The 576,716-nt window shown below is 35.7% G+C and overlaps 2 protein-coding genes, 3 non-coding genes and 2 pseudogenes across 8 annotated transcripts; 3 read left to right on the top strand and 4 right to left on the bottom strand.

Annotated features, from left to right (window-relative positions):
• Positions 1 to 151,227: 151,227 nt before the first annotated feature.
• LOC149569233 (calcium-dependent protein kinase 1 pseudogene) lies at positions 151,228 to 152,069 on the bottom strand (annotated as a pseudogene).
• A 41,559-nt stretch (positions 152,070 to 193,628) lies between these two features.
• On the bottom strand, positions 193,629 to 198,585 carry LOC149569232 (nuclear poly(A) polymerase 4-like). Of its 2 annotated transcripts, none has more exons than XM_089821980.1 (11): positions 198,523 to 198,585; positions 197,898 to 198,005; positions 197,705 to 197,782; positions 197,386 to 197,493; positions 196,851 to 196,913; positions 196,384 to 196,545; positions 196,060 to 196,173; positions 195,867 to 195,929; positions 195,357 to 195,686; positions 195,111 to 195,275; positions 193,629 to 195,023 (listed from the first exon to the last, which is right to left on the bottom strand). In XM_089821980.1, exons 2-11 carry the CDS (start codon positions 197,991 to 197,993, stop codon positions 194,355 to 194,357), a joined length of 1,848 nt encoding a protein of 615 aa, XP_089678106.1. In that variant the 5' UTR covers positions 197,994 to 198,005; positions 198,523 to 198,585; the 3' UTR covers positions 193,629 to 194,354. The 2 variants fall into 2 exon arrangements, with proteins under 2 accessions (XP_089678106.1, XP_089678105.1); XM_089821979.1 differs by lacking the exon at positions 198,523 to 198,585 and adding an exon at positions 198,296 to 198,402 and having other exon boundaries at positions 197,898 to 198,043.
• An 84,153-nt stretch (positions 198,586 to 282,738) lies between these two features.
• TRNAE-UUC (transfer RNA glutamic acid (anticodon UUC)) lies at positions 282,739 to 282,812 on the top strand. Its single transcript has one exon. It is a non-coding gene; the product is annotated as a tRNA-Glu (tRNA).
• A 128-nt stretch (positions 282,813 to 282,940) lies between these two features.
• TRNAN-GUU (transfer RNA asparagine (anticodon GUU)) lies at positions 282,941 to 283,014 on the top strand. Its single transcript has one exon. It is a non-coding gene; the product is annotated as a tRNA-Asn (tRNA).
• Positions 283,015 to 313,210: 30,196 nt separating this feature from the next.
• Positions 313,211 to 567,345, bottom strand: LOC149569227 (succinate dehydrogenase [ubiquinone] flavoprotein subunit, mitochondrial-like). 3 transcript variants are annotated; one of them, XR_016362732.1, is made up of 17 exons: positions 567,042 to 567,345; positions 566,793 to 566,960; positions 564,405 to 564,492; positions 563,817 to 563,963; positions 563,526 to 563,666; positions 510,527 to 510,612; positions 510,322 to 510,414; positions 510,169 to 510,232; positions 508,773 to 508,916; positions 508,265 to 508,452; positions 507,897 to 508,071; positions 443,626 to 443,796; positions 353,803 to 353,872; positions 353,520 to 353,640; positions 353,374 to 353,411; positions 314,038 to 314,352; positions 313,211 to 313,617 (listed from the first exon to the last, which is right to left on the bottom strand). XR_016362732.1 is itself a non-coding variant. In XM_089821977.1 (16 exons), the coding sequence occupies exons 1-16, from the start codon at positions 567,150 to 567,152 to the stop codon at positions 314,250 to 314,252; spliced, it is 1,908 nt and encodes a 635-aa protein (XP_089678103.1). In that variant the 5' UTR covers positions 567,153 to 567,345; the 3' UTR covers positions 313,873 to 314,249. The 3 variants fall into 3 exon arrangements, 2 of the variants coding, with proteins under 2 accessions (XP_089678103.1, XP_089678104.1); XM_089821977.1 differs by lacking the exon at positions 313,211 to 313,617 and having other exon boundaries at positions 313,873 to 314,352; XM_089821978.1 differs by lacking the exons at positions 313,211 to 313,617; positions 443,626 to 443,796 and having other exon boundaries at positions 313,873 to 314,352.
• Positions 317,450 to 332,704, top strand: LOC149569229 (DEAD-box ATP-dependent RNA helicase 53-like; annotated as a pseudogene).
• Positions 405,282 to 405,353, bottom strand: TRNAD-GUC (transfer RNA aspartic acid (anticodon GUC)). The gene has a single exon. It is a non-coding gene; the product is annotated as a tRNA-Asp (tRNA).
• Positions 567,346 to 576,716: the final 9,371 nt, after the last annotated feature.

Raw genomic sequence — 576,716 nt, 5'->3', positions numbered from 1 at the left:
AGAAAGGTTAGTATGTAAAGGTTATTCTCAAGAAGAAGGTATTGATTATGGAAAAAAAATTCTCCTATTGCAAGATTAGAAGGTGTTAGAACTTTATTGGCTTATGTTGCACATAAAGGATTTAAAGTTTATCAAATGGATGTGAAATATGCATTCTTCAATAGGAAGTTTACATAGAACAACTAGAAGGTTTTGTAGATCCTAGCAAAAATGATATGGTTCGTAAATTGCACAAAGCATTGTATGGTCTCAAGCAAGCTCCCAGAGCTTGGTATGAAAGACTTCATAATTACTTGATAAAGATTGGTTTTCAAAGAAAAAATGATAACAAAAACCTATATATCAAAGAAGGACCAAACAAGAAGATTGTATTGGCTAAAATATTTTGTATATGACACATTGTTTACTGGAAATGATGACTTATGCAAAAAAATTTCTAAGGAAATTAGCAAGGAATTTGAGATATCCATGTTAGAAATAAAATTCTTTGTTGGATTATAGATTCAACAAAAGAAAGATGGTATCTACATTACTCTATCCAAATATATCAACTAGATACTAAAGAAATTTGGAGTGGAAGATTCAAGACCAATTGTAATACCTATGTCTACTAGACATAAGATTTCCAAAAATGATGAATTCAAGGAGGTAGATCAGACCACATATAGATTGATGATTGGAAAAATGCAATATGTAGTGCACATAAGGCTTGATATTACATTAATAGTTGGTATGGTGGAAAGATTCTTAGAAAATCCTAAAGAAAATCACATGATGGAAATCAAAAGAATCATGAGGTATCTGAAAGGTACTAAAGACTATAGATTATGGTACAAGAAAGGATGAAATTTGGATTTGGAATCCTTCACAGATGCATATTGGGTAGGAACTTTTTAATGACAAGAGTGTTCTTTCTCAGTAAGAGACTAGTGTCTTGGACAAGTAAGAAGCAAAATTGCATTTCTCAATCTACAGAAGAGGCAAAGTATGTAGCAGAAATTGTTAATTGTTCCAATGTTGTTTGGTTCAAGCAACTATTTGCAGGTATGAAGATAGAGGTCAAGGATCTAGTGGTCAGATTCTTTGATAACACTAGTGTAATTAACATATCAAAGAACCCTGTGATGCATACCAAGACCAAGCACATTGCCATAAAATATCATTTTCTGAGAGAATTAGTGCAAGATAAAGAGGTAAGATTGGAATATGTGAATACTAAAGAACAAATTGCAGACATATTCACTAAGACATTACCCAAGGATGCATTTCTATATCTAAGAGGTAAGTTAGGGTTTATTCCCCTATCTAAAGCTCACTAAAGTGAAGTTTAGTGATGCATCAACCAGAGCATGTTGAAGATTAATCAGTTGATGTAGCATTGAAAAGAGAAGAATGCATATGAATTAGTACATAAGATATAATGATATTATCTTTGACATGAGATATCAGAGGGATATTTTTCTATCATATTCATAGAAATTTTATAAAGCTATGATGAGGGAGAATTTACAGAGATATCAGAGAAGAAGTACTTGGTTTGATATCAAAGAAGCAAAGTTTTCTATTAGAAGAAGATGTTGAAGACAAAGTTTGCTGATAAAGGGAGAAACTGAAGGTAGAGGGAGTTCACACTAATAGAGGGAGTAATTGATGAGAATCAGAATGATACTAAGGATATGCTCCTTGCTTTATTTTTCTCTAAAAAATTCATTGTATTATGGCATGTTATATTGTCATCAATGCCGAAGAGGAAGATTATTGAAAATAATTAGTTAATTGTGTATTGTCTTTGATGTTCAACAAAATTTCATATCTTTACTAGTTAGTGTATGTCGACCTCACTTGAGGATTGAAGATAGATTCTTGTGTCTACCAAGCATTTTAAAGTTTTCCAAGTTCAGAAGATAATGTCTATTGATTTCACTTGGTCAAAAAAGAGAAGTTCACAGAAGTTAAGTGTTAACTGAGCTCACTCGGTTAATGAAGGAAAATCTAGACAAAACTAGTGTTAACCAAGCTTACTTAGTTACCAAAGAAAGTTTGTGAAGATACAGTGTTAACTGAGTTCACTTGGTTAACATAGGAAAATAATTTCTAAGTTAGTGTCCACCGAGAAGGGCTAGCTAACCAAGGATTTTTCTTGTTTTGGCATATTGAATTTAATAGATTTGTTTGTTGGTTCTAGCTGATTGAGGACATGAATATTAATTATTCTAAGTTATATTCAATCTAACTAGACAATGCATAAAGTATAAATATAAGGTCAAGTTGAGGATTGAATATGTGGAAGTGAATGGAAGAATAGAAGATTCTTAGAGGAAGCAAATTAGAAGGATAAGTAGAGTATCCTTGTGGAGTTGCAAAGATACATTCGATTAGAAAGGATCAAGTATACAAGCTAGAATTGAGATCTATAATCAGCAATTCCATTGCATAAGAAATCGATTCATCTCATTGTTACTCTCTGACCATTGTAGTAGTGATCTAAATCTCTTAACAGAATTGGCTTAACAACTATTTGTAAATCCTCTAACATGATGACATTTCTAGATTGAAGTGTCTAAAGACTGCTAACAAGGCCACTGCTAATAGGGTGATTAAATCCTCTAAAAGGGTCACACCTAACAGTGTGTTTTGTAACCTTTAACATGGTTGGCTCCTAACAGAGTTTACTTTAGAAGAGTGAAAATCACTAACTAGTTGCAATTGGTGGTTTTTTCCAAATTTGGTTTCCACATTAAATCTTGGTATCGCTTGTGTTCATCCTATTTCTTTTATGTGTATGCAACTGATTCAAGTAAGGTTAATCACAAATAATATCTTAAAGATTTACATGTTAAGCATTTTCCAACTTACAGTTGCTATTTCAGTGCTTACCAAGTTACAACATTTACTAGTGTAAATCGAGTGCCTGTGTATTTGTTGAGCATCAATATTTTCAGTGAAGTTTCTATTCTATGTTGAAATCTAAGGGATCTAGGATTTATTTTAGTGGTAACTAATTCACCCCTCCCCTCTCAGTTACTCCTCTTATATGTCCAACACTTTCTCCCTATAAGATGTTGCACCATCACAATATTGTAGAAGTAGGGGTGAGGTGTCAGATAATCTTATAAGGAGTATGGATCCCATTCATAATCAAAAGTGACTATATCATGTTTTTTCTTGACATCGAAGGCTTGGATGGTGAACGGTTAGACCCATGTCTTCTTTTTTTATTTCTGTACTCTGTTATAAGATGCAACTATTTTCCTTGCTATATCCAATAGTAACAATCTATTTGAAGGATAATGTAGGAGCTTTTTTGGGCACAAGAAGGTATCAACTATCTAGATATAGGTTAATGTGCCAAGCTATATGAAATAAGCTTCTACTTGTGCTATTCAAGATGCTACTTCTACTAGCATTCTTTTATCATAGTCCCCTTCAAACTAAATGATAGCATAAATGAATCCATCATTCATCAATCTATATTTGGGGATCTTAAAGGGAAGCTTCTTTTTTATGAGATGAGGGTAGACTATGTGTGGCCAAAAATTTTTACATTTCATTCTCCCCTTTTTTACCAAACTAGGATAATATATTGGCCTTGCGACTAAGAGGTACATGACATAGGAGGTCATGTAGAATTGTAGCTCATTCATTACTGAGATGATTTTCCATCTAAGTTGGCATTGAGAATCATAGCCCAATTAATTAGCATACTTCCTACTCTAATGATTTCTATGAAATCCACCATCTAAGTCTCTAGGTGATTTATTCTTGGGAGGCCCATGGCTCTACTCAAAAGAACTATAGAGTAGCCAATATCATCAATTATAAATCCTTGGGTCAAGTTAACCTTTCTACCTCCTTGCTTCAATGGTGGCTTGGTGATGATGTAATTCCCTTGTACTAGATCCCTTGCCTTTGACTCATTCTCCATGTACCATTGGTCTTCCATGTCATAAATGATTTCTAAGTATTTGTCTACCCTTCATATCGAGTAGACCTTCTCAATGTTTCATGTCCTTCTATCTAGCACAACTTCTCTTGTCACACTCTTGACGATCTTCTCTATAGGTACATAGTGGTGGTTAGATTCATTATTAGTTCAGAGGACTAGATGAATACTTGGTGGGAAGGTGTATTTACTAGCCTACTCTTGATCAATGCTAACACCATTGTCAATCTTTCCTTGGGTTTATTGCTCAACAATAGGAATGCATTCCAATTGATATGCCCCTTTGGTGTCACAAATCTCTAAGTGTTTATCTTTGAATTTGGACCTCTTTAGTGCTCCTTGATATTTAAGAGTAACCAATTTAAGAGTGATCTTTATGACCATGGAAGATGTAGATGATGCCATTTTACCTACACAAAAGACACATGTTAGTGTATCATTAATTACAAACCAAAAGACGCTCTAAAAGACTCGACCAAACTGGCAAAAACTAAACGAAATGGAAGAAACTAACAAATTTTTCCTATAGTGCCTAAAAAGAACACATGCACACTTTACACACCAATCACACCTACACATGTGTGCATGGTTTGTTCCTTGGTATGGTAGTTCTTTTTAGTAAGCATATGTTGCACACCTTGCCAAGTGTGCATGTCATGCACCCTACCAAGTATGCATGTGTGCTTCCATTGTAATGAGTTTGTCTCATTCTTAATATACATATTGTACTACATGTGTACCCTTATGAGACACACATATGTGTCAAACTTTACCTTGTGCATTTTGAAATTTGTAGGATGGGATGCAGAAGTGTGGGAGTATAGACATGTGCATGTGCAGCTCTAGAGACTCTAAGATGAAAAATTGGCTATTATGTGAGGGTTACCCTGTATTTACAAGTAGAGGCTTATAGAGGTATGCAGTGCACCTCCAAAGGTGATTGATCACATGCACATGTGCTCCCTTTTGGGGAATAAGCATTTTGGATGCACATTTCTCACCACTGATGGGTGTACATGTGTGCATATGCACACTTTTTGCTGACTTAGGAAAAATTTAACTCTTTGACTTTCTGACTCTATTTTGGACCAACCAAATGGGGAACTTACATTGACCTAGATTGAGAGGGAGACCCTATTCATTGAGGCACATGACTGGGTTATTTGTTCTATAGAATGGGATCCCTCACCCTAAAAGAAAATGTTGGTGTAAATAAGTATTTACTTATTACACTTACTTAAGTTTACTTAGGTTAATGCATTATTTAATTATTTTGCATTATTTTATTATTTTTATTTGTGAGACACTTAGGAGTTTGTGCACTTTTGTAACTTGTCTTGATGACATCATAGGGGTTCGTACCTCTTTTAAGCACATGTTGTCTACAACATAGGAATCTCCTACACACATATGACAGTCATTCTTATCCATTCATCTAGAATGTTGGATAAGGTGCTTAGTTGTCTTATCTTTTGGTTGTTTCTAGAGACATTCTAGGTGCTTCCTGAGAGGCCTTTATATACAGGCACTCCTAGTGTACTCTCATGAACCAGTTATTGAATACATTATTATTCTGATCATACTTTCTCTATTTTTGGTCTACTGTGTGCTTGTGTTTGAGTTCTTAGTTCCTAGGTGAATTTTGCCCTTAGGCAAATTCTTACATGGTATCAAAGCAACTTGGAGACTTTCTCATCACATAGTCATTTCAAGACCATACTTGCTTCATCACCTCAGCCCGAATCTAGAGAACTACAGAAATTGGGAGCATCTATAGCCAGATCTGACCTCACCATGGCATCTCCAATGTTGATTTGGTGAAAATTGGCTACAAAGTTGCCTACCTTAGGCCTAAGTCGATTGTGAGGCAATTTTTTTTTTGCAAATTGGCACCTAAAAGACCAATTTGTAGAATTGGTATGATAATTTCAAATATGTATATTTAATTCTCAGATCTACTTTTTTCATCTGCATCTCTGCTATTTTTTTAGATCTACATTATTTTTTAGAAATTTTTTTGGTCGTGGGGCCATAGGAGAGATTTTTTGCAGGTGAAGATTAAAGCTTGTTGGTGCAAATCTGATATTTGCATCACATTTAGAAGGTCCAAAAACCCCCAGATCAAATTTTGTTTCATTCAAATCAGACATTTGAGGCAAAATCTAGAGCCATTTGTTTTTTGGAGGTACAATGGCGATTCAAAAAAAATAATAGCAGCAACAATTTTCAAATAGCAATATCTTCCTCATATGGACTCCTTTTTGCGAGCAATTTTTTTTTGTTTTGGGGTAGGATTTTGTGATCTACACATTGGTGCAAGTGGTTTGAGATCTTTTTTTTTGAATTTTTTTGCAACTCCAAAATCTCAAAATTTTCAACATAAAATGCTTGGTATAGGCTCATCTAGACTCCAAATTAGGTTCCATTTTTTTTCAAAGTGCATATTTTGTTTTCTACTTTCCAGATCTGCAATTAATTTATAGGTTTTGTAGACAGAAATACTACTTTCAGAAATAGGCCCTAAATTGTCTAGTGGCTTTCAAGTGCCAACATCATCTTTCTCAGGGGGTGTTCTTTGATTTTTTTTTGGAGGTTTCTTTGATTGATCCATCATGGAAGAGGAAGATTTTCTTGAATTGACCCCACACAACTATCATGAATGGAGTGAACTTGCTATCAGATATCTTCGTCAGCACAATGTATTACCCTATGCACCAAATCTTGAGTTTACTTTTGATCAGCATGACATCATTTGGTGTACTCTCTATTTACATATGGAATATAAAGTTCTGAAAAAGTTGATCAAAATTAAGTCATTTGATCCATATGTTTTTTGGATGTATCTTTGGGAGCATTATGGAGATCCAGCTATTCCTCCATTCCCAAAAGATCTTCTTCCACTAGTTGCAGCTGACTCCTCTTCAAATGAGATCACACCTCCAGCTCCTATTGCTCCTACTAATCCTATTTCAGCCATAGATGCTTTAGAATTAGTGCAGTAGGATACTTTATGTCTTCCTACTCTACGTTCATGTGAACACTTCCTTTCAGACATTGCACAGTTGTTCGTGGAGTCTCACATTGAAGATGTGGGAGATATTATTGATGACATTCATCTTCTTTTTGAGGAAAATACTTCATCCTTTGCTGCAGTGACAAATTCATGTACTTTAGCACTGTAGGGTACTCATGGTCTTCCAACTGATGATTTCTTGCCAAACATTTCAGTCCTATTCTTGGAGTCACACACAGTAGATATGGGAGACTTTTATGATTATTTCTCATTCTCTTTTCTAAGGAGTCTTCTACAGTTGTTGCGAGGGCCCACTCTGACCCTCAACTCCATGGTCTACAAGATCAATCCTTCTAGATCGGCATGATTGTGGATTCTTCTTTGCAGCATCTACAGGAGGTCTCTTCATTAGTTGAGAAGGCTATTGGTTTCTTGAGATAGGTTTGACCTCCTTCCTTGTTCGATCTTCTCTTCTCTTCAATATTTCTGGAGGAAGCCATCATCAGTATCGACACAGAGACTTTTGAATAGGTTATAGAGATAGCACTCATCATTGAGATTCCTTCTCCATACAGGGGATGTATCTCGTAGGTACCCTTGCTCTTGTTTCTTCCAAAGGGGAGGAACATCATACAGAGGTCTTGGATTAGCTTCTACATTGGAGCATTTCTCACTGATCGGCACACTACTTTTAGGGGTGGGGGACTACCTTGTCTCCTTCTTCTCTTTTTTGGGAGGGAATTTTTCCTCATAGGAGGTTCTATCTTTCTCCATTATTTTTTGTATATACATGGATGTATGTCGTAATGGGGGGGTCTTGATTACTCCATCCATCCATGCATCCCTTTTATCTCTCATTTTTGGGGAAGGGTTTTTTCCATGAGGTTTTCCCTCTTTTCTCGCTTTATGAGTGATTTGCATTTTCATTATGTACATGGGTACCTAACATGGCCTAGTAGCTGGGACCCATTATGCATCTTCATCCTAGTTCGTAAGCTTAAGGGCATTCCCCTAAGTTGCACTTAAGGGGGGGTGTTGGTGTAAATAAGTATTTACTTATTACACTTACTTAAGTTTACTTAGGTTAATGCATTATTTAACTATTTTACATTATTTTATTATTTTTATTTGTGAGGCACTTAGGAGTTTGTACACTCTTGTAAGTTGTCTTGATGACATCACAGGGGTCCGCACCTCTTTTAAGCACATGTTGTCTACAACATAGGAATCTTCTACACACATATGACATAGTCATTCTTATCCATTCATCTAGAATGTTGGATAAGGTGCTTAGTTGTCTTATCTTCTGGTTGTTTCTAGAGATATTCGAGGTACTTCTTGAGAGGCCTTTATATACAGGCACTCCTAGTGTACTCTCATGAACTAGTTATTGAATACATTGTTATTATGATCATACTCTCTCTCTTTTTGGTCTACTGTGTGCTTGTGTTTGAGTTCTTAGTTCCTAGGTGAATTTTGCCCTTAGGAAAATTCTTATAGAAAAGATGTAGTAATAGGGCATGTGTTGTCAAGCCATGAAAAGAACCATTCAAAAAGTCATATTATTAGAGACAAGAATGTTGGATTCATGACAAGAAGTAAGTTAAGAGATAATACATGCTTCAATTTAGAGTTTGATCCTAGAAATATAAAATATGCAATTGAAGATGAAGACTGGATCAATGCTATTAATGAAGAGATTGATCAGATTGAGAAGAGTGACACATGGAAATTGGTACCAAAACCCAAAGATAAAAATGTAATTGGGGATAAATGGATTTTTGGGAAAAACTTGAATGAAAGGGAGAAGTTGTAAGAAACAAGGCTAGAATTTCATGTAAAGGTTACACACATGAAGAAGGAATTGAATATGAAGGAACATTTTCCCTTGTTGCAAGATTGGAAGGATTAATAACACTATTGGCATGTGCAACATACAAAATATTCAAGGTTTATCAAATGGATGTCAAGTTTGCATTTTTAATATAATTTGAGAGGAAGAGATCTACATTGAACAACCTAAAGGATCTATGTAGAAAAACTAGAGGAACATGGTACGTAAACAAAAAAAAGCTCTATATGGATTGAAGAAAACACTAAGAGCATGGTATGAAAGATTGCATTCCTATTTGATTAGAATTGGTTTTGTTAGTAGTAGTGATAATAGCAACATGTACTTGAAGAGTGGTGTTGAAGATAAGATCCTGATAGTAGAAATATTTGTTGATGATATTATATTTGGAGGAAATGAATTGATGTGTAAGTCATTTTGTGATCAAATGAGTAAAGAATTTTAAATGTCTATGTTTGATGAGATAAAGTTATTTGTTGGTTTACAAGTTCATCAAGCAAAAGGAGGAATATATAGATCAAGGGTTTACACTCCTCATAGAAGACCCTATTCATTGGTTTACAAGTTCATAAAGAAACAAAAGGAATGTATAGATCAAGGGAGTTTACAAGACAACTTGATAGAAGTGGCTAAGACACTGTATAGATCTATAATTAGCATTTTGTAATATGTATTTCATAGAAGACCTGATATTGCACATGTAGTTGAAATAGTAGTAAGATTCTTAGCCAATCTAAAGGAGACACATATGACTATGATAAAAATAATATTTATATATCTGAAAGGAATTGAAGATTATGGATTATGGTACAATACATATGTAGATTATGAGCTAAGAGACTACATTGATGTTGATTGGGCAGGAAATATTTATGATAGAAAGAGGACTAGTGGATGAGCTTTCTTTTTAGGAGAAAGATTGGTAGCATGGATAAGAAATAAATAGAGTTGTATCCCATAGTTTACTGATGAAGTTGAGTATGTAGCTAGTGCAATCAATTTTTCAAAAATTGCATAAATCAAACATTTATTGTAAAGTGTGCAAGAGGAAGTCACATTACCTATTACTATCTATTGTGACAATACTAGTGCTATTAACATATCAAAGATCCATGTGATGCATGCAAAATTAAAGCACATATCTATCAAGTATCACTACTTGAGAGAGAAGGTTCAAGAAAAACAAGTCAAATTAGAGTATATTAAGTCCAAGAATAAGATAGCATCTATATTCACAAATCAATTTCCAAAGATGCTTTTCATTATTTGAGAGGTGAATTAGGGATCTCTCTCCTCATTTTCACTAAGTAAAGATATAGGGTTGCATCAATTCATGGTTGATCAAAATATGTTTTTAGAGTTGATAAAATATTTCACTCTTTAGGAACTATCTAAGAGTTGTGAAAATTTTCATATTGCACATATACAAGGTATAACTACGAGGTTTTATAAGTTTCTAATTGAAGCTTATAGTTACCTTTGTGGGTAAGTGCACCAAGTTGCAGTGCCACAAGGGGGATATAAGGTGGCCACTTTTTTATAAAATCAATAATTTATGAACTTTGACAAGAATTTGAAGATAGTTACACTCAAAATTTTAAGATATGAGTAGTATTCCTTTGAATCTAGTTTCTAAACTACTATTTTTTTCAAAATGGTTTAGTTTTAGGTCCTAAAAAAAGGGGGCTATAGAAAGTGGTACTAATTTTTTAGAAAAAATATAACATAGTGCAAAGTGTGCCCCCCTCCCTAAAATTTTAACTTTTTTGTTTGAAATTCTTTAATTGCTCTGGTCAAAAGTTACCTAACACTATGTAGTTTATCTCAATAATTTTAGGTAATTTTATAATGTGTATTTTTTTATGAATTTTGTAATTGGAAACAACTCAAAAATGTGAAATATCTATGTGCTTCCCCTAGAAATAATTTTAAAATAATCTAAAATCAAAACTTATTCTATTCAAAGTGTGTAGAATGGAGTCTACTCTCAAAAGAACTAAGTTGTTGCAAAATTCTATGAACGAGCTAAAATTTGCACCCCAATTAGTATATGTTGGTATCTGAGAGAAAATGGATATACATTCAAAAGAAATTATAGTTGAAAGGCTTTAAATAGTTCAAATCTAAAATTAATTATATAGTTATATAACTAACACATAGATCTACAATATCATGTAACTTGATTTTATCAATACTCAACCATGAGGAAACTTGAAGGAGAGCACACAAGAAAAATCAATCATTTTCTATATGTTTGTTGCAAAACATCTCTTAGACCAGTTTAGAGACTCCAAACCTTTGGGTTGGATCCCCAAGGCAAGTACAAGCATTAAACTTGGTAGAATCCAAATCTTTAAATAGCGTGTGTAGGCCATAGTACACACACACACACAATTTAAAGCATTTTTTTAAATTTAGGCTTAAATAGTGAGCATGTAATTTGTAAGCTTGAATTTCAATACAGAGGGAAGGAGAGAGGGAGAGAGGGTAGAGAGTGAGAGAGTAGAGGATGGGGAGAGAGTAGGATATGGGAGAGGGTGGGATAGGGAGAGAGGAAGTGAGAAATGGAGAGAGGGTAGAGAGTGAGAAAGTATAGAGGATGGGGGGAGAGTAAGAGATGGGAGAGGGTGGGATAGGGAGAGAGGGAGGGGGAGGGAGAGGGAGAGGGAGGGAGGGAGAGAGAGAGAGAGAGAGAGAGAGAGAGAGAGAGAGAGAGAGAGAGATTAGAGTATGGAAGAGGGTGGGATAGTGAGAGACAAAGGGATACATGGAGAGAGAGAGAGAGAGAGAGAGAGAGAGAGAGAGAGAGAGAGAGAGAGAGATAGAGAGAGAGAGAGGATAGGATGAGAGAGGGTGGGATAGAAAGAGATAGGGTGAGAAATGGAGAGATACTAGGGGATGGGAGCAGGTGGATTAGGGGGAGAGAGATTGATTAGGGGATGGGATAGTAGAGAGTTGAAGAGGGAGAGAGAGAGAGTCAAAGATGGGAGAGGGTGGGAGAGAGAGAGAGGGAGGGAGGGAGGGAGGGAGGGAGGGAGAGAGTAGGGGATGGGAGAGGGTGGGATAGGGTGAGAGAGTTAGAGAAAGAGAGAGAGATAGGGATAGATAGAGAAAGAGAGATTAGGGGATGGGAGAGGGTGGGATATATAGAGAGAGGATGGGATAGTGGGAGAGAGAGATTAGGAGATGGGAGAGGGTGGGATAGAGAGAGAGGGAGGGTAGCAGGGTGGGAGGGAGGGAGGGAGGAGGAGAGAGAGAGAGAGAGAGAGAGAGAGAGAGAGAGAGAGAGAGAGATGGATCATATAGCTATAAGAATCATAAGAAGAGGATATATAAAGTGTTTCCACGAATGAAGCTCTTGAAGAGATGGATAAGCAAGAAATATTGATATCAAACTCCATGAATAAATTAAGAACTTTATTTCAAGTCTTCTCATGTTCTGAAGATATATCACATTTAGACTCTTGACATGTTTATGATGACACTAAGATTCAAGCTTAGACATTTACATAATGCAACCAACTCAAGAGTCAAACTTCAAGTTTAATTGTATAATAGTAATAATAATTCAAGTTTCACTATTCTTATCCCAACAAAAACTCCAAATAAGTTACTAATAATCAAAAGTACTCATAACTTTTACAATTTAAATATAAATTAATATCATATCCTTATTCACATGTCAAAAGATACCATCAAAGTTTATTATAATTATTCCTACCCTTATTTTGGATACAAATTACATTAAAATGTGTTGGTGTAAATAATTATTCACTATTTACACTTATTTAAGTTTACTTAGTTTAATGCATTATTTTAATATTTATTTATTAGTCAGCTAGGAGTATGTGCACTCTTGTGAGTTGTCATGTTGACAACACAAGAGTTTGCACCTCATTTATGCACATGGTGTCTATAAAACATGAGTAAGCACTTTATTTCAGCACATGGTGTTTACAACATCTCCACATGTGGGACACCTTGTCATGCTTATATTCTCATTGTTGCACATATATTCATGCACAATGGAGGACATGTGCTTAGTTGTTAAGCTTATCTCCTGGCACCTTCTAGAGACATTCTAGATGCATCTTTGAGGCATTTGTATACAAACACTCATAGTGTGTACATTCATCTAAACACATAGTGATGTATTAGGACATGCTATGATATATTGATCATACTCTTTTTGGTCTACAATTGTGCTTATGTTAGATTTCTTTGATCCTGGGTGAATTTTCCCTAAGACAAATTCTTACATGGTATTAGAGCTATTGGAGAATCTCTCTTCACATAGCCATTTGAGACCATTTTCTTGCTTCAGCACCTCAGCTCAAATTCGGAGTACTGCAGACATTGGGAGTGTCTAGAGTTAGATTTGACCTCACCATTGCATCTAGAAGTCAATTTGATGAAAACCAACTATAAATTCAGCTACCCTTGGCCAAAGTTGATTGTGAGGCAAATGTTTTTTGCAAACTAACACTTGAAGGCCCAATTTGCAACTTGGGTATGATCATTTTTCAGATCTACTTATTTAATTCTCAGATCTAATAATTCTCTACTTTTTTCAAATAGAATTTTTGAAATTTTTTCAGCTAGGTGGCCTTGTAGAGAATTTTCTTTTGTAGAGGTACCAGGTAGTCACACCTTAGCCATGTACCCTGTACAAAAGATTCCATTCCATACTACAAGAATATTCTATATTTATAGCGACACATTTCACAATTTCTAGCACCTAGACAACATCGATATACAAATTATGGCCAATAAATCTACTGAGATTCCCACTAATACACAATAGATACCAAACTCCTGACGGCCCTTTTTCTTAAAACCCTATAGGTTCCTTGTTTTAAACAAGAGTTGGAATCCCCACACATCCCATGTAGGATTAAACCCCAAAACTGTCAGCCCCACTGACACCTCTTCAAGCACCCATCTATCTTTCATGGTGACTCCACGTGAGCATCCCAGCATCATCAACATTGAGATTCTGGTGCTGCTATTTGACATTGTCTGGCAAACCATGAACACCATTCTAGCTATGACAGGAACTTCTGGCATCACATAGTTTCTAGTGAGCATTCTTGGTGATGATTTTCAGAGCTTCGGTCCTTGCCTCCACATGACATGTAGAATGAACACAAAGAGATACCTTTCCACACATTAGACCACCTATAGTCTACAACACTAGTGCCATGTTAGACATGAAAACCTCCACCTTAGTGACACCTGATCAGACAGTTAGTTGTACACATCATCAGTGACTTAGCCACAAAAGACCCACCACATCAGCCTTCCATACCAGCCATATGCTTGTCACATGGACTATACATTTTTTCCATGTGTACTGACCATACCATACGAACATGTCCAGTTAGCCAATCATATGCTAACATCATCTACCACATCACCCAGGTGACCTTTTTTAGCTAATGTCATCTAGTCACTGGATTAAATTTGATAACTGTATGATCGTCATTCGTAGGCATTTTCTAACTATAGCAACAACCATTTGACTACCAAATTTAAGCTCATAGTTTTCCTCCTAGACCCCTCTATAGATTTAGTTTTGATTTGGCAGCCTGACTTTGAGAGGCCATAACTTAGTCATCCTGACTCCAAATCATGTGCAATTTTTTAAAATTTTAGGTAGAATTTCCTAAAGTGGTTCTGTTTTCTAGTTTTGGTGCAAGGATTTGTCAAAATTTGTGTCTTTTGGTGACTATACCTATCCAATTCTACATTTTGCAACTTGAAAGGCTCTGTATGGGCTTATTTGGACTCCTTTTTAGGTTTTTTTTTTTTGAAGTGCATTATTTTTTGTCTACTTTCTAGATTTGCAATTAGATTATAGGTTTGTGTAGACAAAATTATCACTTTTAGCATTAGGGCCTTTTATATATTTTATTTCTTTAATTTCTTTTCAAAATTTTTGTACATCTGAGCTATAGTGCTTAGTTCTAGATTTAGGCCTCAAAAGGTAGTTGTAATAGGCAAAATCAGAGGCCCATCTTGTACATTTTGACAAGTGGCCTATTGTACACACACCACTTCTAAAGCACCAAATCATTCATTAGGGGGTTATTTCATTTGTTTTGCATCTTTGGGGGTTACATTGATTAGTCCATCATGGAAGAGGAACATTTAATTACTTGACACCAGAAAACTATCAAGAATGGAAGGAATTGGCTATCAAATATCTCAGTCAACACAATGCACAACCATATGTGAGAGGACTTACATATGATTTTGACACTTTTTCCATCATTAGAACTATTCTCTTTCTATATTTGGATATGGAGATTTTGGATTCACTTATTGACATTAAGTCATCTGATCTATATGTTTTTTGGGTTTATCTTTAAGAGACATATGGAGATCCACACATTCCTCCATTCCCCAAAGATCTTCTACCTCTAGTTGTAGTTGCATCCTCTCCAGATGAGATCACACCTTCAGATGCTCTTGTTACACCTATTGGTCCTATTCTAGCCATAGATGCTCCAGATTCAATGCAACAAAAACCTTCATGTCTTCCTACTTTACCTTCATGAAATGTCTTCCTTCCTGAGATTACAGTACTGTTCCTAGAGTCTCACATTGAAGATGTGGGAGACATACTTGATTATGTTCATATTCTTTTTGAGGTGAATTCTTCATCCATTACCATAGTAAATGATTCATGTACTTTAGCATAGTAGGGTACACTTTATCTTCCAGTTCTAGCCTTAGGTAATGACTTCTCGATTGACATTTTTGGTTTGTTCATGGAGTCACACATAGACAATTTGGGATACTTCTTAGATGATCTAATACTTCTCCTTGATGAGGATTATCCTTCTACAGTTGTTGTGAGGGCTCAGTCTAACCCTCTTGTCCATTCTCTACATGATCAGTCTTTATAGGTTGAAGTGATTGTGGATCCTTATGTACAACAGTTGCAAGAGGTCTCTCTATCATTTGAGGAGACTATTGGTTCTTTGAAATAGGTTCTACATCAATCCTTACTATATCTATAGTTCTTCTTAGTAGTTTTGGGAGGAGCCACCATTAGTATCAACATAGGGATAGTTGAGGAGGTTTCAAAGACACCTTTCATCATCAAGATTCTTTCCACACACAGGGGAAGCATCTAACCTATATCTCTACTATTGTTTCTTCCAAAGGGGAGGAACATCATTCAATGGTCATGGACCAACTTCTACATTGGAGCATTCCTCACTGGTTTGCACCTTACCTTTGGGGGGGACTACATTGTCTCCTTCTTCTTCTCCTTTTTGGGGGGGATTTTTTCATCTTAAGGGGTTTTTTCCTTCCACTTCTCTTTTGTATATACTTGATGTGTGTTATAATGGAGGGGTCTTTATTACTCCATCCATCCATGCATCTTGTCTTTTCATCTCTCTTTTTGGGGGAGGGTTTTTCCCATGAGGTTTTTCCTCTTTCTCCACTTTATAAGAGACTGCATTTCATTATGTATGTGGGTACCTAACATGGCCTAGTAGTTGGGACCCATTATGCATTTCATCCTAGTTTTTGTGAACTTAGGTGCATTCCATTTAATTCACACTTAAGGGGGGGTGTTGGTGTAAATAATTATTCACTATTTACACTTACTTAAGTTTACTTAGGTTAATACATTATTTTAATATTTATTTATTAGTCACCTAGGAGTATGTGTACTCTTTTGAGATGTCATGTTGACAACATAGGAGTTTGCACCTCATTTATGCACATGGTGTCTACAACATCTCCACACATAGGACACCTTATCATGCTTATCCTCTCATTGTTGCATGTACATTCATGCACAATGGAAGACGTGTGCTTAGTTGTCAAGCTTATCTCCTAGAACCTTCTAGAGACATTCTAGATGCATCTTAGAGGCCTTTATATATAGGCACTCCTAGTGTGTACATTCATCTGAATACATAGTATGGTATATTGATCATATGGTCTACAATTTTGCTTATATTCGAGTTCTTCGATCTTGGGTGAATTTTCCCTAAGACAAATTCTTACAAAATGAAATACATAAGATACTTAAACTGTAAACAAGGAAAACAAGATATATATTATGATAACCAATAATTTCATACTTGAACAAACCGATGCATCAAATTTGTAAGTCTAATAATGTCATACATCAAATATATAATGCTATATATACATCAAATGTATGTCAAATATATCCACTAACATAAATACAAGATATATTTCCACTAATGCCTATACATATGTCCATCCCTATGTATTCTCCTTCCCACAAGGGGAAGGAAACAAATCCCTAGAGGTCTTCGATCATTGCATGGAGGGAGATGGTGGGGATGATAGGGTATTCCTCACACGCTCGCTCATCCTCTTGTTTAGGCTCCTCTCTAAATTGAGATGATAAAAACAAAGTATATATTAATTAATAAGTATTATACATTGAAATAAAATATATGTACAAACAAAATTAATTATTTTCTTACTGCCATCAAATAGTCACTTTGTACATCTACATCAAAGGCTTGTAGATGATTAGGAGTAACAAGGCCCTACAACAATTCAAGAAATATAATCACTTGATCGTACTTATAAATATAATTTAAAATTTCAATACTAATTATTATAAATAACAACTAAAACTATGAGAACTCTTTCATACCTCAGTTAATGGCTCTAAACTAGCCATTGTGGAAGTAACTCCATGATCGATGGATTGGTGAAGATGAGGAGAAGTCTCAAACATCGGCAACTGAAAATCATATAATAAAATTTATATTTTTTTAAAGAATATTATATAATCAAATGAATTAAATTAACATAAAAAAAATGTACCTCTACGAAGCTCATATCATGCCTAATCTTAGAGTCCCTTGTGAATGTTGATGGTCTAGTAGAGAACTAATGCACATGGATACAAATTTTTTTTCGATCCTTCATATGATTACTTAATAAATATATGTATTAATTTAAATGATTAAATTGATACATACCCGTTGACTCATCGAAAAATGTAAAATGGGGTCAGGGAATCTATAATAGGGCCATCAACACTCTTACCCTGAATTTTAAACATAGTCAAGACATGCTAATTAATTAGTCATTTATTGTACATATGAATGTGATCAAATTAGTTTATTATAATTGTAATTTACTATGTGTCAATGGAAAATGTGTCACTGAGGAACTCATCAGTGACTAGCCCATCATCCATAGTGTCTCCAATGTGATTGCCAAACATACATAAGGATCCACATGACTTGCACATGTGACCATAGCATGAAGAAGGCTGCTCCTCAACTAATAGATTGATTCAATGAATGAGGGTTTGTGTCAAAGCATTGTTAGTTCCTAGAGTACTAGTCTCTACCTATTCCTTCACAACTGAAGGAATACTGACATACTCACCCTGTGGCTTGACAATAGGTACCCTAACTACATTACAGTCACAACATGCCATTGAACTCTCAAGTGATGACCCCCCACCTCTACCCTAAGAATCTAACATGTCAAAATAATTGGGGATCTCTCTAAGGACAAATTCACAATACAATTTCTTCAAGAAATACATTAGAACCTCATGATCATTATAGGGAGGGGCATCAAAGACCATCCACCATCTATACCAATAGTTTTTTCTAATATCATCATGTATGCACTAGTGGATGGGGAACCTTTTAGTTGTATTTTTAATAATTTCTTGTTCTTCTACCTTTTTAAACAGTGCACATATGTTACCTTTTTGCTATGTTTTTTTTCTTACATATTTATAGGATAATTTTTTTTGCATAATATCTCCTTTATTCTTCTCACTTAACATGCCAACTATCCAACTGACCACTAACAGAAGCTAATGGCTCATAATGGACTCAAGGGAGGATTCCAATTGTGATCTCATAGGATTAGTTATCCTACTAGCTTTAAACCTACCAATGATTGCTTCTAATTCATTTTTCCCTCTTTCTATTTCATTCATTATATTTTCTTGGGTGCTAGGAGGAGGTCTTTCAATCAATGGAGGTTGCAGAAGTTCTTTCTCTTCCTCATGTGGTTTTTCATTTTGATCTTGTGGAGGGTTTTTATTTTGATTTTGTGGAGGATTTTGTTGATCAGGCTAGGGATTTGGTGGTTGATTATTCACATTTCCTGATAAAAAACAAATTGCATTTTAAATAATAAATTTTTTTTTTGAAGCAAAACTAAAAAACATACAAAGCAATGTAAAAATAAGAGTAGAAAACATACTTGATGATCCTAATCTTGATCTCCAATGATGAGGAGGTATTTTGAGGAGAGAGAGAATATTGGAACTTCTAAAAAATGTGTGTGTGCTTTTGGAGGCAAAGAAGGCAACAAGCAAGAAGAAATAGAAAAAATGATATAGGTTGCAAGTTGCAACCCATAGATATTAGTTTCAAAAAGCATGTGTTGCATGTGCTATGTCTTGGGCTCCACAAGCCTAGCCATAGCGAATGCGCACTATTGCAAATTTGAAAATAAAAAGCTATGTGTCATCTTTTTGGCACCACAACTTGGTGAAATCACACTTGTTATTATTGTTAAAGTGGGAGAATATTGAATGTACTAAAGGGTGAGAGATGTTTTTCATGAAACAAGATAATCAAAAGTAGTAAAGGAGGAGAGCATTGAATGAGTGATATAAAGAATAGTCAAAGGGGGACTATGAAACCTATTGTACAAAGGAGGAGAGATTGTGTGAAGAGATGCTAAAAGTTGTGAAATAGTGAATTATATCCTAAGGGGGAGTATATGGAGTTAATGAATAGAATTATACATTATAGACTGAGAAAGAGAACTTGCTACAAAAAACTTGCTAAAGAGAAAAGAATTGAAGTTGCAGAGAACCAAGAAAATTAGAGCTGAAGATGTTTACATTGGGTTGATGGATTGTCTCATAATGCAATAACATGTAATAATTTATTTCCATCAATACCAAAGGTTAATATTGTTATATGTGATAATATGTATGTGAAAGATTCATATTAAATTTTATGTTGTCATTTATGTCAAGCCTGAATTAATAAGACATTATGTAAATTCAGTAAAGTGTTGTATCATTTGACTGATGAAGAGGATTTGAAAAAAGTATAATGAAGAAAGTGTTGATAAGTATGTGGATTTCAATGGGCACTTGATGAGTCAAACTTTGACATTATAATGTTGGTTTTATTATTTTAAATGATTTGATTAAGTGTTGAGATCATGTATGAGCAAGTTGTGAAGTCATGAAGTGACAGGACAAAGAAATAGTAAGTTGCATCAAGCTAGTCAGTTTGGTTGGTGAATAAAGAACTCAATGGTAATCAAGCACATGATAAGGAAGTGACGGACAAGCAGTAGTAATCAAGCAAGAAAATTTATAACCGAACTCAATATTGACTGAGTGAATGTAGCATTAACCGAGAAAGGAAAAGAAGAACAATTTCTAGAAAATTTAATTGAAAGAAATTTTTTGACAAAAATATGGATTGATCAAGAAGTTTTGAAGATAAGGATGAGCTTTTTATGATATATATGACTAGAGAAATTCAAAGTATAATGAAGGGGATTTAATGATTTTAAATTATGCACAAAGTTCAAGGTGAAGGTAGGATACTTGAGTGTCTAGATTTACTGAATCTTAGTTGGATGAAGATTAGACGATTGTGGTTAAGTGGAAAAACTTTGGAGAATCTAATGAAATAGCAATAAGTTGCATATTTGAGGGATGAACAGGATTTTTATTGTTCTTTTTTTCAAGTTGAAGTTGAAACTGATAGCCAAGGGATCATCGAGCATAACAACATCGTAAGATCTAGTAAGTGAAGTGTGAAGTTGATATGTATGTAAGTAGATTAGCCAGAAGGAGGAAATAGGAAGAACAAAGGAGAAAGAATGACTAAAATGGAGATCTGAAATAGCAAATATAGTTGTGGTGTAGCCTAGTAATAACATAGAAGATCACACAACACAAAAATTACAAATTGCCAGATTGTTCATTAATTTTTCCCAACTCTAATCCACCTCTACAATGAAAAAAAAATCTACTTATTACAATTTTAAAATTACCATATTTGGAAAATTTTTGGGAAAAAACATATTTTTCCATTTTTGGTCATTTTCAAAACCCATTCTATGAATCCAAATTTTTCCACGAAAATACCCCAACTAAGGCAATATGAATTGTCGACTAATCTATGAAATCAAGAATATGATTTTGGATTTATAAAAAAATAACTTTTTAAAAAAACTAGGCAAAAAAAAAAAAATCAAAATTCAAAGGTCAAGATGAAATTTTAGCCTCCCAAAAAAATGTCTTAATGGCCACCTATCAAGTTGAGCTCCATTAGCAATCCAAATAACTCCTCCTCATGTAACTGCCTATAAATTTCAGCCAAAACCCACATTCAAGTCAAAATTTATGACCCCTTGATCCTCTTGCATCAATTTGCATTATTCTCAAATCATTTTAATGTTACTCTCTAATTATTGAAGAAGAAAATCTCTTAGCTAAGTGGATTTGATAGTCTTATTTGTAAATATATTTGTATGGTGAGATTAAATTAAATTTTTGTAAGTCCTTTAAAAAAGGTCACTCATATAGAGGAGTGAAGGTATAGATTACCTTTGGTGTAAATACTCTAACTAGGTCACAATAATAATTTGCGTGTAATGAACTTTAATAAGGTTGGCTCCTAATTGAGCTCACTTCAGAAGAGTGAATTTTTCGGGTTACTAGTCCTAGGTGGTTTTTTCCTTAGCATGATTTCCATGTTAAAATACGTGTCTTAAATAATGTGGATGTTGATTGTGTTGCATGTTATTTCATGTTTACTATTTCATGCTACAACTTGGTATATGTTAGATAATTATAAACTTTCTCAATAGTAACTTAGTAACCAAATTCAACTTCTCAAATCAAACTTATGTCAACTTTACTTCAATTTGTTATCTCTTTTTTCCTTAGTTTACTAATTATCAAAGTAATAAATTATCTTATACTGAGTTGCAACAATAAACACATAACATGAAAATAATTTTTTTAACACATAAGAATTCCCAAATTTTGATGCAAATGTTTAACATGGAAACCATATAAAGGTAAAAAACACCTGGGAACAAGAAAACCAAAATTTTTAGTCTTTTGAAGTGACCTCTTCTAGGAGCAAACCTTGTTAAAGGTTTACATACACATTTTTAGTGTAACCTTGTTAGAGTATTTTAACCAAATATCAACTAGACCTTATCGCTTATCATTACTAAAGTGTGGCCTACTTTAAAGGATTTATAAACATCACTAATCGATGTTACCATATAGGATTTCAAAGACTTGTTATGTCCACTCGATTAAGAGATTTTATCTGCTACAATGGTAAGAAAGTAATAGTCAAATGATCTTCTAGCTTAGAATTATGTTTCTTATTTAGATCTCTTCTTCACTTGGTTTCTTCCTTTCGATCTCTTTACTGGATGATTCACACACTTTCACTACCACTTTGCACTTCCTCTAATTGATATTTTCTTCTTGGTTCACCTTGTTCTTCTCTCTTCTTCTTCAAATTCAATAGTTTGTACAATTAATATTTTATCAGCAAAAAATTAGAGACATTAGAAACCAAAAATAGTCTTAATTATCACCTTAAATAGGTAAATTTTGCCTTCTAGATTTTGCCGCTTGATCATGATTGTAGATCTTAGATTTAATGAATTTACTCACTTGGAAAATAGAGCTTATTTTAACTTTTTTCACATCTTCATCTTTCTTGAATCTCCATCATATCTTCATTACATTTCTCTAGCCATAGATCTTGTAACTAACATTGACGTTATCCTTAGATTTTCTCAAAAATTCTTAATTTTCATCAAAAGTTTGCCTTAGATTAATCTTTTCTTTGTTCTTCAGTCGGTGAATATTGTAACTTTACTCACACAATACATCACCCAATTAAAACTTAAATTACTTAGTTAACACTAAACTTTAACTTTTCTTTACCAAGGTCTCGATGATAACTATAATCATGTGGTTAATATTTTGTCTCTTTTTTCACATATTTTCTCAGTGTAACTTGTATATCTTAGGGAATAGATGAAGTTCAAGACAAAATTACATGATTGAAAAATAATCAAACCAACATTATATTGTCACAGTCCAACTCATTCAAGTACCCATTGTAAATCAACACTTATCAACTCTTTCATCATCATACTTTCTACAATTCTTCACTACTATAGCAATAAAGTGCAACCAATTAAGGTTACAATGGTTTGACCATGAAACATGATCTGCCCTATGAAAGGCCTGCCCTGTTAAAGGTTTACAAGGACTATTAAGTCCCACCTTGTTAGAGGATTTCAACACCCTATTAGAAGTGTGCCTGGCTAAAGTACTTTAGAACATCCACTTGGAATGTCATCCTATTAAAGGATTTTCAATAGCTTGTTAGGACTACTCCACCTAGGAGATTTAACTAAAATCACTTGTTATGATGTTTTAGCATAGATCTTGTGATTGGCTTTTATTTCTTGATTAAAGATCAAATTTGTATAGTGTTGTTCTTGATCCTTCCTGATCTGATGTGACAATTGTTGTATCCTTCTATTCTTGTTCTCCTCAAACTGATTCTGCAATTCACTCTCTATAACTTCTTAGTCTCCATGAATGCTTTTTTTTCACATGCAAACTTCTCTATTCTTCCCCTTCAATTCCTTACATGCTCATATGAAGTTTTGGGTTTTGTCATCCTTAAGAAGACTAGAAGACCTAGGGTTAGGTATGAATCTATAGCTAAGATTCATCCTTTTTTTTGCTTAATCCTTCCTATTTTTTGATTGGCTACATGTAATTGCATTGGGAATTTGTATACAAATTCATCCTTATCTTCAAAATATCCTATTCTATCCTTTGGTCAATTTTACATAGTTGTTTGTATAATCACAAACAAGTATGTCCAATCTGTGATACACGACACTTAAAGTTTTTGATGCTTGACACATACTGTAATTCTATTTCTGACTCGGCACCTGAACTAATTGGCATCTGCTATTTGCTAAAAACTTGAATCACTTAACATGGCCTATCTACTTAGCACTTGAGTGACTTGGCACATGAGTGACTCGACATGGTCTTGTATTTACATATTATACTTGACATGTATTACTAGTTTGATATAAACTAAGTGAATGTTTTAAGTGTGTTGACACTCAATTGTCAAATCCAATATGAGATCAATAGTCTTACTATTGTATCCCATACTTGCTTTGATCATACATAAATTTTCAAATCACATGAGGCTCACATATCATTTAAGATTTCTTCACAATTGTTTGCATCACTTTCTTTCCACACTTTATCTATGCAAGATATGATCTTTACTTATATCTCAAAAATTATTAAATCTTTTCTCACTCAACATTGATGCTTTCACATGTTTGACCAATTATAAAATAATTTTGGGTAAACATCTAAGATGTCAGCCCATTATGACTTAGTAATTATTTTGTTACCAAAATAATTCCTTAAGTTGTACACTTTAATTAACTATTATGGTCTATTCTACTCTACTAATTACCTAAACTGGTAATTTAACAATAACTTGTTTTGTACTATCCATAAAGGTTTGGGCACTGACATACATCATCGTGACTCCATCAACTATTGATCCTCCACTGTGCATAAGATAACTTGATGTTTGTCATTCATACATACTGTATATGTCTTAGTACTGCTACAAACTATCTAACACTTAGACAATTTTCTAACTTTGACAACATCATGGAATATCAAAAACCTATGTTTCCATAAATGAAAAGACTCATACATCTACCTAGCCATATTACCAATAATTTCCCCCTTTGGCATTGATAGTAGCATTTGGGAAAATTGGCTAAGTCCCAAAATGATGTTATACAAAAAAAAAGTAAATACAGAAAGAAATACCTTCAAAACATAAAACTTTTATTCATGTCTTGATGGATCATTACATCCCTTATCACTCCTTTACAATGATACATAACTAAGCTCCCCCTTACATATACATATACAATTTTACATACATCTCCTTTTACAAACAAAAACATATGCATATACAATTTTCCTTGTGTACTTTTTCCCCTTTGACATTAATGGAAAAGGTGTCAAAAAAATTTGTACCCACAAATACCTTTTGCTAATCAACTAGACATTCTGGATATACAATCTCTAAAATCATGTTTCAGCTTGTCAAAGTCCTTCTTCTAGTTTTCTTTGACTATATTAGATATACTGATGAGAGGACAAAGTGTGTAAGATGCCACTTCTACTGTGGTCAAGTCAGTATAGGAAAATTTATCATAGGATGCCTTAGCTACAAGGCACTCCTCCAATTGCCTCTACAAAATGACAACTTTAGGAGATAAGTATTCTCTGAGGATAAAGAATCTCTTTATTACCTTCTCCTTATCAAATTCAATGCCTTTGATAGCATTGTGAATCTTCTCCATTTATGTTCCAAAGTCTTCAATGCTTACCTTTGGTTGATACAATTTGGTAGTGAGATTTTGAAGCTCACTCATTTGGCCTTTGATTTGATTATCAAAATTTGACAAGCAATTGTATGACATTGTGCACCATCCATACAACTTCTTACCTTCATTTTTGCTCTTCCTTAATTCTTCTATGCACATATCTAACATTTTTAGATTATTTCTAACATTTGTGCATACTGTATCAAACAATGATGCATCATGCTTTTCTTGTTCTTGTACTAAAGAAACTTTAGACAAGGTTGTGAATTCTTCATCAAAATATTTCACCAACTCTTTTGGCTTTATTTGTAAGTCTAGATTTGTGACAATTGTGAGGAATTTCCTTTGCATTCTCTCCAAGACTTCTATCAACGTTCTTTCCAAAGACTTCACTGATTTTTTCTTTTCAAGTAATTTTCTCAAGGATCTCATTAGCCCTTTCTTATCATCATTATCATCATATATTATTGTTGTTTTTGTTGCTACTAGAATTTCTAGGGGGATAAGTGTAATTGCTTTTAGTTCTATACTCTTCTTGTCTTCCTCTTATTTTCTTTTCTTCTTATTTCTTACTTTCTTCCTCAAATTTCTTTCTTTCTTTTTCTAATCTTTCTTTCTTCGTCTCTTCTTCCTTTCTTTTCTCCTCTTCTTTGCTTATTTCTTCTTCTTTGTTCTTTCCTTCTCCCTTTCTCTAGTCTTCCTTTATCGCTTCCTCTTCATTCCTTTTCTCATTTTCAATTCTTTTTGCTTCTTGTTCTTTTATTCTTTCATCTCCTTCCCTCTTTTCTTATTTCTTCCTTTCCTTTTCCTCTAACCTTTTCTTTTCTACATTTTCCTTTTCTTCTTCATCATCCTCTTCATCTAAGCTTAAGTAGGTCGTAATATTTCCAACAATGTTGGTCCCATATTTTGCAAATGGATTTCCCTTGGCATCTACAATTATTTGTGTAATATCCGCTTGCATGGTTTTGGTACCAATAACTATATGCGGAGGTGAATATGCTTGATGTGCCTCTTCAACTTGTTCTTCACCATCAATAGGAGTATTGGCCTCCACATACACTACACTAGTTGTTTTTGATTGCGTACTCTCCTTGGTGGCCTTAGGCATAGAAGTCATATATTTTAGTATGGCTTCTTTTTTTTCCTTCTTAACCTCTTCATAGTTACCTCCCATCAAAAGAATTTCTCTTTTTTTTTGTTCCTTTGCAAAGGTTCAATACCTTTCAAAATCTTGTCCATGTCTTCTTTTGTGCTAACTTGACACAATTTATTAATCATATTTTCTCTCAATTCAGTGTCTCCTTCTACTACTCTTTTCTTCCTATTTATTAACCTATTGCATAGATCTTCTAGAATCTTACTTTGTATGCTATCAAATCTCTTATTTCTCAAGATCATATTTCTTAGTATAGTGTTCTCTAGTTTTCTACTATTCATGTCACTATACAAGCTATAATATTTCTTCAATTGGATAAAACTATCATTGTTTATTATCTACATGTTTAGATTTTCTACCTTTGGTTTTGTTGATCTTAGATTGGTTTTGACAAGTGAGTTTCAACACACTTAATCCATTTACTTAGTTCATGCCAAACTAGTAATACATGCTAAGCACAACATGTAAATATTAGACCATGCCGAGTTATAATAAGTATCGAGTCACTCAAGTGCCAAGCAAATAGACCATACTAAGTGATTTAGGAGCCAAGTAAATAGTGGATGCCGAGTGATTCACGAGCTGAGTAAACAATGCATGTTGAGTAATGCAGGTGCCGAGTCACAACATAAATAATAGAGCATGCTGAGAATCAAAGACTTCATATGCCGAGTGACACAGTTTTGACATATTTGTTTGTAATGACACAAACAACTATGTAAACCATTTTTGAGCTGACTTAAGATTATATTTCAATATTATGGAGATAAGAACAAATCTATATTTGGATTCCCTATGTAATTGCATGAAACCAATTAGAAAAAGGGAAGGTTTAAGTGGAAAAATGGATGAATCTTAGCCATATATTCATACCTAACCCTAAGCCACCTAAGTCTTCTTAAGGAGGATGAAGCCCTAAACTCTATATGATAGAGTAGAGTGAATGTGGAAGGAATTGAAGGAGCAAACAAGATAGTTTGCATGCAGAGAATTCAAGGTGACTTAGAAGTGAGAGTGAATTGTAGAATCAGTTAGAGAAGAATAGAGGACAAAGAAAAGGATACAACATTGAGACATCTAATCATGAAGGATCAATAAGATATTGTGTAGAGATGATTTGTTATTAGGCAAGCAAGTGCCAACCATAGGATATATCTAAGATATTTTAACAGGTGATTTCAGTTAAATCTCTTAACAAAGTAGTCCTAATAGTCTGTATGAAATCCTTTAACAGGGTGCTTACTTAATTGTAAGTTGAAGTTCTCTAATGAGGCACACTTCTGATAGGGTGTTGAAATCCTCTAACAAGGTGATACCTAATAGCCTTTGTAAGCCTTTAACAGGGAAAACCTTTCATAGGGTAGATCATGTTTCATGGTCAAATCATTGTAACCTTACTTGGATACACTTTATTACTATAGTAGTGAAGATTTTTTGGGTGTCATCCCCACCCCAATTTTACCTTCTCAATTGGAGGTTTTCTAGGTAATCATATTTGGTGTTATGTGTGTGAATGCTTACATGGTTCTATGATTTAAATGCATATGCTTTACATGTTTTTTCAGCTTACTTATGCATGTGATGAATGAATGGTGAAAGTTTTACGGGTCCAAGTTTAAACTACTAATTCACCCCCCCCCCCCCCCCCCCCCCCCCCCCCCCCCACCTCTCAGAAGTTTAATTTTTTCCCTTGTAATTCCAACAATTGGTATCATAGCCTTGTTCTCTAAAAAAGAAGATTTGTAGCTTTAAGGAAAGATCTTGAAATGGAAGTCCACAAGTTGGGAAAAACTATTGAAAACCAGGAGATTAAAATACATCTCATACTACATCAACTAAATGAGGCAAGAGAGGAACTAAATAAATCCTTGAAGAGAAGGAAAGAGATTGCTATTGCAGAGAATGACACACTATATAAAGAGATAGACACTACCAAGCTATTTGCAGATGGTGACTCCAATGAATTTGATGCAATAGTTGTAGATCTAATGGAAAAGAATAAAGTCTAAGTTGAGGAAATCAAAAATCTCAAGTTAGAATAAGAATCACAAGCTATATTGCTATGTAAGGTGACTGAACAAAAGAAGAAGGCTATGGAAGACAAAGCCATGATTGACGAAGATAAAAGAATTCTGGCCAACAAATTGGAAGATAAATCAACAAATTTAACCAAGATTTCCAACATGCAATTGGATACTCTAAGTCAAATTACAAATGCCATCTATGAATTAAATGTCAAGGACATTGAGATAACTACATTGAAGTTGTAGAATCAACAACTGCAGAATGACCTAAAGAGAGAAAAGAATTTTTTTGAAAGTTTCAACAAGTCAAATGAAGCCATCGAATACTTTGAGAAATTATTGAGATCCCCTAGACCTAACAATGATACATCAGGATTGGGCTACACAAGCACTAAAGAAGGAGAATCATCCAAAGTTACAGAAGAAAGGAACTTCAAAGGTAAGAACTCCAAACCTACTTATCATAATTGATGTAAGAAAGGACATACTACTAATGTATGCAAGAGAAAAATTACAAATCAGAATGTCAAGCCTAAGAATATGACTTATTTTCATAAGTGCAACAAGCAAGGTCATCAAGCACATGAACACAAAACTAGGACCATTCATAAACAAAGATTTGAAGGTTATTGCTACAACTATCAAAAGTATGGACATAGAGCTTTCGAATGTAGATCCAATCCATGTGGTCATCAAACAACCCAAAAAAGGTAAGAAGCAATGGGAATTCCTACAAATGGGATTGTAATACAAGATATAGCTATCATTATTGTCAAGAATATGGACATGTTCCTAAGAATTTTATTAGGACACAATTTAGTGCCAACTTTGAAAGATGGTTAAGTCAAACTATATGTTTCATCAATTTGAAGACTGGCCATATCAGTAAATATTGTCCAACTAGGTCAAAGGCACCAAGTTGTGAATTTGATAAAGGTAAAGGCAAGGCAGATGTTGAACACACCATAGATGATATGAACAAAACATGGAAAAAGAAAGATATTTGCAACACTTCAAATGAAGAAGGGATCACTTCACCCAATGGGTTAGTTGATCACACCTCATCAAACTAGGCAAACAAGAGGAATGCGGGACTAACATTTAAAGGTTATATCATGCATCAATTCCAAAAGGATATAGTACTGAAAAGACTAAATTAGCATGAATGAAGATGCAAGATGTTAAAAATTCAAAATTCAAGAAAAATCTTTAAGTTTTTCATGTTGTCACGGAGTATGAAAAGTTTCTTGTATATGTTGAGTGGAATGTAAGAAGATGCCGAGCTATCAGTCTGCCTAGTTGATGTCGAGCTTGTAGTACCTGCCAAGTAATGGAAACATCAATGGATGCCAAGTGAACCCAAAATTGGTTGATGTCAAGCTTACAGTTGTGTAAGTACTCAACATTAAATGCAAGGTGTTTGAAGGGTATATGATCAATTTGAGCTCATTTCTTCATCATTTCAAAATTGAAAAAGAGTGAACATAGTAGAAGAAAATTTAGAAACCCATTCAAAATGTTTATAGAGATTCTAGCAGTGATTTCATGCCAGTTCAATAGATTTCCAAGGTATTTATTAGTAGCCGAGCTATGTAGTTTCAATTTTCATAAACCCTAGTTTAACAAGATGGAATCTAGTTCGAAAAAATGTTGAAGGGAAATAAGTTTTAAATTTTCATCTTGTTAGAAATGAAGTTAAACAACCTATATTTAAAGCCATTCCTAACATAGCCTATAAACAAGATCCTTCTGGTGGATTGTTAATGATCCTGCCAAATGTGATAATGGTTCAAGATGTGAGGACATATTATAACTACAAAATTAGTAGCATTGTAGACATGGAAATAAGGGATTCATATAATAGATTGGGTAAAAATGGTGTTCTAAAGGAAGAATACAAAATTGTAGAAAGAATGGGTTTAACATGAGCCCTAGATTTTCCTAATGTATTAAAAATAGAATGGATTTGAATTGTGCTAAGTCAAATTCATGATGGTTCTTTATGGCTAGAGGGAGGACCTATCAAAATATCCAAGAGAGTAATTCATAGGTTATTGGCTACCCAACCCTAGATCGACCAAAGACACTCAAGAGTGATTCCAGGGAAGTCATTGAAAAGAAAACTAGAGCAAAATGGAATAAGGGAGGCATGACAATAGATACCATTACTAATCCATTATTAAAATTTACTGTAAGGGTAATCTCACACAAATTCTATCAATCTAGTAGATTGAATAGTGTACCCTACATAGCCATGGATGTTGGTTATAAAATTGTTAAGAAAGATCATATATATGATCTTGCATGGATACAATTACAACAACTAATGGAGAATCTTGGAGCAATCAAGAAAACCAAGAGTGTATAGCACGAATTTGGTTCCATGCTGGTTTGTATATTCTTTTATGTACATAATACATTTCCCTCATTTGGTATAGTAGGATGGAAGATAAATAGATCAATTGTAGTGTAGATTAATGAGTACATTGAATAGCTAGGAGAAAACTTTGAATCTATAATGACAATTTACTTTGAAGATTTCAAGAAGTCAATGAAGTAGAGACTCAGGATTCCAGTTTTGTTAGTGGAGAAACATTATAATGATGTATGTTCTCTTGTTGATTCTAACTTCACATTTGTACAAGCTGCCACACCAAGAGTAAGATGGTTAAGAACCTTAGATTATGAGGTAAATGTAGATGAAGCCTCAATAGCCATAACAACTCTACTTGCAAAGGAATAAGATAAGATTGTTAACATTTTTGGAAACTATGAGAAGGTGAAATAAAATATTGCCATGGAATTAAATACTACCTCCACAATGAAGAAAATGGATAAATTGGTAAAGAAATTGAAAGCCAAATTTGGAGATGTTGTCAAGGAGGAAGAGGAAGAAGAAGAAGAGGATGAAGAGGAAGAACAAACATAAGCATAAGAACCTCTAGCTCTAACTCAAGGCATGGGAGAAGATAAGGAAGAAGAAGGAGAGTACAGGTGCTAAGGGAGAAGAAGCTAAGGAAGCACCTACTACTATTGAGTCAAAGAAGAGGAAGGCTAAGGCACAACCTATGACAAAGGCAAAGAAGATTGTCAAACCTAGCCAAGCCAAGCCCACTGCACCTACCACTAGAGCCAACACATGTGAAAACACTAAAAAGGCAAAGGAAAAGTCAAAATAAATAGAGCAAGGTGGATAGTAGTAGAAAAGATAGAGAAGGAAATATGTACCTCAACCAAATTCTGATGAAGAGAAGACAGAATCAGATGATAATAGTCATTTCAAGGTGGTAAGTCACAATCCTCTCTTTGATCTTGAGAACTTATGTGAAAATGTCAAGAGTAATGCAGATTTATCTGGTTTTAGATATATTGATTTTGATGAATTGGGAAAAGAAGAGAAAACCCATGTGGAAGAGGCAGTATATACCATGATGTCAAAGTTTAATAACACTCCACTAGAATTTGCCAACTCAATACCAGAAGGCTTATATAATATTGTTGAGTGAAAATGGCATCATTGTTTGAATGTGGAAAGACAAATTGGGGTAACAACATTAGCCCAAGCGATGCTAGAGTTGACAAAGGGACAAATTGCTAAGGTAGTTAAGAAATATGTAGTTAGGTTCACACCTAAATATAGAGCCTTTAGCATTCTTCAAAATAACATTGAAGATATGGTCAAGAATTCAACTCAAAAATGGAAACTTATCTACGGGTTGACCACTTTGAAGTAATGAGAAGCTGACCCTTTAGAGGGTAAACATAATGGTAAACATGATGATAATGATGATGAAAAGTAAAATGATGGAAAGGAAGATGATGATAAGGAAGATGATGATAAAGAGAATATAGATGGGGAAGAGACAGAGAGCCAAAAGGATGTTAAAGCAACAACTAAGCAGAAGCAAGATGAATAGTGTGTAGGACACACAAATGTTGAGCATCAATCCTTCCCATGACACAACCAAAATCATTGAAACTATAATTATTAAGGATGTCTCTGATCCATCAATTTAGAACATCAATCCTCTTACTATAGAAGACTTAAATAAGATATTGGATTAGTCTACACTTCAAGCTAAACTAGTTTTGGTTAGTGTAGAGGAATTGAAAAAGGCATTGACTAAAGTCACAAGGGAAAAGGTGAATCCACAAGAAACACCTTCAATCATCCCTTCAATTACCAATGTACAACCTTTAATTCAAACAATAGTAGACACATCCACTAAGGTTGATACAATTGAGAAGAAGGTAGAAGAGAAAGACACTAAAATAGGTCAATAGCAGGAAATAGGATAGATAGATTCATCTATACCTACAACACAAGCACAAGGTATGTAATAACCCACCTCTAATCTGCCCTAAAAAAATGCTGATGAAAGCTTAAGGAATTTCATCAAACAATTCACATGCAAGGGACATATGACTGATATAGTGTTTTAGCTAGTTTCAAATGACTTTTTCTTCAATTTGTATCAATGAAAATCTAGTGCTAGAAGACTATAATGGACTACACAATGACCTAACATGAGTGTGCTACTAATTTTGACAATATTCAGTGCATATATATGATCTAAGCATGAGAAATGAACACCTATAGCCAACTGGCATTTTTACAAACACTTGGTACGCAAACTAACTAGCTAACAAATAATGATATTAAATTGTGTAAATGGCACCAGCAACTATTATCTTCTTAATTGCAATGAAAATTACAATGCTCATGAAATATGGCCAAGACTTTTGGCATTTACATGGATTACAAAATGATAATGTCGGTATAATGCACACTTACAGGTGAAACTTATAACACCCTAAAAAAACAATATTAATAAAGGAACCTGGTTGTAGATGGCTGTAATAATTTTCTTCAATGCTGCCCCTTTTGTTTTGCTTTTCTAATTTGCTTTTCAAATTGCTTTTTCAGACTGCTTTTTTGGCTTGCTTTTTCGATTTTGCTTTTTCAGACTACTTTTTTGGCCTGCTTTTTCGGTTCCACTTTTTCGGGTTGCTTTTTCGTATCTACTTTTTTCAGACTGCTACCCTATTGAATCTCAAGACCATATCTTTCAATGGCATCAAGATTTTCATCTTGAAGGGATTTTTTCCTTCAAACTATTGAGACATGATCTCCAGAAAATTTTCCAATTTCTTTGATTTTCCCAAGCATGCCTAAATGAGAGCTATCCTCTTTCTTTTAATCCCTTCCTCACTTGCTCCATGCTTCCATCTTGCCAATGTGGGATAATACATGAGTTTTAATATTACTTCTTTTTTTCCTTTTACAAAGTCCATGTATGTACTCAAAAGGGGGACTCTTGATTTTTTATAAAGTGACTTTATGAAACATTATAATATTTAATTTAAATAGTCACTTTACCATTGTAACTTCAAATATTAAAATAATATACCAAATAAACTCGAAATCCCACATATAATAGCTCATCAGAAAGAGCCCAACAAAACGCATCTCATCCTGTCACTGAAAATTGAAGGCACTGCATCCCCTTATTGGCTTACTAAAAATAGTAAGTCTTTTCGAAAACCCAACAAATGAACTCCGTTTGGCCTGTAATTAAATTTGACTAGGCCAAATAACCTCAAGATCCCTTTAGAAGTCTTGGTTAGCCCTTAGGACCATACAAAAATGGGCTAACGACAACATACCTCCAAACTGGCTAAATGGGGGACATTATAGTCCGCCCCTCTTGAAATTTCTTGTCCCCAAGCAATCTCAACTTAGGATGCTGAATAATCTCCTCTGCCTCCCATGTCACATCCTCAACTGGTAGGTTTCTCCACTTTACTAGGTACTCCCTGATAGTCCTCCTACGAAGCACCCTCTCCCTGGAGTCAAGTATAGCCTCAGGAATCAAGATAAGCTTTCCCTCATCATCGAGAGGTGGCAATACTACTGAAGGCACCACATTATGCCCCAATGCCTTCTTAAGGCATGACACAGGGAACATGTTATGCAATTTACTATTTGCAAGCAGTTCCAACTCATAAGCTACCTCACCCACTCTCTTGATTACTTTGAATGGTCCATAGTAGTGTGGTTTCAATTTTTTTGCTCCACTCCTCTTGAGAGAGGACTGTCTATATGGCTGTAACATGAGGTACACCATGTCTCCTACCTCAAAAGATCTCTCAACCCTGTGCTGATCAGCATATTGCTTCTGTTGATTTTGTTCCCTTTGCAAATTTCCTTCAAGGATCGCATAATGTCCTAACACTCCTGCAATATATTCTTGGCCTTAGGCACCCTACTATCTCCAAATAAAAAATCTAGAAAATTAGGAGCATCATACTCGTACAGTGCCATGAAAGGGGACATTTGAATAGACATATGGAAAGAGGTATTATAGCAGTACTCCCCTAGATGCAGCCACTTCACCCAAGCCTTTTGCTCTCCTGCAATGTAGTTTCGAAGGTACCCCTCAACCCATTTATTCACTATCTCTATCTGCCCATCAGTTTGGGGGTGGTAACTAGTACTCAGAGTTAGCTTTGTTCCACACAACCTGAACAACTCCTGCCAAAAGTGGCTCATAAACCTACTATCCCTGTTTCTGACTATGTTCCGTGTCATCCCATGTAATATAAATACCTCTCGAAAGAATCTGTACTGCTTTATATGTGGATGAAATCACAAAGAAATGTGCAAATTTTGTCAATCTGTCGACCACAACAAAAATACAATCCTGACCCTATACCTTGGGGAGGCCTGTAATGAAATCCATAGAAATGCTATCCCACTTCTTTTATGGTATGGGTAGGGGCTGTAGTAAACCACCTAGAAAGGAATGTTCTTGTTTATTCTGCTGACATATTAGGCACGCCCTAAGAAACTAAAGCACCTCTGTTTTGAGTCCTTTCCAAGTGAAGCGCTCTCTAACCTGTCGATATGTCTTAAAGAATCCAAGATGTCCTACCAATGGTGAATCATGAAATGCCCTCAAAATCTTTTGCTTCATAGCAGACTCGGGTACTAAATAAATCCTTTCCTTGTAGATGATCAAATCATTTACAGTAGTGTATCGACTATCCTGAATAGTTCCTTCAATAACACTAGATGCCCAACTATCCTTTGCATACTCTGCCAAGATCAACTCTCTCCAATCATCCATGACTATCCCAACACCAAGAAAATGAGGCCTTCTGGATAAAGCATTTGCAATGATATTTTTCTTCCCCTTGACATAGACTATGTCAAAATCATAAGCCTGTAACTTACTCACCCATTTCTATTGCCTGTCATTGAGATCCTTCTATCCAAGGAAATGTTTCAAGCTGTTATGATCTATTTTTACTGTGAATCGGCTCCCTATTAAGTATTGCTTGAATTTAGCTAGCGCGTGCATGATTGCTAGCATTTCTTTGTCATAGATGCTATAAGTTCTCTCAACACCTCATAATTTCTTGCTCTCATATGCGATGGGATGTTTGTCCTACATGAGGATAGCTCCTACGCCCTCTCCTGAGGCATCACACTATAGCTCAAAAGGCCTAGTGAAATCTAGAATGGCTAAAATAGGGCATGTACTCATCAGCTCCTTGAACCTGTCAAAACAATCCTGAGCCTTCTCTAACCACTTAAAACTGTCTCTCTATGTCAAATCTATAAGTGGTGCTTCTATCTATGAAAATCTCTTTACAAATCTCCAGTAGAACCCGCAAAGCCCAAGAAATCCCTTGAGTTGCGAAGTGTTCCTCGACAGTGGCCAATCCAGAATGGCCCTGATCTTGTCTGGGTCAACCCGAACACTTCTTGCACTAATAATATGCCCTAGATAGAGCAACTCTATCATCCCAAACTTGCATTTACTCATCTTGGCATATAATGACTCCCTCTCTAGAATGTTGAGCACTGCATCAATATGCTTCAAATGTTCCTCCCAAGTATGGCTGTATATAAGTATATCATCAAAAAAATCAACACAAACTTCCTCAATTGATCTTTGAATACTCTATTCATACAGGACTGGAAAGTGGCGGGGGCATTAGTCAACCCAAAGGGCATGACTAAGAACTCAAAATGTCCATAGTGGCATCTAAAAGCTATCTTCTCCACATCCACCTCTCTAACCCATATTTGGTGGTAGCCGGATCTCAAATCAATCTTAAAGAAGTAGTAGGCACCTTGCAATTCATCAATAAGCTCATCAATTCGTGAAATAAGGTATCAGTTCTTGATTGTCTTCTTGTTTAGTTCCCTATAATCAATGCACATCCTCATTGTACTATCCTTCTTCTTCACCAATACTACTCAAGAAGTGAAAGGACTCTTGCTTGGTCATATGTGCCCCATGTCAATCAACTCCTTGATTGCCTTTTCTATTTCATCTTTATATCTCTTTGGATGGCAGTAGGGTGTGATGATGACTGGCTTAGCCCCTTCCTTTAACTCAATAACATGCTCAATTCCCCTATCTGGGGGTCTCCCTAGAGGTATCTCACCAAACACCTTAGTATCTTTGGTTATTATTTTTTGTACATCAGGGGGATACTCCTGTTTATGTTGCTCTATCACTTCAGGCATTACTCTGAACTTTGTTGTCCACTGCACCTAGTCATGTTTGAAGAAACTTTGCATCCGCTTGAGTGACACCACTCGTAGTCTCCCATCTGAAAAACCTCTGAGTACTATCTTCTTACCAATTTGCCTCAAACCTCATTTCCATTTTTTGGAGGTTAAATGTAAACTCTTCCAGAGATTTCATCCAATTCATCCCAAGCACCATATCCTGATCACCAATGTTGACAACAAAGAAATCTCCCACCATGTCATAATCTCCCAAACAAAGCTGCAAGTTGGAGATTTTCTTAGTACAGTCGATTTTGAAGCCGTCGGCAACCATCACCTTAAATCCCCTATGCTCTTCTGTATGTAGCCCTCTACATGTCATAAACTTTTCATCAATGAAGTTATGTGTTGCCTCTGTATCAATGAGTGCCACAAATCTTTGTCCATCCAAATTTCCCCTAACTCTGAAAGTGACGGACTCTTGTATACTAGACAACTGAGCTATTGTGTTATCACTGTGTACTTCCTCATGTGAAGAATTATCATCTCCATCTGATTTTGATGACTGCTCTGAATCTCCATCCACTGACTCTTTGATTGAAAAGTACTCCATCTACTTGGCTTTTGCTTTCAATGGACACTTATGTGACAAATCTCGAGGCTCCCTACAATGAAAACAAAGCTTCTTCTTCCTGAGATCATTAAGTGTCTCATTGTCCAACCTCTTACTTTCCTCCTTAGGTAGCTGACCCTCTCTACGAAAAGGTTTATTGTCCTTATCTTTCCTCAAAGGGAAACTCTTTGCCTGGAATTTATTTTTAGAAGTTGAAGAGGAATCCATGTCACAAGCTTTCTTAATGGCTTCTTGCAAAGTGGGAGGGTTGAGATCTTTAATCCACCCTCTCAATGGATCAGCTAACCCATCCATAAATAGAACTAGTATCCTTCGTTCAGATACATCTGTTACTAACACTACAAGTTTCTGAAATTCTGAAATGTATGCTTCCAATGATCCCCATTGTTTAAGCTGAGCTAACTCCTTGAAATGTAGTTCTGGATCCTTCCTATCAAAATGTTCAATCAGTCTCTCTGTAAACTCCACATATGAGGTAATGTATGCATAACCCATAGTGACCATACCATGATGCCACCACTCGTGTGCTAACCCATCCAAATGAATTTTTGCATACTTAATAGCTTCTTCCTTAGGCAAGGGGTTCAATTGAAAGTATGTATCAAGCTTTTGAACCCAAGCTCTTGCTATAGACTTCCCCGAGCCATCATAATATGGTAACAAAAGTTTCCCTACTTTCTTATGTAGCTCATAGCTCTAGTTCCTATCATGTCCACGTGGCATATGTTTCATCTGCACATCCATATACTCCCTAAAGGTAATTGCAGCAGTAAAATTTGGACCTCCGGCTTCCCAATCTCTTCTCAACTAGTCTTGTATATCAGTGATTTGGGGCTCTGGTATGGGCTGCTCTGGGGCTCTAGGACGAAATGTGGGAATCATGGGCCTTGAACTCACTGTCTTAGCTTGCTGGGGTGCATGACAAAAATTGTTCCCAACTTGTTCACCTCTATTATGTGTCCCATCCTGATTGTTCCCATTCTGATTGTTACCATTTTGATTATTACCATTCTAATTATTTCTTCCACCCATGTTAGCATTCAACCCCATTTGACGAGCCATCATCTGCATCATAAGCTCCATTCTCTAATTTTGTTCCTGTGCCCTCTATTCTGCTAATTGCTATCCCTGTGCCAAGGTCTCTAATAACTATAAGAATCTTTCCTCTCTAGGATCCCGAGCATTCCTGTCTCCCATATTGCCACCTTGATCAAAGAATATCTCCTCCATGTCTGTATGACTAGATTCTATGTCCACCTGCACGGATGAACTAGACTGTTTGCTTTGCAGGTCTGAAATCCTATTTTTTCTTGCTTTGGTATTGCAGAAATTATAAGGCCCCTGTCGCATGCTCAAACATAAATGCTCTAATTTTAGTGTTTTGACATTTTGTCAAACACTTTCCCCTCTATTTGGCTGTTCCAAATTCCCTATAAGACCTCCATAGGATGGCAGGACTTATAGCTCTAATACAACTATAATAACCCACCTTTAATCTGCCCTCAAAAAATGTTGATGAAAGCTCAAGGAATTTCATCAAACAATTCACATGCAAGGGACGTATGACTAATATAGTGTTTCAGCTAGCTTCAAATGACTTTTTCTTCAATTTGCATCAATGAAAATCTGGTGCTAGAAGACTATAATGGACTACACAATGACCTAACATGAGTGTGCTACTAATTTTGACAATATTCAGTGCATATATATGATCTAAGCATGAGAAATGAACACCTACAACCAACTGGCATTTTTACAAACAGTTGATATGCAAACTAACTAGCTGATAAATAATGATATTAAATTGTGTAAATGGCACTAGAAACTATTATCTTCTTAATTGCAATGAAAATTACAATGCTCATGAAATATGGCCAAGACTTTTGGCATTTACATGGATTACAAAATGATAATGCTAGTATAATGCACACTTACAGTTGAAACTTATAACACCCTAAAAAAAACAATACTAATAAAGGAACCTGGTTGTAGATGGCTGTAGTAATTTTCTTCAATGTTGCCCCTTTTTTTTTGCTTTTTGAACTGCTTTTTCGGCTTACTTTTTTGGTTTCGCTTTTTCAGACTGCTTTTTCGGCCTGCTTTTTCGGTTCTGCTTTTTCAGGCTGTTTTTTGTATCTACTTTTTTCAGACTGCTACCTTGTTGAATCTCAAGACCATATCTTTCAATGGCATCAAGATTTTTAGCTTGAAGGGATTTCGTCCTTCAAACTATTGAGACATGATCTCCAAAAAAATTTCCAATTTCTTTGATTTTCCCAAGCATGCCTAAATGAGAGCTATCCTCTTTCTTTTAATCCCTTCCTCACTTGCTCCGTGCTTCCGTCTTTCCAATATGGGATAATACATGAGTTTAAATATTACTTCTTTTTTTCTTTTTACAAAGTCCATGTATGTATTCAAAAGGGGGACTCTTGATTTTTTATAAAGTGACTTTATGAAACATTATAATATTTAATTTAAATAGTCACTTTACCATTGTAACTTCAAACATTAAAATAATATACCAAATAAACTCAAAATCCCACATATAATAGCTCATCAGAAAGAGCCTAACAAAACGCATCTTATCCTGTCACTGAAAATTGAAGGCACTGCATCCCCTTATTGGCTTACTAAAAATAGTAAGTCTTTTCGAAAACCCAACAAACAAACTCTGTTTGGCCTGTAATTAAATTTGACTAGGCCAAATAACCTTAGGATCCCTTTAGAAGTCCTGGTTAGCCCTCGAGACCATACAAAAATGGGCTAACGACAACATACCTCCAAACTGGCTAAGTGTGGGACATTACAAGGTACAACCCAAGTCATAGTAAGAGACTAGTGAAAGCCAAAAGAGATAGAACCAAAAGTGAAGGAACAAGTGGCCATACAAGCACTAGTAGCCTTACAAACATCTGCCACTCCCTCTCCTCAAACTCTTCAGAGGCTGAGCATAGATGTTACCCCATTGTGGATCTTAATGCCAAGCCCAAGCTCATCAAAGGTAGAAAAGGTAATTAATTATGGAGACATAAGCTTTGATGAAGAAATAATTATTCCAAAGTATGACTATGATACTATGACTTTGGAGAAAATAGGCATTTTGCAACAAGTCTTAGAAAGGAAAAAAGCATCAAGAAATGCTTAGGAGAGAACACAAGTAGAAGCAAGCACCTCAAGATATCAAGGACATCATTTTAGATGCATTTAGCTTGCAAAATCCTAAAAAGACCAAACCACTCATAGAAAAACAAACTGATATAGTGGAAAATGCCACTAATGAAGACCTTGGTACAAATGCAAAACTCTTAGAATGGTCTAAAAAGAAGTTTCAAGGCAAGGTAAATGAGAAAATATCCAGTGAGATAGCACTACAAAAAGTTGCATTATCAAAAAAGGTTGAGGATATGAAGAAGGTACTTGAGAATATATTCTCGCTATACACAAAATTATGCAATCCTACACTCTTCACCCAAGAGACCAGAAGTCACATTTTGAGTCTAGAGAGAAAAATATCTGCATTAGGTGCAAGCCTACCATCAAATCCAACTCAGAGTGCAAAGTATTTTTGGGTATTACTTGAAACACAAACTTAGTTAGCTATCTTAGTAGTAGATGAGGCTAATATTAGAGCCAAATTGGCAAGTATTTAGGCTATCCTCACCCCACATAATGCACAAGGAGTTGGGCTATGCTCAAACCTTATTGAAGAAAGACCCCAATCTTTATACTTTAGATGGTCTAGTGTACCTTGCTTCTGAGCTTGTAATCCAAATTAAATCATTGGATGTTGCATGTGATAATTGGGATGCAGCTCTAAGGACAATAATGGATATCCATAAATCTTTCTTGGACAAACACATTATAAGTGTATAACCCATTTGGCATAAGTTTCAAAAAGGGGGAGATATAATAAAGGGTGAGATAAAGACAAAGGGGAGATAGAGAATATGAAGATAGAAAATATAAGGAAGATAAAGAAAAGGGGTGATATACAAAGGGGAAGCATAATAGTAGAGTTATATCATTGGGGTGATATGCATTTTTTGAGAGAAACCAAGCAAACAAGGACATATATTAGCTAAGAGAGAAATATCAGATGAAAGAGTATCAGATGCAATCTATTGAAGTCAAAGGGAGCAAGAATTTGGGATACAAATTAGACACATTAACTCGGGTGGAGTTATAAAATTTTGAGGTATACAAGTTAATGCAAAATTTTGAAATTTTGTAGTTTTGTATATATGTCGAGTCATGGATATGTTATGCTCAAGGGATTAAGGTTGACCATGAATATTCAAGTGTTTTTGACACTCATGTCAAAGGGGGAGATTCTTGATCTCAGATTGGTTTTGATAAGTGAGTGTCAACACACTTAAGCCATTTACTTAGTTCATGCCAAACTAGTAATACATGTCAAGCACAACATGTAAATATTAGACCATGTCGAGTTATAATAAGTATTGAGTTACTCATGTGTTGAGTCACTCAAGTTCTGAGTAGATAGACCATGCCAAGTGATTTAGGAGCCAAGTAAATAGTGGATATTGAGTGATTCAGGAGCTGAGTAAATAGTGGATGTCAAGTAATGTAGGTGTTGAGTCACAACATAAATAACAAAGCATGTCAAGCATCAAAGACTTCATATGCTGAGTGACACGATTTTGACATTTTTTTTGTAATAGCACAAACAACTATGTAACCATTTTTGAATCAACTTAAGATTATATTTTGATATTATGGGGATAAGAAAATATATATATTTGGACTCCCTATGCAATTACATGCAACCAATCAAAAAAAGGGAAGATTTAATTGACAAAATGGATGAATTTCATCTATAGATTCATACCTAACCCTAAGCCACCTAAGTCTTCTTAAGGAGGATGAAGCCCTAAACTCTTTATGATAAAGGAGAGTGAATGTGGAAGGATTTGAAAGAGTGAACAAGATAGTTTGCATGCAGAGCATTCAAGGTTATTTAGAAGTGAGAGAGAATTGTAGAATCAGTTATAGAAGAATAGAGGATAGAGCAAAGGATACAACATCAAGACATTTGATCATGAAGTATCAATAAGATATTGTGTAGAGGTGATCTGTTATTAGGCAAGCAAGTGCCAATCATAGTATCTATGCTGAGACATTTTAACAAGTGATTTTAGTTAAATCTCTTAAAAGAGTAGTCATAATAGGCTGTATGAAATCCTTTAACAGGGTGCTTACTTAGTTGTAAGTTGAAGTCCTCTAACAAGGCACACTTCTAAGAGGGTATTGAAATCATCTAACAAGGTGAGACCTAATAGTCTTTGTAAGCCTTTAACAGGGCAAACCTTTCATAGGGTAGATCATGTTTCATGGTCAAATCTTTGTAACCTTAATTAGACACACTTTATTACTCTAGTAGTGAAGATTTGTGGGTGTCATTCCCACCCCAATTTTACCTTCTCACTTGGAGGGTTTCTAGGTAATCATATCTAGTGTTATGTGTGTAAATGCTTAAATGTTTATATGATTATGATGCATATGCTTTACATGTTATTTTAGCTTACTTATGCATGTGATGAATGAATGGTGAAAGTTTTATAGGTCCAAGTTCCCCCCACCTCTCAGAAGTTTACTTTTTCCCCTTGCAATTCCAATAGGTTTATAATCTTTTTTGTTGGTTGGTGTCCTTCCTTCTTGAAGTTCTTGTTCAACTAGATTTTCTTTAGTTTCTTCATCAGATTCCTTAGAATCACTAATTTACAAAGTCTTTCTTCTCTTTCTAGGTCCACTAGGGGTTTGCTTGACCCTTTTCTTTGAGGATGGTGTTGGTTCTTGTTTAACCTTCACCAATCTCTTTGATTTCCTCTACGCAATAGATGTATCATCTTCCAATTTCCTCTTAGGTTGATCACAATATACTCTGATTGGTTGGACCTATGTAACTATTGCATAAGGTGAGGTGGGGATTTGTGAAGTAGTTCCTACTACTATCACATACATAGATGGTGCTATAATGGCAATATGTGTAGCTGCCAACACCTTAGTTTTCCCACTAGCTTTCATTTCTAGTGCAATACCTTTGATGTCATTGAATTCCTCTCTTGTCATGTCAAGTTCATTAAGAATAGATTCTATTTTCTTCTCCACATACTTCTTAATCTCTGTGCTATGAAGTTTAGAATGAAATTCTCTCATCTTTTCCTCATAGGTACCCCATCTATGACATCCAGTGTCCCTATTTGACTACAATATGATCTGCACAAAGTCTTCAATGATTTCTTCACTCATTTTATATCCTATGGGTTAAATAGACTTTACCCTAGGCTCTAATACCTCCATACAAGTAGCATTAGTCTCTACCATGAAGCATATTTCATCTTTGTATTTCTCCACCATAGAGGGAGGGATTTGATATCTTAACTTCATCTAAGATTGGAAGCTCTTTATCATTCTATCAATGTATATGTCTCTAACATTCTCTAATCTAGCCCTATAATAATGTGTAACCATCTTCATTGAGCACTCATTACTACTCCAACTTGACATACTAGGAAACTACTTGGTTGCATAGAAAAACAAATGTTTCAATAGAGATTTGAATCTAAAGACTATGTTCTTAGACTTCTTCAGCTTCACAATGTTGTCCAACAACTGCATTCTAACAATCTAACACATGTTTGCTTTCCTTTTCTCAACTTCCATGACATAGGTTGCATGCAAAAATCTTGCTAGCATAGAGTTCAGTCTAGAACTATGGTTCAACTTATAACCTATAACCTTGCTCAACATTCTAACTTCATTGTACTGGATTAGGTCAACTCAATTTAGTTTTAAGGTTTGTTTCAACAACATTTCTCACATTCCTATCATTCACTAGATTGCATCCTTCATGGCTTAGACCTGTGACCCTATAAATTAGGTCATTGTCCATTGCTATAGGCACATGACCTACCTAAAACATTTCATCATGAACTTGATTTAGGATAATCCTGTCCCACTCATGATTATCAAATTTTATGTAGAACATATACTTGATTAGGTTCAACTCATTCAAATATGCATACTCAAATTTTAGGGTTAGGTCTCCATTACACATAACTTCTAAATCCTTTTGTATATCTTCATCTCCAAAACTCTCAAATTTACAGTGAATGTAACTTCTAACATCCTCTATGTGAAGTAAATTTGGTGAGATTTGAGAAAACACTCCTAATAGATATTCAATTAAAGAAACAAATGGGTGCTTCTTGAATTTGTACCTAGTTCTTTCACTTATATCACAAACTAACTAGATTTCCATAATGCTTACTATTTATACTATAAATTCCAACAAAAGATTCATAAAATACCTTTAATATCAAGTTTAGGGCTTCTGCAACTTTGCACTTCAAACACTTCACTTCTCACTTGAATTCTTTGTCAAAATGCTCACTAATTTCTCCAAAATCTTTGTACAATCAAATGGTACTGAATATCTTACTCACAATCCTTAAATAATTTCAAATTTAACATTGCATTAAATGTGCATCTACTACAAATTCAAAAAGTGTCATTGATTAACACTAAACTTGTTTACTTTCATACAACTCCTTGTGGTTGTATCAGTACTTGTACACTTGATCATTGCTTCCTCTCTATGACCTCTACATATTGTTAACTACACAACTTCTCATTCACCGTCTAACATTAATTTTGTTTAATTGATGCTCTATCTCTTTTGGAAATGCTTAATTCAAATACTATGAGTCACAGACAATTTTTGACTTCAATTTCCCATCAAATGCATCAAAATATTGCTTTGAAAAAATTGTATAAGAACTTTCTAGATTATTTGCTTTCACAAATTCTTCTTTGAATTCATCAACATGTTTGTTGATTTCTTCCTTTTGAGTGTTGTTATTTCCATTACCATTTCTTCTATCATTTTTGTTATTGTTCCATCTATGATTAGGATTTTAGTTGAAGTTCCTTCTATCCATTCTACAAAATCTTTTTCTGTGTCCAAAGTTATTGCATTGCTGAAATATAGGTGTATTACTTCTTTTATTGGGTCCATTCTAACTTTTAAATTCTATGTAATTCCTTGCAATATGTCTAGGGTTGTTATGCTTGTAACATACAAACTGTTTCCTTTCACCATTAGTGGATCTACTTTGGGATCTTCCTCTTTCATTACTTGTAGGGTTAGTATTCCTAAACATTCTACTATTCCCATTATTACCATCAAATTTAGGTTTCTTACAAACTACTACTTTATGTCCATAACCATGACAATTATAATAATAGAAAATGATAATAGATTTAAAAGAATCACCTGTGCAATCTCTCTTCATATGAGAAACTTCATTGCATATGAATTATCTACCTTTGAACTCGTGTCTAACTTCCTTGGGTGATTCAAATTTCTTAGGTTCATCCACTTACTTTGTTTTCTTTGGTTTATCAAATTTTTCAAACAAATCAATGAATTCAACTCCTTTATTTGATTCGATCTTATTTTGATCAATTTCTTTAGACTTAGAGGTTTCAACAATTGGATCTAGTTCTTTTCTAACATTAGTTTTCTTGGTTGATTTCTCAATAAGATATCCAAGACCTATCTTATCATAAGAGGGTCTCTGATAAAATATATGCTCGTTAATTTTCTCACTACTAGATAGGAGTTAATTCAAACCTGTTAGAAGTTGGTAGATCAAATACAATGTATGCAAGAAGAGTCCACTATCATAACATGCAATATACAATTAAGTTCTTCACAAGTATAGGTATAGATACAATACTATATTACTAATGTATCTCACACTTTCTCTAATCATACATCAGATTTTGAATCACATGAGGCTCGCATATTATTTAAGCTTTCTTCACAATTTTTCACATCACTTTCTTTTCACACTTTATCTATGCAAGATATGATCTTTACTTATATCTCGCAAATCGATAAATCTCTTCTCGGTCAGCCTTGATGCTTTCACATGTTTGACCAATTATAAAATAACTTTGGGTAAACACCTAGGATGTTAGCCCATTGTGATTTAGTAATTATTTTGTTACCAAAATAATTCCTTAAGTTGTACAGTTTAATTAAATGTTGTGCTTTGTTCTACTCTACTAATTACTTGAATTGGTAATTTAACTATAACTTGCATCATACTATTTGTACAAGTTTGCATACTGACACATGTCATCATGACTCTATCAACTATCGATCCTCCATTGTTTATAAGCTAACTTGATGCTTTCCATTCATACATACCATATATGTCTCTATACTGCTACAAATTGTCTAACACTTTGACAATTTTCTAACTCTGATAACATCATGGAATATCAAAAGCATAAGTTGCCATAAATGATAACACTCAGACATCTACCTAGACATAGTGCCAACAAACATAACCACTAACATACTCTTTTACATACAATAACAACATTATAAGTTGGGGCTAACAATCTCCTCCTTTAGCATTGATGGAAACATGTAAACATAAGATTTTACATCTAAAAGAATTACATGTAAAGAAATCAAATGTATGAATTGACAAAAATAGAAATGTTCAACTCTCTAACATTATTTTGGTTCTTTGTAATAGATTTCAATATCAGGTTCACTTAGTCTATATCCTTATGGGGAGAATAATAGAACTATTATTTTTTGAGGACTGCTGCAAATATGATGGCACTACCATATTTTTTGGTATGTGTTTTTAAAGTGCAGTGACATCTTGCATCTATACATGGTTTAAGAAAAGAAGAGACATGTTCCTTCATGGGACATGTCTATTCATTAAATCAAGATTAGTATTTAACAATAGTTATTATAAGAACACATATACATACAAATACAAACACATTCATTGTCTAATAATTATTAATTATAATAATCAGTCACACCAATGTAGTTGATTGTTAAATCAATCTAATTAAAGCTACAACATTAAGAATCCCTCTTATCTAGGGAGAACAAACAAAATAATATATATTACTTCAACATAATATTACAAATAAATTTTTTAAGGATATTTCTACCATTTGATATTGCATTTGATATCATGATTATTGGTCTTGCAGAATATCAACACATGATATTCACCACATACCCAAATAAGGTTTGATATCACATCTATTATCATGAGTATTGATCTCCCAAAATATCAACACATGATATTCACCATGTACTCAAAATGTTTGATATCGCATTTGATATCATGAGTACTAATCTCCTAGAATATAATTGTTTAATATTCACCAAGTACTCAAAAAGGTTTGATATCACATTAGATATCATGAGTATCGGTCTCCAAAATATCAAGACATGATATTCACCAAATATTCTTTGAGTAATGGCCTGCTAGAATTTTGAGATGCAAGATGTTCACCAAGTACCTATGAGTAATGACACTCGAGAACATTAATTTGCATGATATTCACCAAGTACTTAGTGTAACAGTCTTCCAAAATATCAATTTGCATACCATTCACCCTATAATCAAAATGTTTATAAGGTATGTGCACGCATTATCATAATGCATACCATATAAATATCCACCATGCAAAATAAAATCTATCATAATCTACATAAAAATCTTAAAATACCTAGATCATAATAGAAACTTAATTAATTTTAAGATCACCACCTTTCAGTAACTTCTACAAATACAAGTAATAATCATTTGGAATTCAACACTTCCTCATCATATACATAAAGGATATACCCATTAAGTTAATAGAATCACACACAAGGACTTTTGAACTTCCTCTGAAAATAAATCAGTTGAGTTCCTCATCCAAAGTTTGTTTTGATGAAGTATCATACTCCCTCTAAATCTTATATGATCAAAGATCTTCAAAGATTGATTGAAACATATCCTCTACTCACTCCTTTAGATGTATGCTTCACACTCCCTCTGAACATCAATCTTATAAACTCCTTTACCTTTGAAGAAGTATATGCTCTTATACAATGTATATAAATACAAATAATGAGTAAATAAATATAATTGATGTAGGAGCATCCCGGGTGTGAGGGTATTCTTGCATCACCCAAAAAAATTGTATTTTTCAGCCTTTTCTATTTTAATCAGGACTAGTAGACAGGGGGGTTACTATTTCTGAAAACTTACTATTTTTAGTAAGTTTTTCATACAACCTTGGAATGTCCTAATGTTAGAGGTGGATATTCATCTTCGATATATTAGCCTACCAATTGAATCTCAATTCCATATCATGTGTATTCAAGGAATTATTGCATATTTTTGGTTTGCAATTTTGGTATATAAACTTCATACTCACAATTGGAGGCCTTAAAGTTCTTGGATGAGGCTCAAAAACTCAATGGATGGGTTCTTGTGTGGATCCAAGTGTGTAGATTAGGAGCTAGGGTTTCTAAAAAGTAGGTATAATAGCCAATCGAAGTAAGAGTTTGAGAGTTATGGTCTTCTGAAGTTGGGTCAACCAAAACATCCAAAATAAATGTCAAAGATGTATTTGGCCAAATTTATATGTATTCTTAGGGTCTGTTGGACCTAGGTATTAATTTTTAGTGTCTAGAACCTTTTCGAGTTGCATAAAATTACCTATATCAAAAATGCTTGAACATTGTCTAGGACAACTCTGGGTGATAGTTCGTAGCTTTATCTTGCAGATTACTATAATGAAGGTGCCCATGTGGGTGAGCATATTGGTATTGTGAATTATGTAATTTTGCATTTGCGGCAATAATAAGAAGCCCATTTTTTTTCTCACAATTATTGTTGTTTCTTTGTTTCTGTTATGTGTTTATGGTATTAAGGGGAGCACCCTTCATCAATAATAATAAATACTTATCTCATATACACTGAATCATAAAGTGTCTCCATATACATCAAATTCCTATCACTTATCTAGATATTTGCAAGTTATCTCTATTTTTAGATAGCTCATTCTACTATTCAATATTTGATTTTCCTTGTATCATTTGATTTATAATATCAAAAATTAAACTAAAATTCTTCTAAATTTAATGTGTATATGCAATTATATAAATATGCTTCTACATATAAACATATTATATTATTTTTATAAAGTTAAACTTAAAATAAGATTTTTTCATACATTATGAGCCCCATTACCCATTACCTTAGTCTTCACTATATAAATGTAGGTTATGTAGTCCACTGATCATGTACAACCTTGGCATTATTATCTTAGTTACCCTACTGAATATACTTTTGGGACATCCAATTTGGCAAGGCAATAATGTATATGTCGGGTTACATTTAATGGGTTTAACCTTATCCATTGCTCAATATAGGATGATATCTTTTTTATCCTTTATTGTATATTATTTTTCTTATCTTACCACCTCTTACATGGTATGTAAGTTTATTAAATATAATAAAAAATAATCAATCACTCCCTTTGATGGAACTTTGTATTCCGATGACTTAATATACTTTCTTGCATTAAGGGGGTCAAATCAATATGATTCTCCCTATTCAAATTCTTTCAATCAGTTTCTAAGTCTTTCCCTCTAATGGGTATATCGAGGTGAATAACACCCACATCATCCCTTGAAGATGTCAATTTGTGTAGTCACATTTCTCGTCCCTTTCCAAATCATCATAGGATAATTTGAAGAGTAGATGGATTCCACATTGTTGGCACAAGAAACTCATGATTATGGACTCCATATGTGTTGTATCTTTCTTTGCTTCTCTTGTCCACCAATAAATCCCCTACATTGCTCAATTACGCTCCCTTGCCAAATATTTCATTGCACACCATCACCGCCTCCTGCAAAACCAAAGCACTCCCTTGGTAATACCCAAAATTGAATGAATTTGTAATACCCAATGCACTTCCTTGGCAATACCTAAGGTTTCTCAAAGAGACATTCAAATTTATTGTTTTCTTGTGTATATCATTCTTCCCAATGTAAGAAAAATATCTTACCCAATTGGTCCAAGAGACACCATGATAATGCTAACAACCATTTGGACATGTCATTCCTTCGAATGTGGGTATCCATTTGAAGAGGTTTATACTAGCACTTGCACCTTTGAAGGGTGCAAGGGTTATGCCAATAGTTTTATATATTATTTTTCATCTATAGTAAAAAAAATTCATTCAAAATTTCCAACTTCTTATTCATCAAAATACTATTATTAATTTTCATTTAAACAAAAAGACATTAATCGAAATAAATATTAATCAAATATTTATTAAATTTAGAATCACTAATCTTTTATCACTACATCGAATATTCTAATAAGTTTGTCTATTGCTTTTAAAATATTTATCACAACATACAATAATCTAATAAGCTTTTCTATTCTTTTAAATTATTTATTAATAATTAAATATAATTTCTTCAATAATGTGAAAATATGGAAAATACTTAAACATCCTTAGTTCATTAAGCTTTCAATATGAACATTTTTACTACTAACAAAGTTAAATTTAGAAGATATTATGATTTATATTTCTAAATTTTGATTTTTTTTACTGGTCCATACTAAATCATATTAATAGATACAGCTTGAAATTGATAATAATTTTTACAACATATCTATGTTTGACATAGTTGTACTCTCATAAACAATCTTTGAAGAAAACTAGTGATAAATATATAAAATAAAAAGAACTTTTATTGTGTTAATTATAATTGTTTAATATAGAAATAAAATAAAAGCATTCAATTAATGATTAGAAAATTATTTATATTGAATGCTTGTAAAGAGTAGAGATATCCAAAGGGTGGAATCCATCCTTTATGTTATTGTGTAGAAATGTGTGTTTTCTCTTATAGAATATATTTAGATGTCATTAGATACCCTAAATCTCTTTCATTTTATATCTTTATTACTCAAAATTTAATCAATTTCTTAAATATATTTCCTTTTTCCAACTAATCATCTTTTAATGATCTATTAAATATTTAATAAAATAAAAATTAAAAAAATTATATTAACAATTTAGATTTAATTTAATTTTGTTCTATTCTATTTTAAAATTCAATGACCAATGGTATTTCTGCAATGTTTCCTGTAGTATTTTTTCTTCTTCCTTAAGATTAATTACTTTTTTCTATTTCATTATTTTTATGATTATTTATATATTATTAAGAACATATATTATCAAGAATAAAACAATATTAGATATTATTAAACATACCTAAGAGACCTTACAATCTAAGAATAGATATGAAAACTAATATCTCCAAAGAATAATAATAAAATCACAATTCCTAGGAAGTTCTAGTGTTGCACCCTTCTTAGAAAAAGCTAATTAGAATGATGAGTTATTATGGGTTCCTCATCAGGAGGGGAGACATTAGGTGAAGTTGGGTTATATTGTTGCTAGAAGTTTAGAACTCTGTGCTAGGATGTCAAGGGCTTATAAGTTCTACTAAAACCCAGTGGCTTTGCCAAAGGCTAGATGCTTTGCTTGGCTAGCCCTTAAAAAGAGAATTTTGACTAGTGATAGATTGCAAAAATTAAACATTGTGCAAAATTTACAATGTGTTTTGTGTTCAGAGGAAACTAAATCAGTTGATCATTTGTTCATCCATTGTAAAATGGCTCAAAAATGTTGGTTATTCATTCTTCAGAGATTAAATATCATGATACCATTACCAAATACATTATGGGATATGTTTTAGGATTGGCCATATTTGGAAAATAATTCCTTCTATTCTTGTATTTGGAAATGTATTCTAGCATTAGTAGTTTGGGCTTTATGTTGGGAAATGAATTAGCAAATTATTAGGCACCAACATTCAAATATAGCAGGAGTATTAGCAGTTCTAGAATCCTCCATGGTAGAAGTGGTTTTGGCATATGTTAGAAAAACAAATGGGCACTTAAGTGTTATAGGTTGGAATATTTTATTGTCAAACAGATGGAGTAATTTACCATCTCCAAGTTATAACTTTATTGCCTTGGGACTATAGTGCATCTTCCATTTGACTTCTATAAGTCATCATGATGGATGCAAGCTTGTTGATCTATTGTTGTGCGGGATCATGATTGTGACCATGAGTGGTTTACACCATTGAGGTGATTGGATTTATGTTTCTGTATCAGTTGCTTTGATTTTGATTTTGGCTAATTTATAAGATTATGTTGTGATTTATGGTTCATTGAGGTTTGTGCCAGTGGTTACTAGGATTGATGTGGTATCATGAGGTTGTTTTGTGATTACCTTAAGATGTGTGCAGAGATTGCACTGTGTACTATTACCATGCTACACTGGACTAGGCTCCTGTAGCAGTGGTTAGTCATATTTATGATGGTGTTCACTCATGTGTTTTAAGTATCTTTTTGTCGTTCTTTAATCAACCTTTATTAAATTCTTAAATGATTAGAAATGGTTTGTCCATGTTGGATTATTTGGTTATGTGTTGCGGACATTTATCTTGTTATATTTTGATTTGAGAGATATTTGTTACTTATGTTATGTTTTACTTTTGAGATGACCTGAGGGTCGGATGTTATACCTTGATTTCAGTATCATAGATGTTAGACTACTATATTGTTTAGTTAATCATATTGCATGATGATGCCATTTTGAGATGATAGTGTGTTTTATGATGATATCTATTTATTCAGTATTTGGACATACCTCTAATTATGTTATGTGATGGATTTAATGCTATGGTTATTTACTTCATTCCTTTGTTGTTATGCTTTATGTGAATGTGAGTGATGTAAATAGATTATTTTAATATAACTAAATAAATAGTTAAATTAGGTGATTTAATGCATTTATTGCTTCGACTATGTTATTATATGCAATTGCACTTGATCGTGTTGTTTAGTGTGTAGGATTTGTATCCCTGGTAGTGGCACATGGAGTTAGTGATTCAACCATTCATATTTTACCAATGTCACCCCTGTTTGGTTGACGTATCCTTATTTTAATTGTTTAATTAAACCTTTCGATGATTATTAAATCCAAACTCATTTGCATTATGTGATTAGACTAGTGAGTGTGTCTGTGCATTTAGAGGTTCACATTGTCATGAAAGTTGTTAAGGCAATTTATGTGTTTTTGGATTTTTGGGCCTTTTAATTGATTTAATTTAATTTCTAATAGCTTTTCCATAGATAAATTCCTATTTCTAGGAATAGCTTGTTTTCATTTGGGTTGATTCGGGGTTTAACTAGGTTGGCTAGTTATTTGCCCTAATCAATTATTCACTTGAAAAGTAAATAAATATCCAAAAAAGAATTTAATTCCTCACTTCTCACTTTTGAATTAGAAAGTTGGAGAGTAAAACCCAAAATCCTCTTCATGAAGATTTACTGTTTTGTTTGTTGTGGCAGCTACGTGCGTGGGATCATCGTGAGGTTGAATTTGTTGGATCCAACTCGAGGAAACCTTGGATTGCTGTGATTTTCAGCTACTTCTACAGGCTATTTATTTTATGGTTTAGATTCCCATTTTTCCCTTTTGGCTGTGAGGTAGGGCTTTCCTATTTTATCATTTCGACTCTATTTCTACTTATGTTTTTGTTAGCCATTTGTTTGGAGGCTAAGAATTAGTGTTCCCCTCCATTTTTGTATGCTAGTTCTACCCAGTTGGGTGGGTATGAACATTTCTCTATTTTTTAGGATGAGGGTTTGAGGTTTTGCAACATTATGCTAGCCATTTTTGCATACAACATCCAAACTTGTTTATTTTTGAATTTTTGGGGTTTTTGAACCCAAAAGCCAAATGGGTTTTATTTTGAATTTTTCCAAATTTTTGGAGTTTTTACCTCGTTTTGCATGCTGCCTTATTTTCTCAAGTTTTCTTGGCACGATTTGGGTCATGGAACTAGATTATCTATTTGGATATCAGTCAAACCCTTGTTGCACTTTTGTATTTGTATTGGGATGCATGTCGCATTCGTACTCCTGACGTTGTGTTTGGTTGAGTGATTTTTATACCTATTGTTATGTTTTCTCTTGGACCTTTATTTTTGTTTTGTGGACACTAGGATTCATTTAGAATCCATACTCTCAAATTGAGGCCAGTTGAGTGAGTTCATGATGTTTGGTCTTGTTGCATCATTGAGATTTGTGTAGAATTCGTACTCTTGAATTGAGGCCAGTTGAGTTTTTTCATGATGTATGGTTTTATTAGCTTTAGGATTCATATATAATTTTTCCTCCCATGTTGCTTTTAGATGGGTGTTATCTTTTGCATTGTGTTCTCATCTAGTCCTTGTTTTATGATCTTTCTGATAGTGGTGCGCCACACATGAGTACGTGTGCATACATTTTTCAGATGACTTGTGAGGCCTGATCTTTCATGGTACTTTTGAAAGTTATGATCATTGGGGTTGGGATGGCAGTATGCACGCCCATGGGCACTTTTCATAGGACAAGCATGGGTAGGGTAGGGTAGCATATGGAGGGGGCTTCTATCTTACATTCTTTTGTCATGATGCCATAGGGTTGGTAGAGGAATTTTTAAGAAAGTGATAACTAAATAAAATGTGTGAGTGTTAATAAAACCAAAGATAATAAAACAGTGCTTCAGTGTATGAGCCTTCTATTGAGGGATTTGAATCTACATAGTGTATGAGCCTTCCGTTGAGGGAGTTGATCTGCACAGATCCAAGCTTGGGCTTGTCAATGTCAAGCAACTCTCCATGGTGTTAGCCCTTACTTAGTAGCCTTTTGAGTGTCTGACTAGGACCTGTACTACTTGCATTGTCTTAGGTTCTTGGTTACAGCCATCATACTATTTGGTGTGAGTGATTTCCTTGGATGTTGTGCTTTGTGTGTTTGTGGTTGGATCATTATCTCCATTAGCACGACATGTGTGGACCTACGGGTGCCACATGGTTGGAAGGCATATCTACCTTCACCATTGCTAGGGACTGGTGTATAGAGACTATCTTTTATCCTAGTGTGACTATTGCTGGATGTTTTCACTTGGTACTTTGGGTTCCAAAGTATGCTTTCTTGTGATTTATGCTTTCATTGGAATTCTTGGATATCATGTTTATTTGATGCATTCCCATATTATGATGTTTAGCATATGACTAGATGATGTGAATTGTTGTATTGGATTATCTATTGCTTATTGGTTTAGCATGTTAGATTTCCTTATATTGATGATTACCATGTGATAGGTGATGTTATCTACTGGTAGGATTATCTTATGCTTTACTACTAGCATGTTAGATTTCCTTATGCTTATATTGTAGCATGTTTATTTTGTGACGTCTATTATGATAGTACCAACGATCTAGTTGGTGGCTTGGGATGTTACACACGAGGGATGGCTAGGATCCATGATGGTCTTATGATGCTATTGATGGTTGGGAGGAACCATGTACTTAGTTTGGTTGTTCAATTATTGCAATGTTGCTTATGTTCACTATGATGTTACTTTTAGTATGTTCTTTACTGCTTTGGTTTAGATGGATAGATTTTCCTCTTCCCTGTTTCATGGCATCTTGTTGTTTATGCACTCGAGTGTTTGCTCCTTGATCTATGTGGATCTAGTACTCCCCGATGTGGAGGTTTTTTTTCCCATTTCATTCCTTGTTTAACCCTTAGAGTGGTTTTCTTGAGTTTCCTGGCTGACCATTTATCAGCATGGTGTGTGCCCATTGAAACTGTATTGTGCGTCCCCTAATTTTATCACACACCTCTTGGAGAAATATCATGTGATACTTTCTAGTATCGCACCTCCTTGTAAGAACTATCATGCAATACCCTTAAAGTATTCCATGCCTTCGAGAGAAGTATCACCCAATTCCTTAAAGTGTCACCCTCCTCCTTTAGGAATGTCGCACGATACTTTCTAGTGTTGTATTAAAGTATCACCTAGAGTTTTGCAAAGACCTATGCAGGTGGGCAGCAGGCACTTTTCAGTTTGATTCATACTTTTTGGGAGTAGTTTGGGATACCCTCTTAGGTGTTCTTTAGTCCTTTGGTGTTGCATTTTGAATTTAGAATGTGTTTGATTCGAAGTTAGTTATGTGTTCTTCATTATTGGTCATTTTGGTCAGCTGTGGCATTTGGAGATTCGTTGGTTGCCGGGATGGTGGTTAAGTCTTCCATTGTGATCTGTATGATCCCTATATTATTTTGACATGTGCATTCATACTTGTAAATATTTTTTTATCTTGGCTTGAATTGAATCCTTGTTCCAAGGATCTCCGAGCGGGGCATTACAGGGACCAACTATAAAACCAAACAAGAGAGAGGTGAGATGGATACCTCTAAATGTGGGAGTGTTAAAGTTGAATTTTTATGGTTTCTGAAGAGGAAACCTAGGGGCTTTGGGGGTAGGGTGTGTATTAGAGATCATGAAGGTAATGTGGTGGAAATGTTAACTCACAAGATTCTATGGGTACAAACAATTGTGTAAAGGCCTTGACGCTTTTATTTGGGGTTGAACTGGTGACAAGATTGTGAATAGACAATATTCATATTGAGGGAGATTCTATTTTGGTGATGAATTCATGTCTACAGAGAAAACTAAGGAACTTGAACTTTGGGTACATCTTGCAAAAAGCTTGGAATATAATTGATATGTTTAAAGTTGTATCTTTTTCTCATACACCAAGAGAAGGGAATTGAGTAGCAGATAACTTGTCTAATTTGGGATGCGATTTACATGGAACAGGAACAAGTTTAAGGAATTTTGATGAAAGGAGTTTTCCCAATTTATTTAGAGAAATTGCTTAGGTTAAATATTTTATATTCTCTGTTGTGGAAAATAAGCAGAGGAAAGATTGAATTTCAGTTTATAGTTAAATTGTATGAGAGTCAAGGAAAATATTTTTGGAATAATGAGCTTCTATTATTCGCACAAGTAGAATTCTAAATGTGTATAATTAGGCCCGTTAGTCTTAATTTAATCTAGCATCACATGGTTCTTTACAAAAATGAAATGACAATTAAGTTCATTGGGTAATTGTCTAAGTATGAAAGCGGCACTCTAAGTCATAATTAAAATGATTTGTTGACAATTTTGTGTTAGTGATAGTTAAACAAGTAGGTAGTAGAAATACATTTTATGAGATCACCTAGTGTGATGCAAATTTCTTCAAAGTAGTTGCACAGATTTCATCATAGTGGTATGAGACTTTGTCAAGGAGAGGTGGAAGAAATTTTTGATGGTTATTGATGGGTGCTTATGTGATGATAGTATGTAAGGACATGATATTTAAGGTTTTTGCATTATGTTTGGCTAAAGATTTTGGGTAGGCCATTTCTTGGATATTCAACATTGTTTGGTTAAAAGAGATATATGGAGGAACTGAACAATATTTTTAGAGTCTATATATAGAGTAACGATCAGGAAATGCTAGTTCAAGGTTGGGTGACAACTCAAGTTTTAGAGGAGGTTTTTTATATGGAGTGCACTATATGTCAAAGATGTGTTATGGGTATTCTAGGGTCAGAGGTGCTCTATCCAGCTATGTCAAGACCCATTCTCTCATCACAAGTGTTGTATTATTTCCTAACTTATATTGTGGATCTTCTCCTAAATATGGATGTAGTTGAACATATTTTTGATAAGGTAGTTTGCAGTAGCTTTTTTGGGAAGTTAGATATTAGAGAGGCCATCAGAAAGTATGACATTGTTGTGGGTTTGGCTCCAATTGGGGTTGTGTTTGAAAACCAATTACTAAGGAAGGAAGGTAGGTTTTTACACTTCCTATCATTATTTAGGAAAGCTATGGTGGAGCAAAATCTAGGGCTAATTGATCACATTATATGGAACTATAGTGATTTTCTTTCTCGAGAATCTGCACATATTATGAAAGATAAGGTGCAGTTTTTAGCTAAACTAATTAAACATGGTCATGAGGAAATGGGGAGTAGTTTGGTTAACTTGGTAAGTAGAGTGTCTTTGAGAGATTTAGAGAAAAACATAGTTAACATTATGCAAATAGATAATCCTTTAGTGCAATTTGAGTTATTGATAGAAGGTGTCCTGGCACCGATGGATTGGAAACTAGCTTAAGGGGAGTTGTTTTGTGTTGAAAGATATGGTGAGAATTTGATGAAGGATTGCAAGAAACTATTTTTGGGTGCTTTGTGCACAGATTCAGATTACTTTATGACTGAGGGTAGTTTTTTGTAGATAACTAGTTTTGTGGCAATAGTGTAAAATTTTTGTGGATATAGTAGGTTTTAATTTTAATTATTTTGGGGGGAGCAATAGCAAGTTGGGGATTAGTATAGTTTTGAGATTGTTATATGAAAAGTGAGGTGGTGATCAAGTTTTTAATTCTCATGGTACATTATGTTAGAGTAATATTTTTCTTTCTTACTACTTAATTCTTTTTTGATTTAATTAGTTAAGTTATTACTCTTTAGTTCTTAAGCTTTCTCTTAGGTGCATTAATAATTAATTCTTATATTAATTATTAAGGTGCAACCTAGCTTTCTTAGGCTTTAGGGTTTTGTTCACCTTTGAGGTTGAAATCTTGTTTATCATTTTTAATAATCTTGGAATACATTTTTTCTCTTAGATCATTGAGATTTTTCAAGCTCTACTTTTTCCTTCTTTGGTTTCTCTTCAACACAAGTTATTTGCATACAAATATTCTTGGTGATTTGTGAATTTGGTTTTCACAACTTCTACATGGTATCATAGCGTCCCTGCTACTTCCTAGTTTGGAGATTTTAAAGCCACGATTTGGAGACAAAAACCCTTGCTTTTCAAGGTTTTTTCTTCAATTAGGAGGTACATTTTTTTGGTGCACTTTGGGAAAAAATGGATGCCGCTATCACACTTAGAAGGCCTGATATGGTCAAAAATCATATAAAATTTGCAATTTTTGGCTACTGTAGCCTTTGGGAAAAATTTTTGGCCTCCCAGGGACTGTATGGACACAAAAACCAAGGCAAACTTTTGAAAAATAAGAAAAAGCCCTTTTTTGGCTACTCTACTAGGTGGCCACCTACACACTGCCCATGTGCCACTAGAGGGCCACCTGCACCCACCCCATTCGCAGCCAATGCCAGCATGCCATTGCAACTTGGCCTTCATCCAGCTACCGCTAATGCTTAGCCTATTTGCCACTTGCACTCAGCTTGGTCACTAGTCGAGCAATGCCCACCCACCACCTCCAATGGTGGAGCTCTACCTATGTGCCACCTGACAGTTTAATGGTAGGTTGACATCACTTCCCACTAGGTGATGTCAGCATTTCAATGGCTGACATCAACTTCCTATTTGCTAACATCACTCTTTGGTGGATTTTTTTGCTCCTGTTAATGTCATTTTTTGGCAAGCTAACATCTTTTTCTGGCTGTTGATATCACTTTTCTAGTTGCTGACATCATCTTTCTGGCAGTCAAATTTTTTTGGCGATGGACATTTGATGGCCATATGGTTGTCAAATTTTTTTCTATGACTATATTTTTCTAGTGAGCTTAATTTTGGAAGAGTACTTCATTTTTTGGCCATAACTTAAGCATATAGAGGTCCTTTTTTTATCTAAAAGAAGTGCCAAAAAGTTGGTTTCGAGTTGGAGATGATGATGTAGGTTTCATTTTGTTACAAGGTTGTTTGAGCCCCTATTTTTGTGTTTAAGTTGAGGATTTTGATTCCTCCTTCCCTACAATTGGCATCCAAGTTTTCTTCTCAATTTTTGTGCTTTTAGTAGTTATTTCTTTTGTTTTCAAGGGATATATTTATACATTATGGGGGGAAGAATTTTCTTTTCTATAATTTACTTTATAATTAACCCTTCTACTTATGTCCTCTTCTCTCAGTGGTAGACCCTTATGTTGCCTACCTTACACCTCACAACTACCATACTTGGAAAGGACAGATGACTAGATTGCTTATGGCAAAGGGGTTATGGTCATGCCTCAATGTGGCTCAACCAGTTCTATAGAGCCCTTATGAGGTTCTTATACAATGCAAGAAGATGGATGAGGCAATGGGCCTCATTGCAATGAATATTTCAGATGGGTAATTGTTTCACCTGGTTGGTTTGAATACTTCCAAGGCTATATGGGACAAGTTTTCCACCTTTTTTGGCACAATGAATTAGTTCAATGTTCTATAGATAGATGTAGATTTCACCTCCTTGGTTCTTGAATCATTCACTAGCATGGAGGACTTCTTGATGAAATTCAAGTCTCTTTGATCTATTTTACAGGTTGCTGAAAAGACAAAGTCAGATGATGAGTGTCTCTTTCTAATACTCTCAAAGCTTCAAGGTCCTTATCTCACTTCTACCTTCTACTCCACTATGGATGCTTTAGGTGCATGACATGTTATGCCCTCTTTTGAGACATTCTGTGACAAGTTGACTCGTGAGTAAACCAAGCTCACTTAGATGGATTCACTTATAGGTTCACAGTCATAGGCATTGCTTGCCAAGTCACCTCAGGCTACATAGAAGCCAAAGTTGAAGTAGATATCTGATTCCTCTTCTCAACACTCTACTAGTCCTTATCTTCTTCTAAGAGGGAGAAAAATAAGATTGAGATTCCTACCTATTCCTATTGTTAAAAGAGACCTCATGATGAGTCACATTATTTTCAGAAGATATTTGATGGCTATGAGCAATAGATTATAGATTTTCAAGCTCTTCTTTAGAAGAGCACTAATTCCTCTTCATCCTCTTCTACCTCATAGGGGTTTTCTTTTCAATCATCTTCTACATCTTTGACATCTACACCCAATTTTGGACAGGGTCATGCATTATGGGCATTCATTGCATCCCCTTCCTAGGTCCCTTAGATACTGGATTTCGGTGCTTCTCACCATATGGAATCTTGAAATGTCCCTTTACTGATTTTCTATGATATTTCCAACCTCTAATCAGATCTTTAAGATCAAACAACCAATATTTCAAAGGTCCACCAATTTCTCAATAAACCCCAAATCGGGTATGCCAGAAATAATGCCAAAAGCTTCACAACTTCACCTATTATTAATAAATATGAAAGTGGAAATTTTTACAAAAATTTGAGTAGCATAATAGCCTATAAAATGGAATTTCTAGATCTGTATAACATGCACACAATAGCTCCCAAACGGAGGACAAAAACAATGCTCATCGGGCTCCCGAAAATAGCACAAAATAGCCCAGAATCATCACAAAAACTTAATAATCTATCACAGAAATATAATCATATCCAAATACATATATTCAGCTCTATTTTAATATTTAAAAATTTTATATACAACAGCAACCCAAACTGATATGAAATACTCAACTGGAAACACCAAACTCTTACAAAATATACACCTGAAAATCCACAAATCTACACTGTTCAGCACAAAGGCAAACTTTGCATGAGCATGCACATAGAATGGCTTCGAACTCCTATCCTTAACCTTCCTAGAAACCTGAAAACTCCCATTCTTAGGTCTCTCTAGAAGCCTACAAACTCCCATTCTTGGGTCTCCTTCTCCACAGGTTTGGCAGCCTCTGAAGAATAACAAAGAAATGAGCAAAAATCAAGTTCTGGAATTAGCCCAAAATGCCTGCAAACCCCTTAAAAGAGGTCATAACCCTAACTCACGTCCAAGAGGGGTTAATAAAACATATTTTAATAATAATCTTCATTTATTAGTCCATTAGCTTCCAAATATTATCCCCTTTTTCCAAAACTTCACCTTTTTGGGCCTGACTGCTTTAGCAAAGATTATTATTTTTAATTATTTGAAAAGGGGACATGACAAGTCCTCCCCTCCCAAACATTTCTTGTCCTCAAGCAATGGCTGAACAATAAACCAATCAATCCACCTAGATCCCAAATGTAGTCATGAACTATACTACTACCAATTAACACAGGCTCCTGCAATATCCTTTGCAATATGACCAAGAGGAATCCATAATCAAACTGACAATTATAGCTCAACCAAACTCCAAAATCACCACTGCCACAGTCAGAAACCCATGAGACACAAACTCTTAGAACATCAAAACTTGGAGTAAAGTGGACAAATCAAACTACCAACACAGTAAATACCATCAACACATCCCACTGGCCTGTACAATCCAACTCTGCAACAATGGTGAACACTCTCGAATGAAACTGTACCAAGTATGGAGAATCCACACACTGTACAACTCCTACAGTCAACACAACTCTGCAAATCACCAGCCACTATCTCATAACCATAACTCCCATGAACAAGTGATAAAGCCCACTATGACTGACTACTAGCTAATCTAGAAGATGTCATAGCCAAAGGAGTAGAATCAGTAACCACTACTGAAGCATCACTCCCAAACTCCTGCTCTAATTCATGTATTATCAAGCTGTCAACTACAGAACCTATCACCATGTCATGCCCATCACAACTCTCATCCTGAGGCGTCAAACTGTCCCATAACTGATGACAAGCACTAGGAACAAAGTACATCTTTGTATCATCATCTCATCAACATGGTCATAAAAGGTAAATTGATGAGCGTACCTCATAGTGTAATGCTGATAGAATGCGCCAATCTTAGTCAGTGGCTCAGACTATAATCTAGATGAAACTAACTGTAATTGATCATTAACCATGTTGGAACTGACTACTACCTCCGAAGATATCACCAAGGGAGTAGTATTACTAGTAGGAACCATGCCAACTGCCGACTCACCAACATCACACATGATCTTTGATACATCTCTAGTCTTCGTGCCATCAGTACTAGAGGCCACCACCATGTCAGGCATACAACAATTTGCTACAACACCCAACTCAACTGAACCTGACTCTAGTGGGAATGAACCTGATATGCCAATGTTAGTATCAAGGATGGGTGCATCCCCATCTCCATTGTCTCTGACAATCTCGACCATGGACATCCTCTCATCACCAAACACCATAGCTTGTGACTGTATAGAATCAGGTAAAGACTATAGTTGCTCTAACTCCATGGTCACCTTAGCCAAATGAAACTATGACTCCTTGAAAACCAACTATGTACTCTCAAGAATCTTAGAAGTCACCTCAAGCTGCTGAGTAAGCTCACTCACCTCATCTTCCTTGGCCAATAATGCATCGTATGTTGTACTGCCCCACTCCATAAGATAATCTCTATCAGCTACCAACTGCATATAATCTTGTCTTAGAATCTAGATAGCCTCCCATAAAGAGTGGAACTCTATCAAGGAAAGATAACTGCCTCCCTGCTCATCACTAGTAGGAGTATCCTCAAAGTTACTAGTCTCTAGAGTATTACCATCCATATCCTGTGAATCAACTCCAAAGCTCATATCAACATATGGAGTATCAAAAACTGTAGCACTGATGTCTAACTCCTCTGTACCAAAAGAAACTGCCAAGGAAACTAAGTCTTCAAAACTACCCATTGCATCCTCCTGGATGTCATTAATGCCAATATGATCCTGGGACTCATTGGTACACACTGCCAAATATGAAAGATCATCAACACATTCCAGCAAGTATGGTCGACTAGATATATAAACAAAGCCCAACACCGGTGTATAAAAACTAATACCAACATCGAACAAGCTGCTAGCACAAGAAAAGACAACACCATGCAATCTGCTAATCAAATCCATGATAGCACCCAAACAAACACTGCTACCAAAATGTGTTAAAGATCTTCAGTCAACTGAATCCCAAATGCCAATATAACAATCTCAAGTCCATATCTGTAAACTAGAATCAGCTGGTAACTCAAGCAAAATCCTCACTTGAGTAATATGACCAATACCAACTAACTCCACATACCTATCATGATGAGATAATGAAGTCACAATACTATCTTTGTTCACTTTCAGCTAGCTAGACAAATCGTGTGAAGTACTACCAGCCTCAACCTCATGTGACGAAGCATCTAACTGTGCCTGGTACTCTTTCTTAGCAAATTCATGAATGCTTAATGTCTTCTCATCTCTACCAGGTATCTCACCATCATGCACAACAACATCCTCATAATGATCATCTGAACCCACTATGCTGTAGTCACTACCTGTTGTAACTATACCATCCTGAATAATTGTGATATCACCCTTTAACGACCTGTATACAATTGTCTCAATTTGAGTATCAAGTTGACCATTACTATCAATCTGCATAATATCCTTTCTTACTACCTCCTGTGGTGGATTAGAATCTGAGACCTCTTCTTGGCTATAAGCTAGTTTCTCAAACTCCTCATGCAAGTTCTTGGTAATTGTGTCATCTGCCCTGTGAAAAAAATTGCCAAATAGAAATCCAGTCAACTTATCCACCTTAGCTGGGTTAGACAACATGTCATTCATTATACAGTGGTGCTCAACCAACTGTTCAAACATGTCATGGCTTATTTTCCTAAGTTTATCCTGAATGTCTAAATAACCATCCTTTCTACTATTTTGACTTTGGATATCAATTGTCCAAGATTGTGTCCTCTGAGACTCTGTACTATACCTGTCCATTCTGAATAAAGTAGAGTGTAACCCCAATAGCTTATAACTTCTTCAAACACCAAGAACTAACATGCAAATGATTAGAAGTAGCATGCAACCATAGATTTTGACATGCAGCTGATTAGAAGCAACATGCAACCACCAAATTCACCAAGAACTAACATGCAAATGATTAGAAGTAGCATGCAACCATAAATTTTGACATGCAGCTGATTAGAAGCAACATGCAACCATAAATTATGACATGCAAGATTTGGGTAGTTGTCAAAACTAACATGCAAGATTTGGGTAGTTGTCAAAACTAACATGCAAGATCTGGGTAGTTGTCAAAACTGACATGCAAGATCTGGATAGTTGTCAAAACTGACATGCAAGATCTAGGTAGTTGTCAAAACTAACATGCAAACTTCTATAAACCCTCAGGCTGGCAAGATCATGGCTCTGATACCACTGAAATGTGCCTTTACTTATTTTGTATGATATTTCCAACCTCTAATCAGATCTTTAAGATCAAACAACCAATATTTCAAAGATCCACCAATTTCTCAATAAACCCCAAATCGGGTATGCCAGAAATAGTGCCAAAAGCTTCACAACTTCACCTATTATTAATAAATCTGAAAGTGGAAATTTTTACAAAAATTTGAGCAGCATAACAGCCTATAAAATGACATTTCTAGATATGTATAACATGCACACAATAGCTCCCAAACGGAGGACAAAAACAATGCTCATCGGGCTCCCAAAAATAGCACAAAATAGCCTAGAATCAACACAAAAACTTAATAATCTATCACAGAAATATAATCATATCCAAATACTTATATTCAGCTCTATTTTAATATTTAAAAGTCTGATATACAGCAGCAACCCAAACTGATATGAAATACTCAACTGGAAACACCAAACTCTTACAAAATATACACCTGAAAACTCACAAATCTGCACTGTTCAGCACAAAGGCAAACTCTACATGAGCATGCACATGGAATGGCTTCAAAATCTCATCCTTAGCCTTCCTAGAAACCTACAAAATCCCATTCTTGGGTCTCCCTGGAAACCTACAAACTCCCGTTCTTGGGTCTCCTTCTCCACAGGTTTGGCAGCCTCTGATAAATAACAAAGAAATGAGCAAAAATCAAGTTCTAGAATCAGCCCAAAATGCCTCCAAACCCCTTAAAAGAGGGAATAACCTTAACTCATGTCCAAGAGGGGTTAATAAAACATATTTTAATAATAATCTTCATTTATTAGTCCATTAGCTTCCAAAGATTATCCCCTTTTTCCAAAACTTCACCTTTTTGGGCCTGCCTGCCTTAGCAAAGATTATTATTTTTAATTATTTGAAAAGAGGACATGAAACATCTTCTCAAGGGGTCTTCTCCACTACTGAGGCTTCTCCCATTCCTCATATTCATGGTGAATAATACTTCCCTAATAGTCTATGGGAAAGGTTTAGTTGGCATTCAGGGTGGCACATTTAATGATGTATTGTATGTTCCATCTCTATTTGTAAACCTTCTCTTGATTTATCAAATTACACCAAGTGGATCAGGAAAGATAGTTGAGTTCACTACAGATTCAGGGACTATAGATCATACCACCCACCTCTACACCTTCTTGCACTTTCGTCCACCATCTCTACTATCGGAGCATAACTCTTCTCCTTTGTGAAAGCATCATGTAGTGCAGTCAAGACACTTGAACATTTTTATTATTCCCAATATCCCTATTTTGACTACCACACCACATCTAGTTGAGGTCTTTTCTCTTTAGTAGGATTCTTCTTCTACTTTGCCTGACTCTCTAGTTCCATTCATTGAGCCTCCAGGTACACTTTTTGAGGATTCTATAGAGGACATTCATCTCCACTTTCATGATAGTGTCAAAACACCTACATTGGGGATTCCCTTTTAGGATCCTCATGTTTCCTCCTTTGAGCATTAGTTAGGCCTTCCAGTCATTCAGGGGTTTCCATGTTCTGTGCCCTTGTTTCTTTTGCATTGGAGTTCCATTGGTTCGCTCATTTCTATAGGGACTCCATCATTTTGGGGGGGCTTTGGTGTCTCTTCTCTCTCCCATGGGGGGGATAGTTGTACTTATGGTTTTGGGAGAGTCTCTTGAGCCATTTCTTTTTGTTTTTTTTTTTTTCATCTCTTTTTGGAGAGGAGTTTTTCCCACTAGGTTTTCTCCTTTGTCTCTGGTTTACAAATATTTCCTTGTATTGGATACCTAATAAAGCCTTGTTGCCAAGACCCATTTCCTACTTTCATAGTTGTGCTAGGTTAGCTTTTCCTCTTCGCTTAGCTTAAGGTGGGCTATTAGAGTAATATTTTTCTTTCTTACTAAAATATTTTTGATTTAATTAGTTAAGTTATTACTCTTTAGTGCTTAAGCTTTCTCTTAGGTGCATTAATAATTAATTCTTATATTAATTATTAATGTGCAACCTAGCTTTCTTAGGCTTTAGGGTTTCATTCACTTTTAAGGTTGAACTCTTTTTTTTTTTTTTAATAATCTTGGAATACATTTTTACTCTTAGACCATTGAGATTTTCCAACCTCTGTTTTTTCCTTCTCTAGTTTCTCTTCAGCATAGGTTATTTGCATGTAGGTGTTCTTGGTGATCTGTGAAGTTAGTTTTCACAACTTGTACATATTATATATGTGAATATTTGAGTTTGTTATACTTTTTGAGAGACCTAAATTGTATACCAATGTTTATAATGGTCTGAGTCACGCTCTTGTTGGTTTAGGTTTGTTGTATTTGATATTATATATCTTTCTCTCTATCTTTGTAATTGGTAACGACTGCAGGGTTTCATGTTGGATTCTTCCCTTCACGAGCCATTGAACCAATTTATGATTATACATATAATTTTAGTGGCATGCCACTTTTTGCTAAAAATAATAATTTAAAAAAAATCACAACTTATATGTTGCATATAATATTTCAATTAAAACCTCTGAATATTTATACAAAGTTCAATTTTTTTTTCTCACAAAGGACAATCCAAAACCTTAAAAATAGCATATATATTTTTTTTCTTGAGTAAACCCACTTGGAGAGTGATCTTGGTGGATGAATATTTATAATGTTTTCTCTTTGAAATGTCATGGAGGCTTCTTAAGACACTAAATATGGCTCTTCATGCAGCCAACAAATATATTAAAAGTGATGAGACAATTATTAACATTTAGAAAATGAAACAAAGGAAAAATAAGACAATAAAATTATTGTGGCATTTATTAAAATATTTATATGTGTAGAGTGAAGATGGAAATGAAAATCCCAAGTTGCTATTGAGAGTCACACTACCCACAAGTTTGTTGTAGCTATGTGCAGAGTCATCCATTTCAAGGAAAATGGTGCAACCCATTCTCACAAAGAGAGCATATTGAGAGCAGACATTAAAATAGTTTGGAGAAAATTTTAAAATGGGAGGTGTTTTTATATCACATCACTCAACCAAACTAACCATAAGCGTATGGTGACCAATGATTTGCAAAAGTTTAGGCTCAGATAAAAATTAATGACTCGTGTTTTCCAAACAACTTTCTCCACATCAACGCGTCAACATTTTTGGCAGAAATTTTTTGCTATGTGAATTACTAATTTCAATTATTATTATGAACTAATTTTTTTGCATTTAGATGCAATTTCAAGTTATTATCTTTGATGGCTACAAATGCTCTCTGAAGCTACAAAAATAATACCTTGACTACACCAAGAAGGAAAACGACACATGATAATAAAAATTGACAATTTCTTATGGAAAATTGAAAGATCTAATCCACCAAATGAATTGTAATATAGTGAAAGAGTGAATAAATATGTTATAAAAAAATAGAAAAAAACAGAACAAAAAAGAACATAGAGATGAGACTTATAATCATCTTATAATTATACCAAACTAAGCTTGCATGAGTAAATCATAATAGATGCCAACCTACCTAGTTTCAATAGAGAGATTCCAAGTTTCTTGGGTGTAAAAATTTCCTTATTCAAATTCTTTGATGTCAACAAGATATTTACAAAGTTAATGGAAGAGGTGAAGGTGATGTCCCCAACTATTGTTCTGACATTAGGATTTAGATGTGAAGCAGTTAATTGTTTATTTCTTTGGGCATGGTAGAAAAGGTAATGAGCATGTAAGATTGGATATTAGAAAAACTATGAATAATGTCCAAAAGGATGAAGAACATATCTTCAAATACTAATTATAGAGGAGAAAATGACAAAATATCTAGTGGAACACTAGGAAAAGGTACAAAAAATTGAGATGAATTAAAGGTAGGACAAATGTTTACACACACTAACAAATTCGAAGTATATCTTTAAAAAAAGTTTAAAATATTTAGTGCTTAATAATTGTTATTGCATATGATGAAGTTGAGTATGCTTGGATGGAGAAGCCCCAAAGGAAAGATCTCATTGACTAGCCAACGTGGTCACAATAGGCAATCCAGGTATTTAATGTACAATTGTAAGCTCTATTCAAATCATACGTAGTACCTGCTCTGCATCCATGTCACCGCTTATCAAGCCATATAGTCAAAAATTTGCAAAACATTTTCCCACTATTTCAAAATTCATTTCTTGAAATTTGGATTATTTAAAGCTCTCCTTGATATTAAAAAATGCCCCTTTGAGTGCATATGGAAATTGAAGGAGCTTAATTTTTTATCATTCCATATTCCATGTGTTAAGTGTATTTTATCCATTTCCTTGGATTTGTTTACACAAGATTTCCTCCACTTGAGTGAAATTGTGCTTGTGCAATGCATTTTGGCAAGAAAAATCAGTGCTTTATAGGATCATTTAATAAAAAAAAGTAAAACAACCACCTCTTTTCTACATTCAATTTCTTTAAACTCTCAAAGTGGTGCTCAATGGTCTATTCACAAAAGCTACTGCCATTTTTGTATTCCTCTATATCAGGTACCTTCTTTATGTCATGTTTATTTCGAGAAAATGTGCTCATAGAGAATGCTTCATTGCATTTCCTTGCTGTGACAAAAGAAGTATCTGAGGCTGATATGATTTATCATGAGGAGCATTGAAATCCCATTTAGGAACCATGTCTCCAGACCCTAGATTTCTTAGAAAGAAATCCATAGTTTTCTGGGTAATCTGCAAAAATGTAACATTTTGTGTGAAACATTATGCCATGAAACCATAAAATTCCTAACCCTAACTGCATGCCCAATTAAGATAGTTGGAAAAAACTAGCATCATTTCTATTTATCGGCAGCTAACTTTCAAAAAATTTGAACAACCCAATCAAAGTTTTTCAAGGAGTGAAGCCTATCGAATTAAATATAGAGTTTGTTCAATGATGTGCATGATTGGTCTTTTAAGAATATCTCTTTCTAATTTTTCAATGTCCTCATACACCCAAAATCCTACCCATCTAACATTGAGAGTTATATGATCTCTTCTACAAATGGATTCAATAGCCCTCCTAAACCTCCTACATACAATCAAAATGTTCTTTATCTTGCTTTTCTCCAAAAGGATTTGAAGCATTTGAGCTTCTATTACCTACAGATGTATCATTTTTCTCTTTTATCAGGCCTTTACCTATTTTAGGTCACTATGCGATCATGGCTTTCATATAATATGAAATTGGTTGCTACTTATGATCATAGTCATTGTTCATATATTTTTACTGTTGTCAAAAAATTGGTCGATGACCTTGATATATATATATATAAAGGAGGTACCAAAGGAAGAGATGTAATTCTTGTTTGGGTTTTGATTACTTTGAATGGTGTTACCCCTTCTAATTGTACTTCCTTACCTTCTTATTGCATTTGTAGTCTACTATGATACCATTTTGTTTTCTAAGTGTATATGAGCAATGTTAGTATGCTAATAGAAACCAAATTTAAATAAAGCTTCTACAAACTAAACAAAATTCATAAACTTCAAGATAGACTAAGATGAGATCTCAATTGAGAATATGAGCCATTAATGGACTCTCTCAATAAGAAGCTCTCTTATTGAGTGGCTTTGTCTAAATAGATAGCATGTATGCTCAAGCTTATGCTTCAAAAATGGCTTCAAATGGAGTTGGAATTTGGGTGTGAGTGTATGGTTTTGATGTAAAATGGCTTCTTAAAATGGCATTATGACTTTACTTCATGGATTGTGTTGTTTTTCAAAGGGGAAGGATCCAATTTATAGGCAAGAGGCTTGAGGGATTGAGGGCTAAGATGCAAGGATGGAAAAAAGCTCATGGAGGGCTCAGATTGCATGAGAGGAGAGCACATGGATTGTGCTTCCTTACAGCCAATCAGAGAGTTACACATGCCATAAGGTGAGAGGATAGAGGAAAGGGGAAGGATGAGTCAACAAAGGAGACTCAAGGAATAAAATCTTCATAAAGATCCTCATAATGGCTTGTAAGAGCAATAAAAGGGCTTGGAAGAGTTATTTATGGCCTAGTGGGCTTCATAAAGTTTTATGGTTGGGATATTTTGGAGGATATGAGAGGAATTTCGACTTGGGCTTGATTAGGAAGGTTTTAAGCTTGCTTAGGATTGTGCAAATGATTAGAGGATGGATTAGGATGGTTTAGGATTAGCTTAGGGATAGGCAAGTGGATGACATTTAATGAGGGTGGGTGAAGGAGGTTTTAACCCATGTTTAGGGAATGTGACAAGGTTAGGAGGGGATTAGGATTAGGTTTAAAGACATCTTCTAGAAGAGTCTAGACTTTGGATGAGGATAAAGACTTTCTAGAATAGTCTAGAACTTCCTAGGATGAGGATGAAGACTTTCTAGAAGAGTCTAGAACTTCTTAGGATGAGGATAAATTAGATTTTTAGGAAATAAATAAAGTTTTATTTATTTCAAGGGTTTAGGTTGAGGAGATATTTATTAAAACTTTTTTAATAAACATGAGGATTAATATTTAATCTTAATTAAATACTTTGAGTTGGGATTAGGGGTAGGAAATGATGGGATTAGCCTTTAATCAAAATTAAAGAAGGATTAGAAGATTTTGGAAGAGGTTAGTGGTCTTAAGGAAATTGGCCAAGTTTTGGGCAAATTTTTTTTTTTATATATTTTGGGTTTTTTGGTCAATTTATTAATTAAATAATTAATAAATAAGGAAATAATGTTTAAATAAGATTTAAACATTTTTGGGAGGGATTCCTTAATTAAATATTTTAATTAAGATAAAGGGATTTAAAAGCATAAAAATAAATTAATTAATTAAATAATTAATTAATTAATAAATGATGATGTCATCAGGAATTTTTCAAAAAATAAAAATACTTTATTTTCAAAAGGTTTTTAGGTTTCTACATTTTTCCCCTCTTTGATGTGATGCCGCAAGTGGCATGGCATCAAAGATAAGAAAATAAGATGCCCAAGGCTAGAGTAGAAGAGGAGAGAATGGACTGCAAGATGCCCCCTCAAGAAGGCGACGGGGAGAGAAAGCGAGGCTCGATGACTTCTTGAAAAGTACAATAATCTTGGTGGGAGGGAGGACGAAGAGTGGCTTAAGAGAAGAGGTTTAGTTAGCTCAAACTCTCACTACGAGAGAATGATAAAGGAGAATCAGATGCACAAGAGGAAGCAAGCTTAAGACTTTAGGGAAGGTGGAGCATGAAGGAGCGAAGCGCTATAAAAAGGAATCCAAGATAGGGAGAAAGATGAGGGGATTATAAAGCTGATGCAATAGGATTTCAAAGACTTAGATTGGTGGAAGATGGGTTTCGGAGATCCCTAGGACTAGGATTGTGGATCTCAAAAGATGAGGCTTGGTGGATTGATTTAATTGGTGGATCCCTAAGACTAGGATTGTGGATCCCTAAAGCTAAGAGTGATGATTGATTCTGAGAGATACGATTGCACAAGCTGGGTTAGGAGAGACAGATGTTGGATATGGATGGGGGATAATGGAGATGAAGAGATTCCATTGAAGCTTTTTGAGCAGGGGGATACTTCAAAGAGAAGTACCACCATGTAGTTGAGCACTAGATTTGCTATAGGACTGTTGGTTAATTACCAAGGTTACCAAGAACATCAAGGCCCTTTCACAAACTATCCAGAGGACTGATGGACTGACTCGAAACAAACACATTAGGATTGCCCCAGCATCACACATGATTCCTAAAGGAAGCAGCGTGGAACCGACACTAGGTAACCCACAAGTAAAAAAGAAAAACAAACCAAAGACCTGATCAAGACCTTATGCTCAGATTGCCCCATTCACAATATACAATGATATGGAAGATCGTGGCAACCTTGAGGAGGGAACAAAAGGATTTCTTGGAAAAGATACTTCAAGACCCAAAAGGGAAGATTCCAAATCGAAAGAAAGTAAAAATCCAAAAGAGAATTGTTTGCCAATGAGATGGGTAGGACAAAGTACTAACAGACCAAGATCAGACATGAGGAAAGCTATATCCTATAAGGATCTATCGAAGAGCACCTAAACTGATGGATCTAGATGAGTGATGCATTTGGCAAGCTGAACTAAGAAGGATAACACTTTGGTGACAGGAGATCTAGCTAAAGGATGCATTGGAATAGCTAACCAAGGGTTGTGCGATGTGTGCAAGATGTTGAGCAAGGATGAACTGACACAAAAGCTGGATAGATACAATGGTACTAAGCTAAAGAGGATGTACAAGCTGACGGACCAAGATATTTACAAGTTGAAGCTGACCAAGATAGTTACAAGCAGGCAAAAGCTCAGGATGATAGGATAGCAGGATGGTTTGATGTTGTGCAAGATACGAAAGCTAAGGGTGGGGTGATAGCGAAAGATATGGATTTGGCAGGATGCATCCAATGATGATTAGAGATTTTGTGACCAAGGATAGCTAGAGGAGTAGGATGAGATGGCTGGATAGGATGGTAGATAGCTAGGATTATGATGGATATAAAGAGATGACATTGGGTTCACATGAGGATAGCCTAGAGCTAGATACCAATGACAAGGGAGTATGGACAAGACAAGATCTCCAAGGAATATAGTGCCCCCAATCAAAAGGTAACATGCAGAAGGAGGTCTTATGATGGATGTGATAGGATTGAACCTAGGATGGAAAAAGCTGAAGGGGCTAGAGAGATGGATGATAGCTGGGATGGTTGGTTGAAGCTGCATGAGATAAGTGGATGGTGTGAGATGGAAGATGGAGGGTGGAGGATAGGGGGATAAATTGGAAGATGGATTTGGATGTCAAGAGATGACCAAAAGCATGACGGTGATAGGCTAAGCTGGGGATGGCAGGATTACGCATGATGCTTGTTTGCCAAGTTTTCATCATGGTACTCGTCCAAGGTGCTTGAATTTCCAAGTTTTCACCAGTGGACGCTTTATTTTTCTTTCTTTTTTTTTTTGACTTTTTGACTTTGGACTTAGCTGGAATGATTTTGGCTTTCTTCAGCTATTTTGGCTTTTTTGGGATTTTTCACTAGCTATTGGAATGTTCAATTTTGTTGCTAGCTGTTGGTACATCAGATGTGTGATTTATGCAATCGATCGGATTAGATGGGATTGATGGTAGGAGATGGAGGGATGAAAAGGCTGGAAAGGAGCATGAGATGGGGATGCTTGCAGGATCAATGTTGGCACATGTTGGGACGGGTGTGAAAAGAGCATATGGGGGATAGATGGTAGATGCGGGCTTGATGAAGGATTTGTGGAAGCGTGCTTGGGAATATAGGCACCCAAGATGGACTTAGGAGATGGGGGATAGGAGTGACTGGATGGGGGATTAGCAATGGTGGATGCCATTATGCATTGGGTTTCAACTTTTTTCTTTGGGATCCACATGGTTTTGGATTTTCTTTTCATAGGTGTTTGCATTATTTTGCATTCTTTGATTGGATTTTTCCTTTTTGGAGTATGTCTTTTAGAATAGACATATGATTCCCTAGGATGTGGATTTTTAGCTTTATGCATTTTGAATTTGGCATTCACATTGTTGTGGTAAGCTTTGGGAAGATGGTTATGAGAAGCTTTGTGAGATGGAGAGGATATGGGAGAGTGTGTAGGGGGATGATGATGGATGATGTGCCTCGATATGTGCCTTTTCTGATCTTGCATAGGAATGGAGGGAATAGGATTTGAATGATGGCTGATAGGAGGATGGAGGATGGTAGATTTTGGGACATAAGGACCCAAAATGGATTTAGCAGATGAAGGGGGGATATAGTAGGTTGTTTTAAGTTGCAAAGATGGTGGAGGGGGGATGACATAAGATTTCTTGAAAGAGTGATGGGAGGCTGGCATGGTGGGCTTGGAGATAGGTTTGGTTTGTGGATGGCATGTACCAACACTTTTAGATGGTGAGCCTTTGGATACATATCCAAGACCACGAAATCCTAGATTCTTTTGTGCAATAATAGGCTTTCTGATTCCTTGCTCTTGTGGTCCTAAACCTTGACCTTGATAATGCCATCAATTGAGCATTTGAACGAGCTGAGGAAACTTTTTGCTTGCAGAAAATGGTGGAAGTGCTTTATTAGATGTACTGCAATAGGGAGATACTATTCTTAATTCTTCTGCTAAGAGGAGGCCACTATGGATGAATGTAAGTGAACCAAGAGGGTATATTATAGATGGTGAAATATCTTGGATAGGTGGTAAGATGGAAGCATGGAGTGGAGGAGATGGTAGGATAGGATCTTGATTTAGCTGATGGGATGAAAAGATATCCTGCAGTAGAGGAGGTATGGCTTGAGGTTTTGGAGATGGAGGGGATAGTGACTGCACTATGGATGGAAGACATGGTACGATGATATCTTTGTTTATGCTTTGGGGAATGTCAACATGCTTTTGGGCAGGATCTTGATAGGATTGGTTTGGAGTGGATGGTGCAATAGGAGGTGAAGGGATGGACTCTTCAAAGGCAGCAGATGGATAGATGGGAGATTCAGTAGTGGAGATGGGTGAGTAGAAGATGGATGCATAAGGGTCATTATGGGAGATTTGGGAAATTCTTGGAGGTGATGTGGATAAGATTTGGAGGGTTTTGACAGATGGTGGGATTTTGATGCTTACGGGAAGTGGAAGGATTTTAAGCGATTTGATGGATGGTATGGGGATGATAGCTATGGGAGATGGAGGTGATATGATAGATGGGGAAGCTTCATCACTGACTACTTCACATGGTTGGATTAGATGACATGGATTATCTACTGTTGGAGGTGGCTTCTCTTGTATTTCCTCTAGGAGATTCTTGGGAGACTCGTCTGTCAAAGGTGGAGGTGGTGGATTGATAGAAATAGCTAGTGTGATGGGGGTGGAAGATTGGAAGCTTGGTTGATTGGGTGATGGAGGAGAAGCTGGGATATGAGATGGCATGACTAGATAGTTTGGAAGAATTCTTGGATTTTGGGGGATTGTTGGCGAAATGTTTTTAAGGCTTTCAATATACCCATCATAGTCAACAAGATTTTCATCATCATTGGAATAGGAGGTGGCAAGAGCAAGGACAATATGACTGAACACATCATGATAGGTTTGGGATTTCATGTTTTGATGATGAGTCAGATGGGGATGGGGTCTTGCATATGGATGAACACAGAAGCTCATGGTTGGATTTGGATTAAGCGCAAATTTTGGATTGGTTGATGAAGGATTTCCTAGGGAGAGTCAAAGCTGTATGACAGACCTAAGGAGGATTGGCTGGATATTTTTGGCTTTCCTGTGGATGGAAGACTTCAAGGGCATGCTATCAAAAAGTGATAGTTTTGCTTTCCTATGCGTTGGATTGGTGGAGATTGTGGCAACTTAAGGATAGACTAGTGATCCTATGGGCATGACATGAGATTGACCACTTGTGGATCCCAACCTTTAGCTCAAGGTGATGAGGGATAACAAGTGACAAAGCTAGATTACCCTAGACAAAGCTTTGTCAAAGGGACAACCTTGGTGAGGCTGGTGGATTGGTCGGATTGATTGGATAGCAAATTCTAGCAGAATGACAACAACTCTCTAAAGACTTGGGTGTGATTTTGGATTGGGTTGCTAGCTAGCTGGGGGGGATGATTTGGAGAGACTTTGGATTTGGGATTGTTCTAAAGCAAGGAACTAGATAGATTCGGTTGCAGTGGGGGAGCTTGGATAATTTTTTGATGAGGCAGTGACTATGCTAAGTATGCCTTGAGCTGGGAGATTTCTACTTTTTTGGGATTTTGACCAAAGTTGGCAAACATTCATTCAAAAGCTATGAACAAACAAGTAGACAAAATTTTGGATCAAGCACGTCAAACACACCAACATCCTCAGAAGCTTTCTACAAGGATGAAATTTGTTATAGCTAGGGAGTCCATGATATACACAAGGTACGTGAGGCCCAAATTCGTAGATGAAACCAAAAAGATGTCACACAGCCGAGAGGAATGGTAACCCACTTCTCCTCTTTCACTTCTCAAGGGTATAAAGTTCCTTGAGGCTTAGCCCGAGTGACAAAATCTTGATTCCAAGAGAGGTTCCTTTGAATTCACCTCCCAATTTTTATACTCCACCGAAACGCTGGAGTTGAGGTCGTCCCAAGGGGTGATGAAATCCCCAAGCAGGCCTCCTAAAAAGTGTAAAACAAGACCACATACATGATCTTGGGCTTTAAAAGACACGCCTTTATTCCAATTGATGATTTAGATTTTGTAAGCTATGATTGAAGACACTTGTGATTATGGCATACAATGTTCACTCCAATTTGACAGCATCGTCAGCATAATGAAAGTTGAGAGATCGTCAACATAAGAAATGCGAGCGTCATTGAAAATGCATCCAAACCATGTAATGTTCATTGATTGTTAGGCATTCAAGATTGAGTATGAGTTTTTTTTAAGCTCAAAAAAAGATGTGTGAAACTCGATTGCCAAGCACGCGCCCAAAGGCCCTCCACGTCAAGATTTGTCCAATTTTTATGCGCAAATGAAGTGTAAGCGAGATTAATGCGCATTCAAGGAATTTTCTAACTTAGAAAAACCACTAAAAACCCAAGTGAGTGGAGTTTGATTTGCGTGGAGCACTTAACACCCTCTTAGGTGGACCCATCCCCATAGATGGCACTGAGATTGCAACCAATGGTTAAATTGATGGGTGATTAAAGAGGGTGAGTCCAACTACAAACTTACTCAAAGTGTCTTTATTAGTTTTTATAACTTAGAAGATTTCAAAAATGTGGATTATTTTTATGCCCCAAAAGATGATTATTTGATCTATGGCATTCAAGATTGGATTTGTTGTTTTAATCATGCATTCATAAATTAAAAAAAACTTGATTTTAATCTATGGCACTTAAGAGTGATTTTAGCAACATGCATTCAAAGACAAGTGATTAAACATTCAAGTTTTTTCCTTTGAGCATTCAAGATTGAGACTTTGTGTGTTGTTTTAAGAACTTTGAAGTGCTTTTTTTTAACCTTAGATCATTAAAGATTGTTTTGGACTCAAAAGTGAAAATGACTCTTTGGACTTTGGTTTTCATTCAAGATTTTGTGTTCTAGTTTGCATATTTTAAACCCAAAAATGATATTCCTAGATTGTTTTGATGCATGAAAAACCTAAGAAACATTCAAGATTTTTCAACAAGACATTTATTTGGAACAAACAAAAAAGCTTTTAGAACAATTTTTGGCAACCATTTAGGACTCTTAGTTTTCATGAGATTTTTAAAAGAACTTTAAAATATTTGCAAATGAGGTTCATTTTATCCTTGATTGATGCTTTGAGTTTGATTTAGATTTTAGTGTGCACTTAGTGTTGATTTTGAACCTTTTGAAATGGAAACTTGAAATTCTTTTTAAATTCCCAAAAATGAAGTGTTCCTAACTTTGCATGAGTGCATCTAAAACTTTGATGTTGCAAGGATGCAAATGATTGGATTGGTTTAGTTTCACTTGTTAAAAAAAAATTTCTTTTTTGAAAATTTTTAATTTTTTAATGGATTTAAGTATGATTTGGGGGTTCATTTTAAGCACTAAAAAGAAGTGTGTATGATTTTTCTTCCTTAAAAAAAATGGCCAAGATCTCCCACAAGAAGAAGAAGAAGAAGTAGATGGAATAAGAAGAATATAGACAAGAAGAGGAAGAAGAATTTCAAGTGCTTTGTCCACCTATAAGCTTGAAAAATCTGCAAACACTATGAGATAGACTATGAGTTCCTTTGTCTTCTTCATGCTCATGTGGACCTACAAAACCAATTTATACAATCCTACCAATCACAAAAACAAGCAAAATCAGCCAAAATTAGCAAATGACATACAAAACTTGACTAAAAAAGCTAATGAAGATGACCCATGTGGGGTCCCACCGGGCGTGCCAAAATGTATATGAGCAATGTTAGTATGCTAATATAAACAAAATTTAAATAAAACTTCTACAAACTAAAAAAAATTCATAAACTTCAAGATAGACTAAGATGAGCTCTCAACTGAGAATATGAGCCATTAATGGACTCTCTCAATAAGAAGCTCTCTTGTTGAGTGGCTTTGTCTAAATAGATAGGATGTATGCTCAAGCTTATGCTTCAAAAATGGCTTCAAATGGAGTTGGAATTTGGGTGTGAGTGTATGGTTTTGATGTAAAATGGCTTCTTAAAATGACATTATGACTTTACTTCATGGATTGTGTTGTTTTGCAAAGGGGAAGGATCCAATTTATAGGCAAGAGGCTTGAGGGATTGAGGGCTAAGATGCAAGGATGGGAAAAAGCTCATGGAGGGCTGAGATTGCATGAGAGGAGAGCACATGGATTGTGCTTCCTTACAGCCAATCAGGGAGTGACACATGTCACAGGGTGAGAGGATGGAGGAAAGGGGAAGGATGAGTCAACAAAAAAGGCTCAAAGGATAAAATCTTCATAAAGACCCTCATAATGGCTTGTAAGAGCAATAAAAGGGCTTGGAAGAGTCATTTATGGCCTAGCGGGCTTCATAAAGTTTTATGGTTGGGATATTTTGAAAGAGATGAGAGGAATTTCAACTTGGGCTTGATTAGGAAGGTTTTAAGCTTGCTTAGGATTGTGCAAATGATTAGAGGATGGATTAGGATGGTTTAGGATTAGTTTAGGGATAGGCAAGTGGATGGCATTTAATGAGGGTGGGTGAAGGAGGAGATATTTGTTAACTTTGGCTTGGGTTAGTAAGTTTTAACCCATGTTTAGGGAATGTGACAAGGTTAGGAGGGGATTAGGATTAGGTTTAAAGACATCTTCTAGAAGAGTCTAGACTTTGGATGAGGATAAAGACTTTCTAGAATAGTCTAGAACTTCCTAGGATGAGGATGAAGACTTTCTAGAAGAGTCTAGAACTTCTTAGGATGAAGATAAATTAGATTTTTAGGAAATAAATAAAGTTTTAGTTATTTCAAGGGTTTGGGTTGAGGAGATATTTATTAAAACTTTTTTAATAAACATGAGGATTAATATTTAATCTTAATTAAATACTTTGAGTTGGGATTAGGGGTAGGAAATGATGGGATTAGCCTTTAATAAAAATTAAAGAAGGATTAGAAGATTTTGGAAGAGGTTAGTGGTCTTAAGGAAATTGGCCAAGTTTTGGGCAAAAAAAAAAAAAATTTATTTTGGGTTTTCTGGTCAATTTATTAATTAAATAATTAATAAATAAGGAAATAACGTTTAAATAAGATTTAAACATTTTTGGGAGGAATTCCTTAATTAAATATTTTTAATTAAGATAAAGGGATTTAATGGCATAAAAATTAATTAATTAATTAATTAATTAATGATGATGTCATCAGGAATTTTTCAGAAAATAAAAATACTTTATTTTCTAAAAGTTTTTAGGTGTCTACATTTTGCCCCTCTTTGATGTGATGCTGCAAGTGGCATGGCATCAAAGATAAGAAAATAAGATGCCCAAGGCTAGAGCAGAAGAGGAGAGAATGGACTGCAAGATGTCCCCTCAAGAAGGTGGCAGGGAGAGAAAGCGAGGCTTGGCAACTTCTTGAAAAGTACAAGAATCCTAGCAGGTGGGAGGACGAAGAGTGGCTTAAGAGAAGAGGTTTAATAGTTATCTCAAACTCTCACTACGGGAGAATGATAAAGGAGAATCAGATGCACAAGAGAAAGCAAGCTTAAGACTTTAGGGAAGGTGGAGGATGAAGGAGCGAAGCGCTATAAAAAGGAATCCAGGATAGGGAGAAGGATGAGGGGATTATAAAGCTGATGCAATAGGATTTCAATGAGTCAGATTGGTGGAAGATGGGTTTCGGAGATCCCTAGGACTAGGATTGTGGATCTTGAAAGATGAGGCTTGGTGGATTGATTTGATTGGTGGATCCCTAAGACTAGGATTGTGGATCCCTAAAGCTAAGAGTGATGATTGATTCTAAGAGATACAGTTGCAAAATCTAGGGTAGGAGAGATAGATGTTGGATATGGATGGGGGATAATGGAGATGAAGAGATTCCATTGAAGCTTTTTGAGCGGAGGGATACTTCAAAGAGAAGTACCACCATTTAGTTGAGCACTAGATTTGCTATAAGACTGTTGGTTAATTGCCAAGGTTACCAAGAACATCAAGGCCCTTTCACCAACTATCCAGAGGACTGACGAACTGACTCGAAACAAACACCTAAGGATTGCCCCAGCATCACACATGATTCCTAAAGGAAGCAGTGTGGAACCGACACTAGGTAACCCACAAGAAAAAAAGAAAAACAAACCAAAGACCTGATCAAGACCTTACGCTCAGATTGCCCCATTCGCAGTATACCATGATATGGAAGATTGTGGCAACCTTGAGGAGGGAACAAAAGGATTGCTTGGAAAAGATACTTCAAGACCCAAAAGGGAAGATTCCAAATCGAAAGAAAGTGAAAATTCAAAAGAGAACTGTTTGCCAACAAGATGGGTAGGACAAAGTACTAACGGACCAAGATCAGACATGAGGAAAGCTATATCCTACAAGGATCTATCAAAGAGCACCTAAGCTGATGGATCTAGATGAGTGATGCGTCTGGCAAGCTGAACTAAGAAGGATAACACTTTGGTGACAGGAGATCTAGCTAAAGGATGCATTGGAATAGCTAACCAAGGGTTGTGTGATGTGTGCAAGATGTTGAGCAAGGATGACCTGACACAAAAGCTGGATAGATAAAATGGTACTAAGCTAAAGAGGATGTACAAGCTGACGGACCAAGATATTTACAAGCTAAAGCTGACCAAGATAGTTACAAGCAGGCAAAAGCTCACGATGATAGGATAGCAGGATGGTTTGATGTTGTGCAAGATGCGAAAGCTAAGGGTGGGGTGATAGCGAAAGATATGGATTTGGCAGGATGCATCCAATGATGATGAGAGATTTTGTGACCAAGGATAGCTAGAGGAGCAGGATGAGATGGCTGGATAGGATGGTAGATAGCTAGGATTATGATGGATATAAAGAGATGACATTGGGTTCGCATGAGGATAGCCTAGAGCTAGATACCAATGACAAGGGAGGATGGACAAGACAAGATCTCCAAGGAATATAGTGCCCCCAATCAGAAGATAACATGTGGAAGGAGGTCTTATGATGGATGTGATAGGATTGAAGCTAGGATGGAAAAAGTTGAAGGGGCTAGGGAGATGGATGATAGCAGGGATGGTTGGCTGAAGCTGCAGGAGATAAGTGGATGTTGTGAGATGGAAGATAGAGGGTGGAGGATAGGTGGATAGATTGGAAGATGGAGTTGGATGTCAAGAGATGACCAAAAGCATGAGGGTGATAGGCTAAGCTGGGGATGGCAGGATTACGCATGATGCTTGTTTGCCAAGTTTTCGTCATGGTACTTGTCCAACATGCTTGAATTTCCAAGTTTTCACTAGTGGACGCTTTATTTTTCTTTATTTTTTTTGACTTTTTGACTTTGGACTTAGCTAGAATGATTTTTGGCTTTCTTCAGCTATTTTGGCTTTTTTGGGATTTTTCACTGGCTATTGGAATGTTCAATTTTGTTGCTAGCTGTTGGTACATCGGATGTGTGATTTATGCAATAGATCGGATTAGATGGGATTGATGGTAGGAGATGGAGGGATGAAAAGGCTGGAAAGGAGCATGAGATGGGGATGCTTGCAAGATCAACATTGACACATGTTGGGACAGGTGTGAAAAGAGCATATGGGGGATAGATGGTAGATGCGGGCTTGATGAAGGATTTGTGGAAGTATGCTTGGGAATATAGGCACCCAAGATGGACTTAGGAGATGGGGGACACGAGTGACTGGATGGGGGATTAGCAATGGTGGATTCCATTATGCATTGGGTTTCAACTTTTTTCTTTGGGATCCACATGGTTTTGGATTTTCTTTTCATAGGCATTTGCATTATTTTGCATTCTTTGATTGGATTTTTCCTTTTTGTAGTATGTCTTTTAGAATAGACATATGATTGCCTAGAATGTGGATTTTTAGCTTTATGTATTTTGAAGTTGGCATTCACATTGTTGTGGTAAGCTTTGGGAAGATGGTTATGAGAAGCTTTGTGAGATGGAGAGGATATGGGAGAGCGTGTAGGGGGATGATGATGGATGATGTGCCTCGATATTTGCCTTTGCTGATCTTGCATAGGAATGGAGGGAATAGGATTTGAATGATGGTTGATAGGAGGATGGAGGATGGTAGATTTTGGGACATAAGGACCCAAAATGGATTTAGCGGATGAAGGGGGGATATGGTAGGTTTTTTTAAGTTGCAAAGATGGTGGAGGGGGATGACATAAGATTTCTTGAAAGAGTGATGGGAGGCTGGCATGGTGGGCTTGGAGATAGGTTTGGTTTGGGGATGGCATGTACCAACACTTTTAGATGGTGAGCCTTTGGATACATATCCAAGACCACGAAATCCTGGATTCTTTTGTGCAATAATATGCTTGCTGATTCCTTGCTCTTGTGGTCCTAAACCTTGACCTTGATAATGCCATCAATTGAGCATTTGAACGAGCTGAGGAAAATTTTTGCTTGCAGAAAATGGTGGAAGTGCTTTATCAGATTTACTGCAATAGGGAGATACTATTCTTAATTCTTCTTCTGAGAGGAGGCCACTATGGATGAATGTAATTGAACCAAGAGGGTATATTATAGATGGTGAAATAGCTTGGATAGGTGGTAAGATGGAAGCATGGAGTGGAGGAGATGGTAGGATAGGATCTTGATTTAGCTGATGGGATGAAAAGATATCCTGTAGTAGAGGAGGTATGGCTTGAGGTTTTGGAGATGGAGGGGATAGTGACTGCACTATGGATGGAAGACATGGTACGATGATATCTTTGTTTATGCTTTGGGGAATGTCAACATGCTTTTGGGAAGGATCTTGATAGGATTGGTTTGGAGTGGATGGTGTGATAGGAGGTGAAGGGATGGACTCTTCAAAGGCAGCGGAGAAATGAAATGAAGGATGGGAGAATGATAAGAAGTGGCAGTTGGAAGTTGCAAAAGTAAAAAATGCTACAAACTGAAAAATGATATTAAGAAGGCTAAGGAATATTCAAAGGAGTGGATGGAATAGGTAATAAATTTCTTGATTTGTGAGTGATGTGTCACCATTTCATCTAGTGTTAAGTGTGTACCTTACTTTATTTTTTGCAAGTTTTATATCAATTTATGAGTCACCAAGGAGTATGTGGATCCTTTAATAAATTGTTGAGATTTTTTATTGATGTGTGATGATGTCATCTAGAGTTGAGGAATGTACCTTAGTAAGTTTCTTGTGTACTTTGTGACAAAAATCAGGGATGGGAGGTTATTAGATTGAAGAGAGAGGCAAAAATGAAAGGAGGCTTTTGTGTTGAGCCAGAAGCTAAGATATTGTTCATTATTTGTATCCATGGGTAAGTAGCTAGTCTGTAGTATTTATATACCTTGTACTTTCTTGGTCTTTATATAGTGATAGATTTGGTAGACTATTAACTCTCTAGTCTAGTTTTAATAAAAAAGAGCAAATGTTTTTTTTCCAGATTTTATTATAATATGTTTACATCTCTTCTATTTTAAATAAAGAAGAGCAAAAAATTATTAGTCTTCCCCAAATTCTAATATAAGTTTATAAGTAGTTTCTTCATTTATTGATTTTCTTATTTTTCTTATTTAGTATCATTGATATGCATCCAAAGACAAGAATGATTTTGTGACTTGTGCATTTGAGGCAGGTTGGTACTTTTTCAGCTTGACCTATCTCTTTTGCACTTTTTGTTTCTAAAATAGTGGTTAGTGATCACTTTTGGATGTATATACAATATTCCAATGATATTGGCTTGCTATGACACTTCATTTTAGATCTTCAATGGTGTATTTCTAAAAATGAACAAAGCAACAATGAACATGTTGCATCAGTTTGAGTCATATGTGACCTTTGGTTATGTTCCTAGTCAGTTATAAGAATTATGTAGATCAATTTTTTCTTATTTCATAGATTCTTATATCTACTATTATTTAATTCTCTTAATTCTTTCTAGATATCATAATTTAAAAAGCATAAGAGAGCTACTTTATAAGAGAGGTTATGGAAAGGTTGATAAGCAACTGATTCCTTTGATTGACAACTTTGTCATTGAAAAGCTACTTGTGTTCATGATGTCTTTTTGTGTTAGTCAATATGCTTTCCCAGTACTTATTATTTCTACCTTATTTCTTGTGAACAAGTTTTAGGTAAATATTGCATAACATGTATTGAAGATCTTATCCAGAAGATTGAACTGTTGGCCCCAACTTCATGGAAGCGAACAACTTTTTGTGGCCATTTAAATTTAGTGCTCCATCTAGTGGACTAAAGAAGAAACACAAACACTACATTTAAGGTAGTGGTGCTGGTACTTATGAAAAGCTATACATTAAGATTAGACTAGTCAAGCATCCCAAGATTATACAACTATTTTAAGTCATCCAAAGAAATACCAAAATCTATTTTGATATGGAATGTATTATGAGATTCTCATTTCTTTAGCATCTATGAAGGAGTCTTAGGTTTATCTAGGGCATCAAATCAAGGATTTAGCCATGCAACAAAGAGTTTGATAGGATAGAATGTTAAAGTCCATTGGCATGATCCAAGGTAAGATAAAGGAAAGGGAAAAAAAAAGAAAAAGAAGGGAGGAAACCCATGGTAAAGAAGAGGGTCTTTAGATTGTCATTAAGGAGGTGGATGGCTCAAAGGATGCAACTTCCTCTTATCCTTCTAAGTAGCCTTCCTTCTCAAAGAAGATCAAGGAGATGACAAAGTAGTGGTCCTATGCTGGGGTGTGGTTACAATGTTGGAGCTTGGTGTTGGTGTGTGTCTGTGGGTTTTTAGTTCATGTTAGGTGCCAACTTGTCTTTGCTGGCTTAGAAGTTTAGTTTTTTTTGTTTTTTTACTATTTGGTGTTGGTGTTAATTTAGTTTTTTTTCTAGTTTTGGTGCTAGTTTCTATATTGTTTCACTTTTTTTGAATCCTTACTTTTTGTCTAGTATACTTGGTTTTGTTTTTATTTTTTATTTCAAACCCTTTCTCATAGTCACTTTAGCTAATCAAAAAATTTCAAGACATTTTAGGACACACCAAAACCAACAAGATATGTTCAATATATTCTCTATATGTTCTCTTCATATTGTCAAAATATTTATCAAAAAAAATTACTTAATAATTCAGTGTGAGGAGGAAGTTGATTCTTACAAGAATGGTCTTTCTTTATACCACATAAAATTAAAGATGTTGAACTTGTGTTCTCTATCTATTATCTTCATATTGTCAATGTATTTATGGTAAAAAATTACTTGAACAATGTCCAGTTCAATGTAGGGAGGTTTTTGGTTCTCATTAGAGTGGTATTTTGAACAATATGGATCCAAATGTGGATTATTATGAAAATCATAGAGGGGAACATGTTGGATTATATTTTGCACAGTATAGATTTGAAGGTGAGCTTGAAATCACCTTAGGTTTTTCCTCTATGTAGTGGGGTCCCACCATGACTACCCATTCCTAACCAATATTCTATGAGTTAAAAATAACAATTGATAGTATAGCACCAATAATATGTGATTTTTCTTATAATGTTTCTAGATGCAAAATTTTTATCAAAATGTGAATAACCCTTTTTCTTGTGAGAATATAATAAGACTTATCATATGTGAATATGTAGCTCTTACCAATGAGAATATAAGTAGATTCATCACATGAAAATAACCCATTATGTAAAGGAATACTTTTATATTCCAAGCTCTACTCGTTCTCTCTATTTAAAGTATGGTAATTAAAAGCAATGAATAAAAATCAGTCAAGTCATTCACTCATTAGTCATATTACTCAATAACGAGTCATCCTCCACAAAAGATTGAAGAGATTGTGGTAGGTTATATAGACCATAGTCAATATTAGTCATGGCTAAATCAATATTCAAAGTGAGAGTTGTATCTACCAAAGTTTTCTTCTCCTTCAAGATTGAAATTAGTGGCATGCAAAGTATAACATGGCAAATATGTTAATGTTGTTTTGTTTATGGATAAATAGGAGAACTCTTCAATCATATGGGTTAGGCAAGATGGTGGTCATACTTTGGGACTTCAAGGGTCATTCTTAAGGAAGAAGCTAAATTATTAAGTCAAATTTGAGGAAACTAGATTGCAAAATCGAGATGTTGGGATAAATGGTTTACACATTTAAAACCATAAAAATATATATCCAAAATAATTGATCCTTATAAATAATCATTTTTCTCAGCATAAAAAGTTGTAATGAAAATCTGATAATAAAATTCACATGCCCAATTCTATTAATTTTAAAAAAAAAGTTAACTTATCCATAATTTCAAAAAATTGATGACCATTATCTGTATAGATTAGAAAAGCACCAAATACTACATACCTCACTTCATATTTTGATGCAATCCTAGTAAATTTGTTTGCATTATATCTGGCAAGCACAATCCATTTTTGACCATCAACAAGCACTGGAGTAGAAAAATCTAATGTTAGAAAATTACCATAGTTTAAAAAGTTGACATAAGTTTTATATTAAAACAATTGACATAAGTTCTAGAAACTTTATGCACTTAACCATTTCTTTTTTAGGTCATCCTTGAATTTGTCTCCATGTCTCCATATTTCAAAGAAAAAAGTCCATAGAGTGTCCAAGCTATAGGGTTCTACTATGAGGCCTCACCCTGACCCATTATAGCCTAGATGTTTTGTGTACATTTTGATATTTGAGACTTTGATATTTTGATAGATTTAGATAGATAGTGGATTTGCCTTATCTGTGGATTCGATACTATTGCAGTGGTTTACATTGTATGTGTTTAAAGAACTTGCTATTGTATAGGAAGTATTTGGACATATTTGGGAGCAGTTCTATGATACCATATTACTAGATTTTGATGCAAGGCAAAATGTTAATTTTCAGTGTATGGATGAATATTAGTTTGATTACGATGCTTATGATAGGAAAGGATAGTTAATCTAAATTATGTTAATATAGATATTATTGTTATCTGCATTTACATTACGTATGCTTATTTGATTCCTTGGATTGTTGATGCTCGAGTTTGATGTGCAGGAAGTGGAACCATGGAAACTTTACGGGGAAACAAGGCATAGACACATGTTTAATGACTCTGCCAAGGTGAATCCTTGTAAGATTCATAAACCTCGTTATGATGTGCATGTTTTGTGAACGTGTGATGTATGTGTGCGGTATGGTTTTCATGCATAGATTTGAATGTGTTACGGGTAATTGTTTTAGTGCATTTTGTGTGTGTAACTTGACACTTGTATTGGTTATGGGAAATGACATGTTGTTCGTCAATGGATCATGTGGCCACCTTGCTCCGCGTTATATGCCTCCATTGGGAAACTTAATTATTGCCTTAGTTAGAAGGGGACAAGGTTATTACCTTAGGAAAAGAAATTTGAAATTTGAATTGCCTAGCTTTAGGGGGGTCATAAAGTAACTCTAAGGCCAATTGTGATTAAAATTAACCTTACCCATGTTAGTACTATAGGTTAGGGGGTTATTAATGACCTCTATGGTGTCTAGTGGACCTAGGAGACCCCATGAAAATGACATTCTCCATTGAATCCGAAAATAAGAGGGTTATAAATAGAGGCATGTCTAAATTGAAACTCACTTGGCAACTCTCTACTTTTAGAGACTAATAAGGTTGAAGAAAGAGAAGGGAGCTCTACTGCAAGTATTCATTTCCTTGCTTGGAGGAAGGTTGGTAACATGATCCATGAAGTCTCTTCATTTTTGCATGTAGGTTAGAATGGTGTTTTCATTGCATGATGGGATTGTGGTGTCTTGTGGTGTATTTGCGAGCAGATCTTGTTGTATGTTGCATGTTGGTAGTGTTGTGGGAGTCTTTCTTGAATTTGTTGTTTCATGTTATATGTCTTGTGAATTTGGGTGTGAGGCATCACTCACCCTTGGGAGGGAAGAGATGCCTGGGGTGAAGGGGTTAGTTGGGCTCACACATGGAGTTGAGGAGTTCTCCCTTGTGTGGAGATGGTTGAATTTTTTTATGGCATGCAAATTATCTTGCTCACTTGCATCTTGGGAGGTATAAGGTGGTATGAAGAAGGAAAGATGCTGATTGCCCCAAAAGGGCATTTTGATATTGAAAAGATGTGCAAATTGTGAATAAAGGCTAAGCAATCCTCCTCATGATGAGAGCCCACCTTCACCCGTTTCTTGATTCATTTGTTGAATCTTTGTGCATAACCTTGGATGGGATGTGTTGTGATGTCTTGTGTTCAATCTGGTTTTATTGTGGTGTATTTGCATGGCATGGGAATGTGAGGAATGCAACCATTCATGTCTTGTTTCCCCGAGCTCGGTGGGTGGCCTCCTTGAGGCCTAGGTTGGGAGGTGAGCCTCCATGGTTCCCTATTTGTTTCCTTGTGCAGGTATTCATTTGGAGAGTATTGAAAGTTTGATGTCATGAAGTATTTTTCTCTTGCATAGAAGGAGATTCATCATTATGGTGTTGATATGGAGAAATAAACTCCATTAGTCATGTAAAAAAATTTATATTGCAAAGTGTAATGTTGCTTCCATTACAAAGGTCCATAGAACATGAGGTTGCTACATTTATATAATGCATGGTCTTTCCATTATAGATGTAGCGCATGTTTGATATTGTGTTGAAAGTAATTAGAAAGGATTATGTAAGAGAAATTATGTTGTATTGATGTTGTCTTAGTTATATGCAAAACATTAGTAATTGTTGCATTTATCTCTCCAAATTCCCTAATGAAAATAGTTGCATTGAAGATTGGTGTGGTCAACTTGATCTTGTGGTATAACCTTCAATTGATTGATCATGGAATGTGAATAGTTTAGGTCTAATTTGGATGTTAATAGTTTAATTGAAACTCGTGATGCTTTTGTAAATTGTATCAATGGATGTAATATATAAGTAGACTTGTTGAATATATTAGTTGTTTCATAATAATTTGTTATTTGAATACAAGACTCTTAAACAAAATGTGATATAATATCAACTCAGCCTATGATAAATTGGAAAAGTTCTTGAATGAATCTTGGCAGAGAGATAATCTTTTTTTTTTAAAACTGTAGAAGCATATTTTGCATTCTGGAAAATGTATGAGTAGAAAAAATAAAAGAAGCTCAGTATATTACAGACATATAAAATAATAGCCTAAATAAAATATTAATATCTTGTGGCAAGTAGAAACAAATCATTTCAACATCTTCCTATTTAAATAAATGTTAGACTGAGTTCTTCCATGATGTGAAAGGGGATAGTTGCAAACATAAAATAAAAATAAAAATAATAAAATTATAATTATAATCATGAAGTCCTTTACAATCAACGACCTGACACAATTAATGGGAATAGATGTGCATATACTAGTTATACAAATATCCAACTACCTAGCCGATCACTTCTCCAACCTACACCCAATCAAGCATTGAATTGTAAAAAGTAAATGCCAAGAAATCTCACCCAGGTTTTATATGCCTTGAGATACGTATGAGGAATTTCTACAAGGCCATGTCATGGATCTCACATGTGTCAGGTCCCTTCAACCTTTCTTAATGCGTGAAGAAGACTTGAAGTTTTTAGATATTTGTATTTTGACATTTCAATGGGTTTGGGGAAAAGATAAGGAAATTAGTACTAGTGCAGATTTAAATTTGTGTAGGGGCACGTGAATTGCCTTAAACTACAAGGCAAGAGGAAAAATTGCATGCCTTGAAAACAGCATAGCTCAAGTGCATGGAAATTAGGAAAAGCAAATGAAAACATTAAAGTAAGTAAATAGATTAATTGGTTAACAACATGATGAGAATTTAATGAAGTTATAGGAGCAACATTTGGTTATTTTGTTTAAAATAAAAGTGATATTATTTAGTTAGTGTGTTTCTAATTAAAAGTGAATTAGTTTTTATTTAGGAGTGTTTTTTTATAGAGGCATTAAGCATTAGATCAAAATAAAATAATAATGAAAATAATAAAATTGAATTTTAGTAATTAAATTTGTAATTAGATTATAGAATACGAGAGAAATTGAATAATACTATCTATATGTTCCTTAATCATTGCGGGGATCCCATTATATTTGAGGAGAACAATATGTGAATATAGCTAGATTATTTGTTAAAGTTGGTGGGGTACAAGACAAAATTCACCACTTGAATTTCTGCTTGGTAAAAAAATAGTGGCATGACATCTACTAATAATACCATCTCCCCCCTAGAGGAATCATCTATCAAGTTGCGAGTGCCCACCCTACTTGATGGATTATGAATCGAGAGTGCATGTGAAACTGCATTCTATATGCATGGACAATAGGTGGAGTTGAAAAAACACACCACATTTACATTTATTTAATAGGCCTATTAAGTTTTTAAAATTATATACCATCATGAATGTCAGAACTCTAGTTGCTATGGATGAGAGAACTTCCTCAGCAAGCCAATGCATAAAAAGCCTTCATTTTCTTGCATGTTGAGGACATTACCCTTGTCTCTAAGATTCAAATTTATAATGTTCATGATGGTCTATAACTTAAAATACCTAATTAAATATCTCTAAAAAAAATGCAAACCTGATGCATTTTTTCAACTCCACCTGATGTCATATGAATATGAATTGAGATTGCATATTGAACTATGGCCTCTTTCTGCATTCCCTAAAACCAAGAGATTCACATAGTTAGTTGTCATACAATCATAGGTTAATGTTGAGATTCACTTGGTTTTGAGAATAGTTTAATATTCTCTACTAATTGGGGCCAACCACATGAAGGTGGAAGCTCATTTAGCCCCAAACCCCCCCAACATCTAAATTCCCCGTTAACATCTAAAATCTTTAAGAAAGGAACAATCTTTAAAGCACCTAGAAGTTGGGCTACTCTCAAGAGAAGTCCATCTTCATTTCTCATGAGCAATTCATCATAATTATTTAGTGTTCTCATACATCTTACATGAGTACATCTAGGAATGTCCTCATTGCCTCATGCATAAAATGAATCCAATATTACAAAATGCTCCCTAAGAAATAATAGTTCAATTGAAATAAACACATGAAAAATGAGAGAGAAAAAGAGGAATCTACTAACCAATAGGTGTTGCCATCACATCCATGGCCATGTTACATCTTGAGTGAGTTTTATTATTTTATTATTTGGATTCTAGAATATGTATGTAGATGGATCAATAAGCACCTTTAAAAAGATCACTTTGTATATATACATACATAGACACACACACACACACACACACACACACGTGTGTGTGTGTGTGTGTGTGTATATACACATATGAATATGTATATACATATACACATATGAATATGTATATACATATATACATATACATATGTATATACATATATACATATACATATGTATATATATATACATATACATATGTATATGTATGTATATACATATACATATACATATGTATATGTATGTATATACATATACATATGTATATGTATGTATATACATATACATATATATATGTATATATATATATATATATATATATATATATATATACATACATACATACATACATACATATGCAATTTTATCACCTTACGAAATTGTATTTGATCCTCCTAGCTAGGAACAACTAATTGTTCATTTTATTGTACCTAATAAGATTATAGTTCTACAAGAATTTGTAATCAACCTAGCTTATCAGTAATTAGACAAATTTAATTAGGTTATGGTTTGTTTCTTTCTAAACATATCTACCCATTTTTCCTAGGCTACATTATTTTTGTGTAGGATCTTGACCAATCTTGAAAACTTGAATGCTGAAGTGATTGAAACATATGCACAAGAACATGATATCAATTTTTCCCTAAAGGTGATGCATACATGATGGTCTTGAGGTTTATGGCTTTGGAACTGTTAGTATCTATCTAGATTCTATAAAACAACAATTGCTTGCACAATATGGAGATAGATGGGTGTTTGCATCATTAGAGCAGCTAATTGAGATGTACCATAATCAAACAAGAGAGAGTCTATGGAAATATACTAGAAGGAGAAGGAGAAACTTTAGAAAGAGATTGCATGATAGAAACAATAGCTAGATTGCAAGTATCTTTGAGAATTTATAGTCCAAATATCAAGAGGACTATAAAATGTACAATTTTTTCGTGTATTGCATATGCATTTTCTTTGTCATTGCTTATAAGTGTGTTTCAATGTTGGGAACCACTTCAACATCCTTTGCATGGTTTAGACGTAATGTCATTGTGGCAGAGGCTTCTACAAGGGAATGAGCCCCATGATTATGGCATTTACACAAAAGTAGAACTTGTTTCTTCAACTCCTTACACTCAACCCTTCATTGAAGTTATTCTTCGAGTAGTGAGAATAGTTGCTACAAATTCCTGGGAGCCAAGGTACCCTAAACCTATGCTATGTTTTTTGGAAACATGAGAGAAGTTACTACTAGCTTCAATACTTCATAACATTCTAGATCATATAGTGATGCCCAAGTTAACAATAATAGTAGATACTTGTGATCCTCGTAGGGAGACTTTATCAATCTTGGCATGGTCACATCCTTGGCTTCCATTGTTGGGCCACTGTATGGAGCCTTTATATCCAAGCATTCCTTATAAATTGAGGAATGTGCTTCATGCTTTACATGCAAGTGATGTATCTGCATATGAAATTTTATCACCTTGGAAAATTGTATTTGATCCTGCTAGTTGGGAACATTTGATTGTTCATTTTATTATACCTAATCTAATGATAGTTCTACATGAATTTTTAATCAATCCAACTAATCACCAACTAGAACAATTTAACTAGCTTATGGCTTTTTTCTTTCTAAAAATATCTTCTATGATATGTTTTTCTAAACAAATTTGTGAACTCTACCCATTTTTCTCGGTCTACATTATTTTTGTGTAGGATCTTGAGGTAAGTCACTTAGCATGGATTGAGAGAATTTTATTGTTTTATTATTTGGATTCTAGAATATGTATGCATATAGATCAATTTTTATGTTGTTCTAAGATGTAATAACCACCTTAAAAAAGATCTCTTTATATATATAAAGAGATACATACATAGACACACACATATGTGTGTATGTATGTATATATACACATGTATACATATATGTATGTGTGTGTGTGTGTCTACACACACACACACACACACACACACACACACACACACACACACACACACACACACACACATATATCTACTGCATCAACACAACTCCCATTTCAAATTGATTACTTATTTGGACTATATTTCTAGTGGCAGAGAACTAATTATCTTAGTTGTTGGTGAGAAAAAATAGACATTATTGTCTAGGTTAGGCACATAAAGAGAATATATGGGTACAATGAAGGAAATGTCATAATTTGTGTTTTTTTCATTTATGCCTCTTCGTTTTGATTTTGTTGAAGGGAAGACTGTTAATGCTAATAGAAAATAACAATGCACTTTATAAGAGTTTACAATTGTTCAACAAAATAAAATTTTCTACAAAAAAAAGTACCTAAAGAATTATTACCTTAGAAGAAAGAACATAGTGTTGAAATAGTATAGAAAGTGCTTGACATGAGAGGTTCACAAGTGAGGGTATTGACCAATCTTGAGAACTTGAATGTTGAAATGAAAGTTACTAAGGATCAAACACCTATGCCATAATTACAACACAATGTGTAGTTGATTTTAGATATGGTAGAGGAGAATATTCAAAAGTTTGATAATCAAAATTTAAGGCATGAGAGAGAGTCTGTGGCAATATACCAAAAGGAAAAGGAATGGATCTAGAAATAGATTGCACAACAGAAACAAAAGCTAGAAAACATAGAGGATATTATGGGAGTTATTAGCCCAAAGTTTCCCTCCTACCAAAAAATCAAATTCAAATAATGATCTGTTTTAATGGTCATCTAAGGTTCTTTAAGATGATTTAATGTTGGCCATATTCCTTATTTCATGTTATGCCTTGAAATATTTTAAGTCGTGATCATGCAATTTACATGGTTGCAATTGGTTAAGTGTTGACTAAGATCAAGTTGGTGAAGATGTACTTTATTTTGATTTCACCTAATTGCATGGTTATATTGACATGCTATGGTTTAAGTTGTGGCGGTGTAGCATAGGTAGGTCTTCAGTGTTTCAAGACATATCCTACACTGTTAGATCATCCAAATCTATGACCAACACATGATCTCTATGAATCAAGAAATGGTTAAGGTTTCAATTGTGAAGTAGCAATTTCCTTGTTTTTCTCGATCGCAAGGGTTAGACAGTAGCATCAATTTAAGTTGTGATAGTATGGATATGTTATAACCTCAACTTTTGCAAGGTCACAAAAGTTAGTAAAGGATACCAAATGTAGGTTGTGAGGCAGCGATGGTCAATGGATCATAGGTTTGAAAGAAATAATAGTTATTAAGGGAAGGTGATGGAGAGGTTGTGATCATGGATGATTGAATGCAAGGCATAAGGATTGGACCATTGATAGGGTGGCATAATAGTGAGAAATTTTTGGTCCATGTAGCAAGACTTAGTGGTTAAACCTCAATTGACCAAGGGTCATGATTGAGTTGGAAGTTGATGGCAATAGAAGTAGTTCCTTTAATGATGAATCTGATCTTTCTGATCTTCTGCAATCACTTTCATTGATCCCTAGGCTTGAAAAGTGCAAACAAAATACTCCACCACTATTTCTTTATCCATTCATTTAGTCAAAGATTAAATGACCATCACTCCTAACCTCTTAGAGATTTGTTTGGTGAAGAAGTGATTCTTTCTTGCATAGATTTATGCAATAGTAAGATCTTTCAAGTTTTTACAGTGATTATTCTCTGGAGATTTGATTATAGTGGTTGATTTTTTTGTCTTATGAGGGAAGTCATCCAAATTATTCTTGAACTATAAATGAAAATATTGTACTCTTTCTTAAGGTTGGATCTTCTTTGTTTCTCTAGTACTGCTTTGGCACGCTACTGTAAATTCCCTTTTTCCTCTGAGTTATATGACTTTCTGCCTTATCTCTTTCAACTGTCGTCATACTATGTAAGCTTGTTTTCCTTTCTTCAATGTACTATGAATATTTATAATTTGCATTCTATGTATCTCTTTGGCTCATGAATGATAAGAAGTGAAGCATTTTCCTTGTTTCACTTATATGGTTGTCTGATCTCTGTATAGTTAATAGATTGAAGTAAAGTTTGAATCTGTATATCTTTAGACTATCATAATGATAACAATATGCATGTATGAATAGAGACTAATTTGGACATCCTATTTTGGTGCATCATCTCTTTAGAATAGATTAGATAGTTGCTTTCATGTATTCCTTCTCCCTTTTCTCTTCATGAATAGTTTAAGTGCATCCTAATAGTAGAGGAAACTGGCCTTCTCTAGAGACTTAAGCTCATAGTTCATATCCCATAGCTTGGAGGTTGTTTCCATGTTTCATGAGGTTGTCCTTAGGTAAGACTTTGGACAAGGGTGCAAGCTTTTCTGACAACATTTTTTGGCATGCTTGGTGGGAATTCATATATTTTAAAATCCCAAAGTTCACTGGCATCAAGAAAAGATTCTTTATTTATGATGAAGAGATAGTACTACCTTCAGTATAAAACCTTAGAGAGGCTCATTGTTCAGAAGTACTTGGCGACTCTAAGCTTCAAATGTATCTAGTTTCCAGAGAAAAGTTTCTATAATTCATGCCCCAAAGACACATAAGGGCATCTTCCAGAGGTAAGTTCTAGTATCAATAAATTTCTCTTTCTAATCCAAGAAGAAATGTTAGAGTATCCTTATCACCAGTTAGGAGTGTGACAATAACACATACCCCTGCAAGATCAATCTTCACTCCTCCTGTTGTTAGGTCTCAACATAGAATACCATCTGCTCATATCAATAGAACACTTTCTTATATGGTTAGAGCTCATGCTTTTGCCACCTTTAATGGTGGGAGCCCCCTCCTATTATCCCAAAGGCATGACATACCAGTATCAGCTCTCAAAGGTGTACCTAAGTTTACTAGTGAAACCTCCACATCCCCTATTGAACATATTCAAGAAGTGTCTAATGACTGTAATATTCATGGAATCTCCGAGGATGATAAAGCGGTCATACTTTTGGCCTCATCTTTGAAAGGAAAGGCATTACAATGGTATAGAAGTTTGACTCACAACTCTATTACTAATTGAGATGGGTTAGAGGCAGCCCTATGCAATAATTTTGAGGACAAAAGTTACCACGTGTCACTCTTAGAACAACTAAAAACTATCAAGAGGGCTCCCCATAAATGTATGACTAATTTCAATTATAGATTTCAAAAAAATGGGACATAATACCTAATGCAATGAAGCACTCTCTCAGTAATGCATTCTTGTATTATCTCAGAGCCTTCAATGGTGACCACCTTGGAATCTATGGGAGAAGACACTTTACCAAATTCTTATGAGGTGGCCATAAGAGCTGAAAATATTTTGATATAGGGAGAGAAGTTAGCTCCAAGAACCATAATGCCTTTCTTCTCTGACATGCCTAATCATCAGCCCACTGAAGCCCCTATTCATATCTCCTCTATAAGTCAACCTCTTGTTGTAGTCACCATAGCCTCTACATCCTCTAGTGGAATTGATAGGATTGAGGCTATGATATAGACATTGATGCAAAAGCTATGATGATAGAAGGATGCTAAATCAAGAAAAGAAGATGGAGGAAAATAGTGCAGTAGTGCAAAAAATGGGAAATGAGTTGGTGACCATGAAGAGGCAACAAGCTCAAAATAATAAGCCTCTCCAACTCTAGAGTCAAGGTCCCATTCATGGTAGAACTATTGATCACCCTCACAATTAGAATAGACCTATCAACCACCCCAGTCTTCAAACACCAACCTAAATAGGGCATTAGTCCCTCAAAAAAACCTTGCCCAAGATCAAGATTTATGCCTTCTTGTAAGTACTCCTATAGATATTGCATGTCTCAAAAGGCAAAATTTTACTTGGATTTAACTACAACACCTGAGTGAGCGATTGTCCAAAAATACAATGCTACTCAATCTATTGATACCTTTTAACAAGATGATTGTTCTTTTATGAACCGTCTAATAGAAGAACATGGTAATGTAAATGAGGATTCCTATGCTTACAATACTAGGAGCAAGAAAAGAGTTGTGGAGGATATGGCTCCTCAACCTCCTAATCATCCTTCCACATCAAGTTTAGTGCCATGTGTACAAGTAATTGCTCAGCAACACAATGTGGATCAGCTTGCCAATGCTTCTCAGCAACACAAGCAAGGTGAAAGTAGAGATAATGTGAATAACCTATAGACTATCCCACCTCAACCTTCTACTTCCAAGGCTCCTACCAAAATATCTAATGCATCTTTTAGTGTGGTATATCAAATGAGGAAGACTAACAAGAATGTTTCTATATGGGATGTTGTAACTATTGTACCATCACAAAGGAGGCTACAATAGCAAGAGTTGGAAAGCATTGAACTCACAGATCAACCACCTAGCATGGAGAATACCACAAGTTTGATACAACCATCAAAGGAGGTACATATAAGAAAAAAATTTATACCTCCTTCATTTTATGTTTCTCTACTTATTGGAGATAAGCTAGTCCACAATTGCATGATTGATTCAAGGGCTAGTAGTTTAGTAATACCTGAGTGTGTTGTTGATACTTTAGAAATAAAATATGAACCTATTGTTAAGGAGATATTATAGTTAGATGGTAGTACTTTCAAGACCATGGGAATCATTGGGGATGTTGAAATGGCCTTACATGCCTATCTAGGTTGCACTTTAGTCTAGGATATATCAATTGCTAAAGTCAAGCCACATTTTGTCATCTATCTATCAAGGGACTTCACTGCTCAAATAGGTGGTTACATATCTTCTGATTGGTCATATATTTTTTTTAGAAATAGATATGGGACCAAGGCTTCAATCAAAGTAGAACCATTAGTTCTCCATCATATTGAGCCTTATACTCCTAATCTCATTAATATGAATTGTACCATCCTAGAGATAGATGAAAATGATACGGCAAATGAGCCTACCACTTCCTTATCTAATACACTTGATTTCCTCTTAGATGAATGAGCTAATGCTTATTAGTTTGATCCTATATTTGAAACCTTAGAAATTGGTCTAGGCACTTATTGCATATTAGAAAAGGATGATCTTGTCCCTAACTTGATGAAAGCTAAAGAAGATACAAGTGGGATATGGAGCATGTACATTGATGGATCAAGAAATAAAATAGGGTCAAGGGCTGGTGTAATGTTGGTTTCTCCTACATTAGAGAAGTACTATTTCTCATTTAGGCTATAGTTTAGTTGTACCAATAATGTAGATGAATATGAGGCTTTGATTCAGGGTCTCTAAATTGCTCATAAAAGAGAAATCCAAGCATTGAGTTTGTATGGGGATAGTGAGTTGCGATCAATCAGGTGATGAATTAAAATGTCACCAAGAATAATTTTCTCAAATCTTACAAATATAGGGTATGGGATTTTATTGAAGGTTTCAGTGCATTTAATATTCAAAGCATTCCTAGAAAAGAAAACAGACATGCTGAAAAACTTGCAGCAGTGGGTGCATCTTATGATGTCCCAAGAAGCCTCGAAGATGAGAGGAGAAAAAAATTTAAAATGGTGGTCAAGCATGTTGTTCTTGATAATGATATCAATTGGCAAGTCTAAGAATCTGACACACATATTTTGAGTTTCTTGTACAATGAAGCAAAATTCTTAGATAGAAATCAGTCAAGATTGCATGACCAATATGGTGATCAAATCATCAATCTTAGCTCCAAGAAATTACCTAAGGGCCTCATTACCGTAGAAAGTTTCTTCAACCCTAATGATCAAGTGAGGGAAAGAGACATGAAGCTTGCTACAAATAAAGGAGATTGTGTGCCTATCACATTTGCTAATGGAAGGATGCTAAACTTGGGGAAGGTATATTTTCAAAATGAGCAAGAAAGTTTTTTCCATCCATGTCAAGAATTTAATGATATATTTTCTTGGACATATGATGATTTGAGGGGATTTGACCCTAGCCCGTTTCAACATACTATAGATCTGGTGGATAATGTCAAGCCTATTAGACAAGAACAAAGACCAGTAAATCCCAAGATTAAGCCCCTGATGAGAAATGAGTTGTCCAAATTAATTGAGGCCAATATCATTTTTCCTATCAAGCACTCCTCCTGGTTGGAAAACCTTGTCCCTGTTAGGAAAAAGAATGGAGAGATCAGACTGTGTGTAGATTTTAGGGATCTTAACCAAGCCTCCCTTAAAGATCATCATCCTCTTCCTTCTATGGAATAGATATTGTCTAAGGTTAGTGGTTCAGAGAGATTCTCCTTCTTGGATGGATTCTCAGGTTATAATTAGGTGTTGGTCAAGGAAATTGATAGATATAGAACTAATTTCACTACTAAATGGGGTACTTATGCCTATATAGTAAGATGCCTTTTGGACTAACAAATGCAAGTGCCACATTTCAAAAAGAAATAGAGTTGGCTTTCAAAAATATGATTGAGAGGTTTGTATTAGTCTACCTCGATGATATCATAGTATACTCAAAAGATGTAGCACAAAATTTTGCTCATCTCAAGCAAGCATTTGTGAGTTGTAGAGAGTACAGGGTGTCCCTAAATCTAAGAAAGTGTTTCTTCACCACTAATCAAGGGAAACTATTAGGACATATTGTATCTAAAAAAGGGTCTAACCATTGAACTAGACAGAATAAAGGAAATACTTGCCCTCTCTCTTCCTAGTCACAAGAAAGGTCTGCAAAGTTTTCTTAGTAGGATAAATTTTGTGAGAAGATTTATTCCTAACATAGCTCCCATGGTGAAACCTCTTACAACTATGCTAAAAAAGAATATGGCCTTCTGATGGACTAAGGAAGGAAAAAAAAAGTTTTGAAGAGATCAAAACAACCATAGCTTCAACTCCTATTCTCATTAATCCAAACTTTGATAAGGATTTCATTCTATATACCTTAAGAGGTGAGTCGAGTATTTCTACTATTTTAACTCAGCTAAATGAAAAAAATGAAGAGAAGCCTATTGCTTTTTTCAATGAAGTACTCAAATAATATGAAAATAAGTGTAGCTACATGGAAAAGAAAGCCCTTGCAATCATAAGATCCTTGAAGAAATTCAGACACCTAGTGTCTCATAAAAAAATCCATTTATTGGTTCCTCATGCTAGTGTAAAGGATTTTTTGTTAAGAAAAGACACTAGTGAGAAAGGAGCTAGTTGGATCACCAAGGTAATGGAATATGACGTGGATATTCAGATCACCAAGCTAGTAAGGGGAAGGGGATTATGCAAATAGATGATCTCATCTTATGAACCTGAGGAGGAGGTTGTCTTGGTGTTAACAGAATGGAAAGAGGCAAGAAATGAAAACCCAAGGAGTTGGATGGATGATATGAAGACATTCTTAGCTAGAAATGGGTATCCTCAAGGGTTGGATAAAGCTAAGAGAAGATAGTTCAAACTACAGTCTATTCCTTGTGCTATAATTGATGGTGTTCTTTTTAGAAGAGATTTTAATGTAGCCCTAATAAGATGTATTGATACAGATCAAGTGGAGAGGATAGCTAAAGAACTTCATGATGGTCCTGATGGCAACCACTTTTCAGCAATAACTACTGCAATGAAAATTATGAGAGCTGGTTACTACTGGCCATCCTTGTTTCATGATTACAACAAATATGTAAGGAAGTGTGAGAAGCGTGCTTTCTTCTCAAGTAAGTAGAGACTTGCAGCTCTTCCACTTCATCCTATCTAGGTTGATCAACTTTTTTCTCAATGGGGATTAGATTTTATTGGTCCCATCAATCCTCCTTCCAACTCTAGTCATAAATCAATTCTAGCTGCCACAAATTATTGTAAAAGGTGGGTAGGGACAATAGCACTAAAGGATGCCATAGAACCTTCAATTGTTAAATTCCTTGATGGAATTGTAACCAGATTTTATGCTCCTTCAACTATTATTTCAGATAATGCTAAATCATTCATAGGAGCTTAGATTTGTACATGAGCACTTGATCATGGTATTTACTCAAGAACATTCTCTAATTATTACCCTTAGGGTAATGGCTTGGTTGATTCATCCAATAAGAGTTTGATCAAAATCATTAAGAGAACTTTTGAAGATAACCAAAGGTATTGGCACCAAAAATTGAAGACTTCTCTTTAGGTTGACAAAATAACACCCAAGATAGCCACAAGTTTTTATAAGTTTTAGATGAAGAGGACATGTTATAGCACAAAATGCAGCATAGGTGGTAAATTGATGAGTTTCATAGTTTTGGAGACTCTATAGCCCAATGGATCTTTTTGATGGTCACTAGTCATATGCTAAGCAGACTTGCATTCCCCCTAAGTCGCCAAAAATGTTAGCCCAAAGTTTCCCTCCTGCCAAAAAATCAAATTCAAATAATGATCTATTTTAATGGTCATCTAAGTTTTTCATGAGATGATTTAATGCTGGCAATATTCCTTATTTCATGTTATGGCTTGTAATATTTTAATTCATGATCATGCAATTCACATGGTTGTAGTCGGTTAAGTGTTGAATAAGGTCAAGTTGGCAAAGGTGCACTTTGTTTTGATTTCACCTGATCACATCGTTATATTGACATGCTATGGTTAAAGTTGTAATGGCATGGCAAAGGAAGATCTTCAGTGTTTCAAGACATATCCTACATTGTTAGATCATCCAAATCTATGGCTAGTCCATGATCTACATGAATCAATAAATGGTTAAGGTTTAAGTTGTGAAGTAGTGGTTTCCTTGTTTTGCTTAATCATAAGGGTCGGACGGTAACATCAATTTAAGTTGTGATGATGTGGATATGATCTAACCTCAAATTTTACAAGGTAACATTGGTTAGTAAAGGATGTCAAATGTAGGTTGCAAGGCAATGATGGTTAGTGGATTGCAATTTCATGAGTAGTAATAGTTATTAAGGGAAGGTGATGGTGAGGTTATGATCATAGATGATTGAATGCAAGGCATAGGGATTGGACTACTAACAAGGTGGCATAACTATGAGAAATTTTTGGTCAACATAGTAGGACTTAATGATTAAACCTTAATTGACCAAGGGTCATGATCAAGTTGGAAGTTGATGGTAGCAAAACTAGTTCCTTGAATGATGAATATGATCTTTTTGATCTTCTGCAATTACTTTCATTGATCCCTAGGCCACCGCCATTTTTTGATCTATTCATTTAGTCAAAGATTAAATGACCATTTCTCCTAACCTCTTAGAGATCTATTTGATGAATAAGTGCTTTCATACATAGATTTACACAATAGTCAAATCTTTCCAATTTTTGCAATGATTATTCTCTGGAGATTTGATTATGGTGGTTGATTTTTTGTCTTATGAGGAAAGTCATCCAAGTTATGCTTGCACTATAAAGACAAATATTGTACTCTTTCTTAGGGTTGGATCTTCTCTATTTCTCTAGTACTTCCTTGGCATGCTACTATAAATTCCCTTTTGCCTCTAAGTTATATTACTTTATGCCTTATCTCTTTCAACCATCATTGTACCGTGTAAGCTTCTTTTCCTTTCTTTGACATGCTGTGAATTTCTATAATCTAAATTCTCTATATCTCTTTGGCCTATGAATGATAAGAAGTGAAGCGTTTTCCTTGTGTCACTCATATGGTTGTTTGATCTCTATGTAGTTTACAGATTCAAGCAAAGTTTGAATCCATATATCTTTAGATTTTCATAATAATAACATTGTGCATGTATGGTTAGAGATTGATCTAGACATCCTATTTTGGTGCATTACCTCTTTAGAATAGATTAGGTAGTTTCTTTCATGTATTCCTTCTCCCTTTTCTCTTCATGAATAGTTTAAGTGCATCCTAATAGTAGAGGAAGTTAGCCTTCTCTAGAGACTCAAACTCATAGTTCAAGTCCCATAGCTTAGAGGTTGTTTCCATGTTTCATGAGGTTGTCCTTAGGTAAGACTTTGGACAAGGGTGCAAGATTTTATGACAAAAAGAGCCATTGGATAGAATCTAGGAAAGCATTGTGGTAGTAACTATGATATTCAAATTACTTGCAAGTGTCTATGAGAATTTATAGTCCAAATATTGGGAGGACTAAAAGTTGTGCAATTTGTCAAGTATGTCATCTTCTTTTTCTTTTTCATTGCTTATAAGAGTGTTTCAAGGTTAGGAATCACTTCAACATCCTTCACATGGTTTAGAGGTAATGTCATTGTGCTAGAGGATTCTACAAGGGAATGGGTCTCATGATTATGGCATTTACATAGAAGTATAACTTGCTTCTTCAACTCCTTATGCTCAATTCTTCATTGAAGTTATTCTTCCAATAGTGAGAATAGATGCTACAAATTCCTAGGAACCAAGGTACCCTAAACCTATGCTACATTTTTTGGAGACATGGGAGAAGTTATTATCACTTCAATACTTCATAACATTTTGGATCATATAGTGATGCCCAAATTAACAGTCGCAGTAGATACTTAGGATCCTTGGAGGGAGACTGTACCAATACATGCATGGTTACATCCTTGGCTTCCATTGTTGGACCAGTGTATGGAGCCTTTATATCTAACCATTCATTATAAGTTGGGGAATATGCTTAATGCCTGACATGCAAGTGATGCATTTGCATAAGAAATTTTATCACCTTGGATAGTTGTATTTGATCCTACTAGCTGGGAATAGATGATTGTTCATTTTATTGTATTTTTATGCAGGATCTTGAGGTAAGTCACTTAACATGGGTTAAGTGAGTTTTATTGTTTTGTTATTTAAATTTTGGAATATGTATGCAACAAGGGAAGGGCAAGGGAAAGAGCATTAAGATCACAAGGATATGACATAAAAACACAATCACAAAGCTAGGGCATAGCCACAGATTGACTGGAGATTATGTGCATCACATTTATAGTGTTGCTTTGTTTATGAGTAGTAGATATGCACACTCCCTCCAAGTTAGTCTAGATGAACAGTAGTGCAATGAAAGTTTTCAAACAATAAGGTGAAACATAGGCCACTGCAAGTAGCATTACAATATATTCAAGCTCATTTGATGCCATGGACAACCAAAAACATTTTAAAAAGTTTAAGATCTCATATAGGGAGGAAGATATTGGAAGTTAGTGTGAAATAATAGAAATACTAAATAATGAGGACAATTCATTATAAGAAAAATACCATGGCAAAAAAATGTAGAGAAAGGGAAACAAAATATAGAGAAAGGGTATGGCTAGGCAATCATATATCTCAACACTCTTTCACAACTTCTCTAAAACTCTTGTTCAAAGCTCTCCACAATATTTTGTGCAAAAATCTCCACAATCGATCAAATGGGAATGATTAATGTCATTTTTTCCCCCTTGTATTCATGCTAAGATTGCAATTATGATGCCAACATCACTATTGTGATGGTGTCAAGGACAATTATACAGAAAAACATGAAAATCACCACAAATTTCACCACCATCATAAATTGTAGTTGCAATTTGACCCCAAATGTTGTAGTGCTACAATATCTTAGGATTTTTTCCTTCAGAGGTTTTCGGCTCATTTCCTATCAAATCACTGGAAGAAAAGCTAAGAAAATGAATTCCATTCCTTGCACCAAAATAATTTGTGAGTAAAGAAGTATGATTTTCTCTTCTTGGAGTTGAATCCATATTCAATAATTTGGCATGATGAAGCCATAGTTTGTGTGGTATTTTATTAGATGACTTAGTCTACATCTTATCTGAGATGTGAGGATTTGTAACACAGAAATTTAGGGAGGAAGTTGAATAATCTATAGTGATAAAGGAGAGAATATCCCTTGAGCATGATGTCCCCTCAACTGAGAAATCTAGAGGGAACCACCCTCTACATACAGGAAGTTTCAAGAAAAGTGGAAGTTTCAAATTGTCAAGGAAAATAAAGTGCATTCCAATTATGGAGGTAAAATAGGGAAAGATCATAATTGGTATCAAATTAAGAGACCCCAAAATAATCATCTTGTGTAGAGTCATAAGACTAGTTTTAGTGGAGGAAGTGTTTAGAAGTCAAGTGTATTGCTAAAATAGAAATAATTTTATACAATGATAAAATTATTCTATTAAGGTCAATTGGGGCACATTGTAGTTCATTTTCCCTAGAAGAAAGATTGGAAATTAGTCCCTCATCAGGATACTTCCAAAACAACTATGGGAGATGCGTGAAGGTTGCACCCTATGTTTGCAGCTATTAAAAATTGTCAAGTGGATCATCAAGGCATAGTAGTGGAGACCTCAAGTGTGTGTGGTGTAAAGTACACCTATTTCTATTTTTTTAATTTTGGATCTATGGATTCATTTATTTTACCATCCATAGTAGAACATTTTGGACATGCAATGGTAAAGTAGGATAGTAGGTGAAAATTTGAGTTAGCATCTAGAAATAAGGTTCTTGTAGATATGTTTTTTCCATAATTATGAGTTAATATTTGTGAAAATAAAGACCCATGCTGATCTTCAAGTTATTCTTTTAGGATGATATGATGTGATCTTGGGGAAGGATTGGTTTAATGTTCATGTATCCAAGATATATTATTATTGTAAGATAATTAAATGTGTAGAAAATGCTAGATTTGAGGTAGAAATCATTGGTATTCATAGGCCTATTTCCTTGTGCATAATGTGTGTAATATAGTCATGTAAAGAAGTTTTTGTGTCAAATTTTTCATGTCTTTTTAGTCATTGTAGATGACTTGGATGAAGGGAAAATTCAAGATGCTACTTTGGTTAGTCATCCTCTCTTACAAGATTTTGTAGATATTTCTCCATCAAAGATTTTGAGTATGAATCCTAACTGATAAATAGATATTTGACTTGAATTAGTACTTGGTACATTACCTATCTCCAAGGTTTCATATTGGATGACCCCTTAGAAATAGAGTGACTTAAAGTTCTAGTTAGAAGAATTGTTAGAGAAAGGATTCATCCACCCAAGTGTATCTCCTTGGGGAGCTCCAATTGCCTTTATGAAGAAGGATGGATAATTGTAGTAATGCAATATTTATAGATAGTTGAATAAGCTCATTATCAAGAATCATTATCCCTTACATAGGATTGATGATTTGTTTAATCATATGAAGGGAATAAATATATTCTCTAAAATTGATCACCTTTTCTTGGTCATATATGATGCATAAGGAAGTATTTCATCTAGAGTTGGAGGAGGTTCAATGCATCATAGTACATCTAGTACTACAACTAGAGGAGGTACAATATACAATGGTACATTAGAAAGAATAGTGAGATGAGGAGATAAAACCTAAGAAGAGACTATTGCTAGAGGAAAAATTATTGTTACACCTATAGATGGTGGTTCAGATGATCTCTAGTCAATGGATTCTCTTTGAACTTCATCTCTTGAATCTTTTTAAGGAATCATCTCAAAGTAATATTAAACTCTTCATCTCCTCTATTTTCTATAACTATTGTGTTATCCAAAGGAAATGTCTTTCCTTCTAACCTTTTCTAAACCCTCTTGGAGAAGATTTAGGGTGTACTTCTCTTTCAATCTAAGCATCACATAAATAAGCATAGTTTTTTTATATGATCCTATGTAGAGACTTGGTAAGGCTCATAAATCTACCATTTAAAATATCATCATTTCTAAGCTTCCAAATGTACCATTAAGTGAATAGAAAAAATAAACCAAGAAATATTATACCCTTTATTAATATTCAAGGAACTTGGTGAAAAAACATTAAAAATATCAAAGTCATTGTAGAGGGATAGACCAAAGATACCCCAAACCCCCTTAACAAAGAAGCAATCAAAAAATAAATTTGTGATTGATTCACAAGATCTACAAAACAAATATATATTTATATCTCGTTTCTCTTTTTTACAAGTGAGGTTTGTAAGAGAAAATTTCATAGGAAATATATGGGTTTAGACTCAATAGGTCTATGCCAAAGGTGAGTCAAATTTTTTGACTAAGATTGGGAATGAAGATTGAGGTTCAAAGAGTCATTAAGGTGGTTGAAAATATCATTGGTGTCAGTAAGGATTTTGTAAGGAATTTTATCTTTAGTCAAGGACAAAGGGGCAACTGTTTGTTTTTTTATATTGGTGAATGGTTGAAGCCAAGATTAATTATTGTCATTTATTGTAATTAATTGTTTTTATGTGTTAAGAAAATTCAAACCCAAGACCACCCACATGAGAGGCTCACAAATTACCATTGTGTTGTAGGCTTTTGCCTAGGACAAATTCAATCATTTCAGAGTCTTATTTCTAATTTCCTTCTTTGTGCATTCTCTTTAAATATATAAAATTTTACATGCATCTGTAAGAATAGAATAAGCCCTCTAATGGGTATAAAAAAAGTCAAAATTTTCCTTCATTTCCTTCTATGAAACCAAAGCACCCTCTTTTATTATATTTGAAAAACAATTAATTTTGTTGTTGGCTCATTTTTTTCAAAGAATTCCTAAACCAGTGCTAATGCTTTATCATCATGATAGAGGTTCCACCCAATAGAATTCTCACCACATTTTTTATTGGATTCCTCAAGTATATTTTTGTTGGATATAAAATGACTTATCTTATTTCAACTCTTTGATATGGATTTGAAGGCATTGGGCCCCAATGATTTTTACATCAATTTTACTAGAGAGTTATGCAACCCCTTCTAGGCCTCATTATTTTAAGGAATACCTCTAGCAATATTACTTTTAAAAATATGTTCCATGGTTCCTCTCCTTGAGATACCTTGGCTATCCATTTTATTTATAAGGTTAATCCTTGGATTCTTAGATCCTTGCACCCAAAGCCTCCTAAATCTTTATTCATTGCACACCATCACCATCATACAACATGTTTTTTTTCCACTTTCCATAAAACTACAAAAAAAAATTTGATGTTCATTTGAACATAGTTAATCTAGGCCTAGTTAAAAAGCCAAGAATATGCATAATATATATTATGTAGGATGATAATACCTTTTGGAATATTTTAAATCTAACAACTATGGAAAGGAAATGCTTGTTCCATTTTCTTATCTTATAATCAATATTTTATTTGACTAATCCCCATGTCTCTCTTATGTTAAGGTTAACAAAGAATAATATTTTGAAGTATCTAACAAGATGCATTGGTCCTCCTCATACCAATAAAATATTATTACACCTATGAGGGAGCACCCTCCTACCCCGACATGATGGATTGGGGTAGAAACACTTTTCTTCCAAATTCAAAAAGAATTAATTCTAGTTTGAATGGGAGATTTTGAACATTTTATTCATGGAGTTCAATCAATAAAGTTCTATCATCCAAAAATTGTATCTTAATAAGCTCTTTTCTTTTGGGAAGCGATGTGCCTCTAACATTTGGTGAAAGTGTATCATCTCTCAAGAGGTAGAATAGGGCTTATGTAACAATATAAAATATGGTAGGTCCAAGATGGCGACCTTTCCTTATTGAGAAAGTGAGATCAAATTGAGGTGATCTAGCATCATTGACCTCTATAGACACATCTTGACCATGCATATGTGTCATTATAATGTGTTTTTTATATAAATTACCTTATCGATTGTATTCATTAATTAAAATATAAATTAATTTATACCAATAAAAATTAATTTCTTTTTTAAATATATAAAATTTAATAACTAAAATAAAATATAAATAAAATAAACTAGGTCGGGGGGTGGAATTGGTCCCACCTCCCACTCTCTCTCTACACACCTCTTTACTTGGTGAGGCCCCATTGACAACACCCTATCATTAATGGCAGGGTCTCTACTAGTACTATGATGCATGAGCATCCTAGGGTAGTTAGCAATCATGTATGCAAGAGCATTGAGCTCATATTGGTGAACTTATGGCTTGCAAAATAGGGGATGAGTTTGAGGTATATTGGGGAACCTTTTCCTAAGTGCACATAAAGTTTGGAGTAATCATGTTCGAGTTAGAGCCTTTATGGTGGTTGTTGGTAACACGTTGATTTACAAGCATGCCTTGGGTATTTTTTCTACAAGCTTTAATCTGAAGTATTTGGATCGTGCTCTCTTGGATTTGGATCGTTGGATAGCACATGGACCTATGCCTAAGGGTGTGTACTCTTACATTGTCATATAAGTTAGCTATGCATTGTAAAATTGAGGCTTGTCCTAAGTATTTAATTGTTTCATGTATTTAATTTTTTGTTGTCAAGCTAACTTGTGTCTTGAGGGTTTATTTAGCTTTCTAGGGAAACCTATGGCTTAGTTTAGTATAATTAGAGGGTCTTATCTTGTCTTGAGATGTAAGTGGATTCAATTCAACATGGAGTATCTATGAGGATCAAAGTTGAGTAGAACTAGTAGCTAGGTGTGGACTTGGGAAACAAGAAGGTTCCTTGGTGGCTTACGACCACAATTTTATATTCTTCTTGGGATTTCTATCATATTATGGGTCTATTCTAGCTAGGTTCTCTTTGGATCTTATGAGATTTTATAGAATTACTATTACAATTACTTTGTATTTTGGCATTATCCTGGAAGGCCTTACAACTAAGCATGTTGGATGTAAATCTTATGATTCTATTATGACAATTAGCATTGTTGTGGATTTGAATCTCAATATTATTTATGTTATTTCATTATGCGGTTAATTTCTAGGGGGCTAGGACATGTCCTTTGGAGATTTCCCTATAGTGTATTGTGTCAAATAGTATTAGAGATGATTGGTCTTGTGCAACTAGTTGATCTTGTGGATTTATTTCTTTGGGTTTGTGAAGACCGTGGAAGATGAATCTAAGAAGATTGGACCCTAGGAAAAGTGTAAATATTTGTGATGTTGTAAATACTAAGATTCTAGAGAAGGTTAAAGAATATTTTAGATCTAAGATAGATTTGAAGAAGAATGACATGGTCATTGAGATTGTGCAAGCTATAGATGGTGTCCTTAGGAATGTGGAAACATAAAATGTTTGTGAGGAAGCTACTAAAGACTTTATGGATATTGGATCTAATGGTGAAGACATAACTAATCAGATTGAGAGACCTATGGAAGATATAACTTCTCCATTGGGAAGATTTGGAGCTCACTTGAAGGTGAAGCACAAGATGGATGTTTCTAATTTCTTGGGTACATTGAATCTTGAAGACCTTATTGATTGGATTGGTGAGTTGGAAGACTACTTTGAGTTAGAGGATATTGGAGATCCACTTAGAGTGAGGTTAGTACAAACTAAGCTAAAAGGAAATGCTACTTTATGGTAGAAATAATTACAAGAGATAAAGAAGAGGAAGGTGAATAAAGACCCTTAGGCAGAGATTGATGGTAACAAAATTGAAGGCTAAGTTCATTACCATTGATTATAAAATTGAGTTGTTTAAGAGTTTATAATATTTGAAGAAAAATGATATGATTTTGAAATATTATATAAAGGAGTTTTACAAGCTAACCTTTTGGTCCAAACATAGAGAATTTTGTATAGAAAAGGTGATTAGATATATTATGGTTTGAGATTCAATATCCATGATAACATTAGCATGCTAAAGATTGATTTAGTTGAGGATGATTATCAATATGCTCTGAGGTCAGAAGAGAAGTTGAAGAGAATATATCAAGGTAATTCTTGAGGGAAGGATAAGAAGGATCACTTGTTGAAGAACAAATAGATTACTCAGGATAAACCAAAACCTATTGAATAGAGGGAGAGAATAGATAGAGGTTCCTTTAAGGGTACTTTTTTTAAACATGGAGAAGAAGGTCATAAATCTTTTGAATGTCCCCAAAATTTTGGTGATAGAAGAGATGTTGTGGTGAATGAGAATGTGGATTCTATGAATGAGCCTGAGTAGGAGGAGGAGAACTTTTTGGTTCAGTGAGTGTTACTTGGTGAAAATGTGTTAGAACCTTATCAAAGGAGGAATTTGTAAATATAGGTCTACTGAGGAGATGGTTCAAAAACTTGGTTTGAAGAGAGTGAGACATTCTTGTCCTTATAGAATCAGTTGGTTGCAAGATGAACATGCTTTAGAAGTAAGGGAGAAATGTGTAGTTAATTTTTAGATTGGGCAGTATGTTGATCAAGTGTCATGTGATATTATAGACATGAGTAGTTGTCACATGTTACTAGGTAGACCTTAGCAGAATGATTGCAGGGTACTACATGATTGTGTCAAGAATGTTTTCACTATTGAAAAGGATGGTAAGAAGCATTCCTTAATTCCTTTGCAAAATGTAGAGCTTGGAAGGAGGAACCTGAGTGTTGGTAGTTGAGTTGAGTTGGAGGATTCTTGAAGGTTTGGATATCACCATGGAAAGAAGAGTTATTGCACACTGAAGATAACAATTGAAGGAAAGGATTTGTAGAAGTGGAAAAAAGGAGAGAGTGTACATAGTGATAACTTGGAGAATATGTATGTGAAGAACTAGCTTGATTTTTATGTGTTGAACCCTGAAAGATGTTCTTCTAGTTGTTAAGAACAACTTTTCTTTTCACTTGGAGTGTTTGATGTTGGAGCATCCTAGGGTAGTCAAAAATCCTTTATGGAGGATAATTGAGCTTAGATTGGTAGAATTATGGCTCTCATGGTTGGGGATGTGTTTGAGGCATATTGGCAAGCCTTGTCCTAAATACACATTAAGTTTGGAGTATTCATGTTGGAGTTAGAGCCTTTTTGGTGGCTTGTGGTAATGTGTTGTTGATTTATAGATAGACCTTGGAGATTATTTCTATGAGATTTAATCTCAGAGAGTTGAATCATGCACTCTTGGATTTGGATTTTTGGATGACACATGGAGCTATTCCTAAGGGTGAGTACTTTTACATTGTCATATGAGTTTTTTATGCATTGTAAACTTGGGCTTGTCCCAAGTATTTAGTTATTTCATGTATTTAACTTGTGGCTTGAGGGTTTATTTAATGTAATGGTTTATTAGCTTTCTAAAATAACATGTGGCTTGGTTTAGTATAAGTAGAGAATCTTATCTTGTCTTGAGACATTAGTGGATTCATCTCAATATGGAGTAGCGAAGAAGAGCAACATTGAGCAGAGATAATAGCTAAGTGTGGCCTTGGGAAACAAGGTGTTTGGTGGCTTGTAACTGCAAGTTTAGATTCTTCTTAGGGTTTCTACCTAATTGTGGGTCTGGGATAGCTAGGATTGTTTTGGATCTTGTGAGATGTTGTAGAATTACTATTGTAATTGCTTCTTTTTTTCATAACCAAGAAGGCCTTCATCCAAGCATGTTGGATGTAAACCTTATTATTCTTTTATGAGAATTAGCATTTTCATGGATATGAATCTTTGTTTATTATAGTTCTTCTAGTATGTAGTTAACTTTTTAGGGCTAGGACATCTCCTTTGGGGATTCTCCCACCTTGCACTGCATCATACTAGCCCTTTTTGACTAGCAAAGTGGTTTTTGTATGACACTTGAGAGGTGAGAATTGAGGTTTTGTCACCCCCTCATTTAGTTTATTTATTTATTTTTCGTTTCATTTTTTTTTCTTATTTTTCAAACAAATAAACATCATTTTCTAATAAAAATTTCTCAAATATATTTATAGCATTTATATTTTTTCAAGAAACACTAAATATTTATTTATTAATAAATAATAAATAAGATAATCTCTTTCTTTTAAAAAAAGAGATAATTCTATTTATAATTATTTTAATTGAATATATAAAAAAATTATTTTTATTTTTGATTGGTAAATAGTTGAAGCCTTTGATTAAAATTTAAACAATTAAAACATAAGCATCTCCATTCAAATGGGCACTGGTAGGAAAGAACAAAGAAGAAAACCTCTAGTCTTATCTAGGACCTAAGTCCTTTATATTACAAGATAAAAGGGGCATACCCTAGTTTTAAACTTGATATTTATTAAAATAGGGTGGACATGCATCCTAATCTGCATTAATCTATTCTGATTAGTCCAATCCAATTATATTCCTATTCCAAGAGAACCCCTCTACCCAAAGTATTAGTTGTTTTTGTAAGCATCTCTTCTTTGCTGATTTATCTATATCTCACATACCTTTCTATTCTGCTAAAACAGTATACTACTAAGAGAAAATTGTTAGTACTATTACTAAAGAAAATATAAAATAGGCATCCCTGGTTAGATATTGCCAAGCTTTTCTATCATATTTAATAGAGAAATCCGTCCATTTCCATAATTGATTAGAAATTCTCTTAGTCCTGACAATTTAGTCCTATCATTCTTTTAATAAGTTCAAATATAATTGAAATCCTCCTAAGACTAGGTTTTAATTTATCATTTTGAATACCATAGAGAAGTTAATACTAATCATTATCACATAGAGACTACCAAGTAGAGTGCATTAGTCAAGGCCCAATTGTTAAAACTATTCTAATTAGGTTAATTTGGTTATCTTATAGGATTACTTTATTGTTTATATTAAATTTATTTAGTTACTAGTCCTTATCAATTTAGTTCTAATCAAAAAAAATTATTAACCTTATTATGATCGTGGACCTGATTACTACCTCAAGCATTGAACTTTCCAGCTTTAAAAAAAATCTAGCAATGTTGCAATATTCAGAATAACAACTCTACTTGATTTAAACTAATAGGGAATAAGGAACTCTAGATTATTTTTGTTTGATTCAATTTGCAATTAGTGAAAGCTGAACTCATTACCTTAGTTCTATTGAAAAACTACACAGTCATTCATTGCAATAGGAAGGTGCAGAACCTCACAAGCATCAAAGAACACTAAAGACCAATAAACTGAGAAAACAAGACAAAAATATAGTAAACATCTATGTATATTAAGTAGGATAATTACATAATAAAAGGATCAAGATGAAAATAGAACCCCATGTACAGCCTAATTACAAAAAAAGAAACTAGGCAGAGAATTGAAGCCCATAACTATAATCCTTCCATGATCTATATCAAGCTAGGTACAAAAAGGGAAGGAAAGGGAAGAGAAACCTGATAGAGACCCATTAATACATATGAAAATCATCCAAATGACCATACTAGGATAGAAACAAATAACTAACATACTATCATAATGGGATCAGGGGACAAAACCAAGCGACACCCACACCCAACCTTGCAAAAATCAAAACCAAGGACAAGACACTAGCACAACACATGAGAACCCACCTACTTCCAATAGACCATGATGATCTTTGATATATAATTGGGCTTCTCAAGCTAGAAGTTAGGTGGGAATTCAAACTCATTCTTCTCCCTGCTAGACTTCTCTATGTTCGGAGTGCAAAAATTCAAAGCCTTTAAGTTATCCAAAACCACCTCTGGATGGATGCAGGTTTTAAGAATGTTAAGGTAGTTCATAAGCCACTCTTTTTTGTCATCTTCAACAATCCCTCTCCACTGGAGGAGGAACTATATGCAAGCCTCCATTCTTGGCCATTCCTTGTAGAAGGCCAAGTTCTTGTGAATGACTAGAGAGGGGTGCCAAAATACTACATCCAAGTTAGGGTTGTTCGAAGTGTGTGCCATATACCTTTTCAAGAGGGGAATCCTAAGCTTTTCATCAATTCTTTTAATGGCTTCTTCCAACCTCTTTCACCAAACTAGGTTGAAAATATTACAATAGAGCTTGATCATAGCCCAAGGCTCTACCTTGGCTCTAGCCAAACAACCAATAAATGTCCCAATAATGTTGTTGTTGGTCCACCATGTATAATCATAGTTGAAAGAGCCTTCACCAATGGCCCAACTAACCACTATCCTAGTCATATCATCAACTGGCTTCAAAACTCTACTCCATCTCTCTGGCTTAACATTGCCCTAGAATGCCATTGTCCTTACCTCCAAGGTATGAAAGAGACTAATATTTGAATCCATCTAAAAAGTTAAAATTTCTCACAACACCAAAGAAGGATAATAACAGAAAGGGAATAAATCGAAAGGGATAACGAGGAAGGACCTAGAAACTCCTAGACATAATGATATCATCCATAGATGATACCAGCTAGGGTAGTGGCATGAGGGAAGCCAGTGACCAACTGATGATGAAAACTAGAGAAGATAAGAAATTTAATCATGAAAAGATAGGGCTAAATGCTAGACAAGGGCTTAAATAATTAATCCTAAAGATTAAGCAAGGAAAAATAGAGGTCAGCTAAAAAGAGAGAAAAGAATGAGGAAAACAAAGCTAAAGAGATGACCTAACAATTAAAAATTTGATCCCAAAAAAATACAATCCTACCAATTTTTTTAAGGGGAGGGAATAGAAAACAAATAGAGCAATGCAAGGGAAAAAAAACCTAGAAAATTAAGGGAGATATTAAAGAAACTGCATCATCGATACCCTTGGTAGTTAAAGAACTATATTAATTTGATAAAGGGTGGAGAGGTGACCCAAGGATTAGGTAGAATTACCTATGTTTGATAACTAGGTAAGGTTTACCATTAGCCCCCTTATTCACCAATAGGCCTACCTTCTTGTTACCTTCCCAAAAGATGTGATAAATCTCAGTGTCTTCAAACCTATTCAAAATATTAAGAACCTCTTCTAATTTTGAGTTCAAAACCCAATTAGGTGTAGCTCTTTTTCTTATGGCATTTAATACAATCTGGGAATCTCCTTCAATGATGATTTTGGGCAGTTCTAATTTTAGGTAGAGTTGAATCCCATCTTGCAAAGCTTAAAGTTTAGCTAAGTTATTAGTGGTTGGATCAATAGATTTAGCCCTTTTGGCTATCCAATTGCCTAACTCATTGGTTATGATGCAAGCGATGCCTACTAAACCCGAGTTTCCTCTAGAGGCTCCATCAAAATTTAACTTAGACCATCCAATTGGAGGGGGTATCCATCTACAATTTTCCCTTGCCTCTTTGTTCTTCTTTTTGTAGGTGAGCAGAGGATTAATGAGATTAGTCCACTTTTTCTTGATGAAGCCATCCCGGCATGAGAATGATCCTTCTTCTTTCTGGGACTTCCCTCCCATAAATTATTATCTTTAATATGTGTATAAGATATTAAATAATAATGTGTGTGTGTGTGTGTGTGTGTGTGTGTGTGTGTTGCATTAACATATTTTATCACATTAAAATAATAATTTGCATCTAAAAGGTGTGATATGCTTCATTTTCTAGATTTAGCCTCTACTAAATAACACCATTTCCTTTATTTCATTTCAAGGTTGATTCCTCATAGGGGTTTGACTAATGAGAACCCTTTTTCAACTTTCTTCCCCTTTTTGTGTGTGTAGGAACGTGTAACAAAGTTGCTTGATCAAATCTAGGCAAACCATGAGAAACCAAACATTTTATGAAAAACTAAATGAGAAAACCAAGGCCATCATAATTCTCATCAAATCACAAGGACAATTTTTCATTTGCATATTTTCTTAAAGATACATTGCTATTTTTGTCATGTCCCTTCTATTTTGGGCTCAAATTTCAACCACAATTCAGATCTCTCTTCTGACTATCTATTGGCTATAGTTTTTTAACCTATTTTTTAATGTCTTTATTAATTAATTATTTACATAATATAATCTTATCAATTCCACTTTTCTACCTTCATAAATCACATTTTTAGTGAAGGAATTAGTATCCTCATTTAAAACTTTACCTATATTTACATTGCTTCCTTTTTGCTATTGAACAACTAGCAATGTTAAAAAATTCTACAAGATATTCATTTAAGTTCATCTTACCAACAAAAATTGATACTCTATTCCATAAGTGCCTTAAAAATTTTGATCATGTTAAGTTTTTTTGAGTTATAAATCCCCTGAGGAGATCAAGAATCTGGAATGTCATGTTGCATTGTAGAACTCTACTCTTAGATACGTTAACTTGAGGCATTCGGGAATAAAAAATGTGTTGTTATTGGATGATTCTTTGGATGGATTATCATCAACAAATAGTCTTAAACAATCCTCAAGAATTGAGGAAGTTTTGATAAGTTCTCACAGGAAATATGTTAAGGATTACATATTTCCTATGGATAACGATATAGATAATGATTGGAAATGGAGGTCCTTAGAAGAGTCTACCCTATTAGAATACTTAATAAAAATGAATTGAATGAGCTTGTAGAATCTAAACACATTGATTTTGGGACTAGACTGGATAGATAGATTTTTTATTTACAATATAAAGAGTTCTTATGAAGTTTTTATTAACTCTCAAGAATGAAAAAAGGTGGATCTCCCCCTCAACCTATGTTTGGATTCAACTTTTTTTCCCAAAGTCATCGTGTTTTTATGGGTTTCCCTCCAAAAAATAATTTTAATGGTTTAATGATTTTAAAACATAGGTTTTGAGGGGCCTTAAAGATATCCTCTATGTGAGCATCATGATTGTAAATCACATTTTTTTTACTCTCCCCTTTGCATCAAGATGTTGGAAATGAATATGCAATAAACCAAATTGAAAATCATCCTTTCATATTGACTTTCTTGATCATCTCAAATCTTGGCCAAAAAACTAGGTATTCATCTTTATTAAAACCTATGGCATGTGGCTTCCTTAATAGTAGTATGGAAACTATGGTAGGAATGAAATAGAAAAATCTTTCAAAAAAAAAAGATGAGAATTCTAGATCTAACAAACAAAATAAAAGCTAGTATAGTAGAATTTATTAATAATATACTTAGGAATACTGGCCATAATAAGGTATTTTTAATATTGGAGATGTATGCACAAAATGTAGCACACTTCTATAAAACCTTATTCTCAAAGAATCTCACAGAAAAAAAGACTTGAGAGGTGTCTTATAGCTTCCTATCTATGACATGAAAGGTTAAAGAGATGTGGTGGTGGCTCTCAAATGAACCTATTGGTTACCCTTGCAAGGTGCACCATAGAAAAAAAAGATTGGAACACAAAAGAAATGGTGTTAGTGTATATGAGCAATGCTAGTATGCTAATAGAAACCAAATTTAAATAAAGCTTCTACAAACTAAACAAAATTCATAAACTTCAAGATAGACTAAGATGAACTCTCAATTGAGAATATGAGCCATTAATGGACTCTCTCAATAAGAAGCTCTCTTGTTGAGTAGCTTTATCTAAATGGATAGGATGTATGCTCAATATGCTTCCAAAGGCTTCAATGGATGATTGTGGATTTTTAGTGTGGATAGATGGCTTTAGTATGGATTTGGCTCTCAAAATAGCATTATAACTTTACTTCATGGATTGTGTTATTTTGCAAAGGGGAAGGATCCAATTTATAGGCAAGAGGCTTGAGGGATTGAGGGCTAAGATGCAAGGATGGGAAAAAGCTCATGGAGGGCTCAGATTGCATGAGAAGAGAGCACATGGATTGTGCTTCCTTACAGCCAATCAAGGAGTGACACATGTCACAGGGTGAGAGGATGGAGGAAAGGGGAAGGATGAGTCAACAAAGGAGGCTCAAGGGATAAAATCTTCATAAAGACCCTCATAATGACTTGTAAGAGCAATAAAAGGGCTTGGAAGAGTCATTTATGGCCTAGTGGGCTTCATAAAGTTTTATGGTTGAGATATTTTGAGGGTGATGAGAGAAATTTTGACTTGGAATTGATTAGGAGGGTTTTAAGCTTGCTTAGGCTTGTGCAAATGATTAGAGGATGGATTAGGATGGTTTAGGATTAGCTTAAGGATAGGCAAGTGGATGGCATTTAATGAGGGTGGGTGAAGCAGGAGATATTTGTTAACTTTGGCTTGGGTTAGGAAGTTTTAACTCATGTTTAGGGAATGTGACAAGGTTAGGAGAGGATTAGGATTAGGTTTAAAGACATCTTCTAGAAGAGTCTAGATTTTGGATGAGGATAAAGACTTTCTAGAATAGTCTAGAATTTCCTAGGATGAGGATGAAGACTTTCTAGAAGAGTCTAGAACTTCTTAGGATGAGGATAAATTAGATTTTTAAGAAATAAATAAAGTTTTATTTATTTCAAGGGTTTGGGTTGAGGAGATATTTATTAAAACTTTTTTAATAAACATGGGGATTAATATTTAATCTTAATTAAATATTTTGAGTTGGGATTAGGGGTAGGAAATGATGGGATTAGCCTTTAATCGAAATTAAAGAAGGATTAGAAGATTTTGGAAGAGGTTATTGGTCATATTATTGGTCATAAGGAAATTGGCCAAGTTTTGGGCAAAAAATAAATTTTTTATTTATTTTAGAATTTTTGGTAAATTTATTAATTAAATAATTAATAAATAAGGAAATAATGTTTAAATAAGATTTAAACATTTTTGGGAGGGATTCCTTAATTAAATATTTTTAATTAAGATAAAGGGATTTAATGGCATAAAAATTAATTAATTAATTAATTAATTAATGATGATGTCATCAGAAATTTTTTTTTTAAAAAAAATACTTTATTTTCTAAAGGTTTTTTAGGTGTCTACATTTTGCCCCTCTTTGATGTGATGCCGCAAGTGGCATGACATCAAAGATAAGAAACTAAGATGCGCAAGGCTAGAGCAGAAGAGGAGAGAATGGATTGTGAGATGCCCCCTCAAGAAGGCAGTGGGGAGAGAAAGCGAGGCTCGAGGACTTCTTGAAAAGTACAAGAATTCGAGATGAGCAAGAAGACTCAGATTTTCTTAAGAGAAGAGGTTTGGTTAGCTCAAACTCTCACTACGGGAGAATGATAAAGGGAGAATCAGAGGCACAAGAGGAAGCAAGCTTAAGATCTCAGGGATTGCAGAGGATGAAGGAGCGAAGTGCTATAAAAGGAATCCAGGATGGGGAGATGGATGAGGGGATTAAAAAAGCTGATGCAACAGGATTTCAAAGAGTCAGATTGGCGGAAGATGGGTTTCGGAGATCCCTAGGACTAGGATTGTGGATCTCGAAAGATGAGGCTTGGTGGATTGATTTGGATTGGTGGATCCCTAAGACTAGGATTGTGGATCCCTAAAGCTAAAGGTGAGGAGTGATTTAAAGAGATACTGATGCATAAGTTGGGGTAGGAGAGACGGATGCTGGATATGGATGGGGGATAATGTAGATGAAGGAAATCCATTGAAGCTTTTTGAGCGGGGGGGATACTTCAAAGAGAAGTACCACCATGTAGTTGAGCACTAGATTTGCTATAGGACTGTTGGTTAATTTCCAAGGTTACCAAGAACATCAAGGCCTTTTCACCAACTGTCCAGAGGACTGACGAACTGACTCAAAAAAAACATGCAAGGATTGCCCCAGTATCACACATGAATCTCAGAGGAAGCAGTGTGGAAACGGCACTGGGTAACCCACAAGCAAAAAAGAAAACAAGCAAAAGACATGATCAAGACCTTACACTCTGATTGCCCCATTCACAGTATACCATGATATGGAAGATCGTGGCAACCTTGAGGAGGGAACAAGGAGATTGCTTGGAAAAGATATTTGAAGACCCAATAGGGAAGAGTCCAAATCAAAAGAAAGCGAAAATCCAAAAGAGAACCATTTTCCAACGAGATGGGTAGGACGAGGTACTAATGGACCAAGATCAGACATGAGGAAAGCTATATCCTGCAAGGACCTATCGAAGAGCACCTAAGCTGGTGGATTTGGATGAATGATGCGTCTGGCAAGCTGAACTAAGAAAGATAACACTTTGGTGATAGAAAATCTAGCTAAAAGATGCATTGGAATAGCTAACCAAGATGTGCGATGGGTGCAAGATGCTGATCAAGGACGAACTGACATGAACGCTGGATAGATGCAATGGTACTAAGCTAAAGAGGATGTACAAGCTGACAGACCAAGATATTTACAAGTGAGCTAATCAAGATATGGTACAAGCTAACAGACCAAGATAGGTATGATATAGATGGATAAAAAGCTCAGGATGAGAGGATAGTGGGATGGCTCAAGTTGGTGCAAGAGGCAGAAGCTAAGGATGAGGTGATAATGAAAGATATGGATTTGGCAGGATGCATCCAATGATGATGAGAGATTTTGTGACCAAGGATAGCTAGAGGAGTAGGATGAGATGGCTGGATAGGATGGTAGATAGCTAGGATTATGATGGATATAAAGAGATGACATTGGGTTTGCATGAGGATAGCCTAGAGCTAGATACCAATGACAAGGGAGGATGGACAAGACAAGATCTCCAAGGAATATAGTGCCCCCAATCAGAAGATAACATGTGGAAGGAGGTCTTATGATGGATGTGATAGGATTGAAGCTAGGATGGAAAAAGCTGAAGGGGCTAGGGAGATGGATGATAGCTGAGATGATTGGCTGAAGCTGCATAAGATTAGTGGATGGTGTGAGATGGAAGCTGGAGGATGGAGGATAGGTGGATAGATTGGAAGATGGAGTTGGATGTCAAGAGATGACCAAAAGCATGAGGGTGATAGGCTAAGCTGGGGATGGCGGGATTACGCATGACGATTGTTTGCCAAGTTTTCATCATGGTACTTGTCCAAGGCACTTGAATTGCCAAGTTTTCACCAGTGGACGCTTTATTTTTCTTTTCTTTTTTGACTTTTTGACTTTGGACTTAGCTGGAATGATTTTGGCTTTCTTCAGCTATTTTGGCTTTTTTGGGATTTTTCACTGGCTGTTGGAATGTTCAATTTTGTTGCTAGCTGTTGGTACACCGGATGTGTGATTTATGCAATAGATCGGATTAGATGGGATTGATGGTAGGAGATGGAGGGATGAAAATGCTGGAAAGGAGCATGAGATGGGGATGCTTGCAAGAGCAACATTGTCACATGTTGGAATGGGTGTGAAAAGAGCATATGGGGGATAGATGGTAGATGCGGGCATGATGGAGGATTTGTGGAAGCGTGCTTGGGGATATAGGCACCCAAGATGGAGTTAGGAGATGGGGGACATGAGTCACTAGATGGGGGATTAGCAATGGTGGATGCCATTATGCATTGGGTTTCAACTTTTTTCTTGGGGATCCACATGGTTTTGGATTTTCTTTTCATAGGCTTTTGCATTGTTTTGCATTCTTTGATTGGATTTTGCCTTTTTGGAGTATGTCTTTTAGAATAGACATATGATTGCCTAGGATGTGGATTTTTAGCTTTATGCATTTTGAAGTTGGCATTCACATTGCTATGGTAAGCTTTGGGAAGATGGTTAGGAGAAGCTTTGTGAGATGGAGAGGATATGAAAGAGCATGTAGGGGGATGATGATGGATGATGTGCCCTGATATGTGCCTTTGTTGATCTTGCATAGAAATGGATGGAATAGGATTTTTATGATGGCTGATAGGAGGATGGAGGATGGTAGATTTTGGGACATAGGGACCCAAAATGGATTTAGCGGATGAAGGGGGGATATGGTAGGTTGTTTTGGGTTGCAAAGATGGTGGAGGGGGGATGACATAAGATTTCTTGAAGGAGTGATGGGAGGCTGGCATGGTGGGCTTGGAGATAGGCTTGGTTTGGGGGTGTGGTGTACCAACACCTTTAGATGGTGAGCCTTTGGATACATATCCAAGACCATGAAATCCTAGATTTTTTTGTGCAATAATAGGCTCTCTGATTCCTTGCTCTTGTGGTCCTAAACCTTGACCTTGATAATGCCATCGATTGAGCATTTGAACAAGCTGAGGAAACTTTTTGCTTGCAAAAAATGGTAGAAGTGATTTATTAGCTGTATTGCAATGGGGAGATACTGTTCTTAATTCTTCTACTGAGAGAGGGCCACCATTATTGAATGTAAGTGAACCAAGAGGGTAGATTATAGATGGTGGAATAGCTTTGATAGGTGGTAAGATGGAAGCATGGAGCGGGGGAGATGGAAGGATAGGATCTTGATGTAGCTGGTGGGATGACAAGATATCTTGTAGTGGAGGAGATATGGCTAGAGGTTTTGGAGATGGAGGAGATGGTGACTGCACTATGGATGGAAGACATGGTACGATGATATCTTCATTTATGCTTTGGGGGATGTCAACATGCTTTTGGGCAGGATCTTGATAGGATTGGTTTGGAGTGGATGGTGCGATAGGAGGTGAAGGGATGGATTCTTCAAAGGCAGCGGATGGATAGATGGGAGATTCAATAGTGGAGATGGGTGAGTAGAAGATGGATGCATAAGGGTCATTACGAGAGATTTGGGAAATGCTTGGAGGCGATGTGGATAGGATTTGGAGGGATTTGACAGGTGATGGGATTTTGATGCTTGCGGGAAGTGGAAGGATTTTAAGCAATTTGATGGATGGTATGGGGATGATAGCTATAGGAGATGGAGGTGATATTATAGATGGGGAAGCTTCATCACTGACTACTTCACATGGTTGGATTAGATGACATGGCTTATCGACTGTTGGAGGCAACTTTTCTTGTATTTCCTCTAGGAGATTCCTTGGAGACTCGTGCGTCGAAGGTGGAGGTGGATTGACAGGAATAGCTAGTGTGATGGGAGTGGAAGGTTGGAAGCTTGGTTGATGGGGTGATGGAGGGGAAGCTGGAATATCAGATGGCATGACTAGATAGTTTGGAATAACTCTTGGATTTTGGGGGATGCTTGGGGGAATGTTTCTAAGGCTTTCAATATACCCGTCATAGTCAACAAGATTTTCATCATCATTGGAATAGGAGGTGGCGGGAGCAAGGACAATGCAACCAAACACATCATGATAGGATTGGTACTTCATGCTTTGATGATGAGTTTGATGGGGATGGGGTCTTGCATATGGATGAACACAGAAGCTTATAGTTGGATTTGGATTAAGCACAGATTTTGGATTAGCTGATGAAAGATTTCCTAGGGAGAGTCAAAGTTGCATGACAGACCTAAGGAGGATTGGCTGGAGATTTTTGGTTTTCCTGTGGATGGAAGACTTCAAGGGCATGCTGTCAAAAAGTGAGAGTTTTGCTTTCCTATGCGCTAGATTGCTGGAGATTGTGTCAACTTAAGGATAGACTAGTGATCCTATGGCATGACACGAGATTTACCACTTGTGGATTCCAACCTTTAGCTCAAGGTGATGAGGGATACAAGTGACAAAGCTGGATTACCCTAGACAATGCTCTGTCAAAGGGATAACCTTGGTGAGATTGGTTGATTGGTAGGATTGATTGGATAGCAAAATCTAGCAAAGTGACAACAACTCTTTAAAGGCTTGGGTGATTTTGGATTGGGTTGCTAGCTGGCTGGGGGGATGATTTGGATGGACTTTGAATTTGGGATTGTTCTAAGGCAAAGAACTAGATAGATTCAGTTGCATCGGGGGAGCTTGGATGATTTTTTGATAAGGCAGTGACTACGCTAAGTATGCCTTGAGTTGGGAGATTTCTGCTTTTCTGGGTTTTCGACCAAAATTGGCAAACATTCATTCAAAAGCTATGAACAAACAAGCAGACAAAAGTTTTGAGCAAGCACATCAAACACACCAACATCTTAGGAATCTTTCTACAAGGATGAAATTTGGTTTAGCTAGGGAGTCCTCGATATACACAAGGTACGTGAGGCCCAAATCTGTAGATGAAACCAAAAAGATGTCACACAGCCGAGAGGAGCAGTAACCCACTTCTCCTCTTTCACTTCTCAAGGGTATAAAGTTCCTTGAAGCTTAGCCCGAGTGACAAAATTTTGATCGCAAGAGAGGTGTCTTTGGATTCACCTCTCGATCTTTTTACTCCGTCGGAATGCTGGAGTTGAGGTCGTCCCAAGGGGTGATGAAATCCCCAAGCAGGCCTCCTAAAAAGCTAAGACAAGATTTTGGATCCTAATCTTATGCACCCAAGATGGCCTTGAAAGACGACAAGGGGAGAGAAGACTTGGATGATCTTAGGCTAAAAAACACACTTGTTCTTTTACCAACTGACACTTAAGTTTTCTGATCTAGACTTTGCAAGCACTCATGTTTAAGATACAATGTTTATTCCAACTTTGAAGCGTCGACAAAAATAAAATTGATCGAAGAATGCGAACAAAAAAAAGTGTTAGGGTCAACAAGAAGGTAAACCTGTGCGCCCGGAGGCTCTCCACGTCAAGTATCGATTGATTTTTCTTTAAGGCATTCAAGATTGAGTGTGAGTTTATTTTAAGCCCAAAACAAAGATGTGTGAGATTCGATTTCAAGCGCGCGCCCGGAGGCCCTCCACGTCAATAGTTGTTCAATTTTAGTGCCCAAACTTGAAGTGTGATCGATTTAATCTAGAGTTTTGGTCATTTAAAATTTTTGATAAAGTTAAAGAAAACGTTCAAAGACCAAGTGAGTGAGTTAGATTGTGGAACATTTAACACCTTTTTCAAGTAGACCCATCCTCATAAATGGTGCTGAGATTGCAACCAATAGTTGAATTGATGGGTGATTAGAAAAGAGGTGAGTTCAAGGAACTACTCAAATTGATTTTTGAAAATTTGTATTTAACTTAACAAAGTCTCTTAACTATCCAAAAATCAAACTTTACCTAAATTGCATGTGGAAAAGAGATTTGTTTTGTTCAATTTTAGAAGCTCCAAATGAAGTGTTTGATATTGCAATGGTTAATTGATCCTTGGCATTCAAGATTGGATTTGTTGTTTTAATCATGCATTCAAGGAAAATTTGATTTTAATCCATGGCATTCAAGAGTGTGTTTAGCAACATGCATTCAAAGACAAGTGATTAAACATTCAAGTTTTTTCCTTTGAGCATTCAAGATTGAGATTTTGTGTGTTGTTTTAAGAACTTTGAAGTGCTTTGTTTTAACCTTAGATCATTCAAGATTGTTTTGGACTCAAAAGTGAAAATGACTCTTTGGACTTTGCTTTTCATTCAAGATTTTGTGTTCTAGTTTGCATGTTTTAAGCCCAAAAATGATATTCCTAGATTGTTTTGATGCATGAAAAACCTAAGAAACATTCAAGATTTTGCAACAAGACATTTGTTTGGAACAAATAAAAAAAGTTTTAGGACTCTTAGTTTTCATGAGATTTTTAAAAGAACTTTAAAATATTTTCAAATGAGGTTCATTTTATCCTTGATTGATGCTTTGAGTTTGATTTAGATTTTAGTGTGCACTTAGTGTTGATTTTGAACCTTTTGAAATGGAAACTTGAAGTTCTTTTTAAATTCCCAAAAATGAAGTGTTCCTAACTTTGCATGAATGCATCTAAAACCTTGATGTTGCAAGGATGCAAATGATTAGATTGGTTTAGTTTCACTTGTTAAAAGATTTTTTCTTTTTTGCAAATTTTTAATTTTTTAATGGATTTAAGTATGATTTTGGGGTTCATTTTAAGCACTAAAAAGAAGTGTGTATGATTTTGCTTTCTTTAAAAAAAAAATGGCCAAGATCTCCCACAAGAAGAAGAAGAAGTAGATGGAATAAGAAGAATATAGACAAGAAGAGGAAGAAGAATTCCAAGTGCTTTGTCCACCTATAAGCTTGAAAAATCTGCAAACACTATGAGATAGACTATGAGTTCCTTTGTCTTCTTCATGCTCATGTGAACCTACAAAACCAATTTATACAATCCTACCAATCACAAAAAAAAGAAAAATTATCCAAAATAAAAAATGACATACAAAACTTGACTAAAAAAGCTAATGAAGATGACCCATACGGGGTCCCACCAGGCGTGCCAAAATGTATATGAGCAATGTTATTATGCTAATAGAAACCAAATTTAAATAAAGCTTCTACAAACTAAACAAAATTCATAAACTTCAAGATAGACTAAGATGAACTCTCAATTGAGAATATGAGCCATTAATGGACTCTCTCAATAAGAAGCTCTCTTGTTGAGTAGCTTTATCTAAATGGATAGGATGTATGCTCAATATGCTTCCAAAGGCTTCAATGGATGATTGTGGATTTTTAGTGTGGATAGATGGCTTTAGTATGGATTTGGCTCTCAAAATAGCATTATAACTTTACTTCATGGATTGTGTTATTTTGCAAAGGGGAAGGATCCAATTTATAGGCAAGAGGCTTGAGGGATTGAGGGCTAAGATGCAAGGATGGGAAAAAGCTCATGGAGGGCTCAGATTGCATGAGAAAAGAGCACATGGATTGTGCTTCCTTACAGCCAATCAAGGAGTGACACATGTCATAGGGTGATAGGATGGAGGAAAGGGGAAGGATGAGTCAACAAAGGAGGCTCAAGGGATAAAATCTTCATAAAGACCCTCATAATGACTTGTAAGAGCAATAAAAGGGCTTGGAAGAGTCATTTATGGCTTAGTGGGCTTCATAAAGTTTTATGGTTGAGATATTTTGAGGGTGATGAGAGAAATTTTGACTTGGACTTGATTAGGAGGGTTTTAAGCTTGCTTAGGCTTGTGCAAATGATTAGAGGATGGATTAGGATGGTTTAGGATTAGCTTAGGGATAGGCAAGTGGATGGCATTTAATGAGGGTGGGTGAAGCAGGAGATATTTGTTAACTTTGGCTTGGGTTAGGAAGTTTTACTCATGTTTAGGGAATTTGACAAGGTTAGGAGGGGATTAGGATTAGGTTTAAAGACATCTTCTAGAAGAGTCTAGATTTTGGATGAGGATAAAGACTTTCTAGAATAGTCTAGAATTTCCGAGGATGAGGATGAAGACTTTCTAGAAGAGTCTAGAACTTCTTAGGATGAGGATAAATTAGATTTTTAGAAAATAAATAAAGTTTTATTTATTTCAAGGGTTTGGGTTGAGGAGATATTTATTAAAACTTTTTTAATAAACATGGGGATTAATATTTAATCTTAATTAAATATTTTGAGTTGGGATTAGGGGTAGGAAATGATGGGATTAGCCTTTAATTGAAATTAAAGAAGGATTAGAAGATTTTGGAAGAGGTTATTGGTCATAAGGAAATTGGCCAAGTTTTGGGCAAAAAATAAATTTTTTATTTATTTTAGGATTTTTGGTAAATTTATTAATTAAATAATTAATAAATAAGGAAATAATGTTTAAATAAGATTTAAACATTTTTGGGAGGGATTCCTTAATTAAATATTTTTAATTAAGATAAAGGGATTTAATGGCATAAAAATTAATTAATTAATTAATTATATAATTAATTAATAAATGATGATGTCATCAGGAATTTTTTAGAAAATAAAAATACTTTATTTTCTAAAGGTTTTGTAGGTGTCTACAGTTAGTATCCAAGAATCAAGTGAATGAAAATGCAATGCTAAGTAACTAAGATGAGAATGCAGTTATCCTAAACAAGAATAAGTGTTACAATAACACCTGATTAAGCTATATTATCTAGTATAATGAATGTTAAGGAAATACTAAACTATAATATAAGAATGCTATAATGCAAGTGCAAGATGTCTACTCAAGTGTTCAATAATACTAGTAAATAAAATAGCAATGTAACACTCATGTAAACTCCCAATATTATGATAGAGTGAGGAGAGAGCCTCCTTATAAAGAAAAATGGATAGGAGAGATTAAGAGGAAAACTCTATGATGGAGAGTAATCCTCATGTTGACTTTGGTGTACAGGAAACTTGAGGGAGAAGATCAAGGTTGTGTTTAAGAGGAAAGAAATGTGTGGAGGAGAATAAGAGGAAAAAGGGATTCCATTGCCTTGGAAAGCGTACACAAAATGTCTTTTCTTTTTTTTTAAATTAGGAAATTCCTTTTTCATGTGTACAAATAGAATTAAAGGGATTTATATAATTCAAAGGGAGAATTTTCTTATAATTAAATAATAACTTAGGGTAAGGTGGTCAAACCATAGGTTATAATCAAATAAATATTAAAATGAGGATTTAAAAAAAGATAAGTAATTGATAAACATGTAGAAATTGATACAAAGGGGACTCATGTTCTAGATGAACATTTTTGGATGATTACATTTTCCCCTCCTTGACTAATGTTTAAGTGATCTAGGAACACATTTAGTCAAAGAATGATGATGTCAAGATGATAGAAATCTAACTCTCAACCTGATTGAATGAAGACAAAGATAGATGGAACAAATCAAAACCCATTATGATAAGATGAGAAATAATAAGTCAAGATAGATAGTCAAGTCAAGATGAATTAGAACCCATAATGATAAGATGAGAATAGATAGATAAAAGTAGATGTACCAAGGGCTTTCCCTAGGTGAAGCAGAAAGAAGATAGATAAAAGAATCAATCACTCAAATATAAATTTCTTCCCCTTTAGGATCAAAATCAATATGAGGTAGAGGAGATGCAACAATGAGATAGATTTTATCAAATTGAGATAATATAAGGTCCATGATGATAGATATGATATTCAAAGAGAAAAGAACCAAAATTTGACCACTAAGCATTGAGAATGCACCCCAATTTGACTAAGTTTGACCAAGAAAATAAATCATGAGAATGGGGTCAAAAGAAACAAGAAAGATGATATGAAGTGAAATGAAATGGAATAAATGAGAAGAGATCTTAAGAGACTATAAATGATGAAGAAAAGAAAAAAGATTTAGAAGATTAGCCTTAGAAGGGCCAGCCAACTGTGCATAAAAGGAATGAGATTTAATATCATGATTTTGATAATCAAGATGAATATGAATTTTGATTTTGATCCTAAAAATGAATCTAGGATTTTTAAATTAGGTTGTTGAGTAGTCTTTGTAAAAATCCAAAACATTGAAAAAATAGGTCAAAAAGGCTATATAAGGGACCTAAAGTATTTTGAATTCATTTGTACATTTTTCCTTTTGTGATTTTAGAGCTAGTAGAGAGAGAATCATGGTAGAGTAGTGAGTTCTCATCCATAAGCACCATTTCAAGCACAACTAGGAGTGTATTTGGCCTTGTTCATAACCTCAAGCAGTAAGTAACTGAAACTTTTACCTATTTTGAGAATTTTTTCTTATATTTTTTACATTTCTAGGTTGAATATGTCAATTATTGTATGATTGGTCAAAGTATCACCTAGTAGTTATAGGAAATGTCATATGATAGTCCTTGCATAGACTAAAGTGTCATTTGTATTTTATAGGGTGCATCACATGAAGTCAACCCATGATACCAAGAAAAGTATTTCCTAAGTCTAAAGTTTCATCTCCCTATAGTATTGATGCAGAAGCATCTTGGGTCTTTGAGAAATTTTACATCAACCAAAAATGTTTCTTGTTTTTTTGTACTAGTATTTTGTTCATAAAGTAGTTGCTTCTTTTGTCATTTCAAGTTTTACATAGTTAACATATTGATGATGATCTATCCTTGATCCTCCTCCGTAAAAGTGAAAGTTTTGATCAGCTGTATTTCTCGAGTTGTGAATCATTCTTTGTGGCCTCTATTTTGGTGTGTTTCCTTCTAGTGAGGCATGTTATTTCTTTTGATGTAGCTTCTTATGTTAACATTATGTGTTGTGAAGTTAGGAGTTGACTCCTAGGACATGCGTGGATCCACCTTCAAGTGTGCAATGCCTTATGTTTCATTCAACATAAATTTTGGTTTACTCTTCCTAGGTTGGACTTATAATGTAATCAAATGCTTGACTAGCTGACTTCTAACTTAGCTAGCTGTATTAGAAGCTTGGTTAGAGATAGTTGAAAATGGAAGGAGATTATATGAGGTGTTGAGAAGCAAGACAGATTTGAACTTTGAGTCTAACTTCATAATTTCATTATCTATGGCTGAAACTCGAAAGTCTTCACAACCAAGCATGTTGATAGACTTCTTTTAATGATTACATTAGTGTGGTTGTCAATTGCCTAGCATTATATGGATCTTTTTTTCTATTGTTTCATGTGATATTTATATTTCTTTCATGTGTAACTCAAAGTAGGGCTGCTTGTATTTTTAAGTTAAATTGTTTTCTACTTGAATATACCTTGCTCCTACATCAAGCATGAAGTGTTGTATGAAACTAGGTTAGCCTACAAAATATCGCCTGATCAGAATCAGTTGTAAAATTACCCCTAGGTTTTGTTGGGTAATGTTTCATGGTACCTCTGATGATGTTATGATATCTGTAGTCACTTTATGATATAACATTAATGCATTCTGATTTTTTTTTGTGGCTCATATTTGTGATGCAGAGACAATTTCATGACTTAGCCATCAAAACACCCTATATGATGGTTCTGAGATTGGTACCATAGATAGCACCCAAGGATAGAGATACAATCACAAGTATGGGGTTTGGAGATCTACTATAGATGTCCTTGATCAAGAAAACCCATGGTTTTCTTACAACTCTAGTAGAGAGGTTTCACTTGGAGTATAACAAATTTTATTTACCGATAGGTGAGATTACTATCACATTAGAGGATGTATATTGTATACTATGCATCCCCAACAATGATGTCAAAAATGTATGCATAAAATGTAGCATACTTCTATAAATATTTATACTCAAAGAATCCCATGGAAAGAAAGGCTTAAGAGGTAGCTTATAACTTCTTATCTATGATATACAAGGATAAAAAGATATTAATGTTGGCTCTCAAATGAACCTAATAGTTACCCCTGTAAGTTGCATCATTAAATGGAATATTCAAAGATAAAAGAAATGATGCTAGTATCCAAGAATTGAGTGAATGAAAATTCTATACGAAGTAACTAAGAATGTAATTTATTCTAAACAAGAATGAGTGTTACAATAACTCCTAATTAAGCTATATTTTCTAGTCTAAATGCATGTAAAATAAATACTAACCTAGCATATAAGTGAGATAGAATGCAAATGCAAGATGTATGCTCAAGTGTTCAAAACTACAAGTAAACAAAAAAACAATATAACACTAGCATGAACACCCAAAATTATGAGAGAGTGAGGATAGAGCCTCCTTATAAAGAAAAATGTATGGTAGAGATTAAGAGGCAAAATTTATGGTGGGGAATAATCTTCATGTTGAATTTGATGCACAAGAATATTAAGAGACAAGATCAATGATTGTGTTTAAGAGGAAAAATATGTGTGGAGGAGAACAAGAGGCAAAAGAGATTCCAATGCCTTGGAAAGTGTGCATTCAAAGTGTAGACAAAATATTTTATCTTTTATTTTTAAATTAGGAAATTTCTTTTCCATGTGCATACATAGAATAAAGGGAATTATTTAATTAAAAGGGAATATTTTCTTCTAATCAAATAAAGACTTGGGATAAGGTGTTCAAACAGTAGGTTATAATTGAATAAATAATAAAATGAGAGTTTGATCAAAGATAAGTAATTTATAAATATGTAGAAATTGATAGAAAGGGGGCTCATGCTCTAGATGACCATTTTTTGGTGATTACATTTGCCTCTCTTTGACTAATGTGTGGGAAATATTGGAATACATCAATTCAGAGAACTATGATGTCAAGCCAATAGAAATATGACTCTGAACCTGACCAAACAAAGCATAGAGAGATAGATAGAACAAATCAAAACCCATAATGATAAGATGAGAACCAATAAGTCCAAGATAGATAGTTAAGTTATGATGAATTAAAACCCATAAGGATAAGATGAGAACTAATACATCAAAGAAAATAGATCATTAGATTAAGAGGCAAAATCTATGGTGGAGAATAATCTTCATGTTAACTTCGGTGCACAAGAATATTAAGAGACAAGATCAATGATTATGTTTAAGAGTAAAAAGATGTGTGGAGGAGAACATGAGGCAAAAGAGATTCCATTTCCTTGGAAAGTGTGCATTCAAAGTGTAGACAAAATGCCTTTTCTTTTACTTTTAAAGTAGGAATTTCCTTTTTCATGTGCATACATAGAATAAAGGGGATTTATTTAATTAAAAAGGAGCATGTTCTTCTAATTAAATAAATATGTAGTATAAGGTAGTCAAACAGTACTTTATAATTGAATAAATAATAAATTGAGAATTTGATTAAAGATAAGTAATTGACAAATATGTAGAAATTAATAGAAAGGAGGCTCATGTTCTAGATGGCCATTTTTGGGTGATTATATTTTTCCCTCTTTGAGTAATGTGTGGGAAATACTAGAATACATTAATTTAGAGAACAATGATGTCAAGCTAGCAAAAATCTAACTCTAAACCTGATCAAATGAAGCATAGAGAGATAGATAGAACAAATCATAACCCATAATGATAAGATGGGAACCAATAAGTTCAAGTTAGATAGTCAAGTTAAGATTAATTAGAACCCATAAGGATAAGATGAGAACTAATACATCAAAGAAAATAGATCAAGATTCTACCCCTGGTGTAGTAGAAACCATATAGATAGCAGAATTAATGAGTCGAATAGATTATCCATGCCCCCTTGGGATTAGAATCATATTAAGGTTGAGATGCACCGAATCAGAAGTGGTATTTGGATTTTTTATTCTTATGTTGGCCCAAAATGAGGATTTTCCAATTCCACCTCAAGAGGTGGAAGTGGAGTTGCCAATGCAAATTCCAATTTCTCCTAAATCACATTTTATCTAGTTGACATCTAATGAAAGGAAATCAAATTAAACTTGACACTATAATTTTTAGAAATTTTCAAGTTTCAATTTCTTTAGAGTTGTCACATAAGAAAAGTAAATTCCAAGGTTTACAATTTATATATTTCGAAGACTTTGGGTAAGTAAAATTCTTACAACATATCGTAAAGTTGGATTTCATTATGAACATGAACAACAAGGAATTTTTTAGGTTTTCAAGGCTTTTCATTGAGTAAAATTTAAGAAAAATACTTATAGAATCAATAAGGCCAAATGAATGATAGATCACTTGGCATCCATATTCAACATGAAAAAAGAGAGGATAAAGTATCCCTTCTATTTCAAAATTGGGGTTTGCAAATGTGATATTAATGCACCCACTTGCACAACTAAACCAAAAAATAAATCCTACCCTCCTCCTATCAAACATATATTTAAGCCCAATATGATTACTAGCCCAAGAGGTCTTGATCTCATGTCCTCCTTGGACTCTAACTAGGTGGTCCCTAGCACTGCAAATTGACATAAGACTCAAAGAAATTTTTTAGGCACTCAAAAGTAAGAGGAGATCAAAATTCAAAACAAATTATAATATTATAATATTAACCTTATTCCAATTTTATTTTTGTGTTTCAAGGATTTAATTTGAATATGTTTGATTGCATAGCTTAAAACAAGTTCAGAAAATAGTGATAGGAATTTTCACATTGATTGGCCATTGTTAATCAATTGGTAGCTAAATAAAATATTTTAGTTATGATCTTCATAAAATGGTATAATTGACAATGCCAAGTATTGGTTGGAAAAGTCAAGGGACTCAAACTCTTTTTTGAATAACACTCTATGTATGTTACTTAATGAGACTATCAAATCTAAAAAAATAAGCTCATATGTGTGTGTGTAAATATACACATGTACACATGTGTGTGTAGGGACTTATTCACTCAAAAGGTATACACTTCAATTTAATTCTATCCAAATCAATCTAACTCTAACATTAAGGAATACAAATCTGTTGGAATACTTTAGAATAATTGAGAAGGGGGGGGGGAAGTGAATCAGTTATCCAAGGTCCAAATGTATAAATAAAACTTTTCACAGGTTAGTGAACTCATAAAACATTTATTCTCATGCATGCATCCATAAGATTATGAAATTACTTAAAAACTTGTAGGTTACTATCAAATCAACTTGCAGACAATGATTTATGTAGAAACCCAATTTGGGAAAAATAACATGCTACTCCTTTTCAATCTTCTAAAGTGATGCCCTCTGAAAGGAAAACCTTGTTAAAATTACAATACACACTGTTAAATGTGGCCCAATTAAGGGATTTCAATCACCCTGTTAGAAGTGAGCCTTGTTAGAGGACTTTAGGCCATTCACTTGGAATGCCACCTAGTTAAAGGATTTACAAATGACTATTAGGTCAACCTTAATCCAAAGGATTTACCCTAGACTAATACAATTGTTAGAGAGTAATAGTAGAGCTTTGATCTAATACAACTTACAACTCCTCTTACAGATTATAGATCTTTATTCAGTCATCAATTTTGCTTGGCCATTGTACTTTATAGCTTTGATAGCTTGTTCACACTTCAAGAATTCGTCTCCTTAAGCCTTCTTGCTTAATATTCCATTGCAGACTCTTCTCTTAGGTCACTTGATGAAGCAAAACCCTTAACTCCTTCTCTTCCTTGGGTTCTCGCATGTGACAACTTTTCTTCATGACTAGACATTCCTATAAATAGGAAATTAGGATATTTTCCCACTCATATTCTATCATCAAAATTAGGGTTTGGATAGATTAGGTAGGATACAATGTATCTACCCCATATCTCATATCTCTTCTAGAATTTCTCCTACAATCCATTTTAATTTTCCTAAAAATGGTTTACTTCAAATTTTGTGCCACCAGCTCATCAACCTTATCTTTCACCTGGTTCACAAAATTCAAGAAAATAAACTTGTCAACTTAGATTCAGTGAATCTTCAATCTTTAAAATAATGTAGTAACTTGGCATTATCAACCTTATGATGCTTGGCATCCTATATAAAATCACTTAGCATCAACTAAAGTTTACTGATGCTCGACATCAACCAAACTTTACTCAACATCCTCTAGAATTTGCTTTTACTTGGCTCCAACTGACTTTCTACTCAGCTTGCACTGTCTTTTCTTGACACCTACTATCCACTCAATCAAGCTTGGTAGAAAAACCTTGTTTAACTTGTTCTTCTAACCTTTCTTAGTGTAGCCATCATTAGTAACCTTATATATTATCAATACATCATGTTATCACTTTCTTAATTGATTCTTGTACTTCATTACATAATCATAACTCAACCTTTCCTTTAGGTTCTTTTGTTATATCTTATTGATCAAATCCTCTTCATCAATGAACTAAGTGATAGTACTAGAATCTTATAAGTAGTTGTCTTACGAGCGAATAGTAGGTTTGACATCAATGACAAAACAATGATTGAAAGACATAGTCTTGTTCAACAATCTCCCTCTTTCAATAATCTCTGTCAGCAATGATCTTTTCAATTAGATCTCAACACATTCTAACTCATATTTAAACAACTAATCAGATTTTGGTGTTTCTATCTTGATTATGAATGTAGGATGGGAAAGAGGAGCTATTTTTTGGGAAAACTAATTAAGAAGGTCTCTTCCCCTTTTTGAAAGGAAATATGTAATTTAATATTAATTGATTTACATTGAAATGTAAATAAATAACATCCTCACTAATGGAGAATCAATGTATAATGTAAATTTATTTATGTACACAATAAGACTACTTGTGAGGTATAGGAAGATGTCTCATGAAGCTTATAAATCTCTTGAAATTAAAATCTAAATTTCTTGGCATAGAGAAACAACCAAAAAATATACAAAAAAACTCTTAAGTAATCACACACTATTACTCTTGGTAGCTAGAAACTAAATATAGTACTATGATTATTTGAATCACTTTTTTGATCTTTTTTACAATTTAAAATTCATATTTTTCCTTTTCTTGTTTGGCATTTTCTTAGATAACTGAGAGGGGGGTGAATCAATTATAACTAGTTATCCTACAAACCTTGAAACACTTTTCACCAACTTAGATTTCTTACACTTTTAGATCATTAACTCAGTAACACAATCTAACAGCACAATTCATATTGATATAAACTTTGCATCGAACTATCAACTTACTACTCCTTACTACATTGAGTATCAAAGTAAACATCCAGCTTATATGGAGTTGTAGCATCAAACAATTAACTTGGAATAAACATAAAATACAGTAAGCATTCACAAATTCTGATACAAGTATTAATGTGGACACCATTAAAGGGAAAAACCACCTAGGAATTGGAAACCAAAGTATTTTCATTATTCTTAAGTGAGCTTTGCTAGGAGCCAACCTTGTTAAAGGCTACATACACATTGTTAGAGTATTTACACCAAAGATCATCTAGACCTTATCACTCCATGACATTTATAAAGAGTGGCCTACTATAAAGGACTTTAAAAAATACTATTGAATGCTACCATATAGGATTTCAAAATACTATTATGTCCACCTGATTAAGAGATTTTTTGCTACAATGGTAAGAAAGTAACAGTGAAATAATTTGTTAGGTTTTAGCACTACCTTTTTGGTGCATATCTTTGCTTCCCTCAATCTCTTTCTTTTGATCCCTTTCTAGTTGATTCACACACTTCACACTACAACTTAGCACTACCTTTGCTTGATCTTCACAATATTATTATTCTTGGTTCACCTTAATTTTTTTGTAACTTGATCAACTTCAAACATCAACATTAGTAACAACAATAAACAATAAACAATCAACAATCAACAACAATAAACTTTGCATTTTATCACTTAAATTAATAACTTATTTTGTTCCTCTAGAATCTTCTAGGTTTTTCCACATATTCACTAGATCTTCATCAGGTTTAGATTCATTCAATCTAGACACTCAGGAAATAGACATCCACCTTGAACTTTATGCTTTATTTCAAATCTATAAATCTTCTTCATTAGATCTCTTTTTAATTTCTCTTGTTGTTGATTTCATAACTAACTTCATCCTTATCCTTAAAGCTTCTCAAACATTGTTAATTTTCATCAAATGTCGACCTCATATTTAATCTTTTCTAAACTTTTCTTTCATGTTTATGCTCAATAAATATTACATCTTCTCTCTACAAATACTATACTTGGTTAACACTAAACTTCTTATCTTATTTATCATGTTCTTGGTGATGACTGCAGGAGCCTAATTAATAATGTACTCCTTCAGTCACCAACCAAGCTTTCTTTCTTATACACCTATATTAAGATCATGTAAAGTAATCAAACCAACATTATACTATCAGAGTCTAACTCATTCAAGTGATCATTGAATACAATACACTTATCAACACTTACATCATCGTACTTTCTTTAAATCCTCTTCATCAATCAAATGATATGGAACTCTATTAAATTAGCATAATGTCTAACCAATTAAGGCTTGACATCAATGACAACATAGCAACTAATATGACTCTACACATACATTTGTCAACATTATCAGTTGGGGTTAACAACCTCCCCATTTGACATTGATGGAAACACATAAACTTAAGATATTACATTACATCGTGAAATAATAAAATGCCAAAAAATCTTCATCTCTTTGACTTTATTCAATATCTATGCAATAGGTTCAGCAATTCCAGCTTGGTTCTTACTTTGAAAATTTCTCTACCTTTGGGTATACTTCACTTTTTAGTAGTGTCTTCAATATTTATGACTCTTTCCTTTTGACATTAATCTTCTAATCACTCCATTTTGATTATTTCATACCCAAAAGTTAGGGGAAAAATACACCAAATTTTTTTTTTTTTTAAAAGGAAGTAACTAAATTGACTATATACTAACCATGATTGGGTTGCAGATTAGATAATGGTAAGACAAGATTGAGTTTGAGTCTCGAGGTTGTATGATTCATTTACTATAGTTTAGGGTTTCCATTTTAAAAATAACAACATCAATCAAGGTAATAGTAATTAGGTGTAGTTAAGGTACACATAGATAGTTTCTTTCTTGCTTCAAGGTTTAGACATACTAATGTAATTTGATTAATATTTCACTATGATGTGGGGTCAATTTTGAAAACATACTTTACTAAGTTTGAAAGACCATAAGATTGTTTCTACCAGAACATTCGTACAGGTTGATAAGGTTCGATGGATTACATGATTAGGTGAAATATAGGTACATCATTGAGATAAGGAGATAATTAGGGTTACAATTCCTTATATCAAGTTTGATCTAGTTAGGTTATTATTTAAAGGATTAAGTTTATATGTTCCAATTTGCTAATATTTGAAAGAAAACTAACTACCTAAAGAATGTGTAACTAATAAAGCCTTACAAGGTTGTAATGCATGTAATTCATCACATAGACTATTTAAAGGCTTAAGTAAAGTATCCTTGCTAATCTTTTATACGATTATTAAATTTTAAATCTCATATGTAGTTCAAATCCAAATGACATAAATAAATGTTTAAGAGAACCTACCTATACCACCTACCCAACATACACTCTAGGATACTTCCTAATAAATCTATACTTATTAGCTTAAATTTCCTAAACATTACTCTCAAAATTTAATTCATAGTTAAATTAAATATCAAGACACAATAACAATTCATGCCTATCATAATTTTAAATTCATTTTATCCATTCACTTTATTACAGCATTGTAAAACTATTTACTTAAAATAAAATTGAATTACCTATAAAATCACCATTGATTAAGTCCTAACCAATTACTTGCTAAGAATAAGGAGGCCCACAAAACACATGATAAAAAGAAGATTAAATTATAATATTTGGAAAAATATAAACTAAATAACTCACTAATAATATAAACAATAATTCCTAATAAAATAAAACTCTAAATAACCTACTTAAAAAATAAATTTGCATGCATATTTCCCTATTACCACATACTAACAAATATACCTTATATTTTCTAACTAAAACTCACTTTTAAAATACTAATAATTAATAATTTTTCTTACTAATTACTATCCTAAATTTAACTAATACATACTACTCATAATTAAATAACCACTAATCAAAATCACCTACCCTAAACTATTCATAAACCCTATCTATACCTATTAACCTAGTCTACCCACTCATTCCACCTTACCTGCCAATTTCCAAGCCCAAGATGGGCATTCTCCAAGGTACCTAAGTACCTCTTGAGTGGGTTGCTAGTCCTTTAGGACATGGTAGTATACTTCCCTCATAAGGTACACTTGGTATTTGAAGGGAAACATAAGGGATTTGGTGAGGTCGAGTTTTTAGGAGAAAAAGGTAAGATATTTCAAGGTTTAAAAAAATAGAAAATGTTTTGGCTTATTCAATCAAGGTCAGTGTGGGTATGGGGTGATGGATGGGTATGTAGGGTGTGGACTCCACGTAGTCACATCCCACATCGCCCCATTTGTATATATTTTATTTTAAAAAAAAACAAAGTTGTCTCAAAGGGGAAATTCCCCATATCTTTTTTTTATTGTTTTATATTTTCTTATAGAAGGCTAATATTAAATAGATCAAAATATTCTCAAGTGGGGTATTATGAATGGATATTATATTGAGGTATTATGAATGGATATTATATTGACTATGTAAAAAGGGAATTTGTATGGGAGGAATTTAATTTCCTACCATACAAATTCAAGAGACCTGTAGTGTATCATTTGGAATGAAAAATTCAAAGTTCATAATGAACAAGGGAGTAAGTTTGCTCAAATTCAAATTACTTGCTAATGCTTATCAATTTCTTTTTAAATTAATTCAAGGGGAGGTTTATAAATATGAGATGCATGTGTCTTATATAGGTTAATCAAACTACTAGTTTTATAATTGAATCTACTATATTAATTAAGGCTAAATGCTATACAAATTATCATTTTTTAGTGAGGATTATACCAAGAATTATATTCCTAATTAAGTATGAACTTGATCTCATAATGCAATTCTATGAATGCTTTGATAATCAAATATTTCATTATTCCTCAATGATACAAATTATAAATAGATGATTTATGATGTAAATAAACATTTAACAACTATGTCTTTTAATTCTACTTAAAGACAAGAATTGCAATGGAATAGATAGTGGAGAGTTACAACAATGTCATGCACCTTTTTCTCATACAATATACTCTCATTTCTGTTAATGAGTATGCAAATACAACTTTTAATCCATTCCATACATCACAATGAAACTACTATTATTTCCTTCATTATATGAGTTCAACAATAATGCAACAAGAAGGGGTATGACAAATGGAGAAGTCTCCAACATGGTATAACCTAAGAACACCATCAAGGGATCAATTCTAAGCTTGTTTCATCCTTTGAATCTATCAAAAATCTACAAATACAAATGACATACCATGGAGATCTCACCTCCCAACCTAGGACTCAAGGAGGCCACCCACCAAGCTAGGAGAAACAATATCCAACCGAGTCACCTTCAAACTCAAACAACAATCACATGAACACTACATGAAACACCCAACCAAGGATTTCACAATGGGGTATAGCTATGAACCCATGACAACGGGTGAAGGTGGAATTTACATGAAGGAGATTCCAATGAAAATATACAATAACATGCCTCTCCAGGGCTAAATTTCATAGACATCTTCCATACTCATATTCTTCTTATCTTCCCCAAACAAGATCAGCATGCCTTGGCAAACAAGAGTCCATACACCTTACACTTTTTCCTCTTCTCCATGAGAAGAGACTCTACACTTCCATAGAGTCACAACAAACCTCTTCACCCACACATGGCCACTCCTTCCCTATCCAAGGGTGAGAAATACCATCACTCCCAATAAAAAATCCCTCAATAAAATACAAAGAAAAGAAAAAGAACAAAAATGTAAAAAAAAACCAAATTCTCATCCCTCACAGCACAATACCATAATACATGAAATGCAAGAATGCAAGAAATTTCAACCACATACTAATCTATTTTAAGCATGAAACAACATCCATGGAAATGGAGAACACCAACCTTCACAATGTGTTTTGGAACAAGGAAGTTTGAGAAGAGTCCTATCCTTTTGTTGCCCAAATTCTAAAACCTAATTTCTCTAAAAATAGAGAGTGGGTGAACACCCACTAACTTCTTCAAGGGCCTCTAAAAAGGCATCCAAATCCAACCCACCTACAAGCAATAACTCCTAAGTTGAATTTAATTCCTTTGGCCATCATCCATGTCCCCTACCATTAATACAAGACTTGGGCAAGAGTGTGGGTTTGGGAAATGTCATAAGGTCACTCCATTTTTGAAACACATAGAAAGGTCCCAAACCCATACTTGGGACTTCTAATGGTTTTAAAAAGGTCCCCAACCCATACTCCTACCACTTAGGCACTTAGATTCCACTACATTTGGCTCCTAGGACCACTTTTTGGCCTCTAAAAGTCACTCAAATTTTTGAATTCAAAATCCTTATTGGTGGGACTTCACAAGATATCTCTAAATAAGGGGATTATCTTAGGCTCCTAATTAAGTCAGTTTAAGGTTAAGGGTCACATTTCCAAACCCTAGTTGACATTTCATTTTCAACATACACATGACAAGTGCCAAATGACACTATAAAAATTACAATACATAAATATTTTACATGTTATTAAATACATAATGAAATAACCTAATACATACATTCAAATTACGATTACAAATTAAATCATTTGACAATGAGGTTCAAATATCTTCATTAGATTCGACATTAGTTTTATAGTTTGTACATAGGGCTGGTTACTAATTCTCCAATTAATTCTATGGTTAAATTTCTTGCACACTCAATTCAAATATCAATATGTTAGCTAATTGTTTATCTTCCTTATCTTTTTGGTTGATACCTTGACTCTTAAACTACCCAATGGCTTGTGGAGGACAAAGAAGTTAACAAAAAAATGGGTTAGTGTAGTTATCTATCATAGACCCCTAAATTGAAAGGTACAACTCCCTTTTATATGAAAGATTTGAAATGAATGTTGTTTTTTGGGTTTTGGGGGTATGTTCTTAACCAAAGAGCAGAAGGGGCAAAAACTAGGCTGCTCAACACTTTTAACAACCTAGGCAAGGGACTATCTCACAACATGCAATCTATTCTAACCTAAATGCAAGAAATGAAAACATGCATAACCAACTACTATAGTAGGAGAGAAAGAAGAGATGACAAAATGGGTAATTCCTGGATTACAAAGTTAACTAATTTTTTGACAATACTCGAATTGTATGTATCTCAACCACTCCATTGACCAATTTATGTCCTCCTTTTGCAACAAACTACACTAAATACATAAACTATGATTACAATATAAAGAATGAAAGGATTCTTATGCTAAAGAAAATATAGCATACAATCTATTGAGTGAAGGAAATAAAGCCAAGTTCATTTGCATTCATTCAATTTTCAACAACACATTTATTCAACATACTATATTGAAACTAAATGAATAATAGAATTAAAATTGGACTCAGAGTCACATAAAGTAGTCCTAGCTATAGGGATTCACCCAAAAGTAATTTTTTTGATCTTACTAATTTTCCAAAAAGTTACATATACAGGCCTTCTTAAAATGGCCAATTACGCTAGATGATTGCATGCGTAAAGCATATCTGAACATAATAAGCTAAAAATAGGACATGCTTGAATCATTGTCTATTACATAGACTAACAAAATTCCATGAATGGCTATAAAAAGAGAGAATAGAGAGAGTGACAGATGTTTGGAAGAACATCAGAACATCATGCCTTCTTAGAAGCAACTCCTTTGGCTCTGTAAGCTTTCATGACATCAATTACTTTGTCCATTTTTTCGACATTTGGAATGATGATATTGTTAGCTTGAATCATCTAGTAGTCATGCATCTAAATCAATTCATCACTTTTAGTGATCCCATCTTGAGGATCCCATGGGTCATAGTAGCATTAGTCTTCATGTCAATAACCTCTTGTAGTAGAGCCAACTACTCTATGACTCCATCTACTACATTTTGTATGGTGGTCAAATGATTGGAAGTTGCCTCCCTTAGCTTGTGAGCATCTAACACTAGACCTCCCAAATTTTCAATTAATGCGGGATCTTGAGCCTTCATCTGTTCTACCCATGCTCCACCAACCTACCTAAATTGCCTCTCTTGTTGCAGCTTTAGGAGTAGATTTTTCTTCTCCTCTACATTCAAGTCAAATTGTCTTGATGAAGTGCTCCTAAGTGCAGACCTAATGTACTCTATCAATTCCCTATTTGAGACCTTCAAGACCTCCTTTTCTACTCTCATCTCTTCCATATTATCTTTGATCTTCTCATTGGTGGACTTCCACATGTTCACCATGGAGTCATGAATTGGGATACCAAGATCCACTATTCTAATTTTGAAGTCATCTTTGGAAAGCTCATGGAATTTTCCTTCCTTTTTTGGCTCAACAATCTCTACTAGCATGTGGCTAGTAGTTTAATCAATGGCCAATACAAAAATTGTCTTTTGCATCTCAGTCTTCTTGGATGGCTGAGAAGAGGTGGCTTATGTAATAAAGTCCTTCAATGGATCCACTTCTTGGTATATCCTCTTCTTCCTATCAATGGTCTCTTTGAGCCATGAATTTATAGAGACCACATGGATAGTCGACTGCAAGGCAGTAGGATCAAATAGCTTCCTTGGTATTAGGGGAGTTTTCTCACTCTAGGAAGCAATAGGGAAGGCAACAACCTTAGTCACTAAGAGGTCCAAGGTATCCCCTTTTTGAGATGTGTCTTGTTCTTGGCCATCCATGGGGTTGGTGTCACCATCCAAATTGATGATTTGGATAGGGGAAGTAGGCTTTGCCACTAATTTATCTTATTATTTCTCCTTATCCTTATCTCCCTCCTTCTCCCCAACTTTCCTAGTGTCTAGAAGAGAGCCACATGCTCAAGTAGGAGTGATTGACACATTCTTCTTTAGAGGTTGGTCTCCACCTTGACCAATAGATTATAATGGGCCTGCAGATGTTGAAATAGTAGCTATGGTGGTTGTTACTACAGTCGATTGGATGGCTCTAGAAGATACTTCACCCATAGAACTAGTACTCTCAGTCCTCTTCTTCCTCTCTTAGGTCCACTCCACCCACTTATCTATTCTTTTGATTATTGCATGCATAAGGACCTCCATAATGTCTATGATAGGACTTGCAACTAGGATAGATAAAATTGGGGTGCCTTTGATCTTCTCGTGGGATGTGGGATGCATGTAGGCTTCATCACCTGCAAAGTTAGAAACATCAATAGAGTCATTATATATTTTAATCTCATTAATTTTTAGTCATGACCAGAATTCCTCCTAGGCCTGGTATTCATTGAGATGCCCAAACCAAAAGTCTTCAATATCTGGAACATGCCTATAGGTATATCCCAACTTCAAGTGATCCCTTACAAATTTGACTGGATCATATTGAGGTTTGAGTACCTCATAATCTACTAACTTGATCTTTTTCTTGAAATTCTTCATAAGATCCTAAGCATCAGATCTGGAAGCACAAGAATAGGGTCCAACCACTATGGAGAAAGGAATCTCAACTATTTTCTTTACATTAGAAGATAAGGTGCTTACTTTAAGAATATATCAACATAACTCGACTATGTAAGAATTTTCCTTAGGGAAAAATGACACAAAGATCAAGAAGCTCAAGCACTAACACAATATGTACCAATAATGGATGATCATAATAACAATGCAAACTCACAACTAAGCATGTTTCCACCAAGAGTGGATTATCCTCCATTGAGTAGAGGAAATATTTGTGCGATGATGAGAGGATAAGTTTGCATAGGTGTATCTTGTAAAGAGATGTTGTAGACACCATGTGCTCAATTGGAGTACAAAAAATTGTGTTGTCAACATGACAATTCAGATGAATATGCAAACTCCTGTGTTGTCAACAAGACAATTCATATGACTATGCATACTCCAAGGTGTCTACATGACAACTAATATAATAATGCATTACCCAAGTAAACTTAAGTAAAGTGTAATAATAATTAATTATTTACACTAACACCCCCCTTAAGTGAAACTTAAGGGAATGCACTTAAGGTCACAAAAGCTACGATGAAAATGCATGATGGGTCCCAGCTACTAGGACATGTTAGGTACCCATGTAAAAATGCAATGCTCTACATATAATGTGATGCAATGCAATGCAATCTCTTTGAAAATGGAAAAAGAAGGAAAACCTCATGGGAAAAACCCTCCCCCAAAAAGAGAGATAAATACAATAAATAAGAGAAGACTCATGTGACCCCCCTAGTGAAAAATCTTGCACCCCTAAGAGATATCACAAATGAAGATACTTGATCTTAGTGAAGGGCTTGGTGAAGATATCTACAATTTTCTATTCTTGAGGACGATACTACAATGCAATGACTTGCTCGTGAATTAGCTCTCTGATGTAGTGCATATGAACCTCAATGTATTTTGTGCTTTGATGTTGCACTAGATGTTTTGAGATTTCAATGGCACTCTGATTATCACAATGTATGACTATGGGTCTAGGTATGTCAAAACCAAACTCCTCTAGAATATGTTGTAACCAAATAGCTCCTATAGTGGTAGTGATAGCTCCTCAATACTCAACCTCAGTAGATGAAAAAGCAACAGTGTTCTGCTTTTACTCTATCAAAAAATAGGGTCAAAACCAAGATGAAACATGTATCCTAAAGTGCATTTGTGAGAATCAAGATCCCTTGCATAGTCTGAGTCTGTATAACCCACTAACTGTAGTCCAATACCAACTACATAGCATATCCCATATGTATGTGTACCCTAGATATAGTGTAAAATATAGCTAGATACCTTCTAGTGAAGTTCATGTGGCTCTTGCATAAAGCAAGAAACCATGCCAATTGTAAAGGATATGTCAAGGTGTGTATGTGTCAAGTAGATGAGACCTCCAACCAACTATCTATACAAAGTAACATCAACAAGTGGAGTGGAACACTTTGCTTCTAACTTAACACCTAAAAGAAATGGAGGAGATGTAGCCTTGTAGTCACTCATGTAAAATTGAGCAAGTAGATCAAGAGCATACATGGGTTGTGATAATGTGATCATTGATGAAGACTGTTGTATCTCAATACCAAGGAAGTAATGAAGTAGACCCAAGTTCGTCATGCAAAATCTATCCTACAAAGTAGACTTCACACTATCAATGTTGGATTTTGTACTCCCTGTGATGACTAAATCATCAACATAAACCATAAGTGGCAAGTGAGAATCATCCCCCTAAAGAATGTAGGCATTCAAATATAAATGATGTGTAGTGAACCCTGCTGAGAGAAGGAAAGAATCCATCTTGGCATACCAAGCTCTTGGAGCTTGTTTTAGTACATAGATTGGCTTTTTCAACTTGCAAACCAAAGTAGAATCCTAAAAGAACCCCTGTGACTGCTCCATATAAATCTCTTCATAAAGATCACCATTCAAGAATGCACTCTTCAAATACATTTGATGAACAACCCATCTCTGAGCTAAAGCTATAGCTAGTATCAAATGAATGGAGTTCATTTTTGCAACTGGGGAAAAGGTCTCAGTGTAGTCAATACTAGGCACTTGAGAGAAACATTTTGCAACAAGTCTTGTCTTATACTTATCCACACTTCCATCCACTGCAAACCTAGTCTGATAGATCCACTTACACTGAACCAATTTTCTTCCCTTAGAAAGAGAGACTAAGTCCCATGTGTTGTTTCTCATAAGAGAATTATATTTCTCCTCCATTGCTTTATCCCATTCTAGAATTCCTAAAGCTTCTTTCAATAATTAACAATCAGAAGCAACTTCAATATAAGCATGAGGGAGTAAGTTGTGTTGTGATCTTGTCCTCCTCATGTCTGAAGGATTCCCTACCAATGGTCCTACTACATCCAATGTCTATTGAGCCCATTTAGTTCTAGTGGAAGAAGATGTAGAAGTAGAAGGGATTTCCTTAACCTCATTTGTTTGCTACCTCTATTTGGGTCATGGATGAACATCTTCCAAGTCACTGTCATCACTATTGTTAGTAAACAATTTTTCCCTTCAACAAGAATTACAAAACATGACTCAATACAACCGACAAGAAGGAAAAAATGTACTACTATTTGGATCAGTTATCATTGATTGATAACTATCCTCTAAATTAAGAGGTACAACTCCCTCATAAAAGATATTCAATGAATGTAATATTTGGTTGTGCCTTTAACCTGAAGACACAAAAGGATTTTTAACACCCACCCATCAACATGAGATGAATGCAATTACCATATCTATGAATAAAGAAGGAAGACAAATAAATAACCCTATGATTGCCTATTCAACTTCCCACATTACATTATAGAAGAGTTAAGAGGGATTGTAGATATCATTATGGAAAAATGTGAGTACATCAACCATAAGATTACATACATCACAAATTTGGTGTAATGAACATGATTGTTTCTAAAACAGGAAATAAAAGACCATAAGATCTTTTAAACCAGAAATACAAGTGTATAGACCGTAAAATCAAACACATGCACATCCTCTTTATTTCAAAAACATAATAGAATAACAATAGTACTATTCCATCCCTTCATTACAACCATACTGCAAAATAAATCTCCCTTCCCTTCTCTGTTACATATCTTTTTAAAACTGAAAATTCATTCCCCTTTCTTCTAGAAGTGCAAACCTATGAAAAATGGGAGAAAAACCCCTTTCCAATAGAATTTCTCCTTTTTGAAGAAACCCTACCCCAGTAGTTTCTGAACTACCGTAATTCCCTTTCACAAATCTTTTATCTTTTTAAAACACATTACAATAATTAATTATATTCAAGAATTAATTATTCTTTTTTCAATCTAGCCCATTCCCAAATAATTCTCTTAGTACAAGTTTTCCCATTACAATGATAATTAATTATTTTCAAGAATTAATATTTTGAACTTTCCAATTTACCCTACCCACACTTACCATTTAATTTCCATGATCACATTAATAATTAATCTTGGTAGAATTAATTATGAGGGAAATACATGTTACTTTAAAAGTTTAATGTTTAATTATTTTGGATTTATTAATATTTAATTATATAAATAATTAAATATTATGCAAAATAATTTATAATATTTTAAGCTTTAAAGTATTTTAATTTTTTTAATTTGGGGAGGGGGAAATATTTAGGGTTCCAAAACCTTAGATAAAATTGGCTCTTTCTGGGGACTACACTCTATGCCAGGGTGTAGAGAACTCCAAAATCTTTATCTAATACTATCCAGTGCTTGATTCATTGGGTTGTAGAGTCACTAATCCATGTGAATCTAAATATGTACCTATTGGACTCTCCAACTACTTAGATACTTTTTTAGATGGCCTCAATTGGTTAGGAGTCTTTCAATTTTTGCCATTACATGTTGATAGGATCTGACCCATTGAATTTTATTGATACCGAAGCCAACATACACACTCATAACCAAATTCTCATGCCAAATATAATTGTGGAATCAATATTTAGCATTTTTCTCATGGACCAAATGGTTTAAAGTAATTCTTCCTTACATAGGCCTCAATTAAGAAGTCCAATGGACCCATCTGATCTAGATGGTGAAGAGGAGACCCTGACGCCATGAATTTGATCAGCATGACTTCTAGCTTCATCATGCAAAGGGGTGTTAACCAAGTTTTCTATGTTGCTACCATAGACATATATAAACTAGGAACCACCAATATGTCCCCAACCTTCTTTCACCCGCTCGAGCCATTTCAAATAGAAAATTCCCTTGTCTATTTTAAACAATACCACCTCATGCACTCCATTGACAATCTCAAACATTATACTTCATCATTGAAGAATTCCTGCTGAAGGAGAAGGACCACACTCCACATTTAATCTCATATTTGAAAAGAACTTCTCCATTAAGGTACCCTCATGTCTATTGCTTACATAGACATGTCATTTGCCAGTTCAGTGACTACCATTTGACAGTCTACCACATGCTCCCACCATTGCGAATCATTGCTTCTATGTCATTCCACTGATAATTATTGTAATGGCTACCATTCCCAAATTCTTCATGCACACACCACTTTCTCTCATTATCATAACTCTCAATTCCAATTGTTAGGAGACTGATGATGCTAACAGGTGTAATGCTTTATAAACTTTTCCAACATTTTGAGTCAATGATTCAATATAGGCTCAATTGAGATTCTTGTCAATGGTTATGTCTACTCTCTTGGAGCTAGGAATTAGATCACTCCATGCTCATGGGTGATGACTAACCAAAAGATGGGTTTTCCATAGTCTTCAACTAACCTTTCTCCAACTTGGAGCTTCCAAATTGTCATGTGATAGCACCATAGCATTTTGGAAGCAATATGAACCCCAAAGTGTATTATAACATATCATGACATATTATAGCATATTATGATAGTAAGACACTTTCATGTCGAGCCTACATTTCCATTGAATGTATTATCATTCCCATGACGGGACATGCTTCTCATGTTTTCTATTTTCATTGGCATCTTGTTGACCTCTCCTCAACATGCTAGCAAATTCATCATAGTTAATTCCTCAGCAATTATATCCCTAATGGTTTCTTTATCGCCTAATCCATAGTTTTTTAGAGCTTGCTCCAATTCTTCCTTTGTAATGTACCCACTATTATATTTGTCAAAATATTGAAAGGAAGAATATATATGGTCTTCCTTGTCCATTATGTTCATGTGCATTGTGGTTGTGATAAATTCAAGGTAACCAATCATTCCATTCCCATCTACATTTGTAGCATCCATCAATTGCCTGACTTCTAGGTCAGAGATTCTAGACTCTGATCTTTCAAGGCTAGTCTTTAACTCTTTGTATGTAATTGTACCACTATTATCAGTGTCCATGGTTTTGAACTTCTCCTTCAAACCCAGTATTTCCTCTTCTAATAGACTATCAACAATCACCTTGAGAGCAACTTTCTTCAGCTTGTTCATTCCTCTAAATTGCTTCATCCTAACCAATATAGCAATGTCAAGTGGTTTTTCAGGGGTTTCCCCATCTTCTCTCATCTATGAATTCTTTAAAATGTCAATAGCTTTAAAATGCTCCTTTGGATACTATCTCACCATATTTTTGACACGGTCTTTTGCACCACTAGATATAGATGGCCATGGATCACTTGTATAATCAACATGTTTGCGTAATATAGCATAAAAAATGCCTTATTTTGACTTTGCCCAAAATGGAAGGACACTAGCCAAAAGAATGTACAGTATTGCTCCAACACTCCATATGTCTATCTCTTGTCCATAGCCTTTCCAACACATCTACTTACTTCTAAACACAGTATAGTATTGCATCAATTTCTGTTGAAGGAGGTTGATCTACAAATGCAAAAGTCCCGCAAAAAATAGCTTATTCTATGAAGTATGACCCTTGATGCATCATCTTTCTGTTGGGAATCACATTATGCTTTTTCCTAGGTCTTTTAGGGTTCCCATATGTTTTAGGCTCTCAAATGTTATGATATTGTGCTTATTTTCCAAATCAAGTAGAACTGAAATTAGAAGTTGAGTCCCGTGTGCAAGTGTTTCAATGCCAACTCCAAAGTGGGGATACACTGGAGTCTTAGTTGCACCAAGGTAACAATCTTCTTCACAGGGGTACTCACTAGTATATAACATGTGCACCACTGCAATTCCATCTCAACAACTTAATCAAAGACATAATTAGGGTTTCCATTTGCATTTTAAATCTTCCATCAAAATATTTCTAGAAACCTTAAATTATTGACAACAAAAATGCAAAAAATTCCAGAGCCTACGTGTATCAATATTTGAGAAGTCACTTTGGAAAATCTTCTCTTACTAAAATATTTCCACAACACTCTCAAATTTGGTTCCACATGTCACCGGATTCATAAAACATAAAATGAATTTTAAATAAGGAATTTGAATCTTTCAACTTGGACAATGAAACTGGATGAGCATGGGATATGACCAATCAATGGGAGGGCCTTTACTTTCTAGAAAATTTTGAGTATGGATTGACTCAAAGAAAAAGGGGGAAGGCTCAAATTTGATGCAACTTTATTGAAGGGAAACACCAAAAACACCTACAATGCAGGCAAGGAAAACTAACAAACAAACTACACCTAGCCACAACAAAAACTTTATGTACAAAGAATAGGACAAGTAGCCCATACTCAGAAGAATTTACCTGGCTACTCATGGAAAACCATTAACTAGTTGAAAGAAGTATGTGCCAGTGTGAAACAATGGTTGGTGTACAAGTGAGCCCATTCCTAAAAATTGGAGTACAACCATTGAAAAGAAAAACCTTTCAGCCACAAGGATTTCAAATAGCAGACTAAAACAAAAGAGCCAACACTATAGTTCATGAATCATAATAGATTAATGCTCCCTCATGGAGGTTGGTTCTTATCAGCACCCTTGATTTCTTCCATGAGATAATCAAAAAATGAAATGGGGCTTTTATGGAGAAAGCTTTTCTTGGAATTGCCAGAATGATCACCCACATAGCTCCTATTTAAGTCTGCATCTTACACTTCCAAAGATTCATATTCCAAGAACCTATCTACAAAATCTATCTCAAAACAAAAAGATTCCAGTGTAGGACCAAAATCCATTAGCCCATCTTCACAATCAAACCTGAACACTTCTAATTCAGGTTGTGTGCATGGAATTAGTCTGGGGCTAAAAGAATTTCCTTTAACTTCCATCTCATCTTTCTCAATATCTTTGTATGCCTTGGGCTAAAAAGACTCTTCATTCATTTTGATGTGATCAACCAAAAATAATTCATAATCAACTTCAATCTTTTCTTGTGTATGTTGATCTTTCATACCTTCTTGAATAACATCATTTGATGAAATATCAATAGCAGTCCCAAATATAAAAGAATCAAATTCTACACTTAAAACATCTTCTGATAAGTTTTCAATTGATCTTCCACCTTCTAGCCCTTGTTCATTAGGAGGTACATCAAGGCCAATTGTTGAGTTAGATGATTGTGAGACATTCATCTTTAGACTCAACATGTAGATGGTAGGCTCCAGCTATACTATGGGGAAAACTTTCAATCACAGGAGGAATTAGAAAATCTACATCATTAAAGACTATTAGATTCTGACAAAATGAAAAAGTGGGTGCTGATTTTACTGCTTTGAGAATAGGCCTTTTTTGTTTAGGCTTTACTTTTGAATACTGTTGCTGCTCATAGAGACAAATTTCTACTTGTGAAATTTCTCTACACTTCATTCCTCTTAAAAACATGTCATCATCTAAACTAATAGCCTCCCTTTATGAATCTTTCAATGTTTTTACTTTTAAACAAAGAAGCAAGAATTTAATTTCTATTTACATGGCAGCAATGAAAACACACAACTGATTGTTTTCAGTTGGTTAGCTAGTTAGGGGTATCTTACCAATAGTTCTATTGAATCTATCAATAAAATCTCTCATGACTTCCCCTTTTTCCAAGTTGATTTGAAAGAAATTAAATAAAAATTTAGCTACATCAAGTGCATGCATAAACCTCTAAAGAAATTTCACCTCAAGATCATTCCAACAGGTGATGCAACCGTTCTGCAAATTTTGAAACCAATCTATTGCACTCCTAATGAGGCTTCCAACAAATAATTTGACAAATACATTCTCCTCCTACACACCAAGAATCTTGTAGGCAACTATAAATGCTTTGATATGGTCATTTGGATCCTGAGTCTTGTCTCCAAAAAACTTAGGAAAGTATTCCCATGATCTTTTAGGCAGGGCTGAATATTGGACCAAGGCAAACGGTCCGATCTGAGCTCCCCATGGTTGAGTGACAACCACAACCATAATATACACCATAATTCTTCAACCAAATTTGATTAGAGTCACCAACCTCTATCCTTAGGAAGGTACCTTAAGATATCCAAGAAAAGAAAAGCACTAGAACTTGCTTTCTTTCTCTAGCAGAGATGCCAAAAACTATTAGTAAACAGTTTTTCCCTTCAACAAGAATTACAAAACATGACTTAATACACCCAACAAGAAGGAAAAAACATACTACTAGTTGGATTAGTTATCATTGATTGATAACTATCCTCTGAATTAAGAGGTAAACTCCCTCATAAAAGATATTCAATGAATTTAATATCTGGTTGTGCCTTTAACCTGAAGACACAAAAGGATTTTTAACACCTGCCCATTAACATGAGATGAATGCAATTACCATATCTATGAATAAAGAAGGAAGAAAAATAAATAAACTTATGATTTCTTATTCAACTTCCCACATTACATTACATAAGAGTTAAGAGGGGTTGCAGATATCATTATGCAAAAATGTGAGTACATCAACCATAAGATTGCATACATCACAAATCTGGTGTAATGAACATGACTCTAAAATAGGAAATAAAAGACCATAAGATCTTTTAAACTAGAAATATAAGTGTACAGACCATAAGATCAAACACATGCACATCCTCTTTATTTTAGAAACATAATAGAATAACAATATTATTCCATCCCTTCATTACAACCATACTACAAAACAAATCTCCCTTCCCTTCTCTATTACAAATCTTTTTAAAACTAAAAATTCATTCCCCTTTCTTCCAGAAGTGCAGAGCTATGAAAAATGGGAGAAGAACCCCTTTCCAATAGAATTTCTCCTTTTTAAAGAAACCCTACCTGAGTAGTTTCCGAACTACCATAACTCTCTTTCACAAATCTTTTATCTCTTTAAAACACATTACAATAATTAATTCTATTCAAGAATTAATTTTTCTTTTTCCAATCTAGCCCATTCCCAAATAATTTCTCTTTGTACAAGTTTTCCCATTACAATGATAATTAATTATTTTCAAGAATTAATTATTTTGAACTTTCCAATTTATCCTACCCACACTTACCATTTTATTTCTGTGATCACATTAATAATTAATTCTTGGTAGAATTAATTATGAGGGAAATACATGTTACTTTAAAAGTTTAATGTTTAATTATTTTGGATTTATTAATATTTAATTATATAAATAATTAAATATCATGCAAAATAATTTATAATATTTTAACCTTTAAATTTTTTTAATTTTTTTAATTTGGGGAGGGAGAAATATTTAGGGTTCCAAAACCTTAGATAACAACTGTCACTCTCTTCAATGAAGGAGGAAGAAGAAGGATTTGAAGAAGTAAAACTTGGACAACTTTCCTCAAAGTTTACACTCCTCTCATTAAAAATTTCATGTGTCTCTAGATCCATCAATTTGTAGGCCTTATGAGAGTTTGCATAACTAACAAAGATATAAGGTTTACTTTGAGGTTCCAATGTTTTGAGTTTTTGTGGAGGTATTCATGCCCATGTTGGATAACCAAAGACTCTAAAGTGCTTTACAATAGGTTTCCTTCTATTCCAAGCTTTAAAAGGAGTTACACCATTCAAATCTTAATGAGGACTCCTATTCTGGATGTAGCAGGCACAATTCATTACTTCAGCCCAAAAAATTTGATCAAGAGACTTACATAGTAGCATGCAAGTGGTCATCTCCTTGATGGTTTTTTTTTCCTTTCTACAACACCATGTTGTTGTGGAGTGTACGATACTAAATGCTAAAGGTCAATTCCCTCATGAGTACAAAATTCTATAAGTCTTGAGTTCACATACTCCCTTCCATTATCTATTCGAAGAGCCTTGATGGCTTTCACTGACTACTTTTCTACTTGAGCCTTAAAGGTGAGAAATCATTCAAACACTTCACTCTTATGAGCCATGAAGAATACCCAAATATAGTGAGATTAGTCATCAATGAAGGTGAGTACATAGCAAGACTTTTCAAATGATGGCACTGGAAATGGACCCGCCACATCACTATGAACTAGTTCAAGAACACTTTTTGCTCTCCAAGACTTCCCCTTGTCAAACATTTTTTTTGGATGCTTCCCAAGTGTACAACAGGAAAAAACACCATCTGAGAACTATAATTGAGGTAGACCATGAACCATGTTCTTTCTACTCAACTATTGAAGATACCTATAGTTGAGATGTCAAGATCTCTCATGCCATAGTTTTCTTTCTATATTCAAATGCATTAGCAAGGCTTGTGCATTAGAATTAGGCACAAAGGAAGAGAAAGTGTAAAGCCTTGAATCATGTTTAGCTTCACCTATTGCAAACATATAATCATCTTTGATGCTTTGCACAACAACTAAATCATGAAGAAATTCAACCTTGTTTCCATCTCCATAGTGAGTGATTTGATAGACTGAAAGAAGGTTTGAGGTAAGATTGGGAACATAGAGAACATCCCTGAATGCTCTACTTTCCATCTCAACTTCACCTTTTCCTTCAACTTCCACTTTAGAATCATCCCCTACAAAGATGTGAGGTACCTCTGAAGGTGTCATTGGAGAAAAAATTCTACTTGAATCACCCATGTGATGTGTGGCACCTGAGTCAACAATCTATTCTCCCTAACTGATAGTGTTTGTGAGTAAAGCTTGCCCTTTAATCTTAGAATATTAAGATGAAGACCCCTTTTCCTTATAAGCATGATGTAATGGAACCTTAATGTTTCCTACAATACAAGGAAAGAAAGATAATAGCAAGAAGAAAGGAACACAACACCAAGAGACACCACCTCTTTCACTCAATCAAACCCCCCCCAAATGAATGCTTAGTGGACTTGCCAATTTAGGGCCTAAGTGGACTTCTAATTTTTTTTTTTTTACAACCTCCTCTTAGAGTTCAAATCTAGTACTTAGCAATGTAGCTCAAATATACAACAATTTTTAAGTTTGATCAAAGTAATAAAATCTAAAAAAGGACCTATTTTTGAAAGTGGTATATTTGTCCACACAATCCTATAATATAATTATAGATCTGGAAAGTAGATGAAAAATTTTGCACTTTAAAAAAAAATGAAACCTGAATATGTGTCTAGATGAGCCCATATAGAGCATTTGAAGTTGCAAAATATAGGATTTGGATAGGTATAGTCACCAAAAACTGATTCTTCTAACAAATCCATGCACCAAAACTAGAAAATAATAATACCATTGAAAAATTCAGAAAATTCTAGCCCAAATCAAAAAATATTGCACCTAATTTGGAGTCTAAATGACTAAGATATGGCCTTCCAAAGTTGGACTATCAAATCAAAACTACATATGGTGAGGGGTCTGCCCTGATGATGTCAGAAAAATATTGTGTTAAATTTGACATCTAAATGGCTATTATAGTAGTGCAATTTGGCCTTCTAGTGACAATCAAACACCCATCAAATTTATGCTCGTAGATTGGTGATGTCAACAAAAATTGGGCCTAGCTAGATGACATGTTAGTCTGTACTATACAAATTCTTGACATGGCAGATGATGTTAGTAGTGTATGTGGTAGTACGATCAGATGATGTGGCAGATGATAGGTCATTGACATGTTATGTCATAGCAACTAACTGTGTTGCTAACATGATGTCTGCATGGCAACTAAATTGGAGGCTGATGTGGCAATTGAGTCACCTTCTACAACATGGCATGACTAATGTGGCAGCTAGAGATCTACATTGGTGGTGGCGGTAGAGAACTTAGTAGCACCGAAAGAGACTAGCTAGTGGTCTATAGAGGAGGAGCCAATGGGAGTGGTTGGCTAGCAGAGGAGGAGTGTCAGCCACTGGCGGTGGGTGTGGGACTATTAATCCCACATGCACTGCATGAAGAACCTCGATGTATTTAAAAATGTAGTCATGGGCAAGCAAAGTGACTTCTAAGTCACCTTCAATGTTAGTTACAATTCACGGTGGTTAAGTCAGTTGTGATGCGAAAGTCAATTGTGATTTGAAATATGTCAGCCACGAGTTGTCAGGGTTTGACCACCTAGTTTTCCTGCAAAATAAATACTCTCCTACTAGCCTAAAAGGCCAATTTTTTCACATAATTTTGGAAATAAAATGCAAAGATGCAAAAAAAAAAATTTAATCTAAAAAATTAATTGTACAAATCTAAAGAGATCATACCAATTTTGAAAATCAAACCTTCGAGTTCTAGTTTACAAAAAAAATTTGAATTAGACTTGAATATAACCTTGGGTAGGAAAATTTATAGTCAAAATTCATCGAATCAATGCTCTAAACACAATGGTGAGGTTTGCATTGGCTCTAGACACTCCCAATAACTACAAATACTCTGAATCTAAATCATGGCCCTTCAAGAGGTGAAGCAGAAATGGTCTTCAATGGCTATGTGAAGAGATCTCCTATCACTATGATACCATGTAAGAATTTGCCTTAGGGAAAAATGACACCAAGATCAAGAAGCTCAAGCACTAGCACAATATGGACCAATAATGGATGATCATAATAATAATAATAATAATGAATATCATATGAATACACATTAGAAGTACCTGTATATAAAGGCATCTAGAATGAATAAGAGTCAACAAAGTGATAGGCCTCACAACTAAGCACATGTCCACCAAGAGTGGATTATTCTCCATTGAGCACAAGAGTTTGTGCAATGATGAGAGGAGAAGTTTACATAGGTGTATCTTGCAAATAGATGTTGTAGACACCATGTGCTCAATTGGAGTACAAACAACTATGTTGTCAACATGACAACTCAGATGAATATGCAAATTCTTGTGTTGTCAACAAGACAACTCATATGCCTATGTATACATGACAACTAATATAATAATGCATTAACCTGAGTAAACTTAAGTGTAATAATAATTAATTATTTACACTAATAGACTAGAACCACCTTGTCTTCTAGATACCGTGGAAGTCTCTTGGGAAAACAATCGTAAGAACCTATCCACAAGTAAGAGAAACTTAGAAATTGGATTAATGAGCATTCAAATTGGCTAATAGACAAGATTTAGTGGGAATCTCCTTTCTAGGAATCGTTGCAATTCCTGGCATAGTCTCATTGTGAAGGCATTGTTAATGGCCACATACTCCTCAAAACTTCTTTGCAACGTAGATGTGGATAGAACTCACACACTTTAGTGTACTCATTATACTTTTGGATGCTAGGGAGGTTGGGCCACATGTGGTTAGTATCCAAGGCATAAATTAGATAGGAGGACATGTAAAATTTCTTAAATCCTCTTTTTGAATACAACCACAAGGCGAGCTCATTGTAGATAATCTACACCTAGTCAATCTACATATCCTCAGCACATATATCTTGCACTCGGAAGAAATGGTTCTTGATGAACTCAAAGATATCCTCTTTTCCTTTTAGCCTAAGAATTAGAGCAAGAATATCTACTCTCTCTCTTTTCAAATTTGTGTCGAATAGGGTCTTGGGAATTTTTTCCTTCTTTGAGTGAGTAGTCTAGAACCATGTCCTTTGCATGTCTTCTCATTTAAGGATCTTCTTCTCATTGACCATAGATGCAAAAGAACCAAAATCAACATCACAATACTCCTCTCTCACAGGAATGTTGAGCATGGACTACATCAGTGCCTTTTCGATCAAGATGGGGATGGATTGATCAAGGAACACAAATTTCTTTATTTTTGGGTCGTATCTCTCGATACATTCCCTCATGAGCTCTATTATGTGCACTGTCATTATAAAACTAGATGCTTCAACTAATCTACTTTCTTTAAGCTTTTGAGTAATCTAGTGAATTAGCTGAGAATTAAGTCTCCTATGGAGATCACCCAAATCATATAATTTAAATGATATATATGTTATCTCTCTCAATTCATTTTCCAAGTCTATTAACTTATCATGTCTAGTAGCTCTAATTGTTATTCGTTATGATTGCACATGATATAATTATTGATAAATAGTCATTTTAATACACTTGAAGAAATCAATTTTAGGTAATTCTGATGAAATAGGTATAGGAATTCGAACATTGGTGCTACACAAATGAAATTAAGTTTGACCAACGATTATAACAATAGGATATGCATTTAATTTGATGATCAATGACTATTTAATTCAATGATCAATGACTATGTAAACTTAATATTCATTTGCACATTAAAAAATAAATTGGAAGCTCTATTACTTTACTTAGAGTAAAGTGATAATACTAAAAATCACTTAACAAAACAAGTCTTTAAGTTCTGCAGGGGAGAAAGAGAAACTTAGCTTTTCTACAAACCCACTTTCCTTCTTTTCGAAATCACAGCATGGGGAGTGATCCTTTGTTAGCTTGTGCACTTCATTCTTTCACTTTTTTCCTTAAGTATTTAACACTTCCTTTCCTTTATATCAGGATCACATTCTCACCATAGACTTTTCTAGAAGTATCTTTTAAGCATCTACAAAGAATAATTGCACTTTAAGGCGGCTTGTCTTTTTTTTTCAAAGCTTTTGAAGAAGTGGCCTTTTTCATTACCTGGGGATGGAAAACCCCTTTCTCAACAACATTTCCCAAAATGAAGTAAAGCTAACAAGACTTTACCTTTTAATCCCAATCTAATGGCATCAAAGCTAGATCTCAAGCATCCTTCACTGATTAAAACCTTGAAAGAGTTCATTAGACATCGTTCTCTTACTTATTGTATGTAAAGGCTTGGATTTCACATAAACCATTGTAGTTTTGGAAGCACAACAAAACACCTTCACTTCCATTAGTGCACAACAAAAAACCCATAGATCTGCTCTTCCTTGTGAAAGGTATAATTTACCTCTACAACCTGAATGGACTTCTACCTAACCTAGATCTACAGCTTCATGGGTCTTTCTATCATGCCATAATTGTATACACAACTTCTAGTTTACTTTCATAGCTTCCTCTTTTCAGATATGCACTTGATTAAGTTCACCAATTAGGAAAACTTGATTGCTCAAAACCCATAGGAAAGGGGGATGCTAAAGCAAGATAGAAGATGGTGAAACATGGATAACTTACTCTTCATCAAAAAATTCCAAAACACATCCCAACCATGTCTAGATCACCTAGACCCCTTACATTCAAAAAAAATGGAAAACCCACACAACATGATTAGGAGACCTAGAAAACAAAGAAAGTAAGGTACTTGGGAAAGATAAGAAGTAAGTAACCTAAAGGATACTTAGACATCACATTTGGACACAAACTCACTTAAATACCAATAACTTTAAGTTTTAAAAGGGTAGGACTAAAGCTTGGCAACACAATAGTTCAAGAAAATCACAAATATATACAACTTAACTTGCATAATCAATTTTAACCAAAACATTATAAATTTCATTCTAGTAACCTTTTCCTTTTTCTATACATTCATTAAATTTAACAAATTTTCATAATTGAATTAACCAATTAACATCTAAAATCTCATTTTAATGAACTTAGCATTTGTAAACAGTATTCATACAAAACACTTATGTAATTCAACATAATGATGCAATCCATCGATATTAGTCTTAAACTTTTAAAACATAGTTTATCAAATCATTCTAAATATAATTTTGATCAATTTAATTTTATCAAAATGGACAATTTGAATGTGTGTAAACATAATCATCAAGGTATCATAAATAATGTCATCATAAGGTAAAACACCACATAATATCAATAATATAAATCAATGTTTAAACAATCAAATAATATAGAAAGTCTTGAAACATAGGTATCAAAACATAAACATATCAACTAATATCAATTTCCATTAAAACACCTAAACCATAAAACCTTAGTTCATTTCAAGTATCATGATCATCTAAGTCCATTAATTTTCTAACACCTAGGTGTGCAAATGTATCCTAGAGAACACATGAAATATTTATCATTTACACAATAATTTTGAATAACCAATTAATTCACCTAAATACAGAAGTGTATCCTCTTGTGCATAATAACCCAATAACCTTTACACAGTAAAATTTACTTTTAATATTTACTATTAAGTTACCCTAAGGGAACTTCTAGGGGGGTGGTAATCTTTATTTTTGGCTTTCTAATGATTCTAAGAGGGTAAGAATTAAATTATATTATCATAACAATCATCAATTAATATACATAAGATATCTTAAATTTATCATAATGTCCCCAATATGGTTTCTAGAAATAACCATAAAAACTTCCCATACCATCACCTTGTCTTGCACCTATATCCAATCAATTCTCCTATATAGGGATTTAATAGAGAAATTCATATTTAAATAAGCACCTGCAAGGAGAACTCTTACATCCTCCCCCACTTTTCTTTGACTTCTTTTTAGAAGTCACACAAACTAGGACACACATCTCATGCTAGACCTTGTCTAGTTTTAACCCAAAAGAAATTCCTATACAAAAGAATCATTTATAATTCACATATAAAAATCATAAATGATAACATATTTACCTAGTTAACCTTAAGAAAATTGAAGTTCAACTCGTAAATCAAAATGAGTATGCTTCTCAGGGTCAAACACTTCTTAAAACATACAAGTCACATATATATAACATGCTAAATTGTATGAATATTTTTATAGTCTCTCCTAATAATACCACAAGTTGTTCTGAATTTCCATATGATCACTCATCAAGGTAACAATTGCATGAGACTCCATCAAGTAAGGTTTCCTTATAATGTAACTTGGATCTTTATCAAAGGTTAATCACTTTTACTTTAGAGTTTCCATTGTGTATAGATTCCTTGATAGGACACTAAAAAAGTCCATCGCTACACATGCACCTTTTGCATCTAAAAATACATTAGGTTAACTTGTAACCTTAACTAGTCTTATGTTGGGATGTAATCCATTACTCATAATAGTCCACATATATTCACTATTCCTATTCTCAAAGTCCTAGAAGAGGGTGGGACACAAATATCTTCACTAAGAACCCCATACCCTAATATTGTACCTCCACTTGATTGTTAGAAATCTCTTTGGTAGGCCTATCATAAGTCACTTTGCCAACAAAATTCACAAGAAGGTGCCTCAAAATTTGAACTCAAAATAAAGGATAAAATATTCAATATAATAGTACGAAACAAAAGAAACTAAGAGGGGCCACAATAGTAAAATTTTAATCAAGAAATTAAAGCATATCCTAGAGGCAAAATAGAACCATCAACAACAAATTTGGTTGAGTATCCCAACCTCACATGTGTACAGTGTTGGAAAGAAGGAAAGATAATTAAAATACTAAAATATAAAATTAGACAAATAAAGAAATAAATCCAATTGCTTACAAAATTTACATTAATGACATAATGTGGTTGTACAAAGATCACTAAGGGAAAGAGGAAATCTAAGGTCTACAAAACACATTGTAAGGATTTGGCATTGAAATCAAATGGTTGTCTATTGACCAAATGGCTAAATTTTTGATTGATCCCACATACTAACAACATAACTATCTTAATTTGCATCACCCAGTGATTAGGGTTTATTGCATTAAGGAGTGTGTCTAGACTAGAACCCACATGATAGTGTGAATGTGAGGATAACCAAAATGACCTTCCTTCCACACTCTTATTATTATAGGGGTCTACTCTCGATGAATCTAAATATGTAGAAACATTATTGATAGTATAGTTGTACTTCAAGTTGTGGTTATAATGTTGAATCCCCCTATCCTCAACTCACTACAATTACCTACTGAGGCATCTACCCACAATCTTACTTAGGTCAAATTCACCACAATATACAAGTTGAAGTTGTGCTATCATATCCACCCAATTTGGTATGATCCTAAATACATATATATATATATATATATATATATATATATATATATATATATATATATATATATATATATATATATATCCTTGTCCTATAATGTTGGAAATCTGATTGAAAAGCTCATTGTTGTTGAAGATCAAATAGGGAGATTGTTGTAAAAGAATGTTTTCAATCATTGTTTTGTCATTGATGTCAAACTTATTATTTGTAGGGATGATATTTTTCTTATAAGATCCAAGTACTATCACTTAGTTGATTGATGAAGAGGATTTGATCAACAAGATGTAACAAGAGCACCTAAAGGAAAGGTTGAGTTATGATGTTGTAATGAAGTGCAAGGATCAGTTAAGACAATGGTCAAGTAATGTATTGATGAAATACTCAAAGATATAGAGGTTGGTCACACTTAGAAACATTGGAGGAAGAAGTTGTAACAAGGTTGATTGCAAAGCTTAGACTAAAATCTTTAGTGGGTGTCAAGAAAGTTAGTTGAAGCAAAGAAAATTATTAGTAGGAGCTAAGTAATAGACATTTCTAGTGTGTGCCCAGTGATCTTCAAGTGTCGAGTGAAGATCAAATGTCGAGCATCAAAAAAAAATTAGTTGGTGCCGAGTGATCTTCAGGTGTCAAGCATCAGGAAAAACTTAGTTGATGTCGAGTAACACAGTATGTGTTGTGTAGTGCCTACCCCTAGTTTGCATTTCTGTTATCATTGATGAACCCTTTTAGACTAGTTTTATGCTTATGATTAGTAGCATTACTTTGAGTTTATCAGTTATTGTTTCAGATTCAATTGATTTTTATGATGAGATTATTTGGTACTCTATATTTCATGTATGTATGATGATTATTCAGTGTTTTCAGTTATTGATGATGATTAATTAGATGGATTATCTTATGTGTTTTCTTATGGATACTTACCCCATACTGCATGTGTATGGTGTGCGTGTTTGTTTTCTTTATGCATGTCATCTCTGATGTGGTTAAGGAAGGGAGTCGTAGTCACTTGCTAGTTGGGATCTATACGATGCACCACTTCCTGCCATTGCCTGTTTAGCTTAGAATATTGTGTCTGTACTGTTAGAATCTGAAAAGATTAATAACCCAGAAAACTAGTGCAAAGAGTAAATATCTAAACTATGAATGCAAATGATACAAAATCAAAATAGCATCATAGAGTTAGTCTCCAAGAGAGTAATGCAAATGCTGGAAGCAAAATAGCATTAAGAGGATGCAAAAATAAGAGATGCAAATACAAGCCAGGTAGCATGCTTATATAGGCTAGGAAGAGGGAGGAGGTGGCAACACCAACCAATGAGGAGCAACCATCTATCGGACTAAAGATAGCAAAGTATCTTCCCAAGATAGCTAATGGATGCTCACATGTAGGAAGATGACACCTCACAACCATTCACCTAATAAGACATGCTTTATTAACCTAAGCGAGATTATTAAAAGTGTAGGAAAAACCTAGCAAAATAGGAAAAATAAAAAACTACACTAACACCCCCCCATAAGCGAAGCTTAGGTGGATGTAGAAATGGGTCCCGGCAACGAGGCCATGTTAGGTACCCAAGTACAATGCAAGAAGATGCAACCTCTGAAAGTGGGAAAAGAGAGAAAACCACAAGGGAAAAACCCTCCCCCAAAAAGAGGTAAGAACCTAGTGAAGAACTGAAGAAGTCTCCCACTAGGGAAATTGTCCCCTAAAACAGGAACAAGGAGTGATCATGAAGAAGCGGCATCACTGAAGCATGAAGAACCGCAAAACTCTGTCAAAATGCTGATCTGTAGAACCCCCATGGAAATAGAAGGCACGAACCATCAACCAAAGGAACCTCCATGGAAATAGAAGGCACGAACCATCAACCAAAGGAACCTCGATGGAAATAGAAGGCACGAACCATCAACCAAAGGAACCTCCATGGAAATAGAAGGCATGAACCATCAACCAAAGAAGCATAGAACAACAATATAACCTCCCCTTAAGGTAGGTGAGGTGACAGGCAGCTGAAAAGATGGGCCAAAAAATCTCCTACAACACAGGAGCCAAACTCATCGAGAGTGAGATACAAACACAAATAAAGGCATGTGTCGTCGACACTGCATGAGGAATTAGAGAAAGAGAGCCTATAAGCGGCAAACAACTATCCCCCCCATGGCACTTTATATAATAGTGCGAGTACAACGAATCACAATGATGAAAAGGATCCCGAAATGCAAGAGTGGCACTTTATCTCAGTGCGTTGCATAAAAATGCTTACAATGAATATCAAAAATGATCAAAAAAGACATAAGGCTGAAACAACAGAAGGTAGAGCCCAAAATGAAGCAACTGAAGCAACAAAATCGATCCTCGGACCTGAAACAAACAGGATATCCACCAGAATGCTAAAACGCAAAAGACTGAATAGGATGTGCTTGGAACAGAATCTGGAACAACCACTAGCATCACTAGAAAGAGCACAGAAAGAGATTTCTAGCGATATAAAGAAGTCCAAAAATGGAGATCGGAAGCTCAAGATACGCCTCCCGGAGTGCAAAATAGAACATCTGACTTTGATTGCCATAATAGGCAACCAAACTGTATCAAAACTCAAAAAAACCTATACCAGTATCTCTGTCTCAGAACCAGCTTTTCGACGCTTCTTTCAGACCAGAAAAATACCTCCATATGCAAAAGTTATGGCCAAAAAACCACAAGTAGGTCTTGATTTCAATGCATTACAAACCCTCATGAAGAGCATATGTTAAAAGTGAAACTTGGGCACAATAATCAAGGAAACGAATAGCACCACTGTGATCTACTCGAAAAATCATGCACTTTCAAAAAAAGAATCGCCTCGATATGAGGTCATATGAGAAAGTTATGATCCTCCGAAGTTTCCAAAACAAGAACTGTGCACAGTCACGGCTGAGAATCTGCAATTTCTGAAGAATTCGTGCATGAAAATCAAAAAATAACTCCAATAGTGGATAGAGCACAAAAAAATAGCCAAGTTCATAACAAGAATCATCAAAATCGGAGTCTGTATGAGCAAGAACGAGACATTTGAAAACTGCATTCAAATCTGCGGCTGCCAACGGAGAGGGGTATGGCTGTAGCTTTGCATGCTCGATTATGAAAAATATACAGCTTGCATGCAAAATCTAAAAGATACCCAGATGGTTTTTCGGGGCTGCAAACAAAACCCAAAAAGCGTTTTTCTTGCTGATGAACAAAAGATGTTGCTGTAGTGTAAATCAGACGCCTTTAACAGAAAAAAACGGCTCCAAAAATCAAAAAATGACCCCAGCAACCAAAATTTGACATGCAAATGCTGGATCAGCTTCTCAAGTCCATCAATGGCATGCTGGAACCTGCAAAACTGATTGAAAACTCCAAATATGCAAGTTGGTTGTCAGATTTGAGATTGAAACCCCAGAGAAAAACTGTTTTTGTCAAAACTTTTCTGATTCTCAAGATCATCCAAAGATGCAAGAGAAGAGCATACTTTGTTTTTCAAAAAACTAGAATAAACTTTATTTGCCCCCCCCGAATCTCTCAAATAAGGAAACTAAAATCTACTCTTGCACATAGAAAAGCTCTGATACCATGTTAGAATCTGAAAAGATTAATAACCCAGAAAACTAGTGCAAAGAGTAAATATCTAAACTATGAATGCAAATGATACAAAATCAAAATAGCATCATAGAGTTAGTCTCCAAGAGAGTAATGCAAATGCTGGAAGCAAAATAGCATTAAGAGGATGCAAAAATAAGAGATGCAAATACAAGCCAGGTAGCATGCTTATATAGGCTAGGAAGAGGGAGGAGGTGGCAACACCAACCAATGAGGAGCAACCATCTATCAGACTAAAGATAGAAAAGTATCTTCCCAAGATAGCTAATGGATGCTCACATGTAGGAAGGTGACACCTCACAACCATTCACCTAATAAGACATGCTTTATTAACCTAAGCGAGATTATTAAAAGTGTAGGAAAAACCTAGCAAAATAGGAAAAATAAAAAACTACACTAACATGTACATGCATAGATTTTATGCAGGTTGTAAGTACTGGGTATCGACTTCCCTAAATTGCCAGGATGAGTGTACCCTATCGCATTATCTCAATGATAAGAGAGGGGAGATAAATTCTTGAGTCCAAATCCCAACCCTGTAAGCCATTTGTCCTAGATGATAATTAGGACAAGCATTTGAGTCAAGTACCCTCTGAATGCGTCGAATGACATTAATTCGTGATCATAACTCTTTTGTTTGATTTGGTATGTGTCTTTCTATAATGGGTTTTCGTATTTTACTTTATGAGTCCTTTGTGTATTTTCTATTAATTAAGTCTAATTAAAAGATTAATTAATGATTTAATTTAATGGAAAAATATTATGATATTTTAATATTTAATTAATTGAGAAATTAATTAAGTATAAAATAATTAAATTTGAAGATAAAAGTTCTATGTTTAAATTTAGAACGCGATAATATTAATTTAATTTAATAATAATATATTTAGAGTTTATTTTTAAATAAATGCTAAATATTATTATTAGTTAAGTTAATAAATATTTTATTGATTAGAGTTCTAAAAATAAATTAATAGTGAAAAGATATTAAATTATTAAAAAGATTTTAGTTCACATGATATGTGCATGAGATTAAAATAATAGAAATTAATTAAAAGATAAAACATGTGAATTCAATAAAGATATTTAATTGCATGGAATTAAATTTTATAAATTAATTAAAAATAGAAGTCAAGTGGAAAATTAAATAAAGCTATTTAATAATCCACTTAACATGCATGAAAAGATAAAAGAAAGATTAATAAAATCTAAATTTGGAGTTGAGTCTTGTAAGCACGGAGTTATTCCAAGTGAACGTATAGTTGGTTCCTCGATTTAAGGAGAGAGAACTCCTTATTATTACTTGAGGGTTCATTTTCAAGGAAGGAGGATTGTTTTGGGAACGAATTTTGGAGACACGAATTTTAGACATGAAGTTTGGGAGAGGAATTTTGAAGAGACAAATTTTGGATGTGAAATTTTGAAGCAAATTTCAGAAGGAGAATTCTGGGAGAATTTTCAGAGAAAGGTTCTTGAAGAGGAACGAATTCTCTCACAGTTTTTGGGGATTGCGTATTAGCATCAGGCTCAAGTAGGGTCTTGTGCTTTGACCACTGATTAATTATGCAATTATCTTTTCCTATCTTCTTCGTGATTGTTAAAAAAGAATTTATGGGTATTTTTGAATGAATCATTCGCTCTCTTGTTATGAACCCTATGATATTATGTCGTATTTCATCTGTATATAAGAATTGGAAAAATAAATCAATTTGAAACTTCATCCATAGGAAAAATGAAATTTTATTTAAAATAGGGAGGGTTTGAAATCTAGAAAAAAAAAAAAATTAATTTAGAAATTTGATTGGTTAGTCAAATTCTATCAAACTATGATTGCAAACATTTATAAAAAACTAATAAAAATTAAAATTAAAATATACTTATATTTAAAAGGGGTAATGTTGAAGTTTAATTATATTAAGTTATAATAAATTTAAATTAATAATAATAATAATTATACGTACTTTATTACTTTTGGAAGGGAATGATTTAAAAAAGTTTTTAATTAAAAATAGAAATAATAATAAACTATGACTTTTGGAAAGAAATTTATTATATTAAATTTGGTATTATATATATATATATATATAACAAAGTAAAGAAAAAAGTCAAAAAAATATATACACAAACTGCCCCCACGTACCTTTCTAAGTCAGCAGCCTTTATGCACATTGTGCGGCGCTGATCGCAGTGACATCAGTCGTACACCAGTGGCAGGCCTGCAATTAATCGCATGGCATACTCTTTATAATGTTATGTTGTATTAAAAAGTTTTTATAAACTTTTAACTAAAGTAAGATACTTAAAAGTTTACGTGTAAAGCTTTTTATAAACTTTTATTAATTAAAATATGTTTAAAGTTGCTTTTAAAAAATCTATAAGTTTACGTATTATTAATGTTTTTAAAAAAGTTATATAATGTAAAGTTATTATAATTAGATAAATATGATTTACAAAATAAATTTTATTATTATTTAATAATTTTTATTAATGGATTTTAATATTAAACGTATTAATAGTACTTTATTAATAAGTTTTATAATGTAAACTTATTATTATTTAATAATATTTATTGATAGATTTTATTATTATTTGTAAATTTAAATATTAATGCATTTTAATATAGTTTTTGTAATTAGTAATTTATTAATAGTTTTTTGGTTAAATATTAATAAATTGATAATTATTGAAGATATTAATATAAAATATTTAGATCAATAATTATTAATTAATTTAATTAAAATTAGTTTAATTAAAGTTAATTAATAATAGATATTATTTGATAAAATTGTAGAATTATATTATTGATTTAAAACATGATGGGAGGATAATTCTAGTTTCATTCAAACAAGTGAATGAGTCAACCTGTAGGGTAATCTAGAAATCTTTTGAACTTGAATCATACCTTGAAACGAAAACTGAAATTCTAATGTTTGACTCAACTGCATGTTTTCAAATCCAAACTATTAGACTATTATGTTTTCTATTTATTGTGTATGTTTTGGGGTGTTTCGGGGTTGATTAGACGTTGACCAGTTATAGGTTGTTAACAGAGGCTCCAGGGTTATGCGATTATGATGATATGATGTTTTGGTCTTGATCTTTCTAAACCCAACCATGGTGATGTGTTGATATGCTCTATGATGGATGTTTTTACTAGTGGTTATTGCTTTCTAGTTTCCTTGTGTGAAGCTAAGGTGTATGTTTATGAGATACCTGACTTAACTATTTTTCGAGTCTCGATCAATTATATTTGATAAGAATTTTTGAGTCATCGATCAGTTATACTTGGGTTGCTTTCTAGTCGCTTTGAGAGGACTGAGATGTTTGGATGATTTGTTCTTGATGATGTCATTTTGTGACATGTTTTGACTTGACCATTTTGGAGTCTTCGATCATTATTGTGATTTATTATTGGGATACTTTCTGGTTGCTCATTGGAGAACCATTGGATATTATGATTTATCATGGATGCCTTCAGATGCTGATAGAGACCTGTTGTGATCATTGTGATTATTATCTGATGCTATTCAGTTGCCCATGGAGAACTCATGTGGTTATTGTGGATTATATTTATGATGTTTTCAGTCGATTATATAAGACTGAGGTGATTTTATTATGATTCTTTGATTTGAGATTTCATGAGCCTAGGGTAGGTTATCTATGTGTAGTGTCAAGAAGTGGCTTGTAATGCGGGTCGGGGCCCTAAGAGGCTGCTTGGAGAAACCCATTGTAATTTGTTTTAATAAGTGATAACATTTACACTAAATGGGGATTAAAATGAACCTGATAAGATAATTGTATGTTCTCTCCCATGCCTTGAGTGCTAGTACAGACTAGGATAGGGTAGAGAGAACGCTTGGTTGCGACCTTGCATTTTGTAGTATGTCTCATCAGTACAAGAGGATAATAGTGGCTGTAGGAACACAGGGGACCCGAGATTCCTAAGGGATTGCTCGAGTAACTTTCAATGTGATTCGTGCAATGACACTTTCTTGCTTGCATAGTAGGTTTCCTACGTGACTTTGTTGTGCCTCTAGGTCTAGATGTTGATTTATGTGTTGGAACCCTTGAGTTAGTATACTTTTAGGATTCTTGGACTTAGAGAGTATTTGTTTTATGTGATTTGGTATTCTGTTTGGGACTTGAGACTATCTCCTTAGTGCGGTGGGAGTGGACCATTTAGGTTCCACGCGGTCAGGTGGTAGTGCTTTTTACTCTTACCATTTGAGATCCATCTGTTGCTATCATGGCTGGAGCTTCTTGGTATGCTTGTTTATCATGTATAGATGATGTTGTTTACTATGCTTTATTCTAGTATGTAGATTTCTTTATGCATATGTTATAGCATGTTTTAGGTGTGATATCCCTATTACTATAGTACCGATGATCTTATCGGTGACTTGGGATGTTACGCGTGGGGGATGGCTAGGGCCCACAATGGTCTAATGATGCTATTGATGGTTGGGAGGAACCACACACTTAGATTAGTTGTGTTTTATGATAGATGGATAGTTGTATTTCATGTTGGATGTTTATATCTTTTATGATGGATGGATGTATCATGTATGGTATGTGGTTTCATTTATTTTACTGTACTTTGTATCATGGATTCTTGGAGGATGATGTATCTTTATTTCTACTTATGTATATTCTTTTAGCCTTTCATACCCTGTGACATGTACAATGGATGATTGAGCATTCCGAATTAATTTGCCAAGAGGCATTTGGAACAAATGTATATTAAATGGACATTGGACTTTCTTATTATTCTTTCATGTGGATGTGGTAGTTGTTAGATTTAGAATTAATTAAATTTAAATGTGACTCAACGTCATGGGATCCTTAAAGAATGTAACCTATTATGTATGTTTACAGTTGATTGTATGTTATTGCTTCCGCTACTATGTGATTGATGTGTATGATTTATCTTTCTTGATTTTTTTTAAAAAAATGTTTGACAAACTTAGTAAAACTTTGGGTTAATTCTTTTGGATCCCTTGGTGGGGCATTACGCGTTGAGCACCAATATTTCAATAGTGCCGAGCTGCTACATTATTTCAAATGATGAAGATTCGCTAAATCTAAGCCGACATAGTGGTTGCATTGAATTTTGTGAATGAGTTGGAGGATAAGGATGATGAGTTGCTGGTACAGAATCCTATGTAAACCATTTTTTGGTGAATTCTAAAGGATTGATCAATAAGTTTCTAGAGGAAACAAAATATGGGTTAGATGCAATGAATCCTACCTAATCGATGCGAATTGAAATTGAAAAATGGAAGAATCGAGGAGGAAAAGGTACTCCAAGACTACTATTTAAGAAGTAATAGACCAAGAGGCAAAGTGTTGTTGATATTGTTGCTGCTAAAGAGCCAAATCTGCGAAGTGATTGAAAGGGTGTCAAGGAGGTGACATCTAGGTGAAGGAAGAGCACAAAGGCTTTTCTTCTACAAGTGGTTAAGAAAGAGATGATTGCACTAGTCCATTGAGTATGGAGACTCAAGGGGAAAAAGCTTGAAAGGAGGGCAAGCTGTCAAGAGTTGCAGAGATTGAAGGCTAGGCAAGGGTATGAGCTGAGAAGTGATCTAAGATCTGCAAGATAAGTTGTATGTTGTAGTCAGGTCAATATTTTCTAATACTCTCTAGAAATTGTATTAGATCTGAAAATCCTATGGACTTAGGTTAGCCTAACAGCCATTTGTAAATCCTTTAACAAGGTGACATTCCAAGTGAATGTTCTAAAGTCCTTTAACTAGGCCCACTTCTAACAGAGTGGTTAAATCCTCTAACAATGTCACATTTAATAGAGTATTGTAAGCCTTTAATAGGGTAAGCCTTTCACAAGGCATCACTTCAAAAGGGTGAAAATTGAGTAGCATGTTACTGGTGGTTTTTCCCAAATTGGGTTTCCACATAAATCAATGCATCATGTGTTGATTTCTTGTGTGTTATACCTGCATGTTGATTTACAGTAACTTGCTGATTAGATAATTTAAAGCTTGGATGAATGAATGGTTGAATGAGTTCACTACATTTAGTGAAAAAGTTTGAATAGGACGTTTGGACCTTGAATAACTGATTCACCCCCCCCCCCCCCGCCTCTCAGTTGTTCTAAAGCAATTCTAACATATAATACTTCATTGGATTAAAAAATTCTAATTATCATAAGAGAATGCATTGAATGTTAGTGCTCATATTAATAATTACTATTTTTACATCCTTTATCCATAAATCACTTGTGAATTCAACTTTAGATTGTGGGTCTACATCTGGGTAGGTATAAAATCATAGGTAAGATGTTTGTCAATGATTACTATTTACTCATACTACTAGGTCCTCACCAAGGTAAAAGGTCATCATCACTTTTAATACCATGCCTCGTGGCTTGCAATCCTTCTATCACTTAACTTTGAAACTTGAACTTTCATTTCATATTAGGTCAGTGATCTCATCACGATCTTACTTGCTCTATATTATAGGCTTAAAATTGATTCCTTTAATTTTTCAATATTAAGTTCTAAGAGAACACACTAGATAATTGAAATTTATGTATCACTCACACTTACAAAATAAACCTATTAGCATAAACACATGCACATAGCTTTAACTTAGAAGTTTGAATTTTCTATCTTGTCGATTTAATGTGATATGCTACATACTACTCAATATTTATTTATGTACTTGCCATCATATTCATAAAATCTTATTACCTGATTAGGGTTCTATTCCTTATAGTTGAATTGAGATATTCTCTTTCTTTGTGTGTTTATAACTAATTCACTTGTCAAAGTAACTTCTAGATTCATTATCATATCATTTGAGGTTCCCAAAGGTTACTTGCAGATTTACATTGATCTTTTGCTTGCTTTCCAAAGATTATCAAAATAATACATAATTTAACTACAATAGGTTGGAAGTATCCTTGTAGTTTGATAACATCCTATACTTTTAAAGTGTTACTTTCCTATTCACTCACCATTTATTTTTATTTATATAATGTTTTAACATAAGGGGAAAAATTAATTTGAAAAGATCCTAGGTTTCCTTTAATGTCAAAACCAATAGTAGTCTACATGATCACTTCTATACTTGATATGAAGTACAATACTTTCACGAGTGATATGATCCAAACTAGCTTTGAGTATAGGGATGATTCAAAATAAATTGAATCAATTATAGGGTTATCTACACATTTACAATCACTTGATTGAATGGTGTTTAAAGATTTACAACTTAATTTATCTAAGGTTATAACATTCAATATAGTTTGAATAATCTAGGAGATCATAATATACCTTAATACAAATACAACATTTTTGCATTTAATCATTAGTTTTCATGTCATTAAGACTAGATTATCTATTATCATTGACCCCTTAAGATTGTTAATACAAGTTTCAAGTTTTACTTAGGTTTACCTACTAATGTCACATTTTAACAAAGGACAAAGTAATCCATCAAAATTATGTAATGAGAATCTCTACTTTGTAAAGTAACCTATCAACTCCTACTTAACATAGACCCATTGTTGCCCAAGTATTATGAAACTAGGCTCTGATACCAAAATGTCATGCCCAAAATTTACGGAAAAACACACCTTTTTTTTAAAAGATGAAAGTAACTAAGTTGACTAAATTTTTCCCTCTTCTCCATGAGAAGAGACTCTACACTTCCATGAAGTCACAACTAACCACTTCACACACACATGGCCATTTCTTCCCAATCTAAGTTTGAGTAATGCCATCACTCCCAATAACAAATCCTTTAAGAAAATACAAATAAAAGAACAAGAACAAGATATGGAAAAAATACCAAATTCTCATCCCTCACAACACAATACCATAATACATGAAATGCAAGAATGCAAGAGACTTTCAACCACATACTAATCTATTGTAAGCATGAAACAACATCCATGGCAATCAGCAACACCAACTTTAACAATGTGTTATGGAATAAGGAAGTTTGAGAAGATCCCTATCCTTTCATTGCTCCAATTCATAAACCTAATTTGTCTAAAAAATAGAGTGGGTGAACACCTACTAACTTCTCCAAGGGCCTCTAAAAAAGCCTCGAAATCCCACCCACCTACAAGAAATAAATCTTAATTTTACCCTAAGTCCTTTGGCCATCATCCATTTCCCCTACCATTAATGCAAGACTTGGGCAAGAGTGTGGGTTTAAGAAATGTCATAAGGTCGCTCCATTTTCGCAACATATATAAAATGGAAATTTTAGAGTGTCCCTAAAGCTACTTGGAGCTTCTAATGGTGTTAAAAAGGTCCCCAACCCATACCCCTACCACTTAGGCACTTAGATTCCACTACATTTGGCTCCTACGACCAGCTTTTGGCCTCTATAAGAGGCTCAAACTTTTGAGTTCAAAATCTTTGTTGGTGAGTCTTCACAAGTTATCTCTAACAAAAGGAGATTAGCTTAGGCTCCTAATTAAGTTAGTTTAAGGTTAAGGGTCACATTGCCAAACCCTAGTTGACATGTCATTTTGCACATACACATGACAAGTGCCAAGTGATACTATAAAAATCACATTACCTAAATATTTGACATGTCACTAGATACAAAATGAAATAACCTAATACATACATTCAAATTATGATAAAGAATTAAATCACTTGACAATGAGGTTCAAATATCTTCATTAGATTCAACCTTGGTTTTACAATTTGTACATAGGGTTGGTTATTAATTCTCTGATTGATTACATGGTTAAATTTCTTGCACACTCAATTTGAATATCAATAGTTCAAGAAAACCACTTTATATATAACTTAACTTGCATAATCAATTTTAACCAAAATATTCTGAATTTCATTCCAATAACCTTTTCCTTTTTCTGTACATTGATTATAACAAATTTGCATAATTGGATTAACCATTTAACATCTAAAATTTCATTTCAATGAACTGATCATTTCTAAGTAGTATTCATATAAAGCACTTATATAATTCAATATCATGATGTAATCCATTGATCTCAGTCTTAAACTTTTAAAACATAGTTCATCAAATAATTCTAAATATAATTTCAATCAATTTAATAATATCAAAATGGACTATCTCAATACATATAAACACAATCATCAATATATCACAAATAACATCATCATAAGGTAAAGCACCACATAACATCAATAGTATAAATCATTGTTTAAACAATCAAATAATATAACAAGTCTTGAAACATAGGGTAACAAAACATAAACATATCAATTGATATCAATTTCTATTAAAACACCTAAACCATAAAACCTTAATTTATTTCAAGCATCATGATCATCTAAGTCCATTAATTTTCTAACTCCTAGGTATGTGGATGTATCCTATAGAACATGTGAAATATTTATGGTTCACAACAATTTTGAATAACCAATCAACTCACCTCAATACAAAAGTATATCCTCTTGTGCATAATACCCCAACAACCTTTACACACTAAAATACACTTTTAATATTTACTATTAAGTTACCCTAAGGGAACTTCTAGGGGGCTCGTAATCTTTATCTTCAATTTTTTAATGATTCTAAGAGGGTGAGCATTAAATTATATTATTGTAACAATCATCAATTAATATACATAAGATAGCCTAAATTTATCATAATGTCCCCAATATGGTTTCTAGCAATAACCATAACGACTTCCCATATCATCACCTTGTCTTTCTCCTCTATCAATTTGATTCTCCTATACAAGGATTTAATAGAGATTCATATTTAAATAAGTACCTACGATGAGGGGTCTTACATATTGATATCTCATACTAGTTCATCTCTCTTATTGTTTTTCTCCCCCTTTGACAACAACACCAAAGGTAACTATATTTTCCAAGCATAAACTTATAAAACCTTGTAGTAATATCTTGTACCTCACATGTACTTATTAAATGAGCTTCATTACAGTTTCTTTCACAACTTCAGGAAATAATCTCTAAAGAGTGAATGCATGCATCAAATATAGAAAGATATATATTAGATCATCCATGAATTGATGCAATATGAATCCTTTCTTACTAAATATTGGATAGGAGAAGGACCCTTAACTTACCTCTCAGATACTCAAAAGCATCCTTAGGTAGTGGCTTTGTTAATACTTTGTGAATATATATTCAATTTTCTCCTTAGAGTTCAAATACTCCAATCTTACTTGCTTGATATGTGCTTGGTTTTTGCATGCATCAACTGAATCTTAGGTATGTTTAATGCACTTATGTTATCACACTAGACAATAATAGACTCAGTAACTTCTTTCATTCTTGCCAACAATTGCTTGATCCAAACTATATTTGAATAGTTAATAGAAGTAGTAACATACTCAACTTCATTTGTAGAATATGATGTAGAACTCTATTTATTCCTAAACCATGCAATCAATCTTTCTTCTAAAAATAAAGCTCCACCAGTAGTATGTTTTATGTCATCAATGTTACCATCCCAATCAGCATCAATGCAAACTCTAAGTTCAAAATCACATTCTTGTTTGTATCACAATCCATAGTAGTATGTGTCTTTCAAGTATCTATATATCCTTTTAACTAGATGCATGTGTGTTTCCTTAGGATTACAAGAAAACCTTGCAACAATAGCAGTTGTATTTGCAATTTCATGTCTACTATGTCCAACATATTGTAAGTTACCAATCATTGATCTTTATTGTGTCTCACTCACTTTAGTAGTAGTGTCTTCTTTAGATAATCTGCATCAGGTGACCATAGGCATGCCAACTGGCCTTAACTCATCCATACCAAATGCCTTCAAGATCTCCTTGATGTACTTAGATTGAGTCATGTATATACCACCTTATGTTTGATGAACTTACAAACCAATGAAAAATTTAATCTCACCAAACATAGACATTTCAAAATCCTTGTGCATTTGATCAGCAAATGATTTGCACAATAAATTATGACCACCAAATATTCTACAAATATTTCAATAATCAGTACCTTATTTTCAGCTTCACTATTTGAGTACATATTATTGTTCTCATGTAATCAATTAAATCCAATCTTGATCAAATATGAACGCAACCTTTCATACCATGCTCTCAGTGCTTGCTTCTGTCCATATAGTACTTTTTTCAATTTACATACTAAGTGCTTCTAATTTGACCCCACAAATCTTTCTAATTGTTTAATGTATACCTCTTCTTCTAGTACTCCATTTAGAAATGCAGACATAACATCTATTTAATATACTTTGATTTTTTTGTAAGTTGCATATGCCAACAGAGTTCTAACTCCTTCCAATCTTGCTATGTGGGCAAAGATCTCTCCATAATCAATACCTTCTTCTTGAGCATAACCTTTACAAACTAATTTGGCTTTTTTCCATACAACTCCATTCTCATAAAAAATCCACTTAGTTCCAATTACATTCTTATTTTTGGATCTAGGCATCAATGCCCATATGTTGTTTTTCTCAATTTGATTTATTTCTACATCCATAGTATTTATCCAATCTTCATTATCAAGTGTATCTTTCATATTTCTTGGCTCAAACTCAACAATCTAACAAGTATTACCCTTCAACTTACTTCTTTTCATTATAACAACACTCTTATCTCTAGTGATTTTATTAGGTGAGTGGTTCCTTCTCACATACTTTACTAGGACAGGTTTATCATTTCTCGGTTGGGGCTCAGGATTCTACTGAGGTTTTTCTCTTTGTGGCTTAGGTAATGTAGCTTGTTTCTTGATGTCTTTAATTTTTTGCTTGGGTATTGTACTAGGTTTATCTTCATATACATATACAAACTTGTTGTAATCATTAGGTTTTTTTTTTTCTCTCCCAATTATTCTTATCTGCAAACTAATCAATTCTACCATTTTTACTTTAAATCATAGTGTTAGTTTCTTTATTCTTCTAAGCCTAGATCTTAGTAAAGTAACCTAGGAACATTCCTTCATCTCCTTTTGAATCAAATTTATCATTCCTTGCATATTTATGAATATAACACTTAATTCAAAATATTTTGAAATAACTTTCATTAAGTATATGACCATACCAGAGTTTACAGGGTGTCTTGCTTGATACTTTCTTCAACTAAACTCGATTAAGAGTACATATTGTAGTTCTTATGGATTCTCTCTAGAACATTTAAGCAACTTCCTTTTCCATTGGCAGTGTTCTAGCATAATCAATAATTGAATTATTTCTTCTTTCTATAATTCCATTCTAATGTGGTGTTATCAGTGCTAATAGTTGTCTCATAATTCCATTCTCAACACAATGGGTCATGAATTTTATTAGACATTCACTCACCACCTCTATCAGATCTCAGATATTTCAATTGTTTACCAGTTTTTTATTCCGCTCTAGCTTTATACCACTTGAACATTTGAAAAGCATTAGATTCTAACTTAAAAAACATCATTGTCATCATTCTAAAATTATTATCAACAAACAATATGAAATACTTATCTCCATAATATCTCTCAACTCTCATTGGACCACACAAATCAATCTAAACTAACTCCATAATATTAGTAGTTGAATGGGTGGGTGCACCAAGATGGTGTGCCAAAAAGTGGACATCATGGAAAAAAAAGTCAAAAGTACACATAATGCGATCATGCTACATGTACTTTTAATTAGATTCAAAATGGGGCTTTGCTCATTATTGAGCCAATAAACTAGTATTTAAAAACATCAAAACGAACATAATGCGATCACATTTTTACTTATTAAAAACGTGATCACTTTTTTACTAGTAAAAATAAATTTTAAGTTGTCTACAGGTTGGACCATTTTTCATGGTCAAATCTACAGACAATAGAGATAAAAGAGAAAAATTAAGCATAAATGTGATCGTTTTTGGCTCCCTCAACCTCCAACTCATCTTATTTGCTGAAAATCTTTGATGGCACCTCCACAAAAGGGTTAATTATCTTTCATTTTTGTTTTTTTTATATTGTATATTGTACATTATTTTAGGTTTTCTATATTTATTTGTATTTTTTTTATAATCATTTGATAATCAAATACATCTAGACCTAGTAACAACAAATGAAACTATAGATACCCAAAAATTGTCAAGTCAATTATTTAAATTTTTTAATATTTAATTAATAAAAACCACTTCTATTAACTTTAATAAATTGTTTAATTTATTAAGTTAATTCACCTTTTTTCCCTAATTAATTAAATATTTAATGATTAATTAATAAATTTTCCTTTGTTAACTTTAATAAATTATTTAATTTATTAAGTTAATTCAATTTCTAATCATTAATTAAATACATCCATATTTAATTAATATTATTTTTCTATTAGTATTAATAAATTATTTAATTTATTAAATTAATTCACCTGAGTCAATTACATTATCCTAAGTCTCCTAAATAATCATATTAAGAAATTTATTTAAATTACTTTATTATCTACTAACCCAAATGACTAAGTATTCCAATCCACCTAGTCAATCCATGTCATGTGTCACCTCATAGTTGTACTAATAATTAATTTTAATTAATTATTAAAAATCCTTACTATCCTCACCCATGTGTCCTATTTTATGGGGCAAAGAGAGGAGATGTGGCCTTGGTTAACTCAACCTTTGAGACACATGTCTTTGGGTGACTAAGTCCTCTTCCTCTTCCCCTACTAACTTGGAGTCAGTCAATCCACCTCATGCAGTCAATAGGGTCTCATGAGACACTTGTCTAGGAAGTCCTCTCTAAGGTTGAGTCCTCTCAAAACGTCTTGATGAGATGCATGCCAAGTATCTTTCCTCCCCCTGAAATTTCTCTCACAACTCAACTAAATCCTTAATTTCCTCCATCTCTCCAACCAAGTCAATCTCATCCGTCCATGTATCCATAATTGTCTCTATACCATCATATGTTTCCACCTAGGCTAAGGTTTGCCCAAATCTATAAAAGGGACCTATATCTCCTCATTCTAGCATCTAGAATCATACTCAACTTTAGAAATTGGAATTAGCATTAAAAGAACTCTCAAGTAATAATTAATAGGTTATTAATTCCATAGATCCATTTGCATCTATTCTCTCATCATTCATCTTCATCTTGATTTAGTCATTTTAGGATTATTCCATTTGATCTTACATTGAATTTCACAATCTCCAACACCTTGAAGCATCTTAAAGAAGGAAGCTAATCATAATCTAAGGGCTTGCAAAATTAGGAAACTCAAGAGTAAGAGGACAATGGAGGCATGTTACATATGATAAGGGAAGGTAAAATTTTCATTTTGATTTTTAATCCTTCATTGGGTATGTGTTCATTGGCTTAGATTAGTTGTTTAGGCATTAACACTTATATATACATACACCTTTGGCACCCACCATGGGGCCTAGTTCCCAAAATTTGATCTTTATTTGAGGTTTATAATTGTGCAAGTGATGTACAGGTTGTTTCAATGCTTTCATTTTGTAGAAATGTGCATTTACCCATTTATGTTGCACTTTCATAAATATCTACACATTTGTCCCACAATCTAGTGCATTTGTTAACTTGCCTGCACATTTGCTCACCAGAAATGTGTTTTTGTTTAGCAGAAGCATGCATCCATTGTTGTTGCAGATCCATTTCATACATTTGTACTAGAGAAAATTTGTACTAATCTTTAAAGGGAAAGCTTCCTGAGAATGGCTTTAGCATAGAAGGTGAGAGCACAACCCAAGTGGTAATGAGCTAACACCAAGCTCTTTTGGTCCACTATATAAAAAAACCATTAGAATGAAAGTTTCATAGAGTGGTTGTAATATATTTATGTTGGGATGGTGAAAGTGGTTGAAAGCATAACCTTCCAAATGGATGCACTTGCTGAATAATGTGTTGTAGATTGTCAAAAACCTTCTATTTGCTAACGCTAAGGACCCCTAAAGACATCCCACACCTCTCCTAGCTTTGTTGTGGGGTAGTGGTTTCTTTGGATGTCATCACCCTTGGAATTCATAGCTTGGTGTACCCGAGAAGTAAGTGCATTGTAAGGGGGATCTTGTGTCTCTAAGTTATTGTTCTATTCACACACTGAATTAGCACAACTGGACCTAGTCCAAGTAGGTATTCAATAGATACTATCCTGGCCATCCTAGGATTGTGGTATGTTTGTGCATTGCATTTTAGAAATAATTTTAGGAATCCTTCATACTATTTAATGTGTGTGCATACTTTTCTTGCCAAAAATCAAAAAAAAAAAAAAAAAAAAGAAAATCTGAAAAACAACAAAAAAAATCAAAAACCCAAAAAAAAACTCCAAACAAAATTCTCCAAAATTCAGCAAATTCACGCATTTGTACTAAATTGTTGTGTTGCTATCCCATATCTATGCATTTTTTCTGTACACCTGCACATTTGTCCTATATATTTGCACATTTGATCTATATACATGCACTTTTGTTTTGTATAGTTGTAATTGTAGTTTTGTGTTTCTATTTATTATGCATGCACACGTGCCTTCTATATTTGTGCATTTTTAATCATCAATAATACACATATGTCACTTATTCCTACACATTTTTTTAGTCTATTTGTGCATCTATTACTACACATTTGTGACAAAGACCTTTTGAAACCTTTTCAGGAAAAATAGAGAACATTCAGGGTACCCGTTTGAGTTGTCCTTCTAGTTTGATCAAAAAACTGCAGCTTTCAAATAACAAAAAAAAGAAGTTTGAACCTCATTTTTATCCTTCTAGTTTATCATCCCAAAAACTTTCATCGCTAGATTTCTAGTGTTGAAAAATTCCATCTTAGTGAGTTTCCTTATCAGGATTTATAATCTTTTATCTAGAAACTTTACTTAGATTTGGCATTTTGAAATCTCATTGTCCACATCATAGTGAGTATCTATCTCCTATAGACTTAGAGTTTCATTGTCTATATCCAAATTATCAAACTAGCTCGCTCAAAAACTACATCTTCAACCAACATCTACACTTTGCCATTTTATGATAGTTCAAACTAGAGCTCAAAAACTGAAAGCCCAACAACCAACCAACATGGAAGAAACTAATACTTATGAAAATCCTTCTAGACCACATAAATTATTAGGTCCTCTAGCTGTTCAATGGATGATGAACCAACTAAAGAAGAAATTAAGAAAGCCAGGAAAGCTCCTAAGTTTCAGAAAATAATGGAAATGATATTAAACCTAGATAAAGAGTGATATTTCATGGTACTTGCAAAACAAGGTGTAAAACTCCCTATTGATTTTGATCTCAATCAACTTAAGGACACCTCTAATGATCAAGAACCTCCTCAACAAGAGTTATCTCTACAGGATCTTTTTCAACAAGGTTCAAGCTTACAAGGTCATTTACCATTAAGTGATCCTTTGCAACAAAACATTGTGCCTTTACAAGGACTTGTTCAACAAAGTCCCTCTTCTCAAGGTCCTCTATTAGATTCAACATCCCAAGGTTTAATCCAACAAAATACTCATCAACAATATTTATCCTTATAAGGACCTCCTCAACAATGTTATACCCAACAGAGTGCTCTCAACAAGGTGTAACCCAACAAGGTCCTAGTCCACCTATGGTAACTTTACAAGGACCTCCTCAACAAGGTTATACCCAACAAAGTGCTTCTCAACAAGGTGTAACCCAATAAGGTCCTAGTCCACCTATGGTAACTTTACAAGGACCTCCTTAATGAGGTTATACCCGACAAAGTACTTCTCAACAAGGTGTAACCCAAAAAGATCTTAGTCCACCAATGATAACTTTACAAGGACATCCTCAACAAGATGTAACCCAACAAGGTATTAGTCCACCTATGGTAACTTTACAAGGATCTATATTATCATTAGATTCTTTGGTACAATAGATCCAAATGCTTCAGCAACAAATCCAACAAATTCAAACTAGATCTTCATCCAAGAGGTACACTTTAGAAGACACATGTCCATATCTTTTTGACAAAAGTTTGATCATGATTTTGCTTCCTTCTTAGTCTCAGGTTCCCAAATTTAATAAATACAAAGGGAATATGTATCCACAAGACCATATTAGAGAATCTTGTGTTGCCTGCATTAAAGTAGCTCATGATGAGAACTACCTTAAGAGACTATTTCCATGAAGTTTGGGAGGCCAAGCTATGAAATGGTTTTCTAAGTTACCACTTGGTATTAAGTCTTTTATAATCATTCTTTACAAAAGAATGGAAATCATTCTTTACCTTTTTGCAAAGATGGCATCATCTCTTATCAAAATATCCACAAATTATTCTTGAACATGAAAAGATGGATATCCTTATGCAAAATCTTATGCCAAACATGAGCTATAGAGTACAATTACAATGTCCACCAAACTTCAAAAATATCATTGAAGATGGTGTAAAATTTGAAGAAGTTATGATTCAAAAAGAAAAACTCAAACTTTACACAAAAAACAATGCTAGTTCTTCAAATCCAAACAACAATAACAATTTCAACACCAACAACGAGAAATCCAAATATTTGAACAAGAACAAAAACATCATAAGTAATAGAGTAGTAGATAATCGAAATGTCAAAACATCACAACCGATACTAAATCTTGGAAATAAACATACTACTCCTCAAACAAATGAAAATTCTCAAGATATCCAAAACAATCAATCTTTCATGAGAAGATTTCTTATACCCAAGAAACAAACATTTACTCCTATAGGTGAATCTCTTGAATCAACTTTGAGGAAGTTAATCACTCAAAAACTTATAACACTTCCTAAAGTAAAGATTATGAACCAAAAGTGAGACCATCATGGTGGAACGATGATGATTATTGTGAATTCCATAGAGGTAAAAGACATAAAACAAATGAATATCAAAGATTTTAAAATGTGATACAAGACTTAGTTAAAAGTGGTGAAGTAAATGTTGATCGACATATCTCAAATAAGATACATGCAACATTCAAAGATCCACTTCTAGATCATGATAAAGGAAATGCCTCCAATGACAAAACTAACAAACAAGCCAATTAAAATACTACATCATATACACACATTAACAACCTATATGAATGTGATCCTTCTCAATATTATGCCAATGTCATTATCTTTCATGAGAAGGATGAATCCAAACAAGTTAATGCTAACACTAGGAATCAATCTAAGGTCACACTGCAAAGTGTTTCATCCAAACCGTCTACATCTCAAACAAAAGTTATCCATGTACCAAAGTCTAGGTCTGGAACATCGAAATAATGGTCATGGATATAATTGTAATTTTTATGTACTTGGTAGTAACCCAAGAGGCCTTACAATCAAGCATGTTGGATGATAATTTTATGATTCTATAAAGAGAATTAATGTTATTTTGAATCTAAATACCTCTATTGTTTTGTATATTCCACTATATGGTTATTGTTAGGAGGTTAGAACATCTCCTTTGGGGATTCTCTTGCCTTGTATTACATCACTTTATAGCACTCAAAACTTCCTTGATTCGGTTCACATATTGAACAATATTTTTTCATCTTTCATCAAGTAATCTCATCATATTTGCTTCTTAGACTTTATGCTTTTGACTTTACATAAATTCTAACCTCCACCATGCACAACTATCAACTTGTCCTACATTTCTTTACCAGTACCACAATCCAATCAAACCAACATTATACATTCAAGAGTATAACTCATTCAAATACTCATTGAATACCATACACTTATCAATACTTACATCATAATACTTTCTACAAATCTTCTTCATCAATCAAATAATATGACACTACTAAATTAGCATAATGTCTAATCATTTAAGGCTTGTCATCAATGACAACATTACAACTGTCAATTTGAATAAGATCAGATTTCATAGATTTAAGAAATTTCTTTTCTTTGACATTTCTCCCACATCTATCAAGACATTCAAATCTCTAAACCATATTTGAGAATTGGTGGAACATGAATGTGGTGTTGAAGATACTCTTACTAAAAAAATAAAAACATAGAGAATCACAAATTAACTAGTCAAGAGCAATTATGATAATTAATAAGAAATAAGAGTTAGGATGTCATATAACATTACATGTGGATGCAATGTATCACAATCTTAATAAGAAGAAAATCGTTATATTAAATATTGAAAAAACTACCATATGAAATTTCTTAAAGAAATACAATGAAAACCAAACTAAGTCCAATGAATATTTTGAATGAAAAAATATTTTTATATAGAATGTTTTTGGTATCATTCCAAATACATTGTCAAATGATATTCTAGTTTATAATAAGTTGTGGATTTAATAGGTCTTAAATTGAAGTCCTCCTTGCATATGAAGAAATTGTTAAGCATGCATGTGAGCACCATTTAAAATTGTATATCTATCAAGCTTCTACACCTTATCTATGCCAAAACATTAGACATTAAATGATCTTTGCATTTCTCAATATTTTAAAGAAAGAAGATTTTTTTATGAAAGTAGAATAATCATTGAAATCCTTTCTAAGGGGATATAAGTACAAGAAGGAAAATCGAATGAATGAATTTTAATGGTGTGTCCATGAGTGATGATGACCAAGAGAATATTCTCCATGTTGACCCTTCTATTGTGAAAGTAAAGAAGTCACACAAATGGTATGTAATCTTGCATCTTAAAAATGTTTTAAAATGTTTATTCAGATCATTCACCTTTAGATATCTTCATATTGTCTATAGATAATGTTTTAAGTTGTCTTCATATTGCCTATAGATATCTTCATATGCTGCACATTCTTTAATAAAAGGTTATTCCATTTTCACCGCCCCTTTACTACATAACTTACAAGTTCTTTCCTCCCACACCACTTTACGTACTATCCAACGTCCATCTCCCAGAAAAAATCATCAAATAACAACCCAGAACACCCAAAACAAGAACAGAAGAGGGCAGAACAGAAAGACCGGAAAGCCTAAATCCACAAGAACCTCAGGGAAAATTTGACGCAAGAAAACCATCAAGCCCAGAACAAAACACAAATTGGCGTAAGAATATTGAAGATAGAAGAACGTTGACATAATAACTCGTCCAAGAAATCTATCCGCAAAAAGCTCCAAAGCAGCTGATCCCACAATATTGATAAAATAAATCTGTAACACAGAATTCCATGAAAGAAATATTATTAGAACTCAAACTATACATCACCTTGCTTGAATTCCGTGTACTCCTCCAAGGAATCAATAGCCCTGCAGGCCAGCATATCTGTCACCAAACATTATTAGATATTAATATTTTCCCTAAATGATTTTTTTTGATCTTTCACACCACGCCACAACTCAGATTTGGCAAAGCTTTCAAAGTAAAGCTAATAGAGGAAGACGAGGGTACCGATATTTATTTCAGAAAAGAGTAATTCGGTCATCATGCTAAAGCTACGCTCAACACGGGCGAAGCTGGAAATAATGAAGACTACCTGAAATTGAAATTCAAACGGGGCACTAGGCAGACAACAGACACAGTGGGACTAGGGCATCACACCGAAGCATCACATTGGGACCACGGCAGCAGACACAATACCAGACAGGGTTCAGATCCTAAGTAGGCCCGTTTCCAAGGGTAAAACGAAGACTGGGGCCCAGCCCACAGCAAGATAGTGGCAAGCCTTAAGCCAGGGGTTTCAAGGTGCACTTTCCGGTTTTGTTTTATATATTTGCTCTTGTTAGCTTTTGTTTCGCCCTTCTTTCTTTTTGATCAATGGAAAAACAAATTGAGGATACACAAATGAGAAAACAAACGGTGGATATGCAAACCATGGAAAAGCAAACCATCTCATTGGTAAAAAACAGTCAAGAAATTATGGTACACTTTAAAACTAACCATTTAGGGCAAGTCAAAATGGCATCACTTGGCAAGACAGGAAAATATATCTGGGTCAATGTTAAACAGTTCAAGGGCATTTTAAAACGTAGACTTGCTCGTATGAAAGGGTCACATGAAAAGCAGAAACACAGGCAGAGATTGCATAAACAAGTCAAAATGTGCCCTCCTCCACACTTAAGTGGTGACAGTCATCTGTATGGTAGCAATAACTTCAGTGAGTCTGTCAGTTACAGCCCTACCTCCACATCTCTCGCTTGGTGCCCAGATCTTTATGTGCAAGAACTTTTGAGTGCCAAGAGGAGGTTGGAGCTCCTAAAGGCTAAGGAGCAAGAAAGTTACCGCAATATACAGGTGCTAATTGCAGCAAATAAAACTCTTGCAGACAATAACAACACTTTAAAAGCTCAAATCTCAACCCTGCAAGAAACACTTTTAGCCGAGAAGCTTGAATGGCAGAATATGAAGGATGAATGGAAAAACCTGAATGTGACATTGGAAACAAACAAGGTCACAGCAAATACCGAGTCATCTCATAATAAAGAGAAAACGATTCTTCACACTAGTTCGCCAGGAAAGGTAGATGGTGAAGAGAAGAGAAGAAGTTTTGCAGAAGTCACCAAAACTCGGGACAAAAACAGCAAACACCCTGATATGGCAAGAGAAGAGGCAAAGATTCGTGTGAACACGCAAGACAGAGAGGTCAAGGAAAGGCAGCTTAGGGCATCCAATATAATTATCAAGGGGATAAAAGACTATGGGGAAGGCGAACATACCCTTGACCTAATGAGGGATTTCCTACAAGATGTACTGTTGTGACAAGGACAAATTTGCCAAGCTTGGAGGGTTGGCAAACCACACGCTGAAAGAAATAGGCCAATCAAGGTAGTCATGCTCAACATTAGCGACAAACAAAATCTACTTAACAAAAAATAGCTCTTGAGGGGTTCTCGCTTCGTTTTAGAGGAGGATTTAACTATGAGACAACAAGTAGAAAGAAGGATGGAAATGGAAAAAATCAGAACAGCTAGAAATGAAGGCAAAAGAGCTTGGATGTTCAAGGGAAAAGCAGTTATTGCTCATTTTGGCCACCGCTACAATGAAGGGTAGCAAGAAGGCAACAAAGGTGCAACAACAAACACCTTAACAGGCAGCGATACAACAAGATCCATAATCACACCTAGCGATAATAACTCAACTTCAAGTCTTTCGCATCAAAATAAATAGCAATTAAGCTTAACCCAGGCGTCCTTAAGTTTAGTTTGTTGAAATTGCAGAGGTTATCCGTGGAGACGTGGGCCTGGGTTAGGGCCTATTGCGAAAGGCAAAGACATTATTTGTCTCATAGAGACACATGAGCATGAGGGATGTAAGACCCCATTGTTTGAAGGCTACTAGAAGATGGCAGTGTGGAATGAGGCAGCGAGAAATGGTAAAGGTCATGGAGGTATAATGGTTCTAGTAAAAGAAAGAGAAGGTCGTGTCATTCAACTGGAAAAGACTGATTCTAATAAACAATTTATATGGTTCAAAATCGTGGAAAATAAAACTCTTCTCAGGATTGCAGCTTGTTACTTTGCTCCACGAGTATCTAAAATTTATAAAAAGTGTGGTTTAGATCACAATGACCCTTATGCTACGTTAAAGAAAGATGTTGTTTTTTCACAACGTGGGGATGTCCTTCTTGTTGGAGATTTCAATGCTAGGACAACAAATTGGCAAGCAAGTATTTTCAGCTCCGAAGTAAATGATAACCCTATTTGGCTCACAGAAGAGAGAAATCATCAATGGGATAGAATATCCGAAGATGCTAAACGCTGCAATCATTTTGGGGAAGATTTGATCACTTTGTGTGGCACATTTGATCTAATAATCTGTAATGGTTTGGCTAGATGGGTTAAGTCGGGCAATTTCACTTGCAACACATACAACGGGGCAAGTGTGGTAGATTATGTAATTTGTTCGCAGCATTTGTATAACAATATTGAAGAAGTTGAAATTGGAGAGCACATTTGGGATCTCAAATCAGATCATAGACCGTTGTACGTAAATTTGTATTGGGCAAAGGATAGGCAGATTGGGGCAAAAATCCAAGGCCCTCAACACCCACCTTCTCAGGGCAAAATTTTGTTAACTTCAGAAAATAGTAACACTTTCAGGGCTACTCTTGAGGAACTTTGTATGGGACACCCTATGTATAAGCATGGTGTTAATAGTCATGATTTATCAAATCTGATTCACGAGGCTCTTTCAAAATGCAAGAGAGCAAAAAATAGAAAATCTGAAACTAATTGTTTTCCAGCCAATGCATGGTTTGATAAGAAATGCAAGAGGGCTAGGAGAAATCTAAGGGAGTCAAATAAAACTAACCTTGACATTAAGACCTACAAACAGATCCTAAAGAAGAAAAAATCAATTTTATGTCCACAAGGAGAGAGGAGCTAATTTTCTTGGGCAAAAATAACCCCAAACGTTTTTGGAAAGAACTCCAACCAAGGAGGAAGCAAACTGAAAATAATATTACTGCCACCCAATGGTTTGATTATGCTAAGAAACTTTATGAACAAGAGGGTGGAGTGGGACAGCCACCTTTGGTCAATGATACCACAAATATTTTTACTGTGCAAGAGATAGAGACAGGGATTAAGAAGTTGGGTGGAGGCAAAGCAAAAGACCTTGTTGCGCTTCAAGTTGAATATTTGATGTGGGGTATGAAAACTCTTGCACCGCACATCACTGAAATCTTCAACAAAATCTGCCAGGAAGGGTTCCGAAAGATTGGACAATCAGCCTTGCAATACCACTTTTTAAGAGTGGTGATGTTAACAATCCCTCCAACTACAGGACTATAATGATCAATCCCCTCTTTGCTAAACTTTTTGGCAGTATGATAGAAACTAGGATCAGCATATGGGCAGAAGAAAATCATAAACGTGCTAAAGGGCAAGCTGATTTTAGGCCAAAGCACTCGACAGTGGATCACTGTGTCACTCTGAGACACATTATTGAAAAAGAGTGGGAGAAAAAGGAAGAGGTTTTTTGTTGCTTTGTTGACTTCAAAAAGGCTTTTGATACCGTTCCGAGAGACAAGCTTTGGTTGAGGATGGAAGAATTGGGGATTCCTAGGCATCTCAGAGCTGCTGCTCATAGGATGTACAAAGAGGTGAAAGTCAAAATCAGAACTTCAGATGGCATTTCAGAATGTTTTAGGAGCGATATCGGGGTCAAACAGGGCTGCCCTTTATCTCCTACTTTATTTGGTTTATGTATTGACAAACTGGAAGAGTGGTTAAACACGCAAAAGCGTGAAGGCATTCAGCTAGGGGAATTTGTTATAAAGCTACTCTTATATGCGGAAGACCTCATTTTAATTGCCAAATCTGCTTGTGGTTTGCAAGACCATCTATCTTCTCTTGAGTGCTTTTGTAGAATGGTGCGGATGCAGGTCAATATCAGCAAAACCAAGGTTATGATTTTCTCTAATAATAAAAAACAGCATCAACATGAATTTTATTACAATGGAAGTGTTCTCGAAGAAGTTGCGGAATATAAATACCTTGGCATCGATTTCAACAAAAAACTAAGCTGGTCTAGCTGCAGGTATAAAAGGACATTAGGTGGATGGAAGGCTTTCTACGCTCTTCAGAATAGGTGTCGTGAAGCGGAGTTGTGGGATTGGAAAACTATTCAAACCTTGTTCGGTCTTCTTGTGCTGCCAGTTGTTCTTTATGGGTGTGAATTATGGACCAGCAACACTACTATAGCACAATGGAAACAAATCGAAGGAATCCAAAAGTGCTTGATTACAAGCAAGTTTAAAATTAAAAGCACTGTTCCATATGACATCATGCTAAGTGAAATGGGGGTTGTGCCTATCGAGGCACTTGCTATGGTTCGCCTTTTAAGCTATCTAAAAAGAATCGAAAAAATGGAAGAGGATAGATGGCCGAAAGTTGTCTTTAAGGACACACTATGTAAGCGAAAAAGGACATGGATGCAACAAAACATCAAGTGGATGAGTAAATGGAATATTCATTTCAATATGTGCCCCACAAATAATAAAGAAATAAAGGTCTTTGTTATGGAAAAATTCTACAAGAGAAATTGGGAAAGCGAGATTGGGAGGAAGAAACTATATTATATAAATGAGTTCAACCCCACTTGTGATCAACTCGAAAAAGCGTACATAGGAGCCAACATTTTTTGGAGAGCTAAAATTCTTATTGCTCAGCTGAGAACCAACTCTCACCAACTTCATTGTGAGACTGGGCGTTGGAAGAGGCCAAAGGAGGCTTGGGAAGAGAGAATTTGCAGATTTTGCAATTCTGGGCAAGTGGAAACTGAACAGCACTTTATTCTAGAATGTGAGGCCTACAAGGATAGCAGGGATAAGTTTGCAGATACCATATGTGACAGTTATTGGCGTAACCTGTTCAACGTAGAGTACATTGAGCAATTGGGGGGGCTCATCATTAGTCTACACAAGAGGCGAACAGCGCTACTTAAGTCTGCTTGAGTTGTCTTGCTGTCCCATAGGCTATTTTTAGCCTCGTGGACGTTAAAATTTTTATCTATCTATCTATCTTTGGTGGTAACACATTCTCACTATAACACCTTATTGTTAACTTCTATTGTTAAATGATAATGCATTGAAAAAATGTTGATGGTGGAATTTTATACGTGAAGAACTCCCGAGCTCCAATGTAGAATGGCATTGTACTGTTCAGTCTGCCAAACAAATCAAGAGCAAAGTTAGATAAAGCCAATGTTATGCAATGGATAAGCATGAGAGTGTCAGACACCTCTTTATTTCGATATTGAAACATAGCGTGTAATTCGCAGACAATCTTGTATGCAAAAGACAAGAATATAAACAAGTTTGTACTGTAACATGACATTACACCACGAGTCTCCAAACAACTAATAGGAGACATGTTTAAAGAAAATAATACAAATAATTAAGTGTGTAGAGAATATAGCACCTCTGCACTTCCTTTTTTAGGGTAAATGCTTTTAATTTCTGAAAGGTTAATTGCTTTTGATGGAGCCTTTTGGTCTGGAGCTATAAACCGGTATGGCACCACTGCACTTCGATATTAGATGTTGAAACATTAAAATTTAGTGGACTTGAAATTCAGTAATTATGAAGAAACCCTGCTGCAAATTTTTTCTCAAGTTTCTCTTCATCCGATTGTTCTCCCATTGATAGCGACCTCGCATTGCTAGTGAACTGATATTAACCACATATCCATTTCTATACCTTGCTGACTCTAGTTTTGTGCCCAATGAGACATCTCTGTTCATTTTGGCATGACCAATATTTGGCACAATGAATTTTATCCTCCACTAAGAAGAAAAATCGTGGGGAACATAATTCATCTGTTTTAACACTGATAACGTTTGTGTTGGTAACCAATATTTTCTGCGAGTACAAATTTGTTTCATAACATCTTCATCCATTGGAAATCACACCCACGTGCCAGTCTTCTGGTTGTCCTCTGCCATTTTTAGAAGATAGAATCTTTTGAATCTCGCTCCCGAAACACCATTTTAAAACCATAAACTTCATTTTTCTCACAGATTAATAAAACTACTTAACAGGATCGTTTTTCAGTATTGGCAAACTTGACGAATGTATGGGGAAGATACGGTGAATCCCAATATTTGCACGTTTTTCTAGTCCTTCCATGTCACCTGCATCTTCATGTTTTCTCTTATTTGATTGCATACACGTGACCGAGCTACATTGTTTTGGTGGATTTCCACTACTGGAGTCTGTAGATGTAGTAGCTACTGTGTGATTTAAACCTCTTGCAGAATCATTTCCAGAAGTTACTGTGTGATTTAAACCTCTTGCAGAATCATTTCCAGAAGTTACTGTGTGATTTAAACCTCTTGCAGAATCATTTCCAGAAGTTAAATTACTACTTAGAGGAGAAATGTTTCCTCTTTGATTTGTAGCTTTCACAGATCTACTTAATAATGACCCACAAGGATATAAATAAGATGGAATTTGTAAGTGACGAATGTGTGATATAAAAATATCCATCCCTGGTTTCCAGATAGGATGAGAACCCACAGAAAGCTTAAAATCATATATAGGGTTGCGAATATCAAACCGCTGACCTTCATGTGCTGGTACTCCTTGTGAGCGTTGTAAACCCATGTAATAAGTACAATGTGGTTTTTGAGCAGATGGATTTTTGTAATCATAAGGATAAGGGTGAACCTGCAGCATCCCGCATGTAGACCTTTCAATCTGCAAAACTAAACAGTTATTTCATGTATGGATGGATTATAGATAATGATATAGATATCAAATGATAAAAGTGCAATATTATGCAACCTTTAAAGAAAGGTGCCTCAACCGAGACTTAACCCAGTCCCTCCAAATCCTCAGATCATCTTGATTTGCAGCTACAATGTCTATTTGCAAATAATTTTTGTATGACTTAAAGAAATTGTAAGGCTTGAAGAGAAAACTCCAGTCTGCCTTGTTCATCATAATATCCTGCCAGAAACGAAATCACAAACTCACTTTCACCAGATAGGAAAATAAGACAACATAAAGGGCATGCCACAATTACCATACCTCACAAATCTTGTTTGCACTCTTGAACTGCTCTGTCATGACTAGAAGTGTGCTCTGGGTTACGTTGTAGCTAGAGTTCATGCATGGATATGCTGGTGTGATTATGGGCATGAGATGGTTTCTATCCCAAGGATTTCTCCTTGGATCCCAGACAGTTAGTCCTAGAGTACCCTCCTCTATAGAACAAAGCATCACAGGATTTGGCCACTGCCACTGAGTATACACACGAAAGAATCTTTCCACCAGCATGCTAGGAATTGCATTCGGATACAGCTGACAAATCTGAGCAACTAATAATGCCCAATTCACACCACCTAAAAATCCCACCACCTGCCAAAACCAACATTATTATCACTGAAAATTTCATGCAAATTGCTAAAGTTTCTGTTATATTATAATAGAAAATACACTGGTATAGATGCTGAAATACATGTTATGTGAGTACTTAATAATTAGCACACACTTTAGCTATTGCTGTCATAAAAATAACAGTTACGTATCATAACTCACATTTGAGTATAGACCTCGCCTTTGAGCCCAGAGTTTCATACATCGAAGTGTTGTTCGAAAATGCTGCAAAAAAAACACACATTAAATTAGGATTCACGTTTTAAAGAGATCAATGAGCAATATAGTGTAGTGCAACACACTATGCCTCATAAGAATTTGGTACACAATATCGGTAGAGTAAATAATGCCTCACCTCAATATTTGGTACAAGATGCAAGATCTGCTCTGCAACTCTACATCCATTGAGACTCACTACACTTTGATCATCAGTACCTTGCAAGACTGACTCCTTAGAAATATCCAAATCCTGCAGATAAATCAATATCTCATAATAAAGAACAATAAATAACCTATGTATAAAATTAAAAGAGAACGAATAACTAACTAATACCAATTGAATGAGATAGAAAACTATGCTGTTGATATAGCATTCAATTGGCACGAAAATCAAATTGTTTGAATGTTAGCCAAACAAGGACAAGATGTAAGTCATTGAAAACAGAATTAAAAAGCTCACTTCTGGTATAACCCAAAGCGATAAGCTAGCATACAGCAAATCAATAGCTATCCCTTTGAACTTGAACTTCATCACAGGCACATATGCGTCAGGGACAGGTTGAAGTTCAGTGACTTCTGGCATAACTGCCAACATCTCATACAGACTGATAAAAAAGTCCTCCTGTAAAATAAACCTTAATTGTGAAATTGAAAATAATCTTCTGAAGCATAACAAATTTCACAGCATGGAGCTCCCCTCTAGCTATTCCTTAAAAATGAAAGTGATATCTAAAACAGTAAAATCATTTTCATGATTAATGTCTGAACATGAGGCAAGAGCCTACAACACAATGGTAAATTGTGAGACTCTTATTTGAGAGGTTTTGGGTTCAAGTCTACTCCAACTTACTAAATAATAATAAAATTACAAAACATAATAATAATTAATTTTGACTTCAGCCTCTTACTAGTACAGAAAATGCCTACCTCCCTACTCACATAGCATGGCCCTACACAAAGAGTGTCCAAATCTGCTCCAGGGCCATGAACCTGAGAACATTAAAAATATAATCATATGGACAGATAAAATTCTATTCTCAGCGCTGCATTATTCATTATTCATTAAAAACAAGGAATTAGCATTGCCCCTTACTATCACACTTAAATGCAAGAACCACATTGCGAGTGTGTTAAGTAAATGTCTTCTTTCAAAGTAGGTTACAAAATAAATATGTGGAAAGGGAAAAAATTATATTGATATGTCATACATATGGGTCAATGCAAATTTCCAAGGTTCCTCTTCTTCAAACATAAAATTACACTAAATACAACTAAAAGAGCATGGTAGAATTGTATTCCAACAAACTGAATTGGCAGAAGATCAAGACAACACCTAAGGAGGTACAATCTTGAAACAATGTAGTTAAGTTCCTTTTCTACGTTAGACAAATCATTAGAAAGTTCACAATATGACAAAACGGGATACTAATTGCAAATGCATCAGAAAACTGCAATAACTTACAGACAATCTGTATGATCCAAAAGTAAAAATCTTAGCATTGGCTTCCTCTACCATTCGATCATCATAACCTCTTTCTCTAGCCACTTGCTTGACCCATGATTTCGATATCTGAAAAATTCAGGAGAGAATAGATGACTTTTCATTAAACCATATTATCACGTGCCCTGAAACTCTTTTACAATTCTAAATATTTCCTATACTTCAAATAAATCGCATGCAATCCCAATTACTTAAAGAAGAGTTGGAATTTCTAACATCAATGTAATGGAGATCCATCATATGAAGAACGATTAAATAAACAAGAATGGGGAATTCTAACCTGATCAATCTCATCCAAAACTTCAGCTCTCAAGGCAGCTTCATCATGGCTCTCGTAAAGCGCTTGACTCCTCAAAAACTGCCACATTATAAGTGAAAACCCTAAAGGCTGTATTCCGCAGCATATTCCCGAAATTCAAAACCCTCAAGAAGTAAAAGCCGTTAGGCAATGTAATAATAACCAGGGTACATACCTCTTCTAGTTGTCCATTCCGGAAACGATCTTTCTCGGTTGGACCAGCCATTGATAAAGGACTCGCAATGCCATGCTGCTGCTCCTCCCCTGACATGATCGCAGAGTCCTAAAAAAACCCAAATAAGCCCTAAAATACCTTAGCACCTGTAAATTATTAAAAGAAAAGAAAAAAATTGATCTCAGTCTTCTAGATTTAATTGACACAGGTTCTAAATTCAAATTTACTCAGGGCAATGGCTATATGTATCGATATCCGAGCATCAAATTAAGAAACAATTAATTTTCTAATAAAAAAACTTCGAACTTAGAAACAAACATAGAATTTGAAAGATGATTTCATGAATAGCCACTGCTGACAAAAGCATTATAAATCCTATAGCAGAAAGCTAATATTACCATAATGTATGAGGAAAAGCAATGGAGAGAAAAACGAGAAACTTCGGCAGATGAACTAATGATTCTTGGCAAAAAGGGTGCCGGGAATGCTCAAAGGCCATTAACGGCTAAAAACAGGTAATTCATTTCCAACAGAACGGACAAAACAAAGATAGATAGATAGATAAAATTTTAACGTCCACGAGGCCAAAAATAGCCTATGGGACAGCAAGATTACAGCCATTTACCAATTCGAATATTCAGCACGCAGGCGCTATGTAAACTTTTCTTTAATGTTCTTGGGGTTTGTGTCTTGTATTTATATCATTAATGAGCGTATCGGCCTATAAGTTCTTTTTGTATTTTTATGTTTTCTAAATTTAGTGTCGGCTTGTACGGTTGTTAGTCAGAAACATAGAATGATTCTTAAAAGGAATCTGTAACTATTTTTGTTTTTATTGACAATGCGAGGATTTGAAGGAATTTGTAATTATTAACATGGCGTTAGGCTTTTAAACTAATTTTTAAATTCCATATTACAAATAGTTTTCTGTCATGCATGATCAGTTTTAAAATAAAATAAAAAGTTAGTAACTATTAACATGGAGTTAGGCTTTTAAACTATTTTATAATTCCATTTTACAAATAGTTTACTCTCATGCAAGATCTTAAAAATAAAAATAAAAAGTTAAACTCTATGGTAAACATTTGTTATTATTTTTATTTGTAATTATTAACATGGAATAGGTTTTTTTAATTATTTTTTCATTCCTGTTTTTCTTTCTAAGGATGAGGAGCAAGTGTGGTTAGAATGAAGGGTTTATTCAAACTAAATACCTCTCTCCTTCAAGAAGAAGGCATTGACACTACCTTGTGCTCTGTTTACATTATGACTAATTTTCGTAATAAAGATGCTTCAGCTACTCACAGATGGGTACTTAAAGTTGATTCATGGAAGAAAGTGTTGCAAATTAGCCAAAGATAGGAGAAGGGAAGAAAGTTTGTATCAAAAGAGGTTAAACAATATTGAGAAGGAATTACAGGATAAAGGGAAAGACATTGAATTGGAGAAAGAATTGATTAATACTTCGGAGAAGTTGAGGGACATCCAAAACAGTAAGATTCGTGGGCAGAAGATCAGAGCTAAGGCCAATTGGTTAAAAGATGGGGATAGAGGCTCCAAATATTTCTTTAACATCATCAGACCTAAAGAGAGCAAAGAGAAAATTGAAGGTATTTATACTGATAATGGTATTTCTAAGGATAATAAAGATATTGTGGATGCTTTTTATCAGTTTTATTCTGAGTTGTTCAAGTATGAACAGAATGACAGTAAATTAAGAGACATGAATAAATGTATGGACCTTATTCCTGGGAAAGTTTCTAGGGATCAAGTCAAGAAATTGAATGTTCCTATTGTGTTCAAGAAATTAATGATACCATTCTTTCTATGGCTAATGGGAAATCTCCAAGGGTTGATAGACTATCTGTCGAATTCTATAAAAAGAATATTGATTAGATTGCTAAAGATCTGTTGGGAGTTTATGAAGAGGCCTTTGAGGTTGGTACACTTGGGAAAGAGATTAATAAAGGAGTTATCAAATTGTTGTCCAAAAGTGGGGGCAAGTATCTGATGAAAAATTGGAGACCAATCACATTACTTAATCTGTCCTATAAGATTCTTGCTAAGTTGTTGGCCAAAAGAATTGTTGGGATGCTAGATAATATTGTCTCTATTTCTCAAACCGGCTTTATTAAAGGTAGATATATTTTAGAGAACTTAATTACTAGTTGGGAGGCCATGCAGTGGGGAAAAGATAGTGGCCAGAATGTGTGTATGGTGCTTCTGGATTTTGAGAAGGCTTATGACAAGATTGAGTGGGAACTTGTGATTAGAGTTTTGGAAAGACTAGGGTTTCCTCCCTCTTTCTATAGATGGGTTAACATTTTGTTTAAGGATTCTAATAAGGTTATTCATGTTAACAGGGAGCTCTTCAAACCCATTTGTTTAGGGAGATCCATCAATCAAGGGTGCCCTCTTGTCCCCTCTCTCTTTGTACTTATTGTAGATGCTTTATCTTACATTCTGAGGGCTAATGAGCTTGGTCCACGAGTGAAAGGCATTTCCTTACCTAATAATGATATTCTTCTTTTGGAGAAATTTTTTGATGATATTGCTATGCTTTTGGAGCTGACTAAAGGTAATTTTGAGATTATGATGTCTAGGATGCAGTTATATTGTAGTGCATTAGGTGCTAAAATTTCTATAGGGAAGTCTTCTATCTTGGGATGGTATGAATCCCCTCCAAATTAGATAAGAAATCAGGAGTGCCAATGGTGTGGGCCCAAACACATGGTGAGGTATCTCGGCATCCCATTCTCCATTGAACCTATTTTGAAAGATATGTGGAACTAGATTTATGCCAAGATAGAGGATAAACATTTAAAATGGCAAGCACATGTTTTGTCTATTGTTGGGAGAGCACAAGTTGATCAGAAGGTTTTGTCCTCATACACTATTTATTATGCTTCTTCTTGGTTGTTTACTAAGTATCAAACTAATAGGATTGAGAAGACTTTGAGACATTTATTGTGGTTGGATGGTCTTGGCAATAAAAAGAGACATAATGTCAAATGGGAGTGGTGTTGTTATTCGAAGAAATTAGGGGGTCTTGGCATGAGAGACATCAAGAATCAAGGAATTTCTTTGGAAGCCAAGTGGGTTCTTAACTCTTTGGAGGGAAATGAATTATGGAAGATATTGGTTCGAAACAATATTTCTAGGGCTATCATAAAAAAGGGTAAGCATTGGGGCAACATTCCTTTTTTGGATATTATTCTTGGGGATTTTGATGTCAGAGTTGTTGGTTCAAAGGTTTTTCACTCTATATGGAAGGCCTGGATCTAGGTGAGACTTTTGATCCAATCAAGGTATGTTGTTGGGAAAGATCATTGTTATTATTCAGTTAAAGACAAATCTCTTTGGTGGGGGTATATCTTAATGGGAAGCCATTGGCTCTAACACAATGTTGCTTGACTAAAATTTGGAAAAAATGACATTTCTTTAATTCAGGATGTGGTTAAATTGATAATCAAATGGGTTCTTGGGAGGATATTAAAAGGAAGTTCAATATTCCTAACACTCAAAAAAAGACATTTACTTTGGTTAGCAAGGCTTTGGGTTCTCAATTCCTAGGTAAATATTTGAATACTAAATAGTTTATTAAACAACTTCATTGGCAAATGGTAAGATGTTAAATGAGTTCTCTAGTAAATAGATTTACTCTCTTCTTAATCAGAAAATGGATATCTTTGACGAAGTCAACTAGGTCTGGGGGTTTGAATGGTCTCATACTAGATGGCTTTTCATTTTTGATATGGTTTGGCATTCTCCTATTGAACCTAAGAAAGTTTGTTTTAGATGGATGCTTTTGCTTTAAAAACTCCTTGTTGGCTCTATTTTGTCCAGTAATAGTAAGCAACCTATTGTGTGTTCGTTATGAAATTGTGATGAAACTTTTGAACACCTTTTCTTTGAATGTAAGTTTTCTTGTAGCATTTGGTCTGTTTTCTTTGGTAACCTCCTTGTTTGGAACCACAAACCTAGTCTTTCTTGGCATGAGTTCCTTGCTGGATTTGTTAAGTCATTTGACCTTAAAATGAATGTTTTTTGGTTCACCCTTACTAATGAAGTTTTGTGGTTCATTTGGAGGCAAAGGAATGAGGAGATTTTTCAAGGGAGGCAACATGATTTTACTGGGTTAATTTTTTAAAACTCGCCCTTCTCATCATTTCTTCACAGGTTATGGTTGTTATTGAGGTCCCAAAAGAAAGATTCATGGATTTTTTGAAAGAAAACAATATGGTGATGTTCAAAGAAGATGTGTTCATGGCCAATATTTTGATGCAAGAAATGCAAGAGTAGGAGATTACCAATAGCGATGATAGAAGATTGCCTCAAGAAGCTGTGATTGCTAGCCCAGTAGATACTAATGATGGTCAATGGAAGAATGATCAAACTAATCAATATAGTAATAGTGAAGAGGATAATGTTATTAGACCTCCTAAGAATAATTATGATGATGGTTGGAACTTCAATAATATCAGTCTTAATAGTAGCCTAAAGGATGGTTGGGACTATCTGGTTTTAAGTTGAATAACTCTCTTTTGTATATAGTTGAACATGTGTTGTATAGTCATGATAGGTCTAGCTTAGTTCTTTTGGTAGTTGGCTCAGTTTAGTTGATGGTCTTGTTAACTGGAAAAAACCATCTGTAGATGCAGTTTTGGTGGCATCTAGATTTTGGCCTGATGTAATCTAAAGTTTTATATGATCCTTTATCATTAATAGAAAAAAAAAATTGATTCCATACAAACATGTTTAATCATGGAATTTTATGTGTAAATTATAAACTTTGTAACAACATGTGATTTGGTACATATTGTAATCACAAAATTTTATGTGTAATCTATATTGTTTATATTTTGTAGTTAGGGCATTCAAAAGTTAATTTGTGAATGGGGAGGAATAATGAACTTGATAAATTTTAGGTTTTAGGTTTTCATAATATGTTTGTAGACATGAGTTTATCCACCATTCCATTTGAATTTGGTTAGCAATCAAACATGTCATGTCACTAAAAAGGGAGTCTTTGATCTCTTGAAGTTTATTTGTAAAATGGAAATAAAATAATAATAATAAATTTCTAACATGAAGAAAGATACCATTGACATATCATTTCTTTGCATGTAAATGGATATTTTCCCCTATGTGAACTAGGAGTGCAACACCATTTTATAGAAATAAAGTTATTTATATTTACAAATTAAATGCCTTGAAAGCTTCTAAAGTTGATTCAAAGAAAATAATGGATGCCAAATTATCATCTACAAAAATTTGCAATTGTAATATTTGATGTGATGATCTCTCTTTGAGCCATACTATCAAAGATTTCCAGTGTACTTTTTTGCTTGTCTATTTGTTCAAAGATAAATCATTTTGTGCATGTAGGGGGGATCTGTAGAATCAACTTTATGCCTACTAGTTAGTGTTTTGAAGCTTCTACAATGTTTTCAATAGATCCATCATGTGCATGTCTTTTTCTCCTAGAAGTATCAATGCAAACTTTTAATGTATATGTTATGTAAATGTGATTTTGTCCATATTGCAATCATGGAATTTTTTGTGTAATCTATATTATTTATATTTTGTAATCAAGGCATTCAGAAGTTATTTTGTGAATGGGGAGGAATAATGAACTTGATAAATTCTATTAAGTTTTAGGTTTCCATAATATGTTTTAGTCGATAGGCTATATGTGGGAACTTTGTTCCTGTAAAATTTCTTTTTTGGTCGGGAAATTATCAACCTTTGACTGTGAGCCCGTTAATTATTTTCTGACCAATTTTATCTCACTCCAACTTTAACTCTTGTTTTTTTCCTATTTATTTAATTTAATTAGCTATTATCTACACTGTTAATTCTTTTTTTTTCTTATTTATTTATTTATCTCTATTTTTAACTCTTGTATTTAATTTATAAATTCATTTATCTATACTTTTAACTTTTATTTTTTTCTATTTATTTAGAAAATTAATTAGTTGTTATCTCCACTTTTACCTCATGTTTTTCTTTCTTTTTATTTAATTTTAATTTTTTTAATTAATTGGAGTTTTAATTTTTAAATTATTTTAATTAGTTTAGCTTTTTTACTTTAAATATTAATTTTTAGTTTCACCAATAGGATATTTGTGGGAGGAGTCCCTATTTTTTTCCTATATTTTTTTATATTTCTCATATTAATTTTTTAAGATATTTTTCCATAGCAAGTTAAATTATGATATTGTTATTAGGGTTTAACTATGTAGTTGTTGAGTCAAACTCATTGACTCATGTTTAATGAGTAGTGATTTACTAGAATCCATCTCTCATGATAATAAATTGAACACTTAACAGTCATTGGATCTAGGTGATGCTCACAGAGGTGAAGCATCAAGACTTCCCTTAGTTTAGTTTTTAGTTTTTATATTTATTTTAGTTTATATATTTTGCTCCACTTTATATGTGTTGTTTTTTCATATTATTTTCTTAATAATTTTTCATAATAGATTTTTATGGAAATATTTTTTAGATGATAATTTAGTAGTATACAATAAATAAACATTATTTATTTGATTTATTACAAAATTAAACTTTATTTCACTTAAAGTAAACACCTATTGACTCATCATTGGAAGTACAAAAGCTTGTGGCTACTAGTTGTAGACATGTTGAGTTTCTCCACTTTTCCATTTCAATTTGGTAGCAATCAAACATGTCATGTCATTAAAAAGGGAGTCTTTGATCTCTTAAGTCTACTAATAAATTAAAATAAAATAGTATAGAACATTAGAGATTGGTTGAGGAAAGATCTCTATGTGAGCTTTATCCTTCATTTTTGCTATGTTATTTTTATGTGTATGTGTCCAACTTGTAACACAATTAAAATAATTAAAGGCTCATAATGTCTTTAAAGTGTGTCTAAAAATAGGAAAACCTTGAATGTTAGGCATTCCTCTTTTTTATCTTCTATATGTATCCTTTAGGCATGGATAATTAGAAAACGAGGATGCCAACATTGCCCAAAAATATTGAGCAAAGAAGTGAGAAAAGGGAGTTGCAACCAATTTCAAGGTTACAAATTTTGGTATCACCATTAGAGTTTCCTTATTTTATTGTTATTGCTTTTGAGTTTTTTCTTTCTATAACTTATGATTTTTAGTCACTGCTATTTAAGATTTTGGTTAGATGCCTTTAAGAGATTGTAGGTCAAGGTTTTTGGTCCCAACTGATACTTATAAGGGGGTGAATTGGTACAAACTTTTCTACCAGTAAGTTGAGCTATCACGTAGTATATTCTTAACACCAGTTGTCTTAACAGTAATGCGGAAATGAAAGTTGTTAAGTAAAAGTGCATAAAAACTCACACACAAATGCATACATCAAGTCACACAGTGATTTTGTATGTGGCAACCTTCAATGGGAGGATGAAAATCATGGTGGGAGTAGTATATCCACTAGCCCATATAATGAATGTAAAGGGTCGCCTATTTTAGAGCTATAATTATTCCTTCTATAACTATGCTCTTCATTATCTTGCACTTAAAACAACAATGCCAATACTATCTTGGTAGCAACAAAAAAAACTTCACTAATGAAGACTGAGTGCCTTTATACACTCTACAATGTCTGGGCACAATTTCTCAAAACAAAATCCTACTCAATTTCAAATTTCAAATTTCAAATTCATACTCGAGTTGTTCATAGAAAACTTGTGACACCTTCTAGTAGGGTTTAGACTAGTAGTCATGTCTGTTGGAAATAATCAAGACTAGCTAAGTTATTGAGAGGGGAGGGGTGAATTAGTAACTTTAAAAAACTTTAAATCAAATCAGCACTGAAAGCATTAACCATGTATTTATTTAATTTAATTTATGCATGGAAAGATAAACATTCATAACACATGAACACAATGATTTGGTGACCTAGAAACCTTCCAATTAGAAAGTAAAACTAGGGTGCGGATGATGCCCACAAAAATTTAATACTGTAGCATAAAGTTGGCCTGTTAAGGCTTACAATGATCACTTTTGGTGATCTGTCCTATCAGGAGCAAGTAGGACTGCTAGATCCACCTTGTTAGAGGATTTATAAACATACAGTAAAGTATGCACTTTGTTAGGAGATTTACAAAAAGACTATTAAGTATACCCTATTAAAGGATTTATAATTAGATTCACCTGTTAGGATGAAGCAGTGGATTTGCTTACAACTATTTTCTGATAAGATCCCTTTTTGCATTGATCACCTAATGTGATAGATATTACTTTTTTGCTCCTATGTTGACCTTGATGTATTCCTTTTACTCTGCTGTTGATTCGCTTTCACTATTCTCAAAATATAGCAATACCTTCTTCACATGCAAACATTACTCCCTTTTTTTTTTTAATATCCCTTCTACTGAAAATGATATCATACATTACATTTATACCATTCCAATATTTACAATTGCAAGGTCGGCCAAAACACAAGTGACTAAGTCGGCCCAATAGTAAATAACTCGGGTTCACTGAACTGACTCGGTGACCTTCTGATACTTGACATCCACTACATTACTCGGCATTGTCATGCACTTGGTAGAAGTGAAGGCTCAGTCCATACTAATCACTTGGCATAGTTATGAACTCGGTAACCATTGGTGACTTGGTAGATATAGTATCACTCAGTAGAAACTAACTTCTTTGTTTACCTTGCTTTACTCAGTAAACACTGAGTCCTTCGTTTACCTTCTTCACTCAGTAAACACTGAGTCATTCATTTACCTTTTTCACTCGATAAACACTGTTGAACTTCTCATTCACTTAGTATCCTCTAGAATGCTCGGTGAGAACTGTTTACCTGTTGAACTTACAAGGTAACCACTGAATGCTTGGTATACATTGTAGACTAAGTGATGAGCTAGATAAGCATTCAGAATTGAATAAGTGTTTGCACTAATGACAAATATATCATAATTCCAACAATCTCCCCCTTTGGCATTAGTGACAAAAAACACTTATGAGCCAAAACTTATGTGCAAAATTTGACATACCGATTTTGATTTTTCAAAAATTGATCTTTGTAAATCTATTACACATAGCTTCCTTATTTACATATATCTCCCCCATACAATATGCACAGAGTATTTACAAATATCTCTATCTCTTCTTTGGTACTCTATCTCCCCATTTTTGACAATAATGCCAAATTAAACAATATATATTTACACAGAGACACCAAAATGGGAGATAAACTCAGAGTGTACCTTGAGAATAAGAGCCAAAGTCTTATCCCAATTCTCTTGCCAAATTTTGTAGGTGGAGAGTGCTATTTGAACTTTAGCTGAAAGTTCAATCATATGATCTGCAACAGAGAAATTGTTGTTATGGATCAATGCTTTGGAGTAGACAATGTGTTTCTGCATTGTGTCCATGATAGGAAGGATCATATTCTGAATGTCAATCAAGGTAGACCTGATCCTTGCTTCCTCTCTCAACAATTTTGCCTGCTTTTCTGACAAAAATCTAATTTTAAGATGATGGGATGAACTTGAATTGGGGTCAAGTTGCAGCATTTAGGCACTGACCTTCATATTCTCATCAATTTTATTCAATTTTTCTTTGATCTCCTTGGTGTACTCGATAGCATCACAAAGTTTGGAAAAAAGTGAAGTTACATTATTAGAGAAATTTTCAAGATTGGCCAAAATTGTGGACAATTCTACCTATTTTATTGCAATATGCTGAGCAATGTGCTCAAGCACCTTATTATCAAATTTCCTTTCAGCATTTTCAATCAATTTTCCTTGACCAGAGGTGTCCTCATTGAATTTATTTACAACCTCTTCTAGTTGTAACAAAATGTGTTGAGATGAATCAATATCAACACTGATAGCCTCTGTAATAATGTCCTTAGCACTTTCAATTATGGTATACTCTTTATCTCTCTCATTCCTCAGTTGCTTCTGCCTTGCCTTCTACTCTAATAGCTGACTGACTAGTCTCATTTTATCAACTAATGCAATATCCATATCTATCTTTGGAATGACAATGTCCTTATCCAAATCTATGTCCTCATCCATTGCCTTGTTAGTAAGCATGAATTTCTTTGATTTTTCTACAGTGCTTACATCTTTGCCTTTAGAAACAAAAACAATGGTTGATGAGGTTGGACCTGCTGACAAAACTGGAATAGGACCAACTAAAGGAAGGCTGAGAGAAGTGCTAATTGTATCAAAAATTGATATTCCTCCCAAAACTGATGTACATGTTGGAATATTTATAATGGGAGAACTAACTGGTGCAAAAATTGGTGCTAATGTAGCTAACAAAATTGTAGTACAAATGGGTACACTTACTATACATACTGCAGAAGAGTTTGATACACTTGATGTACTTACTGCTATAGAGACTACTGAGGAGGATGACTCGATAGCTGATGATGAGGGTTGCAACTTGGTAGATGAAGTGATAGACACTTCCATTAATGATACCTGGAGCTGTGATGTGGCAGGTGCAGATGATAAATCTGATGTAGATGCTATCAGACCTGCTGAAGCTGACTCCAACCTTGATGATGTGACAGTTTTAGGTGGAGAGTGAGGAAGGGATGCAATAACCACTACTGCAATTTTCACTAGATCATCTTCCTCCTTATCTTCTTCTTTAGCTTCTTCCTCCATTTCTTCTTCCTCCTTATCTTCTCCCATTAATGCATGCAGCTCTCCTGGTGAGACTGTGATGGATGGAGTGACATTAATATCATCACTGTCACTGATGTCATCATCCTTGATTTCTACTGGGTCTTCACTGGGCTTATGTAGATGATAGATTTTTTTCCACATGTTTGTTGCATCATTTACAACATGCTCAATGTCTTTGATTAAAATCAAATAGGTGTGAAATCTGATCATCATTTTAGCTTCATGGTTTTTCATTGCAGCCTTTATTTCCGCTCCAGTGAGATTCAGTAGAAGATTCTTCAGAGATTGCTCATATATGTCTTTTACCATTTGGGTGGATGACTCCCATCTCAATTGCAATCTCTCCAATAGTTCTTTGGAGATTTGAGAGGCAAGCTGGTTCGGGGAGTATTTCCATTTACCCATCTTATTGCATACCAGTTCCTCAATTTGCATTTTCTCAGCATTTGTTCTCGTTTCAAATTTCAATGCCTTGAAATTTGTGATGCCGGCTTCTTCTTCCAATTGTTTGAGCCTTTCCTCAAATGTGGGTGGAGGCCTAACCAGTATAGGTTCCTGCTTGTCTTTTCTAGTTCTTCTGGTGAATACTGCAGTAGGCTTCTTCTTAGGTTTGGTAATGATTGCCTTACCTTTCTTCTTTGGAGGTTCTTCTTCAGATTCTTGTTCTTCTTTTTCTTCTTCTCCTCCTTCTTCTTCACCATCTTCTTTATCCTCGCCTTTTCCTTCTGTTAGCATGAGAGGACCAGTTGCAGTTTTCAATTTGGCTATCTTCCTCTTGCCTTTTCTTATGGCCTGTGGTAGCTTGATTTCAAGCTCAATTCTAGCCTTTGCTTCATCATAAGTTCCAAAGGCAGGGATGTTAGGAATAGCTAGTTCATTCACCAGTGCCTCAATGATATCTCTTGCTTCATCAATATTTAATTCATAAGGCAATGGTTTTACCCATGCCACTTAGGGTATGAATGCTTGTATGTACACTTTATCACAGTCAACCATGAAACATATATCGTCTTTATAATCCTTAACAAGCTTAGGAGGAATTTTGAACCTGTTATTCATCCTTTCCTTAAAGTCTTCAAAATAGTTATCCATGACTTTGTCAAAATTTTCACCCATTTCTGCTATAAACTCATTAATCTGATATAAAATTGGAACATCTTTTCTCCACACTATAGATCCTTTGGATGGGAAAAACTTTTGTACATAAAAGAACAAGCAAATTAACAATGAGCCAAATTTACAAGGGTTATTCTTTGAAGTCCTAATACTTTCCATATTCTTGTTTAACTATTTCAATAGTAAGTTTGCCAAGTCATATTCTAGATTTTTCTTTGCTACCTTAAATGCTAAATCCACAGCTTCACACGGTACACTATTCAATCTGCTAGAACTGTATAATTTATATGCAATTACATAAATGCCAAACCTGAGTTCCATGTCAGATACATTGTTAAGCTTCAGTCCTCTTCCGTCCCATTCTGCTAGGATTTTCTTCTGCAACTCATCCCGACCTAGTGTTTTAGTGGTTTTGGCTTTGCTAAGAATAGGCAAACCTGTGATTTTATGAATCATCTTCTTGGTTATCAATACGGGTTGTTCCAACCACAATTGAACATTTTGTACATGGCTCAGAACATATCTCACCCATTTAACTTGGAAATTCCTTGGTAGGTGTAGAATGTGGGTCAAGCCTTTTTCTTCTAAGTGCTTATGCTCAGGTTTGAGGGCTCCATCAACACATAATTGTCCTAGGGTATTGTCCATATCTAATGTACCAATTTCTTGAACAGTGCATTTGAAATGAGTGCGAATATCATTAATAAGAAGTACCTTATGTGGAATTTGCAATTGAGCTCCGTGTGAGTCAAGTGATTCAACAATTGCGGGCACTAGTTTGAATTTTGGGGCTTTCCATTTGACTCCTTTCATGAGCATTTTAGAACCCCTCTTTGTCTTGCTGCTACTGGTGCTTGTGGATGCCATTTCTGCTCAGTGGACGATAAATTCTTCAAACAAATTCTTCGCAGGAAATTTGCTTCAAATCGCTTGGAATCACTGGTGTGCAACTGGAAATCTCTTAGCTCTAAGTATTTTAAAGTCATGGTGAAAAATGAAATCGAATTCTGCCCTTTTGATGGAAATACTATCATTAATGCTTGGTATGAAGGTAGTTGAGATGACATAGTGCTTGCTAGTCTATCATTGATTTACTCGATAAAATCTTGCAACTCGGTGAATGATAACTTTTCTTAGATCCTTGTATCTAAAATACTGTTTTGATCATTTGCACTTTTTCACTTTGGAATTGCTTAAGATATGGCTTGAAGATGTAGTTCTTAATTCTTCTTAAATCTAATTGGAAATGGTGGAGTCACCCACTTCTTGAGTGACATGACCATCATTTGAACTATCTTGCTTGGTAGATTTAGGAATCCACTATTGTCTCATCTGCTTCAGAATGTTATCAACTTTAGCTTTCTTTTCATCTTCAATTCTTCCAATATTCATGCAATTTTTGGCTATATGACCAAGTTTAGTACATGTGTAACATCTTATGGTTGTATCCTTCTTTCTTAGGTGATGTCTTGCACAATTTATCTCAATGTGTCCATACTCTCCACAATAGTGACACTTGCACCAAGTATTGTAGTCCCAACCAAATATAGCTTTGATAAAAAATTTTGCTCGATTGAATTTTTTTTATTTGCAATCAGATGCCTTCTGACCTTGTTTCTTTCATTTGTGACATTTGCCTTCAAATTTTGGTTTTCCTTTGCATTCATTATCTTTGTGGCCATGTTGATTGTAGTTGAAGCATTTACCATTGAATTTTGCCTTTCCATTACTCCAAGATTTGTTTGATGTATGACCTATCTTGCCACAGTGATTGCAAGTGGGTCTTTGATTCCTTTGGGCACCTTGTTTGGAGGATTCACCTTCTTCCTTGTATCCAAGACCAGCTTTACCATTTTGTCTATGAAGATTTTGCTCATTTTATTGATTCAATTGATTCATGTCTGCTTGAGATTTCATCATCCTTTCATTGATTTGCCTTTCAGTGATCAAGTCATTTTCCAAACTTTCATTGATTTGTCTTTCAAATCTCAGATCACTTTGTAAGCTTGCATTGATTTGTCTTTCAATGATTAAATCATTTCTCAAACTTTCATTCTCAGATCTTAGATTCATAATTTCTTCATTTGCATTAGATAGTTGACCTACAAGATCTTCATGTTGAATGGATTGATTATTTCTTGCCTCTAATTCTTCATTTTCCTTGTTTATCTATTCCATAACTTCACATAGCTTGATTGATTGGATTTCTTGTTCCCTTTTAAGCTTTCTTACTTCTTCTTGCAGAGAACCATTCTTTGCTAGGAGATCCTTGATTGCTTCATTAGCTTCATTTGAACTGCTTGATGGTAAAAGGTCTTCAATATTTTCTTCAACATACTGATGATCATTCATTTATCTTGCAAGTTCCTTCCTTCTCTTTAGAGATTGAGAAAGATGCTCCTTTGCTTCATTGAGTTGAGCCACGACCATTTCCAGATCTAGCTTTTCATTTTCAATAGATTTGTCAAGTTTGAATATCTCCATTGTTCTTGATCTTTGCTCAAGCTGTCAAGCTTTGTCCTATGAACCAAAATGCTTTGATACCAATTGTTGGAAATAATCAAGACTAGCTAAGTTATTGAGAGGGGAGGGGTGAATCAGCAACTTTAAAAAACTTTAAATCAAATTAGCACTAAAAGCATTAACCATTTATTTATTTAATTTACTGTATGCATGGAAAGATAAACATTCATAACACATGAACACAATGATTTGGTGACCTAGAAACCTTCCAATTAGAAAGTAAAACTGGGGTGGGGATGATGCCCACAAAAATTCAATACTGCAGCATAAAGTTGGCCTGTTAAGGCTTACAATGATCACTTGTGGTGATCTATCCTGTCAGGAGCAAGTAGGACTGCTAGATCCACCTTGTTAGAGGATTTACAAACATACAGTAAAGTATGCACTCTGTTAGGAGATTTACAAAAAGACTGTTAAGTCTACCTTGTTAAAGGATTTATAAACTGATTCACCTATTAGGATGAAGTAGTGGATCTGCTTACAACTATTTGTTGATAAGATCCCTTTTTGCATTGATCACCTGATGTGATAGATATTACTTTTCTGCTCCTATGTTGACCTTGTTGTATTCCTTTTACTCTGCTGCTAATTTGCTTTCACTATTCTCAAAATATAGCAATACCTTCTTCACATGTGAACATTACTCCTTTTTTTTTTAATCCCTCCTACTGCAAATGATATCATACATTACATATATACCATTCCAATATTTACAATTGCAAGGTCGGCCAAAACACAAGTGAACAAAACATTACTGAGTCAGCCCAATAGTAAATAACTCAAGTTCACTGAACTAACTTAGTGACCTTCTGATACTTAGCATCCACTACATTACTCGGCATCATCATGCACTTGGTAGAAGTGAAGGCTCGGTCCATACTAATCACTTGGCGTAGTTCTGAACTCGGTAACCATTGGTGACTTGGTAGATATAGTGTCACTCGGTAGAAACTAACTTCTTCGTTTACCTCGCTTTACTCAGTAAACACTGAGTCCTTTGTTTACCTTCTTCACTCAGTAAACACTGAGTCCTTCGTTTACCTTTTTCACTCTAAAAACACTGTTGAACTTCTCATTCACTTGGTATCCTCTAGAATGCTCGGTGAGAACTGTTTACCTGCTGAACTTACAAGATAACCATTGAATGCTCGGTATACACTGTAGACTAAGTGATGAGCTAGATAAGTATTCAGAATTGAATAAGTGTTTGCACTAATGACAAATATATTATAATTCCAACAATGTCAGTCCATCTGTGAGCCTATATGTAGCCTTTTTCCTTGCATCTTTTAGTTGCTTTGACATGTATCCCTGTCACATCAATGTTGAGTGACTTTGTTTCTTATCACATCCATGGTTATTCATCTTAGATGATTTTTGATCAACTAAAAATTATGCTTATCTTCTAATTGTGGCTTATATTGCATTAGGTACATATACATGTATATTGGTACACTCTTCTACTAGTGACATTATTATCTCGTCATATCTTCATCTTCCTTGACCAATGGCCAATCAATGACAACATATTGGTGTACTAAGTTTTAGCGACACCAATTTACAACCTTTATGCCAGTGAGACTTATAAGTCCAGCAATCTCCCCCTTTGGCATTGATGGAAAAAACTTTTAAACCATCCTTATCTCTCTTATCAAAACTCCTTTTTGTTTGCATTTATTTGACTATACCAATAGAGATATTTACATCGGTGTGTGGACTTAGTTAAATTATGTCTCTTTCTCATGATCACCTCTTTTACATATCCCCATATGTGTGTGATGCCTTGATCATTCTTCATGTTTCTTCTCAAGTCTTCTTCTCCCCTTTTTCTTTGTTATTCTCCTTCTTAGGCTAGTTTCTTCATTCATGTTCTCATTTTCCCTTTCTTTGTTTCTTCTCCTCTTATCTTCTTATTCTCCCCCTTTCACTTCCTTCACTTATACTCCCCCTTGTTCTTACTCATCTATTATTCTCCCCCATTTTTCTATCAATTTCAAAGGGTTTAAAGGTTGTCAAATACATCCTTGTATTGATTTTGGGTACTGGCAAAATGGGCTTCCCATGATTCCTTGACATTAGTAAGATAAATGGTCTCACTTCATATATCTGTCAAGAGCTCTTCAAGTCCATCAACTGTGGTGACCAGTGATCTGGTGATTATTGCTTTTGCATTCTTAATATGGCTTTGAATGATACTTTTTAGGGTGACAATATGTTTTGTACTTCTAGAAGTCATACAATCTTCTTTTCTTTCTCAACCTTCACTTATTGAATTAAGTGCAATGTTTCCTAGGCCTTGGATATATATTCTAATGTTGAATCAATTATTGCATTGAATGTGCTTTGCATCAAGTGAAGCACTTATTGAGATTCTTGTATTGTCTTCTCTAAATAATGTGTGAATGAATTTGTGCTAGACACCTCTTGTAGTACAAGTACAATGATCTTTAGTTTCTCAACCATTTCATCTTTTACTTCTTCTAGTGTGTTATTTTTTAGATTGATTAGGTTTACAAGCTTCTCCATTCTCTTTTCTTCCACCTTATTTTCTACTAGGACTTCAATGCCTCTTAGTTTCTCTTTGATATTATCAAATAGAATAGTAAGTTGACTAATCAAATCTATAGCTAGATCATATGTGTGATCTAAGGCGAATTCTTCAATGATATCTCTAGTGATGACCACTATTATTTCTACATTGTTCTTCTTATGCCTCTTCAAAAACATTATGTACTCCTTGAGTTCATCCAAATCCATATGTTTTATTTTTTATTTCTTTTGTGCAATAATTGCATCTAGAGTTTTCTTCTGTTCTTCAGTTTCCACATCTCACTCGAAGAGTTCTCCTTCATCTTCTAAGCTTGAAGATGATGAGGATGAGGATGAGGATGATATGAATTGTCTACCTTTTTGTCTTCTCTTCTTAGTTGGTTCACCTCCCTTAATTATGGAAATGCTTCTTGCACTCCTCATTATTTTTTGTCCAAGGGTTTTACTCTTTGACATCTTGGACCTTGAAGACATTGGGCTTATTTTAATTGTCTCTACTTCTTCATGTTGGGATTTTTCTACTACAGACTCATTTTTTTTCTTCTCCGGTGACTCCTGTTGCAATCACTCCTTCTCTAGAGATGTGTTATTTTGGGGTTCTTCTTCTTGTACATGTGTTATCTCATGTGTTTTTTATTTTTCCTTTCCCTTTCAAGGGATGATTTAGTTACTAGAGTTGCAACTTGGATGGTTTCCTCAATTTTTTGTTGGGTCATAATATTTGGTGACTTCACTCTATCCATACATTCTTTCCTTCATGGGAAGTCGTAGCATGTACAAGGTCAAGTGTGACTAGTGGAGTATTTTCCTATTGTTCAAAATCCATAGTTTGGATTCTAGGCATACTTTGTTGCATTTGAGGTTCTAGATACTTTTCTTTAGTTGCTTTTGTTTTCCTTTCTATGTTGTCCTCCTCATATGGATCCTCTTCTCTCTTAGAATTGGGTGTGTCTTCCTTACGTCCTATATCACCTATGACTATCTCTAGGCTAGCTCCTTTCACTTTTGCCCTTCCTTTTTTTTCTTTATCTTCTTCCTTTCCTCTTGATCTTGATAATTTGTTAATGTTTCCTTTTTGGTTCTTCAACACATACTCATCTATCACATGAGATACTTCACATTAGTGGTTAGTTACACTTTCTTTAGCCTCTTTAATGTGACTAGTTAGTATATTAATCATATTTTTGTACCCACTAAACCTATTCATGTATACTTCTATGCATGTTTTCTAATGTATCTATTCCACTTTGGGCCTCATTCTGGATAGAGAATCACATAGCATCTTTCCAAAATCATGTGGACTTATGCTCTATTTTTTCATATAGTATTTTCCTTAGTTTCTTTAGTACTAGCCTTCTGATGTTTGTCAATTTCTCACTGGTTTCTTTTATGTTTTTTGGAACTTCCCTTATTTCGTTATTTTTTTCCCTTTGGTAAACTTAGAAAATATATTCTTTAATATATCATAATAATTTTTCTTGATGATGTCATCTACAATGTCATCTATTGAGAGTGAGGTATATTTCCTCTTACGTTTCTTTTCTATTTTTTCTACCTTTGTCCATCTCAATCTATTATCATTCAATCTCTGATAAATCTTTCTTATGTTAAGTCAGTAGTGATCCTTCCTTTTCTACCTATTCTTAAGAGTTGTGGGGGATATACTAGAAAACATTTCTTCTATTTCTTTATCACCCGTTACTTCAACTTGTGTATTCTTGATTGGATTAGTTGTGTGGCTTTTTTTCACCTTTTTTGGTATGCTCTCCTCTACCTTCTTCTTCTCTCTAATAATTTCCCCTCATATTTTTAAGAAGGTGTCAAACCTTGGTAGGATTAGACTTTCTAGCATAGCCAGTAGTCACTCTATGTGTGACTGTGCTTCTTTTTTAGTTACTTTGTATAGAAAAAGTATCAACCAATAAGTCCTTGGTTGCATAGCATGAATGATGCATTTTTTTGTACTCACTAGGAAACATATATCATTCTTATGTCTTTTAACTAAGATGGTAGATATTCTCTCTCATTGATACATTTCCTTCTAAAAATTCCTAAAATATTCCCACAAAATAACATTTCCTCTTTATTTGATTTTCTTGTATAGCTTTCCTAACTATTTCATGATGCATTGGTCTTATTTCCACTTGAATGGTGGATGCAAATGTAGTACCTCTCATGTTTGCAGTCTATACCTTATTTATTTTGATTCGAGAGATACTTGATACCCTTATTATCTGTACTTTGAGATGACCTAAGGGTCAAATGTTATACTTTGATTTTAGTATCATAGATATTATACTACTATGTTGTTTAGTTTATCATATTTGCATGTTGATGCTATTTTGAGATGACAGTAGGTCTATGATGATATATGGTTATCTAGTACTTGGACATATCTCTAATTCTATTATGTGATGGATGTTATACTATGGTGATTTACTTCATTCTAGTTTCACTATGCTTTATGCAAACGTCAGTGATGTAAATGGATTATTTAGGTATAATTTGAATAAATGGTTAAATAATTTAATTAATGCATTTATTGATTTGACTATGTTATTATATCTAATTGCACATAGAGTTAGTGATTTAGCTATTCATATTTTACCAATGTTGTCCCTATATGGTCGACGTATCCTTAATTAATTATTTAAATTAAACCTTTTGGTGATTATTAAATCCTAACTCATCTGTATTATGTGATTAGACCAGTGAAAGTGTCTATGCATTTAGAGGTTTGCATTATCATGAAAGTCGTTAAGGAAATTTCTGCAATTTTGGGTTTTTTGGCTTTTGATTTTATTGAATTTAATTTCTGATAGCTTTGCCATAGATGAGTTTCTATTTATAGGAATAGACTATTTTCATTTGGGTGGATTCAAAATCTAGCTAGTCTAACTGGCTATTTCCCTAATTGATTATTCACTCGAAAAGTGATAAAGTATGAAAAAAGGAATTGAATTCCTCACCTCTCACTTTTGCAAAACACAAATTTGAGAGCTTTTTTTGAGAATCCTCTTTTGGAGGATCACATTTCTATTCATTGTGAGAGTTATGGGCATGGGATCTTTGTGAGGTTAGTATCTTTGGATCCAGCTCAGGTAGACCTTGCTTTGTCGAGATTTTTGGCAGTTTCAGCAGGTGATTTATTTTACTATGTTGTTTCTTATTTCAGCCCCTTTTGCTATCAGGGAGGGCTCTCTTGTTTTCTTGTTTTAGCTCTGATTCTGTATCTATTTTTGGTATCTATTTTTCTAGAGGCTAATAAATAGTTCTCTCTTCTATTTATTTATATTGGTTCTACCTGGTTGGTCGAGTATGAACATTTTCCCTATTTTTGGGATGAGGGTTTGGGGTTTCACATTGTTGTGCTAGCCATTTTTGTCATGCCCAATTTTTTTGGGCAAAACACAACTGTTTTTTTTTTTTTTTGAAAGATAACATTTAGGATGTAACATAAGGAATTGAACATTGCTATACTAGATTTAAGAAGACTAAAAGTTGGGAATACTTGTCGGTTATGATTATAATGTGGTAACATACCTTCAACTCTTAAATCGATATGATCCTTACTAATGTGGTGGGGGTTCCGTATCATTTATTCATCATTGAAATCAAGAAGGTAGCTTTATTGATTTGACATCACAATTATTTGAAAAATGGAATCAACACATAAACCCACTATGTTAATATGCTTTAGGGTTACTGGTTGTCGTAACATGGCATTCAACTTTGTATTAGGGTAGAGTTACATATTGAAGATGGAAAGTACTCGAGTTATGCATTATGATTATGGTTCATGGATAAAACATCAATCATTCTCTCATATAGGGTATTATTACATAGTAACTCTTGACTATGAATCTTTCATTTTCTCAAAACTTACACCTTTATAGTTTTCTTATTGTCCTCAGAACATATCTCATTTGAAATATTACCTTACACCTTGCTCACTAATCCACCTACCCATTTTTACCAACATTTTGTAATGTAGCATATACATATTACATTGTATAATTTTCATTGCATTTTTACTATTATTTTATTATGTGTTCTACACATACTATATTAGAGATTGTCTTTTATTGCATACTACATAATATATCTCGAATAAGATGTGATCTAGGTGAATTATGTTATGCAATAATGTAATAGGCATGTATATCTGTATGTATTTCATTACTTTTGATCACATATATATTACATTATCCAATATTCATCCTTTATATAATTTTACTTGCACTAATACCTAAACTATGTTAACTAACTAGTAAATTTGCCAACAATAATTTTTTTGCTAAATAGTATAGTCAAACCTATATACTAAAATCCTATGAAATTTGATTACTAAAATTATTTTCAAATTCCCTTACTCAAACTTTAAATAGCATTATATTATTAAACCATCTCATTTAATAATAAACTACTTATATCAACCATTTATGACACATACTTTATTATTAACTAGCCAATATCCAAGTCTACCTATTATATAATTACTAATCAATTTATACCATTAAATTTGAAGACAATCTTATTAACTACTAACTAACTATTTGCATTCGTCAAATATTACCTAAGCATAGTCACGAACATGTTACTTTAATACCCAAAACCCCCTAACTCCTATCCACTATCCTAATCACACGTGTACCCTTAACTTGCCCACCTATCTTAAAACCCTATTATCCTCTTAACTTCTAATTTATCTTCTACCCTTTACCTAACTAACCCCACCCCAATTCTAACATCTCCATCTTCTACAAGGCCATGTGGCCACTTCCCATATTTGTTGTGATCGCCTCTCCTTTATTGGGTGCCTCCCCAAACCCTTTCCTAGTAATCCACATGTCAATGTGTAGGCGACGGTCTTGGTCGTTGACTAGAGGGAACTTGACCCAAGGTCTATGGCCCTTGGCTAAATAGCTGAAAGAATGCACCTGATTTGATCATTTTTTGAATTTATTAATTAATTTAAAAGTCTAAGAACCATGGTTCTGTGTTTTTTAAATTAATTAATAAAGTAAAAAAACCATAAAATCACGTGCATTATTTCGGCTGCATAGATTTTGTCACGTTTATGCACCCATCTTGGTATAATGAATGCATGAAGGTAGTTGGGATGAGAGGGTACATACACCGAAGAAGGAGCAGGAGGTGACATAGAGGCAAGGAGGTGATGGGACCCTGTCCCTCTTTTTCCACATGCATGGTGGCGAATTTAGTGTTATGTTATAAGGTCTTCTCTTCCATTGGTATAGAGGTCAATTTCCAAATATTTGGAAGGGTGACTTGACACATCTTCTATTATAAATATATTTTTTGAAATGTGAAACTGTGACACAAGAGTCACATGACTCTTGTGAGTCTTTTTTTAAGCACACTTTCTTTTTATAGGTATATGTATAGTTTTTATATCCCTATGGCTTTCATTTATCAATGAACTCTTATGAGACAAGAGGTTAGGGAATATTTTGATTTAATATTATAATGGATTCTATTAGGAGTGGATTTTTTTCCTACTTCCCATATAAAATCTAGAGAGCAATTATGTATTCATAGTAAGTTTCTCTCATGAATACTTTATGTCTAGGGATCTATTGGTTCTTTTTTCTTCTTCTACTCAACAATGATATAATTGGTTTAGTGTAATAGTGACACAATGTTTGTGGTACTTCAACCAATTTCAGATGTGAAGTGTGGGGCGATAGTATGTCCAAACAAAAATTGTGACAAGTAGAAAGAATTCAAAAACACTTCATCACATGCAATCTTAAAGTTAAGACCATGGTGCCATATGAGATCTTATTGGTGGAGGTGGGTTCCTTTCCATTAGAAATTGTCGCATTTGTCTAGATGCTAAGCTATTTAAAGAAAACCCAAGGTCTACAAACACATCATTGGCCCAAGCTAGTCATAGAGGAAAAACTTCTTAGGTGAAAAAGAACATGGATGAAGCAAAATGACAAATGCATGCAAAAATGGGATATCAACATCCATACTTGCCTAGATAACATTAAAGAAATAAAGAAGTTTGTCATGGAAAATTTTGCAATATTTTGTGGACAAGGCACATAAGGTAGAAAAAATCTTATTAAATTAAAGAATTTAACCCCACTTCTAGTCATGATGAAAAGTCCTATGTTGATGTATGATTGAAAAGATCATTTGAGTAGAAAGATTGTTATTAATGAAGAAGTGTTTTCAATCATTGTTTTGTCACTAATGTCAAACCTACTCTATGCTAGTAAGATAATTGCTTATATGTTTCAAGCACTATCACTTAGTTGATTGATAAGAAGGAATTGATCAACAACATGTAACAAAAGTACCTAGAGGAAAGGTTGAGTTATGATTATGTATTGAAGTGTAAGAATTAGTTAAGACAATGATAACACAATGTATTGATGATCTACTTGAGGTTACAAAATGATTGGCTACACTTAGAAAGTTTAGAAGAAAAAGGTTGGAAAAAGTTCATTTGCTAAGCTTGACCAAGTTGATAGAAGGTGCTGAGCAAAAAGTTAGTTGGAGCTAAGTGAAAGTAATTTCTAGTAGATGTCAAGAAAGTTAGTAGGTGTTGAGCAAGGTAGTAGATGTTGATTGATTTTCAATAGATATCAAGCACTAGTAAAATCTAATTTATGCCAAGTGATTTTATAGTAGATACCAAGTAACATAGTATGTGTCGAGCATCAATAAATTGATAATTTTGAGCTGCTACATTATGAAAAAGATTGAAGATTCGCCAAATAAAAGCTAATAAGTTTGTTTTCTTGGAACTTGTGAATCAGAAGGAAGATAAGATTGATGAGTTGGAGGCACAAAATCTTATGTAAACTATTTTGGAGGTGAATTCAAATGAATTTTAGAAGTTTCTAGAGAAGACAAGATATGGGGTATATATATTGTATCCTACCTAATCCATCAAAAATCCTAATTTTTAAGATGGATAATGAGTAGAAAAAAGATTTCTAGTCATGAAGCAAAGATTGGTTAGAGGTCAAAGAATCTTGGATGTGAGATCTGAAAAGGTGAAGGAAGAGGGTTTTCTTCATTAAGTGACCCAAGTGAAGAAGTATGCAATGGCGAACTAAGCAAGAAGGGTAGAAGAGTATGAATGTTTGAAGGGTGAACAAGCTGTTAGAACTGAAAAGATAGGAAGCCAAGTAGAGATGAGGACTAAATAGTGATCTGTAATCTGCAAGTAAGGTTTTAAGTTGTATCAGATCAAAAATCTACTATTACTTCTTAACAATTACATCAAACTAGGGTAAATCCTTTGGAGAAAGGTTGACTTAATAGTCATTGGAAAATCCTTTAACATGGTGGCATTCCAGGTGAATGACCTAAAGTCCTCTAACAAGGTTCACTTTTAATAGGGTGATTGAAATCCCTTAATTGGGTCACATTTAATAGTGTGTGTTGTAACCTTTAACAGGGCATCACTTCAGAAGAGTGAAAAAGGAGTAGCATGTTACTAGTGGTTTTTCCCAAATTGGGTTTCCACGTTAAATCATTGTTGCAAGTGTATTGATGGATATGTTGTGTTTTATGCTTTACACTTCTGCATGTTAATTTAATAGTAACGTTTCAATTCTGGTTAGCACACAATGAATGCATGCATGGTTAAGAATGTTTGAAGGGTTCACTGAGTTGTGAAAACTTTTATTTTGTACATCTAGACCTTGAATAACTAATTCACCCCCCCTCTCAGTTATTCTAAAAGATTTCTAACAATTGATATTAGAGCATAGTTGCTTAAGAGGATTAGTTTTAAGGTACTAAAAGCATAAAGATCAGGATGTCAAAAAGAGAGGTACCCAAGCTAAATAGAGATAACTTTTTTGCATGGAAAAGTTTGATGAAGCTACATCTTGGAGGACTTGGAGACTATGCACAAACTTGCATTACAGTAGAACATGTTGATCCAATAAGAGCCCTAATTGTTGAAGACTTGAAGAAAAAGAAAGAGCACAATCAGGAGATGTCGGAGATTGCCTCTGCCCTAAGCTATGCTGAGTTTGATGAAATCAAAGAACTTAAAAAGTGCAAAGTAGATGTGAGATGTCCTAACCATTATCTATGAAGGAGACAAAGATGTTCAAAGAACCAAGTCAAAGAGCCTAAGAGGTAAGTTTGATGACATGAGAATGGAAGAAGGTGAAAACATTGTTGAATGTGTTGTTAGAATAAAATAAGTTGTTAGTGTAATAAAAGGTGCTATTGGTAAAATAGATGATGATATTGTGCTAAGTAAAGTTTTGAGAACATTATTGCTTGTGTATGTCATTAGAGTGTTTGCAATTCAAGAGTTGAGATGTATGCCAGAGAATGATCTAACCCTTGAAGGTTTGGTATGAAGATTCACTACCTTTGAGTTATCAAATTTTGACAACTACAGACCAAAAAGTATTGAATCAGCTTTCAAGGAAAAATTGTTACTAAAGCATTCTGAGGAGGTTAAGCCAAAGAAGAAGAAAAGAAAGATAAAGTATGCATCCAGTGACAGTAGTATAGATGAGGAAGACATTGAACAATTAGAAACATTGTTGGCTAGAAGATTCCACAAAGGAAAAGGTAAGCTACCTATCATTTGTTTTAATTGCAATGAAGTTGGCCATATTGCAGAAAGATGTACACAAAAGAAAAACTTTAGAGAAGGGAACAAGCACAAAAATAGAACAGAAGATGATGGAAAAGACCATAGAGACAAAGGTAAGAAGTCATGCTACATTTTTTATGAACAAGAATCTAATAAAAATGATGATGAAGTGGTATATGTTGCAATGAAGGATGAATCAGATGAGGATGAGGTTACTACATTTATGACTTGTGTGAACAAGAATGACAAATAAATCATTGATAGTGGATGCTCACATCACATGACTGGAGACAAAAGTAAGTTCATTACCCTAACTTGTTATGATGGAAATAGTGTAAGATTTGGTAATGATGCACCATGTTCAATAAAAGGAAAAGGGTCTATTCAGCTTATAGAAGAGATCTCATGTGACAATGCTTACTATGTTGAGGGATTGAATTATAATTTGGTAAGTGTGTCACAATTGAATAATTTGGGATGCAAAGCTGAGTTTGAAAACAAATCAGCCAAGATATATGATACAAATGGAAATCTGATTGGAAAAGGTGATCAAACTAGGAGTAATATGTTCTATTTGGATATAGAAGATGCTACTTGTCTTATTGAAAAATTTGATGATGTATGGCTTTGGTACAAAAGATTATGTCATGTCAACTTTAATAATCTGATTAGTATCAATAACATGAAAAGAGTTAGAGGTTTTCCTAAGTTGAAGAAACCGGAAAATATAATGAGCAAACAATGTCAACTAGGCAAGATGACAAAGTCAAGCTTTAAAAGTAAAGCTTAAACCTCCAAGGAAATACTTGAAATTGTTCATACTAATTTGTGTGGACCTATTGAAGTGCAAACCTACAAAGGAGACATGTATATTATGCTACTTGTTGATGATTACTGTAGAATGATGACTGTCATGTTTCTAAAACAAAAATCAGATGCTTTTCAAATGTTTAAATGGTACTTGGCAAGAGTTGAGGAAGAAATAGGTAAGAGCTTGAAATGCTTGATATCAGACATAGGAGGTGAATTCACTTCACATGAATTTGAGACATTATGCAATGATAGAAGAATCAAGAGATAGACATCAGCACCTAGGACCCCTCCACAAAAATGGAATTACTAAAAGAAGAAATAGATCTATGATTGAAAAGAGGGAGATTGTTGATATATGATTTAAAAGATTATTTAAGTAGAAAGATTGTTATTGTTGAAGAAGTGTTTCCAATCATTGTTTTTTCATTGATGTCAAACCTGCTCTATGCTGGTAAGACAGTTGCTTATATGTGTCAAGCACTATCACTTAGTTGATTGATGAGAAGGAATTGATCAACAAGATGTAACAAAAGTACCTAGAGGAAAGGTTGAGTTATGATTATGTATTGAAGTGTAAGAATCAATTAAGATAGTGATAACACAATGTATTGATGATCTACTTGAGGTTAAAAAATGATTGGATAAACTTAGAAAGTTTAGAAGAAAAGGGTTGAAAAAAGTTTATTTGCTAAGCTTTACCAAGTTGATAGAAGGTGCTGAGCAAAGTTAGTGCAAGCCAAGAAAAAAGTCAGTTGGAGCCGAGTGAAAATAATTTCTAATAGATGTCGAAAAAGTTAGTTGGTGTCGACCAAGGTAGTAGATGCCAAGTGATTTTCAATAGATGTCGAGCACCAATAAAATCCAGTTGATGTCAAGTGATTTTACAGTAGATGCTGAGTAACACAGTATGTGTCGAGCATCTGTAAATTGATAATGTCGAGCTGCTGCATTATGAAAAAGATCAAAGATTTTCCAAATAAAAGTCAACAAGTTTGTTTTCTTGGAGCTTGTGAATCAAGAGGAAGATAAGATTGATGATCTAGAGGCACAGAATCTTTTGTAAACCATTTTAGAGGCAAATTCAAATGGATTTTAGGAGAAGTTTATAGAAAGGACAAGATATAGGGTAGATACATTGTATCCTACGTAATCCATCGAAAACCATAATTTTTAAGATGGATAATGAGTGGGAAAAAGAGTTCTAATTCCCTATATGTAGGGATGTCTAATCATGAAGCAGAGATTGGTTAGAGGTCAGAGAATTTTGGATGCAAAATCTAACAAGGTGAAGGAAGAGGGTTTTCTTCATCAAGTGACCCAAGTAAAGAAGTTTGCAATGGTGAACTAAGCAAGAAGGCTAAAAGAGTATGAATTCTTGAAGGGTTAACAAGCTATTAGAACTACAAAGATAGGAAGCCAAGCAGATATGAGGACCGAATAATGATCTGTAATCTGCAAGTAAGGTTGTACGTTGTATCAGATCAAAACTCTACTATTACTCTCTAAGAATTGTATTAGGCTAGGGTAAATCCTTTGGAGAAAGGTTGACTTAATAGTCATTGGAAAATCATTTAATAGGGTGACATTCCAAGTGAATGAACTAAAGTTCTCTAACAAGGTTCACTTTTAATAGGATGATTGAAATGCCTTAACTAGGTAACATTAAATAGTGTGTGTTGTAACCTTTAATAAGGTTGGCCTTTAATAGGGCATCACTTCAGAAGAGTGAAAAAGGAGTAGCATGTTACTGGTGGTTTTTCCCAAATTGGGTTTCCACATTAAATCATTGTGTCAAGTGTACTAATGGATATGTTGTGTTTGATGCTTTACACTTTTGCATGTTAGTTTAATAGTAACATTTTAGTTTTGGTTAGCACACAATGAATGCATGCATGGTTAAGAAAGTTTGAAGGGTTCATTGAGTTGTGAAAAAATTTATTTTATACATTTGGACCTTGAATAACTGATTCACCCCCCTCTCAGTTATTTTAAAAGAATTCTAACACTATATAAGATAACCTATTAATTGGAAAGCAAAAATGTTGATGGCACAACTCAAAACTAGTTCACACCGACTACGATGTGAAAGTGGTAGATGGCAAGTTCCAAAGGAAGAGTGGGTAGATAGAACATATTTATTCTATAATATGGGACCAGTAGAAATAGAGAAACACTTTGTCAGAGAATTTCCTAGCATACAATGACATCAGATCTAGTTATACAGAGATATTGCAGAACAAGGACTTCAACTACTTATTCAAGGAATACTAAGTGAAGAGAACAATGACCTTGATTATCGAACTTGAAAGAAGGAGAGCCAAGTTGACCAAAACTTTTCAACTAGATTAGTTATGTTCTTGCCTTGGGGGAGTGATCATGTAGGTCCCATAGGCTACTTTAGCCTTGTGTATGTCATTAAAATCTATCATATCATATCATATCAATCATTTGATAATCACATCACTAAATTGAGTAATACCATGGGACATAGTCTTGGTAAATATTGAATTCACCTTTTTTGTCATTAATGGAACCTAAAGCATATTTCCTACTGAATATATGCATGGTGAAGTCTCTTTAAATAACCAATATTCGAACATTTTCTTCTATTGACCCTTGAATTGAATGAACAATATGCAAGTAAAACACACACATCACTTAAGTGTTAATGGAACTGGCTACCTGAAGAGAAGCCCTCTCACTATCATTTATGACTATTAAGATACCAAAGGAAACATTCTCTCTCTAATTAATCTAAAATCATATTATTGTGTCTTGCCATGCATCCACATTCCTTAAATGCATTCTACAATGCAAGACATTTGATGACAACCAAGTTTCTTTATTCTTCCATATTCATAAGGATACACATAACAAGATGATCTTTCTTGCACCATACAATACTCAAAACAACAATGAAAATTTTGACTTTGCAAATACAATGTTCAAGACATGGAAGAATATTTCATCCTTCCCATTTACATTGCATAAATGACATGTCTTTTCCAACTTCAACAAATAATGGGGAAACCATATTATCTTCATGGATCCAAATAGCACCAACCTACAAAAATAATGAAATAAAGAACCATGGAGGCTCACCTCCCATCCTAGGCTTCTATGAAGCCACCCACCAAGCTGGGGTAAACAAGGCTCAAATGGGTTACACTCAAGCATCTAACAATGCACGCAACACAACATCACAATACATATACAATCCCTCCAAGGTTTAACACAATGATTCACCATTGGAATCATGAAACAATGGGTGAAGGTGGGCTCTCCAAAGAGGAGAATTCCATATCCATACACACATATACATTTGCAATTGCATAATGAATCTTCAAGGCTATCAAATACATCCTCCTCATCACATCAATACACTTATACCTCCATAATAACAAACAAGGCATATGGCTTCAATGGATCCCATACTCCATGAACAACAAAACCCTCTCCAAGAGGAAAATCTCTCAACTTCAATGTTGAGCCCAACTAACCCCTTCACCCAAGGCATCTCTTCCCTCCCAAGGGTGAGTGAAGCCTTCACACCCATTAAAAATCACACTCAAAAAGAGAACAAGAACTAGGAGATAAATCCAAAGAAAGTAAATGCAACACATTCTACAAGCACTTCAACACAACACCAAAACCTGATTTCACCAACAACAGTTTAATAAGCTTACAACACTATTATGCAAGTGCAAAAGAAGGCCATGGCATAGACACCAACCTTGGTCCAAGATAAAGGAAATGGTAGTTGATGAAGAGCTACCTTATCCTTAGTCTTTCTCCTTCCAAAACCCAGTTGTCTCTAACTTAGAGAGCGGGTGAACACCCCACCAGTTTGTCACCACTCCTCTAAAAAGACTCTCCCACGATCTCTTTTTGGCAACAACATCAAGCCACCATCTCTTAGAATTTTGTCCCTACCAATTTTGTTACTATTCATTGAATGAAAAGATGGGGATCAACTCATTGGACAACTCAATTTTCGAATTGGTGGAAGAATGCATTGGTTAAGGGCACCCCTAGGCTAGCTAAGCATGGAAATGGTCAAATTTAGGCCCCTAACATGTTATGCTAACATATGGGTAGTTTATTTTCACAAAAAAGACACTGTGGGACCACCTATTGACCCTCTAAAATCCTTTTCAAGTTTTAATTCGAAATTCTCCTTGATGGTGACCCATCCCATCTTTTCTCCAAGTGGATTTTCTTTAATCTTTTAAAGGGCATTTAGTTTAATGTTAAGTGTTTCCATGATCAAAACCCTAGGTGACATGTCATAAACACATAAATAATTGCAAGTGTCAAGCGACAAATTTAGAACACATTACACATCACCATGACATGTCCCTAATGTATCTATGAGACTAAATTTACCACACACATGCAACCTTACATTTACGAAATAAACACATCACAACAAGGCTTTTGAATCCTTCAAAGATTCACCTTGGCTAAACTGTGTCCACATAAGTTTGGACCTTGTTTCCCTAATAAAATTCCATTGTTCAATTGCCTGCACACTAAACTCAAACATCAGTAACCTAATGAAAAATCATATAAAATGCATGTATAAAGGTGCATGACAAATTTCATATTGGATAATTCACATTAACATACCCAATTGTCATAATCAACTTTTATTTTCTAATCATCTTCATAAAAGCATTTAAAACATTAAAATATTAGAATCTACATATCAACATTAATATCTAATCAAATGTTCAACTCACATTCTGAACCACTTGATAATCTATTTCCTATCATAATGATGAAATGTTGAATCTATATTGTTAAATCATCCAACATGAAAACTAGTTCTGAACACATATTTTAGGTCAAAATCATCAAAATGTAGACATCACAACTAATATCCTTAGATTTAGTTAAATATAGTTTGATTTTTAAGAGTATCTCATTATATTTATGAGATAATACATTATAAGGTGTACCAATTATGTCAAGTAAATAGGATGTTTGCATAGTCATGTATCATAGTTTCAAAATCAATCATAGAATAAATCCATTACACTTTATTGGGTCGCAAAATCTGTCCTTATGAATATCAACATATCCTCCTAATACTACTTGCACAATAATTGACTTATTACATTACATCATACTGAGTTCTACCGTGTAGACCCTTATCCAATTTTGATAACAATTTTCATTTGTAACTTATAAGAAATATTCACAAGGGTGGGTGTCGATTCATCTTTCTTAAATAATTAATTATCCTAATAGATCATAAAATACCATGAATCCATTGACCTAGTTTCTAGGTTATGACATTTCAAACCCTTATTCCATATGGTCTTAACTCACCAACCTAATGCAACTAAATAGGTTATTTAACCTAGCAATAACTAAAATCTATATCCATCTCAAGCAATATCTTGTAGTTAATTATCGATAAGTAAATTATTGCTCATCACATACATAAATTCTAAAACCTTCTTACCCTCATTTTATCATAAGATGTAAGGATATATATATATACATAAAATTCACATCCTCTTCACAAGAAACTAAAACATATCATCCAATGTCCTTGCTCTTTCTAAATCCTGATCATATCATTAGGGTTTGTAATAAGGTACTAGGGAAGGGGCCTTGCAATTTTTGCATACAGTGTCTGAACCCAAATTTTATTAGATTTTTGAGGCTTTTGTGCCCAAAGACCAAATGGGTTTTAATTTTAAAGTTTTCCAATTTTTAGATTTTTACCTCATTTTGTGTGCCACACTATTTTCTCATGTTTTCTTGACATGATGTTGGTCATGGATTTGGATCATTCATTTGGATGTCAGTTGAACCATTATTCCACTTTTGTTGTTGCATTGGGATGTCTGTCACATCCCTCCTCCTAAGATCATTTTCAGTTGAGTGATATTTTGCATTGTGTTCTCATCCAGTCCTTGTGTTATGATCTTCATGATGGTGGTACGCCACACATGAGTACATGCGTGTACATTTTTTGAGTGACTTGCAAGGCTTGATCTTTCGTGGTACTTCTGGGAGTTATGATCATTGAGGTTGGGTTGGGAATGTGCATGTCTATGGGCACTCATCGTTGGATGAGCATGGGTAGGGTAGGGTAGCATATGGAGGGGGCTTCTTTCTCGCAGCTTGGTGATCATGACGCCACAAGTTGGAAGAGGAAGCTTTAATCAAGTGATAGCTAAATAAAATATTGGGGGTGGTAATAAACCTTGAGATTATGAAAAAGTTATGTGTTAGAGCCTTCCATTGAGGAGTTGAATCTACATAGTCCAAACTTGGGTTTATCAATGCCAAGAGACTCTCCATGATGTCAGCCTCTACTTAGAATCCCATTAAGTGTCTGCCCAAGACCTGTAGTTTATGCATTGTCTATGTTCTTGGTTTCAGTCATCATATTATCTGGTGTAAGTGTTAGCCATGGACATTTTCTTTATGTGTGTTTGTGGTTAGATCATTACCTCCATCAACATGGTGGGACCTATGGGTTCCATGTGGTTGGGAGGTGTAGCTACATTTACCACTGCTAGGGACTAATGTAAAAAGAAAGTCTATTATCCTAGTGCGACCATTATTGGATGTATTCACTTGGTACTTCAAGTTCTAGAGTATGTTTTCTTGTGATTTATACTTTCATTGGAATGCTTGTAGAACTTGTTTATGTGATGTTGGTTGTTGGCACATTCCCTTCTTATGATGTTCAACATATGATAGATGATGTTATCTGCCTTATGGGATTATCTTATGCTTTACTTCTAGCATGTTAGATTTCCTTATTCTTAAGTTGTAGCACATTTTAGTAGCGATGTCCTCATAAGATAGTTTTGATGATTTGGTCAGTAGATTGGGATGTTACACATGGGGGATGGCTAGGACTATCAAGATTTCATGGTGCTATTATAGTTGGGAGGAACCATGCATTTAGTTCATTGTTTCAGTTCATTATGATGTTGCTTCTATACACAAAAATGTTGCTCTCAGGTTATTTCCCTTCACTGCTATGTTTACATGTCTAGATTTTGATTTCAGCTTTCCATCTAGTAGTTATTATTTTTTGAGTGTCTATGCCTCAAAATGTGGATCTGGTACTACTCGGTGTGGAGGAACTTCATTTATTTTCTAGCATGCTAGTTTTGGATTTTTGCACAAAATTGTACATTCTCGTGTGAAAAGGTGAAAGCTTATGTGGTGTGTTGGGTTTTCTCACATGGCTTTTGGCACTTTCTTATATGAAACCCCACACAAGTGTTAGGGTACTTTGGCTACTGGGCCAAGTACTTCCTCATGTCATTTGGTGCACTTCCTCGCATAAAAGGTATGTTCTCGCATGGCTTACTATACTTCCTCGCACGAGATTTTTGTCTACTGTTGGTCCTAGTACAAAAAATGGGGGGCATCTCCACTGGTTTTTGGGGACCAATTTTTGGTGTTTTGAGTACCCTTTGAGTTTACTTAATTTTCCATGCTTTGATAGATCTTAGATTCTTCATGTTGTTGTCATCTTGGGTTTTCGTTCTTTGTTTGTGTGTGTGTCAATTTGAGTAGTGGTGTTTGGAGATTTGTTGGTTTTTGGGATGGTGGTTAAGTCTTTTGTTGCAATATTTGTGATCCCTGTATGATGTTGTTGTGTACACTCATACTTGTAAAATTTTTTTTATCTTGGCTTGTATTTCATCCTTGTTCCAAGGATCTTTGGGTGAGGCATTACAAACAATGTAAATATCCTTCAAGATAGAAGAGTATGTAAACCAATATGGAACCAAACTTCAAGATTTTACCTTTATGATATTACTTGATCATACCTAGATTTTCCATCATTTGACCATGAAGGCATCTTCATAAGTCAATCATTGATCAATTTTAGATGACTTGATGTGCTCTATATGATGAACCACTATAGATTTTATTTTCCCCACTTGAGTTGTACAAATTTCACCCTATTACAATCACTACAAATCCCACTAATGGGTCTAGGATATCATTTATTGTGTATGCACTTTCATTCTAGGTCATATGTCCTTTTGTTATTCATGTCACTTATTTCACCAAAATTGTAGTCATGGATAAATCAATTTCATTGGCATTGAATATAGTTACATTCTATATTACATACTTTGTGATTTTGTAAGAATTTTCTAGCCACATGTATTGTTCATGGACATGGTTCAATAAATATCTTACCCATTCTTCATGGAAGAAATCAGGTATATCTACCACTTGTCTTAGGGTAGACCTCTCTAGATATTTATATTCTTCTTTCAAAAGCCCTTTTGAGTAGAATGAGTCATACAAATCACAAATCACTTTATCACCTAATTCTTGTATTTCAACATCGAAGTACATACTTACATCTTTTGTAAGTAGAACATCATTAGGTAGGGATGACAATCCTCCTACATCATTTCCTTACAATAGTATGCCCTCATATCTAGGACAATCAATTCTTTGATATTAATAAACATTACTTTATTAACCTCCTCATCCATTGGATTCTTTTATCTCAACTTGTTATGCTTTACTTGATTTATCACTAATCTTTATTTTGTGAGTCTTCTCTTGCACTTTGTTGTTTTCATAGTTACGCTAATTCAAAAACTCTTTCAAAAAGCCAGGGTTTCACAATTTTGAAAGTACAAGTGATTTCAATCTTTTAAAGTGAAAAATGACTTGGAATGAGTTTATTTATATCTAGGAATTATAATGTCGGGGTTAGATAAATTAGCAAAAGGTCCACCTACACCACTAGACATGAGTCATTAATGCTTCTAGTCTCTTGTGTAATGGTCATTTTTTACCTTATATCCTATGAGCTACAAGCTATGTACAATTTTTGGTGAATTAGAAACTCAACATCATCTATCATCAAAATGTAACTCATCGGTTTAGACTAGAGGACCAATGTCTAGAGTTTTTCTTTTAATTTTCTAACCCCTTTAAGCTATGACTTAATTTGTTTATGAGGTCTCACCAATGACTGATGAGCTTGTGACTTCATCAAGCTTGACTTCCTCTACTACTTTTCTCTTCTAGATTCATATTTTAGTAAGTTCCTTCTCATTTTTCTTGTTTTCTACAACCATGTTATTCCCAATGCTTATAAGAGATGTGTTACTTGGTCTTCTAGTGTTTCTACAATCTCTTGCTAGATGACCAATCTTGTAACACTTATGGCACATCACTACAATACCTCTCCATTATCTAGTATTTTTCCTTTGGTTCATCCTTAACTTGCAATGAGTTGTTGGATAACCATCATTCCCACAAATTGTATAAAGTAGTGTGGAGAACATGTCCCTCCTAGTGGGACTTGTTGAATTTGGAGACAACTAGTTACATATTGTTCTTGATATACAATCCTCATCTCTATGCTCATACTTATTGTACTAGTAGTAGAAATGCCCATGTATTCTCTTCTTATTAGAATAAGTCAGGCACTTTTGTGTCATTTGACCACATAGATGCTAGTTATTGCAGTATTCATTAAAGGTGCATTGCTTAATAGGTGTTATATACTTAAACCAATACATGTTAGATGTATGTCCCTTATTAATATAGTAATAACAAATGGGTTTATAAACCTTCTTACCTTTTGGATTTGTGCTTCCTAGCCTATTATAGTCTAGGTTCTCTCCTCCTAAGATTTCACCTTCTTCAGTTTTATTGTCACCTACAAAACTAAGACCAATGGTACTCTTGTTTCTTCATTGATCTTGCATTTTCTCATCAATATTTTCTGAACTCTCATTGAAATTTCTCAACTTATTGTTCCTTTCATTTTTATTCCTTATTCTTTAGTCATCTAGAGCATTTTTTTAGTCAATTGTATTTATTCAGTTAGTTGTGTAAACTACTCTATGTGAGAATGGCTATTCTCCTCTCCCTTATGCACTTAATGTGCATATTTTCTTTTTTTTGTTGAGCCAACTTCATCTCTAGCTATGATGAAACTATTATATTCTTCTTGAGCTTTTCTCACTTCTCTTTCCATCTCTTCTTCTCTTTTCCCATCTATACAATAGTTTCCTTCAACTTTTTGTTGTCAGCCATTAGATTATATATGGCTTCTTTAGACTCCTTAGATCCACTATGATCTTCTAGTTCATGATTTCTTGGCTTTCACTTAGCTTCTTCGTTAACTTCTTCCTTTAAGTTAAGGACTTTCTCATCTTTTTCTTCAAACCTTTGACAATGTCAAGTGCTTCATCGACATTCTTTTATAATCTGAAGGCTTCCATCAAATCTTCTTGAAGATGCTAGACTTGTCACTGCTAGTTTTTATTGCTTTCATACCAATAGTTGATCCCAACCATTACCAAGAGGGGGGAGGGGGTGAATCAACACAAACTTTTCTACTTGTAAACTGAGATATCATAAATTATATTCTTAATACCTATTATCTCAATACTAATGCAATATTTAAATTTGTTAAGTTAAAGCATAAAAAATCACACACAAATGGATACATCAAGTGACATTATGATTTTGTATGTGAAATCCCTTGATGGGAGGATGAAAACCATGGTGGGAGTCATATACCCACTAGCCCTTATAATACATGTATACAGTGGCTTGGTTAAGAGCTACAGGTGTTCCTTCTAGGAACACATTTTGTTAGGAATGTATATAACCTAATAGGATTACAAAAACCCTATTAAAGCTACTTGGTTAGAGGATTTACAAATCTCTTTCTTAGAGACACCTTGTTAGAGGATTTACAAAACCTTTCTAATGAAGTATGCCCTATTATGAGCTTGAAAATAGATGCAGTGATGAGAAATAAATCTAAGTGAAGTGATCTATTGATAACACTATCTTTCCTTATAGATCTATATTGTGTATTCTTAAAGATGCATTGCTCTTCCTACTTACTCTGATTTCCTCATGAGCACTTCAGTCTTATTTTTATTTTGTTGTTTTGAACAACTTGTTTGTTTTTACCCTATCCTCTAGAATTGTGTTCTTCACCAACTTACACTTCAAACAAAACCAATAATATTTTGGCAACAACAACCAAAAAAACTTCACTAATGAAGTCTAAGTGCCTTTATAAAAATTTTGATGTATGTGTGCAATTACCCAAAACAAAATCCTACTTAATTTTAAATTTGAAATTCATACTCGAGTTGTTCACAAAAATCTTGTGACACTTACTAGTAGGGTCTCGATTGGTATCCCTTCTAGTCCATCTATGGGCCTATATGTAGTCTTTGTCCTTGTATTCTTTCACCACTTTGACCTACACCCTTATCACATCAACTCTAACTGACCTTATGTCTCATCACATCCATGGTGAATCACCTTAGATGATCCTTGTTCAACTAACCTTTATGCATTTCTTCCAACTATGGTTGGGATTGTGTTACCATACACATGTATATTGGTTCACTCTTCTACTGGTGGTAGTGTTATCTTGTAGAATCTTCATCTTTCTTGATCAATCTCCAATCAATTACAACACATTAGTGTGCTAGTGTTAGTCTCACTAATTTGAAAACTACATGCCAATGAGACTTGTAAGTCCAACAAAAGTTGGGAAGGAGTGGATTTACTTGGATGAATTGATGAAAAGTATAAAAATGAGGCATGCTACATCCTCATAATGGCATAAATAATAATATTCTAGAAAAAAAAAGTTTAAAATTTTTTACTGCATTTTCTACCATAGCCACCGCCTTGTTCTATTTGTTGAACACCAACTATTCACATATGATTTCTTACCACCCTTTTCACTTCACCCTCATTTTTCTCTTCATTTTTGTCTATCTCTAGAGGCATCCAATAGTCCACAACTTTGAATTTGAAGCTGGACTTGTCAAATTCCTCAATCTATCTTGAGGTTATGACCTTTTCCCAATCCATTTTATAGTCATCGATTATTCTTCACATATATTTTGCATTCATCTTCCTCACATGTCTATTTACCCTAGTATGATAGAGAACAAATGAGTGCAAATTTTGTGGGCACCAGGGACATGAATTCAACCTTCCTTGACGATATTGAAACCCCATCTAAGATCTAGATATTACAATATAATAGAGTATAAAGTAGACACCTTCATTTCCCCCCCACACATTGTCATACCACCCTCCTCACTTCATCAATACCATTGAATTCAAATCCCTTTGCATAAAAAAAAGATGATATATTTGTATTGTACTAAAAATTTTAATTTTTAATTAGATAGTCGATGCCCAAAACACCTCATAGTGTGATAAAAAAATATGTTTTCTATTATAAGGACATGCTTAAAATGCTCTAGAGAAAACCTACTAAAAAGGCTATTTGATATTTGGATACTTTAAAATAATAATTAAGTTCTCTATATAATAGACCTTCACCTCAAACTATAACCCAACAAAAAAAATGATCTTAGATAGCCATTACAACAAAAACCTTTTCCCCATGCATATTAATTAATTGCCCATTTTCCTCTTGATCTCAAAAAATATTGGCCAATATTCTATCGTATTCAATTCCCATCACCTCAAACACAAAATCCATTATATTTTGTTGATGTTATTTCAAAAATATAACACTTCAATGCATCGTTGTCTCACATCGCCACTCAATCACATCCATTACCACATCAACTCCTGCTAAGGTATACCCTCATTGCCACTACACCTCCTTGAAGTAACAAGTTACTTCCACATGGGGCATGGAGTCCTGTAAGGTGTTGTGCCCTCCCTATAAATATGGGGTAGCTTGAAATTGCCAAAGAATAAAAAATTTCCATATAATGAAAATTATTTTTTGAATCTTCCACATATGTGAATTGTTGGTACCAATGAAATTGACAATAACTTGTGAATCTCCTTTCAAATATAATTGCCACCTAAATTATCTTGTCCATTTCTATAGCCAATACTATTATCTAGACCTCTACTTCATTGTTTGCACCATCCTCTTGTTTTTTCAACTCTAATGTGAGAACATTAACCATAGAGTCTCTAGCTATACCTCTAGCCACTAATAGACCTGAATTTCATGTTGCATCTCCATCAAAGTTGACTTTGACCCATCATTCATTTGGTGCTTCCCATTTGAATTCATCTCCCTTTTGATAGGAATGATCAACTCTCGAGAGCCCATTAACATGCAATTATAATTTTTTATTTTATTTTTAAACTAATTTTGTAATTAAATGTCTTCAAGAAGTATTGAAAAAAAACTCTCATTTATTTTCATGTATTATACATAAACAAACAACTATAATATTAATTGGTAATTTGTATGTTCAAAATACTACACATTGTGAATTGCTACTTTAAAGATTAGGGTAATGATATCAAAAGAATGATATACATTGTATTGAAAGATTGGGCTTTTTTTTTTTTGGCAACACATTTTATTGAAGCTCATAACCATACTTACCCTAGTTTTCTATAAAGTAGTCCTAGTTATCATACTTTTCATTTTGTAAATAATAAATATTATTTTAATTGACTTAAATTTAGGAGAATTGAGATATAAAATAGTATAATCATAAATGATATTTTATTTTTCCTTTCAATGAAATGTAATAAAAATGGCTATTAGTTATAAAACATAATATTATATATGGTAAAATAATTATATAAATTTTTAGATCAATTTGTTTTGAAAACATAACTTTTAAATCATCTATTTTTTTAACATTTGTAAAAGCTATAATAGATATTTTAAATTTTAATGTTAGGTGATAAAAAATAATATATCAAAGTTATATTTAAATATAATATTAATTATATTATTGTTTCTTTCTATAAAATTATAGTTCACAAAACTTAAAATGATAGAGATTACCATTTGTGTAGTCTTAAAATGGAAGCACCCATAGTTTAAGACCTTTTGGCTCCCTCCCTTGAGTGACTTTATGGACCATGGATGCATTTGTGCCTAACCTACTATTTCTCTTGCTTAGTTTCCTCTTTTCTGGTTCAATCTATGTAGTTTTTGAGACCTCAAGGCTACCCCTTCTCAAGATAATCCTTGTATAGGTTGACCCAAGGTCAAAATATACCTCCTAGGTTGACCTATACTTGGTCCATTTTTGTTTATGGGGCCAATTTTTTCTCAGGGAGTTAATTTTGAAAATTGGGTGACCCAGTCATCTCTCTTTGTTTTTGAGCCCAAGAACTAGTATAAAAGGAAGCCCAGACACCTCATTTTTGCATCACAAGACATCTATACACACATGAAGGAAACTCAACCAAGAAGATTTAAGGTATTCATAATAATGCCCCACCAAGAGATCCTTGGAAACAAGGATAACCATAGACTAACATTTTTATTTATTTACTAAATACATAATAACATGCATAAAACCATCCTAAGGCCCCAATGAAAGACATAACCATCTAACCAAGAATCTCCAAGTGTTCACCAGTTACCAATGCATACATTCCATCTAGGTGAATTTCCCAAACAATGTTCACTCTCTTTGTTGGAAATATTCAAGACTATGATAGGTTACTAAGAGGGTAGGTGTCAATCAATAACCTTAAAACTTTATTAAATTCTGATCTTAATTGCAATAATCATTTAATTCATTAAATTGGATCTAACTGTATGCATGAGAAACTGAAAACATAAACATTCATGGCACATGAACACAATAATTTGGTGACATAGAAACCTTACAAATAGAAAGTAAAACTAGGGTGGAGATAATACCCACAAAACTTCAATACTACAGCATAAAGTTGACCTGTTAAGGTTTACAATGATCACTTCTGATGATCTGCCATGTTAGGAGCAATTAGGACTACTAGGTCCACCTTTTTAGAGGTTTTACAAACATACAATGAAGTATGCACTCAGTAAAGAGATTTGACAAAAGACTGTTAAGTCTACCTTGTTAAAGGATTTGAATTGGTTCACCTGTTAGAATGAAATAATAGATCTCTGAATTATAACTGATTTGCTGATAGAGATTCTTTGAGGTACTGATCACCTTTATGTGATAGATATGACTCTGTTGCTCCTTTGCTAATATGGCCTTACAATATACTTTGCTGCTGATTCACATTCACATATTTTTCTCACTTATTTTCCATACATGCATTCATCTATATTTCTATGTGGATATGATATAGTACATATTATATATATATATATACACAATACATATGGATATGATTCACATTCACATATTTTTCTCACTTATTTTCCATACATGCATTCATCTATATTTCTATTTGGATATGATACAATACACACACACACACACACACACACACACACACACACACACACACACACATCCAATTTACAAAACTACAAAGTCGTCCAATATACAAGTTAACACCAATATTAAAAAGTTGGCTTGAATAAAGACACTCAAGTTCTGAAGACTGACTTAGTGAAGTTCTAATACACCATGTCCACTATCATTACTCAGCATCATCATGCATTCAGTAGAAGTAGAAGCTTGGTCCATACTAATTATCTCAGAGTAGTCTCAAACTCGGTCTACACTAGTGACTCACTAGATACTGTGTAACTTGGTAGAAATTGAATTACACATTTACCATGACTACTCTCAGTAAACACTAATCATTACATAGCTCGGTTAACACTATCTTCACTTCACATTAACTACTGGCTCGGTAGAAACTTTGAAGCTTGGTAACCATTGAATTGCTTGGATTGAACTATTGGACTTCACACTGCTTGACTTCACTTGGTAACATTGGGATGCTCGATAGTGATACAAAATTGGAATAAGTGTTGTCACTAATAACAAACTTAACTTAATATCAACAATCTCCCCCTTTGGCATTAGTGACAAAAACATTTATCAACCAAAAATTATATACATCACTGTGTGATACTAGCTCAGTACTGTTTTTGAGATTTTTCAAAATTTGTCTTTGTAAGTATATACAATATACTTTCCTTTCCTTTTCATGATTCTCCCCCATACAATATACATACTATCTTTCATATATACACATACTATCTCTCCCCCTTTTTGACAATAATGCCAAAGATTTATTCAAAAAATTATTTACACAGAGACACCAATATAAGAAAGAAAATCAGAATGTACCTTAAGTATGAATGCTAAAGTATTATCCCAATTCTCTTGCAAAAATTTTCACGTATGTAGAGCAACTTAGACTTCTATAGAGAGTTCTATCATGTGATCTGCAATTGAGAAATTATTTCATGGATCAATGTTTTTGAGTAAACAATGTGTTTTTGCATTGTGTCCATGATGGGAAGGATCATATTTTTAATATCTATCAGTGAAGACCAGATACTTGCTTCTTCTCTCAACAACTGTACCTACATATCTAACAAGAATCTAATTTTCATATGATGTGCAGAGTTTGAAATAGGGTCACATTGCAATTGTTGTGCACTAGCCTTTAGATCCTCATCAATCTTTGTAAGTTTTCCCTTTATTTCCTTTGTGAACTTAGTAACATTACATAATTTTCCAAAAAGTGATGTTACATTTGTGCAAGAGTTTTCAAGATTGGACAAAATTGAGGAAAGCTCCACTTCCTGGATGGCAATTTGTTGAGCAATGTGCTCGAGAACTTTGTTATCAAATTTGTTCTCTACTTTCTCAATCAATTTGTCTTGATCACTAGAGTCCTTATTAAACTTCTGGGTTGCATCTTCTAATTGAGACAAAATGTGTTAAGTATCAACTTCAACACCTATTAACTCAGTCAAAATATTCTTAGCACTTTCTATGATTTTATATTCTCTATCTCTTTCCTCTATCAATTTCTTCTACTTTGCTTTCTTTTGGAGGAGTTTACTAGCTATTTGCATTTGATTTGTAGTGGCATTATCAAAATCCCACTTTGAAATTTCAATCTCTTCATCTAGGTCAATATCTTCCTTTATCTCCTTTCCACTCAAAAGTCTTGTACATGATTGCACCTTGGGTACAACTACCTTTGTACATAATGCCTTAGAATCCAAAGTGAAAACAATAGTAGAGATAGCAAGACTAGCTGTAAAAACTAATATAGTACCAACAGATGGAATACTGACTGGTATGCTTACTAAATCCAAGACTTACATAATTATAGAAGTATCCAAAGTTGTATAAAACAAAACTGTAGAATCCAAAATTATAGAACTCGAAATTGTAATTACTGTTGAAGAACACAAAATTGTAGAATATGCTATACTCACTACTGATGAATCTAACTTGAGAACTAAAGAAGAGGGAGGCTACAACTTAGTAGATGACATGGTAGACACTTCCATTAGTGATGTGTTGAGCTATGAGGGAGTGAAGAGTGATTGGACATTTGATGTATCTGTTGTGGTCACAATCAAACTTGTTGAAGCTGTCTTTGAACTTGATATAGCTGTTGATTTGCTTGAAGAATGAGGAAGTCAGGCAAGGATTTTTGCTGCTATCTTCATAGGATCAATCTCCTCATCATCTTCTTTATCTTCCTCAGTAGCTTCTTCCTCTTTATCTTCTTCAACTTCTTCATTGTCAAAGTATATTGTCTCAAAGTTTGTTCCTTCTTCCTCATCATCATTGTCATCGTCCTTGATTTCTACTAGAAAGCCACTCTATTTATGTAAGTGATAAATATTCTTCTACATGCCTATATCATTCTTAACTATATTCTCTATATCTTTTAACAAGATTAAACATGTATTGAATCTAAGAGTCATCTTGTCTTCATTTTTCTTCATAGACTCTATTACCTCAGCATTGGTAATGCTCGAGAACAACTACCTCATGGTTTGTTCATAGATATCTTTTGCTGTATGCATAGCTAAGTCCCATCTTGGCTTCAATCTCTCTAATAGTTCACTAGAAATCTAAGAGGCTATCTAATAAGAGGAATACTTCCATTTGTCCATCTTGGTTAGCACCAATTGTTCAATATGCTTCTTCTCAACCTCTATCCTAGTTTCATACTTAAGTGATTTGAAGTTGGTTATGCCTACACCTTCTTCCAATTGTTTCAATTTTTCCTAGAAGGTGGGAGGAAGATTGCTAAACACAACTTCACTACCTTTCTTCTTGGATATCCTAGAAAACACTGCAATGGATGACTTGGGTGGCTTGGTGATGACCACCTTGCCTTTTTTCTTTATTGGCTCTTCTTCCTTTTTTGATCCTTCTTCATCCTCTACATCATCATCATCTTCTCCCTTACCCTCAATCAACATGAGAGGTGTGCTAGTTTTGAGTTTCACTATTCTCCTCTTACCTTTGTTAACCGCCTGTGGAAGCTTAATTTCAAGCTCTATTCTTGCCTTAGCCTCATCATATGTTCCAAAGTGTGATGCCTTTGGATCAACAGGTTCATTTATCAAGGCTTCAATTATGTCCTTTGCTTCATCAATGTTCACCTCATAGGGAAGAGGTTTTACCCATACAACTCTTGATTTTACTGCCTAAATGTAGACTTTGTCACTATCTACCATGAGACAAACATCATCTTTGTAATCTTCAACCAATTTTTTGGGAATCCTGAATTTATTATTCATTTTTTCCTTAAAGACATCAAAGTAGTTATCCATTATGTTGACAAAATTCTCACCCATTTTTGCAATGTATTCGTTAATCTGACAAAAAACTCAAACATCCTTTCTCCATACAACTATACCTTTAGAAGGGAAAAATTTTAACATAGAAAAATAGATATGTCAACAATGAACTGAATTTACAAGGATTTTTCTTTGATGTCCTTATACTTTCCATGTTTTTGTTAAATTTTTTTAACAACAAGTCTGCAAGATCATATGATAGATTGTTCTTCATGACTTTGAATGCCAAGTCAACTGCTTCACATGACACACTATTTAGATGACTAGAACTGTAGATCTTGTGTGCTATCACATGTATGCCAAATTTTAGTTTTACATCTATTACACTATTGATCTTCATACCTCTACCATCCCACTCAACTAGGGTTTTCTTCTCTAACTCCACTCGACCTAGGGTTTTAGTAGTTTTGGCTTTGGCAACCATTGGAAGGCCAGTGATACAATGAATAATTTTCTTATGATCAAAACTAGTTGCTCAAACCATAACTGACCATTGTGAACTTGTCTTAGGATGTATCTGATCCATTTGATTTGGAAACTTTGAGGTAGGTGGGGAATATGAGTTAAACCCTTATCTTCCAAGTGCTTATGTTTGGGTTTAAGAACACCATTCACACACAATTCACCTAGGGCATCATCCATCTCTAGGGTTCCAATTTCTTGAATTGCACACTTAAAATGAGTTTGAATATCATTAATGAGTAGTACATTAGGAGGGATTTATGATTGCACTCCATTTGGATTGAGGGTTTCTAGAATTGTCGGTACAAGTTTGAAATATGGTGGTTTCCATTTGACTCCTCAAACCAACATTTCTAACCCTTTCTTTTCCCTGTTGTTGTTGCTTGATGTTGCCATGGTTACTTGGTAGGTTATGGAAAAATTCAAAAAGTTTTACTTCAAATTTTTCTCGAAATCATTTAATCGCTCTACAATTCACTTTATCACAATAACACTTAAATTTTTTTGGTGAAAAATGAATTTGATCTCTTACCTTTTTTATAACATTTTTCCATTAATTCTCGGTACAAAAGTATCATTATGCACAACAATATGCGTTAGTTTGTGATGGCCTATCATCCACTGAATGCTTCATAATTTGGTAACCAAACATGTGTGACGAGTTACTCTTGACCTTTCTCGGTAGAGTCCATGACCCAACCTTACTCAGTAGATGAATTAACTTAGAGATAACTAATGTTGATCTTTTGTGATCCTTTTTTATCTTGAATATTGATTTGGATCTTTGCTTCCTTTCACATTTGGAACTATTTAAATGTGATCGTGATAAACACAGTTCTAGTTCTCACTTAAGAACTTAGTTGGAAATGGTAGAGTCACCCACTTCTTGAGTGACATGACCATCATTTCTTGGACTAGCTTCCTTGGTGGATTTAGGAATCCATTGCTGCCTCATTTTCTTTCTAATGTTGTCTACCTTATCTTTCTTTTCATCTTCAATTCTACCTGTATTCATGCAATTCTTAGCTAGATGACCAAGTTCTGTACAAGTTCATGCCAATGTGTCCATACTCTCCATAGTAATGACATCTACACTAGGTTTTGTAGTCCCAACCAAATATTGTTTTCACAATTTGCTCTGCTAGATTGAGTTTCTTGGTTTTGTAGTTTGATGCCTTATTACCTTGTTTCTTCTATTTGTGACATTTGCCTTCAAATTTTGGTTTCTCTTTACATTCATTAACCTTGTGACCATGTTGATTGCAATTGTAACATTTACCATTAAATTTTTCTTTATTATTACTCCAACATTTCTTTGATGTATGACCTATCTTACCATAGTGATTGCAAGTAGATCTTTGATTATTTTAAGCACCTTGTTTGGAGGATTCATCTTCTTCTTCTTTGTATCCAATTCCTAATTTACCTTTTTGTCTATAGAGATTCTGCTCATTCATTTGATTCAATTGATTCATGTCTACTTGGGATTTCATCATTCTCTCATTGATTTTCTTTTCAGTGTTTAGACCATTTTTCAATCTTTCACTAATTTGCTTTTCAGATCTCAGCTCACTTCTTAATCTTTCATTGATCTATCTTTCTAAATTTAGATCATTCCTTGGTTTTTCATTGATCTATCTATGACTCATGATTTCTTCATTTGTATTGGAGATTTTATCTATAAGATATTAATGTTGAATGGATTGGTTCTAGATCTCATTGTTTCTTCCATCCATTTCTTCTTTTATCTTATTTCTTTGATCCAAGATTTCACATAGCCTTATTGACTAAATTTCTTGTTCTCTTTTGAGCTTTCTAATTTCTTCTTGTAGGGAACAATTCTTCTCTAAGAGTTCTTTGATTACATCATTTGCTTCATCTAAACTGCTTGAAGGGAAAAGGTCTTCAATCTTTTCTTTAATGTATTGGTGATCATTCATTTGATTTACAAGTTCCTTCCTTCATTTCAGAGATTGGGAAAGTTGCTCCTTGGCTTTCTTGAGTTGTACAATGGCCATTTCTAGATCTAGCTTTTCATTTTCAATTGCCTTATCAAGTCTAAATAATAAGCTATTAAGCTTTATTCTAAGAACCTCAAATGTTCTGATACCAATTGTTGGAAATATTCAAGACTATGTTAGGTTACTGAGAGGGGAGGGGTAAATCAGTAACCTTAAAACTTTATCAAATTCTGATCTTAATTGCAATAATCCAATAATCATTTAATTCATTAAATTAGATCTAACTGTATGCATGAGAAACTGAAAGCATAAACATTCATGGCACACGAACACAATAATTTGGTGACCTAGAAACCTTCCAAATAGAAAATAAAACTGGGGCAGGGATGATACCCACAAAACTTCAATACTATAGCATAAAGTTGGCCTATTAAGGCTTACAATGATCACTTCTAATGATCTTCCCTGTTAGGAGCAATTAGGACTACTAGATCCACCTTGTTAGAGGTTTTACAAACATAAAATGAAGTATGCACTCGGTAAAGATATTTGACAAAAGACTGTTAAGTCTACCTTGTTAGAGGATTTTAACTAGTTCACCTATTGGAATGAAATAGTAGATCTCTGACTTACACCTGATTTGTTGATAGAGATTCTTTGAGGTATTGATCACCTTTATGTGATAGATATCACTCTATTGCTCCTTTGTTGATATGGCCTTACAATATACTTTGTTGCTGATTCACATTCACATATTTTTCTCACTTATTTTCTATACATGCATTCATCTATATTTATATGTGGATATGATACAATAAATTACACACACACACACACACACACACACACACACACACACACACACACACACACACACACACACACATCAATCCAATTTACAAAACTATAAAGTTGGCCAATATATAAGTTAACACCAATATTAAAAAGTCGACTTGAATGAAGACACTCAGATTTTGAAGACTTAGTGAAGTTCTAATACACAACGTCCACTATCATTACTTGGCATCATCATGCATTCAACAAAAGTAAAAGATCGATCCATACTAATCATCTCAGAGTAGTCTTGAACTCGGTCTACACTGGCAACTCGATAGATACTATGTAACTTGGTAGAAACTGAATTACACATTTACCATGACGACACTTGGTAAACATTGATCATTACATAGCTTGGTTAACACTATCTTCACTTCACATTAATTGTTGGCTCGGTAGATACTATGAAGCTTGGTAACCACTAAACTGCTCGAGTTGAACTGGTGGACTTCACATTTCCTAACTTCACTTGGTAACCACTGGGATTCTCAGTAGCCATACAAAATCTAAATAAGTGTTGTCACTAATAACAAACTTGACTTAATTTCAACACTCTTAACCATAATTACATTATAATTGATAGTTGTTTTAAAGCTCAAATATAAGTTCCTACATGGTTAAGCCATATAAGTTCATCATCAAGACTAAAGTATGGAATAAGGTAGCATAAAAATGACCCCAAAATAACCAATGGATGACTTGTATCAAATTGGGAAGAAGCAACTCCCAAAAGGGTACCCAAAACACCAGGTCATATCCTCTAAGCTAGTCAAATAATGCATGTTTTTTGAGGAACAATAATTGTCTATCAATGTCGCACAATAAAACTCCAAGATGTGTGTGATAAATTGGTGAATGGCACATGATACTCATATGATGGAACTTTGAACTAGGAGAAATGAGATTCAGTATTGCATTATACAACTCTAGAAGACATGTAATACAACTCCCAATTGTATGTGATAAAACATAGGCTTATTGTTCCATTGCAGAACATTTTACTATAAAGGGGTATGAATAAGTACCTAGAATAAAAGTAAGAAGCTAATTTAGAGCATTAAATAAATCAAACCTCCACACCAAGGAATAACACCAATACATCAAAGAATACAATGAGTGCATATAACATACTATCCTCACACATACATCTCTAGTCATCACAATGGAAATATAACATCAAGTACAACACGTGAATCAAATAAAGAATAAGTCACAAGTAATACATACATTGAGAATACCTAAAAAACAACAAGAGGAAAAGACAAAAGAGAAGCTCAAGACAAGGTTCTATAACTAGAAGAAGACCATCCCTATTCTTTGATCCCCAACAGTGGTATAGGTAGCAATACTCCCCAACCATGTGGAACTCTCAGGCTCACCCAATCATGCTCATGAAGATAGAAACACAACCAAAGTCACAAAAGTAAAAGAATGCAAGGCTTACACTCATGCCAATTAATGCATGACAACCACTGAATTATCATGAAGATAATTCAATACAACAAGTCACTAACTAGACATGTTATAAGATAACTATGTAGGGACTCCAACTTAGTGCAATCACTTGGCATTGACAATCCTAAGATGTAGGTGGTATCACACTCCCTTAGGAGGCCCAATAATTAGTATAGTAACACACTTCCTTAAGATACCTAATATCATACCCCTAAACCAACTTCTGTAGAAGACTAGCTACCATATAAACACGACACCCTCGTACCAACTCCCTTAGAACACTCAATAACCGTACATGTGTTCTTATCTTGCATTAAGTTTTATTATCCTATATGTTTAATTTGGCTATCACTTGTTAAAGACTCTTCACATTAACTTATTGACCACTTCTAGGTTGAGGTACATGAGAGAAGCCACTCCACACATCCACCCCACCCATGTTCACCATAGAACAAGTGTCCATAGGCAATGGAGGTCCTAACCCAACCCCTAATGAATAATCACTCAATAGGCCTAAATCTAGGAGTTTGGGTCTTGCAAGGTTCATCCATACACATGCACACGTGCTTGTGGGTGGGTACAACCAACTCTATGAAATAATCAATAAAAACCAATGCAAGGGTTGGATATGAGAAAGGCAACAAAATCACCCAAGTACAAATAAATCACATAACTAGGCATCTTTTTAGGAGTATGAATTCATAAAAAATCCCAATATTCAAAAAGTAAAACCATGACATGAAAGGAAACATGGAATACAATCCATTTCCACAATCTAAACATATGCTACCAAAATCCTAATAAAATATGGGTGACACACAAAATGAGGCAAGAAAAAAATTCCCAAAATTCTAACTTCTCATATTTCAATAAAAGTGAAAACCCACTTCCAAAATGTGGTCAAACTATCAAGGGTCCAATAAAAATTCCAAACCAAGCTCATAACCAAAATTTGGCAAATCTGGCAAGAACCAAAGTCCACATTCCCAATTTGAAAGCACACTTTTGGATTAGGATATAAAATACCTCAGAATGTCCTCTAATCATTCTAATTCCATGATCCTACTCCTTGTAGAAGATGTTACTACCCCAAAATTCAAGTCAATCCAAATAAGGTGACAAAAAAAAAAAGGATGGCACGCAAAACAAGATGACACAAAAAACACTTAAAATTATGACATCTCAAAATTTGATGAAATTGAAAACCCACTTCTAAAATATTGCCAAAATACCAAAAAACAAATAAAAACCAACCACATAACATTGCCAAAACTTACAAAATGCACATGGGGAAAACATAAAATGCTTTGACCCCCCCCCCCCCCCCCACCATGTAAACTATTAGCGCATAATCCTAGTGTAATTTATTTCATTCAAAATAATAAAGTAATTGAAAATTGAAGAAATGCCCTACCTCATACATGTGGTAAAAACCAAGAAAAGGGAAAGAAAATTGGAGACTTCATTGAATCGACTGAAATCTTTGACAAAGTGAAGCAATTGAAACACAAATCCAATAAGACCAATCTTGTGAAGATTTGGAAAGCCAAACTCTAACAAGCAGCAAAACAACAAATCCTCACAAGAATGTTTTGGATAAAAATCCTCCGAGCATGAAATTGTAAAGAGAGAAGTGAGTAATAAAACTCATTTTTTCCTAATATAAGCACTTTTATTAAAGTGGTTTATAAATTAGAATATTAGATCACTTAATACACTAATTGACCCCTTACCCAAATTAAATAAAATTATTTAAGACATTTGGAATTCAACTATGACAAATCAATTGGTAATTAAAATAAATTAAATCAAATAAATAAAATCTCCGAAATATTTAAATCAACATTTATTTAATATTTTTTGCAATAACTACAGAACCCTAAAGGCACAAATAGAATCATGAGTCTAATCACATAATATATCATCAATCCAAATTTATCATTAATTATTGGAGGGTCAATATACCAAATATATAGACAAGTCACATATAGAGGGATGACATTAGGTCAACATGAAAGGTCAAAGTAACTATCTCCTAGTACTCACTGTTAAGATATAGGTACATAGTCATATCCTTGATTTAGGAAGAATGTATCTAGTACTTATTCATTAAATAATAAACATCAAGTGTGGATGCTCAATATATAAATAACCAAAGCACATAAAGACACATGGTCATGTGAAAGAGGACAAGAGACCTATAGATCTCACAAGCAACTATAGCTCAGTTTCCACTTCATAGTAGAACCAACAGACAATCCATGCATAAAAGTGGTGCAATAAAATACAACAACATATCATTACATGATATTAAATTTAAATTAAATCATTTAAAGAATTATTTCTAGTCCTTTGAGCTTATATATCAACTTAAATAAAAGGACAGATGTTCACAACATAGATGCACAATAATCTATAATCTAAATGAACACATTCAATATGAAAATAAAATCCATAATACCAAACCTAAATATAGATAAATCATTTCTCAATTATTCTAAGTGTATAATAATTACTGAATTTTCCAACAACATATATTGCACAATATGACATAAAATGCAAGAAAATTGTCTTGAATAAACATTTATAACCTCAAATAAAAAGTACACCACATAACATCATAATGAACCATCATATAAATATGGTCAAAATAGAATTAACAACATGATCAAACATATGATTCAGAACCATTGTAGGAACCAACTTAGGTGCAACAATCCAAGGCATCACACAATAGAACTGTTATTCATATCTCAAGGGTATTCACTGAACAACATCATGATACCATACTAATGTAGGTAACCACTAACACATACCTCAATGAAACCATCTAATAAATCATAATCTCATAAATTAGTTATAAAACATAATTAGTCCATTGATACAACATAAATCAAATCACCCAAAGTGTGTAGACCACACATGGGTCCTAACATGATCATTCAAATAGAAAGAACATCAAGTTCACATCCACTAGGATGGTATATAGAAATAAAATGGGAGAGGAAATACATTCATCAAGTTTTCAAGATAATTCATCAGAAATTCAAGGTATTTTCAAGATCTCTTGTGAGAATTTTCTCTTGAGGATCTAGCATTTCGTTGGCCATCAATCGAGGAGATCTACATTGTGGAATTCATCTTCTTCTTCTTTCCTTTTTCAAATCTATATCCATGGCTCCATGATTTTGTATTGGTGAGATCCATTGCATTTGTGGAGATTTCCTGCATCCTTTATTGAACATTCAACATCGACAAATTCAAGCATTGCAAAATCCTTATTGACATGGGTTTATATATAGATATACAAACATACATATACATACATACATACATACATACATACACACACACACACATATATGTACACATATACATATGTGTATATATGTATATGTATATCTACATCTATATATATGTATATATGTATTCATTACCTCATTACATGCTTTATATTTCATTTCATTTCAAGGTTAATTCCTAAATGGGAGCTTGACCAAGGAAAGCCCCTCCTCCCCTCAACACAAATTATTTCTTCTTGTGTGCAAGAAAAATGTATTGAAATTGTGAATTTGGATCTAGAAACTATCAATCACAAGATTTCAGAGAAATCTAGGCCAACTTTATTTTTGTGCTTCGAGAACATGTCTATCATTCCTTAAACCTACCAATATATGTCAGCCAAATTGATTTGTACCTGGAGATCTAAGACTTTCAAGGTTTTATGGATTTTTCTTTGTCCTAATTGTTCATTTGTAGTTAGATTCTTAGTCACAATTTTAGATCCACAATTTTTGGAGTAGAAAGGCACTTCATTTTGCATATTTTAATGTCATATTTCTACTCTTCCTTTTGTCTCTTATAATGGACCTTTTTTATATTTAAATTGGGTTGATTTCATACATATTGATCCTAGATCTGTTTTACCTTTTATATTTAATCAATTGGTTAAATTTACATTCACATTACACATTTAAAGTTAATGAGAATTTCATGAAAGAGGACTTTCTTGTGTCATTCCTTAGTATAATTAGGGTTTAGTATTGGCATCCCTTCATCTTATTTGGTTTTTTCTTATCTAACTTGAGTTATATTGAGAGTTATGTTTGGATGTCCCTCTCTCTCTTGTATTGAATGGATTAGGGTGAAATTATTTAACTAAGCATTTCATCTAGTTTACATTATTAAATTCATTGATGTCATTTCTCCCATAAACACTATTTATCAATTTTTGTATGCACATGTATATTTACATAGAAAATCCTAGTCCATATTTTCACAATAACACAGTTCATAGATCATAGTTCACATATTTACATACAAAGTTCATAGTTTCTAATAAGAAGAACCAAATAAAACCTATATATTGGATACATAAATGGATTACAAAAAAATTATAACATACTGTTAAATATTCAAAATCCATCATTGGGTTTTGCATCTACCCATGTTGTCTAACCCAATCTATCTTTCATCCATCTCAAAATCTTGTCATCTTAAATGCATTGTCTATAAGATAAATCCACAATATCGGCTAATGGAAACCCAATCTTGAAATCAAGTAGTGTTGTTGCAATATGGTAATTTCTTTCCTATCTTTTCCTCCTCTACTCATTTATCTTAGCAATGAAGTTTTACAATGCAACCTCAAATGGAGAACATTTAGGGGTTAACTTAATCCATTTATATCCATGGGAAATCTCCTATCTAAACATCCTCATGATCTCATATTATAGAAGGTCTATAAGTTTCTTTTTATCTGATCTCATCACTACTAAAAACCACACACCAAGATTAGGAAAAATGGATATCTAGAAAGACTTAGTAAGGTACATGTCTGTATTAATAAAGATATTATCTTTATCCAATTTTTAGATATTCCATAGAATTTTAATAGAAATTTTTTTTTGAGTGCTTCTTAGGGATCTAATAGTACCAGATATAACGATGGTGGTATCAAAATTTTGATAAAAAAAGGCCAAACAAGTCCTAGATTTCACTAGTAAACAGATGCTCCACAAATACATGATGCATAGATTCAAATAGTATAGATGGTTCCCCTTTAGGCTTCTCGATCAATAATTTTTGTGCAAGAGGAGTTTTCATATAAAATCACTTCTTTTAGGATTAACAAGATTGACCCATAGGCTTTTTCTAGCCCACGAGATCCAATTTTGAGTTCCAACAAGACTTAACATGTACAATCATTTCATGATTATCACTGAGGAGGCTATAGATATATTTTTCCTTAGCATTGGGAATGCATGATCCATCAATCCATTTGTAGTGTGTCATCCTAGTATCACTATAGTTGCAACCTCTTGGAAGGGAGAGAGGGGTATAGGATTCACTCAACATAGAATAAGTCCTCCACTATATTTGGGGAACAAAAACTTTACCCCAACTCCTTATAGCTTAATAACTTGTCATATTTTATAATATCAAAGAAAATTTTAATACCTTTGGTTACCCAACTTTTGGGAGATTACCCTTGAAGAAGAGCTAGTGGTTTATCCCAACATTTTATATTCTATCATATTTATCTCTCACAAAATATCATTTTATTAGTATCACTAATATTATTTCTTGTAATTCTCAATCTAATAGTCTACCATATCTTCCAAGAGGAGTTGAAAACTTTAGAATCTACCACTTTTGTCAAGAGATGTCCATTCAAAACATCACTTAAGTGAAAACCCTTTTAAGGGGACTCTTTAGATGTGACTTCTCTTGAGATATTTTCTCACTAAGAACTTCCAAGGATCCTCTCCATGGAAAGCCTTAGAAATCATTTTGACAACTAGACAAATCATCTAATTCTTCAAACATTTCAACTCCAATCCACCACTAGTATTTCTTATAGTGCACCATTTTTATTAAAATATTCCTCGTCATGTTACCTTTACCATCCGACCAAAAGAACTATTTGACCTATCTCTAAATTTATTAAACTAAGATTGACTAAAAGTCTAGGTTGAAGCATAGTAAATTGTATAAGAGGAAAAAATATTTTGGCATACCTAGAACCTAGCAGCCAAGGAAAGGTAGCAATTGTACCATTTTCCAAGTTTTTCTAATCAAATTTTATGTTAATCAAATCCCAAATTTCTTTCAAGTCAAGGCTAATGGAAAATGGGATCCCAAAATGCCTAAATTTATGATTGGATCTTCCCTAAGATAATACAAATCTATTACACAAAGTTAGAAGTTGGTCATTCCACCATAGAATGATAGGTTTGGGTAGAGATATCGTGCTCATCAAGGTAACACAAGAGTCCATCTTACACAATAATTCACCCCACATTGGATTCTTCTAGTTCAATCAATATATTTATATCATCTACAAATTGGATTTTGGTTATATATTTCCCATTGGGTAGTCTAACACCTTTAACCCAGGGGAAAGAGAATTGTCTCTCAATAAATAGTGTAAGACATCAACAATTATTACAAATACAGGTGGGGAAAGAGGGTATCCTTTCCTGATAGATATAGACAAGTCAAAGAATTATGACCTAATATCATTTACTTCCACCCAAACCTTGGAATAATATATCAATGTTTGAATCATCTAGTAGAATAGTTTAGAGAATCCCATGCTGTCCAAAATCATAAATATAAAATCTCACTCTTTTAGCTTATAAGATTTTTCATAATCTAGTAATATCATATACAATTTTTGAATAGAATCTCTAGCCCAATACATAGCTTCCCAAGATGTGATTTTTTTTTCTAGAATATGGAAACCCTTAACAAAGCTAGTCTTCATTGGATTAATCTCATAGAGAAGAATGTCCTTAAAATTTTTTTGTCAAACCTTGGCCAATACCTCATATGATACATTAAGAAGTGTAATAGGCCTCCAATTCTTGGTGAGAATCTTATCCCTTTCCTTTAATTGATTTAATCAATTCACTATTTATCTCACTATCTAGATATATATGATTAATGGATTTCCTAGTATAGCTCATCTCCTATCCATATTTTGTTATTATTAGTATTTTCAAAATAGTGATAAAGCAACTCGATATATTTATATATATAATTTTATTAATCTTTACATTTTATATTTTATATTGATTCTAAGATACAGAGCTCTCAGAGAAAAGAATCAGGAAGAAAAAATTCATTCATTACCCCATCAAGAGGAAGAAAAAAAAATGAGGAAAGGAGATGGAAGTTACCTAGACTTGGTTATAACGTTCTAGGAATGGGACTTCCAAATTACAATGTATATCAGAAGGAGAAGAGAAAAAGGAGCCTATAGCTAGAATGCACAATTTACCATATGACTATAATGTACAAGTATAAAGAGACATAATCTGTATGAAGTGCCACCAAATATCAGCTAAAGATTGCTACAAAGCCAATCCAAAAACAACCAAACCATCTACTGATTGGAAAGATGATGCAACTCCAAGAAGAAACCTACACACAACAGTTGTGGAAAACACAAAACTAAAAGAACACCAAACAAGTAGAATTATTCCTCCATATCCCCTACCATAGGAAAATTATTACCAATCTTAAGAGTAAGATTGGGAGTGGTAGTAGCAAGATTAATCATGGGAGGAGCAGATGGAACATATGCCTGAAATGAATCATGCTCTAGCAGATCTAATAAAGAAAAGACAATCTAATGCACATTGTTGACACAATTTTTGGATAAACCACCACCAAATTGCTGCAATGTAGCTTTCACGGATGAAAAGATTGCCTTTCAAGAGATTTTTTAATACTCTCATAAACCATGTAAACACTATACTTACTGATGAGTGCATGATGGTGGAACAAACTCCCAATGAGGGTAGCACCACTCCAAAGATCATATTTTTGATAGGCTTTAGTAAGCTTACCCTCATGCAAATAAACTAGTCTAATAAATCTAGCAGTTATCAGCTCCACATGAAATGGGGACTGCAGTAAATCCATAACATTGGACAGAAAGATCAACAGAATATGGGAGGGGTATATTAATCTTTTACTAGTAGGAAATAGAATCTTATGCCCAATAATCCTCTTGATTCATTTATGAATGTGGGGATGGTCATAGAAGAAAAATGTAGCTAACATATCATCCTTAATACAACCAAGAAAAGGTTGCTCTCAATCATTTGGCTTCAAAAACATCATGAATTGCTAGGATAATATTCCATATGAAGAGAAAAGTAGGTCGAGTAGACATCCACTAGGTAACTAACTCCAACTAGTGAACTTTGTTGACTCATCATGGTGAAGCAACAAGCCACAATGAAGATCAGCACAAAACAACAAAAGCCAAGAGCGACCACCTAGAAAACTAGGTGACCAAGAAGATTACAAAAGCTTCCATAGTGATAAATAGCTCAAAGAAATTGTAGACCCCAAAAGTGACCACCCAAAACTACGAGAAAAATAAGAGCCAACACACTAAAAAACTCCCACTCAAAAACCATTATGACAAAATATAAACAATTAGACTCATTAAAATACCACTCAGGCCACACGAGCGAAAGATATGAAATAAAACCTACAAAAAGAAAATGTAGGACAAATCCCACAAGTTGAGTACGTATCAACAGAGCAATAAAAAAGAATAATTAACTACACACCCCAATTAAATGAAATAGACACCAGTTGTGGAATAAAAAATGATAAAGTACAAAAGCTTTGTAAAACTAAATCCCAAGGAAAACGAAAATCATAGACATATGATGAATGATGGTGCCATGAGAGAATATAACATAAAGTATCCTGTTTCAAAATCAAAGATGTCACCTAGGCCACCTCACAAAGAAATCTTGTAAGGTATAAGTGACAGATCCTCATAAAGTTAGTTGAGAACACATACCCCATCATTGAGTCAATTAAATCTTCCCCACTTGATGTCAATTACTAAACCAATGCTAGAATGAATAATATATTTTTCCTGCTCACTTACTAAATGTCAATTAAGATAGGCATAATAAAATCATATCTAAAGGCATTAATCATTATTACACTAGATTAGTAATTCACACCAACTAGGAAAAACAAAAAATTCCTAACACACACCTTCCCCTCTTGATGCCAATTACTCACCCAATGCTAGCATGGTTAATACCACCATTATGTACACACACATAAAATGAGAAAAGAGTTATATATGCATAAGAAAACCATACCTAGTGATATTAACCACGTAAACAAAAAACTAGTAATTCCCACCAACAAGGAAATATTTAAGAATCACTCCTAATGATGGAAGCAATACAAGGAAACATATCTACCATACACTTAGAGGAGTGAGAATCCAAGATGTACCATCATAGCCAATATTTGCTAACTTGTTAGCCAGAGCATTATCCTCCCTAAACACATGAGACAAATAACTATCAAGAGAATCAATGAGACCCCAAATATGCTAGAAAGTACAATCCAAATACCAAATATTGATCTTCCTATGAATACATGCATTAATAACTACAAAGGAGTCACCTTCTACATGTAAGCATGAAAAAGACATATACTTAGCCAAGATCAGCCCCTCCAACAGAGCTATGGATTTTGCCATATTATTGGTGCTAGCTGGAATTGGTTTTGCATAAAAAGATAGTAGTACACCAAATTAATTTCACAAGGAAATCCCAATACCTGATTCACCAAGATTCCCTCTAGATGCCCCATTGAAATTAAGCTTAACAAATGTAGGATCAAGAGGCTTTAATTTAATAGACTTTCTGCAAATTGGCATAGACCTTATTCAAGGAAACACAACAGATGAAGGTAGAGAAATAATCTTCCAATTACGAAGGATAAAGCTATCCCAAGATGAGAACATGTCATTGCACTTGAAATGACCATTAACAAATTTATTGACTAATTCAGAGATAAGACACTCTATTGTATCAATCACACTACTCACATCATATATCTCTTTATGAAAAATTATCTTGTTCCATTCCCACCAAATGGACCAAATGATAGATGAGGGGACAATAATCCATAGACATGCAAAAATAGGATTGGTGAACAGAATCGGCCAAGATTGGAACAGATCCCATAAAGACTTAGGAAAAGGAAGATGAAGAGACAATTTACCCAAAACAAAATACCAACATTGCATGGAGAAGTGATAGTGCACAAAAAGATGATTAGTTGATTCAATATGAAGACCACACAAGACACACTTGAAAGACTCTACACTGTGCAGTCTACTGAGCGTATCACTAGTCAAAACTCTACCCTGAATGGCCGCTCTGATTGGCTATTATAACCGCTTTTCAGAAATGCTAGCTCCTAATCTATATGGGAGAAGTTATTGCAGATTTTTAGTGGAACAATTTGTAGAAAACCTTCAGGCTCACTGTTGGAATGTGATTTACGAGTACTCCTATTGATAGAATTATTTTATGCAAATTCTTCTCGTGGTAAAATCATACCCTAGCTTTTTGGTTTATCTCCAACCAAGCATCTCAACAAGTTTCCCAAATTGCGATTCACAACTTCTATCTATCCATCAGTTTGTCGATGATGTGATGAACTAAACTTCAAATCTATCTTCAACTTCTTCCATAATGTACACCAGAAATACCCAACAAATTTGGTATCTCGATCTAGAACTATACTCTTTGGCAGACCATGTAATCTCACCACTTCTCTGAAAAATAACTCTGCTACATGAACAACATCACTAGTCTTCTTGCAAGGAATAAAATGTGCCATCTTTGGAAACCTATCAACCACCACAAAAATAGAATCATACCCATGTTGTGTCCTCAACAATCCAAGAACAAAATCCATGTTGTCATCTTCCCATGGCTTCTCTAGTATAGGTAATGACTGATACAACCCTATATTATGCTTCACACCTTTTTCCATCTGACATACTCAAAAAATTTGTACAAAATTCATCACATCTTGCTTTAACTATGGCCAATAATAATTTTTATCAACCAAAGCTATAGTTTTATCTCTACCAAAATGTCCAGCCAATCCTCCACTATGCTTCTCCTTGATGAGATTCTCTCTCATTGAACTTCTTGGAATGCACAATTGGCTTCCTTTGAACAACATATTATCCTAGATCATAAAATCCAACCACTTTTTCCTATCAAGTGTAACAGGTTCTATACAAGCCTTCCATGCTTCACCAAAATTAGAATCATCTAGATACAAAGTACTGAGTTCCTTGAAGCCAACCACCTCTATTTGCATTTTTGTCAACAAAAGTTGTCTTCTACTAAGAGCATCTACAACTTTGTTAGACTTCCCACTCTTGTGTTTCAAAACAATTGTATAACTCTGCAAAAACTCAACCCACTTTAAATACCTTTGGTTCAATTTTCCTTGACTATTCAAATATTGCAAAGCTTGATGATTAGTATAAAAAAAAAACTCTTTAGGAAGAAGATAGTGTCTCCACTTCTTCAATGCTTGAACTATAGCATAAAATTCCTGATCATAAACAAAATATTTCTTTTTGCATCATTCAACTTCTCACTAAAATAAGAAATAGGTCTACCTTCCTGGCTCAAAATAGCTCCTATTACAGTACCACTAGCATCACAGTCTACTTGAAACACCTTGTTAAAATTAGAAAGTGCTAAAATAGGTTGCTCAATAACTTTCTATTTCAATAGATTAAAAATCTTATCCACTCCTATAGTCCACTTAAACTCTTTCCTATCCCCTATCATTGTTTTAGTCAAAGGTCCACAAATACTACTAAAACTTCTTATGAACTTTCTGTAAAATGTAACCAATCCATGAAAAAATCTTAACTCCATTAAGGATAGCCTTTAGTTTCTCTGGGTCCATTTTTAGGACTTCTCTCGAGACTACAAATCCCAAGTACACCAACTCTTTCTTTACAAAATTGTAGTTCTTCAGGTTTATCAACAACTTTTCTTCCCTCAACTTATCAAACACCTTGCAACTATGAATCAAATGCTCCTCTAATTTCTTACTAAAGATCAATATATCATCTAGGTAAACAATGATTTACTTAGAAACTCCTTCAGTACCTCATTCATGAGCCTCATGAAAGTGCTCGGTGCATTGGTTAGCCCAAAAGGCATGACTAACCACTCATATAGTCCTTCCCTTGTCTTGAAAGAAGTCTTCCACTCATCACCTTCTCTGATACAAATCTAATGGTACCCACTCTTTAGATCTATCTTTTTGAAATACTGAGCTCTGCTCAAACAATCCATAATATCATCCATCCTCAGCAAAGGAAATCGATGATGGTGATCTTGTTGATGGCACAAGAATCTGCAAACATCCTTCATTCTCCATTCTTCTTTGGTGCTAATACTATTCGTACAACACATGGACGTAGACTCTCTCAAATCAACCCCTTCTGCAACAACTCATGAACTTGCCTGTTCAACTCTTCACTTTTTGCTAGTGTCATTATGTGTGCTGCCTTGTTTCAAAAATTAGCTCTTGGAACCAAATCCATTTGATGATTGATCTTTCTCATTGGGGGCAATCCATCAGGTACATTATCTGATATAATATCAAAAAATCCTTCCAACATATCTACAACTTCTGTAGGTACCTCTTCTACTTCTTCTTTACTATCTTTAGGAATTATAGTAAAACACATATGCTCATGCTTCATACCTTTAAGAAACTCTTTTCCATCAAAAAAACATATTCTAGTAGCACTACATACCTTTTCTTCTTTATCCTTCAACAACTTCAACTTATGTTTCACTCCATCCTTAGTTAGAGTGTAGGTATTTGCTCGCCCATCATGTACAACATGCCTGCCAAACTACCATAGCCTACTCAACAACATATGACATATGTCCATAGGTATGATATCACATAGTACCTCATACTAGTAGCTTCCAATCTTGAACTTCACTAAACACTGCTCATTGACCATGACCTTGTGGTCATCTTGCACCAAAGCAATACAATATGGATGCGGGTGGTTTTTCCTCTTTAGCTTCAACTTGGTGACCATCATTTTTGACACCAAATTGTTAGTACTTCCACCATTAATGATCATATCACAAAACTTATCTTTACATCTACACCTTGTGCAAAACAAGCTCATTCTTTGCTCAGGTTCATTCTCACCACTCAGCAAGACTCTTTGGTTAACTAGGACTTCTCCTCTTTCAACATCTTTAGAATGTGAGGATCTACCATCTTAATCAACATGTGAAACTCTTGCCTGACCTTCTATTCTTCAATCTATCCTTCCTTGGCACTGGTTACATTCAAATGTTATATGCCCTTCTTCTCCACAGTGAAAACATTTCCCACAGAAGCCTCCTCTTCTAGATCCTTGTCCTCTACCTCTTCCTCTCTGATCTCTATTGTTCTAATCATGGAAATGATTGGAATTGTTTTCTCTCTAGTTCTAATTGCTACTTCTAGCCTCATCCTTGTTCTTTTGATCATCATTATGACCACCATAAGATCATCCACCAAATCTTCCACCATGACCTCTTCCCCTGTTCTTATTATGAAACTTCTTGCTCAGTTTCTCCTCGACCCTTAGGGCAAACTGCTATGCCTCCTCAATACTACTCATTCAAACTAGAATTAACTCATCCAGAATGTTGGGCCTTAACCCATTAAGATAATGAGAGACTTTATCCTCATCAGCTTTTGCATGGCCAATTCTAATGAGAACTCAGTAGCACTCTTTGGTATACTCTTGAACAGATGTTCTAGCATTGCTTCAACCCTTGCATCTGCTTCAACAAATCAAACTCATAATCCATGGGAATGAATTGTCACAATTTATCTTTCATTTGATCCCATTTGGAAATTTTTTCCTTTCCCTTTCTATTTCACTCCAACTAAACCTCTTGTCATTGGATCTTTGCATGTCCCTTTAGTTTTTCCTTCGCAAACTTGACCCTATCAAGATCACCAATATTGTCATACTCAAAGTAATCCTTTAGTTCATTGATCCAATCAATCAACTCCTTTGGATTAAGATTTCTTGAAAATGTAGGAACCTCAAACTTAGGTATTTTTCCAATCTTGGAGATGGCCCTAAAAAGCCTCTCTTCCCCTGGATTTAGGACTACCTCTTCTTCAGCATTTTCTTCTACTTCGTCCTCATCCTCACTTTCATCTCTTACAAGAAGATTTATTCCTCTTTGCATTTGTTCTTCCAATGCTTACATTTTCCTTTGGAGGGCTTAGAAACCCTCAAGTGTAACGACTATAGCTCTTCCACCATGCTCTCTTTGTGGAGGCATTTTTTGGGCTTTCGTTGAAACCCTAGTGCAAACTGCCTCACAATCGGCAGTCTATCTACATACTTAGCCCAAACCACGATCCTGGTGAAAAATGCCTCATAATTGGTGATCTATCCACACACTCAAGAACTCTAGCTCTGATACCACTTGATGCAGGGTACTCCCCTTAATACCATAAACTCATAACAAAAATAAAGAAACAATAGCAAATGTGAGAACAAAATATGGACTTCTTATTTGAGTTGCAAATGTGGAATTATAGAATTCATAAGTACAATATGCTAACCCACATGGGCGCCTTCAGTACAATAATCTACTAGACAAGCTGCAAACTATCACCTAGAGTTGTCTTAGACAAATGTTCAGGCCTTTCTTAAATAGGTAGTTTTATGTCGCTTGGGAAGTTTCTAGATGCTCAAACTTAATACTTGGGGCCGATAGACCCTAAAAAAACATATAGAGTTTGCCAAATACATCTTTGAAAATTTATTTTAGAAATTTTGGTAGCCCAACTTTTGAAGGCCATAACTCATGAACTGTTGCTCCGATTGGCTATTATAACCACTTTTCAAAAATGCTAGCTTTTGATCTATAGGCTGGAAACTATGCTAGCACCCTTCTGTTGAGATTTTGGACCTCATTCGAGCACTCTAAGGCCTCCAATGGTGATTCTAAAGATTTTTTTGCAATTTATTCCACCGAAAATCTACAATAACTTCTCTGATACTTAAGTTGGAGCAATGAGATTTTTATGGTAGGCTTATATCTTTAAAATAAACCTTCCTGTAAAAAATGAGAATATTTCAAGCTCATATGACAAACTTACGAAAAATAGCAAGTTTCCATAAATAGTAACCACCTGGTCTACTAGTCCTTATTAAAATAGAAAAGACTAAAAATAAAAGACTTTTGGGTGATGCAAGATTGCCCTTACACCTAGGATGGTCTTGCATCAAAACCACTCTATTGGCTAGGATGTCATCAAAATTCCTAGCCAATTCGCTACTAATAAACAACAAGAAAGGATAATTCCAACTAACCTTCTAAGACACAAGGCCAACATAATCCACATAGTTCATAAGAAAAGCTCCCCAATTACTACATGAAGCTTCCATAGGCTCGTGCAAGGAGGAATTATGACACAATGGAGGTCTACCATTCCAAGAATCTTTCCAAAAGGAAACATCATAGCTAGAATGGACCTGCTAAGACAAGAATCTAGTGACAATTGCCTTAGATGACATCATAAAATTCCAGGTAGATGACCCTACAGGAGGATTGGAGATAGTGAAGATTCTATGACGACAAATAGAGTCAAAATATTTAGCTAGCATGATTTGACACCATAAAGATTGAGGTTTAAAATACATATTCTGGACTAGTTTCCCCCCAAAAGCTTTATTCCTAAGTGAGATGTTATGAACCCCAGCCCCACCATAGGATTTAGACAAAGACATCTTTTGTAAATAAATCAAAGGTATTTTCCTAGCATTATTCATATTAGAAGACCACAAAAAGTTACGAATGATTTTCTCAATCTGAGAAATAACAAAAGATGGGGCTTGAAGTACAGAAAGATAATAATTGGGGATGGCGAGAAGGACTATTTTGATCATTAAAATTCTCCTAGAAAGAGAAAGCCACCTCACCTTCCAAGCTGAAATCCTACCCTTTAATCTATTAATCACATTATCCCAAAACAATGGCTTCACTGGACCCAAAAAGAACAAAATCCCCAGATAAAGAGATGGCAACTCCTCCACTAAAAAACCAAGAATGTTAATTAACCTATATTTGATTGGCTTAGGCATAAAAAGAAGGAAGAATTTAGATTTATTCAAATTGATGGCTTGACCATACCCATTAGTATAGATGTATAAATTATTCTTGGTACACTTGGCTTCCCTAAAAGAAGATCTACCAAATAGAAGAGTATCATCAGCAAAGAAGTTGTGTGTGATAGAAATGTCAGAGTTTGGTATATGAATACCTTGCCAATTAGCTAAGGCCTTCTACCTAAAAATAGATCTATTCAAGGTTGCAGCCATAATAATAAATAAAAATGGGGAGAGTGGATCACCTTGGTGTACCCCTTGGGTAGCTTGAAAATAAGAAGAAGGCACACCATTAATAATGACTACAAATGAAGCCCCTAAAAGATACTTCTTAATCCACTTACACCAAGGCTTCGAAAAACCAAATTTAGCTAATATAGCCAAAAGAAATTCCCAATCCACTTTATCATAGGCTTTCATCATGTCTAACTTTGAACCAAATGCAGAAATTTGATAAGATTCAATGGTATGAAGAACTTTCAATGCAACCAGAGCCCCGTCTGAAGTATCCCTACTTGGGACAAAACCTTCTTAGCCTTAGTAATAATCTTATATATTGAGTTGCACAGAGAAATAGATCTAAAATTTGCAAATGTTACAAGAGATTTCAACTTAGGAATCATAGTGATATTCATTTTATTAAAGCTTTTTCGGATGTACCCTTTATTTTGAGATTCCTCTAAGACCAAAAATAGATCAAAACTAATCACATCCCAGCATTTTTGGTAAAAAAAAATATAAAAACAATTAGGTCCAAGTGCTTTGTTAGGAGCCATAGAAAAACAACATAACAAATCTCTTCCATAGTGAAAGATTTCATAAGAAACTCATTATCTAAATCGATAACAAGAGAAGGAATGGACTCCAACCAAAAACTCCTATCCTCCTAATTTTCTCTCGGACACTTATCTAGGGCAAGTAAATTTTTGTAGAAATTAACCCCCTCATCACAAATATCCTATTGAGAAACTAGAGTAGCCCCAAATGAAGCATTGTTAATAAACAAAATAGATGAGGAAGTTGCCTTCTTGATCTTAGCCAAGGCATGAAAGAACTTTGTACTCCTATCACCCTTTTTTAACCAAAGTTCCCTAGACTTTTGCCTCCAATAAATTTCCTCCCTAGCACACAAAGTTTCCCAATAAACTTGAAGAGATCTTTGTTCTCTTGACAACTATGCATCATTCCCAAACTTCATAATATGATCAGCAATACTTTTGAGATCACTCTCAACCCTAGAATTTTCATGAAACACATTTTTGAAGACCTCTTTATTCCAAACATAGATTTTGGAGTGCACAAAAGACAACTTGTTGGAAAATTGAAACATTTTGTTTCCTTTACAAAATGGAGCACTAACCCACCATTTCCTAAGCAACTGTAAGAAATGAGGATGAGTAAACCACATACTTTCAAACTTAAAAGTAGACCTAACTTTAGGTGGTTTTGGCCTATTAATCTCTAAATAAATGGGAAAATGATCAGATTTAGAGGATGATAGAATCTGAGCTGAGAACAAAAAATTAAGTAGCTTCATTTCTAGAGAAATCAAAAATCTATCTAGTTTGGAAGATATGGGATCAACAAATCTATGATTAGACCAAGTAAAGTCACCATTCAAGAAAGACACGTCAGTTAAAGCATTATCCTGAATAAAAAGATTAAACTCCTCTATAATTCTTGAGGTAGTAACATTGCCCCTAATTTTGTCCTTGGGTGAGGAGATGGCATTAAAATTTCCCCCAATAACAATAGGAAGCTCCTCCAATTTATTGATTTGATCCATAATGGCATCCCACAATATAGATTTATCCTGGGTAGAAGAAGGCCCATAGATATTGAAAACAAAAAATTTAAACTCCAATCAATTAACTTTAATGAGTTGTCAATTAGGTTGCGACATTAGGGGCACCCCTGAGACATATTTATTCTTTCACAACAAAATGAGACCACCAGAAGCACTAGAAGATAGAACACATGTATACTCCCAAGAAGACCAACTAGACACAAACTTATCAAATGATTCTTGAGATAATTTAGACTCTTGAAGAAAAACTATATCAGCCTGAGAAGATAGAATGAACTTCCTAACTTTACTACTTTTATCTAGAGAATTCAAACCCCTAACATTCCATGATAAAATCCTCATACTGCCACAGGAGATCATGACACATTCTGAGTCTAAATAATAGGTGAAAAAGTATCCAAAAGAGTCAACTGAATACCAACCTCAATTTGCTCTTTAATCTTACAAGAAAAAGGCTTATAACCCTTTCTCTTTTGGGTCTTAACAACTACACCCAAGATCAGCAAAGCACTAGATAACTCTGACTGTGAGATGGACTGTTCTTGAGATAAATTGAACCCATCAACAGCAAACAAACACTTATTCTCAGGAGAATCAAACCCAAACAACCTTGCTTCCAACATGATCCCATCCCTATCTTGAGACGAAATTGAGATGACGATACTACCAGACTACAAACAGGTCTCATGACAATCTTTCAAAGAAATAGAAGAAGATGAAATAGGAAGGAACAATTGACTATAGAGCAAAAAATCATGAATGATACCCAACTCATCCACTGGGGGAACAACCACATTAGACCTTGAATGGCTAGGGAAATCAAGGAATAGACAAGAAGCAGCCGAAAGAAGTGGATTTCTGAAAGACAAACCAAACCCACTAAATAGAGAGAAGAAAAAAAACAAAACATACCAATCATACCCAAGAAAGACATCAAAAAATTGAAGAAAAAGGAGGGGGAGAAGGGAGAGAACCTGATGAACAACCATTGCACTATGAATAGGAGAAGCCTCAAAGTCTTTCATTGAAAGAGAACCCCAAAAAAAAACACAATAGTTAGGAACCAACTGCACTGAAGTAGGATCAGAGAATTAGCATTCTTAGCGATAACCACTGGTTCCACATATTAAATATGCTGCATCCAAACCCCAAATTTTGAACAAATAGTAAATTATGTTGGGGGGTTTTTCACCTTTCTACATAAGGATACACACCTAAACAACCATATGTGGTTGCACAAACGGTATTAAATCATGCCTGACAAAAATGCCCAACTTATTAGCAAAAATATCAATCAAATTAGGGTCCCTGTATTCCAATGGAAGATTTGGAAGTGCAACTTACTAAGGAAAAAATTGCGGTAGATCCTTTGAGATATCAAAATAGGGCATCCAACCCATAGTAGTGATGCCAATCCCATTACAAAACCAACCCTTAAACTTATGCATCGCAGTTTTCTTCTCTTTAGAATAAAAAATCACTACAAAAGAAAGGGAATCCTTATTCAACAAAAAAAGTTCAAACAACCCCACCTAATATCAGCTGGCCCATGAAAGGAAGGAGTCAAAATCTATCATGGCCTAAAGCATACCAATAATTATCAACGAATGCAAACCATCTACTTTATCACTGATTAACTTGATTGGAATAGAAACCTTAGGCTCAAATGGCTAACAAGATGAGCTATTGGGAAGTGGATCATGCCCAACTTGGTCTAGGGTAGAGGGCAAAAGAGGGTTAGGACCAATGACTTTTGGCTTTGGAATGAAGATAGCTCTACAAAAATAAGGAGGGGCCTTCTGAACCAAATTTCTATTCAAAGAGGACACAAACTGTGGAATAGGGCTACCTTGAAATGTTAAAGAAGATGATGCAAGCTAAGAATCCTTGCAAATATCAAAGGGAGATTGTCGAACAAAAATCTTCTTACGATAAGGTTTTTGAACGAGCAACTGATGTCACTTACCCTATGGCCAAGGAGGAGGGCTAAAAGATTTCCCAAAGAAACTAGTAGAAGATGGATGAGAGACCAAAATACCTTTAAACACAAAAGCCCTAGGTGGAACAACAAAGATAACCCTAGCCTGTGACAAACAGTTCTGCCATACTTGTGGTGCATCATAATGTCTTGACCTTGCGCAATCTTTCCAAACACCTTGACAAAGAACCTATTGAGGTAGATGACCAGATGACCTCACGAACACCACATCCTCTTTGCTCATCGAGAAAACACAAAGAATATCATAGTCCTCATAGGCCTCCACATGTGAGTCATGCCCCTTCTTTACTGCAAGGCCAACTAGGATGCGTCGAGAATCTACTCCATCATGACAGTAAGTACCAGTAGCACAAGCATCCAACACATTAATTGCCATCACCAAAGCTCTCAAGATCCTTCCAATGATAAGAAAATTTTGATAAATACTAGAATGATAAATAATAAGAAAAAAAACCATATTTTGTTATTATTACATAACTAATTTGTAAGTTCATCAAGGCCCTAGGGAATTTTAATTTTTGAGGGGTTGAATATCATGGTTAAGAAATTAAGCTAGGGATTTACTCCCTAGGAGGAATTTTCAAATACCCTACTTCACATCCTGCAGGTAAATCAAGATACAAGAACTTGGGTGCCTCTACTATATCTTTGGTGTTCTAGATGTTTCTATGTTTGGCATGATAAACTCCAAGTTTTATTTTGATAACCATCACCATACTTTCTTTGAAAATGTCATTGGGTCTGCATTTCTCCATTTCCTAAAAAATATAGGTTCCTACAAAAGATATTTTTTCCCCTCTTCTCTTTCATATTTGATATTTTCTTGGGTCTCAAAATATTTAAGCTAGGGATTTGCTCCCTAGGTAGAATGAAATGCTCCACTTCACATCCCCTAGGTGAATCAAGATACAAGATCTTGGGAGCCTTTTAATTATTGATGCAATAAAGAATAACCATACAATGTTTAAATTTTGATTGTATGTACTACAAGAAAGAAGCCACACCATTTGACCAAAGGGTTCCCCCATATTTATGGGTAAACACTCTCAATATTGATGTGGTAGAGAATGACCCCATAGGGTTTGAATCTTGGTTTTAGGCACTATAGGCCAGAGGCACCACCATTTCACCAAAGGTCCCCCCTATAAATTCTTATCATTGCTAGTGATATTAATTGTTCCTAGATTTCTAGATGATTTATAGAGGTTTGGAAGTGTCCATGGTAATTTTTTGAGGTCTTTTCCTAGAGATAATTCAAATTTTTTATGGTGTACTATCATGATTTATGGTACCACATCCAACCATAATTGGTAGTTGTGGCTAGAATTTTTGAAGTAAACTAGAATCACATGTGAAACATGATATTTTAGATATTTTTCTCATGAATACATAAATTTATAAGTGAAATAGTGATTTATGTATAGGTTTGGTGATTGTGTGGATGTTTTCATTAGATTCACTAGGGAAAGGAAACATAATACACCTTGAGGAAGTGTGTGAAGCTATTTTGAGTTTAATTTGAGTTCATCTTGTAAAAGTAATAACATGTTTTAACTCTTGGTTTTGGGACAAAGCTAACTACACATTTTATTTAAAGAATTTTCCCTAGACAAGTTTTGGATTTTGTAATTTGGTTCCAGCCCAACATGAAGATATAAATATTATTGGACTTCATATATAATTTGACTAAGTTTTATCCCACCTAGTTTAGCTGAGTGTATGATTGTATAAGAGTTGATTTTTTGAAGAGAAGGTGGTTTATATATGTTGTGAAGTTTGTGAGCTAATGTGCATATAGATGATGATGTTTGAGTCTAGAAGGTCCACATGACACATCTCTTCTATATTCTACATATACTTTTTATCTCTTGTAGATCAGTTCATGTAAATCTAATTAAGAGTTGGTGTCTCCTTTCTTAGATTAAAACTCTTGTAGGTTGGTGCCTACAAAATCGCTATGATTTCTTTTTTATTTTATGAGTTTAAATTTAGGTGGCTGACCAAGAAAATTTTCTCACTATGGTTTTTCCATTTATGGTTTCTATATAAATTTGGTCTTCTGTTAGGTTGTTGTGTGTTTCTTCTTAGCACATGCATAATTATTTTAATGATAATGTAATGTATGCTAATGATATTGATCTTTAATATTTGAAGTGAAAAATGAAAAATACTAATTGACCTCAATGATTAATATATTTATGTTCTTAAAAATATTCCATCATATACAATTGTACATGTCACTTTTCATGTATTTGTATGGATATAATAATATTTACTTATGGATCTCACAATCACATAAATTAAGGTTCTTGGAGAAATAAATATGACCAAGTACAATCAAAATATATTAGAATCCTTAAAATACCATCATGAATACAACTAGAACTATTAGAAATTCTATGTAGACCAAAAGAAAACTAAAAGGGTTTTTGAAGTTAGTGATATGGCTTTACTAAAAGGTATAACCCATCAAGAAGTCTTAATTAAAGAATAAAGGATAAGAGAAGTTAAAATAAATATTCTATAGTCCTACAAGATTATAAAATATATGAGAGAAGTAGCCTTTGATCTTGGCCTACATGAGAATAACCAAATCTATGTCAAATTCCATGTATCTTGCCATAAACGTCCATTTGTGATAGCACATTGTACCATCCAAAGAATTCCCACCTTTGGATGCCTTCCAAGAAAAAATATTTTGCTATTATAACTTATCATGGAGACTTGATAATCAAATATAAGAATAAAACCATTCAAGTTTTTCATGATGTTGAACGATCTACTAGTTGAATTTAATAATTATTATAGGATTAAGAAATATTTCATGATCTTGTCTAATCCTCATATTAGCCTTCCCTATTTAAGTGAGGCATTAGATGCACATTTAATGATGTAGTATCCAATACACTCTAATCTATTGTGTTCATACGTATGCAATTTTTTCCTTTTTTTGCTCTCATGTGGAAGCAACATTTTGATTTTTTAGGTATCATGGAGGATTAACTCCATTGATGAGTCCAACATGAAATCAAGGCTTTATATCTATAATCCCTTATCAATTTTGGGAGGTAATCATGCTTGTATTTTTGTTGGGTGTACTTTGGTATTAATTGGACCTTGCCATTTGAATCTAGGTCATTTAAGTGTTGGAAATGATTGAAAGGATCATGAATGAAGAATAATAGAACGAGTAAAGAATGTTTTCAATCATTGTTTTGTCATTGATGCCAAACTTGCTACTTGCAGGAATGATAATTGCTTAAGTGATCCAAATACTATCAATTGGTTTATTGACAAGGAGGAAGCAATCAATAAGATGTAACTAGAGCACCAAGAGAAAGGTTGAAGTTATGATGTTGTAATGAAATATAAGGATCAACTAAGCCATTGATGAAATAGTGTATTGATGACATACTCTAAGAGGATGGAAACACTGAGACACATCAAAGATGTAAGATTTAACTAAGTCATTTGTAAAGCCTAACTAAGTTCATTGGAGAGAGCCAAGAAAGTTCAACTTCAGTGTGAGCTGAGTGATTATTTAGGTGACGAGTAACACAAAATCCTTCAGGTGTCGAGTATCAGAAAAAGGTAATGGATGCAGAGGAAGTTTCTTGAGGTGTCGAGCATCAATAAATATAGTAGGAGTTGAGTAACACAGAAGGTGTCGAGCATCAGTAAACTAATGATGCCAAGTTGCTCCATTAAAGTCAAAGATTTTCCAGATCAGTAACGATAAGTTTGTTACATTGAAATTTGTGAATTAGTTGGATGATAAGGATGATGAGTAGATGTCACAGAATTTCATGTGAACTATGCAAACCAATTCAAGGTGAATGCTAATGGATTTATCATGAAGTTTCTAGAAGAAGCAATTTGGAGGGAAAACAATATCATTTTCTCAGATCAGATTAAGATTTGGGCAGGAAATGAACAACATAACTTCTTTATAAGGAGTTACAGGTTAGAGATCAAAAGAGTGCATGAGAGAGTTGGTCATAAGTGTGGTCATGCAAAGAAGCAAGGAGAAGGCTAGTGTGAAGTTTCAAGAAGAGGACACAGTGAGGAGTAAGAATAGAGCATCAAGACTCTGAGTTGATCAAGTAACCATAAGAGTGCATTGGCATTATGAGTGCAAGAACTCAAGGAGACAGATCTTGAAGGGTGAACAAGATGTCAGCACTGCCAGGAAGAAAAGCCAAGAAAATAAAAGAACTGAAGAGTGATCTAAAATCTACAAGGATAGGGTTACAATCTTTATCAAGTCAAAACCCTTCTAATACCTTCTTACCATTGTATTAGATATTGAAATCCTACATTGCTAGGTTAGCTTAACAGCTAGGTGGATAAGCCTCAGGAAAAGGATATAAGATCCCCAGGAGAAGGATAAAGAGATACTCAAGAGAAGGATAAAGAGATCCTTAGGAGAAGGATAGGAGATCCTTAGGAGGAGGATAGGAGATCCTTAGAGAGAGATAAAAGATTCAAAATTGAGAGGTAAATGTAAATCCCATGGAATTGGGTGAGCATAACAGCTCTATGTAAATCCTTTAACAATGTGGCATTCTAAGTTGAATGTTCTTAAGTCCTCTAATAGGGCACACTCCTAACAGGGTGTAGAAATCCTTTAACAGGGTCACATCTTACAGTGTGTAAAGCCTTTAATAGGGCAGGTCTTTAACAGGGCAAACCATTAGAAGTGGTTGAAATTAATTGCGCAATTATTTTTTGGGTGTCATCCCCACCCCAATTTTACCTTCTTATTCCTGGAGGGTTTCTGGGTCACCCAAATCCTTTGTGTTATGGTGTGATGCATGTTTACTTTTCATGATTGTTTAATGTTTAATTGCATGCATGATAAGAAAGTAAAAAGGATAGTACTTCTGATTCACTCTCATTTTATTAGAAAGTTTTGATTGGACATTATTGGACCTTGAATAACTGATTCACCCCCCCTCTTAGTTATTCTAAAGAATTCTAACAATTGGTATCAGAGTGCACTGCTGATTTGTTTCAAGGTACTAGCAACAGGAAGATCAAGATGTCCAAGAGAGAAGTTCCCAAGCTAAACAAAGACAACTTTGTTGCATGGCAAAGTTTGATGAAGCTACACCTTGGATCAATAGGTGACTATGCATAGACCTCAATTACATTTGATCATGTAGACCATGCAGGACCCCTCACTGTAGATGACATGAGCAAGAAGAAGGAACACAACCAAGTGATGTTAGATATTGCTTCAACACTAAGCTATGCCAAGTATGATGACATCAAAGAATGTGGTACTGCACATCAGATGTGGGAAACATTATCAAGAATCTATGGAGGAGATGATAATGTCAAGAGAGCCAAAAGCGAGAGTCTAAGAGGAAAGTTTGATGACATGAAAATGGAAGGAGAGAATGCTACTCAATACGATGCAAGGATGAAGGAAGTGGTAAGTTCCATAAAAATCCTAGGAGGATAGTTAGCAAAAGAAATAGTATGTAGCAAATACTTGAGAACTTTTCTTCCTATCTATGCTATAAGAGTTTTAGCCATCCAAGAGCTAAGGTGTGTACCAAGAAACACATTATCATTTGAAGGAATAATTGGAAGACTCACTACCTTTGAGCTATCCAACTTTCACAACTACAAGCCAAAAAAATTTGAATCTGCATACAAAGCCAAGATGACAATAAAAGACAACAAGGAAGTGCAAACAAAGAAAAATAGTGGAAAAGGAAAGTATGTATCTAGTGACAGCAGCACTGATGAAGATGATGTAGACCAATAGGAGGCATTACTAGCAAGAAGATTTCACAAAGGAAGAGGAAAATTCAAAGGTAAACTACCAATCATTTGTTTCAATTGTAATGAAGTTGGTCACATTGCAGCCAGATGCACACAAAAGAAAAATTACAAGGATGGAGGCAACTTCAAGAACAAAAAGGAGGACAACAAGGACTACAAAGGTAAAGGCAAAAGATGCTACATTGTTGAAGAAGACTCTGACGAGAATGATGATGAAGTAGTCTATGTGGCTATGAAAGATGAATCAAATGAAGATGAAGCAACTATCTTGGTAACCTGCATGAACAAGAATGATAAATGGATCATACATAGAAGATGCTCTCATCACATGACTAGAGATAAAAGTAAGTTCATTTCCTTTACTCAATATGAAGGAAATAGTGTTAGATTTGGTAACAATGCACCATGTCAGATCAAAGGGAAAGGTAGTATCAAGCTTACAGAAAAGATATCATCATGTGATAATACATACTATGTTGAAGGCCTAAATTATAACTTTCTAAGTGTCTCACAGCTAGGCAATATAGGATGCAAGGTTGAATTTGAAAAAGGAGTTGCTAAGATTTATGATTCTCAAGGAAGTCTAATAGGAAAAGGAGATTAGACTAGGAGTAATTTGTTTTACCTAGACATGGAAGATGCTTCTTGTCTCATTGTTCAAACTGATGATGTATGGTTATGGCACAAGAGGCTATGTCATGTAAATTTTGACAATCTGATAAGCATCAGCAAAATGAAGAAAGTCAAAGGTCTACCAAAGTTGAAGAAGCTTGATAACACCATGTGCAAACAATGCCAACTAGGGAAGATGACCAAGTCAACTTTCAAAAGCAAGGCTTATACTTCTAATAAAGTATTAGAGCTAGTTCATACTAACTTGTGTGGTCCTATTGAAGTGCAAATCTACAAAGGTGACAGATACATAATGCTATTTTAGATGACTATTAAAGGATAATGATAGTCATGTTCCTGAAACAAAAATCAGATACATTCCAAATGTTCAAATGGTACTTGGCTAGAGTTGAGAAAGAGACTGGGAAGAGCCTAAAATGTCTTAGATTTGATAGAGGAGGTGAATTCACATCAAGAGAATTTGAAGAATTCTGCAATGAAAGAGGAATCAAAAGGAAGACATCAGCACCGAGGACTCCACCTCAGAATGGTATAGCAGAAAGAAGGAATAGATCAGTTATTGATTGTGCTAGGACCTTAATGATGAAGAAAATGTTGCACTCAAGTACTAGAGAGAAGATGTAAGAACTGTAGTCTACACACTCAATAGAGTTCAAGTCAAGAAAGGTAGAAATGCCACACCTTTTGAATTATGGTATAGGCATTCTCCTAATGTAAAACATTTCAAAATATTTAGGTGCAAATGCTATATATATAAAGAGTCTAGAAATGGAAAGTTTGATGCAAAAAGTGAGGAAGGCACATTTCTTGGTTATTTTACTAGAAGCAAAGTTTATAAGTGTTTGAATGTTAACACTAACAAAGTAGTAGAAAGCACAAATGTGAAATTTGATGAGCTTGCAGAAGTTCTAAGTGTTGAGAACACCAAGAAAGCAGAAGAATACAAGACCTTTGTATACTTTTATGAAGGTATACCTAATAATGGTGAAGTTACAACTCAGAATGACAATCAACAACAAAATCTAGCATCTGTCGAGTCACAGACAGTGAATGCTGAGCAGAAGACACATTCAGAAGTCGAGTTGTAGAATATAGAGAATGTTCATTCAGATTCTGAGAACAGTCGAGATGAAGGAAATGAACAAATACCTGATGAAAATATGCATGAGGATTTAGATTCTGAAAGAGACAACATGCTGACAAGGAAAGAACCAGTATTGGCAAAGTATGTAAGAAGACATCATCCTGCAGATCAAATTATTGGAAACAAAGAGGCAGGACCAATGACAAGGAATAGACTCAGAAGTGAGACATGTTTGCTCAGCAAAATGGAACCAAAAATAGTAAGTGAAGCCATAAAAGATGATGACTGGTACAATGCTATGAAAGAAGAAATAGAACAAATTGAGAAGAACAAGACATGGACCTTAGTCTCAAGACCAGCTGACAAGAATGTAATTGGGACCAAGTGGGTGTTTAGAAAAAAGTTAGATGAGAATGGTGAAATCACAAGGAACAAGGCAAGACTAGTCTATAAGGGTTATGCACAAGAAGGACTAGACTATGGAGAAACTTTTGCTCCAGTTGCAAGAATGGAAGGAGTAAGGACTTTACTGGCATATGCAGCCTTCAAAGGATTTAAAGTCTATCAAATGGATGTTAAGTCCACATTTCTAAATGGTATACTTGAAGAGGAAGTCTACATAAAGCAACCAGAAGGATTTGCTGATGAAAATAACAAAAACAAGGTATGCAAATTACACAAGGCTTTATATGGATTAAAGCAAGCACCTAGAGCTTGGTATGAGAGACTTCATAAGTATCTAGTGCAAATAGGATTTGAAAGAACTGATGATAACAATAACATGTACATCAAATTAGAAGAAGGTAAGGATATCCTTGTATCTGAAATTTTGTGGATGACATAGTTTTTGGAGGAAAGGAAGCACTTTGCAAAAGTTTTGCTGAAAAAATGAAACATGAGTTTGAGATGTCTATGTTTGGAGAAATCAAGTTCTTTTTTGGATTGCAAGTACATCAACTAAAACATGGTATATTTGTGACACAATCAAAGTACATCAAGGAGATACTCAAGATGTTTGGATTGGGAGACTCCAAACTAGTCAGCACGCCAATGGCAATAGGACATAATCTATCCAAAAATGATGAATCAACCGAAGTCAATCAAATAATGTACAAATCCATAATTGGAAAACTACAATATGTTGTAAATAACAGACCAGACATAGCACTAACAGTTGGAATAGTTGCTAGATTCTCTGCTAATCCTAAAGAAAATCATCTCATGGCAGTAAAAAGGATAATGAGGTATCTGAAAGGAACTGATGATTTTGGCCTATATTACAAAAAGAATGAGAAGTTTGAGCTCAATGCATACACAAACACAAATTGGGGAGGCAATATTGATGATAGGAAAAGCACAAGTGGAGGAGCATTATTCTTAGGTAAAAGGCCAATTACTTGGACTAGCAAGAAACAAACATGCACATCTCAGTCCACTACAGAAGAAGAATATGTGGCAGCAGTGATCAATTGCACAAACATTGTATGGCTTAAACATCTATTGAAAGGAATGAAAGAAGAGGTAACCAAACCTGTGATACTATATTGTGATAATACAAGTGCTATAAACATATCCAAGAATCTATTAATGCATGCAAAAACCAAGCATATTGCAATCAAGTATCACTATGTCAAAGAATTGGTGGAAGACAAACAAGTGAAGATGGAGTACATTCACACAAAGGAACAAATTGTAGATATCTTCATCAAACCATTGCCCAAGGATCCTTATGAATATCTTAGAGGCAAGTTGGGGGTAATGCCCCTAACTCATGTAGTCTAAAAGAAACAAAGAAGTTGCCTTGCATCAAGAGGAGTAGATCATCAGAATGATGCAGAGGATGACAATAGGAGTAGAAACTCTAGATCAATCACAAGCATGGTGACAGAGGGAGAAAACATAAGATGTAAAGCTTGCATTTAGCATGTTGAAGATGCTACATCTTTGGCATTTATGTCAAAGAGGGAGATTTATGAGAAATTGATCAATGAAAGGTAAGGATATGGAGATGTATGAGATCAGTAGTAAGGATGCAGCAGTCAAGAGGGAGAAGCAGAACAAAGGATTTAGTTTGTATCAGCAAAAGAGCGAAACAGAAAACTTATATAATTTTGGTGGTAACTAAGTTGATCAACTCAATCAATTGATCAGTTTGGTTTGCCATCAATGCCAAAGAGGGAGATTATTGGAAATGCTTGAAAGGATCATGAATGAAGAATAATAGAACGGGTAAAGAATGTTTTCAATCATTGTTTTGTTATTGATGTCAAACTTGCTACTTGTAGGAATGACAATTGCTTAAGTGATCCAAATACTATCAATTGGTTGATTGACAAGGATGAGGCAATCAATAAGATGTAACTAGAGCACTTAGAGAAAGATTGAAGTTATGATGTTGTAATGAAGTACAAGGATCTGCTAAGTTATTGATGAAATAGTGTATTGATGACATACTCTAAGAGGATGGACACAATGAGACACATCAAAGATGTAAGATTTAACTAAGTCATTTGTAAAGCCTAACTAAGTTCATTGGAGAGAGCCAAGCAAGTTCAACTTCAGTGTGAGCTGAGTGATTATTCAAGTGCCGAGTAACACAGAATCCTTCAGGTGTCAAGTATCAAAAAAAGGTAATGGATGTTGAGCAAGTTTCTTCAGGTGCCGAGCATCAGTAAATATAGTAGGAGCCGAGTAACACAGAAGGTGTCGAGCATCAGTAAACTAATGATGTCGAGTTGCTGCATTATTTGTTAAGTCAAAGATTTTCCAGATCACTAACGATAAGTTTGTTACATTGAAATTTGTGAATTAGTTAGATGATGAGGATGATGAGTAGATGTCACAGAATTTCATGTGAACCATGCAAACCAATTCAAGGTGAATGCTAATGGATTTATCATTAAGTTTCTAGAGGAAGTAATTTAGAGGGAAAACAATATCATTTTCTCAGATCAAATTAAGATTTGAGTGGGAAATGAAGAACAAAACTTCTTTATAAGGAGTTACAGGTTAGAGATCAAAAGAGTGCATGAGAGAGTTGGTCATAAGTGTGGTCATGCTTTGAAGCCAAGAGAAGGCTAGTGTGAAGTGTCAAGAAGAGGACACAATGAGGAGTAAGAATAGAGCATCAATACTCTAAGTTGATCAAATGACCATAAGAGTGCACTGGCATTACGAGTGCAAGAACTCAAGGAGATAGATCTTAAAGGGCGAACAAGCTGTCAGCACTGCAAGGAAGAAAAGCCAAGCAAAGAAAAGAACTGAAGAGTGATCTAAAATCTGCAAGGATAGGGTTGCAATCTTTATCAGGTCAAAACCCTTCTAATACTTTCTTACCATTGTATTAGATATTGAAATCCTACATCGCTAGGTTAGTTTAACAGCTAGGTGGATAAGCCTCAGGAAAAGGATATAAGATCCCTAGGAGAAGGATAAAGAGATCCTCAGGAGAATGATAAAGAGATCCTTAGGAGAAGGATAGGAGATCCTTAGGAGGAGGATAGGAGATCCTTAGAGAAGGATAAAAGATTCAAAATTGAGAGGTAATTGTAAATCCCATGAACTTGGGTGAGCCTAACAGCTCTATGTAAATCCTTTAACAGGGTGGCATTCTAAGTTGAATGTTCTTAAGTCCTCTAACAGGGCACACTCCTAACAGGGTGTAGAAATTCTTTAATAGGGTCACATCTTATAGTGTGTAAAGCCTTTAATAGGGTAGACCATCAAAAGTGTTGAAATTAATTGCATAGTTATTTTGTGGGTGTCATCCCCACCCCAGTTTTACCTTCTTATTCCTGGAGGGTTTCTGGGTCACCAAAATCCTTTGTGTTATGGTGTGATGCATGTTTACTTTTCATGATTGTTTAATGTTTAATTGCATGCATGATAAGAAAGTAAAAAGGATAGTACTTCTGATTCACTCTCATTTTATTAGAAAGTTTTGATTGGACATTATTGGACCTTGAATAACTAATTCACCCCCCCTCTCAGTTATTCTAAAGAATTCTAACATTAAGAAATTAACTTTTTCCTTTTATTCAGCCCAAAACATACATATTAGGATAACACCAAATGTGGATGATGGTCGCTAGATATGTGTGTAGCTAAAGTTTGGAGCACCTTGTGATAGAAACCCCAGTGTCACAATTTAAAGGCCTCAAAACAATAAGATCGCCTATCAAATCATTGAAATTCAATATTTTTTTGTCTAGTTTCATTAATAGATATGTTTATCATTGCATCAATATTAAATGTGTATAGTTAATTTTCTTTTGTTTATATCAATGGATGTTTAGAAGTTGGGAAAATATTCTCCTACCAACATATTTAACAAAATAGTTTTGTAGGTTCTTTCCATCATCCAACATAAGTAATTATGTCGTCTATGAGAATGAATTTGTGTTTTAGTATATTAAAATATTTTTTAAATTACATGATGGTTCAATCACATCAAACAATTTTAATTTTCAGCAAGGCCTAAAAGTTTAGCGAATGGTGTGTTTAACTTGCCACCCCAAGCATTTCCTATACTAGTGCAACTTTACCTACTCACCACTTGATGCTATACATTTTTTTAATACCTTAGCACCAATAGTTGGTCATATGGAGAATAAGCAGGTAAGTGTCTGAGGGCCCTATTTGACTATTCTACTAACCTAATGCAATAGTTTTCAATTATCCAAATACAAAATGAATTATGGGAAGACCCACGATGATTAATCTCCTTTAATGATTGTTTTTCATAAAAATTCTCTATTAACACTTCCATTAACCAAATAAGGTCATAATATTTTTTTATTTTTCTATCTTCCTTTTAATTCCAAAGAATCATTTAAGGGAAAATTAACTATTTTTTCACTTTGGAAAAAAGACACATAATAGTTGCAAAGTTACATCAAGCATGAACTCTAAATGTCTCTTGAAGCTCATTTGTAACATAAGACACAATCCAATTCTATATTTGTGCCTTTGGTAGTTTTACAACTATAAGAATCATTTGTCTTATGGTTTCTAAAACCACTAACCATCCCAATAAGAACTTTGGCATTTCCTACAATTTGACTAATAATTCTTACTATATATAGTCATGATTTGAAACATACTTATAATGGTTAGGATCTAAGGAGGAAAATATTCTTTGATGATTTCTAGTTAATTTTAAGCAATTCCTACTTTAAAGTATATTCGATTAATTTTCTTCTCTAAACCATTTCTCACCTTAATCACTTATTGCTATTTTCTAAACACATATCTATTAGTTAAGGCCCAAGTTAAATAGTTTCTCATTATTATAGGTTGAAATCTAATAACTTATTACCTTATATTGCCTCTAACTGTCTTACATGTATACCTCTCAAGGTTCATAATTAACTTTAAACACTTGGAAAATGTCTATTAAACCCCTAATAATTTTTCCAAAACTAAAGTGATTACTCATATAGAAAATTAATAGTCGTCTACATAGTGAATAACAATTCTTTAACATTCTCATTTGAAAGACACCTATTGTGGGTTGTGTTCCAAATGGAAAATGATCCTTATTAGTTTTTTAATTTCTTGACACTTCTAGTTTCTTATCCAATTAAATCGTTATTCTAAATCCCTTAATTAGTTTTGCATTCTACCTTGAACTCCTAGTTTATAATCATGTTTTTAATTTCTCACACACCCACAACATTATATATCTCTCAATATCTTTGAGAACTTTCCACTTTAATGTCATGTCCCCTCTTTAGTTTGAGATGATATTTTCCATGGATTTTCCTATTATAGACTCTCGTAGGCAGATGGTTTTGATGAGAGAGTCATTTTGGCATTTATTTGAGGATTGGATGGCTTATCATGCTCTTGGAGATATTATTTTTATTATATTTTATCATTACCTTTTATATGGGGCCAAAATGTTTTTTTTTTTTTTTCAGCTGTGTTGCACTTTTATTTTTATAAAGTTACCTTTTTCTAAAATGTGAAAATGGACTTCATAAGAATATTTTGGATGTCTCTAGAAAGTTAAGAGGATTCTAGAGGAAGTTTCTAAAAAAGTGTATAAATAGACCCTATGGGTCTTTCATTTGATCATCTAGGTCTATTTTCTCTATTGTGTCTACTTGAGCATTTGTGGAGCTTGAAGGTCTACAAGTATTCAACTAAATTATTGGGAACGATACCTCCCAAGTGATTGCATAACTGAGGGGGTGAAAGATCCTCTGAAGGGTTTCTCTTTGGAAGTGACACTCAACCATTTCAAGCTGTGCTAAATTAGAAGTATTTTTAGTTGTTTGCTCTTAGCCTGGAGTACTCAAAAATTCATCTCTTTGGCAAGAAGAGGTATCAAGTTTTTGCAAGCAAAGGGTTCGATTGTTATCCAGGGATATTTAGCAAATTATTGGCATCATTTTTGGGAGGAGTTTCAATAGAGTTTTAATTTCTGCCAGTTTGATTGTACCTGCCAGTCTGTACTGTACCTGCATCACAATTTTCTTGGCAGTTTCAATCAACATAAAAATATAAACATTTCTACAAGGAATCGCAGGACCCCTGGTTATTGGCAGCTCAGTTCTGAGCTATTTCATCACTTCCCAAGCAGTGCCAAAATCGCAAGTGGAGGCTACATTCTTAGGCCTGTACAGCTCAGCATCAACATCCAGTCTCTTCAGAAAATTTTCAGTCCAACTCTGCCAGTTCGATTCTAGGTTCTTATTGTTGAAATCATATTTGCTAAGTATCTCTTTGCTAAGGGTTTGCATATTGATTGAAGGATAGCATATGATGTAATGTTGGAACTTGAAGAAAAATTAATAAATAATTCCCTTCAGCATTAGAACTATTTTGCAATTATGAGTACAATGTTCCAACTTAATCTCGACTTTGCTAGCCAAGTGTTTGTGAAATTGGCTTGGTTCAGTTAGTGCATTTTTGCATCAATTTACATCAGATAGTAGTTTGGATTTGTTGCACAACATTTTCCTATGTTCAACATTTGACTTTTAGCAGCAGTATGCCAAGTGTTTGACGAAATTTCTTAGTCCAGCATTGAAGGTTTTAAAGGCCAATTGGGTGGGGTCTTTACATTTAAACTCTTTCCTACAACCCTTTTTAATTTGGGGTATACTTCAAAAATGATCTTTTGAAAACTATATAGAAATCTAATTTAATCTATTATCAAATAATAATATCTTAGATTACTAGTACAAGTTTTTCATAGTCCGTGAATAAATAGATGTAAGGTTTTGGTATAACTATGGGTACAACTTTTTGATAAACATTTTAATGTCTCTTTGTGATTCATCTTCAAGGAGAAGTAGAAAACTAGCATTGTGTTCTTTTAATTAGATAATTTTAATTTAATCCCTCAATCTTATGTAATGTTAGATTTGCAATCCATGTTTCATTTTTTGCTTCTTCCTAAAGATGAATAATATAAAACGATTCAATACATTGAACAAAAAGTTGTACACACAATTTTACCAGAAGACTTACATCTAAATATCTTAAATGATTTTTTTATTGAAAATATAAATAGAAAATAGTATGTTTCCTCCTATATTGAATATTTCAATATAGGGAATAAATTTTGTTATTGACATATAACTTTATGATATATTTATATGTAAATTTTTATTTCTATTTTATAGGTAATCGGCCAAAGCCTAGATTATTCACTATTCATTTTATTATTATTGTTAGATTAATTATAATTATGTGTTAATCTCAAGTGGATTTGAACCCAAGACCTCCCCAATGAGAGACTCACAATTCACTAATGCATTACAGACTCTTGCCTTATATGTGAATTTCTTACAAATATATAACTATTAAACAAAAAAATAGATGAAATGAATATAAATATAAACTAATTTTTAATAAAATTAAAAAATTATATACAATAATAACATAAAAAATCAAACTTCTAATTTTATTTTTTGCGAAAATGTAGAAAGATTGTCGCTTTGCCATTATTTAGAATTCTGCACTCAAAATTTCCACATCCGTTGTCGTCTAGTCCGGTTAGGATATCTGGCTTTCACCCAGACGACCCGGGTTCAAATCCCGGCAACGGAAGTTTTTTATTTTTTCATATTTTGTTTCGGAAACGGAAATCTCAGATGTAGTTAAGTTTTGTCAGGGAAACAATGAATAACGTTTGTACTTATTGTATAGATAATTTTGCACTCACTTCAAAACCAACTGCTGGAATAGCTCAGTTGGCCAGAGCGTGTGGCTGTTAACCACAAGGTCGGAGGTTCAAGCCCTCCTTCTAGTGATTTAAGTCTGTATCTTTAACAGTTGTATATTCAGTCCTCACCATCTCTATACATCATAACTTTTATCCATATCATATTTATTTATGGGTAAAGAATTATATTTAAATGATTCGATTAGATTTTATAATGTAATAATTTGTTTTTCGGGCGGTGGGTTTTTCTTTAATGCTTATTTTATTTTCGACTCGCTAAAATCTTTATTTTTTATTGTTTATATTTTATTAAACATCATATGTGTGTGTGTGTAGGTGGATTGATTTTATTTCTGGGAGACATTTCTCATCTGCGCAAGCACGCAGCAAAGCGACATACATGGCTGGTTGAACTGGATTTCCTCCGCTTTCAATCTGCTGTAAAGGTTTCAGGGGTATTGAACTCCTTGCTGCAACGGTTTTAAACAATGTTTTTGTCTGATAAATATTTATGATTTACCTTGTTGGTCCGTTCTCTAGGCTGAAGATGTAGTCCAACTTTTATTGTCAAAGACATCAAATTTTTCTTCCTCTTCTTTATTGTCATCTGATTAATTAGGGTTGAGGCCATTCCAAAGAGTTGTGGCAATCGTTTAGATTTAATATATGGAATAGCACCATGTCATTCATATATATATATATATATATATATATATATAGATTTGTTTGAGTGTGATTTTTTTTTAATTTTTAATTTTATTTTATGTATATTTTAAAATAAAAGTCTTTTTTTTATGAGATTTTATCGATTCCCGTTGTACTTATATTTAATGGTCTTAGCCTCTCTAAGGCTGAAAAAGAAAACCGCCTTTAGGTAACTAATTTCAGCAACATTTAGTCGCCACAATGTTGTCAAATCTTCTACGAAGTTGAATAACAAGTCCATTTCTCTCAACCACATCGCCTTTCACAATCGTGTTGTCGCTCGTTATGGAGAATAGAAAGAGGATGCAGACAACCAAGAAGATGGCGGAGAATAAATGTCATTCAAGCAAGCACTACAAGCAATCCACTACGTCCCAGCCGATGCCAAGTTCATCAAAGACAACTCATCCTCAACAACTCAACCCGCTAGAAATGGAGATGGAGGTAAGGATACTTCCTCACCCTGCCTTGTTATTAAACCTAACGACTAGATGAGAGTGGAGTTAGATAAAGAAATGAATAGGTTAAATAACACTGCAATTTTTGTTGTTGCAATGGACCCTCTCAATTTACTTTCGAGGAATTTCCTTAATGATTAGTTTCAAAGAGTATGGGGACACAAATTACGACACCATTTTTCTTTTGTTGAATGTTGCAAAGAAGATTATTTATTGTGATATTTTGCATCCCTGACTCCCAAAAAGATGTTGTAGACAAACAATTTTGGAAAGAAGGTAATGCAAAATTTAGGGCATTGTCATGGTCTCTCGAATCAGTTAATGATGAAGTCCTAGCCCTTGCTAGCCTAAGATGGAAAATAATTAGCAATCTTCCCCCTTTTGTTTGGAACTTCATTCCACAATTACTTGATCCATTTGGAAGGGTCATTAAAATTGATTGTTCCAGTACCCTAATCCCTAAAGCCGATATCATAATTCTTATCTCCATTTTCCCTGGTGTAGATGCCCTAGATAAAATTTTCCTGGATGACGAAACCTCACCCATTTGATGTCCTATTGTCTACATGGGAGGGCTTAATGCCTGCTATTTGTGCAGAAGCGAAGGGAATAAAAGGAAGGACTTCCCTCTCCTTGCTGGTAAACAATCCATGGTCAAGGACACTGCCTCCTAAGCTCAAGTCTATTATCACCTCTACCTGGAAAGATTCTACCCAAATTTCTCTTGATCCTCAGGCTTCTCAATGGCTGAAAGACTCTAAAAAACTTAGAGCCTCTTTAGACACATTGAAAGACTAGTTTGTTAAGCCTTCAATGGACCCTAAACCACCAATAGTACATATAACCTCCTTAGAAGAACTTGGAACCTTGTCAAATGTTCAATCTTGGGCTCAACCTAAAGCCTTCTTTTGTCATTTCTCGCCCATTGAATGCTCAGTAGTTGGCCTTGAGATCTCTAAAGGAGAAGGCTAAAAATGTTGTCAAGGACTCGTCCTCCTCGGTTGTGAAGCTTTTCCCAAGTCTGACCTGAAATAGAAAAAGAGGTTGCCTCTCCTTTGTCAGTTACACCTTGTGTTGAATCTAGCTCAAAGAATCAAGAAAGTTTGGCTTGTGAGGCCCTTGTCACCCACAAGATGGATTACTTGAATGAAGAGGAAAGACTTTATGATTATTCCCTCATTATTATCCCGAGTAGCCAATGAAATCTCCAATTCTTGGAAAAAATGGGGAGTTTGCAGCCAATCGTGATAGTGGTGGGACAAGCTCCACTTAGTCTCCTCAAGAGAATCATTTCTTAGCAGAGGAGTTGCATCTTATTATTGCTCCAGAGGTTAGAGTGGGGGAGGGCTCCATAATTGACAGTACTGCAGAGGATGACACATATATCTTTTGTGTTGAAAAAATTAAAGATAAGAGAAAACATGCAAAAAAAGTTGTAACCCTCTCATCAAGGAAAATGGAGAAGTTGTATGGAGAAAAAGAGGAAGACCCCCTCGTACAATTGGGAATGCTAAGGGCCTTTAAGATGGCTAGAACCAAAATGTCAGAATGCTTCAAGGGCTTTCATACCCCAATGGATATTGACAAATAAACACTTTTATGGACATGTTGAAACTAGCTTCTTGGAATGTCAAAGGTCTGGAAACCTCTAATCAAAATTATATTGTCAAGAGATTTGTAAAGTGGGCAAAAAATACCAATATCATTTTGATTCAAGAAGTCAAGGCAATTGGGTTTACCCTTGAAATTGCTCTTAAATGCATTTGGAAGGGCACAACTTCCTTCTCAACTAAGCATCCTAAGGGAAAGGGGGGGACTGCTATACTGATAGGAACTACATGGAGAAAGAAATCATTAACTGGGGAAACTCACCCTATAATAAGGCCTCATGGTTCTCTTTTAAGACTGATAATTTTGAGTTTGGCATCTGCTCAGTTTATGCCCCTAATGATCACTCAGACATATTCAAGTTATGGCAGTGGTTGGCCTCTTTATCCAATATCCCTTGGATTTTGGCTAATGACTTTTATATGGTGGAGAGGCCTCAAGACAAGACTGGTGGCCTAAAGTTCATATGGAAAGGAAATGAGCAATTTTTTTGGTCTAGAATGTTGAGAAAACTCAATCTCATAGACCCCCTTACAAATTTGAGGCATCAATCCTTGGGTATCTGGTTCACTTGGCCCAATTATTAACAAGGGGACAAGAGAATTTACTCTGGACTTGACAGAGTCTACTTTGACAATAACTTTTTCAGTTGTACCAATGCCCCTGATAACAATCATGTCTAGGTCTCACCATACTCGCTATATGATCACCACCCTATTTTGGTTGAAATTTTCAAACTAGGTTCCCCCCGTTCCAACATCAAAGCCCTAAAGTCCTTTGCTCTCAATGCCTCATTGTTGGAAGATCAAGATGTTCTTGCAGTAACCATAATTGTACAATGGTACAATTCTACCATCTATAGACACAAAAATCCATCACAGGATGGATCAAACTATCAAGACTTGGCAAAAATTATTCAAGCTATTGGGAAAAAAAGTCGAGGATGGCAGAGCATTAGGACTCTCCGTAATCAACTCCCTTCAATCGATTGAAGCCTCTCTTAAAAGTCAACCCTCCAACCCTCAAGTTCTCAAGGCTGTTATTGAAACTAAGCACAAACTAAGAAAACTTCAAACGAAGAAGATTCAAGGGGCCAAAGTTTGATTCAGAGTTAACTGACTAAAGATGGGGAACAAAGGTTCTAAGTTTTTCTTCAGAGTTTTGAAATTTAAGGAAGCCAAAGATTAAACTAAGTGTGTGAGAGAATGGCTCTAACTACATAGATCTAGAAAATATCCTTTGTGCCTTCACTAGATATTATAAACTACTGTTCTCTTTAGAAGATGTTAGGGATAGCATGAAGAAAGCTAGGAGCAAGATTCAATCTTTTATTCCTAATAAACTGTCGGAACTGGATTCATCCTTGTTGGAAGTGCCTATCTCCCTTGTAGAAATCAAAGATGCCATCTCCATTTTGAACAAAGAGACAACCCCATGACTAGATGGGCTTCCTGTGGAATTTTTCAAGATCAATATAGATTGAATTAGCCCCATCCTGCAAGAATTATACCTATTTGCATTAGAGAAAGGATCTAGACATCAATGCAAGCCTCATCAAATTAATCCATAAGGGAGGTGATAAAACTTTGATAAAATATTTGAGACCAATTACACTCTTGAATGTGTCATATAAAATCCTTGCAAAGATTATGGCTTCTAGGATAGTGCATATTCTCCCTAAGATAATTAGTCAGACATAGACATGTTTTGTCAAAGGTTGATATATCCTAGAGAATCTTCTTACTTGTTGGGAAACCATGGACTAAGCTAGATGTTCAGAATAATATATTCGGATGCTACTGATAGATTATGAGAAGGCATATGACAGGATTGAGTGGGATTTCATCTTCATGATGTTGAGAGCCCTTGGGTTTCCAGAAGCCTTCCTTCACATGGTAGGTATACTCTTGAAGGATGCTAATGCTGCTATAGAGGTTAATGGTGCCAAAGTAGAATGCTTTGAACTCACAAGATCTATCAGGTGGGGATGCCCCCTAGCCCAACACTATTTGCAATAGCTACAGAATCCTTACACTTCATGCTTAGAGATAATTCTCTTTCTCGTAAGGTTTGAAGTCCCTCCCTACCAAATGTGTATGAGATATCTAATTTCTAGTTTGTAGATGATACTGTCGTATTATTTAAACTTGAAGAGACAAATACGGAGCACCTAATGGAGAAATTAGACCTTTTTTTGTGTAACCTCTGGAAGTAAAATATATATCTCTAAATCCATCCTTTTGGGGTGGAACCCAAATCCTCCTTCTTGGTGCAACAAATATGGTATCAGCTAGGGTGGTTTGAATCACGTTGTGAAGTATCTTGGCATTCCCTTCGCCATTAATCCTAACATTAATGATATGTGGAATTGGGTTAGAAAGAAAATTAGTAATAAACTCAACAAATGGAACACTATGTTTTTAACTATGGCAGGAAGAATTTAGGTTTGTCAGAATTTCTTGTCTTCTTACTCAATATACTTCTCCTCGACTTGGCTCTTCAATGTTAGTCAATTTGAATTTTTACAAAAGATCATTGAGACTTCCTTTGGTTTGATGGGAAGGGAACAAGTAAATCTCATGTTGCTAGGAGGGATTGGTGCGCAAAAAAGAAAGGAATTATGGGGGACTTGGTTTGAAAGATTTGAAAATCCAAGGCATTGCCCTAGTAGTGAAATGGATTGCTAAAGCAACACAAGGGGATGAACCCGCTTTGAAAATACTCATTAGACTCCTCATCATTTTATTAATGTGAACATTCCCTAGCAAAACTTGACCATGGGTCCTCATTCTCACTATTTCCTTTTATATTGTCTCATTATTCTTGATTCTCTTTTCCCTTCGATTTTTGTGATCTAGTTTGAGATACCATAAAAGGAGAGATGAAAATGGTGTAGGTTGGATGAATTCTTGAGATGTGAAGGGATATGGTAAGTTTTATAAAGTGTTGATGTTGAATAAAGTCGATGATGACAATTTAGGTCTATAGTAGATGATCAACTCACTATTATATGAACAATATTATTAAAATATGTTTAGGTAAGTCTCTAGATGAAGATGATAGATCCTCATAGGGGAGACTCACAAAGATTTGATGTTTTTGGTTAGTTTTCAATGGTAAGAAACTAATTTTGGAAGATTATTGAAAATGAACAAGTGAGATAAAACTAGTGAAACTATATAAATGATGTTCAAACTATTCTTTTGAGGTCCTAAAGGTATTTGTTGTTTCTAGAATTTGATAATAGACAAAATGGGTATACAAGAATGATAATGAAATTTGGCCAAAATATCAACATGTAGGCTTTGATGTAAATGTGCATGACAATTAAGTGTATGTGAAGAAAAAAATAGTATATGAACATAATTCGATTCTTTAAAGGCCCAACACAGATAGTAAAATGTGTAGAAATATGTGAAAAATGCATAGTTAAATAGTTTTGTTCAAGTTTTTACAAATATTTTCAAGTTCCTAACTTTTCAATGTTTTTCCAATTTTTGGAAAGAAAAATATACACACACATAAAATAAAATGACTAATCCTAAAATGATATTAGATAGAATGCACAAACACAGTTATAATTCCTATGGTAGGCCATGACACTATCTTCCATATTCCCACTTGGATAAAATCTAGTCGTGCTAACTTGAAGCAGATAGCCTAGAAGCTTGGAGGCACAAACACTTCCTTACACTATGCTCACTTTTCTAGCACGCTAAGACTCATATTACAAAAGTCATCACTTCCTGAGGAACTTTTATCTCTACCAAGAGCCACAAGAATGTGGGATTTATTAAGGGACCCCATGCACTAGTAGATAGAGGGTTTTTGACAACTAAAACAAAATTGTCTAGTAAAATTTGGGGGACTGATACATTATGAGAATCCAACAACCCACTTGAGGCTCTAACCAAATCTACTAAAGGTATAATGTATGCAACATATGTGTCCTTTCAACATGATGTTATACACTAAGTGCTAATATCAGTTAGACTTTGCTTTAACCTTATCTCTCATTTGCTATAGTGAGCCAAATTGAAAACATTACTTGAGGTTATTTCCTTGGGGCAAGTACATCTTGGTCCAAGAAATACCTCTCTAAAAATTTGATACAAAATTATCTTTACCCAAGATACATGAAGGTGAGAGAAGAGCATATATTTGTAACAACCTTGGGTAACACAAATTCTTTGAGTCAAACACAACAAGCACTTAATATAATCTAAAAAAGACGTGAAAATACAAGTGCATGTCATATTTTAAAACTTGAATTTAATGAGTGAAATGTTTAAATAATAACCCATTGCTCTTCTAAGGATCCCACAAGAAAGGTATTAGTAATTTGAAGGGGCTTCCATCAACACATCCTACAAAATGGCCTATGACTAAATGACAAAAAATAGACACTCATTACAATGTAAAAAAAAACCAAAATGCAAATGAATAACTTAAATCCTAACTAATAAAGATGAATGCACAAAAAAAAATGATGAAGCACAAAAAGTATTCATGTACACATATTATTAATGAAAGTGTAGAAACAAGGGGTGTGTCCACAAAAATAGGAAAACTTATAGAAAATGACCTCTTAGATAAAATATCTTGGAATTGGGGATGTATCTTTTTCTCTTGCTATGAACTATCATTTCTTTAGTTATGTCAAAATTTTCATTCACCATAGAATCATATACTCTTTTACAATGATATGTTTATATTCATTGCATGCATTATTTAGAGGCATATAGATTATAGTGCTATGAATTTGTTTTTAATAATTATCACAACCGTCCAAATTTAGAGACAATACATTATCATTTCTTTAATTATACTACAATTACATCTTTATCTCCTAAAACTTATCATTTCTCTAATTATATCAACTTTTAAATTATTCATAGCATCATATTTGCACTCTTTTATAATAACATGTTTTTCTTACTATTATTTTATTCTATATATGCATATGTAAATATACGTATGTCTAATATATATGCGCATGTCTGTACACACTTACAAAGATATATATATATATATATATATATAGTATTACTCACCTTTTTGCTATTATTGTAGTTTATGTTGTCAAGCTTTTTCAAACCACTTTCCATGTACATTTTAGTTCTATTACATTTGTAGTTGTCGTACTTTGATACATGGTTATTTGATTATATCATGATAGTTGAAATTGATGATTAATTGCATATCATGATGCACCAACCCCATACCCATATGTGTATGGTTGACATGTATATTTTAATATTTAGCTTGATGTGTCTGATGTGGTTGAGGGACAAATTTGTAGTCTCTTGCTTGTAAGATGTGCATAATGTACTAATCCCCACCATTGTCTTATATATCTATATCTATATCTGTGTGTGTGTGTACATACATATATATATATATATATACACACACACACACACACACACACACCTGCTTGTATTTTGCAAGTACTAGGCATCGACTTCCTGGAATAGTCAAGATGAGCGCGCCCAATCACATTATCTCAATAGTAAGAGAATGGAGATAGCAATCAGACCTTGATTCTAATCTAAGCCAACATTGTTCTAAAACAGTCGACAATTATCTGATTGACTACCTTCTCTAATTTTTCAAGGTAATGTGAGTTCATAAACCCTTATTTGAGCATGTGTATATTTGTTGCATCTTTTCTATGTTTTGAGTTGGTCAAATTTTACTGTGCTTGTAGTCAAGTGGAGTAATTTGACATGTTGTTGTGAAATTGTTAAAAGATTAATTGAAAGCTAATCATAAATAAATAAAATTAATTAAACCTTCTAAAAAATGGAATATTAATATGTGATTATTTAATTAATAGAAATTAATTAAATACCTATATTAATTTGATAATTTAATTATAAAATCTAAAAATATTAATTGAAGATTTAATTATTATCAATAAAATATAGATTTACAAGATAAACAATTTAGAAGAAGAATTAAACGAGGTGAAGAAATAAAATATAGATTTAATTTGTGAAAGTAGTTTTTTGCAAGAAGAATTTGACAAAGTTAAGAAATGAAATGAGAGTAGAAAAGTGTAATTTTTAAAATCAAATTAGTGCGTATATAGATGCAAATGCAGAGTTAGAACAAAAATTAAATTTGTTTCATGAGGTTAAGAAAAAAGTGACAAATTAGAGGAGAGAATGAAGAGACTAAAAGAGGAGAATGAATTGTTAAAAGATGAATTAAATCAATCACTTACTTTGAGAAATGCATGCTTGAAGACAAAATTAGTATTTGATATTTCATGTAATACATAAGATTTGGAATCATCATTTGATAAGTGTGATTTTTATAAAGATGATAAAAAATGTTATTAAAAAAAAAGGATAATGTGTTTACAAATAATAATAGTTGTGATAACAATATTGGTTGGAATATCATGAAGAAAATAGGTTACAAAGGTAAAGGATTGGAAAAACATGAACAAAGAATTAGAGAGCCTATTGAGCTAACCATAAGACCAAAGTATAAAGGACTAAGATATACAATAGATAAAATAAATGATAGCATGGGTTCAACCAAATTCGTTAAATATAAAAAAATTATGCAATGTTTAAATTATAACAAGAAAGAACACACACAAGACAAGTGTTGGGATCTACATCCATGTAATCTTTGTGGTTCAAAGAGTCATTGTTAAAAAACCATATTGGAATAGAGATTATACAAATAATTCTATATAAAAGTGCTTTAAAATGGACTATGGATAGAGCTATGGACAGAGTTTGTTGCGATGTGAAGCCTAATCAGACTCAGAGGTTTATTTGGTGTAGTTTTCTCCCAATATTATTTCTACGGGGGTTTGGGGGCAGCACCCTCAAGACGAGATTAAGGGGTAACACCTTTGTGTGGTCCTGGGGTAGTGCCCCAAGTGTGCTCCTTGTCGCAGTGCAGGTTGGAGTTGAGGGGCAATGCCCCCATGGGGGTTTTCAAGGGTAGCACCCTTGAAGCCAAAACTAACCTTATATTGTAAAAGGTGTCAACTGCTATTTTCCTATTGGACGACTTATTCTAGCCCTAATTGCATAAGCAACAAAAACTTGTATAAAAAGGCTTAGGGTTAGGGATTTCATAATCTAATGGTGATATTGTAATTTCTTGTGACGGTATTGAGCTGTAAGGAATTGTAGATTATAATCACTAGATAATAATAATATTGGATTTTTTGTTGGTGGATGTAGCTTAGGGATTGGGTGAACTACATTAAATCTTGGTGTCTTGTGTTCTCTTTTGTGTGATCTATTATTTTATGATATTGGTTATATTTGCATGTAACTATTATTTTTGTTTGAGGTTAATCCTAACAAAGTTGGCAAAATATCATAGGTATGTTCAAAGTTTTGTTTAAGTACAAATGTTTAAGTGTGAGCAACAATACAAATCTACCAAAGTGTGAATTTTCAAGAAGGATTACAAATGGTTTGAGAAAATCAAAATCATTGTCTAGCAAGACATTCATGAAAAGTGAGATTTTATAAAGAAGAAAAGTGCACAGATGGTTTCCCCATCATTGAAATGATATTATTCTCTATGTCTTTGAAGGGTTTGTGGTAAGCCAAAACCACTTATTTAGGTGAAAAACGCAACAGTCTGCTGAAGGGTGAAATGAACCTTGCTTTAATGGTCACTAAAATAATACTAAACTGAGACAATTTATTGAAACCCTGTTCTGTAGTCTTGAAATATACTATAGAAAGATAAAGTGCTACGAATTTTATCAAACTAGATAAGCAGGAAAAAATAAGAATATGATTCACTAAATATGGTGGATAGAACCAATGATAGCAACAACAATTTTCAGGAAGTATCTTATTGTAATTCTGCATCTATCACAGGTCCTAATTCGATTAAATCGATTGAAGATAAATTTGAACTCATCCTATACAACTAAAGCAATATTTAGAACCTGGATGACCGCTTCCTTTGGTAATCAAATGCATGCAAAGGATGACTAATTCTGATGTGTACCAAGCCACCTCTTACAACCCGAAATTAGGAATGTTGATGTTGCAGTATTAAACCACCGTTTGAACCTGCACAAAGTTGTGATTGGGTTTGAGTCGGAATGAGTTTGTAGACGTCCCAGCTGCCCGATTTGAGTTACAGATTCCTAGACTGTTGTAGGAATCAGTACTATTGCCCTCACTTTCTAAACTGCAGATCTTGCCAGAGGAAACTCGAATGAAGGCGGTTATAATCACCCTTCACATTCCGTGTGAATTCTGATGCCGCTGAGGTAATATCCCTGCCGTATGGTTTCCTGTGATGAAGATAACAGGAGCCAGTCTGCCTTGCTGTTGTCTTGTATAACTTGCGCAATTTTATTATTTCCAGCTCACGATACGGCAGTTTCTCTTGGTAGAGTTGATTTGCTCGATTTTTTTTTTTTTTTTTGGATGATATCACAGATTTACATGGAATCTAGGGATAGTTATGAGGAATTGGTATTCCGAAAATGCTTCCCCACTTTCCTTCAAATCTTCCAGTTCTGAACCCTCAACTTGAATTGGTCTTTTGCAGATTACAAGTATCCCACCTTAGAATTTCATGAAATCGCCATCCTTCAAACACTCTGAATATGCAAGTGAGCTCAACATGAAATGGTTGAAGACCATTTCCAATGTGCAACCCTTCGGAGGATATCTCACCACCTTAGTTATGCAGATCCAAGGGAGTTTTCGTTCCCAGAGACCTAATGGAAATTTGCAGAACAATGACCACAAATTGCCTCAATTGGAATATAAAACGAATCCTCAAAATCGCTTGTTCCAAATGGGAGCCCAATGTCCTCTATTTATTCACTTCGCTGAGAAGTTTCTGGAAGTTTTTCGGAATCATCTTTTATGATGTAAAACTTTATAAAATTAAATAAATAACTTTATAAAGTTGGAGTACAACCTTTATTTAATATTAGGACGAGTAGGCCCCACTTACTCAATTATTATTCTTCGAGAGCAAAATTGTAATTATCGGAAGACAAAAATGACCCTCTTCCCATGACCATTTGCCTACGAGAGTCGATGATAGGAAAATCCCCTGTAAAGTTATGCCGCTAAAAAGGGGACATGACAGTCCGCCCTCCCTGAAATTGCTTGCCCTCAAGCAATCTCAGAGCTGGATGCTGCAAAATGGTCTCATTCTCCCAAGTAGCATCTTCGACTGGTAGATCCTTCCATTTAACCAGATATTCTCTGATTACTCTTCTGCGGAGCTATTTTTCTCTGCTTTCTAAAATGAATTCCGGTACTAGTATCAATTTCCCTTCATCATCCAAAGGCGGTAATACTGCAGAAGGTATCACATTCTGTCCCAACGCCTTTTTAAGGTGTGATACATGAAACACATTATATACTTTGCTGTCTGCTGGTAGCTCAAGTTCATAAGCCAATTCCCCTATTCGCCTGGTGATCCTGAAAGGTCCATAATACCTAGGCTTAAGCTTTTCTGACCCACTCTTTTTGAGAGTAGATTGTCGAAATGGCTGAAGCATTAAGTAAACCATGTCGCCCACTTCAAAGCTCCTCTCCGTTCTCTTTTGATCTGCGTATTGCTTATACTGGTTCTGTGCCCGAGCGATGTTATCACGTAGAGAGCTAATAATATCTTTACTTTCTTGCATCAAATCCCCAGCACGTGGAACCCGAACATCACCCATCAATAAGTCAATGAAGCTGGGTGTATCATAGCCATATAATGCTCGAAAAGGTGTCATCTGGATAGACATGTGGAAAGTGGTGTTATAGCAATACTCACACAGATAAATCCATCTTACCCAAGCCTTCTGCTGATCAGCCACGTAATTCCTCAAGTAGCCTTCCACCCATTTGTTTACTATCTCTGTCTGTCCGTCGGTTTGCGGATGGTAACTAGTACTGGGTGTGAGTTCAGTGCCACATAATCGGAACACCTCTTGCCAAAAATGACTCAAGAATCTACTATCCCTGTCACTGACAATACTGCTGGGTATCCCATGCAACTTGAAAATCTCTCTGAAGAATACCTCGGCTACCTGAACTGCGGTATAGGTAGTGGTGATGGGAAAGAAATGAGCGTATTTCGTTAGTCTATCTACCACTACATAAATGCAATCACGACCCTGAGCCTTGGGCAATCCGGTAATGAAATCCATGGATATGCATTCCCACTTCTGAGCTGGAATAGGAAGTGGTTGTAGGAGTCCTGCTGGGAAGGTGTGTTCTTGCTTATTCTGCTGACACACAGGACACTCACGGACATACCGCAATACATTTGTCTTGAGTCCCTTCCAAGTGAATCTTTCTCGTACCTGTCTATATTTTTTAAAGTATCCGGGGTGACCAGCTATAGGTGAATCATGAAGAGCTCGCATAATGAACTGCTTCACCTTCGATCCTGGGACTAAAAATATCCTGCTCTTGTAAATAATCAATTCATCCACAAGTGTATACCTGGTATCAACAAGTGTCCCATCAACTATCCTAGATGCCCATGGATCTCTGGCATATTCTGCAATAATCAGATGCTTCCAGTCCTCAGAGATCTCAATCATTGAACTAAGATGTGGTCTGTGTGACAAGGCATCTGCTACCACATTCTGTGTGCCCTTAACATAAGATATATCAAAGTCATATGCCTGTAACTTACTGACCCATTTTTGTTGCCTATCATTGAGATCCCTTTGCCCAAGGAAATGTCTTAAACTGTTGTGGTCAGTTTTTATGCAAAATTTGCCACCTACTAAGTACTGCCTGAACTTAGCTAATGCATGCATGATAGCTAACATCTCCTTGTCGTAAATGCTAAATGATCTCTCTGGCCCACGGAGTTTCCTGCTTTCATATGCAATTTGGTGTTTATCCTGCATCAAAATAGCCCCAATACCATCTCCTGAGGCATCAAACTGAAGTTCAAATGGTTTCGAGAAATCAGGCAATGCTAGTACCGGACATGAAGTCATGATCTCCTTGAATCTGTCAAAACAAGCCTGTGCCTTTGCTGTCCAAACGAAAGCTCCCCTTTTAAGCAAATTTGTTATAGGAGCCGTGTGTCGTGAATACCCGCAAAAAAATCTACGGTAGAAGCCACATAAACCAAGGAATCCTTTTAACTGAGTTAGGTTCTCAGGAGTAGGCCACTCCACAATAGCACGAATCTTATCAGGATCCATCCGTACTCCTTCTCGGCTGATAATGTGACCTAAGTATAACAACTCAATCATTCCCAAATCGCATTTGGACTCTTTGGCATACAAGGACTCTTCTTGCAAGGTCTTCAATACTGTTTCTAGATGCGCCATGTGCTCCTACCATGTTCGACTGTATACCAAGATATCATCAAAGAATACCAACACGAATTTTCTCAGCTAATGATGGAAGACCTTATTCATGGTGGACTGGAAAGTAGCTGGTGCATTGGTCAATCCAAATGGCATTACTACAAACTCAAAATGCCCATAGTGACACTTGAATGCAGTCTTCTCAATGTCCTGTTCTCTGACTCTAATCTGGTGGTAACCTGATCTCAAAACAATCTTACTAAAGTAGCATGCCCCATGCAGTTCATCTATTAGCTCATCAATCTGTGGAATAGGATATCTATTCTTAATGGTTTTCTTATTCAGCATCCTGTAATCTATACACATCCGTAACGAACCATCTTTCTTCTTAACCAAAACTACTGAAGAAGCAAAAGGAGACTTACTAGGTCTGATGTGTCCCATCGCGAGAAGCTCCTTGATGGTTTTTTCTATTTCATCTTTGAGCCTTTTTGGATGCCTGTATGGAGTGATCATGACTGGTTTAGCACCTTCTTCTAATTCGATGATGTGCTCAATCCCTCTATCAGGTGGTGTACTAAGTGGAATATCGTTGAATACCTTACTATACTTTTCCCTCAATATCTGTATGTCGGGATGATATTCTGTCTTTTGTTGTTCCTCTTGTTTAGGCATGAGGGTACACATGGCTGCCCATTCAAGATCCTCATGTCTCACCAATCTTTCCAATCGTCTAAGAGAAATCGTTCGGATGTCACTATTTCGAATAGCTCTCAACACATGCTGCCTCCCATCTACTTCGAACTTGATCTCCATGTCCTTGAGTTGAAAGATAACCTCACCCAATAAACGTAACCATGTCATCCCTAAAACGATATCCAAGTCACCCATATTGACCATGTGGTAATCTGCTTTGAACTCATAATTATTCAGGCGTAAAGGCATGTCTCTGACTATCCTGTTACACTTAAGAGTGTATCCGTCAGCAACCTGTACTCGAAGACCTTCAAATTCTTCTGTCTTAATACCACGACGCTCAACCAATCGTGCATCAATGAAGTTATGTGTAGCTCCGGTATCAACCAATGCAATCACCTTCTGTCCTGCTAGAACACCACGTAATCTGAAAGATCCTTCCTGTTGAATGCTAGACAAACGCCCTTGCTGTAGATGCAATTCAGGTTCTTCTTTTTGTTCCGACTTTCCTGTCTCTTCCTCAGATTTTGAACCAGTGTGTTCATCCTCTTTTGTTGCACTGTCGGAATCCGATCCTTCATAATATGCCCACATAACCCTATTGGCTTTTCCTTTTGGTCGCAAGGGACAATCATGATCCCTGTCATATGGACCTTTGCAATAGAAGCATAATTTCTTCCTTCGCAAGTCATTTAATGCCTCTGTATCTAGGGGTGTGGTAGATTTCCCTTTGGTTTCAATGCTCTTCCCTTTATTTTTATCAAACTTCCTATTGTCTCTGAAAGAGGTAGTACTCCTGGGAGTGAACCTGCTAGAAGGGGCTGTAAGCTCCATACTTCGTGCTTTCCTCATGGCTTCCTGCAGTGTTGGTGGGTCAAATGCCTTAATCCATCCCTTGAGGGGTTCAGATAATCCTTCTATAAATAAGATAACTAACCTCCTTTCCGATACATCTGGTACCATGACTGACAACCTCTGAAATTCACTAATATAAACCTCCAAATTGCCAGTCTGTCTTAACTGTGCAAGGTCGCGAAAATAAATTTCTGGATCCTTCTTATCAAAACGTTCAACTAATCTATCCACAAAGTCCTGATACGTTGTTACCTGGTTGTGTTGCAAAGTAACCATTCCATGTGAGCACCAGCCATGAGCTGCGCCTTCCAGATGCAAGGTAGCATATCTGATGGCATCTATTTTAGACATAGGCCTTAACGCTAGAAAGGTGTCCAACTTATGAATCCAAGCTTGTGCTGTCATCTGACCACTAGCATCGAAAAAGGGTAAAGTAAGTTTACTGACAGCTCGCTGTAACTCACTATCATAACCTCCTCTAGGTCTCCTATTCTGGTGGCTATTCCTCATATGTTCCCTTCTTTGGTTTAAATATCGATCGAAGTTCAATAATTCACGCACATGCAGGGGTAATGCCTGCCATTCTGCCGTAGCAGCCCTAAGATCATCCTGGAAATCTTCTAGTACATCGTCTTCTACCATCTCCTAAGCCTCTTCCCTTAGGAAGGTGGGACGAGTAGGCCTATTTTCTGTCCATGATTTGCGCCTAGGAGCACCTTGTGATCCTGCCACACTCCTATCATCGTGATCAGATGTGCCTCTTCCTTGATCTTGAATCCTGGGCTGAATAACTCTTTCCATTATGATAGTCAAAGCCTGTAGTGTCTGAGTTATTTCTTGTTGTCCGGTAGTCATGATTCTGTAAAATTCTCTGGTTTCATCATCATCGACTCTGGGAAATCTTGGTGGACTCTGTGTTTGTCTTTCACCCATATTTCTGTCCTTAAATATGGTTCTCTTGCGAATATAACACTGGGAATATGGTTGCATAAAAGTACTCTTACCCAATCAGGATGGCAGGACTACTGCTCTGATACCACTGAAATGAACCTTGCTTTAATGGTCACTAAAATAATACTAAACTAAGACAATTTATTGAAACCCTGTTCTGTAGTCTTGAAATATACTATAGAAAGATAAAGTGCTACGAATTTTATCAAACTAGATAAGCAGGAAAAAATAAGAATATGATTCACTAAATATGGTGGATAGAACCAATGATAGCAACAACAATTTTCAGGAAGTATCTTATTGTAATTCTGCATCTATCACAGGTCCTAATTCGATTAAATCGATTGAGGATAAATTTGAACTCATCCTATACAACTAAAGCAATATTTAGAACCTGGATGGCCGCTTCCTTTGGTAATCAAATGCATGCAAAGGATGACTAATTCCGATGTGTACCAAGCCACCTCTTACAACCCGAAATTAGGAATGTTGATGTTGCAGTATTAAACCACCGTTTGAATCTACGCAAAGTTGTGATTGGGTTTGAGTCAGAATGAGTTTGTAGACGTCCTAGCTGCCTGATTCGAGTTACAGATTCCTAGACTCTTGTAGGGAATTAGTACTGTTGCCCTCACTTTCTAAACTGCAGATCTTGCCAGAGGAAACTCGAATAAAGGCGGTTATAATCACCCTTCACATTCTGTGTGAATTCTGATGCCGCTGAGGTAATATCCCTGCCGTATGGTTTCCTGTGATGAAGGTAATAGGAGCCAGTCTGCCTTGCTGTTGTCTTGTATAACTTGCGCAATTTTATTATTTCCAGCTCACGATACGGCGGTTTCTCTTGGTAGAGTTGATTTGCTCGATTTTTTTGTTTTTTTTTTGGATGATAACGTAGATTTACATGGAATCTAGGGACAGTTATGAGGAATTGGTATTCCAAAAATGCTTCCCCACTTTCCTTCAAATCTTCCAGTTCTGAACCCTCAAATTGAATTGGTCTTTTGCAGATTACAAGTATCCCACCTTAGAATTTCATGAAATCGCCATCCTTCAAACACTCTGAATATGCAAGTGAGCTCAACATGAAATGGTTGAAGACCATTTCCAATGTGCAACCCTTTGGAGGATATCTCACCACCTCAGTTATGCAGATCCAAGGGATTTTTCGTTCCCAGAGACCTAATGGAAATTTGCAGAACAATGACCACAAATTGCCTCAATTGGAATATAAAACGAATCCTCAAAATCGCTTGTTTCAAATGGGAGCCCAATGTCCTCTATTTATTCACTTCGCTGAGAAGTTTCTGGAAGTTTTCCGGAATCATCTTTTATGATGTAAAACTTTATAAAATTAAATAAATAACTTTATAAAGTTGGAGTACAACCTTTATTTAATATTAGGACGAGTAGGCCCCACTTACTCAATTATTATTCTTCGAGAGCAAAATTGTAATTATCGGAAGACAAAAATGACCCTCTTCCCATGACCATTTGCCTACGAGAGTCGATGATAGGCAAATCCCCTGTAAAGTTATGCCGCTAAAAAGGGGACATGACAAAGGGTTTGTGGCAAGCCAAAACCGCTTGCTTGGGTGAAAAGCCTAAAGCAAAAGAAATAGCACAAGTTGGGGGGAATCCCAAATGGTTATGGGTGAACCAGTTAAAAACCCAAAGCACAATGATAAAATGAATAAAATTTTTCAAAGCAATAGTGATAAGGGGAAGCATAAAGATTATTAAGAAAGGGGTCAGATGGAAGGTGGGAAATGGGAGGATTTTTATTTTTTGGGATGATATTTGGATTCCTGATCACCCACTCAATGCTGATCAAAGGTGGAATGGTTTTATGGAGCAGTGTAAGAATCTCTTTGGGATTTTTGTAGAAGACTATTGGGAGGAGAATAATTGGTTGGATTTCAAGAGATCAGATAGAAACCTAAATGATCTCAACAAGATTTTGAATGTTGTCTTTTTTAGCCATGAGGAGGATGCTCTGATATGAAAATATAAACCTAATGGGTTTTTTTTCCATGTCTTCGGTGTATGCTAATGCTTTTGAAGAGCATCATGAGCCTTGTTGGGATAAAGCGTGGTTTAAAGGTATGACTCCCAAAGTTAACATATTTTTGTGGATTCTTTTGCTGGAATTTTTTTTAACAACAGATAATTTATTGAAGAGAGGTTTCAACATAGTTAATAGATGTTATCTCTATAAGAATGATGTTGAATCGGTTAACCATATGACTATTCATTGTTCTTATACTAGAAGGTTATGGGAAAGGGTTTGTGGTTTGTTGAATATTAATTGGGTGTTCCTTGCTACAATTCAAGATTTTTTCAATGGTTGGAAGTCACCCTCTACTAACACTTTGGTTATGAGACTGTGAGATTTTATTTTTTCATTCTTTTGCTGGGGTATTTGGAAGGAACGTAATGATAGGGTGTTTAGGGGTGTTGAATCTAATCCAAATCATGTATTTTGTAAGATTAAGAATATGGTGACTAGAATATCAGATCCAATGGAAAAGGACAACCTTAGAATGATTGGGAGGAATCAATGTTTTAGAATTGGAATTTAAATGGTATCAGTTTGGTGCAAATTGGTCTTAATCTTAAGGATCTAGCTAGATGGGATTGCCCCCCGATGGACTAGTATAAGATAAATTTTGATGGGGCCTCGAAGGGCAACCTAGTAATTGCTTATTGTGGTATCATCATTAATAATTTGAATGGGGATAGAGTGGGTGGTAAGGCCATTCATTTTGGAGCTCAAACTAACAATGTGGCAGAAGCTAGTGCATCCCTCTATGGTCTTAACTATGCAAAAAGTTTGAATTTGAATAAGATATGGCTTGAGGGGGACTCCCTTAATATAATCAATTGTCTTAATAAAGTTACCAATTCTTCTTGGACTATTAATAATATTATAGGTAAGGCCATAGATCTTATCAAATCATTTGAAATTTGTGTTGTCACTCATAATTATAGAGAAACAAATCAAGTTAATGACTGGGTGGCTAATGTGGCATGCAAGAGTGATGAAAAGTTAATATGGAACCACAATGATATCATACCTATTGAGGGGTGTTTACTGATCAAATATGACAAAGCTAGAAATAAGAAAAAGTGTTTCATTAATGATGAATATGCCAAGGAGTAATTATTATATGGGTAGAATTAGGAAGCGATGGGCTATTATGAGAAGGATAGTGCATTACCAATCAATACCACATGGATTGTGGGTCTTCTTTCCCACAAATTTCCTTGGTCGTGATATCAACTATGGTTTTTTGTTGCAAAGGGTTTTTCTGAGAAGAGAGAAAATTCGTCTTGGAGACAAGAAGATGGGAGGAAAGTAAAAAAGAATTGAACTTGCAAGTTGCAAAGAGTGGCGAAAGAAGAAGGAAATCTGGGAAATACTAGAGCAAGGGGACTTTACTAGTTTTATGGAAAAATTGAAAGGAAGCAACCTTGCCATTACCCAACATTTCATAAAGACTTGGAAAGACAGGAGTGTTCTGGTGGAAAATCAAAGGATGGAGGTGTCTAAAGACATCATAGCTGAAGCTATTGGATTGGATATGGAGGATATGAATTTCTATCAAGACAAGAAGCTCTTAGATTGGGTGGTCAACGAGTTTGTGGATTTAGCTAAAGAACACAACGGAGTGGTGAAAATAGGTAATTCCTACTTTAGCCCAACTTCCATTTCATGCCCTTGGAGATTTGTTATGTTTGTGGTTATTGAGTATCTTACTTTAGATGGGTGCTTCACTAAGATTTATGGTCACCATTTCATGTTAGACAATCATTTTAGGTATGGGGTTAGGATAAATTTTCCTTTTTATCTGAGACAATCTTTGGGTAATTATATTCTTTCCTTTCAAAATGATCCGGAGGGAGCTCACGTTTTCCATGAGGGGTTAATGGCTTTAAAAATGAACCTTTTGAAATAAAAAAGGTGGATAGGGCCAAGTAGAGTAAGAAATCGCTTGATTATGAGACTGAGGGTAGTGATTCCAAGGAGGATTTTGATAAGGATACCGAGGATGAGGTTGATTTAAAGAAGAACATGAAATGGGATTTGGGAAGTGCTTCCAAGAAGAAAAGGAAGGTAAAGGAAAGTGAGTTGGATCAAGATAGTGATTACAAGGAGCAAAGAAATGGCTTTTAGAAGAAAGGAACCATAGGGAAGGTCTCAAGAAACAAGGGAAAGAATGCAGAAAGGGTTTTTGTCCCCTCTAATGATGAACCTTTAATTAAGAGGATTGAAAGAAAAAGAGTAAAGGTGTTTGCTCAAGATGAGGGTGATGACAATGATCTCAAGGAGGTGGACCTAGATAGAAGCAAACAGGGGGAGTAGGACTACTTTGAACATAATAGGGAAGAGGATGAACAAGGGTTCCTAAAGGGAATCATGGGTAACCTAGGGTCAATTATGAAGGATATTGGTACCCTTAAAAAAAAAATGTAGGAGATTTCAAAGGACTTTGGTTAGCTTAGCAAGATGGAAAGGCAGGAGCAAACAATGGGTTAGCACATTGATAGGCTCTTTCAAGTCATTGGCAATGCGGCAGAGGTAAAAACCTTAATGAAGCATGTGCCAATAATTGAAACCAAAAATGGTAACCTTGATTAGGTAAGCAAAGATATTCAAAAAAGGATGGATAGTTTGGATGCTAGAGTAAGTAATATGGAAAAAATAGTCAAGAAATTGGCAGATCAAAATTGCAATATTTTGAAGATTGTGGTTGATAACTTCAATACCTTGCTAAACAAGATGGAACAGAGTAAAGGCCAAGACTCTCCTGTTGTGAATGAGGACCAGGGCCCAAGCAAGCACACAAGGGCCAATTCCAAGAAGATTGGAGGAGTGGAAGCAAAAAAGCTGGATGAAATGAAAACTTCTACGGAAAATATGAAGATTATGGCAGATCAAGTTGAGGACTTGTTGAAGACTCTATAGTTGTCTGGGAGCTGTCCTTTTGCTTTTCTTTTGTTGTCTTTTTGTGCATAGATGTACTTTGGCCTCCTATTTCTATGGTTGTTTATTTGTTCACTGGGCGTTTTATTATCTGAACTTTTATGTTTGTACTTCTCTGATACTTTGTTAAAAGTTTTGGGTCCTTTAAAACCTATTTTTATGTAATCAAAACCACAATCTTATGTTGTAAATGGGTACCTAAGAAGACTTAATGTCGAGACCCATCTGGAATTATTTTATTTTGATAATTTCTCCCATATAAAGATTCTTTAGTGCTAGAAATTAAGGGAGGGTGTTGGAATAATTAATATTGTTTCATGCATGTCACTAATTAGTTACAACTAGACTATTGTTCAATTACTCATAACTTGCTAGTTTGTTAAGCTTCCTTCCAGCGGCTGAAGAAACAATTAGTTATGTCCCATTCTACCATCTTTCTTTATCCATGTGTGGCGTAATTTAAGATTGGATTGATTGTAGAAAGATGGCGTATCAATTCTAGATGCTTCTTTGTTACCTGGAACACCTATATATTTAGAGGCCATGTAATTCATTTTTCTCTGTGTTCTAATCAATAAAAATAAATATATTTCATGTATTTACAATATGCTATTTTTTATATATGTTCTATTTTCACTACCATGTTCGGTATTTGTTTTCCAACTGCACCTTCCCCTTATATTTATAAGAGACTGAGAGAATAGACATGTCTCTTCATGATAAATGTTTCTTCATGTTATCGTAATTAAAAACTCTCACACACACATATACATACCTTGATGCAATTTATCCAAGTAAATCTACAAAACATCAAAGCTCCCTCTTAGCTAGGGAAGATAAACACATGACCATTTATTACCTCAATGTAATATAAGAATATCTTTGATCAAAAGAAATTAAACATTTTGATATCATAAGTATTGGTCTTCCAAAATATCAACATATGATATTCACCAATTACTTAATAAGGTTTGATATCACATCTGATATCATGAGCATTGGTCTCCCATAATATCGATATTCAATATTCATGAAGTACTCAAAATGTTTTGATATGACATCTGATATCATTAGTATTGGCCTCCTAGAATACATGATATTCACCAATTACTAAAAAATGTTTGATATCACATCTGATATCATGAGTATTGGTCTCCCATAATATAAATGATATTCACCAAATACTGTGAGTAATGACCTTTCGAAAATCATGTCATTCACCAAGTACTCTATGTAATAGCCCTCTAGATCATCAATTTGCATAACATTTCGATAGAGGGCCACACCACTCTAACAACTCACAACCAAGAATGCAACAATATAGAGACCAAGAAAAAAAAAAAATGCATCACAAATAATTTTATTATACTTGAAAAATCCTTACAACACCCACAAGATGATATGACTTCTTCAACATAAGAGAAATCCTAAATAAGAGTCTTCACACCTTCTAGCTTCTACTTCTCAAACTTCTCCTTCTCAAGCTTTCCCTTGAGCTTGATTACAAATGATAATAAGCCTTGCTTAAATAGGCACTTCTAACCCAAGACATTACAAACACAACCAATGTGGGATAAAGGGTAAATACAACTATCTTTAAATAAATATTAAATTTCCACCCAAATACAATTAAGCACCCAACAAATATTAAATACATGATTTATCCAAAACCTTCTAGAATTTCCACCTACACACCTCGATTAATGTAATGACAACTATTTTTTATTTATTTTTCTATTTATGCCACCTATGCACTTCGAAAATAAAAATCCTCTTTTCCTTTCTTTTCTCCTTTTTATTTTTTATTATTTCTCCTCTAATTTTCGTCACTTTTCTCTCTCCTCCAATTTTTTTTTTTTTTTTTTTCCAATAATTTTTCATGCAAGATGCTCCTGCATCAGACTCCCCCGGTAGATAGAAAAGTGTGTCCCACACTTGGACGCCAAAAAAAAAAATCTACAACCATCTTCATCTTCACCAAAGGCTTCCACCTCAATAGGGACAACAAAACCACCATGCAAATCCTCCACATCTGCATTACTATATCAAACACCAGAATCTCAACCATCCAATCAGCATGCTCACTCCCAGGAACAAACTGAACATAATTTTTCATCAACAAACCCTCATTCACATCAACAACTAGTGAATTCACACCCATAGCAACAAACCCTGCATCAACAATAACAAACTCCATATCAGCACCAACATGTAGATCACCATCTATACATGCCAAACTCTCAACACCAGAAACCTCATTGCTCACAACAAGATGCTCTGCAATACATAACTCACCTCCAAGAACTGGATCATCCACCTCCAAGTGCTCCATAATCTCCATGTCAGATTCAACCAATTGATCATGAAAACCAACCTCGATCCCAACATCAATAACATTAGGAATATCTTCAGCAACAACCTCTAGTTGTTCTGTAGGTTCTACATCAGGCTCCACAAACTGATTAGCAAAACCATCCTCTTCCACCTTGACCTTCTTAGCTTTAGCATCCAACCGAGCAAACATCTTAGAAAAATTCCTCTCCACTATATCATGGATTTTCGCAATCATCTTAGGGTCCAATCCTCTTGGAGCCATCTCCCAAGATCTTCGTAAACCCTCTGCAACAAATCCTTCCTACGCTCCTTGTGACAACCAAATTGTTTGCAAGTCAGATCGCAACCTGCCACCTCGCACGAACAATCAGGAACCACATCACAAGTCTAGGACAACGGATTTGCAATCCACCAGCTCTGATAAACTTCACCCAACCAAGGTCCTGGTAAAAACTGCCTCACACTTCGGCGATCTGCTTGTACACTCAGGAACTCCCACTCTGATACCACTTGATAGAGGGCCACACCACTCTAACAACTCACAACCAAGAATGCAACAATATAGAGACCAAGAAAAAAGAAAATGCTTCACAAATAATTTTACTATACTTGAAAAATCCTTACAACACCCACAAGATGATATGACTTCTTCAACATAAGAGAAATCCTAAATAAGAGTCTTCACACCTTCTAGCTTCTACTTCTCAAACTTCTACTTCTCAAGCTTTCCCTTGAGCTTGATTACAAATGATAATAAGCCTTGCTTAAATAGACACTTCTAACCCAAGACATTACAAACACAACCAATGTGGGATAAAGGGTAAATACAACTACCTTTAAATAAATATTAAATTCCCACCCAAATACAACTAAGCACCCAACAAATATTAAATACATGATTTATCCAAAACCTTCTAGAATTTCCACCTACACACCTCGATTAATATAATGACAACTATTTTTTTTTATTTTTCTATTTATGCCACCTATGCACCTCGAAAATAAAAATCATCTTTTCCTTTCTTTTCTCCTTTTTATTTTTTATTATTTCTCCTCTAATTTTCGTCACTTTTCTCTCTCCTCCAGATTTTTTTTTTTTTTTTGGTCTTTTTTTTTCAAATTTTTTTTTTTCCAATAATTTTTCCATGCAAGATGCTCCTGCATCACATTCACCATGTACTTAAATAATGTTTCTAAGATAGATGCACACACATTATCATAATGCTTACGATATAAATATTCACCATGCAAAGTATAATCTATAATGATATGCATAGACATCACAAGATATCCATCATAATAGAAAATTAAAGTATTGTAAGATCACCACTGTTCAATAACTTCTGTAAATACAAGTAACATCATTTAGAAGTCATCACTTCCTCATGATGTACACAAGGGATAGGGCTATTAAAATCACATAGTCACGAGATATATTTATGAATTATAGTCCTCTTGACTGCTACAATTTATTGATCTCTAAAGAATCCATCTCAACATGGTTTACTCCCTTTGAATCAATATGACCGAGATCACTAAAGGTGTCCCTTAAGGTTGCATCTAATGAAATGTCAGGCTCCCTCTATATCTCAATCTCCCTCTTCTCGCAATAACACCCTCGAAGAAAAAGATCAAGGCACATAACTCTCATAGTATAATTAAGAATGTTAGTAGTTTAACTCATGTCTATTATTTACAACAACAAAAAATTCTCATTATTATCATGATTCACATTATAATTCTCAATTGTATAAATTCATATAAAAATTTATATTCAAATATTATTATAAATTTTGATTCTATTTTATATTCCTAATAATAATATTAGAAAATTCTCCCATTATAATATCATCACGAATAAACATGTTATTGATAATCATTCAACTAAAGAAAGCATACTTACCTTGTTAGAAAATATATATGTAATACTTTATTCTTATGTGCCCTCTGATGTTAAAGTTGTGAATACCATTTGGGTGGTCGCTAGTCATCTGTACTTTTGAAGTGGTGGGTCCACCATCCACATTGTTGCCTTAGTAAAAAATAAATAAATTATTGACTCTACATATAGTAAACCTTATAATTTATGCAATGTGTATGTATCCTTGTAGCTAGGCCTATATTATTAATGTTGAACAAGTCTCACAATTTCATATCCCAAACAATAACAAAGGGCACATGTGCCAAAGTTCCTGCCTTCATGTTCTTATGGTTGACTAAAGTAGTATTGCATGAAGGGGAAATTAAATTAGTTACAATGTTTAGCAAAAACTTGTTGACGATAAACTTTTTCAATTACTTAAATTTACAAAAAATAAAGGTTGTTGATTACTTAAATCAAAGTATGAAAATATGTAGTAAGTTTGAGATTAGAATTAATGGTATATAAAAAAAAATTGAGCAAAATTGTAAAATAGTAACTAGTAAAACATAGTGTAAACTTTTAAAAAATAACATTTTACAATTGTCAAAAATAGACATCAATGTAAAACTAATAAGAAATATATATAAAATAAGAAATAAAAAACATTTAACTCTATATTTGAACTTGGTAAGATAGCTAGTAAAATATAGTGTAAACTTAAAAAAATAACATTTTACCAATTAAAAAAATAAACATCAATGTGAAACTAATAATAAATATATTTAAAATACGAAATATAAAACATTTAACTCTATATTTGATTAAAATATCTAAATTATACAACTTAAAAAATATTGAACTCTATAAATTCATATTACTTCTTCTTCATAAACTATCTTAATAATAAATGTATTTAAAATAAGAAATATAAAACATTTAACTCTATATTTGAACTTGACATTAACACATGATAGAGTTGTTAGAAAATATTTGTATTTTTATTGAAGAAAATTGATTTTTTTCATTGCTAAAAAAAGAATGGTACAATAACATTTTACAAATTACAAAAATAAACATCAAAGTAAAACTAATAATAAATATATTTAAAATAAAAAATATAAAACATTTAACTCTATATTTAAACTTGGTAAGGAAAATAGATAGGGATAATTAATATTGATTAGACATTCATTTGTGAGGTGGAAGATAAAAATGATTATTTTAAAAAAAAGTTAATCCACTTGTCACAAATGTGGAAAAGATAAAGTTGTAATTAATGCATTCATTAATATAGTTGTTAGAAAATAATTTTATTTTTCTTAGAGAAAATTGAATTTTTTCATTGCCTTTTTTATCATAGGCCAGTACAATTTTCAAAAAATTGTTTTTTTCAATTTCAAAAAAACATTCAAACCAATATAGCTTTTGCAAACATTAGTCTATTTTCAAATTTTTAGATTTATATAACTAATATGAAATCTAATCATTCCACTAGTTTCCTGCCAAAGATAGGGACTAATAATTGATAGCACCAAAGTTAGTGAGCATTTTTCATCATTTCTCTTTAATATTGCCAGCTATGATATCCAAATAATCTCTAGCCTTTTTAACAACCATTTCGTATTTCCATTGAGATATTTGCATTATAACCTATGTTACCCTTGCGATGTTCGTGAACCGTCAATAATAGTATAATTCTTTATCGATATCAGTGGATCATTTTTCAAATTTCGAACCATCAACCTTTCATTTATGCCCCTCAATAAGGATTGTGTGTTTTATTAGTGTGGAATCTTGTTTGGTATCTTCTCACTATTTTCCATGCACTTTGAATGGGTATAATCCACATAGTGTAGTGTCCATGCCAGTCCCTATATTGATGGGACCGTCCAATGAAGGTTTTCCATCTGCAAAGATATCCAGACCAAATAGTGCTAGAAATATTCCCCTACAACCTACTCACAACACATAATCATCAAAGACATTTTTGTGTTGCAAGATCTACAGACTAACCATGAATGATCTATGATTTCTCCTTTCAATTTAGGCCTCTATTTGATCACTTGGATGAAATAATTGTTTTCTTCCAATCCTTGTTCATTTTCTTAGTTAATGTGTATGTAGGTCCAATTTGTATCTTTACTAATAACTTGGCCATTCATCAACAATTGACCACAAGCCCTGGAATCTATAATCATTACCAATATCAGTCTTCACCTTTTACGATGAAGGTCAGAGATGTAGAGATATAATGCCACTAAATATTGTGGGATAATTAGCCTTCCAAATTGAAGAATATATGTTGAAGAAAGAGAAAACTCTACGCATATGAAAAGACCCAAAGCTTTCTCAACAAGTATAGTTTATATTATGAACAAAACACTAAAAAAAATCCACATGCCAAACTAGGAAACACACTTCAAACTATCTTCTTAGCTCCCACACACAGATTTACAACAATTGTCTTCACTGTTCTGGCAAAATAGTACCTACAATACTCTTCACACCAAGTTCAATGCCTCTAATCTTTCACGCTGGAAATAGGACTTCTTCATTTATCCTTTGTTTGCTAACTTCTACATCTTCTATGTGATGCCTTTATTCACTGCGTAAGGAAGCCTTTGTATCTTTCTTCGTTACATTTATAGTTGGCTCTAATATCATGTTATTTTTCTGAGGATCGTTGCAAATGTAACAATATTTTCATGTTCGATGTGTTTTCCAACTACAACTTCTGCTTATATTTATAAGAGAGTGAGAGAATAGACATGTCCCTTCATGGGACATGTCTGTTCATTATATATATATATATATATATATATATATATATATATATATATATATATATATATATATCCTAGTAAAGCTGCAAAACATCAACAATTGTCATATAATTAGAGTTATTTCCTTTTCTTATAAATGCTTTTCCAAACTATGGAAGGATATAAGAGGCATGTGAATGATTTGAGAAAATGTCTCAAAGGGACGTGGTTTCATGGAATTGATGCTTGCATCAACATTTAAGGAAATGCAAGTGATGGTTGTAAAGCTAAATTCCATAACATTTTTAGCATCCTTCCGCCCTGTGCAAAAATGAGAGTTTTACATCAAGGTGTGGACATTCATCAGAGCATAATTAAAAGCGGATTTTTGTCACATTATGCAAAATGTGGAAACATAAAGCAAATGAACTGTTTGAAAAAATGTCTCAAAGAGATGTAGTCTCATGAAATTCACAAATTTTAGAAAATGTGCAAAGTGGGCTTTTGAAAATCCTTCGAAAACATTTAAATACAAAACATGGAAGCAAACAAGAGGCAAGTAAATTGTTTGACAAATTATTCTCCAGAGATGTTATCTCCTAGAACACCATGATTGCATGGTATTTTGCAAAGATGCTGTCTCAAAACTAATTCCAACCAATCCTATTGATATTAATCAATTTTTGTACTCAAGATTTAGACTTAAGATTTAGGCATAAAAGCTATTGCCGTAGATCCAATCTTTATGACTTATTTCTATAACAAAATAAAAAATAAAATATTTTGTTGAATTGCACTAAAATCATATCTTCATGGACCCTATCAAAGAAGTGGATTCCAAGGAAGCCCCAAGCCTAAGTCAATCATACATATAAATTTAAAAATAATAGACATACTCTTAACATGGGTTTAAGGTAGGTTTATCCATATCAATAATTGTGGCAACAAATACAAATATCAAATTCAATGTAATGCATATTGAGGCTTCTTTGTTCTACCATTCAAATCTCCTTTCCTAATCCACTTACATAAATTTTGATTCATCAACTTTGATTAAATATAATATAATATTATGTTTAAAGATGTTAAAAAATTGTTTTATAAAGATATTTTAGTGGGAAAAGGAAAGTATAGAGTGAAATACAATTATTTTCAATAGATGAAAACTAACAACACTTTTTTTCAAAAATAATATTAGAAAAAAATACAATTTTTTTATAAATCATTAATAAATAATAAAAATGAAATATAAAATACATTCTTAAAAATTATATATATTATTATTAAACAAATATAAATCTAAGCTATGGTTTAAATAACTACACAATTCAATTTTTACTAAAATTTTAAATTTAATATTATATTATTAATGGTAATAGTATTATAAGTTCATGTTAGAGTTAATTAATAACAATTTTGTTTCAACTTTTTTTACAAATTTTATTTACTCTATTGACATATTTTAGGTCTTAGATTATAGGTATTCTCATCTTGATATTATATAATATAACAATTTCATATATTATTTCTTGAAGATCAATTAAATTGACATCTTGACACTACTATTCTAACTATAAAACCTGTTGATTTTCATAGATAAGGTGATATGATTATAAATTTGTTGTCATGATCTCAATACATCAGAGTTCCAACAATGACAGGTATCTCCATATCTCGCCATCCGCTAAATAATTGCACTCCTGGTACAAATGCTAGTATTAAATTTAATTAAAAAAAAATCATATATTTTGAGTGCACGAATATTTTATAAAGTCAAAATTGAAATGAAATGATATGAATGATTTTTAATGGCATCAGTTGTTTTGAGGTTGAAAGATTTTTTCTGCAATTTGAGAGACACGTTTATGAAGTTACAAGTTTAGTCTAGATCTTTGAAATTAAAATATCTATTGAAAGTTTGGAATTTTCGAAATGCGGAATTTTGGTCTACCACAAAAGCAGCAATCTGTAGTCTTTGAAAAATTAAAATTTCATAGATATTCCACCGGCTTTCTCTGAACATCTAACTTGCAGCAAAGGTTCATTACTGGAAGAGATAAAATATTATCCATGATATTAGCTTGAAGTTTCTGAGTTTGGCAACACACATTTTTCTGTCAATTTCTTGCATCATAATTGTCGTTCTCTTACTAGCTACATTATGATGATGGATCATAGAGTGTGATCTGCAGGAAAAAATTAAAACTTACACGGTTAAATCTAAAAAAATTAAGCCAAAACCATGAATTCAAATATAGAAAACCACTCTATAAGATATTGCATTAATACTGAACTATCGTTCTGTATTAAGTTGGGAAATAACTCTTCCATTCTATATTAAGATATAGAATGGATAAGTTTTTCTTCCATATTTTTCACTGAAACATAGTTGATACTGGTGTATTATCAACGAAGTACAAAGAATAATGATTTCCAGTTCATTCAGTTCATTAATGCATGCATAAAATTAAATTATTGAACAGTAGAATGTTTTAGTTTCAACATTGAAAAGTTGAACGTGAAATCTTAGTTTTGATCCATAAGCATGCAGCTGGATTAACAGGATACATCAATTTCGAATGATAGCAATACATCGATTCCCATACCTGTTGGATCACAGCTGCAGCCCATATTCATTTTACTGTATCCCCACAAACTATGACATACAGAAAACTGAAAAGCCTGATTGCATGGTGAATGCAAAATAATGCGCTCACATTTATTCGTTGAGCAATAGCACTTTTCAGTGTGACCAAATCTAGAAATAATAATTTGGAACTCTCCTTGGAAAGGAAAAAGAAAGCCAGCCTTCCGAGTGTCAGTATACTCGAGCTTTTGGAGGAAATGTTTCCACCTCATCATCCAAAGTGTTCATATGGACAGGCCTATAGGCCATACGAACCTTCCCATTTTCCCAGTAACTGCAGCAAAATAAAACCACAAAATCATGGTTAATTAACACGTTAGTTATCTAAATTTTCTTCATAATTTTTTTACCATATTAACCCTCTTGATAAAATCTCTCGATGCGAACAAAATGACATTTTTAATGTGAACTTACCATTTCAATATACGCACAGTTTTTTCTGCACATAATATTATTTTCAATTTTGAGCTTTCCAGCAAATAATAGAAATTGAAAACATTTTATTGGAATAGGAGAGTTTGGCATTTCTACATACGTTCTGGCAGAAAAGGCATAGCTCCAAGGAACCAACAAATAGACAATAGAACAACTAAAACGAGTGCTGTTATGTTGGATCATTTTATACAAAACTCAACTTGAAATATCCATGTAAGGACCTTTTTTTTGTCCTTTGCCACTCGAATTGAAAATGAATGTATGTACTTCTGTTAGGATCTTAGTTGCAGGTTGTTTTGCTTGATCGTTTGAGAATGAAGTCTAACATGTATACTCAGACTATAAGAGCATAGAAAACATAAATATTCCCATGAGAGAACATACTTCAATAGGTGCAGAATAGAATAGATTGCACACTGAAATTAAGCTTATATAGCTAACTATATTAGGCATTCAAGACAATCTGAACTTGATATTGCAATATGCCAATTTCATGTCTTTATCATCAACCAATACAAACTATGTCTGGCTTCTATGATTGAAACAACACCACCTAGCTATGAATGGCTATTCAAGGATCTCAACCAAATAAGTAAACAGCTGAAAGCAGAAGATAACAGTGGCCAGATTTTATCCACTCAAGCTTCACTAAAATATTTTATATAGGGAATTCACGAGTGTAACCCGGGTGCATGCACCCGGGTCAAAACCCCGGCGCACTCGGTGCGCGTAAGCACCTAGTGCGGGTGCATCACACACCCGAGTACCCCCGCCGGGAGTTTTTCCGCTGCTGCACCCCCGCCGCACCGGTCAAGCATTCGGGGGGGACGCGGTGCTTGGGTGCACAGGTGCTCGCGGGGTGCTTCCTAGGTGCTTGTGGGGTGCTTCCCGGGTGCTTGCAAGGTGCTTCCTGGTTACTCACTTTGATATGGCTATGATACATTATTATTATTTCATTGTTTCATGCTATTCGACTCTTTGTCACCATGAGCATCTTTATGATATATGATATTCATAGAATCATATTTGAACAATGAATTTTGAATTTTGCATCTTGAACTAAGTTAATTTGTTAAATGGTCATTAGTAATGGTTACGAAGTTTCAAGTTTGAACTTATGATTTGTGAGTCACATTTCAATTTTCTCTATTCATTGTATTCAACTATATTTGGTATGTTAATGTTATATAATATATTGAAGTATCATTTAATAATTAGCATTTTCAGTCATATATATAATATATATACTATGCAACCCCCTCCCCCCACTCCCCCTCCTCCCCCGCCCCGCCACCCCCCCTCCGCTCTGCCACCGCCGCACCCCCGCCGTCCCCAAATTGAGGCTATTTTTTTCCCGCACCCGAAACTCATCCCAACATCCCCCCGCACCGCTGCACTGCCCCACTGGGGTAACACTAGAATTCACTCAAATTTCGTATGTCAATACTGCCCACAATATTGCAGCTCACAGTTCATAAGTAGCAACCATACATAACAATTTATGTGCACTATAGAGAAAGAGCCAACCACATCTTATCAGCAGCTCATAAACATAGTTTTCATTTCATTTGCAGAATCCAGCATAGTGAATGTCTCAAATCATCATTAACCCCCAAACAAGGGATCCCATGTTTGAGCATTGATTTAGAAGGCATCAGGCAAAGTCAAAAAAAATGGGGACTTCACACTTCTCCTTGGTTATCAATTCGGATTTGGATGCGGATGCGGGAAGTGGGTGGGTGATTTTTTTTTTGTGGGGGGGTTTGGATGTTAATGCATGTGTGTGTGTGTGTCTATATATATATGTTTCCAAGCTTATATGAATATTCACAATAGACATGAGAACCACATCTTTGCCCCCTACCTCTTAACTTCTAGTGACAGTACCCTCCTCAAAGGTCTCGCATAGAATGAAATAATGTGCTACCAATGACTAGTATGATTCAATCAATCATAAATTTGCTAATAGCAACTTGCAAAACATTGTCCTTTGCTTTAATACTTGTACACATCTGTGTTATATATTGGTGCTGCCCTTGTTTTCTTACTTGATTGATCATGATGTATGTTGCAAGCCAAGTTGGGAATGGTTTGCACATCTCAGCTACGACCCTAAAATACATTGAATTGCGCATTGAACTATAAAAGATTTTGCGCTGTGTAATGACCATAATCTTCTCAGCCTCTTGAAGCAATGGACAATGTACAAGTGTCCATCTTGACTGTACATGGTACAAGCAGGCAATATTTTGCAATGTGGTGCTATTTTTAATCTACACTTTTAGAAATGGGTTCATCCCCATGTCAAAGCTTACAACTACTGTCATGTGCAAAACAACTTTTAGGGCCTCATAGAAAGATCCTGTACTCTTAAACAAAATGCAGCAAATAGCTAGGGGAAAAACATCTCCAATTTAACAGTAAAACAATACTAGTAATATATTTTATATATTTAATTCAAAATGCTTTACACAAGTCTCAACCCCCCTGTAAAAAAGTGTTCCCACAGGCTTCCCTTTTCAAAGTATAATGCTCATAACACACATCTAATGCATGTAAACATTTAATGCTTGCTCTATACAAATACATGTATGGTTGTTTACTGTAAAGGGATTTTGACAAGCCTTGGTTTGATTTGGGCATCCTCTGAATACAGCATTTAGAATCTAGATACATGTAGAATTTATGTTCAATTTTTTCCAAAATTTTCTTTTCAAGATTAAGTTTATCTTTCAATGTGAGATCTTCAAAAATTTGTATGAGTGTTACTAAATCCTAATTTTAAATGCATATATAGCTATTGGCAGGATTTTGATGCATAGTGTCCCTTGCTCTTCTATTGCATCCCTTTAAACCCATTGAAGACATTTTCTTCTGTTAGAGACTTTGGTCCCAAGACACCATCGCTTGCTTTGGCAGAGTTCGTTTCAACAGTTTCCTGGTTCTCTCTTTCGAAAACCACAGTTTTGTATACAACTCAAGTTTTTCCAATCAATAGGGAAGAAGAAACAGGGAAAAATATGCAGGCCTCTAACCTAAACAAAGCTACAGCAGTGGTGCTGCGTGCAGTAGCAAAAGAGTGCAAGAGATTGTCATTGACGACTTATTTTCCCAATAATAAAAACCATTTAAACCCTTTGACGACATATTTTCCTGGGGCTCTTGGACATTCAGAGAAACACAACCTAGATCTCAAAGGCCTATGCTACATAATAAAAGATACAAAATGGAGTTTATCAAAAACATTCAGTTAACAAGAGCACTGATTAGTTTGATTGGAAGCAATGGGAGGTTATGATTTGGTTGTGATTAATTCCTTGAAAAAATTTCCAACACTGATGATGTAGTGTAAGTTTTAAAAGCCTCACATTTCATTCCCTATTTCAGTTTAAGTCTGACAATTCAGCTTGTAAATACTGGAAATCCTGATGAAGAGCATTGGTCATTGTGAACCATATGCTTGATTCCTTGAATGTACTCAGGCTTGGAAACCCAATGTAGAAAATAGATGAAGACTCAATGAGTAGATTATAAAGATCTTTACTTGGTTCCTTTAAGTTCATTTAAGTCATAGTGATGAGGCTTGTAAAGATTGCTGATTCATCTTCTAGAATTTTCTAACTGTAGGGTATAGAATTTACTATTCTTTTGTATTGGAAGGGATTTTTCTTTTCTGGCATACTATCAAAGTAATTAGTGTATTCAAAGTTTTTGGATTTCTGCAAGTAATAATTATGATGGTTTCATTTGGAATCAACTTTGTTATATGCACAGGCAATGAGTTCACTATGTTTTATTCTTCTGTTGGAGCATTTGGCCCCAAGGCAGCATCGCCTACGCTGGTGGAGTCTGCAGTTGCTGAAGACTATGGTGTTGGCATCTCTGATAATGGGCTGGAGATTGCAAAGCTTGGGATTGATGTATAGAATATCAACTCCTTTGGGAAGAAAGGGATTGCCAAACTATTTCCTATACAGGCAAGTTGATTATTATTTGTTCTTTTCAAGAGACTTAAAATTGAAGAGTTAGGATTTTAGTGGCGTTGTAGAAAGATATTTTGATCTTCACTTTATAATTACATACTAGATGGATTTGCTTTGCGAAGGGGCTAAAGTTGGAAAACATTTAATAGCACAATTTTTTATTTGGAATTATGACGTTTTTGTCACATTGACCTGAGATTTGTACCCTTAAATCCCTATGGTTTTTCTTATTTTGGCTAAATTTATTTACCATTTTTTGTTTTGAGCATGCACTTCTTCCCTGCAAACAAATTTCAAATTAGAGTAGACTAGAAAAACTCTTTTGGAAATTTTCATTAGATGTCTTTTTTATCTTGAATTAGTTAAATTCTACTTCTGTATGGTGTCTTAATGGTCAAATTGATTCCAAAGTTGTTTGTAATGTCCCCTTTCTTAATAGGTTATGTTTTGGGGACTACTACCTCAAAATTCCAATAGTCTCCTTAGTTTTATGCAAGATTTATATTGTCAATAGTATTGTACAATGATGATAATCTCCTTAAACTTGTAAGATCAAGTATACCAATAAAAATATATAATTATACATTGTCTCTAAAAGTAGAGGTTAATAAACTATTAATTGTTTGCTATATTATGTCTTGATGACTTATGGATTGCTTAATTTAAGACTGGGTGAGATTCATAGATTTTGGTCATACAACGAGGGACATTGGATATAATTCTGAGGGATAACACCGTCCCAATTATATTGATGTGAATTATACTTAAGCTATTTAATCAGATCTCAGTGATAATGGTGGGTATTTCCTTGACGTTGTTTCTGGATTATTGTTTTATGGATATGAGAGACTAATGACTGAGGGATATATGTTTGTATATTTTATTTCTACTCCTTATCATCCTCCAAAAAAAAAGAGTTATGCTTGCTGACTGCCAGAGGTTATATATGCTCCCCTTAATAATTATCTCATATCTATGTCTCCCTATCTGCGTACGTGGTCTATGTTGTATTGCCTGAATTTATAATTATTTCCCAATCATACCTGATTATATTTAGGCCTAACTATAGAGGGTATCTGCCGTATTCTTCCTTCTTATGTTGGGCATATGCTACTTTCTCCTTCCTTGATATTGCTCTGCTCTTCTTCGATACCTCAAAACTCTTCCGTTCTCCTATGCCTTTCCCATGGTGTTCCAACTGTTGTTCCTCCTCTTTATATATATGCGGCAGTGAGTAGTATAGTTGTTCCGTTTATACCCTCCTCTACCTCTCTTCCATTGACTCATGTATATTAATATTAATTCAAATGATGCAAGTAATGGTCGGATATCTTTCATATATTGTAGCCCTAAGGTTAATTAACTTTAAATAATGAGTTTGACGTTATGAATTTGTAATATAACCTTTTAGTATATTGATCCAATACTATTTAATAATAATGCTTCTCCATTTGGATGGTTATTATTATATTGAGGCTATTAAATCAATTTATATATTATATTACTATTATTATCACTTTATTTAATTTTCTTATTGTATTATTATATTCATTTGTAATCTCGTATTGTATTGTCTTAACTATAATTTAGTTTTAATAAATTATATTTTATTATTATTTTTATCATTATTATTATTATTTCTTCTTTCTTTTTTTATTTAATATTTTATCAATTGATATAATATTATATCCATTTGATATAGGATAACAATAAATGATATATATATATTTAATATTTGTGTTAGTGAAATAGGATCTGTAACTTGTAATAGCACTTGTGGATATTTTATGTGTTTTCCAAGTTACTATTTGAATGAGTATATATATAATATAAAGAGGCATGTCTCTTGAAGAGACACGCCTCTTTAATATATTAACTTACATTAGTTATAGTTATAACACAACTAATATACCTTCAATATATGTGTGTGTGTGTGTGTGTGTCACTCTTAATATAAGTTAATTATTCCATATATGATATTTGTCATATATTATACATCTCATATTTATAATATAATTTATCCGACATAACTATAATATTAACACTCCCTCTTAATGAAGAAGGATAAAACACATAGATATTACACCATAGGTAATATTTCAAAAATAATGCATATAGGAAATTTTTGATCAGAAGATTTCCAGTATATGATATCATATAAGTATTGGCCTATTAGAATATCAACATATGATATTCACCAATTACTATTTGATATCATATTAGGTAACATGAGCATTGGCCTATCAAAATATCAACAATATGATATTCACCAAGCTCTCAAGAGTAATGGCTTATCAGAAACATCAATTGAATGATGATCACCAAGTACTCAGTGTGGTATTGGCCTATCAGAATATCAAGGCAAGATATTCACCAAGTACCGAAATATATCTATACAAGCAACTTGTAGATAATCAAATTAATGATATCAACCGCCTAGTTGTTGATTTATAAGATAAAGCCTTTACATGAAACAATTTCGCAAAAATGAATCATGCTACAAGTTATTGTAAGGACATCACTTTACAACAACTTCTCCTAATACAAGTGATAATTATTTAGAAGTTGTCACTTATTTATGATGTACACAGGGAACAAGCTCATACATGTATGACATCAAAAGTTCGCATGAAGTCTCCACGAATATTGTCATGTGGTGTTGTCACAACATTCACCATAAAGCATATCAGAGAATAAGGTTTCTCCCTCTTAGTTTGATATCAACTTTTTTGACCTCTTAGCACAACGTTCTCTTCGATGAAGTATCAAACTTCCTTTGAATCTGTTATCATCCTTCTAACCTCTTCAAGCAAGTCATGTCATGCTTCCCTAGTTCAATGGGTATCCTGATAGCATAAAGCCTTTTAGCCTACATAGATGAGACTTTATCCCATGAATCATAGTCCTTTAGCTATTATAGTTTTTGACTAGTGTTGAATCCATCAACAAGGCCTACTCCTTCTGAACTAATATCATCAAAAGTTTGATTTAAACATTTTTATTTTCTGCTCCCTCTCTTTCTCCAAGGTTGCCTCTAATGAACTGTCAGATTCCCTCTCATAATTTCAATCATCAAAGATATTTGCTTCAAGAAACTCACATTATCCAGCCTAATCATCAGATGATTCGTGAATCCTAAATCACAGCATCTCTGGAGCTACTATCATAAGATTGAGTCTACACAATATTTGATAGCATGCCTAATGTACCAATCTTCTTTTCGTGCAAGAACATCCTTAGAGACAAAGGAAAAGATCAAGGCGAATAGCTCTTTATAGTAATTATAGAAATACAAAATAAGAGAGAGACTACAATGAGTAAATACATGCAATACCCAAGGATAATAAAAATTTATTTGCAATAATAATATAAGTTGCTTCAATGAAGGTCCATATGCATCAAATTAGAAAATGCCTCCATGTAAGAATTTGTTAAATTTGAGTACGTCTTTTCTACTGCCATATAAGGACAGTTCAAACAAGAATAGAACATTGGTTATCATTCCCCCTTACAATGTTAGATTCCTACTCTTATATTATTAAACATATAGGTATGCCAACAAAGTTGCATATATTCGGACACAACCTATCTCCTTGTAACTCAAGCCACATTGGTATGGCTTTCGCAATGTGTCACATGCCCATGTATCAAATAATGCTTGTTTACCATCATTTCTTTCTCCATTTCCAAGAAAGAAAATCATTATCAATATGCACACCATCTAGGCATCAATGTCGTTCCACCAAATACATCAACTCCTATTTATTCAGATCTTGTGGGCTCTGATACCATGTTAGTGGAATAGAATCTGTAACTTGTAATAACACTTGTGGATATTTTATGTGTTTTCCAAGTTATTATTTAAATGAGTATATATGTAATATAAAGAGGCATGTTTCTTGAAGAGACATGTCTCTTTAATATATTAACTTACATTAGTTATAGTTATAACACAACTAATATACCTTCAAAATATATATATCACTCTTAATATAAGTTAATTATTCCATATATGATATTTGTCATATATTATATATCTCATATATATAATATAATTTATCCGATAGAATTATAACATTAACAATTTGTTTATTTTACTTTATCAATGCAATCATAATTATAAATTATATTTATTGATTTATTTATCTTATTTTAACTTTATTATTATAAAAATTGATCTTGGAAATGGGGACATTACAGTCCACCCTTCCCAAAATTGCTTATCCTCAAGCAATTCAATATTCTCTCCTTAAGATTTGATCGTCCGTCCTGCAACAACAATGTTAAATCGGGATTAGCTAGTTTTAAATAAATTTAAGTATCCCAAGATTAGATTTTAAAGTACTAAGATCAATTTAAGAGAGGGCTTATCTTTATATACTGTGCGCTTCACGATCCTTCTTTGTCGTTCTTTGACCCATGACAAGTCTTGATTAGTAATCCTCATGAGTATTGGTAGAGACTTTATCTCTTCCAAATCCTTATGGATACCCTTTTTTCTTTTCTTCAAAAATCCTTAAGGAAGACTTTATCTTTCCTTTAGGCCTCAATGAGTATCCTTTTGGGAAGTACTCATCTCTATGATCCCTAGGAGAGACTTCATCTCATCCGAGGTCACTAGGGATATTCCTTTAGAATTATCCCTCTCTATTTAATCCTTAGGAGAGACTTTATCTCATCCTAAGGCCTCTATGGGTATCCCTTTAGGATTACCCATCTTTATAATCCTTGGGAAAGACTTTATCTCTCCCTAAGGCCTCTATGGATATCCCTTTAGGATAATCCCTCTTATAATCCTTAGGAGAGACTTTATCTCATCCTAAGGCTTCCAGAAGTGCATGATCTTTACTACTAAATATTTGTATTCATATGTTTATTACAAATTCTAATAATCAATTACTTGTTTTTACTTGTCAATCCAAAAGAAACATGTATGAATACTAACTAAGAGTCAATAATTTCTTATCCCTTATTCTCTAATATTGATTACCAATTCCATTCTCTAATTCATGCATCAAGTGGAATTTCTTCAAAAGACCATTGCTTTTCTCCTTCATTTTGTGCTTGGATATTGTTCAAACTTCTTGGATCATGTCTTGCTTTCTTATGCGATTTTTCTATTTCTCTCTTGGATGTTGCTTCTATTCTATTAATTTGATTCCTTTTTCTACACTTGTGACCTGATGCCCATGGTTCTCTACACCTAAAGCATAAGCCTTTCTTCATTACGTCCTCTTTTTGCTTGAGAGCATCCTTCCCTTGGCATTGGTGCCCAACAGTCCATGGTCCTTTGCAAAAATAACATTCTTTTTCTTTATGATCATTTCTTGAGTTAGTCTCTATGTTATGTCCTTGTTGAAAACTTTTTAGATCTTTCCTTTGAATGATTTGATTCTACCATTTTTGCTTTTCTGATGGCTTCTTCCAAGTTTTTCGGTTCATCCGATTTAACAAAGTGTCTGGTGGAGTCCTTTAATCCTTCTATAAATATATGAGTGAGTCTCTTTTGGGAAAGGTCTAGAACCATAACTAATAACTCTTGAAATTTGTGAGCATAGTCTTCTACTGTTCCAATTTGTCTAAGTTGAGTTAGTTCTTGCAAATACCATTCGATTTCCTTATCATCAGATCTGCTCATGAGCTTTTGGAAAAATTCTTCATAGGATTTTACGTCTTTATGCCCCAATGAGATTTGCCCATGGGTCCACCAATCATGTGCTGCTCCCTCTAGATGCACAATAGCAAATTGCAAAGCATCTTTTTTTGTCATGGGATTTAGAATGTAAAATATGTTTAGTTTCTCCAACCATTGGCGTCGTGTAATCTGTCCTGAACCATCAAAATGCGGAAGCTTTATTTTGTTAATTTTATGTTTGAGTTCTTCATTTACCGTCCTTCTAGACGTCTCCCTTCGTTTATCTTCACAAAATTCTCTAAACGATATTAGTTCTCTAATGTTAGGTTTTAGAGCAGCATATGCCCTCGCAATATCTTCTGTAGTAGTTAGGGTTTGCTCGACCACTTCCTCCTCTCTTAAATTTACTCTTCTAGGTAGGAATGTGGGTTGGGGTAGGTTGGAGCTTGAAGTTACATTGTTATTTTCAGAATGGACTGAATTAGTTTCTCTCCCTATGTCAGGATGACTCCTCAAATTATTGATCGAATTTCTCATGTTCTATAATGCTTGCAAGAGGGCCTGATTTTATTTTTCCATGAGGTCTAACATGTTTTGATTGGTTTGGTGGGTTTGCTCTATATAAGATCTTACTTCGTTTGCCAAATCATTCATTGTGGTTTTATTTGTTCTTCTTTCGTAAGTTTCCATGAGCCTTCACTCATAGGATGGCAGGATTATGCTCTGATACCACTGTAATGTCCCCTTTCTTAATAGGTTATGTTTTGGGGACTACTACCTCAAAATTCCAATAGTCTCCTTAGTTTTATGCAAGATTTATATTGTCAATAGTATTGTACAATGATGATAATCTCCTTAAACTTGTAAGATCAAGTATACCAATAAAAATATATAATTATACGTTGTCTCTAAAAGTAGAGGCTAATAAACTATTAAGTGTTTGCCGTACTATGTCTTGATGACTTATGGATTGCTTAATTTAAGACTAGGTGAGATTCATAGATTCTGGTCATACAACGAGGGACATTGGATATAATTCTGAGGGATAACACCATCCCAATTATATTGCTGCGAATTATACTTAAGTTATTTAATCAGATCTCAGTGATAATGGTGGGTATTTCCTTGACGTTGTTTCTGGATTATTGTTTTATGGATATGTGTGACTAATGATTGAGGGATATATGTTTGTATATTCAATTTCTACTCCTTATCATCCTCCAAAAAAAAAAAAGAGTTATGCTTGCTGACTGCCAGAGGTTATATATGCTCCCCTTAATAATTATCTCATATCTGTGTCTCCCTGTCTGCGTACGTGGTGTATGTTGTATTGCCTGAATTTATAATTATTTCCCAATCACGCTTGATTATATTTAGGCCTGACTATAGAGGGTATCTGCCGTATTCTTCCTTCATATGTTGGGCGTATGCTACTTTCTCCTTCCTCGATATTGCTTTTCTTTTCTTTGATACCTCAAAACTCTTCCGTTCTACTATGCCTTTCCCTTGGCGTTCCAACTGTTGTTTCCTCCTCCTTATATATATGCGGCAGTGAGTAGTATGGTTGTTCCATTTATACCTTCCTCTACCTCCCTTCCATTGACTCGTGTATATTAATATTAATTCAAATGATGCGGGTAATGGTTGGATATCTTTCATATATCGTAGCCCTAAAGTTAATTAACTTTAAATAATGAGTTTGACATTATGAATTTGTAATATAACCCTTTAGTATATTGATCCAATACTATTTAATAATAATGCTTTTCCATTCGGATGGTTATTATTATATTGAGACTATTAAATCAATTTATATATTATATTACTATTATTATCACTTTATTTAATTTTCTTATTGTATTATTATATTCATTTGTAATCTCGTATTGTATTGTCTTAACTATAATTTAGTTTTAATAAATTATATTTTATTATTTTTATCATCATCATTATTATTATTTATTTATTTATTTATTTAATGTTTTATCAATTGATATAATATTATATCCATTTGATATAGGATAACAATAAATGATATATATTTAATATTTGTTTATTTTACTATATCAATGCAATCATAATTATAAATTATATTTATTGATTTATTTATCTTATATTAACTTTATTATTATAAAAATTGATCTTGGAAATGGGGACATTACATTGTTCCAGCTGGGCCTGTTAGGGTAGGGCCACACTCAGTATTTGCTCCCTTATATGACTATTTAGACTTCTTCATGTCTCCTATTTCAAGCCATTTTATTAAATCGTAAGTTATTATTTTTATTCCTGTTTAAGTTTATAAGGGACCCTAAGTTTGAAAACGTATGACTATTTTACATTAACACCCATCTTAAATTTTATTTAATCTTCCTCCAAAATGACATTATACTTAATCCTTTCCTTGCCCATTCGGGCATTCCACACCTAGTTGGTTATATGATGTATACAGTATTTTACCTTGATTCTTACAGTTTATTATACTCTAGGGATTTGTAATTGTGTCTTTGTCATCAAATTTCTGGTGTGGAGTAATTTGCTAGACATTCTCTTTACAAAAGTTGCCATTATTGCGATATATTCATCATTTTTAATTTATTAAATAATTGGACCCTGTGCAGTGAAATATATCCTACCCTTTGTCCACAATTTAGCATCATCAAAGATTTAGTAACTTTCTATTCCAAGTGCCTTTTGTATGCAAAGGTAAGTTGGAATGCATTGGTAATTTTAATACCTTAGCTCTTTATTATTTTTCCTTGTTGATTTTCTATTAGGATTGTTTCTTGAGTATATAATCAAGCTTTTTCCCTGGGTTGGATTTTAAATCTTGTAAATATTTCCATATATAAAGAAAGAGCTTGATTGTGCATTAGCATGTTTGCTATGTAAATATCTGCATTTAGGCAATGAGTTCTGACCATGCTAATGTTACATATAGAAAGAAGTGTTGGATCCCTCAATGCAATGTCGTGATGTGATTGGCCTTGCCAGAACAGGAACTAGAAAAACTTAAGCTTTTGGAATTCCCACTCTAAATAAGATCATTCAAAACAAATGCAAAAATGGGTTTGTTCTTGTTTCATATTGAATTGTTTCAAGTTATTTTTACTGATTGAGTAAAATTTAAATGATCAAAGGTCCTATTACTATATTCTTAGTCACTATTCATGATAAATTTTTTCTTTGGAAATGATGTTGCATCTATAGGCGCAACTACAATCCCTTGGCTTTAGTTTTGACTCCTATATTTGAGCTTGCATTGTGTCACAATACACTATGTTGCTATGGTCGAGGATCAATACGTAGCCAAATTGACATTATTAGAAGGGGCCTGGATGTGATCGTTGGAACTCCTAGTTGCATTATTGATTTGATGAATCAAGGATCTTTAATTTTGTCGGATGTTGAATTTATTGTGTTGGATGAGGCAGATCAGAAGCTTGTTGTTGGCTTTGACTAGGATGTCAAGGTGATTATGTAGAGATTACCTCAAAAGTGAAAGAGTATGCTATTTTCTACCACATTGCCTTCTTGGATGCATAAAATATTTAACACATCCACTGCTTGGAGATCTTGTAAGTTGTAAACTAGCTGTATTTTGTTATTAAAAATCATACCTTCATGGTGGTTTTATATATTAGCTGAGCATGCGTGAACCATGTTAAAAGTGACTCTTTTTTCTAAACTAGTATATCTATAAGCTGTTGAATCTGAACTATTTTGTATTTCTAGATGTCACATTATATTGTATTAACTGATTTTGTGAAAATGAGAGATATTTTACACAGTGTTTAGGTGACTCTCCTCAGAAATTGGCTGAAGGAATCATTCGCTATTCTATTGTGGTATTTACTTATGGCAAACATTAAATTCTTGGCCCGTTAATAATTGTATGGTGTTTAATTTGTTAATGCATTTGAGTTCATTTTGATTTTACAAAATTGATTAGCATTTGTAGAATAGTTATCAATGCACACAATATACAGAATTGGACGCTCCCTCCTACGGCGCTAGATTCTTCGGTTCTTGGTCCAGTAATATCTCCTCCCCTTGTGATTCACCTTTTATCTGGCTGGAGCTTTGTTCTTGCCAATGCTCTCTTCATGTAGGGTTTTTAGGATTCTTCCCCCCTTCCTTTCTGGTGCTTCTGAAATAGCCAAGTTGGCTATACCTTCTATTGTGTTTTCAATCAACCTTTCGTCAATTTGATTTGCACTTTGAGAGTGGTTCAATAGTCCCCTTAAGTGGCGATGTCTTTCCTCATGTTGGTGGAGACACAAAGTTCGCAGGGCGGCTTGCCCCTCAGTTTCTTCTTTTGGCACTCACCTGGGATATTTATTTGGAAGTAGGGGCATGAATTGTTTTAGTGTCCGATTATCTTCGTTGGATTGTCATGCTCCTCCAATTCTCGTGTCCTTCTCTCAGCGAATTGTTGGAGCACTTTTCTTCTTCAATCTCTTTCCATTTTTGCTCTTTCTTCCTCCATGTGTACCAAATTTCTTGCCAATAGTCAAGGTATTTGTCCAAGTACATTGTACACCACTAGTGGTAAGAAAGCTCGTCTCGTACCATGCTCTCTGGAAGCACCCTCTCTCGGGCTTCCCTTTGAGCATAATGGTCAACTGAAACTTCCCAGGCCACCACCAAATCTTGCGTCACCTAATCTTCTCTTGTTATTTCCTCCTCTTCTCCATCAGGTAGTAGAAAGGGTCTTCCCATTACTCCATCCTACCTAGTCGATGACCTCGAGGTTCGAACTTAGGCAATGGCACCAAAATGTAGAATGTTTATCAATGCAGAATATACAAAGCAATATAGCATGGATTCAATTATACCAACATGACAATCATTACTAGTACCAGAATACTAAAATGGCAAGGAAATGTTATTACTTTATTGATTACCAAAAACATGAGTACATCATCCATATTCAAAAGATCTTATATAATGGTCGGTTGGTTGGGAAAAGCAACGGCACATACCCTCGCTTCCTAACTACCCTACCCAACAAAGCTTAACCAGTTCTAATTATTTATTACGTACTGCAACGTTGAATTTATTTATTATTGATTTCTTTTTCTTGCACATTATAGGTGCTGTGAATTATTTTCTATGATTGAGGACTTGCCAATTTGTTACTGTTATCAAAATAAGTAGTCTTGAAATTTGTGTGTTATATATGTGTGTGTGTGTATTCTGGATTTTAATTAATTATTTTTTCATGCATTGATAATCAAAGTTTAATGATGTTGATTGTTGCTTATAAAATTCACTCATGGGATGGTAAAAGCTGAAATGCAATAGTTATGCGGGACTTATCAAGAGAAACTAATTGAGTTTATATGTAGTGATTAATCTAATTACCCAATGATGTTTGTTTAGTTATGAACAGCTCACTTTGAAGATGTTCAATATACATTACTTATCCCTAAGCATTACTTTTTTTGATTTGGTATATGCAGTCATTATCAATATGACTGCTATAGTAGAATGCTAGAAGTTTGTAGTCTTTTATGGCTGGCTAACATACATTCCATTATACAAGTTGGAGTTTGAGGCAATGTGCTTTATATGGTTTTGAAAAGTCCCATCTGAAAAAAGTTGCAATGACGTCAACGCACTGTTTTTAACTCATTGCAGAATTTTAATTAGAAAATAGCACACCCTCTGAAAAATTAGGAGAAACATCTACTTTTATACAAGATTATTTTCTTAGAGTGTAGATTTCACTCAATTTTTTAATTTGACTATTGAACTTATTAAATATTGTTAAACATAAAGATCACATTGGGCTTTTGATGTCAATTTCATTCCATTCTGATTTTTACAGATATTTTTTGAGTATAATTCACTTTGCTCATTGTTAGCATGCCCTCGTATGTAGAGCATTCCTTTTAGTTTAATTTTTTATTAAATACGATATGAATTTGTTTTTAATCTGTTGTGTATGTTTTAGAAACATTCCCAAGGTGGAAAATGTATTGTTTTTACTCAAACCAAATGAAATGCAGACTATCTTTCAACATCAATGAGCCAGGTTCTTGGAGGCATTGTATGACAATATTTCTAAGAGTTGATGAGAGAGGACTCTCACTAGTTTTCGTGAAGGGCGTTTTACTGTTTTGATAACTACTGATGTTGTTGCATGTGGGTTTGATGTATCTAATGTTGTTCTGGAATAGTTATGTTTTGCATATCATTCATTTGATTATTAGATACACTTTTTGCTTGTCAGCACTACAGAATAAAACATACTATCATATTTAACGGAGTGATTATTTTTTTATTAATGGAGGGATTCCTTTCAAGGTTTTTAACTTATGAGGATTGAACATATTTACATGTATTAATCATGCCATGCATCATGTTTATATGACATTGTTGATATATGGATGTCCAGATTAGTGAAATTTGGTAAAAAAAATCTTGAAATATTTGTTTATAGTTTGTATCTTTTGTAAATGTCATGTATGTTGTTTATAATATATATGACTGTAAAATCAATTTTTGTGGTTTCAGATTATTCACTTGAGCTGCTAAACTCTTCAAAAACAATTGTTCATAGATCTGGGCATGCTGGTAAAAATGGGACTGCCATACTTATATATTTTGAGCAACAAACTAGGGAAGTGAGGAGTCTTGAACAAGTTGTAGGTTGCAAGTTTAAGGAAATATTTTCTCTACCTCCACGAGAAATTTTATGCTCTCGTCCTTTTTGTTTTTAGGTTAAGTTTCTAAGTGGTTTGTGAAATTCATGTGCATATTTTCTCTTTCGATTAGGTTATGAAAAACTATTTTGTTTTACTTTTCTTTGTGTTTATATTAGTTTTCCCTTGCCTTCTTTCACTCTGTTTGCATTAGCCATAGCCGCAACTCTGTATGAGCAGATAAGGAAATCATATATTGTCCACATGAGTGAGTCCATGGAGCCCTCTGCATTTTTCTTCACAAGCACTGGTATGCCTCTCTCATCAAGGAGAAAGCTTCAAGTTGAGTTTCAGATGATTAAGGCTTATTGATATATACATATGATACATAAATTTATGGATTTGCAATGAATTTAGGCAGAGATGGGGCTGTAACATTAAAGAGCATGGAGGGTTGCTTTCCTGTGATCCCATCATTTGTCAAAAAAATAAAGACAAACCATTCTCCATAGTGCTTGGGTCTAGGAGACTCAAAAAACATTTTGTGACATCAATCCAATTCTTAAAAAAGATGTTATTGACGGTGTGATTGATAGCGGAATATGGCCTGAGAGTTAGAGCTTTAGTGATAAAGAGCTGGGACATGTGCCCGCAAAATGGGAAGGCATATGTCAAAGCAGGGAGAAGTTTAATACCTCTCAGGCTTTCACTACAACAAGAAAATCATTGGAGCTTGTTATTTTATTTGATAGCTCTAAAAATTAGAGTGGTGAAATTCCTATGAGTGCGATAAAATTGGCAAGAGACACTAACAACCACGAAACACATTGTGCTTCAATTGTCGTCGTAGGGTCGAAAGTGGAAGCAATGAGTTTTAATGGCATTGGCAATGAAATGGCCATAGGGATGGCTCCTCATTCTAGATTGGTCACATACAAGGTTTTTGGGGTTGTTATATCATCAATTTAAACATTTTTACTGCCATGCAAATGACCACTTTAGACAGTGTCAATATAATTTCCATGTCAATTTCCAAAGTGAAAATTTGTGGTCTCAAGGATTACATAGTAATGGGTGCTGATGGACCTCAAATTTTCGGCCTCTATTTATGATGTTGAAAACTTGAAAGAGTTATGGTCATGGATGTCTAGAACAGTATATGTTGGAGATAATCATTGATGCAAAATGGGAAATTACAAAGTTTACAATCTTTATTCTGAAAGGTTATATGACACTTCATTTTTTAATGGAAAGGCTTCTTGTCTCCCTTTTGATGATCATAATTATCCTCCAAAGCCAACTGATTGTATCGTTTTGTCAAAATGCATGATCATGGCTGAAGGAAAATGTTGAGAATGTAATTGTGGTTCACTGTAGAACTGGCATGACAAGAACAGGACTTATGATATCAAGTTTTCTGCTTTTCCTCAAGTTCTACCCGACTGCGGTAGAGTCAATATCAATATAATCTCTGGCATACTCTTGTGTGGGGAGCTTGAGATTGGGAAAACATTACTAGCAGAAGCAATTGCTCGTGAGGCAGGTGTAATTTTTTTTAATTTTTTATCAGCTTCCCAGTTTGTAGAGATGTATGTTGGAGTTGATGCTTCTCGTGTTCGAGCCCTTTATGATGAAGCCAAGGAAAATGCGCCTTCTGTTGTCTTTATTGATGAGTTGAATGCTGTTGGAAGAACTCGTGGTATTGCTAAAGGATCTGGAGGACAAGAACATGATGCCACAGTCAATCAGCTTCTTACATGCTTGGATGGATTTGAAGGGAGAGGAGATGTGATTACTATTGCTGATACCAACAGGCCAGATGTTCTTGATACAGCAATAGTGAGGCCTGGGTGCTTTGATCGAAAAATTAATATTCCCAAGCTTTTATTTGAAGGCTGTGTTGAGATTTTAAGGACATCTTAATATTGATAGAAGACTAATAAGATTGGATTACCTATCAGCTTCTTTCTGCAGAGGAAGACTCATCGAAGTATAAATGTCGGGTCACAAAGAGGGCTGAGAGAAAGGAGCAATGTTTGAACAAACATTGTACCAAACTTAATATGCCTGATATGTGCAAAGAATTTTTCCAGATTGCAAGCTATAGTTGTGTGTATGCTAAGACGATAAGGGAGCCGAGTATCAGAATTTGGTATTAATCATCCCTTTTTCTTAAAGCAATGTTGTCAAGGATAAATATCATAACATCTGCAAAAATAAGATACAGTGTCTATAGCACTCCAATGGTGATGTTTCCAAAAACCTTCAGGACGGCATATGGAGGTCATAGATATGTGCAAAGCCCTGAATCGAGATTGTCTCTCTCTGCGTCAACAACAACCGCAGGATCTTCTGGTAAGTATTTCCCATGAAATATTTGCTTGTATATTTACTTACAATGCTTTATATATACTTTGGCAGGTTGCGTTCAGATGTTGGGGTAATCATGTGTAGAAGAAACTAGAGAAGAGATGGCAGTCATCAAAGTTCGATAAAGGGAGAAACGCATGAAAAGAGCAAACGGAAGTGCCAATAAACAACGTCAATAACAGCAAACAAAAAACCACGAAACGCAGCATTACACACGTGACCAGAGATTGACAGATGATGGCCAAAACTACTAAACAGTCTTCAAATTATTGAAGAGGCGGAAATCCCTAAATTGAGCCGTTCCTGTGCCTCAATGTTTAAGCACTTTCAATCCAGAATTATGGAATGTGTGTGACAGAATTAAGTGCAAAATTCATCCTTCATTTGATGAAGTCTGAAGATATACCGGAAGAATTGATGTGTACAAGGGGATGGAAATATTTGAGCCCTTCCACCTGAGATTGCATTTTAGAGAAAGAGTTTTATGCATAAATATTTCAGTTTTTCTCGTCAACAGATTATAGTGTTTGGTTAATGGGCACAAAATATATATTTTTTCGCTCAAGGATGTCTTTAAGTCTTTGTGATTAGTTATTGGTTTTGGAGGGGTGTGTCGTTTTATGAAGGGATGAGTACCCTTTCGTCCTTTATAAATATAGGATGTAAAACCAAACAATAGACGACATACATATTCATTTTCATATTTAAAATTTTTTTATAGTTGCACTTATGATGTATTATATTCTTTTATTGGCGAAGAAATGAAGTTTTTGAACAAAGCCTGGACTAAATTACAGAGCAAATTCATATGCGATTCCGGAATTGAAACGCAATAAATTGATCATCCGTAAAGAGTGTCTTTATTGTGATTTATTTCTGGCATAATTATTTATTTTATATTTTGGAGTTTTAAACTATTGCTAAGTTGTGTCCTTTATAAATGTTTTTTATTTACTTTCTATAAATATTTTAATATTCCGATAAGTAGATTGGATCATTATTGCATTTTAAATTTGATAAACATAAATATTGTGAAATATTTAATTATTTTCGTATTTATGTCTAATTTGTCTCCGCACGAGTTAAAGTGCATTTTAGACTGTTTTAAATTGCATTTATATAATTGATCCGTCGCATCAGAATTATTAAAATTGTTTATAGTTTTAAGTATATTAAACTTTATAAAGTTGTACATCTCAACTTATAATATTGACTCTGATTGCCCATTTGATCAAGCACTGGTCTTTTACTCCTGATTTATAATCCATATGCTGGCAATTGTTTCGTTTCTCTCCATTTGAAGAAATAATATATTCATCTAGTGCATTAATTTATAATTATTCTTTGTTTAAAACATTATCACATTTATACCATCATTTATTTACAAATTGCAAAGTTTTAAGTTTTTAACAATTCTTGCCATTTTGAAAGCTTTTGTTGTATTTGCGTTTTAATTTATCTGCTTTAAGCATCTTGGATTTAAGTGTTTTGTCCAGGATCAGGTACACCCACCTCGGTCTTGCAGAGCTGGAAGCGCAGGGGATTTAGATCGCATCAATCAATCCCGTCAAGTTGGCCTTAACCAGTTGGATATCTCAGCATCGAGCAGGCAAGGCTTGTAGGATTCCAATCTGCGGTTTTGGGAACCAACAGGTGCCTTTAAAAAAATGAAAAAGATCTTTGTTTTGCTTCCAACGAGCAACCATGGAGCTAAATACTATACTATCTTAAACATGACACCTTGGGAAATGACAATTGGGGCCAGCAATATGGACAGAGGATTTCCAATCTCTATCATACTAGGCAATGTTGAGATCTATGAAGGTCTTCTCTTTCTTAGGCTACCAAACGAATGTATGAATAATTGCCTCTGGTGTATGCATCTCACATCAAAAGCACTAAAATATGCTCCTGTAGTCTCCATTATAGCATGGTCAAAGATCGAATTATATTGTGTGATTTTGAGAAGATAACTTTTTTCAAAGGATTCGATGAGTATGTTTCAATGCTAGGGAAAAAACTTGATGGGGCTAGAATCATTGTAATAACCCTCTCTGCCAATTAAACACCAATTCCCTTTACTAATAAATAGTTAGGCATTTTATCAAACACTTGGCAATTACATGCTACTACTTTCTCATGATAAAGGATATAATTAAGTTTGCTTTCACTGAATTAGTTAACTGCTCATATATTTCCAGGCATCCATTATTTACATTCTCATTCCTTTGCACAAATAAATCTGCAGGCTAAAACAAGATTCCAATTTACTGCTGAACCATAAACTGAAAATTCCTCTGATTATTCACTATTGTTTCACAGGCATTCATTTATTATTATTATCTTTTAAAACATAGAACCCGGAATGAGTGGCACAATAAACCATGAGCTTTACCACAAATCGCAGGTCTGGAATGTGCAACTACAACAGTCCCAAAGATGTCAAAAATGATGATTAATACAAATGCCTAATGTGCTGTCAAAACAGAGAGGCCAAAGATGTATTTATCTCTGCAATTACTACTGCTTGTGCAACAAGATACCTTACAAGATCCAACGCCAACAATGCCCCAAAAGTGCACATCCAAATCACCAAAAATGGCCCTAAATATTACAGTTCAAACAAGGATGTGAAACCCCGCTAACTGTAAAGTTCTACAAATTCCTTTTGTTCTGAATCAGACTTATAGTTCAGATTCAAATGGCTGAGAATGATCCTTTGATAATATGTATATTCAGATTTGTTTGAAGCAGATATCACTAAACTTTAATTCTGGTCCAGTCCTCCATATTCAATCTTGGATGATTAATAATATCTCTGCTATGTAATTCGACGGAAGTAGAATGCTTGAAAGATCAGACTGTTGTGTGTATGTGTGTCCTCCAAACTGCATTAACAACCCGTACATATATCCTATCTAGAAGGTATGTCCCTCAAGGGACATAACCCTTGGCATTAACAAACTAATTGTTATCCCTAAGCTGGCAATCTTTAGAAATAATTTAGTTAAGACTAACTAAATTTACCAAGAACAAAATAAGGTATTTGTCTAGAAATCGACAGCACCTCTAGAGACAATATATATTAAATTGAATGCCAATCATTAGGAATATATGTATAGAAGAGCAGGTACGATCTGTACCATTAGACCTGTAGGTTTATCTAGGTTATATTCTTAACACTCCCTCTTAACCTGATAATCCTACAGAGAGATATCATATGTAGCAACATCAATACAGATGTTTAAGTAAGAATTAATACTCTATATTTGTCTGTCTCTTCTTAGTATGTGGTATCATAGAACATGATACAAAGTCATATTACTAAACCTGTGATATGACAAATCACTGCTACTAGTGATAAGACACATGTTGTGACTCATACAAATTGGTATTTCGATATCGTAACGAGATCCTAAGTTTAAGATCTACCAGAATACAGGATAAACCTGGAGAATCCTAAGATTCTTCCTTTATCCAATTTGTGACCCATCAACATAGCAATGTCAATATCACAATACGATCTAAAACTCATCTGGATCTTACAGTAAAATCTACTGTTAAGTACATTATCTAAGAGATCATCATCTCTCATAATGCCTTTTACACAAGTATTCATTATTTCAGAGATCGTCACCTCTTTAAATAATGATTACACATGGTGGGGTCCATAATAGTCAATAGCCTGACAAAAATAAAATTATTTTATTATTGATCAAAAGAGTACAAATGGATTACAACTCAACCATACCAAGTCTCCTCCTGAAATTTTCTATCTTTACTCTAGATAGAGGTTTGGTGAATATGTCTGCTATTTGATATGCAGTGCAAATGTATTCCAATTTTACAGAATTCCTATCTACCATATCTCTTACATAATGGTAAGGAATTTCAATATGCTTGGATCTGTCATGGAAAATTGGATTCATTGAGAGCTTGATGGAACTCTAATTATCACAATGAATAATCGTAGGATTTATGGCTTGCCCAAATAATCCCACAAGTAACTTCCTCAGCCATACTGCTTCTCGAGAGGCCATCGCTGTTGCAATGTATTCGGCTTCTGCAGAGCTCTAAGTTACTGAAGACTGCTTTCTATATATCTATGAAATCATAGTTGATCCTAAACTAAAACATCCTGAGGTGTTTTTCCTGTCTTTAACACTTCCACCCCAATCTGAATCTATGAATCCATGCAAATCTAAAGCAACTTTCTCATATTTGAGTCCATAATTAAGAGTGCCTTGTAAGTATCTCATAATGTGTTTGATAGCAACTAGGTGAATCTCCTTAGGTTCACGCATAAACTGACTTAAGGCATGAACAACATAGCAAATATCAAGGCTTGTATTTACTAGGTACATGAGGGACCCAATCATCTGTCTGTAGAGAGTAGAATCTATTGGAGGTGATTCTGCAGCTGCTTCTTCAAGTTTATGCAAACTAGTCTCCATTGAAGAAGACATAGACTTGCAATTCCACATTCCAAATTTCGTCAAGATATAAAGTGTACTTTCCTTGATTAATTATGATACTATCAGAATTCTGTCGTACTTCCAATCCTAGGAAGTAATGGAGAAGCCCCAAGTCTTTCATCTCGAATTCTCTAGTTAGATCTTTCTTGCACTGATCTATAAGATGATCATCACCTATAATTAATAAATCATCAACATACAATATCAGAATTACCATATCATCTTTATCTCTTTTATAATATAAGTTTGAATCAGCTTCATTCTTGTTGAATCCTAAGCCGATGAGATATTTATCAATCTTTTCATACCAAGCCCTGGGAGCCTGTTTAAGCCCATAGAGAGCTTTCTTGAGCCTGCAAACAAAAGCGTTAGGATCATGGGTTTCAAATCCTTCTCGTTGCTCTAGATAGACTTCTTATGAAATCTTTCCATTTAGAAATGTTGTCTTTACATCCATCTGATGTACCTTCCATCCCTTAGATGTGGCAATTGCTAAGACTGCTTGTACAGAAGTATATCTGGCAACAGGAGCAAAGGTTTCTTCATAATCAATCCCTTTCTGAGAAAAACCTTTGGCTACAAATCATACTTTATATTTCTCAATACTCCCATCAGCAGCATGCTTTATTTTGAATTTCCATTTGGAAGAAACAACAGATTTTCCTTTTGGTCTTGGAACTATTTCCCAAACATCATTTTTCATAATTGATTAGTATTCTTCTATCATAGCTTCTTTCCAGGCTAGATGTTTAATAGCATCAGAATGATTGGTCGGCTCTGTTTTGGATAAATCAATCATATTTGCTGTATAACCAGAGAATCTTTTAGGTCTTTTACTTTCTCTAACTGATCCTGAAGGTGCAACAAAGTGTTGAGCTGCTTCAACTGTTTTTATGGCCCAAAGTGGTTTTTTCTTGAACTTTCCTCAAGGTTTATATTATCATCTTTGGCCTCTTTTAAGAAGAAGAGTATTTCCTGTTCTGAATCAGACTTATAGTTCAGATTCAAATGGCTGAGAATGATCCTTTGATAATATGTATATTTAGATTTGTTTGAAGCAGATATCACTAAACTTTAATTCTGGTCCAGTCCTCTATATTCGATCTTGGATGATTAATAATATCTCTGCAATGTAGTTCGAAGGAAGTAGAATGCTTGGAAGATCAGACTGCTGTGTGTATGTGTGTTCTCCAAACTACATTAACAACCCATACATATATCCTATCTAGGGACATAACCCTTGGCATTAACAAACTAATTTTTATCCCTAAGCCGATGATCTTTAGTAAATAATTTAGTTAAGAATAACTAAATTTACCAAGAACAAAATAAGGTATTTGTCTAGAAATCGCCAGCACCTCTAGAGACAATATATATTAAATTGAATGCCAATCATTAGGAATATATGTATAGAAGAGTAGGTACGGTCTGTACCATCAAACTTGTAGGTTTATCTAGGTTATATTCTGAACACTAACACCACCAAATCATTGCACCAATTTGTAGAATTACAGTCCACGCCTCTAGACCAAGAATGGACATGCAATTGCTTTAACTCGATGTCAATGGATAGTTGCAGACACACACCTACAAAAGATGTGTGAATCATCAATTTCTACAATAAACCCATGTTTCCTCAATAGCAAAAATCACAATGTGAAGAATTACCACCAGTTAAATCATAATCCCAAACAAACTCAAAAGAAACATCAAATCTCCACTATACTTCAACAATGGAAAGAAACCTCAGATCAATCCCTAGTCATAGTAAGTATGTAATAACCCCAACAGGTTATAACTTCTTCTAACACCAAAAATTTTTATACTTCAGTTGTTTGACATTTCGTCAAACACTTTTCAAGCAAGGGTCCTCTGACTGATATAACTTTTTAGATTGCGGCAATGACTCTTGTTTCGATTTGCCTCAAAGAGAATGCTTACAAAAAGACTCCAGATTGTCTAACAATGACCTAATATGAATGTGCAACTAATTTTGGCAATATTCAATACATATATGTGACTTAAACTACTTGCAAAATGCAGCTACAGCAATTAGTAATTATGACAAATACTTTGGATGCAACCTAAAATGGCATTAATGCACTTACAACCAAGTGGCATTAATATAAACATTTAGTATGCAAAATTATAACATTATTTATGCCTAAAAGAGAACTTACAGCCAATTGACATTTTGTCAAACAATTGGCAAGCAAACTAATAAGCTAATCATCAAACTCTAGGTTTACAATATAGATAGTCTAAAAATTACAATGCTCTTTAATTGCAAAATCCTAGCCTTCCTTTGATACCAATAATGCCAAATGGCAAACAAAGACAAGTAAAATATGAAAATAGTGAAGTGCTGAAACTATATTTTGTACTCGGCTGAAAACCTACTTTTCTCAGGAAATATGCCAAATGAGAAGTGAAGAACCTGATTGTAGATGGCTGTAATAATTTTCTACAATGCTACCCCTTCTGCTTTGCTTTTTTCCGATCTACTTTTTCCACTTGCTTTTTCCGGATTTGCTTTTTTTCGTTTTTGCTTTTTCAAATTGCTTTTTCGGATTGCTTTTTTCGAAGCTGCTTTTTCGGCCTGTTTTTTTTTGTTCTGCTTTTTCGGCCTGCTTTTTTTTTCGGACTACTTTTTCGGATTGCTTTTTCGGCTTGCTTTTTCGGCCTGCTTTTTCGAACTGCTTTTTCGGCCTGCTTTTTCGAACTGAAATATTTTCCCTCAATGTAGCACAAATAGAAGACTGAAGTATCTTCCTCCCAGTTGCGATAATTCAAGTGATATTTCACACCCTCAAAATCGTGTACCAATTGAGAGTTTTCGTTCTCAATGGCCACAAATATTTTTTCTCAATGTAGCACAAATAGAAGACTGAAGTATCTTCCTCCCAGCTGCAATAATTCAAGTGATATTTCACACCCTCAAAATTGTGTACCAATTGAGAGTTTTCGTTCTCAATGGCCAGTTGTGACTATTGCAGAAACCCTAGGCTCCACAATGCACATCAACAAACATCAACATCAACAACACAAATCTGGATGATTAGAATGAAGCCCGGGGTGCCTATTTATTCTTTTTCCTCCACTTTCTCCAGAAACTTCTAGAACATTATTTTATTTTATCTATTAGTGACTTTATAAAAAATATTTTATAATTCAAGTCACTTTATTAAATTAATTAAATATAAAGTTACCTTTTAATATTTATTTATTTGATAACTTTATAAATAATTAACTTAATACCACTTGTTTATTAAATAAAAATAATTAATTAGTCATCCTCATAAAATATTCATTATTTTGGACAACCTAATTAATTAAATTAATTAATTCAAATTGCCTCCAAAACGGGGACATGACAGTCTGCCCTTCCTGAAATTGCTTGTCCCCAAGCAATGGCTGAACAATAAACCAATCAATCCGCCTAGATCCCAAATGTCGTTATGAACTATACTACTGTCAATTAACACAGGCTCCTGTAATACCCTCTGCAATATAACCAAGAGGAATCCATAATCAGCTGACAATTACAACTCAACCAAACTCCAAAATCACAACAGCCACAATCAGAAACCCACAAGACACAAACTCCTAGAACATCAGAACCCAAGTAAAGTGGACAAATCAAACTGCCAACACAGTAAATTCCATCAATGCATCCCACTAGCCTATACAGAATGTACAATCCAACTCTGCAACAATGGTGAATGCTCCCGAATGAAACTGTACCAAGTATGGAGAATCCACACATTGTACAACTCCTGCAGTTAACACAACTCTGTAGATCACCGGCCACTGTCTCATAACCATAACTCCCATGCACTATTGATGGTGAAAAGACATCACAAGATAAACAACAAGAAATGGAACCCAAACCAAATTTGCCTACCATCAACTCCTCAACACAAGGATCAAATGCTAACTGATGTACATACCCTGCAGTATAATGCTGATAAAAAGAACCAACCCCAGTCAACAGCTCAAGTGATACTTTCCACTGTGACTGATCACCAGCTAAGTTGGGAGATGTCATAGCCAAAGGGGTAGAATCAATAACAACCACCGCTGAAGCATCACTCCCAAACTCCTGCTCTAAGTCATGTATTATCAAGCTATCAACTGCAAAACCTATCGCCATGTCATGCCCATCACAACTCTCATCCTGTGGCGTCAAACCATCCCATAATTGATGACAAGCACTAGGAACCAAAGTACATCTCCTTATCATCATCTCATCAACATGGTCATCAAAGGTAAATTGATGAGCATACCTCACAGTGTAATGCCGATAGAATGCGCCAATCTTATTCAGTGGCTCAGACTGCAATCCAAATGAAACTAATTGCAATCGATCACTAACCAAGCTGGAATAGACTACTACCTCTGAAGACATCGCCAAGGGAGTAGTATCACTAGCAGGAACCATGCCAACTGTCGGCTCACCAACATCACACATGATCTTTGATACAACATCTCTAGTCTCCGTGCCATCAGTACTAGAGGCCACCACCATGTTAGGCATACCACAAAAAACTACTGCAGCACCCAACTCAACTAAACCTGACTCTAGTGGGAACGAACCCGATATGCCAATGTTAGTATCAAGGATGGATGCATCCCCATCTCCACTGTCTTTGAAAATCTCGACCATGGACATCCTCGGATCACCAGACACCACAGCTTGTGACTGTACAGAATCAGGTAAAGACTGTAGTCGCTCTAACTCCATGGTCACCTTAGCCAAATGAAACTGTGACTCCTCGAAAGCCAACTGTGTACTCTCAAGAATCTCAAAGTCACCTCGAGCTGCTGAGTAAGCTCGCTCACCTCATCTTCCTTGGCCAATAATGCATCATATGCTGTACTCCCCCACTCCATAAGATAATCTCTATCGGCTACCAACTGCATATAATTCTGTCTCAAGATCCGAATAGCCTCCCATAAAGAGTGAATCTCTGTCAAGGAAAGATAACTGCCTCCCTGCTCATCACTAGTTGGAGAACCCCATCCATAAATTGCTAACAACTGACGAGCAGCATCGAAATGCTGGCAAGTGATAGCAATGTCTCGTTCACTAACTCTCGATTGACTAGACACATGATGGCACTGGCTAGATTGTCTCCTACAAACCTCTTCCGATGCACTGTCTAAAGGAGTATCCTCAAAGTTACTGGTCTCTAGAGTATTACCAACCATATCCTGCGAATCAACTCCAAAGCTCATGTCAACATATGGAGTATCAAAATCTGTAGCACTGCTGTCCAACTCCTCTGTACCAAAAGGAACTGCCAAGGAAACTAAGTCTTCAAAACTGCCCACTGCATCCTCCTGGATATCATCAATGCCAATATGATCCTGGGACTCATCTGTACACACTGCAAAATATGAAAGATTATCAACACATTCCAGCAATAATGGTCGACTGGATATATGAACAATGCCCAACACCGGTGAATAAAAACTAATACCAACATCGGACAAGTTGCTGGCGCAAGAAAAGACAACACCGTGCAATCTGCTAATCAAATCCATGATAGCACCCAAACAATCACTGCTACCAAAAAGTGTTAAAGATCTCCAGTCAACTGAATCCCAAACGCCAATATAACAATCTCGAGTCCATATCCGTAAACTAGAATCAGCTTGTAACTCAAGCAAACTCCTCACCTGAGTAATATGACCAATACCAACTAACTCCACATACTTGTCTGACATTGTTCCTGTATCCTGGATGTGAATGCAAGATGAACTCACAACATTATCAACGGCCGCATATGATTTACGTGCCGCAGAAAGCTGAGTATCAGGAGTGCAAGATGAAACTAAACTCAACTCCATGCCATGCTTATCCCCATGTCTCTCCCAGTCCTGTAATGCCAATGGAGTATTCACCGAAGAAGCTCGAGTGTCCTCAAGCTCGCGAGAAAGCTTGTCAACTTCCTCCTCCTTCCTCCTCAAGGCATCTGAATAGTCTCCGACAAGGCTAAGAAGATGGTTACGATCTGATAGAAGATGTAAATAACTCAACTTCATCATTCCCATTCCTTCCCTAATCACCTGTAAGTCAACACAAGAAGACTTCGCCTAAACTCCCTTATGTCTACCTTGTGACTGAATCATCCGAATCTGATCCTTTATCATATCCCGCATCCTGTCATGATGAGATAATGAAGTCATAATACTGTCTTCGCTCACCTTCAGCTGGCTGGACAAATCATGTGAAGTACTACCACCCTTAACCTCATGTGACGAAGCATCTATCTGTGCCTGGTACTATCTCTCAACAAAGTCATGAATGCTCAATGTCTGCTCATCTCTACCAAGTATCTCACCATCATGCACAACAACATCCTCATAATCATCATCTGAACCCACTACATTGTAGTCACTGTTTGTTGGAACTAAACCATCCCGAGTACCTATGACATCACCCTCTGACGACCTGTATACAATTGTCTCAACTTGAGTATCAAGTTGACCGTTACTATCAATCTGCGTAATATCCATTCCCACTACCTTCTAAAGTATTGTGTGCCCAACATCTTCCTCCAAGCTAGTCTGATTTTTGTCCTCCCTAGATTCGGCTATATGCTGGTCACCAACTGCTGCAAACTCATTGTAGAGGTTTCTAGATACCTCACTTGTAGAGACCTCTTGTTCCTCTTTGTCTTTGTTCTGTGATGTAGTCCTCTTAAACATGGAAACCATCAATTCGTTCATCCTTTTCTGACTTTCATCCAACCTTTTCAAATTTTGTTTAAGCTTCTTCATATCCTTGTCCCACTGCTTCTAGGTACTTGAAGTAAACATGATTAATTAACTGATTCAATGTCCAATCTACCCAACAGGATGGCAGGTCAATAGCTTTGATACCACTGTAATAACCCCAACAGGTTATAACTTCTTCTAACACCAAAATTTTTTATACTTCAGTTGTTTGACATTTCGTCAAACACTTTGCAAGCAAGGGTCCTCTGACTGATATAACTTTTTAGATTGCTGCAATGACTCTTGTTTCGATTTGCCTCAAAGAAAATGCTTACAAAAAGACTCCAGATTGTCTAACAATGACCTAATATGAATTTGCAATTAATTTTGGCAATATTCAATACATATATGTGACTTAAACTACTTGCAAAATGTAGCTACAACAATTAGTAATTATGACAAATACTTTGGATGCAACCTAAAATGGCATTAATGCACTTACAACCAAGTGGCATTAATATAAACATTTAGTATGCAAAATTATAACATTATTTATGCCTAAAAGAGAACTTACAGCCAATTGACATTTTGTTAAACAATTGGCAAGCAAACTAATAAGCTAATCATCAAACTCTAAGTTTACAATATAGATAGTCTAAAAATTACAATGCTCTTTAATTGCAAAATCCTAGCCTTCCTTTGATACCAATAATGCCAAATGGCAAACAAAGACAAGTACAATATGGAAATAGTGAAGTGCTGAAACTATATTTTGTACTCGGCTGAAAACCTACTTTTCTCATGAAATATGCCAAATGAGAAGTGAAGAACCTGATTGTAGATGGCTGTAATAATTTTCTACAATGCTGCCCCTTTTGCTTTGCTTTTTTCCGATCTGCTTTTTCCACTTGCTTTTTTGTTTTTGCTTTTTCAAACTGCTTTTTCGGATTGCTTTTTTCGGAGCTTCTTTTTCGGCCTTTTTTTTTGGTTCTTTTTCGGCCTGCTTTTTTTTTCAGACTGCTTTTTCGGCCTACTTTTTTGGACTGCTTTTTCGGCTTGCTTTTTCGAACTGCTTTTTCGGCCTGCTTTTTCGAACTGCTTTTTCAGCCTGCTTTTTCGAACTGAAATATTTTCCCTCAATGTAGCACAAATAGAAGACTGAAGTATCTTCCTCCTAGCTGCGATAATTCAAGTGATATTTCACACCCTCAAAATCGCGTACCAATTGAGAGTTTTCGTTCTCAATGGCCACAAATGTTTTTTCTCAATGTAGCACAAATAGAAGACTGAAGTATCTTCCTCCTAGCTGCAATAATTCAAGTGATATTTCACACCCTCAAAATTGCGTACCAATTGAGAGTTTTCGTTCTCAATGGCCAGTTGTGACTATTGCAGAAACCCTAGGCTCCACAATGCACATCAACAAACATCAACATCAACAACACAAATTTGGATGATTAGAATGAAGCTCGGGGTGCCTATTTATTCTTTTTCCTCCACTTTCTCCAGAAACTTCTAGAACATTATTTTATTTTATCTATTAGTGACTTTATAAAAAATATTTTATAATTCAAGTCACTTTATTAAATTAATTAAATATAAAGTTACCTTTTAATATTTATTTATTTGATAACTTTATAAATAATTAACTTAATACCACTTGTTTATTTAATTAAAATAATTAATTAGTCATCATCATAAAATATTCATTATTTTGGACAACCTAATTAATTAAATTAATTAATTCAAATTGCCTCCAAAACGAGGACATGACAAAGTACAGTAGGGAAAAAAAACTTGCAATAATTCCCAAATATGCCATCCACAATACCATAGCTATAGATTGCCAAGCACTTCTCAGAATCTCAAACTCAATGCTTATACTTCAGCAAGGGCAACAAAATTTAGAACCTCAGAAAAGCCATAAAGACAACAAAAGAATATAAATATTCAAGCATGCTTTTTCCAATGAAATGAGCTCATATTTATAATCCTTTGTTGACAAAATTTTGCCAAAAGAACTCAACTTCATAACTACAAAAGTTTTCCAAAAGAACTCAGCTCTTGAAACTTTTCTACACAACTCTTTTAGTAACATTTAATACTTGGCTTAGACATATAATTAATTAAATTAATGCCCCCCTTCAATGATGACTCAACCCTCAACTTATGTGAAGTTATAAAGTTAAATTATAACTTTACAATAAACCATTTAATAATTTAATAATAATTTGGCTGTTAAAAATATAATAACTCCCAAAATACTTATCATTTAAATATGGTGTCTGACATAGGAGTCACCTATTATTTCTCCATGTGACCAAATGTACTTTCCAAAAATAGAAAGGATCCATCTCAATCAACACTTGACTTACCACAACTAGTAAGTACACCAATCTAAGCCCAAATGAAATCCAACTTGAGCCAAGCGAAGACCAAGCTATAGCTTACTAAATTTTGAAGAAGACAAAATCTTCCCAAGCCAAACCATTGTCTCAGAAGACCCTCTATTCACAAACTTAGCCTACGAGGATCACAATAATAGGCTAATCTCTCAAACTTCGATGCTAGCAAAAAATGGGGACATTACAATCATCATTGCCAATCGCAAGTGTATGGGGGTGCAAGATGTTGTACAAGATTATGGTTTGTCTTCTTTTGGCCCCACTTTTGTAATTGGACAAAAAATAAACAAGTACATAAAGAGTAATAGCAAGCCTACTACCACCATAGATCCATAGAATTGATAGTAATAGACAAATTAGTAATTTCTCCACTTGTTACTTCGTTTTTTGTGAAGGCTCGGGTTGGAAAAGTCAAGGCATGTTGAAACCACATGTTGCTCCAGGCATTAACATTCTAGAAGCAATGCCAAATGGATATGAGTTTAACTTGGGGACATCAATGACGTGTGCACATTTCAGTGGCCTTGCAATGCTTATGTGTTGTTCATCTTTCATGGAGTCCCGCAACAATAATCAGCTCTCATGATATTTGCCTACATCTATGACAAAAAAACCCAGCAAACTAAAGATGGTACAACAAAGAAGCCAACCCATTCACATCAGTGCTAGGTCACGTAAATCCAATATCTGTTGTGTCTCTAGGGCTCATCTACGCCCTAGCAATTGAGGATAACATTGATTTTCTCTTAGCTCACAAATACACTACAAATCAGATCAATTTGTCGACTTGTGCCCCAAGTTAATTAATAAAGAAGACAAAGCTATTCATAATTACCTATAATTCAAATCCACCATCACTTCTCAAATACTTGTAAGAAAGCGAAAAATAAAAAATGTGGGTGCCCCTAATTCCATTTATAAAGTGTAGGTGGAGGAGCCGCAAGGAACGAAAATATCTATAGAATCAAATACATTACAATTTACAAATAAGAACCAAGAGCTTCAATTTGTGTGTGGTTTGAGAACTTCATGATGGCTAAAGACAATGGTAACTTAGGTTAGTCTGAGGAGCTATCATGGAAATGTATCCAAGGTGGAGTTTATGTTGTTCATAGTCAAATAGTTATTTTTTCTTTAGATGAGTGACATCTGGAATCCTTGATGTTGATATGAATGTTGGAATAGAGTTTATGGGCTTTATATCCTCTATTACTATCAGATTACTAAGTGACTAATAGGATTTTCTATGCATGTCTAAGGTTAAAACACTAACAAGAAGATAGCATATAGAATCAAAACCATACATCTCAATCAGCTTATAATGAAGGATCAAAATAACCAAAAAAGGAGACCACACAACAAACTTCTTGTTAATGTGTACCTTTTCCTAGTTTTCCTGGTTTTCTTTATTTTCTTTGTTCATTTAATTGTAGAGTTACAGTTGTAAGAACACTTTCCATTTACTAAGCTGACTTCGAATAAATGACTCATATCAACCATCCACTAGGGATTTGAAGAACTCTATTTAGAATATCTTACAATATGAACTGAAACTCATGGAAATCATCAATATTATCTATACATCTAATTTTCTTATACAGCCCCAAGCATTGCTGAAATGAGTAGTCAGCTAAATTTGGGGAAGATGATAGCCATCAATATGTGCATCATATGTCTATTTTAATTTGATTATCAGAAAAACCTTGAAGAAAAGCAAAATATTAAAATACCAAGTTTTAGAATAAACAAGTTCATACTGAGTTGCTCATATGAAACTTTTCTAGGGAGTAAGACAATGTTACAGGAATTCCCATCTTTGAGAAAGATCGCATTCTGCAATAGTCAAAGGAGTTGTAAATAAGATTAAAGGTAGTTTTTCATAATGGAGTGACCATATACGGGCACTGCACCTTTGATCAATGGTATCCGGTGGACACATAGCTCCAGTGGCACTCCTTTTAAGTCTTTATATGTCCAAGCAAAAACATCCTTGTACTCCATGAATATTTTGAATGCTGTCGCCTTCAACATTGGGTTCCAATCATCTCCTACCAGAATGTTTTTCAGATTTTCCTCATCACCCAAGTTCATTGTTTTCATCGTAGGCTCTTCGTACTTCATCAGTTTATCTTCCTTGAACATATGGGTTGGTGTTTCATCCACCTGCGCTTCTCCCTCCTTTAGTTCACTGTACTCCTTCAGGAACTCATTGCCTGCATTTTCTTCCTCAACACCCAACATGTTGCAGCTCGGAAAGACCTCGTAATCTTCCATTTTCCAGTGTAGCAGTCTGTTCACCAAATCTAGGTCATCATCAGTTGACCCTCCTAATCTCAACACCCCTTCTTTATCTGGTTCCATCCTCTTTTCTCCTTCGTCATCATTCTCACTTTCGCCTTCTGAGTCCGACAACGCTGCTTCTTCCCCTACCGTTTGTGTATGCAAATCGATTATGAATCTCTTGCCTCCTTTCTCCATGTACAGGGTGTTCCGTTTCCAATCATGTTTTACCTTTGCTTGCACCAGCCACCCCATCCCAAGATGGCATTGTACCCTCTTCTCTTCAGTGGGATGACCGCAAAATCTAGTAAAAATGGTTATGTCCTAATTGGCTGTGCCATCAAAGTTCCCAACCGCTTTATCCCATGCTAATCTGCTGTGAGTAACTGGAAAGTAGGTGGCCATAGCATGGGTTGTCCTAGATTTTTCCAAATATCTTCTGGTAGCACGTTCACCCCCGATCCTCCATCTACAATTGTATCCGTCAGCACAATACCCAAAATGCCTATCTCCACTACTGCCAGGTGTCTTCCTGTCATAAGTGCCAATAGCATCGGGTCTACTACCGCTGTTGTTTCCTTACTATCCCTTGCTTCCTCCGTCACTCTCGAGGACAGTGTCATATTTATAATAGCCGTACGCAACTGTGGCATCGTGAGAAGAAGGTCATTTAGTTTAATTGGCACTTCTGTTTGCATTATCCGCTTCACCATGTTTTGTTCCGCCAAGTTCCTTTTCGAAGTTTCGGCAGTGTTTTTTATTTGTGACTTCTCTACTTTCATCTACTTTTCTATCTCTATTCGTGCTTTTTGTAGCCTCTCCTTTTCTTCTTCTGCATCTAGGTATTTTGCTTTCTTGACCTGCTGCCATGTGACTGCCAATACCTTTTCATCACATCTTTCAATGCTCAACAAATTCACACCTTGCTTTGGACATTTTGAATCTTCATGGTCCCCTGGACCACACCATTTGCACAGTAGTTGTGGTGTCTCCTTCGTAGTACAATCCCTAGCGAAGTGGCCCCAAAGATTGCATGCCTAACACTGTATCATCAGCCATCCACTCGCATCATATTGTATTCTACTCTGGCCTCCGTTGTTATTGTTGTTGTTTCCACCTCTTCCGCATCTATTATTGTTGCAATATCCACCCAAAGTTGCATCATTGCTTGTGTTATTGCTGTTGGACGCTTCCTGCGTTAGTAACACCTGCTGGTGTCCTTTTGATTTCATGTTAAACGGGCACTCTTTCAGGGAATGACCCGCCACCTGGCAAATGTCACAAAACTGTTTCTTCGGGCATGAGCCCTTTGTATGGCCATCCTCTTTATAATTTGTGCACCATAGTTCTCCCTTCACTGTGTTTGGATTCTTTTTCAAATTCTTAAATTCTTTCATCATCCGAAGCATATCTTTCTGTAATGCTCGCACCTTCTTGTTCGATTCTTCATCACTACTGCTACTTTCAGAGGATGAATCATCTGAATCGAAGGATTTATCCTTTTTCTTCTTACTTGTCTTTTATTCACTTTCTAAATCCATTGCACGAGTATACACGTCGATGTACGATGCCAGTGGTACAATCTTCATCTTCTTTTTCAGAGCCGGCCGTAACCCCTCCACAAACCATCGTTCTTTCAAACCGTCTGTCGATTGACTTTCCATCTTACCAACTAGTTCTTTCAGTCATCTAGCATAGGCCCAGACTATTTCATTCTTCCCTTGTTTAGTACTATATATCTCTGCTACTATTTCATTTTCGTCCCGAAGCAATCTGAACTCTGCTATAAATTCTTTTTTAACGTTCCCCCATGTAGTGAGTTTTTGAGGGTCGGTGTCGGAAAACCAATTGATTGCCACACCCCATAGGGTTGTTGGGAACTGTCTGACCCAATCGTCCTCATCCGTCACACCATTTGCCATCCATATGGTTTCGCATATTTTACAATGACGGATAGGATCTGCTATACCATCACCGTTAAACTTGGGTAATTTTTCTTTAGGACCTTCCATCGTTTCTTTTGATTCTTAGGTACTCGTTGAGAACTTGCGTTGTTCTGGATCACGGCCTTGCTTCCAACAACCGCGTTGCCTGGTGAAAGGTCTTCTTCAAGTGAAGTTGTTTGATTCTCCAACTGTATCCGTTCATTCGATGTATTGGGAACAAAGAGTTCACTCCACGCTCGTGCTCCCTCGGCACTCTGAGTCGTGTGAGTTGCTTCCCTTCCATTCGGACACTCCCGTCGGCGTATACAAGTTAAGAAACTCCTCCTTTGTTTCTTCCACCAAGTTTAATCATTGTCGAGTGTCCTCCAGCAATTCCTCAGCACTCCTCAGCCTACTAGGTGAGTGCACTCCCTCCATCTGTGCCTCTTCGTCCCTTTGGTGCCCCTCAGCAATCTGCTGAAGCCTCTACCTGTGCTCTGCCTGCTGTGCTAAAATTAAAATTTGTTGTGTTCTACGTAGTTCATCCTTATCTTTAACCTTGTTCCTATCTTTGTTAAGAAAATTCGGCATTAATCTTCATCATATTCCTTCATTCCAAGTATGTTTGGCAATGGCGCCAAATGTTTACCATACAAGGTAAGAACTTAACACATGTAGTATAGCATGATACAATGCAAAATAGATACTTTATTCACATATGCACTCAATGATTACAATCCGAATACAATGACTACAATGACGGTTCCAAAGTCCATCTCGGACGTGTACATATACCTTTCCGAAGGGGTGACTCATGCATCACATGCTCGTTCGGATACCACTCTACCCGTCGGCTACACTATACATTTTACCAACAACAACATGTTTATACTGAGCTGCTCATATGAAACTTTTCTAGGGAGTACGACAATGTTATAGGAATTCCCATTTTTGAGAAAGATCACATTCTAAAACAGTCAAAGGAGTCGTAAATAAGATTAAAGGCAGTGTTTCATAATGGAGTGACCATGTCCAAAATTTAATAATCCAGTTATAGATGTGGGTACAAGAACCCGATTTTTTGGATACGTGACATTTTTGGGGGGGTTTGGGTGCGTGTATGTCTACATATTAAAAATTTGTATATATACATACGCGCACACATATTTTTTAAAGATATATATATATATATATATATATATATATATATATATGTACAAAAAAACAAAAAACAAATCTACAAAATTAATCATAAATATAGGAAAAGTCACACTAGCACATATCACAATGCCTTACCAACACTAAAACCTTTGTACCAGAAGCGACTAGTATACATAAAACAAGGACACAAGCTTGTTTATTAATAATAAACATAAATAAGAGAAAATCATAATAATAATTACAATCATCAAATGAATAACGACCTATGTCAATAGTTTATCATTAACAAAAGACTGTAATGATTAATTAAGAGAACACTGTATGAAATGTGCTCGATGAACAATAATCTACTAAAGGATATATGTTCATTTAATAGATAGTTTAACATAAATTAAAGACTATACACAACAATCATTATGCAGCAGTAATACATGCTATTAATATAGGGTCAGGTGAAATAATAATAGCAAACTTGAGTGGTTACAGATTTACAGTAACATCCTTGTACATCATGATTACTAGATAAAAATATTTTATTTATATATATAACTTATAATGCTTAAGTCTATATAAGATATGTTGATTGTCATTTATCAATATCAATGTTGGTGATGTGTTACTGATGATGACAAATATGTGAGAAATGTTTGACTGCCCGAAACCCATCTTGAATTTGAGATGTAGGCAAAAGGTGTTTGAGAGGGTTAAGTCATTGTAGAGTTGTCCATAATAGCTCCAAGGACCAAAAGGACCTTACATAGAAGCACCAAGGACCCACTTACAATGTCGACCAAAATTTGTGAAAGGGTATGTGTTTTCCGAGGAATGAGGCAAGATGGTGAAAGCAAGCACAGGCCACCATGTAAGAGGGTTATGGTCAACATTCCTCTTGGACTTGATGTGGAAATAATTTTGGTCAGACCCATCATGTCTCTTCCACCAAAACTCTGATACGTTTGTGTAGCATTATTTATAATCTATGACAGTGATATGGCTTTTCTAACCTTACCTGAATATATATGTATGTGTATATTTGTATATATTGTTTATGATTGCAGGATTCAAGTGTTGGGGTACATTACTACAGAGATATTTAACTGGTAAGATGTAACCGTAACCCTAATTTGTTGCAATTGTAATTTAAGGGAAAATTCAGAGCAAGTTATGAAGGGATAACACAGAATCTGTAGGTCGTGAAGGATTTTTCCTTTTCACTTAAAAAGATATAATACATAATTTATGTAGGTACCAACCCAAGTGAGTGTTTCATCCATTTCCCATCATCTCTTTTCTGCACAGAAATCACCAACAAAAAATCATGTCAGTGATTGATACACAAGAACAGAAAGCACAACAAAATGTTGCAAAAAATAACATAAGAATTAAAATTGTTTATTACTGGAAAGTCTTCACGATAATGTGCTCCTCTGCTTTCCTTTCTAGCCTTTGCTGAGTGCATGGTGATACAAGCATTGATTAGAAGGTTTTCTAGTTCAATTGTTTCTATCAAATCTGAATTCCTGCAAGGAGATAACATTGAAAAAGTAAACACGTTCAATGAAATCAAGTGACTCAGGAAATTATTTCAAGAATACAATAACAGTACTACCAAGAACAAGTTTTATTCACTCGGTAACGAAAAATCTAATGCACAACCTACATTAAATCAAAAATCATCTTACCATATCAAAGTCCTGTCTTTTACGTTGACATTTTCAAAGCTCTTCCATGTTTCGTTAATTAGCTTACACCCTAAATAAGCATTAAGGGCTCCAATAAGTTTCAAGCAACACATATTATACCCATACATTGAAGCAATATATTGTACCTAAAAATTGTGATAGAAGTCCCACAAAATTGAAGGATATGTATATGGCCCAACATGGAATCAAAATTTCTCAAGTCAAGAAAATGATTAAAAAGCTTCTTGCGTGTACTTGCAGATGGCTACATGAGATGCAAAAACAATAAAATATAAACATGTATTGATAATCTTGAGATTTCTTCTATTTTAAAATCTTTGCAACTAAAAATATAAGACAAATGTTAAGATTCAGATATAAAGATTTCGCACATGTGAATAATATGAACCAATTGATAAGTAAATAATATCACATTATGAACAAAGATTTGTCAGGCCAAGGATGAAGTTATTTTTAACAGACAAAATGTGACAAGATACCAAAATTAGTAGACTGGTTCCAAGCAACAAAAGCCATCCCAAGAAACACCTCTGAAATCTCCCCCTATAAAGAATTAGATAATAAGATAAAATAAATTTATTGATGTACAAAAAGAGACCACAAGGGGTATAAGGGATTGGAAACATACCACAAAACCAAAGCATGTAACAAGAGCACCAAATGGAATCCACAAAAAGAACAAACAAGAAAGCAAAAGAACAAAGCAAGAAAAGATAAGGAAAATTAAATACTCCTCACAGGCAAGATAATGGGAATTTTATTAGAAAAGAATGTTGTTCACATTTGGATAAAAAGGTATGTTTTAGTTTTAGAAACTTTCTTTATTCAAAAAGTTAGAATTTTTGAGCATTCATCAATGATGGACTGGAAACTTCATAGTTATATACTAGATCAATAATTTATATTCAAATTGGTTGACTAGATGACTTAGAAAGAGAGGAAACCAGAATCCATAAATCCATTTTTGTCTCGAACCCTTCGAGGCTATGCCCATATTGTTATCCCACTTTTGTGCATTGATTTTAAGACTACAGCCAAATTGCAATTTGGTGTGTGAGGAACCTAGGATTGAGCTATAGAGTTCAGGGAGGGAGTGCCTCCCAAAGTTTAGCCTTGCAAGATATAAAATAGGAATAAGAATATAATACATTGGCATGGACGATAGGGATAGGAAGCAAATTGAACAAGTTAATGAATAAACATCTCCATACCACAAAATAAGACAAAGAAGGAGCCTCGTATGAATGCCAAAGAGAAAGGAAAGAAAACATTTTTCCGTTTGATAACAAATAGAGGGAAGTGGGATAGAGTACCTATGATAGGAAAATGAGATATAGACTGAACAAGTTTTTATACCACCATTAACAATAAGACATGAAGGAATGTGATTTGAATAGAAAGGAAATTATACTTATATTATATATGTCGTCCTACATTTTGTGGTAACAGCACAAAACTTTTTCAACCTAGTTTCGCATTTCTCTGAGTTTAGTTCATTATTTAATTGGATAACATTGCTCAATCAATCGACCCCAATTGCTATAATGAATCCTTTTACTAAAGGCCTTTGTCAAGTATTTTTAACTTTTCTGTTTGTCGAGCCTATGCTTGATTTTTGAAGCCTTCAACATCTTTTTTCATATTTATTAGTGTGTTTGTTGGTTTTTGGTCCTTTGGTTTTACTCAAATTATTTCTTTCGGTTTTCCCTTTGATTTGATCTATCTTAGGGCTTAATCAGAGTTGGCAATCAAAAGATATGATCATTTTAGTGCCCAAGAAATAGACTAGACCTTTTAGGTGCAACTACACGAATCAAAAATATCATATTATATTTTTAAGTTTGACATTCACTTTTTGAAAAATATAACATGAATTCATTTTATGTTATGTTTTTAAGTTACTTTATCATTTCAATTTTTCACTTAAAGTAACCATAGTGTACTTTATGTTACATTTTTTAGTTCAGTTGCTTTTTGATTTTTCACTTAAGTCACTATATTAACGATATAGTTTGATTTAAGTTTTGAGTTTTAAATCAAAAGCTCTAGTAAATATTACTTTTAAAATGACAGTTGCACATTATATATTACCTATATAGTGTAAATATTATTTATGACCCATTTGAGTAATATTTTATTCAAAAATTAAATTGACATCTGCTTAATTCATCACTTAAGTTGTGCAAACATGTCTATAGGCACATTTTCATTAAAAATATGCAATTGCACCTTAAAGTTGCGATTTTGATTGAAAATGCCATGTAAAAAACACAAAAACCATGTTAAAACATGTGTTTTAAAATATGCAAAGGCACCCAAAAGGTGTGTTTTGCCTTTGAAGTCAATTTTAAAACATGTAATTGCACCCAAAAGGTGTGTTTTGCCTTTGAAGTCAATTCCAAAACATGTCATTGCACCCAAAATGTGTGTTTTGCCTTATGGAGGTCAATTTTGAAGTTTTTTAAAAACATGTAAATGTGTCTAAAAGGTGCAATTTTCTTTCAAGAACATGCATTTGTCTTCCTAAAACCCGTTTTTGAAGATTGAAAGAAAAACTCCAGGCATTTTCCCTCCAAGAACACGTTTTTGCTTGGAATCTCCAAATCTCTTCATTCCAAATTAAGAAAATCTTCTCTATAGGGTCGTTTTTGCATTTCAAGGTGTTTCCATGCATTGAACGTTGATTTTCCATGCAAAAGACATCATTCTTCACTCCATTTTAGGGCACATTTTGATAGAAAATGCCTAGATTTGGTCATTTTCAGATCACATTTTTACATGAAGGGGTGTTTTGTGGTATTAATGAAATCCATAGCTATTGGAAGTCACGTTTTTGACATTCAATACAAAAATTGACTTATGTAAATGCGGTTTGAAACCACGTTTTTTAAGAAAAACATCCCATTCTCTTGCATTTATTAAAAATATTGGAGTTGAGAGGGTTTTTAGGGAACATTTTGGGCATTCTCATCCAAAAATGCCTCATTGGATGCCCATTTCAAATTCATCATTGCAAGGTTGAAGAGGTCCAAGTTTGTTTGAGAATTTGTCAAAGTTGGAACTTTATTCCCTTCATATTTGGCATATTAATCTTTTAGTGGACATTTTCTTTTTTGCTAATTAATTTGTGCTTATCTTGCTAATTTGATGCATGTTCTAGCTTAATGTTTCACATTTGTTGATATAGATGCCATGAAAAGTGTATTTTTTCTTTTAAAATGATGAATAGTCTCATTTTCATACTTTTGGTTTTTTCCCAAATTCCAAATTCAAGTTTGCATATTGAGGTATCTTGCTTGTTGATATGTTTGAAGGTACGTGTTTCTTTTGTGTTTATTGTTTGCTTGCTTGTTTTCTTGTTTGTCTTCATTCAGGAGAAATTGCAAGTACTTTTCCAAGAATTGAGCACATTTCATTTCACTCCATCTTTCATCAACGAATGCAAGTGCATCTTTTCATTTCCACCTCCATCATTGCATGCAAAGGTACATTGTATCTTCTCATTCTGTTTTCACCATTTCATGTCACAACACATTGCATCTCACCATTCACATATTCACATGCAATTACATGAAAACTCACCTTTCATCTATATCTACATGCAATCTCACTTTTCATTCCCAATTGCAAGTCACATATACATGTAATTCACTTTTCGTGCAATGACATCTTGAAAACCCATTTTTTGACATAAAAGTTACTTTTTAGAAATTAATAAATTTTGTTTGCACGCATTCCCATGCATTCTACTTTCATGTCTTAAAACATATTCATAAACACTCACTTCCACCTCATCTTTCCATCCCATCAAGCCGTAACCCAACCTTCAAATATGCATGTTGTCCCTTCTCAAGATCATCACATTAGATCTTCGAAGTGTCTCATTCATAATTTGAAGCCTTGTTGTTGATCAAGAACCAACGCTTTTATGGAAGCAGTATCCTCTAATGGAATTTTCATGTTGCAGCACAAGCACAAGGGATGCCCCCATCTACAAGATTGAAAGGAAAAATGAAATATCAATATTATAAAGAGTTGGCTCACACAACTCTATCCCAGGTCACATCTATTCTTGATAGTATGTCAGATACAAAGATCGGGCATGTAGATATGACTGATTTCGTGCAACGAATAGAAGCTCCTGCTAGTCATGAAATGAAGCGCATCAAAAGGAGTAATATTCATTTGGTGTCTTCCTTTCCTATGGCTGCCCTAGAACCGGAATTTGTTCTCGGATGTGCAAAGCGTTTCAGTTCAAAGTCAAAAAACATCAAGGATGTTGATGGTAACATTATTATAAGCCTTGATCCTGAGGTTATTGAACAGATTTACGAAGTGCCACAGAGTGTAGAGTGTGTGGATTTGACCAAAGAAACAACTTTGGAGATATGGAATGCCAATAAGGGAAATTATCAGAAGTATGTTAATCTATATTGGTTAGATTCCAAGAGAAAGAATTTCTCAAGATGGCCAAAAACCATTTACAGATCCAGTTTCAAGCCGGAATATAAAGACCTAATTATCCTTCTCATCAGAATATGCAGCCTTAAGGATTCTAATGATTTTGAACCATGGATGTATACGTTCACTTTCCAAATCATTGATAATAAGGAACATATCTTTTGGGGAGAACTTATCAACACTCCACTTTGTGAGCAGTTGCTCAATGTAGGAACATCGACACCGTTCTACATGAGTTCTTATCTTGTCTATATTGTTGCTGCTATGGGATCCTTTTTAGGACTTTCTACTAAAGGAGACCATCTTCAAGTTCCAGTTTGGGAGTATTATGATCAGATTACTTTGACAAATAGTATCATTATAGGAGAGTTCAAGATGCATTCTTTGGACATTTCTGGTGCTTGTTTAATAAGCAGTTGTCTGTCAAGAGAGTGTCTGACGAGGCTTGGGATAAGGTTAATTAGTATAGTTGCATCTTTATTTAGTTTCTAACTTTTACCTATTTAAGCGTTGGGTATTTCAAAGGAGAACCATATACCTTACCTAGGTATGCTACCAACGAGATCGTTTTAATGGAATTGACCAGACAACTCATGGAGGTTCAATCTGATCAACATGCTTTGCATAGACTAGGTTTTAGTATTTCTTCTGCCAAGCCCTTGGTGATCAGTCATTATATGATCAATTCTGTACAGATAGCAAAGGCCATGGAAGCAAAACTTCAGTTGGTTAAATTGACGAAGTTCAAAGCTAGAAATGATTTTGATTACAAAGAGGTGAATTCAAAAATCAAGAGAGCACTTACTCATGTCCATCATATAGAAGATATTTGGATTGACATGTGGACGAAGTTGGATATAATGAAAATGGACTATTACAGGTTGACTTTGCATCAAATCATGGCATCCCATCTAATTTCCAAAATGGAAGATGATGATAATATTCTTGATCTAGAATATCATCAAGTTGGTTTTGATAAACAATGCCCTTTCCCTATTCAATGACAGCAAAAGAAAGACACTTCTATCCTTGATAGATTTCAATCCGTTTTAGCAAACACCAACAAGTGGTTTAAAATCAAAGGTCTTAAAAGGGTTAATTTAAAGTTGGATTTGGATTGTGGAAGTTTTGGTCCTCCTAGAACCTGGAAGGAAATCGCAGTTAGAAATTGCCAGTAGAGATGGAGCATCTTCTTCTGATTTGAAGAAGTCCCTCAAATTCAAATTGAAAGGTGGAAAGGAATTTAAATTATCTCAAACACTTGAACAAGTTCAAGAGTCAAAAGGAGAATCAGATAAAGGACTTGATGAAGAAGAAGAGCAGGAAGAAGTCATGATCATATCTCCTCCGAGGCTTGCACAAACTCAGGAACCATCCATGTCAAAAGCACCTTTCCTGGGTATAATTGATGATGACGTGGATTCATTTTTCACTATTTTCACACTTTCCATCTCGACCTTAGAAGTCAATACAATGGCTCATACTATATCTTCAGCAGCTCCTCCCATTTTAACAGCTGAACAATGTGAACATTTAGGGAATGTGTTCAAGGATTTTTCAACTCTTATAGAAGGTCAAGTTTTGCAACTTGATACATCCTTAACAGGTTTTGAGTTATTCATGACAAAATCCTCCTATCATGCACCTATGAATTCAACTATGCAAACTGAATCTTGCTCGGTCACAACAAAGATACAATCAAGATCAGTGACAATGATCTCTACTATACCTCCTTCCACAGATGAAAATTTAAGTTTGCATGTATGGTTGAGCAGGATCGCAATGAAGAGAAGAAAAGTTGTCCTACCCACACATGACCTTCCTATTAAGAAAACTAAGTCCAAATCTTTGAAAGATAAGATTGTTTCAAGGATCTTAGTTGATTCTGAAAAGACCAAGTTTGTTGAAATTGCTGAGTCATTGGTGAACAAGCCAGTTGAAGAACTTACTCATTCTGATTACAAATTTACCAAGGTAGAAATTGGAAAGTAGTCACGACTGGGTTGCTTACAGGATGCTCAAGATGCACTTGCTAATGTGTTAAAAAGCAATCATGAATTATAGGAAAAGAAAAACCAGCTTAGGCAGGAAGTTTCTCGTTATTCAACAATAATCCTCACAACATGCAGTTGTTGTATCTCAAACACCTAAGGAAAGAAGGATACTAGAAGCTACGAAGTCTTGGATGGGAATATTTGTTTCTGAAGGAGTTCAAGCCATTACAAATACGATCAGAGTTCTTGGACGTATCAAAAATATTGAAGAAATGATGCATGATTTGATTACATGTTTGTCTCATGAGGCTAATACATTGAAATAAATTTTTGAATGAATGGGATGAGATCACCAAATCTGATTTAGATGTCATGGTTATGTGTGATGTTCTTCCATCCTATGAAATGTTCTATAGATGTCATGGACTCATTTGTTATAAGGAAGAGACACTGAGAAAGCTCCTAACAAAGTTGCAGGCCATTTTAGAAGATTGCTAGGTGATAGAAGTTAGGATCACGTGTGGCTTAGAACAAGTGGGATGCCAAATTCTTGACAAACATTGTAATTTGGTTGCAGTTGAAGGGATAACTTTAGAATATACAATCAGGATCAATGTTGATTTAGATTCTAAAGATTTTGGTTCTCATACAATGAACAAGTTTGTTTTGTATAAATCTTTAGCAAAGCACTTGCAAGATTCTCTGGCGGCAAGTTCCAAGATTGTGAAATCAGCATATTGCGATGCAGTTAAATGTATTGCATGAAACTATGTAATTACATGCATTACAAGTTGCATATGTAATGACATGCAATCCAATAATTTCTCTTCCAGTTAGACTCGGTCAAAGTTGGTTGAGCTGTTCTCACTTTTTCCTCCATCTTTTTCTCAACTCCTGTGCCTATATAAAGGAGTGTTCTCTTATTGTAAAACCATCTTTTATTGTATGTAAGAGAGCTTTGAAGAAATTGTGCAACCATAACTTTGATTGTGTAGTGCCATTTTGAAAGAAAAGTGAATGCTAAGAAAAAATTGAGACTTAACTTTGATTGAGCAAAATTGTTACTTGTGCAAGTTAGAAGCTTTGACTGTGATTTGCATTTGTTATCTTTGATTCACATGCTGTTTTGCATTCTTGATAATTGAGTTTACAAAGAATTAGGAAGCAATCAAATCTGAAGCTTTGACTAGGAGCAGTTGCAGAGATATAAAGACTAGAAGCTTTGTCTGTAGCTTATATCTCTTTCTTGATTCACAAAATAATTAGGATATCTATAGTTTTGGAAGACTTTGTGCCCCAATAGTAAAGCGTATTCATATAGAATAGATTATGACCGGACTTAGAGCCAAATCAGTATACTTTCTGCTAGCCTTTGAGTTGGTGTTGGTTTATTGATATCACTGTTTCCAGCCATTAGATAGAAATGTAGTTAGAAATTCCATCTTGCCCATTACTCGCTCCACGGGTAAGTGGATTCTTTCTTGAAAGCTAAGAGTAGAGAATATTGGTAATTCCCCTTTACAAAATCTCTCAACTTCTTGCTTACCTTGAGTTGATCCAAGGAATGGTGAGAAGGGGGAGCCTAACCTTTAAGATAGGAGAGACTCTATCTCACAAGCTATGGCTAGTCATCCTATTTGGATTGGATTTTACCCACAATTGTTTGTTACAAAATATCTACCCAACAATATACATTGGAATTATAAGGTAAGAACCATCTAATATCGAAAGGGGAACATGGTATAAGTAGAAAAGGGAATAAGGAACAAATATAAGACCATTCAAAGTAAGATAGAAGGATTTCTTTCTAGAAACAAAAAGCTTATAACTACACTTGGAAAACATAAGTGAGTATCAAGGCAGTCCTAAAAGGGTAAACGCATCAGATGATAAAGATAAGGTATAAAGTGGATGATATATTTTAAGTTTTTCTCCATGTTATTATATAATATGTATATGATAACTGTGTAAAAATATAATTACATATATAAATGTGTACATATTTTTTTAATAATTTTTTTGCTAGGTAAAAGATTTATATTTTATTAATTATGATCAGGATCAAACTTGGCCCAAACCAACGATGGACACACAAGAATCCATCTTCCCACGGACAAACACACCATGAGTGGTCCATTAACAAACCAAAGACTAAATATCTTTGCTTCCCTTCATGTGTGAACAAGTGTCATATCAAAGGACCTTGTTTTTGCTTTCCTATTCCCTTTTCCTTTAACAGTGTGTCATCCCTTCTCCAATCTAGTTGCTTCACTTTACCAATGCATAGAGCCAAGCAGTGAATACGGTGCCTAATCATTTGTACATCCCACCCCTTGTTGGGACTGGCTCCATTCTGCCATTAGGTCATCCATCAAATCCGATTCTTAACTGCATGTTTTTCCTCCCTTCCTATAGGAGTAGCAACCATTGTACTTTGCAAAACTGCCTCATCACAACCTGCAACACCAATACATTCATTATTGACCATGGGTTGTTCCACCTTATTTGTATTAGGAGATAAATGTTGTCGATCCCCAGACATGGCTTGAGAAAAACTTTTTTTCTACTCAACCTTCTTCTCAACTCTATAATGTTGGGTAGAAGCATTCTTCCACCATGAAGGCAACTTATGATACCACCTTTTGCATACTGCAGTGCTATATGTCTGGTGTGAAAACATACTCGACATTTGAAAGGAATCCCTTCATAATCCAAAGGTTGTGCCCAACAACACTTTGAGGTTTGACTAGTAATCTCTATAGGAAGACCTTTAGCAATATCCATTTCCACCAAGATTCGAGAAAAAGGTGGAATGAAGCATATTTGAAGATTCTTCATTTATTATCAGGAAAATCTCTAAAGCATCACCTACAACTTTTGAGCAAGAATCAAACCACAAATGTAGAGGCAAACTAGGAAGTCTTACCCACGATGCCATGCCTTTAGTATCAACACAAACTTATTCTCCCAGCACTATTGGGACTCTCACAAGATCTTATTCTTGTCCTGCACATTTTGGAAGACAACAATGAAGAAACCCTTAGCTACAAGGTAAATTTGAACACAACCTTTAAGTATTGGCTTCCAATGTTCCGAGATCCACTTGTGTGAATTAATTAAACCATAGTTCCAAGAATCATGACAATTCACGCAATTCATGCGATTTGGCAATTCGACTCAAGTGAAACAATTTTTTGTGAATCTGTGAATCAAATCAACGATAAAGGGTTTATGACATAAGTTACTAAATTTCAAGGGTTTTTTTAATTTTCCAATTCGTGGCCGATTTGATCCCGATTCACAATTTGATTTGGCCTTGCCGATTCCAATCTGATTCCGATTCTTGTTACTTTGAATTAAACTAAGCCAAATCCCTCGAAAATGAGCAATAGGACTAACTCTAGAAAGATGCTGAAATTATGACCAACCTCTAATACCACAAAATAGAAATTGGTCACAGCTAAAATCGCACTCTTAAAGTGCTCATTTGTCAGATTTTTGGGTTCTTGTCTCATTTGACAACCTTGCGCTCAGGATTCATGAGAAGCACCCCTCATCCCACCAAGTAGTTGTTTCAAACCCACCCCCAAACTAGACTTTGAAAAGCCCTTCTCATGTGGTTTTAAACTGCTTCCATTGCCCTTGTGTATAATTTTCCCACAAACCACGCAAGATGACTGCCCCACCTCAAAACCACCAATATTAAGCTACTACATCCTCTATGTCAGCCACTTTAAGTGATGATCGTCATTTGTTCTGTGCATATTAATGTCATAATTTGCCTAAACGGGCCCCAACCTACTACCAAAGACTCCTACCTTGCAAAATAGAACCCTACCGCTATTGTGAGCTTTGAGAAAGTCATGAGAATGCATAAAAGCCCTAGCACCAATGAAAGAATTGGAGTAGCAAAACACCATTCTAGATTATATATATACATATATCAATGCATATATACATGAAAATTTACATTATTTCAACATAATGGTTTTTAATGATTATTTGATATTATGTTTATTAGTTGAATATTAAGAAATAATGGATCAAACTCCCATAGTACAAGTGTAGGGATTGTGCTCATTTCTATATGAATGGCTAAGTGTCAGTGTAGGGGGTTGGGATCACCTCTATATGAACGATTAAATTGGAAATTATGATACCTCGTAGTGCTAGTGTAAGAGGTTAGTATGACCTTCATATGAATGGCTAAATGAGATTGATATAATCTCAATAATGCCGGTATGTGAGATTGATATAATCCCATCGGATTAACATACTTGAGATTGATATGATAATGTCGATATGAGAGAGTAATCTCCATCTGACTAACATAACCAAGATTGATACAATCTCCATGTGCTACAATATTTGATGAGTCAATATATGCATATGTTATGAGCCTTTGATAGAGGACGTCCCTTCCAAGAAGAGGCCTTAGGTTGTGCACTCCAGAGATGAGGGTGATGTAACTAAGGGTTACGAAACCTGATCTAGAGACATCCTTAAAGTTTGGTTTAGAATTGGGGTAGCACTTGCAACAAGAATATTATATTCAAGCTTATCATTGTTTATCACTAACATTTCTTTGCAATTTCTACTCGTCCAAAGCTAACACTAGTAGTGGGGACATTAGAGTGGTATCAAAGCACGATCCTACCATACTCCAGGGTAAAAAATGAATACGAATAAGAAAATAACACAATAGGAATAAAATAGGAATAAGAATATAATACATTGGCATGAACAATAGGGACAACAAGAAAATTGAACAAATCAATGAATATATATCTACATACCATGGAAAAATACAAAGGACCCTCGTATAAATACCAAAGAGAAAGGAACGAATACATTTTTCAATTCGATAACAAATAAAGGGAAGTGGGGATAGAATACCTACGACAGGAAGGAGAGATATATGGACCGAACAAGTTTTTTATACCATCATTGATGATAAGATATAAAGGAATGTGATTTAAATAACAAGGGAATTATATATATATATATAGGCATTATAAGCTAAGAACCATCAAATAAGGAAAGAGAAACAAGGTATAAATAGCAAAAGGAATAAGGAAAGAGATTTAATTAACATAAGAGCACTCAAAGCAGGACAAAAAAGGATTTATTTCTAGAAACAAAGAGCTTATAATTGCACTTGGTAAACACAAGTGAGGATCAAGGCAGCTCTAAAAGGGTAAAGGCATTGGGTGGTAAAGGTAAGGTATAAGGTAATTATATATTTCAAATTTTTCTCCACATTATTTTATGGTAAGTATATGATGGCTATGTAAATGTAATGTCCCCTCTCCGGGAATCACTTCAAATTTGAACTAATTTCTTTAAATCTATCATGCAATTTGTAACAGACTTGTCTCTATTAATATCTTGCACCTAAATCGTTCCTATGCTAAAAATGTTGTTTTGACTATGATAATTGTATATGATATTAATATCCTTAATGTAATGAATGAGTGTAGAAGAATCGATTAAGACAAAAGTTTGATACTATTGGAGACAAGTCTGCAACAATTTATTTGTCCATAATAATCCTATTATGAATCTCTTATTTCAATTTGATTGGCCAAGAAGATGATAATGTAAATGCCTTTTAAAAAAGCTTATTTAACCAACCAGTATTGAGCATATGAAAAAAAATACTTCAAATAATGGATAAAAAGTAACCATAGGTATTGATTTGGAATTTGTAGTAACCCCCAGCTGGCTCTAACACTAATTTTCTTTATTATTTAATTGTTTGACATTTCATCAAACACTTTGCAAGCAAGTCCTAATACCAATGTAATGATTCTGCTTGGCTCACGCTGCCTAAGCTGGATGATTAAATAGTGTACATTTTTAGTAACTCGAATATATTTGGTTTTGTGATGTTCAGAGAAGTGCATATAAATAAGGAATTAAAGTGCAAGACAGTATAAACTTTGAACAGTATTCTGATATAATATTTATTTAGTCTGAATTTGTAACAATCCTTACACCTCGCCAATGCAAATTTCATCAATCATTTGAAATAGAATTTGAATCTGGTATAGCTGATTGGGATTCCATCTGTATAAGCTCTAAGCCACCACATCAAAGCCTCATGCAGCTGATGATTTGTTAGTTAATTCTCTTCCAGCACTGGCATCACTTTTCAAAGTAGGCACCAGAATTAAACTTCAATACTGAAGGCTGGAAATATAACATGGGACCAAAGTAACAAGCACACAGCCCGGAAGATGAAACATGGGCACTCTAGTTACAGTCACCGGCTGGAAATAATTATTTGCAGGCCCCCAGCAAGCAAATGCAGGCCCCTAATAACTGTACGCAGGCTACGAGATGTTGAACACAGGCCTCCCAGAATTGAACGCAGCCCTCACAGAGTCTTTAATCGCTACTATAATAGAAACGGCAGCTCAGCTCACTCTTTAATGTGACTTGCAGGTGAAAACAAGGCAACCACAAGTTATCATTCCTTACATTCGATCCTTCTCTAGTAGCAATTAACTCCTCCACAAATCGATCTTTCAAGCAATAGTAGGAAAAGAAATGAAAGACTTCAAAAAGCAATTCTCAGAATGCAAAACTTCATATCTACTAGATTCCAGATTACTTGCAAAATCACTCTCAACCAAATCTGTCTCTTTGCAACAGTAATCACAGAAAAGAAACTCACAATTTCAACCTTAAACAATCCATTATAAATTAATCTACAATAGCTCAGTTGTATATTAGTTATTTCCTCAGTTCCAAACCCTTATACCTCAGAAAGGGCATAAAAATCAACCTTAGAAAACTCTTTACAATCAACAAAAGAAAATAGACAATTGGATGCTTTTTCCTTCATAATGAGCTCATATTTATATCCCATAAAGGCATTTGTTTCCCAAACGAAACTCCACATAAGAAGCTTCACCAACACAACATCACTTTGTAAAATATAATAAAAATGAAGTGTTATTATAACACTACAAACTTTAATAATTAATTAATTAATATGAGCTTTTGCAATAAATAGCCCTATGCAATGTAGGTGATGGCCAACTACCAACACCACCATCTCCACTGCCAAATATAGCAACTGCCCAAATTAGACTTAATAAAAATAGTAAGTCCACAACTAAGACCCTCAAATCACTCTGTCAACTCATGAGGGTCACTATAATGAACTAACTCAATCTATAATGTTCCCATTATAAAATAAATCATTGATCAACTAGTGTTAATGGGCCGATTGATTTAATATATCTCAAACTCAATTTTGTTTTGTTTTCGTAGTTTATGTTGCCGTTAGTTATCTTTGTACACCCTCGAAAAGTTTTCCCCGACGGGTTGTAGGTAGTCATTAGGTATGCAATTTGGATTATTTAATTTGTACTGCAAATTTCTGTTGGAGTTCTCCATGGTTCGCCATTTCAGAAGTGAAAGACCTTCCCTATTTGGTTTATCTAGTTTCGGTGGGATTTAACCCTCACCCTATTCTGTCACCTGTAACACTTCGCTCAGATCTGGAAAATCGGAGCATCATCTTTTGGCATATATTAATTGAAGGATTATTCGTATTCAAGTCTTTATAGTGTCTGAGTTTCATCTAAATCTATTGTGTTTATGTATGAACAAAATTGCATTCATAATTGGGCTCAAATATCTAATCGTGTAGCTTCCGGACATCCCCATACTGCTTCCTCATTGCCCATAAGATCTTTATTCTCACCCTCCACCCACATCTTTGTACTTCCCTTCCATCTTCCATCTATCCATTGTACGGCTTACCATACGGCCATCTTAGCCCTCACACCGTACACTAGTTACTCCATCTCCATCATAGGCCTAGCATAGACCACCATATGCCCAACATAGACCACCATACGGCCATCCTTGACTGTCGTATGGTCCCATTTGATCACCATACAACCATCCTTGACCACTGTATGACCCCACTTGATCACTGTACAACCTTCTCACCACACACATTGTTGCTTTCTTCCACTGTGCAGCCAAAACCTAACTTTTGTACAGCAATTCTAGTGTCTTCCACACCGTATGGCCCCTACTCTAAAAAAACTATACAGCCATCAAGCAAGTCATCTCCAGCCCTCTACACTTGGGAACATTATAGTGGTATCAAAGTTTCGATCTTGCCAATCTATGGACAATCAATGAGAGTTTATAGCCGGAAGAGAAAAAGAACTCATTTTGTTGATATAATGGTTGCCGAATCGGAACCCACAACTACCGAACTCGTGGCACTACTGAGAGAACTTGCCAGGAATTAGGCACAGATCAATGATACTCAGCGACATAGGGAAGAGACCCTCAAGAAGTTGGCAGACAATAAAATATCCGAAGAACAAAATGGTCATGGTCATAGCCTTGAGTCGGTGTCAGGTAAAACAAACCCTCATCCAGCACGCTCTCAACATTCGATGTCGTCTTTTCCCCCACAGACAAAGACCACCCAAAGGGAAGCAATCGACTTTTGAAGAAATGCAAGAACAACTTAGAGAAGACTGGAAGAATGCAAATTTTGAGGAAGATATATCCTACAAAGATTATACAGATCTGAGAATGAAATACTCGGGAGGTAGAAATAGAAGAAATTTTCATGATCATCTTAGGAGGAAGTTGAGTAAAGTAAATCTATCACCATTTGACGGATCTGGCTCCATATCTGCGCAAGTGTGGGTAATGAAGGCAGATATTTAGTTCCAACTTAATCCCATGCCAGAAGAAGCAATTAAATTTGTGGGCTTACACTTGGAGGGAGTTGCGCATGAATGGTGGCATCACGACACCATCACACTAGGGCATGATCAAATAAATACCTATGCAAAATTATTGAGAGATTGATAAATCGATTTGATGGTAAAGATCTAGAACTCAATTTGAAAGATTTGGCACAATTGCAGCAAACTTGATTGGTTGATCAGTATATTGCAGAATTTCGGGAACTCCTTGTTTTGGTCATGGACATTTCTAAAAGAAGACAGATGATGCTTTCATGGACGGACTGATAGAACCACTGAAAGGTTGGATAAAAGAGTTCAATCCTACCACCCTGTCGGAGGCTACTAAGAAGGCAAGGAGTATGGCATCATCAATGGCGTCATCCTCACGTAGTTACTCGCATTTCAAACCACCAATGTTTCCAAGGGACAGCGATAACAAACCTCCACCAAGAAAGTTGTACGTGGATGAAGCTATCGGATAGGAGCTCCGAACGAAGAAACTAAGTTTCATCTGCAAAGGACCATGGCAACCTAGGCATAGATGCCTCGGAAAAGGAAAGATCCACTACATTGAGGTCATGTCCAATGATGAGGACAAATAGGAAGAAATAGCCTCCAAAGACAACCAACATCACGACAACACCAACATGGCTAGTTTGAACCATATGGAAAGAATTGTAGCATTGGTACAGCGTGGAGGAACTATCGCCCTAGACAGTAGCTCGAGGTTGATGGTTTTCTGTGTACGAGGAACCCTTCATGGACAAAGGGTTATGGTGATGCTCGATAGCGGAGCCACTTTGAACTTCATAAACTCATCTCTGGTGAAGCGAAGAGGTCTACCTATGGAGACGCACGTAGGATTCCAAGTCAAGGTTGCCAAAGGGACTCTTCTGACCTACACACACCTTGTTCCTTAGCTAAGTATCACAATGGTGAATCACACGGTGACCGAAGATTTCTTCATAGTGGACCTTGATGACATAGAGGTTATTTTGGGCATACATTGGACAGACACACTTGATGAATACACTCAAAGCTTCAAATTGATGGATTTCACTTTCGTTGTTGATGGAAAGAAGGTTGTTCTCTGCGGAATGGCAAATGAGAGTTTGAAGGAAGTTTCTGCACATCGAATGGAGGCAATTTTTCGACACGATGACGTTGCTTGGGCTACACATTGTTTTGTCTCAGCATAACCTATAAAAGGGCAACGGACACCTCCCGAGGATGATGATCTTGAGAATATCTTGAGCAATCACGATAAAGTTTTTATAGACATTCCTCCAAGCATATCGCCTCATCGAGGGTTTGAACATACTATCAAGTTGGAAGCAAGAGCCAAGCCGGTCATAACCACACCCTACTGCCATCCCAAGAAATTCAAAGATGAGATCGAAAAGATGATTCAAGCACTGCTAGAGAAAGGATGGATTCGTCCCAATTCTAACCCTTTCGCGTCATCAGTGGTATTGGCCAAGAAGAAGGACGGGACAATGCGCATGTGGGTAAACTACCGTGTGTTAAACAAAAAGACAATAAAAAATAGATATCCCATTCCAAGGATAGATGAGTTGCTGGATGAATTACATGGTGCAGTCTACTTTTCGAAAATAGATCTCTATTCCAAATACCATCAGATCTGCATGAGGGAGGAAGACGTGGAAAAGACAGCTTTTCATTGTCACTATGGGCATTATGAGATCCTAGTCATGCCATTTGCATTAGCGAATGCACCTACTACATTCCAATCATGCATGAATTGCATCTTCAACAAACAATTGCGAAAGTACTTACTGGTATTTTTTTATGACATTCTTATTTATAGCAGGACATGGGAAGAACACCTGAAGCATCTGGATGAAGTCCTAAGGATCATGAAGGATCAGTCTTTGTTTGCCAAGTAATCCAAGTGAGAATTTGGTATGACAGAAATATTGTACCTGGGACATGTTGTCAATAAATATGACATTCAAGTTCATCAGGAGAAGATTCAGGCTATCCTTGATTGGCCTCCCCTAAAATCACTCACGAAGTTGCAAGGATTTTTGAACTGTGCAATTATTACCGGAGGTTTGTAAAGGGGTTATCTCAACTCAGTGCACCACTAATAGATTTGACAAGAAAGGGGTCCTTCTAGTGGAATGAAAAGGCACAACTCACTTTTGATAAGCTAAAGGAAGCAATGAGCACTTGTCCCGTGCTTGCTTTACTTGATTTCACTCGATTGTTCATTATGGAGTGCAACACATCCAAAGAAGGCATTGGTACAGTGTTGATGCAAGATAGACACACCATAGCCTATGAAAGAAGGAAGTTTACGCAAACAAAACGATTATATTCCATCTACGACAAAGAAATGTTAGCCATCGTACATGCAATAACCAAGTTCTGGCAGTATTTAGTGGGTGCCAAGTTTGTCGTTTATATAGATCACAATAGTTTGAGATATTTTTTGGAGCAACTAGACTTGAACAAGAGGCAACAAAAATGGGTAAGAAAGGTTCAAGTTTTTGATTTCGACATTGAATATGTGAAAGGAAAGAACAATGTGGTTACAAATGCTTTGTTCAGGAAACCTACCATCTGCTTACTAACCCAAATTTCAACTGACTGGAAAGCACATTTGTTGGTAGAATATTTCAAAATAACATTTGCTTATGAGCTAATGGATGGCAACACCCAGGATGATCGATAAAAAGTGGTGGGTGACATCATTTACTATTAGAATCGGATATTTTTAGTGCCGGAATTCAAATTGAAGCAGAAAATCTTGAAAGAGGTACATGACTTGCCCTTGGCAGGACACTCGGGCTTCCTCAAAATGTACAAACGTCTCAAGGAGAGGTTTTCATAGAAAGGACTTAAAGGAGACGTATTGCAGTATGTAAGAGTATGTGGTCTGCTAGCAGAACAAATCCGAACATACTCTACCTGTCAAGTTACTGCAACCTCTGTCGATTCCAGAACATAAGTGGGAAAGTATCTCGATGGATTTCATAACTAGACTTCCCAAGGTGAACGGAAAGGATTGTATCTTCGTGGTGGTTGACAGATTGACAAAGTACGCACAATTTTTTGCCATCCCCTTAGATTTTCAGGCTGCACAAGTTGCCGATCTATTTTTTAGAGAAGTCTTTCATCTAAATGGATTACCTCGAAACATTGTCAATGATTGGGATGGGCGATTCATCAAATATCTTTTGGACAAAACTATTTCCATTGTCAGGGACAGAATTGTCACCAAGTACTAGTTACCACCCTCAAACAGACAGACAAATGGAGATTGTGAACAAGTGGCTCGAAGGTTACCTTCAGAACTACATTTCGGCACAATAGGAGTGGGTCAAATGGATACACCTAGGGGAATATTGTTACAATACCACGTAACACATGTCCATCAGAATGACACTACTCAAAGATCTATACGAGTACAAAGCCCTTTCCTTCATTGACGCAGTTCTAGGTGATAGTAGTGCATTGAGGGCCAGGGACTGGCTTTAGGAGGGACAAGACATCCTCAGATGCCTGAAAGAAAACTTACAACAGGCACAAAATCAACAGAAGATGTATGCTACTAGACACTGAATGGAGAGGAGTTTCGAAGTAGGGGACTTAGTCTATCTCAGGCTCCAGACTTATTGACAATCCTCATTGAAGGAAAAGGGAAAAGAAAAATTGAAGCCCCGATTTTATGACCCCTATTGTGTAGTTCATCGCATTGGTGAATTCGCCTACAAGCTAGAACTTTCGGAGGGGAGCTGTATTCATAACGTCTTTCATGTTTCATGCCTAAAGAAGGTCGTGGGGTAGAACATCACGATAGCCACAAACCTTCTACTGCTCAATGAAGAAGAAAAGCTCATAGTGGAACAAGCTAAGATCATCAAAATATGTGAGAAGACCCTGTGGAACTGCACAGTGAAGGAATATTTGGTGCGTTGGAAACACTTGTCATTGGATGATGCGACATGGGAGGTCGAGCACATTCTTCAGCACCCGGTATTGCATTTTCTTGAGGACAAACATAATTTGGGATGGGAGGACTATAATGTTCCCATTATAAAATAAATCATTAATCAAACTAGTGTTAATGGCCTGAATGATTTAATATATTTCGGACCCATTTTTGTTTTGTTTTCATAGTTTATGTTGCCGTCGGCTATCTTTGTACACTCTCGAAAAGTTTTCCCCAATGGGTATTTAAGCACGGCTTGTAGGTAGTCATTATTTATGCAATTTGGATTATTTCCTCTGTACTGCAAATTCCTGTTGGAGTTCTCCATGGTTCGCCATTTCGGAATTGAAAGACCTTCCCTATTTGGTTTATCCAGTTTTGGTGGGATTTAATCCTCACCCTATTCCGTCGCTTGTAACACTTCACTCAGATTTGGCAAATCAAAGCATCATCTTTCCGCATATATTAATTGAAGGATTATTCGTATTCAAATCTCTATTAGTGTTTGGATTTCATCTAAATCTATTGTGTTTATGTATGAACAACATTGCATTCATAGTTGGGCTCAGATATCTAACCGTGTGGCTTCTGGACATCCCTGTATTGTTTCCTTATTGCCTGTACGACCTTTATTCTCACCCTCCACCCACATCTTCATATTTCCCTTCCATCTTCCATCTATCAACCATATGGCGTACTGTATGACCATCTTGGCCCTCACATTGTACACCGTTTACTCCATCTCCATCGTACACCCAACATAGACCACCATATGACCATCGTTGACCACTGTACGGTCCCATTTGATCACCATACAACCATCCTTGACCACCGTACGACCCCACTTGATCATAGTACAACCTTCTCACCACACACATTGCTACTTTCTTCCACTGTGCGGCTAGAACCTAACTTGCGTACGACCATTCCTGTGTCTTCCACACCATACGACCCCTACTCTAGACAAACTATATGGCCATCAAGCCGGTCGTCTCTAGCCCTCTACACTTGGGAACATTACACAATCAATTGCAAGAACTCGCCCAAAATGGGGACATTATAGAATTAGTCCTTATATGTTGTATTGAATTGAGTTATGAGTCCTTATCAACTTATGTATCTATAGTTTGTATTGATCTAAGAGTGTAAAAGATAAGACATATTTTGATGCAAATATGTGTTAAAATTGTAGCTTTAGTCAAACTGAATGGACCTAGAGATAATCCTTCTATGGTCATTGGTTAATCATCAATTAGACAAACTCTACTTTATCCACTTATATAAATGTGTGTGTGTTACATATATAATTATGTTTATATATACTATTGTTAATATATTGTCTAATGATGATTTACCATATAGAGACATGAGACATGTCTCTTCTTCTCATATTTATATGACATTCAAATCTGTATTTGGGACATACAGAGATAAATGGTAGTGTTATTACATTTGCAGAAAATGATCCTATAAAATCAACATGGTATCAGAGCATAGACTACAAATGTCAGAGATTTGAACACTAAAATCAGAACATGTTGTTCCCAACCTGAAGTTTATATAAATAACTACTCTAAATTGATTGGCACGAAGTTTCAGCTCAATATTCTTCGATACACTTGCTGGGCATAAACAAAAAAGCCGTTACATGGATTGAATGAATTATTCTATTTGCTTGAAGTCTTTAACAAAAATAGAAGACATGAACTTAGATGCAATTAACATAGGTAAAATGTCAAGACAATTGTTTTAAGAAGGTGATTGATCAATGGCAAATTTGTTTTCCAAGTGTTGGGGAATATATTTTACCGTGAGAAGGAAGTGAATATAGATTTGGTTATAAGGTAGTGGCGAAACATTTTAAAATCAATGATTCTATTTCTTTGTCCCTTGCCTTTCTAAGAGGAGTTAGATTAAAAGGAAGTTGTCGGCGATGCTAAGAGGTTTCTGTGAAAAGACAAATACATTAATTACAAAGCCTTGAGAGGATCAATGACCAAGTATGTGACTAAATGAAATACTCCGAAGTCACACCATATATATGTTGTAAGGGTCTTGTGGAGATTCATTGAGAAAGCTTCAATTGTCTACTGCTGATTTAATCTATCGAAATAAGTCGAGGGGCCCATAATTTTGTCTAGCGATGCGAACGTCCAATATATTAAAAAAAAATGGATACAAAAATTGATCCTGATAAGTCAACATACATTTGCAATGTCAGATAAGTATCGACAAACATCTGGAATCCTTCAAGGCACGAGAATGTTACAGTTATTATGCCTATTCTACTTATCAAGGAAGGAATAAACACCCAAATAAATCATCGTATAAGTCGACAATAACATAAGGAAACTACAAGAAGATAATGGGAAAGAATCTAGCCATTAGAAAATGTCAACTCAAAGCACTGGGCAATATCCATTTGACATAGAAAAGGACAAGAACATGTCCATTGATATGAGACATGAGGAGAATAATTTTTCTAGGTGAAAAGAATTCGGTGTTATACTATTCGAACTTGGTTATTAAAGACTAATAAAAACTTTTGGGCCTTGCAGATTATCAACTCCATCATCCATCGTAGCTGGACCAAATGAATGAAGCTAGAGTTGCAGAAGTCAAGAACATATACGTTACGGCAAGATATTCATCAAAATTCCTAGTAACTGCTAACAACGTGGATATAGCAAAGAACACAAAATGGAATAATGGTGTGAAGGAATTGCAGAGAGGTGTGAAATAGGGAATCACCTAGCAAGTATCACCTATTCTTGTTTCTAGCAAACAAAGATATTATTTCAGAGACGTGGATCATAACTTAGTTATTTTATTTGTTGTGGCTCCTATATTTCCATCGTTGGAATATAATATATTGAAAAAGGACCCATATGACTATTGTCAATGGGCTCAATGACTCTTGTTTTGTAATTCCATTCATCTATTACATTCACACCATTGTTCTTGGTTGCCTATTTTTTCGCTGAATTGTATACATTATCCGTCATTTATGATGTTCAAATAATACATTCTTATTCCCACCTAAATCTCTGGGCAAGATATAGACTCCCAATTAGGGATAAGGAAATATCTAGGCAGTAAAGATAGATTAATCAATGTAAAAATATGAAGAGAAAATTAAATAACAAGTAGCGATGTAGAGGAAAGAAGGATGGTCTCATGGCCCGTATTAGATATAATCAACGCTACATAAGGAACCCAATGTGATAATTTGATCGGAGATAATTATAGGAGCACTCACACATCCATAGGACTTGATCGACATGAAGTAAACATAGATGAAACATTACCATATGCAATATGACATTTGAGTCAAGGCACAATTTTTGCTTTCTAAGAGAATAATGACATCTACAAAAGTAGTTCGTGAAGGATCATTACAACCATTTGATTGAGAGCCATTCACTGTGAAAGTCAAAGAAAATGAGGAGTAATAACTGCAAACTAGAAATTTGAATTTAGGAGTGAGATTAAACAAGACAAGTTAATTAACTTTAATATAATTGAAGGAAATAAAAAATGCCAAAGGCATATCTTCCATTTGTTAGGAGAAACTCTTCAACTTGGATGATGGAGTTCTCTCAAATATCAATGAAGATATTGAAGTTGTTCACAAGATTTGCAAACCAGTGACTAAAAACTCTATGGGTGAGAATTTTATATTGTGGGGGAGTGTTAACCAATGTTCTATTCCCACATGAACCATTTTTAGGAAGGAAATGTTCCATGACCCTCATGGGCAGATAAGTATTCTTATCTTTTACATTTATCTACTCATTACAGTCTCTCTTATTTGTATTTCTATATGTACTATATGAGCTATTTTCCTTGATCTTTTCCGTTGTGTCTGAAGATGATCTTGCAAGAAAAGAATAATGGTACATTAGGCATATTGTGCAAAACTCAATCTTGCGACAAACCTTCAAAGAAATTTGATCTACGATTTACTAAGCGTTTGATGATCAAGCTGGATAAAGTGAGGCTATTGAAGTGAATATCCTTGATGATTGAGATTATGAGTAACCTTCATATAAGAGGGAGTTTAAAATATATGTGTGTGACTGCATGATTTTTTATGGACCTACCCCTATATACATAATGAGGAAGTAACAACGTGTCACTAGAAAGTCGGAAAATTAATATCAGATTCAAAGGGAGACCTACAATTTATCACAAGCATCCTTGGACGAAGAGAGCCTCTAAGGGAGTAACTAGAGGACCTGACTTCCCAGGATCATTGTTTAGAGGGAGGATTTTGAGGTGTGATCCCTTGTTAATAATCTCTTATTTATGTGGAAGAAATTTGAAGTGAAATTCTTTGTTATTTACTCTCCTCTGCGAGAGAGAAGTCTGAAATAAAAACCCTTGTTCCACCCTCTAGAAGGAGCTATGGTGGATACACCCTCTAACTTGGTTCATGTTGGATATCATGAGAGTTACTATTTTACATATGTGGATTATATCATGAAAGGTGACAATCTTTCATTGACATATATATTTGGAGGGTAGCTATTGAAAGGTGACGATCTTATCAATATCTGGACCTGTTATCATGAGAGACTACATTAAGTTGTTGTCCAGGACTATTGGGATTCTTGATAACGAATGTATCATGATTAAACTACATTAAGTTAATGTCCTGGAGTGCTGGATATCATGATACTTGTCATGATAGAGTTCATGACATTTTGATTACTTGTAATCTGATCAACTTCATTTGCTGTCCCAAAGTGCCGGAAATCAGATAACTTATTCTCTTGATAGACATAACTTGTCTGATGTCAATGCACATATCAAGTGAATATCACTAAGGTAATAAAAACATAAATGATTCAATCCTCCCTCGCTAAGAGGGAATGTTAAAGTTGTAGCTTCACTCGAATTGAATGGACCTAGAAACCTTCCATGGTCATTGGTTAATCATCATTAGACAAACTCTCCTTTATCTACTTATATATATACATATGTGTGTGTGTTACATATATAATTATATTTATATATACTATTGTTAATATATTGTATAATGACGATTTACCATATAGAGACATGTCCCTTCATGAGACATGTCTCCTCTTCTCATATTTATATAACATTCAAATCTGCATTTAGAACATACAAAAATAAATGGTAGTGTTATTACATTTGTAGAAAACAATCCTATAAAATCAACAATATGGTCAAAAAAAGAGATTAATAACTCATGCCCCATTCATGAAGTTTTCTCCTCTTCTAATAGCCAATGAGTGGGCATGATATGAGAAGTCACGTCTCTTTCATGAGACCCGATCTTTAACCTTTGTTAACTAATAATACTTTTAAGTGACAACTCCATTTTTAACAAATTAGTTGATCCCTCTCGGTTAGTGTTGTATGATAGTCATTACGTATTGTTTAGTCACAACACCGATTAACTAAGATTCCTTGATAATTATTAAAGATGTTGCCAATGAAGACTTGATTCATCAACACCCATTGTTCCTTATCATTCTATAATCTCTACACATACAATCGATGAGTTTTGTTTTTGTTGATTTTTCCAGTATTTCTTTTCCCTATGGTTGCTATGGTCTTCGCTAAATAATCTTTGGTCACTATTTTTATCAGTTGACATAGTTAATATTTGTTGGAGCATTGTTTTGTTGGTATTACGTTGGCCTCAATCGTCTATAGTCAACATGTATCTGATATGGTATGTCAAATATATGTTATTAGTACGATTAGTATAGTAGCCAATTTCAACAACTAGATGGCTCAATGCAATCAACCATGCTAAAGAATTATCTCAAGCTAGGGGGTCTATTTCTGCATTTCTTCCATGGCTCCAAGTGATAGAGAGGAGTCGAGGATTCCATCTTTATTATAAACATTTAAATTTATATTTTTTATTATGTTATAATTATAATAATATATCAGTGAGGCAATGTTATATTAGCTATTCAATATAAAATATTATTATTATATATTGATATTACTAAAATAATATTGGACCTTGGTTATTACTACATTAATAATAATAATAGAGTATATATTATTTATTAATTATTCTAATATAATATTTATTATTGTGTTATTATTTATTGAATTTAAGCTCTCAGAAAGGGGACATCATAGTAAATATATAATTACATATTCCTATATATACATGAAAATTTACATTTATTCAACATAATGTAATTAATGATTATTTATTGTTATGTTTATTAGTTGAATATAAAAAAATAATGGATCAAACTCCCATAGTGCCAATGCGGGGATTGTGTTCATCTCTATATGAATGGCTAAGTGCCAGTATAGAGACTAGGATCATCTCTATACGAAAGGCTAAATCAGGATTAATGAAACCTCATTGTGATAGTGGAAGACCTTAGTATAACCTCCATATAAATAGCTAAATGAGATCAATATAATCTCTATAATGTTGATATGTGAGATTGATATAATCTTCATCTGACCGACATGCTTGTGATTGATATGACTGTCCCGATATGAAACAATGATCTCCATCAGACCAACATGACCAAGATTGATATAATATCCATGTTCTAGAATATTCTAATGAGTCAACAGATGCATATGTTATGAGCCTTGGATAGAGGATGTCCCCTTGAACAAGAGGCTTGAAGGGGCGCACTCTAGAGAAGATGGTGAAATAACTCTAGAGGTGAAATAACTAAGGGTTAAGATACCCAATTTGGAGACATCCTTAAGGTTTGAGTTACAATTGGGGTTACACTTGCACCCAGAATATTATAGTTAAGTTTGTTATTGTTCAAATCTAACATTTCTTTGAAGGTTCTATTCATCTAAAGATAACACTAATAGCAAGGACTTTACAAGAAGAAAATGGACCCAAAGAAAAAGTACTTTCTTCAAACCCACTTGCTTCTATTCTTATCTTCCCAGTTGTGATATCCCCATCACATAAAATCTAGAAAAATAATAAATCAACAAAATAATAATAATAATATTAATATAGTTATGATTTATTTCAATCATACTAAATATTGCATAATATATTACTTTTAAAATATGAGAATTAAATATATTATTAATAATAAACAAATAAAATATATTATGCAATAGTATCAAAATAATATTATTAGTATTAATAATACATATTAAAAAGAAATATAATTCATATTATTAATATTATAATATGTTATTAATATGTAATTATTAATATTATATAATATAATTATTATAATGCAATTATTATTTATGTAAAGTCATGACTCTTAGAATGAAACGTTATATAAATATAATAATAAAAACTTCAGAAGTCATCATTCAATATGGAGATATATAAATCTTGGTCTGTAAAAATTTGAATAGCAAAAATCTACATTGAATAATTTAATGTCCTAGTTGTGGACATTACACCAGTAAGAATAAGATCATCCTCAATTCCAATTGCCAAAGTCTATGCAACTACAAAAGTAGTCGGGGCCGCTTTTTTTAACAGAAAACTAACTTTAGGAATTTGAGCATTAACAAAGAAACACTTTAAATTTACAATTGTAGGCTGATCAACAACTAAAATCCATTGTTTCTAATTGTTGAAATAAGCAATGAATTTACACGCAGGCACATGAGATGCCTTCAACTGAGTTGGGCCAATAGTGCATGAGAATCTTTAGGAGGCTTGAAACTTTCTTCAAACTTGGCTATGATAGTATCCCAAATTGTGATGATCCATGGCAGTAGATGTTAAAACTAGTCAGTAGTGACACCTTCAAACATTTCCACGAACAACCTCACAAACTCGTCCTCATGTTCAACACTATAAACACCACATACAAAGTAAAGAGCATTAATATGTTTGTCAGGATATTGTTTTCCATCACCAAAGAACTTTGGAAAATTCTTTTGTGAGCCATTAGGAAGAGCTTGTAGAGGTAGATTCAAAGTCAAAGGACCAAAAGCATTTCCCCAAGGACCTTGGGCAACCATTTACATGTCCTTGGAATAATTTCAATGAATAGGACATGAGTATTATCCAAACAAAAGCACTGGGCTTTCCAATGTCTATCCTGTCACCAATAGAGTCACCCAAAACTATTGGCTAAAAGCTTTGTAAGTCACTGTGACCACAACTTACAAAGTTGTAACTTTAGTCAATATCAAGTGAGATTGTAAGAATTTGCCTAAGGTAATAATTCAACGCCAATATCAAGAAGCTTAGTAGATAGCACAAGAGAGACAAATAGTGATCAAATGAGAATCTCAATAATGATCAAAATGATAATGGATATCAGATGAATACACACTAGAAGTGCTTGAATATAAAGGCAACTAGAATGACTAGGAGTTAGCAAAGAGATAATCATCATAGCTAAGCACATGTCCACCAAGAGTGGATTATCCTCCATTGTGCATGAATGTACGTGCAACAATGAGATGATAAGAATACAAAGGTGTATCTCATAAAGAGATGTAGTAGACAATATGTGCTCAATTGGAGTGCAAACAACTGTGTTGTCTACATGACAACTCATATGAATATGCAAACTCCTAGGTGTCTACATGACAATTAATGTGCTAAAGCATTAACATAAGTAAACTTAAGTAAAGTGTAAATAGTAAATACTTATTTACACCAACACCCACCCTTAAGTGCAACTTAGGGGAATGCACTTAAGCTCACAAAAGCTCGATGAAAATGCATGATGGGTCCCGGCTACTAGCCCATGTTAGGTACCCATGTACAAAATGCAAGTGCAAAAAATATGCAATGCAATCTCTCATAAAGCAGAGAAAGAGGGAAAACCACATGGGAAAAAACCCCCTACAAAAAGAGAGATAAGAACAATAAGAGAAAATGAGAGAGAAGAAGACCTCATGTGAGGAAAGGATCCCTCCCATAAGAAAGAAGAGAGAAGTCAAGTGACTCCCCTTACTGAAATATCACGCATCCCCAAGAGATCTCGCAATGGATATACTTGACCTCAGTGAAGGGTTAGGAAAGATGTCTGCAACTTGCTCTGCTATAGGACAATACCTCATATCAATGACCTGCTCATGTATCAGCTCTCTGATGTAGTGCATATGAACCTCAATGTGTTTGGTCTGCTAATATTGAACTAGATGTTTTGAGATCTCAATAGCATTTTGATTATCATAATGAATGATTGTAGACTGTGGAAAGTTGAACCCAAACTCCTCCAGGATATGTTGTAGCCATATAGCCTCTGTAGCTGCAGTAACAATCCCTCGATACTTAACCTCAGTCGAAGAAAGAGCAATAGTATTTTGCTTCTTACTCTGTGAACAAATGGGGCCAAAACCAAGATGAAAGATGTAACCTGAAGTAGAGTTGCAGGAATCATGATCTCCTGCATAATCTTAGTTTGTATATCCAACCAATTGAAGTCCAATACCTACTGCATATTGTATCCCATGTGTATGTGCAACCTATATGTAGTGCAAGATGCATTTGGTGGCCTTCCAATGAAGCTCATGTGGCTCTTGCATGAAGCGAGAAACCATGCCAACTGCAAAAGCTATGTCAAGGCGTGTATGTGTCAAGTAAATGAGACTCCCAACCAAGTGTCTATATAATGTAGCATCAATAAGTCGAGTGGAACACTTGGCCTCTAACTTAACACCTGAAATAAAGGGAGTAGGTATAGGCTTACAATCGCTCATGCAAAAGAGAGAAATTAAATCAAGAGCATACTTGGGTTGAGAAAGTGTGATCCCAGTTGAAGGCAGTGTGATCTCAATACCAAGGAAATAATGAAGTAAACCCAAGTGTGTCATAGCAAATCTATCCTGCAAAGAAGTCTTGACACTGGCAATGATGGATGAAGTACTTCCTGTAATGATCAAGTCATCTACATAAAACACAAATATCAAGTGTGAGTCATCCCCCTAAAGAATGTAGACATTCGAATCTGAATGACACCTAGTGAATCCTACAGAAAGTAGGAAGGAATCCATCTTGGCATACCAAGCCCTAGGAGCCTACTTAAGGCCATAGATACACTTCCTCAACCTGCAAACCGTAGTAGAATCTTGTATGAATCCTTGAGGTTGTTCCATATAGATCTCTTCATGAAGATCCCCATTGAGGAAAGCACTCTTCACATCCATCTAATGTACAACCCAACCATGAGATGCAACAATAGCTAGTGTCAAATGAATGGAGTTCATCTTAGCTACCGGTGCAAAGGTCTCAGTATAGTCAATACCAGGAACTTATGAGAAACCTTTGGCAACAAGTCTAGCCTTATACTTATCCACACTTCCATCCGCTGCAAACTTGGTCCGATAGATCCACTTACACCGAACCAACTTTCTTCCCTTAGGAAGAGGAACTAAGTCCCAAGTGTTGTTTTTCATTAAAGAGTTATATTCTTCCTGCATGGCCTTGTCCCATTCAGGAACCCCTGATACTTCCTTAAATGACTATGGATCAGAAGCAATGGCAATATATGCATGTGGAATGATTTGTGTTGTGCCCTTGTCCTCCTAGTATCTGAAGGATTCCCCACCAATGAACCTGCTGAATTAAGTGTTTGTTGTGCCCAACGAGGTCTAGTAGGAGGAATATTCTCAACTGTATGTGGACCCTGCGAAGTTGGTGTCTTGCGAGTCAAAGTTGAAGGAATATCATTTTCCAAGTCACTATCATCACTATCATCACTTTCCATGAAGGAGGAAGGAGGAGTTGAAGGAGCCAAACTTGGACAAGTTTCTTCAAAGTGAAAACTCCTCTCAAAGAAATTTTCATGTGTCTCTAGATCCATGAGTATGTATGCCTTAAGATGGTCAAGATATCCAAAAAATATACAAGGTTTACTGTGAGGTTCTAATGGCTTCCTTTTTTGTGGAGGTATCCTTGCCCATGTTGGACAACCAAAAACTTTAAAGTGTTTTACACTTGGTTTTCTTCCACACCAAGCCTCAAAAGGTGTAATTCCACCCAAGGCCTTATGGGGACTTTTATTTTGGATGTAATTTGCACAACACATAGTTTCTGCCAAAAAACCTTGATCTAGAGACATATGTTGTAGCATACAAGTGGTCATTTCCTTAAGGGTTCTATTCTTCCTTTCAACAACACCATTTTGTTGTGGAGTGCATGCAATTGAATATTGAAGATCAATACCCTCATGGGTACAAAAGTATATAAGCCTTGAGTTCACATACTCCCTTCCATTATCTGTTTGAAGAATCTTGATGACTTTCCCTGATTGCTTCTCAACTTGAGCTTTGAAGGTGATAAACTTATCAAACTCTTCACTCTTATGAGCAAGAAAGAAGACCCAAGTGTAGCATGAAAAGTCATCAATGAAGGTGAGAACATGGCGAGCCTTTCCAAATGATGGCACTGGAAATGGGCCAGCTACATCACTACAATCCAATTCAAGAACAACAGTAGCTCTCCAAGACTTCCCCTTGTCAAACTTCTCTTCGGGATGCTTGCCAGCTTCACAACCTGTACATACACCCTCTGAATACTTGACTTGAGGTAGACCTATGACCATATCCTTGTTGCTAAGTTGTTGAATGTAGCGTTAATTGAGATGTCCAAACCTCTCATGCCATAGCTTACTTTGTGAATTTGAGTGGGTCAACAAGGCAAGGGAACTAGACTTAGGCACAAAATGAGAAAAAGAATAAAGTCTTGTATCATGATTAGCCTTACCAATTGCCACCATAGAATCATCCTTTAGATTTTTCACCACAACTGAATTAGGAAAGAACTCCACTTTGTTGCCACATCCATAGTGAGTTATTTGGTAGATTGAAAGGAGGTTGGTGCTAAGTTTGGGGACATGAAGAACATCCTTGAAAACTCCATTGTCCAACTCAACATTTCCTTTTCCTTCAACTTCCACTTGTGTGTCATTTCCCACATAGATGTAAGGTACATGTGATGGTTTCAAAGAGGAAAAATGCTCCCTTGAAGCACCCATATGATGTGTAGCTCTTGAATCAAGAACCTATTCCTCAGAATTGTTTGTACTTGATACCAAAGCTTGTCCCTTACCTTTTGAAGTGGATGAAGATCCCTTATCCTTATAGGCATTTGGCACATCAATTTTATCTTTCCTTATTATGTTTAGCAACTCATCAATTTGCTTATCCTTACACTCATGTTCATCATGACCATTCTTCTTACAGTAGGCACAAGTTTTCTTCTCCCTTTTGTTGAAGTTGTTTCCCTTCTTATTATTTTTGGAAAAAGACTTGACCTATTGTGAGGAAGATTGTTGTGTGGAGGAAGATTGATGCGAGGAGATAGATTGATGTGTAGAGGAAGATTGTTGTGTGTCATCTTGTGGCTTAGCCTTCCATTGCTTTTGCTTCTTGTTGGAATTTTTATCACCTGGATTCCCTTTATTAGCTACCAAGGCTTTGGACTTGGAAGACTAGAGAATTCCCATGCTAACTTTCCATGTTCTAAGACCAACATTCCTGAAAATGACTCGAACAAAGGCTTAGTGAGGCACTTCCCATTGTTAACTTGTGAGTATTATAACTTGAAACAAAAGCTGCATATTCAAGAGGAAGATGAGTCATCACATATTTGATCAACTTTCCATCCTTGATGGGTTCACCACAATCCTTAAGTTGTGCCCTATACATGTCTACTTAGGTAAGATAGTCTTTTATGGTGTCAAAATTCCTGGGATCCAACTTGAGAAGATTGTCCTCAATAGTGGAGGCCATATCTTTATCTACTATCCCATATAATGCTTCAAGTTTATTCCAAACTTCAATTGGATTGGTAATGTTCCTAATGTGATATTTGACAAGATTTGAGATATTTTTTAGTAAGGTTCCTAAGGCCATTTCTTGTTTTGATGCCCAGTCTTCTATGCAAGACTCATCAGCATCATCATCCAGTTTCTTTGTTGCACCAATTACATAATGTAGTAAACCTTTTTCAACTAATGGTTCCTTTATCTTTTCTTTCCAAGTAGCATAATTATGTGGTGTTAACTTAGAAAAAGAACCCATAATGCAAAAGGAGCACAATATCAAGGAGACGGAAGAACACAAGACACACCCCCCCTTTTCACTCAATCAAATAACCCCCACCCCAAAAATGATGCTTGTGGCACTGTATATGTAGTGCGTTTACAATTTGCCACTTGTCAAAATGGACAAAAGTGGACTTCTGATTTTGATGGTTACAACAGAAAAGATGAAGCTATAGCAGATTCAAAACATAAGACACCAGATCTCTGAAGGATCTAAGCAAGTACAAGTGCTTAAAATAGGTCAAAAATGACCAAATGCTGAAAGTACATCTACTTACAGTTGCTCCAATTTGACACCAAATCTAGAAAGTAGATGAAAAAATATGCACTTTAAAAAAAAACGACACCTGAAAGTGTCTTCACATGAGCCCGAACAGAGCCTCTGAAGTTGCAAAATGTGGGATTGAATAGGTACACTCACCAAGATCTGCTTATTCTGCAAAATCTATTGGCCAAAACCAAAAAACAACTGCACCACTGAAATATCTAAGAGATTCTACCCAAAATTAGAAAAATTGTGCTTGATTTGGAGTCCGGATGAGTGACTTATGGCCATGCAAAGTCGGACTACCAAACTAAAAATCAATATGGCGAGGGGTCCAATTCTCAAATGCTTTCTGACATCAGCAAAAACTGAGCCTAAATTTGACGGTTTGGGTCCCATTAAGGCAAAAAATCAAAGAGACCACCAAGTACCCTCAGATTGGTGTCAAATTTTATGTAATGAATGTTTGGCAAAAATGAAAATTTATAATGAAAATTTACCAAGCAACCAAAGTCTCACCATGTATTGAGGAATCTGTTGCAAGTTGGAGAAAGACTCGTGTCAGCTCTGGATTGATGGCTCCTTAGATTCCCCATAATTATTGAGCCTTTTGCAAGCAGTTGAATGTTTGTGAATTGAATTTGAATGGTTGATGCCCAATTAAATGCTTGACTTTCTCACATATGCCCAATGAGATTGATATTGTACTTGGATCTTGTTATGCAGGTTGGGCTCGTGGGCAATCGCCAAATGCTTGCAAAAAAGATGCAATTCTCCATAGTCAGGGTGAGAAGGTCTGAACAATTGTAGATCTACGTTGGAAGGATGAGACAAGCTCAAAACGGCAATGTCAATGTTAGTCGATAACCATACCAAGTCACAACAATGCTAATGGAAGGGAGCTCCTACTCTGATTTGATGTGGCTTGAGGCACATCAATCAAATGATGCATGTGTTGTGCCAATTACAAAGTCGGCCTGTGATACGACTACTGATATGGGCTCCTCGACCGTTCTATAGATATCGGGCTCGAGCCAGCATGATCCACACCCACCCTGATTCTTAACCTCTGCAATATCAATTATTGTGACGGCCCCTTTGTCTCTCCAATCGAGATCCTCAGGAAAATCATTAGTAGGCAAAATGGGGGCATCATGAGGGCCAAATCTGACAGAAGACAGAGCCTTGAACCCTAAATATTGACAGCGGAATTCATGCTCTGTCAAATTTGAGAACTTTGTGATGCCATGGACAGCATTTGGATCAAGCTTCTGCTGTTCCAAAGCCCTTAACAAATTGGCCTTGAAGACACCAAATCGATGGGCATGCTCCTCTAGACCAGAGTATTTCTTGTCAAACCTTTTCACAAATCTCGCAAAATGGTCCTCCGAATTCAACAGGGCATTCAACGCATCATAACTATCCAGGATCTCAGCATCTCCATCTATAACTTGACGAATAATGCACACGAGACATATCTACCCAGATATTTTCCACAAAATGCTCAAAGGAGTAATATGCTAAAACAAAAATAACCAAATCCAAAGAAAACTTGAAAAACACTAAAATGTTACCTAATGTGTAGATTTGGGTTGCCATTATGTAATCCTCCGAATGGGCAAATCGAGCTTCCAAGTTCGATTTCCAAAAAAGATTTGCCTCAAATTTGACTTTTGCCCAACATAGGCAAATTTATAGTCAAAATTTATGGAAACGGCCACCTAGACGCAATGGTGAGGTCAAATCTTGCTCAAAACGCTCCCAATAACTACAGATATCCAGAACTGAATCATGGCCCTCCAAAATGAAGTAAAATGAAGCTCTCTAATGGCTATGCAATGAAGCTCTTGCAACTCTGATACCATGTAAGAATTTTCCTAAGGCAATAATTCAACACCAAGATCAAGAAGCTCAGTAAGTAGCACAAGAGAGACAAATAGTGATCAAATGAGAATCTCAATAATGATCAAAATGATAATGGATATCAGATGAATACACACTAGAATTGCCTAAATATAAAGACAACTAGAATGACTAGGAGTCAGCAAAGAGATAATCATCACAACTAAGCACATGTCCACCGAGAGTGGATTATCCTCCATTGTGCATGAATGTACGTGCAACAATGAGAGGATAAGAATAAAAAGGTCTATCTCATAAAGAGATGTAGTAGACAACATTTGCTCAATTGGAGTGCAAACAACTATGTTATCTACATGACAACTCATATGAATATGCAAACTCCTAAATGTCTACATGACAACTAATGTGCTAAAGCATTAATCTAAGTAAACTTAAATAAAGTGTAAATAGTAAATACTTATTTACACCAACAGAGATTGCTCTCGCCTCTCAACAATAGGGGAGACTCCCTTCTTACTGTAGGTAGCTCCAATAAGAACTTAACTTGAAATTAAAAATAGAGTAGTTCTTTTAATCTATTCCACTTTATCCAAGAATAATTTTACAAACAAATCAATATAGTTGATAGTGGCTTCAAATACTTAAGGTTAAAAAACTTTATGCTTCAGTATTGAGTACTTTCAATTTAGAGAGTAGTCAATGAGAGACTTTGTGTCTTACCGTTTATTCAATTGTTAGAATCATCATTCAAGACAAGTGCAGAAGACTTAGAGTTTTTACAATTCTTCCACCCACATAAAAATAGATTGGTGTCTTAAGTGTTGTCCTTATGTCAACTCACAAGCCATTAATAATATCATAGCAATAGGTACTTTTGTAGAAGTTTTTAGTGTTGTTTGCTAATTGCTTGGGAAATATTTCCTAAAAAAGAGGAATAGATTAAGAGAACAGCCCTATTTTTTTGTTTCCAGTTGAGTCCTTGTTGGAGCCACCTAAGGTAAGAAGCGAGCCTCCCCTATTATTAAGAGGAGAGAGTAATCTCACTTGAAGTTGCCTAAAGTTAGAACTTTGTAAGTTGTGGTCACACTAAATTACAAAACATTTAGCCGAAAAGCAGCATAAAGTGAAAACCCATTCATGGTCAGTAATAGGCATACAATCCCAAGAAGACTCTAAGTTGTGTCAAATTCTTGGGAATAGGGATCCATGTGCATACCCTCTACACTAATAATATGCCCCAAATATAATAGTTGTTGCTCATCCATACCCAAAGCACATTTGGACTCCATGGCATGCAAGGACTTCCTATCAAGTATAGTCAAAATTGTATCCAGATAAGCCAAATGATTCTCCCATGTTTTACTGTAAATCCGTATAATGCCAAAAAACACAAGGACAAACCTCCTGAACTATAATGGGAAGACCTTGTTTGTAGTGGACTGGAAAGTAGTCAACGCATTGGTTAAGCCAAATGGCATAACCAAAAACTTGAATTGCCCACAACGACATTTGAAGGCAATCTTCTCTATGTCCTACTCTCTAACTCTAATTCAATGGTAACATGTCCTCAAATCAATTCTCATGAAGAAGTGAGCTCTATGTAGATCATCAATCATCACATCTATGTGAGAATAGATACCTTTTTTTAATTGTCTTTTTGCTCAATGCTTGATAGTTAATGCACTTCCTGAGATTTACATCTTTTTTTTCACTAACACAACTGATGAAGCAAAAAGCGACCTACTAGGCTAGATGTGTCCCATGGCTAGCAAATCCCTTAATGAATTTTGTAATTTCATACTTTAATCTTTTGCAATGCTTGTAGGGAGTGATCAGGATGGCCTTAGTGCCCTCCTCTAGCTCAATAATAAGCTCTATGCCCTATCTAGTGGTCTACTAGGTGGAATACCACTAAATACTTTGGAGTGTTTAATCCTAAGTTCGTAAATATCTGGGTAATAGGCTGGTTTCTCTATCTCATCATGTGTAGCCATCAACCTACACTCGGCTGCCCACTAAATTGCATCATGCCTTATAAGCCTTTGCATACGTCTTAATGAAATCACTCTCAAACAATTCTCTTTGATAGCCTTTAAAACATGCAACTTACCATCAATCTCAAATCTCATCTCTATGTCCTTGAGATAGAGATAAAATGCCTCAATGGCATGTAAGTAGCTCATACTCAAAACAACATTTATACTCCCCATATCAACCACATAGAAATCAGCCTTGAAGTCAAAGTTATTCAACTGCATGAAAAGAATGATCGTCTTGTTACATTTCAGAGTGTAACCATTTGTGATCTTCACTCTAATGCCCCCAAACTCGTGTGTTTGAATGCCTCTCCTAGCTACTAATCGTGAATCTATGAAATTATGAATAGCACCAATATCCAACAAGGCAATCACTCGGTGTCCTACAAGGAGTCCATGGATCCTAAAAGATCCCCCTTTCTTCATTCTAGAGAGATACCTTAAGGTTTGAATCATCAACCTCCTTCCCATTACTATCATAACCATCAACCCTTTCTGCACCACGATCAACTTGCTGGTCCTCAAAATCAGAATGGTTTTCATCCTCATAAAACCATCCCATCTACTTGTAATTGCCATTAGGCCTCATAGGACTTTGTGCTTTCCATCATAAGGTCCTCGACAAGAAAAACAGATCCTCAAGTGTTTCTTGGTCTAAGGGTCTTCTTTCTTTAAATTTGAAATTTTGGTTCTTTTAGGTACTGCCTTAGTGTCATCAATTGATGTAGATGGTTTTGTCATAAACCTGCTATGACTTGTGGACATTTCTGGATTCCATGCCTTCTTCATTGCCTCCTATAAAGTAGGTGGCTCAAAAGTCTTCACCCATCCTTTCAAAGGTTCCACTAAACCCTCAATGAAGAGAACTCAATGAAGAGAACAACTCGTCTGCTCTCGGATATATCAATAACCATGACCGATATCCTCTAAAACTCACTGACAAGTGCCTCTAAGCTCCTAGTCTGTCTGAGTTGAGCAATGTCCATGAAATAAAGCTTTGAATCCTTCCAATCAAACCGCTCCAGCAATGTGTCCACAACCTCTTGATAGGAAGTGATATGATTGTGCTGCAAAGATACTAACCAATGAAACTGCCAGTCATGAGCAACACCATTTGAATGCAAAAAAGAAAACTAAAGGGCATCCTCTGTAGACATCGAAAACAAGTGAGAAATGTATCAATCTTGTGAATCCAAGTTCTAGTAGTCACCTTGCCACTACCATCAAATTTGAGAAGGTTCAAATTGTTGGTTGCATGTTTCAGAGCATTGTCTCTTACCTTTTGCCTACCATCTAGTCTCCCTCTAGAGTGCTCCCTCTTTTGGCTCATAAACCTGTCAAAGTTGAGATGATGTTTAAATCAAGAGATAAAGCATCCCATTTTGCATGTAGAGAAAGAACATCATCTATAGATGAAGCAGATTCATCCTCCCCACTCCATCTAAATTCGGGCTCAAAAAAGTGGGACATGATGGCCTATAAAAAGTACATGTATGCTCAACCCGTGACTTGTGAGGACTAGTTGAGCTACTATGTGACCCTCTGTCCCTAGGTCACCCCCTAATCATTGTCAACTACTAAAGAGTATCAAGAAGTTGATGCAATATTGTGGCTATATGTTGTTGACCATCTTCCAACTATGTTTGACCTGCAACTATAAAACCTAAATTATTCCCTAGCCTTTCTCAAATCATCTTGTGCAACATGTCTAGGTGGACTTCCACCTCTTCTATCACCCATCTTTGTTCTAGGTGGTAACTGTAACTAACAGCCAGGTTTTATTCTCCTTAGTTTGTAGTACCTAATTGGATCAAACATGACTAGTTGCATGAACGAGCCCAATTGTGCATGATGGTAGAAACCACTTTGATGCCACTATAAGAGTCCTTGCTAGACTCTTACTGCCCTGGTGACTGATTTTTGTATTTTTTGGTAGATTTTGTGTTTTGCAAAGTTTTTTGTAGTTTCAGTAGTATATGTTTTTTGGATTATTTTATAAATATTTGAAATAAAAAACAATGCTTAAAAGATAAACTATTACCATGCATCACAATACTACCAATTCAATGTTTGAAATATTTACAATGCCAATAATGCAATTAATTATTATATTTCTTTGAACCTAGGAATAGAGTTACAATCAATGTGGATCCTCCAATTTATATCACAACTATTACAATACAGATGTCCTTGTTGTTTGTAATGTCCCCATTTTAGCAATCGACCAAGTGTGCATGCATTAGCCTAGTTCTACATGGTCCCGAGGGCTAACGAAGGGTTTCAAGGGATCTTAAAGTGTTTTGGCCTAGTCATCTCCAATTTGGGCCAAAAGGGAGTTGATTTACTCAATCTCAGGCATAATTACTATTTTTAGTAAGTCATTAGGACATAGGGGAGGTTAGTTTTGGTGATTGAATTTGATACTCCGCAACAAGAGCTTTCCAACGAGCTATCACTCGTGCTATTCAGAGTTCGATAGCGAATATATTTTTATGCTTGAAGTATTATTTAATTAACAATTAGTTTAGTTGTAAAATATTAAAGTGTTACTTTAATATTAAATTTTATAAGAATGTGTGCAAATCAAAATGGGCGCCTAAGGGAGACATAAGTGATTATTTTACTATGTTTTATATCACCCATCTTTTATCCCACATTGCTCATGTGTGTAGAATGGACCCGTGGAGAAAGAATAAAAGGGAGTGTTAGTGGCTTCATTCGGAGGTTAATTATGAGAAGAAATCAATAGATGAGTTGCAGATCTGTTATTGGCATTAGAGAATGTCTATCCTCTCTTGTGACATTCTAGACGTCATTTCCTTGGGGTTTGGCTTTTGGAATTCATTGCTATCAGCTTTATATTGGAAAGATTGGGTGCATTTCCAACTACAGCCGAGTTACTATAGGAAGTTACTATAGTTGTCGAGTTACAATAGCAGTCGGATACTGTAGCAGTTGCATTACTGAGTAGCATGTCACTGTAGCAGCTGTGTTACTACAGCAGCGTGTCACTGTAGCAAGTTACTGTAGCTGCTGAGTTATTGTAGCAGCGCATCACTGTAGCAACCGAGTTACTATAGCAGTTACATATTGCTGCAACAAGTCAATGCAAGAACCACACCCTCAACTATTTGATGTAAACAATGTTTGTTCCAATTAATTGTTGGAGTATTCAGTGAGTCAACTTGGCACTTGTTTATTAAATTTTGGAAGTAAATATAAATATAATGTGCTGGTTATTTCTGCGATATATGTTATGCTTTTTCAATTCTTATATTTATGTTACATGCCAAACACAACACAATACAGACAACCTTTTAGAGCCATAAGGGTTGTAGCCCATAATGGAGATTGCAAGCTAAGTGTTTGATAAAATTACCATATAGTTGTAAATATTTGTAAGTAGATTTTGGGGGTATCCATTACAGTGGTATCAGAACTTTAAGTCTTGCCATCCTGTGGAAGCCTTACAGGGAATTTGGAACAACCGGATAAAGGGAAAAGTGTTTCACTAAATGTCAAAATACTAAAGTCATAAATAAAACAGGTTTAGAATGTATGTTTGAGCATGCGACAGAGGCCATTAATTTTTGCCATACCAGAGAAAGACAACAAAGACTCAAACTCACAAAGCGAGCAGTCTAGTTCATCTGTGCAAGTGGACATAGAATCTAGTCATACAGACACAAAGTAGATATTCTTTGAACAAGACGGCAGTATGGGTGATCGAGATGACAGGAATACAAGACTAGGTGGAGGCAGGAATGCCGCTCCATATCAGGAGGAGGTAATGTTTAGATGATTACTGGGTATGTTAGAGGAGGGGCAGCATATGCAACAGGAGTAGAATAGGCGAATGGATATGATGTTGCAGCTTATGGCTAGACAAATGGGCGTCAATATTAATCCAAGTGATGCAAACAATGGAAATGAGGGCAGTGATAATAATGGAGGCTAAGGCAACAACAATGGTCCAAAGAATAACAACAGCAACAATGGGAATGAGGCTGATAACTTTAGACATGTTGCACGCCCAGCTCGGATAGGGAGCTCAAGGCCTCTTCTACCCACCTTCCCACCCAAAGATCCGGTTCAACCAGTAAACGAACCGTAGATTACCGAGTTACAGGATCATTCAGGTGGGATTGGGAAGCTAGTGGACCAGAGTTTCAGGTGGAGAAATTAAAACTTTGAGCTAAGAAGGAAAGTTGGAAAACTTTCTTCGCCTTATTGTGATGCCTCAAGGAAGATGATTGAATGAGCTTGGGTGCAGAGGGTAGATACATACTTCCAGCTGAATCCGATGCCTGAGGAGGAGGCTATCAAGTGTGTGGCTATTCATTTGGATGGCCCAACACATGAGTGGGGGCACCATGGCATGGCAACCTTGGGGCATAATCAAATCACATCTTTCAAGGAGTTCATTGAGAGACTCATAGAGAGATTTGATACCAAAGATCTTGAGCTATAGTTTAAAGAGTTGGCACAGCTCAAGCAGTGGGGAACACTTGAGACATACATCAGCGAATTTTAGAGGTTAGCTGTGTTGGTTACAAATATTTCAGAGAGGAGATTAGTAGTGCTATTTATGGATGGATTCTCAAATCCCTTGAGGGGTTGTGTCAAGGGGCATGACCCAACTACATTATAGGAGGCCACTAAGAAGGCTCGTGACTTAGCACCTTCTTTTAAGAGCAAATTTCAGCCTAGGGATTCACATACGAAGAAGGATAAGGAAAAGGACAAAAAACCTTTTTACCAGGATGCACAGCCGAAAGGGGATAATAGAAGTTCGATAATGAAACCTTGAATAAGTTGAGGAGGAAGAAGTTGTGTTTTCAATGCAAAGAGCCTTGGGACTTATCTCATAAGTGCCCTCTCAAGGCTAAGGCAAATCAAATGAAATATTTTTCAGCGGAGGAGTCACAGTCAAAGGGGGAGGATCAACACTCTGATTTAGATGAGAGCACTCTAGAGGAGAATATCATTCTTGAGGATGATAGGTCATTGGCACAATTGACAAGGGCTCAAAAGGCAATCACATTTAGGGTCAGGGGTACTATCTAGGGGCAGAAAGGGATCTCTCTCATTGACACTGGGGCTACACATAACGTCATAGATACACGGTTAGTAGCTATGAGAGGTTTACAGACTGAGAAGCATGTTGGGTTTAGAGTCATGGTAGCTAATGGTGACAAATTATTATGCACTTGGAAGATATCTAATCTTCACATCAGGTTTGGAGATGGCTATGAATTGGAGGATGAGTTCTATGTAGTTGACATGGGAGACTATGATGTCATCCTCGGCATGACATGGATGTCCTCGCTAGTTGAGTTCACACTCAACCTAGCAAAACTAGAGAAGAGATTCTAGCATGAGGGAAGAACCATTGTACTCAAAGGACTTTCGGATGGGAGTTGCAGAGTAGTCTCCCTAAGGAGAATGCAGAGACTTTTTCAGCATAATGACATAAAGTGGGCAATAGAGTGTTTCATTATGCTAGCCTCATAGGAGCCACATGTAAAGAGTCATCTATCAGATATCCAGGAGATACTTGATAGGCATGCCAAAGTATTTGGCAATATTCCACAAAGAGTTCCTCCTGAAAGGGGAATAGAGCATGTTATTGAGCTCGAGGAGGGAGCCAAACCGATCATGATTACCCCCTAGCATCATCCTAAGAAACAAAAGGATGAGATAGAGAAGGCAATAAAGGAGCTATTGGAGATGGGGCACATTAGGTCTAGTAAGAGCCCTTCTGCTTCAATAGTAGTTCTAGTAAAGAAGACCGATGGGACGATGCGCATGTGCATCAATTATAGGGCACTAAATAAGAAAATAATTAAAAGCAAGTATCCCATTCCTAGATTGATGAGTTGATTGATGAGTTGCATGGTGCACCCTTCTTCACCAAAATTGATTTACGATCCAGATACCACTAGATCAGGATGAGAGCAGAGGACATCAAGAAGATAGCTTTCTGATGTCACTATGGCCACTTTGACTTTATGGTTATGCCATTTGGGCTAACCAATGCACCTACCACATTTCAAAGTTGTATGAACCAAGTGTTCAGGGGGCAATTGAGGAGATTTGTCTTGGTCTTCTTTGATGACATCTTGGTCTTCAATAAGACCTAGGAGGAGCACTTGCAGCATTTGGAGGTGTTATCTATTTTGGATAGAGAGTCATTGTATGCCAAGGAATCAAAATGCGAGTTTGGCATGACCGAGCTCCTTTACCTTGGGCAAATCATAAGTGCCGATGGTGTTCGGGTTCATCCTAAAAAGATTAGAGCTATTGTGGATTGGCCTACTCCCACAAACCTTACACAACTTAAGGGGTTCTTTGGTTTATGTCATTTTACAGGAGGTTCATCAGGGGATTCTCACAGATTGTCGCACCTTTGACAAATCTTACCAAGAAAGGAGGCTTCACATGGACAGAAGCAGCACAAAGATGTTTTGACCAATTCAAACAAGTGATGTCATCTTGTCTAGTTCTAGCTCTACCTGATTTCACGAAGCCATTTGAGCTTCAATGTGATGCTTCAGGAGATAGGATAGGACCAGTATTGATACAGGAGAGACACTCCATTGCATTCAAGAGTAGAGAGCTCTGAGGAGTTGAGAGGAGTTATTCTATTTACGATAAGGAAATGTTAGCCATAATGCATGCATTGGCCAAATTCCAATCATTTTTGTTAGGTGGGCATTTTGTGATCAAAATTGATCACAATAGCATTAAATACTTCATGAGCCAGCATGATCTTAATGATCGACAATAGAAATGGGTTACTAAATCGCAAGCTTATGACTTTGATATAGAGTTTGTCAAAGGTAAAAAAAATGTGGTGGCTGATCCTCTATCTCGAAGACCTCACTTATGTGCTCCGGCAAAGGTTTAAGGAGATTGGAGAGATCGAATTGCAGCAGAGTATGTAGGAGATGATTGGGCTTTCGGGATAGTTATAGGCACCATTCAAGATGACAAGTATGCAGTGTTGGATGGGTTGATTAGATTTTCGGATAGGGTTTATTTGATCCCTACATCATAGTTTAGAGAGGAGATTCTGAGGGCATTTCATGATGCGCCTACAGCTGGGCATCCAGGGGTGTTCAAGACCTGTAGGCAGATCCGAGAGCGGTTCTCATGGAGAGGGCTCAAAGATGATGTTCAGAAGTATGTCAAGGAGTGTGCAGTTTGTCAACAGAATAAGGGAGAGCACACATTTCCCACAGGTTCCCATTCTGGACAAGAAATGGGAAAGTATTTCTACAGACTTCATCACTGGTTTACCACGAGTGCAGGGAAGAGTTTGTATTTATGTGGTGGTAGATAGATTAGCAAAGTTCACTCACTTTTTTGCTATTCCTTCTACTTATATAGTAGCACAAGTTGCAGATTTATTCTTCAGAGAGGTCTTTAGGTTGCATGGAATACCAAGATTTATGGTTAGTGACAAGGATAGCAAGTTCATGAGCGCCTCTAGGCAAGAGTTGTTCAGGCTGTGCAGCACAAATCTTACACCTAGTACGAGATACCACCCTCAAACAGATAGGCAAAATGGGTGGAAGGCTATTTGCAAAACTATATGACTACACAGCTGAGAGAGTGGGTAAGTGGTTATACATGGGGGAGTATTGTTACAATGCCACATATCAGATGACCATCAGGATGACTCCATTTATAGAAATGTATGGGTATAAAGCACCTAGCTTCATGGATTTAGGTTTGGGGAACAGTCGGGTGCCCAAAGCCAAAGACCTGTTGCAGGATAGTCAGGATATCTTGAGAGCACTCAAGGAGAACATAGAATAGGTTCAAAATCAGCAGAAGTTGTATGCTTATCAGCATAGGGTAGAGTGTAGTTTCGAGGTAGGGGATATGGTCTATTTGAGGCTACAACCATATAGGCAGTCACCGCTCAAGAAGAACGAAGCAGAGAAGTTGAAGCTTAGATTTTATGGTCCCTACAGGGTGATTTGTAGAGTGGGAGAAGTCGCCTATAAGCTGGAGCTTCCAGAGGGCAGTTGGGTGCACAATGTATTTCATGTGTCGAGGCTTAAGAAAACCATTGGTCAGAGTGTAGTTCCTTCTACAGATTTACCCCCTTTGGATGAGGAGGGGAAGCTCGTGTTAGTACCTGAGGCTATTCTAGACACTTGAGAGAGGAAACTTAGAACTAGGATAGTGAAGGAGTATTTGGTCAGATGGAAAGACCTGCCAGAGGAGGATGCAACATGGGAGAGTGAGTAGGTTATTCAGCAGGCTGGACTGAGATTGCTTAAGGACAAGCAATTTCAAGCGAGCGGACTGTAATGTCCCCACGTTAACAGTTGACCAAGTGTGCGTGCGTTAGCCTAATGAAGGGTTTAAAGGGATCTTAGAGTGTTTTGGCCTAGTCATCTCCAGTTTGGGCCAAAACGGAGTTGATTTACTCAGTCTCAAGCATACTTACTATTTTTAGTAAGTTGGTAGGACATAGGGGAGGCTAGTTTTGGTGATTGAATTTGATACTCTGTGGCAAGAGCTTTCCGACAAACTATAACTCGTGCTATACGGAGTTCGATAGCTAATATATTTTTATGCCTGAAGTATTATTAAAGTAATAATTAATTTAGTTGTAAAATATTAAAGTTTTACTTTAATATTAAATTTTATGGGAATGTGTGCAAATGAAAAGGGGCGCCTAAGGGAGACATAAGTGATTATTTTAATATGTTTTATATCACACATCTTTTATCTCATATTGCTCATGTGTGTGCAATGGACCCTTGGAGAAAGAATAAAAAGGAGCGTTAGTGGTTTCATTCGGAGGTTGATTATGAGAAGAAATCAATGCATGAGTTGTAGATTTGTTTATTATACAATGTCTATCTTCTCTTGTGACATTCTAGACATCATTCCCTTGGGGTTTCGCCTTTGGATTCATTGCTATCAGCTTTATATTGGGCAGATTGTGTGCATTTCCAGCGACAGCCGAGTTACTGTAGCTGCCGAGAAACTGTAGCAGCTGGATACTGTAGCAACCGTGTTATTGTAGAAGCCACGTTACTGTAGCAGTGTGTCACTATAGCAACTGAGTTACTATAGCAAGTTATTATAGCTGCCGAGTTACTGTAGCAGGGCATCACTATAGCAGTCGTGTCACTGTACCAGCCGAGTTACTATAGCAAGTTACTATAGTAGTTACATATTATTCCAACAAGTCAATGCAAGAACCACGCCCTCAACTATTTGATGTAAACAATGTTTGTTCCAATTAATTGCTAGAGTATTCAGTGAGTCAACTTGGCACTTGTTTATTAAATTTTGGAAATCAATATAAATATAGTGTGTTGGTTATTTTTGCGATATATGTTATGCTTTTTCAATTCCTATATTTATGTTACATGCCAAACACAACATGATATAGACAACCTTTTAGAGCCATAAGGGTTTTAGCACATAATGGACACTGCAAGATAAGTTTTTGATAAAATTATCATATAGTTGTGAATACTTGTAATTAGATTTTGAGGGTATCCAGTACATCGTTATTGCTTGGAAACAAAAACGTTGGCACATATGACATTGAATGTTCCTTCTCTTCAATTGCAAACCCAGTAATAGATCATGTTGCGATTGTGTATTGTGATTCAATCCTTTACATTGTTCACAACATGCTAGTAAACTCAAACACAACCTGTTAGAATATTATTGCTACTTCAAACACCATATACCTTCATACAATCAATGTTCATTAGTAACTAAAAACAGCTCTGATGACATTGATCTTGCCTATACTAGATGATGGAAGCCTTCTTCCAAATCCATGCTGATATTCAAATGGTCTTGCGATTTAATACCCTGGAGCCTCACACAATATTCTCGATTCCTCAATCAAATGAAGCAAACTTGATTAGTGATATTCATCTGTTGAGTTGACTCAATTCACCAAGAAAGAAATGTCAAATCAAAGAATCAAAAACTTGCTCTCAATATTCTTTCAAACCTTTCCTGGTCTCTCTTCACCAAAATGAAAATTCATGAGCTAATGTTAATGGTTGGATTTCACATTCACCATAAATATTTCCTTCAAGTAAATCAAACTTGTAGCTTCAAGGATACACTTCATATAACTTAAATGGTTTACCATTGCAAAACATTGGCAATTCAAACATTTGAAATAATAATATAAAAGGTATCCCTCCACTTTGAGTTGGTCCCATAATATAAGCTCATTAATGGGCAATTAATGACTTGGTGATAAAATAAAGTTCCAAACCTTATAATTAATTAAGTTAGACTTAATCAATTATCAATAATCCATTAAACATGTCAACTATCAAATAATCAAGCCACTCCAAATGTTTTGATAGGTCCATAATCACCCCACCACAAATAGTATCTTGATTCTCACTGGAAATGATCTCATTAAAAATAGTAAGAGCCACAATACCTAGCAATTGAAGAAAATAGAGGCAAGATCCCAAAACAAGAGAACACTGTGAAGGTGTAATGTCACCAACACTAGATCAACAGACCAACCAGAGACCATCAAATCAACCCTAGCCTACGAGGGTAGCGATGATGGGCTAACAACATAAAACTTTGTTTACCACATGGGGTAAATAGATTAATACACACAGACAATGAACAAGAACACCAGAACTCCTTATATTGTTCGCATATGCCAAAGACATTACATTATGCTCCTAATGATGATTACAATTATCTCAGATGGTGTAGATATACTTTTCAAAGAACCTTTCCGAAGGGGTCCGTCGGCTACATAACAAGAACCTTCCCGAAGGGACCCGTCGGCTACATAACAATAACCTTCCCGAAGGGACCCATCGGCTACACAATATCTACCGACATCATCCCCCCAAAAGAAAAAGTCGTCTCCGGAAAACAATTACAAAATATCCGAGACAAATTAACAAACAAAATACATTAACTAACTAACAAGATAGATCTGTTTCTGTCACACCCCTTTCCCGTTCGTCTTGTGCCTGCACCAAACTGGTCTTCAAACCACGTTGCATCTGTAGCCTCTACTAACACAATACTGTTTCCTTAATCAAGCTAACCTTGATAGCCACCCATGCTACTTTCTCTACTTCCAACTCCTGGGTACCTTGAGCCAAGTGTCGTTGTACTGCCTTCAACTGGATAATCAGCTCCTCCCAAGCTCTCTATGCATCCACCAAGACAACCTCACATCCAACACCTACTCCAAGTGTCTCTGGTACACAAACACTCCATGCCTACAGTAGCCCCAAGTCTCATTAATTGGTTACACTTCCCATGATTGATAACTGCACCGACTGGGGGTCTAGGGGGCATCACCCCTAGTGGGGTCAAGGGGCAGTCCCGATATAGGGCGAGGTCCTGCCGCCAAAACCAAATTAGCACTCTGAAACCCACACAAAACTGCATGGAACACACCTTTTTTGTCATTTTCTTCTGACTTCACCCTCTTTCTGACAACTACTTATGTTTTACTACCTGTTTCTGTCTTTCCCCTTCCTTTGGCATCATGTGTTACTCATTCTGAACTGTTTCAATCTGTCATTTTTTTTTTTTTTAAATAAAAGACCTCCTGTCACCCTTCTTCTGCATCTACCGGTGTACTGCAATCTTCTTCTCCCTCTCCAGTTCCTACCGTATGGAATGACTCCCTTCCTACACTAAAGATGTTCCCACTTCTCCAATGTACGGCTTCCTTTTTTCGTACGCGTTTCAATCTTGCTCCTTGTCATCACTCCTTCCTTTGTCTACTTCGTACGTATGGTGCCCAGTAGATAAATTGTAATGCCGTACTATGTTGATATATATCTATGTTGCTCTTGATTACAGGGTTCGTAGACCTATAAGGCTACAGGAGAAGCCGTATCAAATATTCCTTCAATAAGTTACCGTGCAAGACAATCTCTTTCAGACTCCTCAAATGTCGTACAGTACAGGAAAAATGCATAAACAACATAACAAAAATTATTGCTGCCTACTCTATACGGGTATGGGGGTCTTTTAAAAAGACCGTACAATGCCCACAGAGGATTTATCCTTGAATCCATACAGCAGCACACATAAAGCTTTAACCTTAAACCTTGTACGGCAACAAATAGGAAGCTTCTCCTCCAAATCTGTACTGAAGCAACCTTCCAAATTCGTATGCAATTTCTCTTTCCAAATCCATACTAAAGCAACCTTCCAAATTTGTATGCAATTTCTCCTTCCAAATTCATACGATGGCCAACAAAGGAGTTAACCTCCAAAATCCGTATGAGCCTACAGAAGATCTTCAAAATCCGTACGGTAGCAAAAATGAAGTTAAACCTCCAACTGCCGTTTGACCCCCAAACAGAGAGGCCAATTTCTAAAATCCGTACAGTGGTGATCAGGTACCTTATTCCTCAAATCCGTATGCCAAACTGGGAACTTAAACTTCTAAATCCATACGCCAACAACTTGAATGCTTACCCCTCCAATCCATATGGTGGCTAAAACAACCTCCAGAAGCATACAAAATCCATACACCAGCAAACAACAAGCTTAACCTTCAAATTCATACCAATTCCGTACAATAGCATACATAAAATTTAACCTCCCAGTCTATACAGTTGCAACAGGCACTATAAAGATACCGTATGGTCACTTAAAGATACCACACGGTGACTTCTTCTTTTTTTTCTGTTTTTTTTTTTAACACAAAATCAATTCTTTGTGGAATGATACATTCTTAGCTTCGAGCCGTTGACTACCTCTGGTATTTCTTGTCCATCTAATGTCCACAACTTTATTCCTCCATTATCGCCTACTTCCCAGATCTGATATGGCCCAACCCATTTGACTTTAAACTTGCCCGGTTTGATTTCATTTCGTCCGTCATACTTCAACACCAGCTGCCCCGGTTGGAACTTGTTCAGTTTCAGGTGTCTATCATGCCATGCTTTGCGCCTGTTTTGTGTCACCTCCGTGGCTCATTATGCCTGCAATCGTCGCTCATCAAGTTTATTTAAGTTACACAATCTCTCCCTCCGATTTTCCATATCACCCAGTTTGTTCTCTACACTCGGTACCATGACTTCCGTCACCTGCCACTCCTTGCCGTCGATAACTGTATTTTTGATTTTAGAACCTTCACTCCGTACTGCTGAAGTTTTTATTAAGCCCTTCCTCTTTGTTTCCTGTGCAGACCGTACGATGTGTTTTCCTTGCTGTCGGCACCTTTCTACTATATCCGTGGTTCAACGTAACATTTTCTTTCTGCACGGTCCGCTCACTCTGTTCTGTACGGTGGGATCTTTCCTTTTTCTGGGTTCGTACTGTATGTTCTTCCCTTCAACTTCAGCCGTAACAACCTTTCCTTTTTCCGCTTCTCTATATTCCTTTGGACATTCATTTTCCTCTTCTTTCTCACTTTTGTCAACCCTTAACATATTACAGCTCAGAAAGAGCTCGTAATCCTCCGTCTGCCAGAGGAAAAGGCCATTCACCAAATCCAAATCATCTATTGATCCACCTTCCAACTGTAGGACTCCTTCCTCATTGGGTTCCAATCACTGCTTTCCGTCATCCTCTTCTTCGAAATCAGATGATACGACTTCTTCGCCCACCATTTGTGTGTAAATCAATAGTGAATCGTCGTCACTTGTTTTCCATTGAAAGTGTATTCTTCTTCCAATTATGCTTGACCTTCGCTTGCACGAGCCATCCATGGCCCAGAATGGCGTCGTATCCTCTCCTTTTCAGCAAAATTATAACGAAGTTGAGTAGGAATGGTTGTGTTCTAATCGTTACTAGTTATGCCATCAAAACTCCCAATGGTTTGATCCCGTGCTAGTCTGCCGTGAGCAATTGGAAGGTAGGTGGCCACAATGTCGGCTGTCCCAACTTCTTCCAGGTATCTTCTAGTAGGACGTTTACCCCTGAACCTCCGTCCACAATTGTGCATGTCAGAACAGTTTCCAGAATTCCCATCTCGACAATCGCCGGATGCCGTCCGGATGTGAGGGCTAGCAGCATTGGGTCCTCTGCACGTGCTCCCGTTTCCTTCTCCCTTCCTTGTTCTCTTGATAATTTAGTAGTGGGAGCAATGTTTGTAAGTGCCAATCGGAGTTGAGGCATTATGAGTAGTAGATCATTTATCTTGACTAGCACTTCGGTTTGTAATATTTTTCGTACGATGTTATGTTCTGCGTAGTTTCTTGCTGAGGTACTAGTAGTGTCCTTTAAGTGTGCTTTGTCCGCCTATGTTGCCTTCTCAATTTCCACCCGTGCTTCCTCTAATCTCTTCTTTTCCGTCATTGGGTCGAGGTATAGTTTTGCCTGTTTCTGTGTGATTGCCAAAACCTCTTCGTCCGTCCCAATGATGATCAGATTCACTCTTGATTTTGGGCACTTAGCATCTTCATGATCTCCAAGACCACACCATCTGCATAACAACTTCGGTGTGTTTACCATTGTACAGTCTCGGGCAAAATGGCCCAACAAATTGCATGCTTGACATTGAACCATCGATCATCCGTTCGCATCATACTAAATTCGACTGCGGCTCCCATTACTATTATTGGCATTGTTGTTGTTGTTTTGCCCTTGTCTATTTTTTTTGTACCCTCCCGAGGTGGCACCCTCCGTATTGGTGTTTCCTCCTGATGCGGAAGCCTCCTGTGTCAGGAACACTTGTTGAGGTCCTCTTGTTTTCATATTAAAGGGGCATTCTTTTGTGGAATGTCCCATGATCTCGCAAATCTCGCAGAACTGATGTTTCGAACAGGATCCCTTTGTATGGCCTTCTATCTTGCAATCTATGCACCATAGCTCATTTCCCTTGGTCTCCTTCTGCATGTTCTTAAATTCTTTCATTATTCGAATCATATCCTTTTGGAGGGCTTGGACTGTTAGCCGACTGGATGGTTTCGGCGGTATTTTCTATTCTGTACCGACGGTCCGGTGGTAAATAATTTGTAGCGGATAGAATAATTGTGGCCGACGGACCCCTTCGAGAAGGTTCGGTGGTAGTATTTATATCCCGTCTGGGATCATTGTGAATCATCATTCATCTACTATTGCGAATATAATTCTGCTATTTTGCTATTATTGTCTGTATGCGTTCATTTTCTTTGCCTGTACGGTAAACATTTGGCGTCGTTGCCGGGGAACGAACCCGGGTCACCCGCGTGACAGGTGGGAATACTCACCACTATACTACAACGACAACTACTGTCTGCAGGTAGTGAAAGTCCCGCGGGCAGAAGACCCCGTGGGAGTTAGCGGAAGGTCCCGCGGACAGACTAAAAGCCCCGCGGGCAGCTGTCCGCGGGCTTAAGTCGCTCAATCTTCCGGCATTTGGTCAGCGCCGTGCCTCGGTTCTTATGACTCCTCCAGCGGAGGCAGATGTCCCACGGACAGTGACGGAGGTGGTTCCACACACACTGACAGATGATGTCCCACGAAAAATGACAGAGGTGGTTCCACAGAGAATGATGGATGTCGTCCCACGAATACTCGCCGAGTCATTGCCGACGGCTGTAGCAGAGGTGATTCCAGTTGTACCAGCAGATGTCACCATCGCAATCACACCAGGAGCACAGTTGCCACTGCCACAGTCTGAGCCACAGGTTCGGTTGGAGGTCATTAATTGTGATGCAGTGGTCACCGTTTCATCATCCTTTTTAGTAGAGGCCGAGTCAGCCCAGCCAGTATCGGCGACGAACATGGAGCTTGCGCAGTTTGACCAACCGGATGTGATGGATAGAGCTAGTGAGTTTTTGAGGCAACAGTTTTGACTCACTCCTGCCAAGCGAGGTCCGCCCATTCAATCCCCTAGGCGTTTAGGAACATGGCCAGCGGTACCAGAGCCTCAGCTTCAGGAGGAGAGAATGCCACATGTCGTGGTTGTGCCAACAGCAGAGAAGGCGGCACCGGAGGTGGGCATGGCTCCCGCTGATGAGGAGGAAAACAGTGATGCGGAATGGTCATTGGAGGCCTTCGCCAAGGAGGACTATGGGTCGGATGAGGACAGGTGCCGGAATTACCTCAGAACTATGAAGTCTGCATTGAAGAAGGGATACGATGTGGCAATTCAGGCCCTGACTCGGTGGAGGGAGTGGCACTTGATCAGAGCATATATCCGTGGGATTTGTCCTCGGCGATTTCAAACTTGCTTTATAGACAGGGGTTGGCTGGCAACGGAGACAACCGAGATGTTGGCAGATTGGGCCACTGAGTCAGAGTTGGGACCCAGTGACACCCCTATGATGAAGCTGGCACATGAGATTGTGGGACTGTACAAAGATGTTTACTATGGTCGTCAACATGCAGAGGCGAACAGGGTTGCAGCAGAGAGATCATTGGCAGCTGAGACTGAGGCTAGACAGAAGCTAGCCGCCGACTTGGCCGACCAGCAGGCAGCATGGGCCACAGAGCGGGCAGCACTACTGGCAGATTTGGCAGCAGTGGTGCAGGAGAGGGACGTGGCTAAGCAAGGTACAGAGGCAGCGGTTCGAGATAAGGATGCGGCTAAGCACGAGATGCAGTTAGCCAGGACGCAGGCCATGGACGCAACACTTCTTCTAAAGGAGGCCGTCAAAGTTAATTTTCAAATTCAAACAGATCTCCGCATCAGGACCGAGCAGGTGTATGAGTTACGTCGCCAGCAAGACTTCTGGGATGCCCCCTTCTCTCTAGTTTCTTCTGTGGTCTGTAAGTTGTCTCCTAATTTTGTTAGTCGTCAGGAGATGACTGTTTTTTTTTTGGGGGGGATGGTGTTAGCCGACTAGATGGTTCCGGCGGTATTTTCTATTCTGTAGCCGACGATCCGGCGGTAAATAATTTGTAGCGGATAGAATAATTGTGGCCGACGGACCCTTTCGAGAAGGTTCGGTGATAGTATTTATATCCCGTCTGGGATCATTGTAAATCATCATTCATCTACTATTGCGAATATAATTCTGCTATTCTGCTATTATTGTCTATATGCGTTCATTTTTTTTACCTGTACGGTAAACATGGACCTTCTTGCTGCCCTTTTCTTCATCATTGCTCTCTTCTTTCGAAGACACATCATCATCTAAATCGGATGAGCTACTCTTCTTCTTTTTTGTCTTTTGCTCACTTTCTAAGTTCATTGCTCGATTGTATGCTTTAGTGTATGACGATGGCAACACAATCTTCATCTTCTTCTGCAACTTCGGGTGTAGGCCTTCAATGAACCATCTTTTTTGCAGCCCATCAACCGGCTTATTTTCCATTTTATTGATTAAGTCTTTTAATTTCCTCGCATAAACTCAGATTATTTCATTCTTCCCCTGTTTTGTGTTGTATATCTAGGCTATAATCTCATTGTCGTCACAGAGTAGTTGAAATTCGGTGGTAAACTCCTTCTTAAAGTTGTCCCAAGTGGTTAATTTCTGGGGATCCATATCGGCGAACCAATCAATTGCTACCCCCTTAGTGTTGCCGAAAATTGTCGGACCTATTCATTTGTATTTGTTATGCCATTCGCCCTCCAAATTGTTTCGTATGTTTTACAATGTCGGATTGGATCGGTTGTTCCATCACCATTAAACTTTGGCAATTTCTCCTTTGGTCCTGCCATTATTATTCGAGGATGACAGGTTTTGCACTCCCACGCTGTTCTGCATACCCATGTTATTTGGTGAAGAAGCGTTTTCGTCAACTGAAGTTGTCCGTTCTGGAAGTGTATCTCGAACGAAGAGTTCACTCCACGCTCGTGCTCTCTCAACACTCCAAGCCGTGCAAGTTAATCCCCTTCCGTCTAGATTCTCTTCCCTCAACGTATGCAGATTCAGAAACTCCTCCCTTGCTTCTTCCACCAAATCCAGCCGCTGTCGAGTCTCTTCCAACAATTCTTCAGTGCTACGTTGTCAGTCGGCGATTTGTTGAAACCTTCGTCTGCATTCGGCCTGCTATGCCAAAATTAAATTCCCTTGTGTTGTGCATATTTCATCCTTTCCCTTCAGCTTATTCTTATTTTTATTCAATTGATTCGGCATTAGTCTTCATTCCTCTGCCTTCGTACCAAGTCCATCAAGCAACGGCACCAAATGTTTACCACATAGGCTAAATAGATTAATGCACACAAGCAATGAACAAGAACAACAAAACTCCTTGTACTATTCGCATATGCCAAAGACATTACATTATACTCTTGATGATGATTACAATGATCTCGGATGGTGTACATATACTTTTCGAAGAACCTTCCCGAAGGGGTCTGTCGACTACATAACAAGAACCTTCTCGAAAAGACCCGTCGGCTACATAACAATAACCTTCCCAAAGGGACCTGTCAGCTACATAACAATAACCTTCCCGAAGTGACCCGTCGGCTACACAATATCTACCGACGACAAACTCTACATCCTACTAGAAAGAAGACATTACAAACATTATGTTATTTTTAGCATTTTGATTCCCATTTTTTCATTGTTATAAGCTATTCTAATTTCAATTTTATAGACATTGTAGGATCTAACTGACAAATCATTCAAGCTTCCAATTATTTGATTCACCTCTAGTTCTCTAACATTTTTTAAAGTAGATTTTTTTTTTCTTTCTTTTAAATCTTTATTTTTGATGTATCTAGCTTTTCACAAATGATACCAATTAGTTTTAAATATTTTGAAAAGATTTTGCAAATATAAGCAAGAGTAGAAAATATTAAATTAACTCTAACACAGATTTTCAATTTTCTTGTAAGGTTGTCTATATCTAACAATCCATTCAACTCGTTGTTCATGATGTAGTGTGATAATAAAATCATGTCGTTATTGTTGTAGCCATCAAGGTACAAACCCCTATTGCATGGTTGTGATTGTGAGTATTGTGCTCTCATTGATCCATTGTGCTCAATGATTTGAATTTGACTATGGATATTTGCTCCAGTTCTTTTCATTGTACCACAAAAATTTAACAGACAATTTGCATGCAACTGATTTCTATCTATCCAACAGATTATACTGCAAATCTATAATTTCATACTTAATAGAGATCTGACACATGAATATTACCATCAAAATAGATAAACTATTACAGCCATATTTTTCAACATATATGAAATGCCTCTATTCACAAATTTGACAGTTTTAAACTCAACTTTGAATCCACCTCAAAGTCAAATTGTGTTTCCATCCAACTGACTAAATTGCCAAGGATTTTCATCTCAACAATTATAAACTAAAAGTCTGAAGCTCCCGAATTCTCCAAGAGAAGACAATAACCAAGTATATGAGAATGAACCTACCAATGTTCTTTTATAGAAGATTCCTATGACTCTTCATTTTCCTCTTGCCTAAATCTTCATATTCTTTTTCTTTGTCTCTTTATTTTCCCACTTTATGTAATATCCCACACTCAATGGCACACTATGGAGACAAACTGAACCAGGTATGTATGTCTTCCAACTCCAGGTGTTATGTTGACAAGATTGTATGACACCAAGCTCTAGATGAGCGTACGGTAATTCTGATCTGCCCATACAATGTGCAATGTGGGAGGCATATGCTTATGAAGAGGGCAGCCATATGGTGGAGGCGAATAGTAATGTCACACAATGGGATAAGGTAGGGTGGTACAATGTGAATAGTTCATATAGTAAGGTGAATTGCAAGACGGTGGCAGTGTATGGTGTTGAGACTGTACAACGTTCAAGCTAACCGTACAGTAGGGGATTTAATCTATTATCTATATGATGGATGGGCTAGCCTTTGGATGGTCCTGGAGCCTTCATTGCCAATACCATGTTAGTGATTTATACCTTCAATCGTATAAACGTAAAGTGTAAAATCAAATGAGATATAATAAAGTTTAAACTCTTTGTTATATATCTATATAATGCTTAAGATTTTGATATTTATGAGAATTAATCTCTCTCTCTCTCTCTCTCTCTCTCTCTCTCTATATATATATATATATATATATATATATATATATATATATATCAATCCTAGCTAGTGTCCTTCTCAACTTTTAAAATATCATTAATATTAAATGCTTATGTATCAATCAGCGAACATTGCTGGTCTCTTGTCTCACTGTATATTGGAGAGTCAACGTCCATCGTGTGCTGACCGACCTTATTACCTTCACCGTGATTAAATCATAAGTTAGTAGATGCATCTTGGTCTTTGACAGTCGACTCGGTGAAAGACAGAGACACGTCAAGAACAAACATGCCTTATCATTCGAACTCTTATTTAATTTCAATCGATGGGGATGTCTAATCCATCGAACAAAACAATAAAAATCAGTCTCCCTGCGATAATAACAAAGTACAGTGTATCCATTAAATACATTGCAAACAGAGTGTATATATGTGCAGATCAACGAAAGTATATAGCCAGTTATTATAAGCAGCAATACATACATACATATATATATATATATAATTGAAGAATTAAATATCACATATATTTAATCTGATCATCACGATGCACAACCTTAACATGGTATCAGAGCCGGTCTTAAGAAAATATCAAATCAGATTCTTTGAAAAATATTTTAATTATTATTGGAAAATAATTGAAAATCACCACAATATTGTAAAATGCTAAACAGCGTGAGACTTGAAGGTGCTTGAAGCCAGGAAATTATAAATGATGCTAATTCTAAGAAAGCATGATCTAATAACTATAGTGAGTTCTTCTAAACCTGAGAAAGACAACGAAAAGAATCAGTAAAAAAAGGACAGCACGAGAGCAATGGAGTTATTGGTGGATGGAGTGAAAAATCATTAACTACCTATTATCACAAAATTAGACTCTACATGTGATATTTTAAAAGCAATAGAAGAAATGTATGAAATTAACAACACTAGTAGGCTTCTTACTCTAAAGAATCAACTTGCTAATATAAAGATGAATAAAGGAGAGATCATCACCTCATACTTCATGAGAATAACGGAATTAAGAATCCAACTCTTAACAATTGGTCATATCTATGATAGTAAGGAGTTAACTATGGTAACATTAAATGGACTCCATAATTCAGGGGAAAACATTAGACAAGGAGTATGTGCTCGTTCCAAACTGCCTAAATTTGATCGACTAAAGGCTGACTATATTCAAGAAGAGTGTAATCTAATATCCACCGGAATCAGTATGGGATCCAAAAATGAAGAAATTCAGATTCTCATCACTAAATCAAAGAAGAAAAAGGGCAAGTATTCAGATAGTAAATAGTTGGACAAGAGACAAAGAAACTACTCCAAAGTACAATGTTATAGATGTGACAACAATGGGCACACTGCAACAAACTGTCCTGACAGACTTAAATATCAAGCTTCTTTTGCTGAAGTTAGTAATCCAAACTTGGATTCAAAGAAATCCATATTCTAAAGAGATTCAAAATATCGATAAATTAGTGTAATATTAGATTAAGAGGGAATTCACAATTATTTACCATCCACACAAAGCCTCTTGCAAATGAAGGTGGAATATTGTCAAGGTAAAACTCCATATGATGTAATTATTAAAAAGAGTCACGAAATATTTGATTATTGTATTAATGAATTACTTATTAATAAAAACCTTATTTTATATGGGCTCTATGTACATCATGAGGAAGTGACGACTTCCAATTGATTATCACTTGTATTTGCAAAAGTTATTGAAAGGTGACGATTTAACAATAACTTAATTTCTGTTATGATTGACATCTTACGATGTCTAAGCAGATCATGATAAATTATATCTTGCATGGTGGATCAAGTTTCTTAAATAGACCATGGCCTTCTATTGTGATGGAGATTTTATAACGTCTAAGCAAATCACGATTGATGATAGCTTGTATCGTGGATTAAGTTCCTCAAATAGACCGAGGCCTGCTATTGTAATGGACATCTATGTCTAAGCAGATCACAATAGATGATAACTTGCATGGTGGATAAAGTTCCTTAAATAGACCATGGCCATTCTTCACATTGCTCAAAGAGTACTTGGTGAATGTCATGTGACTTGAACTCTTGATATCACGAGATGATATCTAAATAAGGAATACCTTCTGATAAGAGATATTCTTAAAATTGCAATTTGTTATATTATGTTGAGGTAATATTTATTTTTATGTTTATCCTCCCTAAGAGGGAGTGTTAGTGATTTATAGCTTCGATCAAATAAAAGTAAAGTGTAAAATCAAATTAGATATGATAAATTTTAAACTCTTTTTTATATATCTATATATTGTTTAAGATTTTGATATTTATGAGAATTAAATTATAATTTTATATATATATATATATATAATCCTCTTATCGAACCTAGCTAGAGACATTCTCAACTTTTAAAATATCATATATATTAAATGCCTACGTATCAATCAACAATCATTGGTTGGTCTCTTGTCTCACCATATATTAGAGAGTCAACATCCACCATGTGTTGACCAACCTTATTACCTTCACCATGATTAAATCATAACATAAGCTAGCCAATGCATCTTGGTCTTCGACGGTCAGCTTGGTGAAAGAAGGAGACACATCACAAATGGATGTGCCTCCCACTTTAGAGACATGTCCATTCACGACATGTCTCCTATTTAATTTCAATCGATGGTGATGTCTAATTCATCGAACAGAACAATAAAAATAAGTTTCCCTACAATAGTAACATAGTACTACGTATCCATTAAATACATTGCAAACAGAGTGTATATATGTGAAGATCAACGGAAGTCTATAAGCAGCAATACACACACACACACACATATAAATAATTGAAGCTATAAATATCACATATATTTAATCTTACATTGCCAGGTTTGGACCCTAAAGCTAAGGTCTGGATCCGGATTCATCCGAGTCCAGATTCGAGCCCGGGTTCAGGCAAGGTCCCAGTTTGGGACTATGGTTCACCTGGAATGTGGGTCACTCAGGTCCCAGGCGGACCACAGTCCCAAACAAGGACCCTGCCCAGACCTACTACAAACTCGAGAAAATCCAGAAAGACCCATGGCTTGTAGGGCCATAAAGTGGTCAAAAAAACATTTAACAATGAGTTTTTTAATAAAAATTTTCTTCAAACCCTAAAGGAAGGCATATTAGATACTTTTCATTCATCTAATCTCTCATTTTGGTGTGGCCATTTTGCAAGTTTAAAGAGAAGGTAGTAGTGATTGTTTGTGGAGTCTCAAATCCTTCAAATAATTAGTGTTGAGTGTTCCAAGTATGCATTTGATCCTTCCTTTTGCTTCTTCCATAGTTCATTTTTAGTTTTTTAAGTGTTCTAATTTTTTATCAAGTTTTGTATAAGTTCATAAATAATTTTTTTTAATTTTCTTTTATAGATTGCAAGAATCATAGAATGAGTAGGCAGAGTTCAATGGGTGGGGAGGGATCCCAAAGATTTAAAATTGATAAAAACTCTCTTTTGTGGAAGTATACAACAAGAATTGAGCAATGTGTTGGAGGGGGAGGGTATATATGGAAATGCAATTTTTGCCAAAGCCAATGTAGAAGCTCATGTTACCGGTTAAACATCATTTGATAGGCCCAACAGGTCAAGGGATTAACATGTATGAGGGGCCCCCAAAGGGAGGTAAAAAGGGGTTGTCATCTTCTCAAATAGCAAGCATATTAAAAGAACAAGAGGTTGATAGGTTAGTGTCAAAGGCAAAAAAAGATAGATCAATGCAAAAGCTGCCAACACCACCCTCTCAAACAACCACTAGACTACATCCCTTCCTCCCTACCCCATCTACAGATGAAGATGAAATAGAAACACCCCCATCCCACAAGAGAGGCCCATTAGATAAGGCATTTCAAAATGAAAAGAGAGAAATTGCTGACATAAAGGTTGGGCATTGCCTCATTACGAATGGTGTTTCATTCAATCTAGTGAGATCACCTTATTGGAAAGAGATGGTGCAAGCAATAAATGAAGCACCTCGTGGTTACTGAGCCCTTGGATATGAAAAGTTGAGAACCACTATATTGTATAATGAGAGAATGTAGAAAACCTCCTCAAACCAATAAGAGATTCTTGGATCCAAATGGGGTTGATCATTGTCTCTGATGGATGGAAAGATTGTAAAAACCGTCCATTAATAAATGTGATTGTTGTCTGCCCCAAGGGGGCAATGTTTTTGAGGGTGGTTGATTGTAAAGGGCAAGTAAAGGATGCAAATTTTATTACCAAACTTCTCATTGAATCCATAGAGTCTGTGGGATTTGACAATGTTGTCCAAGTAATAATGGACAATGTTAAAGTTTGTAAGGCTATAGGTGCTTTGGTAGAAGCACGATATGAGCATATATTTTGGACACCATGCACTGTCCACTCTTTGAATTTGGTGATGAAAGCAATTGGCACCCAAATTGAATGGGTGAAAAAAGTGTATAAAGGTGAGGAGATCCCAATGTTTGTGACAAACCACCATATGTCACAAGCAATTTTAAGAACTTTCTCCCGCTTCGAATTATTGAAGATAAAATTTAAACTTTATTTAGCTTCATTTATCATTTTGTGTCATACTTTACATAATTGAATACATATTGTTCTGTGTTGTTTACATATTTGATATTTGAAATGTGTTACTATATTAACTTACAATTTGAATTAACATGGTAATAGGTTGCTGAAACAAGTTTTACTTCACACACAATCGTCCTTAGACCACTTGTGAGGGTGAAAGAAGCATTGTGTCAAATGGTTATTAGCAACAAATGGGGTGGATGGAAGCAAGCTGATACAGAAAGGGCTAAAACTATAAAGGATATGATCTTGAGTAATGATTTTTGGAATAGGGTGGAATATGTATTAGAAATCACTAAGCCCATCATGTCTATGCTTTGATTTGCCAACACTGATGAGCCTTATTTGGGGGACATATATGATGCCATGGACTCCATGCTAGAAAAAATGAAATCAATAAGTTTAAATTTTTATACAATACTTTATTCTTGTTTATTGAGAGATTTTGATTTTTTATTTTAATTAAGTTATTAACACTACATCAAGATAACTTACATGTACATCATTTGACATCCCAAGTCATTCAAAGAAGAGAGCAGGATCCTGAGGATACCTTGTACAATAAGGTGAAGAAAATTGCTCTACATCGCTGGAACAAGATGATTACACCTTTACGCCTGGCATATGCACTTTCTCCTGAGTATTCTAGCGGTAAGATACTTTCTATTCCTGGTAGAGTGGCACCATACAGAGATCCTGAGGTTGCTACTAGGTAAGAGGGCACTTAGTAGGCTCTTTAGTGATCCTGATGTGGCATCGAATGTTAGGAGAGAGTTTGTAGATTTTGTCTCAGGCAAAAATGCAAACCCTGATGCAATCAATGACCAAAGTAGAGTGGATGCGATTAGATGGTGGTACTTACATGGGCAAAGTTACATGCACCTCCAACCTCTTGCCATTAAGATCTTGTCACAAGTATGTTTTTAAGTTTTTTTTCCTTTTCTTATGGCCACTTAGCTCGTCGAATTAGCACTCTTAAATTCCTATTGTATTGTAAAATTACAATTTTTGATTTTTTTAAATTGTGTTGGTCGTCTCTCTAGGTTGCGAGCTCTTTTGTTGTTGAGTGGAATTTGAGTACATACTCCTTTATCCACTCAGTGAAGCATAACCGGTCACATTCGAAGAAAGAAAAGGACTTGGTATTTATTCACAACGTCTAGCGCCTCCTATCACGCAAGGATCCAGGATATAAGAAGGGGCCAGAGAAGTTGTGGAATGTAACACCGGAGACTTCTGACTTGGATACGACCGTCCAAGATATATCTAGAATTGCCTTGCTAGATGTTGAAGAGGACGAGGAGGATGTGGTTGCATCTAGGGCTAGTGGAACCGGTTTGGGTTCCAATGATGAGGAAAATGATATAGATGAGGATTCAACCATTGATCCCTCATATTTTGATGACCCATTTGACCCTTGAAGGGCATTTGCGTCTTTGATACCATGAGTCTATGATCATCGATAAACTATTAAACATTTGTCATTGACTCATTTATTACCATGTTTCAAACTTTATTAAATTAAATTATTATCTATCAATCTAATGAAGTAGTCTATGTTTTGAAATTCTATTTTGGATTCAATGTATGATTTTATTTACAACATTAACATAGATTAATAAGTGAGTATTTAATGTTTATCTTTGACATTTGACATTGATCAATAATCAAGTAACAATGATATATTCATACCATGAAATGACTTAGTAAGTTAGTATTACAACTATATGAGTTTCTTTTTTTTTTTAGCATATATATATATATACTCATGAACCCAAATGGGAAAAAGAAATTGCCCGAACCCACAAACCCGAACCCACGACCCAAATCTGTCCCCAAACCCAAATCAGCAATTTTAATTTGATCATCATATCCTTAACATACCGAGACAATGACTGTGCATGCATAGACAAATAATAGATCACACAAAATAACAAAAGATGAATGCCAAATACCAATAATGCTAGAAGTAATTCTTGATTCAAATAATGATAGCACTTTAGATTTTCCATATCCAAAACAAAGTATAGTAGAGAAGAATAGGATGAGGAGTTACACCAAAATAGTGGAATCGAATTGGAGGGTCTTTCACCTCCAAAATGGCTAAATGGAACTCCAATTGGAATTTGCAGTACAATATAATAATTTAAGTTACATGAGAAGTACATCTTACTCGTCGCTCATAAATACCCTTACAAAGGAAACTCCCAAGGATGCACAATAAGAACCGACACAGCAACACATACACCTACGGAAAAATAGAAGATGGGCCTAAAAATACATAAATCAATTGAGACCCCAAATAGAACTATTTTTATTTATTAATTTGAGACCCCATATTTATTAAATAAAGGTCCTTTTATTATATTTTTAAAATTTTGGGCTCGATCAATTAATTAATTTAATTAGGTTATTACATTAAAAATTTCGAGACATCACAAATCCTTGCCACCAAAGGATTGCTAGTCCTCAAGTCATACATCATCAAACCAATGCCATCTTCTCCAAGGTCCCAAACCAACCACACAGATGAGAGAAGTGAAATGGCATCAAACTATTGTCAAACTTTCGTTGCACCATTCTGATATAAACATTGCTATGAAACTTCAGTTGTGCTACATTGCTATATCCGTAGTCACTAGGATCCCATGAAAGCAAAACATAAATCACATTGACACTCTAATCCAAAGCCTTCATGCTATCATACTCAACATTACACAGGTAGATATGGTTGCTTCTATATGAAAGTCTTTCACATGAAGAAAATGTAGTTAGGCAAGACTCATGCCCAATTAGAGGGCAAGCACCAATATCACACAACTACCAACATCCACTTTTAGGGTCGGTATCTTTGCCAACTCATAGAAAACATGTTCTAGAACAAAGATTTTGTTTATGTGACTCCAAATCATTATCCACACTCTCTTGTAGGCTATCCTTAACACGACCTACACATTGCCACCTTTGAAATTCCACCTCAGCACTGGCAAATAGTTGATTACTAACTTCTTTCTAGTATTCTTGTAAATCTTGTCCCAAGATGGCTTCCCATTCTAGAACTCCATATGTTCGTACCAATAGGCTTCGTCACAAGATTGGATGTTGTCACTCAATATCAATGCAAGATTGTACGGATGAAAAACTATCCCATGTTGTTGGATGATAGTCTGTATGGTGTGAAAGAATTGACCATACGTATTGACAGGAGGGGCTGTATGGTAGTACAAATTTGACAATCATTGGGAATTATCATAATATCTTGGTCGTACGGTATAAGCAAGAAAATGTTCAGTGTGGGCACACAACTCAAGCAGAAAGCCACCTCTGAACATGGACACAACACACCTTTGGACATGACATACCTCCAAATGCAGCCATGAATGCGAACGTGGATAAGACATGCGGCCAAAAACATGGATACGAGCACAAACGCAAGAACACAAATGTGGTTGCAGAAGTGGAAATGGCCACAAGCACCAATACCAACACAAACACGAACGCAACTCAGACATGGGTGTGGATGCAGGGGCATATGTGGATACAAGCATGAGAACGAACATAGGCATGATATAGGTTTGGACACACACAAAGATGGATACAAACACAGGTATGGACACGGATATGGGCACAAACACAAACACAAGAAGCACAGGCATAACCACGAACATGAACACGAGCACGAACAAAAACATGAATGTGGACACAAGGCAAATGCGGAAACGAACACGAGCATAACCACCAACATGAACGTAAACACAAACAAGAACGCTATCACAAAAAGTCACAGACACGACTGCAGACATGACCATGGACATAGCCACATATATGGATACAGACGTTTGTTCGAGGGGAATGAATCCCAACTTAACTTCTTATTGTAGTGTTGGGAATAGCTAACATTATTTTATTGTAGGGATGAACAACCACAAAAAAACAATCCTCACTATCCTAGATAATCCATCTCATGCGATTGGAATGTGTGTCCTGATAACATTAATAGAGTTTCCAAATTTTAGTGTTGGTTAAAAAAGAATCATTCAACACTCCTTCATGATGAATGTGTAATGTCCCCTTTTTGACAGGCACCAGCTACTTATTTTATTTTAGCCTTTATTTTCCCCGGAGGCTAAAAAGGAAGAAATAAGGAAGAAAAGATATATTAAATTAATTACTTATAAGGTTACTAAACAATGAAATATTAAAAAGTAACTTTATATTTAATTGATTTAATATTAAAGTGACTAACATAATAAAATATCAAAAAGTCACTTAAAAGAATAAAAGTGTTGGATTCCTCTAGAAGCTTCTTGGAGTTGTTTGTAAAATCTTTATAAGAAGCCTTTGGGGGGTCATTTTACACATCTTGAGATTGCATATTCATCTATTGTGCTGAGAGCCTTAGTGCTTGCATACTTGCCTGAAGGTTTGAAGACTCTAAGGTGCCAATTTCGGTTGTGAGATATCAACCCTAGTTGGGAGCGGAGGAATTGGTATTCAGCCAATTCATTTGTGATTAATTGGGAGATAATATTTAGTGATTTTTGTCCAGCCCGTGCATCTAATTTTTGACATCAATTGGCAAGGAGAAAGGTTTCAATTTTCGCAGCGGATCCGAAAAAGTAAAATGAAAAAGTAGAGCTGAAAAACCAGGGCAGAAAAACAAATCCGAAAAAGCAGTCCGAAAAAGAAAATTCGAAAAAAGCAAAGCCAAAAAGCATGTCATCTCAGCTACTTATTCCAGGTTCTTTTGGTATTTACATTTGGCAATTGTAGATGGATACATTTGACAAGTAATATATGTCTTTTTGTTACCAAAGTATTCAGTCATTGTAAACATTGAATTATTGAAGGGAAATCAACTTAATTCAGCTATTCAGTTTGTATGCCAAATGTTTGTAAAAACGTCTCATTGCATAGTCATTCGTAGGATGCATGCCAAGTGTTTGTGAAAATACCTCTTGGCTGTAGGTGTGCATTTTACATCAGAATTTCATGTACTTGCATTTGGAAAATAATAAAAAGAAGTTGCATATCATTTTGATTTCCAATTAGTTATTTTGCAATCATTTGTATTTATCAATATCATTGACATTCAAAAATCATAGCAAAACAACAAACATCAGCAAACTGAGGCTGCAAGGGAAGTGCTTAACAAAATTCCTAACGTAGAAAAACAGGGATAAAAGTTAAAAAATTGTCAAGGCACTTTACAGTGGTATCAGAGCTAAAGTTCTTGCCATCCTATACGGGTTATGAGTGAAGAGTTTCCAAATGTTCCATTCATAAATCCTTTGGATAAATTCTATAACAGGGCAAGAAAGGGCTTAAGTCCTTTAGAACTCATGGAAGAAAGCAATACCCAACAAATGCTTAATGCTCTTGCAAGAGGGCAACGGGAGTTGAGAGATGAAATGGCAAGAGGAAGAAAAAAACTGTCACTTATCCTTGGACAGCAGGTAGATAACAAAAACAATGGAAATGATAGGAACCATAACAAGACTAATGAGCAGAATGGACACAATGGGGGTCAAGAAAACAATGACACAACTCAAAGCAGTGCTAGAACAGCAAGTAGAGCTACTCCTAGGCCTCTTATGCCTACATTTTTGAGAGAATAGGGTGCTGCAAATCACGACCAGCAAGTAAGAGAAGAGGGATATGGTGATTATTTGAGGGAGTACAACTCTCTAGGTGATGATTTCAAGCCTGGCATGTCACTAGTAGACTTTTGTGGTCTTAAATTGAGAAATAGACCAAGAAACAATTAACGGGGAGTGCAAAATCAAGACTTGCAGCGTAAGGTGGGAAAACTAACCTTACCATCATTTGATGGAAGTAACAAAGGTACAGCTAGAGTTTGAGTTCAGAAGCTCGACACATATTTGCAGCTCAATCCTATGTTGGAAATAGAGGCTATTCAATACACCACACTCCATTTGGAAGGTGAAGCACATGAATGGTGGTACCATGGACTTGTCACCTTGGGGCATGCCAACATTGCTTCATATTTGGAATTCACCCAGAAGCTCATTGACAGGTTTGATCGTAAGGATCCTGAACTCCACTTTAGGGAGTTAGCACAACTCAGGTAGACTAATTCAGTGGATGCTTACATCACAGAGTTCCAACGGTTGGCAATTATGGTGACAGATATTTCAGAACAGCGGTTGGTTATGCTCTTCATTGAGGGATTGACAAAGCCTCTTCGTGGTTGGGTTAAGGCCTTCAAACCAAATTCTCTCCAAGATGCTATCATAAAGACTAGAGACATGGAATATTCTACATCTAGCATTAGGGCTCCTAGCAAGTCTTTCACATCCCATAAGGATAAGGGGAAGAAGCCATTCTAGAAAAAAAGTAATAAGAACTTTGATGAAGCCTATAGACAGGAGTGTCGGCTTAAGGGGATTTGCTATCATTGCAAGGAGAAATGGTCTAGCGGACACCGCTGCCTAGGGAAAGGCAAGGCTCACTTAATTGAGGTGATATCAGATGATGAGAGCAGTTCTAAGGAAGAGGAACCTCAAAGGGAATACAATAACGGTTTAGATGGGGAAAATCATGATGAGATCATTGCTTCTATCTCCAGTACTCCTAAGTTCAACTCTTTCAAAGTCCGTGGGGTTCTAAAAGGTCATCAGATAGCAGTATTGATTGACAGTGGAGCTACTCATAACTTCATTGATGCATCATTGGTGAACAAGAAACAAATTCCTCTAGAGGATTTTGAGGGATTCAGTGTGATGGTGGCTGATGGGCGTAAGATAGCTTGTACTCAGTGGATTCCACAGTTGTCTATTATGATGGGCAACCACACAGTTACAGATGATTTCTATGTGGTTGATTTGGGTGATATCCATGCCATACTTGGGGTCCAATGGTTGCAATCATTAAGGAAGCACTCACAGAACTTCCAAACCATGGAACTCAAGTTTAGAGATGCTGATGGGCGTAGAGTGGTGCTTAGAGGTATGGAATCTAAAGCACCTAAGATTGTTTCAGCTAGACGTATGGAGAGTATTTTCAGGCATGATGACATAGTTTGGGCAGCAGAGTGTGTGCTCACTCCTAAGGAATCTACAGATTCAGGACAGCCAATCCACATTGACATCAAGGAGCTATTGGGTAAACATGACAAGGTTTTTGGTGAGATACCCCTAGGGAGGCCACCGAACAAAAGCTTCGAGCATACTATTGAGTTGGAAGAAGGGGCCAAGCCAGTGATTACTACCCCTTATCGCCATCCTAAGAAATTTAAGGATAAGATCGAGAAAGCAATCAAGGAATTGCTTGATATGGGACACATTCATCCTAGCTCTAGCCCTTTCACTTCTTCAGTGGTCCTAGTGAAGAAGAAAGATGGGACCATGAGAATGTGTATAGATTATCGAGCCCTCAATAAGAAAACAATCAAGAACAAGTACCCGATACCCAGGATCGATGAGTTATTGGATGAGTTACATGGGGCAGTATATTTTTCAAAGATTGATCTTCGATCGGGTTACCATCAGATTAGAGTGAGGGAACAAGATGTGCACAAGACTGCTTTCTGATGCCACTATGGGCACTATGAGTTCTTGGTGATGCCATTTGGATTAACTAACGCACCTGCCACATTCCAGTCTTGTATGAATCATATCTTCAACAAACAGTTGCGTAAGTTCCTCTTGGTATTCTTTGATGATTTGCTCATATACAATAAAACTTGGGAAGAACACTTGCAGCAGCTTGATGAGATCCTTACCATCATGGAGGAGCAGTCCTTGTACACTAAGGCTTTGAAATGTGAGTTCGACCTTAGAGAGATTCTTTATTTGGGACACGTGATCAGTGCAGAGGGTGTCCAAGTGCACCAAGAGAAATTACAGGCTATTCTAGATTGGCCCACACCAAGGTCACTCACAGAGCTATAGGGCTTCTTCGGACTGTGTAGTTACTACAAGCATTTTGTTAAGGGGTTCTCACAGTTGGGGGCACCTTTGATAGATTTGACCAAGAAGGGTGCATTTTGTTGGACAGAAAAGGCGCAGTGAGCTTTTGATAAGCTCAAGGAGGTGATGAGCAGTTGTCCAGTGTTGGCACTTCCTGATTTCACGCAGCCTTTCATTCTAGAGTGTGATGCTTCAGGGGAAGGTATTGGTGCAGTATTGATGCAGAATCGACACCCTATCGCCTTTGAGAGCCGTAAGTTGAGGGGAGCTGAGAGACTATACTCCATCTATGATAAGGAGATGCTCGCCATTATGCATGCCTTGGCGAAGTTCAGACAGTATCTAGTTGGGGAAAAATTTGTGGCGAGGACAGATCATAACAGTCTCAGATACTTCTTAGAGCAGAAGGACTTGAACGAGAAACAACGGAAGTGGGTTAGCAGGATACAGGCATATGATTTCGACATAGAGTATGTTAAGGGGAAGAAGAACATTGTTGCAAATGCCCTCTCCAGGAGGCCTTCAGCTTGCTCACTCTCTAAGATTTCAGCAAATTGGAAATCCATCTTACTGGTGGAGTACTCCAAGAATACATTTGCTTATGAGCTGATGGATGGATTGATTCAGGATAGTTGATGATGTGGTTTACTACAAGGATAGGATCTACCTGGTACCGGAATCAAAATTGAAGGAGAAAATACTACAATCTTGCCATGATACACCCCTAGCAGGCCATTAGGGCTACTTCAAAACTTATAGACAGATTAGAGAGGGGTTTTCATGGAAAGGCCTCAAGGATGATGTGTTGAAGCATGTGAATGAATGTGTGACTTGCCAGCAGAATAAGTCCGAGCATACACATCCAGCTGGGTTACTTCAGCCTTTGCCCATTCCTAAGTAGAAGTGGGAGAGCATTTCGATGGACTTCATCACAGACCTACCCAAGGTACAGGGGAGAGACAACATCTTTGTTGTGGTAGACCGGCTCACAAAATACGCACATTTCTTTGCTATTCCGACAGAGTACAGGGCTTCACAGGTGGCTGAGCTATTTTTCAGGGAGATCTTTAGATTGTATGGGCTACCTAAGAACATAGTCAGCGACAGGGATAGCAGGTTTATGAGTGCTTTTTGGCAGGAGCTGTTTAGACTGACAAGTACTGTGTTGACACCCAGTACCAATTCTCACCCTCAAACTGATGGGCAAACAGAAATTGTTAATAAGTGGGTTGAGGGGTACTTGGGTAATTATGTGGCAGGACAATAGCGGGCTTGGATCAAGTGGTTGCATTTAGGAGAGTATTGTTACAATACCACACACCATATGTCCATTTGAATGAGTCCTTTCGGAGCCTTGTACGGATATGATGCACCTTCATTCGTGGAGATGGCTTTTGGCGAGAGTAGGGCACCTAAAGCAAAAGATTGGATTCAGGAAGGCCAAGATATATCGAAGGCACTCAAGGATAATCTAGTAATGGCACAAAATCAGCAAAAGACTTATGCAGATAAACACAGGGTTGAGCGCAGCTTTAAGATTGGTGATATGGTATATCTATGATTGCAGCCCTATAGACAGTCCTCTCTTAAAAAGAGTGGAGCAGAGAAACTAAGACCAAGGTTCTACGGTCCATACAGGGTTACCAGGAGGATTGGGGAGGTAGCATATGAGTTAGAGTTGCCTGCGAGCAACAAGATTCATAATGTAGTTCATGTTTCATGCCTCAAGAAGGCATTAGGTCAGCAGGTTATCTCTTCCACAGATCTTCCACCACTTGATGAGGAGGGACATTTGGTCTTGGTGCCTGAAGAGATCATTGATGTCAGAGAGAGGAAATTGCAGAACGGAGTGATTAAGGAGTACTTGGTGAGATCGAAGGATTTGCCTGCAGAGGACGCCACATGGGAGAATGAGCAGATTTTACAGCACCCGAGTTTGCAATTGCTTGAGGACAAGCAGTTTCGGGAAGGGAGGACTGTAATGTCCCCTTTTTGACAGGCACCAGCTACTTATTTTATTTTAGCCTTTATTTTCTCCGGAGGCTAAAAAGGAAGAAATAAGGGGAAAAGATATATTAGATTTAATTACTTATAAGGTTACTAAACAATGAAATATTAAAAAGTAACTTTATATTTAATTGATTTAATATTAAAGTGACTAACATAATAAAATATCAAAAAGTTAACTTAAAAGAATAAAGTGTTGGATTCCTCTAGAAGCTTCTTGGAGTTGCTTATGAAATCTTTATAAGGAGCCTTTGGGGAGTCATTTTACACATCTTGAGATTGCATATTCATCTATTGTGCTGAGAGCCTTAGTGCTTGCATACTTGCCTGAGGTTTTGAAGACTCTAAGGTGCCAATTTCGATTGCGAGATATCAACCCTAGTTGGGAGTGGAGGAATTAGCATTCAGCCAATTCATTTGTGATTAATTGGGAGATAATATTCAGTGATTTTTGTCCAGTCTATGCATCTAATTTTTGACATCAGTTGGCAAGGAGAAAGGTTTCAGTTTTCGCAGCGGATCCGAAAAAGAAAAACGAAAAAGCAGAGCTGAAAAAGCAGTCCAAAAAAGTAGATCCGAAAAAGCAGTCCAAAAAAGCAAAGCCGAAAAAGCAGTCCAAAAAGCAGATCCGAAAAAGCAGTCCGAAAAAGCAAATTCGAAAAAAGCAAAGCCAAAAAGCATGTCATCTCAGCTACTTGTTCCAGGTTCTTTTGGTATTTACATTTGGCAATCGTAGATGGGTACATTTGACAAGTAATATATGTCTTTTTGTTACCAAAGTATTCAGTCATTGTAAACATTGAAGTATTAAAGGGAAATCAACTTAATTCAGCTGTTCAGTTTGTATGCCAAATGTTTGTAAAAACGTCTCATTGCATAGTCATTCATAGGATGCATGCCAAGTGTTTGTGAAAATACCTCTTGGCTGTAGGTGTGCATTTTACATTAGAATTTCATGTACTTGTGTAATAACCCCAACAGGTTATAACTCCTTCAAACACCAAAAATCTTTATACTTAAGTTGTTTGACATTTGGTCAAACACTTTGCAAGCAAGCTCTGATACCATTGTAATGACCCTCCTCAAATCTGCCCTAGAAAATGCTGATGAAAGCTCAAGGAATTTCATCAAACAATTCACATGCAAGGGACGTATGACTGATATAGTATTTCAGCTAGCTTCAAATGACTTTTTCTTCAATTTGCATCAATGAGAATCTTGTGCTAGAAGACTACAATGGACTACACAATGACCTAACATGAGTGTGCTACTAATTTTGACAATATTTCGTGCATATATATGATCTAAGCATGAGAAAGGTACACCTACAGCCAACTGACATTTTTACAAACAGTTGGTGTGCAAACTAACTAGCTAATAAATAATGATATTAAATTGCTTAAATGACACCAACAACTATTATCTTCTTAATTTGCAATGAAATTTCTAATACAAAGCTCATGAAATATGGCCAAGACTTTTGGCATTTACATGGATTACAAAATGATAATGCTGATATAATGCACACTTACAGCTGAAACTTATAACACCCTAAAAAACAATACTATTAAAGGAACCTGGTTGTAGATGGCTGTAATAATTTCCTTCAATGCTGCCCCTTCTACTTAGCTTTTCCGATTTTCTTTTTTGGCCTGCTTTTTTTTCGGTTCTGCTTTTCCGTACTCGCTTTTTCCGCTTACTTTTTCGGTTCCGCTTTTTTCGGACTGCTTTTTCGTACCTGCTTTTTCTGATTGCTACTATGTTGAATCTTAAGACCATATCTTTCAATGGCGTCAAGATTTCTAACTTGAAGGGATTTCGTCCTCCAAACTATTGAGACATAATCTCCAGCAAATTCCCCAATTTCTTTGATATTTCCAACCATGCTTAAAAGCTCTTCCATTTCTTTTATAGTGTTCTCACAAGAGCTCCATCCTTCGTTTTCTCAATGTGGGATAAAACATAACTCCCTTTATGTAACTTATGTCTCCAATGTGTTATAAAATAAAGGGGACTCTTTTAATTTAAATATTTTCCACAAACTATAGTCTATGCATTAATAAAGTTAAATATTTAAATTTAACTTTATAAAATAGCTTTATCAATGTAAAACAAATCTTATCAATGAGAAAGAAGTCTTCTTGCCGATTTTAAACAATTACCATCGACATACCGCTGCCACTGGATGTCCACCCATGCCCAAGATGACTTACTATAAATAGCAAGTATGCCCAAAGTTGCCTCAAAACCCCTTAGAAAGACCTGCAACTGAAACTATCTAGGCCAAATGGCCTCTAAGTCCCTTTAATGTCCTGGTTAGCCTACAGGACCATGGGGAAATAGGCTAACGACAACATCATGCTATGAATGCTAAAAAAGGGGACATTACAGTCCGCCCTTCCCAAAATTGCTTGTCCCCAAGCAATGGTCGAACAACCACCCAATCAATCCACTTGGATCCCAAATGTAGTCATGAACTATACTATTGTCAGTCAACATAGGCTCCTGCAACAACCTCTGAAAATTAATCAAGAGGAATCCATAATCAAATTGGCAAATACAACTCACCCGAACTCCAAAGTCAGGAACCCATGAGAAACAAGCTCTCGAAATATCAGAACCCAAGTAGAGTAGATAACCCAAACTGCCAACATAATAAATATCATCAACACATCCCACTAGCCTATACGGAATGTATAATCCAACTCTGCAATAATGGTGAACGCTCCCGAATGAAATTGTACCGAGTATGGAGAATCCACACACTGTACAACTCCTGCAGTCAACACAACTCTGCAAATCACCGGCCACTGTCTCATAACCATAACTCCCCTGCACCGCTGATGGTGAAAAGACATCACAAGATAAACAGCAAGAAATGGAACCCAAACCAAATTTGCCTGCCATCAACTCCTCAACACAAGGATCAAATGCTAACTGATGTACATACCCTGCAGTATAATACTGATAAAAAGAACCAACCTTAGTCAACAGCTCACCATGAACAAGTGATACAACCCACTGTGATTGATCACCAGTTAAGTCAGGAGATGTCATAGCCAAAGGCGTAGAATCAATAACAACAACTGTTGAAGCATCACTCCCAAACTCCTGCTCTAAGTCATGTATTATCAAGCTTTCAACTGCAGAACCCATCGCCATGTCATGCCCATCACAACTCTCATCCCGAGGCGTTAAACCGTCCCATAACTGATGACAAGCACTAGGAACCAAAGTACATCTCTGTATCATCATCTCATCAACATGGTCATCAAAGGTAAATTGATGAGCATACCTCACAGTGTAATGCCGATAGAATGCGCCAATCTTAGTCAGTGACTCCGACTGCAATCGATCATTAACCATGTTGGAACTGACTACTACCTCCGAAGACATCACCAAGGGAGTAGTATTACTAGCAGGAACCATGCCAACTGTCGGCTCACCAATATCACACATGATCTTTGATACAACATCTCTAGTCTCTGTGCCATCAGTACTAGAGGCCACCACCATGTTAGGCATACCACAACAATCTGCTACAACACCCAACTCAACAAATCTTGACTCTAGTGGGAACGAACCCGATATGCCAATGTTAGTATCAAGGATGGATGCATTCCCATCTCCACTGTCTTTGACAATCTCGACCATGGACATCCTCGGATCACCAGAAACCACAGCTTGTGATTGTATAGAATCTGATAAAGACTGCAGTCGCTCTAACTCCATGGTCACCTTAGCCAAATGAAATTGCGACTCCGCAAAAGCCAACTGTGTACTCTCAAGAATCTCAAAAGTCATCTCGAGCTGCTGAGTAAGCTCACTCACCTCATCTTCCTTGGCCAATAATGCTTCATATGCTGTACTCCCCCACTCCATAAGATAATCTCTGTCGGCTACCAACTGCATATAATTTTGTCTCAAAATCCGAATAGCCTCCCATAAAGAGTGGATCTCTGTCAAGGAAAGATAACTGCCTCCCTGCTCATCACTAGTAGGAGAACCCCATCCATAAACTGCTAACAACTGGCGAGCAGCACCAAAATGTTCGCACGCAATAGCAATGTCTCGCTTGCCAACTCTCAGCTGACTAGACACATGATTGTGCCGATTGGTCGAACTCCTATACTCTATTCCTGGTACACTATCCAAAGGAGCAACCTCAGAATAGCTATCATCTATAATACTCAGATCCTGGGACTCTCCTATAAACTCTGTCATCTCTGAGAAATCATCAACATGTGACCTAACTGTAAAAGGAAACTGAGTCCCTGCTATATGCGCTAACTCCCGAACTGAGCTCACCTCAAGACAAAGCTCGTCCACATGTCTCTCAGAATCCTGGAGAGCCAACTGAATACACACCAAGGAATTCCGAGTATCCTCCAGCTCATGAGAAAGCCAGTCAACCTCCTCCTCCTTCTTCAATGCATCTAAACAGATTCCTGCAAGATTAAGGAGATGATCGCGATCTAAAAGTAGGTGTATGTAACTTACCTTCATTCCCTCCATGCCTTCCTTGATCTGCTGTAAGTCATCACAAGAAGAACCTATTGTGACTCCTTTCTGTCTCTCCTGCAGTTGAATCATCCAAATGTGATTCTCAATCAATCCATATATCCTATCATGATGAGATAAAGCCATGACAATATTCTTGTCCCTTGTCTTCAGCTGGCGTGCCAAACCAAGTAAAGAGCTACTAGCCTCTATCTCATGTGAAGAAGCATCCAACTCTGCCTGATACTCACTTTTTGCAAAGTCCTGAATGCTCACTTTCTGATCAACTGTACTACCCTCAAACATGACAGTATCCTCAACTGCTGTAACTTCATCCAGCCCAATTGTACTGGAATCACTATCTGTGTCAATCATGCAATCCGGTGTGCCTATGATATCACCTTCTGATGCAACTGGCTCAACTTGCACAACATCTGAAACCCCTTCTGCCTATGAAGATGATGCAGATAAACCATTACCTGAAGATGTGTTGAAGTCTCCCTGTATCGAATCTGCATGTCTGTTAAACTCCTCATACAAGTTTCTGCCTGTCATAGGGAAGGTATGATCCTTAGGCCTATCAAAGCGTTCAATCAGTCTCTCTGAAAACTCCACATATGAGGTAATGTGTGCATGACCCATAGTGACCATATCATGATGCCACCACTTGTGTGCTAACCCATCCAGGTGAATTGCTGCATACTTAATAGCTTCTTTCTCAGGCATAGGGTTCATTTGAAGGTATGTGTCAAGCTTTTGAACCCAAGCTCTTGCTGTAGACTTCTCCGACCCATCATAATATGGTAACTGAAGTTTTCCTACTTTCTTCTGTAGCTCATAGCTCTGGTTCCTGTCATGTCCACATGGCATATGCTTCATCCGCACATCTATATACTCCCTAAAGGTAATTGCGGCAATAAAATCTGGACCTTCGGCTTCCCAATCTCTCCTCAGCTGGTCCTGTATATCAGTGATCTGGGGCTCTGGTATGGGCTGCTCTGGAGCTCTAGGAGGAAATGTGGGAATCATGGGCCTCGAGCTCACTGTCCTGGCTTGCTGGGGTGCATGACCGAAATTATTCCCAACTTGTTCACCTCCATTATGTGTCCCATCCTGATTATTCCCATTCTGATTGTTACCATTCTGATTATTACCATTCCAATTATTTCCTCCACCTACGTTAGCATTCAACCCCATTTGACGAGCCATCATTTGCATCATAAGCTCCAATCTTTGATTCTGTTCCTGTGCTCTCTGCTCTGCTGATCGCTGTCCCTGTGCTAAGGTGTCTAATAACTGTAAGAATCTTTCCTTTCCCTGATATGGACTGGCATTCATTTTGTCAAACATTTTTCTCTCTATCTGGCTGTTCCAAATTCCCTATAAGACCTCCACAGGATGGCAGGACTTATAGCTCTGATACCACTGTAATAGCCCCAATAGGCTATAACTTCTTCAAACACCAAAAATCTTTATACTTCAGTTGTTTGACATTTCGTCAAACACTTTGCAAGCAAGCTCTGATATCACTGTAATAACCCCAACATGTTATAACTCCTTCAAACACCAAAAATCTTTATACTTCAGTTGTTTGACATTTCGTCAAACACTTTGCAAACAAGCTCTGATACCACTGTAATGACCCTCTTCAAATCTGCCCTAAAAAATGTTGATGAAAGCTCAAGGAATTTCATCAAACAATTCACATGCAAGGGACGTATGACTGATATAGTATTTCAGCTAACTTCAAATGACTTTTTCTTCAATTTGCATCATTGAGAATCTTGTGCTAGAAGACTACAATGGACTACCAATGACCTAACATGAGTGTGCTACTAATTTTGACAATATTTAGTGCATATATATGATCTAAGCATGAGAAATGTACACCTACAGCCAACTGGCAATTTTACAAACAGTTGGTGTGCAAACTAACTAGCTAATAAATAATGATATTAAATTGCTTAAATGACACCAGCAACTATTATCTTCTTAATTTGCAATGAAATTTCTAATACAATGCTCATGAAATATGGCCAAGACTTTTGGCATTTACATGGATTACAAAATGATAATGCTGGTATAATGCACACTTACAGCTGAAACTTATAACACCCTAAAAAACAATACTATTAAAGGAACCTTTGCTTTTCCGATTTGCTTTTTTGGCCTGCTTTTTTTTCGGTTCTGCTTTTTCGGACTGCTTTTTTGTACCCGCTTTTTCCGCCTGCTTTTTCGGTTCCGCTTTTTTCGGAATGCTTTTTCGTACCTGCTTTTTCAGATTGCTACTATGTTGAATCTCAAGACCATATCTTTCAATGGCGTCAAGATTTCTAGCTTGAAGGGATTTCGTCCTCCAAACTATTGAGACATAATCTCCAGCAAATTCCCCAATTTCTTTGATATTTCCAACCATGCTTAAAAGAAGCTCTTCCATTTCTTTTATAGTATTCTCACCAGAGCTCCATCCTTCGTTTTCTCAATGTGGGATAAAACATAACTCCCTTTATGTAACTTATGTCTCCAATGTGTTATAAAATAAAAGGGGCTCTTTTAATTTAAATATTTTCCACAAACTATAGTCTATGCATTAATAAAGTTAAATATTTAAATTTAACTTTATAAAATAGCTTTATCAATGTAAAACAAATCTTATCAATGAGAAACAAATCTTCTTGCCGATTTTAAACAATTACCATCGACATACCGCTGCCACTGGATGTCCACCCATGCCCAAGATGACTTACTATAAATAGTAAGTATGCCCAAAGTTGCCTCAAAACCCCTTAGAAAGACCTGCAACTGAAACTATCTAGGCCAAATGGCCTCTAAGTCCCTTTAATGTCCTGGTTAGCCTATGGGACCATGGGGAAATAGGCTAACGACAACATCATGCTATGAATGCTAAAAAAGAGGACATTACAACTTGCATTTGGAAAATAATAATAAAAAGTTGCATATCACTTTGATTTCCAATTAGTTATTTTGCAATCATTTGTATTCATCAATATCATTGGCATTCAAAAATCATAGCAAAACAACAAACATCAACAAACTAAGGTTGCAAAGGATGTGTTTGACAAAATTCCTAAGGTAGAAAAATAGGGATAAAACTTAAAAAATTGTCAAGGCACTTTACAGAATGAAGGCCAACTGACTCAGTTCAAATAACTAGGAGGAAAGAATTGTTGAAGGCTCAAAAAACATTTATGGAAAGATTTATTCAATATGGGTTGAACACTAACTCTACTCAAGAACAACACTTCAATTTCTCACATTCAAGTTGTCTGTCATTAAGTATCACAAACTCAAAGTATAAGCATATGCTGGTTCAGGATGTTGCTCCTCCTCTATTAAAAGTAATGCTCTCCTAATCCTCATGACTCTGTGTTGAATGAGATGAAAACCCTGCATTATCTCATCTTAATGTTTTTTGTTCATTCTTCTATTTGTTGTAATGTATTGAAACAAAAAGTTTCAAACAAGATGGAGTTTGTCCCTTTTATGCTTCATTTTTGTGAATGATGTTGGGAGAGAATAATGATTGATATTCCTTCTTAAGCCTATTCAAGAACCCCTCAGAACTTCAAAGGCTTCTTGAACATTCTTGAGCATGAATATAAACCATTGGTGACAAGAAACAAGCTATACCAAATCAAGAATGGCATATTCATATGAATGACTCTTATCAACCTGCCATGTGATAATCTGAAACAAAAGGTTTCATGTGAGGTACTTATCCCTTTAATGCTTATATTCAATTGGTACTTCGCAGATCATTGGCTTATAATTCTAATTTGTTACATAATTTCTGAACTCTTGCTGATATTTCTTTTTTGTTCTATGGAAGTGAATGACATGACTGAAAAGTGGGACATGTATGCATGAGATGAGGTTTTTCAGCACTACTTAGATCCATTGGATCTAATTCATTTTCTCTATGTATGCAGGACACAAACAGGTGGACTTGGATGCATAGCTCAAAGCAGCAGACAGGACGATACAATAGGACAAGATGACACAACCAATCATTACCAACAATGATTGGTTCCCTTTGAAGCTCTACATATACATTATATTTTCCTTTCATGTTTTTTCCATTTGTATAGTATAGGAAATCGTAGCATAGTGAAGGCTACCCTCACAACCTTGTGTGGGAGATACATTTACATTCAACATATTTATTTCATTACCATCAATTTGTTTATTAGTTGTATAAACAATTGTACGTAACATTTGATGATTAATACAAAACATATATTGTCTTTAATTTCTGTATAGAATGAAAATGAAATCAGTGTTAGCTGAATGTATGTTGGTTTTCGAGGACCACTGCAAATGTACTAAGCAATACCGTAATGTTTCGGTATGTGTTTTCCAAATGACAAAAATCTCTTATTTATATTGTGGATGAGATATGTCAACCGACTGGATGGTTCCGGCGGTGTTTCTGTAGCCGACGGATTGACTGTTGTTGGTGTTTTGTATTTTGTAGCCGACGGGTAAATTGTTTGTAGCGGATGAAATGTTGTGGCCGACGGACTCCTTCGGGAAGGTTCGGCGATAGTATTTATATTTCGTCTGGGATCATTGTAAACCATCAATCATCTACTATTACTTATCTTATGAAGCATAATGTATGTCTGGCATATGCGAATATAATTCTGCTATTCTGTTCCATTGTCTGTATGCATTGATTTCTTTACCAGTACGGTAAACAAGATATGGATAGACATGTCCCTTCATGGGAAATGTCTATTCATTAATATTTAATTAATATAATAGTTTATTATTTAACTACACACATATAATATATATAACTTCAATTTAGTCATGAGTTTATCCAACTGATGCTAACAAATATTAACATTCCCTCTTAGCTAGGGAGGACAAACACAAAATAGATATTACATGATTGGTAATATTAGGAATGACAAATTTTAAGGATATCTTTCATCTAAAAATATCCACCATTTGATATCACATTTGATATCATGAGTATTGGCCTTCCAGAATATCAAATTATGATATTCAATAAGAAAATAAGATTTGATATCACATCTAATATCATGAGTATTGGTCTTCCAAAATATCGACATTTGATATTCACAAAGTACTCAAAATGTTTTGATATCACATCTAATATCATGAGTATTGGTCTCCCAAAATATCGACATTTGATATTCACCAAGTACTCAAAAGGTTTTGATACCACATCTGATATCATGAGTATTGGTCTCCCAGAATATCAACATTCGATATTCACCAAGTACTCTTTGAGTAATGGCCTTCCAGAATGTTGAGATGCAAGATTTTCACCAAGTATTGTGAGTAATGACCTTCCAGAACATCAAGTCACATGATAGTCACCAACTACTCTGTGTAATGGCCATCTAGAACATCAATTTGCATAACATTCACCATGTACTCAAAAAAAATGTTTATAAGGTATGTGCACACGAATTCTCATAATGCTTACCATATAAACATCCACCATGCAAACTATAATATATCATGGTCTACATAGACATCGTAATATATCTATCATAATAGGAAATTAAGTTATTGTAAGATTGACACCTTTCAATAACTTCTACAAATACAAGTGGCATCATTTGGAAGTTGTCACTTCCTCATGATGTACATAGGGGGTAGGCCCATTAAAATCACACAGTCACAAGGTATATTCAAGAATCACAATCCTCTTGAATCCTACAATTTATTGATTATTAGAGAATCCATCTCAACATGGTTTACTCCCTCTAAATCAATATGACTGAGATCATTGAAGGTTGACTGGATCATATTCTCTATCTACTCGCTCTCTTTCAAGGTTACCTCTAATGAAATGTCAGGCTCCCTCTGAATCTTAATCTCCCTCTTTCTGCAATAATATTCTCGGAGGAAAAGATCAAGGAAAACAATACTAATAATTCAAATAAGAATGTTAGTAGTTTAACTCGTGTTTGTTCCTAACAACATTAATATATTTCTCATGATTCACATTATAATTTTCAATTATATAAATTTATATATATATATATATATATATATATATATAGGTCATTCAAACATATGATATATATTCATTCATTCAGATATATATGTGTGTGTGTATATATATATATATATATATATTCAATAATAATGGTGAAGATATAATAATGAATTAGATTTTATATATATCTATATATATATGTGTGTGTGTGTGTGTGTGTATGTATAATCTTTTCATAATGTCAAACTAATTTGAAATAAGTATATGCATACCTCCTCTTATGCCACATATAATGTGGTCTTTATGCTTAGACCAAAAGGTGGTCGACATGTGTTACCACACGATCCTCGATTCTTCTCATTGGTCATACATCACTGCTATCGGTATTGATTGGTGTCCTTTATTTCTTATAGTCTCACAGACCAAGCCTCCTAAACTTTGAGTATACATTCAACTAAGTGCGTAAGAATATGTTGATTGGATTATACCCATGTGGACATGTACCCACGTGGACAAGGTATCTTTGAATCAAACCTTTTTTTATTCTTAAGTCACGTGATCATTATTTGGTTGACTTATCTCATAATTTGTTTAAGTAGCCATTATCACTTCCTTTAAATATTATAGCTTCTAGTGATCGTTTTTCATGATATGCATTGCTGAATTTTGAATGTTCTTAACTATCATTCTGATTATATCATGACCATTAACATCCATCATGATTGATGCCTCCATGATAACGGTTTCTATCATGATAATGGTTTCACTACTCTGTGAGGTGCTTATCCCATTGGTTTTCTCAAAATGTCACTCTGGCAACAATTTCAGCGGTCCCTCAATGCTCAAACAGATGCTCAAACTAGGAAACGACACGCGCAACAAATAACCAAACACCAACCGCTTATTATCATGCCAGCAATAGCGTTGGGACCTATAGAGGATAAATTCCCAGCTAGACAATTTATCTAGGCACGTTAGAGGATTTATTAGTGCCGCCTAGTATCTTAGGATTGTCATGCCACAACAAGAATTTTTGAACATCCAAATACCCAATCAAGTTGCCAAGATAATCGCCCCCTTGCAAAAGTTGTTGGCCATTAATGAAGTGAAAGGATTAACACCAAATACTTCCTCGATTAATTCTGCCTATGGTATTCCTCGTCTATATTCCCAGCGTGGATATAGATTGTTTCTCTTTTTATTTCTACTAGTAATTGTTGTTGCTATGAAGGTATTTCTACTTATTGGTGTGACATAAGTCCCTAACATAGATATTCTATCATGATTTCATTGGGAGCGTTGTTTTCAATTAGATTAGGGACAACTTATCAGTGATAATACAATTGAATCCATGGAGTTTGCATTGTTGTTGCTATTCCCAAAAGTTCGAACCTATTTTGATACCATGTTGGTTTTCGAGGACCGTTGAAAATGTACTAAGCACTACCATAATGTTTTGGTATATGCTTTCCAAATGACAGTAATCTCTTATTTATGTTGTGGATGAGATATGGATAGACATGTCCCTTCATACGACATGTCTATTCATTAATATTTAATTAATATGATAATTTAATATTTAACTACACATACACACACACACACACATATATCACACATATAATATATATGACTTCATTTTAGTCTCATGAGTTTATCCAAGTGAAGCTACCAAACATTAACACTGTATACATATAGGGATGTGTACCTAAGGTGGAATCTTTTGCAATGCTCAAACTAAATTTTAACATGCATGAAAATTTAGTAACAAGTACCTCTACATCTTCAAATGTTTCTAATTAAAGTCTAAGTTTGTAAAGCCAAATCATCCTGAAAAGAAAATCATTGGTATTAAAAACGATGGAATTCAAACAAGGAGAAAGGGTGTCAAAAACTATAATGAAGAAGCTTATTTGTCTTTAATTTCATAAATGGAACCTAAAATATATAAGGAAGTTAGTACTTACAAAATTTGGATCAGTGCAATGAAAGATGAACTAACACAAATTTAAAAGAATGAAACTTGGGAATTGGTTCCTCAACCAACACATAAAAATATAGTTGGTGCCAAATGGGTATTCAAAAGAAAACTTAATGAAGATGGAAAAATTATTAGAAATAAGGCTGGGCTTGTTTAAAAAGACTATGCTCAAAGGAGTAGATTTTGAGGAAACATTTGCTCTTGTAGCTAGATGAGAATCCATTCACATGTTCTTAGCATTTTAGGCATATAAAAATTTAAAAATCTGGCCAAATGTATGTGAAATCAGCATTTTTTAATGGATTCCTAGAAGAGGAAGTCTGTATGGAATAACCTAAGGAATTTGTGTGTACATGTAAAGAAGATTATATCTGCAAGCTCAAAAAGGCTTTATATGGTCTTAAACAGGGACCAAGGGCATGGTGACTTGATCAGCATCTCTTGCAGCAAGGTTCTCATAGAGGCAATGTGGTTAGTAATCTATATTTCAAGCTTGTTGAAGATCAGGTATTCATTGTGGTTGTTTAAGTCCAAGATATTATTTTTGGTGGCAATAATAATATATGTAAGGATTTTGCTAATCCGATGTAGTCAGCTTTTGAAATGTCTATGTTAGGAGAATTATCCTATTTCCTTGGTTTTCAAGTTTCTCAGTTGAACGAGGGTATTTTCTTCACAGACTAAATATACTAGGGAGATGCTTAAGAAATTTCTTTCAGGACACTTGTAAACATGTTAGTACTCCAATGATTACAAGGTATAAGTTAAGTAAAAGATGATGACTTTCCAATAACAAATCAAACATGCTGTCGGTAAAATCTATATTGTAGCCGATGGGTAGAATAGTATCCGAACGGGCATGTGACGGTTGAGTCACCCCTTCGGGAAGGTATATGTACACCATCCAAAATGGACTTTGGATCATCATACGGAGAATTGTAATCATAATCATTGTAATGAATCATATCGAATATTGTAGTATCTTCTGCATACATGTGAATAATAAAAGAAATACTTCTGTGTTACATGTTCTTGTCTATTGTCTAAATGCATTAATAAACCGTTTACCCTGTACAGTAAACAAAACACGATATAGATCTATGATTGGTAGTTTGCCTTATCTAACAGCTTCTAGACTTGACATTATGTAGGCAATATGTATGGTTGCTAGGTTTCGGGCCTCTCTAAAGATTTCTCATCTTAATGATGTTAAGCATATTTTCAAATACTTGCACGGCACAATTGATTATGGACTACAGTATCCTCGGAATGACAGGTTTAAACTTGTTGCTTATACTGATGCAGACTTTGTAGGTTGTTTGGATGAGAAAAAAAACACTAGTGGTGGAGCCTTCTTCTTGAGGGACAGGTTGTTAGCATGGTTGCGTAAAAAACAGGAATCAGTTACCTTATCCACAACAAAATCCAAATATTTTGCAGCAGTTGCATGTTGTACAAGCCCTCTGGATGAAGCGGACCCTCATGGATTTGAAGGTGAAGTTTAATGGTCATGTTCCTATTTATTGTCATAATGCCAGTGCAATTAATATTTCTATAACCCTATTCTTCATTCTCTCACTAAGCACATTTCCATTGAATATCATTTTCTAAAAGAAAGGGTTGTTGAGTGTGAAGTTTGTCTTGAGTATGTGCATATGAAACAGCTGTTGGCTGATATATTTACAAAGCCTCTTGCAGCAACATTTGAATGTCTTCCTGAAAGGCTTGGAGTTGTGGCTTGCCACACTAAATTCTTGCAGTAATGCATGAACTTAGGGGGAGTATTTATTGTTTTATTTTCTACACCCCATCCCCTTGTCATTGATGTCAAATGAGAAGAAATGATTGAAAGTATACGCAGTTTGCAGGTTCTGATTCATGGTATTGCAGAGGTGGTTTGGTTCAGGTTAGTTCAGATACATCTTCATGGTGCAGAGGCATTTTGATTTAGTATTGCAGCTTGTATTGTTGTGTTGACTTGCAGGTAGTCAGAGCTATGTATTTTGTCATCAATGATGGGGAGATTGTTGGTTCAAATGTCATTGATGTCAAAACAAAAGTTTGATAGTTCTTGAATTGTTTGATATATTATTGAGTTCATAAAAGTTGTGTATATAACCTCATCTGTATATAGAATTTATATAGTTCTCATTAAAATATGGATCTAAAGTTTTATGTTCGACTCATAATAAAATATCAGAAATGGAGGGTTTTACCATTTGGACTCATATACCAAAAGAGAGGGTATTTATGTTTGAATTCATACAATAAAACTTCAGTAAAAGAGGGAGGATTCTAAATTGAATAAAACATATTTTCAAAAGATTAATGTTACTTACGGAGAACAGTATACAGAAGAATTGGAGATTATTGTGCTGCAGTTGTGATCAGGAGTTATTGTGTTATTATGTGACCTTGCTGAAACATAGATAAATGAAACACCACAATTTTAATGATTATCGGGCCCGTTGGAATAGATGTATGGGTTTTGGAAAAATGCAAAGGTGTATCTAGTCTAATTAAGTCTTTTAAGTTTTTGTTTGTATCGGGCTACCAAGCTCTCAGACAGGTCCCGACAAGTTCTTCACATCAACAATCCACATCAAACTGTCTTCACTGTGATTGTTTAAGCATATGAAAGTGTGTTTTTTTATTTTAATTAGCGAACCATTTGCATACCTGGCAGTGGGAGTTAGAATCAACTCCAACTAATCGAACTCTATATAAGATGTATTCCTGTGTTCTTTTTGGAGTGAAGAAAACTGGTGATATGGTTTTTGAATATGAGAAGTTGTAAAGGCTGGGAAGGAACAAAGATTCACAGGAGTAAGAAGCCTTGCTTGTAATCTGTTTAGTAGTCATAGAAATTTATAAGATTATAATACTCAGTGTAGTCCTAAAATTGATGTGCATGCAGGCATTAAAGTTTGAAGGATATGATCAAATTTAAAATACTGTATAGCAACATTACTGGTAGGTTTTGGAGTTACAATTTGCTCTGAATCATTTATATCAGAAAATATTAATTCAGTAATGCTTGAGAATTCTTTGAGATTTAATCAAGAAAACTATCATACAGCTAGCATTATTTCAAGCAGAGTGTCAGTGTGCAGTTAGTACTTTCATGATTACTCGGTGATTTCATCAGAGATTGCAAGTTCATCAGTTATTCTTTGATTGCTGAGATATTGTAATTCAAATGATATTTCAAACTGTACTAAATTGTATCAAAAGAGAGATTGGGGTCATGGTTGAGCGGTGCTCAACTTGAAAGAGTTGTTGCTCTGAGTAGGGGTTGTTGCTCCTTAGGGTTGAATCCCTTAAAGGTGTGAATGTAATAAAAATTTGTGAGGCTGGATTAGGACAGCAGATCCTAGCAGCTATTGCCACCATGGTTTTCTCCCACATTTGTTCTCCACTTCACATTCTTGTGCATTGTTTCTTATGCTTAATTACTTGGTCGTTTTGATGTGTGTCTTATGTTTTAATTTGATGCGTAAGTGCAAACAAATAAATTGAAGTAATCATTTACAGTTGGGTTGAAATTTAAAATTGGTTTAAAGTTCATACAGTACTAAGTCACCCCCCACTTTTAGTAGCAAATCTGTGTTCTATATCCATTATGTGCTTTTTGAAAGATTTGTGCAGGTCAAAATTTTAAGCGTATCAGCTTGTGTGGGCCCACTCAGAAATAATATATTGGTGGCCAGCATAATAATGATTCCTTCTATTTTCATTAAGGATGAAGAATTGGTTTGCAATGCCCTAAATTGCTTTTGTACTATTGGCAAGGCATCTGGTTATGACATTCATGTCGTCGGCAGAAATTGTGTATCAGCCGATGGGTCCCTTCGGAAAGGTTTTTGTTATGTAGTGACATGTTGTATGTGGCCGACGGACTCTTTCGGAAAAGTTCTTATGAAAGTATTTATAACCCCTTCGGGAAGCATTGTAATCATCTTATCTTATCATTCAAGCATAATGTACTGGTTGGCATATGCGAATAATAATAAGAAGAGTTTTGTTGTTTGTGTTCGTGTTCATTATCTATGTGCAATTCTTAATTAACCTATGCGGTAAACATTTGGTGCCGTTGCTGGGGATTGAACCCGGGTCACCCACGTGACAGGTGGGAATACTCACCACTATACTACAATGAAAAAAAATATATATATATAAAAGGGAAAAAAAAAAAGTACCGTACGAATTTTGTCTGCTCACCGTACGGTTTCCACTTGGTTTTTGAGTTGTACGGTTTTTGAGATTTTGAGATGGTGTACAGTTTTGGAGGAAAAGTATGGTTTTGAGGATTGAAAAGTCTAAAGATGTACGGATTTCTCCTGTACGGATTTCTAGTAGGTGTACAGTTTTGCAGATTGTACGGCTTTCTCCTGTACGGATTTCCAGCAAGTGTACGGTTTTCTTTTTGGTGTACGGGTTTCAACATTTGAAGACAGTGTACGGTTTTCAGGAGCTGCATATTGTAAACTACCGTACGGTTTTTTAAATAGCCTGGGAATGTACGGATTTTTTTCACTGAGAGGATTTCACTACTCACCATACGGATTTTATGAAGACTTGGAGCATACGGATTTTTTAATTTTGTTTTTTAAAAAAAATCTTATTAACTAGGAGTCTCAGTACGGAATTTTTGGAGGGATTGGAAGTGTACAGATTTTTAGCTATTTTAACCATGCACCGTACAAACTTTATGGAAATTACCGTACGGTATCTTTGTACGGATTTTTGAGGAAAGCCATTCACACTGCGGATTGGAATTTGGAAGTAAAGACAGCATACAAAAATTACAATTTGGAATGCGAGGTAATTGTACGGCTTTTTCAAGCATATCATGTGTACGGATTTGGATTGCAAGATTACAAATTCTGAAGAGTGGGGTTTTGGCGTACGGCTTCTACTTGCTATTGCATTCAAACTTTGGATGAGGTTACAGGATATTGCATAAGGAAGGTGTCGATACAGTGGCAGGATGTATGGTGTAGCTGTACATTGGTAGCACAAAAGGGTGACAGGAGGTTTTCTAAAAAAAACAAAAAACGTCGACAAATCAAGAATGCTCAGAATGAGTAACGGAGGATACCAAAGGGAAGGGGAAGAACTAGCGATTGCCAAAAAGAGTGTAGAATCGGCAGAAAATGACAGAAATGGTGTATTCTGTGCAGTTTTGTGTGGATTCCAGAGTGCTCATTTGGTCTTGGCGGCGAGGGGCGCTACCCCTCGACCCCGCCTTGTACTGCGACATGGAGCGCACCTAGGGCACTGCCCCAGAACCCCGCGGGGGCGTTGCCCCCTAGACCCCCAGTCGTTGCAGATATCAGTCGTGGGAGTCTGACCAATTGAGAAGACTTAGAGTTGTTGCAAGCATGGAGTGTCTGAGGCACTGAGAGTAGGTGTTGGCCATGAGGCTATCTTGGTGGATGCGTAGAGAGCTCGGGAGGAGCTAATCATCCAGTTGGAGGCAGTGCAGCGACACTTGGTTCAGTGTACTTGGAATTGGAAGGCAGAAAGCGGCACAGGTGGCTATCAGGGTCAGATGTCAGATTGGCTAAGGTGACAGTGTTGAAGACCAGTTAGTCAGTCAATGTATTTTGGTTGTTGATTTGTCTCAGAGATTTTGTAATAGTCATCAGGAGACGAATTTTCTTTTTGGGGGGGATGATGTCGTCGGTAGAAATTGTGTATCAGCCAACGGGTCCCTTCAGGAAGGAAATTGTGTATCAGCCGACAGGTCCCTTCGGAAAGGAAATTGTATATCAGCCGACGGGTCCCTTCGGAAAGGTTTTTGTTATGTAGCGACATGTTGTATGTGGCCGACGGACTCCTTCGGTAAAGTTCTTCGGAAAGTATTTATAACCCCTTCGGGAAGCATTGTAATCATCTTATCTTATCATTCAAGCATAATGTACTGGTTGGCATATGCGAATAATAATAAGAAGAGTTCTACTGTTTGTGTTCGTGTTCATTATCTGTGTGCAATTCTTAATTAACCTATGCGGTAAACAATTCATGTTCCAGAAATAAACAAATATAAGACACCTTTACCACACTAATAAATTTAGTGGCGAAAATGCAACCATAGATGATTATCATGGGTTTGGGATGGGGATATCTGGTAGTTCTCTTATATTAACTAACTTAAGGTGAACCTAAAAACGAGATCCCTTGAGAAACATTACTTAAATGGAAAAAATCAAATTATGTATTATACATGCCTAAGACAAAAGTTATGATTCATTAATTAATCTCCCAAGAACTATACTAAAGCACTTGCCTTCTAAGAAATAATCAGATCGTCAATTGATAATTTGATTGCATTATATTTCAGCATCTTGCATTAAAATTATTTTTCAATTTCAACTTTCCCTTGTGTCTCATTATAACTCTTTAAGTTGAAAATCATTTCTAGTTTGTCAGTAAGGTGTAGCTTCAAAGAGAATGTTATTGAATTCATAAATGAGATTGAAAGAATCAACTGGACTTGGGCAAACCACCACACATGCAAATAAGGTAAAAATGACTACTCAAAGTTTTACAAAATAGCTTCCCTATTTTAGAATTACCTTCCTCCAAAGTTTCTTTGGTGCGGAAAACTGCTGCATTGTTCTGCATCACTCTCTGCATGTCCAGGCGTATATTGGAAGTGGGCAAGCTTCCATTTGCATTCCTTAATTTATCCAGCCAAGCAATTGTTTTTTCTCCAGCATTGTCTGGCAAAGGTTTCTGATTTTGGCCTGTTCTTTCATGCCAAAGATGTTTGAAAAATTAGTGTACTCTGGTTATGACAGCCCAAGATTCAAAGTACAAAATGGAAATAATAAATGGTAGCAAGCTTTGAGGCTGTCTCATAATCTAAAATAAACATCATAGTGGCATAAAATTCAAAACAATTTATCCACAGAAATTAGTTTTATCCATAGGTAGTGTAGCAATGTTTTCATACCACCGCCCCTTTGCAAATGGGGACACACTCTTTTTTTGCTTTAGCAGTAGGAGTGGTGGTCGTAGGTGCTTTTAGGTGGTGGTAATTTTCAAGTTTCCAAGTCCAAAAGTGAGTTTGAGCAATTTTTCCCTGCTAGATTGTCAAATCTCTCTCGGATGTGAGCAAAAGTTGGGCTAAGCTAGTCAAGGTATGGAGCTGAAACCAATTGATTTGTGATAAAAAGAGTTAGTCACTTAGAACCATTAGAAAATCCTTGCTCTAGTCTCAATTTCATCTTAGAAAGTATGGAGATGTTGTGGGAGGTAACATTGTTGAAGACCTGTTGAATCCTAAAATTTGGTTGCTTGGAATTGTTTGAAAACTCCCAAAATATAGAATCTTTATTATAACTCCTGTGAAGTTGAAACCTATCTCAAACAGTATTTATATAAAACATAACTGTAGTATAAGAAATGAAATAAATGCAACTTTAAATGTTATATTTTATATAAATCCTCCCACAATCTGAAATGAGAAAATGACTATTTTAGGCAACAAGTTGTTAAGAGGAAAAATCCTCTAAGCATAGTGAATTCTTCCTACCTCAAAGGAATCCAAATTCCTCTAAACCTCCAAAATTCTGCCACTTGCAAAACCGAATCCCAGGTCCAAATTGGTGAGAAAAGGTGAGAAAATGCAGAAATGATGTTTTTGAGAAGTTATGCATAGAAGAAATTCCTCTGGGCATGAAAATTTCCACCTAACCCTGACATGCTTGATTCCTGCCCTCCTTTAGTTGCTAGAATTCCTCTCCTATATCACAAAGCTATGTATTGGGAAGTTTTTGAGTTAATTATATGAATAAATGGCATTGTCAAATCATCAATTAAAGATGAAAAATCAGAGTGAGAAAAAGGCATGTCTAAGAGAAAAATTCCTTTGAGCATGGTGGATTCTGCCAACTCTAGATGAATCAAAATTCCTTTCTCCCACCAAAATTCCGCTCTTGAATTTAGCTTGGCAAAGGCATCATGAAGGAGAAACAAATTCATTTTGACATAAAGGTTGTGAAGTTTGAGATGGAATCAAGGTGGTTAAGAAGATTTGAAGTGTGTCAAATATGAATGAGAGAAAATTCCTCTCCACCCCTTGATTTCTGCTACCTTGTTGAAGGCCAAGAAGTCATCATGAGTGAGGAGAAATTACTAAGGGAAGAAGCCATTGTTTACCGCTTAGGGCTAAATGCTCTTTAATGCATACTACTGAAATAAGAGATATATCAAAAAGAGTACTTACGAAACATTATCAAAGAACTGTCATGGATTTCATTAATCTCAGCAATAGATTACAATCACACGGTTGCAAGCGAGAATGATAGAACATAGCATTGCTTCCCTCTTCCATCCGAGGGAAAGAGCATATAGTTCTTCAGGGGGTGCGACATGAACCATCGTGACCACAACTACCTACCCCTTGGTCATACTAACTACCAACAACATAACTAACACTAACACATTTAACCACACATGTTTTTCCTGACTACTTAATAGATTTTTTGCCAAAAAGATCATCCCCCCACAAAAGGAAAGTCGTCTCCAGATGACGCAAAAGAAAAACAAGACAACTATATACAATAGCAAATCATGAAGAGGGAGTAGGTGGAGGGAGCGTCCCTACAGGAGGAGAGGGTGTTACTTGGGCCCTCAGCTAGTACACCTACTCCGTCCATAACTTGAGATCGCTCTCTGTGATTATCTGGCGTTCTCAGGCTAACTTCACCATCTCCTTAACCTTCTTGTCTACCAACTCTCTACTGCTCATCAAACAAGTCTCCAACATGCCCTTTTGTAGTCCTTCCTCCTCCAACAAAACCATGGTAGTTGCCTGTTCACTCCTCTACTCAGGAAATTGGGCCTCCAACTCAGCTATCCTATTCTAGTGATGGGACAACTCGTCTTCCTTCTGAACCAGCTTTTTCTCTATCTCTGCAAGATGAATAGACTTCTACTCTCGGGCCTCTATTGCTACCAACCATTGTGCTTCCACCCCGTCCGCCACAAACTAAGTCCTTTGGATCTCATAATACTCCTCTTGGAAGACTTGCTCAATCCGCCTGAGCATAGCCTGAGTGTGGCTATCCTATTGTGTGTTTGAAGTATGCCAATTGTCCAACATCTCAAGTGTCTCTGTAGTCAGCCATCCCTTAGCTCAAAAACACTGCGCAAAGTCTACAACACAACCCTTAATGACAAAAGCTAAGAGCTTCTCAATCTGGCGCTCTCCTCCTTCATGAGTCCGAGCTCGTGCCGATGTAACTATCTATCAGGTAGTGGCAACTATCTCCACCAAGAATCCATCCAACTCATAATCAAGTGCTTCCTCCTCCTAGGACCCTACTAGTTGTTGTACAGGAGGTCCCTGAGTGTCTCCTCTCTGCTCACCCGAGGCTCTACTTGTAACACCATCTCTAGCATCACATCAGTGTCTACCAACGGCACCATCATTGTTTCTCACATCTCATCCACCATGTCTACTATGGCCTCGAGTGGTGGCAACTAGCGTTGTGGTGAAAAGACTATAGAAATCATAAGAACTCGTGGGGCTAGCTGAAACTGATCAAGCCAAGTGTCCATAGTAGCCTCAGACATAATGCCTACAAGTGTTATCACCTCATCTTGCCTAATCTCATCTTCACTCGGCTACCCACTCTCACCAACCGCCATGTCTGCTACAATTGTCCACTCCATCTCAATGGCCTCTACCACTAGAACAAGTCGTGGTGATAGGACAACATGCTCCCTCCTCTCACCAAATCCATGTCTACCTATTGTTGGGGGTTGCACTATACTCGAACCAGCAACAAGCGCAAGTGCAAAACGAACAGGTGGGGGTGTCCATAGCACATGTCTCTTCCGCTACCTTATCTCAGCAGCCACATTTGCTAGTAGCCACATTACCCTTCAAGGGCTCCTCTACCATAACCTCAATGTCCCGTGATGTCTCCTCTTGGCTACTAGCACCATCATCCTCACCTTTTCTCTCGTACTCGCTCTCTAGGACCACCACTTGCTCCTTCCACTTCTTGGACGATTGAATTTCTCCATCAGGCCCCATTGTATCTAAATGTAACCAATAGAAAATAGGTGGCTTCTTTGGGTGCACTCGGCCCTAAGGTACTAGGTGTGAAACTTGAGGGGGTATCGGTGTGTGCACAACCTCCGAAAACACTCTAATAGCATGGTAGGGCATGTAAAATGTTCAGTGTTGGAGTGTTATGAAATCCTCCATTTGGCCAACCAATAGAGTTTCCCAATCATGTAATGTGCCATTTCTAAGCCCATTCATGAGAGCAATCTAAGCAATGGCAATATCAGAAGCATGGCCGACTCCTATCAAGCGACTCTTCAAAACATCCAGAAGGCATCGCCACTCACCTTGCCGGAGGTATGATTTTATTACACCCCTCCCCTTGCTGGCATGGACCAATTGTTCCCTTTCTGTGGGTTTTAGATCATCTTTGCACATCAACTGGAGAAATGTGTCATGAAAATCTAGTGATATCTTCATTGCTCTATCAATCTTTTTGCCATGCCTACCAAGAATCCCAAACACTTTCATGAATTTGGTTGCCCCAAAAGATACAATTATTTGGTGGTGTTGATACATGAACACAGATTGCCTCTGAGACTTGTCATATGCCCAAATGATGACACGCAAGACTCCCTCAAAATTTTGTATGCAAAAGATGGGCATTTGAATTGTCCGCTGGACCTAGGCATGTCTCAATTGCTTTTTAATGGGATCATCATGTGGTGTGTCCATCCACCATTTCCTACATTCAACACCATTCAGGACTTCGAATGTGATAGGTTGTACTATGATGACTTCTTTAGTTTCTTGTGCTTGCACCTTGGGCTGCGTCTTCACCTTCTTTTTACTCTGTCCACTGTCCATGTTTCCTACAATTTTTACTCCTAGGGGTAATACTTTTGCATTGTGATTTATATTCATGCTACTGCTACTAGAACCATCGATCTATAGCTTTGTCCTCCAACTCCGCTTGTCGGATGATTGCATAACTATTTTCTCTTCGTCTTTTGTGCAAGAAGAAACGGTTAGGGTACATTTCCTTCTTCTCTTCCTGCCACTGTTTAACTGCTCTATGTCCATTTACCTCCTTCCAATGTTAGAATGCCTATGTGGATTTATTTGTTTGTTGCAATCTGGACATAAATGCCTTCTTTGTCCCCCTGTATATTCGTTCTTGCCTTCTTGTGCTCTTGCAGGTTGCTTCACCTTCTTACCTCTGAATGCCTTGCTTTGGGTTCAATATCACCTAGTCTAAACTGTGAATGATGCTTTCCCTTTGGTGTTTCCCTTACAATCTTTGCAAGGTGAATAGTGTTTCCTCCCCTCCATGCATCTACTATTTGTTTGTCGCGTTCCCAAGCAATATGGTGTAGTCTTCACCAGCTAATAGCGTGTAATATTAATATTTCCACTTAAGTATTAATGCCCGAAGGTTCTTTCATGTGGTATGTTTAAAATTGATCACCAAATATCACCTGTGTAAAATATTCTCTTCGAATTGTCGTACAATGCTTTCTAGACTTCTTCTCTTGACATTCGGAATCATACAATGTTGCCTATAACTCTTTCAGCACCTGAGGGTTTTCCCCTCAAAGTGCTTTTCCTTTGATCCCAAGTGCCTTAAACATACAATGATATTGTTTTACTTATACCAAATAGTGTTTGTTGTATGGTGTTTTTCTCATCCTCCGGCAGCTACTTTATCTTCGTACAACTCTATCTTGTCTACTTGTGTGTGCAACTCTCTTTTTTCAGCTTATGCCCATCGACAGCCCCCATGTTTTAATGTATCATAGATAAAAGTCACCAATGGTGACTTGCCACCATTTGGTGACTTTGTTACCATACAGTGATGATAGTTCTTCGATTTTTATTTTAAGTTATTTCTTATAGTGGCATTGTGACCAGGTCGCCCTACTTGTCATTCTCGGTAGGGTTTTAACTTTGATCCATTCACAACTTCTAGGATCTTTGCCCTATCTAATGTCCATAACTTGATGGCACCGTTGTCTCCCATTTCCCATATGTGAAATGGACCTAGCCACTTTACCTTAAACTTCCCAAGTTTGATCTCATTTTTGCCATTGTATTTTAATACCAATTGCCCTAGGCTAAACCAAACACGTTTAAGGTGCTTACCGTGCCATGCCTTGCATCTTTGTTGTGCTACCTCTACGGCCCATTGTTCCATCAATCTCCATTCGTCCAATTTATCTAAGTTGTATAATCTTTCCTCAAGGCTTTCCATATCTCCAAGTTTGTTTTCAACCACTATTCAGAGGTTGGGGACCATAAACTTTTTCGAGACTACAACTTCCTTTCTAAACATCAACTGGAAGGGAATCTATCTATTTATTACTTTGTAAGTTGTGCAGTATGCCCATGGTGCTAATGGTAGCTTTTCCCCACAGTCGGCTTGCTCAACCCTACACGATTTGTATATTATGGAAACCAGGATCTGGTTCATTGCCTTCACTTGGCCATTGGCTCGTGGAGTATGTACTTGACAAGGAATGGAAAATTTTTAATTCTGTTGTGAGCAGTCGAATGACATGATTAACGAAGTGACCTCCGCTATGACTAGTCAACTGGATAGGAATATTGTACCATGTAATGATATGTTCATAAATAAACTTTTTCGTACTTATGGTCGTATTATTCGACGGTGCCCATGCCACTACCCACCTTGTTAGATACTTGGTTATTACCACAACATGCCGACATCGCCAAGCCCTACTTGCCTTCAGAGGTCCCATGAATCTAAGCCCCAACGCTCAAATAATTCTTGTTCTTGTGAGGGTTGAGTGGCATGAAATCTCTTTTCAAGGGTTTTCCTACTCACTAACAAGTATCACAACTGCCCACCCACTCTCTAGCATCATTGTATAGGCTAGGCCACCATAGCTCTGCCATTCGTACTTTCTATGTTGATTTATCTGGTCTCATATGCCCCCTGTTGAACCTTCATGACCTTCTCTTAGGACACTTTGCACTTCTTCCTCCACAACACACCTTCACAACACTTGGCTCGACCCATTTTATACAAGAGCTTATTGATCAATTAAATCATTCTACACCTGAGTACTAGCTTTTGTCGCTCACCCAACGACATCACTCTTGGAAACTGTGAGATTGACAGATATTCTCCAATGCTTTTATACCACTTTGGGACAATAGCAATATGAAATAGGTGTGCATTGAGAAAATCATCATTAACTCCTTCTAGCAGCTCTCCTGACTTGATCCAAGAGAATTGATCTGCGATGACATGGCTCTTACCCGCCCACACAATAATGGTGAAGGTGTATTCTTGAAGTAGCAGCAACCATCAGCTCACCCTCCCTTGTATGATTAGTTTGTTCACCAGGTACATCAATGCCTGGTGATCCACGTAAAATGTGAACGGTGTTGCCAACATATAGTGCCTAAACTTTTGCACAAAGTAGACTACTCCGAGGACTTCCCGCTCTGTCATGCTATTAGTTTTTCTCAGCTCTCGACAATAGTCTACTAGCGAAATAGATGGGATAGTTCAAGCTGTGGTCCCCTTTCCGTGTCAAAATTACACCAATTGCAAAGTTGGAAGCGTCCACATGTACATGGAATTCCTTATCCCATTTGGGATACGGCAAGATTGGTGTCCCCAACAATTTGGTCTTCAATTCGCCAAAGGAAGTCTCTTGCTCTATACCCAAAATATACGGTTCCCCTTTCCATGTCAACCTATCGGGGGGGTGGGATATTTGGGCGAAATTTTTAATAAACCGCCTATAATAGCCAATGTAGCCTAAGAATGAGTTTATTTCAAGTACATCCATGGTAGCCTCCATCTCAACTATTACCCATGTTATTTCAGGGTCAGTCTTTAATCCTATCTTACATACGATGTGACCTAGAAGCTTGCCCTATGGGACCATAAATCTGCACTTCTTTGGATTGAGTGCTAACCTTGCCCATCAACACCTTTCTATACATTCACCTAGCGTCGCCAAGTGTGTCTTTCCCACTGAAGGTAGACTAGTCATCAAGGAAAGCTCGGAAATTCCCAACTGACATTTTGTCAAAGATGCAAAGAATTATTCTCTGAAACATTGTAGGTGCATTGCATAGACCGAAGGGCATCCTGTTATATGCGTATACCCTGTGCCATACCACAAACATGGTTTTTAGCTTATCTTCCTCTACAATTGATATCTAGTTATATCCAAAGAATCTATCCATGAACAAATACATCTCATGTTTGGCAACTTCTTTGAGTATTGTATCTGTAAATGGATCGGGAAGGGATCCTTTATAGTGACGACATTTAGGCATCTGAAGTCAACACAAATTCTGATCTAGTTTGCCTCCTTTAATGATATTACTATGGGTGATACCCATTCACTTGCTTGTACTTTGAAGATAATCCTTGCCTCGAGCATGCATTGGATATCTTCATCTACATTGGCGGCATAATTTTTGTTCATCTTGTACGGTCTTTTCTATATAGGTAAAGCTCCAAGAACCAAAGGTATGCAATGCATGCACAACTCTGGTGGTACAACTAATATGTTGGGCAATATTTCTCATCCTCGAGGTTGGTAATTTGTAGGGATGATTCTTCATACTTGATTGGTCCCTCCGCGTCAAATTTGTGGGTTGGGTTCTCATTCACACAAGCATTCTCCTTCCTTGAATTCCCCATATTCTGGTAGAAAGACGTCCTTCTCCAACCCTTTTTCTATCTCTTCCACCCCCAACATGTAACTGTGAAAGAGCTTGTAGTCTTCCATCTGCCAATGGAAGAGTCCATTCACCGAGCTTACATCATCCTCCGAACATTCCTCGAGTTCCAGTACACCTTTCTCATTAGGTTCTATTTGGTTCCTACCCTCATCCATTCCACCATGCTCTCCATTGGAGTTGGACCCTGAAAATGATAAAATTTCTTTGCTTAACATCTATATATGGAGATCCATGATAAACTTTCTTCGGTCACTTTCTATGTTGAAGGTATTCTTCTTCCAATTATGATTTACCTTTTTTTTTCAATAGCCATCCCCTACCAAAAATGGCATCATATTCTTCTCTTTTTAAGTGGGATCACAATGAAGTCCAACACGAACGATTGCATTCCGTTAATAACTTGCTAGGTGATGTTTCGAGGGGTTTTATTCCCTGTTGGTCTGCACCCAATAAATAGAAGGTTGGGAGCCATAGAGTAGGTTTCCCGAGTTTCTTCCATGTCTCTTTTGGAGGGACATTTACTACTAACCCATTGTCAACTATGGTGTCTATAAGAATTGCTCCCAGAATGCCCATTTCGAGGACTGTCAGGTGTCGGCCACTATATTCATTGCCAATAGCATAGGGTCCATTGTTGACCCATCCAGGACATATATTTGTTGCACAGAACTGGATTACGAAGTGGTGATATGTTGTGCAGGACAAGTGTATAATAATCTCATCCTCAGTTGAGGCATGGTGTGGAGGTCTTGAATTTTGACTGGTACCTCCATTTGTAACATCTGTTGTAGTAAATTGTTTTTTGCTTCCATTCGCCCAGAAGTGTTCAATCTATCTTGCGTATCCTTTCCTACTTTCATGGCATTCTCTATTTCTTCTTTGGCCTCTTGTACCCTTTGCTTCTCAGTACGGGGATCCGAATACACCATTTGTTTCGCTTGGATTTGGGTGACGACAAGTACCTTTTCTTCTTCGATGTTGAGGAGGTTCACATTGGGTTTTGGATAGCGTTTTCGTGATCTTCAGGGCCGCACCATCGACACAGCTTTTATGGTCTATCACTCTTTTGGAAATCTCAAGCGAAGTGGCCCCACTGTCGGGACTAGAACATCAGTTGTCCCTTCGAATCATATTGTATTCAGCTGCTATTATCATTACCTCCTCTCTCTCCATGCCGATTTTTTTGGAAGCTGTTGGATGATGCATTATTTGGCTATTGGTTAGGCTTGGCTGTCATGGAGGTCGATGGTTTCTCCTATGTGAATAGCACTTGTCAGATCCTCATCATCATATTGTATGGACATTCCTTAGTAGAATGACCCATCACTTGGCAAATGTCACAAAATGATTTCTTTGGCCGTCACCCTTTTGTGTGCCTACTCTCTCTGCACTTTGTGCACCACATCTCTCCTTCATCACTTCATCTCGTGCTCCTCTTCATCATTCTAAATTCCCTCATCAACCTTTCCATGTCCTTCTAGAGGGCTTGCACCTTCTTATTGGATTCATTGTCACCGTTGCTCTCCCTAGACGATTCATTACTTCTGGACGAGGACTTGCTTCTTTTCTTCTTCTTTGATGTCTTATCTTCACTCTCGAGGTTCATGCTCTGTCATAAGCATTTGTGTATGACTTAGGCGGCACTATTTTCATCTTCTTCCTGAGGGAGACATTTAATCCCTCAACAAACCATCTCTTCTTAAACTCATTGGCCGGCTGAGTTTCCATCCTTCCAAGCGATCCCTTTGATGGAAAATATTGTCATTGATGTCAAAGGTACAAGAATGTTGGAAGTCTTATCATTGATATTAAAGATGTTCAGGAGACTTTCATTGATGTTAAATATGGAAAAGATAGCTACATATAGCTTTAGATCATGTTAATACATTAGTTTATGAGAAATGGCAATAAATATCACATTAAGGAGTTAGAAGATTGAATGTTGTCATACATGGAAAAAAGACAAAACGTGAATCTTAATGCAAAGAAGAACAATGCTAGAGAAGAGGAAGTCAAAATCCTACCACCATCCATAGATACATAAGGTTCAGATTTCACAAAATTTTATATATATTATTATCATGATAGAATGAGTAGACCAATTCAGCCAGGTTATCTACTATTTGAGAAGACATACAACCTAAAGATAAGAATTATGAAGCTTAATGACTAAGGTAGATTAATTATACAAAACAAATTATGAAAGCATTAACAGACTACCGACCTGATTGGTAATTCAACTTAGTTAATAATATATACTATATATACCTTGACCAAGACTTGCAATGGCTATGTGATAGAGATAAAGGAGGTATTGATAAAAGTTGAAGACAAATTGAGACAAGTACAGAAATACCATCATCTCATAATAGCGGCATGAAAGGTGATAACAATACCAATTAATAGGTGGGAATCTGCAAGAAATTGCATACAGGAAGCAAAGCTACATTAAAGCTGTCAAGGATTCTAGAAGACATTCGAACCATATATTTAAGGAGAAGCAGCAATTTATTTTCCAAGATAAAGATCAAGGTTCTGCATTATATTGACTGTGAAATATATCTAGTGATAAAGTTTTCAAATGATACTGAAGTTAATGTCTTACATGCTACAACAGTGAACAAAGTGCCATAAACAAAGAAAGATATGAATCAAACTAAGATCATATACAGCAATAGAGCAGTGTTCAGACATGTTAGAAAGATGTGTGTCTATTGCAGATGTTGAAAGACAAGTCAACATAAGGAAACAATAAGTCTTCGGGGAATAAAAAAATAAGGAACGGAGATAAGGGAATCACAGAAGAAGCTAAATGGCAAAACACAGGAGATAAGGGAAGCAGCGAATGTGATTACATGGACCAATGTATTACACCATATTGTCAAAGATTCAGCCAAACTCCCTATGCAGAGGAAGAAAGAAGTACGCGGAAACAAATTATAACCAATAGAGGACACTTTGGTTTAAGACAACGATGTACTTAAAGCAATCTAAGGCGATCAGGTATAATGTAATTCAACAACATATACACGCGACCGTTTGGGAGTGGAAAGTTAAAACAAAAAGCACTGTATATTTCATAGAATCTATGTGGATACATATCCCTGTCAGTGTAGGAAAGATGCAGCATAGGAATACACAAATATCATCATCAGCAAAATATATATATATATATATATATATTCAGCAATTATATGGAAGTTGGGAGTCTTCAGAAATTGAAATGAATATCAGAAGATGTCCACATCAGCCACTCATTTCATATCAAAGAACGAAGTATTTTAAAATCAAAGAAAACAATATATATATATGAATTAATATATATATTTAATTACAAGAAATGTTAAGAAACGATGCCTAAGCATATTGACGGGGGCAGATTATGAATACTAAAAGAATTAAATTCTGAAACATTTGGAACCATATTAAGTTGGGCAAAGGGAAACATTCTTACAACTATTTATGTGATTAAAGACTATATAAAGGAAGAGGGGTAGTTATTAAAAACAGATGGTGTATTTGAAAAGGTGCGTTCTTTACAATATAATGGATGCTCATATATATTTTCATATAATATCTCAATTTAAAGTGTGTAGAATGAATGTGAGAAGGAACATGAGTGGAGGAAAGAAAACTCCGGTGCTAAAGCGAAAATGCTAATGCAATAAGACATAATTGAAGAAGCTAGTGCTTGGAGCAGATTGATGAAGGAATATAATATAATATATATTCAGATTTATTGAAGCTCATATATAGATATATTAAATAAGAAGGATTGCTGCTCTATTATATGTTAAGGTATAGGATCTCTACAAATGTAATAACATTGCCATCATTTTGATGTGTTCCGAATGCAGATTTGATTCTCATATAAATATGAGAGGAGGAGACATGTCTCACATAAATATAATAACATTGCCATCATTTTGATGTGTTCCAAATGCAGATTTGAAACTCATATAAATATGAGAGGAGACATGTCTCTATGGTTTAATCATCATTTGATTACTAATAATATTGATAAGTAGGAGATAATTTCCACAAGAAGTCAAATTTTAATATTGCTATTAGGATTTAACTGTGTGATTTTGAGTCAAACTCATTGACCCATGTTTCATGAGTAGTGATTCGACATGAATCCATCTCTCATGAGAATAAATCTAATGAGTCTAATGAGAGATGGATTCATGTCGAATCACTACTCATGAAACATGGGTCTGTGAGCATCACCTAAATCTAATGAGTGCTAAGTGTTCCATTTATTCTCATGAGAGATGGATTCATGTTGAATCACTACTCATGAAACATGGGTCAATGAGTTTGACTCAAAATCACACAATTAACATCCTGATAGCAATATCACAATAACAATATATTAACAAATAATAATATGTATAACAATATATATATATATATATTTATTTATTTATATGTTTATTTATTTATTTATTTAAAATGGATAAGTATATATAGGGAATGGTGATTTACCAATAACAATAATGTATTTTGGTTTGAATCAATCCATCTGAAGCTACAACCTTAACACTCCCTCTTAGCTATGGAGGATTAGTAGAACCCATTATGCTCTCAAGTATATGGAGAGATATCATCTAAGTATGATATTCCTGAAATGGCATATTTAAGGATATCAACATAAATCCATCAACTTAGATGTTATCTTTCAATATAATCTAAAGTATGATTCAACAAGAAATATCAATCATATGATATTCATCATACGTATATTCTTTTGGTATGTACATTGGCATCAAATCCTTGATGCCTACAAAAAGAAAATGTTATATCCTAAAAGGATATGAGTTATCTAATTTCCGGCACTCTAGGACAACTTAACAAGAAACCACAATGTCATGGTCTCTATCATGACAAGTATCATAATCTCTGGCACACCAGGACAACAACTTAATTGAAGTCTAATCATGATACATTCATTATCATGACTTCCAACACTCTAGGACAACAACTTAATGAAGTTTATCATGATGAAAGGTCTACCATTTATAAGATCGTCAACTTACAATGGTTACCTTTTGTTTACATATTTCAATGAAAGATCGTCACCTTTCATTACATATCATATGCAAAATAGTAACCACCATAAACCAAGTCAGAGGGTGGTGCAAAGGCTTTGACCTCAATTCTCTCTCATAGAGAAGAATGCATTTCAAGGAATTTCACTTTGAACTTTTCCCTTATAGAGAAGAGATCACACATCAAATTTCTCCCTCTAAACAACAATCTTAGGAAGTCAAGTCCTCTAGTTACTCGCATAGAGCTCTCTTCACCTAAGGATGTCTGTCAAACTCCCTCTGAATTTGATATCAATCTTCCTGACTTTCTAGTGATAAGTCATTACTTCCTCATGATGTGCATAGGATTAGGCTCATAATCTCAAGCAATCATACATGTATTTCTAGATCCCTTCTGAGTATCAATCTTTTAAGCTCCTGCTTTGCCTTTGAAGAAGTGTCATACTCCCTCTTAATGTAGAAGAATACTCATAATCTAAATCATCAAGAATATTCGCTTCAGAGCCTTACTTTTGTAATAACCCCAACCGGTTAAAACTTCGTGAAACACCAAATTCTTCTCTAATTCAGTTGTTTGACATTTCGTCAAACACTTTGCAAGCAAGCTCTGATACTAATGTAATATCCCTTGTCAATTCAAACCTCAACTTGTTGATTTCTAGGTCAAGGAAAATTGTCAAACATTTCCAATACGATCTCTATGCTTGTTGTTTCTAAGTTTCAAATTGATTATGCTTGCTTGAAATGATATCAAAGGGAATCTAAAAGCCTATAATTGATTACTACTATATCTAAGAAAAGAACTAAATGCATATAGATGAATTCTAAATGAAAAATGTGCACTTACAGCAAATTGGTATTGTGTCAAACGCTTGGCATGCATACATTTATGTAAATCATGGAAGATATAAATATGCACATTACATCAAACATATAGACCTGCATCTTATCACTCCTTTAGTGAGATATTTTCTAATTCAATGCTCAACATTATATTCCAAGGCTCTTGGCTTTGCAACCCCAAAAAAAATTGAGTAGAAATGACATTATAAATCCGATATAAAATGTGCATCTATAGCTACTTATGACAGTCACCTTTACAATGCCAAATGACCAATGTAAATGATGCAAATTGATTGTAGAACCTCATATACAGATCAGCCAATGAAGGAGATGAAATTGCAATCATAATCAAGCCAAGTATGTAGCGCGAGTACTGTTCACGGCACTGTAGCAGCCAACAATAAATGTATTCTCCAATTTAAGCACAAATAGAACTCCAGAATGAAGCTCTCCTAAATGCCTAATTCAGTGGATATTTCACCACATCAAATGGTTGCAGCACTGAAGAATTGATGCTCTCGAATGGCTAACTGAAATCAAAAACCCTTAGTTTCTTCTCCCAATTTTACATCAAATGCAATTGACAATAATCGGATGCCTAACAATGAATCTCTCACCTCTATTTATTATTTTCCTTCTCCCTTCTAGAAGGAAATAAAATATTATTTAATTGCACTCTCTAGAAACTTCCCCCTTTCCAATACAATATTAGTTGTGCTTCTAAAAAATTAAATTAATTAAATATAAAGTCACCTTTAGATTTATTTATTTATTGACATTAATTTAATTTATTTCTCCTTATTTTTCCACTTAGCCTTCGGAGAACAAAAAGCTAAGAACTCCATTGAGGATCTAAAAAATGGGGGGTATTACAGTTAACCCTCCCTGAAATTGCTTGTCCTCAAGCAATCCAGCAACACAGTGAACTCCAACCTCCACCTGGATTCCAAATGAAGTAGTATGTGACACCTTTGTCAACATTGAACCAACTGAATACTACTAACACCATCAGGACCAACAACATAACCTGCAGTATAGAACTCAAAACCTGTGCTAATGATGTAGGAGTTAGAGTATCACCGGAAGAAAACCCCACAAGAAATATGTTCATCCTGGTCTTCACCCATATAATATTTACTAGACTGAATCCTGATCAGCAATCCCTTGAAGAGACGTAACTACAGGAGAACCATATGCACTCACGCCAACTGTATCAACAATAGGTGTAGCCATGTCAAAATCTATGGACACAGGAACATTACCAACTGCCGCAACACAAAACTGAATCTTTACAGATGGTGAAAACTGAGCCCAACTCCACTCAAGTGAGTGATCAACATCAACCTCAAACAAAAGATTGTTATAAGAGAATGTTGCATCCATGTCGAACATAGTACTATCCATGAAGTGAACATCAACACTTTGTTGATCGATAGTATAACATGACTCTATCACTATATCACTCACCTCATCAGCAATAACAAGTGTACTATCATCAAAGCACACATTTACAACTACATGCATACTGCTAAACTCCTCGTTGGATGGTTCAACTGACACAGAAGTGGCTATTGATATGACAGTATCCTCACATGCTCCTACTCCCACTATTGTTGCATTGCCATCAAATACATGATCCGGGGAACTCATGCCAACAACTGTATCATCTGACTTAACTTGACATGAATTCTCATCACATTCGACCTTAATTGTGCCCAACTCATGCAGTGTCTCATAAGAAATGTCTCGCAAATGTGAAGTCACAACTATATCATCACATTTCACTCTTTGATAAAGTGATATCATACTATGCTCAAATCTCAAATTCGAAATCAGTTGGGTCATCCCTTTGTGATTTTGATTCATCTCATTCACTAGCACGTCTAACTATTTCCCAATACCCTGTATCTTAGAATCTTCATCCCTTGGCGGAGAAGTACACCCTCTACGAGTATAATGAATACCAAACCTTCTATCACCATTCATAATGTTGAAAACCAAATCCTCTACCTATGGGTCAAAAGAAAAGTGATGAGCACTCCACACAGTGTACTACCAATAAAAAATCTCAATCTCTGTTAAGGGCTCATCGTCATCAAATTGGGAATCAGAAGATGGCTTCAATCTCTGACTCTGACAACAAACCCATAAAATTCCTATTGGGAAGCATTGTAGCGAAGGTCTCTACAATCTTCCTCACCAATCGTCGTATAGCACGAGAGCCCCGAATGAGAGTACCCTCAAATATTATGTATGAAACCTCCTGCAAATCCAAGCTCTTAAGAAAATACTCCATGAATAACTCAGTACAGTAGAAATTATATGTGGAAGCATCAATCTGCTTCCCTACAATCCAACACTGATTTCTCTGAAAATGTGGCAATGCCAACTGTCCAATGCCACCAGCTATATGAAAAGAAGAAATAGATTCACTTCCAGTAAAAGGAAGAAAATCACCATGAGATCCTATCCCCACTGATGCTCTCACCTCCTCTGTACATACTACACTCATATCTTGGACAAATGTGTTTGCTACATCATCACATCCCTCATCCTCAACCGTAGAAGCAAACTCACCACCAACCACAATATGTAACTGAATAGGGTCTGGGGCTAGTGTCGACTGTACCTGTTCTAATTCCATGGTAACCTTATCCAACTGTGAATGTGACTCCTGAAGAGCCAACTTAGTATACTAAAGAGAGTCCACAATCACCTCAAGCTCCCAGGTGAGCTCATCCACCTCCTCCTCTTTCCCTAACAACATCTCATAGCAAGTGCTACCCCAGTCTAGAAGGTAATCCTTGTCAGCAACTAACTAAGAGTAACTATGCTTCAAGATCCTAATAGCCTCTTGAAACGCATGAACCTTTGGTAGGGAAAGACTACTATCACCGTGCTCATCTGACATAGGAGCACCCCAACCAAATGTAGCTAGCATCATAATGATCAAGAGATGAAGAAATGTCACTATCACTCACCTTCAACTAATAAGTCACATGATGCCTTTGTAACCCCTAACTCCTATGCAAGCTTTGTGTCTCACTAACTACACTGTGATGGGAAACTGAATCAAAACTGTCTACCACAAGATCACTCATACGTGTGCTATTGTCCTCGCACAATTTTGCATCCAACATACAACTTCTATGTACTTCAACCAACTCCCCATCCGAAGAAATGGAAGCCCCTACCGTATCAATCACCTCGCATGTCTCAACTTCCACCTCAATAGTAAGATCCTATAAGCATCGATACTAGGACTCATCCAAAACCTCCTTGGAGTCATCACCCAATATCTTACAAGGAGTGTCATACCCAATACATCTCATAGCATCATCAAATAGATCATCAGATATGTCCATACTATCTGCCTCGACATCTCTTGACAAAGCCTGAACTGCATATTCCTAACTCAACACACATGACTCAGTGCCAGGCTGTAAATCAGTAATACTAGAGCATAAACCCACATCTACCGACTCCACTGAAACACCCAGATCACCAAAACCATAGCTGGGTGACTCTATACGTGTCTCAGTCCCACCTGAGGAAGCAACTGCCTCCTGTACTGTAGCAACACCATGAGATCTCACATAGAAATCTCCAATAATAATTTTGTCCTCGAGAGAGCCAAAAGTATCAGTGGTAACAACTGCATCAACTGTCTCTGCACTAATTGTAGCAATAGCTATTTGATCCTCAACCTACTGAAGCTTGGTGCCGCTATCCTCTGCTGCCACTAACACAACAACATGTCCCTGTGAACTAAGTCCATTGTCAACACTGCAAATAGGACTAGCCAATGTCGTACTAAATATATGTACATCTGCATCGGGGACTCCTATCGGAGAAAAATCAAGCTTCCTTCCCTACAACCTCAATGCCGGCCTTCTAAAGGTGGAAACCATATACCTTGTTGCCCTTTCAATTGTCTCTGGATCCAACAAGCTTTGTGTCAATCTCTGTTGATGAAGCTTCAGTTTCTTCATACTCTCTTGCAAAGCATTCATCTTCGTGCTAACTTCCTCATTACTCCACTGACTTCTAGAACTGTCAGTCCTCCTATGTCTATCCATGGCTAGAAAATGCTAGAGTGCTGGTCACTCCAAATGCAACAACAAATCTAACAATAATATAAATTTCCTACCCCGCAAGATGGCAAGAAACCACTCTGATACCACCCCCAACTGGTTATAACTTCGTGAAACACCAAATTCTTCTCTAATTCAATTATTTGACATTTCATCAAACACTTTGCAAGCAAGCTCTGATACTAATGTAATATCCCTTGTCAATTCAAACCTCAACTTGTTGATTTGTAGGTTAAGAAAAAATTGTCAAACATTTCCAATACGATCTCTATGCTTGTTGTTTCTGAGTTTCAGACTAATTATGCTTGCTTGAAATGATATCAAAGGGAATCTAAAAGCTTGTAATTGATTACTAATATATCTAGGAAAAGAACTAAATGCATATAGATGAGTTCTAAATGAAAAATGTGCACTTACAGCCAATTGGTATTTTGTCAAATACTTAGCATGCATACTATTATGTCAATCATGGAAGATATAAATATGCACATTACATCAAATATATAGACCTGCAACTTATCACTCCTTTAGTGAGATATTTTCTAATTCAATGCTTAAAGTTAACATTATATTCCAAAGCTCTTGGCTTTGCAACCCCAAAAAAACCTGAGTAGAAATGACATTATAAATCTGATATAAAATGTGCATCTACAACTACTTATGATAGTCACCTTTACAATGCCAAATGACCAATTTAAATGATGCAAATTGATTGTAGAACCTGATATACAAATTGCCCAATGAAAGAGATGAAATTGTAATCATAATCAAGCCAAGTATTGTAGCGTGACTACTGTTCACGGCACTATAGTAGCCAGCAATAAATATATTCTCCAATTTAAACACAAATAGAACTCCTGAATGAAGCTCTCCTGAATGCTAAACTCAGTGGATATTTCACCCCCTCAAATGGTTGCAACACTGAAGAATTGACGCTCTCTAATGGCTAACTGAAATCAGAAACCCTTAGTTTCTTCTCCCAATTTTATATCAAATGCAATTGACAATAATCGGATGCCTAACAATGAATCTCTCACCTCTATTTATTCTTTTCCTTCACCCTTCTTGAAGGAAATAAAATATTATTTAATTGCACTCTCTAGAAGCTTCCCCCTTTCCAATACAATAATTAGTTGTGCTTCTAGAAAATGCACTCTCTAGAAGCTTCCCCCTTTCCAATACAATATTAGTTGTGCTTCTAGAAAATTAAATTAATTAAATATAAAGTCACCTTTAGATTTATTTATTTATTGACTTTAATTTAATTTATTTCTCCTTATTTCTCCACTTAGCCTTCAGAGAACGAAAAGCTAAGAACTCCATTGAGGGTCTAAAAGATTGGGGATATTACAACTTTATCTAGCATGGTCATCAAATAACTAATGAATTCTAGATCATAGCTTCTTTGAAGCTAGTATCATAAGATTGAGTCTGCACAATATTTGGTAGCATATGTAAAGTACCAACCTTCTTTTACTGCAAGAATTTCCCTAGAAATAAAGGAAAAGATCAAGGCAAATAATTCTTATAGTACATATGAAAATACAATTAAGAGAGAGATTACAATAGGTAGATAAATGTAATATTCAAGGATTAGAAATACTTTATCTCGAATAAAAGCCCATGTGCATCAAATCAAAGGATGATTTATATTTGAAAATCTGATGACGTTCATTCCCTTACATCTCCTTTCTAAAGATAGTTCAAGTGGGAATGGAACACTGGTTTTTAATATCCCCCCCTCAATGTAAAATTCCTAATCATTTCATTTTGTAGAGTCAGGAAAATTCCTTCCAATTCGCTTAAGGAGTGAGCCTGTAGTCCATCTATTGTCTCAATGTATATTTGTATGTTCATAATTGTTTCTATCCTTATATTACCACCATCGAATAATTTCATTTGATGGTTGTCGGCCTTTATAGGCTATTGTATTTGAGGACCTACGATCACATCCCTTCATACTTTTCCTTTCATTTGGCTTTCTCCTTTTGCTTGAAAGATATAATGTCTATAATACGCCCCTAGCTTGTATTGTTAGCTTGGATATTACCATTCTAAATCACATCTTATTTATTTGTTACCACTGCTTGGCCCTTACTTAAACTCTTCCTCTATTTTTCATGCATGATAATCCACCAGGACTTGATAATAGTCCTAGCAGACATTTCATCTATGTATGGTTATGAGATTTCAAGTAGATACTACTTAAGGCATCTTTACTAATATAGGAAACATGTTGAGTCATTTATGTACTTGGGAGTTCATAAGCTTGCTGACTAATATTCCTTGTATTTATGCTGCCTCAGCAACTTAATTTGCAATCGCAAAGCTGTATATTATTGTTCCTCACGAAGCCTCTATATTTCTGAAGATGTTGAATCCATAGCCTGAAAGTCAACCATGTACTGTATGAAGATATATTACTGCAGCTTTGGTTTTCTCTAGCCCTTCTGAATATATCCTTCTCTTTCTCTCATGTCATACCTCTATGCTTCACCATCTCTCATATGCATTCACCAAAATATTTTGAACGTATTCTTATACCATGAATTGATATACCAGTAGAGACTGCATTCCGTGAATAGCATATCAATCAGGCATTTAGTCACACAGATCACGTACAATATATAGAACCCCATGTTTGGCTCATATAAAACATTTGTAACTTGGTAGCCATATCCCATATCTATTTCCATCAGATCATATATACTCAATATCAACTGCTTTCTATGACTTAGGTAATTGGTTGTATGCTTAAATTGGTCTTATGAATGTATTTTCACTGATTGCAATAATCACTCAAAGATCTCTTCCGCCTTTGGCTAAAAGACTATGATTTAAATTACAAAGGGTTCTCTTACAATTTGTACACCATTCTTTTGTATGCTTCCAAAGGTCTGTATGGATGAATTCCTGCAATTGCCTTCTATTTGAGCGCAATACAAGAATTATGTTTCTAAATATCTATTTCAATATAATTCTCAGGTAGAAGTTTACTCGATACTAAATGCTGATGGGATGATCTTATGGCTGACTGTATCGAATGCTGACGGTTATTCTGTCCAATGTTGATTTGATTGCATCTTTTTCCTTTTTGTGAATGAGTTATTCCTTTGCCTTCTACGATGGGCTGATCCAGTATTTAGTTTTACTGTTGTTTAAGTCTGGGAAAACATCTTGCTGGTTGTGTTCCTTATCTTCCCAGATTGTATATGTAATTCTGAAAAGATTATTTATTATGCTAATGATTATCTATTTTCTTTGTGCTCTCCTCCCTTCAAATGAATACCAAAATATGATTATATTCTGATTCCCTGATCCTCAGAAGAACTGCCGATGCTGAAGTCTATTCTTCTTTGTAATGAAGAACGAACTTTCATATATATATCCTTTGTAGAGGAAGGTCTAAATGAACTGATTATAATAGATGGGGTTAGTGCTGATTGTGTTATTAATCGGCTATTTGAATTCTGATGTAGGTTCCAGTTCTCTGACTTGCTGACTAGAAAACATATGTATTTGCTCCCTTTCCAAGCTTGGCATATTCATCATAAACTAAATGCAGCTTGTCTAGCTATTGGCTCCCAATATCAAGTAGTCTCCAGATCATCGTTATCACAAAATACCCAACAGCATCCATCCCTTCTCTACCACTAAACTCCATGTGAAGAAGAAGCCATTGTTTTTATACTCCCGCCAAAGCCCACTGACTTTGGTCATTGCGATGTTGGCTGGGAAGCTCTGTGGTGATTGTGTAAAGCTCTCCTTTTACCATTGACTGCATATATTAATGCTGAGTGACCCATTTTTTTAATTCCAATGTTTGATCATCTTCCTCCATTGATTCTTATAACAATTCCAAGGAACAGGTCATAGTGCTTGGTGATGTATTCCCGTTCATGTCTCCAGCTGTAATTCTTAGATTTATATGAATACGCAGACTCGCAGCTGGTAACAATAGATTTTATGAATACCCAGACTCCTTCCGATCTTTGCTCAGGCATGTGAGGCAGTATGAATGATCAATGGCTTTGGTTCTGAATTGAATATATATATTTATATATATTGCATTGAAAGACCCACGTCACACTATCCGGCCAAGACTTAATGATATTTATGATACCTTCACACTTTGTTGATTCATTCACTAATGTTTCATGCCCTTTGTTCATTCTACTCGACTCTCTTATTTTTATTATGAATTCTAATTCAATCTGATGATGCAGGCATACACATCAATCAATTTGGAGTGGAGATAATTAATATTTGAGTTTGCATGCCAAATAGACTGCTATGTTGCATTTAACTCCCTTTCTTCCTTTCTTATCTTATATGCCTTCCTCTGGTACTTTCTTTTACTACCATCAGTGTTCATTCGCTGGCAGTAATGCAAAAATGATTGATGAAAATGTTTAGTGTGCTCCATTTGCCTCGGATCTTCTCTCTTCTCTGCGGTTCAAACCAATCTGCACCTTAACTCCTCAAACCTGACCTTTCTAGATGGTTCTGCCAAGATTTATTCCTCCTTGTAAGTTCTGCTTTTCTTAATCTGAATTTTATTATTTTTTATTTCTATTTTTACATTTGCAGCCTTGCTCTGATACCATGTTAAGGTATAAGATTTTTGCAAATGTAATATCATTGCCATCATTTTGATGTGTTCCAAATGTAGATTTGAATCTCATATAAATATGAGAGGAGGAGACATGTCTCTATGGTTTAATCATCATCTAATTAATAATAATGTTGATAAGAAAATGGATCTTTATAGAGAAACCTGAATGTATTTATTTATTACAGACTTGGTCTACATTCAGATCAGAATGGAGAAGATAGTGGCTGAAATAACTGATAATGCCTTGTCACTGAGTTCGATGATCTCCAGTTGCAAAAATGATTGATTAAAATGTTTAGTGTGCTCCATTTGCCTTGGATCTTCTCTCTTCTCTGCGGTTCAAACCAATCTGCACCTTAACTCCTCAAACCTGACCTTTCTAGATGGTTCTGCCAAGATTTATTCCTCCTTGTAAGTTCTGCTTTTCTTAATCTGAATTTTATTATTATTTTTTTTAATTTTTACATTTGCAACCTTGCTCTGATACCATGTTAAGGTATAAGATCTCTGCAAATGTAATATCATTGCCATCATTTTGATGTGTTCCAAATGTAGATTTGAATCTCATATAAATATGAGAGGAGGAGACATGTCTCACAAAGAGACATGTCTCTATCGTTTAATCATCATCTAATTAATAATAATGTTGATAAGAAAATGGATTTTTACAGAGAAACCTGAATGTATTTATTTATTACAGACTTGGTCTACGTTCAGATCAGAATGGAGAAGATAGTGGCTGGAATAACTGATAATGCCTTGTCACTGAGTTCAATAATCTCCAGTCACCAGTGGCAAGGGATATAAATACATAACCAAGGGTTAAAGTCCATGGAGGGACATGACTCTCCCATGGCATAAGCCTTAGAGAGTCATGGCCCTCCATGACTTTACTAATAACCATAGTCACCGATAATAGCATTATGGTTTGTTATGATAGTCATGCGATTTCATTAGTACATGAATATTTAAACTAATACAATTTATATATGTATATATAAATTTCTCAAATGCATATATATAATTATATTAAATCTAATAATTTCAATCAGAATGAAACTACTATTTTAACACTTCCTCTAAGAGGAAGGAGGATTGAAATTAGGAATGCACTAGTATCAAATTTAGATGATGAAGATAATGAAATCTTCAATCCATCGTAGTTATGATACAACCATTATCACAACTAGCTTAGAGCTAGATCCAGTGATAACACTTACATCAAGGTATCCGACACCATCTAGGATTTCAACTTAATATAGTCAATCTTGATACATCCGTCATCAAGTGTTCTACATGATAACAGGTCAAGCTATTGATAAGATCGTCACCTTGCAATAGCGACCATATCCGCATAAAAGATCGTCATCTTTCATGCCACACACATCCACAATATTGCAATATTGATTTTATTAAATATTCATGAATAAAATTACGTAATACGAAATTCTAATCTCGAGTTATAGTTTAGTCATACCAAGTTTATTTCTGAAGTATTCAATTTTCAACTTCAAAAGAGGCTTAGTGAAAATGTTTGCATTTTGTTCGTCAGTGCTAATGTAAATCAACTTGATAACATTCCTGTCAACCATATCCCTTATATAATGATAAGGAATTTCTATGTATTTGGACCTGTTATGGAAAATTGGATTAACTAGTAATATACAGCTTTGATTGTCACAGTGGATTATTGTAGGCTTAAGTGGTTTTCCAAATAGTCCATTTAGAAGTTTCCTTAGACATACTCCTTCACGTGCTCCCATAGATGTGGCCATATATTCAGCTTCAGTGGAACTCTGAGCAACTGCTGACTGTTTTCTATTGAACCAAGATATCATGACTGATCCAAGACTAAAACAGCATCCTATAGTACTCTTACAGTGAATAGAATTTCTTCCCCAATCTAAATCGGAACACCCTTGAAGTTGTAACTCTGTATTAGTATATTTCAGACCAAGTCCAATAGTTCCTCATAAGTATCTTAAAATATGCTTGGCAGTTATTTGGTGAATCTTCTTAGGTTCACACATGAAGTGACTTAACACATTCGTAGCATAGCAGATGTCAGGCCTGGAATCTGGTCAATATGTTAGTAGTGTATTTTCCTTGATTTAAGAAGATATAGTTCTCTTTCTGTCACACTTCTAGTCCCAAAAAATAATGTAGAAGTCCAAGATCCTTCATGTCAAATTCAGCTATGAGGTCTTGTATGAATTTTGCTATAAAGGGTATGCTCCTATTATCAATAGGTCATCAACATAAAGAACAAGAATTAACAGGTCATCATTAGATATTTTGAAATATATGTTAGGATCAGCTTCATTTTTAGAGTATCCTAACTTGGAGAGATAGTTGTCTATCCTCTCATACCAAGCCCTGGAAGCTTGCTTAAGGCCATAGAGAGCTTTCTTTAGTTTGCATACATAATGCTTCATGTCATGTGCAGTGAACCCTTCAGGTTGTTCTTTATATACTTCCTCTTCAATCATGCCATTTAAGAAGGTTGTCTTTACATCCATCTAATGTATCTTCCATCCTTTAGATGCAACAAATTAGGCAATTATCGTTCTTACACAAGTGTAATGTGCAACTAGAATAAATGTTTCCTCATAATCAATTCCATCCTTTTGAGAAAAACCCCTTGAACAAATTTCTCTGTGTTTTTCAATGCTTCCATCAGGTGCATACTTGATTTTAAATAGTTATTTTGAAGATACAACTGATTTGTCTTTAGGTCTAGGAACTGTATCCCAAACATCATCTTTTAAATGGATTGATATTCCTCTACCATTGCATCTTTCCATGCTTGACAGTTTAAGGCCTCCTCTAAAATGTTCCAACTATGACTCAGTTGTCGTACGGTGGCCTAAGAAGTGTGGTGTACGGTCTGGGAGGACAATACAATGTTTTGGAGGAGCAACTACTGTAGAGGGCTTGTAATGTTTAACTGTACGGTAGGGATAAATATGGTGGATCAATGCTTTCTAGGAAGTTCATATGGTGATATGGAAGTTGTACGATGTAGGGGGTGGAGGTGACTACCATACGGTATGGTCATACAGGGAGAGGAGGGGCAGCCATACAGTTGTGGAGATGACCAGGTCGTACGGTATGTGTTGTTAAGCCACGGGATTTAAAGGGTCCGTACAGTGTGTGCAGAATGAGTTACGAGCTAGATGCCAGAACATATACTCACCAAATACCTCAATTAGTGCCAATGCAAATGATTCAATCCAATTCCACTGATATATATATAGCCGAATCTATAACAAAAATGGTGCGCAAATTTGCCAGATCCGAGCTGTCGTCGGTAGAAATTGTGTATTAGCCGACGGGTCCCTTCGGAAAGGTTCTTGTTATGTAGCCGACGGGTCCCTTCGGAAAGGTTTTTGTTATGTAGCGACATGTTGTATGTGGCCGACGGATTCCTTCGGGAAAGTTCTTCAAACAGTATTTATAACCCCTTCGGGAAGCATTATAGGCATCAAATCTTATCATTCAAGCATAATGTAATGTTCTAGCATATGCGAATAATAATAAGAAGAGTTATGCTGTTCGTGTTCGTGTCCATTATCTGTGTGCAATTCTTAATTAACCTATGCGATAAACATTTGGCGTCGTTGCCCAATGGACTTGGTACGCAGGCAGGCGGATATGAATTAAATGCCGAATCAATTGAACAAAGATAAAAATAAGCTGAAGGAAAAGGATGACATACGCGTCGCACAGGAAAATTTAATTCTGGCACAACAGACAGAGCGTCGAAGGAGATTTCAGAAGATTGCCGACGGAAACAAGAGCGCGGAAGGATTGTTGAAGGAGACTCGACAACGGCTTGATTTGGTCGAAGAAGCGAGGGAGGAGTTACTGAACCTGCATACGCCACGGGAAGAGAATCCTGACAGACGGAGATCAACTCGCACGGCTCGGAGTGCCGAGGGAGCACGAGCTTGGAGTGACCTCTTCGTCTGAGATATACTTCCAGAACGGACAGCTTCGGTTGACGAAACCTCTTCTTCACCAAACAAAGCGGGTGTTGAAAACAGCGCAGAAGCCGAAAACAACGCGGGTGTAGAGAACAGCGCGGGTGTTCAAAACAGCGCGGGAGCTCAAAATAGCGCAGGTGCTCAAAACAGCGCGAGAGTGCAAAACAGCGCAGGTACACAACAAAACCCTCAACATACAGTGATAATGGCAGGTCCAAAAGAAAAGTTGCCTAAATTTGATGGTGATGAAGCAGCCGATCCCATTCGACATTGTAAAACATGTGAAACGATCTGGAGGGCAAATGGCATAACAGATACAAACGAATGGATCCGACAATTTCTTGCTACCCTCCGGGGTGTTGCGATTGATTGGTTTACTGATACTGATCCACAAAAGTTAAACAGTTGGGATAACATTAAGAAGGAATTCATCGCAGAATTTCGACTTTTGCACGACGATAATGAAATTGTAGCGGAGATATTCAACACCAAACAAAAGAAGAATGAAACAGTACGGGTCTTCGCCATGAGGTTGAAGGACTTGATCAATAAAATGGAGAATAAGCCGACAGATGGGCTCTAGAAAAGATGGTTTATTGAAGGCCTTCACCCGAAGCTGCGGAAAAAAATGAAGATCGTGCCACCATCAACATATACTGAAGCGTACAATCAGGCAATGAACCTCGAAAGTGACTAGAAGACAAAAAAAGAAGAAGAAAACCAGCTCCTTCGATTCAGATACCGATGAGCCTTTAGGAGAAGATAGCAGTGATGATGAAGGCAGCAGCAAGAAAGTCCGTGCTCTTCAGAAGGACATGCTTCGGATGATGAGGGAGTTCAAAAACATGAACAAGGACACTAAAGGCAATGACCTATGGTGCACAGAGTGTAAGAAAGAAGGCCATACGAAGGGATCATGCCGGAAAGATCAATTTTTTGAAATTTGCCAGATTCTGGGACACCCGGTAAAGGAATGCCCTTTCAATTTGAAAACAAGAACACCGCAGCAAGTGTTCCTAACACAGGAGGCATCCTCGTCAGGAGGGAACGGGAACACCAATACGGAAGGTGCCACATCAGGCGGATACAGAAACAACCGGCGCAACAACAACAACAACAATAACAATACCGGCAACAACAATAATGGTGGAAGGAGTCGAATTCAATATGATGCCAATGGTCGGCCAATAGTTCAATGCCGCGCATGCAATCTGTGGGGTCACTTCGCCCGAGAGTGCACAACGGCAAACACACCGAAGTTGCTATGCCAATGGTGTGGACCCGGCGTTCATGACGATGCGAAGTGCCCAAAGACCGGAGCAAACTTGATTACTGTCAGGACGGACGAGGAAGAAGTTCTAGCAATCACTCGGAAGCAGACAAGGCTATAACCCGATCCGACGGAGGAAAATAAGAGACTAGAGGAAGCACGGGCAGAGATCCAGAAAGTAACGTAGATAGAGACGGCACACCTGAAGGACACGGCGAGTACCTCCGTACGGAACTGTGCAGAATAGAACATTGTACGACAAATATTGCAAGCTGAGATACCCGTCAGGATAAATGATTTGTTGCTCACTATGCCTCAACTCCGTACGACCCTCACAAATATAGTCTCGATTGCTAAGCAACCAGTAGAGCAGGAAAAGGAGAAACAGGGGGGCACAAGCGTAGAAGACTCGATGCTGTTAGCTCTTTCATCCGGACGCTATCCGGCGGTTGTTGAAATGAGCATTCTCGGGACTGTGCTAACGGACACGATCGTCGACAAGGGATCTGGTGTCAATGTGCTACCAGATGATACTTGGAAAAAGTTGGGACAGCCGACATTATGGCCACCTACCTTCCAGCTGTTAACAGCCGATCAACATGGAATCAAGCCATTGGGAATACTCACAACGCAACCCATGACAATTGGAACACAACCATTACTGTTGGACTTCGTGGTGATTCCTCTAAGGCGGAAAGGGTACGATGCTATTCTGGGTCGGGGATGGCTGATACAAGCAAAGGCAAAGCATGATTGGAAGAAAAATACTTTATCACTCGAAAGCAAAGGCCGAAAGTATGTCATCGATCTACACACTCAGATGGTTGGAGAAGAAGCTCTATCGTTGGATTCCGAAGGAGAAGATGATGAGAGAATGCAGAGTATGGAACCCGATCAGGAGGGAGTCCTACGATTGGAAGGAGATGACGATCTGGATTCAGTAAATGGTCTTTATCATTGGCAGATAGAGGATTATGAGCTCTTTCCAAGTTGTAATATGCTAAGCATCGATGAAGGTAAAAAAGAAAGAAATGAATGTCCGAAGGAACACAAAGAAGCCGAAGGAGGAAATGAATGTCCGAAGGAACATAGAGAAGCCGAAGGAGAAAATGAATGTCCAAAGGAACACAGAGAAGCCGACAGAGGAAATGAATGTCTGAAGGAACATGAACAAGCCTAAGGAGGAAATGAATGTTTGAAGCAACACAAAGAAGCCGAAGAAGGAAACGCAGGTATGACTGAAGCTGAAGGACAGAACATACAGTACGAACCCAAAAGAAGGAAAGATTCTACTGTACGACTGCACAGGAAGAAAGTATTACGTCGAACCACAGATATAGCAAAAAGGTACCGGCAACAAGGAAGACACACGATACAGTCTACATAGGAAACAAAGAGGAAGGGTTCAATAAAATTTGTAGCAGTACAGAGTGAATGTGTTATTGACGAACAGAAGGGGCAGCTGACGGAGTCCATGGTAGCGAGATTCGGGAACAAACTGGGCGATATGGATATGACACAGAACAAGCGTAGCAGGTTTCAACTCGGACAGTGGGTGTTGAAGTACGATGACCGAAATGAGATCAAACCAAGCAAGTTCAAAGTTAAGTGGGTCGGGCCGTATCAAATCCGAGAAGTAGGGGACAATGGAGCAATAAAATTATGGACTTTGGATGGACAAGAAGTGCCTCAGGCGGTGAATGGCTCGAAGTTAAAGGTATACCACGGCCGAAAGACTTCTGTGTCAAAGAATGGCCTTTGGGCGACCCCTTCGTCGTTGCAGACTGACAATGCCGACGGTTGAAGGGAAAACTGACTTTGCTATTGAAAAAGAAAAAAGAGAAAAAAAAAAAGGAAAAAAAAAAGAAAAAAGAAAAAAAAATGATGAAATAAGTCACCGTACGGCTTTTCCAAAGTCAGTGTACGGAATTTATTGGTTCACCATACGGATTTTATAATAAGAAAGCGGTGTACGTTTTTTTAACTGGTAGATACCGTATGATTTTAGCAGCAAGGTTACCGTACGGATTTTAAGACAGTTCCCAGTTCCCATATGGATATTTTCACAGAGTTGCCATACGGATTTGTGGAGACAGCGTATGGATTTTTAATGATTTAACAACGTATGGATTCCAAGTTCTAGCCACCATAGAGTTTTCTAAATTCATCACAAGTTTTATAAAATCTGATTACCGTACAGCGTACGGATTTTTGGAGGGCATTTGGATGCACAGTGAAGACAGCGTATGAAAATTTCAATATTGGATGCATTGTACGGATTTTAAAAGGAGTAGTCAGGGCACAGGTTTTAGCAAGCAGTGTACCGATTCTTTCCTGCAATTACAATATGAATTTTTAGAGCCAAGTCACTGTACGGATTTTCCACATATCCAAAAGTATGGATTTTCTTAAGGTTCCAGCATACGGATTCCAGTAAGTTATTTAACGTACAGATTTTGGAAGGCTGTATCGTATGGGTTCCAGATTCTGAAGATTAGCGTACGGAGTTTTTGAGATCGATGCAATGTGCACTATACGGAGTTGTGAAAACATTGATCTGGAGAACCTATTTCATGCGGATTTTCTTCTACTTTTAGCGTACGATATTCAGGATGGTGGTTTAGCAAACACAGTACAACATCATGGTGTAGATGTGCATTGGCAGCACAAGAGGTTTTGTAAAAAAGAAAAAAAAAACGTCGACAAATCAAGAATGCTCAGAATGAGTAACGGAGGATACCAAAGGGAAGGGGAAACTAGCGATTGCCAGAAAGAGTGTAGAATCGGCTAAAAATGACAGAAATGGTGTATTCCACGCAGTTTTCTGTGGGTTTCAGAGTGCTAATTTGGTCTTGGCGGCGAGGGGTGCTGCCCCTCGACCCCACCGAGGGCGTTGCCCCCTGGACCCCCAGTCGTTGCAAATATCAGTCGTGGGAGTCTAACCAGTTGAGAAGACTTAGAGCTGCTGCAAGCATGGAGTGTCTGTGTACCAGAGGCACTAAGAGTAGGTGTTGGCCATGAGGTTGTCTCGGTGGATGCGTAAGAGAGCTCAGGAGGAGTTGATCATCCAGTTGGAGGCAGTGCAGCGACACTTGGTTCAGTGTACTCGGAATTGGAAGGCAGAAAGCGACACAGGTGGCTATCAAGGTCAAATGTCAGATTAGCTAAGGTGATAGTGTTGAAGACCAGTTAGTCAGTCAATGTATTTTGGTTGTTGATTTGTCTCAGAGATTTTGTAATAGTCATCAGGAGACGACTTTTCTTTTTGGGGGGGATGATGTCGTCGGTAGAAATTGTGTATCAGCCGACGGGTCCCTTCAAAAAGGTTTTTGTTATGTAGCGACATGTTGTATGTGGCCGACAGACTCCTTCGGGAAAGTTCTTCGAAAAATATTTATAACCCCTTCGGGAAGCATTGTAGGCATCAGATCTTATCATTCGAGCATAATGTAATGTTCTGGCATATGCGAATAATAATAAGAAGAGTTCTATTGTTCGTGTTCGTGTTCGTGTCCATTATCTGTGTGCAATTCTTAATTAACCTACGCGGTAAACACGAGCAAGTAATGCAGAAACGGAATAGGGTAAGGGATGAATCCCACCAAAATCGGAATAGCCAAGTAGGGAATATCTTTCCCTTCCGAAATGGTGAACAATATTGAACTCCAACAGGAATTCGCAATACAAAGAAATAATCCAAATCACATGCCTACTACTACCTACATGTCATGCTTAAATACCCTTCGGAGAAACTTCCTGACAGTTTACCAAGACAACCGACGACCCTACCTACAGAAACAATTAAATAAAAATTGGTCCGAGATATACTAAATCAATCGGCCAATTAACAAAGGTTTGATTAAATATTTATTTTATGACGGGAACATTACATCCTCAACATTAGTTGGTTTGGTTTGTGAGTTCTGTTATTAAGGCAACATAGCATTTTTTATTTGTTTTCTTATTTTATCTTGAAATCTCATCTGACTCTATACTATTCTCTTCAATCATTTTTCTGGCCCATAGTAGTCTTTTCTTGTGATTTAAAACTTCACATTCTCAGTATTAGATGCAGATATATCTCATTCTTCAAAAAACTTCTCCCCTAGTTTTCCAGTTGAATTATCTTCAATTGTATTCTCCCTCTGATTCTCAATATTATGATCATCTTCTATGATAGACTCTCTTTGATTCTCAATTTCCTTGTCTTCTTTGTATAAAGATGTTTTAAAAGTGATATCTTCGTCAAACTTAACATCCCTATTGATTTCAACAGACTTTTGTCCCAAAATATATATTTTGTATCCTTTAGTCATTTTACTGTATCCAACAAATATGCCTTTCTTTCTGAAAGGTTTTAATTTAGTCCTTTTCTCTTTGGGAATGTGAATGTAGACTAGACAACCGAAAATCTCAGATGACTCGGATTTGGTTTGATCCTAGTGAAAGCTTCTTCGAGAGTTACATTTTCTAATGTTACATGAGGACTTCTATTTTGAATGTATATTGTTGTACTTGTTGTTTCGGCTGAGAAGGACATAGGGAGATTTTGGTCGTGAATCATGACTTTTGCTACTTCTATAATAGTTCTATTTTTTCTTTCTGCAACCCATTTTGTTGACGATTATAAGGTACTATAATCTCCCTCTTAATCCCAACAGAAATACAGACTTCTTTGAAGATGTCAGATGTGTACTCACCTCCATTATCTAACCTTAATGTTTTTATTTTCTTTCTAGTGTGATTTTCTACAAGGGCTTTAAATGCTTTGAATTTTTGTAAGACTTTATTAGATTCTTTAAATTTAAGGAAGTATATCCATGTTTTCCTAGAGTAATCATCAATGAAAGTCACATAGTACAATAAGCTCCCTACTGATGGTGTTGAAATGAGTCCACACAAGTCAATGTGAACAAGTTCTAGTACAATTTTAGACTTGTGTTTACTTAACTGAAAATATCCTTTATTACTTTTACCTAGGGCACATCCTTTACAGATACTAACATGATCTGATTTGAGTTAAGGTATACCTGTGGTGATTTTCACTCTGGTAGGAAAGGCACTAAAGCCAAGGTGCCCTAATCTTCTATGCCAAAGTTCATTTGATTTATGAACTTCATGATTTAGTGCATGAGGTTTTGCCTTAATACTTAATTTGTATAGGCTTCCATCTCTTGATCCTATACTAATGGTGTTTTTTATGTGTTTATAGGCCATATTAACACTTTATCCTCATTGAATGTGACACGATATCCTTGATTGGCTAGACACAAAATGGAGATTAGGTTTCTTTATATCCCTATCACAAATAGTACATCTTTGAATTCAAGAGTTTTCTCTTGTTTTTATTTGTAAGGAGCAGGTCCCAATTCCTTTTACTAGATAAGTAGAATTATCTCCAATTGTGACTTCTTTTGTGCAGTACTCTTTGAATGTTTCAAACTGATTTCTAAATCTAGTTATATGTCTTGAAGCTCCGCTATCTAATATCCAAGTATTATTACTTGTATTTAATTCACTTGACAAGGCTAAATAGAATAAAGGATTTTCAAGTTCATGAGACTCAGCTACACTGACTTGATTTTCCTTTCTTTCCGGACAAAATCTTCGAATGTGACCAAACTTATCACATCAATAGCACTGTAATTTGGATAGATCTTTTTGTTTGTTATTTTGAGAATTTTATCTTCTTTCCTTTGTTGGCGTCTGTATGTAGTGCTTGGATCTCTCCTTCCTTATTTGCGCAAATTCCTTCGGATATTAGCTGTGACTCTTCTTGAGTGCATTCGTTCTTTAGTTGCTCAAATTTAGGAAGAGAAGGTCGACTTACACATTGAATGAATGATTCCCATGAAATGGGTAGTCCTCTTAGAGCGATTAGTGATAGTTCTGAGTCATCTACATTGTTTCCAATAGTAGCAACTTGATCCTTTATTTCAGAGATCCTTAAGAAGTAAGTTGTCATTGCCTCTTCTCTGTTTATTTTTATATTCATGAGTCACTGCTTTAAGGTTAATATTCTACTTGCATTGTTTATTTCAAATGTATTTCTTATAGTTTTAAACACTTCATAGGTTCTTTTCAATCTTGCTATTGAAGGGAGAATATGATCTCTAACAGAATCGATTATAATTTTCTTAGTTTTTCTATTTCATCTGTTCCAAGAAGTTCTTTCAGGTTCTTCTTCAGGCATCTTTAGGTATTTTTCTATGTAGGATTCTAACTCAAGTTCTTCAAGTAATGCAATAATCCGTATTTTCCATGAAGAGAAGTTTCCAGCCCCTTCTAATCTATCTTCTACTTAATCCCGTTCACCATTTTATTCTGACAGATATGATAAAATCTTATGCTGATATGATTTCAATGGATAGTCCAAACGTGTCTCTGATTTTGTCTATAAAAATAAAGTTTCAAATTTATTTTCCTCTAACGAGGCTCTGATACCATGATAAGAAAATGGTTCTTTATAGAGAAATATGAATGTATTTATTTATTACAGACTTGGGCTACGTTCAGATCAGAATGGAGAAGACAGTGACTGGAGTAACCGATAATGCCTTGTTACTAATTTTGATGATCTCCAGTCACCGGTGGCAAGGGATATAAATACATAACCAAGGGTCAAAGTCCACGGAGGGACATGACTCTCACGTGGCATAAGCCACGGAGAGTCATGGCCCTCTGTGACTTTACTAATAACCATAGTCACAAATAATAGCATTACGGTTTGTTATGATAGTCATGCGATTTCACTAGTACATGAATATTTAAACTAATACAATTTATATATGTGAATTTATATATATATGAATATACATCTACTATATATATATATATTTCTCAATTGCATATATATAATTATATTAAATCTGATAATTTCAATATGAGTGAATCTACTATTTTAACAAAAATAAAAATAAATAAAAATTATATATATATATATATATATATATACACACACAATAATATTTAACATGGATAAGTATATATAGGAACTGGTGATATACCAATAACAATAATGTATCTTGGTTCGAATCAATCCGACTGAAGCTACAACCTTAACATTATAGACTATAGAAAGAAGGTTATATGCAGATGGGAATGCAGATTTAAAACAGATAAATATCAGTTTCACGAAAAGAAAGTGTGTGCAGAAGAAAGAAGAATAAAATGAGAATAAAGAAATATATATATATATATATATATATATATATATATATATATATATATTCATATTTTTAAAATCTGATATACAATTATATAGAAGAAAAATGATGCCAAAAGAAGTTTAAAATGAAAAATATATATTCAGATTATAAATCTGATTTATATATATCAGATTATGTTGGTTGATTAAAAGAAAATATTCCTCTTTAGAAGATGGTTTAGTAGAAAAATAAAGAAGGCAATGAGTTTGTACTAAAGTCAATAGATCTATACGAATACAAGAGAAAGAAGTGTTTGCGAAGAATATTCATCATTAGTTGAATAAACAACATTGATAAGGTGGAAGAGAAGTTTGAGTGCAGTGGGTCGGAGCCTACGAAGTTTGGGAGTTGGAGCTTCCAATGAGTCGGTGGTCATAAACAAAGAGGTTGGAGCCTCTAGTAGGTCGTAGCCTATAAATCTTTGTAAAAGAACAATTTATATAAGAAAACATTTATTTGTCGTGGTTTTCTCCTCCATTGGGTTTCTATTGTGTTCATGTGCATAGTTGTTCATTTCAACATTTGAAGTTAATTGTTTGGATAAAAGTTTTAAATTGGCTATTTTGTTGTTATACTAATTCACCCCCCCTCTCTCAGTATAATTGTGTGCTCTTCATCCTTAAGCCTTCAATTATATACTCTTGTCATCTCTTTCTTTCCTTGCTTTGAGCTGCATATTTCTACGACTATTTCATTGTCATCCCAAAGTAATTTGAATTCTGCCTAGAATTCCTTTCTCAGATCATCCCGCGAACTTATCTTTGCCTTGTCCATATCAAAGTATCAATCAATGGCAATTCCTTGTAGGGTTGTTGGGAACTGTTGGACCCACTCATCTTTATCTGTAACTCCATTTTTCGTCTAGATAGTTTCGTAGGTCCAATAACATCTCACGGCATCCTCCTTCCCATCGCCAGTGAACTTCGGTAATTTCTATTCTTGAGACATGTTTTTGTTTCATCTGGTTGTTTTTTGTGAACAGGTTTGTTGGAGCCTGATGGGTTGTTTTGACTACTATTGTCTCTCATTGGTTGTGTCCCTGAACCGATTTGGTTGGATCTCAATGGGTTCTTTGACCACCATGCGGTGTCCCTCTGACACTCCTTGCCCCAGTGTCCTCGACTTCCCTCGCTTCTACTCCCCCTCCCCTTCAGTCCTCACTCCTACCGAGGGTTTCCTGTCTGTGGTGTGCAAGATAGGTTTATAAACTATTCTCATGCTTCCCCAATCAAATTTAGCCTTTGTCATGTCTCCTCAAGTAATTCTTTGTTATTTCTTACATGCTAGTGTTCTAGCAAATAGTAGCATTCCCCTTCAGTTGTTACACCTCCTCTAACATCTCCATTGTCACCTTTCGCGACACCTCTATGGTCCCCTTCAAGAAACCCTTTGGTTGGTTGTCCCTCAGCAAGTTGCTTTAACCTCTATCGGCGATCTACTTTTGCGAGAATTAAAACTTTGTGTGTGGCTTCCAAGGCATCCGATTTTTTCTTCTTATTCCTATCTTTATTCAATAAGTTGCGCATCAATTCTCTAACAAAACAACATGTTTAAAAAGAACACTTTTTATTAATTCATGTTTCTGTACAACGTGAGTAAACTATGTGACCTTGTCGTTACAGATTTACAATGTCCTTTTTATTCTCTCTTCTCAAGGGTTTATAATTCATGGGTTGGTCCTTCGCCAAGTTGCATCGCATTCTTCTTCCTCCCAACGGTTATGTTGGGCAAAATTTTGCAAGATTTGTTGTTGGCGTTGTTCTTGCTCAATTTCCTCCCATCTTTTCATCTGAGCTAGGGATGCTTCTGCTAATAGATAAGGTAGGTGATGCAACAACCTATTCGCGGCGAGGCTTACATTCAACATGTCCCACACGATATCCTTCGCAACTTCATCTCATGCAACCTCCCATTGTGCAAAAGTCTCGATGGTTGCCCAGAACAAAATGTGAAAGTTTGTGGTTAGGGCATGTTCCCCTTTGAAGAGCGTTGTAACTCCTTTGTTTTTGGTGATGATATTATCGTTACTAGGAAGTCTCATTTCTTCACTGTATTTCATGACCTTCGTCACTTCCTAGATTCGGTCGGCAACGACGCCAAATGTTTACCACTTAGGGTTAAATGTTATCTAATGCATACTACTGAAATAAGAGATATATCAAAAAGAGTAATTGCAAAATATTATTAGAGAACCGTCATGGATTTCATTAATCTTGTAAACAGATTACACTCACATGGTTACAAGCAAGAATGATAAAACATAACATTGCTGCCCTCTTCCACCTAAGGGAATGTTCATATAGTTTTTGAGGGGGTACGACATGAACCGTCGTGACCAAAACTACCTACCCCTCTATCATACTAACTACCAAGAACATAATTAGCACTAACACATTTAACCACACATGTTTTTCCTGACAGCTTAATATATTTTTTGCCAACAATAGCCATGACCTTTGACAGCTTGCAAAATATTATATGGCTTCCAAAATAAATTGAAAACGTGAGAGAGAAGGACGAAAAGGAAATCCCACAAGTCAGAGGGGAAACTACCTACCCTTGAGGAACCCATATTCCTCTCCTACCTCATATTTCCTCCTTGCAAAAAGGAGGCAAAAAACATGATTAGGACCCCAATTTGCAAAAAGAGAAATAGGGAGATGGAAGGTTTAACAAGAGAAATTTGAAGTGAAAAGTTGCAACAAAAATGCAAGAGGTGATTCCTCTAGTCATGGCAAAATCTACTAGCCTTAGAGGAATCCAAATTCCTCTCCAAGGCTCAAATTCCACCCCTATATGAGAGCTTTCCTACCATCCCCTATACTCCATGTGACATGATCAGAGATCACATCTCTGCAAGAAATAATAAAATTCCAGATAGCCAACCCTTTACTAAGATTTTGAATTGTGAGAATCCTTTCCCCATCATTTGAATCCAAATATTTGTATTTTAAGATTTTAGTCCATAATTTATCAGGGCATTTGTAAATCTACCAAACAAGCTTAGCCCCAAGAGCTAAATTCATCAAATTCCTGTACCTTAACCCTGCACTACCCCACTTCTTAGGCTGACATATTTCATCCAAACTTAGCAAAGGTATTTTGTCACTCTCCAAAGAGCCATTCCAAAAGAATTTCCTCATTTTTTGTTCAATACACCAAATAAGGTTTTTAGGAATGTTTTAAGTTAAACACATCATTGAGAAAACAAGTACCACAGAGACCACCAACTTCAACATCAAAATACTCATTGCTGAGGTTAACCATCTCCCTTTCCATCCTTCCATCCTTTTCAAACATTTCTCCACCAAACCTTTTCCACAGATCAGCCTTATTTTCTTCCTTGAAAGAAAGGAATCCCAAGATATTTACTTAGCAAGGTCCCATATCGAATATTCAAGATCCTACGGATACCTCTTTGCTTACTCAGGGGGGTATTAAAGAAGAAAAATTCTGATTTATTCCAATTTATTTTCTGACCTAAAACCTTACCATATAGATCTAGAGTTTGTTTCATTAACCTAGCTTCCCTTTATGAAGCTTCCCCTACTAAGAAGGTTTTAGCCACAAACTCTATATGAGAGACAGCCTCCACCCCTTCAGCAATCTTCACTCCTTTGCATAGCCCATACCTTCTTCTTTTAACAATAATTCTTCCAAGGACCTCTGGCAAAATGATGAAGAGAAATGGGGACAGGGGATCCCCTTGTCTTAAACCTTTCCCTGATTCAAAAAAAACCTAGAGGACTTCCATTAACCAAAACAGAAAAACGTGTTGTTGAGATACAGTTCTTAACCCATTTAATCTGTTACATCCCAAATTTTGACCTAATTTTAAATTTATTTATAGCTGTTAAATTGAACGGATTTTTCTTTCATAATCATGTGAAGTAGGTAGTTATTTATACCCATTCTATCATTAGGTTAACTGTTTAATGAGGATGGTCATTATCCAATATTTGTCATGTCATGTTTAGCAGTTGCTTGATTTTGGAATTATGTTTAATAACTATATTCTTTATCTATATGAAATGTTATTATGAAAATTATTATGGAACTTGTTATTATCGTGGAAATATTGCACGGGTGTTTGCAGGAAGAAGATGAAGGGGAGAAGCATTGCTAAATGGGATGAACGGAATGGAATATTAGCTTAGTCCAATTATGAGATTGACAGGTATGACCTTAAATTGCCTTGGCAAGGACCTAGTGACGTGAACTTTAGGATACAATTGAAGGACCCGCATGAGTTATTAAATAAACATTTTTAAAACATAAATTAATTTAATTGAATGCGTATCTCAAAGGATTTTGATTGATCTTTCCACCACATCATTATAATAAATACCTATGTACGTACACATAGATATAAGAATAAAGTGACACCATAATATTATTTTATATATAATAATATGATGCGACCTCATAAGTATATCTACGTGCATATAGATAGATATAAACCATAATTATTTTCGATTTATAAACTTCAAATCATTTTCCATCTTTTTATTCAATTTTTCTTGCTAAAAACCGATTGAACACTTGGCATATTTATTTGGCGTCCAAGAGCCAAGACACTTCTTTTATGTTACTGCTTCTTGGACGCCAAAGAGACATATAGTCTCTTTATATTATGAATTCGAGAGAGGTGGAATACATTCATTTTTACTAGCACCTATAGGAGTTGATGAAATCCAACTTCACAACTCACCAAGATCACCTGCATGCAAATACCCTGTTGAAGGGAAACCAAGAAGGAAGAGGTGGAGCTTGGAAAAACCCTAAACGGACTTGAGAGAGAACATATTGCAAAAACAAGGAATATGTATTTACAATGAATTGAAAAAATACAATGAGAGAGCCCGAATATAAAGGCCTCATGGAAGCTTGTAGAACAAGCTGGAAAGTGGTAGAAGATAAGGTTGAGAACTAGGCATCCACAAAAAGGTGGAACATGCTAGAAAGGAACAAACTCCTGTGTTGTCAACAACTCATCACTACAACTATTAACTACTAAATATTAAATAAATGCATTAACCGAAGTAAGCTTAAGTAAATAGAATAAATAATTAATAATTAATTATTTACTCTAACACCCCCCTTAAGTGCAACTTAGGGGAATGCCTTAAGCTCACAAAAACTAAGATGAAATGCAAAATGGGTCTCGGCAACAAGGCCATGTTAAGTACCCATGTACAATGCAAAGAAATGCAACCTCTGTAAACGAGGAAAGAGAGAAAACCACGTGCAAAAAACCCTCCCCCAAAAAGAGGTAACCTAGTGAAGAACTGAAGAAGTCTCCAACTAATGGAATGTCCTACAAAACAGGAACAAAGAGTGATCATGAAGAGCATCACTAAAGCATGAAGAAGTCGAAAAATCTACCATCAGAAAGAAACTACTGATCTGAAGAACCTCCATGGAAGAAGGCATGAACCGAGCGTGTCTATATGGTAGATGATCCATCTCACCAAAATGCATAAGTAGCCAACCACTGCAATCGCCTCGTATATAGGATCAACCACTGAATACATAGCTCACACTATCAAACCATCGAACCAAGGATGCATTAGAACAACAGAATAACCCCCCTTAATGCAGACAGGGTGAGATGACAGGAAACTGAGAAGGTGGGCTCAAACGGATGCTGCCATTGGATTTGGAAGGTCGTTTACAATCAGGATTCATCTAAAATTTGTTGATTTTGGAGACAAAGCTCCGAGAGGCAAAAAAAATTTGCTTGCAAGCCCTGTCGTACAGTCATACAAACGAATTTGGCGAGAAAAAAAATTTAAAATGTTGTTGGGCTGCGCCACCGCAGGGCCGACCATGCTCCACCAAATGCCGGCACGCCACCCTTACAACTCCTGGCCCTCGCTCAACCCGAGCAACACCCTTTCTGGCGACGCACCTGTTTCCTCCACCGGCAGCACACCTGTTTCTGCCACCTCCGGACCGCTCCGCCAGCGGAGCCCGCTCGTTTGACCGCCTTGCTCTGCTCTGACAGTCAGCACGCAGTTGGCAGTTACATGGACATAGTCAACAACACTTGACTGAATCCGCCGGTGACTCGTGGCATGGATACCATGTGGCACTTTGCCACATGGACCTTGTCACGTCATCTGCCTGCCACGTGGCATCTGATACCATGTAGGAGTTGATGAAATCCAACTCCATAGCTCACCAAGATCACCTGCATGCAAATACCCTGTCGAAGGGAAACCAAGAAGGAAGAGGTGGAGCTTGGAAAAACCCTAAACGGACTTGAGAGAGAACATATTGCAAAAACAAGGAAAATGTATTTACAATGAGTTGAGAAAATACAATGAGAGAGCCAGAATATAAAGGCCTCATGGAAGCTTGTAGAACAAGCTAGAAAGTGGTAGAAGATAAGGTTGATAACTAAGCATCCACAAAAAGGTGGAACATGCTAAAACGGAACAAACACCTCTGTTGTCAACAACTCATCACTACAACTATTAACTACTAAATATTAAATAAATGCATTAACCTAAGTAAGCTTAAGTAAATAGAATAAATAATAAATAAATAATTATTTACTCTAAGAGCACCCGACTTCCTTCTTCTAACACCCGACTTCTTTGTTTATCACCCAACTTCTTCATTCTACCTGACCACATTTATCATAGCACTCAATATCCTTGTAGTTATCATTTAATAACCATTGCATTGTTTCTCTTCCACAATTCCTGGTTACACCGATGCCCTGTTGAAATCGTGAGCAATATTCATTCTAGAAATTAGCGTTCAAGATCTTTTCTGAGGCGGGTTGTTGAGCATTCAACAAGACTCCATTCATTCTTTTAGATTATACTAGGTTATACAGTTAACCAAAAATCCCAAAACATTGCAGTATGATTACTTTATTAGTTGCTACAGCATTCTAATTTATATAGTAGTAAGCTATAGATTATATCATGATGCAAAATAACTTGGTTAATATCATAGTTTAGACCTTCTCTAAGTTAGTGTTCATGGAAAATAAAAGCCAAATAGCCATGGTATGAAATCATTATTTATTTATGCCACTAGAAAGTAGAATCAAATGATATGTTTCTGCAAGTCTTAAAGAACACATTCTTCAAATCACAAATTGTGATAAGCTGTAAACATATAGTTGAGAATCAACAAACAGAGTTGATTGCTCTGAGATCTGAGCTCCGAGGACTCACCGTCTGTATAGCCATGAAAAAGGTGAAGAGGTGAGATGGAATCTACAATGATATGGAAATAAAGTCAAATATGATACAATAAATCTAAATTAATTTCATTTAATAGCTCATGCTCGTCCATATTATTGTTACCCCTATTGTCAAGTCGAGCGGTGGTGATCGGGTCAATGAACCCATCAAAAAAACCTTGGCCAAGGTCGTTTAAAGGCATGTTTTCCATCTATGATCACTTGATGTCAATGGAGCTAGTTATTCAGACATGTCCATCCATAACTGTGCGGACATTCTAAACACCAGAATGCTCAGGTGGCTGGACTAAAAAGTATCCCAAGCCTAATCTCAGGATAGGGAGGGTCTTTCCATTTAATAGATTGTGTGGGGATAAATATGGTCCGAGGTTGGGAGGTTAAGCCTAAGTCAATGCTTCTCCTCTTACCAAAAACCGAGGCTTGCACAACCAACTAAAAATTCATCGAATATTTTCTTGTATGTTCTTTTTTTTTCATGTTAAGCATTTACTTTACTTATATGTATGGAAAGATTGTAAATTGTTATTCCAATTATTACAGTTGATCATTGATACAGTTATTTCAGTTAATCGTTATTATAGTTATTACAGTTGATCATTGTTTCAGTTGATCATTGATATAGTTATTTCAGTGGAGCTTTGTTATTTCATTTAATCGTTGGTAGTTAAAAGCAGTTAATGTCCCATGAACAGGAATTCAAATTATTTGTCAATAATTTGTTGAGGAAGACTCTTTATAGATCGCCTTCATTTTGTTATGAAAGTCCTTTTGTTACATCCATCTCGGAACAAAACCAAACTTCTCCAAAACCGTTACCAAAAAAGCTCTATCCACTTCATCATAAACCCGCTTAATGTCTAATTTCACCGTCATCTTATCCAACTTCTTTAACTTGATATAATGAATCATTTCATGAGCAATTATTACACCTTCGTAAATTGACCTTCCTAGGGAAAAGCCACCCTACTCTAAGGATATCACCACACCAAGAATCCTTTTGACTTGATTAGCAATGACTTTTGAAATAATCTTATATATTGTATTGCACAATGCAATAGGTCTAAAATCTTTGAAATTCTTTACCTCATCCTTCTTCAGCACTAGAGCAATGAAAGTATTGATCAAATATTTTAACATATAACCTCCCTAGATTCCTCCACCACCTCCCATACCTCCTAGACCAGCAAATCCGTAAAGGCTCTACAAAACCTTGTAGGGAACCCATCCAGACCCGAGCTTTTGTCCCTACCTAACCCTTTCAAAGCTTGAAACACTTCCTCTTTTGAAACTTCAGCATACAACATCCTATTCTATTCTACGGCTACTTTTTGTCAAATACATTCTAGGACCTCATTCAATCCCTAATCATCTACAACCTCTTGTGTTCCTTTCCTTTGAAAAGAGGACACAGACTCCTCTTTTATCAATTTTTCATCCCTTAACAAAACCCCTTCCATATTTTCTATAAAGAAAATCTTATTATGAGCACGCCTTTTCTTGACCAAGTTGTAGAAAAACTTTGTATTTCTATCCCCCTCATTTAGCCAAGTTTCTATGATTTTTTACGCCAAAAAATTTCTTCCCCTGCTAAAATCTATTCATATTCTTTACTCAATGCCCTTTCTTCTAGAAAACCCTCCCCCCTCATTCCTGGGATGATTACCTTCTCATTTAAAGATTTTAAAAACTCCTCCAAATCCAATTTCTTTTTAAATATATTCTAAAGGACTCCCTATTCCAAATTTTCATCTACTCTTTCAAAAACTATAATTTCTTAAAGAAAATTAAAACTTTATTTTCTTCAAAAGATGGTGCATTAGCCCACCGTCATCCCAATGACTCTTTAAAACCATCATCCCTTAGCAACAAAGTCTCAAACTTAAAAGGGCATCTTTCTCAAGATGAATCTTCCTGGATGCCTAGGCCAATGGGAAAATGCTCTAAGCCATGAATTGGAAGGATATCAACTTCCACTATCCAATTGGCATTTGCCCAATCTCCGTACACTAAGAATCTATCTAGTTTTTCTGCAATGTTGACAAACATTGTACTTTTGTTAGTCCATGTAAACTCCCCCTTTTTGAAAGGAATATCCACTAACCCATTCTCCATAACAAAGTTTGTGAAGTCATCCTGACTTGCTGACCTCCATCCTCGCCCCGCCCCCCTCTTTTTTCTTCAAGATAGAGGATTCCATTAAAATCACCTTCTAACATTACCATTTCAACTCAGAATTTCCAAAACCCCTTTCAAAGTTTGCCATAACACCCTCTTCTCCCTATTCTGAGAAGGCCCATAAATATTGATAACTTTAAACTTTGTTCCAAGTCGCTTTGACTTCACCTTCAACCATTGCCAATTAACACTTTGCTACATAATAATTACTAAAACAGACTCCACTTTCCACAAAACCCCTAAGCTGCCTAAGGCTCCCTGAGCTTTCATCCATTCACTATTCCATCTACTAAACCTTTTTTTCAGTCCATCAATATCCTCCAATTTAATCTTTGTTTCTTGTAACGGTACAATATCTAGTCTCACTTGATCAAGTGAATCTTGTTAGGTGCATTGCAGCTGCTGACATTCCATGAAAGGAGCTTCATCTCTTTTGAGAAGAGGCTGAACCTCTTTCCACTTTCAATTTGCTCTGTTCTTTTGCACTTCCAGCAATCTAGATTAAATCTTTTAAAGTCCTTCCTTTCTTTTGACTCTCGCCAACCTTAATCTCATGGTTTCTCCTCTTTGACTGAGATATAGCTATTTTCTCCTTCATCAAAATGTTATCTGAGAGCCCTAAAAATTCCTCTACTGATCCTTCCATCTCATCCTCTTCTAGATCATTCTCCTCTGTCTCTTCCCCAAATCCTTCTCCCTCATTAAAGGAACCTTCTAAATTTCTTCTTGGAGAGATTTCTATATCTTTCATCCTTACATCTTCCAAACCTTCAAAACTATTATTATCATATCTCCCTCTAAAACTTCTGAGTAGTACTCTACCTCCTTATCAAGCTTTTCCATTCTTCGTCTCAAACTCAACTCCCAATCGAGACTAGGTTCCTCAGCTTTGTCCTGTCGAGGAGACCCACCTTCCATAGTTTTGAAACTCCTATCTCCCTCTCTTAAGCAAGATATTTCACCTTGTTTAACCCTTTCACTTCCTTGTCAAAACCCCTACTGACCCTTTCTCCCTTGCACTATCTTCCCTTGAAACTTCCTCCTCTCCACCTTGAGATTGCATTCCTTCACAATCTCCTTTATCATTCTACCTATCCCCCATAATCCCCATCCATCTATTAATCAACATTGATTTCACAACCATATCACATTCTCATTCAGCATTCCTTGCTAACATTCCTTGGCGTTTCTTCCCTTTATTTATAGAGGAAGCTTCAAACAACATCAATGGTCTATTGAGAAGCTTCTCCACTTCTTTCTCTTTCAACCTTCCTTCCATAGAGCACCCCTCCGAGTCATGTTCTTCACTTAGGCACACCACACAAACTTGCAGCTCCTCCTCTATAGACAGAGCTTGTCTCCATTTTCCTCCCGAAGAGAACAACTCCACCATTGCTAGTAAAAGGTGACACTTATTCCACATTATAAAGATGTGAGGAAATATTTGAAAGGTCACCCCATCCACCATTTCCATTGTTTGAATATAAGTCCCCAACTTGTTTCCAATTAATTTAAAACACTCTTCATTCCAATATTCTTGAGGTAAGTTCCTTAGTCCAATCCATATTGGGAAAAACCTAATGGCTTCTTTGGCCGGATCAAAGTTCGGCTCCCGTGGCTTCATATAAAAGCCTATTCCATCAAGAAAATAAGGCCCACTATTTAATATCCAATCCCTATCTTGGGCACTGTCCACTATGATCATGCAAAACCCATTTTCTAGAGTTTTAAAATCTTTAACATGCCCCCACTATTTATCACACCATTATTTTAACTTTTGAATAGCCATCCATTTCCCTCCCCACTTCAGAAAAAAGGCATTACTCCTTAGATAGCTCACTAATTCTTGCTAAGACCGCATCTCCAACTTTAGAATATCAATTGTGCATCACTCTTCTACTAGTTCCTCAACAAACTGTTTGAGGTGATTCTCTACCACCTTTGGATGCCACATCTTTTGTGCTATTGTACTAAAATCCACTCCACCTCCCAGATTTGTGGATATGAAACATTGCACTGGATGGGAGGGAGGGGGAGGATTTCTGACCCTCACATCCCCATCATTCTCTTTAGACTTCTCCACGGGACATCCACTATCACCCCTAAAAGAAAAACCTGTTTATTCCTCTCTTTGAAAGCCCCTTCTGACCGCGAAAGACCACTGCTTTCTCCATTGGGTTGTGTAGGAAAATCCTTCATGTCACAAAACGGTCTATTCCAACCAAGATGGCTCTTTCTTCTATCAAAACCTTCTTCACAACCTCCATGGCTGTCATACAATCTACTAAACCCTAGACCCCTTCGCTTCGCCATTATTTGTGTTTATAAAAAACTACTTTTATTTTATTTCTTACTTTGTTGTCAATATTTTTATTTCTTTTATTTTATATCCCTATTGATAATTATTCTTTTTTACAATTTAATATTTACAGTTTACTATTCTTTTAATTTTTTACATAAGATATTTTATCATTAATTACATTTTTACTAGTAGATATTTTATCATTAAAAATAGATGTATAAAAAGTAAATAGATATTACTTCTGTCTTATATTGTTTGGTAATATATATATATATATTATTAGTTAGAAAAAGTAAAACTTTTAGAAAATAAATTTTATATTTTATTAAGCATTGTAAACAAGTCAAAATGTTTAATTAAAAAGTAAAAGGTGTAATACTTATTTATGAAATATTCTTTTAGATTTTAATATTAAAAAATTTAACATTAATAGAATTTTCACCACTATTTTAAATTATAATATAAACATTTTATTATTAAAAATATGCATATGATAAGTAAATACATATTATTATTATTTTATATTGTTTAATAAACAATATATTATTAGTTAGAAAGAGTAAAATTTTAGATAACAAAAATTACATTTTATGTTAAGCATTGTAAAAAAATCAAAATGTTTAATTATGAAGTAAAAGGTGTCATGCTTATTAATGAAAAAAATAGACTTAAGGTTTAATTTAGATTCAACAATATAAATGAGAAATATTATTGTGAAATTATTAAAAATTTGACTATAAATACTTTTTTTTTGTAAATATTATTTTATTTCTTTAAATCAATTTAAATATTTTAAATTTGACAATAAATTCATTATTATTTGTTACAAATTATCTTATTTTAAAAAAAAAAATTACTTTAAAATTGACTAAAGAATTTCTTCGATCAAAATGTTAAACGAGAACTTTTGGAATAATTTATTTTCAATGTATTGCTATCAACAAGAAGGAATGCAAACACACCTAAAAAACAAATCACACGTCAAGATGTTTGTATAATTTAGCTGTCAATCCCAAAAAGAGGAGAAAGAATGATTAGGTCTATATATTGTTGAAGTTATAATTACAAACTTTTGTAAGTTCTCTTAATTAAAACAATTATGAAGAGCATATCTCAATAATAGAAAAAAATGTTTTAGTGTGACCGTTGATAAAAGTTTCAACTATATTTTCCTATCGGCTTAACCATCACACCTTTCTTGGTTCGCAAGCTCCTAAATATCTCCTTCCCCAAAAGTCATTACACAACTCAAGTGGATGCTTGCTACTTTGGGTATTTTCTTCCCGCCATTGTCTTTATGAGTTAGATTGATAAGAGGTTGACGCAGATGCTACAAGCATCTCTGCAACCATCCTAAATATCTGCTTCCAAAAAAGGCGCTGCACAACTTCCTTGAATTTGCAAGAAAATATACAAAAAGACTGGCAACTACATATTCCAAATCCAAAGACATGTAGCTTACAAGACTTCTGAAAAGCTTAACAAATATTTTGGTCATTTGAAAAGAAATTGGAAATTATGCTGATGGAACTCTAAAATTTTGACAAATTAAAGAGTTCCAAGCACCATGGCAAACATAAAATTTTCAGATCTTACCCACTACTTATACTAAAACAATATGTTTCAAACAAATGAAAATCCATGAATAAAGTATTCTAGAAAGTGAAGTTATTATAATTAATGAATGAAGCCAACATTTGTAGAAGCATTTTCAAACTTTCAAGGAGTGATCATATTTCCAATTACCCTAATCTTTCCAATTGTGGAGTATATTGTACATTGTGTTGAGTTGATTACAGCGATCCTGTAATAGCATGTATGGTAATATCAGAATTTGAAGTCCTGCTAGCTGAGAGTTTTTTTTGAACTTTGATGAGTGAAAGAGTAGATCAATCTCAAAGCTATGTACACAGCTTGGGCACATTACAAAACTGTTTGTGAACAAGCATCACATAACCTCAAACTTTCCAAAGAAATGATAAGCAAAGTGGTGGAGACTTACAAACCAAATACATCATGTGGATACACAAACAATGAACACCCGTCATACACAAACATTGGAGAGGATTGTAACAACAGTGAATGTAAGACCAGATGCGATAAATAGTGACATAAAGATAAAACACAATGACTACATCAATATGATGGTTATGAAAGGATCAACGATTTTGATAATATAAGAGGCAATGACCATTACGTATGGATGCAATTCAGAATCAAGAGTGATGCATAGATTGATGGGTATCATTTGCTCCAGATGGACGTTGGTCTATGTGCCTTACGTATAATAATGAAGTCAAAGGTGAGGCCTTAGGTTTTAAACCAGATTGCATTCAAATCATTTCAAGGATATTGTCTTGGCTATTTAACAGGAAGCCATGTAGTCAATAATGACTGAGATGTAGCGGTGTGTGATTTTGACATGTTGGGGGCAATGTTGACACACAAGCATGCCACACCATAAAAGACAAAGAACGTAATTCGAGCAATGAGAATTTGATGAAAGTCGGTCATCGCAGAAATTTAATTGCTAGACATACAAATATTTAATATATTAGAGATATATATTGCTTCATATGATTTGAAAAGGGAAAGTCACCGTTTTAATATAAGGGAGATGCTACCGGAGTTAAAAGCAAGGAAGTCACAATAATATTAATATGAAGTGCATAAAAAGGCAAGATGGCATCGAATACAAATAAATGATCATTTAAGTTTATTATACTATCAAACAAACAATAAGGATAGTTTATTTATGAATTGTTGTAATTATATAATGTGACTTTTAATCTAAAAGGTCACATCCCATTCTATGAACAATATAAATAGTTAGTGTTTTATTTCCAAGAAAGAAAGAGACATATTCAAAAAACATTCAGATTCGGACATTCACATTTTGGAGAAATTATTTTATATTTATTATTGTATGGAGGGATAAGGAGCAACATTATGACTTTGTAATATAAATTCTATTATTTTATTTTTATAATAAAAAAAAATCTCTTTTGTTTATTTTTAAATGGCATGGAGATTTAAACTGCAGATGAATCATCCTTTGTAATTATTTTTTGGAATTTTGTATACAAGTTAAATGTTGAATAAGTGGACATGGTCATTTAGCATTTAAATTCGATCATCACAAATACTGTGAAATATACAATTGTTTTCGTATTTGTGTCCAATTTGTCTCCCTATCAGAGGAGTTAAAGTTTAATCTAGAGTAATTTAAGATTGCATAATATTTGGTTTGTCACATCTTGATTATTTTAATTGTTGAGAGTATAAGTGCATGGAACATTATAAAGTTGTACATGAAAATTCACTGAAGTTGACTCTATTGCTTGGATGAGTAGAGGCACTGGTCTTTTTATTACTAAAGTCAGAAAATCTATAACTTCCTTCTCACAAGCATCAAATTAATTATTATTCAATTATACAAAACATTCAACTATTATCCAGCATCCAGTTTTCATTTTAATTGAGTTCGAGGACCTTGCCAGTCAAAGAACTCCAAAGCTTAAATTCGCTTTAGAAAAACTCTAAACCAAGTGATCAAGTTCGAAGAGAAGGTCTACCCACCTAGATGCCGGAGCCTGAAGTGTAGGGAATCAAAGTGATTCTCATTCATTGGCCAGAACTAATTGCAGAATCCTATTGGAGACAGGCTCTTGGATTTCCAATCTGCGGTTTAGGGAACCAATAGATTGGCAACTCCGTTGGGAAACTATCCATTAGATATTTTGGAAGTTTACCTACTTTGATTTACAAAAGATCTTGAGAACTTTTACTCGCCCCTTCTGAGTCCACCAAAAAATTGGCCACTCTACTGAGGAGAGTTGCTCCTAACAAGTGTTGTGCAGTTACCTAGAATTTCAGATTTCATAAGACCAAAGTCATAAAGCAGTTGTAAAAGTTTGATTGGAAGCGTACTCTTCTCGAAGTGAGAACTCGGAAGATCAATACATTCCTCAAAAGAGGTGGCGACTCTATTCAATAAAGTTTCACTTGGTAACTCTGCTGAGGGAAAGAACTCATAAGGGAATAATTTGATCATGCTCAATGGAGAATATGTACTATGATTAGGAAGCGGATCTATGTTATACCATGGAGGAAGAATACATACACCCCTTAGATGCATTTTTCAATCGAGAAAGATATGAAGCCAAGACATCGGCACATTTGTTTATAAGGATGTTGAATATTTTTCAGGAGGTACCTTTAGACATCATGCCTCCACGCAAGGAATTGATAAGAAAGTTTCGTGAGTTGGAAATCTCACCATATGATCCTGATTTGATGCTTCTCTTCCAAATATTGGATGAACGTCCGAGTTATATATCTCCTTTGGATGCATATTTGAATTTAGAAAAGCAAGAAGATGAATTTGCAACACAATTCTTTATAAGAATGTTTAATGTTTATCAAGAAATACCTTCAAAATACAAACCTCCATCACCTGATGTTCTCTACAAGATGCGGGAATTAGGCCTCTTATATGATCATTAGTTTCTTAACTTTCTCAAACTCATGGATAATGAACTAGTTGCAGAGGAAAATGAATGCGAGACTGAAGTAATATATGAGTCAAGTGAAGCTTTAGATTTGAATGAAGTTGAAAATTTTAGACATTCTATAGAAGAATCAGCCCATGATGATATTCATATGCCTACAGATGATAGCGAATGTGAAAAAGAGAAACAGGATTCTTTGAGTGTGGAAGAAGTTTCAGCTTTGTTAGACATGGAATATTAGAAACATGTTGAATGAAATAGTTCAAATTTTTTCTCAATTCACTATGGTGAGCAAGGTGATGGATCAGCGCATTCTCAAGGGATACTAGATGAAGGAGATAGTAATTTAAAAGAATCCATTTGTGAAGATGAAATAGAATCAACAAGGCATGATGAGGATGATGTATTGAAGAGCAGTTCTGAAAATTGTCCTAGTATCTTATCTAATCAGAAAGAAGATCCTAAAATTCAATTACCTTCAAAAGCTTCTTGTGAGAAGAAACATCTGGAGTGTGTAGCAGATTGTATGCAAGAATGTATTCAAAACCCTGACCTAGATGTTTGTATAGTTGATCAAATACATGGCTATAAGGATCTTCTATTCAGCATAAGACCACGTTGATGAAACAAAGCCAATATGTATTGTCTATAAAGATGATTCACCTAATGTAAGTTTGAAATATGGACAGCAGACTGAAATGATGAAGGGAAAGCATGCCATAATCAAAAGGAGTAGGTTGCTACATGATCAGAATTGGGTGTTTGGTAGAGGAAAGACACAATGTTCACTTTTGGCAGGCTTGGGGCCACCTAATTTCACCTTGCATCATGCCAAGCATGGATGCTCAGTCTGCTCCTCCAAAGATAGCTGAGATCTCGCTATGCTCACAAGGAGCATACATCCCCCAGAAAGAGCCACTGATGGAACTCTAAGATTTTGGCAAATTAAAGAGTTCCAAACACCATGGCAAAGATAAAATCTTTAGATCTTACCCACTACTTATACTAATACAATATGTTTCAAACAAATGAAAATCCGTGAATAAAGTATTTTGAAAAGTGAAGTTATTATAATTAATGAATGAAGCCAACATTTGTAGATAAGATAAGATAAGATAAGATAATGATATTAATGTCCAACAAAAGCCCAAAAAGAGGTCTATGGGACTAAAAGATTACAACAAAGCAGGGCTGAAACCAGTAGGAGCACACGAAGGTGTCCGAAGAAAAGCAACAACAACAAACAAATACAAGCAACAGAAAGCACTAGGAGTCTTTCTTGGGTGAGAAGAAATCAGTCATAGAATGATACACGTGTCGATGCATAGAGGTACTACACTGTCTCTGACCTGTCCCAGAAGAGTGTCGTTGGTGCCTATAAGCAGAACGAGATTTGACGCATCTAGAAAGATCACTAGGCTGAATAGAGCTAGAGGGCCTTTTCACACCACGCAAAGGTGTAAAAAAGGCAGTAATGAGCTGAGTAGATGAGTGTCGGTGTGGAAGTAGAGTCTGAATCATGTTATCCCGGAGCATAGTGGCCTCACACAAATACAGTGCAAAGCATCTCTGATCATAATAGCTGAAGAAATCATAGAGAGAGAAGCACTCTCTGAACAAACAAAAGAACCTCCCTCTGATCTCATAATAAATAGGGCATTGAAAAAGAAAGTGAGCCTCATCCTCCACCTCCCCTAAAGAACAGAACAAACAAATCCGCTCCTCCTTGTCAATATGATGATCCAACTAAGCCCGAAGACGGTGGGAACCAACTCTGAAAGAACCTAAAGAGATCCGCAAGGCATGAGACCAACGCCGTGAAAGATAGCTAGGTCGGGCAATAATCCCATCTGAGATCTCCAAAAAGTGTGTCGCATAAAACGACATCCGTGGGCGTAATCCACCAGGAGGGTTAACCCAGGTAGCAGTAATGTAACATCTATAAATATCAAGACGAACATGCTCATTCAACTCCTGCTGAGAAGGGAGAAGATGAGAAAGGGTGTTAGCCGACTGGATGGTTCCGGCGGTATTTTGTAGCCGACGGTCCGGCGATGTTTCTGTAACCGACGGTCTGGCAATGTTTCTGTAGCCGACGGTCCGGCGGTGTTTCTGTAGCCGACGGTCCGGCGATGTTTCTGTAGCCGACGGTCTGGCGGTGTTTCTGTAGCCGACGGTCCACGTGTTTCTGTATTCTGTAGCCGACGGTCCGGCGGTAAATAGTTTGTAGCGGATAAAATAATTGTGGCCGACGGACTCCTTCGGGAAGGTTCGGCGGTAGTATTTATATCCCGTCTGGGATCATTGTAAATCATTATTGATCTACTATTGCAAATATAATTCTGTTGTTCATGTTCTAGTGTCTGTATGCGTTCATTTACTTTACCTGTACGGTAAACATTTGGCGTCGTTGCCTTATGAATCTGGAAGGTGGGAGGAATGAAGATTAATGCCAAATCAGCTTAACAAGGATCGGAATAAGGCGAAGGGAAAAGATGGAATCCGTATTGCGCAAGAGAATTTAATTCTGACACAGCAAGCCGAACGCCGACGGAGATTCTAGAAGATTGCTGACGAAAACCGAAGTGCGGAGGAATTGTTGGAGGAGACTCGGCAGCGGGTGGAATTGGTGGAAGAAGCACGGGAGGAGTTCTTCAATTTGTGTTCGCCGAGGGAAGAAAATTCAAACGGAAGAGCATTAACTCGCACGGCTCGCAGTGCCGACGGAGCACAAGCATGGAGTGACCTCTTCGGCCAGGATAGACTTCCGCGGGAAACAATTTCGGAGGATCATTCGTCTTCACCAAGGTTCGCAGCTGTCGACACCTCCAGTGTGGGAGTGCAGACCGTCGGTGTGGGAGTGCAGACCGCCAGTGTGGGAGTTCAGATTGCCGGTGCAAGAGTGCCGACCACCGATGTGGGAGTGTCGACCAATGTAGGAGTGCAGACCTCCAGTGTTATGGCGGGACCCAAAGAAAAGCTGCCGAAATTTGAAGGTGATGGTACAGCCGACCCCCTCCGACATTGTAAGACATGCGAGACGATCTGGCGGGAAAATGGAATCACAGATGCCAACGAATGGGCCAGGCAATTTTCGGCAACCCTACGGGGTGTCGCGATTGATTGGATTTCGGATATGGATCCGCAGAAGCTGGATAAATGGGATAACATTAAAAAGGAGTTCTTGGCAGAATTTAAACTCTTGCGGGATGATAATGAAATTGTAGCGGAAATTTTCAATACCAAGCAAGGGAAGCACGAAACTGTCCGTGTCTACGCCAGGAGATTGAAAGACTTAATAAACAAAATGGAAAGCAAGCCAGCAAACGGATTGCAGAAAAGGTGGTTTGTGGATGGCCTACGCTCGATGTTGCGGAGGAAAATGAAAATTGTGCCACCGTCATCATATGCCGATGCTTATAACAGAGCACTGGACCTTGAAAGTGCGCAAAAGACAAAGAAGAAGAAAACTAGCTCCTTTGATTCTGATGACGACGAGCCTGCCGAAGATGATAGCAACGATGACGAAGGTAGTAGCAAAAAGGTTCGTGCCTTACAGAAAGATATGGTTCGAATGATGAAGGAGTTTAAAAACATGTAGAAGGAGCCAAAAGGTAGTGAACTGTGGTGCACGGAATGTAAGACCGACGGTCATACTAAGGGATCGTGTCCGAAGAACCAATTCTGTGACATCTGTCAGATCATGGGCCATTCGACAAAGGACTGTCCTTTTAACATGAAGACAAGAGGATCTTCGCAGGTGCTTCTTACGCAGCAGGCTTCCCCGTCGGGCAATAACGGAAATGCAAACATTGATGGTGCCACATCCGGAGGGTATAGGAATAATAGCAGAGGGCAAAATAACAACAGTGCAAATAATAACAATAATAATGGAGGCCGAAGTTGAACCCAATATGATGCAAACGGATGGCCGGTCGTTCAATGCCGAGCATGTAATTTGTGGGGTCATTTTGCGCGGGATTGTACAGCGGCAAACACACCGAAATTATTATGCAGATGGTGCGGACCCGGCGATCACGAAGATTCCAAGTGTCCAAAGGCTGGAGTAAACTTGATCACTGTTGGTACGGAGGTAGAGGAGGTTATGGCAATTACACGGAGGCAAGCGGAGGAAAAGAGAAAAGTGGGGGAAGTGCAGGCGAACATTGCAAAGGCATCGTCGGCGGGGACATCTCAGTTGAAGGATATTACCGGCACCTTGGAAAGGAACTTTGCAGAACAAAACATTGTACGACAGATCTTACAAATGGAGATACCGGTCAAGATAAGTGACCTCCTTCTCACAATGCCCCAGTTACGGACGGCCATTCTGAATCATACACCGTTTCCGAAAGCAACGGAGGACACGGGAAGGGACAGTAGGGAAGCAACGGCAATAGACCCAATGCTGCTGGCACTCACCTTCGGATGGCATCCAGCGGTCGTCGAGATGGGGATTTTGGGAAATGTTTTGACAGAGACAATTGTTGACGGAGGGTCCGGCGTGAATGTGTTGCTGGAGGATACTTGGAAGAAGTTGGGAAAGTCGACGCTGTGGCCACCTGCATTTCAGTTGCTCACGGCAGACCAACATGGAATCAAACCATTGGGAATTCTGAAAGCGCAACCGGTAACAATTGGTACGCAACCATTTTTATTGGATTTTGTGGTCATTCCATTAAAAAGAAAAGGCTATGATGCTATTCTGGGACGGGATTGGTTGGTGCAAGCAAAAGTAAAGCATGACTGGAAACGAAATACCCTATCAATGGAGCGCAGAGGCAAAAGATTCATAATTGACCTGCACACGCAAAAGGTTGGCGAGAAGGCAGCATTGTCAGATTCTGACAGTGAAGGTGAGAGTGATGACGAAGGAAAGAGGAGAATGGAACCGGATGGAGTATTGAGACTTGACGGAGGATCGAATGACGACGACCTAGACTCGGTGAATGGCCTTTACCACTGGCAGATAGAAGACTACGAACTCTTTCCGAGTTGTAATATGCTAAGAGTCGACGAAGATGAGAAAAAGGAGGAAAACGAATGTCCGGAGGAATGCAGGGAAGTGGAAGAAGGAAAAGCTGCCATGGCTGAAGCTGAGGGGAAGAACATACAGTCTGAACACAGAAAAACGAAAAATCCCACTGTCCGGTACATGGTGAATGGACCGCGCAGAAAGAAAAGGTTACACCGCAGCATAAAATTAGTGGAAGGGCACCGATAGCAAGGAAATAATCTAGTTGCGGGACGACCGCAGGCACAGTGGGTGACGGAGGTGGCACAGAACAAACGTAAGGCATACGACGGTCAGAATGAAATCAAAATGGAAAAGTTTAAGGGCAGATGGGTTGGACCATATCAAATTTGGAAGGTCAACGACAATGGAGCGATCAGATTATCAACTTTGGACGGGCAGAAGATACCTCCGGCAGTCAACAGATCCAAATTCAAAATATATGGTGCCAGGAAGACTCCGTCGCTGTCACAGGACGGCCAGCTGACTCCGTCGTCGTTGCAGAATGGCGACGCCTGGAGGCAAAATGGAGGTACCTCTGTTAGTTGATTTCTTTTAAGAAAAAAAAAATAAATAAATAAATTTGAAAAAAAAAGCCGCGGACAGAAAGGCCCCGCGGGCAAGTATACCCGCGGGCGTCAAAGTTGGAGGCCTCGCGGGCAACAGCTGTCCGCGGCCGACGAAAGAAAGGCCCCGCGAGCAAGTCTACCCGCGGGCGTTGAAGTTGAAAGCCCCGCGGGCAATAGCTGGGCCGGGTTAATATTTTTTTGCAACGAAAAACATGGAGTAAAATAGCAGACTGAAGAGTAGCTATGGTGGCATGCAATTCTGCAACCAGGGGCGTGACAAGGAGGAAGTGAAATAGTAAAGGGCGAAGGGACTAGTATGGGCGACTGCAAAGGATTTAGTGCGCAATAAGCCGGCCGTTCTGTCACATTCTGAGGACATTGAACTCTGGAGATTTGCCTTTATCATTGTCTGCCAGGCACCTAAAGAAGGCAGAAGCTCGAGCCATCTTCAAGTTCGGTTCAAAACAAGATTCTCTGCATAATATTGCTGATCTCATGGACGCTGGCTACTTTACACTTTCTCTCCTTCGCAAGGGCCAACTTCCTCCCCATAGTATTATCAAGTATTTGAATGATTCAGCAGCATGTCCTGATCAAAGTATTATCTTCAAATTTCTTTGCATCAAGCAATCAGTTTGAAAATTTCTTTGCAGGCATAGAAGTTGGAAGCCCCGCGGGCAACAAACGGTCTGCGAGAGAAGAAGATAAAGCCCCGCGGGCTCTCAAGCGATCACGTCTCCGCCACACAAGCTGCGGGTAGAAAGATTAGCTGCAGGTCAAGAAACTTCAACCTCCTCTGCCAGTCAAAGTTTCTCCTCTGCGCTGCAAGGGAAAAGACTTCCGCGGAGAAACAGAGACATAAAGAAGAGTTCTTGTTCTGCCAGAAGGAGTGTGTGCAGAGGGATTTGTGGTGGATTGTAGAGGAAGCAGTAAACTAAACTAAAAAAAAAAATGACGACAGAATCAAGTTGTTCAGAATGAGTGACAGATGATGCCAAAGGGAAGGGGACACATCCGTGGTTGCCAGAAAGAGTGCAAAATCGGCAGAAAAGGACAAAAATGGTGTGATCGGTGCATTTCTGTGCGGGTTGCGAAGTATTAATTTGGTCTTGGCGGCGAGGGGCGCTGCCCCTCGACCCCGCGACCCCCAGTCGTGGCGGATATCAGTCGTGGGAGTCTGACCAGTTGAGAAGAGTTGAAGTTGCTGCAGGCATGGACTTTTTGTGTACCAGAGGCAGTGGGAGCAGGTGTTGGCTGTAAGGCTGTCTTGGTGGATGCGTAGAGAGCTCGGGAGGAGCTGATCATCCAGTTGGAGGCAGTGCAGCGACACTTGGCTTAGGGTACCGAGGAATTGAAAATAGAGAAAGCAACACAGATGGCTATCAAGGTCAACTTGAGGAGACAGTATTGTGTTAGCAGAGGCTACAGATGTAACGGGATGAATGTGGAAGTGATGTGACAGAAGCAGATTTCTCTTGTTGCAGTCACTCTGTTAATGTATTTTGTTTGTTAATTTGTCTCAGATATTTTGTCAGTCGTCAGGAGACGACTTTTCTTTTTGGGGGGGATGGTGTTAGCCGACTGGATGGTTCCAGCGGTATTTTGTAGCCAATGGTCCGGCAATGTTTCTGTAGCCAACGGTCTGGCAGTGTTTCTGTAGCCGACGGTCCGGCGGTGTTTCTGTAGCCGACGGTCCGGCAATGTTTCTGTAGCCGACAGTCCGGCGATGTTTCTGTAGCCGACGGTCCGGTGGTGTTTCTATATTCTGTAGTCGACAGTCCGGCGGTAAATAGTTTGTAGCGGATAAAATAATTGTGGCCGACGAACTCCTTCGGGAAGGTTCAGCGGTAGTATTTATATCCCGTCTGGGATCATTGTAAATCATTATTGATTTACAATTGCGAATATAATTCTGTTGTTCATGTTCTAGTGTCTGTATGCGTTCATTTACTTTACCTGTATGGTAAACAAGGGGCATCTAAAGAAAACTGAAAAGGGGGGAGACGATCAACATCAATCCCAATTGAACGCAGCAAAGAAGAGACTTGTGCATACCAACACCGCGCACGAGCACCAGACTCAGCAGCCGCCATGGAAACCGAAGAGCAATAAGCTAAATAGGAGTAACGATCACGGTCTCCAACCATATCAGCAAACCCACGAAGGTGATGAAGAAACCAAACTAAGTCAAAAATGGCTGCAAGTCTGAAAGGATGAGCCCCGAACTCAACAAGAATGATACCATGAGGAGTAGATCTATGACATCTGATAATGTGCCACAAGAACAAAGTTTGGACCCGCTCAATCGAGGCCCAATCAGAGCTAAGGAGAGAAGGACCCCAAACCACAGAACCATAAAGAACAGTCGGTCGAACAAGAGAATCTAGGAGAGATAGCTTAGACGAGGTATCCTGAAAATGATGTCTGAAGCATTGTTTCTCAAGCAAAGCAAGAGAACCCATGCCCTTATTTACTCAAGCATTTTCAAACTTTCAAGGAGTGACCATATTTCCAATTACCCTAATCTTTCCAATTGTGGAGTATATTGTACGCTATGTTGAGTTTGTTACAGTGATTCTATAATAGCATGTATGGTAATATCAGAATTTGAAGTCCTGCTAGCTGAGAGTTTTTTTTGAACTTTGATGACTGAAAGAGTAGATCAATCTCAAAGCTATGTACATAGCTTGGGCACATTACAGAACTATTTGTGAACGAGCAGCACATAACCTCAAACTTTCCAAAGAAATGATAAGAAAAGTGGTGGAGACTTAAAAACCAGATACATCATGTGCATACACAAACAATGAACACCTGTCATACACAAACATTGGAGAGGATTGTAATGACAGTGAATGTAAGACCATATGTGATAAACAGTGACATAAAGATAAAACACAGTGACTACATCAATATGATGGTTATGAAAGGATCAACGATTTTGATAATATTGAAGGCAATGACCATCACGCATGGATGTAGTTCAGAATCAAGAGAGATCCATAGATTGACAAGTATGATTTGCTCCAGATGGAGGTTGGTCTATATGCCTTGTGTATATGGATGAAGTCAAAGGTCCTCAGGTTTTAAACCAAATTGCATTTGAATCATTTCAAGGATGTCGTCTTGGCTATTTAACAGGAAGCCATGGAGTCAATAATGACTGAGATGTGCGGTGTGCAATTTCAACATGGTTGGAGGCAACATTGACACACAAGCACGCCACACCATAAAAGACAAAGGACGTAATTCGAGCAATGAGAATTTGATGAAAGTCGCTCATCGCAGAAATTTAATTGCTAGACATAAAAAGATTTAATATATGAGAGATATATATTGCTTCATATGATTCGAAAAGGGAAAATCACTGTTTTAATATAAGGGAGACACTACCGGAGTTAAAAGCAAGGAAGTCACAATAATATTAATATGAAGTGCATAAAAAGGCAAGATGGCGTCGAATACAAATAAATGATCATTAAAGTTTATTATACTATCAAACAAACAATAAGGATAGTTTATTTATGAATTGTTGTAATTATATAATGTGACTTTTAATCTAAAAGGTCACATCCCATTCTATAAACAATATAAATAGTTAGTGTTTTATTTCTAAGAAATAAAGAGACATATTCAAAACGTTCAGATTCAGATATTCACATTTTGGAGAAAGTATTTTATATTTATTATTGCATGGAGGGGTAAGGAGCAACATTATGACTTTGTAATATAAATTTTATTTTTTAATTATTACAATAAAATAAAATGTCTTTTGTTTATTTTTAAATGGCATGGAGATTTAAACTGTAGATGAATCGTCTTTTGTAATTATTTTTTGAAATTTTGTATACAATTTAAATGTCGGATAAGTGGACATGGTCATTTAGCATTTAAATTCGATCATCACAAATATTGTGAAATATACAGTTGTTTTTGTATTTGTGTCCAATTTGTCTCCCTATCAGAGGAGTTAAAGTTCAATCTAGACTAATTTAAGATTGCATAATATTTGGTCTGTCACATTTTGATTATTTAATTGTTGAGAGTATAAGTGCATGGAACGTTATAAAGTTGTACATGAAAATTCACTAAAGTTGACTCTGTTGCCCAGATGAGCAGAGGCACTAGTCTTTTTATTATTGAAGTTAGAAAATCTATAACTTCCTACAAGAATGAAATTAATTATTATTCAATTATACAAAACATTCAACTATTATCCAGCATCTAATTTTCATTTTAATTGAATTTGAGGGCCTTGCCAGTCGGACAAAGCTTAAATTTGCTTTAGAAAAACTCTGAACCAAGTGATCAAGTTCAAAGAGAAGGTCTACCAACCTAGGTGTAGCGGAGCCTGAAGTGTAGGGGAATCAAGGTGATTCTCGATCATTGGCCAAAACTGATTGCGGAATCCTATCGGAGAAGTGGCAGGCTCTTGGATTTCCAATCTACGGTTTTGGGAACCAACATATGCGATCATCCAATTCGTGACCAATGGAGGAATCTACTTGCTTGCATATTCCCTCAAACCAAGCTTTCCCAAAATGGTCAGTAATTTCAAGCAAAAGGTTTGGGTCTTCGTAGCCCTAAAAATGTAAGAGAGTAGTCAAAATGCAATTCATTCCAATAGCTTCACCAGTAATTCATTTTCCCAACTTTTTCCAATTCATTTCTTTAAAAATCTTGTGTAGTTTCTTCTTCTAGAAATTATTCCAATATTTCCCAAATTTGCTGCCTAAATTCACTTTTATCCAAAAGGACTTGGAAATAGAAGAAGAAATGGACATTCCACCTAATGAGAATGGAATTGATGAGGATCACGATGAGAATATGATGACTTTTACAACTTCATTGATATCTAAATTGCCTAAAAGTTCATATGAGTTTGAAATAATCAAGAGGACGTTGCATCTTGAAGCCAACACAGAGAATATATCAATTTTCTTGAAATAGACTCCTCTCCAATCAATGAATACAATGCTAAAGGCTCCCTCAATGTGGCATTTCCCATGCTTTTCCTATATAGATCTGTGTGATACAAACAACCAAGGCTTAGAGAAGTACGAACATACAAGTTTGGTTGCACTTGATGAGGTTCTATGACCAAAGGTTTGGAAGGCTGGAGGGCACCCTTAGTTTGGATATTTTATCGACACCCTTATGTTGCTGTGCCAAACCCAAAATCTAGCAACCACATTCATCCGAAGAAATGTAGAAGAAAACACACTAACCACCATGGAAAATCTTTGAGCGCACTTGAAGAATGCCCCAAACTCCCATCTTGCAAAAGAGCTCATGCACTTTGGATTTTCAATCAGAGGGACACGACTGTATTTGTGATATGAACACAAATAGAAATAAGGTTATGGAGGCCACTATCAACTACAATGCGAAAAAAAAGAAAGGGACCACAACCCTAAGCCTCTTTCCTCTTGCATGTCTTCATCAACATCATCCTAGCCCAATCTTTAGTAAGGAACTTACAAAGTTCCTTGTAATTACCATCTTTATTTTTAACCAAGAACTCCTTCTGCATTAGGCACAGGGTGCCTTTTTTTAATAAAGTATTAATTTAACAATTGCAAAAAATATTAATATTTAATAATCTTAAAGCAAATTAAAACATATAGATTCTCAAATTAGTTCTAAACTTTATTTTTCGTCTCTACCAAGCTTCTCCTCCATATGCATATTTAGAATGAATGTCAATTCTAAATCCATTTTCTATTAGGAATGCCAACTGTATTACTACCACACTAATACCATATAAAAATGTTGAGTGCTTGATAATCCAGTATAAGGTAAGGGGATATATGCATGCATTTTTTGCAGACGACAGTTGAAAGAAGTTGAAAGTAACTGAACAACAGTTACACTGTAACTGCACAAATATCAATGCAATGATTTGTGTAACTACAACACCGATTATGAAAAAAGTTGCCCATCCTCCTCACTGACAAGCCTTCCTTTGAGGTTGTGCACCCATTTTTAGATATGCTAGCAAGGAGGGGAGATTTACAAGAGGAAGGGGACGTATTGTATTGATGGTAGTTATTAAATTTAAAGTACAAAATATTAAACATGAATTCGAAAAATTCAATATATTATTATACACTGATAATTATTATATAATAAAAGTTAACTATTAAAGATTATTACGTGCAAGGATCAGCACAATCCCTGTCAGAATCACAAAAACCAGATAGAACTTTACCGTGTAAATTGTAACTTGAATCAATACATATTATTTTGTGCATGTTATATGTGTCACTATCACCACATAATTTTCAACCTTGGTGTTATAGGTTGCTGTTGACATGCCACATATATTTCCAATTTTACTCTCAAACATACTCTTACAACAGCTGCAAACAAAACCCTCAAATGCAAAGAAAGAAACTCCAAATCTTCAAACTTCATATCTAATTGTCGGCGTCACCATTACACCTCATAGGGGCAAGTGCTAGTTTTAAGCATTCTTTAAAAAGAAATCGTTGACGTGTATAACACTTTTGTATTTTTACAAAAATATGTAGCTGTCTCTGGTTATTTGTGGTGTGATGCTCCAAGGTCTCTGTCCCTGCATGTAACATGGCAGGTGAATGAATCACTAGCAAGCTATGTCCAAAAATTGGCGTATTAATGATGTCAATGATCAAAAGGGGTTATCCGCTGGAGGCTTGCTTCATGATCATGTCACTCGTCATAATTTCAAGACTTCAATTACATTAACCATCAGAAATCTGTGGTGATTAAAGACAGTTGCACTGCATGCAAACCACGCATTTTCAATTTTTTGATTTCTTAACAGGAATGAACCAAGAGGGCAACACCCAGAATAACAGTTAACTCTTCCTGATATTTTGGAAAAAATGGTACATCCAATTTGCTTAAGTTTCAAAAGAACTGAAATAGTGGCAGCATCCATACAAGATGACCAATTAAAAAACGAACTTCCATACTCTAAATTTTGTGGCAATGTTATTGAATATTTAGAGTTATAAAAATAATTAACAAGTAATTGAATGCTCTGAAATAAAGTCAGAATTTGAGTAATCCTAGATAAAATAGAAAATCATTCATCTCAACCAATTAGATTTGCCCTATCATGGAGCTCCAGAAATAGGTATACAAAACAATATCTTCAGGAACTGAAGATGCCTCGAATCTATCAGCAAATCTTGTAGTAAAAACTGCTAACCCATCCCAAGCCTCGTAAACAGAAATACTAAGAACATACCAGGTTTATATAGATCAGCAACTCTGTTGGCACAAGCTCGACCAAAGACAACAATGTCGAGAAGGGAATTTGCACCAAGTCGATTAGCACCATGAACTGATGCACATGCTGCTTCTCCAGCAGCCATCAGTCCAGGTACCACAAAATCTGGGTTATCTCCTTTGATATCCAACACCTGCATATCAGAAATTAACCAAAACAAATTGACATAACAATTTTCACTTGAGCTAATCACAGATAACAATTTTCCAAATACATATATATATTAATAATCGCATTCAAGAGTCACGCTTCTACATACCAGAAAGAGAATAGTTATCTGCAGCTATTCAAAGTTTATATATGCTTTCTTTGATATCCGTGATTACCTCACCAAGGTGATTTGTTGGAATGCCACCCATATTATAGTGGACAGTTGGCAAGATAGGTATTGGCTCCTTTGTAACATCAACCCCAGCAAAGATTGCCGCAGTTTCTGAGATGCCAGGAAGCCTCTCTATAAAAACCTCTGGAGGTAGGTGATTCAAATGGAGATATAGGTGGTCCTTCAAGGGTCCTACAACAAAGACATGACATCAGCAACCAGGAGTGATTCAAGTAATTGTAGAAGTTATCAACAAGAAATATCAAAATACAAGCAACACACAGGGAAGCTTTTACTCCAACAGGAATGCTTCTGGATACATAATGGTAAATCCTGCTTGAAAATTTTAGGACAAGATTGGTGGTCTGAGAATGACTTTCTCCAAGAGACACTTCATTAAAAGAAGAAATACTACCTTGATAGGAAGATCCTTAATTTTGTCATAAACTTATACAACTAAAGGACTTTTTTCAGTTTAGCCAAATAGAGAAAAAACATTTGTATTCATGTACCAACTCCACGGCCTTCACGAATTTCCAGGGTCATAGATCTGCACACAATGTCTCTAGAAGCCAGATCCTTGGCAGTTGGAGCATATCTCTCCATAAATCTCTCACCTTCACTATTACATAAAATTCCTCCTTCACCTCGCGACCCTGAATTTTTGGCCAATCCAAAACTATAAATTAAATGCTGCACAATAAGTACTCAACACCATTTGTTATCAACATAGAATATTCTCTTGGTGACACACAATTCAACACCTAATAAGTAATGAGTATTGCCTCCAATTTCAAAATTTTCAATTTTTTCAAACTGAGATCCTCAATTGTTGTAGATACAATAGCAGTAAAGCACATAAATTACCGCTACCAAAAGAAGTTAATGTTTCCAAGAATATCAGGAAGAGTTGATAGTTATAAAGAGCGTTGACCAAGAATTATAAAGATAGTTGGAAGTTAATGGTCAACACTCTTTATAATGTCCATGTGTGACCAAGAATAAATTAAAGGACAGGAACATATGATAGTTATAATAGCCAAGAACTAGAGCAGAAAAGGGCATCCTACATTTGAAGTGAAAACAATAGAAGGAAGAAAAGAAACAGATAAATAGACATGAAGGTACTAACCTAAAAACCAAATAAAACCTCCAAACAAGTATGAAAAACTATGTGAAGGAAAGATCTTGAAAACAGTTAAGCTGATGAAGACCATCGAGTAAGGGAACTGAGAATCGAAATATCTTGAAAACAACTAAGATGATGAAGACCGTCAAGTAAGGGAACAGAGAAAAACAATCAGTATTTTAGGACAAATTGGAGGAACCGAGGATAATATCATTAATCATATTAACAGTACCAATGCAAAGTCTAAGAATGCTTGCTGGAGAAATTCTAAGGCTAGGGGCCCAGTCTGGACAATGCTTGTGAGAGCAGTTGATTCCACCTAGAGACTTCCCTAACACTCAAGATCAAAGAACTGTTGATGGTAGACAAGAGAGTGGTAATGTGTGAAAATTGGAATGTATAAGGGCATCCAACAGGTTATGGCATAATTGTACTGGGATAAACTCTAAAAGCGTCATCCTAGTTCAAATCCATTTGCCATAATAAGGCAGATTATAACACCAGCTCCCATATTAATTTTAATAATGGGTTTCAAGCATAAAGCACACCATACTAGAAGAAGTCCATAACTGCACCCAGGATGAGAAGCCCATAGCTGCACCCAGGATTTACCAAGCAAGAAAAACTGTACAAGCCAGAATATTCTATTGAAATGGAATTAGAAACTAATAAGCTATAAGGAAAATAATAGTAAATATTTGAACTAATAAAATTATCCATTTCTGAATAAAAGCAAATGAAGCTTGCAAGCTAATTCAATTGTATTAGAAGATTTGTACCTTCAGTAATAAGGCAACCTGCACCATATATGCCCGTAGGATGGAACTGGACAAATTCAAGATCCTAGATAAAAGGATAATCCCATGAGTATAGAAGGATAGTGTGGATTCAGTAATAAACATTTATCACAAGGAAGATTCAACCATAATGACCTGTAAAGGAAGCCCAGCACGTGCAACCATGCCATTTCCATCTCCAGTACATGTATGAGCTGATGTTGCAGAGAAATAAGCTCGTCCATAACCCTGCATGAAGTGATGTTAAAAATCATGCAGGGAACATGAATGAAGTATGAGCGACATTAATGAAATTGATTCAATAGCTCTCATAAACAAGATCAATTTGTTAAACCCTTACGCCTGTGGCTAAAATTGTGGAAAAGGCACAAAAACGATGGATTGTGCCATCTTCCATGTTTAGAGCAAGCACCCCTTGACAGGCACCTACAGCCAAAAAAAACCATGTTAAGCATACATACACCATCAAAAATACAAGGAAACCAATTAAGGAATTTTCAAAGAATCAATACCTCACAAACTGGTGAACAGTCTAGACTCTTAGGGATAAGCACTCAATGTTTGAAAAAATGAAATCATTAGTTAAAAAAACAATCAGAAGTAACCAATTTATATATGCGCAGATTTTATGAAGTGGCAATCTAAACTACTTATTTGAAGAAGAGCAGTTGGGCAAAACAGCAAATCTGATTATTAAAATCCACTGGCGTAGAGAGGAGTTAATCAAAAAGTTACAGCTTAATTAAGTCTTTTTCCCCCATTTTAGGGGCATGTGCTGATTGCGGATCCCATAGGCTGTTGTGGTCTCGTGGACATTATTAAAATCTTCCATTCATTCATTCATTCAATTGTCAAAGTAATAATTAGGAATTGAATGTACAAAGTACATGTTTCATGGAAAATAGCTTTTACTCTACCCCACAAGAAGCCACTCCCTTGGCCCTAACCTTACCTATTTATATTTTAGATCCTTTATCCATGTGACAGATGATAGAAAGTATTGAAGGCTTGACTTTAAATTGAGATATTTCACTTCACACTACACTTATGTGACCCCCTCATAAAGTTTCACTTTAAACATAAGCCTGTGAAATGCATTTTTATTGCCATTGTAATGTACGTACAAACAATGTGTAATACATCTGGTTTACAATAATTGGCTGACAACAGAATGCAATTTTAGAGTAGAAAGGAGTGAATCATCATATAGGAGCTTCTCTTCAATTGTGCAGTATCATTTTTAGCTCACTCCTGAATATAAAGGTTCCCTGTAGATGTTAGGTAACGGTATGAAGATCAGTGTTTGTGGAATTCCTCAAGACTTCCCAGCTTCTCTAGAGAACATGTTCATGGATTACTGTGTTACAAAGGAGAATGTCTTATTCATGGACTACTGTATTACAAAAGAGCAGTGCCCTCAATAACTGTATTACGTAGAAACAATGTGTAGTACATCTGGTTTCAATAATTGGCCAACAACAGAAAATAGAATTTTAGAGTAGAAAGGAGTGAATCATCATATAGGAGCTTCTCTTCAATTGCACAGTATCATTTTCAGCTCACTCGTGAATTTAAAGGTTCCCTGTAGATGTTAAGTAATGGTATGAAGATCAGATTTTGTGGAATTCCTCAAGATTTCCCAGCTTCTCTAGAGAACATTTTCATGGATTAATGTGTTACAAAGGAGAATGACATATTCATGGATTACTGTATAACAAAAGAGCAATGCCCTCAATAAAAGAAAAGACCATTGAACTGAAATATTCCTCCTAGGATTTTTAATTTAGAATGCCCAAAACCAAATTTACCTGATTTCATATGCATAAAAAATCCACAATATGGACAGCTAGACAAGGGACTATAGACTGAACTGAATAAGGATTACCACTGTGAGAGACTTTATCCAAGAAAATCATGATTTTCTTAAATTCCGCTATTGACTTCCAACTCAGAATTGATTGATTGAGCAGATTGTTCTCAGATTCATTTAAACAATCATGTAATAATCAACAATGGTGTTGATGGGAGTTTTGTTCCACTACAAGATGCAGAATTGAATACTTAACATTTCAAGATGTAAGACCAAATTTCCAACACTCTCTTGGTTGAAGATGCTCATATTCTCAACAATGTGGATGAATTGTGTGACCAAATGAGACAACCTCTGAAATTGTTAAAGATGTAATGAATTTTTATAGTAACAATCCACTCTTAAATGGAGTTTATAGAAATTATAAAGAGCATTGACCAGAATGCATACTTGTCTAAGTAAAGAGAGTATATAGGACTGAAGAAACAGACTAAAAAGAAATCCTAAATGACCATTAACTAAGGTTCTAGAAGAACGAGCTAAATATAGCAAGAACCTAAAATAGTAAAATGAATCTAGTGCCCTCCCTTAATGGTCATTCTATCAACTACACCAAGTTGACCCCTAAACTTGGCAAACTTTTCTAGACCGAGAGACTTGGTGAGGATGTCTATAGTTTTGTCCTTAGTGCATACATGCTACAACATCGTGGATCCATCTTTGACAAGTTGGCTAATGTAATGACAATGAAGGTCTATACTGTTTACCGTACTGGGTAATTAAATCAATGCATACAGACAATGGATCAGAATAGCAAAACTTATATTATTCACATACATCAAAGATATTACATTATGCTTATGATAAGATGATTTACAACGATCTCGGAGGGGGGTATATATACATCTCGAGGAACCTTCCCAAAGGTGTCCATCAGCTACATGCAACATGTCGGCTACATAATAAGAACCTTCCCGATACAACCTTCCCGACACCGACGAGAACCTTCCCGATACCGACGACATACACCTCGATACACACCCTGTCAGCCGATACCGACAACATACATCCTGATACCAACGACATCATCCCCCCAAAAGAAAAAGTCATCTCTGGACGACAATTACAAAATATCCGAAACAAATTAACAAAATAGAATACATTAACTGACTAACTACAACACGATAGATCTATTTCTATCACACCACTTTCACATTTGTTTTGTGCCTGCATCAAATTGGTCTCCAAATACGTTGCATCTGTAGCCGTTGCTAACACAATACTGTTTCCTTAATCGAGCTGACCTTGATAGACACCTATGCCACTTTTTCTGTTTCCAACTCCTGGGTACCCTGAGCCAAGTGTCATTATACTGCCTCCAACTGGATGATCAGCTCCCCCTAAGCTCTCTATGCATCCACCAAAACAGCCTCATGTCCAACACCTACTCCAAGTGCCTCCGATATACAGACACTCCATGCCTACAGCAGCTTCAAGTCTCATCAACTAGTCACACTTCCCACGACTGATAACTGCAATGACTGGGGGTCTAGCCAGCGAGGTCCTGGGGCAGCGGCCCAAGCACGCTCCCTGGACCAAATTAGCACTCCAAAACCCACACAAAATGTATGGAACACACTATTTTTGCGATTTCTTCTAATCCCACACTCTTTCTGGCAACTGTTGATGTTTTCCCTTCCCTTTGGCATCATCTGTTATGCATTCTGAACATTTTTTATTTGTCGACGTTTTTTTTTTTTTAAGAAAACCTCCTGTTTCCTCAATATCTTTTTGTTGTACGGCTACATCTTTCAGTTTCTCTGTACAAATTCTCTTCCTGACTTCCGACCGTACGAATCCCTGGCTACCTATATATTTATTATCTTTCCATCTTTCCTTGTACATCGTATGGCCGTACGGTTGCCCTGTGATTCCTTCGAGAAAGGCCGCATTCTCATCAACTTGGTGTCACCATAAAAATGCCCCTGTCGTGCATATCTTCTACCGTACGGCGATTATGCCTTTGCCACCGTACATTATGTCTTAAAAAACCTCTATCACCATACGCTGGTGAGTGACAACATGAAGCCGTACGGTATCAGAAGTTTAAAATGTCGTCGGTGCCAAGACTTAGAATGCCGTATGGTGCTAGGACTAAGAATGTCATACGATATCTCCAGAACCAGTTTACAATGTCGTATGGTGTCTTCAGGACCAGTTTACAATGTTGTACAATGTCTTCAGGACCAGTTTACAATGTCGTACAGTTAAGCAGTCTAGTGGTGATCCCAATTTGCCATACCATGCAGGGAGACTTATATAGCCGTACGATGAAGGTAGACTGAAATAGTCGTACGGTGAAGGCAAACTCAAATAGTCGTACGATGAAGGCAGACTCAAATAGCCATACAGTGAAGACAAACTGAATTAGTCGTACGGTGAAGGCATGAGCAGTTGACCACTGTACAGTACTTTTTCTTCTGACTTTTTTTTTTTTTTTTGGTTCACATTTTTTTCAATTTTTTAATTTTTTTTTTTTTTTTTTAAATGTTCAACTCTGTCTTTTATCTACCTTTACTTATCTTGCATATGTGCAGTATTTACATATATACAGTATTTACAGTCGTTCTTTTCTCAGTTGCTCGTCCACGGAGGTGCATTACTTCTTCCATGGTAGACTTTTGACCCATTCACTGCATCAGCTACTTCCTTCCTGTCAAGCATCGATAATTTTATTGCTCTATTATCACCCACTTCAGGGATCTTATATGACCTGACCTACTTTATTTTAAATCTACCTAGTTTGATCTCATTGTGCCCATTATACTTCAACACTAGTTGTCTCGATTGAAACCTGTTCAACATCAAGTGCTTGTAGTGCTATGCCTTATGCCTGTTCTGTGTAACCTTCATGGCCCATTGTACCTCCATTTATTGCTCATCAAGTTTACACGATCTCTCCCTCCAGTTTTCCATATCGCCCAATTTGTTCTCGAAACTCGGTACCATGAATTCTATCTTGCCTTCTTCACTCCGTACTGTTGAAGCTTTTATTAAACCCTTCCTCTTTGTTTCCTGTGCAGACCGTGTGATGTGTCTTCCTCGCTGCCAGCACCTTTTTGCTATATCCGCGGTTTGACGTAACATTTCCTTTTTGCGCAGTCGTATGGTGGAATCTTTCCGTTTCCTAGGTTCGTACTGTATGTTCTTCCCTTCCGTTTTAGTCCTAACCGCCTTTCCTTCTTCCACTTCTCTGTATTCCTTCGAACATTCACTTCCTTCTTCTTTCTCATCTTCGTCTACCCTTAACATATTACAGCTCGGAAAGAGCTCGTAATCCTCCATCTGCCAATGGAAAAGGCCATTCAATGAGTCTAGGTCATCCTCATTCAACCCTCCTTCCAGTCTCAATACTCCCTCTTCATCAGGTTCCATTCTCTTCTTCCCCTCGTCATCATTCTCGCTTTCACCTTCTGAGTCTGACGATGTTGCCTCCTCACCTACCATTTGTGTGTGCAGATCAATTATGAATCTTCTACCTGCGCGCTCCATTGATAGAGTATTCTTCTTCCAGTCATGCTTAATCCTTGCTTGCACTAGCCATCCATGGCCCAAAATAGCGTCATACCCTCTCCTCTTCAACGGAATGACAACGAAGTCAAGCAGGAATGGCTGTATTCCAATCATCACTGGTTGTGCCGTGAGGACTCCCAACGGTTTGATCCCATGTTGGTCCGTCGTTAATAATTGGAACATAGGTGGCCACAATGTCAGCTGTCCCAATCTTTTCTAGGTGTCCTCTGGTAACACACTGACACCGAACCCTTCGTCCATGATCGTGTCTTTCAAAACAGTCCCTAGAATTCCCATTTCAACAACTGTCGGATGTTGTTCGGATGAAAGGGCTAGCAACATTGGATCCTCTGCACTGCACCACCTTCTTTCTCCCTTCCTTGTTCTGGCAACTTAGCAGTTGGAGCAATGTTCATGAGTGCTATACGGAGTTGAGGCATAGTGAGCAGTCGATCATTTATTTTGACGGGTACCTCGGTTTGTAATATTTGCCGTACAATGTTCTGTTCTACGCAGTTGCGTGCGGAGGTACCAATAGTATCCTCCAGGTGTGCTTTCTCTACCTGCGTTTCTTTTTGGATCTTTGCCCACACTTCCTCCAATCTCTTCTTTTCTTCCGTTAGGTCGGGGTACACTTTCACTTGCTTCCGTGTGAAGGCCAGAACCTCCTCTTCGTCTGTTCCGATAGTGATCAAATTTACTCTCGACTTCGAGCACTTGGCATCTTCATGATCGCCGGGTCCAAACCATTTGCATAATAATTTCGGTGTGTTTGCCATTGTACAGTCACGGGCAAAGTGGCCCCACAAATTACATGCTCGGCATTGAACTATGGGTCGATCGTTTGCATTGTACTGAATTCAACTCCTGCTGCCATTATTATTGTTGCCATTGTTGTTGTTGTTTTGTCCTCGCCAATTATTTTTGTATCCTCCCGACGTAGCACCCTCCATACTAGTGTTCCCTCTCCCTCCTGATGCGGAAGCCTCCTATGTCAGGAACATTTGCTGAGGACCTCATGTTTTCAAATTGAATGGGCATTCCTTCGTGGAATGTCCCATGATTTCACAAATCTCGCAAAACTGGTCCTTCGGACAGGATCCCTTTGTATGGCCTTCTTTCTTGCATTCAATGCACCATAGCTCATTTCCCTTGATCTCCTTCTGCATGTTCTTAAATTCTTTCATCATTCGAATCATATCCTTTTGGAGGGAGTGGGCCTTCTTGCTCCCCTTTTCGTCATCGTTGCTCTCCTCTTCTAAAGATGCATTGTCATTTGAATTAGACGAGCTACTCTTCTTCTTTTTCGTCTTCTTCTCACTTTCCAGGTTCATTGCTCGATTGTACGCTTCAATGTATGATGATGGCGGCACAATCTTCATCTTCTTCCGCAACTTTGGGTGCAGGCTTTCAATGAACCATCTTTTTTGCAGTCCGTCAACCAGCTTATTTTCCATTTTATTTATCAAATCTTTTAATTTCCTCGCGTAGACTCAAACTGTTTCATTTTTTCCCTGTTTTGTATTGTATATTTCTGCTACGATTTCGTTGTCGTTGCGCAATAGTTGAAATTCGACAGTAAACTCCTTCTTAAGGTTGTCCCAAGTGGTTAATTTCTGAGGATCTGTATCGGTGAACCAATCAATTGCAACACACCGTAGGGTGGCGAGAAACTGCTAGACCCATTCGTTTGTATCTATTTTGCCATTTGCCCTCCAAATCATTTTGCATGTTTTCCAATGTCGAATTGAATCGGCTGCTCCATCACCATCAAATTTCGTCAAACTTTTCCTTTGGTCCTACCATTACTATTCGAAGTTGAGGGTTTTGTTGTGTACCTGCATTGTTTTGCACTACCGCGTTGTTCTGGACTCCCGCGTTGTTCTGCACTCCCGCATTGTTCTGCACACCCCCGCTGTTCTGTACACCTGCGTTGTTTTGCACACCCACATTGTTCTGTACACCCGCGCTATTCTGCACACCCACACTGTTCTAAACACCCGCGCTACTCTCGACAGTCGTGCTATTTGGTGAAGAAGGGTTTTTGTCAATCGAAGTTGTCCATTCCGAAAGTGTATCTCAGAAGAAGAGTTCACTCCACACTCGTGCTCCCTCGGCACTCCGAGCCATGCGAGCCGATTCCCTTCTGTCTCGATTCTCTCCCCTTGGCGAATACAGACTCAAAAACTCTTCCCTTGCTTCTTCCACCAATTCCACCCGTTGTTGAGTCTCCTCCAACAATTCTTTAGCGCTTCGGTGTCCATTGGCAATCTTCTGAAACCTCCTTCTACGTTTGGCTTGTTGTGCCAAAATTATATTTCCTTGTGCTGTGCATATTTCGTCCTTTTCCTTTAGCTTATTCTTATTCTTGTTCAACTAACTTGGTAGTAGTTATCATTCTCCTACCTTTCTAGGTCCATCGGGCAACGGTGCCAAATGTTTACCGTAATGGGTAAAGAAATCAATGCATACAAACAATGGATCAGAACTTCATATATTATTCACATACGTCAAAGATATTACATTATGCTTATGATAAGATGATTTACAACGATCCCGGAGGGAGGTATATATACATCTCGAGGAACCTTCCTGAAGGTGTCCGTCGGCTACATAATAAGAACCTTCCCGATACAACCTTCCCTATACAACCTTCCCAATACCGACGACATACATCCCGATACACACCCTATCGACCGATATTGACAACATACATCCTGATACTGACAACATCATCCCCGACAACAAAACCAAATGTTTACCGTACTAAGTAAAGAAATCAATGCATATAGACAATGGATTAGAATAGCAGAACTTCTTATATTATTCACATACGTCAAAGATATTACATTATGCTTATGATAAGATGATTTACAACGATCCCGGAGGGGGGTATATATACATCTCGAGGAAACTTCCCGAAGGTGTCCGTCAGCTACATACATGTCCGCTACATAATAAGAACCTTCCCGATACTGACGAGAACCTTCCCGATACCGACGACATACATCCCGATACACACCCTGTCGGCCGATACCAACAACATACATCCTAATACCGACGACATACACGCCTTGTCCATTAATGGAAGTCTGGATTCTAGGCTAACTTGAAAATTCCTTGATTACCACAAAACAAGGGAGTAGGTCCTACTTGAGGCATATGCAAGTCGGAAAGCATCTGTTGAAGCCAAACTGCCTCATAAGTTGTTTTAACAGTTTCTCTATATTTAGCTTCAGTAGAGGAGAGTAATATTGCTAGCTGCTTCTTGCTAGACCATGTTGCACATGTGCCCAAATTGAAAACATACCCAAAAATAGAGTTTTGATTATCAATAAAACTTCCTCAATTTGAGTCTATATTGAGGATCTCGACATCCACTATACAAAATGTCAAAATCAAGCGTGTCCTTCACATATCACAGCACTCTTCGCGACAACCCAATATTCAGCCTTTGGGGCTGTAATGAGACGATAAATGTAACTAAATGCATAGCTGGTGTTGAGTCTAGCGGCAATGAGATAGATAAGACTACCCACTAGATGCCTAAATGCTAACTCATTCTCCACTAGTTAATCTGATTCAGTAGAAAAGTTTAGCCCTTCCTCCCTAGGCATAAAGGTGGGTTTTCAATCCTACATCCAAAATTTGTCTAACAAACTTTGGGCATACTTAGACTAAGATATGAAAATGGAAGTATTTGTCTTCCAAGCTTCTACAGCAAGACAATAATGAAGTCCTAAAGCTGTCATGTCGAATGTCTAGCACAAATTGTGTTTGGCTTGCTCAACCAAATGTGCTCCACTACTACTAATGATTAGATCATCAACAAAAATGACAAGAATAAGAATCTCACCACTACCTTACTCGATATACAAATTAGTATCAGAAAAAACTGCACTAAAATTCTTGATCAACTAAATACTTATCAATCTTGATGTACCATGCACTAAGTGCTTGTTTGAGGCTATGGAGAGCTTTTACAAATTGGCAAACCTGATGTTCATTACCTAAAATAGGAAAACCTAGAGGTTGTATCATGCAAATCTCTTCCTATAATACACCATTCCGAAAAGCACTCTTGACATCCATCTGATGGGTGCGCAACCAAACTAAGCTAAAAGGACTACGACAAGACATATGGTACTCATTTTAGCAATAGGAGCAAATGTCTCCTCATAATTGATGCCCTCTTTTTGTGAAGACAAATAAAACATTAATAGAGCCAGACTCCAGAGGGTTTTATCAAAGATCTTATCTTTCTATCAGGTCGTGAGATTTATTGAGCAATAGAAAATGCAGATGAAGTAATAACAAAATTGAGATTTTGATATCTGTGGCTAAAGTTTTATGTGAGAAAATCATACTATGGAGGTTCAATATTAATTTTATCGTGTTGAATAAATAAATATCTGTCAGGGAGCTGATGTTTTAAAAAGTATTTATGTTGTGGCCTCAATATTTTGCAAAACTCAAAGGCTTTAGCTTATAGTTACCGCGGATGATATAATATTATTAACTTTGTGGAAAATAGATAAATGCGGGTCTATTGTTTCATTTAATATTTGTGGTTATAGGTGTGAGTTTAGTTGAAGCTGTGTTTCTTAGGTTACTGCCAAACCATTGAAATCGACATAAGTTTTTCATTTAACACTACGACCTATTCTTTTTCTTTAGAGTTTCTTTTGAGAAATGTTGTTCTGATACTTGCAGTGAGAAATAATTGTTAGGCTTCTAGTTAAGTCATTGTCGTGAGTTGGAATTGTACAAAGGAGTTGTTGTAGACTATATTAGAAAACAAAGAAAATGTCAGGTTGCATAAAATCTTAATATTAAAAACTTCGAAAATAATAAAGTCAAGAACTAACCGATGAATAACTAATATTTCCTCTTGATATGCACAAGTATTAAGCTAGGAAATAATATTTGAAACTTATTTTTCCTGACCTCGAAGGTTATCGAATGTGCAATAAAACAAGAGACGTATTGCGTCAAAGTTCTTGCCAATAGTTAGGAAAAAAGGAAATTAGAGAGTCAACTATATGAAGAGAGAGTTAAAAGAGATATATTCTTCATAATAGTTAGAAAAGAAGGAAAATAGAGATTTATATATATGAAGACAAATTGAAAAGAGAGAGAACGATAATAGAGATTTATAGATAGAAATGAAGAATATGAAGGATATGAAGAGATTTAAAACAGAGAGAATGATATGTTATTATAGGGACACTAAATAGAGATAGTTGGAAGAGAATTTTAAAAAAAAAGATAAAGGATTATGTTATTTTAAGAAATATTAAAATAACAATTATAAAATTGAGTTAAATCAATGAAGTATTCATTTCTACCTTTTCCAATATAAATTCAAATATTAAATTTTAAAAAATAAATTGTTGACTGCTTGATCCAAAACAACAAAAGAGTTAGTAAGTTTGAAGAACAATATTAGTTTTACAAATTTTAAAATGCAAAAAGAATTAAAACAAGATTGGAAAAAATAGCTAGTTAAACATAGTGTGAAAAAAGTTGGCATTTTACGATTGACAAAAGTAAAGGACAATGTAAAACTAATAAATATATTTAAAATAGAAAATATAAACATTTAAAACTAAATATAAATTATTTTTTAAACAAAATTTTTAAATATTTTTAGTAAAAATTTATTAAGTAATTATATTCTTAAAAATATTTTTTCATTATTTATTAATTTAATTATAATTTAGAATAAAAAATTAATTTTAAAATTAGAATAAAATAATTTTAAATTATTGTGAAGAAAAAATTAAATAAATGTATTTTAAAATGATATGATAATTAGTTTTTAAGTAAGATTTTAAATAAACTTAAACTCACAAGATGTTAAAAATAATAGATTGATATATTTACAATCTTAGGTAAGAAAAATGATTTAGTTATTATTGTTGATTAGACATGCATTTATGTCTTAGGTAGTGAGGTGGAAGATAAAATAATTACTTTTTGGAAACTCTAATCAATTTGTCACAATTGTGAAAAAGATAAAGCTATCATTAATGCATGACATCATTATTGTTGGAAAAAATATGTGAATTTTTGTTAAGGGAAATTGATTTTTCTCCCTACCAAAAATAGTATGGACCAATAGAATGAGCACAAAATGTCATTTATAAAATAAGGAAAAATAAAAAATAGATATACACATTGTAAGTTGCATATAAACTTTTAAATTCTTTGATTTGATTGGTCAAGTTAATGTCATATTAGCACTAACATGAATGCATAAGTATTCCTGCCCATGGCAGGAACTAATAAAATATGGGAGGATTCAAAAATAAATCAAAGCTTTTCCTCTATAGTTGGGCACATGAATATTAATTAGAAGGGACTAATTTTAATAATATTTCTAAAATGTTCTCATGGTGCATAATATATGAGTGAATATCCAATGCAAACATGGTAGTGCTATGAATTCTTTGTGCTGCATATATTTGGTCCCCAACTTTTGAAGACAACCAGATTTATTGATCTAGTGGGGCTTGACTAGTGGCTTGGTTATATAATGCTAAACATTAGCGTATATTGAAATGAGAATGTTGTGTATATCTTACAGGGCGCATTTGGGTTGAATAGATGGTTTTAAGTTGCAATGTGGTAGCCTATAATGATTGCCAAGCACATTAGAACATCTCAATGAGCGGGAATATTTAATTCTGACAGATTAGAGTGGGTCTATTTTTTGTGGAAAGATAACCCCTCTCCTCTATACTTATCAAAGTTTCACAGGATAGAAGACACAAGGGGAAGTTGAATCGAAGGAATTATACAGTTCAAAGAATACTAAACCAGTCACAGAGAATGTTGCGTCTGCAAGCAACCAATGTTACCAAATTGGGTACATCCTCTGGCAGCATGACATGTTCATTTTAATTAGAATAATCCACAGTTTGAAGCACATAAGCAGTATATTCAATTAAGTCAGGAATGCATATATTGAGGATACAACAAACAAGCATAATCCCGCGCGAATGCTTGGGTGCTTAAATTATCAGAAGTGACTGGAATGGCATGGCTGTCCATATTGAGAGTTCTCAATTGGGAATAATATATTGAGAAAGAAAATGACAAGTTGATAAACAAGAGTATAGCAACACACTACTTTACATAGGTGTCCATTATCTTTTTCACACCTGAATAGAAGTTGTAGATGCAATCAGTTGTGTTGTGAGACATTCTGTTCTTGAAGTTATATTCAGTAAAGTTGCTAGTTGTATGGAGGAGGTTCTTGAAGTCAAAAACAAAACAAAACTTAAAATTATGCAGGGGTTCTTCCAAGCGTTTGATAATTTTTCTGTAAATTAAAAACAAGACATGGCAGCATTAGTGCAATGATTGGAACACTCACCTACAAAGGCTAGTTGTTTTATGGTCTGGAAAAAATCAGGAAAGATATTTTTAAGTTATAGCAGCAATTAGCACAAGATTTCCAACCTGATAAAAGAGCAGATATATTCGACATATATGAAGAGTATAACAAATTACGTCTACAAATTTGAAAAGATTTACCCTTCATTGATTATATGGTTTTTCATCCAAAGCTACAAAACAATAATTATGTGGAAAAGAAGTACTATGAGTTAGGCCGAGATCTTCTTGCAAAATATAGGTGCAAAAATTTGTATGAGGAATTTTCAGCAGACATTAATCAGCTTACTAGTGAACCAAATTTCAAACAAGACCTGGAAGACAATGAAGAGAAATATACTACACAGGTTGCAGGTGGTCTTCAGAAAGAAGAGCAACCAACTATAAATGCTCTGCAGCCTTCTCATAATCATATAGAAGATGTTAAATATGGTATAGGTCTATTGAATTGTAGTATCAAGGTAGAGGTCTCTTGCAGGGCTTCCTACACTAATATTATTGATGGACCTGCTGATAACACATCTGAGAAGACTGTCCAATCAGCTAATGATGAGGACTCAACATCTTTTGTGAGTGTTGATGTTGATTTTGATTCAGACTTCAGGGTCTCTACATATGGTATGGATTCTTCTTGTGATAAATTTAATTCTGAACACAATGCTGCCCCTAATTCTTTTTCACAGCTGGGTATGAAAGATGACATTGATGATGTGGATATGATGATGAAACACTCTCTCCCACCTCATGTGCATTTGACTTATCTCATACACCTACTAGTTCACCTTATTTGGAGGGTCAAATGAAAATGACTGAAAATAAAATTGTTGCAACTGTATTACATTTTGATAACATATATGAGATGGTTGAAAAGCATTTTTGGGAGGAACAATTAGAGAGAAGACAAAAAAGGACTCAAAGAGGAGTTCTTGCATTTGCAAGTGATTAAGGGATGAAAACAATGAAATCAGAGTATCTACATCTTCTTTCAAATCGTGATCATCACCTTAATCTCACAGAGATCTATTCTGAGGCATTAAGGAAGAAGGAAGAAGAAGTAGACATCCTTTCTTGCAAGCTTACGAATACTAAGAACATCCTAGAGGCTTCCTTAGCAGCAATTCATGAGGCAGAAATTCAGATTGTTGAGCTTAATCAGGAATTAATATTGGCAGGCTCTACCTTAGCTCAACACTCAAATGTAGGAGATGAGGAGGTTGGCAGTGATGATAGCAAGAGGGTTGATCAGCATGGGCATGCTTCATCCACATTCAAGGGGCACATAGTACCGTATGATGAGTCATTGACTAAGGTTGAGGTTATGCGTTGTGACTATACAGTGAGGAGTGCTCGTCGCTTTTCATTTGATCCATGCGTGGGGAACTTGATGAGGTGCAGGTGTGGATTGGCTTAGGGTTGGTATCATTCATTGTGGGATGGAAGTCTACCATCTCCAAAAGGTGGGATTAGGGGTTGTAGGCATCTGAATCAGGTTCTGATGCAAGATTATTTACAAGGGTGCCAGTCAATTTTGCACTATTGCAATATGTATCCAAAAGGGTTGGTTACTTCTATGTCACAGAAGTCGCATATGAATACAAGGTTACAAGGTGTTTATGGTGTCATTTGCTACCAATAGGGTAACTTGCAAAGTCAGCACAAATAGTTGGATGTAGCTGTGAGGTTGTAAATTTCTTCAGTGGTTTGTATCTTCCTATGGCCGATGAATGTGAGAGTAGTTTGTTTTGGGACCTGAGTATTGGCAGAGTTGGTAGTATAGCTTTGGTGGCTTCCACTAATAGGCTTCACCACTTATGGCATGGTGAAGAGGTCAGATTTGAGCGACAAGAATTTGAAGATCTTCTTGGGCCTATATTGATTTTTATGGATTCCTCATGTGTGCGAGATTTGATTGGTGGGTATGGCATATATACTTGCACAATTCATGGAGGTATGATAGGTTGACTTCCTAAGTTTTTCTCTACTGAGATGTTCACTCTCGTGACACATACTGTTAGATTGCCCCACCATTTCCAACATGGTGACTTGCTGATTGTGTCAGTTGGGTAGGAATTATCATTTCCATTGGCGCATGTATTACAAGATTTGGTGATATCAAGGACATCATGGAGGTCTTCACTTGGGACCCAGGTGGAGCGCTCACATGGGTGGTTATGGATCAAGGAGTTGAGAAGGAGTGATTTATTGCACTCCTTCCTTGATGGAGGTTGGTACACTATTGAGCTCCCACCACCTCTTGGTATTCGAGGTGTGTGGAGATACAATTGGAGTGAGGTACTCAATTGGGTAGAGAGCATTTTCATTAATGAAAGTAGCACGTGGCAAGTTGTCCCAATTGAGTATACACATGATGTGTTTTGGATTCTTGATTTCAATTGATTGGTGTTTTGGTTCATGTTGATTTGTTTCACAGCTCTGGGGTTAAAAATTTTTACACCAGTGTTGCGCAACAATTGAACATAGTATCAGTTTTGAGGCAGATATAGGATCCATCTATTTTGGTTCCAATATACAGATGCAAATTGCTTGGGGGAAAGTAATCTTTGGGAAGGTTGGATTATCACGTCCCATTTCCTAGGACAATATTTTTGTTGCTTTATTAGCTCATTTTGCCTTGGTCCCGAGGGCTAATCAAAATTTCTTAGGGATCAGTTCATTTTTTGGCCTAGGCAGTTTCAATTGTTGACCAATCAGAGTTGTTTCAGTGGGGTTTCCAGAGACTTACTATTTTTAATAAGTCAGCAAGCTCAACATTATTGACATTTTAGGGTTGACTAGGAGCGTCTTGTCAAGACATTTCTGGTGAGCTATCACACATACATATTTGAGTCCATATTATCGAAGATTTTAATGCCTAAAGATTTAATTGATTTATTATAAAGTGACTTTATAACTTAAGTTCATATTGTTAATGTCATTTTATTATCTATGGGCACTTCATTTCCTTAAGTGGGGGTAAAGCATTATTTTAAAAGGGAAAAAAAAGAAATAGAAAGGGGAATGTGAAGAGTCACCCGTTTGTGCTTAATAAAGGAAGAGGGAGCTCATTTTCAGCATACTTGGTTTTGTGGTTCAGCTTTCATTTTCTCTCTTGGAGAGTTATTTTCAAAAGCTTCAGGTTTCAGCAAATCAAAGGACGGAAACCCTCGATCTTGAATAGTAGAAAGAGACCCATTATCAGTTGGAGACATCGTGCAGATGTTTCATATTGTATTCCAAGTTCATCTTTTCTGTTATCCGATCTTGTTGTAGTTACTATACCTACAATTGGATTTGATTCTGATTTTTCTAAAGAAATTCAATGAAATATTTATAAAAGAAATTTTGTTGGAGATTTACGGTAATAACATTTTAAGACTTCTTTTTATCTGGTTGTCTAATGGGGTTTTGCTGGTGAAATCTGAAATACATTACATGGATTTTTTGTTAAAGGTTTCTAAGATTTTGTCAAGAGTTTTGGGTCAAACACCCAATTAGGGGTATTACAATGGGTGAGCTGACAAGAAATCTTGGTGCTTCATCTCTATGAGGATCACCTAGATGCAATGAGTGCTAAGTGTTCCATTCATCGTCATGAGAGATGGGTTGGTGTGAACCAGTACTCATGGAACATGGGTCAATGAGCTTGACTCAAAGGAACTACACAGCTGAATCTTGGTAGCAATATTACAATTTGACTTCTTGTGGAAAACATCTCCTACTTATCTTAGCAAGACAACGATATTGTTGTAATTGTAGCCATTAAACTATCCATTCCCTTTCTGCAGTGTCTCCCATTTTTGCATTTTGTTTCATGGTTATTTTGAACTGAGAGTTACTTTAGTTGTTCTTATTTGATTATTTGCATAATGAGATGCATTGATGATTGTTCATTATTTTGATTCCAGTATCATAGCTGTTTGATGTTAAACAATTCTACTATTTCAGTTTGATCATACCCGCGTGATGATGCTAGTGATGTGACATGATGCTTTATGATGGTATCTCGGTTACTTTGTATTCAAATTATAGATTATGGATATGCATTCAGATGATGTTTATTGGACTCATGTTTATGGTGTTTATATGTTGTGGATATCAGTCTTTTACTTTTAGTTGTTATATGCTCAGAATGGTGCAAGCTATCCTCCCAACAAAATGCACCAAAAAGACAAAACATGTAAAAACAATTCTCAAATGTACAAAAGCATAGCGATTTTTTTGCTATATTCGTGTTGTTTTCTACTATAAACCATTGAAATCATGAAGAATTCATCCTAAAATTATCATAAAAATCTGTTGTGTTTTCGAAATTTCTAAAAAAAACATCAGTGCATTTTGTCGGGAGGGTAGCCATGTCCACTTAAAATAGCTTTGAAATGATTATTTAAATGCTTTCCATTTAATGGATTGTTATATAAATATATGGTGTCTACTATTGTACTACACTACTGCTATGCTATGCATTTTTCCTATTGGTGTCGGTACGAAGTGAGACAAAGTTGTAGTCACTTTCTTGTGAGATCTACACGATTTACTATTTGCATTATATATGCTTTGACAATTTATATATTGAGTGTTTGTACTTGATGTTTGAATGTTTTTGTGAACATTTATCAGGTACGTTCATCCTAAGTTGTAGTAATTGAGTGTGTACCTATATCCGCAGTAGTGACACCAGGAGATAATGACTCTCGCCTTGCATAATGAGCCAATGGCATCCTTTTAAGGATGAAACATCCGTGTCATTGATATAATTATCCCTCTGGTACTTGTGGTATATCCGGACTTCACAATGCATTATGTGATTTGACCTATGAATGTGTCTATGAGAGTTGCTTTGTTGCAAAAGGTGTTTATTTTAGAGCATTTCAATATGTTTTAACTATTTCAATTTAATTATCAGCAAATGTGTCATAGTTGATTCAATATGCCTAGGCTTGATTTATTTAATTTGGGTTAAGGGGCCTACTCGTTATTTAAATATTTAAATAAAATTAATTATTGTAATAGTGCTTATATTGGCAAAAGTGAGTTTTTAATATCACTTTTTCTTTTGTGCTTTGGGGTTTTTGAGATTTTTGCTCCAAAAACTTCTTGGAGAAAATCTTGATTTGTTCATTGTGGGTGATTCAGGTGATGAATATTTGTGAGTAGCTCATTAGATTGAGGCATAAATCTCCTTCTTTGCCAAAGTTTTTGTCCAATTGAGCATGGTTTTCACTTTGTACTTCTTTTTCCCAGCTTTTTCTCTTTTGGTGTGAGGCAAGGCTCTTGACATCTCTTCCTATGCTTTTCTATTTTGATTTTTTTTTTATTGCTTTAGTTTCATGGGCCAAGAGCTAGTGTTTCCACACAAGATTATTTAAGTTTGTTACTTAGTTGGTCAAGAACAATCTTTCCATGCTTTGTGTACATGGGGTTTGAAGTTTTTGCACCACTATGCTGTCGGATTTTGCATACCTGCCTGGAAATTATATTTTATTGGGTTTTTGGTAGTTTGGATATCAAATGGATAATGGGTTTTAATTTCATTAATTTCAGAGAAATTTGAATTTTGGGCTTTTTGGTGTTTGCATTGTTTTGTGTCACCCAGATATGTGATGGGTCTTGTCGATAGTTTTCATGTATTGGATTGGATTGTCCTCCATGTTTCGCTTCATCCCATGGTTCTACCTTGTGCTTTTTTGATTTGTGGACGAATCACTCCCGGCAAAGTGCTCGGTTGAGTATGTTTGTGCATTTTCATGAGATATTAGCATTCTTGAGATTTTACCTCTTTGCTTGTTTTGTTTGTATTGAGATGCATGGTGATGGTGTTTGTGCCCACCCATGAGCACATTGAGTGTTCCCTTATAGGATCTTATAAGATCCGTACTCTTGGCTTGAGGCCAATCAAGTTCCTAAGTACTTCGGGAGCTTTGGGATTTTGGCATTTTGTCTTGCTTTTGTGGTCCTTGGTATATAATGACAGGGTTTATGTTTGGGTAAAGTGTCGAGTGGCTTCTCACAAGTACTTCAGCCCAAAAGTGGCCAATCTGATAATGTGGAGAAATTAATAACTTAATAAACACATGCGTTAATGCAACTTAATAAAAGAAAAATTCGACTACCTAGCCTCATGAGGGAGTTGATCAAAGATACATTCCGAGTCTAGCCTCCCAAGGGAGTTGATCAAAGGCTCGATGCTACTTGGGCTACCATGAGCCAAGTAATGGCACTCCCCTAGTAGTCTATAGCAAGCTCTAAGTAGAGACCTAAAACTTGCATTGAGATCCACTTGGGTGGTTGTGTTGCCCTTGAGACATGCATTTTTGGCATGTGTACCCTCTTATTTATTTTGTTCATTGTGACTGTAATCGGGTTGCTATCTCCACAAGCACAATGGGGTGGGTCTGCAAGTTCCACATGGTATGGTGGCATTGCTAACTGAACCATTTTTTGTAATGTTCCCAACTCGATACCCACACGAGTTACCCCTTTTATGGTGAACCCAATCTACATAATAGTACAGGCCTACCAACATACTCAACAATACACTAAATTTGTACCTATCAATACAGCCAACGTACTAGTCCACACTTCCATCATACTAGCCAACACTGCCAATGTACTAGTCAACACTGCTAACATACTAGTCAACACTGCCAACCTACTAGTCGGCTCTACTAATGTACTAGTTGGCTCTGCCAGATAGGTGCAATGGTGTACGGCTAATGTACTAGTAGGCTTTGCCAGATAGAGGGTGCAATGGTGTACGAGCAACGTACTAGTTGGCTCTACTAGATGGAGGGTGCAATGGCGTACGGGTACTAGCTTACCAGTAGGCTATGCTAGATAGAGGGTGCAATGGCATATAGGTGCCAACATACTAGTCGACTCTACCAGAGGCATGGTGCAAAGGCATATAGGTGCCAACGTACTAGTCGGATTTGCCAAATGGAGGGTGCAATGGTGTACAAGTGCCAACATACTAGTTGACTCGGCCAGATGGATGGTGCAACGGCACACGAATGCCAATGTACTAGTTGGATTTGCCAGATCAAGGGTACAATGGCATACAGCCAATGCACTAGTCAACTATGCTAGATGGAGGATGCAATGGCATACAGTTGGAGGGAAGGGATTGGTTGTGGGGAAGATGGAGGGTAAGATGAACGATGACATGGAGGGTGAGATGGAGGATGTTCGTATGACAATTGTTGGAAGGAGTCCATAAGGGGGCAGTTGTATCAAGTAGTGATAGAAGTACAAGGGTAGGCTTGTGCATGGCAGGAATGGTGAATTCGCCAAATGCCAATAGTGAAGTAGTGTGCAATGGATGATTCCAAACCCTCTACTAATCCATTGGAGGGAGGGATTTGCTGATGCCAGACATAGATCCACAATGTTGTCGAAATAGAAATGAATCAATTGAACATAATATTTGCCAAACATAGGTATGCATGCCAATACAAAGATTTATGCAATTTATGGCTGAAACCCAACAAATATACTTCCCATCAAAGATGGCGCTCAGATTTGCTAGATCCAAGCAAAGTATAATAAGTAGAATAGGGTAGGCTTGAATCCTACTGAAATTGCAACAAGCCAAATAGGGACAATCTTTCACTTTCGAAATGAAAAAAAAAAACTCCAACCGGAGTTCACAATACAATAAAATAATTCAAGTCACATACCAAAAACATCCTACACAACGGTCATAAATACCCCATCGGAGGAAAACTTTTGGAGGTGCACAACAAGTGCCAACATGGCAACAAACACCTCGACCAAACTAAAAGATGGGCTCAAGATATATATAAATTGATCAAAACCCCAAATACAATTTTTTTTATTTTATTAATCTACCCCGCACTAATAACTAAAGTAATTAATTAAAGGTTATTTTATTATATTATTTATTCTAGGACCAATTAATTAATTAATTTAATTAAGTTATTACATTAAAAATTTGGGGACATCACATTAGTGGGGATCAAAGTACGAGGACAATCTCTCCAGCTATGGGATTCAGAGCTTGTATGCTCACTCTCGTAAGTGCATAGATATTTGGAGGTTTATGTATTAGTTGTTAATCTAGCATTTTATGTTCATGTTTTCAATTCATGTTTCTTGACGCAATCGAGTGACCATAGCCTCAATATGCATATAACCAACACTCCTTGGTATGGAGTTAGATGTATTTCAGTTGTGCAAGGGTACCGACTTAGTTTACGGCTTTTCCTTATGTTAACTAGTCAAAAACACCCACTTTTTGCCTATGCCTAAGTAGAGGCATCTATGACTCTCTGGTCTAACACTTTTTGGTCTCAAACTTCACCAATAAAGCTTTATTAGTGAATCGCCATCTGTGCAGACTGATATTTGCGCTATCCAACCCTCCTCTATTCCTAATTAATTAGTGTCCCTGCCCTATATTGATTTGTTTCTAGTTTTGAGTTCTAGACTGGATTCATAAGCTTCCACATTAGATTCTCGAGGATCCCTAAGTGTTGTGGGAGCCTTCTCATTGCTCATTATGATAGTTTAATTAGTTGTTTGGATTGGGATGTGATTTAAAAAGGTATATGAACTTGAATGTTTAACCATATTGGAAATTGTACTTTAGACTTAAAACGAACATTTGTTGGAACTAATTGAGTTGGTTAATGGCTTGGGACCTTTGGAAGAGTTGAAGTCTTTTGCTTGTGTTATGTTCATGTGATTGTACTCCTTGTTCCTTATATTATGTTTATGCTTATTGCACTCGGGTTCTATAATGCTATGGCAATACAAAAAAGATTATTCAATGCATGTTTTATCCTTGTTTTCCAAGGGTTCCTTTGTAGGGCATTACATGTAGTATCAAAGCCCATGTTCATACATTAGGATCTTTGTGTCATGCTCCCATTGTATCAGCATGAGTGACTAGTTGTTATGTGGTATGATGGTTATCTCTTCCTTGCTTATGGCTTTAGCATGGCTTCTTGTACTTATTATATGAGATTTTTCTCTATGGCTTGTTTGGATTATGAAGGATGCCTCCTAGACATGAACATGGTTAATAGAATGCTTGTCACGATGGCAATGAGGAGGAGCATCACAAGGAGCCTCAAGAGGGCCATCGTGAGGAGCATAGAGAGGGAGAGCGGCAGGTGGATAACCATGGTGATATTGAGGCATTCGTGCCTTTGATACAGGATCTTATAGCTCAGTTGGGACCTCAACAAGAGGATTCTCACTAGGGGGATTCCAGGATTTCTAAGTGTGGTGAAGTGAGAAGAGACTATGAGTGTTCTCATACCTCACCCAGTAGTGTAGGGGCACATAGGAGATGCAAGGCAATGAATGATGAGGATTCTATTTGTCTAAACATGATGAGGGACCTTATGCAGTCTCAACCACCTCTCTTCGATGGGAAGGGTTGCGGCAATAAGGCCCAAACATGGTTGTTAGATCTTGGGCGTTGCTTCGCGATGCATCCATAGGCAAGCAACCTTAGAGCCTGATGTGATGTCATGTACCTTAGAGATCATAATTCCACTTAGTGGCATATTGACGAGGAGAAGCTTTCGCTAGATTTAGTAGATCTCGCATAGGAGATATTCAAGGAGTGGTTATGAGAGTGGTTCCTATCTATCAATATAGAGAGGCACATGCTAATGAGTCCTATGAGATGAGACAGAGGACTAGGTCAGTATTCCAATATGAGTAGAGGTTCTTAAAGCCAAAGTAGTACTCTAGTTATAACCATGATGAGTCTTTGTTAGCACAACATTTTATTCGAAGCCTTAAAAGCCTTATCGTTGGGGATTTTTGTATGCACCAACCTAGGACACTTGTAGTTACTATCGAGAAGGCTAGAGTTGCTAAGAGCAACATTGCTAGGGGTTACAGAGGCAAGATAGGTACACAGACTTATAGTGCATGGCCTATCAGTAAATTACACAAGGCACACAAGTACAATCCACTGGACCATCTTGGATACAGTCGCCACCTCTAAGGGTAGGTCACTCATAGAATGGTAGGCGACATCATTCATAGGGTCAGTAGAGTGCTCACGATTCAAGTAACTCGACACTGAAGGGGCCTGATTGGTACCGTGAGAAAGTCTCAGTCTAGTTGCTCAGCTCAGAGTATGTAGCCAAGTACTAACAAAGGGAGCTATCAGCAATCTAGTGCTCCTTCTAGAGGATGTAGTTATGGTTCTGAGCATGATTTTCTTGCGTTCAGCTGAGGCAAGGAACCAATGTGTCCTCAAAAGTTGTTGGCATGACCAAGTCAAAGGGAAGCTATGTCCAAGCCTAAAGTTGGGGATTTAACTAGATCCCACAGAGTATATGTCACAGTTGATAACCATCAAGCTAAGCACTAGGGTGCTATTGTAGAGGCTACAGGTGTGTTCCATGGTATCCATACCATTGTACTGTTTGATTCAAGTGCTTCAAATTCTTTTATAACCCCTTATCTTGTTCAATGATGTGGACTAGTGATAGCATGGCAAGTTGAGTTAACCACAAGTTCTAGAGTGATCATTGACTCCCTTGCTCATGGTTGTGTGTTGGATTTGGGCACCTTCACCAACACCATAGATCTTTGCATCCTACCCTAGGATCTTACGGCATTGTGTTGGGTATGGACTAGTAAGTTTCCCACCAGGTGAGTATTGATTGCCAACACAATTCAATATAGTGCATCAGTGACACAGGTGGGTGAGTAAAGCTTGTAGGGGTCCATAGGCCTATTTCACTTTGTATGATATCAACCAATGTTACAAGACTCGATGAGTCTTGCAAGGACTCAGCAAGTCCCAAGGTGAGCCCATCAAAATGAGGTAAATTGCTTTAGGACTCGGACTCGGCTGACTCTTGGCTGACTCGCCGATAACTTGTCAGCTTGACTCGGGGAGTGGGCAGCGTTTAGAAAAGACAAAAAAAAAATTAATGGTTTTTTTTTGGGTATGTTAAGCCTAAAAAGGTCATTCTATCACTTCTAAACACAAAGAATAGAGAAATAAGAGTTGGGGAAGAGTATTGGGGTTTTGGGTGATAGATTAGCAAATCGGTTGGCTCTCATATATCAGTTGTTGATTGTTTGTGTCACTTTGTAGCTTGCACATAAGCATTGAGAGGAGTTGAAAGAAGCATTTGGAGGAGGTTCCTTCAAACTTGGGTTACATTTCCCTTTCTAGAGAAAATTTTAAGAGATAACACAATTGGAGTATCTTGAGCCAACCGTCTAGTGCTTAAGGATGTGAATGCAATTGGAGTATGTTCGAGCATATATGCTCGAAGAGGTGCAACAAGTTTGCATAAAAAATGTTCAATGATCTTGTTTTTGTTCACTACAACCTCTACTTCTGCAATGTCCCCATTTTTGTCGGCATCAAAGTTTGAGAGATTAGCCTATTATTGTGATCCTCGTAGGCTAATTATTGTGGATAAAGGGTCTCCTGTAGTAGTAGCTTGGCTTGAGAGGGTCTTATCTTCTCGACAATTCAGTAAGCTACAGGTTGGTCTTCATTTGGCTCAGATTGGACTTCGTTTGGGCTTAGTTTTCTATATGTACTATTTGTAGTAAGTTGGTGTTAATCAAGATGGACCCTTTCTATTTTTGGAAAGTGCATTTAGTCACATGGAAAAATAATAGGTATGACTCCTATTTTAGACGACATATTTAAATGATGAGAATTTTGGGACTTATTATATTTTTAGTGGCCAAATTATTATTAAATAATTAAATGGCTTATAATAAAGTTATAATTTAACTTTATAATTTCACTTAAGTTGAAGGTTGATTTATCATTGGAAAGAGCCATTTATTAATTAGTTAAGCCAAGTCAAGTGAGAGAATCTAATGGAAGCTTCTAATTAATGTTGTGTGGTGAAGCTTCTTAAGTGAAGTTACATTCTGGCAACGTAATTAAGCACGCTCAGGCTGGAGTAGTGTTGGGATGGGTGACCCCACAGGAAGTCCCAGTGCTTCACCCCTGTGAGCACCACCTAGATCCAATGAGTGTTAAGTGTTCCATTTATTCTCATGAGAGATGGATTCATGTTGAATCACTACTCATGAAACATGGGTCAATGAGTTTGACTCAAAATCACACAGTTAAATCCTGATAGCAATATCATAACAAAAGGGAATCTGGAGGTTATAAATACAAGCCCATTTGTTGAGAAAAACATGCTTGGATATTAAATTTGTTTTGTTGCCTTTGTGGCTTTCTTGGGTTCTAGTTTTCTGTACCCTTGCTGATATATAAGGGTTTTAGGCTAAGAGGTATTTGAATCACTGCTGAGTTATAGTGATTTCATTTATCTAAATATTTGTTGAGTCTCCTGTACTGTGATTATTTGTGGCTGGGAGATATTGTTTGGAGTTTTGGTTGCATTACCATTTGCAATTAGAGGAGACTGATCTACATTTTAGAGGAATTCTAGAGAATCTTCTATGTCTGTATTTACTGTGGTTTAGAAGATAATATTGGTTGAAGTTAGAGATTATAAATCATTTGCAATCAAAAGGTCCAATCAATTGGAAATTCATTGTGACCATCATTTTTTGCTTGGGAGATTGTTGGGCATTGTTTAGCGCCTGCATTCATCATTTACAGGTCTGCATATTGCTGTTGGGGACCTACATTGGGAAATTCAAGGTCTGCTGTTAGTTTTCTGAGGGCTGCATTGCATGCTGGCAGCCCACATGGTGTTCAGGAAGAGATTCAATCAAACTGGAGAGTGGATCACACACAAATTTTGCCTACCGTGACTATATGTGTCACTAACAGTGACTGCCACCAAGAACTTTGGAGGCTGGAGCAACTGCAAGGCAGCCTGTGGGATCAGTTGGCATGAACAGATACAAGTGCATTCCAAATTAAGGTTTCAGGCACTGAATTGTAATCTATTCACCTGTTGTAGCATTTATACAACCTATCATAGCTGCTAACGGACTGCAAGTTTGAGATACATATTATCTAATTGAGCATCGAGTTGTAGAGAAATCTATGGTATTAAGTTATTAGCTGAAAGTTGGTATTGTCAATTATTCTCTTACTAGATTATACAAACATAGTGGAGTGTATATGGAAATAAATTAATTAAAATGACAAGCTGATGGATTTTGTGAATGGTAAGAGAAATTGGAGTTTTTTGTTTCAGCACTATCATGACTTAGCTAGAAGATTTAATTTGTGTAAGGAATTGGAATGTAAATGATGGTTATCTAAGATACATGAACGGTTGACTAAGTGAGATGAGCAAATTTATATTTTGTAATATGAGAAAGTTTCAACACATGATAGCCAAGTGTTTAACGAATTGTCAAACTATTAAATAGTGAAGAAAGTTGATGTTATTTGAAGCTATAACCAAGTAGGGTTATTACAACTTTCGCCACAAACAGATTTTGGGCACCGACATATCTCCCATTGTATTAGAGAAGGTTGATATACAAGCAGGGTGGAACACAAAGGTTGATGATCTTGTCTGCAGTGATGAAGACTTGGAGTGGGTTGATCAGGTGGATCGAGAGGCAGAGGCAGTGGTGATGGCAGTGGAGGAGGCTAGAGCACAAGGAGACCTAGTGTAGGACTATAAGGCCGAGAGTGATGAATCTGACTCTAATTATGAGGAATATGAGGATGAGTATGAGGATGAGGAGGATGATCATGATGAGCATGTCATTGAGGTTCAACCTCAGACACGGGGAGAGAGGATAGCTCTAGAGTCTTCTGTGACCTATCTGAAGTGTACTCATAGGAAGACATAGGCTACTATGAGCCTTTTTTTTAATATATGTTTTGAACTTTTGATTCCATACGTTGCATATTCCATGGATATTGTAGACATTTGACAGTTACACTATATTTCAGATTTCTATTATGTTATTCAGTTTAACTTTAAGCAATTTCTTTCAAAAATTCAAATTTATACTTGCATGATCTATGAAAAGTTGTATATGTGTGCAAAGTAGCTTCTATTTATCTCAATTATTGTGTATTGGATGTTAATTGGCTAAATGATGCATGAAAAAATCTTAAAATCCTTTAAAATCTTTGAATTTCATGGTTTTTTTAATTTGTCGAGTCCTTGCTAATTTCAACCGTCGAGACCGAATCCGAGCCCAATTTGGGCTTGACCGAGTCCGAGCTGAGTCTAAGGCTTGTAATACTGATATCAACTAAGCAACTAAAGCAGTGTATGCGACAAGGTTTCCAATTGTTCACAGTCTCTGTTAGTGAACTCGATGGGATTATGAGTCAAGAGGTGTCTCTTGATGATCATACGCCCCTTCAGGAGTTTGCGGATATGTTTTCTGTAAAAAATTTCAAACATCTTGCCTTAGTGTGATATTAATTTCCGCATTAATCTCATTCTAGGAGTCGATCCTATTTCTCAAGCTCTATACCACATGACTACTCAAGAGTTAAGTGAGCTTTTTTGTAGCTAGAGTTGTTGGTCAAGGATCGTAGTGTCCATATTCATCCTAATGTACCCCCATGGGGTGCACCAATCATCTTTGTAAAAAAGGATGGATCATTGTGTCTATACATTGACTACATTTTATCGACAACAAGAACCAATATCCCTTGTCAAGGAGTAATGACTTGTTTGATCACATAAAGGGAGCAAGGGTGTTCTTGAAGATAAATTTGAAGTTGGGATACAAATCAGCTTTGTACCCATGAGGCTGAAATTCATTGGACAACTTTTTGTATACATTATGGGCATTATGAGTTTGTGGCCATAGCCTTTGGGTTGACTAATGCGCCATCAATGTTCATAAGTGAAGGGAATTTGATTCAAAAGTTTCAGCCCTCAACAAACTAGGCAACCCCTACCCCCTCCCTTGTCATTGACTTCCATTTTCTCAAACTATCTCCATCCATGCAACCACTTTGTCCAAGTTAACTCCATTCTCACATCAAGGCAGATATCATGCTCATGTAAGGAAAGATGGTTTCTCCTGGGGTGGCATAATCTGCTATCTTTAGAGGAATTTTCCTCTTCCAACTTTCTTTTTTTTCAATGCATATTGTTCACTTAGACTTGTTTGACCATTTGAATTGCTCATTTCGTTGGGTCATCTTGCAAATTAGAAGGGAATGAGTCATGTTTTAAGCCCCCAAATATAAGGCGAAACCAGTATATCAAGAGGAACTTGGATTACTCATCCCTCTTCAATCTCCCTTTAAAAAAATTCAGTCTTATTACTTCCAGTTTTTCATCATTTGGATCAGATTTCTATCAAATCTTGTTTTGTTCCAATCCAAAGGCCTCAATCTTTCCTTTCCTCCACTCACAATGATGGCAAATTGTTGGTGTTGGGAGAAATTCAGATTCCTCAAGTCATGGCAGAATCTTTCATTCCTGGAAGAATTTTCTTCTTTCATTATGATTCAACATATCATCTCAAAAAGCTAACTAAAGCTCTCCCATAAACCTTCATTCACTCATAGCAATGCGAATTGGGATATTATGTTCATGTTTGGTCAGTCTAGGATTGGACAGAAATTTAGATGGTGAGAAGAATTTTCCTCAAGGCATGGCAGATTCCATCAGCCTTAAAAGAAATTTTCCTCTTTTCACCCTTTGGTTACATTTCTCACTTCAAACACACTTCTCAAATTTGCTGGCTCCTCTTGAAGTAACATGATTTTGCCTCAACCTCAAAATCATAATTTCATATCCAAGTTAAGGACAGAATTTTAAGGTGAGGGAGGAATTTAGATTTCTCAAGGCATGGCAAAATCCGACACACTTGGAGGATTTTTTCTAAAGTTCCACTTCACTTCAAAAAAACAATATTTTGCCATTTCTCTCACCTTTTCTCACTGATCTTGGCTTGAAGCTCGCTTTCACAAGAGGGTATTTAGGAGGGTCAAAGGAATTTCCTTCTAGGGCAGACAGAGTCCATGCCCGGAGGAATTTTCCTATTTGCAACATGCTTTCCGTTATCATTTTTATCTTAGAGGGCGAGAGGATATATATATATATATATATATGTATGTATGAGTTACATTAAGTTACAAGAAGGGTTACCTCACATAATCGTTTATGACTTTCTAAGGTCAAACTGAAGCTAGAACAAGGATTTTCAAGAGATTCTAACTCATTTCATCACGAATCACTTGGTTTCAACTCCATAGCCCTGACAAACTCAGCACAATTCTCACTTACACCGTAGACATACTTGACTCCCCAACAAGCAAAAATTGCTCAAACTAATTTCGTCGACTTGGATACATGAAAATTGTTACCAACTAAAAGCACCTAAGGCTGCCTAAAAGCATCTAAGACCACTACTATTGCCAAAGAAAAAAGAGGGGGTCTCCATTTGCAATAGAGCGATGGTGTGAAAACCTCACAAGAAAAGGTCACAAAATCATGCTCTCAGCAATGAACTTAAGATTTTTTCAAATAAGACTAGCGCAAAAAATTATGATCCTTATTATAGGATAACAAAGAACATAAATACCAACTATGACAATGAGCTAGGCACACCACTGATATCGGTTCCCTTTATTAATGGCTAGCCTCCCTATTGTCGACTTCAATTGACTTTTTCGATGTCAACAGATACCCATTAAAGTCAGCTCTTTATAGATTTTGTCCCAACGGAGATGAGGTTGGCCCAAGGTCAAAATGGCATACAACTAAGCATGACTTCTTCTATGAGAAGGGGTGACATCCTGCAGAAAATTGTTTTCTTAAGTTATCCCTCTTAGAAAACAAGATACATGTGTTTCAAACTCAAAATATTTGATGCCTTCCACTCCATCCATGATCCCTATAAATACTTGAGTCCTCCAAAGATGGCCTTAGCGAAATAATCCCCAAGCAAATAACTAACCCAAGCAAAACAAAGTTGGCCTAAGAGCTTTTATTCAAATTTATTAAATAATTGCATATATTAGTAATTTTTATATATTATAACTCATTTATTTATTTAAATAAAATTTTGGCAAATGAAAGTAATCGGCCCAATCCGAATTGGGGTTATAACAGTCCACCTATCACACATGTTGCTTGTCCTCAAACAATTTCAGATTTGGATTTATGGATTCCACACCTTCCTACAATCCATCTTTGTATAATCGTTATAAACTACCTTTACATAGCGTATTTGTCCTTTTCCAAACAACCTTGACCTAGTTTCTATGGTTCTCTATATGTAAAGCATAGCTTTTTTCCTTCGCAATTCATTCTTAGACACCTCTACTTGATTTGGCTTAGGAGGTAATTATTTCAAACATAGCTGCTCTTCTAAAAGGTTTGTTTGATAGCATAGTAGATGCTTGCTTGCAGCTCAAATTGTCCTCAATCACTAAATCATCAAAATTTAGAGCTCTTTTGATGGCTTCTTGCAATGAGCTCGGATCAAATGCCCTTACCAAACCTTTAAGGGGTTCAGTAAGGCATTCCACAAAGAAGACTATGAGCCTTCTCTCTAACATATCATTTCTCACCACCACAAGCTTCTAAAATTCTGCCATATAGTCTTCCACCTTGCCCTATTTGCTTCAGCTATGCTAACTCCCTAAAATGTGTTTCTAGATACCTCCTATCAAAGCTCTCTGTAATAATCCCAACTAGTTATAACCTTGTCTAACTCCAATTTCTTTACCATTCAGTTATTTGGCATTCCATGAAACACTTGGCAAACAAGCCTTATGTTGATAGATTGCAAAATACATCTCTTCCCTTTTTGCTTGTATTTGATACTTCGAACTTTTTGGAAATATAATGTAAAACATGTAATGGAATGCTAGAGTATAAATTGACAATCATATTTAATATGCCCAAGTTGGAATAATTGCAAATACAATGTTTCATCATGCTAATCAAATGCTGCAACAATATATAGAAATCAAATTCAATTTACATAAGACTCTGGTTTTGATAATTCCCTGACCAAGCCCCTCCAACTTCAGCAAATGCAGCCCAAGTCTGCTATGCTACAAAAGCCTTGTGATGTCACCTAGTAATGCAGATCTCCTCATGTTCAGTGGAAAAGACAGTTAGCCATGGACGTTGTGCTTTATGTGTGTTTGTGGTTGGATCATTATCTCCATCAGCACAGTGGGAGTGGGCTTACGGGTTCCACGTAGTTGGGAGGCGTAGCTACCTAAACCACTGCTGGGGGCTAGCGTACAAAGACAGTCTTTTGTCCTAGTGCGACCGTTGTTGGATGTTTTCACTTGGTACTTCAAGTTCCCGAGTATGCTTTCTTGTGATTTATGCTTTCATTGGAATGCTTGTATATCATGTTTAGATGATGCTAGTTTATTGACGCATTCCTATATTATGATGTTTAGCATATGTTAGATGATTAGTTTGATTTGTAGGATTATCTTATGCTTTACCTCTAGCATATTAGATTTCCTTATTCTTATGTTGTAACACATTTTAGTAGTGACGTCCTCATATGATAGCACCAACGATCTAGTCAATGGTTTGGGATGTCATGCGCAGGGGATGGCTAGGACCCACAATGGTCTTATGATGTTATTACGATTGGGAGGAACTGCATACTTAGTTTGGTTGTTCAGTTATTGTGATGCTATTTCTGTACATTGCAATGTTGCTTATGTACACTACTGTAATGGGCACCCCCGAATGTCCCAAAAAACTAAACCAAATTGCTAAAAGGAATTATGTCAAACAGTTTGCATTCAACCTCTTATTTCTCCGTTTAATGTTTTAAACCCCTTATAACTCCAAAAATCAAACGTTTCTTTGTTTGTTGTGTTTTGTGCATGGAATTGGTATCATACAACATAAACAAGAAAGAAACTACAATAATATGCAAAGTGGAAATGAATTGTTGCCAATAAAATGTTATTTTCAAAATTCATAAAACCAAATACATGGCAGATTTATCAACTCACTAATTACATCAGCATTATTGACATAATACTCCAGCCCATGCTTTCGAACTTGCTGCTACAATGCCGCGTGAATGGTGCCGCATGAATAGTGTCGCGTGAATAGTGTTGCGTGAATAGTGCCACATCAACAGTGTTGCTACAGTACTTTGTCCTTCAATCAGTCCACTACCTTCGTAATATCATTCCCTCAAAGCGGCATAAGCGTCGGACAAGTAGTGAAGAAGATATGAGCAAAATACCAAATCTGCCCGTAGCTGGAAATGCAACTAAAACTGCCTGATAATGAAGCCGATAACAAAGAATTCCAAAGGCCAAACCCCAAGGGAATGACGTCTAGAATGTTCCAAGAGAGGATAAACGTCCTCAAATGCCAAGAATGGAGCTGCAACTCACACACCAATTTCTTCTCATATTCAACCCTGTCTAATGAAGCCACAAATACTTCCTTTTATTTTATTTCCAAGGGTCCGCTCAACTCATATGGGCAATGTGGGATAAAAGATGTGTAATATATAAAACATATATTAAAATACCCCTTATGTCTCCCTTGGGTACACATCCCCATAAAATAAATATTAAAGTAACACTTTAATAGTTTACAATTAAATTAGACGTTACTTTAATAAAACTTCAGGCATTAAAATGTATTAGCAATCGGACTCCAAATAATGCGAGTGATAGCTCATCGGAAAGCTCTCACCGAGGAGTATCAAATCCAATCACCAAAATTGACCTGCACTGTGTCCTACCGACTTACTAAAAATAGTAAGTATGCCTGAAACTGAGTAAATCAACTTCGTTTTGGCCCAAACTGGAAATGACTAGGCCAAAACACTCCAGGATCCCATTAAACCCTTCGTTAGCCCTCGAGACCACGTAGAACAAGGCTAACGCACACACACTTGGTCAACTGCTAAAATGGGGACATTATAGTCCCCCCCCCTTGAAATTGCTTGTCCTCAAGCAATCTCAGTCCAGCCTGCCGAATAACCTGCTCACTTTCCCATGTAGAATCTTCCTCCGGTAGGTCTTTCCATCTAACCAAATACTCCTTCACTATCCTGTTTCTAAGCTTCCTCTCTCTAGTGTCCAAAATAGCCTCGGGTACTAACACAAGCTTCCCCTCCTCATCAAAAGGGGGTAAATCTGCAGAAGGCACTACACTCTGACCAATGGCTTTCTTAAGCCTAGACACATGAAACAAATTGTGCACTCGATTGCCCTCTGGAAGCTCAAGCTCATAGGCGACTTTGCCCACTTTGCGAATCACCCTGTAGGGACCATAAAATGTAGGTTTCAACTTTTCAGCTCCGCTCTTCTTGAGCGATGACTGTCTATATGGTTGTAGCCTCAAGTAAACCATATCCCCTACCTCGAAGCTACGCTCTATTCGGTGCTGATCAGCATACAATTTCTGTTGATTTTGAGCCTGTTGTATATTCTCTTTGAGCACTTTCAGGATGTCCTGACTATCCTGCAATAAGTTTTTGGCTTTGGGCACTCTACTGTCCCCCAAAACTAAATCCATGAAGCTAGGTGCTTCATAACCATAGAGTGCCATGAAAGGAGTCATCTTGATGGACATATGATAAGTGGTGTTATAACAATACTCTCACATATGCAACCATCTGATCCAAGCCTTTTGTTGTGCAGTTACATAGTTCCTCAAATATCCTTCCACCCATTTATTTACAATCTCTGTTTGCGGATGATAACTACTGCTAGGTGTAAGATCTGTACCACACAACCTAAACAACTCTTGCCAAAAAACACTCATAAACTTACTATCCTGGTCGCTGACAATGAATCTGGGCAGCCCATGTAACTTGAATATCTCTCTAAAGAAAAGATCTGCCACCTGTGCTGCTGTGTAAGTGGACGGAATAGCAAAGAAGTAAGCAAACTTCGTCAAGCAATCCACCACCACATAGATGCAATCCCTTCCCTGCACTCGTGGTAAACCAGTGATGAAGTCCATCGAAATACTTTCCCATTTCCTATCAGGAATGGGCAAGGGCTGTAATAAACCTGCAGGAAATGTGTGCTCTCCCTTATTCTGTTGACAAACCACACACTCCCTGACATACCTCTGAACATCATCCTTGAGCCCTTTCCATGAAAACCGCTCTCAGATCTGCCTGTAGGTCTTGAAGACCCCCGGATGTCCAGTTGTGGGTGCATCATGAAATGCCTTCAGTATCACCTCTCTCAAATGTGATGACGGAATCAAATAAACCCTGTGCTGAACTCTGATCAATCCATCTATCACCTCATAGCGATCATCCTATATGGTACCTGAAATTAATCCAGAAGCCCAAGCATCTCCGACATACTCTGCTATAATCCGATCTCTCCAATCTCCTGAAATCTCTGCCAGAGCACATAAGTGAGGTCTCCGAGATAAGGCATCAACCACCACATTTTTCTTACCTTTGACAAACTCTATGTCAAAGTCATAAGCCTGCAATTTAGTCGCCCATTTTTGTTGTCGGTCATTGAGATCACGCTGGCTCGTGAAGTATTTAATACTGTTGTGATCAGTCTTGATCACAAAACGTCCACCTACCAAATATGATCGAAATTTGGCCAATGCATGCATTATGGCCAACATCTCCCGGTCATAGACAGAATAACTCTTCTCAACTCCCCAAAGCTTCCTACTCTCGAATGCAATGGGATGCTTCTCCTGCATCAATACTGCTCCAATCCCATCACCTGATGCATCACAATAAAGCTCAAAAGGCTTCGTGAAATCCGGTAGAGCTAGAACTGGACATGAAGACATTACCTACTTGAAATGCTCAAAACACCTCTGTGCTGCCCCTGTCCACACGAAGGCTCCTTTCCTAGTAAGATCTGTCAAGGGTGTAGCAATCTGTGAGAATCCCTTAACAAACCTCCTATAAAAACCACATAAACCAAAGAATTCCTTAAGCTGTGTAAGGTTTGTGGGAGTAGGCCACTCTACAATAGCTCTAATCTTTTCGAGATCAACCCGAACGCCATCTGCACTAATGATATGCCCAAGGTAAAGGAGCTCAGTCATGCCAAACTCAAATTTAGATTCCTTGGCATACAATGACTCTCTCTCAAAAATAGATAATACCTCCTCCAGATGATGTAAGTGCTCCTCCCAGGTCTTACTGAAGACCAAGATGTCATCAAAAAAGATCAAGACAAATCTCCTCAGCTGCTTCCTGAATACCTGGTTCATACAACTCTGAAATGTAGCGGGTGTATTGGTTAGACCAAATGGCATAACCATGAACTCAAAGTGGCCATAGTGACATCAGAAGGTTGTTTTCTCAATGTCCTTTTCTCTCATCTTGATCTGATGGTATCCGGATCGCAAATCAATTTTGGTGAAGAAGCATGCCCCATGCAACTCATCAATCAGCTCATCAATCCTAGGAATGGGATACCTGTTCTTAATTGTTTTCTTATTCAGTGCCCTGTAATCGATGCACATGTGCATCGTCCCATCCTTCTTCTTTACCAATACTACTGCTGAAGCAAAGGGGCTCTTACTGGGCCTGATATGCCCCATCTCCAACAAATCCTTAATCGCCTTCTCTATCTCATCGTTGTGTTTCTTAGGATGACGATAGGGAGTAATCATAACTAGTTTGGCTCCCTCCTCGAACTCAATAACATGTTCCATCCCTCTGTTAGGAGGAACCTCATGAGGAATATCGCTAAATACTTTAGCGTGTCTATCAAGTATCTTCTGGATATCTAGTGGATGACTCTTTTCTTGTGGCTCTGGTGAAGTTGGCATAATGTAGCACTCTGCCACCCACTCTATGTCATCATGACGAAAAAGTCTCTACATTCTCCTCAAGGACACTACTCTGCAACCTCCATCTGAAAGTCCTCGAAGTACCACAGTTCTGCCCTCATGCTGGAATCTCATCTCCAATTTCGCTAGGTTGAGTGTGAACTCAACTAGTGAAGCCATCCATGTCATGCCGAGGATGACATCATAATCTCCCATGTCCACAACATAGAACTCATCCTCCAACTCGTAGCCATCTCCAAACCTGATGTGAAGATTAGATATCTTCCGAGTGCATAATAATTTATCACCGTTAGCCACCATGACTCTAAACCCATCATGCTCCTCTATCTGTAACCCTCTCCTGGCTACCAACTGTGCATCTATGAAGTTATGTGTAGCCCCAGTGTCACTAAGAGATATCACTTTCTGCCCCTGGATAGTACCCCTGACCTTAAATGTGATTGCCTTTTGGGCCCCTGTCAAGCGTGCCAACGATCTATCATCCTTAGGAATGTTGCTCTCCTCTATAGTGTTACCCTCATCTGAATCAGAGTGCTGATCCTCCCCCTCTGACTCTGACTCTTCTGCTGAAAAATACTCCATTTGATTTGCCTTAGCCTTGAGAGAACATTTATGAGATAAGTCCCAAGGCTCTCTACAATGGAAGCACAGCTTCTTCTTTCGAAGTTCATTCAAGGTTTCATTGTCTAGTCTTAAGTTGCAACATCATATCCATTCGCCTATTATGTTCTTGTTGCATCCGCTGCCCCTCCTCTAATGAACTTAGTAACCTAAACATTGCATTTTCTTGATCTAGACCGGTACTCCTATCATCTCGGTCACCCATATTGCTGTCTTGTTCAAAGAATGTCTCCTCTGTGTCTGTATGACTGGATTGTATGTCCCTCTGCATGGATGAACTATTTTGTTCATTATGCGAGTCCGAACTCCTACTTTGCCTTGCTCTGGTATTGCAAAAATTATTACTCAAACATAGATGTTGAAGATCTCCACAAGATGGCAGGACTTATAGCTCTGATACCACTGTAATGGGCACCTACTGGTTATAACTTCGTGAAACACTTTGTAAACAAGCTTTGATACCACTGTAATGGGCACCCACCGGATATAACTTCATGAAAGACTTTGCAAAAAAGCTCTAATACCACTGTAATGGGCACCCCTGAATGTCCCAAAAAACTAAACCAAATTGCTGAAAGGAATTATGTCAAACAGTTTGCATTCAACCTCTTATTTCTCCGTTTAATGTTTTAAACCCCTTATAACTCCGAAAATCAAACGTTTATTTGTTTGTTGTGTTTTGTGCATGGAATTGGTATCATACAACATAAACAAGAAAAAAACTACAATAATATGCAAAGTGGAAATGAACTGCTGCCAATAAAATGTTATTTTCAGAATTCATAAAACCAAATACATGGCAGATTTATCAACTCACTAATTACTTCAGCATTATTGACATAATACTCCAGCCCATGCTTTCGAACTTGCTGCTACAGTGCCGCGTGAATAGTGTCGCATGAATAGTGTTGCGTGAATAGTGCCGCATGAACAGTGCTGCTACAGTACTTTGTCCTTCAATCAGTCCACTACCTTCGTAATATCATTCCCTCAAAGCGGCATAAGCGTCGAACAAGTAGTGAAGAAGATATGAGCAAAATACCAAATCTACCTGTAGCTGGAAATGCAACTAAAACTGCTTAATAATGAAGTCGATAACAAAGAATTCCAAAGGCCAAACCCCAAGGGAATGACGTCTAGAATGTTACAAGAGAGGATAAACATCCTCAAATGCCAAGAATGGAGCTGCAACTCACACACCAATTTCTTCTCATATTCAACCCTGTCTAACGAAGCCACAAATGCTTTCTTTTATTCTATTTCCAAGAGTCCGCTCAACTCATATGGGCAATGTGGGATAAAAGATGTGTAATATATAAAACATATATTAAAATACCCCTTATGTCTCCCTTGGGTACACATCCCCATAAAATAAATATTAAAGTAACGCTTTAATTATTTACAATTAAATTAGACGTTACTTTAATAAAACTTCAGGCATTAAAATGTATTAGCAATCGGACTCCGAATAATGCGAGTGATAGCTCATCGAAAAGCTCTCACCGAGGAGTATCAAATCCAATCACCAAAATTGACCTGCATTGTGTCCTGCCGACTTACTAAAAATAGTATGTCTGAAACTGAGTAAATCAACTTCGTTTTGGCCCAAACTGGAAATGACTAGGCCAAAACACTCCAGGATCCCATTAAACCCTTCGTTAGCCCTTGGGACCATGTAGAACAAGGCTAACGCACACACACTTGGTCAACTGCTAAAATGGGGACATTACAACTACGATGTTGCTTTCAGTACGTCTTTTTTACTGCTATGGTTTAGATGGATAGATGTTCCTCTTTCTTGTTCATGGCATCTTGTTGTTTATGCACTCAAGTGTTCGTTCCTCAATTTGCATGGATCCATTACTCCCCGGTATAGAGGTTGTTTTCTCATTTTATCCCTTGTTTTGGCCTTTACAATAATTCCTTCTTTCTCTGGGTGACCATGCATCAGCATTAGACGATACCTTAAAGTATCACACGTCCAAAGGAGAAGAATCGTGTGATACTAGAAAGTATTGCATGCCCTTGTAAACTCTATCATGCGACACTCTGTTGTATCGCACGCCTCTTGGAGAAAGGTCGTAATACTGGTAAAGTATCACATGCCTTCACAAGAAGTGTCACCCAAACCCTAATTGTATCGCACGCCTCCATTAGAAAGGTTGTACGATACTAGAAAGTATTGTATTGTGCTAATTTAAAGTATCACCTAGGTTTTGGAAAGACTTGTCCGGGCAGACAATGGGCACTTTTTGGTTTGTCCGGAAGTTTTTCTGAGGTGTTTTGGATACCCTTTGTGGTGTTCTTGAATACCTTGTGATTGCATTTTGAATTCGGTATGTTATCGGATTTGTATTTGTTTGCGTCCTTCCGTGGTTTGTCGTTTATGTTTGGTAGTGGCATTTGAGATTCGTTGGTTGCTCAAATTGTTGGTGAAGTCTTCTATTGCGATCTTTGTGGTCCCTATATGATGTTGTCATGTGCATTCGTACTTGTAAAAAAAATATCTTGGCTTGAATTGAATCCTTGTTCCAAGGATCTTCAGGCGGGGCATTACAGGATATAATGAGAATGGACTGTTGCAGATTGACTTTGTAACAGATCATTGATCTTAACATGCTCAAGATCCTATCTGATTTTCAAATTGAAGACGATGGCAACATTCTTGATCCAAAATATCATCAAGCTGGTTTTGATAAATGATGCCCTTTCCTTATTCAATGGCAGCAAAAGGAACGTACATCTATCCTTGATAGATTTCAATCCATTTTGGCAAACCCCAACAAATGGTTGAAGATTAAAGGCCTAAAAAGGGTAAGGAAGTCACAATTGGAAATCTCAGGTAAAGATGGTGCTTCTTATAATGTAAAGAAATCTCTCAAATTCAAGTTTAAGGCTGGAAAAGGATTTAAATCATCTCAAACCCCTGAACCAGTTCAAGAGTCAAAGGAAGAATCAGATGAAGAACTTGATGAAGAAAACAAGGCAGAAGAAGGAGAAGTCATGATTATATCTCCCCCAAGACCTGCGTAGACAAACTCATGAACCATCCATGCAGGAAGCACCTTTTATGGGTGTGATGGATGAAGATGTAGATTTATTTTCCATTGTTTTCACACCTTCCATCCCGACTTCAGAAGTCCATACATTGGCTCTTCCTATTCAGCAAGTCCTCCCATTTTAACAAACGAACAATATGAACATTTGGGGAATGTGTTCGAGGATTTTCCAACTCTCACAAAGGGCCAAGTTTCCCAACTTGATACATTCTTAACAAGTTTTGAGTTGTTCTTGACAGAATCCTCTTGTCATGCACCTATGAATTCAGTTGTGCAAACTAAATCTTGCTCACACAAATGAAAGTTTCAGCTTTGCCTGCATGGTTAAGCAGGATCACAATGAAGAGAAGGAAGGTAGTCGTACCCCTAGATAACCTTCTTGTAAAGAAAACTAAGTTCAAGTCTTTGAAGGATAAGATTGTTTCTAGAATCTTAGTTGATTCAGAAAAAACCAAGTTTGTAGAGGTTGTTGAGCCACTGGTGGACAAACCTGTTGAAGACCTTACCCATTCTGATTACAAGTTCACCAAGGTAGAGATCGAAAAGCAATCACGAAATAGTTTCTTACAAGATGCTCAAGATGCACTTGCCAATGTATCAAAGAGCAACCATGAATTATGAGAAAAGAAAAATCAGCTCAAGTAGGAGGTTGCTCGGTTAAATGAAGTTATTCGGCAACAATCTTCGCAAAATGTTGTTGTTGTGTCTCAGACATCCAAGGAAAGATAGATAGTAGAAGCTACTAAGTCTTGGATAAGAGAACTCATTTCTAAAGGAGTTCAAGCTATTACAGGTACGATTAAAGTCCTTAGGTATAACATGGATGAAATGGAACAAGACTTGATTTCTTCTTTGACTCAAGAAGCTGACACCTTGAAAGGGATTCTTAATGACTAGGATGAAATTGCGAAGTATGATTTGGATGCCATGGTTACATGTGACATTCTCTCATCTTGTGAAATGTTCTTTCGATATCAAGGACTTATGGGCTACAAAGAAGAAACTGAGAAAACTGATAAGAAAGTTGCAAGCAACCCTTGGAGATGCTCAAGATGCACTTGCCAATGTATCAAAGAGCAACCATGAATTATGAGAAAAGGAAAATCAGCTCAAGTAGGAGGTTGCTCGGTTAAATGAAGTTATTCGGCAATAATCTTCGCAAAATGTTGTTGTTGTGTCTCAGACATCCAAGGAAAGATAGATAGTAGAAGCTACTAAGTCTTGGATAAGAGAAGTCATTTCTAAAGGAGTTCAAGCTATTACAGGTACGATTAAAGTCCTTAGGCGTAACATGGATGAAATGGAACAAGACTTGATTTCTCCTTTGACTCAAGAAGCTGACACCTTGAAAGGGATTCTTAATGACTAGGATGAAATTGCTAAGTCTGATTTGGATGCCATGGTTACATGTGACATTCTCTCATCTTGTGAAATGTTCTTTCGATATCAAGGACTTATGGGCTACAAAGAAGAAACTGAGAAAACTGATAAGAAAGTTGCAAGCAACCCTTGGAGATTGCCAGGCAATAGAAACAAGAATCACATGTGACCTAGAGCAAATGGGATGTCAGATTCTTGATTAACACGGTAATCTGATTATAGTTGAAAGGATGATTTTAGAATATACAATCAAGGTCAATGCCGATTTAGATTTTGAGGATTTTGGTTCTCACACAAGGAACAAATTTGCCTTGAATAAATCTTTGGCAAAGCACTTGCAAGATTTTCTAGTGGCAAATTCCAAGGTTGTGCAATCAGCATATGTGGATGTAGTAAGAATAGAGGCAATATCAAAGACAATGGAGATTTCTAATCTTCCTACAGTGCGTGATGTTACCATCAAATTTAAGGCACTAAAGAACAATTTTTTAAGATTGTTTTGTTTTTTTGTTCGTAGATCAAAGAGAATGCATTGCATGGGATTATGTAATTACATGTAATGTGAATTGCATGTGTAGTTGCATGTAATCCAATAATTTCTCCTCTAGCTAGACTCGGACCTCGATTAAAGTTGGTTGAGTTGCTCCCACTTTTTCCTCCACCTTTTTCTCATCTCATGTGCATGTATAAAGGAGTGTTCTATTATTGTAAAAACCGTCTTTTATTGTATGCCAAAGAGCTCTAGAGAAGTTGTGCACGCCTAACTTTGATTGTGTAGCGCCTTTTTGAAAGAAAGTGAATACAAAGAATCAATTGAGACTTAACTTTGATTGATTGAGATTGTTACTTGTGCAAGTTAGAAGCTTTGACTGTGATTTGCATTTGTTGTCTTCAATTCACATGTTTTGCATTCTTGATAATTGAGAATAAAAAGAGTTAGAAAGAAACCGGATCTGAAGATTTGAGTAGGAGCAATTGTAGAGATATACAAACTAGAAGCTTTGTCTATAGCTTATATCTCTTTCTTGATCACGAAATAATTAGGATATCTTTACTTCTGGAAGTCTTTGCACCCCAATAGTAAAGCTTATTCATATAGAATAGCAACCGGACTTAAAGCCAAATCGGTACACTTCTAGCTAGCCTTTGAGTTAGTGTTGGTTTATCGGTATCACCGTTTTCAGCTTTTAGATAGAAGTGTAGTTAGAGATTTCACCCTACCCATTACTCGCTCCACGGGTAAGTAGATTCTTCCCTGAAAGTTAAGAGGAAAGAATATTGGTAACACCCTTTTACAAAATCTCTCAACTTCTTGTTTACCTTGAGTTGATCTAAGGAACGGTGAGAAGGGGGAGCCTTCCCTTTAAGGTAGGAGAGACTCTATCTCACACGTTGTGGCTGGTCATCCTATTTTGCGACTGGATTTTACCCAAAATTGTCGGTTGCAAAACATCCACCGAATAAAACCTACAAAAGAAGAACTAGGAAAACTACCATGAATGAAATGGCCAATGAATTAAGAGCTTTCATGGAACAAAGCAATCAAACTCTCATGAGTCAAAATGAAAGATTAGATCAATCCAACTAGGCCCTTCTAAAAGCTTTGCAAAATAAGGGGAATTCTATTAGTAACCTCAAGAATAACTCGTCCCATGGGAGAGATATAAATTCAAATGAACTAGATATTAATAAGTTGTCATCTTCTCGAATTTTGAGACCACCCTTCTTACCAAGGCAAGAAATACCAATGGAGAAGGAAGGAATAGACCAACCCAATAGTAGCACAATAGATTTGCAAAGTTTTGTGAGGGTCAAAAACATGAAGTCCCAAAAAGAATAAGAAGACATATAAACAAAGATTTAAAACACAAAATGAACAAAGTAATACTACCCAACTTTGACGGATCAAGAAATATGACAGCCCATGCATGGCTCCAAAAACTAAACTCTTATTTTACACTTAGCCCAATGACTGAAGAAGATGCCCTTCAATTTTCCATACATCGCTTAGAAGGAACAGCTCATGAATGGTGGCACAATGGGCTTCTCTCCCTAGGCCACCAAAGCGTTACTTCTTACGAAAAATTCTCTCAAAAGCTTATAAAATGGTTTGATCAAGTCGAGCCTGAAGGGTACTTCAAAGAGCTATCCCATTTAAAACAGCAAGGAACAGTTGAGGAATTTGCAAATGAGTTTCAAAAACTTTCAGTCATGATTCCTAGCTTATCCCAAAGAAGGCTTACGTACTTACTTGTTGAGGGCCTAAAAGATTCCATTAAAAACATAATTAACCTTTTACAACCTCAAACAGTGGAAGAAGCCATTCAAAAGGCCAAGAAGGTAGAATCAAATGTATCCAAAGAAAGTTTTAGGAGTTACCCTCCTAAAAATCAAAACAAGCATGAAGGATCAAGAAAAGAAAATAAGGAAAAAAACATGTTACTTTTGTAAAGAGCAATGGAATCTAGGGCACCAAAGCCAAGGGAAAGAGGTGATTGGAAAGAGGGATGAATTATCAAAGAAAGCGGTGTGCTTCAAATGGAAAGAACCTTGGGCATGAGACCACCAATGTAAGAGGGGACAACTACATAGAATGGAAGAAGGAAGTAAGGATAAAGCACTAAATAAAAGAATAAGGGTGGATGAGAAGGAACTTGGGACACTTGCAATGGTTACCCAAAAGGGTGGAAAGAGACCTTTTCATATAAAAGGAACATTAAAAGGTCAAAGGGTGATTGCCTTAAGAGAATCAAGAGCCTCTCATAACTTCATCAGTGAAGACTTAGTAGCTAGAAGAAGACTAAAAACTCAAAATTTTAAAGGCTTTAAGGTGATAATGGGCAATGGTACCCTTGTTCAATACATGGAAATTATTCCACAATTAGAAATTACTCCAAGTAACCACACTACAAAAGCAGATTTTTTTGTTGTGAAATTACAAAATGATATCACCTTCAAAATGCCTTGGATTGACTCCTTAGGACGTTTTACTATAGACAATCCCAACCTAGAAGTATGTTTTAAACATGAAAGGAAAGATATAACATTAAAACGATTACCTGATGGATCCCTCAAAGTAGTATCTTGCAATAGAATTGAACGTATACTCAAACATAACCAAGGAGAATGGATAGTTGAATTTATGGTTCTTGATAAATCACCTAGTAGTGAATTTATGATACATGTCAATATACACCCTATCTTGAAGAAACATAAAAGGATCTTTGAAGATATCCCTCCAGGGTTGCCAACAAAGGGTCAAGTTTCCCAACTTGAATCTCGGCTGCAAGATTTGAGATGTTCATGACAGAGTCATCTCAAAGGATGCACATAGTTCCATCTAGGAAAACTAAAGCATGCACTATGATGACAGAAATACAATCAGGATCAATGTTTGTTGTATCCACTATCCTGGTTTTAGCAGATGAAGGTTTCAATCTTCCTACATGGTTGGGAAAGATCACCATGAAAAGGAGGAAGGTCTTATTGCCAGCAAATGATGTCCCTGCAAAGAAAAATAAATCTAAACTCCCAAAGGCAAAGGTCGTTTCAAGAATCATTGTTGATTCTAAAAAGACCAAATATGTCGAGATTGCAGAGCCTTTGGTGGATAAACCAAATGAGAAGCTTAATTGCTCAGATTATAAGTTCACCAAAATTAAACTTAGTAACCAATCACAACTGGGGTGTTTACAGGATGTTCAAGATGCACTCTCAAATTTGTCAAAAAGTAATCACGAGCTCTGGGTAAAGAAAAATCAGCTGAAGCAGGAGAATGCTCGTCTCCATGAGATCATTCGTCAACAATCCTCGCAACCTATAGTCATCACGTCAGAAACAGCCCAAGTGAATCAAAGATACAAGGCGGAAAAGGCTTGGTTCGAAGAGGTTATTTCAAAAGGAGTTTGGTAGATCAAAGATGCGCTCAAAGTCCTTCAACATATCGAAGGTATTAAAGAAAGACTCCATGACATGATCACTTCTTTCAATCAAGATACTGATGCCCTAAAACATCTGGGTACCTGGAATCAAATGGAAAGGATTGATTTGGATGTCCTAATCACGTACAACATATTTCCATCCTTGGATGTGTTCTATGAATATCAGGGACTTATGGGTCACAAATCACAGGTGATGGAAAACCTTTTGACAAAGTTGTAGGGAGCCTTAGAAGGTTGTCAGGCAAGTAGAAATGGAGATCATGAGTGATCTAGGGAAAATGGGACATAAGGTCCTTACTAAAGATGATAACCTATTCACTGAAAAGGAAATGACTTCAGATTTTGATTCTGAAGATTTTGGATCACATACGATGAACAAGTTTTCTATATACAAGTTTGTGGCAAAGCACTTGTGGGATTCTCTTGCAAAGAATTACAAAGTTGTAAAATCAGCACATGCAAATACAATCAAAATTGATGCCATTTCAAAGGGGATGAAGATCCCAGATCTTCCTATGGTCCATGATTGCATTGCCAAATATAAAGCTTTCCTTGACAACCTCAAGGGTTGATTCAACTTTCTCTGCCTTTTTCTTTTTAGTTTTTAGCATTTCATCTTTGTAGTTGTAAGAAGATGAATTGCACATGATGCAATTACATGTAATTCAATTGCATATCCTTATGACATGTAATCCAATAATTCTTCTCACCTAATTTTATTGGGTCAAACTGGTTGAGTTGTTCTTGCACTTACTTTTCCTATATAAGAAGTGTCTTCTCATTGTAAAAACCATCTTTTATTGTTTGCAACAAAGCTCTAATAAAATTGTACAAGCATAACTTTGATTGTGTAGTAGTATTCTGAAGAAAAGTGAATACAAAGAAACAACTAGAGCTGAAACATTGATTGAGAGCAATCGTGATAGTGTGAATTGGAAGCTTTCGCTGTAATTTGTGTCTATTATCTTTGATTTATGTTGTTATTTTGTGTTTCTAATAGAGCATAGCGAATTAAGAAGCAATCAAGGCCGAATCTTTGACTAGGAGCAATTGTGGTGATACATAAACTAGAAGCTTTGACTATAGCTTGTATTGCCATCTCAAGTTCACCAAAAATAGTTAGAATTCCCTACTTTTGAAAGTCTTTGTGCCCCAATGGTAAAGGTTATTCTTATAGAATAGATTAAAATAGGACATCATAGTTCGATGCCTCCATTAACTCTATCGTAACATCCAATCACTAACATCATAGTTCGATGCCTCCATACATGTATCAGTCCCACCTAAAGAAGCCACTGCCTCCTGCACTGAATTATCTTTGTGACAACTACTATATACATCAGTGCTCACACTCTCTACATAGTCTCCAATAACAATCCCCTCCTCAAGAAAGTCTAAGCGATCAATGATTACAACTACCTCAATAGCCTCTACACTATCTGCAACAACTCTGGAATCCTCAACCTATTGAAGCTCAATGTTGCTGACCACCAGTAACACTGATACATCAATATGTCCCTGTGTAGAAAGTCCCCCATCATGACTTTGGATAGGACTAGTGACTATCGTACTAAACATAGGCTCCACTATACCCTGAACACCTGTCAAGGAGAACTCAAGCCTTCTCCCCTACATCCTCGATGCCGGTCTACTAAAAGTGGAAACCATGTACCTTGCTGCCCTATCAATTGTTACCAGATCCAATAGTCTCACCTCCAACCTTATCTAATGTAGCTTAAGCCTTTCCATACTCTCGCTCAAAGAATTTATTTTCTCACTATTTTCCACGCTACTCTGTCGGCTTCTTGAGCTACTAGTTCTCCTATCTCTCCATAGTCGAAAAATACTAGAGTGCTAATCAGTCCAAATACAACAATGGATCTGAAATAACAATGAATTTCTGACTCCACATGATGGCAAGAAACAACTCTGATACCACTATAATAACCCCAACTGGTTATAGCCTTGTCTAGCTCCAATTTCTTATGCAGCGGAAGAAATAAGCAGGGTGTTCAGAATTCCTAACAGAGGACAAGAAGTGGAAAAAATTTCTATGACACTAGCACACAAGAAAAAATGGTTGAAATTGATGTGCCGAAAAGACCTTACAAGTGTGGAATGGGAAGGAATCATCAAGAACAGTCGGGGTCTGAAGAAATTTTTTATAGCAAATGATGAATGGCACTGCATGGTAGATTTGGTTAAAAGTAAGCTCACTGCGAGCAGCCACACTTCTGACATTGTCGTATGGATGTTGCCTATAGTGGATGGATTGTGCAACAACAGATATATAACTGAGCTAAATTTCTTTTTGATAGACTTCGAGAATTTATGGAGTTGAAACATAAGGCCTTTTATATGCCTCATCATACAGTGGCCTTGTTCTTAGAGGCAGTGCGCACACAAGTGGACAGTGAACACTGGTCCCGGTTAATAAAGTAGAACCATATAAACCAGCTATGACCTACTGGCTCCATCTGGATACCTTGAATGTAGGATCTCATAATGGTGGTGAACCCAAGACAAAGAAACCGAAACAAATAGTGGTGACTGAAGAAGCAGAAGCAGAAGAGGACGAGGATGATGAAAGTTCAATGATATGGATTCATCCTCTTTTGACTCACAGGATGCAGAGATCCGTTTGAGTCATCTCCAACAGACTTTGCAAGCAGTGATGTTTTTACCACCTACGGAGGGACCACTTCTAGCAGGGGTAGCAAAACCCCCGAAACTTTACCAAAAACCATCTAGTGATCCAAATCAAGCAAGAGTCACAGAAAGAACAAGTGGAGAGGGTAGGCAACAAATCCCGACATGGGGGGCTTCCCGAGTATTTGTTCTGAAGATGGTACCACTTATCCTTCAGGAACAATCCTCTCGTACTAAGGTCATAGATTTGAGGTGCTAAACCAAATGTGTTCATAAAGTAAGGGTAAAAACACCCCATGGTCCAAAAGTAGTTCATCCGGTTGCTCTTGTGGTACAGCCAGTAGGAGGCGAGGAAACAACTAGGAAAATTCACCCCCAGGGTAGCACGACAACACTAGCTAGTACAGATGGAGCACGACAAATACAATATTGGAGGAAGCAGACAAGTTACTCGAGAAGGAAGACATGGTGTCTTCACCCCTAGCGCCAGCTACTGAGGAACAAGTTGACATACAAAGTGAGCACAGAGAACCATCAGACACAGCATCCTTTGCAGCCAAGGCTGAACTATTCCTCACTGAGCTTCATGCCATGGAGCATTCTACTAGGAGGATCGTGCAGCAGGCCAAGGCTCAGAATTTGGAGACCATCATCACTATGGCAGAGGCATTGGCCACCTTTATGCACACTAATTGCCACACAGACTAGAAACTACTTGAATAGGGTGGTTATTCCGACGAGGACATGGCTACCACATGGACGGGCAACTCTATCATTTCCATGGGATAGGAACAATCACCTCTCCTAGCAGCGCTAACAACAATGGAGGTTGCCTTTTGAGGAACCTTTTTGAAACTTCAAAGGGAGAAGAACCTAGCTAAGGTTTGGCAGTGAGAAAGAAAGAGTCTTCAGCAGTAGTGGGCAGCAAAGAAAGTTGCTATGCAGGAAGCTTGGAAAAAGGAAAAAACTGAATTGGAGTGCACGGTTGCTTCAACGGAGGCTAAAAAGATGGACACACTTCGGGTATTACAGGGTGTCCAAGCAAAGCAGAAGACAGCAGAACGAGACCTACAACCTAAGTCACAAGGTTCGAGTTCGAGTTCGAGTTCGACAACTATGAAATTCGGATGAAGTTCGACAAGTCAAAAAAATCTTTAAAAATTCGACATTAAATTCGTCCAATGTAATTTAAAAAATATATAAATATATACTTATTTTTATTATATTATATTTTAATAATTGATAAATAATATAAGTATTGTGATGTTTAATTATAATTTATAAGTACAGACTATTTATTATTATATAATATAAAATAATATTGAAATATTTTAATATTTGATAAATAATATAAAATTCATAACAATAATAAATTAAATATTAATAATAATAACAATTCTTTTGGTATAAATATCAAGTAAACCTAAAATTAAATACTCTTAAAACATTAAACATACTATAATAAAAATTCAAAACTATTAAATAAAACCAAACCTAAATAATATCGAAACATTACAAAATAATTATACCCCAAACTGCCGACGGGAGGAATGGAAGCGGAGTCGGAGTTTTCTCAGGCGCCGTTCGCAGGGTATTAAGTTCATACATGGAAAGCAGACATCGTTCGTTCAAGAGAAAGCAGGCGGGAAAGAAGACTCATTACACAGACTCCCTTGTGACTACACGAGAAAGCAGACGGGAAAGAGACCCATTACACGGACTCCCCTGTGACTGTACACGGACTCACTCACCTGTACATGGACTCCCCTGCACTCACGGTTTAGAAATGACAACCTGCGACCAATACACAGAGTTATCTGCACTCAAGGTTTCGGAAACAACGAATTTAGGCCGAACTTATACGAATTTTTTAATATTTCTTTAGGTTCGCCGAATTTCGAACCTGAAGCCGAAAATTCGGCGAACCTTGTGACACAGCCTACAACGGCTAAGGGGAACTCCGAGCACAGGGATGTCCTCCCATCCAGATGACTTCCTTTTTTGGGGGGGATAGATGTAGTCGGAATAAAGTACTTGTTAAAACTAGTCAGGTTGGGCAATTAGGTGGTGAGAAAATGCGTCGGTTGGTTTCCAACTGACTGACCCGTCTATAAATATTTGGAACATTGGTAATGTACTTATGTGGTTTTTGGTATCAATAAAGAAAGATCATTTCCTTGCCTATTAGTACTATGGTATGAATGGTATCTGCGAGGTTTTACTTCTTGTGTACAAATTGAACTGTCCTATGTGGTTAACATAGTTTTGTATTTTGAGATCTGGTTGACATTTCCACTCTACATCTTTACTATTCAATTATTTGACATTTTGTCGAACACTTGGAAAACAAACCTAATGTTGATAGATTGAAAATTACATATATCTTCCCTTTTTGCTTGTGATTAATACTTTGAATTTTTGAGATATATAATGTAAAACATGTAATGGAATGCTGGAGTATAACTGGACAATCATATTCAATATGCCCAAGAAGAATTACAAATGCAATGTTTGATCTTGCTCATCAAATGTTGCATCAATATATAGATTTCAAATTCAATTTACATAACAACCTGGTTTTGATAATTCTGTGACCAAGTGCGTCCAACTGCAGCAAACGCAACCCAAGTCTGTTATGCTACAGCAACCTTGTGATGTCACTTAGTAATGCAGGTCTCTTCACGTTCAATGGAAAAGACAAATACTCCTGATTCCCCTCAAGAAATCACCAATTTCACATGCTCGTTTGCAGCCAGTGAAGCTAACACCAAACAGAAATTTATTGGTGTTTCGATGGCAAGTATAGTGATGCCCTAGTGCAGATTCGATTGATCATTTTCTGGCAGAAATTTTAATTACCAATTCCCAGGAAATGGCACCAACTTGCAGAGATAAATCCACGTCTAGTAGTGGTATAATTCAGTGCCAAAATCAGACTTTTAACCTCCATCTCAGAATTTCCCACAGTAAATTCTGAAGCAACAAATTCAAAATTCTTACTCCCAAATTATTCAATAGAAAGACTTTTCTCAGCTACAGCCAATACAGTAGGAGAAGATGCTCAGAAATCAGACTAGAAATCTCAATACAAAACCACTATACCTCAGTAGTGGAATTGAATTCACCAAACTCCAAACCCTCACAAGAGACAAATAAAAAGCAAATAGATAATTGGATGATCAATTCTCATAATTGGAGCCATATTTATAATCTCCATTGTGCAACTCATCTTCAACTACATACCTTCCACTTAACAGCCTTTTTACTTCAAAGTTTATACGGAGGCACATAATATATTTTATTAATTTCCTTCTAGCTCCCCAAAAACAGCCTTTTCAACCATATCATGATATTCTAACATGCAAGGTCATTCTTGTGCCCAAGATTTAAAAATTTTCAACCCAGTTCCAACAAGCTATGACACTAAGGTGGCCAACATACAATACCAACAAAAATAGCAACCTCAGCATATTTAGTTGAATAATTATAATAATTCACCCATCTTACAAAAATGACTAAAGAAGCATCAGAACCAAAACCTGACAATACAGGAGGGATCCCGATGGAGAAAAATGATGAATGAACCTGACAGGGTGACTTACTAAAAATAAACGCTCCCTCCAAGATTCTTGGAGCCCAATCCAGAAGTAAGAAATAAAAATTGAGAACGTTACTCAACTACTCTAACTCAACTAAGCTCATCAGAACCAATTGTTGACTTAATAAAAATAAAACGGAGGCAAAACTCATCATAGGCCAATGGAAAGCCTAATAACTCCACAATTGAGTCCCTCAAATCCCACTGTCATCTCAGGAGGGTTGAGATGATGAACCAAGCCAACTATAGGAACATACTAAAAATGGGGACATTACAATCTCTATCAATATTTGGCTGAAGTCTTCCAAGTTGGTGATTGAATCATGCCCTTGGGTTAAAATGTTGTGATTTACTCCTGTAAGGAAGAAAAGGTATGCAAAAACACTTCCTATGCTAATCTAGAGAAGACGAATATGAAGAATTCAGCTTAACTATTACAAAGATTTCAAGAGATGCATAAGAACATAATTAAATAACAATAAACACGTGACACAGTGATCATCGTGGGGAAACCCTTATGGAAGAAAAGCATCACACTCTAAAACCAGCATAATGTATTGTCAAATCAATAAGAGATTACAATACACTTGCATGCAAGTTCCTACATGAGTATCACCTCAACTCAAGGTTGGAGGAACTTCACTAGCATCCTTCTAACACCCGATCTTGCAAACCAAACTCAATGCTCAAACTCCTCCCCAAGCTGTCCTTTTATAGGCTTCTCATAATCTAGAAACTACTTGTGGTTTTACGATACCATGTGCAAAACTTCCTTGACACATTTTGCACATCCTTGACTTGTGTTGCCCAAGATAGGCATGAACCAAGTTTAAAATAGTCTCTCACATCCAAAGTCTTATCCCCTATTTTGATCTTTATAGTTGTCATGAAATGTGTCATATAACCGCTAAAACTGGTCATCCTATATTGTACTGTGGTCAGGGCATCTTTTGACAACAAATTTTACCTCCTCGAAGGCACCGACATGTAGATAACTGCCAACTACATTTTTGGAACCATCTAGAAAATATTGCAAGGTTGAGACACATGTTTTCTCAACAACTCCAAGGTGCCAAGTGGTAAATTTGATAGCCCCTTCTTCAAACATTGGATTCAAGGAAGAACGTGTCTAATTCTTGAAACCACACCCTTGTTGAGGAGTTACTGAAATCAACAAAAGTAGTAGTGATTATTCCTAAACAGTGCTCAATGACTTTACTGTCTTCATACACATCCTAGGATTTCATGTCCCTGTCTGCCAACATTCAGGCATTGTATTCATCATGAAGCCTTCTCATGTCACCTTCCTGATCGAGTTGCTCTTCCACGCTGCTTGCTACTCCCTCTTTTTCCAGAAACTTGCCCCTTAAGGTTTTTGTGTTTACTATGGCTTTCTCGTCACCAGCTGAAGCCTTCTCGCCACCAGAGTTGCTCCCTTCAGTTTAATATACATCTTCCAGTACTTAGTTGCTTCTATCCCTCGTGCTGGTATGGAACTCTCTGGTCTCCCTAATGAGTTCTTGAGGATTTTTCTCTTCCTTGTCACCCATTGCCTTCTTCTTTTCTTTTTCTTGGTATCGCTGATCCCTTTTCACACACTTATCTACAGACTGGCAGGATGCCAAGATTTGATACCACTGAAATAACCCTCTTGGGATGTATTATTTAGAATGCCCACATATAAATACCCAAAACAATACTTCCCAGATTTCATATGCATAAATCAACAAACAATAATATGCATAGCTAGACAACAAACTATAAACTTAATTGAATAAGGCTCATCACTGTAAGAGACTTAATCTATGAAAATTTTGATCCTGATTTTATAAGATTATACTATTGACTTCCAACTTAGAATTGAATTGCACGGATTGTTTTCAGATATATAATAAAGTAATAATCGGCAAGGTAATAAACTCATGCTCACAGAAGTGGCCTTTAAATTTTCAGAAGTCCGACTAACACAAAAAAAGCTGATCTTTATTACAGGCTAACAAGGCATATAAATATCAACTGTGAGGATCATCTGCAGCTGCGCCCCATATATTGATTCCCTCTGTTACTGGTCAATGTTCTATTGTCGACTTCAAGTGACTTTGTTGATGTCAGCACAGACCCAAAAAAGTAAGCTCTGCACAGGTCACATCCCGAGATAAATGAAGCACTCGCAAGGTCTGAATGGCATCCAGTTGAGTGTGATTACCTCAGTGAGCAGGTGACATTCTATTCAGAATCCCCTTCTAAGGTTTTCATCTTAGAAAGACAGAAACATGCATTTGAAATTCCAAATATTCTATTCCTTACACTTACTACATACAATCCCTATAAAATCCTAAGTCCTCCAATGTTTGAATAAGGGAAATAACCCCCAAGAAAATAACTGACCCACAAAACAAAGTTGACCTAAGAGCATTTATTCAAAATTATTTAATAAATATATTTATTATGAATTTTATTTATTATGAATTTTTTTTTATTTAAACAAAGCTTTGGGAAATGAAAGGGGCAGAGTCCGTCCTAATCAGAGACATCACAGTGGAATTCCTCAAGGTTTCCCAGCTTCTCTAGAGAACTTTTATACAAGGCTGAGATAGATGCATTCTGCTTTTACAACATTAATACAAAGCTTACCATCACCATCCATGATAAGGTCCAGTGCAAAGTATTCCACAAAGAACTGAGTATTATGCTTCATTGCCTGCCCATAAAGTGTGTGTAGTAGAGCATGTCCAGTTCGGTCTGCAGCACAAGCACTACGATATGCTTGCCCACCTGCATCAGAAGCCATTTCTAATAATTAATATCAAACAGAAACCCATAAAACACTTCCATAAATGATACAGTTAGAAAATAACTAAAACAATGCAGTTTATCTCCACTGGTATACGTATAGCAGTTGTTCATAAAGAACTCGAAGCAGACCTTTTCCAAAATCTAGACTTTGGCCTCCAAATGCACGCTGATAGATCCTTCCATCATCAGTTCTTGAAAATGGTAATCCATAATTTTCAAGCTCAATTACAGCCTTTGGAGCCTCCCTGCACATATGTTGAATAGCATCTTGATCGCCTGCATTCACATGTGCAACAAATTTCACTTTCAATCTCATGATTTTAACTAGAAAGTTATCTTATGAATCATGAAAAGTCAGATAGGAATGCATAGCTTCTCTTCTTGATAATTTAATGAAAAGCAAAACATAGTAAATTCAACTGTCATAGCTTATCTAAGAGCACTAAGAAGGATAAAAAAAGGAGCAAGGGATAGCTTTTTGATGTGCCACCCCGAAAAACAATTTAAGTCCACCATTTGAACTCTACAGTAAACTCTCATTCCCACATTATGTGAAAAATGGAGGAAGTACTAGATACAATGGGAGTTATAATTGTAAAGAATTTCAATTGCAATCTAAAAGTGGGGTATAGCTCCCAGAATAAAGAACATTGCCAAATATCCGAAGATAGCATAAAGAAGGAGGAGAAATCTAGAAAAAAAAAAGTGAGTGAGTACCAAGCCAGTCGCTTCCCTTTACTGTATCATACATATGCCACCTCCAATCATCTTCAGTCATATTTCCCAAAGCTGCATTCATTCCACCCTGCATATGCTTTTTGATGTTACTGATGTTTTAATACAATCCAAACACTCTAGTGTTGGTGAGATATAATGCACATAGACGAGATTTTAAGTATAGTTAAAAGTTCTGAAATTTTCTAACAGAGTTTGCATTTTACAGTAGTTTTTAAGAATTTATTCAACTTTACTGATATTATATTTTAAATGACTGAATAGATCAATACTCAAAATTCAGATAAATGAAAAGCACTTCTTCTTCTAGTTCTGGAATTCTAGTTACTGATATTTTAATATAGACCAAACACTCTAGTGTTGGTGAGAAATAGTGCACATAGATGATATTTTATGTATAGTAAATTCTAAAGTTTTTTTGTATATATTATTGCAATAACAGAGTTTGCATTTTACAGCAGTTTTTAAGAATCCTTTCAACTTTACTGAAAGTATAGTTTAACTTATAAAAAAATGAATAGATCAATATTCAGAATTCAGTAAATGAAAAGCACGCACTTCTTCTAGTTCTGAAGTTCTTTGAATTCCGGAAGTCTAGGAAATCTAAAGGATTATAAACAACTAAACCGCATATATAAGCTCTGTTTTTATCTGCAGTAACTTTCCCTTCGTCCATATTTGTTGCATAATGTAATATCGTTGTTAAAACTTTCAACAAACTGAATCATCCAATTTGTATGAAGCACATTGGTTTCTTTCAGTTCACAGTTTCTAGAGTAAACTACTAGAGCACAATTCTCGTCTTAGTTTTCACTGCAAATATTGTCTCTGCCTTCATTTGTTGTATACCCTGGTATCACTAATAAAAGATTAAACAAACTGGATCATAATCTCTACAGATTACAATGAATAAACTTCTTTTAGTTCATAAAATTTAATGCAGCCCAAACTACTAGACCATAAACATGAGCTTAATGTTATTTTTTTCTTCAAAATGTTTTTGTTTTGCCTTCACTTGTAGCTTAATTTGATAACATTGACTTAACAGAACAAATCGCAGTCATGAAAAAATATTTTTATATTGTTGTCATTTATTGAAATTCCAAATTCTCTTTAAAAAGCTAATACATTATATTGGAAAATGACATACAAAAAGACTGCTGGAATTCTAGTCAGTAAGAGAACAGTAATAAACATAGAATTCACATAATATTATAAAGTTCATACGTGGCTTTGCAATGAATTGTCAAAATACTTCTAAAGCAACGCATTCTTGTAATTCCTTAAAACTACTTCAAACTACCAAATAAAACTCCATTAAATTGTCTAATAACATTCAAAAGGGTGTAGCTCTCAAGCTAAATTCCCACGTTTCTAGATTACCTCGCCCCCTTAAACTCTGAAATCACAGATCTTCCAAACTATTGGACAACAATCTATATCAATCTACATTCATATGATTCATCAAGATGTCTCGTGACCTTCAAAAGTATATAACTCCACAAACTCGCAAATTATGTAAACAACAATCCATATTGAATTCACCAAATGCCTTCTTGTCTTAAGAAAAAAACCTTCACAGCATATTTTATTATATCAACATCATAAAAGAAAAGAAAGAGTAGGCTTCTCATATAAACCCACATCTTTGAGCAAGACGTTGACTTAAGATGATAGAAAAATCCTCCAACCTCCAATTCCTCTAGCTAATAATTCAACACTTGTTAGTCTTCACTCTCCAACGACTAGCGCTACAATGTCTAAAATCCCAATCAACACGACCAAGATTTTAGGAATATTTGTAAAATTTATATTGCAACTGGATGTGAAGCTCAACCAAGGTCCAAAATACATCCATGCAATAAAAATTTGTTTGAATTTTTATTGAACAACCGCAGCTTCTTCTCCTTCCTCTCTTGTGCTCTGATTCCACGTATACCATGTTAAATAATGAAAAGCGCAAATATTACTAAATATCTAACACATAATAACAACAATACTAAACACAAAATTATATAGTATAGTATTACCATAAAGCTCATACACAGCTGTGTAATAAATTAACTCCCCAAAGCTATCCCCAACTACTTAAGAAAAAACAATAAGATGACTTTATTCTAATATAAATCTTAATACTCCAACACTCATTTTCAGTTCAAAAATTAAAGGGCAATCTACAATCCTACGTGACGGATATGGACGTGATATTAATCTACTCTGCGATTACTTTCCTCGACCTTCATTTGTTGCAGAATTTTCGATTCAATTTTGTAAATTATCTTTAAACAATTATTTGATTCTCGCCCTCGCAAGAAAAGGTCCGTAGAATAAATATTTAAGGTGAAGACACAATTTAAAAAATATGTGCACCTGCGCTGCAACGGTGTGCGATCGAGTGGGAAAAAGTTTTGTAATACAGGCCGTATTAAATCCATTTTCAGAAAGTCCTATAGCAGCTCTTAAACCAGCCCCTCCTGCCCCGACAACTACTGCATCGAAAGTATGATCAACGATCGTGTAAGAAGAACGCCCTCCTACCTGCACGAGAATTAACTATCATCAAATATCACATTTCCAAAATGCTGCAAAAATATTTAACGAGGGTTCACTTGCACATACCGACGAGGCTTCTGAAGACGCCAGTCTCGAAAAAATTCGTCCACTCTGATGCCATAGTTGGCTTGAAACTGCGTAGGAAGAAGAAAATTTCTGGGCAACTCTTCGCCACATCCTTGCGGGATTCGAAACAGTGAATTCTCAGAACCCTCGTCTTGAAAATAAATTTAAAATGGCCGCACAGAAAGGTGGTCCAGCATCGCCATGAACAACTAGTGTTTAAAATAATGAAACCGAATCCCCTGAATTTAAATTTTGCGAACAAGAATAGCTACAATTTAGATTTCTACTGGACAGAAAATTCAGTAGCCCCACTTCTGAGTGTTCGAACGTCATCAAGACTCCACATTTCGAACGTCGTCAGAACTCCACATTTCGAACGTCATCAGAGCATCCAGATATTTTTTAATTTGACGTCGGAATTTTGATTTCCAGTCAAAAATGATGTCCTTGAATTGACATGTTTCTCGGTGATGGACGATTTTATATCATTGAAAAATAATTTTAGTAACTAATGGACGTTGCTTTATCACTTACAAAAAGGTTGCCAATCAGTATACTTCTGCTGACAGATAAACTAAAAAAGAAGAATGATTTGTATATACCTTCAACAAGACAAACACCACACAAACACCACAACCCAAATTAAAAAACAATAAGTATTTTTTAGCCTGTGTTATGACATCATTTCCACTCGCATACTATGACGTAATTTCAATTTACACCAAGGAAATTCTTTAGGTCAAGCCTTCTCATATATGTGAGAAATCTTACACAATTATATTATTATGTGCCACACTTGTTATCCAACATTGTGAAGAGGAGAAAATGGTGTCGCAACTCAACACTTTCGATTTAAAAGAAAATTGAATATAATATTAAAAAAAAAAAATAGAGAGAAATTATCTTAATAGGTAAGATTGTACTAGTGTCTTGTAAGAAAAAGGTTTAAAAGAATGATATTAAGGTGTTAAAAAATAAAATTCGATAGAAAAATCTTTAAAAGAGATTGACATGTATGGCAATATTGAGGGTCTTAAAATCAATGAGTAATATTAAGATAAGTTATTAAAAATTAAAGAAAAAGGAAAGAAAATTATTCAGTGAGACAATTTAAGCAAGGGATGAAAGGAAAATTACAAGTAATATGAGCAATAGGAAGAAGTTAGAAATATACCATGCAAACATTATTTGATTCAAACATAATTTTAACAATTTTTTGCGTCAAAGAGATCGCTTGTTTGAAAGTAGACTCGAATAAACCATTGATGGAGAACATTGAGCTCATTGGCCCAAGTCTCGAATTGGATAATTTGTTAGTTTATTTGAACAAGCCAAATGCATGTTTTTATTGTAAAAAAGAAGGTTGCTTGATTTGTGCATGTCCTATTAGGAAGAATAAGTCAACGTAGTCACTCTTGAGCTCTGCCTTGTCTACAGATCATTTTTCTTCTTCTAATCATGTCCATTCTCCTATTATTGCTCAGTCCTCTCCTTCCCCTCTTTATTTGCCCTATTTTTAATCTTAAGTACATTCTCTTTTACATTCTCCTTACTCTTGTAAAGCTCAAGCTTTTTTTGCATTATCCCTGTCACTCATTGTTGAACAAGTTATATAGCTAAGGGGGGTGAATCGGTTATTCCCACACACCTTATAAAACTTTTACTTTGTCTATAAACTCCCAAAAGATAGCAATATCAACTTATGATCTATTGGTAGACATAGTAAACATCCATAGCAATAATAAAAATGAAAGCACATAAACACAAAAATTTATGTGGAAAGCCAACTTGGGAAAACCATAGAGAAACTAATTCTAATAAAATGAACACATGTTAGGGTGACACCAAATAAGGTTATTTTTACAGAGGCTCACTCTCTAATTTTTCTCACTGCAAGTTGGCTCACTATCAATTAACTCACTATCATTATTGATAATGGTTTTTGGATTAGATTATATTATATTTTTTACCATCAATGTTTTGAGTCACACTACATGATTCATTATCAAGATGAGAGAGAAAGAGCCAGAAATCATCTTGATAATGAATCATGTAGTGTAATTTGAAACATTGATCATGAAAAATCCAACACAATCTAATCTAGAAACCATTACCTATAATTTTAATAGATTGTGGAAATTTGATCTCTCTGATTAACTCACTATCACACAGTTAAATCCTTATAGCAATATCACAATAACTCCCTATCAGTTGAATTACTACTCTTAAAAAAGAATATGATGGCTAACTACCAATACAAATAGCCTCACTGCTAGTACAAATAGACTCATAGTTAGAATATATGAAAAGAGAATGAAGCCATTACTGAGATCACTATCATTGCTATAGTGCAATACATAAATGATATATCAGTCTACTATCAATTGTATGCACACATGGATCTTCTGTAAACAAATGCACAATCAGTTTACATACAAGAATCACACAAGACACACAAACAACTAAAATCATCACTCTTATTATACTACTTGATGACATCAACCATGTCAATCAAAGTAATTTGAGGTAGGTCACACTAAAAACACTCGCATTGTTGTGAGGAATGAAATGTGGACCACCTCAATCAATACAACATGTCGCATGCATGCCAACATTCAACATCATCTCCAAATATTTTGATACCAACAAATATGTGTGTGTATGATTGTATATATGTATGTATGTTGTTGATCTCTAAGCCCAAGTTACCTATTAGTGTCTAACACTTAGTCATTTCTAATGCAACATTGGATGGTCATCACTGCTACTAAGCCATCCAAAGAAGGTTGAGTTACAGAGAACTTGTTTATATTTCTTCATATGTTGAGCAAGTCAAAGGTTCCCAAGCATCCTAGTAGAGACTGAGTCAACATACATGTCAAGTAACAAAGTAAAGACCGAGCATTTGGAAAGTCAGTTAATGTTGAGTGAGTCATTATATGACAAGCATATAGAAGTTCAGTGACAACATGAATGTTAGTTATGACCGAGTGTCAGAACATTTAAGTGTCAAGTAAATCGGTTTTGACATATGAGATTGTAATTATACAAACACTTATGTAAATCATTTTAGCTAACTTTTACATGACATTTAAAGATTGTAGAGACAATTAAGGAAAAGATTACACATTTTGTCAAAAGGCATTAATCCCAAGAAAAGAAGATTAACCAATCAAAAAATCACAAGGGTAAAATGACAAAAGGATGAAATATGGGTCGTTGATTGAGATCTAAAACTTTCTATGATTATCTATTTAAAAAAGGGTTCTAACCCTAAATCAAAATGAATGATGAATGGTGGAGCAAAGGAGTGAACAAGATGATAATAGAGCAAGGAAGGCTAAGTTTGAAAGAAGATCAAATAGAGCAACCTAGCAGTGAAGGACAAAATAGAGCATATCAGATAAGGAGATCAGATGGAGATATTGAAGAGAGAAGATCCATAAATAATTTTCAGAGAAAGTTGAAGGATCAGGTACTGAACCAGTTTTGACAGATTGAATATGAGCAAATCTCTTAATAGAGTGGTTCTAGCAAACCTTATTTAAATCTCCTAACAGAGTCCTTACTTTATTATAAGTGTAAAATTATTTAATCAAGGTAAGACCTAATAGTCTTAAATGATTTTAAAAGGGCAGACCCCTCACATGTAGATCATTGGAAGTGATCAAGTTGTAGCCCTAATAGGTGAACTTTTTTGTTGCAACAGTAAAGATTTGTTGGTTTCATCCCCACCCCTATTTTACCTTCATCTTGAAGTGTTTCTAGGTTATTAAAATCTTTGTGTTATGAGTTTATGTTTTCATGGATGTTATGCTCAGATAGATTTTATTTGAGCATTACAAGTTTATGTTTATATGGTATGAGATCTAAGATACGAGATGGATTAGGTGTGCCTACAGTTAATTATTTTAATAGTGAAAATTTGCATACATCTTGATTCACCCCTCCCCCCCCCCCTTCCTCCCTCCCACTTATTATCTTGTTTACCATTAAGATTTCCAACAATTGGTATCAGAGCCTTGTTCTCTTGAAAGAAGCCTAACAACTTGAGAGTACAAATCTTGAAATGGAGGAATGCAAAATTGGAATTGACAACCAGATGATTGAAATCCATATCATACTACAACAACTTGAAGGAGCAAAAGATGAGTTAAGGAAATCCTTAAAGAAAAGGAAAGGTATGGCTATTCAATAGAATGACAAACTATACAAGGAAGTTTATGTCAGGGGATTGCTTAACAGTGGGAATACTGATGACAATGATGCAACAATAGCATATCTACTAGAGAAGAACAACATTATAAGTAAAGAAGGTAGAGAACTCAAAAGAGAACAAGAAACTCAAAGAGTAAGACTATGTGAGGTGACCAAACAAAAGAAGAAAGTTGAAGAAGACAAAATCATAGCTGAAGAAGATAAAAGAAAAATTGCTTCCAAACTTCAAGAAATATCATTTGATGTGCAGAAGCTTACAAATAATTAGTTGGACATGATGAATCGGTTGTTAATTGCAAATAAAGAGTCGAACAGAAAGGACATGGAGATCTCAAATCTGAGATCACAAAGTGACCGACTAAGGAATGAGTTGATATCTGAGAAAGAACTTTTGGAAAGAATGAACAAAGCAATTGAAGCCATCAGATACTTTGAAGAACTGATGAGATCACCAAGATCTTCCAATGATAATTATGGTCTAGGAAATATCAAGCATAATTCATCTACTAAGGAAGGAGAGTCATCAAAGTATGGAGAGAAAAGAAATGAAAAATTCAAAGGACATGTCATTGTTGTGGTAAAATTGGACATACTACTAACATTTGTAGAAGCAAAAATGGTATGCAAAACCCTAAACCTAAGTTTACTGGTAACTATTTTAATTATAAGAAACAAGGACACCAAGCACATGAATGTAGGTCAAAGACAAGTGATGCACCTACTACATCTAGATTTGAAGGACATTATTATAATTGTTAGAAATATGGACATAGAGCTCGTGAATGCAAATCCAAAGAAAAATCTAACTAGACATCTAAAGGGCAAACACATGCATCTAAGAAAGGTAACTTTTACTATTGGGATTACAACACATGGTATACTTGTCATTATTGTGGAGAGTATGGGAACATTCTAGAGAATTGCATTAAGACACATTTTAGGGGTAACTATAAGAAATGGTTGAATGGAAACCTAGCTTGCTTCAGTTGTCTTAAGGTTGGACATGTTAGTAAGAACTATAGGACCTGAGCACCAACACCTAATAGTGAAAGCAACAAAGGAAAAGAAAAATTTGAGATAAGTAAATCATGGAACCAGATAGTAGAAGCTAGAAGCGGTGAAGAAAGAAAATTTGAGATCACCCAATCCAATGGATCAGATGATCACACCACATCTAACTAAACAAAGAGGTATCTAAGGGATTGTATAATTAAATGTTATATCATATATCAGTTCTCAATAAGAAAAGTGTACAAAATTCCATATTAGCATGAGTCAACATGCATTAGGACAAATCTAAGAGAAGCATTGGGCAATTAAATAAGTTACACTATCAAGTGTCGAGCATTAGTAATATAGTATGTATTGATCAAGAATTGTGATATAGATCGGGAGCTTACATTGACTGAGATGATGTATTTTTTGAACAAATTGGTATTAACTAAGCGATGTGATAGTGACTGAGTATTTGAATGAAAAGAGGTGCAAACACAACTTGTGAAGGTCGAGATAGTTGTTGTGCACCTACCAAAGTAAAAAGCATTTATTGCAGACCTAAATGGACAAATTGAAGATATATCAAACTTTGGCACTCATTTTCATTTCACCAAGTGATTTTTAGGGCACAAGCAATTCAAAGGCGATCAAAGCAATTTTAGCAAAATAGCAAGCAAATCACAGTGTTCCATTGGCGAATTGGAAGATCACAGTAAGTTAGTTTTTAGTGCCGAGTTAAGTTATTTTTGAAGTCATTGAAGCAAATTTAATAAAACCCTAGTTAAGAAATGGTATCTTCTCCATCGGTGTCTGCGAAGGAAATGTTGAAGGAGAGAAATGCACAAATTGTGAGAAACGACCAATGTCCTCCACCAAATTTCAAGGAATGTCCTAATATTGTATTGACTAGTGATGAATTTGGCACCATATTGTTAATTCCACCAAGGGTATTGATGATTCATGATGTACGATCACGTTATATGTGTAAAGTGGGAGAAACTAGAGATTATGAACTTCGTGCAACATATGAAATTTGTGTGATAATGGAGTATTGAAGGATGAGTACAAAATTGTTGTCGAGAAAGGGTTGACCCATGCCCTAGCTTTTCCAAAGGTTTTCAAAATTGAGGAGATAAAGATTGTGTTGACCCAAGTACATGGCATGAAGATATGGTTAAAGAGTGGACCAATCAATATCAACAAATCTATCATACGCTAAGTTACTAGTTATCCTACTTTGGATAGACCAAAGATTATGAGAAGTGTTGCAATGGATGTTTTCAAGCAACAAACAAAGGCAAAGTGGAACGTTCATGGAATGTCGATCAATTGGGTCAAAGACCCAGTCATTGAATTTGTAGTTCATGTGATTGCACATAAATTCTATTAGTCGACTAGATTGAATAACATACCTAGCATTCCAATGGATCTCAGATACAAAATTGTGAAGAAAGATCATAGTTATGATCTTGTCGAGCTGTAACTACAACAATTGTTAGAGAATCTTGGAGCAATAAGGATAGCCAAGAATACTTCATGTAAGTTTGATTCCTTACTTGTCTATATATGCTTCTATATAGTAAATTCATTCCCCATCATCGGCACTATAACATGGGATAGAAGTAGACTGACAATCAAACAAATAAGTGACATGATCAGTCAATTGGGAGAAAAATTTGAAACTATAATCGATAACTACTTTGGAGAATTTAAGAATAAGTTAAAGAACAGAGTGAGGATACCTAAGTCAATCTTAGATAATTATTTTGATGATATATGTTTTATGGTAGATATAGACTTTATCTATGCATAGGCAGTAATATCGAGGGTTGCATGGCTAAGGCCTATACAATATGAAGTAAATGTTGATGAAATTACAATAGTAGCAACTGCATTACTATCTAAAGAGATTGACATGAATACCAAGCCATTTGACACCTACAAGACAACCAAGATCAAAATGATGATGGAAACAAAAGTGTCTGAGATAGATAGGAAAAGAAAGAAAATGATTAAAGATCTTGAGGGAGAACTTGGCAAAGGTCAACTTAAGATAACTAAAGGTAAATGAGAGGATGAGGAATCTAATGAAGAAGCTAAAGCCAAAGAATCTAAGGACAAAGAGCTAGCTGTTGCCGAGCCCATGGAAATAAAACAAAAGAAAATAGTGATTATTGATCCAAAAGTGAAAGAGGATCTAAAGAAAGGTGTGAAGAAGGTTATTACACCACCTGAGCCAGAGCCAAAGAGAAGAGTGATTACAAGATCAAAGGCAACTCAATCCACAGCTGTAAAAAAGAAAAAAAGGCTAACAAAGAGGAAGTCAACCAAAACACAAAAGAAAAGCTTACCTAAGAGGTCGAGGAGAAAACTGGTTGTAACACCTAAGAAGGAGGAAGATGAAGAAGAAACAAAGTTCGAGGATCTGAGAAAACTTCATATTGTACTCAGATGGCCTCCAATGACTATTGACGAGGTATGTGAGATGATCATTTAGAATTAGGTAGTATAGCAGCATTGAAGACAATTAATTTTGATTGTTTAAATAAAGATTATCAAGAGAAGCTTGAAAAAAACTATGATAGATTTGATGATCAAGTTTAGGAATACACTAATAGAGTTAGGTGAAGGCATTCTTGAGAATTTATATAATAAATTTGATGCTAAGTGGAAGTGGGTATTATCCACTAAAAGACAAATCTGGGAGACCACATTAGCATAGACAATGCCAGATTTGGGAAAGACACATATGTCTATAGCCCTCAAATATTTTGTAAATAAATTCTTACCTAAGGAAAGAGCATACAAAAATTTGAAGAATAAGGCTCATGACATTGAAAAGGATAGCATTCTTATATGGAAGGAAGCATTTGGATTGCTTTTTCCATCGGCTAAAGAAGAAGAAGAGGAAGAAAGTAGAGATGTTATAGAATTAGAAGAGCAGGATGATAAAGAAGAAGTTGCTAAGCTTGCAAAATAGATACGAAAATTGGTAGAAGGGAGTGAACAACAAGATGTTGTCACTACAAAGGACATTCTTGACTCATCCCCATAGAATCAGAATGTATTGATTGGGGAAGATTTGAAAAATGCTACATTAGATGTTTATTATAAATATAGGATCCAAGGATTGAGAGTTCAAAAATTGATGATTTTCAAGTCACATCGATAATAGTGGTTTCTGACATGAGTGTCAAGCAATAAGGCAAGGCAATAATTGTGTTTCCACAATTTACCCATGTCGTTGATGTTAAACTAGATAAGAGTAAGGTAGAAGAAAAGAAAGAGACAATATAGATAGTGAAACCCACAGAACAAGAGGCTATTCAAGCTCTTATACAACTATCAAGTGTTATGCAACATAGATATTAACTATTACCCCTATATAATAGGTTAAATCAACTCAACAGGAGAAGACACCTAGGTAAAAGCACAAACCTGTTTCACCCTTTTGCAAAGGAAAAGACTAACAAAAGTATAACTGTTCAACTTCAATGACATAAAATTGGTATTATTATTTTGAATTTCAAAATGAAGTAAACTAATGAAATGTGTAGAAATGGATGAGGTTTAGGATTATAATTTTTAAGAATTATTTGGAATAAGAATTGATATATTTTTCTAATTTTTATATATAATTTTTTAGTTGCTGAAAAATGTTGAAAATTAGGGGTCTAGTTCCCACCACAAAACTAGATGGAAATAAACTTATTTCCCTTTGATCTCATACTATGTTATATATAACATATATAGCTAGAACAATCAAAAATCAAAAATAGCTTTAGACCAATATTTTCTCTTTTATAATGATTCAAATTTCAACTCACTTGAAATTGATAGTTTTCATCTCCCACCACATTTTTCAAAACAAATCTATTCTAACCAGAAAAAAAATTCTACATTCTAAAAGAGGACTCTCTCCTCTAGAATGTCATATAATTTTAAAAATTTTTAGTATGATTTAATATTTTTTTCTTTCTCAAAATTGACATCTTTTCAAGTGTTAAAATATGTGCTTGTAGAATTCTTTAATTAGGATATACTATATCTAATTAAAACACTATAAACTCTATATGAAAATATTCTTGACTTTGAGCTCTATAAAATGTTGTTTATATGTTATTAAAAAAATATCATATAAAAAAGAGTAAGAGTTATTGAAATGCCACTTTTCTGAAATAATTGTATTTCTTTACTAATTGGATACAAACTAGTGTAAAACATGCATTTAATAGACATTTCCAATTGGAAAAGTGTGAGACCATATATAACTTAGCTCGAATGAATTTATCTAGATTATATGTTTGGACAAAATTGATTTTTAGATATAAATATTCAAATTCATTTTTTTTTAATATGTCAGCCTGAAAGGTAACACAACTTTGTACTTTTACCCACATGGATCAAGTGCAAATGGAAAACAACTGCAGGTATCATTGCCTAGTGACAACACCCCTCAAT

The sequence above is a fragment of the Cupressus sempervirens genome, chromosome 3 (assembly GCF_028749045.1).
Source record: "Cupressus sempervirens isolate cs-2001-9-10 chromosome 3, ASM2874904v1, whole genome shotgun sequence".
Classification (NCBI taxonomy): domain Eukaryota; kingdom Viridiplantae; phylum Streptophyta; class Pinopsida; order Cupressales; family Cupressaceae; genus Cupressus; species Cupressus sempervirens.
Note: the sequence above shows the minus strand (reverse complement) of the source record. Positions and strands in the feature narration are given on the sequence as shown.

Coding starts and splice junctions, on each gene's coding strand:
- LOC149569232 (XM_089821980.1), bottom strand. CDS start 197,993: ATGTCAGGGGAGGAGCAGCAGCATGGCATTGCGAGTCCTTTATCAATG. Junction 196,546..196,850: donor CATGCTATGTGAGTAGGGAG/GTAGGCATTTTC, acceptor TTTATTTTACAG/GAGGACTTTTTTATCAGTCT. Junction 195,276..195,356: donor GTGCAAACAAGATTTGTGAG/GTATGGTAATTG, acceptor CGTTTCTGGCAG/GATATTATGATGAACAAGGC.
- LOC149569227 (XM_089821977.1), bottom strand. CDS start 567,152: ATGTGGCGAAGAGTTGCCCAGAAATTTTCTTCTTCCTACGCAGTTTCA. Junction 510,233..510,321: donor GTGCTGGGCTTCCTTTACAG/GTCATTATGGTT, acceptor CCTTTTATCTAG/GATCTTGAATTTGTCCAGTT. Junction 508,917..510,168: donor AGGTTGCCTTATTACTGAAG/GTACAAATCTTC, acceptor CCAAAAATTCAG/GGTCGCGAGGTGAAGGAGGA.